The sequence below is a fragment of the Anabas testudineus genome, chromosome 13 (assembly GCF_900324465.2).
Source record: "Anabas testudineus chromosome 13, fAnaTes1.2, whole genome shotgun sequence".
NCBI lineage: Eukaryota > Metazoa > Chordata > Actinopteri > Anabantiformes > Anabantidae > Anabas > Anabas testudineus.
In genome coordinates this window covers 5,826,372-6,312,341 of record NC_046622.1, presented here as the reverse complement: position 1 = coordinate 6,312,341, position 485,970 = coordinate 5,826,372, and the positions used below count along the sequence as shown (strand labels likewise).

The following is a 485,970-nucleotide window of genomic DNA, read 5'->3' as shown; positions in this document are numbered from 1 at the left end:
GACATCAAGAAATTAACAATTCCTCCTGTTATCATCATTTAATGAAGTATTTAATTAAAATGAGACCCATTTGTACCTCATGTGTTAAGTGAGATGGGTTCTCTTCATTCTCCATGACATGTATGATGAGGGTTTCTGGAGAAAACAGCGGTGCAAAGTCATTGATATCCACCACTGTGACACTGAGAGCAGCAGTCGCAGATCTTGGTATGTTCCCTCGATCGACAGCTGTTATAATTAAGGTGTAGTTTGAGTGCTTCTCTCTGTCCAGTTGCTCCATAACTGTGATGACACCTCGAACTACATCCACCACAAATGGACCCGTCTGGTTCAACATGTACCACACTTCTCCGTTCTGTCCTACGTCCCGATCATGAGCTTGAAGCTGAAACACGCTCGTTCCTCTGGGGATATCCTCTCCAATAGTCAAACTGTAGGTGCTTTGTGGGAACTCAGGGTCGTTGTCATTTACATCTTCAATGTGCATAGTAAGATTCATAGAGGAGGTCAACCTGGGTGAGCCTCTGTCGGTGGCTATTATTATAATAGTCACAGTATCTACTTGTTCTCTGTCTAATGCCTCCTCCAGGTAAATGTTTCCACTTGTATTTCCAATGCTGAACGTGCCACCAGAAGGAGTCTTTAAATAATATAAAACCTCCCCATTTGACCCACTGTCCTCATCCTCAGCATGTACAGTCATTACAACAGAGTGAGGAGCAGTGTCCTCTGGTATAATGAGACTTTTGGCTGACGCAAACATTGGGGCATTGTCGTTGACATCAGTAACCACCACAATAACATGTGCTGTGCTAGTGAGCTGTAAAGACACAGGCAGGACACCGTCATTGGCCGTCACAGTCAGATTGTAGGAGGATTGTCTCTCTCTGTCTAACTCCATGTTCAGGCATAAACTACCAGCGGGGGTGCTGAAGAACACATTTCCTTCATTTCCATTGACCACTCTCAGCATTAAGTCTCCACTGTCACCTGGTAGAAAATAAAGGAAAACAATACATTACATTATCACAAATGTGGGAATGTCCTTCTCGTAAGGCCTCAGAGGACAAGAAATACCTCAGGGAACAAAACATTTAACTTGGAATCAGATCCTTTGATAGTAAGATCTGTTTTCTCTTAAGGATTCATGCTAATAATTTACCAGCAGTGAAAAAAGAGGCCAAGAACAGGACCTTACTGACAGCTGAAGCAGAAATGTACACAGCTTGTCCAGCATGACACTAATAAATAAAGAAGTAAAAATGATTTATGTCTTGAACCAATTTGCCAATTGTTGCATAATTAGGAAAGAAATTACATTTACATGCAGATTGAACTTGACACATACAAATTAATCCAATTAACTGGGCAACATTTTTAATTGCTATGATAAAATGAAAGATGTGGATTAGACTAATGCTGAGTACAGGAAATAAATTACTTCAATAAGAATAATAATAATTATTATTAAAATAATTTAAATTGAATAACTGACTTATTATCTGCATAGACCCATATGTTCTTTGCTGGTAGTGAAGGTCCAGTACATAAAAAGAGTGTGGACAGTGAAAATAATTCCTGTATGTGTGGAAGATTTAAAATGATTAATGTAGAAGTAATTTATATACATATTACCCTGGCCCTTTCTCTCAGTAGTATACATTTTGTTTGGCCTAAAACTGCATCTAAACCATTCAGATGCTTCTTTAATGAAACTGTGGATGGTTGAATACACTCAGGAGCCAGAAACAGAACCATGGCCTGTTCCCCTTTATAGCCACTGGAGGGAGTAGTTCACAAACATGTATGTTTTTTTGTGTGTGGGAGGAAACTCAGTTTGACTATTTGAACATTTTAAAAATATAAGGAATATTTCATTTCAGATGGACTTTGTCCACTTACCATCATCTTTATCCGACACATTCAAGTACAGGAAGCAGGTTCCCACTCGTGTGTCTTCAGGCAATGATGCATAAAACATATCCTGACTGAAAACAGGGGGGTTGTCGTTCACATCCAGCACATTGAAGTACACTCTGACACTCGATACCTGCAAATCCCCCTGGTGCACTGCCACAGCCAGAATGTAGAATCTTTGTGTTTCAAAATCAAGGCTACGGGAAACTAGGAACTCCCCCGAGAGGGGGCTGAGGAGGAACAGGCTCTCTCCGTCATCCTCCTCCACTGAATATGTAACAGGCACGAGATTCTCAAAGACAGTCGCCACCGTTCCCACAACTGTTCCTGTAAACATATTGTACGGTGGAGAATTACTGGGGGATCTACGGATTGACGTGTGAAAACAAAACATGTGGCAACATTATGAAAAACAAAAAGATCTTAACCACACTAAATACTGACAATGAGGAGAGTGTAGATCTGTAAATCAGAGGCCTTACTGCATAGATGACTAACCTGGTTCTGTGTCTTCTCTCACTTCAAATGAATACACAGTTTTGGAGAAAGCCATCTGTGTTCCCCATCTGTTATGAGACTGTGAGCTGACTGTGCCATGCTTAGGCACAGCATCAGCAGATGTACTATTCCAAGAGGGGAGCGTATGCTGCCCTAAGACAAAATCTGCAAACTGATTGTCACTGCTCACGTTCACTGTATTTCCAGGTGAGGGATTGTGACATGATGCAATATTTAACACCTGGTAGACCACATGAAAATAGAAATCAATTATTTGAATGTGCATCTATAGGCAAGGCTGGATGCATTTAAATGTCGAGTATCTCATTACAGATTAAAACTTTGCTAATGATGAATACATCTAAACATAAGTTGGAATTTGACGCCAACAAATCAACTTACCAGGAAATGAATCATAACAAAATTGTATTTTCTCCGCTGCCCAGTTGAGTCCATGACAAAGTTTACTTTGTAAGTGCTTTGGTCATAATTGCACAATGACATGATAGATCCTAAGGAAAGCAAACAAACATAGCTTTAAAAACAGAAGTCCTAAAGCAGCACAGCATTACCTCCACACAACAGCAACAAGTGGAAAACTATAAAAGCTGTATCCATAGTGATTCCTCAATCTCCTCAGCTTGTAATCCTGACTGGCACGCCTCTTTGACATCACTCTATGCAAATCCTGCAGCAGAAAAAAAACTTCTTTTGGGACCTGAAAAGGCAGCGATTAAAGATTTGTTGTTACATGACCTCCAAAAAAGAAAACATGGCACGTTGAATTTTATTCTAATATAAACCCACAAAATAAAAAAGAAAAGTGGGATAAAATACTAGGCTTTGCTGAATCGGTCTGTTTTATATTCCTCCCGTGGATTTTGCTATTGACGTTCTTCAATGTAGAGATGAAATGGCCTCTTTAAAACGCTGCCTGCAGTAAGGTAGCCTGGAGGGAGCCTTTACTGCTTCACATCAGATGGGGGATTCATTCAGAGGCTGCAAGGCATTCATTCAATACGTGAAAGGAGAGAAAAGAAAAAAAAAATGCTGGTCTGTATCACAGGTTTCAAAGAAAATGAAACTAAACAAAATTTCATTTAAAGGAATGACACATTTTAATATACTGCTGATACAATAGCATATAATTCAACTGAAAAAGGATAACAGGACCACCATCGTTAATGTTTTAACCTTGATGTTAACAACGGGCAGGAAGATTGGGGATGAAAGCTGTTTTTTGTTTGAGGGCCTCTGAAAAGAGACCACTGTGACTTCATTCTTCATATTTGCAAGGTCTTTGGAGAGGAGGACAGTCCTTTGTGCGGCAAAGGGTAAAGCTGCTGAGAACAGTCTGATAAATGTGACATGTGAACCTCCTCTAAGTGACTGTGAGGCCACCGAGACTGTGAGACTGTCTCCAATTACAGGCACAGGGAACTCTATCCCTCTGGGGAGGTGCAAACACTGAACACAAAAAATACTTTTCTCTGGACAACATTTAATTTTATCTTCTAAATGGGGTATGTATGTCAGCAGGTGGGATTTACAATTGTTATCACTAATTCTTTTAGATTGTTTGTGAAGTGTGAAGCAGAGTTTAGTCATATTTATGTGAGCATTATTCATATTCTACCTAGTAAATATTACAGTTAAAGGTTTGACTGTTGTACAGTTACAGCTTATTAAGGTGCAGATAAAGATAAAGTATGTTATATTATTGCTCATTATTTGAGGTTATTTTTCAGTAAGATGAGCAGAAATTCTGATGAGTTCTTCTGGGTGAATAGAAGATAAGAAATTTAAAGTGTGTGTGTATTTTGCGATTTGCAGTAAAATGTAGGAAATTAATGACTGACAAAAGTCACTATTGCTATGGTTTAATAGTGTTGGGCCGGCCTCTTTATGTGCACAGTACCGACCCGGTAACTAGCTGTAGTTTAAGCTTTTAACTGCACACACTCTACACTCTTGACTCTTGACTTCTTGACTTGACTTGACTCAAACACAATAACTTCCAGGTCAATGCAATAATCCTTCTGGGAACTGATCATTTAACTTTAAATAACCACTTCTCCTAAAATGACCACCATAGGGCTAATTAACTGCAGATTGATTAAATCTCAGATCTCAGCTCAGGCTCATATTAATTGCCAGTTTTCAGCTCTGATGGCACAAAATTTCTCTCAGTCCAACTATATGTTTGTCAAGAGGCTGTTTAACCTCATAGATATTTACAATGGAGACATGCTGTGAATCAGCAAAAAACTAAATATATTGATTTAGTTCTTCACTTAGACTAAATTTGTGTGATCTGAGTCTGATTATGCTCCATTCAATGTGGAGATTTTACATAAATTCAGTAAAAGATGTTTAAAATAAAGGCATGTGACCTTTTTGGGATTAAAAAAATCATATCCATCTCTGCACTGTTATGATGTGGCATTTTATCATTACATTTTCAGATGGGACCTTATGTGGGTACTGAAGAACAGGATCACAGCAGACTTGTTAGCTTTGTGAGTTAGAAGACAGAAAAGGAAATGCACTTTGTTTTCCACTGTCCTCTGTATGATTACGACAGTAAGATAAGAAAGGGTGATTACCTTTTGAATGGAAAATATTAATATTTTAAATATTCTTTATGAAGCTGAAACTTTTGTCTTGAGTTGTGTCAATATAAATGATCAACACTTATTTTTGGTCTTTTTGATATATGAATGTTCACCACTGGAAGCTGTTTATATTTTATGTGTCATCTTATGTGTACCATATTATCAAGTTATTATTCTGTGACAGCACAATTGATCATGTTATGTTGCACTTATTCACTTGTGCAGCCACCACCTATCCTTCTTAAATGAAAAGCTCTAAACCCCAGAGTGTTTGAATTATTTATGTGTATAGTCCATAAGCTACATGTTCTTCGTGCTGGCTGACTGTTAGCCTCACAGATGTTGAGTAAATTAGAGGAAAAACAAAAAAATTAACTTCTTTAAGAAAAAAAAAAAAAAAAAAAACCTTTATTGAAGACATTCTTGAATGTCAACAGCTGCATTTGATATTAGAGTGGTATTCAAAGAACGATAAAAAGACATCGGGACAGCAAATAAAAAAATATTTTTCAAAACAAAAACAAATACACTAGCAACTCAGAAATCTCATTTTTGAGTTGTAACACCTAAAGACTAGTTATTTTCATACTGATTTGTAGTCCTAAATTGTTACATAGCACATCAGGGATAAAGAACTACCACTAGAAAATCTCAAACTTAAGATATGTAGTGTTAACTTTACAAAAAAAGAAGAATAACACTGTACATCTTAAAAACATTAAATATACACATGTTCTTGTTCAATTGGACTTCTGGTTCAAGATGGTGAATTGAGTATATTAGGGTTATATGGCATAAACAGAACTTCGGGTCACAACCCCTCTGCATTCTACTCATCATCCTCATCCTCATCCTCATCTTCTTCCTCCTCCTCTCCCTCCTCGTCTTCCTCATCATCATCATCTGCTGCAGCAGCCGATCCTGAATCCACTTTGCCCTTTGTGCGGTAGGCAACAATATCCTGCGGGAAACGTAGTCAATATGTAAGAAAAGAAACATTATTTATTCAAAAATAAAACCTGTTCATGGCTTCTTACCTTGTCGTATTTCTCCTTCAACTTGGCAGCCTTCTTCTCATATGGCTGCTTGTCCTCTGCACGCGAGCTGTTCCACATCTCTCCCAACTTCTTTGCTGTGTCCCCAATGGTGAGTCCAGGATGCTCACCTTTTATCTTGGGGCGAAAATCTGCACAGAAGAGGAAAAATGCAGACCTGTGGTAGAGAAAGATGTGTTACTGTTTAATCCACTCTACATTTACTGTTAGAGAGCATTCATGTGGATCAAGTGATTATGGTACATACGGTGGTCTCTTTGGGGCATTGGGGTCCTTGAATCGCTTCTTCTTTTGGCCCTTGGGAGGAATGTAATTCTTCATTTCCCTCTCATAACGAACCTTGTCTTGTTTGGCCATATCTTCAAACTTGCCCTTCTCTTTCGGTGACATCGTCTTCAGGGAAAAATATTAGCTTTGTTAAATGCTCCAACAGATATACACTGCTTGAAAGAAAATACTACACTCACGCAATTAAAAACAGATTAAGATATTGAGGGTGATTTCTTTTACCTTCCATCGCTCAGAGCATTTTTTGGAGAACTCTGCGAAGTTGACGGAGGCGTCAGGATGTTTCTTCTTATGCTCCTCTCTGCACGTCTGCACAAAGTAAGCATATGAGGACATTTTGCCCCTCGGCTTCTTTGGATCCTTCACCATCTTGACTCACTAAATAGAAAGAAAAAAAAATGTTTTGAGCAAAACACATCCTCTGGTGTAGAGAGTGGGGAAAAACTAAACGCCACCCCCCATCAGCTGTCTGCTTCATGCTTTGTCAGTTCCATCTATTGTTTAATAAGGTGGTGGGAGGAGGGTCTGGGTTGACTGATGATCCATTGTGTGTACAGGCCAACAGGATGCTTCTTTTAATATTAGTAACACACAGCTACACATCAGTTTACATGTGCTTTACTCTCAGAGCCAGGATCCATTCACAGTCATCCAGGAAAACATCCCAGTGTGTTTTCATGTCCAGGAGCCTCTTGTTGATGCTCAGTGTTGTCCTGTCGGCTCTGATTGTTCGCTAGCTGTTAGCCATCATGGCTCCGCTCTTGCTTTGTGTCCTCTTGCTTTTAGCCGTTTAGCCAGGGTTGCTAGCTTGATGAAGCTGACATGCTACAGTGCTCATTTCATGAGACGATTATGAAAATGGCTGATTACACAGCAAACAATGCCAACAGGGTTTCCAACACACACCCTCGTCTTCGCTAACTTATTAACCGGCCTCATATTTAACTAAAGCGGCCTGTTCTGATAATGCTTATAACTGTGTTTAAAATGCCAATAAAAGTGGCGATGGTCCCGGAGAAAGATGCTGCGCCTGCATCTCTGCACCCGGGCAGCTTCAGCACCTGTCATCGGACTACATACGTTCACCTTCTAGCTGTAGCTGTTAGCTGTTAGCATTAGCAACGGCCAACTAGCCACCAAGTCAAGCTAGCATAGCATGCTATCTCAGTTAGCCCGCCGCTCTTAGCTGGTAGCACATTAGCGGACGTGATGCTAACCCCAGCGTTGTGTTGAACTTGGTCATGGAGGGAGCGGCGAACATCACACTTGGTTTCGATTTTTTACTTCCAGCAGAAGCTAATGTCAGCGATGGCTAAGTTAACAGGACAGTGTTAAACATAAGCAGGATGTTGACAGTATGTTAGCATCCCATTCAGCTCAGTCACACTACTAAACATGTCCAAAACCATCGTACAGTGTGTCAAACATGTCGCAGCCTGTTATTTCATTCATCACACGTAGTGAGGAGGCTCCTTCCTAAGTTAACATTTACGATGCTTACCCATACAGCGCTATATGAGGCCACTTGTACGTCGGTACGTCTCAAACAATGGGACAGAGGCTGCGAGGATCCCTCCGTGTTTATCCTGAGTGTCGGGCTCCGGTGTCGGACATTGGCTGCCGCCAGGTCCTTGAAGTCTCTTATTGGACACTCGGTGTCTCAGCCCCGGTTTGTTTTCCAAAACACGGCGGAGCGGTGGCGCTAAAATTAAATAACAAGCGGGCTGAGCTGTTATTTTAGTGAAGGGAACGAGTAAAGTGCAGGATAATGTGGTCAATTAATGACTCTTAATTGCTTAATTAAGTAATTCTGAAACTACAGTATTTAGATATTAACACATTATCCTGCAAATATCAAGAGCATAATACCTTTAGACTGAGTGTCATAAATGTAGCAGGTAACTGTGAAGATAATTCATTAATTCATTCATTTTAATTGGTTTTTAGTTTAGTTTAATTTTCAGAGGTTAAACTCAGATAATTAACACAAGGCTTAATGGAATAAATTAAAAAAATTAAATAAATACATACTAATTAACATCTCTAACTAATTAACATGAAACAAATCCCACTAAATAAGACATGTGAGTGCATACAAAAAATAAAAGAACAAAGATTACAATGTATATATATATAAAAAAAGATATTCTCCCACAAGATGGTGTCATTTCACCAAATGAGAATAAAACTTTTTTAGTTTGAAAATAAGACCTTAGTTTATGTGAAAGATTGTCTTCACTGAGTTATATCTTGGATAAGAATAAACATATCTGCAAAATTAGATATAATAAATAGTAAAAAGTGTACTTTCTTAAACAGGATGTAAACTACTTCATATATAAACACATATATACATATATATTATTTGGTATGTATATACAATAAATTATTTAATAAGATGAAATATGCTTTATATACCATGTTGAACGTTCTCTCAGAATTGTTGTGGATTTGATAAATTAGCATAGAGTGGAGCTGTAAAGTCATGCAACACAGGACTTATGTAAAGAATATGAATTTAGCTACTTTCCACTGTCAGTAACAAAGTCAGACAGTGTTAAATTTTTAATACATATCCCCTGCTGAGCAGCTCACAGTGGCCTTCAAATGTTGTAGGTTTCCATAACCACAGTGCATAGAAACATCCTGCTGAGATCCGCTCTGCCTGTCAGCTAAAGCTAATACAGATAAAGCTAATATCTCAATGCAAAACCTTCCAATTGTTATCTACACGGGCTCAGTTGTGGCTTAATTATGGTTTTTAGCAAGTGAACTCAACAATTCAACAATGGCAACCAAAGGTAAAGTTAAACCAAGATTATGTAAACAAATCTTATCTCATAATGTTGTGTAATAGGTTTCATGATAAGATAAAACTATGATACATTATCCTGACTAGTTGGAATGATTGCACTGTATTATTTTGTTTCCAAAAATAGATTTTTATTATATTACTGCTGTAGTTATACTTCAATTGTCACTTACCCATCTTAAATATTATAGTAACTATAGAAGTATCACATGTAATGTTCCATTTAATTCTCCTTGCCTTTGAGTAATCTTGGTTCCTACATGCTGTGAGGGGAAATGTTATTTTTGAACTTTGTTCTCTTAAAGGTTATATAGATAAAACATGTACAGTTTATTCACAGTTACTATTACTATTACTACTTACTGTAACTGAAAATCAGAAATTGCACACTACGATATAGTAATAGGTACTAGCTTTTGTTCAACTGTGATTTCTATTTATGTTTGTTTTTGTAGAGGACAAACAGTGGTGGGATCCCTACGAAACATCTCATAGAAGACAATTCATCTACCGGCCAAACTCAGCTACAGAGATTTCACTGTAAGATCTATTTATGGGCTTAAAGTTTAGAATTTGTACCACTAGTGTGTTTTTTGGGAGTGAAATTGTATGTCTGTGCTGATGTATATGTAGATGCCCAACGTCAACATCCTTTATTGACTCCTATTCCCGGTCTGGACCTTTTGGTTCGACTGTGTACAATAAGGACTTTTGCTGGAAGCCAGCCTGTAAAACTGAATGTATTCGCACAGGAACAGCCTCAGGACAGAGGAGGAACAACCCACATCCCAGTAAGGTTAGCATTTAGGCTGCGTTAGCCTCACTGTTATATTTCTACATGAATGCTATGCTTGACCTCTCACAGTTTACCTTCACCTTTAAATTAAACTCTAAAGTCTTTCATGATGTGGAGGCTGCCAAGGGATGCTACACGAAGTCTTGAGTATGCCAGGTTTCCTTGTAAATATCCCCCATCTGAAGAGGAGCTCTGTAAGGCTTTGACAGCACAGTACCACTCCACCTACAGATGTGACTTCATGGGCATGCCTCAAGGTGGGACAATTCTGTTAGTTTGGGTTATATGAAAGCATGTCAGAACGGCTGAGCTAAAGACGTTCAAGCACTCAAGCATGTCTAGACCAAACCATCCTTACAGTATATTTCTCACTACAGTGTATCTGTCTTTTGTTGATTGACAGGATACGATAACGTTAATAACGCAGAAAGAAGACTTGCACCTCTGCACAGCAGACGCCATGTGCAGATCTCTACTGATACAGAGACGAGGGACAATTATCGACAGCCAAAACAAAAACCTGCACTGCTGGGCAAACACTCTCATTACAGCTGCAACATAGATCCTAACACGACCTGTCGTGGTATAGGTAGTGTACACGCCGAAGTCAATGATAATGCATATTAACAAGGTACAAGAGCGGTTGCACTTAACCAGTTCTGATTTGTTGCAGTTCCAACTGTTGTACAAAGGCACATCCTCACTCAGCAGAAACGATCAGATTTGACAACCTATGACAGGTTTTGTGGAAAGAGAGTCAGTGATGTCTCATCTGTCATGAAGTCTCTGCTGCCCCAGGAGCTGCAGTACTTATACAGGATTTTACCCGAGGAGGGTTAGCATCCACTTATTCCTTTAAATATTTCAGCATTTTAACAGGTTCCAACTCATATTAAATGTCTGTTTGTGTCGTTTTACCTTGCAGACAAAGAAGCTGTAAAACATGTTCTGAGTAAAGATTCTGATCCAAACAACAAGGAGAAAGGAAATAAACGTCCAGCTGTTAGTTCCAGTTCACCAGAGTGGATATCAAGCTGGACAGGACCTCTCTGAACCTGGAAGCTTACAGTACACTAGCAGTTTGTGTTTGTATGTTGTAATTTATGTGATTTTCTTTCATGGTAGCAGTAAAAAAGTAATATACCACAATACAATCCATCGTGAATCAACAGAATTCACCTAGTGTTGCATTTTTGTGTGTAACTTGTGTGTTGTGATAATTAAATCTCACCCTCTTATGAAAAGGCATTTGTCTGCCTTCGTGTCTCATCATCCCAATATTCTGCTGCCTGACATTATGGAGCCTGTTTGCACCTTGATAACGAGACAGAATATAACGTGTTGCATTGATTTAAATGGATCTCTCTGCACCGAATATATCACCAGCAGCACGATTTGATTCATGATTCTTCTGTTTTGCATTGTGAAATACTGTTTCGTGTATTCCTTCTCTAGGCAGTTACCATAAAAATGTAAAAAACATTAGTCAAATAACTCCAGCTATAAATAGCTGAGAGTTGGAGTGGACAGATTCATGTACAATGTAGGTACATGAATCTGTTAACTTTAAACAAGATATCTCTCTTTGTGAGTGCAGGTTCTTGTTTTCAGTTGTGGCGTGTCAGTTGTCAGTCTTGGTTTCTTAGTTACCATGGGGCCACCTTCTCTGCTCAGGTGTAATGTTAGAGTGAGTGTCAGGTAGACTAATGTTGGATCTGTCTGATAAACGCTTCTTTGGAGGTCTGACTCAGTAAATGTCCTGTACTAAAGACTGCTCTTTCCATCATACCATCCTTTAAAATACACCGTCTAACAACCATGCCACCTGGGAAGCAGGTTCGCTCTTCCTCAACTAATGGAAGATTAGAGACCAAACACGTGACCAGGTAATCTATTATTTTGTCCCCCTTCTTAACAATCATTGCGAGTCTCATGTTTTTCTTAAGTGTCATTTCAATGTATATAGGAGATCTTGTTGTGTTTCTCTCTTATGTATTCATGCCTCGTCCCTTGTCTTGTCATCAGAAAATGTTTACAGTTGTCATGGTGCTTGAGTTGCCATCTGTGGCAGCACTGAGTAGTTATGATGTAATACAGTAAGTGTGGTCACTTGGGACTCATAGTCACAATGTTAACAATTAAATAGGTTTGTGTGTAGCTATCATTGTAACTTGTTTTTTAATGTTTATAACAATGTTGAACACCAGTACAATATTTAACAGTAACACGCATTTAATCCGAATAACATCACGATTCCTGCAGCATCCTCTCTGAAGTGGGGGCCACAGGGAACCGGATAAGAAACACATCTGGGTCAGGATGTTGGGGTGAAAAAGCACCAAGACAAGTGGATATCAGCCAGGACAGAAAAGAGCAGCCTGAATGGTTGGTGCGAGAGCTGCTGAAACGGAGCACACGAAGACACACTGTCACGCTTGGAGATAAGCCTCAAATCATCAGACAACAGCACCACAGTATTGATTCGACTCACGGAGTCTGCAGCCTTAAGGTACAGTTTCCAAAACATCTATCCCGTAAGTGAAATCAGAGGAGTACGTTCAAAGCTAATGTGACCTACTTAAATCTATCTCTACATCTGAGAAGTTGTCCTAAGACTGATTTATTTTAGTGTCATGTTCCTCCTAAAGTGTTTGCTTTTAGCCTCTAGGTGTCACTAGAGTGTTGCATTGATACACTCACCAGTTTACAGCCTCTTTCCAAAGTACTTAGCCTCAACTTCAAGTCATATCTCACCAGCAGCAGAATGAATGTGAGGTAATGCCAAAATGCCATTTTAAATCAAGCTGATGATCAATTTACTCGCAGTGTGACAGTGCATTGGGCAGGACAATCTATCCCAGAGCCTGGAGATGTCCATGATTCAGGCCAGAGTAAAACAAACACAGCTGCTGAGCCAACTACTTAAAAGGACCACGGTAGATTCAAATTCAAGCTTTCAAGCTGACAGGGATGATAGAATGATGTAGGAGGCTGGTGCAAATAGACAGAGTGAAGTTTGTGAGTTTCAGTTGCAGATGTCAGTCACACTCTCCTACTTAATGTAATGAGTAATGTACCATAACAGATTAGACGGAAGAGGCTCAGGCAAGTTATGCAGCTCTAATAAAGGGATTTGGAAAGCAGTCGAGGTTGTGTGAACACTTTCAGTGCTTCCATCACTCTGACTGATTAAACAATTATCTCGACAATTCAGGAGATACCGTGGAGAAATCTCGACTCCAGTTACATCCTTGAGGAATTAGGCTGTTTATCCCTTTTATTTATTAATGACAGATCAAAGTGTGCCATGGATCAAGGACCAGTTGCTAGGAAACCAAGGCAAATTGAAAAGAGGCCATTAATACAGAGAGCATGGCCTGTCATCTGGCCTTGTGCAAGCACCTCAGAGACATGTCCTAGCCAGTGGTGGCCTGTGGTGGCCGTTACACACAGTCATTAATGCTCAGAGGTGGAGCCCTAATCATGTGTGTTGGTAATTATACTGTGCTTAGCATACAAATACAGCATTATTATCTCCTCTCTAACCTTAATCAGTATTTTTTTTTTACACGCTGCTATTGTGGAGTAAAAAAAAACATTTTACCAATTAATTCTAATTACTAGTTGCTTTGTGCTTTGTTCTGTTTTTTTTTTTATAATAATTATAATCAACATGCATCATAGCAAATGGGCAATGGCAACAAAATAACATCACCGTTTTCCCTTCCTCTAATAAGATTGATGAGATATCGCTCGACAACCTCCAGAAATTGAAACTAGCATTTGAGGTACTGTATAAAACCTATTGCACTGACAGTCTGTTGTTTACTGCTAGAAGATTTAACTGTATTTTTCTTTATAAAGGGCTTTGAAATGGGTGGCTTGAGATGCATTGATGCGAAGAATTTTGGACGTATAGTGAAGAAGTGTTTGGGTTTGCCTAACACAGTAAGACAGTGTGACATTTCTGTTTACATCTTACTCTGAGATTCTTCCGTCTCTGTGCTCTCTGTGTCTCACTTCTTTGCAATTAAGGATAAACCATTTCAGTTTCCCGATTAATTTACTAAAAGTCATTCTTCTTTATTCTTTTTTTACTTCAAATTTCACAGAGCAATGCACACATTCAAGGGTTATTTAAGAAGATTGATTATGCAGGCCAGGGAAGGATTTCATGGGTGAGATGGAATTCATATTTGTTTTTTATGGAGCATGCAGCCATTTTATTCAGTGCAATGGAAATTACCTTAGTTAAAACATTTTTCCATGCGTGCTAACACCAGGAGTCTGCAATAATAAAAAATATGCTACTACAAAATGTGACAGAGCTATTTCAGCTACTGTAATTCAGTTCAGATTTGTGAGTCAAGTGTAACTGGGACTTAGCTGCACAGTGATTTGAGTAAATCAGCTTTTCTGGCCTAGTATACTGTACACTGACACAGTTTCCACATGCTGACTCAAAGGTAATAGCCTACATGGAGATTCTGCTGTACATATCTTTTGTAGCATTGGAGCATAATTTTGTTTTTCAAATGAAAGAGTCAAACATTAACTCTGACTGTAAGTGTGCAGGATAGACAGTCGAACCATTAGCAGTTCTAACACACAGTAATGTGATGCAGGGTCAGTTCTGCTCACACATGCTGCAGGAGTACAAAGCGAAGGAGGAAACTGCAAGACGCAGCAAGCAGGTGGCTTTAACTCTGCCAGCAACCATGAAGACGTTGGGTAATGGCATTCCAGTTGTCAACATCCACTCCACCCATGATGGCACGGTTGTCACAGTGAGAGAAGATGGAGCTGTTTGCTTTTGGAGCCCTGAACTTAAACCCCTGAAGACCAAACACTTGTTTGTATGTAGTGTTAATTTGCCAGAATACATGGAGGATAAATCTGCTGTCACTCTTTATGTTTCACAGCCCATAAAAAGACCAAAACCAACAATGTGTTTCTCTATCCCTTTCCTGTCTGTGGAAGCCACAGGTTCCAGCTGAAGACAGATACTAGTGGTTCACAAATCTAAAATTAAATTCTATAAAAGGTTCAGTAATCTCTTAAAACAGCTACAACTGGGTATTGTTTCTTAGCAAATATAAGCATCTGATTGAAACACATTTGCTGCCCTGCTGAGTCTTTATAGCAGCAGGAAGGTGAATCTCAGATTGGCTTAAAAAAGCCTACGCTGTGTGTGTTCATCATAATGAAGGAACATGTCACCCAGTGCTACTGTGAGGCTCATTGATGTGTTTTAATAGTTTCTGGACGGCCATGATGGTCTATGGGGGAGCAAAATAAGATATTGAAGACTTTTAAAACTCAGCCAATACTAATACTAACCTCATACTATAATTCTCTTTAATCTAGTTAAATCACAAACATAAATTGACACAATTAAAGCTTTGTAAGTATTTATTAGGTGACATACAGGTTTATAGAAACAGGAAATGTGTCAGTTTCCTGTAGTTTTGTAACCACTTTTAAGAAAGTTTAGATTATTAACATGCAACTTTATTCTTATAACAGAATGAGGGACCTTTGAACAGGAGGTCAAAATGGGCGAGTGCTTTCACTCTGATGACAGAGTACAACAAGCTGATGCTCGCAACAGGGTAATAAGAAAGTGTGTGACAAAACAACAATGAACAACTTATATCTTGCTTATGATTGATTACGCTTGTCATCTGCTGTGTGCTATGTTTGTTTATTGTCTTCATTATCTTGCAGCGACAGAGAGCTCCAGCTTTACGAGCTCTCCAGTCTGGAGCCTTATTGCCAGATCAGTGCTCTAGACACAGTGCCTTTGACATTGGACTACAGGTGAACGATGAAACAATGTGTTAACGTCTTCTTACAAATGTTCCAATAATCCTTACACATGGTGGTTTGTGTTGTTCCTCATAGCTACACGGGTTCTGATAAATGCTGCCTTCTTTATGGAGACACAGAGGTAGGTTCTTTAGTTGAAACTAGGTCCAATTATGAGACAACATCATTCATTACATGGAGATATGTTTGTGTTTCAGGGTTGTGTGACCATCATATTAATATCTTTTGTTGGGGATACCCTCAGGTAACTAAACCCCTTCTATGCTGCAATATTCAATCTTTTTAACCATGATACACACTGAATTACAAGACACCATAGCAAAGATTTATTTTCTTTTATGATGTTTTCTCAGCAATATTCCGCCAGCTACTCAGTTTGTTTTCCACGTTTTGATTTTATACACAGTTTGTTGACCACAGAAAACTCCTGAGGGAGACGTCAACCTTTAACAGCCAATCAGATTGGTTTTACTCCTAGATCATGTTGTTGGCTGATCAAAAGGAATTAGTTAGTGAAAAAAGAAACCAGAATATATCCCATGAGCGAGATCCATTGGCTGCATGCATGCAAAAATAACACTTGTGCTGATGAGTAAAAAGTTTCAGACTCTCTACTGAAAAACTTAAGTAACAGCAGGAATTGCAGGATTTTTACATATTATTATATTTACATATTTATTTTTTATTTATGGTTAAATGCGTGATTTCAATGTAAAATTCAAGAGTTTAACTCAGTTGTATTTGATTTTCATGTTCATGTCATACAGTATACAGTATATTATTATAGTATTTTATATTGCTGCAGTGATTTAGTATTTATTTATTGGTTTGCTGCTGTGTTCTGGCACAAAAGGTTTTGGAATCATTTTGCTCCTGGTTAAATGTGAAATGTTTAAATGTATACTACATAAGAACACATATAAGTTAGATGTATATAGGAAAAAAATTCTGCATTGACAGAGGTGGAGAAAAATTATCACTTCCTGTCTTGCCAATCAAAAAAAGGATATGTGATGTACATATACTGGGATATGGATAATGTGACTAGTTTCAGTAGTTTTGCTGTACATTTTTTTATCTATATTTTTAATAGACTGTGGAATAAATTACCAAAGGTTGAAAACATACCCAGCATAGCAATTGACGACGCAGTGCTCTCTCCAAATGTGACATTTGTCAGATGGAAGGTTCATCGTGACTGGGTGACACAGGTAACATTTTTACTTTCCACATATGGTTCATATCTCACAAAGAAATATATTCAGGTTCAATCAAGTGACAACTTACAATATCTACAAAAGCAGTGTAACAATCAACATTGTTCAGTGACTTGACATGTAGCTGGGACAAGCAGATAATCCTGAAATAGACCAAACAGCTGATGCTTCTTTCTGAATTTAGGCAAAATATTTTCAAAGCTTCCAAGCAGTTGTCTCCTCGTCAAATGAAGAATCATCTTCCCTCGTTATAGGTAATTTCTGCTTAGGTTGTTTCTTTTGCTTTTTAGTGTTTTTGACATACACAGTATTCAGCTGGAACAAACACAACATAGAAACAATATGGGAGAACACATTGTTACCTTCTGTTTGTTGCACACATATGGTCTAAAAAAAAAGTGAAATAAAAAAATGACACATGCTAAAAATGATGGTTAAAAGAAAGTATTGAATCTGTCCAGTCTAATTAAACTTGGTGTTGAACATGAGGGAGCCTGGTTGGAGAGCTGTGAGGGATGACTCATGATGACTCATCTATCACAAATTCACCAATCAATGCCAGCGTGTAGGTGTGTGTGTAGGTGTGTGTGTGAGCAACCATGTACGGAGACATGTCCAAGTACCAGATTGGTCATTTATTCTGATAATGACTTACCTTTGGCCCTAAGAGCATGTTTTGATCGATGCTGATACACATGGCCTTGCAGTAAAATGCTTCTTGTTTCTCTTCCCGAGGCCGTGTGCTGCCTTTAACAGACGCTGAGCAGCAGTTGAGTGAGATCAGAGAGGCCTGCTATGAAGGTAAAACCAAGAAGATCCAGCTGAACTGGACTCCACAAGTGCGAGCCTCGTGCGATCAGACGGTTTTCACCGTCTACAAAGGTGTGAAGACCTTTGACCTTTGTCAGAAGCACAGCCTCTTGGTCACCGGCGGCATGGACAGATTCATTCGCATGTGGAACCCACATTTTTCTGGGTGAGGAACCAGAAATTAGTGCATTTTTCTTTACCACAGTTAACATTACTGTAACTTAAAAAGCCACCACCTCCTCTGCTCTGTTTTTTTCTTTCTAGGAAACCAACTGGTATCTTAAAAGGCCTTTCTGCTCCTGTTGTTTACCTCTGCATCTCTTCAGAAGACAGTCAGATCTTCTGTGTCTCTATAGACAACACTGTGAAAGTGATTCATGACTCATTTTTATGTTTGACTTGTGTGTTGACAAACTGTATGTTCTGGATCCAAATGAGTGCATCTGATTACTGCACATGAATCAGCCACTGTGTGCACTTCACCAGAAATGATAGAAAGCAACTAATTGCTTTTATTTAGATAAGGAATTTTACTTTACTTTCCATTTTGTCCCACTGTTTACTTCTACTAAATTGTGAAGGTAAATCTGGTATTTTTACTTATAAAAATACTAAATAAAATATTTTTATATTGACTGTACATGACAGCTATAGTTACTAATTACCGTTATCTTTAATCACTGTGTTATTAATTGTAATGGTAGTATTTATATTGTGTGGTGATCATTTCAGATCTGGGATATTCAAGAGCAGTGCTGCCTGTTTACAGCAGACGCCAAAGCGAGCAGGATTCATGGTGAAATATCTGCATGCTCATATTTCCCTGCTATGAAATCCCTTTTCTTTGCAGCAGACTGTTTGGCTGTGCTCTCCCTGAAGATGAGGTTGGTTGTTATGTCTTTGTGCTTTGTTAATCATAAAACTCAATGTTCTCTGAAGATATTTTAAACATATTCCACCTATTACCTAATTTAAGGTTAATGATTTCTAAAGTTTTAAACAAGAAGGCAGCTGGTGAAGATGAAAAGTTGCAGATCTGCCTACTTCCCTTTTTTTCAGAATTGACTGCAGCTCCTTAAGATTAACCTCACTTTTATTCATTTTATTATCTCTTTCCTCTGTTAGGCCACAGTTTCGCAGCCGCCTGACTGTTTCACATAATGAACCCGTAATGTGCTGCGGCTACAGTGAGGAGTTTCGTCAAGTTGTCAGCTGTACTGAGAGATCTGTGAGTAAAGTTAATGCCCTACAATGCAGATGTCCAACTTCACATTTCTAGTAAAAGTGAATCCAGCCAGTATTAAAACAGGTGAACAACCATCATATTTTGCACAACTAACCGAAAATGTTGCTGGTTTCAGGTGGTGAAAGTCTGGGATTTGGATACAGGACGTCAGGTTTTTGAGTTTGGTGGCACAAATGATCTGTCTGCCATCACGTGCATGACGTTTGACCTCAAAGGGAGGAGGTACAATCAGTACATGAAGCAGATACTGACTGTTTCACAAAGAATTTCATCACATCATGTGCTTGTGTTTTGTACAGACTCATCACAGGTGGAAAAGATGGTTGTCTAAAGATCTGGAACTTCAACAATGGTCAGTGCCTAAAGACATTACGGAAAGGTATGTGTACATTTTCTTTACTTCAAACTGTTTGAGACGTGATGTTATTCAGCAATTGTGAAAAATGTCTGTCTTTCCCGTAGATGGTGACTGTCAGGAGTTGTGTGACTGCATCTTTCTGAAAGTTCACAGAAACTGGTGAGTGATGATGCAATGTTGGAAAGTATCCTAAGCTCTGTATGAATTTCAATCAATGCTGAGCTTGTGCAATTTGTGTTTGAAGCTATGTGATGTCTGTCGGCCGGGACCGAAAGATTGACATTTACCCAGTGAGTACAAAAGAAACGTCGAGGTATTAGTTGTCAGTTGTGTGTCAGAAATCCCTTTCCAATTATTTCTCCAATTCTTCCATCCTTCCACTGAATTGCATCTTATTTGCATTTGTTTACATTGCCATTAGCGCCTGAGCTCCATTCAGTTAGAAATTTTTGATAGTTTATGCCACATATGTCCTGTTTTGTATTTTATTATACAACCAGACATAAAAAAAAAGAACTGCATACATTTCTGCTGCATGGGAAATTATACTTTTCACTATCAGGTAAAAAAGAAATTCAAAGTAATGGTAGGATGTAGTAACATGTTGTTAAAGATGTACAGTAAAATGTCTCCTGTTATTTTGTCAGGATGTTCCCGAGGACCTTTGTCGCATCCAGAAGCCGCAGACTACGTGGCAGGATGATCTGGTGAACTGAAAAACGTCTTGACAATATCTTACTAACTACGAGGCCAAATAACGAGCGCTCTATAGGCACCGACTAAGAGTTTGACATTTATTTGAAGCAAACTAGAAGTACAGTACAAACACTGAATAGAGTCGATCGTTATTCTCCCATTTTCAAAAATCACAGCTTTCTGTGCTGAACATGACAAGTAGTTCTCTTTGTTGTTAGCTGAATATATGATCACAAGCACATCAGACAAATGCAGTATCTGCATGCTCTACTTTTCACTAGTATTTCACCAGTGTTCAATTACTACCATATTATCTATTTACAATGACATATCAACTTGCACAAACCTGTTTTCATATGTTATACAGTAGTCTTGGTAAGATCTGTGAGTTACTTCCCCCCAGTCGCAGAGCAGTGAAGGTAAATCTTGTTTTCTGGTCCTGGGTTCATATTACTCAGACACATGGAGGACACTGTATTCACACTTTTTGCTGAGTTGCTGAAAAAATCCAAAGATGTGTAACAAAGACTCTCTGATCTCTGCCCTAATGTGCAGCAAAGCTTGCAGAGAAGGATTTTAATCGGGCAGCATGTTAAGATTTTGTATCACAGTTTCTTTATATAAATGTCCCCTGTACCTATATAAAGTAATGTGTGTACACTAACCTGTAGTTTATGAGGTTAATCACAAGTAGACATTGTGGACATTGAAGAAAAGTTCTGGAGCTGAGTTAGTTTCATTGATGTTTAAATGTTTGGTACTTCTGCACAGATTGCACAGTGATCCATGGAGGTATTTCACAGAAAAAAACCCTTTCTTAAAACCTTTATATTATATAGTTTTAATACAAGATAAAACGAATTAAACCTCTTACAACTCTAAACATTTAATGACCATTACTGATCAAAACCAAGCTGAACCTCCATTAATTAACAGACACAGTCGTTGTTGCAGCTTTCAAAGCTTTATAATCAGTCCCCAGTATTATCACACAATACAGTGCAGTTCCTTTATTTGATTTTACCTGTATAATGTGGTCACGCTACATCTTACAGCGGGACACAGTTCTCCCTGTGTGAGCTTTACGAGGGAAAATTGATTTTCACTACAACTGTATGATCCATTGGGGGGGTGACGCTATCTCTGTCATTATGGCTGGTGGTTAGGCCCATTAACTGGGCAGAGAGATTGCTTTACAATGGCCAGAAAGAAAAGTGGCCACTTTGATTATCTACAGAGACCTATCTTGAAATTCTTTTTCATTAATGCCTCCATGAGGGAGATCAATGGCTTGTTCTATATGTATTGGCCTCTCTCCCTTATCCACTGAGCGTTGGGTTCACTGTGAGTTTTTCTGTTCTTCCAGATGGTCAGTCTTGTGTTGCATCTCATTAAAATTTTACAACACGGCCGAGTTCAGCTAGCATTTTGCTGGAGCATGGGCTATGATACAAGTTCAAAAATGCCATCTGCTTTTCCTGATTTGGTTCATGGTGTGTACAGTTTGTTGCTGGCAGCAACGCTCGAAGCAAATATTCCTGTTGAGCTCAGTAAACATAAAGAACGAGAGGAATCACTTTGTATCAGTGTGAAGTGCAGCAGCAGGAGTAATGCTTGGCGTGCGTGCTCGCTCGGGGGTTTGACATCTAGTCAGTCGCTGATCCAAAATGTGTGACATATTTGGCCTGAGTACTGTAAGCAAAAAGACTTCAGTGGAAACTCTTACCACCAGCAGCCAGTGGAAACACAGGGAAACAGCTTCCTGGCTATGTGCAAAAGTACCCTGTTGTTTTTACACTTTTATTTTACACTTGCATCAACTATAGAAACAAGATATAACATGCTAATCAGCTTTAGACAAGCTAGTAGGTATATTTTTAATGCCTGTTGTCAAACCAGCCAAGCTGTTTCCCCGTTTCCAGTCCTAATGTAGTTCTTGGCAAGAAAGCAAAAAAGTCAAACATGACTGAATGATCTTTTTATGTGCAAACAAACACAGGAATCAATAATAGCTAAACTGAGATGAAAAGAAATGAACCACGTATTACTTTGGACATGAAGAACATTTATATGCTGCAGCTGTTTGAGAGACTCACATTCAGACGTTGTCTTTCTTCAGAAAAATGGCCACAAGGAGGACATCCTTTGTGTGGTGCATTGTCCGCCCTGTCTCCTGGCCACCGGCAGCTATGATGGAGAGATTATAGTGTGGAATGTGGTTTCTGGCTGTATACAGGGTCGGTTTCTTAGCCCTCCTCCAGCTGAATACCAACATGTTCAAGGTGATATTGGCGCTTCAGTGAATCCTGAATACACCATATATTTACATGTCTCAGTGCTGCATACATCCTGTGTTTTTTTTTTCTTCAGGTCTGGACACAAGTGTTCCAAGCATAATATTCTTGAAGTTGCAGCAGTTTCCCTCAGCTACAGCTCTCATATCGTCCGGGGCTATGGGTCCGTATTATGAACAGCACAGCATATAATTACATTTTCCAACCTTCCACAATATCTTTCAACGCCATGCTAATTATGTATTGTCTCTTTTAAAGGTTTTTTAAATCTGTGGAACGTGCTCAGTGGAGGAAAGTTTGTGAGCAGCTTCAAAGCTGTAAGAGGCAATATTCTTCCTCTTTTCTCCAAAAATTGCGGATTAAATAATTTGAATACTTCAGTGTTTTGTGTGCTTAGCTCTAGTTTTTTAAACAACTACAGTAGCATGTATTTTTCTTGCAGCTATAATGCAAAGCAGGGAACTTAACTTTTCAGAGGAGAACATGGGGGCATCGAGAGCATCCTCTCCAATGCTGAAATAAAACACAAACTTATCTTTATGATCTGTATGAACATGTTAAAATTTACCACAAAAGATACACTCAAACCAAAAAGAGCTCACTCAAGGGTTTTTTGTTACTGTGACACCCAATTTCAAGGTTCTCTTCTTTTTCTTTTACTTTCATCTGCTCATGATTGGTTTCTGCAATTTGTTTCCTGTCTGGTACAGTTTGCATTATATTACACATCTAATTGTTTGGAGAGGACTGTTATGTGGTAAGTCTGCCTGCATGGAAGGCAACATTTAGTAATCACCACCAGTGTCCCTTTTAGTTTCACTGGAAGAGAGCTATTACCAAATGATAGATAAGAGTAGTTAGTGATGCTGCATGTCAACGCAGTGACTGAAAGTTATTTGTAATTTTTTTATTCCTATTCTGCAGTCTAGATTCCAACAGAAGATTACAAAACTGGCTAAATCAGAGAAGGACACATTCCTGTATGCTGCCGACCAAATTGGTTACATCCATGTTTACAACATGGAGACGTTTGCTGCTGAAGAAAAATCACCGAGAGGTTCCTGCTTTTTTTTCTTGCATTTGCTTTTGATTAGACAACAAAGAAACTATAAGGCAGCATCAGAATATATCAATTCATGTTTGTGTTTCTATCTCTCTTTTTTTTTTCTCAGCTGAAATCGTCTGGCGTGCCCACACCAGCACAATTACTGGGTATGTGACATGAAGACGGCTCATATGTAACACTCGCACATTTTCATGGTCATGGTTCAAATTGTTCTTGTCTTGAGTTTTACATTACTGGAAACCTGAACGTTAGCAATTACAGCAGTTCGATTTTTGGCTGTGACCTTTTATTGTAGCTTGTAGACCTAAACCTTTCTGTGGCTACATCCTTATTGGAACCAATCATTCTCAGTCTGGGGTTTCAGTGGCTACAAAAACATACAGTAGCTTCCCTCTACCCCGGCAGACAGTGTCGAAGCGGCTCTGTGTGGTAAGGTCTTGAACAGACAACCAGTATACAGTAGGTGAGATGCTGCCCGGGGTGCATCTGCCATCAGACACATCGTATGATTTAGAGTGTTCTGCCAGAAAAACCTTCTCCCATTTCATCTCATGTCTCTTTATTCTGGTCCAGCCTGCAGATTGTTGACAGTGATCAAGTGGTGCTTACCTCATCCACTGACTACACTGTGCGCCTTTGGAGTGCACATGGAGAATTCATTGGTAGGTTTCATTTTGTATCCGACATGCATGTCATTCTAGAGGTTATTAATGTTCATGCAAACAGCATTAATCTTGAGCATGATGCAGTGCTTAAGGTGAAAATGCTGTTATTCGTAGGCATGTTCATTTCAGTGTTATGGAACACTTGAGTGTATTAGCCCACAAGAGGCCCCAGGGCCACTATACCCCAGTGTAAATGTGTCCTGTCATGTTCAAGTACCCATCAAGTACAGTGCATCCTGCAAACTACATGGCAGTTTAATTATGTTTTGCCTAGAGGGCCAGTAAACAACCAGCACTCCTGCATTATTACCTGGCTGCAGGTTTAATGCATGTCTGTCAATTATGGTAAATACAAGCTGTGATTCAGTCCCACTATGAAGAGTTTTGTTGATACTGTGCTTTTTTAATGCATATTTATTTATAGAAATTACAACAAACACATTACAGTTTAGTTTAACAAATTAAAATTAACATTTGTGACAAACATACACAGAAATCCTGCTGCTTTCTGGATTCTGAGCCCTTTAAACTCTGCAGTTAAAATGTGCAAATGTCATTAAAACGGTCCAGTACATAGAAAGCAATAAATTATTTTCTGACTGATTCATAATACACTGGGAATAAAGATTGGATTTTTCTGTGGTCTGTAGGTGGTTTGCAGCACAGTAGGGCACTGCTGCAGAGAAATGATTTCAAATGGATTCAGACATTGTGACATTTTAAGAAGCCACAGTTGTGACTGTGTCACATTCCCTCAGCACCATGCAGTGCAATTTGGCAAAACATTAAAATGGAAAATTTTGGTCTTTATCCACAGGGACCTTTGGGCAGACTGAAAGCTGGAGCGTCCACATCTCCTCTTCCTGGATGCACCCTGCTGTCCCCTATGAGGTTCTGATTGATCCTCTGAGTATGCCAGATCATGAAATCCTGAATGTGAAAAAACACCTTTCTGATGCCATCAATCCTGACAGGACTGAGGCTGATAGGGGGGAACTAGAGGTGAGCTGCAATACTTTGCAAATGATTATCTGGGCTGTGTAAGGTATTCTCTCCCCTTTTTAAATGTTGAACTGAACTGAACTTTGCCTGCTCCTCTTGCGGCATAATTTCAGTCAGAGATGCACAATAAGCTGAGGCTTCTTCCGAAATCTATCAGTGACACAGACGCTGAGGAAGATTAAAAGCATGTTTTACCCCAAGGAACACAACACTGGGTGAGTTACAACCATTGCAACTGCAAGGATTACTGTACATATGTGATGTACACCACCAGACTCAACTTAAAAAGTAACAGGTTTATGTTTAGAAATATGTCTTCTTTGCATTTCAGACTCTGCCATATAATTTTGAAGCATACTAACAAGCTATGGAACCAATCTGAAATGCTTTGATCGAGTGGAGCCACCAAACTGACCTCACCCCTACTGATATTGATCGTCTCATAAGCACTACTGAGAATCTGAAGTCAAATAATGAAACTGTATTGATTACAATTGGGAAACTGGGTCATTGCAGCAACCAATAGTATAAAAACAGAAAAAAGATGAAAGTTTTGAAATAGTAGTGAGAATTTGGGCTACATGTAATGATGCACCTTTGGTTTTCTCAACAATAGACCATGTAGAAAACAATGAATGAATTAATTAAGTGTGAAAACATGTAAATTGCAGCATAAAGATGCATTAAACAGCATGTTGTTATGACTAAATGAAGAAGACCAAAGAATGTGGAGGATTTTCACAAATTTCAGGCTGTTAATTTGCATTTTGGAACACAAGTGTCCAGCGGTAAGTGTTGGCATAAAGTAAAACAGTGGGGAACTTGTTACCATTAGACTAAAGCAGCAACAATGATTTTTACATTTATGACTTCAGGCTGTGAAGCATGTCTTCCTTAGTATTCCTGAGGCATCAATGGACTAATTTAGTGAGTGAGTTTATGCAAAAACACACTAATGAGCAAAGCAAAGGGAGTTGCTCATTTTTATTATAACCAAGTCAAATATTTAAACTCTGCCTGTAAGTGTTTTATGATTAGGTGAAGGCATACATTGTTTGGTTAATAAAATCCTGCATACTTGAAATGTCCTTTACTGCGGTGCTGTTGTTTTAGATGTTCTCCGCCTGCTTTATAACTTTCAAGGTTTCGACAAAGTGTGACATTTATCTGACGCTGGAATTTGTCACAGTGGAAACCACCTTTTTAAGGCACAATAGGAAGGAGTAATATTTTAGATTAGAGAACACATGACATGGAGAATGAAGCTTTTAGCAGCACATTTTAGGTATGAGTAAGGGGACAGGTGAGACATACTGTATGAGTGCAAACAGTGTGTCCTAATAAAATAAAATGACGTATCTTAGAGTGTCATTTTGCACAATCCAAATTATCTTCTGTGTATTTACATAGTGTTTTATTGGGATGCTGTTCATAGAAATCAAATCCATGACACCTTGAAAACCTTCAATTTCTCTTTCTACAAACACAAGCACACACACTGTAGCACTCCTCCTTTCTTGTCTTACAGAGAAAGTATCACGGTGTGCAACTAAATGTCGACAAATAATAATTACAAGAGAGACCCAGGGGAGGGTATGTGCACCACATTTATTTTTTGATTACACTGACTATTAGTACTTGGCCCTATCCTGTAACCTAATTATCCATAGAAGTGGGATCTCTGATATAGTCAGGAATGCTCAGTGACTATAAGTACCTTTGCAGGAAAAGAAAGAATTTAGAAAGTAGGAGACAAAAATATTCTGGGAGGGAAGCGGCTTAATGACAGACCAGAGTTATCCACAAACCCGTGCCTTTTGAGTTACACCCACACGGATGTGGAAGTGAAAATCATTTTACCCCAGTACATTGACATATAGCGTTAATTACTGTGTTATTACGATGATTCTATGCAGCTCATAAAGATTTAATGACATGTTCACCTCTCCAAAAACTACAGAGCCAAGCCTTACATCAAACAAAACACGAATCTGCTCAGTGACAATGAACTGCAGACACTTTGCTTCATTTGCCAGCAGTCATGAACCAGAAAATCTGACTTTTTCTCTGTTAAATCAAATAACCATCACTGTCCACAAATCTGCTCTGTCATTTACTGGCACTGGGGAAGAAATTCAGGGTGACGCTGTCTTGGTTTTCGTGTTTCTAGTGTTGAGAGAGACATGTTCATAGTCATAAATCCGAAGTGATATGTCAAAGTGGATCTCAAAGAAGGCTGCCTTCACAGGATGTCGGAAATTGTGCTTCTTCAAGAAATCTATTCAAGAAAACAAATTATAAAGCTGTCAAAGCAGAGAAACACTCTTGTTGCTAAAATGTGGTGATTATGGGACTCAGAACACAGATGTCATGTCAACATCTAACGTTGACGATATTCTGTGGAGCATATATAATCACACCATCTTCATTATGACACATTATTACAGTGCATTTCTTTTCAATTGTGTATTTCAGGATAATGAGGCAAATATATGAAAGAAAAGCCTGAATTCTCATGTTTAAGCAGTAAATCTTTTCTCAGCTCGTGCTGCAGGAAACACACCTGTACAGCTAAACACAGTAGCAGTAGTAGTATTATGCCTGCATGCAAAACAGCTCTGCAACATCTAAATGCAACGTAGCCATTCTGAATGTTAACTACTGGTACTGTGTAGTTGCACCTGTGCATGACATGACAAATGAAGACTGTGAAACAGTGGCACATAGCAACATATGCTGTTGTTTTAGGATGAGAATATAACACAAATATCCAACATTACCGTATCCTACAGAGAATAGAGAAACACATTATGCTAAACAACTAAATAAGCAACTAAGTGTATTTAGAGGCTCAGGTGTTTTCAATTATTTTAGCTAATTAGGTCCCTGCTCAAATGGAAGTGACACCGAGAATGAATAATGCAGCAAACTCTGTCTAATAGGAACGGTAGAATAAGAAGTTCTAACGAGTTCTACTTAACTTAAAGGAATGTGAGACAGATGTCAATGAACCGCAGTCTGCACACTCCCACTCAGCCCTGAGAAGAGCTTCCTGTTGCTTCTCCAAGTGCAAGTATCCTACTGAATATGTCTGTGACTGGAAGAGATGGAGGTGAACTCGTAGAAACTCTACTATACAGTACATCTATGCTTTATCACGTAAACGGCTGGTGCTGCCTGACCTTTTTCACAACAGACGTTTGACAGACTTGACACTGCACAAAATAAAAATCACAGGCGATATTTATAGAATTAGCAACTGCTGCATCTCATTTAGGAGCTCGAAATCCAGGCAGCATAGCTGACAGAGGACCAAAAAGAAAATGGAGTCATTATTAATTCATGGAGTTTATTATCATCAGGACTTCGAGATCAGCTGTTTTTTAGATGATATGAAGATTTTACTGTATGTCAATTACACTTATTCTGGTATTGAGGAATGTGGCAATGTAGTCACTTATTGGGCAACTATTTTGCCAATTAATTAATCAATTAAGTCATCCCCCCCCCCAAATAAAGGCAAAACCTGCTTCTTCTTATTATTTTTGGTTGTATATATTTGGGTTTTTGATGAGATTTAATGGTAATGATTTACTGACCACTAAAAAAACCTTCCTGAGTCATTTAGTCGCAGCTCTACTCCTGACCTCAGTATTTCTAAAATCCCAGCTCCAGTGCGCATAAGCAGGAGTTTCAGAAGAGGCACTTGAAGGCATCAACAGTACGAGCATGTCGGTGTGATCCTCTTGCACCATCTGGTCGAGCACCCTGTCAGCTGAGTTCAGACAACTCATCCCACCAGCAGAGCGCGTCCCTGCGCCTTGTGCAGAAAGTGGGGATGCCTCCTACCAGAGAACAAACCCACTCCCCGTTTTCCGTGAAACAGTGGAAAGGAAAAGCCCTGTAGTTTTTTTTTTTTATAACACTGTCAGAAAGCCCATGCACCGAGAGGTTTCTCCACCGCCTACACTGCTCGCAGGACTCTGCCAGGATGCTGTCGAACCAGCCTCGCGTCGGGCACAAAGTGGCACGCTGTTTGCTTTTCCTCTCCTTCCGTAAGTCCCCACTTTACTTTCTAATCCGCATGTCAGGAGGCTCACAGCGAACAGCTGTGAGGGACGCAGTGCCTCCCTGAACAGTAAACAGTTTGTCCTGCTTCGAAAGGTGAAGCCCTGCTTGGAAAGAAGCGTCGATCACTGTGGGTTTCTTTTTGGTGCCAGAGACGAGCCGGAGTGCGTTTCCGTAACAGTTTGAGAAGTGCGGAGCCATGATCCGCCTCGAACTTCCCGAGGAGTTGAAAGGCGATCCGCACGAACCGGTCGCCATGTGGGTTTGTGCGGATCAACTCGACTGTGAGTGACTGGAAGTCGTCGGAATCGCGACATTTCTCTTGAAATCCGCGTTAAGTAGCTTCTTCCTGACACATCGACGCTGCGCTGGTGGGAGTGAAGCCCGGGGATGACTGCACCTCCGGCTACAGCTGCTGTAAGCTCCTCCAAGTCGGAGTTGGCTCCGTCATTCGCGTTGTGCACCGAGAATTGAAACTAAAGTGAAAGATTAACGACATCTGCACTCGTGCAAATAGTTTTCGAGCTTAAGGAAAAGCATGGGAACAATCTGAGCAGCCCACAGAAAGAGTGTTGATTTACTTTTGTTACTTCCTCCCATGGTTGATTGCGTATTTTGACACATACTTAAAGGTTTGGATTTCATTTCACAGGGGTGTTAATGAACCTTGCATACAGTGCTACCTCTGCACAAATGGCATAAATTCAGTGCAGTGTCATGTCAGTCGGGTGCAGCACACAATGTGGGGCTGCAGCTGTGAGGGAGCTGCAGTGAGTGACCAATATTGAATTGGCTCAGTGTACCATGTGGATGTCCACCTGAACAGAATGAGATAAATGCTGTGCACAGGAGACTCTGCCTGTCCTGTTTGTACCAATTTTCACAGTGTAATAATAAAAAAAAGAAGAAGAAGAACAGAATACACGAGTGTCTGCAGTTAGTTTAGTATTGCAAGCAGAGGTAGCGTTAAATGTTGTTTTGTTACAGGCTAACAACTTAATGTCACACTGATTTATTAATTTAATTCTATTTGGATAATCAGGTTAAACCTTTTCTCTGCCGACCCTCCAGCTGATCATGTATCATCTCAAAAAATCATCTCCCTCTCCTCTTTTTATGCGTCTTCTGGTCATTTCGAATTATCTTTCACTTTATCCTCATTGCAAGTTAAAAGATTTGAAGCACGTCTTGGTTTAGTAACTGATTAAAGGTGAACGTTGTCTACCGGCTTCCCTGGAAACGTTGTCCAGTGGATGAGAACATATATAGTACTTAAGAACTACAGTTCAATCATGTGGATGTATCACTAGTACAGTCTTGGCAGCATTGGCAGCCAGGATCTCTGCTGCAACCCACTGGTTTCTTGTGCAAAAGCGAAAGCTGTGTTTGTGTGTTTGGCACACAGTCGAGCACATTTAGCTGGGCATCAGATTCTAACAAGGCTAGTTGTCTGCTCCCGTGAATGTAATATTCATAGACCTAACATCAAGGCGCAGCTGAGGTCTGGAGAGTGTCCTTAAGGTGACATTAAAGTGTCACCTTGGCTGTCACTGATGTCAGCCATGAGGCGTCAGCAGATGGCCATTTCTAACGTGCACCGTAGAGCGGTTTGGAGCAGAGTGTGACACCGTCGGGAGGAGAAGCGGGTACATCCAGCTTTGAGGCTGCGGTGCTCCAGTTTACACAGATCACATTTCAGTTGCTCCTCATTTGGTAAAGTCTGTATTTCTACGTAGATGCTAGAAAAGGGTGCTGTTCACAAACTATTGGTTAGTTTCTATTCTGTTTTCTGTTCCTTCAGTTCAGATACCTTAAGGGGTTTGATGTTGGTGGTGAAACGAGAGCAGAGCCACTGCGGTCAGAAGTTTTGGCTTTTAATTAAGAGAATGTGACACCAGCGGCCAGTTGAAGGCTTCTCTGTGACCGGGTGAGGAGGTCTGTGATTTAAGAGGACATCAGGGTTCAGCTGCTGCTGTGGCTCTTTCACAAAGAGAGAATCCACATAAAGCAGATAGGGCACCTGGTACCATTTCAAATCCTGGATATGTTGGAGAGATTACTGTATATTTCTAACTGATCTGAGATCCTGGATCCCACAGGTGGAGTTGAAAGACGCCTCTGGGGAAGAGTTTCCTCTGTGCTGCTGCCTTTGCAGCACTGTCTTGAATGAGCAGCGTTTGGCTCTGGAATGATAGAGGTATGATAGACAGAGGTCTTACTTATTCAAATTACCAATTAAAAACATAAATTAAGCTGCAGTTAAATTTCCGTATATGTCTACAATGCTGCAATTTAATTCAGTCCAAAACAGATTTATTTGTCTGGTTATTTTATCCATTAACAATGTCCTATTGATTTCTCACAAACATGCTGTGACCTACATCAGAAACATAATTAAAATATCCATATTCATATCCATATTGTTCTACCTTTTAGCATTCCTGACAAAAAAAAATGTAGTTCTTTTGAATGTAGTTCTTTTGACAGATAGATGCAGCAAACAAAACATTACAAACTAATTATCTACATTCAAAAATATCTTTCAAAACACCTCAGGAAGTTCACATGAAGTATTTTTATTCTATTTAAATAAACTCTCAAGAGAGTTCGAGTTCTAGCTGCTGGTGTTGCTAGTGTGGGAAGAAGTTTCACTTTAATATGACACAATGCCAGATGAAGTCTGTGCTTTCTACATACCTAACAGTTTGCAGAACACTCTGCAAAAATACAAATCAGATGAATTATTACAACTGTATGTGCTGACGAACTGTGTCCCATCTGTGGTGCTGTCCTTTAGAGCTACTACTGTATTTTTTAAACTAGTGTTACAGGGGTCCCCACAAAGTATTCTATATTGTACTATTTATTTCAATAACTGCAGTGAGTCTTCATCACATAAAAATAAATAGGCTGCTACAGTGAGTTATTTTTGGTCAAGTTGAACGAGAGAATTGAATCCATAACAAACCTACACGAACCAAACTTGTCATCTTCTTAAAATGTGATCATAAGTTCAAAAGCGTCAAACGACTGAATGTAAATAATGAGCATAAGCAAAGCCGACTTTAAAGGGTGATTGCACACAATGTTCTAGACTTGTTCTTGGCAACACAAACGGGGGTCAAGACAGGTCTTCATGATTTGAAAATGTCTCTCTTTAAGCTATATTGCTCCTCTGAATACACAGAGACATGAATGACAGAGAGTGGTCATAAGATAAGATAACATAACATAACATAACATAACATCACATAACAGAAGGAATTGGAGTTTTCTGAGAGCAGTGATGAGACATCTAAGAAGTCACAGGCATGAACTCTTATTGCCAGACAGAATCGCTGTATTTGTGTGATATCTGTGCTTGCTAGTGAGGTATAAAGGTGAAAGACAGTCGTCATGGGTAAAATAAATAGGTGTTATTTGAACATTTGTGCCTGGTAAAAAACCACCCCGACCCGTATGCTTTACTTTACCACATGTAGGTCAAACAGCACTGAACACTGACACCATATGTGCTGTATGTAGTTATATGAACATACTGGGCTCTATACACACACAGGGATCAGTTAGCTACCAGCTACAGATAACCTCTGTACAGTCAGTACATGTAGCAGTAAATGAACAGGGCATGCATCAAATTTGCATGAATAGGCTTCTGCAAGATGGAAATAAACTTTGTCTTAAATGTGTATACACCTTCATGTTGCAGGAGCAGAACAACATGAAAATCCCATTTAGGTCAATTTTGTCACCACCTGCAGAATTAAAGTTGAATATTCACTTGCCTTTTATGTCTGATTCGCTTTGGCTTTCTGAATGTCTGAGTCTCTTCACCAGCCACTCTACGCCATTTTGTGCCATGCAGGTAGAATTCTTGAGTGCTGGGAGCTGCTCTCTATGGTTTTACAAAGGGTTGGTAAAAGCTGGATCCAGCTTTAATGACCCTTGGCTTGGGGATGTTTGTGCACTGATGTGGTTTCCGGGTGCCGTAAATATCAGTATTGTACACTAAAATAATTCAAGGTTATTATTATTGCCTTGTGAGATTAAACAACTTCAGGACCAGTGTAACCAGTCTCTCATTTTTCATTAAATGGATGAGGTGATTATCAGAGCTAATTAGCATTCAGGTTAATATAAAACACCTGCTTTGTTGCCTTCGGTAGTGTGATTTAGTTACTTCCAAGTACTTTCATGTGGTGGAGATATGTTTTTTCTGCTCCATTTGTCCCAATTAAATCATGGAAGGAACCAAACATTTCATTGCATAATTACCGGTACTATGAATTCAAAGGTTTGATGTTATAGTAACATCTGCTTTTCTTTATTAAAAAATAAGGTGTAGTTTTGTGAATTATGGACCCAGTACACATTTTGTGCATACTTTCAGGTTTTTAAAATTCTCCTCGGATAAACTCATACCAACTTGATTCCCTCCTATTGCTGTGAGCACAGTGTTTTTCGACTAATTGCATTGGACATCTGCTTTTATTACAATGACAATGTAAATTGAGGAGCTTGTTGAGAAGCATTCAACTAAACCATTCAGATGCTTTCATCATGTAGAGTGATTTCCAGACTTTCTAAAATCAAAGCAAGCGAGTTCCCCTCGGTGCAGCTCAATTGAAAACATGGTTGGAAACAACAGACTTGATTATGCAGGTTGAGGAGGCGATGAGATGGAGGTGCTCCCGTCAGCACTCCTGACATAATGTAGGGGAGTCGCTCTGCTTACTCCTCGTCTTCCCCCTCTGTCTCCGTGAGTCGCTGCTTCTCTCTCTCTCTCTCTCTCCAGGGTGAGCAATGAAAAGATGGGAAGTTTGAGCAGATGTAGCAGAATGTATTGTGAACTTGAATGTATTCCTGAAGGAAACTCGGTTTCACGCCAAATGCTGCATTTTTAATACTGACAGAAACTGGGATGCCAGATGACAATGTAGTCAGTCTGCTGCCTACAGAGCTCATGATTTGCTGCAACACATTTTTATGTTAGCCTAAATTTGGTTTAGTTTGCTCTGTGGTGCTGATTTAACATAAGCAGACATTATACAATCAAGTGTTTTATCAAGCAAGTGCAGGAAAAAAGTACTTAAAAATAGCATGTATGAAAAATTACATATCCCTTTGAAATTTTGTGCATCTTACTGTGAAAGTCTGTAAAGACCTTGGGTGTAATCACTACCTTAATGTGTGGGTTTTCTGCTTTCTTTTAAAGACACATTCTCTTTCTGAAAAGAACATGAGAAAAAAATTCCTTCTGCTCAGCTGGCAAATTTGGACTGTTTGAAAACTGGCCTGCATCCATTGTTGTTTTTTTGGTGCTTTCATGACTGAAATAATTAGGTTCATTACATTGTTCATTTGTACTGAACTGGTGGCTTTACTCCAGGCTCTACACACAGAAGTGTTTTGAAGTTAACTCAGCTCTGTGAATAATTCAAGAAGAGGGTTCCTTTGCCACAGTTGAAATTATTATCTGACCAAATTACTGCAGAATTGGTCATGAAAGCAGAATTGCATCTATCTTAGGAAATCTGTACATTTATATTGGTCTTTATGCATCACGTGCTGTGCATATTGCATGACAGCATGAATTTCAGCTAGCTTGTTCCTAGAAAACGTACACTGTCCTCTGCTTTTAACCTTTAATCAGGTGCTGTGTAATCGCTGCTGCTGAGGGTCAGGACAGGAAATTTAACCCTTTTCTTGCTTCTTTCACCTAATTACACTTCTATTAAAAGGCGACTGATGCTGAAGTGCAGGCAGCCCCATTTAATATAAACCAGTGCACAAACTCATTCTCAGCGACAGTGCTGTTTTTGATGTATTGATTTGAAATCCTGGGTATCTTTCTGCAAACACTGCCGTGTCTTACAATCAATAACATTGTAATTGGATAGAAGCTCTCTGGGCTCTAATTACACACTCGGATTGAGAATTTTTAGAGATCCAACATATTACAGTATGATGGAGTTTAGGTCGGATAATATGAGTCAGGTTGTTTCCTTTAAACCCGTCTGTGTGGCAGCTCGTCATGTAGAGAGGTGCACTGAAGAAAAATGGGAGACAATTTGTGTCTCTGTTTGAAAAGATTCATTACCGTTTGTGTCACTAGCCACACTTAAATTGTATTTTTCTTTCTGTTCTTACAGTTCACATCAACTTTGCTGCCGGCAGCTCAGGAAAAGGCTCACAGGTAAGAAAAACAGTACTTTTTTATTTTCTAAATGCAAATTAGTCTTAAACCTTGTGCTGCTGATAATTAGTGTTAATTGTTTATTTCCCTGTCTCCTCACCTCTATTAAAACTTGAAGTGCCTGACCAAATTCAATAAACAGACACATTTTTTTTTAGATGGATTAATTACTGTCCTGCAGATCAGAAGTTTAATTTGCTCTGCATTACAATGTACAAGTTCATTTTCTTGATGTAGAATTTTGAAAGTCGGCAGTTTCTGCCCGATAAATAAACAATTACAGTGTTCAGTTGCTCCACTTCTTCCTGGTTTGAAAAGATGTTAACAGTAAACCTCCTGGCAGAGGTGCTTAGCATCACGGAAATGGGAAATAACCATCATGCTTTTTTCTACTGTCAACTACATTGTTTCCTGCAGGGGAAGTCTTGCCCTTTCACTCTGTTACTTTTTCATTTGTCTGCTGTAAACACAATTAGGACAGACACAGAAACTGTCTTCAGCTAGCTTCCCTATGTGATCTAAGTGGAAATGGGAAAACCTTGTGAAACAACTCATTTTCAGTTAGATTGCATTTATGAGAAGCAGACAAACATTTTGTTTTCTAATTTGTGTCAGCGTCACTGTACCTTCTTAAGAGAGGACACTCAGTCAAATTGAGGACAGCTGCTTGTCAGAGTGATGAAGGAAGATTTAGAGGACATGTACTCAGGAGAGCAAAACCCATTAAGGGAATGAAAAGAGCAGTGTTTTCACAACAATGGAAACATAATCATGTATAAAAGTCGTGTATAATGTGCTGCGAAAATGGTTTAATGATGTACTTTCTGTTTAAACTGTAACAACACATCTATTCTTAGACCTAAATGTCTGTAAAAAGCATCAGGAAAAAAAAAAAACCCTCAAAGTTTATTTCGGTCTTCGTCTTTGTTCTTGACCCCGACATGTGGCTGCTAATGCTTTCGAGAGCTTGCCTCGGGGGTTGTTGCCTGGTTACCACAGGACCACAATGGTAGCTGTTCTCCCTTTGATCGTCAGACACAACGCGTTTCTTAATGAAATCCTAATATCTCAGCTGCATTTGAATTTTTGCTGATATCACTATAATTTGACAAGTGTTTCCCAGACAGTTGTGTTTTTTATCTCTACAACTCAGCAAAGTGGAATCTGTGTTGTTGCACCTTTTTTTTTAGCTCTCCTGAGCTAAAAAACAGCATTAACAAATTAGACAGGAATGCAGATTTTTAGGTCATGAAAGTGCTCCAGTTTACTAATGGAAAGCCAGGAACTTGCATCGGGGCCACAGTGGTGAACCTGGCACTGTTTCACAGCACACGACATTTGCAACAAATGCTCATAAATTAGTGGCCTCTAAAATAAACTGATTTATGATTTAAAAAGTAAACCAGTTGCTGAATGAAGTAATGAATTAATCCTCTTCACACAGAAGATTGGCTTTCTAACAAAGTTAAGAGGTAATACATGTAACGTCTTTTAAGCAACAAATCAGGGATTACGTTTATTTACAATACTAAGATCCCAGATTAGAGATCTGAAGTCAGTTGCTTTTTATATTGAAATTAATTTCATAAACTATTTTCAGTATCTCTGGCTTTGCTTTTTTTTAAAAAAACAAAAAATACTTAGCAGTGTTTAGTTTTAATGCATGTTAATGGAAAAACATGATTGTTTCCAGAATCCTGTGAAAGTCACAAATATTTTGTTCAATTAGCAGCTGGCTTCACAGGAAAGTAAAAATATTTGAACAGATTAAAAATATTATACCGTGCTTTGAGATAACACATATTATACACGTGTTGCATCTAATGAAGTCAGTTCACCAGTGTAGGACTTTATTCCACCGTGTGATCAGAGCTTATCGTACATGATTTTTTGGGCCAGTGATCAGCGTAGAAAATCTGGCTTTGCAAAAGAGCAGATCCCTCGCTGACTTCAAACAGCTGGACTCATTCCATCTTGGTTAAAATCTGGCTGAAATTCTGCGACGGCTCCTGTAGTGGGTCGTGGATATGGAAACACAGTTTGCAGAATGCAAAGTAGCAACAGCAAAGTTATTAAATTTATAAACTGTCCATTTATAAAACTGTTAGACATGTTTTTTGTCATTCTGCAACCACTTTTCCAATGGAGGTAATCATGTGAATCATTACATCAATAGTGTGGTACGCTATTAACATGTAACACTGATGCAATAAGCTTATGATACGGAACTGCCACGCTGTAATTTTCTGTAGTTGTCTTTGAACACAGTTTGAGGCTTGCAAATGGAACACAAATTCACCCCTCTCCTTTGAAGATGGCCTGAAGCCTCTGATGACTGACATCAGTTTGAACTTAAAATGACTTGGACAAGTTGGCAACGTCAACACAGGTGCTCTGATTATTTGCCGCTTCAGGGCTTCGCAAACAGCCTAAACAAGTGTACTACAAGTTTGCTAATGTAAGCACAAGTGCCTTGATCCCCGTGCACTCATAGGAGTCTAAGTCAGAGAGGATGAATGCATGAGGACAACACAGTGAGAAATTAGAAACTAAGTTCCTGCTGAGAGTCCTGCAGAGTCAGTGATTCACTTGAATTTGTTAATGTTCCTGTCACTCTGCTGCAGTTCCGCTATCTTAGGAAATATAGAGACTTTCTTAAAAAGGAATTGTAGGTCAGAAAGCTTTAGCCTCAAAGGTTCAGCGTCACCTTCAGGCGATGTTCCTAGTATTTGGAAAAAAGCAACAACCAGTCATTCAACATGCACACAACCTGTACAGCTGAAGTAACTGAAAGTGCAGATCTTTGTGAGTCATTCATTTAGTTCATGTGTTTTTGGCTAAGTGGTAGCCTCAGAGTTACATAATATAAACAAGGTGTGTGCCACAGACAAACTGCAGTTATTCCAATTAGCTATAAACAAAAATAACATTAAATGGCATCTTTTATAATATAATTGTAACTCAGATACGACTCAAACGCTTCATTTATTTGCCACCGTGCAGCTTCAAAAAGCGTCATCTTCAAAATCTTCATCTTCTAGTAAATGAAGTGCATTTCTGTTGTAGACTTAATGACCAGTCTTGAAGGAAAAGAGCCCCTGCCTTCCTCAACTAGCCTCTCAGTTTGACTCATGTTTGTTTGGACAACATCATCTTGTCCATTGTTTGCATGTTGCTGTGCTTCTTCTAAGCATCATTTAAAAAGGTTGCGTTTCTCATCTGTGCTGCCTAAAAGGCTCTCAATACAATCCTGAAGAACTTCTTTTGTCTCACAGCTCTGTATTTTAGGCAGTTGTTAATGTAATAAAATCAAAGTGAAGAGGAGCTGTACGAGTCTGAATCATTGCTTTAACTCCTCTGCGGTGACCTCATCTCAGCAGAAGAGCCATTGAGATTGCAAACCTGTATGAATGCTGCCAGTCTTCAGCTGATGAGCTCTGTGCAACCAGACAAATGAGTTTTTCCACATGGTGTACAACCTGCATGGATTACCTGACAGCTTTTTAACTCTTAGGCAATCAGTTTCACCTTAATTTGAGTGTTAATATACAATATCCTTTTTAATTACCAACAAACGTAAGGTCTTTTTGTCGAATTCCTATCAGCATACCAGTGTATTTGTGAGTTATGGTTTTTAGGACCCAATTAAAATGCCAGACACGTTCTAGATACAAGAAGGTGTTTCTCATTAGAGGGTTAGTAGGATGATAGAGGGAGACAGCCCGGAAGCTAGGAACTCTGGGAGTTGAAGTCTTTGGAGAACAAGATGGTGGTTGTCAAAGCAGGGTGCTGAATAAAAAAAATAAAATAAAAAAAAACTCAAAAGGTCCATGAATTAGAAATAAGACGGTAACAAAAAGTGCGGCGTAAACAAGGAAACAAAAAACACAATATAACTTCAACAAAAAACTCACAATGGTATCTCATGAGGGGTCCAGGGTCCACGAGCCAGGTAAACAGGAAGGTCAGGGACAGTCCAGGAGGGAGAAACAAGGGTTCAAAACACGATACAAAAAACAGGGCTAAGACAAGGTCAAGGTCCAGGTCAAAACATGGTCAAGAAACACACACACAAGTCAAGAAACTAGGCTGGTTACAAAGCAGGGTGGCTGACTAAAGAATAGTATTGAAAGTAAACTGAAACAACAATCTGGCAGAGTCAGGGTAACTGATGCGAGCTTAGAAAAGAGTAGGGGAGACCAGGGGAAACAGATCGGGTGATTAGTGGTACACAGGTACAATCCAAGAGGGATGAATAAGTGAAGCTGGAGAGGGGAAAACAAGGCTGGGACTGTCAAAATAAAAGCCAGGGGCAGGAAGTGCAGGGCAGCATCATGACTGTATTAGTAGTTGTTGAACTTGTTTTTTTTAACCAGCTAATTAACAAATTTTCTGACGGATGGTAGTGGGACTTTTACCCGGTAAATGTTTGCCTCGTGGCTCGTTCAACAAAATGAAACAAGTCTAGCCTCAGTTTATGTCTCTCATTTAAAACTACTTAGAGCTGTCCTGATGGCATTTTCAAAATCTCCATCAAGGTGGTTAGAGGAATCATCTGAATACCTTCATCTTAACGATAAGTGGTTTTAAATGACCTTTAATTATAACTGAAGGTTACCTCAGTGACCCAAATGTATCATAGCACCTGTACTCCATCTACGTAGATGGAAAACTAATGGTATTCAAATGGATCAATATGAAATAGGGAATGTAATGATGTAATAAACACAAAATATTTAATTAAAATCGAAATGTCTTTGTTTTGTGTTTTCTGATACGCTATGATTTTCAGAACTGATATAAGCTGCAGCAGCAACCATGTCATTTAGTTTCACTTGGACATAAATGTAATGATTTGTTTTCTCTGTGTACGACATACTGAGTGGTTAATGAAGCCTATTATAAACCATTTATTTATTTCATTTTAACAACTTATTTCATTATGTTGTTTTAGTCATAGAGTTATGTATAATTGACTTCAATCAGTGTTGGCTGATTAGTATTTTATGAGCTAGAGTGATAATAAGATACAGGTATGAATTTGAACCATCAGTGCTCGTTTGAAACTCTGGCATTTACAGCAACATGTACAGCATCTCTTTCACTGAAGTATTACCTAGAAAGGAGTCATTGGCGCTTAAAAAATTTTCCTCTGAGTGACCAACCTCCTTTTTGTGGCTAATATCTGGTCAAAACATCTATCATCCCTCTCACATTGAGGCCAGTGAGCACACTGTGACCCTAAATAACTTACGCAGCAGGGTCTGACACTAACGCTTGTCCTGTTGCTCCAGGCAACCAAATTTGGACCACTGTCAACAATTTCGTGTGGTCTGGTCGCCTCTGTTGGCAACAGTTTTTCCTGTTATTAGAAACACAAAGCTGAACACTTCTGTGTGCAGTCGAAGTGAAAGTGCCCCGGTTGAACTGTCGCACTGTGTGGGAAAATGTAAAATGTTCATGTTTAACAAAGTGGGCAGAAAGAAGCAGAAACGTCATCAGCTTGTAAGACAAAAAATTACTCCTCTGTATGATGATGTGCGTATAGACTGTACCACGGACTGTGTGCAACATGTCCTTTGTCCTCCTACTTCGAAACATGAGCATCCTGGCAAACTTTTAATATTGTGTGCTACATTGTGGACTATGAAGAATGTTTTTTTTTTTTTATCTCTAGATCAGAAACTGCTCTGACGCAACTGAATTGTCAAGCAGTAGATTAAATGCGGCCTGCAGGAATTAAATATTGTAATTCATCCTGCTAATTGCATTACCTTGAAAATGTGGAATTTAAATGAAGCGACATTAGTCTTTCATTCTCACTTTTGTTTTTTTTTATACCGTATTATTAATGGTGCTGAGCCTCCTGTTCTTAATCTATTACACAAAGAGAGATTGATGAATAGATAATTTAGAAAGGTCACAGTGCCATGTTCACAGCTATCTGGGACAGGAAGATGCTTCTTTTTGCGGGTACCATCCTAACCTATAACCACTACATCATATGCCAATTAATTACATATTAAACTTGATTGGCTGTATATAATTCCTGTATCTCATTTGTTTTGTCACAGTTAAATGAGCTACTAGCATTAGCTAACATCAGATTTACAGTATATCCTCCTATACTGGAAGATCTGATCTGTCAAGAGTTGGAGGGACGTACATGATGTGCAAGCAGAGGCACATCTGTTGTAAAAGAAGATGAAACATCTGTCGTGTATATTTCATTTTTGGTGCTTCTTTTTATTATTTAAAGAGTTACAGAAGTCCGTTATCATTTAACTGCATAAATAGTGTGTTTTAGCTGCTGTTATTTGTGTTACTCCCCAGACATCCCCTGAAGAGTCCGGAACCAGTGTGTTAATTTGTCTTTTAATACTTGTCTCTGGCTCTGTCTCCAATCCCAGTGGGTCAAACTGTAGAATTATATATAATTTAAATGGCTCAGTTATGTTGTCCAACTGTTGGGCACTGTATTTTTGTATGTACTTAAACAGGAATAAGCAGTGGTAGGGTCGTAGGGTTATTTTCTGATGTGGATAAGTGCATTATTTAGTACTGAAAGCAGTGTGACTGAGTCCAAATTAACCACAGTGTGTGTTCATTGTGATCGGTGGCAGATTGGATAGTTGGATAAGTTCTAGCCACCCAGATGTCAGGATTTGCTGCTTTCTGGACATCACTTGTCGACTTTATGCTCTGAGAAGCTGTGATGAGTATTTTCTTTTCTAAACAATCAATCTAAATGATTAATATTCAAAAACAAAATTGGCAGATTAACTGCTTATTAAAATTTGAGATTTGTTGAGAATAAGAAAAATATTGATCAAGATCGGTCTTTACCATCAAACAAATAAAGGGACAACTTTTACTTTACTTACAAATCATTTTAGTTCCATGTTAAGTTAATATAAATCTGATTAATATAATAGAGATGGTGAATACTAGTGCTCACCCTGAAGGTGCCCAGAGTTCTACTTGACAGACAGCTTCTGTAAACATCACACATTTTTCTCTCACACGTCCAAATTCATGAAACCCAGCAACCTTGAATCATTCTTGCCATCAGTGAACAGAAAGCTAATGTGACCTGATGGGTCACTAACATCAGTGGAGCGTCTGTGCCCTCTGGGAGTGAGAGATGTAGCAGGGAGCAGAGTGCTGCTGTATCTATGTGAAGAGCTTTCAAATCTAAGGCAGAGATCAAAAGGTTGTCTTTGTCCCTGTCCTTAATGACATAACAATCACATTAAGTAAAGGTTGAGCATCGTACTCAAAGAGTTTACGTACTGTATACAAACCTCAGCAGGAGAAAGTGCTGACATTGTTCTGACATTAAGCTACATTAGGTGCAATCCCTCTGTCTGCATTAGTACTCTGGAGCCGCACATCAAAATTGCTCAACGGATGGTGAAACTAACTCCAGTGCATACTCATAACAATTCCTTTTTAACACCTTTGGGTGTCTGATTCCTGCTGTAAATGGCTCACAGCCTGTTGTCAGATGGGATTAAGGAGAGTGTTACCTGCACACAGGGCCAAAAAAGCCAAGTTCTGTGAGCTGAGTATAAATTATCTCTCAGTAATGGCGAAAACGGTGGAAGACCTGATTTGAGTTCACTCTGCCGTGGAATATTAGATCATTTACCACAGAAAGATTTGTAGCCCCTGTGTCACTCAACTGTGGGGATTTTATGAAGTGCAGCTGCAGAGCAGGATTTAAAATGAGCCACATCATCTGAGTCTAAGTTTTACCTTTTAAAATCCATCTTATAAAATGTTCAGAATGTAATAAAGCAGCTATTTGTATTATTTACTACTATGTAAATGCCAAGGACAGTGGAGGACAATAAGGACCATATCGCCAGAATTAGATGTTAAACCTTCCAACATAGACATAGGAAGAGAAGTAAAAAATCCAGCCTAACATTGCATTAATAACACAAATGGCTGCACTGTTTGTTGTCAAGTTGTAACCAACTGGCCGAAGCGTTGTCTTTGTGGCTCATGTTGTGCTGTAGAAAAGCTTGAGGCACATTTTTTAGCAAGAAGACCCTGCGTTTTGTGCTGGAGGCATTTGGACTGGGATACCCGTTATTCCAAAATAGTGATATAGTTGCAATGAATGTTGAGACTGCCTTTTTATTTTTTAACTAAAACAAAACAAAACAGCGTGCATCAGCACAGCTCATTACAAAATAACACCCACAACATTACAGATTATTACAAAACAGAGTAGAAGTTCCTCAAGTTCTACTTGACTTAGAGATTTCTCATTAAAGCCTCATTAAAACCTGCCATAAGACATTAGGTCTTATTTAGAGCTGTGTAAAATCATGTTGCAGGCGCACATGCACACAAACCCACTATCGATGTAATTGGTTATGTTTCACCAACCAGTTAATTCATGACACTGGAGGTCTTGGCAGTGACAGTGCAGTGATTCATTGTTTCATCTCTGCCTTAGAGTGGAGTTGTGTTGGAGGAGACAACCTTGCGCCTGCCACTCTTCTGTCACAACCGCCATATTCATCAAGGCAAACGTCTGCGCCTCTGGATCAACCTGTTGTTATATGATATATATTATTTTGAGTTACTAGAACAATTCAGATTCTCCTGACTTTACATGATGTACTTTTTTCCTTTAGGTGCTTTCTCTCTTCAGTTAAGGAAATGATTTCGAAGTGTGAGATAAGATGAGACAGAAACCTTGTGGGCATGACTAATGCTACGGAGTCCAATTAAGATGATGTCTTGTACCCACTGAATTAAATCACCCTGATATGATCTTGTCTGCCTGTGCATATATTTGCCTCTAACTCTGATCACCTGACAAAATAAGAAAAGACAGAGAGCCTCGCATATGCACAAATCTCCACTCTGTATATGTTTTAAAGTAAACTTTCTACCATTATTTAAAAATGTATTGCTGTGTGATTGTCAAAACACTTAATTCAAGATATGATGAACAGAAAAGAAGAGCAGAAAAAGTGCCTTACAGCCCTACACAAAAATAATTGTCTAGTCATAACAGTTGCAGCAAGGCATTTATGGGCAGAAAATTAGCTAAATTAATTGCCTGTTCTCTGTTATGAAAATTTGCAGACCTGTAAAAGTGCTAAGATAGTGGGTTACACATAAACTGGTTCATTCAACTGCCACCATATACTGTGATTCCCTTTAACCACTGCACCACACCCAGCGAGAGTGAATTTATGACTTAGTTAAGCTATCTGAAGGCTGCAACAGCTTGGCAGTGAAATGATTGTTAGTCTAGAGGAAGTCATAAATCAAAACGGGCCTCAGTTTGTTATTATCTATTGATACTCTGCCTCGCTCGCTTTAGAGCTCTGGAAACAGCCAGAACATCCACGTTCTCTCCTTCTCCCAAGACTGAAAGAATTCCTCTGAAAAAATGAGGTAAAGACAGCTCTTTAAAGTTTGCTCGGTTTGTGATTGATTTACTCTTCCCTCCGTGGTCTGCCACATGCACTGACAGCTCTGGAGGTGGAACAATGTTGGACGCCTTAATTGAGCTGAATACTCAGAGCTTAGATGCCGCAAGTGAAAAAGAAAAAGAAAAAAAAAACACACAATTAGGAAGGACTAATGACGTGGGGTATCACCCATTATTTCTCCAAATAACCCTTAGGGGTTTCCATATTTAGTATCACTAAGTCTTAATTGGTGATTAGGAAGAGGAAATAGAGTATTTAGCTTGAACCTGAGCATCTTCACAAGTTGTTTTTGACTATTTCTACATCCTTTGTTAAGACAAGAAAGAGGATGTATGTAGGTCATTGTTAGAACATGCGTTTGAACATCTTCTGTTTGATGCTGTAATTATTAAAAAGTCTCTCTGTCTTTTCAGAGCCAAGATGATTTGCATGTCACCCACAACAATCAACTGGGTAAGTCTTATTTTTTTGCTAATCGGTAGCAAATGCGAGGAGGTAAAACAACAAAAAGAATAAAAAGTGGGGTAATGCATTACAGCCTGTAAATTAGACTGTAAATAGATGGTATAGTGTATAATGAATATGATTAGTTTATTAATGAAATATACTAAATAAATGTTCAGCAGATATTTTCAGCAGAATTCAGGTTATTTCTAAGCTCTCTGCTGTGAGGACCTCCTGCTTTTCTTTGTGTTTCTTCCAGGATTAAGCTTAAAGAGCAAATTGGTGGTTGTCACAGACGTTATGTAAAAATAAGATTTTCAAAATATATTTCAAATGTATATCTACATACACAGTACAGCAACATTAAGAGATGTTTTTGTGAGGGAGTAATATGCCTGCACCAGAAAAGACAAAATTAAATCTATCTTACAAAAATATTCAGACCCCTTTTCTGTGGCACTCCACCTGTCTGACAAATTCAATAAATTGGACACAGTTTAGAAAAGCAGACATCAGAGTACCACTTTACATCAAGTCACATTTTACATATTCTAGCCAATATCACCAATTTGCCTTTAAGGACTTTGTAATATGTGCAGCACAAAATCTCCTCTGTTCTTAGACTATTGAATTAGACAAGAAAACAATTCACACATCAAAATAAAAGAACATATGGTGAAGCATGGTGGAGGCAGCATCATGCTATGGGGCTGTATCTCAGCGACAGGGACTGGTCAGTGTTGAGGAAAAAGTTGAAGGATGCACATACTGAGACTATCTATCTATCAGCACAACAAATGTGCCAAAGGGGCCTCTACAAAGTACTGAGTTAAGCTTGAGACATCTTTTTACTAAATGGGTTGTTTATTAATTTTCAAAATGTTCTAAAAACACATTTCAAATCAGTTTAATTCAGTTTAGTTACATACATATCACAACTAAAGTCACTATCAAGGCACTTTACAGTGTGTAAAATTTAAGAGCTCACAAAATATAACTGTAATATTATATAGAAAACCCAAAAATCCCACAGTGTCATAATGAGTTAGTCTCGACTGATGGGTGGAATTCAATCTACAGCACAACCTGTGCAAAATGTGAAGATGGAACTTTGTTATCCTGAACCGTGAGCCACAGTTCTCACACTTCTTCTTATTCTGTAACTTCTAGCCAGTAACCTTTGTTGATACCTCTATATACTAAATAATCAAATAGTAATTTGCAGGCTGTAATGTAATTTAAGGTCTACATGTGTTCATATTTAATTTGTGGATTTAAATAAATTGCATTGGTTCTGTCATATTAGCATTTCATCTTTTTGAGAATTGTGTGCTTAAAGGGTTTAAATACAGCATCATTTGATTTACTCATGATTAGGAACATCTAAATTAATGTTTAAAAAATTATGAATATAAATTAAGTAGCAAAGGCTATAAAATGAAAATGCCAGAAAGGGCTTTTTTCTGATGCCTGTCTTGAAAATTTAATCTTCTACATTCTTAAGACTTTTTCATAAATATAGTCCTGTCTCTTTATCGATTTGACAGCAACCAGGAATTTCATAAGTAGAGCAAATAAAAAGATCTCATGCATGCCTTTATGCTTCAGGGAGCTCATACAATCACCATCTGAGAGTGATTTTCATGAGCCAGCAGAGGAGTTTGGAGCCAGTTTTCTGGACCTCTGCCTGTTGTTCATTCAACTGGGTCACCACAGACGCAAAAGCACACAAAAGCAACTTCGTAATGCTCTCATTTGGCACCTTAGCACAAAGAGGAAATACAAACAGACAGCTATCTGAAAAATGGAGCTACACTATCTGGCACCACCATAGTAATTCCTTTTGTCGCACCAGAAAAGCTATGCCATCCTGCAGAGAATATTGTTTGTGGGCTGGAATTCAGAAGATGAATAAATGGAAGCTGGACTTTTTGTTGTTTTAACAATACAGAGAACATTAAAAAGCACAAATGGCTTGTTTATTTTACATGCGAATTTTACATTCACACTGTTTTTTTAGAGGGAATACCGGATGGTAGATCTAAGTAGACTGGTGTCTCATTATAGTCTGAATAAAATGGCACCAGAATGTAGTGTTTAAAAATGCAACATGCTACATTTCAGCTGTGGCTAAATGTCTGAGGACCAGATATAACAAACGCAAGTCCAAACGTCTGCACAGTTTCTGCAGCTGGATGTTCCTGCTACACTGTGCTGTGTGTGTCAATGTAACCTGACGTGACTGTGACTCTTCCAGCTCTATGATTGGTTTGGCACGAAGCTGTTCTCATTATCACTGGCTTTTTGTGTTGTCTGTCAGAGCATGCATGGAATTTCTTCTGTTGAAATTAAAACCATGTTTGAAAGTTCTACCAAGTAGAAGTTATTCACAATAGATATCTTTATCGTTTTATTGCCCAGCCCTACGGTGATGACTATTAATTAGTACAAAATTGAGATCTGCATTGTCTGCAACAAGGTCAGTTCTCAGAAATGTGAAATGATTTATGTTTTCTATTAAAAACAACCACATGTCCTCAGGAGCTAGGAAAATAGTAACTCCAACTCAACTGTGTATTTTCAAAGCACTGGGTGTTTATTTTCAGGATAAAAGTTTAACATTGCTTGTATTCAATGTCCTCTACCTGGCAACTCCTGTGAGACTCAAGTCTGGGCAGAAATGACTCTAAATTTGGACTAAAGGACTACAGGACGTCTTTTTTGGAGCTTGTTGTTTTGTGTGTACATCTCTTTTTCTTTTTTATCAATCTATTTCAAATTAAAATTGGGCTTTTTGATGCACAGCGTAACAGGAGTTAATATTACATTTAAGGCTTTTCTTTTTTTTTTTTTTAGAATAGTTTCAGTTCATGTCCAGCGTCATACTTTATTGTAGAACTGTGGCAGTTTCTTACTTACCCACACACACTTCACTACATGGGAGCTCATACTTGTCTGTCTTTGTGTTTTCACCTACTAAAATAAAGTTTTGTGGAACATTAATAAAATAAAAGAGTTTAAACAATAAGATAAAATCAGACTGTAATGTTACATTTGTGATTTTGGAGTTTACAGTTAGATCTATAAAGAAGGCATGTGACCTTTCTATATGTAGACGGAAAGACATCTAGATGGTACAAAGCAGGATTTTATTTTTGATTAATTATGATTTGATCTCCCTATAGTGTAGTTGTGCTCCAGTGGTATATTTCTGCCTCTTCTACTACTGTTTTTTTTTTTTTTTTTTTTTTTATTCTTCTGGTCATGGACAGTATCTGTGTTCATTCTCTGATAAGCTTTGTTGTGAAAATGCAAACACAGAAACCTTCCTCCTTGACTTGAAAGTAATAGCATTTTAAACAGATGTTTACTGTTGATGCTGTAGAAAAATATATGACCTATAGGTTTGGTGCTTTATCTGTGAGAAGAAGAAAAATGTTCCAGGAAACTGTAGATGCAAGATACATAAACATTTGCAGAGGTAAACAGCAACTGCCCATTCCGCAGCTGTATTATATCTGTGCAGTGGCTCTAAGCTGAGCGCCTTCAGGCTGGGGGGGATTTACATTATATCTCCAAGAAGGTACAGTGTCCACAAGATGCTGACTGAACTGGGGTTTCAACTAACATTGACTTTGTATTTACCTTATTTTCATTCTCTTACCCTTTGTGTTTTCTTAAGATTGCCTGGCTCTGCTCTGTTGCCTCTACGTGCCTCTTTTATTTGTTTCTATAATGTGAACATGGCTAATGAGTTTTTTTTTTCTTCAAAATAAAAGCACCACACATCAGTCCTCAACAATAAGTCAAACTGTGCCAGCAGATATTTGTGTATGGAGGGTGAAAAACATGTATCTTTGAAAGAGAATCCGCTTTCCAGGTGTCTCACCTGTACTTCAAATGCTTTTTTGGCTAAAGAATGGCGTTCATAAGAAAAACCTGGAGTCTGTTAAGCATTAATTGCCTTAGCTTCCTGAAAGGCTGATGCTAAGTGAGGTTTAAGGGTTAACATCAGCACTCATTAGTCTTCAGCAGAGTCGTCCTTGGAGTCATGAACTCTAGAGAACCTCTAATGAGTGTGATTATCAGGTTTTTTTCCCACCCTTTACGCGTTGCATCTGCCGTGTGATTGTTTTGTATGTGTTTTTGCATTTCCACTTGCAGAGAATTGTAATGAACTTATTTTGATGAGATTGAATTTTGCCTCTAATTATTTTTCCCTCTTACCTCTACTGCACATGCACACAAATACTGTACACTTATCTTCTCTCTCACACGTCTCTTTTCTTTTTTGTAACCATAGTGCATCTCCCTATCACCCTCTATTGGTTTGCTACCTCATTTCACTCCCCTTGTGTCTGGCCTCTGTCTGCTGTTTTCCTCTCTGTTTTACTGAGAGATATTTATGACACTGACCTTTTCAGCAGTGAGCTGAAAGGTAAATACACCATGCTCACTATTGATCTTGAGCAAGGCAATTAAATGTCTGTATTAATATGAGAAGAAGAGTGATAGAAAATCCCTTTACTTGTTACACGACACATGGGCGTGTGCCACACTAGATAATTGCCTATAGGGAAGATAAATTGTTTTATATGGCGAAATCAAACTCCCCACAGTCCAGGCTTCCAGGATTGAATATCATTCGATGTCTGTGGATTGGCTATTAAATCTTGGTGCTGCCTGGTGTGACGGTCATGGTTAGTTTGGTCAGGAAGCTGCAACACAGTTCTGCTCGGTGTCCTGTGTCTCTTGGATGCACCATTTGTGATGTGAGAAAAGGGAAAGGATGATTCTGAGTCACTGGAGTGTTGCAGGTTTTACCTCAGCACAATCGGTCACTACATGGGGGAGTGGGTGGTGGGGGCTGCCGACTATGGTAATAGGCTATTGACATCCTCTGTCATCTCTGAATATGTATGGGCAATGAAGAGCTCTGGAGCTGTCACGACAATTTCATTGTTCCTCAACAGAGTAATGGTCCCATTCACAGAATCTTATCCCCCTAGACTTTTTTGAAATTGCGCTATTGATCTGCTTTCCATACTTCTGCTCTTCCTATTTCTTTTTGAATTTAGATACCCGCTCTTCCAAAGTTGGCCACACATTAATTTCACCATCGCTTGCCTTGGTGTGGATGTGTGTTCATTTAACTTTGGGGATGGAGACACTCAAGCTAAAATTAAACATGCCTATGACACGTCTGATGACTACACACACCTGCTCTGTGACACTGATGGAGATGGCAGAGCTGCAGGAGTGCTTAGAGGTCAATGTGCTCTCAGTTCCCCTGCCATTTGGCAACGTCCTCCACCCTGCTGTAAGGAAGTGTCACTATCCATTTGTGTCAATGAGGTGACAACACTGCAGGGCCAAGTCACTGCTAGAACACATGCGCTACATCCAAGTGCACATATGTACTCCACCCTGTTGTATGCACACACACACACACCTAGAAATATAAACACAATTTTACTGTATGAGCCTTGATGCTTTAATTGGTCTGATCCTTCTCCTTCCTGTATGCAGAGATGGTGGGGAGATGAGAACACACCACACTCAAAGCTTTCACACAGAGTTTGCCATAGACCAGATGGTGATGGTCATTAAAGAGTGGCTCCATGCATTGAGAAAAGCATCAGATCAGAGAGAGAAGGAGGCAGAATTCTCCTGTGTCTCATTTCATCCAATATATTTCAAGGCTGATACAGTCTTTTTTTTCTATGGAGCTGCCTCTGTGGAATACTGAACGTGTAAGGGGAGATAAACGAACACTAGACTCATACTTTCTAGTTCCATCAGCTTGGCAAAATAAAATCATCTGTAGTGAGGTGACTGGGGCTTTGACTTCATCTCCCCAGGAACCTTCAATCTCTTTCATTCGAGGTATATTATTTTCATCCAGGAGGTATCCTTAGATGATTTCAACTATAGGAATAAAGCACTTTGTGGCATTTTTGGCACCAGTGGGCTGCACACATTTGCCCTATTATTAAATTGATGAATTGATTACATTATTTTCCAGGTTTACTACTATCAATGTAACTGCAGGTACTACTGGTTGCACTAATTGTATTACGGAACTTCTGTGAGAACAGGAAACCCATTCAGATTCTCCCCAACAACCACAGCATCAACAACAAATTCATTAGTAGTATGCAGTATTTTATATTCTAGTAACTAGGGCTGTCATAATACACGTAGCTCGTGACACAGTGTTATACAGGATATTAGGTTCACAAGACATGGTGATATTTAACATGTTTTATTATATGACTTGAAAGGAAATAGTATTTTACTTGACCGACAGACACAAAATGCAAAACAATGCAGGTGCATTTTGAAATATGCCAACTAATCATTTTGTATTGAATGCCACTTTAGTTCTGTTTTCTGAATTTGAATAACTTGCATTAAAAGACAACAATATGCGAACACTGTAAAAGGTTTTGCCACAAACTCAACTGACTGACTTCTCTGACCGGCTTCTTTCACATGAGTCTCTCCAGACTTCTTAAGTATGTATGAACTATGCATGAGCCTGTTATTTCTAATCAAAGCTGTGTGTGACCTTCAAACTGATCTCTTTTTCACAAATTGAACAGAAAAATTACACAGTATAAACAACAAATATAAATAAGACTAACTCTTGGACTCTTTTTTTAAATGCAAACAAAAACTGCAACCATAGTCTCAGTCATACTCTCTCAAAACTCTAACTCAATCGACCAACCAAATTTTTATTCAAGCACGATACAGTGCTGGTTAAATAAGCTGGAAGAGATGGTTACAACTACACAGCCCAGCCTAGTTTATGTGTTATGGGTGAAGTTGAGACCTTTTCAAAGCAACTGTGCCGTCATTTGCAGTTCTTTGGTCAACCACTGTAGTTAAAGTGCACATTTCATAAGACATTTATGGCTTTGAAGCCTTTTAGTTGACTGTTTGGGTTCACTGGTGTCTTGGCATGTTAGCTGTAGTGTGCGCCACCGCCATGTTTTATTACAGTGCTTACATATTGTTTGTGTCTTGTCTGTCACCTCTTTTGCAGTTATTGTTTCCACTGACTACCAGTCACGCAAATGATTTGAAAGTGGCCGGGGAATCTTCTGTGCTACCTTACACCCTCACACATGCTGTCTGCTGCTCTAGTTCTGTTACTGATATCGCAAGACAGTTTTTCACCTCGGTCACAAATATAGCCACGTTTTAATATTGCAAGATCTCATGGCAGATACATCACACCAGTATAGCAACTTAATTCATACATCAAGTTTGAAAGTGCCATAGAAGGTAGGAAACAAGGGGAAACTACTACAGTACAACTCTCCTTTGGACTAAATGCTAAATAAAAATGCTAACATCTAAGTATTAAAAGCCAAAAAGGGCACAATTCATCTCCTTTTCATTTTTTTACAAACTCTGATGCAACAGCACTCAGCAGCTTCATGTGCCAGGACATGCATGTTTCCACAGGGACCCATACTGTTTATGTCTTGGTGTCCATATGAATGCCATCGTGTACATTAACTAAACTGCCAGATATATTAGGATTTGTATACACATAAAGAAATAAACTGCATTTGGCACTACCCTGTGTTTATTATGTACTTTATAACCTGTGTTCACAAACGTCGAGTGCTATTTGCAGTGGTGTTATGTGCTCGCTGGCGATATAAAACTAGATTATAATGGAGGAAAAACACACATTGGCAGGGAAACGAAGATGAACCCTGGTTGCTTTGGCTTCCGACAAGTGTAGTGGTAGCCTATAATATTAACAATTTTCATCATCCTAGTTTAGCATGCTAATGTTTGCTAGTTTGCACTAAACAAGGATGAAGCTGATGGGAATTACCTTTTGCATGTATTCAGCCATGAGCCAAAGTTTTGGACAGATCAAAACATTTCAGTGCATCATCAGAGTCAGCAGGACCTGAAAGCTGAAAGTTAAAAAAAATCCTAAAACCAAATGTTTTTTTTAAAGAAGTGCATCAACTTGACTTCTCTTAAAAATTGCATATCCCAGTCAAGGTTCACAAACTGCAAAAGCATGATCATTTCTTTTGTTCTACCTCGCCCTTGGAACAGTTTTTCCCTAAAGACTTGAAATACCTCTCCTTAGTCGGCCCTAATGCATCTGCAGTACTTACACCCTAGCACAACATTTCCTAACAACTATGTAGCAATCACCTATCCAATCAACCATTGATCAGCACTTTAGCAGCCACACTCCTACCCCGACTAACCACCAACATTTCTAACAGTGCTGCTGAAATCAATGTGCGTTTTCTTCAGAAGACTTTCTGACTTATATTTATATTCTTCTCACAATTGAGGCTTCATTGGATAATTTTAGCTAATCACTAAAAAGTGCTTTTTAGTATTGTTTTAAGTTTTTGTCCTGTAACTGAATACAGGTAGATCTATTGATTGCATATGTAACCCAGGACAGCCTGTCGTGAGTGTCAAGGGAGTGCACAAAGGTATTTTTTACCTGACAGGAGAAGGGCACTGGAATGATGGAGGTGAAGGAAGAAAGGAACAATAACAGGATTTTTCCTTTTCCCCTTTTCTCCCTGTTGTTTGATGATTAATCGAAACCCATTAGTGTGGAGCCAAGGCAAGTGAATTCAGTCTTAATTAGTTTCTTTTTTTACCCCTCATTCTCCTTTGCTTTGACACAGGGTATGCATTATCTACACAATGAAGGATTGGAAAAGTGCTTATCTGATTTAGCTGTTAGTTGCATGCAGCTTTTATTATTGCTGTACTGAGCAGTATCACAAAGCAGGTACCTCAACAGGAGTTTTAAAATTCACTGCTTTATGGGAAACCAGATGCATGCACACGTACACACACAGTCATTCGTTTAGCAAACTCAGCAGAGGGACATTTAGAGGTGGTGTTGAGGTATTCACTCGCTAAGCTCAGGTTTCAGCACAGGTTTGATCTGTTGGGAGATGGACATTCTGAGATTTAGCAGGTAAATCCCCTCGCACCAGGACTCCAGGATCAATAGGATATTTATTATAAGTGACATGAAGGAGCGGCACACCCACCAAACTTAATAAAAGTGATCTTACACGGATACTGTACTCTGACACTGTGCTTCCCCTGACCCTGCTGCTAATATCTGAACCCTGGTTTGGAATAGGTTCAAGTAGATTCACTAAGGAGGAGGCAATCTATCTAATCCATCTGCTGTCGCCACTCGCCCTTCCTTTCTTTTTCCTTGTTTGGCTTTTCCACAACCATTCCAAAGGGAAGAGTATAGACCTGTCAGCAGAGGCGGTTACTTATTTATGTTACAAAACCTTCAAGTGCATTAGTCAGCTAATTTTGTAACGCTTGATGGGAAAAAAATCCTTCTGGTAATCAGAATTTATGACATGGTATACCCTTTATGACTATGTTCTGTACAAATGCTTTAGCAGCTAATTAAAATGTCTAAGGCAAGTGAGAATAATTTGGCACTGAGCCTGTTGTTTGTTTGAGCTCAAATTAAAAAAAGTAAAAAAGTAAACACAAGGTTCGCACATACTGGAAAGTTTCCGAGCTGCCTGTCATATAAGAAAAACTCTGACAAGTTTTTACTTCACACCTGGATATTGGCTCTCGCCTCTCTGCTTTAAATCCTTCAAAAGCCAAATGTTGTCCCAGTTATTCCAGCCAGATGCTGCAAACTTCATTTTGATGTGAGGGACAGCTTACAGGATTTAGGAGTTGTCAAATGTAATTGAACAGAGCCAACAACAAAATGACCCTTTTTTTTTTTTTTTGTCCCTCCCCCCCGAGGTCCTCTGGTCTAGTTTTGATGGTACTGGTCGTGAGAGCCACGGGCTTGTTTGTGCAGCCAATGTCATTCTTCACTGAGCTGTGTCACATTTACTGCCCTGTAAATGGATTTCAAATGAAAAGGAGCTGCAGCTAGCTGGGAGATGGGATCTAAACATGTCGTCAGCACTGAAGTAGCCTATATTAGCAGTTTTAAAACATACATTATTGAGCTCTTTCAACCTTGGCTCTAACACACAGCAGCAATAAAGACTTTTACTGACAATGCAGCTATGTTACTCAGAAGTGGACAGCTGGACTATTTCGACCTTTTTTTGTGTTACAGCACCTCAGAGAAATACTTCTCTGACTGCTAATCTTTTATTAAGTAACCCAGTCTGGGTTGTGACATTTACATACCCTCTCCCCAAGCCAATTAAGCTCTTGATGTGCTGGTTATTATCACCAGGCCAATAATAGAGATTAGCAAAAGTCACCTCAGTTGTTCCGGCCATGGCTCTTATCTTGCCTTGCTCCCCGAAGGTCATCGATTGCCATGATCCTTTTTCACAGTATGTTAGCAATCTCACATCTTTTTTCTTTGTGTTCCTTCAGACCTGCGGGAGATAGTATTCGTCATCCAGAGTCAAAGCAGCTCCTTCCATGTGAGGCAGGCAGACAGACAGAGGGCAGATTTACTCAAGCAGGCTCACAGTCTCACAGAGGTAAGAAACCAGCTTTCAATCACGCCAACAAACACACCGGCTCTTACAGTATGCTTGTCATACAGAGAGCACATGGAAGCTGAGATGCAATTTAGAAGAGATACGTGTAGGCAACAGTCTCCAGCATCAAACATTACATCTGAACATGAGTTGTTGTAAGCTGTGCATGTTGCCACATGGTGTCAGCACTGATTTTTAAAAGTCATTTAAAATATTTACATCTTTTAATTGGGAATCCATTTAGGAGAAAGTAAATAAAACATGATTTCACTACAGAGAAAAAGAGCTTTTGCTAATTGTTTGCCATTTGTTTTATGCACTGATTCATAGTAAGAAGAATTATTCATATTACTCTCCAGATTAGACTTGAAAAGTGCAAGAAATCCAAAATAAAAATGTTTACTGTGAAATATGCAACGTTCTTAACTCCTTGCAACATCAAATCATGTGAATACTTAGAATTTTATTTATTCAGAAAATCCAGACGTGTGTGCAGCTTTGATATTCAAATATGTATCACTCCACCTAACAAATCTACCTTCAATTCAAGTAGATGCTTAAAAAGAAGCGCTTATCATCCAAATGTATATGTTCATCTGAATTAATATTGTAATTTCTGCTAATTTAGTTATTCAAGGGAAGAACGCATTTTTTCTGCTGGGACATCTCAATATTCTATGTAATTTGTAAAATTTCCATAAGCACATCTGCATCATGTCACAGGAAAACAGAGAGCATGTTTGTAGGTCAAAATGCCCTTTGATTCTCTTCATTAAATCTTTTCAGAGCTAGATGAAACATGGTGTAATACATTAGTTATATTTCATTTAATTTTGTTAAATGGTAAATGCAGCATCACTAATGACTATATTCAGCAAATTAGACGAAGGAACTGCTCAGTTTTTCCATTATCAAGGGACCAATTTAGGTTCCCTATTTGAGTTTATATTTCTGTGGTTTTGGATTTGTCTCTGACTTAAACATTATGATTTGTTGTTGTCTCAGTCTCCACTGCTGGATGTCACACACTTATTATCCACAGTATTTATTGGAACATTTAGTATTTAGTGAGACAGAAAAATATACAAATAATCAAAGAGACTCATTATTTCTCAATATTTATAGTTTGAAAGTCATCTCAAAATGCCTCAAGAAAATGAAGTCCAAAGTACAATTAAATGTAGCAGCTGATTCCTCATTTTATCATCACTGAAATCTAATAAATAAGGTTTGGGACGCAAACTTTGTTTGAGTATACATGCTTCCTATAATGAATAGTGGCATCAATTTGGGCAAATAGTTCTGAAGAGATTTAGCAACAGTAATAGACCTTGTATAAGAAAAGACAGACTTTTTGAACATCAAATTGTGTTATTTTTACATATATGATCTCAAATCCATCGAGCTCTGTTGTATGAAATTGCAGCAATTCAAAGTGATAGTAAAGACTTGACCGCTTTTCAATGTAATGTAAGACCAGATTACTTTGTCTTCACAGAATCAGGTTTAAAATACCTTTAAGAAAGCACTTAGAGAGCTCGTGCAGTATCACCAACTGTTGTGAAAACTGCTTCTGAGTTGTGGCACGTGTTGTGTAAAAATGTTGTAAAAATAACAGAAGCAAAAGAATTGAGTATATAGATACATTTTAAATTCTCCATCCATCTTATTTACCATCATAATAGCTATGGAAGTTATAACCAGCCACCCACCACTTCACTCCCACCTCTGAGGCACAAAACATGGAAGCTTATAATTCTTTTAACAGTCTAAAGTTTGTTCCTGTGAAACTGAAGGAGAAAGATCAAAGCTGAACAATGTAGCTGTTAAACGGGTTTGTGTGGATACGTAGCCACCGAAATCTTTGTGCAAACCTCAGCAATGGTTTGAAAGTATCATGAAATCATAGAAGAACACATTAGTGGACTGAAATAATACAGTGGATTGTAGTCCTACACAAAAAAGAAGGTTAGGGTTCAGGATCAGTCATCATGGCACACATCACATTAAACATTCTTTACTGTTTTTGTGGGTCAGCATGACAGATAACTTGAAGATGTATGATGTGATCAGTGCACCTCAGACAGGAAACTGATGTATGATCAGTATCTCCGTCTCTCAGCCTTTTTCACCATCAGCAGATATTTCTGCTTCATCCTCGTTTAACTGGGGAAGGTTTTGTGATATCCACAGATTTACACAGACAGGAACTTGTGTATTCTATATGGTGGCTCACAGCCATGTCCCCACAGTCTGACATTCTGCCATCTGGGAGGAATTCGTATTACATTTATATAGTATTTTTGTCGTTTACTCAATGCTCATATCCACAGAGACGCACAGAACAGAATGAGATTAAACTCTGAGGCCTTTTAAAAATATAGTGGTCTCTGCTACTACTGTAAATGCTTTTTCATACTAGCAGTATAGTAACTATACGTGTGTTTAAGGAGCTGCTATGATAAAAATATTGTAATATGCAATCATGTTCTTCTGTTTCAGAGTAGGCTGTTATTAACTTGGCTTAACTGACTATAACAACATAATTTTGGGCTGAAGCTCATTGCTGAAGTAGCTGCTTTATATTCTCTGTCCATCCTATGGTAAAAATTATAGTTTCCTGTTGTCCTTTTCAACCAGTTCTCATTGACCCCTATCTTCTCCAAAGTCACCAAGCAATCAGTGTCCTATTCATGCAGGCATGTCTACACGAGGACATGCTCATATCTGTTGATTAGAAGTCTGTAGATCGCAGACAATAGCCATAAAAGAATCAGACTCCTCTTCTCCAACGCCTCTATTATCCCAATAATTGTCAATGGTTCTTCAAATCAAAAGCATTGTTTTTGAGATTGTTATTATCTGAAGTCTACACTTCTGTTCTATTAATTCTTTTTCCAAGTTATTTTTTTTTTTTTAGTAGCAGCAGTCACGTGAATGTCAAGTAGAAAGCGGTTTAATGAAACATTGTAGGTGTCATTATGCCATTAGCTTTAAGATTAGACTCAAATTAGATGAAGGCTAGTGTATCTCAAATGACTAATAGGGTTTAATAAGTGTAAACAGTGTCATCGCCTGAACCAAACAAGCTGCCGTTAGACAGAATGGCTCAGAGGAGACCGTTCCTCCTGACTTCCTGCATGATGAGTAGACCATGCAGTAATGAACCACAGGGTCTTACGCTCTGCTGCTTTGTTTTCCTTGCAGTGTAAACCATTGACTCTCTCAGACAATGCTCACACACCTTCTGCTCTGTTTTATAACAAGATATTTTGCCATAACTGATTCTTCTCTTATAAAGTAACTGTGTGCACTGTCCGTGTCCTGAAATATGTCTGTGTATGCAAGATGGCAGACTATGATTGGTGGGGGTCCAATGTGAGTTTGGTCATGTTTTCCTGCCAAAAGCAATAGCAAGAATTCGGCGATTGTCTCAAAAACAATATCCTGCACATGTTCCCAGTGTTTCTTTGTGTCTTGTGTGTTTTTTATTATAAGGGCAGGCAGGAGCAGCAACTCTGAAGGTGGTATCAATTTCAAGGGATCATAGCAGTGTGCCTACCAGTTGTATCTCCTTAAAGGATAAGGCTGGCATTTCTATATATCTTTATTATTTCCCACCAGTCACATTGAAAGATCAGAACAAATAAGAAGAAGAAACTAAGTAAAGGTCAGACCACACAACATGAGTCTGCGAGTGATCCAACCAGAGACAGCATTTGGCACTATATATATGTATGTTGTAATATCTCATAGTAAATTGGAATTTGGTTCTAGTAAGTAGTAACCTGGGATGCATAAATTTTTGGTCATTATGCCAAATTAATCTGTGGTTGGATATCACCTTCTTCACACAAATCTATACAAGCTATATATAAACGATGTCCGGGTTCATCACAGTGAAGTAACAGATCATTGCAGCGTGGATCTGTACTAAAGACCGGTTTATTACTAGTTCTTACATCTAAAACATTATAGAGCTTTTGCATAATCTCAAAAAAAAAAAAAAAATCCAAATGTATCCTTCTCTGTGATAAATGATTCTGTTTGCAGGTTTTTAAAGTTTGCTTAAAGATTTTTATACCTTAGAGACATGAAAAAAAAAATTGGCATGTCTGCATATTCTGAAATTCAAAACACACAGATTTGCTACATTATTAGCTTATACGCACAGTAAATGCACTTTGTAATAAATGGGCTAAAACATGCCTGGTTCAGTGATTTGCTATAAGTAAGAGACAGGCTGAGAGAAGTAGAACTGTCTCATTAGCATTGATCAACCCATTCATCCTCCAGTTACAGGACAGTCTCTGAAAACAACAGGTTCACCATTTGGTCCTTCACTGCAGAAAAGCTGCTCTAATTGCCTTTAGCTTTGTGCAGCTGGTGTGCAGTAACTGAGCATTGTTTCTGGTTTGTGTGGTGTTTCTTTCAGAAACCACCGGTGGTTTTGCTTCTTCACAGTTTATCAGATAATGAGGGAGATTGGAGTATCCTTCCTCTGCTGCCTTAGTAAGTATCACTGAACTCTCTGGGATTGGCTGAGCATGTGATTAACCAAATAATTAAGAGTTACAAATATGAACAACCTTCGTGCCTTCCTGTGGTTTTGTAGATTATATGTAGGTTTTGAGGACATTTTGTTTACCACGTTTTAAGGCCTCTGATTGCTTAGGAGCTATTATGAACACAGTAACTGAGATTGATTGCTTCGCATTATGATAAATGCCTTCCAAATGTGTTCCTAGCTGTGACAAAGAGCCTATTACTGCAGTTATCCAGTGGTCTGAACAGCATGATAATGACATTAGCTACAGTTATTTACAAGCTTGGGTCTTCTCAAAAATATGTGTTCAGCACTTGGGGAGATGAGAAATAACATCTGAATCTGTTTTCTTCTTCTATCATAAAGATTTAGGGCCCAGATCATCAAAAGATTCCCAAATCATTACAGAGCCACCCTCCCTGAAAGAAGTCAGTGTGCTTGTGATGTTTTTTTGGTCTTTCTGCCAACTTGGGAAAAATCTGTAGCTCTCTTGATCTGACTGGGTCAGGAGCATCAGTTAGATACTCCCTCTGACTAAAATAAGAAAGAAGGAAGATTTTTATAAAGTTTTTCTCTGCAGTTCCATTTATTCTTGTTTTATTATTTAACTCGAGTCTTGATGACACTTTATTTGTTGTGTGTGTGTGTGTGTGTGTGTGTGTGTGTGTGTGTGTGTGTGTGTGTGTGTGTGTGTGTGTGTGTGTGTGTGTCCTCAGCTTATCACATTCCTTCGGGAAAAACTCATCTTGGATTGTATTTCTTGAAGAGGAAACAAGTGTGAGGATGACTAAGCTTGTTCAAGTCCTTGCAACATTTGACAAGAATAAAGTAAGTGTGCAGTCTCTCTTGTCTCTCGTGTCTTTGTGCCAAAGCTCCAACTCAGTTGATCATTGGTTCAATTAATGACATACTTTATTGATCCCCTTGGGGAAAGAGATACAGTATCAGGTTGGCTCCAGCTCCTGTACAGCAGCTGAGCTCAGATGTGTCACCCCAGTGTCTGCTGTGGACCTAATTGAAGCCCCGTCTCTCCAGTCATAAAAATATTTTTTTGCTGAATATGAATCAGTATGCTACGGTCAAATGTAAATATTGGATGGATAAATGCTGCAGACAGAAAATCATACATTTGTGTTGTAATGAAAAGATATTTACCTAATGAAGATCAGCAAAATAACTTTCTGCATTAATAAGTACTTAGTTCATGAATTTTTAAATAATTCAAACAAGCCTTCACCATACAAGTTTGAGCTGGTTTTAATGTGAGATATTAAAATCAGCTCAAACATCTCAAGACGAGGATGTGAATTGCACTTGAATGTAAAGCCAACAGGAAAACAGAACTTGTTGTTAACAGCAAATGCACTGACTTGCTTTGGTCTGTCTCTGCAAAACTCTGCAAAATAATTCTGAGATGCGATTCATTACTATGTGAATATCTAGGACCTTATCCTGAGTAGAAACACCTTATGATCTGATTTATTACAACTGCCATAGAGCAGCTCAGTGTGGTCAGCAACATATTGTAAAAAGATAAAATGACTTTTCATTTCAGAATGTTTTAGGGAGCGGAGACTCGTAAAGGAAAGGCCACTTTTAAATTAGCTTTGAGACTTTTGTGATATTTTCATTTGTTGACAGATATAGCTCCTAAACAAACCTTAAAGTAATACTAATTACTAGTGTGATTTAGCTTTATTTGATCTTCTTAAATGCTATATTTAAATGGTATTAGCACAATATTAAACAGTCGTAACACAATACAGCTAACCTACAGCAGCTGGTGACCATAAAATGAAGTATAAACCCAAAACAAACTTTTATACAGGACATGATTTATACTGCATGTTAGACTGTTATTGTATATATTGTATTATATATATTGTATTGACTGCATATATATAATTACCTTTATATGAAGTATTTTGTTAGCAGAGTGGCTACATGAGCTCATGTAACACTTAAAGAAAAATGATTTGATTGAAAACAACAATTTGATGTTTTTACAGATGCTTATGTACCTGACTTTTTTTTTTTTTTGGCACCCAGCAGTTGCTAGGCAACCAGTGGACCCTATTGGTAGTTGCTGATTATAGTAGATTCAAATTCAAACTTTATTGTCAATGTACAAGAAAGTACAAGGAAATCTTAGCACTATGCATGGACAATATGCAGGCATATTTTATATGTTTTAAACAAAAGATATGTTAATTAATAAACTTTTGGGGCTCTGGTGTGATGTGTGTGATGGTGATATTGCCTTCTTAAACACCACAAAGCAGCTAAGCGTATTTGCTGAAATGTTTTTAAAATCCCACCCAGAGCATTTTACCTAGTTTCTATTCCTGAGATGTGGTTTAGAGATGACTACTCATCCTCTGAAGCCGCTGTTAGACACCCTTTTTTTGACAGTACTTTTGCTGATTGGTGTCTTGTGTTCTATATTTGGCGTATTCTGTGTCTGTGATGAAGTTGAAATTCTATTTTTGACTGGAGTGGTCAGTTTCAGTCTGCAGGATTGTGCTTTGTATGTAATTTATCCACTTTCTGCAAAGTGTTTCACAGTGATATACACTGTCTATTTAGAAACCTTCAGTCAAACCATGATTGCATGCTGAGAAAGCGTCTCTTTGCTTAGAATAATGATTGGATTTCTGACACTTTATCTTAGCTCTGATGCCACGTTTCCCTCAGTCACAATGCTGCTACAGTAAGTAATCAATGTTCTTGAGGCACAGTCATATTTTTAACAGGCGAAATATGGCTGGAAGTTGATTTACTTGAACAAGCCTCTGATTTGATCAAATCCAACCAAGTGTCATCTGAGTGTGTGCTTCAGTGGAACGAATAAAACTAAAGGAGCTCTGACCTTTCGTATGAGGGAGCGAACATTACCTATTTTTGTGAGCTGACCTTGATTGCTGACCAGCAGAATTTGAAATATTTCTTCTTCATTTTACATCACAACTTCCTATGTTTCACAATTCTCAAACTTACTGATACAGAAACTCAAATGCTTTAAATTCACATAAAGGTCTTAATGGGTTTTTGTGTGTATTTAATTTATTTGTCAGGAGTGGTTCCTTGGTAAGCCCCTGCACGATGAGGAATCAACCATCATCCATCACTATGCCTTTGCAGAAAATCCCTCCATCTTTAAATATCCAGACTTCGCTGCAGCTTGGGCCTTAAGCATCCCCCTAGTTGTTCGGTAAATATGTGCAGTACATGTTTAAATTGTGTTAATTCTTTGTTCTCCAGTTTTCATAGCTTATATTTGTATTTGTTCTTTGTTTTTATTTATTATTCTATGTTAGTCTTGCCAACAAAGTGAGAGACGAGCCACTTAAATCTGACTTCACCATTGACCTAAAACATGAGGTAAGATGACAGGAAGTACACGAGTACCTTCAGACCTGTTTTGTCTGGAAAGTAATAATGATGCTTTTTCTTTTTTTTTTCTTGTCTTTCTCACACTCATGTAAATGCCAACCCTTTATAATTTATTTGCACAAAAAGAGTGAGGCATGAAATCCATCTAACCTTGAAGTGAAATCTCATTACTTTAGAGAATTGTCATGGTGCAGCATTGAGATTCTTATTTTTATCACTGAATTTCAGTTGGGGAAAGCATCTTGGGATTTTGTTGAGTAAACACAGCATCAGACGTATCAGACACAGTGTAGGAAAAGTGGTTCAGTTAAGAGATGGCATGACTTCAGTCCCAGAGATTCAATTAAAATACTGTACATTTTTTATATGTTCAAAAAAGGCTACAAAATAGAGAGGTTATTGTGGAATTTTAGGTTTTTAAAAAACAATATTATGGTTTGTTTTTGAAAATGAAATGCTTTCAAAAACCTCTACATACACAGCCTTGTGTATGTAAAAATAAAGATTATTTATGCACAAAAGTACAGACAGGCATTGCATAAATCCTCAAGGTCAGTGCAGTTCACTGCCAGTAGATTAGCTCTAGGCTGACAGCAAAACATCACTGTTTATAGTTTCTGTAGTTTCCACTTATATATATTCATGACAGCGCTGATTGTGTTCTCCTCGTGACATATTCTTTTACTGTAACTTTGCTATCTTTCCTCTGTGGAATATTAAAAGTAAATCCTAAGAAGGAGGTTACAGTAATACTCACCATCTCTCAAATGCTCTCCCCCGCCTCCCATTTATTCCCTTTGTCAATCATCTGAAATATTAAAAATGCTCACTGGAGTTTTGTTGTGAGATCAAAACTGTCGCATTGATTGCAAAAGAAAACATTCAGCATCCCGCACGTCTTCTGTATTTAATGCTGTCAAAAAGATTATGTCTTGTTTTTAGCTCGTAAACAAGATCACTCTCTGTTATTACAGGTTGCCTTGTATATCTGGGACAATGGGAAGGGTCCGCATCTCACCGCTGTTCCTGAGCTGTGCACAGAGCCAGAGGACTCTCCTCAGGCCCTGTACTGTGCCACTACTCTGGGCAGCGAGCTACCAATGTGTGTGAGTCTCTGCTCTGTTTAGTTGGATTGTCCTCATTTCGCAGTAATTGGACAGGGAACACAATTAAACAACATAAAACACAGAGTGCTGCACTGTGACATACTGGCAGCTGGTGGAGATCAACAAAATTCAGTGTTTGTGCCCATGTCCACGTGAAAGCACGGCGCTGTACAACCTTGAACGTAACTGGTTTTATACACCAAGCTCAAGAACAATGTGCATTAACTTAAAAAGACTCAAGTTTGCTTTGCTAAATTCAGTCTAGTCAAGGAAGAAATGTTCTTTTGTTGCCAAGCAACATCCCTTTGCGTCCTCTCAACATCCAGTTTTATATCTGTTTGCATGTTCTGACTTATTTTTGACATTTGCCAAAATATGTGAACGTTTATTCGACACTAGCTGTAGGTCAACGGATACTGACATTAACGTAGTTTCACTCATGTTTATTCAATCCTCTGCTTTTGTCTTACCTTCATTTGCTGAAGTTTTTTTTATCTTAGTTTCTCTTTAGTTTCTCTTTTGTTACCCTTCTTATACACAGCTTGCACACTGCTCATCCAAATTTTGTTGCATGTATCCTCACAAGATTATCTCACACATGTTGTGATGAATTTAATATAAAGCATAAATGTCTTGAGGATGTCTGTACCTTAAATACAGGATGTTGGTTTGTTAATATCAGTGTCACACTGGTAAATGTGTTGAAACTTGTGTCATTTAAATGAATCTTACTAAAACCACACAAATAATGTTACAGATAGTGTTAGTATTATAGTAGTAATGAATTGATGCTATGCTGCAAGAATGCATTGAATATCTCTCTGTTGGTATTGTTTGCTCTTGCTGAAGATTTGTGAACTAATCAGTAGGGTCAGCCATATTTTAGCCTACATGAAATGACCCTTAAGGAAAACGTAATGATGTTGCATGGAGATGTATGTGACTGTAAAATATCTTCAGTGTGGGTGAGGTGAGTTAAATTTGGGATTCACGATCTGCAGCTGTAAGTGTCCTAATTTAGATTTATTTTCCCTTCCTTCCTGTTTTTGATCTGATCTTTTGTGATTCAAATCACACACTGAATATGCATATGTGCGGTAGATTCTGGTACATATTTGTGCAGTCTGAACTGTCAGGTTTCTACATGCATTCATGTGGTTTTTATCGCTACATCCGTGGAAATTGGTATCCACATAAAACCGCCTTCGCCCGACCAGAAAATGGGGCGACGACTTGAGCAGCCAGTGAGGAAACATGAAGGTCACAGGTTTAGTGAGTATTCAGGGAGAAGTTTCCATTCAGACAAAACGAGAGGGGAGGTATCGTAATCGGCTGGCGTTCGAAACAGTTGCGAGACAAATTGCCAAGTGGGGCCACAGCTGCACTTGGCTGCAGTGTCAACAAAGAATCAAGTGCCTCGAGAGACTGATTCAAGGAGGCGAAGGATGGCAATCAACAGAATGGCCACGGCAACAAAACAAGTCCTTTTGATTTTACTCTATAATGATGCATATTGTGGTGGTGTTCTTCTCTGCATGCTGACACTTCAGGAAAAAGGGGTTATTCAAAGTTTTTTTTTAAACATGAGTAAAACAGACAAATAAAAGAGATAATAAGAATCTACACTTGTAGCATTAGGTCAACAAAGACCTGTATGTGCTTGTACACTGAAAAGGATAGCAATACGTCTTTCATCCTGGATTGAATGTGGGAACAAAGGACACAGAGAGGCAAACAGAGAGGTTACATTTTTAGTTGTATTCATCTCCTTTAATTTATCATCTTTTCGTGTTGCATAACTTTTTTTTACTTCCAGAGCTTTTACGTGCCCCCTTCACCTCATTTAGCATAATGTCCTGAGATTATTATACATGCTAAATTATGATCAGCTTCTCTACTTTCAAAAAGACAGCCAAAGACAACCAGAGGGGCAAACGACCTCAGTCCATTTACAGACATATCCAATTCTAATTTCACTTTGAAGATAACAACTCCCACTGATCACTTCGACACTTAATTTAGCTTGAAGAAACTGAATTTCCACAATTTGGCTGCTTGTAATATAGATTCTGATTTATTTCTAATTGATTTATGCTGTTTGTTCATGCAGGCATTTCTTTGATTCATGTCTCTTATTTTCATCAAAGGGGGAGGCTGTAAATAAAGAAGATATATTTGTTGCTGTGAAAACGTGTAGGAAGTTTCACAGTGAAAGAGGTGAGTCACACTCCCACTCTTACACAATCTGCCAAAGACCCACAAATTCCCTTTAAACAGTGCACTTACCCTGTTATTTGCTTGGAATGGATTTATTTCACCTTTGACGTGTGTGTTTGTATAAGACTAGTCCTCATTATCACAATTAGACCTCCAGCTAAATTATTTTATTGTTAAATCTAAATAATGTTGAGGCTAAAGAAATACTTTGAGGTACTTAACTGCATGCCCTCCTTGATCCTATAAATGTATGATCATACAAAAAAAATCATTAAACTATCTACAGTGAATTAATTCTAGAGGGATCAGGGAAATTGGGTGCTACATTCAGACGCTCACTCACAAGAAATTGCACTAATTACAGTAATTGCCATTTCCTCTGCCAAGCTGCCATTATCAGTTTCAAATGTAGACGAGATAAAATTTTATATTATATTCATATATCAAACATTAGTTAGATGAATAAGCAACAGACCTGAAAGAGCATCACATTTAATTTACTTTGTCACTCAGTGTTAAGTCTTAGCTTATCTTCTTCATCTGTTGTGATTAGTTTGTACAAATCAATCTACTGAGCATAAAAATCCACATTTATCTATGTAGAAATAAGTTAAAATATTTAAATAGGAAGCTGCTTATCTGTTTTCATAGTGAGTTGTCGGTTTCTGAGATCCTTCAGTGAGGATCAGCCCCCTTTGGTTTCTTCTTTCAGTGTTGTATATGACACTTTGATTCACTCCTGATGGTTTATGAGAGTCAAACACTCCAAGCCTCAAGCTGCAGCTGAAGATCTCTGAGTATTTCTCAGCTCACGTATACACTCATCTCAACAGCCCAGAAAACCTTCACAAGAAATAAGTCAATCAAATCGATGGAAAACTATAGGAAAACAGTCAGTGACAGAAAATGCTTTATTTACTGAGTTGTAGCTGAAAGGCATTGTAAGTAAATAGAATGAAAAAGTACGCATAAGATACAGTACTCGGCTCACTTACACTGCATTTCTGCTGTTCTTCGACATTGGAGAAAGTTGGAAAACTGCAGGCCCTAGTGTGTTACTGTGCCTCGAGCACAAAAAGTAGAAGTTACAAAAGGTTTTCTTGAGAAAACGCTAACACTGAAATGTATAGAAAATCCACTCTTAAGAGGTTACAATGAAAAGGTTTTATGATTTATCAAGGTTCAATATAAACAGGCTAATCAAACATAAAGTGAAGATAATAGTTTAACTTTATTTTTAGTTTTTTGTACAAAATGTACAAAATGTGATAACATAGGAAACAGAATTTTTCATCTTACTCTCACAGATTTTATACTTACAAAAAAATTTAACTGTCTTCCGAATAGAAAGAAACATCAGAGAAAATATGTATTGCAATACGTATGAAATAATAATTCGCTCAGAGGAGTCTACGTTGCACAGAAGCAGAGTTCTGCTTGTTGTGAAACACTGTATTGATTTTTCTCTCCTTTGCTCTAGTTCCAGTGATAAAGAAGACCTGGGAAAAGGATGCTATATTTTTAGAGTACTACAGTGACCATGCTGATCCTTCAATACCGACCATTAATTTAGGAGTACCAAATACTGAAAGAGGTAAGGGCCCCTTTGCCCTCAGTTACACCAAACTAATACAAGAGGCCTTTGTAACGGTGCAGGGTCAGCTACAGATATGGAGGTGCATGAAAAATGAAATGGCCAACTAAAGTTCAAATTTCTACAACATAACACCTTGTAAAGGGATAGGTGGCAGTAATTCAAACCTAAAATTGAAGGAGAATTGGAACTAAAGCAAGTTCAGTCAGAGGTGAATTCAGAAGTGTGTTTTCTCACAGAATGACAGAACTGCAAAGTTAGATATATTTTATTCAGTTATTTTTGGAAGTGGCACATTTTTCTTTTTTTTTTAGTTGGTCATGCTGAGATTTTTTCAACATCTGTTGTCCAAATTATTGTGAGATGATAGATGTCAGTCAGAGGACCTTTCCTCTGACAGATAACTGCACATTTACTCAACTCAAGCTTGGTAAATACCCTTCAGAGTTCCACAGGCTGCGTGTTTGCTGCTGATATTTGTTTAAGAGAGGGTCATAATCAGGCAGTAGTTCATTTCACCATTTGTGGATGTGTTTTTTTTTCCACCACAACACACTTTAGACTTTTTAGCTTCACGAGACTTACCATCAGGCCTGTATTTGAAAGCCATTATTGCGGGGCCAAATGTTATATAGTTCAGCAATTTTAGAAACATGCTCAGGTTTTTTGGCAAGCAACATATGACAATAGTGATAGGACGGTTATAAAATGCAGTTTAAAGACTGGACGCCTGTCCAAAGATAAGAAAATCCACTTATTTTTTACAGTTGAAGCTCACTACTGACTGTGTTACTCAGAGAAATCAGGTAACACAGGTAACTGGGGAACAAGCTTACATGCGCTTTAGAGAAATCAGATTCATTCTCTATCTCAGACTTATTTTGACACATTTTACTGTGTAGTGACACAAAACTCTGCTTCCTGACTTTTGCATGCTGTTCTGTATGTGTGTTTTGGAGCAGTCAGTGCAGCGAGAGAATGGCAAGCAGATGCAATGGAGCTCCTTTTTCTCCATGAGAAATCCATCTAGGGAAATCAGGTTTTTCTTATCCCCTAGCCCAAATACAGAAACCAGGTTTCTCACTCTCGCTCTCGTTCTCATTTCACATCCTGTTCTTACTCCACAAATTGGTGTTTTTGAGAAAGCTCACTGTAACCATGTTACTTAAGTGCTTTGAAATGCACTGAGTGGTTTTACATTAAAGTTAAGTAGCAGACTGACTCTTGGTCAGGAAAAGTAATGGCACACACACATAAAACATGTTGTCATGCATGTACAAGCAGATGCAGAAAACATTTGACGCTTACACAAAAGTAAGTCGATTCATTAACGCAATAACTTCCATCTTCCATTGAAAGTTGCAGAGCAAACCTGTCTCACTGCCCTTAACCAGATATACTGAGCTAAAATATAATTTACAGTGCCCAGGAGTTATTAGCATCATTATTACTATTTCAATATGGCATAGTCACCTATTTATCACACCTGCCTACAAGTCAGGATGTATCCTCGGGCAAGATTTTGAGTGCAGCTCCTGTCATATGTGAATGAACTTGACTGGAAGATCTGTTTTTGCAGAGTCACTGCTGTCAAGCTATTCTGACAAGAGATTGTGGCAATTTTATTTATAGATCCAGCAGCAGTTTAATTTTTAATTCACCTGGATAATTTGTTAACAAGTCCTTGATGATGATGAATGATAAAACCAGGGCAGGGTAATGCTAGATTCAATATATTATAAAGAAAACATGGAATACGCCGGTGAATAATGGCAACACAAAATGTAAAATATTCAGAATCAAGTACAAGAACATGCACGCCGAACACAAGAATGCTCAAAGCAGTTCAGGGTGGTTTGTAAAGACGGCACCAACTCTCTGCTTCACTGCCCTCCTGGTTGCCTGAGGCAGGGGGCCATTTGGGCGCAAATTATTTTACAGTCTGATGACTGTCGGCACAAAACGGCACCTAGGACCTCTCACATTGCACCTTAATGGGATGATGCATTGGCTGGAGCCACCTCTTAGTCGACTGTAGGAAGGATGAGGGAAAGAGTGAGGTTTATTCTTCAGTCTTCCTTCAGCTACTGTCTCCAGGCAGATCCGTTTTTTAACAAGGATGTCTTTTACAACCTGATTAAATCGAAGCATTGAAGGATGCAAACTGCTAGCAGCTACTTGCTAAAACACACACACTAGTCCGTAGAATAGAGCTGAGCTTCATTAACAGTGATAGAAGACCTCTATTTGTGACATTACTCTGTTATCAGTTCTGTTTGTTTTCATATGCCACCTGCCAATCGACTACCAACTCGCTCACCTCCCCGATGCTGAACCACAGATGTGTGCTGTCATACTTCAGACACTGTTTTTACTGTGTTGCTTGGTGGATTTTTTAAATCAGATATGTACAGTCGTGGAAACAGATCTTTGCAAATAAGATTTTTGAAGACGTGTGTAACTTCAGACTGATTTTGACTGAGAAAACAATCCTTGATGTTATTTGCAGGTTGATGTTATCCCTGTCAGCCTACTGCATGACAGCAGCATCAATCAGTAGTGATGAAGGAGTTTCATACTGTGACTAGGTATTGCTGGTCTGTGAAGACAGAGATTGTTTTTCACACAGACTGCTGTTAGTTTTCCTTTCATATTGTTGCCACCAGTCAATGCAAATTTAGATCATTACCTCCACAGGCATATCCAGACCTCCAGTGATGATCTCCCCATAGTGGAATCAGATCTCGAGATGGAATATACTGTTATGAAGTAGTGGAGGGTCTGATGTGTTAAGAGTAAAAAGGAAGGTGACAGTACAATCCCCTGGGCCACCACAGTGCCACTCTGCAGCTTATAATGCATCGGTAATGTGTAATTGTTTGGAGTTGGGCCACGTTTGACTGAAAGCAACCTGCTTTAAATTCTTTAAGCTAAGGGCCTATTGATTTCAATTCCAGAGAAATAATGACCTGTAAGACTGTATCATGACTGTTAATTGTTAAATGAAAATGGAAGAAAACTGTGTGGGGATAATTGTAAAAGTCTTGTTGACTTGGTATTAATAAGGAGTTCAACTCTGGCTGCTATATTATTTCTTTAATTGTCTTACTGATTGCTTTATAGATTCACTATATATAAAGCTGTTATAGTGTTTACTGTTATTTACACACGACAGAAAGTGCACCACCAAAATCTGAAACCTAAGAAATACACATACAGGCAGTGACAGTAAAAAAAAAAAAACTAAACGCATTACAAACCTCATTAAGTTTACAGAACTGTTTAAGTAGATTTCATTAATTTACATGTAATTAAATTTGCTAGGTAATAAAGCTGTGACTATTGACTAATTACTTACCAACAAATCTTCTGATTATTGAATTAATCAAAGAAATGTCAAAAAGTATTGAACACTCCAATAAGGTGTGTTCAAAAAGCTTGTTTCACTCTAACAAAACTCAAAGACTAAGGTAACTATTATACTTTATAGGACAAGAAAAAGTAATTCTTTCTTTTGCCGTGATATTCTTTGTCAAACCTGCTTGAACACATACAGTATGTGTGTTGTAGTCGTTGTGACTTAACCTCTGAGTTTGACATCTCGCTCCAGAAAAAGCCATTAGTCTGCTCCTCTCAACCATTAATTTGTGTTCGTCTTTTTTTTGTAGCCAGTGTTGGCAAAGTCTTTCTCATAGATCATTTAGGAGACAGTGTCTCCTTCCACTGAATGCCAGCAATTTTTACTTTTGGGGAGCAACAATCGAGTGTCGGAACTTTGGCAGCCATCCACAGTCCATCATCAAGGCAGGAGATTTGCTGTAGTTTGGTAGGAAGCCAGATACTTAAGCTACTGTCAGTTTAGCTTCTGTGCTTAATGTCAATCATAGAGAACTCATAATGCCGTTTACATGTTGGAGTATGGACAGCTCATTGGATGTTTACAGTGGATGTCTAGAAAAGGTGAATGTAAATGTAAACAGAAAATCAAATGAACAGAAATGGTTAATGGATTCATTAATTAATCACACAAGCAGGTGGTACATGGTTGAGGTTCACATGAAAGATAAGCAGTTCGAGTCGTTCCCTGATGCCAAATACCGGCATGATATTAAATCCGTTATCAGAATAAAATTGAGTTAAAGCCTGGACATACATAATTTATTTCCATTTCTTTTGTTTACGTTTCCCTGCTCTTTTTCGAAGGCCTCAAGGTTTATGCTAATGAATGCTGAGAGCATCCGTGGAGTTCATCAACAGTCAACAGGCATCAATAAGTCAGGAATCTGTACTCACCCCTTATTTTTTCACCTTCACTTGACTTCATTGACTTGTTTATGCTTTTAAAGCCAGGCCTTAAAACAATATATTTATTGAGTCTGTGTGTTAATAATAAACTCAGAAGTTATATATATTTCGGAGAGAAAAATTCAACATTTAAAGACTTAAAGCAGCATAATCGTTTTTTGTCTTTTGTTTTGTCAATGAAAGCTGTAATTGGTGAATATAAATGTGTATCTGGAGGAAATATCTCCATCATATCAATGAAGCCGTTGTGTTTGTATTCAGTTTTGAGAAAGCAGCGGTTTACACCAAAGGCAACAAACCAATAACATTCACAAGTAAGCAGCATCAGTTGATTGAATAATATTGAAAATCCCAGTGTAAAATAGGAATAAGAAAAGTAAAAAGAAAATAAGTCAAAGCGGTTGCCTCCAGTAACAACTTTGACTCCATGTAAAAACTATTTGAGTTATCATGAAATAAAGAAATAACCTATTTTGAAAATGAGAAAAACAGACTCAACAGTTTGAGGTTAAAGGTTTTAGATTTGGTTTCAGTGTGTACAAGTGGGAGGACAGGTGATGTAAGACCTTGAAATGGGAACATGTCAGAGGAACTTTTTAAAATAAATGCTCAAAACTATTCATGGTCAAGTGTGTTGTAGTAGCATTAGGTTAGTTTAAGTAAATGTAGCAGTGGGGACTTTTGAGATATTCTGCACGAGATACGAACGTGTCAGCTACTGCGTAGTTACTCAGTATCCACCTCAACTAGAAATAACAATTACCAGGCTTGTTTGGAGACCCGACTCTAAAAGCACGTTTTTGGATTTTATTCTCGTCAGCAGTTCAAGGTGTCCTTTCTTATTCTATATTCAGATACTAGAAAAACACCTTGGGTGCCTTATAAATAAAACAGTAGGGCTTCAGTATGCTTTGTGATGCTTGCCACCAGGGATTTCCATGTCTCAGCTCTCTGCCATGATGGTGTGCAGATATTTGGATTCTTTCTTTGGGTTCCTTGTATTTGTTGTGTACTACCACATCATTGATGTTGTTTGCAGGAGTTGGCAGAACAGTTTGTTGCATCTATTGGTCATGTCAAACATAGCAGAGTAGAAGTTTGATCTTCCTCGCCCATCATGCCAAACACATCTCATTGTTTCTTTGAGATGTCAGAGCACATGGAGAAAGAGACGGCGGCTTTCTTTCTGCTCACAAAGCCCCAGAGCACACATCTTCACAACGAAAAAGCCAGGAGGGATTTTTTCCTAATGGTACATTACACAGGTCTGAAAAGGGTCTTAAACCTCTTAAATGTGAGATCATTTGTTTGATCGCTGAAGTAGCTGCTATATCCGCTCACAGCCACATGTGCCTCACACTTTATTAGCTAATTATGGTGCACAGGATCCTAATTGTCCTCTGCACAATTAAATTAGTGGAGCTGATGTTGAAGTTATGAAAATGAAAAGTTGCCAATGTAAAGGTAGAGTCTATTTGTTAGGCACCACATATATTTATGCCTCTTTAAAAGCTGTTCTCCAGAGATACAACTTTTTTTTTTTTCATGAAATTACTATTGATGACATTTCTTTTTAGATAAAGCACAATGTTTACATTACAACAGCTAAAAAATAATTAAAAGAGCTGAAAATACAAAAGAAAACATGGATTGTACTGAATGGAGCGGCTGAGTTATTGCTTTAAAATCGAGGCCTCTTTGTCTTCTCCTAACAAAAATGTTGCTTTGCAGTTTCTGACAGTGACTGTTAGCTACCCTGCTGCCTTTCAAATCTTTTAGCGTTAGCATAATTTATGGATTTTTCCTCGCCTTGTGGCAGCTGTTGTCCTGTGTATGTGTTTGTGCCTTTTGAAGCATGTGTGTGTCTGTGCATGGAAATACCTGCTTATGCCAAGTGTGTTTTTCTTCCAGTAACGGGGTCATTTATCTTTGTAAACCAGAATACAGCACGCGGTCAATATGTGATTAAGTTGTACTGGCCAATTTATTTATAGCATGTCTATGTTTGCAGGCCACTGTGGGAAAACATTTGCAATCCTTCAAAGGTTTCTAAGCAGCGATGTCCCAAACACCAAGTGGCTCCTCATTGTGGATGATGACACACTTATCAGGTATCGGATCTGAAATGGGTTTCGGGTGGGGCACAGCGTCCCATTCTTTTTAATGCCTCAGTTTCATTTTTCTCAAAGTTTGACTGACAGTTATTCATACATTTTCCACAGTTTCAGTCTCTTAGCCGTGAAAAAGGTTTGCACAGTGAAAAGATAGAAACGTTTGGAATGAAGTGATTTTGGGGGGAAAAGGACTTAGATAGTACAATACTGTCAAACATCCAAAAAGCTCAGTACGTAAATTCAAGTCCAACTGGCTTGACGCTTCTGTCAGGTTGCCCTTTCATGTGGAAGCCTCTGGATGTGTAATAGTGCCTGAGGGAGCGCAGTTATTTCAGCCTCTAAATGGACAATAGCCTGTGCGTATGATGATGATGAGTTTGATCTGTGCTTTCGGCAGCATCCCCAGACTGAGAGTCTTGCTGAGCTGTTACGACCCCTCTGAACCCGTGTGTCTAGGGGAGAGGTATGGCTACGGTCTGAGCCAGGGTGGCTACAGCTACATCACAGGAGGTGGAGGGTGAGTTTCACAGCTCACATGCTGCGGGAATAATGATGAAAGATACAGACACTGCAGAGGGACTATAAAATATTTAATGGAAATCCTGTTATCTGTAATTTACAGATAAACCATTTCAATTCCGATAAGTGTGTTGCTCCCTTAGGGGAAGTTTTAGCTTGCAGACTGACTTACAATACAGTTGCATTAGAGTACAGTAAAGGCTCAATGTAAATACGAAATAGCCTTAAGATAAATATGGAATAAATAACCACATAAACAGTCTGTGCTTAAAACTCGCTACATCATGCAAATTGTTGTTTACTGCAAGAAAACACACAGCGCAGAATAACTGCAGTTCTATAAGATCCCAGTTTTAAATTCCTCTTATCACATGCAGTTATAGGTGGGCAAAAAGCACAAGTTATATACGTCAGGTGTCAGTGCTGCAGGAAATCTGTATTACAGATAGAACTTGAGCTGTGAGTGAGCTGTGTGAGAAACTATTTAGGGACTCTTCAGTTGCTGTGACACTTTACAACACTGCAGCTGCCAGTTTTCTCAAAAACCTGTTGTGAAGGGCAATGAGTGAGTTTTTTTTTTATTTTTTGACTTTTTTCTGGCAGACTGAGATTTGTTTTTTTAGTTTAATTGCTTCTCTCTTCAAAGAGATGTCACGTCATTGTTTTGTAGCCTTCTCTCTCATTAAATGAATAAATAATGAGCACAATGAACCTGAAAATGATCACTGAAAGACGTACAGCACATATTATTTTCTAGTCATAGTGCTGTATTATGTATTCGTTATCATGTTTCTGATGTCTGTCTCTGTGTCTCTGCAGTATGGTCTTCAGCAGGGAGGCTGTTGTCCGACTGCTCAACAGTGGCTGCAAGTGCTACAGCAATGATGCACCAGATGACATGGTGCTGGGAATGTGCCTCAATGCTCTTGGACTTCCTGTCACGCACAGTCCACTTTTCCACCAGGTTGTATTCACACTCTTAAATTGCATTCTTTCGTCACTGTCTCCGTCTGTGTTTGTATCCGTAGTGAAACAAATCTTATATATTTTTAAATGTATTTTATTATTATTAATTTGATTTAAAAATCTATTCTGCACCTCTTCAATTATCTGTTCTACTGTAGTAAAATATTTGTTGTCTTTTAATAAATAAACTGCAAAGAAAATCTGATTTCAGCAGCAGGTTTTAAAAATGTATCAGCCAGAGACAGAAAGAAGCCTCTGTCATATTTGTGGTCAACAGCCCAGACTTGATATTTAGAAGTTCTGCACACCTTCACCACAACATTCAGGTTTTTTTTCTACAGTTCAGTTTTTTTATGGTTCTGTTTGAGCGCTCACAGTATCTGGTTAAGCTTGAAGAATGACTGTGGCAAGAGTTTGAGTCCAGTATTAAACCACAGTGTCTTGCGGTTATTACAGACACCATAATGTTTATTGTAGTGCCCAAACTTGGGTTATATCTTTGTACCTAGTCACAACCAAACCACTTTGTTTGCATAGTTGTTGTCCAGTGTTTTTGACTGGGTGAAAATAATTGTTACTGTACAACATCTGCCATTTTGGTGCGATTGTATGACACTGACGCCACCATTTTGGCACCTGATACCAAAAGAGAGTGCAAAATCCAGAGACACCTGCCTACGTACTTGGAATCTTATTAAATTTAAAGCCTCCATCATTCAACGTAATTCAGTGAATGATCATTATTGCGACAAAACATCATGGCGGTTGCAGTTTTGTTGCTTGGAAATGTAATTTTATATGCAGCAATCTATCCGTCTTGTGTGAACATCCCCAAAAAAACATAACATCTTATTGATATAATTGTTATTTACACCTGTTCGTTTCACACTGGGACTTGTTAAAATATCTTTATAACATTTGTCCAACCCTAACAAAACAACAGAGAGGCAGTTAAGGTGCCCACTAAATGTAGTCCATACCTTCCAGCACTGATCTGACAAAAAGGGATTATTAGCAGAGAAACATGCACCATAAGTGCACGACCTTTAAGGTGGCACCAGTTCTCTAATCATTTGACAAATCTATGCATTTATTCACCCAAATTATGGGTCAGTGTAACAATAACATAAGAACGTCAGGTGCTTTGTTTTTGGTGTGCAGGATCTATTTTCATGCTTCGCTCTCTGCTGCTCTTGTGCACAGTCTCTTGTGACTCCTTCTAAATATAAATTAATGCACTTCATCTTATCTTCCAGGCACGCCCAGAGGACTATGCCAGAGCCTTCTTAGCTCACCAGGTGCCCATTTCTTTCCATAAACACTGGAACATCGACCCTGTTGCTGTTTTCAATAAATGGCTTCGGGATGACCTGAGGGCAAAACCTTCAGATGGACTTAACAGGAGCGCTAAGACAGAGTTATAACCATTTTAAGCACATGACTGGCCTGAGTGAATATGTGTATATGTACAGTCTGTGTGGCTGTGAGAGTGAGTGATGAAGTATGGAGTCCTTCACAGATGTAAATGGTTTTTTGTATTGTTGTTGTTGAACTATTATTAAGGAGGCCATGCAAGCGTGTGTCCATGACTTACAGTAATACTGTAATAAATGTGAGTGTTTTCATGACTGAGTTGCAAAAAGTATCACTAATGCTGTACAGTCTTCTCTAATTTGACATAAAAGCATAAATATTTGAGAATGTTTTGCTTTTCTGTTTCGCTGGAGACCAGTTGTGGGATTTGTAACCAGTAATGTATAAATTATGAAGTTTTTAAATGAAGTTTAGACTGAGATGGTGAAACAACTGTGTCAACTATAGTTAAACAGCAGCATTAAAGCTCTCAGAAGCACTCTGAAGGTTTGTAATTACTCCTAAAATGTGCCAGACGTAGTTTTTAAAAGTGTTCAGCTGCTGCTCTGGTCGATCCAGCTTAACTTTATTTGAAACTCACCCTCGTTATGGTTTTTGCCAAAAGCCATTTGTTTCTTAAGGCTTGCTTTGACCTCAAACTGAGTCTCAGGAAGAAAAAAAGCTTCAGCATAATTTCATGGTTATAATTACTCGTAACACATTAGCTGATATCCTGAGGTATGATGTGGAAATGGGTTTTATCAACACCAACTTTCCATTTAACTTTTTTTCTCTAACAAAATTAACTGTCTCAGATAATTAATTGGCAAACTGAGTGATTTGCTGACCATTATTAAAGGTCTTCCAAAGACCTTCAGTCTCCGATGAAGAATGAAACATTTCCTCTGGCAGTTTGCCATCTTAAAAAGTTAATTTGCAATTGTAATTCTTCATTCTCAATAAAAACCTTCAAGCGGCTGCTGCCTCACAATGGTTACAAAAGTTTAGGAAGTGATTGAATTGATTATAAAAGGTTGATAATAATTAGGCAGAACTTTGAAATGTTAATACGGGGAAACTCATTATGTCCAATACAGAAGCTATCCCTCTATTCACAGAATTTGTCAGTATTGTGATGCTAAATATACACTGTCCTAGCTGCACAGTAGGCCAGTACGAGTTCATGAAAAGTCTATTAGCCTCAGGCATTTGAAGCAGTGTCATAAATCAAACAGACATCTCCTAACACACCTATTACTGGAAACCTATTTGCATGGAACAAGTATACATTTTAGTCATTTGGCAGACGCTTTTATCCAAAGTGACTTACAGTGAGGTACAAGGTACAAAGGCAGGCAGGGTAAGCGTTAGGAGGTCTTGCCTAAGGACCCGTACTCGAGGTAGGCCACAGCTGTGATTCAAACCCCAGTCTCCCACTACGCTATCCAGCCAATTGGAGTTCCATTCCTAGTGGGACTCACCCACACATGGAGTAATGACTGATGGTGACACAGTGCTTTATAGTGAGGGAAATCCTCACCACTATTTTAGAGATGCTTGGTTTATATTTTCTCTTTTAAAGAACTGCCTGATTATATTTTCTGTTTATCCGTCAAGGTCTTAATGCTGTGTCAAAGCATCTCCATACTGCCAGGTATGAAACTCTGTGGGGCAAATGCTGAATTATATTTTTACGTTTTATTTTTTTGGCATAAAGACAAGAAGTTCTGCTTTTGAAAAAGCCCATGTGTAATTTGAAACTGTAACCTCCCCTGCAGATAAATCTTCACAGAACAAAGGACGTGACTTTTGTGTCTTCAAAAGTAAGAAAAAAAAAGTTTTCTCCAGAAATTGCTGTGTGCAAGTTTTATAAAAAGGTTAGTTCCATAAAAAACACTTCGAAAATCAATTTTAAAGGAAATCTGCAGCTTCTTTTTCCAAAGGTCCTATGCTTGATTTGTAATTGGGTGGAAAAATTACAACAGGTTATTTTGGCTCCATCATTCCCATTGGACAACTAGTATTTACCCATATTTTATTCTTTGAAGCAGTGCACTAGGTTACAAATGAACTGTACAGGCAGTTTAAGTTTGCATCATATTTCAGTGTCTTTGTAAGATTTGCCTTCACATGTCCAGATCATTATTCAGAAAGCTTCATTTAAATAGACTTGTGCATGAGCTGTGGAAGGTCCTGGCTTGAGTGCCATTGGAGGGTTTTGAATTTTCATTTGGGGCCGTTTGAACATGAGTGTGTTATTCTCAGAGGGTTCACTGTAACCAGCAGGGTTTCCAAAAGAAGTGGATGAGAAGTGCTGACTGCAGTCAGTGCCATTTCAAATCACAGTCACAGTCTGCTCAGCTGAGGCTTTTATCATCACTCAGTCTTCTCACTTGTTGCCAATCTGTTTTCCATCCCTTCAGGGAAACAACTGTGACTGAGAAGATCTCTCTGCAGAAGAACAATTACAACATCTCAGTATGTGATGTCATTAAGTTAAAATGAAGCCTCATCTGCAACTTTGTGTTTAGTGCTAATTAGCTAATGGTTGTACACTAGCACATGAACTTAGATGGCCAACATGGTGAATTATATTAGAATACATTTGGATTTGTTACTGTGCAGGTTAGCAAACTAGCATTTAGCTCAAACTGATTTTGTGACTAAGACTCTTACAAAGCTGCTGTGGCTGCAGACTGTTGAGGAGGAGGAGGAGGAGGACTGTAAACCATTTCTGACATTTTATTACACTAGTGGAAAAATATCAGAAAGAGAGACACAGCTGATAATCTGAAACATAAATTTCATGTATTTTCAAAATCCTATTTTGTGAGTGATTGTAATTCCCTCCTTACCCATAGTTGGATACATTTAGTGAGTGGTGTCAGTTTAGTAATTTTTGCAATCTAAATATTTTACTAAGGAACACAAGGGAAGGAGTTGTTTGTTTGTTCTAACATAATTTCCTACAGCTAAAGAGACGAGTGGAGAGCCCAGTACAAATTGATTCATCATGATGTCCTTGTATTTAAATGTTTTCTCATTAATGTGAAACCACTGTCAATTACACTCCTACTTCTCACTCTAACTTACACACATGCAGAGCCACAACTGGACCAGTTTTAGATATAACAGTATGATCTAGATGCAGACACAGAAGCCCTGTAAGTGTCTAAAATGTTGTTTTTCCTCAGGGGAAATTTCTCTGTTGCCATCCAAAAAAATTAGTTTGCACTGATTTTGAACATTATGTATTCAAAAGGTGTTTCTCAACAGGACTCATCTCTTTGCATGTCTATTTGGAATAAGAAAATAACTATAATGAATGTTGGCGGGCCTTGGAAATTAATTATTTTCATGTATATGTATAATTCAGCAGTGCCCTGTATGGGTTACTTGATTGTGCCTGCACAATTTAAAACTGTCTCACAGTCAAATTACAATACTGAACTTGAGAGAGGTCTCATTAATAAGGCAGAGTGCATAATACAAAAGGTGTTAAACCTGTGCATGTGTGCTGGTAAATGGGCACACTGCATCGAAAGCCAGGCCAAGGACAAGTCCTGAAAGTTAAAATACTCTTAACCATCGGTTATGCAAGATTGGTTTCATAGCTTGGAAAATAAATAGTGTGCTGTCATAGTGTCAGGCTAGTGATGGCGATTAAAATATTTCTGAATACTTAGACCAGCTGCTTATTTCAAGATTAGATTAGATCAAACTTTATTATCCTTGAAGGGAAGTTTGTCTTGGACATGAAAGTCACAGCAGCAGTGAGACAAAGTTGCACAAAACAGCAGTGCAGGACAAAAACACAACATATAAAACAGAAATTGCAATTAATGACCCAGACCGTGGGAAAAGATGTGCGATTGCTATAAATAAATAATAGCAAGGAAAGGAAGGGATTTAAATGTGAGGCAGCGCTTGTTTGTTCAATGGAGACCTAGACTATCATTCTGAGTTAATCAGTTTTACTGGCAGACAAACAACAGACCTTGTATCTGTTGTATCAGGCTGCAGCACGATATACAGAATCATCTATCTGATGTGGAGAGTCTGAAATAACAGTGGAGTCTGCTGATAAATGTAGTAAATATATTGCATGCACTTTTGTTTCATTAAGTTTTCATTGAGATAATATTATATCGGTAAAGTAAAACTGAAAGACAACTGAGGTAAGTTTCAAACAAACCTCTCCGGAAATCACTCAGACACATCACACCTGAACCACATAAGAATAAAAGTCAGATGTGTTTGTTTCCTGACAGGTGTCGACCTTTTACGTTGCTGTACTTTATAAACAGCATGCCCTAGCTGGTTTTTACACAATTCCCAAGACTTAATACACAAAATATTATTTTCTGGTTCCCTTGAAAAGCTGTGAATTGATGGAACTATGTATTGACCTTTAGTAACTACCTGTTTTGTTGCTGCAGGACGTTATAGTTTGTAGGTGGCCTTTACTTCGAAGCACCTGGATGAGTACTCCTGTGTTTTAGTATTCCACCTGATTAAGTCAGTTAAATAATGGTTGGTTGACATATGTTGGCTTCTTTACACATGTGCTAATCAAAATACTGGGACTAAATAGGATCTTTCATTACACCTCTTCTTCACCTCCATGTTGTCTTATTTTCTTACCTCACACCGCCAATGTACAATGCAGGATTTGTGTCAAATATTTCGAATCTCAGTCCTAAAACCTGCAGCTTTAATGATGTGGCTGTTGAGAGTGTTGCTTTTGAGATTCATTGGTGTAGAAAGTAACAAGGATGGGAGACAGGTAAACAGCAGCTCTGTTGACACTCTTGGGCTCCAGGAAAGCGCAAACTTTAACAAGCTTAGTTTGTTAAGTGAGAAAGGAGTTAACTATGTGAGGTTTCACTTCTAGTTGCTGGAACTGTATGAGCTGCATGGGGGTGAGACACTGTTGCAGGATTAGTGCATAGTTTTTTGTTTCTGTCACGGAAGAAAACGTGTGATTTTGCTTGATCGGTGTAATCCTAAGTAACACCTACGTAGCTGTGTCTGTCATCTTTTACTGCAGTCTGAGGACTAAGACATTTTTGTTACATTAACATACAGCCAATGCACTTGAATTTATATATGGTTCACAACTTGTCTGGTTCTGTGAGTTCCTTTTTTACGTTATTAATGCCTGCAGGTGATTTTGTCCTCTGCATTTGGAGCAACTCAAATTCTGAGGCCACTGTCCTTGACTGAGTCATACTATAATCAGTTTGTGTGGATCAGAATAACACTGGTCTGCTTTGGAAATAGACCAAGTAGAAATACCACCAATATGATGTTGCATATAATTATTTAATAATCGGGAAAGAAAGAGTGAAATGCAGCGCCATGTGCAGGTGCCTTGATACTGTAACTGTGCGATGAAACAACACGGTGTGATGAAACTAGTCAGAATTCCTCCCACACAAGTTAACACTCATTTATCTTTCAGACACAGAATGCAGAGAAAAATGGCCACCTGCTCACTTTCATCTCTACATGAAATGTAATTATTTTGAGAAGTGTGGGGAAGTCAGAGAGGCGTAAGCTCTATACGCCACAACCATAGTCTGCGTTGTGAGCAGAACTGAGCAGGAAATACATCAACACTTCATTTGACCTTTTTGGATTAAAAAACAGGAGGTAACTATTTGAACTTCTGACTCAAACTTTCTTTTTCATCTTTAGTAAGCTGGCAATGGTAAAGAAAGCTTTTCACAGTGCAGATAGCTTTTGTTGTTTGTATATGTTTCATACTGGATCTTTCTGTATTTCTTTTATACTGCTGCACTTGACCTCACTTCATGTCAGAATATGTGAAGTAGGTCAAACTGCACAACTTCAGTTGTAGATCCAAAAACAGCATTTCAACCATATTGACACAGTTTTGTGGATTTTAAAGATGTGCAATAAAAGTTAATTTCTCAATTTCCTGCTCTGACAATATTAGTTTAGCTGTTTGTGTAAAATCAGGTTCTTTACATCTTTGATTAGCTATTTAATTTCCCAAGCTAAAGCTGTTTTTGAGTAGAAGAATACATAATTATGTTTTATGAACACTTGAGCATGTGGGTGGAACAGAGGTGTAGTGGCTCCTGGTCTCTGATTTCCTCCCACAGTGTGTACCACAGCTTTCACCCATTGTCATCTGGGATGGATGGATGTGGATGTGTGAGAAGGATTTGAAGTGAATGTGCTGGACCAGATGAATAACAATACCTTGAACTTATAACCTGAAGCCCTTTAGCCAGAATAATATGGTGTGGCGGAAGAGGGAAGAGCAGTTTTGAAACCAGGTGTAACATGCATTTTAATGAAGAGCAGAACATGAGTACCCGGGAAGAATTCCAAAGGTAAAATGTAAAAAATAAATAAATAAAATAATTGTGCTTGGCCACGACTAACATTATGAGTTTGCTGCTGGTGCTGTGTCCTCCATGTGCATGCTAGCTTTTCACTGGGCTACACTCTTTAAGCAGTTTAATTTCTTTATTTGCACTGTGGTGGCGGCACCATATAATAAAGAGAAAGCAAATACTCCCTCACCAGCTCTGTATGTTGACAGCTGCTGGCAAACATCAAATGACATGGCAGCTATGGCTGAAGAGCAGTTTATTTCATGCAAACCTGACCTGCTTATCTCAGAGTGAGCATTCAGAACCCTCTGACTGATGGGCCTTTTTTTATCGAATGTTTGAGGCAGGCATACATTGATGATTTTGGAATAGCTAAATAGCTTTAGAGTCACTTTTATCAAATCCTGGCACCCTGTTGTGTCCATCACTAATACTGTAAGATGGGAATTACTGACCTCATGGTCCTCGCTCTGCTTTAACACCACATCCAACAAACCTCTGCCCTAATGATGGCTGGTATCAATTGATGGTTTGCTAAGAATCCACACAAAGTCATTACTATCAACACAACATGTTCATAAGCTCAAACTCAAAAGGGTAAATGTAATTTCAAGTCTCAAACTGCCTATACAGATAAGCATAATTGGTATCCCAGCACCACATACTAAAAACCACCTAGAGGGAAGTGCTCCGACCTTCAGCAGGAAGTGGAGATAGATGCAAACTGCCTAGGAGATATTATTGCACAGACCGTTAAAAAAGCCCTGCAGCTCTTCAGAGCTCAGTGCTTCACCTGCACCAACCTCCCTGCTGCGATCATCTTACTAGGAATTACATATCTCTTCTAAGATTGTTGTTCTTAGTAAGACATGGCAAAGCAAGGTTTCATGTTTAAGTGTAGATACATGGCATGAAATACATGATATAGGAAATTGAATCTACTCTTTCATCCAAAGTGCTCTTGAGTGTGCAGCATACAAGTAGTGGAATCAGAAATTGAACCACTACGTCTTTTTACTACCATTCATCGTGCACAGAGCTGCAGACTAAATCTCAACAGCAGAAGAACAAACAAACAAACAATGTGACCATCAATTAAACATAAAATAAAAACCTCAGCTGCTGTATCCATTCATTGAGTGAAAGTAGCTTAAAATCCTTTTTTCAGTGCTAACCTTTCGAACAAATAACTGCTATTGTGATTCTATGTACAGTTCTTGCTCAACTGCAGTAAGAAGATGATGAGATTAAGCACCTTGTGAGGCAATTTTTAGAGGAGTTTACCATCCAGCTGTTGTTGTATGAAACTATAAAGACACAGATGCTGGTCCTGTTCTGGTGGTTTTGCTTTTTTTTTCTTTTGACTCTGGGCCAGCTTTTAGCATCTTCCTGTCTGGATTAATCAGAATCACCTCATACTAATGAAATGTATGAGTCAGTGACAGAAACAAGTGACTGAAATTGTTTGGAGTCAAAACATTATTTCCCTTGAGCGTTTGTATATTCAGCATCACCGTATGATAAATGTGAAAGAATAATTATGGTGAATCCTCATGTGTATTTGAAATTTTAATCAGAGAAATGAAAGTGTTGGTGGCTGACGTGGATGTGACTTTGGTCTAATTCCTTCATAGGCACACTGCTAAACAAACACACATACAGTACAATGTATGTCCCAGGATGCTCCGTGACAGATGTATTCTGTCATTCACCTTATTCAGTCTAGTATTTCTGCAGTAATGTGTCCCAGTGGTCATTAATATCACTTAAATTGCTGTCAGTATGACATTATCTTTATTGTCATTACACCCAACAGATATTTTATCGCCAGTGACCTCAATCATGCAAATTTAAAGTCTGTTATCTTACAGTTTGCTCTAAGAGAAGAAAATACACTGGACCTTGTTTATATCTAAGCTGCTTCTGCTGCTGCTGCTGAGCGATCACTCTTATTCTTAAGACTACTGGGTGTTTGTACATGTTAATTGCCTCTGCACCGGCAACCAACGTGGCTATAGGCATCACACTTTAAGTTGTCCGTCACATCTGTCCCATTAATGTGAACTTGAGTTCTCAGTTACATCTTCAACCTTGGCACAAAATCCACTTATACTCAAGAATGAGATGATCAGAGTTTGATGGTCAGAGCTCAGAGGTCAGTGTCCCTGTTACCTCATGTCTGTCCCATTTACATCAACTTAGTATTTTGGGAATGTCTGGAGGGAATTTCATTACATGTGACACAAACATCCACTTGGGTTATTGGATTAGAACTGATTAGAATATGAATCTGAAAAGACATGCATGCAAACTGCAACCAGACCGGTTGGCTACAACATTTTGTTCTCCTGTAAATACTGTGTCATGTGTATGTGTGGAAACTACTGTACAATAAGTTTAAACCTGAACGTGAACCTTGTCTTCATTATTATTGCTCCTGTGTCACGCAAGTCAGCCTTCATGCAAATTCATACAGCAGTGATCCAGCCGGAGTGCAGAAACTTTTAACAGATCAGTACAAAAGGAGGGAGAGTGTAATCAGGCTTGACATTTAAAGCATAATGAAGCTCTTTTGTTTCATCAGCCCTCTCTGTGCACGGACTGTGAAAGGAGTGAAAAAAGACTGTGTCTTCTTTTGTGTATAATCTCACTATGTACAATAATCACTTCACTCTCAGTTCACTCTGTTAACAGTGTATGATTACTGCTAATATGCTATTAAATATCTTCATATGTGCACAGTGGAGATGCTAACTTTACAGTGTTCCCCATTTTGCAGTAATTTTACATGTAACCATGATTGGAAACTGAGGCTAATGAGATTTAGTCACAAATCAAGTTAATGGACAATTAAACCAGGTTCTTCATGAGGGGTGAATCATGTTCGTACCAAATGTTAAAATAATTATCCAAAACTTAGACTGCAGCCAATAGTTCTCCTAATAAGACTGTAAGTACACAAGTAGTCCTCTGCACAAGCTAAACACTAATGCTGGCATGCAGGTTTATTGTTAGCCATATTCACTAATGGTAGTATGCTTTCATTGTTTACTAGCAATAAACAAAGTACCGTTGAGCCTATTTTAAATGTATTTAGAAATAAAAACATCAAACTGAAATTTCAACTTCATCATTAGGGCAGTCACTAAATATATTAGATCCTGAATATCTCTACCTTATTTGTGCCATTACGTGTTGTAGACGGAGGTTTCACTTGATAAATTAAATGATTTAAATTACCAAATGTAATGTCTGTCCATCCAAAATTTTAACTATTTGAGTCTTGACCAAAGCGCGGGACTTACTAACAGACTTCAGATGCCATTGGTAGAGTCATGTTGCTAGATAGCGTATAGAGTCTACCATTCTCAACTCTACACTTCTACCCACTTCAACCTAATAAGAATGAAAGTCAAGTTCAGATGCAAGTAAGCATGTCCTTATTGCTTCTGTTAACCTTCTCACCCAGACATGATTGCTTTGCCGGGGTTGTAATGGATTTTTATTGTATTGCAATTGCCTCTTGACTCCTTGGCTGACTGGCTTTGTGGTCTGTTTAGTGTTTAAGCTAAATTTTATTTATTTATCTAAAACATCCTTTAAAAAACACCACAGAGGTAATTAGCAATGCCTTTTATGCTGTTAATGGGAAAGGATGTAGGACTGCTGGGAATATGAATGTTGAACAATGAACTTATTCCACATGAAGATGAGTAAAGGTTAACATTATTCCTCAGCTCTGTTTTGTTTACTGAAATCAAATTACACATCATGTTTATGAGTAATAGCAGCATTATAAGCTGTAAGAACATTAAGAATAGATTGTCTGTGATACTGTATCATTTATCTGCGTTTGCATCCATGCAAGGGAGCTCTGTGTGGGTGAATGCATTTCTTAATAATATGAGTTTGCACTTATCTTAGCATCTGTTGGAGATTTACAGTCACTGATAGAGGCTCTGATTGAAGTTGTCCAACTCGGTTATGCGAGGCAAATATGCATAAAACACGAAGGGGTGAAACATTCTCCTGCAGTTAATGGTTTGATATCGCTGTCCTTCATCCTTTAGATCTGTACTCACTAATCTAATTAGGGGATGACTAGAGGACAAATCCCTGACCTTAGATTGAAAACATGTAAGCTCCTCGTGGCACAACATTCAGATACCGAGGCAGGTGTTTGTGATCTTTCAGTAGCAAATTAATCGGTGAAATGACGTTTAGGATTACAGCTTCATTTTTATATTATCAGAGGCTTCTTCAGGGATGTCTGAGATGCCTTTCTAACTGTCAGTCCTAAATGACTCTAGAAGGTATATACTGTATGTGCATCCAGGCAGATTAGACCACCCACTCACTTCTATAAGGCGTCTGAGGCTGCATCTGTGAATTATACCACGTCCAAGAATAACCTCCTTCCAGAATTGATTCGGTAAGCCCATCTGGCCATTCTCTTTTTTTATCTTGTAATTTTGAGTAGTATTTCTTTTAGCCTCATAGCTTGGAGCTGTGTCATCGTGTGGTGTTGTATTTCCAGGAGAAGAAACAGATTGTTGATAAAATCAAAGATAAACAAGCAGCCTTTCTGCGTGGTTTCTGCCAGGCACAGGCCCACTATCCCTCCTGGGGGAGATTAGCAGGTAGAGGACAGATTGAAACCAGACAGAGAAGGGATGATGAATTGGAGCATCAGTTTCAGGAAAATGATACGCGGTACTCACCTCTGCTTTCCCATTGAGCCCTAACGGTGAGACTGATGCTCTTCATACACTACACAGATGTTCCAGCTGCTTCAGCTGCTTCCCATCTATTCTCTCGTTAAAGGACCTATTCATTTAATACAATTTCATCCACTTTGCCGCCTCACACGTGGAACAGTCAGTAAAAATTATAGAGTCATTGTAACAATAACAAAAACATCAAGGTCAAAAAAAGATCAAATGCAATCATTGCAGATTGAGCCAATTAAGCTACAATTGGACACGAGGAAGTTATGGTCATATATTAGAAATAATGGGGTCAAACAGCAGTGAGGTGGCAACACACAATCATTTTTAAATGCAAAGCAAAGCTCAGGGTAAGATGATATGGAAAAGATAAGGCACATTTCTTTTTACAGTGTGTGTAATCACTCACCAAAAAAAAAAAACATATTTGCAGTTTGATTCGTCTGTAGCCACTAGTAGAAAATGTTCAGATTGAAAAGATCCAAAATATGTTTCTAAATATGAATGTAATGTACAAATAGTCAGTGGTACTGCCTCTTTGAAAAATACAGGGATGCTGGCACATTTCACAGCTCATCATGAGGTTCTGCTGTACAGTATATACCTTAAAGTTACTAACTAAGTCTTCACCACAACTGTCTGTGACAAGTAGAGACTGAAGAGCAGCTGCACATCAAGTAATCAGTGCCACTAAACGCTAAAGATCGGGGTGTACGGCTTCCTTACAAATCACCTCAAGCCTACATTAGTGTGTGTGGTCACACAAAGTGCACTCACACAAAACAGGTGGGACTCCACTGTTGTCCTGACCAGCAAGTACCAGTAGGTTTTGTTGCTAAACCTAAAGTGGAAAGAAAAACCCATTAAAGTCCTCTTAGCTGTGCCGAGCTTTGGGGCTGCAGTGTGCCGTGCACAGTGTGCCAAGTGACTAGCTGTGCATAAAAGGAAATCATTGCTGTGACTGAAGATGCCAGGCCCTGCTTTGCACTTAAGTCCATTGAAACTGGTCTATATGAGTTATATGTAAAAGTAGAAGTAGCCCCTCACGTGAAGGAGCATGTAATAATGTGGAAGGCAAGTGTAACATACTGTAGTTTCAGTTGCACCCAAGATGTAGATTTATGCTTTAATTTAGAGAACGTGTCCATGCACTAGTTTTGCATTGATCATCTCTGGTCATGTACAAATAGAGTTAATATGGACATTAAACATGCCTTTGGTGTGGTGGCATCAGCCTCTAATGAGGCCGGTAGAATAGCTTTAACACCACAGTAAGAGAAGATGCTAATATAAAAATACTGTTTTAGCAGCCTGGATAGTGTTCCATGACTGCTAAATGAGCTCTTGAACATTTCACTTCACATATAGTAACCAGATTTAAAAGCCAAAATACAAAATACAGCACTTCAGTGAACGTTGGTCTTGATCAAGATCTCTTGTGCCTCAATCAGAGCCTGGCTTTGTAAACGTGCGGTTTGCGGTTTATTCATGACACATGCATTCTGGGTATAAACGGTAACGTCTTACTGCCATTTAGAGCTGTCAGCTTGCCAAGTGAGCTTCTGGAGGGGGTCCAAAAAATCAGTGATTGAAAGGCTCGCTTGAGCATTTCGCCCCGAAGATGTTGGTGCTAAAACATCAGTTATGTAAGGTGGTGTTTTTCACAGGTCCACGGGTCATGTATGCAAATTCACTGGCTTTTCCAAGTAGCTTTGAAGTCCTTGGCTTGTCTTTACACATGTCCACTCTCACCTCATTTCTTATTTCCTCCTCTCAAACATCACCTGCTTCTTTCAAGCTTCAGTCCAAAAATGCAGTAATTATCCCAGATTTTTATTTGCATGAACAACTTTAATGTCATCTTTTATTTTTCAGTCTTACTTTGACTTATGGGACTGAGTAGGTTCAGTTGAGTCAAGACCATATTCCTAAAATAAAGGCAAAGCTGACACACCATCTATCTATTCTAACGTCATATATCACACACACGACTGAGGCACCAAAACGTCGCCGGCTGTCCTTGTTCACATACTTAGTAACACTCACTGTAGGTGAACAGCTCATCAATATTGCTTGTGGGATTGTGCACAGTACCAATCCATGCAGTTCAAGCATCCCTGCAAGACACGAGAGCTTTGATCCACACTCATGACCTGCTGCTTCGGTGCTCCCTTCCACAGCAGCCGCCCCCCGTTGGGGACTGATCTCTTGTGCTATAACTCAAAGGTTTCAAAGGCAGACCTGTATTCTCCATTAAAAGAGCCAAAGAATCATGAATCAAGGGTCATCATGCGTCAGACTTTCAGCTGTGGCGCCATCTCCTGAAAAATCCCCCATTATGGAGTTGCTGCAGAAGTACCGCCAGCCACAAAATACCCTTGAAAAATGTCAAGGTGCCACTGAACCTACACCTCCCATGTACAAAGTGAAGCACGACTCACTTTGAAGAAGATGTGGCTAATGTGATTTTACGCGTGTCTGTGTGGGTGATCTCTTTCACAAGCGGTTTGTGAAACCTCTTTTTAATTGGTTTGCCGACTTTCAAGTAAGCTGAAAACTACCTGCATGTGCATCAAGGTGCTGCGCTGTGACAATCATCCACATCCTCTTTTTATGCTGCTTTTTTTTTTGCTCTTTTCCTTGAAGAAACGAGCACAGACCAGAAGGGCGCACCAAGAGCAGGTCGGAGCTGTGGTGCGAAGTTATGCAGCTGCTTTGAATTCTGTCTTTCTGTTCTGCTGTGGCACTGATGTCTTATTTCCTTGATTGGTAGCCGAACAGAATTATCACCGCAGTCAATTGCAGCCAAGAACACCTGCCTCTCTTTAGGAGACACAGGGAAATTTTTTCCAACGCTTCATTACTGGATAAATCTGACTGTATTGCATCAGTGCTACTTTTAATTCAAGCTGAATCCGTGATGGTTTCATCAGAACACCAGGCACATGTCTTTTTTAGTTTCAATTATTCAAAAATATGTTTTGCTTTGTAGTGCACCTGGTGCTCTATAACCCAGCAACACCGTGGAGCTCTGCTGTCATTGTGGTGTGTGCATACAGTTGACAAAGCAATTTTGTTGTTGCTGCTCTGGACAGACCTCTTGGGCACGCTATCATCTTAAATCAGTAACATGTTCTCCCTGAGTGCTAAAACAGTGATGGCTGAGAGGTTGATGACCAGCCCCTGAACTCCGTCCATCCTTCTCATCATTACCAGCCGTGTTTCTCTGATGTTTTTAGTTTCACAAAAGAAAGGTCTTTTTCAAAAAAGTTAAAATTGTCTCCTCTGACACATCTGTACGAGCCCAGAGAGATATTTGCGAGTGCTGTTTTCAGAAGAAGTGTGGGTGTTTCAAGCTCCAGTAAAGAAAGAAGACATCAACTAAACTGTCAAACTATAATATGTTCACTTACATTTCCTTGTTCCTCTCTTTGAAAATCATTCTCTCCTACACTTCACCAGCCTATTCTCTAACAAATGTACATGTCACCACTGCTCCTCTTCAGTGCCTCTTCTTCAAAGACGTTTCATGTTCTTTGACGCCATCTGCTGGATTCTCATTAGATTAATTTCACTGAAGGTTCAAAGCAGTGGTTCTGCTCCCTGTGCACATCACTACAACACACATCTATCTGAATTTGTGTATACTTATATTTCATCTACTGCTTAAAGGTAACTACTCTATGGTGTGCTGGATTTGCTATTCAGTTTTTCTGTCTTATTGATTTGATGTGAAATGATTAAGAGGAGAGGAGAGGAGCTCGGCAGTCTAACTCTTCAACAGCATAACTAAGAGATGTTCAGGGTCATCTGAGCTCACAAACTCTGAGCTGATTCCACCGGAGAGGAGCTTGATGGCTAAGGGCTCTGCCTCCCTTTTCTACATTTGGAAACTATGAGAACCACAAGTAGACCTGCAGTCTGAGAGTGTTCTGATTATCTGTTTGGATAACTCAAGCACTATTAGGACTAGGCTATTTTTAGGACACAGCAGAGCTTGAAAAAGTATGTGACCCTCTAGGATTATCAGTTTCAATCAATAGGTGTGTTGTGACCCTTGTGACCTCCCAGACTACTGTATTACTGTATTACATGTCTTGCTCTTGGTGTGACCTTTGCAGGTCGACTGCTCCTGAGGAGAATATCTGTAGTTCCATTTGGATACAATCTTCCTGACAGTCAACTGGTGGAGTGCAAACTCATCAGAGTATATAACTCCACTGTAACTAAATAAATATTTTGTCTAATGCAGTAAAAAATGCAAATTAGTAGTTTAAATAGAAATACAAATTGACTGAAAAAGACTTGCAGAATATTTAACATGCATGAATGATAAAAGACAAGGAGATCAATAAAGTTGATAAAATTATTATTATTATTATTATTTTAAAATGTTTTACATTATAGGCCTATATTTATTAATAAGGTTAGGATATATCTTGTACTGTTTTGACATCTGCTATGTTTCCTAGAGATGATGAATAACCCCTGTGGTACATATGCGCTCCTCTGTAAAACTGACCACAGTTGCCTTTCAAGGCCCTGAGCCAGGTCATCAAGCAGCTAGAGGAAAACCACCCTGTGCATGTGTTTCCATTATTCAGGAGGGCATGAGCAGGGTGGCAGCTGGGGGCGGAGACTGTCCCCGCTGAGCTGATGGAGGGAGGCCGAGAGAGAGGAGGAGTGCATCCGAACAAGAGGAGCGCCTGCAGGGACGCTGAGGCTGAAACTTGGACTCATTTCACAAGTGGAGATGGAGCAAGCAGAATAAACGCACCTGCTGTAGTCGAAGGTATTTATAATCTTTTCAAATGTTGACAAGCCTCTTGAAGTTTTTTTTGCTTTTTCTGCAGTTCATCATTTTCGGCGCAGTTACTGTTGATTTACTTTCAACTCAGAAGAAAACTCTTACTGTTTGTCTCTGGGGGTTTTTACAGTAACATGAGGCCTTTCTTAACCTTCAAACGACCGTATGGTCGTTATAAGTTCTTAAATAGTTAATAATACGTTTTAGATCGACGCAAAAGTCGCCAAATTGCGTTTTGGGTACAATCTCAAACTGATGAATGAGGATCTTTTTACTTTTTGCACGCAGGTTTAGTTGACACTGATATTTTTTGGTACTATTTCTGCAAAACAGCCTCTATGGGCTGATGCCCTAAACGGACTAGACGTTATTGTCACCAAAGTAAAGCTCAAGCAGCATTTTGTCATTAATTTGAACCATAAACGTCTCCCACCTAAGATCTAAATAATAATATCATTACTGTGAACACAGATATCTGTAATACTGTAGAATTAGATAAGTTTGTCCAGGACTTTTTCAGCTAGACATAATCAAGGATGTTCATCAGCTGCCTGCTAATATTATCAATAAAAGAGCAGGACTAGTCTGTAAGAAATATATTTTTAAACTAGATGCAGCTTTTGGGAATAAATCATATTTCCTCTAAGACGAATGAGAAGAAAGTACATACAGTACTGCTGCTTTAATGTCGGTTTCAAATTGAACCAACTCCCAGAGAGGCTGGCACCATGGTTATTCAGGCATCTTTAGCTAGAATCCCATTTCACTGCCTCTTGAGAGAGGCTGTGCGTGTCTGTAGGCAGTTGGCATATTGAAGGTTTTAACAACTCATCCTAGCATGCCTTTGCTTTTTCATTTTTAGAATTTCTGATAAAAAAGTTATTCAAATAAACCCCTGTGCTATTTACCTGGCAAAATAATCGACTGAATCAATAATGAAGCTGTACTTTTACATTGCATACCATGCTGGGGAATACACATATGTCATATCATGTGATCAGAAATAGTTTTTCACCAAAAGTAAACCGTTGATGCACAATGTGAAGCCACACAGTCACCTCACTGTAACTGATATGCATGGTGTTCTCCTCACCTGATCTTTTCTCAGAGGCCACAGTGGCTTCATGTGTTCAGGAGAAAGCCCCTCCCTGCTCAGGTTGATAATGGGCAGGTAGAGCAGGGAACAGGTGCAGTTTCTGGGCTTGTTTCGAGCCATTGAATGCTCCTTTTGTGAAGTGACTCAACTTGGACCAGTAGCAGTGTGGAGAGCAGGTGACCCGTTGAATCATTATTCTCTGTGGGTGCTGTCTTCTTGTCTGTTTTCATGTGAGGTCACTGTAATTGCAGAGATCAGTGGATCAGGACACTGTGACGTGCACCTGTAGAAGTTGGAAAAGGTTGTAACACCTGCAAAAGGCTGACAGGCATGATCCCCTGTAGTATTAAATAGCCATTATGTAAAGTTCTTCCACTTAGGATTCAAGAGGTTTGTAAATGTTTAAACCAGCATACAGCTGCTTGATGTTGCATCTGGAGAAAACAGCTGAATGAAACTCACATCACTTCAGCGGGACGTACATATGGCAATATTATAACACTTAACAAATAACTTTAAGCAGTTAAGTGTATTCCTATTCATAACATTAGTCTCTTCCCAGCATCACTTCCCATAGTGTGTATTTGTGCACTTGTTGCATGAGTGAGCTGCTCAAGAGTTCACGAGCATAGCTGGAATTAACCTTCAGCTGGTTTGTGCTAACATTAGGGCCTGATATCTATCAATTATTAATCATGTTCCGCTCTGCCTGTGCAAATCTAAATGTGTCTCACCATGGAAACAGCCTTATGTCTGTATGCTGGAGGGTGTTAGTTTCAGTGGCCGTGCCGACTCCAACCTCGTTCTTGTCCTTGTTCAGTTCCGAGAGTCCTTCTCTGCTCCATGCCCTGATGCATGCATGAATGAATGCAAGTATCAGAATGATGGTTTCACAGCTTGTAGGATATTTTACTCTACATCAGTTTGTCCTCGGTGCATTTGTTTCTTAGACTTGACAATAGTTTCAATTAAATAATTGTTAATTTGCATTTATTAGAATAGTTTTTGTCTCAATTTGTGTGTTTTTATAGGTTATAAGAAATCTGTAAGTTGCTGTAGTGTAATAACCATTATTAAATAATAATATACCACATCCTGTTGCTCAAACTGTTCACAGTTAAACGGGAAGTTAGTACATTGACACGATAGCCAGATTGTCAAGTATGTTTTATTGAATACATATTCAAATATTGGCAAATAATAAATTAAGTTGAGAAAGCTTGAGGTGTACCTGTCAATAGATGGGATGGACTACTGATAAAGAACTGACTGAGAAGTGTTAAAAAATACCATTAGAAGTTATGGTATTCATTCTCAGTGTATTTTTGTTTTACACTAGATGGCGCACTATTACTACAGCACGCTAGTTCATGTCATTTACATTAATGCTGCATCACAGAACAGGATCCTTACAATTTTGATTTCTCATTGTGTTGTTGCGAATACATAAAATAATAAAACATGCATCTGCAGAGGAAAGAAATTGGCACAAGTGACAAACAAAAAAAAAATTAAAGCGTAAAAACCTTAATAATAAAACACATTAAAAAAATTAGAATACTCATTGGTCTTGGGTTAACAAAGGCAAAAGTGACTCTAGACTTGAATGTGAATTGTGTTTATTTGTATTTAGTGAATATACTGTACATATGGATGTGTTAGTAATAATAATAATTCAATTCTGCTGTGTGTCTATTGACTTGGCATCAGGTCCTTAGTCCCCAAACAGGAAACATGTCTTTAGATGTTGTGAAGACATGATGATGTCTCCTTTTCTCAAAGATGTTGTTAATTAGTTCAGGAGGCTCATAGCTAAATATTCGGACATCATTACTCTGCAGGAGTAGTAACAACATGCTGAATGTACTTTTTGTTTTTCACAAGCTTCCAGTGGTATTTTGCAAGCGTCTTGCTGCAGAGGAATTCTATTGAAAGTGTTTTCTTTAGGCTAGCTTTTGACAGGGGGATGAAAAATGAACTGCTGTACTCATTAGAGTGAGGAAAAGACTTGTTGCCAGGACTCCCTGTAGTGAGGTTATTCTCTTTAACATAGTTTAGACTTGTATGTTCAGTGAGTCATGCAGTTGCTCATGTTTAGGTGTGATCCCTGACGTTTTTACTTGTAGCATCATAAAAACACAAATCCTTGAAAATAACATATGAATGACGTGAAGACTAGAGAGTACAGATTGGTTGTTCCGTGTTGTGACTGTGGCTTCTTCCTAGAAGAGAAAACGCCTAGACTTCACGTACATACACAGTGTGTTTGTATTGCTGATGTAGGTCAGAGTAGGAAAAACTGGTTCATGTGGTAGGTGTGTCTGGTGTTAACTTCACTGTGGCTGAAAAAGACTGGATAGACCTTAAGCTGCAAGCAGCGCGAATGTTTCTTTGGATTTACATCTTCGCTTTTATTGGATGGTTTCACAGTTTTCCTCATTTCCTCAATGATGCCAGTGCCAGTCAGAGACATTAGGAAATAATGCAGGGAGAAGACAACACAGGCCCCAACAGAGAGATATGGAGAAAGGACCGGGAATGTACAGATGTTGTCCACTGAACTTCTCGAGTCAGCGAGGACTTTCTGCAGCATGTGGAGAATCTAGCTCTTTGCCAGACATCTCGGTATATGAAGAGGAGTTGTTGTACAGCTTTTAAATATTCTAATTGACTCTGCCGTCTTGAGTACACGATTGTTCAACAAATGAGTTTGCGTCTCATTAACTCCGCCAGGGGCAGGACGTGTCTGTTTAGACTTTGATGCATAAACTCCAAGGCAAATACAGGATATTTATTCAGGACTACCTCGTGGGCACACAGTAGGCGGGGATGTTGTAGCTGTCAGTGCAGCCTCTCCCTCCCTCTTTAGTTATGACTTTGCCCCTCTCTTCTCTGCCTCTTGCCTTTTTGCTGAAAATAGGAGGAGCTGTGTAAGTAATCCAATACCTTCCCAATTCATGAGAGTTACTGTAACTTGCTGAACTGCCCTGACAAGTGCAGGGGTTAAAACCGACTGTCCAGAGCTCTGGCTCCATCTGTGCACAGCATATTTCTGCTGCCTGACCAAGATAAAGAAGTTTGTTAGGAGGGAAAGGAAATTTAAACTACACTAAAAAAGGAGGGGAAACCTGGCACAGCTTCAAATGACTTCTTTGGAAGAATGATGGAAGTTGCTGTGCGCTCCCTGCCATCCAACATGTCTGTAGAGGAGAGTGCTGTGAGAGACATGACTGAGAGTGAGGCAGATTCCTCTGAGGCACTGGATGAGGTTGTCCTGGGACGCATTGCCCGCTTACCTCTGGATCCATTCCCACCCAGGGACTTCCGAGGGAAGTTTAAAAAGATGCGCCATAAGAAGAGGCCCACCATTCTTGAAAGTAGGTAGAGCTTTGACTCTGTGAGGCTGTGTTATCACCTCAATAATAACAGTTTTTAAATGTGCAGAGACAAAACCAGCATTTCAGCTGCTACTGCCATCACTTTGTTAAATTCCTCACCTCCATTGTGTATTTGTCATCCTCACCTAGGAATATGATGGCTTGTTAGCAATAGACTCTGACAGTGGGAGGGGAGGGTGCATCACACAACCTTTTTGAATTAAAGAGGAATTTTAAAGAGCTGAACTTGAGCAAAAAACAAGAGAGAAAGTGAAGAAACGAGGGGCAACAGGGGCAGAGGATAAGAGCAGGAAAGAGCCAAGAGTTAGAGCTTGATAACCACAGGATGGCTGGTCAGGACAGACATATCTCACATTCCTCGCCTTCATCAGAGCTTGATAATGCATTTAATAAGTGCTTAATATGTCAGACTCCTAAAGCTGAGTTTAAAAATGTTTACGATCATCGTTGTCATGATTTATGTGTACACATGCTGCTTTGAGATTTAACTTAAGTGTTAGTGAAGCTGCCAATAAACAAACCTGCAGACACGGTAATTAAGAGAGTATTCCAAGTACTTTTTAGTTAGCTGATCATAGTACACATAGTTTCATTCATAGTAAAAGTTAGGTTTCACATTCAGCTGAACACTGCTGTTGTGATTTTAGACTCGTTACACTTGTGTTTTATGCTTTAATATAATATTTAATATAAAACTAACCAATAGCTAATGTCTTAGATGTCCATTGGTCCATCACTGCTTTGAATTCTTCCTGTTTAGCAGCTTTGTTGAAAAAAAAAATCTAAAATTACTCAACTGGGGAATTACATAAGCGTTTGCCCTTCAGAGGGCCTCTTACTGACCAGATTATAATTGATGGATAATTCAGTGTTTGTTCAGTGTTTAAAGAATTCATTTGGGCTCATCTCTGATCTGTTCTCACTAATGAAGTGTTCTGCTCTGCCCATGTTAGGGCAATAACTTCCCTATAATTGGTCAAATTAGCTCTGATTAGACTATCATGTCCTTATCTGAGGACATATTTTATCTACAAACAGGATGTTATACACTACATAGAATAGGTGAAAGAGTGTTTTGTAAGTTCATTATACTGTATCTATAATAACAGAATAACTCTGCAGAGTCCTCAACTTTTCATCCTGTTAAAAATTCTGATTACCAGGATACTGTTGAGCTACAGAGGCATTTGATCATGGAGTCTGTGCTCTAACCCTCAGACTAATACCAGACAAGAGTTAAAATGCTAATATCAGTTCATTGTATGACACTTAACCTGTCGTTTGGTATTTACTGCCAGAGTCAACTCAAAGTGATTCTTGTGTATTCTTCAGTAACTCCTTCAGCACTAATTGTTTCCTTGTTATGATGTAACTTAACTTCTTCAGCACAACCAGCAGAGCTGCTCTGCGAAGTGTAAACATCAGCACCGGTCACGTTCTTTATACTTTTTAAAAAAGGAAAGTGACAGATTATGTCAGGAAACATCCCTCAGAAATGATGACCTAATCTACAACAGTACCTTTCTACAGGGGGGTGTATTTAGCGTGGCCAAAATAAAGTTGAAACTGCGGCTTGTCTATCATAGAGTGCGTTATGTAATGAAGGTAAAGTGACTGCCGCTTGATGGATAGACAGGGTTCCGATAGGATTATACTAAGAGCGCTGAGAGGCAGAAGAGGAAGGGGGATTGGAGGATGAGTTTTATAGGCCATATGGGTGCTGACATGTATCTTTATACACAGCAAAATCTTATGAATGTTACATTTTATTGCTGCATTTCGAAAAAGTGAACAATCCTTTATTTGGAGGATCTGTTCTTTACTTTTCTTTATTAAAAATAGTAAATTAAATATTTTTGTAATTGAGATTGTTTGTGAGCAAAGTAAGCAAACTGAAGATGTTGTTCACGCCTCTCTCTGATAATTATTGGACACTTTGTTGACACAGTAAACTGACTTATTCATTCATTTGATTTATGTATTCACAGTTGTTTGTGTCGGCACAGTTAAGAGGTAGAAGGGTTAAAAGCCAACAGTCAGGCCCTTCTCTCGTGCAGATCCTCTGCGTGCAGTTAATCCTGTCTGCTTGCTGATCACTTCAGCGTCTTCTTCTTTAAACTGCTCTGCCAGTTGTTCCTTGTAATATGTCATACATGCACTCTCAGTCTCTTCTGTTTGTTGTGTGAGATGCACAAGCCCAGCACCGAAAGATGGACAAGCCCACTACTGTCATCATTATCAGGCTGTGCATGCAGACAAACAGTTATTATTAACTGTGCTCCGCTAAGAGGATTGCTTCCTGCACTCTCATCCTCCGCGCAGTTATTTAAAGGGAGCTTGCATTGCCGCCCACTGCTTGCCACAGTTTGAGAGAGAGAGATGTTGTGAGAGTGTGGAGGGAGAGAGGGAGAGAGAGAGAGGGCTGATAGCCAAGGACAGGACACAAGAGGAGGGCTAAAGCAGTGCTAGTGTGTTTTCTGAGGATCTCGTCAGCACAGCATTGTGTGCGTCACAGAGAAGTGACAGCAGGCGCTACCTGCTGGTCCCAGCTCAGCCGCCGTTGCTGCTGCTACTGGAGGGAAACCACAACTAGAGTAGGGGGGGGGGGCATTCAACAGGAAGCTGCAGCCATGGCCAGCCAGCAGGACTCAGGCTTCTTTGAAATCAGCATCAAATCCCTGCTGAAATCCTGGAGCGGCAGTGAGTAGCGTTTTGTATCTTGTTGTTGTTGTTGTGCTCAGCTGACAGAGCTCATCGACTGTGTGAGACTGCAGTTCTGCTGGGAACCTATCTTTACAGCCTCTTTTTCCTCTTGTGGTCCATGACACGGATGTGCTGTTGCTTGTTTGCGATTGAGATCAGCACATTTTTATTGTCCAGCACCCGTGTTGCTACAAACATGGAAGTAGTACTTTTAGTAACAGAACACTAGAACAGCAGATACATAACTTCAAGTCTTACCAACTAAGAGAAGTTGTGCACTGAAACTCCTGCTAATAGCGACTCAGTGTTTTATTTCTGCTGCTTCTCTTTATTCTGCTTCTCTGGCCTTATTTCACTTGAGTCTGTGAGGCTCTGACAGAGTTGAAATAGCTCTTTATTAAGTGCAAGGGCACCGTAATAGGATTAGTGGAGGTTCAGCTCAGTTGCATGTTCTGTTCCAGAGCTCACAGATCTGCTGCCTCCAACTGGGCCCATGAGGATAAGATGGGATGCCATCCTGTGTCTGATGATGGCATAATTCTGTTTTATACTGTAAAACATATGAGTGGTGTCCTGCAGGGTGGATGGTAAAACATGCTGGAACCCAGCAAATAGCACCTCCGCAGATAAAGTAGGTTCAGTATATTATAGAACCCCCACTACCCCTAACTAAAGCAGTGTGTTAGCAAGTCAGGTGGACCTTTCAGAGACTCGGGGTATTTGTATACATCTATTGAATCTGGATGTAAAGAGATACCGTGGAACATGCTGTTGCTCTCTAAACACTCAGCACTGAGCCATCTCCTGATGATGTTGCATAATCCTCACAGTAGGTCACTTTGATAATAAAGGCACAGTCAGTCATTGTGCAGCAACAACCCACGGCTATACATTTCCATTAAATACCTGATCTTCTAATCTTCTTATCATCTCTCTTCTTCCATTTACTTTGAGCTGTTATGTAATGAATCACAAGACTGAAGCAGATACAGTGTCATTAAAAACAATGAATCTAATGCTCTAGGATTCCAGACGGATCAGCTGCTGATGTTAATTGTGAAAATATATATGTATGTATGTATAAAATGAAATGACTGAGTGTGAATTGTTGTCTGGAACCAGCAGTATGAGTTTCTCTGCTGTCTATCAGTGCTGTTTGCACTGTGACCTCAGAGTAAACAAAATCAAGGCTCTTTAGAGACTCCTCTTTCATAAATCAGTCCAGGTCTAAAAAAACTGTGACAACTCGCAGCACTGTACTGGCATTGTGTAGCAACTGCATCAGGTCTGGTGTTCACATTGCCTGGAGGCTGGTGCAGCATCAGCCAATCAGGGGAAGAGATGAGCCGGGGACAGTGATGCTCCTCTAATGAAAAGTCAAACATGTTGTTCAGTGGCCTTTTTTTTTCTCTTATGGAATTTAATTGTGCTCAGTTATTCTGTCACCTATTATATGACGAAGGTTTGAGGCCGTTTCACTTCCTTGTTTCATCTTTGCAAAACCGGGTATGCAGTGCTATATTAATGCAGTTTTTTATGAGCTAAAAACACTATTTGAGGTAATACAAATTGCAGAAGTCGTACACTACATCTTCCTCTTAGGTGAAAGAGACAGATGCTGCTGTTTTACCAGGGACTTGTATAAATGTCCTGAAACACACTCCCTCACAGCAGGTGGCTGTTTCCAGCATGATGTCAGCTTGCTAAAACAGGGCAATGATGGTCAATAGTTGAGGCCGACATTTTAATCTGCTTTTCACAGAGGTCTGTAATCAGTCTCTCACTCTCTCCACTCTCCCAATTTTTTGAGACACTCAAGCTTCATCTGCGAACATGTATTAGTATTAGTGTGTCTGTGCTCCATTAATTCAAATATATAAATAAATAAATAAATAAATAAAAGTTCTTCTTCACATTTGAATCCAGGAGATTTGCATTCGTGAAATTTTAGGTATCAATGTATTTTTTTTACATATTAAGTCAAAGATTATAACAAATCTCTACTGATTTACTCAGATTTGTGGCACATCTGGTATCTTGTTAACAACCACTCAGCTCTGGGTGTTTTGTTTACGACTAAAGGTGAAACGATTTTCCCACTTGTTCCCTTTCAGTGAGAATAATAAGGAATAAAAAGTATTTTTTCCACATTAGAAAACATGCAGTTCCCACTGCTCTCTCACATAAATGCACTGTCAGTGATTCTCTCAGCAGCCGAGTAAAGTGCTCCCAAAGGTCTGTGTTGACATTGGTCTCTCTTGTCCAGTTAAGGAGGTCAGTGGTATCTAAACATCCACCCACTCTGTTCACAAACGGCTGCTAAAGTGGCTGTTTACTCATCAGGATAGTCTCTGTGGACAGCATGCTGTATAGGGAACTGCATTCTTTGTGTATGGGTGCATGCGTGTGAAAGAGAGACACTTGTTCGCCTGCTTGTATTGTCCTCCAGGGAGCACCACCATGCTCAGGGTGTTTCCAGCATGGCGATGATGTAATGGACGCTGTGCCCGAGCTCCTTGTTTGTAGAGTCACATGTCCCGAGTGTTCGTACAGCAGCCAGAGCTACAGACAGGGCTTGATATGCTCACTGGTGCTGGGGATACTTTCTTCACCTCTTCTGTTAAAGTTACTTCAATAAAGGAAGTTCGAATTGAGTTAAATGTGTTTCATCTAACTTGTTGTGACATTTAAAGTTTGTTATATCAACTAAAAAAACAATCTTTCCTTACTGAGTATAGTGCTTGAAGTAGTGTTTTTTAAAACTTGCATTCAGTCCAGTTTCAGAGAAGACTTTTTAAGGGAAGTGCACTGATCAAGAAGCGTGTTTACACTCTGGTGGTCTGTGCCTCGTGCTTTAGGATCACAGAGGTGGAGGGAAAGGGGGAGGTCTGCTCTGTCAGTATAGTGTGTACCCTGGGATAAATATAGTGACACAACTATGCCACCATAGCATACTGGACCTCATCAGTGTGCTGTTCCTCAGCTAAAAATTCCCGCCTGACCTTCACTCTTGGAAGGCACTGTGTGATCACAAGGCTAGAGGAAGTCAACGCTGAAGCAGCTCACAGGGAGACAGCGAGGGAGAGAAGGGAGAAAGAGTGAGATTTAGGTATTGCGTGGTCTCCCGTACCAAACACTACTCCCACTTTTCAAAGCACACCCGCTGTTGGCTCTGTGCGCCATGGAAACTATGCCCAGCAGAACAGAGCCAGCTGACACACAAGGCATGGACGTTGGTGGATTTTACTAGCGAGCATTTGTCTTGATTCAAGACAACCCTGGATACCATGTCCTCCTTCCCCACTATGGACAGGACGGCTGTGTGCTGGAGTAAGGCCAGCGTCATCAGCTTCATTAAGGGCCTGGGTAGGTGCTGAGTTACCACGAGTGAGGGAAGCATGTTCTGAAAGGAGAGGGTCACACATGCTGGGCATTCCTCGAAAGATATCCAAACGCTTCATGTCCTGGAAAGACCTGGAGATTTGTTAACTGATTCCATAGCACCTCCCCAGATTCATAGAGAATGTGCAACTTTATCAGAGCTGCATACTGTACGGGTACAGCCTCCAACATTTGCTGAAGCATGTTTTCTATAAAATAGGTTCGGCAACTCCTCTCAGTGTTCAGTCTGCACGAAAACTGATGTTTCTGCTTCTGATTCACCTTTTGGCAAATAGCATAAGATCATTAAATTTAATTACCAGTTATTTGACTCCTCAATCTATTACATTCTGTAGGTTTTTGTCTTGTCACAACATGACTAGATGATCGTAAATGAATGAAATGACATGCTTCAAGGGCTGCTATGTGCGTGTATATATGTATGTTCTGATTCTACGTTACTCTATGTTACTTTCTGGGACTTTATAATAATATGATACTCTAATTTAAAACATAATTCACATTTCTTCACTTGTCTAATTAAATGTCCAGACTAGCCATCTATTACTAATGCAGTAATTGTTATATTTTTTACTTCCTATTCAGTATTTCACATAGTATTCTGTTCTTTTCAGGCCATATCTTGGTGCTGCCGCTGCTGCTGCTGTGATTTCTGTCAATTCACATTCACACACGTCTTCACTCTGAATGCAGTAGCTAAAGAAAATGTGGTTCTCATTGTTGTTTGTAAGGTTCATTCGCACTTCGAATATGTTTCAGGCTAAATGAAGCCTTCGCAGTTCTAATGAGATGTTTGCATGCAGTCCTTTACTATAGTTAGCACTTTAGTGTCCTGCGGCAGCAGAGCGAAAAACTGAGGTAAATTTTAACTTGTGTGTTAGTGTGTAAGGTTTATGGTCCCTGCTGGGCCATCTGTAATTCAACATGGGCCACATCATAACACTGGCTGAAGGTTGGTCACTTGCACAAGATTTTTGCTTCCCTTAAAGGGCAACGACATCTTTGGTACGAAATGAAAACACCAGCTGCCGGCCGCGGTGTTTTAATTTCCATATGCGCACTGTTTCGCTGTAGCAGTAGGAAAGAAAGAACTGACTCGGAGCAAGCCTCTGCCCTTTGGACAGTCTCCCTCAGGAATGTTCAACATGTTGGGAACTTTATGTCCATGTTTGGAAACTTCTTAGTAATATCCTATTCAGCGATGTCTCTTTGTAAACAGATTTGTAGCTGAGCCTGTCTCACTTATTTCGGCTTAATTTAGCAATGTATGACTTAACTGTTTCTGTTCTTGTGCTTTCTGTGTCATCTTCGCAGCCTCGCCCGTGGGGAACGGATACAGTAAACCTCCCATCCATCCAGTTTGCTGTCCTCAGGGAGAGAAGGGTCCCCCAGCCATGATGCCCATCAGCATTGATCCAGAGAGCAAGCCGGGCGAGTATGTCCTCAAGAGCCTGTTCGCCAACTTCACCACCATGTCCGAGCGCAAGATCCGCATCATCATGGCTGAGCCGCTGGTGAGTTGATAGACAGTGTTAACTAGAGAGTTAATGCTCTTAGTGAGCTGTGGTGGTTTGTTGTTGTTGACCCCTTTTTAAAGGTCTTGGTATTAGCTTTGGGAACTGAGGCCACACCACTGGTGTTCTGTTACAGTGTCTCTGAACCCTTTAGCAGCTTGAGAGTTATCCTGAGCTATATTAACATATATTAATAATGCAGTAAGAAAAAAAGCAAAGCTGGGACAAGTGTTTTGCATTTTTTATGTAGGAGAATTTACTGCATTGTTTTGATTCATTGTTTGATGTCTTGTGTCCTCTTGTGGGTGTTCTGACCAACAATGATGCACCACATTAACAGGGGCATGATACCTGATGGACAGGCCCAGAACTGCTGGTTTGAGAGTAATTAATTTCAAACAATGAAAAGAAAATTTCCAGTACAAAAAAAGTAATAATCATACTTAAAATGGTCCCTGTGTCTGGTGATATTCTACATCACAGTATTAGATTTTTATCACCAACTCCTTAAGGTGCATGTAGCATTTTACTGTTGTAGCTGCTGGAGCTGTTTAAACTACGTTATGTAAAGTTTCCTAGTTTCAGCACAAGGGTCAAGGCCTCTGTCCATAAGTCACAAGATAAATCTGAAGACTCATGAAATGACTAATGGTGTAGGGAAGAAGAAAAAACAAAGTTCCACTAAACTCTTTATGTGCAGACTTGCAGTATCTTTTTATATACTTGGCCCCTGGTTTGGTGTTTTAACCATTCATTATGTTTTTATCTACGTATCGTGTGTTTTTGTTTCAAATCTTAATCTGAAAAGTAGATACTATCTATAAGTGACAGATAGTGGAGCAACAAGTACAGCAGTTTTCATTTTGGTGCAGTGGAGTGGGAATATTTAAATTATGACAAAGCTCTACAAGCATGTCTGGTACTTTAGGAAATGTGTTGTCACTCATGACAAACATTACAACAACTTTTTATTTTTGCAAGGTCTTAAACTGAAAGCGTCGCCTGATTTACGATGCGTTTGTAATGTGCTGAACTGTTTTTGTGACAACAGGCAGCCTGACTCCTCCTAATGAAGCTGAAACGTCACAGTGATTTATTGCTGTCAAGGCCTCAGGCACAGAAGCAGAAATGTTAACTACCTTGTCATGTTTAATTGCTTTGCAGGTTTATGTGTAGCAGCAACGTCACGAGCACATAGAAGGAAGCATGAAGCTGCCCTGCAGACATGTAGTACTGAGTTCAGTAAAAAAAACTCTAAACCTTTATTATCACTTTCTTTTGGATGCACTGCTTCAAAGATAGATAGTTGGAAATAAATCTTTACAAGAGCTGTGGATTGGCAAGAAACCAGGGGTTACAGGGGTAGCTATTCAGTAACTGAGATATATTTCAATGTTGCAGATTTTTTATATATTTGTATATAATTTTTGAATTAACATTTGGGAAAACTGTAGTATAGTATAAAGAATACATCACTATATGCAATATGAGTTTTAAAACCATATAATGCTATAATCTGTAATAAGGTAGAGAAAATAAAAGAAGAATATTTGCAGGTTAGAGGCTTTTTTGTTGTTTTTTTATTTTTATTTTTATATATTTTTGTCTTGAGAAATGAAAGAAAGGACATCCACTCTATGTCTAAAAGCTTAAAAAAGCTTTGAATTACAATTTTTTTTGCATGTTACAATTAGAAATTTTCCAATTAGAATTGAAACAATTATAAAAGCAATAAATATAAAACAGTGAATATCTCTCTAAAGATTCTTTAGAGAGACTTTTCATCCAGTGGAGTTTAGAGCCGATCAGTAGGACCAACAACAGCTGCTCTGTCCTGTTGACAGACAGTTAGGCAGACAGGGAAGAGCTGTTGTGTGTTAAAATGGGCAACACTCACCACCTGCTCCCAGGACTATGTTACTATCTTAAAAGTCCCACTGAAAGTCAAACAACATCTATATTACTGCAAAAAGCATCATACTCCAGGTCAAACACAGGGTAATCGCTATACCTGTAGCTTTATGTGTGGAGATACTGCACTGTTTATCATATATAGTAACCCTTTAGGTAGGTTTCACATGTGTATTATACTGTGCTTTTCCTCATGGCTGCTGTGGACAACCAGTCTCCAGTTTTAGGTAGTGTGATTTACAGAAAGGTGTTAGTCACTAGCCACTGTCTGCAGGGAAGTGTTAATTACCACAGGGAATGTGTGCAACCCCTCGTCTCAATGCAACTCCCCCCCAGAGAGCTGTAGGGAGGATGTTCCTCTCTCTGCTTTTTCTCTCACTGGAGGACTGGCTGCATTTATTTATTTTAGCCCTGCCTTGTCATTATTGGCATACAGCTATCTCTCCTGCTCACCGTAATCCTAATCATTTGTTTGACAGAATCCGTGATGTTCGATCATCTGCAATAAGTATTAATTAATCAAAGTCTTTATTCTGGGTGTAAAGAACGAATACATGATGTCAGATACGGAAAAAGTTATGAAAAAAGCTGTAAGTCTCTGAGATGACTGAATACAAACAGTGTTGCTCTATCAGCCTGCCATAAAGGGCAGTAAAATCCTCTAAAGCCCGACAGCACAAGAGGCATCGACTTTTCTGTCATGCCAGCACAGATGGACTCCTCAGATGCAAGCATTTCTCCAAAAACTAAAAGGTCCATCAGAGCATGAGGCTTAGCTGGCGTTCCAGCTGCGAGCGAGAGGAATTGACATTACCATCAGCCCACGCAAAGTCAATGTCAGACACATCCGACAGTTAGCTTTTTTTGGATTAATCATCAAGTAAGTGATGGGCTGAGAGACACCAGAGGGACAAATCTGGAAGAGCTGGGAAGCAAAAAGGTGAAGGAAAGCAGATGCTTTGATTTTTGCAGGATTATGTGGTAATGGTGACTTTAGCATTTAGTCCATGTGGATATATGCATACTAACAGTATTACTGCTGCATCTTTTAGACCCATCGTGTGAGTAAAATAGTTGAATAATACTTTAAACTTTGAACTTTATAGTTCATACACATTCAAACTAGTTAAGCCCTTATTTACTCATAAATAGAAATTGAAATCGTACAGAAGCCAGGAAACCATCTAGCTGACTGCACTTACAGTAGCAGATGAGTGCATCGAGCCTAAACCCTTCATAAAGGCCTTTATCTGAGATGATGGAGGACTGCGATAATGGGAGCTGTCATGAATGTCCCGTCTCTAATATCAGACTCCGCCTGCTCATGCCTGGCATCAGACTGATTGATGGCTCTCTCTTGAGCTATGCGGTGATGAGTCCTTGTTCAAAAATACTCCTCACTGTCCAGACAGAAGATGAAATTAAACAGAGTAATGAACCTCTGATCGAACCTTCAATTCGCTTTGCCAGTTTGAATTTAACCAAATAAGAAAAGTTGTTAACTAACTTCCTGGTTTGTGTTTTCAGGAGAAGCCACTGACAAAGTCACTACAGAGAGGAGAGGATCCTCAGTTTGACCAAGTAAGTGCAGAGTAATTCACAACACTGGGTCTCTTTACTAGATTATCCATTACTCTACCAGATAACTAATGGTTTGTGGGTTTTTATATTTTGTACATTACCACCTGCAAACAAATATATAAATAACCTTTTTTTTTTTTTGCCTGTCCCATTAAGCAACTAGACACGTCCGTCCTAAATGTTGCACTGCGACATGAAAGCCCTGCTCACATCGTAAAAGGTCTTTTAGATCCAGTCAAGGGCAGGAGTGTTTACCTTGAAAGCTGGCTGTGACTGTGCGCTAGGTGTGTCCAGCAGGTCTGTGGCTGTGCAGAGAAGGCCCTTTCACAGCCACAGGGTTGTGGTTGTGCTGCTGCGTGAGGCCATTCAGCAGCAGCACAGAGCCAGGATTCTTCTCCAGCCTCGTGCTGAATGAAGGGTTCGCTGTGTTCCCTGGCCCGGCCAGACTCTCCTCCCTTCCTGTGTGCCCGACCCATTCCTTCCTTTCCCTCTCCCTCCCCCAAGACTGAGGGAGGCACCATGGGCACCTTGTCTCTGCACAGTCCCAGTGATGACCAGCTCACCGTTCAATTTCATCTCTCTCCACTAATGTGACCTTGGACTTAAAATACTTAAAACCCGTCTCATCTTGTCTAAGTTCTGGGGATGATACAGGCGTAGGAAAAATGAGAACAAATGAGAGTCAATCATCGTGTGTTGTTGTATTTTTGGGTTAAATTGCTGTATAAATAAACAAAGGAAGCACTGATTGCTGTCTCTCACTGTGGTATTTTAACTGCTAAACACAGTCATTTGCACGATGTGTGTCCTGTTCTTCTAGCTGATAAGCTCCATGAGCTCTTTGGCTGAGTACTGTCTCCCCTCCATCCTGCGCACTTTGTTCGACTGGTACAAAAGACAAAATGGACTTGAGGAGGAGCTGCACGAATACAGGCCTAGGGCCAACACCAGGTCTAAAAAGTGAGAAATATTAAGTTAATTTCCGTAATTTGACCTAAAGGATCAAGTGTGACTCTCACTTCACTGTAAGAACGAAACAAACCCGCTTGTATTGTTTTTCTCTGTCCAACAGTGATGAGCAGCAAAGAGACTTTCTACTTGAAAGGAGGGATTTAGCCATTGACTTCATCTTCTCTCTTGTACTTATAGAAGTTTTGAAACAGGTAACTTGACCGTGTACACAAATACTAGTTAATTTCTTTTATAATATACAGTTTCTCATGCAGTTGTGTCTCCTGATTCTTAATTAGATGGCGCTCCACCCAGTCCTTGACAGTTTGGTCAGTGAAGTAATTAACTTAGCCTTTAAGCACTTTAGATACAAAGAGGGGTAAGATCTCATCTTCTCAGCGCAGTTCCTTATTTAAACACAGCTTAAAGTTTCTCTAATGTGTGTGTTTGTCTTTTTGTACTTCCACAGGTATCATGGTCCTAACACTGTCAACATGCACACTGTAGCAGACCTCTATGCTGAAGTCATAGGAGTATTAGCCCAGTCAAAGTAGGTTTAAACTGTGATTATAGAAATGAATTAAACTGTTCTTCCATTATCTGTCTTCATTAGCTGTTAAACGTTTGTTTGGGTTTGGTGAGAGGATACATCATACCATTGCGAGGATACATCATACCATTGCGAGGATACATCATACCATTGCGGTTACCATTCCTGATGTCTTACTGCAAATGTTGCTCAGTTCAAGAGACAGGAACTCACTGTGGGGACAACACACTTTTGCACAGGTCCCCTTCACACCAAACTAGGACTGGAAATTGATATGTGTTTATTTGAAGTTTTCAGATCATTGCACCAGAGAACAAACCCTTAAAACAGAGATATGGTTGGTGAGCACCCTGCATACCCAACATGTACTCTGCTTAATTTGCTACAGGGGATGTTTCGATGAGGGGCTTTTATAGAAACCTTTACTTTCTTTACTAGGATTAAGAAAGGAGGAGAGAGTTCAGGACTTTCACTTTAAACTAACATCACTGAGACAGGATTCATGATGCTGTTTAATATGTTAAAAAGTGGATTATCTATCACTGTGTCTGTAGAAATAATAAGCAATTTGTTCCTACATGATTGAGAAGCAGAAACAGCCTAATTTAAGTATAGGAAGATTGTACAGGGTCCTCGTGAGCTCCCATGATGAATTATCTTCTAAATTTAGACCAGCAGAAGAATCCTTCCTCTGGTTCAATTTGGGCACGGGGATCAGGTGCTAGACGAGGAGTTCATCATGGGGCACAGACTTACAGTCTGCACACAGAGGGTAAGATAAGGGGGTGATATTTTAGGGAGGTGTGCTCGTTGCATATTTTGTCACTTTATTCTCTCCATGTCAGGACTCCCAAGTGGAGAAACTTTTTTGTGGAAGTGCTGATTTGGGATTTGTCTGACTGAGTTATGCAGCCATGTCTTTATATAGAATCTCATTTAGTGTTTTTTTCTCTCAGGTTTCCTGCTGTGAAGAAGAAGTTTATGACAGAGCTGAAGGAGCTGCGGCAGAAAGAGCAGAGTCCATATGTAGTCCAGAGTACCATTAGCCTTATCATGGGGGTTAAATTCTTCAGAGTAAAGATGTACCCTGTTGAGGATTTTGAAGCCTCTTTTCAGTTCATGCAGGTATAAACAGCCTCAATAACTCAGTAATGTTTTAGTACTTTGATTGGATTACAAATGTTTATCATAAACTGATTATATGTTACATGTTCCAGCTCTAAACTTTCATTAAAATCTGACCTAAGCACAGGATAATCTCACCATTGTGAATAAAAGTATTGACAGGATGTGTTGCCCTTTCACCTTGGCTGTATTTGCTGCTAGCGTTGGCATGCAGTTTGTGGATTACATTCAGTTTTGACAGTATCAAGTCTGTTAATCTTGTTATTTTAATTTTAAGTAATCTTCATTTTTATTGTGTGTTAAACCATTCACTTCTCTCTTTTCTGCAGGAATGTGCCCAATATTTCCTGGAGGTCAAGGACAAGGACATTAAGCATGCACTGGCTGGTCTCTTTGTTGAAATTTTGGTTCCTGTTGCAGCAGTATGTTTTTTACTTCTTGTTGCATTTATTATACATTGTTTAAATGAAAAAGGAAAAGAGCCCTGCTCTGCTGATGACTTGTATGTGAAGCGTGTGACCATGTGTGATGTTGTCACAGGCCGTGAAGAACGAGGTGAACGTACCCTGCCTGAGGAACTTTGTGGACAGCTTGTTTGACACAACCCTGGACTTGTCCACTAGAAAGAAGCACTCGCTGGTTAGTCACTCTGCAAATCCGTTTTCACTCGAAGCGCCTCTGCTGCATGCTTAGATACTGTAGCTGTGACGTCTGCATTTCAAGGTCACTCTTGTGTAATCTTACAACAATGACACCCACGGTTGAAATAAGTTAGAAATGAAGCATTGCAGTAAAAAATATGTCAATCTGCCGTTACTTTGCTTTACATGCCAACATATTACAGCATTTCATAGTGTTAAGCTACTTTAACATAATATTATATGATAGAGAAGATATTAACACTCTCTGATATCCATCCAGGCTTTTTACCCGTTGGTGACATGCCTGCTGTGTGTCAGTCAGAAACAGTTCTTCCTCAACAGATGGCATGTCTTCCTTAACAACTGCCTTTCAAATCTCAAGGTAATGTAACCTGGAATGCCTGTGTATTTAGACTTTAGACTTTATCCTAGTAGACCACAGTATACGGGTACTTTGTGCATCCCTGTTGCACAAAATATTGCACTCTCCGCTGTCCAACACGTGTGTGTGTGTTATTTTCACTTTAAGCCGTCACATTTAGACTGCCATTTGTTGCGAAGTGTCACTGATTGTTTTCTATTAATCTAACTGTATTACAGAGTAGAGACCCTAAAATGGCCCGTGTTGCACTGGAGTCTCTGTATCGGCTGTTGTGGGTCTACATGATCAGAATCAAGTGTGAGAGCAACACTGCAACTCAGGGGTAATCATCTTCTTACTCCTGGCATAATGTGCTGTTTTTATCCTTTCTGTAGTATATTTATGCATCAGTAAATACCAGTAAGAAGTTGATTAATGCGACAGACTAAAACACATTTGCTGGTACTAAAATAGTTGTGAAAATATTTCTAGATTTAAGGGAGGAACAAAACGTTTAATTTAGGTTGCAGGTTTACCCTCCATCCTTGGCACTGGTTTTATTGTTGTTTGGAAAAAGAGGAATGCTCTGTTCCCTATGTACTTAAACTGGAGTACAGTCATAAGGTCAGCCCACACCAGAATCTCAGTGCTGGTGGCCCGAGGGTTTATCAGCTGTTTATGGACATTATGAGCTTGAGCCCACATGAAGAATCCCAAACGGGTCAAACCAGACTTAATAAATGGGTTTAATAGGCCAAAATAAACTCTTTTCAACCAACAGAGTATTGTTCACAACAACCTTCGATTTACTTTTGCGCTACCATTTAAAATGGTTTGAATGCTTGTTTAAGGAATGTTTGTAAAATGTTGTTTTCTCTGTGTCCACAGTCGCCTCAACACTATTATAACAACGCTTTTCCCCAAAGGATCTCGCAGTGTGGTACCAAGAGACATGCCTCTCAACATCTTTGTCAAAATCATCCAGTTTATTGCACAGGTATACATGAGATTCTTCACCTTTATGTGATTTACATTACAGTTCAAACTAATATATATATATTATTGCATCTCATTTTCAAGACCTTATAAAAAGCTTTTTTTTTCTTTACTTACAGGAACGACTTGATTTTGCCATGAAAGAAATCATCTTTGACCTCCTTTGTGTTGGAAAACCCTCAAAAGCCTTTAGTCTTAATCCAGAGGTGTGTGTTCAAATTTCACTTCCATGAACATTCACTTGAATTTATAATCAAATTTCATTCATTCCACTAATTTGTGTTGTGGCACAAATTGTGCCTGTAATAATTGCTGCTATGTAACTTCCTGAACGGAAGGAAGTGCTGGTACAATTACATGTTTTCTGGTGTAGAGGTGTCTCAGTTTCCAATATGATAATTTATAGCTAAACTTTAAACTCCTTTTCTGTTCAGAGAATGAATATTGGTCTAAGAGCATTCCTGGTCATAGCTGATAAACTGCAGCAGAAGGATGGCGAGCCTCCCATGCCTAACACTGGTTGCACTTTGCCCTCTGGGAACACACTCCGAGTGAAGAAGACATACCTGAGCAAGACACTGACAGATGAAGAGGCCAAAGTCATTGGTGAGTGAGTCTGTGCTCAGGCATGTTGAAAATATCCTCACATGCTACATAAATACAGCCTCAAGCGTCAGATTTGGATCAGATCACAGATGAGTTATTCAGATTAGATTTAGTCACAGACACGTTTTTATTTATACAAACAGTTTTATTTCTATCTTATTCTACAGGGATGTCGCAGTATTATTTTCATGTGCGGAAAGCTATTGACAACATCCTCAGACACTTGGACAAGGAGGTGGGACGCTGCATGATGATGACTAATGCTCAGATGTTAAACAAGGAGCCTGAGGACATGATTACGTATGTGCACACATCGCTCTGTCATCCATGCTGCCAAAACATCTAAAGTTGATTAACTCTGAATGAAATGTATTTTTTTATACACAGTCAACAATCACAGTGACAATTTAAACAGCTAAAACTGAATGTGTGCAGCTAGTTCATGTTGAAATCTGACCTTTCCAGAGGTGAAAGGAAACCCAAGATTGACTTGTTCAGGACATGTGTTGCTGCTATTCCTCGCATCCTCCCTGACGGGATGTCCAAGCCAGAGCTCATAGACTTGTTGTCTCGGTAAGTCAGCTATCTTGGGGAATATAGCACTCCTGGAAAAACTCCAAACTTTTTGACAGATTTCTAAAAACCATAAAGGGTAATAATGTAATTTCCTGTTACCCCAGTTGGTCTTCAGCTTAATGTTTTGATTAGAGCCCACAATAGTATATTGTTATTTTTATACACTGGTCATGCATCATTACCAGTAGCCTTCCAGTAGTACTGTCAGCAGTACAGCCTTTTTATTTCAAGAGTTAAAGGCAATGAAATATAGAAAGTTCAAACCTTTCTGTTTTATATCCTTTACGAATGATTGAAATGCTCAAATCAGCCACTTTAAGAAATCCTCCAATACATTGAAATCTGCATATATCAATACTGTGGTTTGAACAAACACTCAACTTTTGTTAAACCTTAGTTTTTTATTTATTTTTGTTTTGTCAGATTGACTATCCACATGGATGACGAGCTCAGACTCATAGCCCAGAATTCCTTGCAAAGTCTGCTGGTGGATTTCTCTGACTGGCGTGACGACGTCCTGTTTGGATTCACCAACTTCCTCTTGCGTGAGGTCCAAGACACTCACCAGGGATTGTTAGATACGTCCCTCAAATTACTGCTGCAACTGCTCACACAGTGGAAATTAGCTCAGGCTGCCCCAGGGAAGAGCTATGACACTCCTAAAATACACACTGCAGAGGTACACACCTTTCTGTCACTAGGGCATATTTCTGTGCATTTATCAAGCAGGAATAACTGGTTACTATTTTGACGCATTTGTTTCTGTACTTCTAAATGACTAATTCTGTTGTAGAAATAGAAACCTAATGTACTGTTAGACAAAATAGCTGTTGTTTAATTCTGACCTTCTTATCACAGCTTCTGCAGACCAGCTCCAGTCTCAAGATACCTGCAGAGCGAGGTCCTCACTCCACTGTGCTGCATGCTGTTGAGGGGTTAGCGCTTGTACTGCTCTGCTCCTGTCAGCTAAGCACCCGCAGACTTAGTATTGCTATACTCAAAGAGATAAGAAGTCTGTTTATGATCATCGGACAGGTTGAGGTAAAACAAGGAAAGAAAGCAAAATCCGATTGTAGTATTGACTTTTTTAGTTTACAGAATGCAATTTCATACTTTGTCAACTGCAGGATGATGATAAACCAATGATAGAGATCATGGACCAGCTCAGCCCTGTAATCCTGGAAAGTTTCGTCAATGTTGCCGTCTCTGACACAGTAAGTTGTTTGTAGCTTCACTTTGTGGCTCAGCACCAAACTAAACAGTCTTCATCAAGATGTGTCTGCAGTTTATTTGCAAGTTGCAAGTTTTACTTTTGCTGGTATTTTTCCTAGAGTTTATTTAGTTGACCTGAATTCCACACAGAAAAGTTATTAGTCGTGTCAGATCCATCAATTCAAAATACTTTCAGGAACTTAAACTTCACCTAGAATCTGATTTACAAGACAACTGCAACAGCTTGTTACACTGACTGTAAGACATAAGCTCTGTTTAGTTATCTAACATGTGAAAATTGCACGAACAGCTGGAACTAAGCAGCAGTTGATCCTCATTTATGTAATCATCATCATCAAGCTGTGATTTTATTGAGAAGAGGATAATACGGTAAATGTGTAAATATACTGCATCATCGTATGTGATATTTCTCTTAATAGCAGCCTCATCATGTCTAAATAATAGCGTAAGGATGAATAGGGAGGTGAAAGCAGGCTGCTAATTGGCTATGTAATTCTCTGAGCCCTGCCAATTGCTTGTTTGCAGGCTGCACTGCCAGCTGGACACCATGTGGACCTTCAGTGGCTCGTGGAGTGGAACGCGCTGCTCGTCAACAGCCATTATGACATTAGGAGCCCCTCACACGTGTGGATCTTTGCCCAGTCCATGAAGGACCCCTGGGTGCTGTGTGTATACAGCCTCCTACGACAGGACAACTTGCCCAAGCATTGCGCCACCGCTCTGAGCTACGCCTGGCCCTATGTTTTCACTCGAATGCAGACGCTCATGCCCCTGGTAGACCCAAAGTAAGTGGCCGCAGTCGCTGCAGTGAGATCAACAGGGAGCATGAGACACTTCTATTTTCTATTTTCTTTACACCCCTATTTAGCGTTCCTGTTTTTAGAATAGTAACCTAGTCACCAGTTCCCCGGTGTATTTTGAAACTCCTCCCTCAGAAGCCCTGAGAAAAACAGCTCATCTGAAAATAAGAATCTAATAAATATTTCCTTTCTGTGTGATTCACTAGTAACCCAGTATATACAAAGAAGACCAGCGCCTCTGGCAGTGGGGACACTTACGTAACCCTGTGGAGAAACTACCTGATCCTTTGCTTTGGGGTGGCCAAGCCCAGTATCATGAGCCCCGGCCATCTGAGAGCATCGACACCTGAGATCACAACCGCCACGCTCGACAGCAGTGTCAGCTACGATAACAAGGTAGCTGCCTCCTTGCCCTCTGGCCTTCCCTTAGTGCTTTGTCTCTCCAGGATTAGGTGCTCATGTGAAGCTTGTTGACACCGAAACCCAAAGCATCACATTACACAGCAGCTATCTTTACATGAATGGAAGAGGAAGCTGATATATTCTTAACTGTACACGTGTGTCAATGCAACCCTGTGTAATTAGTGCTGTTCAAGCAGCATGAGAGATTTCTTTGTATGACTTAACCATTGGTGCTTGGTGTTTTAGGTCATTGGGAGCCCGTCTGTGGCTTGGCTTCTGAAGCAGCTGGTCCCACTGATGAGGGCAGAGAGCATCGAGTTGACAGAGTCATTAGTTCTGGGCTTTGGACGCACCAATTCACTTGTATTCAGGTATATTAGAGAATGGTTTAAAGATGTTGTGCTTTTTAACTTTTTGTCTCAACAAACCAGTTTCAAACTACATTCTCTCTCATAAATGATGATTAGTTTCACGTATGGTACCTTAGTTTGTTTTATTATTGTCAAGTGGAATTTAGAGCACAATCCCCTCGTTTCTGCATAATTAAAGTCCATGTTGACCTGTATTTGTTGTGACTCTAGAGTGGAGATGAGCAGAGGATTATAGCTGAATGGTGCCCTGTTGCCTTTTTTACAGCTGCATCTAAACTGTTTCCTAAAATCCCCTTTTTTAGCTCAAATCTCTTTTCCTGGAAAATACTACATTTTAACTGGACGTGTACACTAGCTGTGTGATAAAGCACCTGTTATTTAACCTAATGTTTGTTCTCTCACTGTCTATACTCAGGGAACTTGTGGAGGAGCTACATCCCCTAATGAAAGAGGCATTAGAAAGACGACCTGAGGTTAGTCCATCATATTTACATCGCCCTGCACAGCATGTATGGCATGTATCAGAAAAATAGTGATGGGTTGTATCACTACCAAGACTGCTACAATTAGAGATTTGTCTTAATGATTTTTTTAGAACAAAAAGCGTCGTGAGCGGCGAGATCTTCTGAGACTGCAGCTTCTACGGATCTTTGAGCTGCTGGCTGATGCTGGTGTCATTAGTGACAGGTAAGCGTGGTTTTTAACAGGTGTCAAATACTGTATACATAAATATGTAAATATTCGGTTTGTGACTTCTCTTCACTGGGCGTCTCTCTGTTTTCTTTTAACCACAGTACAAACGGAGCTCTGGAACGTGACACCCTCGCCATGGGCGCTCTGTTCCTGGAGTATGTGGATCTAACCCGGATGCTTCTGGAAGCTGAGAATGACAAAGATGCCGAAATCCTCAAGGACATTCGAGCTCACTTCAGCGCCATGGTGGCCAACCTCATCCAATGTGTACCAGGTAGTTAGTAAACATTCTTTTTGTTTAGTTGTCAAGCCAGTTATTAACAACGCTGCAGCTCAGATTGACAAATTACTGAATAAATGCTCAGTATTTTGCATTTCTCTTCAGTATGGACACCTAACGCTATTCATCTGTCTTTTTCATCTATTTGTGGGTTATACACAGTAAAAGGCTTCCTCTTGGCTGGACTTCCAGCACTTGGAGCACAATACTTTTGATATTGATCTTGATTTGGATGTAGCCAAAGGGAATTAGATCTAAAAATAGGGCAGCTTACAGACAGAGCCGACTAGTACAGGTGATGAGTCATGGGTTGCCAAGCATTTACAAGTCCCCAACAAACTGCTAATGATTTGTCAAGGGACAGCAACATAGCATTGTCATGTCAGAAATCTATTTTTAGTAGTCAGAGTTGAAGATGCTATAATATTTTTGCTGACTTCATTCTCTCCATGAACAAACCTATAACAGTCTTACTTATTTCCCTCCCTAGTGCACCACAGACGCTTCCTGTTTCCACAGCAAAGCCTGCGCCATCACCTCTTTATCCTCTTCAGTCAGTGGGCAGGGCCGTTCAGCATCATGTTCACCCCTCTGGACCGCTACAGTGACAGGAATCACCAGATCACAAGATATCAATATTGTGCCCTGAAGGTAAACATACTTTCTGCAATCTGTTAACCTCCACACACTTTTGCATATATTAATATTACCACCTAATTACTGTCAGAGAGAGCCATGTCTCTAGGTAGTGTTTGGTCTGACTTTACAAAGCATACAATAGGAGAAAGTGTAGAATAATTCCACATATCCCCTCTTTCCACTGTGTCTCTCTTTAACTCATTAATCTCATAGTCTCAAGTTGTCCCCTTGTGACCACTGTCAAATTGTGTCTACTTAAAGAAGTGAAAATGAATGAATATTGTGTACTTTGTTATTATTCTTCCATGGTTCATTGTTTGATTTGGCATCCAGCCTGAGCCATCTGATTGTCTAAGCCTGCTATTGGATATGCACAAGCATGTGATACATGCAAGATTACATGAAGTATTACAATGCACTTTGCAATATTTTGTCATTTCACTAAATGTGCATCATGAGACCTGTTCCCCTGACTTTAATTTTGTGACATTTCACTAATCCAAAGATATGTCATACTTGTGAGACTGAGGGAGAGGCAATGTGCAGTTTGGTAGCAACAATTATTTCTTTATTGTGAGCATTAGAGAAAATCCTCCCGTTCTAACTCTGCAAGTTAACATATTTCTGTAATGTACTTCTGTTGTTCCATATGGAAATAAATACAAATTTAATCATACTCTCTAAAGATTGAACAAGTGCTCCACCATCCAGAAATTCCTGGGTTCACCAAAATTAGACTTGTTCTTGATCTCTCATTCTACGTCTATATTTAGGTTTTAGGAAACGAAAGACATTGTGGTTTTGAAAACATGAGCCCTGCACTTTAATGTCACATAATATGATATTCTGAGACCTCAGCATGCATTCTCTTCCAAAAGAGTGAGTTATGCAAAGTGTTATCTAATGCAGAAGCACCACTGCTGCTAAGTCAGATGTTCAAGACAAGTGAGGGTGAAAACTTTTTACAGCATACTCCTTGAATCTTCCGGGGATGGAGCATCGGTATTCTAAGACGAAGAGAAAGACTGGAAATATGAATAGGGTTGTCTTATGGTATTAAAAGCTTCACCATGTGGGCTTTACTGACTGATGTTTGCTCTTTCAGGCCATGTCTGCTGTGCTGTGCTGTGGGCCTGTGTTTGATAACGTTGGCCTCTCTCCAGACGGCTACCTCTACAAGTGGCTAGATAATATACTCGCATGCCAAGATCAGCGGGTATGTAGCAAATAGTTTACCACCAAGTTGCATTTAAACAAAAGCTTGACCCAGAAAGCCCTCTAATAGCTTGCTGAAGCCTCCTTTGACAACTGATTAGTATTCTTTTGCAGGAGGGCTGGTAAATAGTGAAGGAGAGTTGTGTTTCACAAATAAATGTGTTTGATTTTATCTGATGTTTCAGTTGTGGAACTGTGATTGAGGATAAAACGCCTGCATGTTTATTTCACATATTCTTACATGACAAAACAGACTTTGATTCATCAAGCTAAACAATAATTAATGAATCTTTTTTTTGTGTGTGTTTGACAGAAATAGAGCAATAAAATTTTATATTAAGATCATTTGAAAAGCAGAGTAAGATTTATGAGTGTCTGCCTCATCTTCTCTTGTTTAAGGTCCATCAACTTGGCTGTGAAGTTGTGATCCTGCTCCTGGAACTCAATGCCGACCAGGTGAACCTCTTCAACTGGGCTGTGGACCGATGCTACACGGGCTCCTGCCAGCTGGCCTCAGGCTGCTTTAAAGCCATTGCTACAGTCTGTGGCAGCAGGTACAACTTCTCACAGTTAGATCTGTTTGGCCAGCTAAGATCTTTCAATTCAGTTCTGTGTTTAATTTCTTTTTGTAGAGTTTATGCAAGTTTGTGTTGATGTGCAGTGAACTGATGACTTGCCTAATTAATTAATTAATTATTGCCAGTGTGACAAAACAACTGACAAATTAGCTAAGGCTTCAAAATCTCACTTTATTTATCTTCTTAAAGAGCTAAAGACTATTTTTTCTGAAGTTTCTCCTGCTGCTTTATGTTAGAAACATTAACCTAAGCACCATGTGGAATTACTTTCTGAATACTTAAACATTTACATCGTACTGTTTTTGTCTCTCTGTCTTTTTTTATTAGCAGAAACCACCCAAGCGATTTAGTAACACTGCTGAATTTGGTGCTCTTCAAGGCATCAGACACCAACAGAGAAATCTATGAGATTTCAATGCAGCTAATGCAGGTGAGAAACCTAATCACAACTGTGCTGCTGTGTAGTTTAGTGTGGTTGAAGTCTTAGGGACACATTTCTCCTTTTTCTTTGAGCAGATTCTTGAAGCCAGATTGTTTGTGTACTCTAAGAAGATTGCAGAGCCGAAATCAAACTGCATCCTCTACGGCACCCATGGTCCACTGCCACCTCTATACAGTGTTTCCCTGCCCCAGCTCTCCAGCCAGCTGGCCAGGATGTACCCTGAACTCACACTTCCTCTATTCTCAGGTAGCTGTTTGTGTTGAATGTGTGCTCGGTGTGTGGCTACAGTAGGGTTAGCCATGGTTTTTCAGCCTTCTGTAATACTTTCAGGCCTGTTATATTTTCTTGGTATCCCACTAAATACTGCTCACTGTGCTCACGCCTTCCTCTCCCACTACCCAGACATTTTATCTATGGACACTCCCACTAACCACAGAAATACTGAACTTAACTTAACTAAGGGACTAAGTTGAATTCATATGTGGATCAGGATTAAAGTGGCAATTATGGTGAAACTGAGTTTACCATATGTGTTTGATTTCCATGTAGAATACAAACACCACAGTGCCCACTGATGTTATTCTGACGTTGGTGTTGCCTTTCTTCTTCTTGTTCTAGAGGTTAGCCAGAGGTTCCCCACCACTCACCCCAATGGGAGGCAGATTATGCTCACCTACCTGCTGCCTTGGCTTGGTAACATCGAGCTGGTGGATAGTGGCCTGCTACTCCCAGTCTTCACACCGTGCCCTTCAGATTATGATGCTTGTAGCCCGATGGCCAGCACAGATTCAGCTCACCAACTGAAGGGTACTGGCTGGGGCTCTTTACAAGCCACATCCATGGTTCTCAATAACCTCATGTACATGACGGCCAAGGTAAATTCAACTTGGGTAAATGTGATGAAATAGAGCATTAGTCATTTCAAGTTGAAGACAGCTAACGTTACCATTTTAATCCTTTTGGCCAGTATGGAGATGATATACCTGGGCCAGAAATGGAAAATGCGTGGAATGCTTTAGTGAGCAACGAGAAGTGGAGCAACAATCTGAGAACCGCACTGCAGTTTCTCATCAGCTTATGTGGTGTAAGCAGTGACACCACCCTGCTGCCATATGTAAGCTATATCATTTAGACCCACTGGAATATGTTATGTAGCTATTTTACTTGCTCTCCTCGTTTTCTCACGGATATTCTGTGATATATTTACTCAGATCAAGAAGGTGGTAATCTATCTGTGCCGGAACAGCACCATACAAACCATGGAGGAGCTGTTATTTGAATTACAACAAACAGATCCAGTCAACCCTGTTGTGCAGCACTGTGATAGCCCTCCTTTCTATCGCTTCACTGCCACCAACAAGGCCTCCACAGCAGCTTCAGGTATCTTTTATGGCCTGTATGTCTCAGTGAACAGAGTGAAGACCAGTTAATATTGTTGTTTTTTAATAGGAAAAAATCAGCCAAGCAGGAAATCCCACATGGTCCAGTGGGATCACTAAGTGGCCAGCTGATGATTGGTCTGCTCAGGTCCCATTGGTCAATGTGAAGCACTGTGTTAAAGGAGACTTCCCTTTAACATAGTGTAAAACACAAGTATTTATCTGCCTTTTGGTTGATTTCTAGGCACGACATCGAGCAGCAACACTGTTGTTGCAGGCCAGGAAAGTTTTCCTGACACAGATGATACCAAGACTGTGAAGGAGAATGAGGAGAGGTACAATAAGCAATAATATCTTTAGGCCTTGCTGCGTCACAATACTCAATGTAAGACCCATTATGATGTTTCTATTTTTTTTTTTTTTTAACGACCGTAGGTTTAGCCACTTAATGCGAGCGCACAACCGGCTGGAGTCACGCTACAGTAACAGCTCAGGAGGATCTTACGATGATGGTAAGAGTGAGTGTGTTTCTGTGCTAGACACCCTACGAAAACGTGGTTTTCATGGTCTGCTGACAGTGGAATACAAAGTCTAGGTTGGAGGGTTAGATGGAGATCTGCATGGTGTCATTGATAATGCATGAGCAGTGCAGAGTGGCCTGGGGCTCTTAAAAGGCTTCTGTGAGAACTGGCACTGAAATAAAAGTCAAGCCCAGGGCTTCTACGCTGCTGCCAGTGACCCAAAAACAGGCTTGTTTCACCCTCTTGGGTTGAATTTGTTCTGCAGGCTAATGTGAGTAAGACTAACCTGACAAAGAAAAGCATCCTGAAATACCACCCTTCAAGTTTGTCTACCTCTTCTACAAAGTCAGATTGTACGTTGTTTTTTAAATTAATCTCCATCTGTGTCAAATGCTCACGTGTCGCTTTTTCTATAGCTATAAAGAATCCACTTTGTTTTTATTGTGGGGTTTGCTGCATGTTTCAGATGGAATAACTGTAAAAACTATATTGTTCTGCAACCACATAGGTGAACCTTTGACCCCCTATGCTGATTGGCTTATTGTTGTCATTGAGACCAACCAGCCCCACCCTCTGCCTATGCCTCTGAATGGAGGATGCTGGGCTCCGCTAGTGGACTTTTTACCAGAGACCATCACCCCCAGAGGACCATTGCACAGGTTAGACTGCTGCAAACATTACTGAGCTACAGGTTTTTGGATTAGTCTGTTTTATAAATGTATTATAGAGTCACATTTACAGGATGTGTTTTTGTTTGTTACAGATGTAATATAGCAGTCATCTTCATGACAGAGATGGTGGTGGATCACAACGTGAGAGAAGACTGGGCCATGCATCTTCCTTTACTGCTTCATGCCCTGTTTTTAGGTTAGTTTACAATAGACCTTTACATTGTTTACAGCAGACTGAATTAGAATTCACAGTGTGATGAAACTGATTGACTGGTCTGTTCTTTTCTTCAGGCATGGATCACTACCGTACAGAGGTATTCGAGCACAGCAAACGTCTACTCCTCCACTTGCTCATCAAGTTGTCCTGTAACAGCAACTTCCAGGCCATCGCCTCTGTTTTACTGCAGACACACGAGATGAACAGCGCCAAGACCCTCACCTGCAAACCGACCATTCAGCCAGAGTATTTGCCTTCAGGTAAAAATGGAGTCACACTTGTATGAACGTCTATCCATTGTCACAACTACAAAAATATTCTTACCTTTCTAAAAGGTGAAGGAAGACCTGTTACCAGTTTTAGAATAACTTGGCATTTGACACATTGCTCTTCTCTGTGGCTAAGACAAACATAAAGCATGAGGAGGGAATTGCTAGCGTTCCTTTCAGAGGATAGATAAGTCTCTTATCTGGGGAGAAAATATTTGGACACTGTGCCAAAAGCAATATTGAGCACCGAGGACATCAAAGGTCTTGATTAAAGCATTCCATTCTGCTATTTTTATCCTCCCAAATTGGGGCCATCTGCTTAGGCTTGGATAGGCTGGTTTGGCACTACTACCCACCCGTCAATGGTTTGTTTTTCAAATGTCTAGACATGTTGAAATGTCCAGAGTGTTCTTTGTCCATTTGTCCATTTCTTAATCTCCATTTCTATTATTGAAATAGCAATTTTAATATTAATACCCGGAAATAATAACACCGCTATGGAGATTCCAACAATGCCTCAGTTGTTGTAATGTGTTCACGCCCGTATTTATAGTGTTTGTATATAATATCTAATATCTAACAGAATGAATGTGTTTGTAAAGTAAGAATGTGATTAGTATTTGCTGTACTGTGCTATACATCATCTCCACTGTATTAACTGTAATAATACATTACTGTAAATACACAAGAACAATTATATTCAAATACCAGAAACATTAAAACACAGGTCATGCTCCCTATGTCATCTTCTCATAAGATAACTCCTGCCAATTATAACAATCAACCATCCAAATCAACTTCTTCTGTTGTGTTCAGGAGGCTTTGACTTCCTCAGGGAATGTCAGTCATCTCCTGTGCCGGACTCTGGTATGAGTTCTTCCTCTACATCGTCCAGTCTGAGCCTGGGGGGTAGCAGCAGCAACCTGCCTGAAATCTCACAGCATGTGGAGGAGCCGGTGGCCTCCAATAAATCAGATGGGAAGACAAACAAGCTTGTTGAGTTTATAACCACAAGGTGATGATGCTTTTACAGAGTTACCTGCATGTGCAGAAGTTCAGAGAATGTAGTTTTACATACAGGGTAGAAATGCAAAGTGGAGGTATTTTATAGTAATGCATTTTATAGAGTAAAAATGTTTTATAGATATAGTCAGAAATAACCTTCTCTTCTATTGATGTACTTTCTTGTATTTTCTGATGTAGATTACCACCTAGTGGTGCTGTATGCACAGTGCAGTTGGTTACTATAGAAGAAGAGTGTGTGTTCTTGAAATGTTAGTAATATTAGTGATTTATAAACTGTTGGTTTATAGGGCGTGTGGACCATTGTGGTGTCATGAAGACATTTCACCTAAGAATCACATTTCCAAAAGCACTGGGCATCTCACAAACTTTTTGCATCATGTAGTATCTGTGTTCAAAGAGTCCAAGTCAGGTAACCCCTTTATCTCTATAAATAATTATCAAATAATTATAATACATAACCATGTCATCAGCACTCAATAATCCTGATTTTCAATTTGCATCCTCTTCTCGCTGCTCTTATTAGATTTCCACCTGGAGCAGCAACTCAGTGACGTGGCACTGCAGACGGCCTTGTGCAGTTCATCGCGCCACTACGCTGGCCGTTCCTTCCAGGTGTTTCGAGCCCTCCATCAGCCCATCTCCGCCCGTGGTGTGTCTGACCTGCTCTCAAGGCTTGTGGAAGTTGTTGGTGAACATGGAGAAGAAGTGCAGGTTAGTGTGTATGTGTTAGTGCACGTGTACTAGAGCTGAAAATGAATACAATACAATCCTGTCTTTTTTTTCTTGAAGGGTTATGTGTTGGAAGTATTACTCACACTGGAATCTGTGGTGGATAACTTGGCTGAATGTCTCAAGAACAATGATCTCATGGCTATGTTGACAAGGTTTGTGTCTTCTCCACATGTAATTATGTTTAAAGAATTTATTTTTGGCTACTTAAACTTATTTTTTATTTGTTGAATTCCAGAGCCTCTTCTCCAGATTTCGTGACCAGTTTCAAGCTACTGTCCAACAGGAAGAGCACAGGTCAGCTCAATCTTAGAAGAGAAGAGGGGAGCAGGCATCAGAGAAGCTCTTCTGTGCCCAAGAAGTTTGGAGAGGCGGACAGGTGGTCTGATCCACCTCGCAGTGCTACGCTGGACCGTATCCAAGCCTGTGAACAGCAGGTTTTGTTAACAAAGACGCGCAGCTCGTCTTCATCCAAAGACAACATCACTGACCCAACGAACATCAACCACCCCAGTAACCTGCTGGCCACCATCTTCTGGGTGGCAGTGTCCCTGATGGAGTCAGACTTTGAGTTTGAGTATCAGATGGCATTGAGACTGTTGAACAAAGTGCTGAGCCACATGTCACTAGACAAACAGGAGAACAGGGAGAAGCTGGAGAAGCTACAGAATCAGCTTAAATGGAGCACCTTTACAGGGCTACAGCAGCAGCTCCTGAAAGGCTTCACCTCCATGCCTACCACTGACCTCACGCTCCAGCTCTTCTGCCAGCTCACGCCTGTGTCACGAGTGCCTGTAGTGGACACATCGCAAGCCATAGGTGCACTTAAATAAGTTACATATCAGTGAGCTGCCATCCACAGGATTTGTCAACATGAAGAGTTTTATGTGGAAAATTGAATTCATTTGTCTGTATTCAATAGGTTTCCCCTTAAATGTTCTCTGCCTGCTCCCACATCTCGTGCAGAACTTTGATGGCCCCACACAGTTCTGTCAAGAGGCTGCTGAGAGGATAGCTCAGGTTTGGCTCTATTAACATTTCTATCTTTTTAACTACTTACACATAATTATATTATTTTAAGCTGATGTTTTTTTTGTTTGTAGGTATGCCTTGAGGAGAAGAACGCCAAGCTCTCCAACCTAGCTCATGTCATGACTTTGTATAAAACACACTCGTATACACGGGACTGCTTTTCTTGGGTCAACGTGGTGTGTCGATATCTTCACGAAGCCTTCTCAGATATGACCCTCAACCTGGTCACTTATATGGCAGAGGTTTGTGCAGAGTCAGCTGATCATGAAGTTAAGAAGTTGTGCAGTATAAAATAAAGTATACAAATAATTTGATTGCTGTTTAATTCTGTTGTAACAGCTGTTGGAGAAAGGTCTCCCCAGTATGCAACAGACAATTTTGCAAATCATCTACAGCCTCCTGAGTCACATGGACCTGAGTGGAATTCAAGCCAAACCCTTCAACGTGGAGGTGCTCAAGACAATTGAAAAATTTGTCCAGGTGAGAAAAGGAAAATATTTACATCTGCATATGTCTCTTATTTTAAATATGCACTAGTTACACATTAACTAATAGTTTTTTTTAGTTATGCACAGTGTAGGTTTGTGGTAATTTTCACAGAGAAACACGGTTAAGTTATATGTGATACAGTAAGAGTCTTAGTAAGTTCCTTGTTCCTTTTGCAATTGTTCATGCGGAAAAAAGGAAAGTGTGTGTAGACACACCCAAACTATAAACAGTCTGCCTTTCTGCCCCAGGCTATGCCTCTATTTACTCTCACACTGGATTCATTTTCTCTTACCTTCCCATCATAAGGCATCTGTCAAAACACTTTGGTTTCCACACATAGAACCATAATACATTAAAACACACAAATCACACCTGTGTTTGTTTCTAAACATGTGGTTTTGTTGCTTCTTGTCTGTGTTTCTGGGTGAATGCGTGTGTATGTGTGTGTGTATTTGTGCTGAACATAGACTGCCCATTGGAGGGAAGCGCTGAATATCTTAAAGCTCGTGGTTTCTCGATCGGCCAGTTTGGTTCAGCCTTCATCTCTGCAAAGCGACTTCTCCTATGAAGACATCAGCCGCGTCTGGGACCGTTCCTCTAAGGCCCTGCCTGGGAAAACCCTGGATTTCCACTTTGACATATCTGAGGTTAGAGATGCTTTCTCTGAATTTATTTTAATGAATGTGAAAGTTCCTGGTTTAAAGGTCTCTGAAGCATGAGGAGAGCTTAATGCTGGTGTGTTTGCACTTGTATTATTTCCTGCATTTTCCAGGGTGTGGTGCTTGTTGAGGTTGTACGGAACATTTTAAAGCTTTTGGGGAAGGAAACATCTCTCCCCCTTCCTTAAAGCTGATTCTTCTCTTTGACCAAACCCCTCGAGATTAGCTTGAAAGCTCAAAAGGTAAACACAATTAGCCAAGCGGTGCAGAGCTGGAAAGTGATGTCAAAGATATGAAGTGGGGAACGTGTGGGAACTGAACAGGGAGCTATTTGTGAAGTTCATGAATAGCAGGAAATGATGTCAGCTCTTTGCTGCCGTCCTTTCTATGTGACTCATTGAGCTCTAGTAAGCAGCCAACGCTGTGTGTATTTAAACTTGAGACTCACTGGACAAACCACTCATATTTCTTAAAACATCCAGATATTTTTAGACTGACAAGTAAAACAGAGGAAATTGTTTTTTTCTTATCCCTCAGTTGAGGCACATATTTCTGATGTTAAGTGGAATAAACCCTATGAACCTTGATTTTTATAAAAAATAAGTCAGCCACTGACATTGTCAAAGTCTGGAAGAAGCAGGAGCTGCGATGAAGCCTGACCCATGGATTGACTAAGACCAGAAGGACTTTCTCTTCGTCACATTTTTCCTGACTCACCGATGTTTCTGTTTGTTTGTGTCCATGCTGCTAGACACCAGTGATTGGTCGGCGTTTTGATGACCTACAGCGCTCTCCAGGCCACGATGTGAAGAGCAGGACCACAGCTGTAACCCACAGCACTTCCTCTACCTCCTCTGGATCCACTTCCAACAATGTCCTGGTGCCGGTCAGCTGGAAGAGGCCTCAGTCGTCACAGGTGAGCAGTTCTTTCCATGAGTGAATCCAAAACAATGCAGTGTGATCACAATGCAATGAGATCTAAGAGATCGTAGTAGGAGGTTGTGACTTGCTTAATCCCATAAGTGCTTCACATGTTATTAATAAGTGTAAATGAGCTGTGATGTGGTTCGTGTTAAATTGAATTGTGACATGTCTTTCTTACGTCATCTGCAGAAAAGAACACGGGAGAAACTAGTGAATGTGTTGTCTTTGTGTGGACAAGAAGTGGGGCTCACAAAAAATCCTTCAGTAAGTTCCACTTATTTAGAGCTGTGCTATTAATGTCATCTCTCCAGGCCCAGTTTATTGTCATGCATTAAAAAATGTATCCATGTTTTTATATTGCCATTTTAGGTGATTTTCTCCAGTTGTGGAGAGTTGGACCTCATGGAGCACCAGCCTAGCCTGGTGTCCTCTGATGATGGGACTCGGGAACCAGACATCACGGATGACACTACCTCGGAGCAGCAGTTCAGAGTGTTCAGAGACTTTGACTTCCTGGATGTGGAACTTGAAGATGGGGAGGTGAGTGTCCAGTCTGCAGGTCTTTTAAAACAGTGATTAGGAAAATTCTCATTACTGCTTCTCACCTCCTCTCACATTTGCTGAACACCAACATAGTCAAACGTGTCACATGTCTGCTTGTCTGCTGTCGCATGAAGTATTTTTTTCTACTTAGAGCTCTTATACTGTGTCGGGTCAGGTCTGCCTGCTCTGTGTAATAAGGTTTCTTTTTTCTGTTTCTTCTGTCTGTGCTATCTAGGAGCTCCAGGTATGTCTTTTAGCGATGTTACATTTTTACTTTGAGTGTTTGCTTGTGCAGATAATTTAGCAAACAGCCACACTGATGACAAAGCAAATGTGTATGCATGCTATGTAATTTACAGCCAAGATTCTGCAGTGTTCCCATAGTGTAAGAGAGATAATTCACTGAAAGCAGTGAAGACATATTTCTTATGTTATAGAAGTCACAGAGGATTATTGGTCTTTAATCATTACAGTATGAGCCACCAGTGAAACTTAAAGCATCTTTAACCAGGATATTGATTTTTATGTTTATTTTATCTTCAGTTAATATGAATATATTATTTTAGATACAGCCTCTCTATATGCAAATACTATATAGTCATAGCTTGTACATTATGCATGTTTACTTTATTTACAACGGAGTTGCATGTTTTGATCTGTGTGCGGTTTTCCTTGATACAAACTGAACATCTGTGAAACCTGTTTATTTTTTCCAGTAGAAGCTTTTCTCATCAGCATCACACTGAAATCACTATTTATACAAACCTAACACTTAGTTACACACATGCATTAATTCTACTGTGTATACTTTATATTTCTGTTGCCATTAAATAGAACCAACATCTTTAACCTTGCTGAAGTCAATTACACAGAGAATAAATTCCTGCCGATTCCATTATTGTTTACATTATCAAAGCTGTAACATTATTGCTTTCTATAAGTGGTTAAATACACTGAACAGCATCACTCATATTGCATTGTTTAGTCATGGGTACCTCAGTAATTACTACTTAGTCAAGCTAAAAATACACTAACATCTTTGCATATTAAGAAAATTGATGCTGTTGAAATAATACACTTATAAAATTTCCTCTGTGTGACAAGAACTGCCGATTTTGCACACTGGAACACAGTGTCAGCTTTCTCTGTGCGCCTGCTGAAATTTAACACAGTCTAAAAACGAAATAACTACTATGGCCAACAGAAGTAAAACACAGTTTTAGAACTGAATGGAAACACAGCAAGTGAAATGGCCTGACGGGGGGTGCAGAAACAACAATGACCACAAACTTTGGTTTTGATCTGAGATGTTTGGTTTTCTTTTAGAAAAATGCAATGTTGAGGCTTTGCTGGTAGATATCAAGCTTTAGGGGAAAGTTGACTGACATCTTACAAATTATATCCAGTTGAAAAGTCACAGGTATGGAATCACAATACTGTGTCAGGATCCAGTATTTCTTGGGAAATGGTGGAGCCACCTCCTTCAACCTGCACTGCATGGTTGTGTGAATGATTATATGTAGCACAGTAGTGTATCTGTGTGTGTGCATGTGTTTGATAGAAAACAAACTGTGCTTAACATATTGCTATTTGGTAACTTAAAGTTATTTTCTCTTGCAGGGTGAGACTATGGACAACTTCAACTGGGGTGTGCGTAGACGCTCCATGGATAGTCTGGATCCAAGTGAGCTGCAGCCCCTAGAGGAGAGTCAGCTGTCCAGCAGTATGCCCAGCCTCAGCAAGATCACTCACGAAGACTCAGACGAATCATCTGAGGAGGATTCCCTCACTGCCAGCCAGATACTCTCCCACTCACAGCTTGTACGTTCACAGGCCCATAACTTAAAGACATAATGGAAGAAAAACGTAAAAAAAAAAAAAACTATATAACAAAAAAAACTAAATACAGTACAATACTTATTTAACCACAATTCTAAGAGAAATCATCAATTAAGGACATTTAAAGGACAAACTTTAAGCTTTTCTTCCACTGCATCATCCTACTGTACTGTATATATATATTGAGTTTTACTTTGTCTCTTTTCAGACTGTCAGCCTGTCTCCAACAGCAGAGATTAGTCACACGGACTCCTCCTCCACCTTTTTTGATACAACTTCAGCTGACTCAACTCCTCTGAACACCAAAAATCCTAGTTTCGATGTCCAACTACCAGAGGACTCGAAGCAACGGGTGAATAAGGGATTCAGAGTGTCTGAGATTCTGGGGAATACTAACTCCTATCGCAGTTCCATACTAGAGTTCTTTACTAATTTTGCAAAATAGGAGCTGTTTTAATTCACCTTGTCTTGGGAAATGTCTTGGATGTTATGTTTGCTTTTGGTTTAGTCTGCGTTAAGTGTTATTTTCTGGTTTCCTGGCATCAGAGTAGAGCATGAGCTTTTCATTAATTATTAATCAATTAGTGTTGTAGTGTGCTAAAGGAGAATGAGCTAAAACCTTCAAGCAGGTAATGCTTTGGGCTTTGGGATAGTTTGTTGCCTCACTTAAATGTTGCAGGAGGTTGTCTGAGGATGTTAGGGGGTTGTAGCCAACAATAGATAAAAGCTTTTCTCTGTCTGTGTCTGTCTGTCGTCTGTTTAAGGCAATGTGTATACCTATTGCTTCTGTGTGGGTGGCTCTAAGCAACAACTAAAAACTCTTGGCATGTGGGATTTCAAGGAAGGTTTACACATTGCCTGACCCAAAACACGAGTGTGCTGAATTAAATCACTTGTAATAAAATAAATTGGCGCAATTCATGCACACTAAATGTCCAAAAAAATAAAAGAAAACACCACAAGGAGTGTCCATAGGGTGCCGTGGCAAGGTTAGTTTTATCCCTTTTCCAAATTATGTTTGATAATTTAACTATAACAGAGGGAAGACATGTCACATGCCTCAGTGTTGTTTCACGACTTGAGTATTTTTTGCCAAACATTTTACAAAGCTTTTGTTTTTTTTTTGTTAGCATGAGGTGTCACAAGAAGATGAAGACACCAGTGTCCACGAGGACGACATCTCTCTGTCCATCATTGAGCTGCCCCCTGACTTTCAATACAGTGACAGTTTGACAGTGGACATGGTTCACAGTGATTTTAAAGGAGACCTGGAACTTGTAAGGTGTTTACCCAGGTATGTGCTCACATCTTTCCTTAATACACAAGTTACATAAACATTATGATACTAATAAGTTCATGTCCACCCAGTCTCACTGAGGAGGAGAGAGATGACATGCTGGAGTTGCGTTCATCCCCGCCACCGTCACCCTTCTTCTCCGCCATCCTCGCAGCTTTCCAACCAGCTGTATGTGATGATGCAGAAGAGGCTTGGCGAAGTCACATCAACCAGCTTGTGTCTGACTCAGATGGATCCTGTGCCGTCTACACGTTCCATGTGTTTTCATCATTATTCCAGGTATTCTACCCATAACCCTCCATTACTTGTGTGTCTGGTCCAAATGAATAATAAAGCTGAAAAGATAACATGATTAGTTAACTGGCTGAACTTTTAGAGAAAGAGGCTGTCTGTCAGAAGAGGTCTTACTAATTACAAAGAGAAGGCAGGGCGCAGATGCCGTTCATTAACCTGATGCTGTTCACTTCACTGACCAAAGCTGACAGGTTAGATTGTAAGTCACCTGGAGTGACCCTCACATTGTTACAGTTATAAATCCTGTCTTTTTGGCTTTTTCTGGGGGGCTTTGCAGAATATCCAGACCAAATTTTGTTCCTTGACCTGCGATGCTGTGAGTTATCTCGGCGATGGACTGAGGGGATTAGGATCAAAGTTTTTGAGGTCTTCTCAGATGCTGACAACTTGCTCAGAATGCCCAACAATATTTATTGATGCCGACACAGTGAGTAGCATGACAGTTTCAAATGCTCCAGTAGAATGACAGCTTAGTGGCAGTTGAACACATTCATTAAAATAACTAACTTTGATTCCAGATTATGTCTCACGGACTCCTGGAAAAAATGAGATTCAGCGTGTTGGAACTTCAAGAGTATTTTGACACTTACAACAACAGAAAGGAGGCAGCTCTCACTGTGAGGAGAACTAAAATGTTGTGCTTTTGTGTTTTATCACCTGAATGTTGTCTATTTGCTGTTTTTTGATTATGTTGTCTCTGGTGCCTACAGTGGTTGACCAACTGTAAGGCCACCTTTCGTAGAAATGCTGGAGACACAGCGATAATATGTCAACCAGCAGAGCATGATGAAAAGGTAACAACAACTCGTGATTTTTGTAAACTGTACTGATTTATTGACAAAAACAAAACTGAAAATACTAAGGATTCCAGTTTCACTGACTTTTCATACTGTACTCTCTGTGCTATGGTTACTCTGTGATACTGTAGCTCTGTGAGTGTTACCTCTAATTTTCTCACCCTATATACAGTAAATATCACGTTTCTGACAACCTTGAGTTGCTGCACGTCACATTGTTTAGCTCATATGCAATGTGATCATTTTCAGCTCTGCTGGGCATGAGAGCAAGTTCTCTTAATCTAGCAGTAAACAATACACTCACTTCATAACTGAGGAAAGGAAACAACAAAATGGAAAGTTTTAAAGCTCAATACTTAATGGCCAAGAGAGTCCCACAAAAGTGAGTGCATTTGTGCTAGTTAACAGGCAAAATAGTTAAAGTGGCTTGGCTTGTTTTACTTGGCTTTTGAATTATTTCTAGGGGATTACGAGCCCTTCTTTCACCTCTAATTTAAACATGCATCGACTCTCACTTTTCGTCTCCTGTGCATGCCAATGAAATCGCCTGTGCTAATGCTTTTTATCTACTTTTAAATATAAATGGGGACAAATGGCCTGCCCTTCTTTTGATTCTCTTCGTTTTCCTCACTTCTTGTCTTTCCTGTAACATGCTTGCTTTGTAGCAAATGGAATCTCTGGCTGTAAGTTGGACAAGGCTTTCTCTTTGTTGATTGAAATGGTCTTTTCTATTTATTTACTGAATTCAGCAAACAGATTATTTTGAAGTCTTTTGTATATTTGCTAATAAACTATGTGAGTTTATTATCTGCCAAATACAGACCTCCTAAATATCCATTAAAAGAATATATCCAATATGAGTTCATTTTTGCAAATAGGCACTTTTCTCTTGCTTTCAGCAACTGGAGCTCTGTCAAAGACTCTACAAACTCCACTTTCAGCTGTTACTGCTTTTTCAGTCATACTGTAAACTGATCGAACAGGTCCACGCAATAAGCTCTGTTCCTGAGGTAGGTACAGTGCATCATGCATTTGCTTTTCATCCCACTTTGGTAGCATGACACCTTCTGTCTAACCCATGTACTTGCTCACAAATATTAATCTTTCTCCATCTTTAGCTGACGAATATGTCCAGAGAGCTAAACGAGTTGAAGAGCAACCTGAGGGTAGCAGCAGCTTCAGTGACCAATGATGAGATTGCTGCCTGTGAGAGCGCCTGCTCTGAGCCAACCTTTAGCTCCTCTGAGGCTGCTGTGCAGGCCATCCTAGACGGTCTGAAGAACAATGAGTTTTCAGTGGCCATTCGCTATATTCGCGAGTGCAGGTGAGAAGAGTGGAATGGTTGTTTTCCTGTTTGTGAGGAATTTTTATTTAAAGAAAATTAGCCACAATTATTAAATGAATGTGTTATTTTTAAATTTCAGAAAAACATGGCCTAATGACATCTTTGGCAGCCACCCTGAGGATGAGATCCAGACTTTACTGAATATCTACTTCAGACATCAAACTTTGGGTCAAAGAGGGACTTTTGCTCTGGTGGGCTCAAAGCAGGACCTGACAGACATCTCTATCAAACTCATGGAACTTAATGGAGAGATTCGGGACATGATCAGACGAGCCCAAGGCTCCCGAGCTATCACAGCTTTCCTCCCAGATTCCAGGATTTCAGGCTCAACTCTCTGATGCCACTCTCTGCCACTGTGTGAAGCCAGGACCAGCGCTGCACCCTATGCCATGCCCACCCTTTGGTCCTGTCTGGGGTTGCTGCTAAGATCTCAGTGGTTAACAAGCACTTCTCTCTCTAATAGGAATAACCAAAAACATCCTTCTGTTAATGCTTATTCTTATTGAGCACAATCCGATCTTCAGATGTGCAACATTACTCTTTTTAGACAGATAAGTGTCCGTTGCAAAGAAACTTTGACTTTTATTGCACTAATAATAGAAATGGTCACAAAGAAACCACTTGCTATTGAGGTCAACAACTTTCACATTTAACCAATGACATACCAAAGCTAAGAAATTCAATTTTATTTGTGTTGTTTCAGTTGTCAAGGGAATTGTGCAATCTTTCACAGAAGTGGAAAATCTTTACTGTATCTGAAAGAATGTATTTAAGTATCATAACATTAAAAAAACAGAATATTATTATTAGGGAAAAGGGAGGACGTGTTGAGTCTTTTGCGTGTTTTTTGTGTGTGGGCCGGTTTGTGTGTGTGGAGGTGTGTTGTGTGTGGGTGCTCGAGCGTGTGAGTCAAATATGACATGGAATTATGAATATTGAATATTATGAATAATGATTTCTGGAAGTTGTTCAAATTAAACTACTCTTGACATGTTGCGACTCGACTGTCCCCCGAGCCTACATGCTGCTGTGTGGGTTATCTGTTACTTAAAACATCTTACTGTACCTTTAACTGTGCAGCTTTCAGCAGTTAGGAGAGTTATTTATATTATTTGCAAGAGAACATGTTTTTATTGGGCTAGATTTAAAGAAAAAAACTATTTAGTTTCATCTTTTAAACCTGCCAAGCTTGCAAAATCGATGTACTATAAAGTGTAATAGAAATGTTTATGAACAAATGCAGAAACTATTTTAACTGAATAATTGTACATAGTGCAATGGGGACGTTTAGAGTCATAAGATTGTATTTTTATGAACTTAACAATTTGAATTGCAGGAAGAGTGAAACAGATAACATACTTGCAAAGCTTCCAGAAAACAGTTGGCATAGCCACTGGCCTTGTAAATACTACTGCCTTTGCAATGTACTGTACTTTGGTGTTCCGTATACTTATGTAACAATAAAAATAAAACTTACATTTATTACCTGTGGTTTCATTTTGTGATTATATTATTATGTGCATTCTTATTAATGTTACTTCTGTTAGTTTTGAGGGTATGCAGACAAAGAAGTCTACATACAGTGGAAGTTCAAGACTCCTTTTCTTCTTTCTTAATTTCTTCAGTTTTTAGTCTGTTAGAGTTATATACACTAATTTATGAGCATTGTGAAGTGTACAAAATAGTCAGATTTCAGAATCTGTAATTCAGGAAACAGATGGTTTGAATGTTTATCATAAGAACATATGTGGATAACTTGTGGATAAAATGAAAATGGATTAGTACTAAATGTGCATGCATTTCCCCAAACCTGTACACAATAGTTAGTATAGTGTAGAATAATAATAGATAATAGCACAATTACAACCCACATTGTTATTCTAATATCTACAAATTAAATCACCTCTATTTTGTAAAATGAAAGACTCATCTGGACATCCGGTTAAATTTAAACGTGACTCTTATTTCGAAGTCCTGTTGATTTCCGGTGTGGAGCGCGCGAGGTTTGTTTTCGTAACAGGGGCAAACAAGCTAGCTGCTAGCTGCTAGCAGACTGACTCGTAAATATCCAACTTCTCTTTCATTATAAACCACAGTGTTATGGTCTGTTGACAGTGATTTGTCAAGAGTTTCATTGGGGTATGGAAGATAATACTCTTGCACATCGTCATGGTAAGTCGGAGTAATTTCAAAACCATTTACTTTGCCGTGTTGTTTCTATTTTGTAAACGTGTAAACCTGTGTGAACTGTTGAATTTATGGATTTTGTGAAAAGTGTCAACCAACAATATTATTCAGAGTTGGTAACTGCAGTAAATGTAACTTCAGCTAACGTCACATCAACAACCTACCCTAAATTGTTTTATGTAAAGTTTAATGTAGCTAACCTGTAACATAAGCTAATGTAGCAACGTTAGCTAATGTGCTCTGTGTGCAGTGGCAGGAAGCAGCAGCAGAGTGTTGAGGTCCTGAGAAAAGTTTCTCCTCATTGAGATTTGACGTAACTTTTGTCAGCTTACATGAGGTTTTGCTTTTACACTGAGCTCTGTCTCCTCAGGCGAACTACACAACAAACTGTGAGAGTTACACAAGTCATCCGGAATGGATTTGAGCTCAGAAAACATGTATGACACATATAAAGATGAAATTTGGAAAGGTAAGCCAACAGTCATGTCATTTTGCAAAGTAATATATTTTCTAACTTTTAACACCTGCTCTAACTCAAGTATGACACTAAAGTGACATTACATAACTTCTCTGGTGTAATTACAAAAACAAATCTGCACACAAACACAAATATTGTACTTTTACTGTACATTACATTACAGAAGTGTGGCTTGCTCATTCAAATGTATAATAACCAGATAAAACTTATTGTGCTCACTCAAAACTAACAGCATCATTCATGTTCAGTATCTTAGATTTTGAATGCTAGTGACAGTGAAACTATTTATAATTTCTCAATTTAGAGCTGGGACCACTGGACCCCGATTGGTTTGATGTGCTGACATCTCAAATGTTCACTAATGAGGAAAATGGCCCTGATCAAGAGGACCTGTGTGCAAACCAAGAAGGAAACTTTAAAACACCTTTTGACAAAACTGCAGTAGACAGTCAATTTTTCTCAACTCCCAAAGTTTTCAGACACAGTCGAGTTTTGTCACCTGAACCCGATGATGACCGATCCTTTACTAATGAACAAGGTAATGTTTAATTAAAGTTTGACTGTTAGTGTATTTATGCATTAACACGGTAAACGTTTCTTGCACACTACATAAACTCATGCTAAATGCTAAGCTCTTTTGAGGTTGTATCTAAAAATGACATTTCTACATCAGAAAAAGATCCTTTGCCATGGACAGCAACACAAAGTCCTTATTTATTTCGGATGTCAAAAGAGGGGTGAGTATAACAACTTTTAGAGTTGGCTGTCTCAACCAAATTTGTAGTATGATTGTTTTTTTTTATACTATGCATTCATTTTTAAATATTTATTTTTCCAATCTCATCAGTCAGAGAGAGTTTTTCTTAAGTGATTTGTCTTTAAGTTGGATGGTTTCATATGTCATTCATTGTATTGTAAAAGCTGTTCAAAAAATGTTGATTTTAGCTTAACCAAGTAGAACACTTTTTTTGTTATGACATTTATTACAGTTTTTGCCTCTTTTATTCTTTTTAGGGTCACAGGTGCAAAATATGGAGGTTTGCAGTCTCAAAGTCAGGACAGCTTTGGTGAGAATTTCTGAATTTCTTTTTGACATATAATTTAAATACTAATTCAGTCCTCTCTTGTAAATGTATTTGCTTTTTTCATTTGTCCAGATTTGCTGCAAACCCCTCAAAAATCAGCAGTAAGTATATTAAATATAATACCAACATTTATTTCAGCAAATTGCAGTATTTGACAGTGAAGTAACTTCACCTATTCACACAGGTCAGCTATGCCAAGCAAATATCTGAAAGTCTCGGTGCACAGATACATCCTGATATATCATGGACTAGTTCTCTGAATACCCCTCCAGCAGTGCCATCTACCCTTATTTTATGTAAGAAAATTACATGATTGCTTTTTTTTTAATCTGTATATAAAATTGAGATAAAATTAAAGCATCTTTTATCAATGTTTCAGCTAAAACTGATGAGAGTCCCTGCCCAGTGACTGTGTCTGCAGACAAAAGTATTGTTGTGAGTACATTGTTCAGCCCAAACATAGAACAGACATGGATTTATCTCAAATGTCAAATGATGGCATTTACTTTATGTCACTGTCAGAAAAGCTTTTATTTCCTGTACTTGTGTAAGAAATCACAAATATATGTAGAATATTTAATTGATTCTGAAACTAATTTAACTTGCTTTCCTTTCCCAGTTTGTACGGAAGCTTTTTCCTTCTCTTTCAAATGCATCCAGAGTTGGAGCATTGTCACCCAAACACACTGACGTGCCCGCCCTTGAAAAAGGTATTGAAATTTTTCATTTTGCTAAATGGCTATGTAAGATGATGCACTAGTTCTTAGTATTAATTAAATGGTTGCATTTCACAGATTCAATTATGTTTGGATAAATTTAGGCTCTGAATTCATTAGACTGATTGTTGGTCTGTAATCAACAGGTGTTGTTTCCCCTGAGGCTGATCACAATCCAGAGCCCCAGGACTCCCCGCAGAGTTCACTGGATCAGAGTGGTGGGGTTTGGAGACAGAAGCTTCCAGATGCTATTGAGGATGGAGAAATTCGCAGCACAGTAGCAAGTGTTCTTGATGGGGCTGAAAACGTCCTTTCTATATTTTTCACCAACAGTAGTTCAGCACTGAGAAAAGTGAAGACTGAAAGAAATAAGAGAAAGCAAATCATTCAGACAAAAGAAAATGACTGCAGTGCTGAAGACATCTCAGCAACAAAGAACATTTCATCCAGTACACAGAGAACAGAGGATCAGGATCCTGGCAAATGTTTCTCATCCCCAGTGGGGCAAACTGGAGTTACTGGAATTAGCCAATGGTCTCCATTGAGTTTATCTGAAATTGCTCCCTGTACTATGGATACTTCGTGCCAAGATAAACCTGCTACACAATTGGAAAACAAATCAAATGTAAAACACCTGCAGAATGGTGCTGATTCTGGCCAGGTACTCGGGCCACCTTTTACACACTCAGGATTAACTAAGAAAAAGAGAAAGTTTATTTACACAGTTGGCACACAAGGAAAAGAAACGCAGTCCCAGAAGAGGATCTCATCTCAGAGGATTCCAGATTTAGGTAAAACAATTCTCATGCATGTAAATGCATTCACATAAATTACTAATATTTTTATATTTTATTTTGTACAATATGGTGCAAAGTCATTGACCATTTTTACTTTTTTTTTTTTTTTTTTTAGGACATGAAGTGAGCGTTGGCAGTGTTAAGGCGAGGTTGGAGAAAACCCAAGATAAAGCAGACTGTTGCAGTTTTGGAGAGAGTGAGATGCAAAAACAGGACAATTTCACTGAAGAGAATCGTCCTCCTTCTCTACAAGCAAAAGTCCACGATCTTGACATGTCGCAGCTTTGCAGAGATTTTGCTGAAGACTTCAGTCAAATATCAGACCTCAGTAAAGTGAGCAAATTACCAGAGGATCCTGCTCAAAATAACTTTTCTCCATCAGCTTGTTTATCAGCCTTGAAACAAGCTAAGCAAAAAGCAAGGCAAGCAAACCTTCACTGGAACTTTGATGGCTTCAGTAACAGACATGCTTCTGCCACTGATACAAATTCCTCAATCAATGATGGCACAATGAGTGATAGTGGATTCCAATCTACTGTTGCGGATACCACATCAATTGTTTTCCCCAGCTCAAAGAACAATAGTCAATGTCAATCTGGCTTCAAAGCGGGTACCCACAGGACTGCGTCTTTATCTACAAATAAAGGAAATGCAAACACACATTTGGACCAGATTTTACAAGAAACTGATGCATATCTGTGCAATGCAATCAAGGAAAGCCAAACACTGGATTCTGGCACAAAGAGTGAGTTGCACAAAGAGAGCAACAACACACAACTTCCCAGCAGTTTAAAAGGAACTGTTGAAAACATTAATTGCAATCTACAAAATGGTCAACTTAGTGGCAGTCTCCCAAAAGAAACAATAGCTTCTCTTCCTTCCATCCATGCTTCAGGATTTAAAACAGCCTCAAATAAGGGGATACATATGTCCTTAGCCAACCTGGAGAGAGCCAAGCATCTCTTTCAGGAGAATGAAGCTGAAAAGACTTTTAGTGATCAGCCCACCATAAATGCCTGTGACACTAAAGATGAAATTACCTTGAGCCATGGATCAGTGAAAAATACAACCTCCAGTTCAAGCCAGCTGCAGTCATCAAGTGAAAAATTTGGAAGTGTCACTTGCCAGTTAACAGCTTCACAAAAAGCTGATGTGACAGAACTGTGTACTCTCTTGGAAGAGGCAGATAGCCAGTTTGAATTCACACAGTTCAAAACTGCAAAGTTAAAACCGCATTGTCAAGATAACCCCATCTCGCTCCAAAAAGCTGACAAAGAACTTGACCCTGATTTTCTTACAGGCATAGATTTTGATGATAGCTTTAATTCAGAGGCTGAAAAGCACATGGAAATAGCTGCAATGTCTGACAAGATTGCCTCAACAAATTGTGAAACATCTATGGTCACTAGTGAATCTACAGGTGTCTTGGTGTCACTTGCCGTGAAAACAGAGAACTCCTCTGCTGAAGATGTGTTTTACCCTTCAGATCATATTTCTGAAGGCACTAGTAGTACTGTGTCAGCTGAACCCAAAACTCTTGCCAGAACTGAGCATAGTGAAATAAACAAACAGGAGAACAAAAATCCTTTAATACTTGCTGTGGGATTTAAAACTGCACAAGGAAATATTTTGACAGTTTCAAAGAAGTGTCTCAGCAAAGCTAAAGCTTTGTTTGCAGATATAGAGAATAGTCTGGAACATCAAAAATCACCAGAAAAGCAAAGTAGTGACATTGATGCTAAAACTGAGCAGGCACAGATCACAGGAATGTCAAATGATGTTGCCAAAAGTTTTAAAAACAGGGGAATGGACTTCAGTGGATTTCACATGGACACTGGGAAAGATATGCAAGAGGTGGATGCACCCTTTAAAGACTGCAGTGCTTTGGACAGTAACACTAACATGTCAGTAAAACATAGAACTAGCACAGAAATCTTCCCTGGAAGTGTAAATCATAAGAAAAGACATCCAGAATTAAAAAATGTGCAAAATGTTAAAGCAAACGTTTCTGAAGAACCAATCAGAGAATTAAAAGAAAATTCTGGACCAGCTGCACACCATTCAAACTTGGTGCAGCCTCGTGTAAATATTCACAGTGTTGGTTTTGAGAACACCCCAGCTTTAACAAATGCAGTTTCTTTCAGTGAAAACCAGCCTTTGACTGTAAAGACACTTTCTTCTTCTTCATGCACAACATTAAAGGATACTGACTCTTTTGCCATCAATGAATTGAGCAACGATTGTGCATTCGATGCAGCCAATGGGAAGAATATATTTGTGTCAGTGGATGCAGTGAAAAAAGCAGAGAGTCTTTTGAATGAAATTCATACACTTGGAGAGAGAGACAAACAGCTGAAAGAGAAAGGAGATGCTTTAAGACCAGGTCATCACACTAATCAAATTCAGGTTGCACCATCTAGAAATGGCGGATTTCAGACTGCCAGTGGCAAAGGAGTTGTCATTTCAACTGCTGCACTCAAGAAAGCAAAGTCATTGTTAAATGACTTTAATGCTGTTGAGGATAATATCAGTGAAAAACCAGCACAGTCCAAGATGCTAATTCCTTGTCCTCAATCCAGGAATAGTGGATTTCAAGCAGCCAGTGGTAAACCTGTGGCACCTTCAGCTGAGGCCCTCCAGAAGGCAAAAGCTCTCTTCAGTGACATCAGTGTGGATATTCCAGTTGTTTCAGACACAAGGAAAAGTGAAAGTTGTGGATTTGAGAACATAAACACAAAACCGAAGCACAATGAAGACACTTTGCTACCACAGAATGGTGGATTTCAGACTGCCAGTGGCAAAGGTGTTGTCATTTCAACTGCTGCACTCAAGAAAGCAAAGTCATTGTTAAATGACGTTGAAGCTGTTGAGGATAATATCAGTGAAAAACCAGCACAGTCCAAGATGCTAATTCCTTGTCCTCAATCCAGGAATAGTGGATTTCAAGCAGCCAGTGGTAAACCTGTGGCACCTTCAGCTGAGGCCCTCCAGAAGGCAAAAGCTCTCTTCAGTGACATCAGTGTGGATATTCCAGTTGTTTCAGACACAAGGAAAAGTGAAAGTTGTGGATTTGAGAACATAAACACAAAACCGAAGCACAATGAAGACACTTTGCTACCACAGAACGGTGGATTTCAGACTGCCAGTGGCAAAGGAGTTGTCATTTCAACTGCTGCACTCAAGAAAGCAAAGTCATTGTTAAATGACGTTGAAGCTGTTGAGGATAATATCAGTGAAAAACCAGCACAGTCCAAGATGCTAATTCCTTGTCCTCAATCCAGGAATAGTGGATTTCAAGCAGCCAGTGGCAAACCTGTGGCACCTTCAGCTGAGGCCCTCCAGAAGGCAAAAGCTCTCTTCAGTGACATCAGTGTGGATATTCCAGTTGTTTCAGACACAAGGAAAAGTGAAAGTTGTGGATTTGAGAACATAAACACAAAACCGAAGCACAATGAAGACACTTTGCTACCACAGAACGGTATGGTGGATTTCAGACTGCCAGTGGCAAAGGAGTTGTCATTTCAACTGCTGCACTCAAGAAAGCAAAGTCATTGTTAAATGACGTTGAAGCTGTTGAGGATAATATCAGTGAAAAACCAGCACAGTCCAAGATGCTAATTCCTTGTCCTCAATCCAGGAATAGTGGATTTCAAGCAGCCAGTGGTAAACCTGTGGCACCTTCAGCTGAGGCCCTCCAGAAGGCAAAAGCTCTCTTCAGTGACATCAGTGTGGATATTCCAGTTGTTTCAGACACAAGGAAAAGTGAAAGTTGTGGATTTGAGAACATAAACACAAAACCGAAGCACAATGAAGACACTTTGCTACCACAGAATGGTGGATTTCAGACTGCCAGTGGCAAAGGAGTTGTCATTTCAACTGCTGCACTCAAGAAAGCAAAGTCATTGTTAAATGACGTTGAAGCTGTTGAGGATAATATCAGTGAAAAACCAGCACAGTCCAAGATGCTAATTCCTTGTCCTCAATCCAGGAATAGTGGATTTCAAGCAGCCAGTGGCAAACCTGTGGCACCTTCAGCTGAGGCCCTCCAGAAGGCAAAAGCTCTCTTCAGTGACATCAGTGTGGATATTCCAGGTGTTTCAGACACAAGGAAAAGTGAAAGTTGTGGATTTGAGAACATAAACACAAAACCGAAGCACAATGAAGACACTTTGCTACCACAGAACGGTGGATTTCAGACTGCCAGTGGCAAAGGAGTTGTCATTTCAACTGCTGCACTCAAGAAAGCAAAGTCATTGTTAAATGACGTTGAAGCTGTTGAGGATAAGATCAGTGAAAAACCAGCACAGTCCAAGATGCTAATTCCTTGTCCTCAATCCAGGAATAGTGGATTTCAAGCAGCCAGTGGTAAACCTGTGGAACCTTCAGCTGAGGCCCTCCAGAAGGCAAAAGCTCTCTTCAGTGACATCAGTGTGGATATTCCAGTTGTTTCAGACACAAGGAAAAGTGAAAGTTGTGGATTTGAGAACATAAACACAAAACCGAAGCACAATGAAGACACTTTGCTACCACAGAACGGTGGATTTCAGACTGCCAGTGGCAAAGGTGTTGCTATTTCACCTGCAGCCCTAAAGAAAGCCAAAACTCTGTTAGGTAAATGTGAAGAAGGTAATGACAAAATTAGTGTAAATCCAACATATTCCAACATACCAGTCCCTGGTCCCAAATCCGGGAATAGTAGATTTCATGCAGCCAGTGGTAAACCTGTGGCACTCTCAGCTGAGGCCCTCCAGAAGGCAAAAGCTCTCTTCAGTGACATCAGTTTCAGTGGGGAGATTCCAGACACAAGGAACAGTGTCGAGACACAAGACTGTGGTGAAAAAATACACTGTGGTTTCATGACTGCAGGGGGAGCTACCGTTCATGTGTCACAAAGCAATCTGCTGAAAGCTAAAAACCTTTTAAAAGAATTTGATGAAGGTCCTGTTTCAGCAAATGTAACCCAAGCAGATACTAATGTACATCCTGAATTTAAACATGCAGAGTTTGAAAATGTGCACGTGGGACCAGTGGTAAACCATGAAAATGTTCTACATCCTGATAATGTGGAGATAAACAAAGGTGCTTATAAGAACACACCAACTTCTACTAATGCACCTTCAGCTTCTTCACGTGAGAATCCATCTGTGATGACAAGACCCCTTTCTTCCCAGATGTGCCCAACATTAAGGAACATTGGTTCCTCTGCCTTCAATGAATTCAGCAGCAGTGGTGAATTCTGTTCAGCCAGAGAGCCAGGGAATAACGTATCTGTGCCAGATGAGGTGATGACAAAGGCTAACAGTTTACTGAATGAAAGTGCAGCATTGAAGAGCAAAAATAAAAAAGAGACTTCGCCTCTGCAGAACTGTGGATTTCAGACAGCAAGCGGCAAAGGAGTTGCTATTTCTTCTACAGCCCTGAAGAAAGCTAAAACTTTGCTAAGTGAATGTGAAGTTAGTGATAAAGCTGGTGTAAAAACAGCACATTTCAAGATGCCGGGTCCTAGTCCACCACCAAAAGAAATACATTTTGGTTTTACTACTGCAGGGGGAGCAAAAGTCAATGTGTCACAGCAAAGTCTTTTGAAGGCAAATAACCTCTTGAAAGAATTTGCTGTTGGGGACTGCCATGATTCAAACTCACACTCCACAATCCCACATGACACCTCTAAGTCAGATCTAGCAAAACTGAAAGATGCGAAAACAACTTCAAATCTTAATCTCACCAATTCCAGTGTCAAGGACCTGTCTGATAAGGAAAGTGTCTCTCAGGTACTTCAGTCTTTTCCATCTCTGCAAAAGACTGATCATGCAAATGAAACTCTACGGATTCAAGATTCAAGTGCACATGATTTCATTTCAATGAAAGATGAGGCACCTACAGTTTTTCATCGTAAAGAAGGTAAAATGTCCACATCGGCAGTGGACAACTGGCATGACACTCCTTTAGAGGAAATGAAAAGTGTTTTGGACTATGAAAAAAGTAAATCAAGCTTCAATGATGGAACTAAGTCAAAGAGGACAGAAGATTCTTCATTTCTTCTACTTCAGTCACTTGACCTCAGAGGCTGTACTGAAACTCAACAGATGTTTTTTGCCCAGGAAGCTCTTGACTGCACTAAAGCTTTGTTAGAAGATGAAGGTCTAGCTGAGCAGAATCTTTCAGGGACTTTAGAAAATGTGCCACAGCAAGATTGTCAAAAGTCCAGCAAGAGACCTGTAAAGGAACAAAAAGAAAGGGGGAAAAGACCAGGAGAAGATTTAGATATGACAGGTAAGTGTGTGTGTTGTTGTTCAGGAAGAACAGTTTGTCTCTATGTTTCTTATGAGACTTTTTAAAGGACAAATTTATTTTACTGTGTCTTTACTGACTACTTATCTTCACTAGACCATTATTTTTAAATCAACTAAAAAGCATATTATTATTAACATCAAATTATAATTTTCTGATGCAAACAAGAGTATTAACCACAAATATTTGCTTCAATGTTTTGAACTATTCTAGGTCAGCCACCTCTCAAAAGGCGCTTACTGGAGGAATTTGATAGAACTGTTGATGGTCCAAGAGGTTCAACCCTTCATCCAGAAAAAAGTTGTCCAAAAGGTAAATCACCTGCAATCTGACATATTGTCTTAAGAATATATATGGTACATACATTAATACTTTGTCTTATGAGTTAAATTACTCTAAGCCTGTGTTCTTTATTATTAAAGGTATAATGAACGACAGGAGTGTTTTCAAGTACAGTGACTCTCTTCATGCAAACATCACAAAGCCACACAGGTAAGTTACCTGTAAATTTCTGTCCATGTTTTCAAGCAGCTGTCACAATTTATCAGCTCTTGTATTTCTTGGTGTTACAGGAGTGGAACAAACTATGTACAAAACGGATTACAAAAGGCGATACCAAAACAGAACTCAACTCCAGGAGACACCAGACCTGCACGTGGCAAGATGCCAGCGTTTGCTCCTCCATTCCACAAGAACACAAAGATACAGACTCTCAAGAATACAGTTGTTAGTGACAACATAAAGACACCTCTATTTATTCCTCCATTTAAAAAACAAAGAACTATTGTCCAAGAGAGTTCCTCTAAAGCCCAGCAGGAGGCCCTGCACCCCAATTCTTTTGTAACACCCGCCAACAGTAACACCTATGTACCACTGACTAAACAATCTGAAAGCACTAAAGATTCAACTGGTAATAAGAGTAAAAATGATATTCAGACAGTGACGTTGGCGGACACTACAAATGATAATCTGATGACCAATCAAAAGCTTCCTATTGGCTGTGAACCAGAGGACTCTATTACAGAGGCACTAGGTGCTGAGGACACAGTATCCAGAAATCAAGGTGCAGTCATCTTTTTGGAAGAAGTCAGTGTGATACACACTTAAATGTAACACAACAAATATTAATGATGTGTTCATGTTTTTCAGACATGTTTCAGAATCTTGAAAATGTGGAATTTGCACGAGATATGCAAGATATGAGAATCAGGAAGAAAAAGCGCCAGACTATTCGACCTTTGCCAGGCAGTTTGTTTCTAACCAAAACCTCTGGGCTGTCAAGGATCTCATTAAAAGCTGCAGTGAATGGAAAACCTCCTGCAAGATACACACAAAAACAGGCAAGACCACAGTTGTCACTGGCCTTCAGAGAATATTTTGTTAACTTGGTTAAGACATGAAACTTTTATTGTAATAGGATGATATCTGCATTATATGACCTGTGTTGTAACGTGTTCTTGTTCTTGTTTTTCAGCTGTATGGATATGGAGTCCAGCAGTATGTGTCTGAGATCACTAGTGAGACTGCAGAAAAGTTTCGCTTCAGTTTGCAACAGTTCCTCAAACATGAAGCATTTAAAGACTGTGGTGGTGTTCAGCTCGCTGATGGAGGATGGCTGATTACCAGTAATGATGGGACTGCAGGGAAGGAGGAGTTTTACAGGTATTTGTTATTTAATTTTATTTTTGGCATTTGTATCAAATTTCATAACGCCTTTGTAAATTTATTACACAGTTTGAGAAACCTGATGTATCTTGAGCATCGTAATATCTGCAAAAGCAGGGTGCAGGCAGACGGTTCTGAAGATGATTTTGTTATACACTGCCCACAGAGCATTATGTGATACCCCGGGTGTGGATCCTAAATTGATTAGTGAGGAGTGGGTATACAATCACTATCGGTGGATTGTGTGGAAACAGGCCTCCATGGAAAGATCTTTTCCAGAAACCATGGGAAGCCTCTGTCTCACCCCAGAGCAGGTGCTTCTACAACTTAAGTACAGGTATGCAAAATGTTGAAGATAGTAAAAAAAGAAAAATGCTTGCTACACTTTTCTTGTTTATATGTCTTCATTTTTTTTAAATGTTAATGTAAATCAAATGTTTGTTTTCTAAAGCTTTCAACATTTATGTTATTTTACATTTCTCAGATATGATGTAGAGGTGGACCACAGTCAAAGGCCAGCTCTGAGAAAGATCATGGAAAGGGACGATGCAGCAGCCAAAACCTTGGTTCTCTGTGTTTGCGGGATTGTCTCCATGGGTCATTCACCAAACAAAAGGAGCCGTAGTGACACCAAGACTCCACAAGGCGCAAATACCAAGGTTGAAAACCAGTCTGCTGTGGTTTGGCTGACAGATGGCTGGTACGCCATTAAAGCCCAGCTGGATGAACCTTTAACTGCCATGCTTCACAAAGGTCGACTGGCTGTTGGTGGGAAGTTGATCATCCATGGGGCTCAGCTGGTGGGGTCTCAAGATGCCTGCTCCCCTCTGGAGGCACCTGAATCACTCATGTTAAAGGTACTTGGAGGGGGAAAAACACATAGTTCAAGAAAGCTCAAGATGACATTAAGATTACAGGTTGGATGTTTCTTTTTATAGATTTGTGCCAATAGCACCAGACCTGCACGGTGGGATACTAAGCTGGGATTTTATAGAGATCCACGGCCATTCCTGCTTCCTGTTTCCTGTTTGTACAGCAATGGAGGGCCAGTAGGATGTGTGGATATTATCATACTGAGAAGCTACCCCATACAGGTGCATTGAGTCTTGCCTTGTAGCATTGCTGGCGCTCCTGTTCATTGTCCCTTTTGACTATAGCTTGTCGTATTTTTCAGTGGATGGAGAGGAAATCAGATGGAGGCATCGTGTTTCGTTCTGTTCGTGCAGAAGAGAAGGAGGCGAGACGATACAACAGCCTCCAACAAAAAGCCATGGAGACCCTTTTTGCCAAGATTCAAGCTGAGTTTGAAAGGGAAGAGAAAGGTAGGAATAACATTTTCAGGGTAGCAAGTATAGATTTAAATGGAACATGATTTCACATCAACTTTCATCTTCAGTTATTAACAAACCTCGACACAGAAGACGGACAACAAACCACCGGGACATTGCAAGTCTGCAAGATGGAGAGGAGCTGTATGAAGCAATGGGGGACGACCCAGCTTACCTTGAGGTGATGAGATATGCACTGTGCATATTTTCAACTTAATTTTACTTAAGAGTTTCAGTTGCTGACTAAACAAATGCTGTGTTTCTTGAATGTAATCTAGGCTCATTTGAGTGAAAGACAGTTGGAGACTCTACGTACCTACAGATGCTCTCTGATGGAGAAGAAACAGGCTGAACTGCAGGATAGATACCGTCGTGCTCTAGAAGCAGAGGACAGCGGAGGGAGCTGTCTGAAACGAGATGTTACACCTGTTTGGAGACTCTGCATTGCTGACTCCATTGACCAACCCAGCAGTTGTGTGTCTTAATTTGTTTTTATTTGACAAAAAAATTATTTACTTTTGCATTATAGTGGTTTCACATATTCATTTTAATATTTTTATATGCTTTTATATGTATATATATATATATTTTCTTTTATTTTTGTTTTAGTTTACCAGTTGAATCTGTGGCGACCTTCTTCAGATCTTCAGACTTTACTCAAGGAAGGCTGTCGATACAAAGTCTTTAACCTCTCCACTTCAGATGGAAAGAAACGCAGTGGGATTGAAACTATTCAGCTCACAGGGACAAAGAAAACACAGTTCCAGGACCTACAGGTACTGTAGGAGTGTTAAATCACTCTTTATTATATATACACTTAATAGATCATTGTAATGTTTTTTAATCAACATGTATTATTCAGACTTCCCAGGAATGGTTATCTGCACGTTTTCAACCAAGGGAGTCCACCAGTTTTGTGGATCTTCAAAACACAGAATTTCAGCCACTGTGTGGAGAGGTTGATCTCACTGGATATGTCATCAGTGTTATAGATGCACAGGGTGGGTGTGGTTTCTTTTTTACTTTTTTTTATTTACGTTTGACTCACCGATACTAACTAGTTGTATTTCGATCACAGGTTCCTCCCCTGCATTTTATTTGGTTGATGGGAAGCTGAACTTTGTTAAAGTGCGCTGTTTCAGCAGCTTGTCACAGTCTGGCCTGGAAGATGTTGTAAAATCCCGAGTGTTCTTGGCTCTGAGCAACCTGCACTTGAGAGGTCAGTCCACTTCTCCTACTCCTGTTGTGTATGCTGGAGATTTGACCGTCTTCTCTACAAATCCCAAGGAAGGTCATCTACAGGAATCCCTTAGCCAACTCAGGAGCCTGGTCCAGGTACAACACTAAAATCTGTATATATACATACACATACATATAAAGTGTACATAGAAGATACAAACCAATAAAATGCTTAAGTTTGTTATCAGTTTCTGGAGATAATGGGCTCATTCAAGATGATCAAGTTCTGCTCAGATTTGATCACTGGTGATCGGCACACAGTGCATGTTGGTTACCTTTCTGTCTGACTTGATCCCGACTTGCTATGATGTCATGCATGCGTAATAGATGCATACGAGGCCATGGTGACCGCAGATTTTGGAGCCAGAAGTTGTTGTTTTTTTTTCTTTTTGTTTTACATCCTTGAATACAAATCTAATTTCTGTTCTGTGTCTTCAGGGTTTCGAGAACTTTTATCAAGCTGCTGAGGAGAAGCTTTCACATTTAATCAAGTCCAATGGGCTGAGCTCCATCTCGTCTCCAGCTCTGCAACCACGTACCCCAAGACAAGACACTAAGAGTGTGAGTTTATGTATTTGCAGTGAAATCTGGAGCTGTTCAGTGCATTTTTTTTTCATAACCACTTCCTGTTTATTTAGAATCTGAGAATATGTTCTCTATATAGGTTTTGTCTCAGCAGCCAGTCAGAGGTCGTGGATTCTCCACACCAGTGAGCAGGAACGTTCCTGCAACAACTTCTTCAATGGAGAAAGACCCGAGAAGCCTGAAGCGGAGGAGGGCTCTAGACTACCTGTCTCGTATACCATCTCCACCGGGTCTCTCGTGTCTAAGCTCAATGGCGTCCCCGTGTGTAAATAAGACTTTCAACCCTCCTCGGAGGTCTGGGACAACTAGCACTTTAAAAACTGTACAGACTCCAGTTTACAAACCTGTCACTTCTCCAGTAGATGATGAATGGGTGAATGATGAGGAACTGGCAATGATAGATACTCAAGCACTATGTGATGGTGTTGTAAACACATAAAACTTGGATGACAAAAACGGCTTTTTAAAAATGTACAGTGTGAGTGAATGGAAAAGCCAAAGTCTGCATATGGCACAAATTCTTGGGTTGTTTTGTAGTCTCATGGACTACTGGATTAAAGCAGTGAAATCAGTTCAAAACATGTCATCATTTTACACTCACCCACCTTCCCTTCAGTCTTTTTTTGTCTTTAAAGGTAAGTAAGGTAAACGCATGTTCTGTTTGAACATACATAAAAAATATGTAACTGAGGGCTGATTAGAGAGTCTTCTGTGCTGGTGGTCTCTTGTGACATAACATAACATCAAACCTTATTGATTTCACAGCTGGGAACTTCACTTGTTAGCAGCTCATAGAAATGGTTAAGGTGCAAGAAAGAAATAAAAAAGAGGAATGTATTTACAACATGTGTACAAAGTATTTTAAGAATTGTGTAGTGATATTATTTCAAAGTGGAACAGTATCAGCATGGTGTGGCTATGAATATTATGACAGTTGAGTTTTACAGTTGTGGGAATAAAAGATCTGCAGTAACGCTCCTTTCTACACTGAGGGTGTAGCAGTCTGCTGCTGAAGGAGTCTCCACTCTCTGATGAAGCAGGTCAGAGGTATTGTCCGTAATGGATGTCAGCTTGGCAAAATTTCTTTAGAAGATGGAGGCAACTTTGAGTTATTTAATATCGTACAGGGCATCAGTGTTGTGGGACCAGTCCAGTTTATTATTCAAGTACTCAAAGCCGTCCACCATTTCTATGTCCAAGCCCTAGATGTTCTCCAGTGTGTGAGGTGGTTTCATTGTACTGACGCCACATTATCCTAAGGAAGTAGCTTAGGAAGGCTCCTTTGAAAACGAGGGTGATTATCCTTTTTTCATTTTGTTAGATGGTAATAAAAGGTTAATCTGTCTGTTTCACATAAAAGTCATAAAAGCTGTGGTTTTGCTTTCGTAACCACAATTTACTATGTTCCACGTCAGTCCAGCTGATGGCGCTGTCCTTCCCAGAAGCTGGGTTCTACTTTTATTAAAGGCGAAGAAGAAGAATGACGTCAGTTCCGTAAACACAAGGCAACTTCGACAGTGAAGCTCCAGCAGGTGTCTGTTGTAGATTAATGTGGTTATTTATGTATCGACGAGATTTACGGTAAGCATACATGGATGGTAACATTTATAGTATGTTTCTATGTTAAGAGAGTAAATAACATTTGTCTTTTTTCCCTGTATAACTCGTGTGATGACATTACCGGTAGCTAATGGTTAGCTATTAGACTTAGCTATTAGTGGGGTTTTTTTGCCGCAGTTCATAGAAACTATGACTTCTATAAGTATCTTAACACAGAAAATATAAAACTAGCTTGTAAGTTACTGACTGCATATGCTAATCAGTTAACTATTTTTGTGTTTGCTTCTTTTCATGCAGATGTCTTGCAGTGAATCCTCCTCTACGAACTGTCCGGACGTAGGAAACGTGTGTGTGGGTGAAGAGAGAAGAGATGACTCTGTTGATAAAACCACTAAATGTGTGAGCAATGACTGCAGCAGTCCAGACAGCAATGTGAGGGAGAGGGTGTTAAAGGAGGTAGGACTCACCAGTAACACTTTCATTGGTCCAGCATTACCTTCAGAAACAGTCAAATCAGACATTGACAACAAACTGAGTGAGTTTTACAAAGAGCTTGAAAAGGTCGATATACCTGATGGTGCTAGTGGTAACCCAGGGAAACAAGAAGGAGGTTTTGTGCATCCACCCACAACTTCTAAAATGTCTAATGCGAAAGACACTCAAGATGTAAGCCAGGAGAGAATTGATAAGACAAGTAGATCTGAAGAAACAGACGGCTATGAGAAAAGCAGTGGACAGAGACAAGCATCCTGGCCACACTGGTATCAGAATGAGCCATACTACAGCAGGAGACCAGGGTTTGAACAGAGCACCGGTGGAGCTGCTTTTGCACAGTATCGAAGGCATGATCCTCAGCCACGAAACCGAACACCAAACTCAGGATTTCACAGACCACCATTTCATCACCCAGCACCTCCATCTGAATTCCCAAATTTACAAATCCCACCACTGCACATGAATCCCAACTGGGATGAATCAGGCATGCCAAACCAGTATGAAGAGGACTCACATTTTCCAATATTTCATAGTTTACCACCCCCCAATGTGTGCCGTCCCCCCTCTCAGGGCTTTTATGGAAATCCTAAACACCCCTTCGACAGGGTTGGACATGGTGGTAGCTACAGTGCACAATCGAAAAATGTAAATACGGGATGGCCTAGAGACAGAGAAGAAGAATGGCCTCAATTAGCTGAACATTATGACAGGTGCCAGAGATTTGATTCAGACAATGAACAGTGGGAGGAACAACGTCACTACCAACCTCGTGATAACACCCATGAATCCCCTTCTTCCTTGGTGCTGATCTTGATGAGGGGTTTACCAGGATCTGGGAAGTCAACACTGGCTAGGTACTTGTTTGTGTAATCCTGAGTCTCATAAATAAGTGTACTTAATAACTAAAATATCTTAATAATAACTAAACACCAATTATGTCTCACAGGGAGTTGCTCTCCACTAGCCCCAGTGGCCTAATTCTGAGCACAGACGACTACTTTGCTCACAGAGATGGCTACTGCTATGAGCCAGGTCTTCTTGGAAAAGCACATGAATGGAACCAGAGCAGAGGTATTGTCTCCATAAATGCCCATATTAAATGATGGGTTAAAGTTATTTCCAAGTGAAATGAACATATAGCATGTCTGTCAAACTTCAATCTGTCGTATTGATATTTTTAGCCACATGAAGATAGATTACTTTGGTCTGAACCAACCAGCCTGAAACAAAACAAATGTGCCGTTTTACCCAGTAAAGTGCTTAATAACATGCTGCTGTAGACATCAGGTTCTCTGTGTTAATGACTTTATTAATTTTTTGTGTTGAAATCTTTCAGCTAAAGATGGTATGCACCAAGGCCGGTCTCCCATTATTATTGATAATACAAACATCCAAGCCTGGGAAATGAAGCCCTATGTCAAAATGGTACGTTCATTAAAAGTATTCACTTATTTACTTACAGGGTTTCACCCCAGTTTCTTGGATCCTAATGCATTTTTTCAACTATTTTAACAGGCTTTGGAGAGCGGATACAGAGTGGACTTCTGTGAACCTGACACCAGCTGGAAGTTCGACCCTTATGAGCTAGAGAGGTAAGAGTTATAATTTATCCCATCATATTCCCACGCAGGAACAGACAAAATAAACCTATAGAAACTTCCTAACATCACTACCCTGCACTGTTTTCCCTCCAGGAGGAACAAGCATGGTGTTCCCCAAGACAAAATCTCACAGATGCTGGATCGCTTTTCATTTCCAATATCCATAGACATTGTGATGAGTTCAGAAGATCCACCTCATGTGAACCAGAGACATCGACCACGGCAGCCACAGAATATGAGAAAACAATATTTCCATTAATTAATGCAGGGATTTAAAACCAAATGATTTGCCTTGAATAGCAACTTTTGTACTGATGTAAATATGTTTTGATTTGTTTCTACATGACTTTTTAATATATTTTGTATACTGTATATTTACAGTGGATTCAGAAAGTATTTTTAGGAAACTTGTGTAAGATCTTTTTTAGGGAAGGAAATCTTTTTATACTTTTATTATATATTTTATTATTGATATTTCACAGTTTTTGTCAGACACAAAAAGGTTGACGCTATCTGCCTCAAGTCAGTGTTGTGTTTTGTTTCTCAAACGGTTGTGTTTATTTTCAAGTTCCATGATTAAAGATTAAATTAAGAATTAAAATTTAAGTTATTGGGGTTTTTTTTTTTCATCTTTTTATGTGCATCCTCCTTTTTAGGAGGATGAGGTGTGAACGTGAAGCACTAGTAAAGTAGTAAACTAATAAATACACTGGCAGTGCTGCTGAATTGTATTTCTTTATACTGAGAATTGTTTGAGTGTTGTGTCTGACCCATTTATATGCATGAGACAAAGCTAAATAGCAAACTCCTCTGTATAAAGCAGTACAATGCAACAGCAGAACAAAGTAGAGACACCACTCTAAAGTGAAAACTAAGCCTCTCAAAGTGTAGACTGCTGCTTTAAAATACTCAAACAGTCTTAGTAAACAAGACCAGTTGGCTAAAGCAGAACAACCCCACCACACCTGCAGAAAATCACTGTGGGAGAACAATCCTTATCAGAGCAACAGCTCTGATATTCAGCAGTATAACAGTGTGGAGAGGTCTGTATCCAGTAGCATTCATTACGGAGTCTCACAGGAAATCACATTTTGCATTTGTAGTCCCTCTGGTGTTCATTAGAGCTGCACTCAGAGGTGCTGCTTTGTTGACTTTATGTTTTCCTGATCATTGAAGCTGTAAAAATGCAGTAGAGAAAGGCAGGAATTATTTTTCACTGAACCTCAGTGTGTTTTATCCTCATATTTCTCTGATCTGGAAAGTTTGTATTAGAACCAACTCTATCTACTGTAGTTCACAGCAGTAGATGTAGATCTACATTATGCACTAATATCAAGTTTGCATTTGTATGTAGAGATTCACATGACAGATCTGGGTTAACTTTCATCTGCTGTGCTTCATATTGTGCAGACAATAGATATGCTATGTTTAAAAATAGCAGAAAGAGAAGCTGACAATTGGATTCATGTAAACATAGATTTTTTCGTATGTGCTGATTTTGCCTAAGACAGATGATCAGCAGGGGCTTAAAATACCAAAGGAAACCAAACAGAGACATCCGAAAGTAGCCCATGAGTAAATACCAGTATGGTGAAGTAATGCCTATTTTAAATAACACATCTTTAAGCATCCAAATTGATATTTTGTTTGGTATATCTATTTATTTATCCAACTCCTTTTGGACTGACAGAGTCATTACACTGGTTTTAGAAACACTTTGCATTCACATTGTTAAGGAGCATGTGACCCTTGGACCAGCCACAGGTTTTCATTAAAATAAAGCTAACATGAACGGGTGTAAACATGAGTAAATAATAATAATATTAAATAATAACTAAGTTATTATATACCTTGTGGTGTTTCAAGGTTGACATATTGATGGAACAGACACCATTGCTCTTCTCTGTAGGTTCATTAACACAGAACTGACATTGATTCAGTGCTAATGTACAAGTAAGACTGAAAAACAAAAACCCGGATGGGAATTAATTGCATGCACTGTTCCAAGATCTCCTTTAAGCTAATAAACAAAATCTAATCAGATATTGATTAATAAATCCCAGACTTTTAGTAGATATAAACACAAAGCTGTTTAGTTGGCACTCCCTGAAGTAATAACCACGTTGTGTAAGAGAGTCGTTGGAAGGAGCTGTTTTAATAAGAAATCGTTGAATGTGTAGTCTGTAATATCTAAAACACTGGAGCTCAGAGGCAGTGACAGTATCTTGGAAACGAGACCAGACAGTTAGTCAATAACAACAATCAATCAGTTAATACTTATTGACTCGATGAACTGAATTGAGAAGGACTGGGACAGTGGACTACGGTGCTGATCTGATTTATAAATGTCCTTCGAATACATTGATGGCTCTTTATTTCTTGTAAAAATATTTAAAGAAGGCAAAAAGTCTCTTTGGAAATCAAATTAAGAATATCATGATATTATCAGCACTGAGCAGGAGAACAGCCGCCTTCAGAAACTTTCAAACTAATGCTTTGACCTTTGAAATCCTGTAGCTGCTCAACACGCTTCAGTCTGTACATGAGCGGGAAATGATCGGCTCATTTCCAGAGGAAAACAAGATTATTCTATTTTTGAGCAGTTTGACCTAATACACACCAGCCTCCCAGAACAAGTGATTAGTTGGAATCTTTCACACACAGAGATGTGATTTCAACTATAAGAAACAGCAGGGATCTGGGATTTATTATGTATTGTATTATATATGTATTATCAATTATAATGAAAAGATCATCCGTCCTCTCTACTCTGTGCAGTATTCACTGACTGAAGCAATCTTTCAGCGAGCGATCCCATGCCTGGAAATGATCTTGCTAATATCAGAAAGGATAAAATGTTCTGTACATAAAGCTTGACTTTAAATTTTGGTTAAAATGGTCAGATGTAACAGCGAGTTAAACTATAGACGCCTCATATTTTAGTTTGTTAGATATTTAATCTTTTCTTCAGTAGAGTAAAGTAAAACTACAAGCAAGTCTTTGCCAAATATAACCTGTAATTTGAGCAACAGTGGCACAATATCCTGCATTTATTCAATAACAGGAAATCACGCAGAGAAAATGTCAGAAGTTTTAATCCCTGGGGAGTGAATATGTTCAGGTTTCCTCCAGCAGTCTCACAAATACTATAAACTGGAGTCAATAAAATAAACTCACGGTCATTTGTAGCTATGTTATAGTTATTAAGCGTGGCAAGAGTTAAGCAGGTAAAAGGTTTTGGTGACACCAACATAAAGAATAGAACACCAGGGGCTTAAATCAGCAAAAGGATAACATGACTTTGCTCTTTCTGTCTCTCGTGTCATGGCTTTTCTGAGGGCTTCAGTTTTCTCTCATACACAGATTACCTTGCTTTTATTTGCAGTAGCATGAAAACATTGATCTTCACGCTGGGGGCTGGTAGGAATCCTTCGAACACAAACACTGATGGTGCCTGACTAAAAAAGAGTGGTGGAACAAAAACCGACAGTAATGGCAGCAATGTGGAGGCGAAGGTTTGCAAAGTTACCTAAGGGGACACGCGTTTTCAACACCTCATCTTGGTCGTTGGCCAAACGTGTAGAGGGTGTTTGTACTGTGCATCTCCCAGGTGAGACAACGTGCAATTGTAATGTGAAGCAGCAGCAGCAGCAGCAGCAGCAGCAGCAGAGGGGATGCACGTGTGATTTGAATGATGATGATGTGAGGAGCATTTTGTGCTCCCCGAATGGCAGTGATGAGCCACAATTAAGTCAGTGCCATTAACCATCTTAGAGACAAAAAGGGCAGACGAAATCAGAGCTGACGCCCACATGGGAGGCAGACGATAACAAAAACTGGATAGGACAGGCTAATGCACGCTAATTACCACCCCACCAAGCAATGCTTAATGATGCAGAAATCAAAGCTTTTTTAGGCAGTTGTTGCATCACTATTACAAGTCTTTCATTGATGTCGTTGCTAATGGAAGATGAGGACGAACCAGAGACACTGATGGACGGTGCAGCTCAGTATATTGTTTTTTCTACAGAGAGGAAGGAAAGAAATGATTTTGTTTTTGTTGCAGTAGGTCCACCTTCCTCTGTATGTCCACAGACTGTATAGTTAAGCTGGTTGGATGACTTTGTCCTCATTTATTTCCTTGTGGTGCAGCCCACTCAAAATAAAAGCTCTGGTCTGAATCATGTTAGTTGATTCATTATCACAGGTCACTGGATAAAGGTCACATCAGTTTTAAAACGGAACAGGAGCCTATGTTTGCCACACTTGACGTTGTTTATTGTGGTTGTCATGTGAGGCTGACGACCAATGACAACCGTGTTTAACAACCGCACACAGTGTCGTCGTTTCACGCACCGATGACCGTGGATGTCAACCGCAATAACACCGGAAACCAGAGCAGGCACTCACCACAATAAAAGCCTATATTTGCTTTTAAATTAAATGAGTTTATTGAAACAGTGCAGTTTACAAAAACATGAGTATATAGCAAGTACTGGTCAGAGCGAAAGTGTATAGGCATATAAATGCCTGTGACAGCTGCAATGAAAACAGAACAGATTATTTACACTACTAAATATACTTTTATTGCACCAAAGCCAGTTCAGTATCATTTTTAATATTGGTGGTATGTAAAATAGAACTCTTTGTCGCCCTCATTAGAAGCTGATGTGGAGTTGCTCATCATCTGCATCCATTCTGTCAAAAAACAGTATAAATAAGATTTTAAAAACTCATTCGGACGATTAAAAGCTTTGATTAACCCAGTTGGTGCAGTAATCACTGATCTTTTATTTTTGTACTTTTTAGTAAATATACACATCTTAAAGGTGCTGTGTAATCACCTTTTCTCTTATTCTGAACCACTTAAAAACAAACACTGCCTTAATTAGGAGTGAACTCATCCTAGTGGAAAAGCTTTCAATCCTCCAAACGTGTGCGTAAACCCACAGAGTCCTTTAATTTTGAAACCCCTCCCACCGGAAGTGTGGCTCTACACTTTCACACCTTGACAGGTGTGAGGTTCAACATGCTATGAATGCGATCCCGTCCAGCAGCCAGTGCGGTGCTGGCCGTAACGCACGGCAGGTACTTATCCTTTCGGGTCGCCTCGTCCGTCCTTCACGGTGCCGCGCGTAATGTGGTCGGTGCCGCCGTGTGGTGCGCGGTCCTGCGATGATCCTGATGGCGGATCGATCCTCTAGATGAATGTGCAGACAGGGAAGTTTACCTGCAGCGACCTGATGATAGAGGCGGATCACTGTAGGCTGCGGCGGAGACGAGTCCACGTTGAACCGTGAGTGGTTTGATCGTTTCGGTGGATTTGGAGGATCAACGCAGATAATGACGTGATTAGAGCGGTTATCGCTGCATGCAAAACATGTTTAGTTGCATTAAATCCATTTAAAACTCCTACATCTGATTAATTGTGTCTATATTTGATTGCATTTCCCAAACTTTGGTGGGACATAAAGTAGTGGCTTGCGCGGAGTGAGGTTAATCAAAGCGCCTGTTACCTTAATGGATGTGATTTAATACAGTTTTGATTGTGCTCTGAATATAGATCTAAGAAAATGAAGTCAGTATTTTGTGCACACGCGTCCCATCCACTGCAGTGTGCCAACAATAGGTGCCTACAGCAGGGAGAGCAGTCTAAGTTTAGCAGACTACCTCTCACCACATGTTGATGTTGACTCATTAACTGCTGGCAGACTGCATGGGTAAACCAGTTCTCTGTGGTTCCCTGTGTTCATGCAGCGGTTAGTGCAGTGCAGTGGCAGAATGACACCCTGTGCACCCTGTCTGTTTATACCACCCCTAATCTCATCAGACCACTGCTGAGGTCTGACCCCGGGGGCTCGCTTATCAATATGTCCCAATGAGAGTTTAAGAGCTCAAGCAATCAGTTGTGATCATATTGCTATTTAAATATTTGCCAGGAAAGCTCAAGGCCATCAATAATGTATTTATTGTTATCTAGTAAATGTTCTGTACCTCTGTTAAATCTCTGTGCCAGACATCGGCTCTGTCCTCTGATTTAATTGTAATCCCCATTGTCAGTCCGAGGCAGTCCTCTGAGCCTCCCCAGCTGCCGGTTACATAATTTCATCCGAGGACTACCACAGTTTAGTGAGCAGAGGGGGAAACTCAGCCGGAATTGAGCACAGACAGTACTGAAGGAGGCCAGATTACAGTGTTACATAAGGGATGTTTTTCTTCCACTTGGCTGGGATGATGCAGATGATGGTGGTCCAGAAATAGGTCTGAGTGAAGGAAGAAGGGATGCTGCACAATCTATATTTACCAGCAAGTACACAGAGAAGCCTGTTCAAGCACCGTTAGGGTACAGCTCTAACAGTCCTCTTAGGAAGAGAAATATTTACATTTCATGTAGGACATGCTGAGCTTTTTTGCTAATATCCTGTGGTAAATGTGCCTACTTATTATCTACTGGTGTACAATAGGAACCAGTGACTCTTACATTCAAGGACATCTCAGTCTAATGTCTTTAAAGAGAGGTGGAGGGGAAATGTCTGATAGCTTTTCTTCAGGCTAACCTCATCAGCAAAGTGCACTGTAGCATTTTATGGTTCATTAGGTTGCATCGCTCTGTTTTACATTTGTTATTGTGATTTTCATTACAGACAGACACGCTGTCGTCTGGCTCTGAAGTCGATGATCTGATGTTACACCCTAAACTTTTATAATTTGCAGACTCAACCGTATCTAATAGAAAAACCAAGAGCAGTCATAAACAGATTTTCACACTGTTGATGAAGCTTGATATATGTATATAATTAAATACGCAATGCAACTGGAGATAAACATACATGTGAGGACTTTATGGCAGCATTATTTGCCTGAACCGAACTGTGCTACATTGACATCTCCTATTGATTGTAAGACAAATGACTGGGTTGTCATTGAGAACCGTCATCTGTGTGATTGCAAAGAACAGCCAATCTCAATATCACGTCGAGCAGAACATTGTCAGTATGTGTGGAAAATCTGGAGAGTGTCATTGTCCTGGCTGCACTGCTGCGAGTGGCTGACGGCTGTAACTCTATATGCACTGATTATACGCTCTGTGTCATTTAATTGATTTGTTGCTTAATATATGAGCTGATACAAATTTAAACATTGAATACTGAGAAAAAAAGCAACAGCTCACTTCTCTGCCCCCCTTATTTAGTAGTTACAAAGCAGTATATATATATATATATATTTAGCTATTATCAAATGAGAAAAGTTAAAATATTATGCCAAATACCTTTTAGCACATTTTTCAATACATGTTGTAATTTAAGATTCCTGAACAGGAATTAGTCTTACAGAACTTTGAAGATAAGATAATAGTATAATAGTTGATTCAAATGGCCTACCTGAACTAACTGATGCTGTGCTATAAAGAAGCATGTAATGAATTTAACCGTCATATGTTTTGGAAAAAAGGGAGAAGTCCCCACATTGCATTTAAATATCTTCAGCTGTATGAAGTCCACATGGGTTTGGAAACTGTGGTATTTATAGGCTCACTTTGCATGAAATGAATTAAACCACTACAATTTGACCACAATGGTCAATATTGAGGTGTTGTATTGGTTTAAAGCAGCTATTACTCTTACTGTTTGTACTTAGAGTGGCATCTTCTGCATCAATTTATCATAAAATGTCTGATCTTCATCTAAGTCAAGAGTAACAAATTTAATGTGCCTAAAATAATAACACAAAAAGAAATTCAGCTCTTTTGTGTGTTTATTGAGAACAACCATAAAAACCTCTCAGCGGAGATCCAGAGGAGTTACAATCACGAATTGTGGATTTACATAAAGCTGGAAAAGGAGGGTGGGGGGGCACTATAAGGTTGTTATGGTTGTTCTTGATAAATACATGAACATTTTTATTTTAGGCACATTATATTTGGTAAAACTCTTGACTTAGATGAAGATCAGATAACATTTTATGACAAATCAATGCAGAACACCATGAAATTCCAAAAGGTTCACATGCTTTTTCTTGCCACTGTACATTGCTTAAGGGAGCTACAACGGCATTGCAGGAGCTGTGGGCTGCATCCTAATAAACTGAGATGGCTGCAGTGGGAGCTGTGAAAACCAGACATAACAAACACCACACTTACATAACCCCCAAATTTGCAATTCAATATGAAATTTTTTAGTGCACCTCTGAAAGTTTAACAGAGACGATTATAGGACCAACCTCAACTGAAGCTGTAACACTGTTCAGTGAGATTCAGTTCTGCAGTGCTGTCACATGAGGAAAAATAATGAAATCAGCCTGACGATCTGTCCTCATGTGTATTTTAATCAGCCTTGAATTTCCAGGAAAATTTGTCCTCATCATCTAAGAGGGTCTCCTTAGGTGAAGCTGATTCTGACTATAGTCTGGTGCTGAAATCGCCCGTTGCTTGTGAAGCTAAATTTTATTTCTTTTAACATATAAAACCCAGCAGCCGTCTGGTGTTTGCTTATAGAAAATAGCTAGTGAAAATATTTCTCGAAGGAACATTAATTCAGATGTGATTGATGGTGTTTGCTTTGCATCTTGTTGGCAACATGATTTATGTGTTGACCTTTTGCTTCTGCATTACCGTAAAAACAGTTTGACACAGCAGCTGTGGAAATGGACCTGCAGAGTGTGAGATGGGGATCGCCTCCGTGCTGTTGCTCCTTGTTAGTTAATTTATCATCCCTGCTCTGGTTTTGTTACAGTTAAAGACAGATGATGACAAATGACACGTCACGACTCACATTCATGTTGCTTAACACCACTCTATCCTCCAGGGGGGATTGCAGGGGGGGTTAGAGAAGAACTACTGATCATGACCACAGCAGCTATTTCATGCACAAAGCAGAAGGTTTGGTGTTAAATTACCCCTGCTGCATGACAGATGTTTGAGTGTGTTGGCTAATTAAGGTTTCCTGCTGACCTTGTAGCATGAAGTGCGCCCTTCAGGGGTTGATTTTCTTTATGAAATACAGGAACTATCTGAGGGATTTATTATTTGGAAATGAGCAGGGAGATGTGTTTGTCCCTGCAGGCATGATGCTGTGAGGCCACTGCATGGACATACATGATGGAGGAGGCTGCCAGCCAGCTCGAGAGAGACCATGTGCACAGTGTCTATGACAAGATCGCTCCCTATTTCAATGACAGCCGCTATAAAGCCTGGCCAAAGGTTCGACAGTTCCTGCTGGACCTGCAGCCGGGGAGCATTGTCGCAGACATCGGTGGGTGTCACCTTCAGCAATAATGACGACCACATATCTTCATTAATACATTTTTTGTGTCTCACCTTGTTTGACTGTGTAATTCTTGTTGGCTCGCCTTTGAAGAAAGGAAAGCTGTATTTCAAATCTAACGAAACTATTATTCTTCTATGATCAGTTTCTTGTGTTGTAGCTGACTGTTTTGTCCTTGGCAAGGTTGTGGCAATGGCAAGTATCTCCACATCAACAAGGAAGTGTTCAAGCTGGGATGCGATGTGTGTCGCCCCCTGGTGGACTTTGCCTGGAGCCAAGGGCATGAGGTCCAGATGTGTGATGGGCTGCATTTGCCTTACAGAGATGGCTGCTTCGATGCTGTGCTCTCTATTGCAGGTAAAGGAACACATGCAGATAAAAGAGGGTTTGAATGTTGATTTTACCCACTCTGTGACAAACTGCTTTCTTCATGAAGCTCGTATGCTGCAGCTGCTGTTTGCCTCAAATTAAATCAACTCCTAATAATGATAAACATCACTTTACCCCGAGATTGTGTTGCATAGCCAACAGTGTGAAAAAACACATGCATCCTTCAACAAAAGAGTGTAATTAGAACCGAAGATGACAGCAGACATGCACGCTATTCATTTATCTTGTAAGCCATACACAGTCAACATAATATGTTTTGATGACTGCAAGTGCTGCATGTGACACATCGTAATTAAATAAAAGCCTACTCACCATCCTGCGTAATTCTGACAAATGTATATTTTTGTCACAGTCATCCATCATTTGTCCACCAAAGAGCGCCGTATTCGAGCAATAAAGGAGATGGCTCGCACTCTGAGAGTGGGTGGACGCATCATGATTTATGTATGGGCCATGGAGCAGAAACGTCGTAAATTTGAGAAGCAGGATATTTTTGTTCCATGGAACCCCAACCCTCACTCGACCTCCAGCTTCAACAGGGAGCATGCCAAACCCAGAAGGAGGGCCGCTGCACAGAGCATGAGCGAAGCCATAGAAAACCCTGACAAGCACAGGAAGGTTAGAAGCACATCTTCAGTGGCAGATGAAGAAGACCTGACCTGCACCACGCCACAGCAGAGGACTCAGAGACTGTGGTTTTTCTCCAGGTCTCTGGATTCTGTGTTCGACTTTGGAAGTTTAGCCATCTCCCGGTCATCCTCCAGAGATCTCAGCACTTTATCGTCACCCACAGGTGAAAACGAGGGAAGCAAGGCAAGCCGGCGCGGGAGACGCCGAGACCTCATCAGGCAGGTCTCGAGCTTCTTTTCTCCTCCATCTGTGATTGGATCAGAGGAGGACGTCTTCGACTCAATCGCAGACTTGCACAAGGGACAGAATCGTTCTGGAGTCAACACTAACAGCAACGGCACAGAAAACCAGAGTGTGTCAGTATCTTTAGCCCAGGAGTGTGGCTCTCTGGCCCTGCCAGATCTGGTGCCTTTCCAAAAGGATCACCTGAAGCAGTCTGGAGATGAAAGTGAAGGAAGACCACGGGAAAAAGAGCAGCAGAAAAGCACACAGAGTCCTGAGGGGAGCGAGGGGCAGGTGGAAGGCCCCTGTCTGAGGTACTACCACGTCTTCAGGGAGGGAGAACTGGCAGAGCTGATAGAAAATCACATTGAGGAGCTTCACGTCAAACACACCTACTTTGATCATGCCAATTGGTGTGTGGTGGCAGAGAAAGTTCAGTTGTGGAAAATATGATTTGAGCTGATTTGGTTTTACTTTGCATCAATTCTGCCTCATGTTTAAGCACTGAAACACACGTTTGATAAATAATAGGTTCTCTGAACTGAGGAGTGTGGTACAGATGTAGCCATTAGCGAAGGTTTATTTTAGACTAAACTAAAAAAACACTCCATTGCTGCAGTTATTTGCTTAACTGTTTCTGGAAGATTTGTTTTAATCATATTTAAGTTTTAAGTGTAGTACTTACAGTTACAGAGTTTAACGACGGCTATCACTGTATGTGAACCCACATTTTAAAAGTATGTATTCTATTTCTCTACATGAAATCAACAAGCAGTATCAGGTGTCCAGTGCGCGCTCCATTAGTGTCAACAATTACTTTTATTGTGAAACCATTAGCAGCCAAAGTGTTGCTAATTTCTTTGACTCATTTTTATAAGGAGGATTTTAATAAATGCACTGTTTTTCTTTTTGGGCATAATCCAGAAGGAATTTGTGAGACTATAGTTTACTCTTAGGCTGTTCTTAAATGTTTTAATGCTTTGGTTTCAGAGGAAGTTTTACTTTATTCTTTGTGTCTGCCTGTTTTACAATTGCTCATTAAAAGGAGCTGAACTAGCAGTGAGTATCTGTAATAGAGATTTTCTGTAAACCGCTTGTGTAACATATTTTAAACACTACACAGCTCAGAGTTGTGCAGAATATCTTCCAAACATTCATGGCAGTTGCTTGTGTTTCAAAGAACGCGTTGCCGGTGTGTGCGCTTTATGTCGACTCTCGTAATAGCCGTGTAATTGTCCTGTAAGTAACAAGCTGAATATACCAAATAGTATGCTTCAGCAAATAAAAACTGCCTCATATACTGTGAATAAGCGTTGCACTGTACCACAAACATGTCTCTGCTTGATGACAGAATTACTGGTGAACTTTGAAACATACTAGTTATCTGAACCCGTTGTGCCAAGGATGGTGCATATACTTATCAGTACAGTATGTGTGGACCAACTGTGTTTGTTCTCAAGTGATACAGGTACCTTGATGTCTTATATGATCTGATAGAAATGCTTTAGAGTTTGAAATAAATTTTCTTGTTCATGTGTTTTGTTGTGTTGCATTTTCTGAAATTTCCTATGTAGTTTTCTTTTGTCGTGTAAGAAGTTGGTAAATTGACACTGAGTGACAACAAAAACTATTTAACACTTGGTGAACAGGTTGGTTAGGAGCATAAATCACTCTTAACCAACACATGATACAATGATCACCAATTTTCAATAGATGTAGTGTATAGGACAGATTTTTATCTTATTACATACAGCTTGTTACATTTCTCCAAATGCTTAATTTTAACATTTTCCTGATTCTAACAAGATGTTACAACAGTCTGATTTTTTATGTTTTAGAAAAGAGCATGAAATATACAGTAAATACAAGAAGTATTGGTTCATATAATGAACAGATTTCTTTAATTTCCGGATTTCAGTACTGGAATGACTACGTAAAGATCAATTATCAGTTAGGCTCTGTCGATCATCTTGATTCCAGGAGGAAGGTTTCACATTTCACACCCCTTCCAAACAACATACGTGTTCAGTGAAAGCAGTAGTTTCACTTTCCGATACTTTACTGGCCTTTTTTTTTAGTGTTTTGTTTAGTGTCTGTTTCCACTTAAAGGTTCCTGGTACTTTTCTGTCCCATGAACTAAGTCCGGGAACCTTTGCCAAAGTTACATGCATCATCGGTCCTCCTCCTGGCGTCTGGTGGGCTGCTCTATCCTGATTATCACAACAACATATCCCATCAAAACACAATAACAAATACTTTGTGCTGCCAGTACTCTTTTTAGAGGTTAGAATAATGGTCCTGGAACAACATTTAAAGTCATCATCAAAAGAAAACTGACCTTATGTCATTGTTTCTGTATTTAAATCAGTCATTTGGTTCTTTACCTGAACTGCTGCTCTGTGCATGATGAGGACCAGTTGGTTGCTGTCTCTCGAGTATCCTCCTCCAATAACACCTCTGCTCACCACCGTCTTCAACACATACACATCTCTCTAATAAAGCCTGAGGAGACATTCATAGCCATTCAGAAAAGTCTAGAAGTCATTTGTAGGTAGAGATACTCGTGTTAAAATTATCTCTCAGATGAAGACTCCTGAGTTCATCTTCACAATGAGGATCAACACCTGCCAGGGAAGGTGGGTCTGCACTGAGACCAGTATCAGACTTGATAGTTAACTTTACTATCAAGAAGTAGAAACAAACTACTGAAAAGACTGGTAAGTTATTTTTGGGCATCTTTACAAACTAGCAAACAGTAACAAAAATAAATGTCTGAAAACTACCAAGTATACTGTAGTATACCTGTGAGAGTCCTCCCTGTCTTCTAGGTAAAGTCACATCTACTGTGGGTCTTCACACCTGTTTCACATTGACAGTGTCTCACCATGTCCTCGCTCCAGAGAAATCCTGTCCTCTTTTGTTCTTGCTAATTTATTTTCCCATTTAAGAGGTTGTTCAAGTATTCCTCAGTGTGCAAACAGCTCAGTAAATCTTTAGATGGAAGGGATCCACCCCTACTGTGAAGGAGGACACGCACATTAACAGGAAAATGTTGTTGTTGGTTAATTAGTCACTGACATATGACAGTGAAATGTAAAGTGCTCTGTGGTTTGATGTTATAAAAGGTGCACAACAGGGATGTTTGACCATATTGTTCCTCTCCAATGCTGCCACCTTCTGTCATGGAGTGGAAATATACACAGAGGCTGTAAAAGAACATTTAAGTGAAGGGAGTTTTACCTGTCAGAGCCGTTTTTAAACTAAGACATACCTTCATGTTTATCTATTTATTGGGTTTTACAGATTTAGTTTTAAGTTTAGCTTTAATGAGAATCTTTTTGTTTGCAGATATTCTCATGTTTGATTTTGAATTGTGTTACACACTGCCCGTCCAAAAACCCCACCTTTTTATTTTTTTGGACAGGCAGAATTTTCTTTATCAAAACTGCTCAGATTCCTGTTTTTCAGAGTTGGGAGGTCACAACTAAAAATAACAGTTGAACTGAGATACCGTCTTATCCTGTCTGTTGCACTTGATTCTGTCCTATCCAGTGACAGTATTTGTGCAGACATGATGAGAGGAAGATCAGGCTGAGAGGATTGAATTTATCATGTGTGAGGCTCTTTTCATTTTGCTCTCTGTCTCAGCTTCTACAACTTGATTCAAGATGATCACAAATGATTTTACAGCTACAATTTTCAATCCCGCACAAATTCCACTTGTTACTGGTCTAGTGTATTTACACACAGCTGTGAAAGTGGTTGTATTTCTCTACATTCACCAGATTTCTTCTCTGATGTTTGTCTGTACCCTGACTCTCCTTATCCACTCCTCTTCTGTCCTCCTCTGCAGCTGTTACTGTTAACTCCCTTCCTGTTGGGCTGAAGCGAGCTGTGTGCTGTGGCCCAGGTGGTTAATCACAGTGACCGAGGATCTTTTATGGTGTCGCACTGAAATCATGTTGGACTCAGAGCCCCCACGTGTTACAGTTTAAAGTAACAGAGCAAATAATGTACCCATATCTCTGTTATTCTTTGTGGTGCTTTAGCAGGTGAATATTCTGTTGCTAAAAACAGCAGGTTTCTTATGCACTGAAATGTTTTTTGGTTGTGTCTGGTTTTTATTCTCCATCTGTGTCTGTTTTACATTGCTGGCAGGCAGCTCAAGGCCCCGTCTGGCTTACTGTCAGCTGTGGGGTTCTCCCTCGAGAGTACGCGTGTATGAAGAGACTAGTTGATGGGGATTAGTACAGCCCCCATCGGGAGGGGCTAGTGTATGCCTGCAGATAAGAAAACAGACCAGAGCGACGGCCCCAGGTGTTGAGGAGAAAACTCCTCCTAACAGAGAGAGAGGAGATTAGAGAGGTGAAATCAATTACTGCCTTCATCCCTGTTAACAGGCATTTCAAATAAGGAGAGAGGAGGGAGAATGGCGGTTGCCTCTGTTGAAATTAAAGACTCTAAGAAACCACGGCCAAAAGAATCTATAGCTCAGTGCAGTAGGTAAAGGTTATATTAATTCATTAACATATAGATTTTCTGCTCTGCTTCAGTTTCTCTACATTTTTTCCTGACTGTACCACAGGTTTTACATTTTCTATTTGTTTATAACAGCAAAAATAATTAGTAATAATTTTTTCTACTGTTACTAGCATCTATTGCCAGACTCTTACTAATATGTTTGAGTGTATAATCTATCATCTACAATGCACATCAAAACTGCATTAATTATTTTGACAAATCTTTAGTTGCTATGAGGCACAGACAATGTTGCAGCTACCAATAATTTTTTCAAAAATGTTTAATCATTAATTAACCTGTTAATTAACCTATTATTTTCTTAACTAATCAGTTTATTATTTTGTTTTTGTAACAGTCCAAGATAACTTCAGTGTGGAACTAAACTAACTAAAACTAATAAATATTCTCGTTTTACCAGTTGTTCAGTCATCGGAATCACAATTATCAGTTGATTGCATTCTCATTAGTCTTCTACAGCATCATGTTGACAAATTGTAACTAGAAACTAATGCAGGCTTGATGTTCACTGCATGTTTGGATCTGCGATCTCCCTATGGATATGGACCAAACAGAAATCACAGTAACAATACTTTTAAACAATCACTTCCAACAATGCAAATAATGCATTTCAAAATGGGAAACAAAATGCAAAATATACATTTATTTTAATCTTCCTTTGTAGAGAAAGTGTAAACTTGTAGTCTTGCACCAGTGAAAGAAAAGCAGTTGATGGTCAGCTGTGCTTGAGCAGCTGTGTGTGAGCGGTCTTCTACATGGCAACTGTTTTCAAGGCAGCTCTCTATATGAGTTATTTCTTTCCTTGGAAGGTGGTGGTATGTGTGTTCTACTTAAAGACGACAGATTTGTCTTAAATAATGTTACAACACTGTAATATGTGTCACACATGAATGGAATCCATGCTACGTCGGGTGCAATGTGCTGTTCATGAATTAATAGCCCTGTCAGCTTGGTATGTATTTCACATTCATGGAAACAAGCTTGTTTATTGTCCGACTCTAGTAGCGGAGTGGGCGGTGTGATTTTTTTTTCCTCAGACACTGCATTCAAACATACCTGACAATTGCACAACATCACAATCACAACATCAAGACCACAAACGCCCCATCCTCACCCTCCACCCGACAAATCAGGGCAGAAGGAATTTTCTGGTTGATTGCAAGTGCTGGCAGAGCGTGTTGCAGCAGGTGTGGACAGGGGCTGTTGTTAGAGGGAATTAATTTGTAGCTGCTCTCTGTGTGTGATGGTGGGACAGGCGGCAGCCTCATCCCTCTGAGGCAATCCTCCAGTCACATGAAAGGACGAACTGATTCACATTTCATCCATTACTTATCTTCTGATAAACGCTGAGATGCTGGGGAGGCAGGCTGTGAAATCACTGAGCAGCATAAATTAACGCCATTTTGATAAATGTTTAAATCTCTTCTTGTTATCACTGGGTATAACATCTTTTACTCATCGCTATCAGCCGTAGTTTGGGAATCCCCAGCAGCTGTTAGCTATGTTTTGACATCTTGTTGTGTGGCTGCTGTGTGGTAAACAGTCGGTGTTACCCGCATGTGTTGTCAGAAAGTGGTAAGCCAATAAAATTCCAAGACTGCATGAACAGTAGCATGCTCACCAATAAGTTGAGCATTTTTAGGTCAGACAACTCGTCACAGTATAAAACACTGTGTTAAGGTGTCTTATACTGTTGTGTCTGATTTGTGGTTTGATTTTCTGATATTATAAATTTTAGTATTTTCAGTTCTTCGGCTTAAGTTTGAGAGACTTCAGGTGCCAAATCTGAAGATCACATTAGAAAATCACTCAGTTGTGTTTAGAACAACTAGGGTAAATCCTAATTATTGCAAACTAAGTGCATTAGGCTAATTTACCAAACAATTTATTTATGCACTACTTTGGGAAAAATAACTAATAAAATATTATCATAAGAGCCCTATCTGTTTTTTCAGCAGGAGAAAGTATGTCCCGACAAATTATCAGCTAAACATCTGTTAGCTATCATGAGATGTTACAGAAACAGTTTGGATTGAAATTAATTTACCAAAATGAATACGGAAGATAATGATGCCACAGTTGCTTCATTAAGATGTGTGCACCAATTTGCATGAAACAAACCTCATTACAGATGAAATGATTAGACTATCTTGAACTATGTTATTAGATAGGATTTTAATGACACCTCACATTTAATACTTCACTATGCTTGAGTATAAAACATCCAATGTCCAATCAACTCAACCTTGTAGCAGTCCTGCATTCACTACCGTCCTGGGGGTGTATGTAGGAAAAATTGCTTCATTAAAAGGAGCAATTAGTTTGTGATTGAAGCTAAATACTGAATTTCAGCCACAACTTCTGACTCAATATGAAAAGTAAGATCATAAAGGTCGTATTCTCTGCACACGACAGTTCTGTGATGCTTCGATCATCTTGGATACAAACAAAATAAGACTGCAGAGAGAAATGATACACAACATGTAACCATGGTTTGTGGTATGCAGGGAGTCAAACAGCAGAAATATTGAGTCAGGCTCTGGTATTGCTGGAATGTTTTGTAAAGATGTTTTGTATTGTACTTATCTGTTTTACACAGCTGTGTACACTTCAGGTTGCACAAGACTGCTGCATGCACAAAAAAACACCACCAGACTTTATGCTTTGACACATAATATGATGTATAAAGTAAATGATACATCATGTAAATGCTATCTGTGTTGCACGAGCAGATCAGCTTTGATAACTTTCCATATTGTAGATGTACTGTAGTTTAACCCTGTGTGTGTGTTTGTTGTCTTAACAGACTCATTCTTGTTCTGTGTCGCAATAACACGCTGCATTGCTGGCAGGCAAACCTGTGACTGTACAGCCACATGTTTCAGCAACACAGCTGGCTCCGTTCTCTTCCCCCTCGGTTTAATCTCACCATGCCATGTGAAGACCACAGGCACTTCAGAACGTCTGCCCCGTCTTGACAGCTGTGTTGATACCACTGATAAGGAGAAGAAGGAAAGAAGACACAGCAAGTGAAGTGACAGTGCAGAATGTGTTTCTCCGTCAACACCGTCAAACATTCTCACAAAGCATAAATCATTCGATGGTTGGAAATACAGTAGGTGTTATTAATCTAACTTAGTGCCCATAGTTGACAACTCAAAATGGCCAATCTTGTTGCACCAGGACTTGAGATATACAGTAACTTTTAGACGTTTATAAGGTCAGACTTGGATTTTTTTTTTTATACATAACTCATAATGTGTACTAAAAACATCTTTTTGTTAGGTCCTACTAAACCTTTTTGTTTCTTTAATTAATCTCAGACTGTACATTTTACTTTGTGGTAGATTTAACCGTTTTAAGGTAAATCCTTAGGCAGATCTTATTTATGATTTTCAGCATGTCGAAGCTGACTTCTTGTGCTTTTGGGTCAGTAGTGGTATACAGTACACCTGATTTTGAAATGTGTGTTATTATGTTCTTATGCTCTGTTCAGTGTGTTGAATCATTGTGAGACTGTTGTAGTCATTAAAAGATGCATTTTGTGTTGAAAACTATATACATTTGTAGTAATTCATACTTAGTACATGTGAGATAATCTAATTACTACACTTTTGCAGTGTATCAGATGAAGGATCAAGAACCATTAATGAGAACAGAAATACTGTTATGTTCAGCTTGAGTGCCATGTTTAACATGTTTTTTTTAGTTCACTTGATTAAAATGTGTATTTCAAGCTTAGTTTAAGATCAGTAATTCGTTGAAATAGTGTTTTGTACCCTCAGGTGTTGCAATTCTTAAGTGAATAGGTCATGAACTCTGTCATCTTCAGTCTCTTCGCTCTTCCAGTGGTGAACCACCAGTGAATTATCATTCTGTAAATCTGTAAATCATCCAAACACAAACAGTAATATTTTCCTACACTGACATTTGCTTCTTTCTTGAAGGATTGGCACTAAGCTTGTCTGCCTGCTGAGGATCTTCATCCAGGCCATGGTATGTCTACAATCTCTCAAAGTTTGCTTTGGCAGCCTGTGCATGTCCCCCTGGTCCTGTCCTAACATAGCTGTCATAGCAGCAGGGATCTGCAGCAGGAAGCCTTGTTGTCTTTTCATTGAATTTATCACAGCTGTTCTGCATATGACCATGTATATAATTCTCTTTAAGATGTTTTTTCTTTTCATTTTAGCCTCCACAGGGAAGCTGAAATCTCTTTATAGGATAATGCAATTTAAATCTAAGTAACCTTTTATATTTCAGATGCAACATGAATTTGTTTATATAACCCCAAACCCCAAATTTCCTTTAAATGACTACAATCTGTATAAGACCCTCGTTACTCCTCACCTCGTGCTTTGCACTCTAAAGGATAAGAATGTACTGTAGATGTTTGTGTATATATTTTGCACATAGCATCTTTAGTTTTCTATTGTCTGCGTTTTAGGTTAGATTTCCCACCAACTTGGTCGTGGTAGAATTGACTGGATGCATGCAAACCCCCCTCAGATTAATCAGAAGAAACAGAAAAGGTTTCTTAATCTTGATTTCCTGACTTTTATTTTGTGCCACCATCAGCACAGACAGACTAAAAACCCCCACCCCTCCTATTTAATTTAATTTCTTTTTCTGGTAATTATACACGGGGTTGAGGTGACCTTTTGTTGTCATCTTCTCTCTCTGTGTGATTCCTAAATGGGACAGCCACTTTGTTTGTGTCTCTCTCTCTTTCTCCAATCCTCTTGACCTCTTGCTTTCTGCTTCTCCTCTCTTTTCTCTCTTTCCAATACACCTGCAGACTTTCTCACAGTGAGTAAACTGAACCATAGACTGCCAGTTGTTCCACAGTCACACTTGATCTGTATCAACGTGGGCACACGTAGACACAAAATCTATCATTTAGAAAAGTACAGTATGTTTTAATACATCATCTGATTAACAGGAGTTTTCATGGACAGTTCTGATACTTCTGTACTACTTTACTTTTATGATTAGGTGGAAAATGCCAACCCTATTGTGCCGTGTAACAACCTTTCCATGTAACCGTTCACATAGGGGAAGTGTAAACACAGACACCGAACAAGGACATCAGGAATGTCACTCACTTTGACCAAACATGAGGAAACATTAAAGGTTTGCACACAGACCTTATCTCACTGCTCAAATAGTGACTTTGCAGCTGTTGTGTGGCTACTGGGTTTTCTGTGTATTTCCAAATGTAAATCTAAGTATTTATTTCTTTGTCTTCCATTACCTGTGTGTATGTGTATTGTAAGAAGGACAGGAGTGTGTACAGTCTAAAGAAATTAAGGTATAAGTACTCGTAAAAAGAAAAAAAAAGAAAAGCAGGAGGAAGCTTTAAAACACTGCTGAGGGGCAGAAACAGCCACAGGGAGGTTTCAAAGTATTTTATGAATGAGAAAAGTTTTCTCCCTGTGGCCAAAGGTCAAACTAAGTAACTATCTGCTTCACCACCTCACTCCTGTTGAGGAGACTTAATGAACAAGCGAATAAACACCAAAATTGATGAATCAACACCGTCCTCTACTCCCCACGGTATAAAGTCAAGGACGATTCACATTGTCTAAATTCTTTCTGCAACACTCCTGTCCTATCAGGAGTCCAGGAGCAGTGTAAACAACATGTCCTCAGCCAATGGATAAGCAAATGCTCAGACATGCCCCTTTCATGTTTACTCTGTATGCTCATCTCTCATTTGCACTCACTTTCACCCGCAGTCCCTAAATGTGGTGAACTTGGCTCAGTTTATAGATAGAGCACTATTGTTTACTGAGGAGTGTCTTGGCTCGAATTAGCAAAGTGCTGTTTTTATTGTTGCATTTTGTTTTTGCTTGTGTCATTCATATCAAACGAAGATTGTTTGCAGCTTCTGTTATACCGACGATAAGCAAATGTCTAACCAGAAAGGCAAGCAAGAAAAATAATCTGTGTTTCATCAGTAAAAGATATTTAATTTAAAAAAAGAATGTGTATCTTTGACTACTTGGATAAACCCTGATTATTCAAGTAAATTTTTTTCCCATTTCCAACACTAGGTACTGTATCACCATTAAGCATCTGGCCAGTTCATTAATTAAAATCCAACTTCTACTCCAAAAATTGGCCCACTGTGTAATACAGACTCCTAATTGTCCGTATTTATACATATAATGCCAAATAAAAACTTGAGGAAACATGTTTTTAATTCGGCCTCACATCCTCTCATTAGGTTATCACCTTTGAATCTATATGTAATGTGCTTCAGTAAATCATGGTGTTTCACAGCTTTCTCCTTAAACTTAAAAGCATTCCTCAGCGCAGTGTGTTGAAGCTGCCGTGGTTCATTCTGCACAGCTCAGGCCAATGAAGTCAGTCATTCCTCACAGCCTGTGAGCCCATTTCACCTTGTTCTTTTACGGTGCCAACTTCTGCTACTGCCTCCACAACCCTTCCCTCTCCCTCCCCCCTCTTTCTCCTCCCCTTTCCATCTCCCAACAAGTACACATTCTCCCTGCTCTTATGCATATTGTGAATGGGTTAGTCACTGCTAGATGAACACTCCTGCAGGCCCCCAGGGAAACACATGAGGAGGGAGTGATAGTTGTGATGACAGGCTTGCCTTTTAGCAGAACAGACCTGTGGGGACATAAGTGTGGCTTTGCAAGGGACAGTCCAACCCTCTCTGCTTCCACAGGATTCAGCTACTGTTTCGCCATGATCGCAGTTCATCTATTTGGACAACACCGACTACTTTTTTCCACTCAGCAGGTGAGTCTTTTGTTTCCTGTGTTGCTGTGATCTGACTCAGGGATGACTGGTGTTTGCTTATGATGAATGACAACTCTTGATTTCTCTCATCATTAATTTAAACACTAAAGGCCGGGACCTTTATTTTGAAAAGTCTATCACAGGGTGCTTTTTTGGCTAAGTAGCTTGTGGTCTTGAACACTGCCAGTTCATTTTCACCCTTAAATCTGCTCCTTATTCAGCTGAGAGTAATGAGACCCTCTTTGCATGTGTGTTTTTTCTTTCTTTGTTTCTTGGAATGAACCTTAATCTCCTGTCCACTCATTTGACATTCACCCTGTAAGGACAGATTTTAAATAAGATGTAAAGTTACTGTATGGTATTGGAAATTCATGTATGCTCTATCCATCCAGTTTCCCATGAATTTACTATTTTTAAAAAGTATCCTCAGAGTTAGATTTAGAAACAAAAGGGTAAGTTTTCATATATAGACATTTTTGTGTGTGTTTGGTGTGAGCGAGTGTGTGTCAAGTGTCTCAAGGCCACGGTAAAGTCGCTGCCAAGTTCAGCTTTCACACAGAAGCAGCAGAGACCCTGTTGTGCAACATTGTGGAGCTTTGTTGTCTCATTTATGAAGTATTCTGAAATAACTGATTGAACATTTCTAGAAGATGGAAGAGAAAATTCTCTAGGAGGAATGTCTTGGATGACAGTCATCTGCAGGGCCACAATATTGTTTGTTTTTACATGTGTACTGGATGTGTCAGACCAGCTCAGGCTGTTTAATAGAAGGGCTTAATGAAGAGGTAAATGAGACGTTAATCACAGATAACCAGGGACATCATTTTTCCTGACGACTGTTGTAGTGAGTGTACTAAATCATCTACCGTGGAAGAGAAGTCGGATTCCTCTGTGTAGTGATGTCACCTCAATCGTGTGTGAAACAGATCCAGACTTGAACAGCCCAGCCTGAGCCAGATGTTGAATTTCACAGTAAACTCGCTGGCTGGCACGTACTCAGCTGTTCGGAGCTGGATTTAGAAGATTTACATTCATCTCTGGTGTCATACAGAGACTCTGATAATCACAGGACACAGAGATGTACTGAAAGTATGTATAATCATCGTTGTATCTCTACTGTGCTCTGTTTAAACAGTCTTCATTGCTCTCGCTATTACGTGCTGTCACTCACATGGTTTCATTTCTATCTATTCAGGTTATTTGCAGTTTGGTTTGATGAAGCATCTTGGATGAAAAATGGAGATCCAATGGAGAATGGAGAAGCTCAAGTACCTGTGGATTTATGTTTTGAATTATGAGAAAGTGTAGACTAAAACAAAAATGGAGAGTCTACCTGTCGTGAATGTGGAGGAACATCAGTTTCGGACACTTTTTGTATCACATACATTTAAAACACAGGAGTCGCCTCCACAGAGCTCCACCGTTTCAGCTGAGGGTTCCCTAGATCACAGTGGGGATGTGTGTGTCCCTGAAAAGAGTTTTGTTTGTGTCAATCACAGCAACACTGAATTTGCGGATACTGTGTGTTTTCAAGAACAAGCAACAGTCATTGCTTGGGCTGCATCTCCGGACCCGAGTTCACTGGTCTCCACTCAGCTTCATGCAGCAGGTCATGTGTCCTCATCATCCAGCCCAGCTGAGGACGGTTGTAGAAACGTCCCACTTCCTGTTGCAGTCAGCCTGGTCCAGCCAGACCAGCTGGATGAAACGCATCTTGGTCAGACAGTAGATTTAAACTGTGAATATGTAAAAACAGACTTAAGGAAGTTAAAGCTAATCTCAAATGGTAATCTCATTAGACCTCCAGAGGACCCATGTCCCAACTTTAGTCTGGACTCTCCCACTCCTCACCTCACTGTCCCCTCATCTGTCCTTGATTCAGGCCAGAAGGTCCTGGATGTCCCTTGCATCGTGAAGCACAAAGTGAGCTCCATCACCTTTTCAGACTACAGCTGCACCCCTGGAGCTGACAGCCACTCTTTTACCAATGGGAGCTCTGAGGATGGAGAGTCCTCAACAGAGGAGGATGATTGTCGGGATGATATTTGTAATGATGATGATGATGATGACGACGATGATGTGTTCCTAGAGCTGCCACAGAGTAGAGATCACAGATATTGGAGCAATAGCAAAGACACACAGAAGAGGAGAAGTGCCATGAATGCCCGAACAGAAATCGATCACACAGCCAACAACTGTGGTTATGAAGCGGAGGAGGAAACCAGCAGTAAGGAGGTATTTATCAAAAATACGTGCCCCTGCATGTTTTTATTATTCTACTAACTAAACAGAAGGATTTTATTTACAGTGAACTTAATATATGTGTTCCTGCAGTTTTCCATTTTCACATTAGATACAAGTGTAGACATTACATTAGTGCATATAAGTATACACATTACAGAGACAATTAATGATTTCTGATGTGAAATATCTCACAGTCACAAAGAATTGATCTTCTTATGCACTGTTCCACATATGCCGAACATGAATTGTATTCAACATATAAATATGTTCAAATGGGTTTTTAAAAAGAGAAACATATACTAATAATACTAATAAAGGTAATAAATAATAATAATAGCCACATATGAGGAATAAGTTACCTTAAATAAAGGTGCATACACTTCATTTAGTGTTTTTCAAGCACATGTAAATGCAAAAAAAGTCAGTACAAGGAAAGAAAATTTGTCACCTCAAATACATTTTCTTTCCTTGTACATACATTTTTCCATAGTTTGTAGTCAGCCAGCTCCCTGCAGCTGACTCCATTATGGCGTGAGAATGCATAGTTCATGCAACTATGTAGGAGTACACTGACATTTGTAAGGCAGATTCAGCAGGAATGCAAACAGCTCCTGCTTTCTGTCCACTCCCACAACAGGCAGCAGTTTTGAGTCCATCACAGGGCGTTTTACCACTGAACATAGACTTCCATTACTGACTAAATCTCTCCCTTATCTTTAACAAGTCATGGCACATGTCCTTTTCGCACAACCTCTACCCTGACCTTGGCTGTAACCATTCTGTAACCCATCATCCCTGCTTTTAATTGCCCTATTGCAGTCTCTCATGTGGATTCATAAATATGTTCAAATCTCTTAGATATGGTTTCTGTTACAGCTGTAGGGCACATAACTGTCATGCTTTACTAATCAGCCCACAGATAGTAGTGCACATGTAAACATGGCAGGGTAAATGTCTGGTGGAGATTAGCTTCTCTGTCTTTTGGTCGGGTTGGATGTGGAGATAATGCCAGCTCTGTGTGCAGAATGACATTCTGCTCTGAAAGGGTTGTTTTGGAGAAAAGCGGAAGAATGCAGGGAATCTTGGGAGCCTGTTGTAAATATAATCAAAGGACAGCAAATCAGTGCTTCTCATGGTGTCTCACTACAAGCTCTGTTATCATACAGTGGACTACAATCTGTCAATTACTGTAAGAAAGTCTGAAATGTGAGGCAACAGTTCCCGGTCTGTTGAAGATCAGTACATCTGATTACAAGCTGCCTTTTTAACTAGACATCAGTTTCATTGTTTTGAGTTTACAGTTGTTGAAACACTGTCTTTTTCTAGTTAAACCACATGTATCGAGTGCAGCATATGATGGTGAGCATGGTGAGTAGCAGGGCAATATTCAATGAGAAGCACAGCTACCTTAAGGAGAAATCTAAAGCTACTTAAAAACAAAACGTTTGTAGTTTCTGTAACTATACTGGACAAAACTGGCAGAAAAAAAACCCAATTAGAATCACTATCAAATAATGAATGTAGTTAAAATACCTGCAGGCTGGTGCAAAATGCAAACTACTAGTTCAGTTACATGTAGTTCACTACTCTCCAACACCACTAATATGCAGTTATTGAATTGATATGTGTCCCATAGAACTACGTCAGGCTCTTCTGACAATGAGAGAGAGTAAATATAGACAAAATATTATTATTATAGATAGTCTGACTAAAGAATGATTAAAAATAAACTGTGACAAAACTCCACTGAAGGTTCAGTTTACACAGAGAAGTCATGACATAGTTCACAGATGCACTTGGTTACAATAACCATATGAGGGCACTGTGTGCATAGTGTTTCCACTTGTCTCACCTCCCAACGTCCCCGTTTGCATCATTTAGCTCAATTCTGCCCCTAAAAATAAACATTTCTCCAACTCTACATACATGATATGGCTGTGCCTGTGCTCAGTTGTCGTCCTTCACTGCATATTAGGACTGTAATTTATTCCTCACAGTAGCCAGGTAGCTGTTGCCCTTTCGCATGACAGGCTGCTACATTTGGACACCTCCATGGTGATCTCTGGCACTCTCTGTGGGTGGCACCGACTAGGCACCGAGCCCAGAGCTCACACACTTAACTCCTCATTTCCATGTCAAAGCGGCTGTGTTGGCATTCACAATGTGGCCAATTTACACTGATAAAGTTATAGTCAGCTCACATTTTGTTGTCCCCAGAAGATAACGTTAATGCATTTATCTAAAGGATTGACTCATACCAGCTCAGTTGCCATGGTGTGAGGACGCCAGAGCCAGATCGAGAGGAGAGCCACAAAGAGATGAATCAAGGCTAGCATCTCACTTGAGCGTCAAGCCTCCTTTGGACTTTATTCCTGTCTAAGTAGAAGTGCCCGCATTCCTAAACAGCATCTTGTAGGGATGTCACTGAAAACAGACGGCGTGAATGTGTTCCAGGTTTGGCTCGAACACGTCTCAGAACGAGGCGTCTGTTTCTTGCATTTGTGTTTGTCTGACTTCTGGGTTTAATTAGAAGTCAAGCTCACAACATCTTCAGCTTCTTTTATTCCACCTTCTCACATATATTGTAAAATATGAGGGGTCTTTCACACAAATAACTTTAGAGGTCAATGTACATCATTATTTATACTTATCTGTGCACATACACTGACTCTGTACAACATTTGTCATGTATAATACTCAAAATCTTTTCAAGCCAGTGATGTGATGTGTATAACCCTCTACTCCTCCCAGGTGAATCTAAGCTTGTCATAAGCTTGTTGTAACTTTATACACTGTAAGATAAAGACATTTACATGTGGCACATTCTTAAATGCTAATTCAGAATTAAACCTCTAGTGACGTCATGTGTTCCAAGCCGAGACTCAGGTATAACTTAATAACACATGAACATGTACTCACACTCATTCACTCTTACAGTATTTAAATAAACTATCCTATCTCTAATCTGTGATGATATTATTATCTAATCTTGTCACTCATTAGGGGTAGTTGCTGAGTGTAGTAGCATCGACTTTGTCTGTTTTTTGTTTGGCTCTGAAGTGGAAGTACAGAAATGATCACATTTTGTCACTGATCAGACTAATGTGTGTCTATGGCTACACAAAGGCCTTTTAACGTGTTTGCACATTCAGAGGATTGAGCTGTTAAAACCTACTGGTCCCATGTCAAGAGTCTCTGGTCCGTGCCGTGCTCGAAAAGAAGACATAGAAGAGAAGGGAGGCTTTAATTTTTCTCCTTTTAGTGACCCTGGATGACCCATCAGGCCTCAGAGGTCAGCAGGGGATTGGCCAGATTTAGGTCATTCCTCAGGGATTGAGTGGAAAAAGGCACTTTCTTCACTCATGGGTCAGTCACCTGACCCTGGGTGGTCAGCAGGGTGACCGGAGCGTCTGGTGTCTGGTCCCTTAATTTCTCAAAATTTCGTTTGTGAGTACTTTAAGTTGTAATAAGGTGGAGAGTCATTAGCTGCTTGTGTGAACTGTATAAAGACACATTACTGACATATGCTAAACGTTGATGTCTTTTCAGAAACATATTTAACTAAAGACTGTGCTGTTTTAATCAAAATGTGTTTTTTAATAGTTACTAAAAGTAAAGTCGCTTAAGAAAACACACTCAAAATAAGGTCACGAGTTTGGCCTGTCCTCATTTGGACTCCACGTTCTATTTTTTTCTCAGGATATATTTAGTCAAACCGCATTGAATCAATTAAGAAAACTAAAACAAGTTTCATATTTGTTTCCAAAATAATTCAAAATATTTATTAAAGCCCTTCTGACAGAGACCACATCCTGTCTAAGACATTGTGGGGGGATTCCCATCAAAACATTTATTACAATGAACCTACTGTATTGTGCAAGTAAACAGCAATAATCAGGGTAAAGTCACAGATTTGAGTTTTGAATCCAAGAAATGAAGTCATAGTTTTGTTATTTTGTGTTTATTTTGAATGTAATGTTTCTGATTTTAACTGTCTGTGGATTTTTAAATTAGGCTAGAAGCAAAACATAAACATTACTATGATTATACAGTATAACAGCGCTGGGTTGATTACATCTGTCAGTGTTCTTCAACCAACTTTCATCAGTGCAGTGGAGTCTGCGTGAAACTGAGCATAAGTAGCTACTAGGATTTTCTTGAGAGACGTGTTGGGTTTTCTAATTCACTTCAATACAATGTTGTAGTTTTCTGTAGCTCCACATCGTCACGATTTAATCTAATGTTTAGATGATTTACTCATCAATTAGGGGTTAGATGTTTTGGATGAAGGGTAAAAGTCATATTAATATACTTTCTGCAGCGACAAAAAACACACAGACATGGGACAGCTGTAATTCAGAAGGTTGGTCGTTAGTTCGATCCCTGCCTTCTCCTGCTCCGATGGCCGAGGCTTGATCCACCGGGATCCTCAGATTTCAGAACAACAATATTAATTTATACTTTGAGGTGTATCATGCTGGTTTATGAGGCTGGACCTCCAGGTCCTCAGACACAGCTCCTGTCTGTGTGAGGACGGTCTATTTATATACACTGCGTGTCTGGGGAGTAGTGAAAGCCAGCACGAGGAATTCCATCATTCTCTGTATGTCACACATGTCTGGAGCACTCCTCCTTTGCCCTTTCACCCCGGGAAGTGGCTGAGGAGATCACATTTCCATGTGTCGTAGCAGTCTAGTCCACTGGTGTGGTGTCTGCAGTTTACAAGAAACTTTTTGGCTTTTTTGAGTTTAGAGTAGCATGGCACAGTGACAGATTCTCTCACCTCACCCGAAAGCTCTCATGTGTTAAATAAGTCTGGCTGCAATGACAGGCAATTACCGGACTAACTAATGAACCCGATTTTACTCCTGATTTCAATTACTGTTGCTGCTGCTCAGATTAAAAGTCAGATTAAAAAGTTCAGTTTAGATGAAGCATATAATTAAGACACCAAGCAATTCTGATGAAGTGCTGCAGCTTAATTTGACATTAACTTCGAATTAAGAAATGAAATCTTCTGGGTGTACTGTAGTTCTGTGAGTGAGTGAATAGGGGGTGTATTGTCTTTCAGTATTGCTGTGAATTGCCTGCAGTTTGCAACTTGCCATGATGCAATGTATTAAATAAGATGCGACTGTGTAAAAATTGAATAAAAATCATGCTTGAATTTTAAAAAATATCAATGAGTTGGATTAAAATGCTTTGATTTATGGTTTAAAAACAAGGCAGAATAGTTGTGTTCAAATGCACTGAAACTGAAACTGAAATTTACCAAGGCTGATGTTAGCTCCCTCTCTGACTCAGTATTTTCATTACACAGTAGCTCGTCTTTACTTATCCTAGTGTTTCCCTGATTATCCCCAGGAGTCTCCACAGGTCAAGTCTCCCTGGTCAGAGTCGATGAACCAGCTGATGAAGAAACTGGACCAGCTTAATCTGGATATCGAGGAGGCTCTGAGTGCAAGCTCGTCCCCCTCCGATACACCCTGCACCATCCGCAAGAAGCAGGTGAGTGTTCACGTGGCTTGTGTCACGACTGCTGTCACTCAGGTTCAGCTAATACATTTAACAGTTTGGTCTCTTACGTTGATAAAAACACTGTTATGAATCTGTCATGTTATGAAACACAATGTGGACTGCAGTTCTTGAACCTTCACAGTTTGTACTGTACACATTCCTGTTGAGTGCATGCTGCATACTTGGTCATGCTTTTTAAGCTTCCTTAAATCAATTTAGTTTGCTCTGTGGAGAGAAAATCCCAATGGATTCTTCAGACCTGTAAGCAACAGGTGTTCAACAACGTTTTATGACTTCGTCAGAATTCACTGTTCTTTAAAAAGCAATATAAACAAACTTTCTAAAATAGCGAAGACACAGCGTGCTGGCATCTTGTTTGTCATAACTTTGTATGTGTGACTTGTGAGATATGGACTTACAGTCCGTGTGCGACACTACGGGCTTTGTCAGGTCGTCTGTTTCATGATGAAGCTCTCAGATGCGATACAGTGCTTCAGCTCGGTCAGATTTGTGCCGTAGGAACAGACAGCTATTGTGCTCTTGGGATTGTGGCTGTGACCATGTAACTTTGTTCCTAAAGAGGTCTCTTCTCATGCTGGCGTGTTTCACGAAATATCTCACTAGAATTAGCATTCAAGAACAAAAGTGCTCTTTTGCATTCGATATGTATGTACAGAACAGAGGAGCTGTTGTATTGGACGGGAGTTTGTATGATTTGGTCCTTTCATGCCTCCCAGGCATCTGCATAGACATCCCAGGCATTCACTGTTCCTTGCTTTAACTAATGACAGCCGATTGGGCAAGACAAGACATCTTTACTGGGCTATTTGACAAGGTCATAATCTCTGTCCTCTCAAAAAAAGATCCACACATACAGCCTCCTTTGTGCGTCTCAGTCAAGCTGAATCGAGAGTGGAGATTTCACTTCCCCAGCCGTTGACCTCAGCCTCTTGTTTTCTTTCGCCCTGGCCACCGTTGAGACCGTCCTGTCCCAGTCTGTCCCAGCCATGCAGAGACAGACCCAGTCTTGATTGTTGTTGTGATGTTGTTGCAGTGGGGTGCTGCTTCAAAGTCCACATTGAACCAAACCCCGAACGACCAAGTTCTTCAAAGACCACACAGAGAGGAATGCCTGAGCCGAGACAGGTCTTCTGCTCCTCGCAGCGCCTCACTGGGAACTAGAGCAAGAACTAAGAAGACGGTAAGTTTGTCTAATTGAGATTCACAGCTTCCAGCAGGTGTCCGACAGTCTCTGAGTTAATGAGAAGTCATAGGCATAGGTGTGAAGAACAGTGTGTGGTGCTGTCCTGTTCCTATCTTAAAGGATGTGAGGAGCTGAAGACCTTCTCCTGGTAGTTTACTGTCGTGATGTGTTTACTTTCGTCACTGCAAAAAAACACTTTACTCTGCTGATTTGAACATCGAGTCTGTGTAATTCTGACATTTCCACTTCGGCCCAAACTTAATTTGAACTTAATATATCAAAAATCCATTCCTGGGCTAGTGTTATCAGAAATCAATGAAGTGTATGGTACCTTATCATACAGCTCCAATCTCAGTGATCCAGGTCTTTATACACCTGTTTCCTACTAAAAAAGCTAAACACTGAAGGTTTGCATCAATAATAACAAAAAAATATGCTTTTAAATATTTAAAGAGTTTCCTGCATTAATAAAATCCTACATTTCACAATCACATATTTGCTCTCGTGCTACATTCACTGTCTTGACAGATTCACAAATAACATCACTAAAATGAATTGTTTTTAAGGGTCTGCGCAGGTCTGCCAAAGTGCCGACATTCTCCTCCATACAGCTGCTCTTGCCTCTACATCTGTAAATATTTGAAGTCCGCATTGGGAATAAGGTCAGCTTAGGCATTCTTAAACAAGCAGCACTCACTTTTGCTGGACAAAGTATATAAATGTCACTATTGAACGGCCCTAAAAGAAACAGACAACTGAGAAATTTGCAGAATGCAGGGCGGGTTTAAATTCAAAGCCTTTTAGCTTGTGTTTTGTGCTTCGGCTCTGCTGCAGCACGGTGGCAAACAACCTACTTAGAAGAGAAATCTGCAGGTTATCTGCAGATTGAAAATCAAATACTGTAATGTACTTTTCAGTGTTTTAACATCTTGTTAGGTTATGATATATTCAGGATTTTTAGCAACAGAAAAGTATTTATTGTAGACTGCAGCATGTTGGAGCCACACTAAAGGCTGCTGAAAAGAATAGTGCGACACAGAGTCAGGCATAGTGACACTGGAGATTCAAAGAAAGATTATTTTGTCTATGGGCAGTGGGAACTTCAAATGAAATGAGTAGATGCCACCTGTCTCTTCTGTGGAATGTATAACTACCTCTTGAAAATTACAGCAGGGTTATGTTGAAGCTGGGAATGTTCACATACGTTATAGACAAGAGTAATAGTATGGCTGCAGTGTAACCTTGAGGATAATGAGATCCCATGAGTACTGGTTTACAGTTTTTGATGATCATAAGAGTAAAAACATATTAGTCTTTTTGGTTTGTCATTAGTTTTATTAGTTAATTTATGAAATAATGAATTTAACTTTCTACTTACTATTTTGCTAATGTTTATGTTCTTGTAAGTATTAAACTGTAACTTGTATTTTGTACATTTGGAGTTTAGTGGGGCAAAGGTTCAATGCAATTATAATAATTTTAAATCAATAAATAAATAGATGAAACCACTAGTAGCTATATGACAGCACTGATATATCTTCAAATACGAATCTACCACAGCTGCCAATTAGCAAAGCTTAGCATAATGGCTGGAAACAGGAGGACGTGTCTTTCACAAATTTCTCCACAACCAACTAGTCTGCGCCTCTGCCAGGAAGTAAATAACATATTTCCCAAAATGTCTGGTTTAAGCGTGACCCTGCAAAGTTTTGGAAAACAGATGAGACAACATGTCAGCAATATTGCACATGCAGAGTTTTCTTTTTTGTCCTCTGTCCCCTCTGAGACTTACATAAGAGCTCTGGAGTCAGTATGAAACTTCCCACAGCAGGGAGCAAGAATGCAATACAGATTGAATCACAGTCCCAGAGTCTAAGAATAAACTGGCCAAATGCATGAGCCAGTTCACCCTGCTTGGGGCAGTCAAGGCCTGACTGAGACGTGTTTTATGGAACTGTCTGGTAGAAGTGTTTGGCACCTGCCCGACAACCTTTGAATCCCTCCTGCTTCTGTAAGATCTCTAAAACCTGGAATGCACCTCTAATCTGCCTCTATCTGCGGCACGATATGCAGGCAGAGCTCATCTTAGCTGGAATGTGATTGTCTTGTTGGAGATCTACAGTATGTTTTTCATTTATTTATTCTTTTGTTTTCATTCTTTATAGCATTACTTATACTGCACTACAGGAATTGTCCTTAAAGGCAGCTTCAATAGCAAAGAGCAGACTTCCAATTGACAATCTCTTAAATACAATGAAAAAATATTTCTGATTCGTCTATCATTTCCAAATGTATCGAACAAAATGCTGAACGTTCGTTTTTAAATGTGAATACTTGCTGCCTCCATTTCTCCTTTGATTGCAATCAGGATCTCTTTGAGTTTCAAACTGTCGTTCAGAGAGTGAGCTCTGAGCTCAGATGTGAGTGATGTGCATTAGTTATCTTGACCATTCTGTTCAGCACAAGTCTTGTGGAGGTCAGCAGTCTGCCGTCTTCTGTTTTGTGGTTGATAGAGGTGTATTTGGGTTGAGGATTCCTACTTTTAATTGGTGTTGACAGAGACGGGCAGAACAGAGGACATGCTGCTCTGACATTGGGACTGACTGGTCCTGTAACTGCCCTGTTGACTCTCAGGCAGAGTGTCATTTGTGCTGGGGCAGCAGCTATCATTCACCCACACAGACCTGTCACTCCCAATAAACATCCCTATTGGTGTAAGCAAGGGGAAGTTTTCCCTCTGACAACAGTCCTGAAAGGGTTTTAGCGCTGCTCCTGCACAGAATTGTCACTTTTTCTGACCTGCAACCGTCAACATGTGTCCACCATCTGACTGGGATTGCACTAAACTAGGCCAATGTATGTTTAATGTGGGTCAGGACTCAAGAAATGCCTGAGTGAAATAAAGCACTTTTCTCTTGGCTGTCAAGAAAGAAGGAGAGTGTGTTCAAGTCTTTGAAGCCTCGTTAAACCGGCACATCTCCACTGGGGCCCAGCATCTGGTTTTTTGGAGTGCTAATTTTCCCAATTTTCTATCTGAAACTGGGTCTAAAGCTGGTCTTTGGAGACTAGCTTAACAGGGCCATCGTATTTACATGTGTCTCTTCAAAGACACGTAGTTCAGTATGTGACTTTTTTTTAAGTGCAGACATAAAGATCATCCGTGTTTCTGTATATCAAAACCCAGCCTTTCATCTCAGAAGTGTTTACATGCATATGTGATGACATTTCTTTCCTGCTTTGCCAAATATCTATAATGAGAATCCATCTGTGGCTGCACCTCCCAAGCTCACCTCTTCCATGTTTAAAGAGAGGTAAAAATATGTATGTATGAGTCAGAATAAACAGAGTTATTGATCCCGCAAACCCAGGAGCTACGTGTTTCAGGGCTGAAACTTGCCAGAAATATCTTGGCAGCAACTCCCTGACTGCTTTAAATCTTCTTCTTCATCCGAATAAATCAGAAATTAACTGTCAGGTACCTGCTGCCCCTCGACCTCGCTTGCCGTGTGGCCTAAAAGTGTCAGATAGCGTGTAACAAAAAGGGATATCATACACACAAAAGCACCTGTCCTGTCTAAACCATCCAATCAGGTCTTTTTTTAGTTGTCATATTGAAGCTCCAGCCATATAGGACGCTCATCAGCCAAGTGTGTCTGTACACTGGAAGCGTTACAGCTGCCATGACAGCCCTCTGAGGCCACAGCCCTAATGAAACATGCATTACAGGACGAACCTAACCTATGCAGCTTATTGTCTCTGCTGACAGTGATCTGTGGAAACAGAGCAAGCAAGCAACAGCGTAAATCAGACCAGTGGGGCGCAAGAGGGGAATCTGAGGTGTGAGGGGAGCAAGAGAGGGGAGGTAATCCTGACTGGCCCAGATCAGGCATATTTTCAATACTCTGCAGTTATGATCTTCTTCTTTCAGCTGCTGCCTTTAGTGGTTGCCACAGCAGATCATCTGTCTCCATGTCCCTCTGGTCTCTGCGTCTTCTACTGCCACACCAACATCTTGCATGTCCTCCTTCACTATATCCATGAACCTTGCTCTTCTACTGCTGTCTGAAAGCTCCATTACCTGTCAGAGTGGCTACATCCGGGGTTCATTCGTGACGCAACACTCCCCATATATCTGTGCTTGTGACCTGCACTAAGGCAGCATTGGCTTGTGAAGCCTCAGTGTTCATGTGTATCATCAGTTATTTCCTTTTCCTCAAAATGCAAAGAGGCATCACTTGTACAATACAAAGTATGGTTTAGTAAAATGTTCTTCAACCCTTGAGTGTACAGTTGCTGGTGGTTCTTACTTGGTTCAGTTTCTTAAATATTATATCTGTTGTGACAAAGATAATGGTGCATGAGTTGTAAATGTCACCTTTATTGCTGTGAGTACTCTGTGTTAGTTTTGTCATTAATGCAGCGATTGTGCTATTGGGAACTGGGCTGTTGTATCTCTTAGTTGTTTTCACATTTTGATAATGTGGATGTGTTATTCTTGGTTTTCAGAGTGAAGCTACACAGAAGAAGTGTAGTTTTATTGTCATCCCTCGCATTCTTCTCTTCCCTTTGTTTCATCTATCCAACACCTAGTTATGAGTACTCTCATCTAAAAATGAAATCAGCGTGATGTAGTGTCTGAAAGTTTCAAAGTATGAAGGTTTTCTAGCCATTTTGGTGCCGATTGTGAGATGATGGTTTGTCCCCAGTAGGTGCAGAATAATAAATGCTCGTCCCACCACCCTCTTCCACGGTGCAGGACAGATTCAGAGCCATGCCAATCAAATAATGAGAAACAACAGGACGGGGGTATTCTTGTTTAATATTGTTGTTCATTCTGTTTCTGTTCTTTTTTTCTCAAGACTGAGTATAAGGAAAGGACGACTGTCGAAGCTGTACATTATTACTGTTATTTTATTTTATTTATTCTTTTTGCACCAGCATGTGGCGCCCTAAGCGGCCACATATAAAATCCATTCCAAGACCCAGCTCTGACTGATTAAAGCATGTGACTCCTTTTACCCCTTAAATAAAATAATCTTAGAGTTTCACATAGATGTGATAAATGTTTGCCACACACAAAGATTATTCTCCACAATAAATAATTTATATTTTTGTCTTGTTTGTTTCAATTGGTTCACTTTATCTAGTTTTAAGACTTGTGTGAATCTGATGTTGTTTCAAATAATATTTATCAGAAATCAAGAAAATTCTAAGGGGTTCACAAACTTTAAAGCACAACGGTTCATGCAACAAACTGTATACAAACAATAAACTGTGCTCCAGTTACTCATATTTAGTTTCTTTCTTTTTGTTTTATAGATGTTCCATAGGGGGGCTAATGCAACACGTGCAGGTAAGAAATGATTCAGTACATTTCTTTACATTGCTCTGTTAGAAATTATAACTTAATACATTGCTCTGTTAGAAATTATAACTTAATATGAGAACAAGATGACCATTGCAATTTATTGTAATTACCCTTTTATTCATTGGAATTTAAAGGGAGTGCAGACTTGGCACTGATTTCATGGTGCAGATGTTTCTGAAATGTGTATTTGTTACACATCCTGTGTGTTCTTCATGTCTGCATCAGCAGTAAAGTTTAGTCTTTTAGGCACCCTGTTCAGTCCTGTACTGTACTGAAACTGAAGGAGTGCTGCACTGCTGTCTGGTACATGTGAATATCTCCCTGCAAGCTGATCCTCGCTTGCATGGGGTCTTTGCTCAGGCATCAAACAATGTGAAACAGACTGACAGCCACAGGTGCCCACAAGCTCCCTCTCAGCCTGTGTCTACAGAATGTCAAAGCGCACAGTGTCTTATTTTAAAGCCTTTCTATATATTGGTCCTCTGCAGTTAAAATTAGGCAGCACACCAGATCATTGTTTCTGTTTTGCTGAGGGGAAATATTTGGCCTGGTGTGATGTGTCCCTTGGGAAGCAGCTGGGACATTTGGGTAGATGCCATTTTAAGCTCAGGTTGCACTCTCACATGACCTCTGTTGTTCATGATGGTACTGCACAAGTGCATATTATGGTCTGGAAAAATTCCACGTCACTTTTATGCAACAGTTAACTAATGTGTGGTCTGCTGACGTGTATGAGATATGCGCTGTGACCGATGGCTCGTCATTCCTAATTGTAATTCTTGGAAACCTGAGTGTGAGACCACCGTGAATAACCTCAACAAGTTTGTCAACACAGCCATGAGATTCTCTTCAGATACATTTGTCATTATATGTTTCCACCATATGATTTTCACAGCGGGCTGTGTTTTCAGCCACATGCTTTCTTTCAGATGGTTTTCTTGGCTGAATGAACCAGACCAGACACAGTGTCACTGTCAACTTTATCATCATCCCTGTATCATCAAGTAAACGAAATCAGCATATGGTTTGTATTGGACTCGAACGATAACACAACTTGGACAGTGATAATGTTCTGAAAAGAAAACACCTAGCAAAGGCTCAGAGAGGTTAGCTGCAATATTCCCTTAGTGTATCTTACAGCTGGGCTGAGGAGACCTAATTTATGACATGGATACAAGATGGCCAGATGGTTCACAGTATCGATCACAGCAACACAGTCCAGCTCATTATAGGACATTGTCCTGGATGTTCTTTGGGTCCAAGGCAGCAGTGAGAAAACCTCTGGGATGGCAAATCCACTTTTCAAAATCACAGTTATGGGTTTACAAGTTTTAAATTTAGTTTTTTTGGGGCATTTTTAGGTCATGTTATTGCTGCATTTTTATCAAGTAGCAGTGGGGTAACTTATAAAGCGTTGGCCACCTCACATAATTGTTAAATGCTGCACATCTTGGTTATTCAGGCACAGGGGTGGTCAGTCTATTCATTCAGGCTTCTCAGGAGCTGCACAGCCTGCAGGAGATGCTAGTCATTTTTTTTCTTTCTCATTTGTTTACATTTCACTCATCTGTGGTGCTCTTAGCAGTGTTGAGTTCTGTTGAACAATAGCCTGCTTGTTTGTCTTAGCCCACGCTCATAATAAGAACTGCACCATTTAGAAGTGAGATGGTGAACGGGGATTTCAAAAATCTTCAAACTCCTTGTTATTTATTTAAACTCGTGTAGGGAGTTTATGGAAAAACACTAAACCTTTTAGCCCTCTTGACTCCTTGTTTTGTTTTTCCTAAGGCAGAAAACAAAACCCAGGGGTTCATCCTAAAAGTGCATATGGATACACTCAAAGAAGATTTAGTCTATGAAGGGAAAAGAAGCTTAATCCACTCTCTCCGATGTTTATTTTCTGAAGGCATTACTCAACAGTTAGAGAGCATTTTTCAAGTCTTGAGTACATGATGGGCCAAAAGTGCCTTATTCCCTCTTTCACAGTGTAATTTGTATTGAAATCTATTCCCTACAGTCTCCTTAATTGCACTGTGGAAATGAATGACTTCCTTTGGTGAGAGGAGGCAGCTATGTTCATCCTCAAAACCCTTCTGCCTTAACTGACATTAATCATAGCGTTAATGAATCCACAGTGACACTGCAATGCTACAAGCTGCATATCCAGCCAGGTTTCTGTCAGAGATACAGTACAGATAAGGAGGATGAAGGTGTCTGGCTTAAAGCAGTGGGAAGACATTCACTTATGTAGAGTTTTTAGCTGCATTTGTGTTTGAAAGAAAAATATAGAGAGCAGTAGAAAGAGCAGACAAACAGAAAGATTGACAGGGTTTAAGGAGAAGCAGTAGTGCAGAAGTCAGCGACCTATAACTTGGATAAATAAGTGGTGCTTTCTTATGATAAACATCACCTTTGCCAGTGCAAGTTTTGAGAAAATGAGACGCAAGTGAGGCTCAAACAGCTCTCTGTGGCCCAGAACTGTCAGAGCGACTTCCCTCTCAGCCTCTGAGGTTTCAAACAGACTTTGGGCATTTTCACAGATCCTCTCTCTGAATAAATATGCTAATCTACTTTCAATGTCGAAATCTCCTGCCACTGATTATAAGAAAAACAAAGAGGAAACTCTGTGAATCCCTAGGAGACTTCTTTCTGTTTGTGAGGAAAGTAACACAAAGCCCTCTGTCCCTCGCACCTTGGTGTGAATGACTCCAAGGGAAAATGGTGCAGAAAGGGAGGAAAGCGGATGTTTTTAATGTTTTATTGAGATTTTTTTTATCCCTTCACATCTAGTGTTAAATGGCACTTAATGATATGTTCCTAAATGCAACCAAGCTGCTTTTATTGATTCTGATTCCAGCCTTGTCTAATCAAGCTGCAAACTGTCGTTGGCATGCGCCAGACTGCAAAAATGAGATGAAGTAACCTCCTAATTTGTGGGATTTAAAGTACGGAAATGTAAAACTTTGCCAACACTTTGGCAGCAAATGTTTCAAAAATGGGATTCATGTATTTTGTCTTGGCAATAAATCTGATGATGAGCGGTATTAAGGGTGGTGTGTTGGCACTGCACGTACTGACATCCGCAGTTTTGTTCAGAATATACATATGATCGCAGATTTTCTTCTGCAAACACTCAGTTCTACTTGGCACCGATGGATCGACTGCACTGTAGAGTTACAAACATTTACCATCCTTATAAGCTGATGTGAGAGCACCTTCCTCTCTGTGAGTACACACTGCAGCATAATGTAAATCACCAGTCTGGCTATGGATGAAGCACCATGGATATTAATGCTTTACAGGGTTGTTGTGTATGTTTTTGACTCCTGCATGTTCCCCAGCTGTTCTCAGATCCCAGGCCTCCATGCTGTCTCAACAAGGGTCAGTGCCTGCTGGTGGAGGCTGACTGTGACCTCAGACAGCTGCAGTCTGTCTTTGTCTCTGTCTCTCTTGAGGCCACAGGGGCCATAATATACACATCACAGGAGCTTCTTAGCAAAGAATAAGGAAATAGAATATTGCATGTTGTCTATGTTTTTGTAATAAGAAAATGTTCAACAAGACAATGGGGCTGGCAGGGTGAATATTGATATCAGCTGTAGATCTAGAGATTTACTCTGTTGTTATTCACTGGTCTCTACGGGATTCTGACCTCACGGTTGTTTTTATTAGGAAATCTTCTTTTTCTTGTTTTGTTGTGACAAGAAAAGGTCCAAACTTAGCTAAGTGTCACATAGTTCCCAAAGGGAGGCTGTGGAGTTTTTAAAGGAATATGTCATTTTAGAAGAATTGCACTTCTTTTCCTTATTGTCAGTAATTACACAAACTTGTAGAAGGCTTTTTACTGGATGTCATTGCTGTGTACTGACATTAAATACTGAGTCTAGTTCAACCTCTGGGTCTTTTATATATATATATAGTCAAAATTGTGGTCACTCATCTGCAGTCGCCTGTTGTCTCCAAATTCATGGGCACTTACATCAGCCTGTGTTCTTTTGGGAGGTTTTTGGATCTTGGCTGTACACGAGGCCACACAGTTGTGTTGGCCCATCAAAACGCACAGGACTTTTTAAACTTAACACTATAAGTATCACTGTGTCTCACCCGTGTATCGCCCAGAAGAATGTGTGTGGTGCATCTAGAGTAGCTTTGGCAGTGAAAAGCAGCCAAAGCTACTTCTAAAGCACATTTTGTCATCTGTTCTTTGACTATTTTAAGACATCTTGATGTATTTTCTGCATCTTGATGTAAAGGAAAACCTACTGCATTTTCCTGTGACCATATCATTATTTTCGCGCCCCCATCTATTGGTTGCCTAACAGGTGCCAGATCAGTGACATCATACACTAAATTTATAAAAAAGTCGTCATTTGTAAGTCCAGTTCAAACTATAAAGGGTGCTGCTGGCATGACGAGTGCATGAAAAATTCCACACATGGAAAGATGGAAAATGACTTGTGGTTTCCTGAGTGCAGAGGCCAACTTGGCTGTTTGACAGAGAAAGAGAGGGAAAAAAGAAGCCTGGTAGTATTTCTAGACTTTTCTTAGTATATACAGTCATTTGTCAAGGTTGTGAAAACATTAGAGAAACTATTTGGTTAACCCACACTGAAACTCTTTAACGTTTTTATTGCAATTTCAACATTTTCATTGCAATTATTGTAGCTATCATACATAAAATAGCACATAATACGATATAATGATGCCTTCAAGGCCCTTGTGCTGAGTGAGATCATCATGTTTTGGCATAATTTATTGCCAAGTATAAATCATTTGGTTTGATCCTGTCATTGTTCATAGTGTGTGTTCATAAACTGCTTGAACATAAACTGCATTAGCTGCCAGTTCTTCACTGAGAAGAAACGGGTTTATTGTTCTGATTCCCATATCCACACTGGCAATTAGAAAAGCAGCAGTCAGTAAATCCTTTGGGGAACAACTTCCTCAAAACCACCAAGGTGAGAATGTTTTTGTGTGCCTCAATGTGTGTGTGTGTGTGTGTCTTAAGGAATTTAGGCCTGGGTTTTGTAAACGAAGTGGAAGGAGACGTGGGCAGCTGTGTCAGGATGCAGGCCAGTCACAAGAGGACAAGCAGGCTGTGGGTGTCGATGTGTGTGTGTGCATGAAGGAACACAAAAGCTAACAGGTTGGTCCAGCACTCAGCTGCCAACAGAGAAGAAAGCAGAAATGAGATTTAGTATGTAATGAACCAGGAAGAGCTGCACTGCTGCAGAGTGTGGACCTTACTGTGAATGCACACCACCCAGCTCGAAGTGAATCTAAAAAAATAACTTATTTCTCATCCAAACCTTTTTTTTAAAATCTGGTGCACAACTTTGTAGTTTCTCTGTGCTCATGCATACGCACACACACACACACACACACTTTCCATGCCAAGAACATTTCCGCGGGGTCGGTTTAGATACAGTTACCACATTTGCTCAGTCACTGGCCTCCCAAATTTCCCACATTAACCACAGAGATTCCAGATGTTGCATGGAGGCAAAAAGTCTGCGCCTTCACTGGGCCTACAGCCCTCACCTCCACATCCTCAGGCTGTGTGAGCACGTGGCACGGCTCACACCAAACACTATGTCTTTCTGCACTGAAGCAAGGCCGAGGGTAACCATTCTACTGGAGATTTACATAGCTGTGCACATCCACCTGTACCCAGATAACAAAAACCACAGCACACTGTTAAAAGAGGCTCTCTCCTGGGGCAGTGTAGCACTGCGGCTTTCTTGTGGTTTCAGACCTGATTAAACAATTTGGCTCAGCAATCAAAGAGCAATAGCAGTGAGAGGCAGAGCAGACTTCCTGCATCCTCTCTGCTCACTGCCTTTAAAAGTTAAGGGCCCAGCAGGACTTGTTTGTGTTTCAGGCTGGAAACAATACCTGCACTGTACTTCCAGGTTATTGTGGCTGATGAGTTGAGCAGAATCGTTGGCACCAAACTACGTGATTACAGCCAGTGCACAAGTACAGATGAATAAAAATAATCACTGATTAGGTGATGTTTTTTATGTGTGGTTGTTGTCTTCTGGGTTGCTAACATACCTCAGCTTTGTAAACACATGATATTCTGAGAATAGTTAGTGTGGATTGCTGCAGTTTGGTTTCTATTAAACAAAAATGTTTTGTATAAGTGAGACTGTTGGAGGCAAAACTGTTATGATTTACAATAGGACTTTATATGTAACCCATTTGTCATGCTACAGGGGAAACTACAAGCCGTGTTCTAGGTTTAATTTTAAGCAGCTGTCAGTTTCTTCTCTATTCATCGACTCTTTACTGCAGTTTCTCTCGTGGGTCGAGACTCATTTTGAAAAATAAACATCAACTTCCTGTTTGAATTTGTTTCATTAGAGGCTAATGTAATGCTGCACCATTTAAAAAGATGCCATTAATGAGGAGTTATCATATCCTCTATGTTTATTAGTGATTACTGTTAAGATGCCTTGGAGCGCAAGTCTGAAATGCGCATTTTGCATCAATAGAACGTTAATGTAAATTACTGCCTTGTGAAAGGAGACACTTGAAAAACAGCTTGGAAATTACTTAAAATCAATAAGACATAAGCTTATTTTACATCTGAATGAAACAGAGAGAAGCTGAGGCAGCGAGAGGGATTGTGAGAGAAATATACCTCTGTGATTAAATCCTTATTGCTCTAATAGAAACCAGGTGCTGGAGAGTGTAAATGTTTTCCCATGCATTTTTGTGGGCAATGCAGCCTTAACAGATTGAAACCTGACAGCATTACATGCTTTGTCATTCAATGAAACAATAGCCACGTACGCTTGTCATGCCAATTTTATATTCTTCAAGCCTCTTTATACAAACTTTGACCCCTGCAAGCCCTCCGTTGTATGGAGGTTTCATCATATAGCAGCAAACCTCTCCTATAGAAGCAATGTTTTTCTATTATTTACCACACATACCAGCACAAAAAGTCAAGTTATGTAACCGCTGGGACTGCTGCAGCGGGAAGATTTGGATAAATATACCATAATGGGGGCTAGTGTTAGCTCCATTTCTGTTTTGAAAACAGAATCAACACAATTAGTCATCAATTCATTTGACTTTTAATCCCATAAAGAAAAACGTCCATTAAAGGAAGAAAACATGACGTTATAAAGGACGGCCCTCTGAAAAAGCAGAATTAGTGACCACTTTAATGGATTGGAACCAACGTCGGGTCCTCCTTCCTCCACCCCATAATCTAAGCCCAGATATACACCACATGTGTGGCTCTTCTGGAAAAATGAACTCAACTTGGGAATATATGGTCAGGAAATTTATAGCACATGCCTGGGACGAGCCCTGAGGGGCCAGGGTGGAGGTGGAGGGGAGATCTCCCCACTCCCCGAGCCTTGTTTCCATTAGGCTGGGAAGAGCAGTCTCCCAGACTATTCAAGGGGGCCTAGTGTAAGACCTCCTGGCCAACAACATGACCCAATCGCAGAGGAGAAATCAGTTTCCTCACATCTGGGATTTTCCCACTGCAGCCATGGGGTAGCATTCCACATCAGTCACCAGACGTGGACACAGACAACACACACACAGGCACAAACTCTGGAATCTGGTGCACAAATAGATATTTTTTATAAGAATGTGTTTATAAAAGGCGGAGAGAAAGAGTAGACAACAAGTAGCCCAGAAAACGTGTCAATTTTTCAGGGGAAATGAGAAATCGAGTGCTTTCCAAAAGCTCCTCGGCCAAAACAAACAAGTGGGTGAGTCAGAGAAGGGAAAACATTCTCAAGCTGATTGATATTTCCTCCCTTTGCTTCTGCTTGCATTGCTAAGTAGCACTCCAGAGGCTAAGTCATTGTCTAGCCAATGTGATCCTCGCTCCAGTAAAGCTCATCTTTGCTGTGCGAGTAGTTTCTTTTTTAGACAACCAGAGGAGACACACAGCCGTGGACTGGCTGTTTACCTCTCTGGTGATTCATGTCGAGGGAGGTCAGAACCTTTTTGCTGCACTTCCTCCATCACTGTTACGCTCAGGAGCTGACAGGGGTGGTATTGTCTCTCTGCACATTCCTGCGTTGTCAGTCACTGAGCCTGGAGATTGATGCTCCGTTCACCACATTACAACATCTCCACTCATTCATTATCCTGTTTTTAGCTCATATCAACCCACGACGGACAGGTGATAAACAAATGATAGTGTTGGGAGGTTATTGATGACGAAACTCCTTCGAATCCATGTTGTTTTTTATGTGAGTTAACTGCTTGAATTAAAGGCCTGGTTTATGTTGAGCTGACAGCGTTTGTGTGTTCCCTTTCAGCCCTGTTCTCTGTAAGCGCCCTGGTTCACGTGACCAGCAGAAAACACGGCGCTTGACTCGGATTAACCCTAGCCCTTCCTGAAAAGTCACAGGATCAAATGGAACAGGTTCTCCAGACAAGTGTGCATGTGTGTGTGTACATACGAGTGTATTTTCTGTCCCCCAAGCTGCATTTTAGCCTGAGGTCTGAACAAGTGGGGCTGAAAATAGCAACATGCTGACCAGCGGTGACGCAGGCTGACCCCCCTCCACCACCCAAGTAAAAAAAAGCTCCTATATTTTCTCACATTTCTTTTCATTCCCGTGACTTAGAGTGGAAAACTTCACGTTAGGCTTCATGCGAAGGCTTGGGCGTTAATTGTGTGGTGCAGTTTTAAGCAGTTTCAGTTTTGGTGACAGATACAGTTCTGGTATCTTCACATCAAGCGCGTGAATTTAGTTTCATGCAGAGAAAAATTGAGCTTCATTAATATTCTCCCCTCAGCTGCACGCTCCTTTGGCACTCAGATATCTCACTGTGTGACCTTGTAATAATGTGTAAATCACCCGTCCTGCTCGGTGACAAATGGGTTCTATCTCCTCATTGAAATGAAGTAACGTTAGCTGAGCTTCATGTGGCGAGGGCAAACGGAGGTCAGCAGAGGTTTGTTCTTTCAAGAAACTGTCAATCTCCTTTGTTGGGAGTGTGTGTTTATAATGGTATTAACCCTGTTATAACAGTAATCCCAGCTGGTGCCCAAGAAATTAAAACGGCTGCTATGATATCACCGCTCCTGGCTCACCCTGTGCCTGAATGGGCACTCGACAATAGGAGGAAATTCCTGAAATAATGAAGGTATGATGATTACTGGAGCTGCTGTCTTGCAGGAAGAAGCAGCAGCCCTATAGAAGATCCTTTCCTGTTTATTCTTCACACAGTTTTATTTAATAGATATTGTTGCAACGAAGATAAGTGGTGATGAAAGAGAAGCCGTGTTTCTGTTGAAGGGTTCAGTGACCAGCCCGAGGTGATCTTACTCATTAAGCTTTAAAAGTAAATACATAAATGAAAGTAATAGATGTATTATGCCACATATGATCTTGTATTTTATTAAATGAAATTAGAGCTTGAAATGACTGTAACGTTTGTTTGTTTTGGTGATAAGAATGAAGTGGGAGGGGGGACAGGAGCAGGTAATAGCTCAGTTTGTCATTTGAGAGCCACAGATAGTGTGTGTTTGTAGTCATGGTAGTGGGGTGTGAAGGGGTTTGTAGCCTGTGATGCTTTCAGGTACCTCCTGAACTCTTTCTCGTAGTTGTTTTTATCTTGTGTTCACTTGCTCTGGGGCTGATCTGCAGCAGTAGATTGAAGAGGAAACTCACAGCATCTATCAGAGATCATAGCATCATATACAGCTGCAAACAGTAGCTGCAGTGTTAATGACAGAACTATCATTTCTTTAGATGAAACATTCATTCATTTTTTTTATTGCTTGTTTCATTGATGAATGGTTTGATTGTGTCAAAGCAAGGTGGGCTGTATATGTTTCTACATTGAAATGTGTGTGTGTGTTTTTCTCTGTACTGTTACGTATTTATGTTCATCACATTGTTGAGCTGCTGTAGTTATGTTAATTCTGGGAGATTTATGATGTGGACGCACACATTTCCTTCATCCTAACATTTCACAGTTATGAAAACCTCTTCTGCTGCATAAGTCCTAATGCGGGACGTATTAACCCTCTAGTAACTGTCTCATTATGTCATATGAAAGCCTCCTGGTGATGTTATTTAAATGTTATATGAAGTATTTTAAAATGGGAACTGTGTAAACCTATTTGCTTCCCTATAAAGTTTTTTAATTTAACGTGAAATATTAAAAAGGGTTGTAATTATAACTGGTTAAATGTGTTGTTACCACCAGTCCTCTAAACTCTGATTTTCGTCTTACTGGTCATATTTACCTTTTCCTGGGGGGTGGCACAGCTGGTAGTCTCCATATTTCCCGCGGTGCGTAAACGCATCTCGGCTCTGGCTCGCTCGCAGTGCGCGGACCTCTCCAAACACACACAGGTCACGTACACACACACACACACGGTGTGAAGTGAGAAAGTCTGTCTTGGTGCTTTATTTCATTTCACTCATTTTATTAATTTTATGTGGAAACGAGCGGAATATATTTATTTTTTCCTCTAAAATGTTGACAACTTCGTTTGGAGACCCGGCACCAAAGTCAGGTTTGCTGCTGTAGATTCAAACTAGAACCGGGAAAAGGAAAAGTGAGTTCTGTCGCACATCACGGATTGTTGTGGGACTAGGAGAGGTTTGTTATGAGCTATGTCCAAGTCGGGGATTTGCGATGACATCTAAAAGAAACTCAGCGAAGAGGAACCTCCGGCGGTCTCTGAGCGAGCAGCTGCGGAGCTCCACATCCAAAGCCTGGGATTTACTCTGGAGGAACGTCAGGGAGCGGAGGCTGGCAGGTCGGTACCTCTGCAGGACGCAGACCTCTCTGTGCATTAGTGCATCATTTCAGAATATGGGAAGGGAATGGCATCATCCATATATAATATCATCAAAGTGATTTAACAGGAGTTTAAGAGAGAAATAGCTGAAATGGATTTGTTCTTTTTCTCTTATGTCAAACATGAAATGTAGTCGGTTTAAGTGCAACAACATTTATCTAAAACTGCAGATTACAGCTGTGTATTAAATGTGCGTGTGGCTCAGTTCCCTTTTATTAATATTAAAATGTGACACTTTAGGTTCTAATCAGGTTTGAGCTGTCACAGAGAAAAACTACTTAACAACCAGGTTTATAACAGTATAGAAAACTTCACAGCTCTTGCCCACGTGTAGAAACCCCTTTGGCTTCGTTTTAGTGTTCAGGTTTAATTTGATGCCAACTCGATCCTTGAGGACTGATCCGGACCCTGGCTGCGCCGCAGGGTGGCGCTGATGTGTCATTATTTACTATGAAGAGCAAAGGATGAGTGACAGTGAACGAAATGTAGTCTTAATCCCCCAATGGTTATTATTTAATGACTATTAAGTTGATCCATCTGTCTAGTTAGTGTGGAAATATTACGGCTGGATATATTAATAAATGTGAATGGACCCAGGTAGTTTTCTATCAGTGTGACTCGAATGAAATCCTCTGTACATATTAAAATGTGTTTCAGTGGGGGCAAGGCAAGTCACACTGATTAACACTGTTTGTCTGTTCAAACATGATATTTCCTGCATGATGTGTGTGAAAGTATGCACAAGCTATCGAGCATCCTCTTGACGTTGTGAATTTAAATGTTTAATTCTTAATGGACACATGTTGCTTCAGAAAATCTCAAGTAATAGATAAATCATTTAATGTTTAAACTACTTGGAGATGCATTTTTAAACACTAATGATTTACCAGTTAATGTTTGGTGCAGTGAATCTGTCAAAGTTCTTGAGTGTGTGTGCGTGTGTGTGTGTTTGACGAGTAGCCATCCATCATTGTGCACTAGTCTACCACTACGCCTGTGGAAATGTCCAGTGAATTAAAAAACAGCTCCGACTTGATCAGGAGAAGTTTTAAGTGCTGAAGTCATACAAATAGAGACCAGATGTTTTAGGTGAGAGCATATCTCATGCTGCTGATGTGTGATCTTTGTTTAATGGGATTCAAAGCTGCGGTGCAGGTTTCACACGGGGTCGTGTATTTTGTGAAGCAGCTCAGCTGTGCGGTCCACACGGGGCACGTCACTGATACAGCAACCGAGTCCTGCGTTGTCTGAATATTTGACACATTAATCTTGCATTCTCTTCCATATACAGTGCGGATGTCAGTGAAGTTTGGCATTCATCTGGCACTCGCTGCATTCCCAAGGCCTTAAGCTGCTTATATACACATTGAACAATGAGGGGCCACATTTCAACCAGGCTGACACAATAATAATAATTGTACAAGATGGCTGACTTACATGCAATGCAAATGAATTGAATCTGAAATGAAAATGAATCAGAGTGAAAATCAACATGAATTGAATCCGTTGTTCGACGCCGACCTAATGTGTTATGTGGGGCAGGCTGCAGAAAACTGGTTTCATCTCCTAAACTGATTTTCAGAGGATCAAAGGAAGGAACTCTGGGTTTGTGAAAAATTTAGGTCAGGTGCAGTCGAATCCTGACAGTGAATTTCTATTTCACCAAGTTAATAAGAATATCATGTGTGTCAAATCACAGGAGGTGACCCATTTACATCAAACGCTGATAGATGGCGTTGGAGGAGAGCAGCATCCAATCATCATGCACAGTATAGCAGTGACTCCCACCTGACAAAACTGTAGAGCCTGTGATATATTGTTAAAATTGATGTGGACTAGAAAACAGGAGTCAAATACAGATAGATGTGAGCTAACTTCACTTTCTTATTACACATTAAACATTGATGTTTATGCCTTTACATATACTGCATATACAATGAGCAACAGATAAGCTATTTTTCAGTCTCTTTGAATAGTGTATTTTTCCTCTACCTATGGTTTTCTAGACATACACTATAGTTGTTAAAAGCAGATATATTAAGAGCAACAGATAGATGGTGTAAAAGTTGATACAGGTCTATTTTGGGGGAAACCCACTCGCTTCATGCAGCTGCTCTGCAGGGAGATGAATATGATGAATATCTATGCATGCAGTTGCTTAATAGTTTAACTTAAAGCAAAAGCACCTAATGCCACACTAAATGCAAAGAGCTTCTTCATACACTAGGATTTCACACCTGCGTCAAGTTACCTGACCAGCAGCTCAACTGGTTCTGCTGCATTAAAATGTGAACCAGTCCCAGACCTGAGCTCAGAATTCAGACATTTGGTGGCTCATGAGGTGGAAATCTGAAGTCACACTGCAGCTATTCTTAAGCTTTAACCACAGGAAACATAGCTGCACCAGAGCCAGGACTGCCCAGTGCAGATTACATGTGTCTGCCCCTGAACCAGCCCACATCAGAGCAGCGTCTAAACCCCACTCAGCTGCTTCTAGACTCATCATCCGTGGGCCCACAGTTTGACTCCATGATTCAGAATGTAAGTTTCCCTTTTCGTAATCCCTCCTTGCTGAAGCAGTGAGTGCTGGAGTGTATAATGAATGAAGAGATGACATACATTAAGTGCCTGCGCTAGAGCTTTGGATTAATTTGACGCTTTTATTGTGATGAACAATAAAACCCACTCTGTCAAGCGGAGCAGCATCTTACTGAGCCTCAGTGTGAGTTTGTGTGTGTAATGTGAGTCTGGATTCTTCGTGTCATACTGTATAGTATTTGTGCTCTGAAGCCCAGACAGAGGCATGTTTGAACAAGTTTGATAAGGGCTGGAGTCAATGCGCACAACAACACTCACACTAAGGGAAGACCACAGCCATGTCTTCATGGCGTGCAGCACAAAGTTAAACACACAAGGACATCATTGGAGATGTCAGAGGTAAAGACAGAGGTATTTCAGCGCCGACAGAGACAAAAACACCATCAATCTCATTCATTATTATCTTCCATGGCTGAGATTCCGTAATGCGATACGTGTGATGCATTGGGTGAAGTTCTTCGTCTAGACGAGGAGGAAAGAAGAACACAAAAAGGCGCTCAAGGAGATCACGGCGTTGCCAACACGCTGCCACTCATTTCTGCATCTGACACCTTAAGTGATCCGTTTGCAGTATGAATGAACACAGGTGTTTGTGTGTGTGTGTGTAAAAAAAATGAGTCACCACCCAGTGAAATCATCTGAATAGCATCTCATCATCACCTCATACCTCAAATAAGCAACAGTCACATATTAAAATAGCTCCAACGAAGTGTGTGGGAAGGGTCAATAAACCCAGCAATAGTTTATGAAAACGTGCAGTGGGCTCTCAGTGAATTGTGGTCTTTGTGAGCTAAAGCTAAGGTGGATTTTTACCAGGCAGGGAGAGAAACAGACGGGGGCTGTGTTTAACTTGGTCTCTTGCCCATTTGTACTCTATTCACATGTTTGGCGCCACAGTTTAACTACGTAGACGAGCCTATATGTTGAGAGTGACAGTGGTCCTGATGGGCACGGGGAGGGTCTACTTGTGCAGATGTGGACTGTGTGGAGATTGTTGTTAAATGATTAAATGTTTTTACTTTTCATCAAACATAATTTTTCCACATTGCCAGACAACAGTTTGATGTTGAGACTGTTGAACTGAATGAAACAGCTCCTCAAAATATTTTCTTTATACATATTTTACTTTTTGTATATTTTTTTTATTTCTAAAGTCCAAACCAAATTTCTCTTTGTGTTACGTTAAGGGGAGCTAAGTCACTCTAAGTATATAGACTAAAATGTATATTTCTCCTGAGGAGTGTGAAGCCTGCTGAGAGGCCTTCCTGAGGCTGGAAGTAGGGGTTATGTGGTGGGGGTGGGGAAGCAGAAATTAGCATTCTCCAACCAAGAAAACAACTTCTCCCTGTATTTCTCCCTCTTCTCTAGTTTTCTCTAAAATGGCACAGAGTCACTCTCGCCCAGTAAACTTGGCACCTGCGTGACCGGCAACAGCAGAAGAGTTGTTCTGGTGCAGGGTGGGACCAAAAACCACTATTTTTGTAATCCCTCCCACATCCCTCGTTCTTCCACTGCTGCTCTTCTTACTCAGTTCATAGGCATTCCAGTGGTATTTATATTTCCCTCCAGAGCAGGGGGAAGTTGTCAAGCATTCACACAGACATTGGATTCAGCTCAGCAAGGTGGGCAGTACTCCTACTGCCTTCTTGTCATTGGCCTCCCTGTGGTCACATGAGCTGGAGAAATAGACTGAAGTGTTGGCACTCCTCCCCCTAGGCTCTTCTCACAGCTCACTTTAGGCTTTTTGCGCCTGTATGTAAAGTTTTCTCTTGGTGAAAGAGTGTGTGGACCATCAGTGAGGGGCTTGTTTCAGACACAGATTTCAGTAATGTTTCGGGAGCTCCCGGAGTCTACAGGTAGCGAGTGTCTGGGGAGTATGACCCCAGAGACTCAGGATATCTACCTGAGAATGGACCATCTCCGCAGACGCTCTGGGTACAGACTGGGCAGGATCATTGCCAGGCAGCAACTGCTCAAGAAGATTTCTGGAGGTAAGAGAGGAGCTTGAATTGAAGTGACAGTTCAGGCTCTTTTGGTTGGAAATCATCTGTTGTTGGATTTGGCTGAAAAACCAGATGTGAGGTATTCACTCAAACTTAATCCTTCTTAGCTCTTTGTTTCCAGGAATGCTAGAAGTAGAGGCTAAACATGTCCGGCGTCAAAACATTTAGTGAATACTTTATAACTACACCGCAGTGAGAGTATGAATGCACCTAATGTCAAATGAGCGAAGGGATTGTGTTTGTTTGGGAGTAGCTGATTACCTTTGTCAAACGTCAGGTCATATCTGTGGCTTTTTGTCTTGTTAGTCTGTGTCCAGATAAAGGTGGAATACAAACGAAATAATCTCTGACAGACAAATACAGTGGTAGCAGAGGGTGTAGCAAACTTGACCTTCAGCCAATAAGTAGTCAAAGGTGCAGTTGTGGTGACTAATTAGTACTGACTGACTATAACTCTGATAAGTGATAAGCTATACGATCTTTTATGGAACCAGGTCAGCCCACAGTGTAAACAAAATGTATCAGTAAGAGTCTAATGTTGAACATGACAAGGAGAGCAGTAATGCTGTTTTATTCACCACACAAGGGTCTGACCTTTCTTTGAGCTTTCTCCCGGGCCTGTAACCTCTTGCTTTTGCTTTTACCTGCACACTTAAGGTCAGTTGTGGGAGGGGGGGAGGGCATGCATAGCAATAGAGAGGACAAAGCGCAGCCATTCCTGCTCCTTTCTGCAGGAGGGAGAAGCCTGATGCAGATCAAAGGCTGGTGGCATTTCATAACAGAAGAAGCTTCAGCCATCTGATGGCAACATACCTCTCAGTCACACAAACCGAGCCATCAGGCAGATAATGCAGCCCCCTTGTGTGGGCAAGATTTCACTGATGGATTGATGTGTCAAGATGTCCTGGAGATTTGTGTATATATTTTTGTTTTCTATAGCAAATCTTCATAATCTGATTTCTGGCAAGTGCAGTCATGTAAGATGACATGTGTTTTGAGATTACAGATGTCTGACTTAACAGCAAACCTACAATTCTGGCTCATCTGTGACAAGGACAGAAAATGTGTTCATGTTAGCTATTGCCAGGTGTGACTCTTTAAATAGTAGCTTGTATGAAAATAGTTCCAGCTAAATATATGTGTATTTCTATGTATAAAAACAAAAAATTCTATAGATGTAGAAAAATAATCTGTAGGAAATATAGTATGAAATTCAGTACGTGTTAAACATTAAATATTACCTTTCCAGTGATTGATGCGTTCTAATGTTTCTTAATAACGTGTCAGATAAACAAAAACTGTGAGGCACTCTTTCTCTCCTGTTTTCACAGGATGCCTGAAGTGCTGTGATTATGCAGTCATAAGAAATCTTCTGGCCTAATTTTGGTAACTGTAGTTTTCTTAAGTTGATTTGCCTTAAATACCTTAATTGAGCAATTGTCTCGCAGCGTGGAAGTTTTTCTTCATTATCCCCAGGAGAGCAGTGCTTATTATTGGAGGATATATTTAAAATATGAGATAACGGTATTTTAAGGGACTGACCATATGATGTGCAGGGCTACAGGATTGATCTCCATGCGTTGCAGTGGCTCTTGCATTCCAACTGGACAGCCCTCGTGTTGACACAGCGGGTTGAAAGTGAGTTGGGGCCTTGGTGATGGGCAGAGCTACTCATGTATTGTTTCACCCCAAATTCCACGGAAGCCTGTGGGGTCTTAGTCATGTTTCCGATTTGATGGCATTTCATGTGTGTGGGTTCTCGTTCAATCCACTATAATGAACTACTGACAAAGCTTCAGCTCTGACTGAAGACCCACACATCCCCAAACATCCTGACCAGTATATGTCATGAGCAGAATTTATGACTATTAATGCGCAGTTTAGTGAAGTAAGATGGAAAATAGCAGGTGCTGAACAGTGGGATTGTTGTGCAAGGGAAAGGGTTTTTTGTAATTGTGGGGAAATGCATTGCCTTTCCTTAAAATGTTATTTGGATTTCGTAGTTTCCATATTCCAAAACATCACTCCTGAAACACTACTGTGTTTCTGCAGCTTTCTGCTCCGTCTGTCTCGATTTCTCCCTGCCGGACCATCTGGAGTTCATATTTTCTTTATCCGTTGTAGCTACTCCTGCATCATAAATAAAGAAGTGCTGTTTTTAAAAAACTGTAATTTACACACATTGTTATAGTGTTGTACATAAACCATCATTTGTGAATCAATTAGCTATCTGTGCCATCATAAAGAAGACTCCAGAGCAAAAGTGTTAAATACTTTTCCCAGTGGGAAGCTGTTAAATCTTTACAGTGCATGCATGTCCATGAGTCTGTAATAACTAATATACTTTATATACATTTATACTATTATAGTCTCATATTTGAATATCTTTAATGTGTTTTGTTGGCTATGGGGTGTTTCATACATAGAATATGATTCTGTTTGTAATTCAGCAAATGTCAAAATATGAATAAATCATCCTTTGATGACATGGTCACGTATAGTTTGTCATTTATTGTATGACTAGATTATTGTTTTCAGCTATTTTCCATCTGTAACAAGCTGGATTATAGTAAAAAACAGTATTCACAGATTGTACATGGATCATTGGGGGAAATATTTCTGTTCAGCCATGGAAATGTCCTGGAAAGTTCATCGGGTTTGGAAACTTTGAGTAGCTGAAAGCTACACCGTGACTAAAAGCTTGCTCGCTGACGGCATCTGTTTGGTTCTTTTCCTCGTTGAGAGGCTGTTGTGTTTTGAACAAGTAGCTCTATCCAGTGTGACCCCTCAATGGCCCTTCCTCGTGCCTTATTGACCCTTGGTGCAGCCAGTGGGCTCCGATCTTTGCCCTGGAAAGGCCATTAGTGCGTTCTGTCATGGTTTAGGATGTTGTGTGACTGTTGTCAAATGACACAAGTCAGAGCCTGGCAGCTGTGTGATCGTCAGTGAATCTTTCTACAAAGCAGGCCTTTCATTTGGATGTCATGGCTGAAAGGCTTCTTTATGTCTTTCAGGTGAACCTGTCAGACACATTTGTTCTGCTGCTAGCACGTATCAGGGATATGCTCATCATTTGGTATGCTCATACTGTGTTGCTTGTTTTTATTGTCTTGTTGCTTAATTTAATAACAAAGCTTCATTTATGTTTAGCCGTTTGGCAGATGCTTTATCCAAAGTGAAGTGAGGTACAAGGCAAACAAATCTAAGTCACATTAAAGCAAATTGCAATAGGAAGAGCCGTTTCCATTTCATGAGAGGAAAGTGCACGATGGGAACAGAAGTTCTTATTTAAGACTTGGATGCAGAGGAAGTTAAAGAAGAGTTCTTATTCCAGCGCATTTAAATATGAGTATGAGAATATGTGAGTGAGGCTGCTGAAAAGTTAAATATTGTTAGTTTACTTCAGAGTTCATTAAAAAAAACTGTTGCTTAACTCTGGAAGACTGGTTTCCAGCCTGCACCTTAGTACTAGAACGAGCTGCAACACAGCTTGAAATAATAGACTCATTTAGATAATTAGCTCATGTTACTGGTAACACTTGTGATTATTGCATTTTAACTAACTCAACTATCTGGCTAACTAATTGAAAGCACATTATCAACAGAGAAATCCCACTCAGAAAGCAGCAAAATGTTTCTGAGACGGATAATGTGTGTAACACTCACTTGTACGTTTTAGATACTTGCAGAGAGAGGACAGGAACACTTGAGCTTGTTAAGAGGACAAGCTCTACCCTCTGTGCTTTCTCTGACTACTAGACGCATAATTGTTAGAAACCAGCTCTGAAAAGTGGTTTGCATTGTCAGTTGTAATGGTAAAAAGGCTCCTCGAGGTGAGGAATCTGGTTAGACTCTGCCCTCTTCCTCTCAAGACTCCTCTCTCCAGAGCAGTGAATTATTCATCAGTAGTGTGTCACAACATGCGGCACGTTAAATCATCAGTGTGAAACAAACATAACTGTTCCCTCGTTCAAATAGATGTTTGATGATAAGTGAGGTAGCTTTAAACATTCACTCGGTTCATATGAAGCCAGATTATCTTTTATTCATGAATCTCTCTCCTGTAGACGTCATTGTTATGCAGATTCTGTTTGCTACCTTCAGATAACAGTAAATAATACTGACGGGGAGCCCAAAGCATTTATGATAATGTGATTAAGTGGTCATCTGTATTCAGCATTACTGTCATCACACTAAAAACTATTACATTTATGGATTATATTCTTGTTTTGTGCTCAATTGAAGTGATTATTCTGTTGAACAGGTACTAAATAGATATTGAAAACATAATGGCACATCAGGTTGTAATGGCTCAGTCATCGCCTTGCTGTGTCATAAATCCATATCGTGTATCACTTCTAATCAGGATTGAGTATATTTAGACTGGAAAACCCAGTGTTCTCACTAAAGCAAACCCAGTGTACTCACTGTGTTGCTACCATGCTGTCAGTGGACCACAGTGTCCCACAATGCAATGCATGAAGGAAGATGCTCACAGATGGAAAAAATTTTAATGAATTGTAGCTCATGGTGAGACGACTTGGAAAATAAAACGTTAGTCAATCATCAAAATATATTTAGCCCTGTCATTTGAAGTTTAATTGACTGTGACAGCTCAAAGTCGCAGCTTGATTCATGCCCAACATGTCACGTATTGTATTTCCTGTTAGTGTAAAAAGGAAACGACTTGTCTACAGCTCTGAGTGCTTCTTACTGCACATCCCACATCACCTCATCTTTTGTAATTTCCCACCCTGCTGATAAACAACTAGTAAATGATTTGAGAAACTTGTAAATGAATGGAAACAAACTGACTCAGTCCTCCCAGTCTCAGGTAAAGGTCACCTTTGTGAAGCAGATTCCCACTTTTTGCCTTCAGACAGTAGGCTGAAATCATGTCCTTCCTAGAAAGCTGTTTCCTATATTGAAAAAGCGTAGTTTCCAGTGACAGCTGCCACATGTGCATGGCTAATCATTTACTACGTGGAGATTTCAAAAATGCCTCAGCTGTACTGTAACAGCAACAGAAAGTCACATATTAACAAGGCCATGGTGGAAAACGTCTCCTGCAGTCACGTCCTTTACGTTCCACAGATTAGGAAATGCTAATTCACGGAAAATGCCTTATTGACCTACATGCAACAAATAGACAAATAAACAAACTATGAATAACCCTAATAGTGAACTCTTAGTTATAAGAAAGATTATTTTTTATCTTTTTAACCACATCAACTATCATTGGGATAAATAAAGTGTGTAGAGATGTTGAGGTTCTCCATTTACATTTTAAAAATTTGTTTTGCAAAAGCAATCTTCATCATTTTCCATTCATTTGCATGGGAACCATGCCTGAGTTTAGTGCTTGGCTGCCCTCATGTGCTAGAAATGTACATTGCATCTCATTAACTGGACAAACTGACAGAGGTGCAGAGGGAGCATGTGACCAGACCACAGACATTCAGTCGCTGCCTCTTCACTTTATAGGCCTTAAAGCCAGGGGGTGACTGTCTGAACACAGCGTGCCAATGCCTGCCCGCACATGATAAATGGTCCTACATTTTCTATTAGTGCCCTGTATGTGTGTGTGCGAGGGAGAGACTCTGTGAACGCTCTGATAAAGCAGAACAATCACTTAGCTCTGTCTGCGGTTGCCACTCTTGATAAGCTATGCAGCACCTCATCATAAACGACAATGTGGGACACTCACAAGTCTGTTGCGTGAGTGCTGCGAGGCTCCTGAGGCAGTCTTGTGGCCGTTCACTTTGATGTCGTTAATTAGGACCAGCGTCCCTAGGGATGGCTCCATGCTTTTATTGCGGAGGTCCTGAGAGGGCTTTCTCACGGTAAGGGCCCTTGTTGTGACATTGGCCCCCTCTCCACTCTCTGACTCTCTGAGGCCATTTCCCAAAAAAGAAGAAAACCCCACGTAGTCCCCTCTGGGATCCAGTCCAAATGGAGGGAGATGGAAACTGGACTCATATCCTGTACTTTATAGGACCATGCTCACACATTAAGCATCATATTGAGACCTTTGACTTGTGTGGGCGCCAGTATTTGCTGAACAACAGCTGATAAGTTTACATTCAATTCTTCCATGTGTGAGTTTAAATGTTAGGTCAGCTGACTCCGTGTTTGTCCGTAATTCATAGCCCTTCTCTTCTAGTTGTGTTATATGGCGCGCTCGGAAAACCAAATTACAGTGTTTATATAGGATATCAAAGGGAAGGAAGAATTACAGCTACACAACTATATATTATGAGTGAGAAAACAGCATGACATGGCAAGACATGCAGCCCACTGAGCTTTACACAAAACAAGACCAATTGTATAAGTAACTTATAGAATATGTTTGCCCACATGGGATGAGGAGAGTTGAGAAGGAGGGTAGAAGACAGCTCCAAGGACAAAGTCTGTCAGTCTCAGAGTAAATTTCTCCTTTTCTGAAGTCTGTTTTCAGGCCTTACATCTGGATCAAGGGCAGCACATATGCCTACAGGTACAATACCTCCTCTGATTTGCTGCAACAGGCTTATGTTACTGTTTTTATGCTTTATGTCATGCTATTATAAACAGTTAGTAGATTAGTTTAATTTAAAAAAGGGGGTTTCAGGGCCCCAAAAACAACTGGAGATAAGACTTGGCAAAAGAATCTGAAAGGAGAAATGTGAAACGGCATCAGAGAAACTCTGCTCTGTCTCATCCACAGCCCAGTCTGCATTATTCCCCCTGCACCACATTAGAAAAGAACATCAATTGAACATGATTAAAAGATCAACACTGGGTTGCAGAAATAGTCCATGGACAATGAAATGAAGAAGGAAATCTTTAAACGCCAAAGTTGATGTTTTATCACCAAGTGAAGCTTCATACAGAGATAAGTCAGAACACTCACATGCGTGAGAACATGGCTGCAGCTACTTGAGGTGTTTAGTTTGTGCACCGTGGACGTTTCTGTGTTTTTTTTATTTCACTGAAAGATCTGCTGAGTAGTTCCTGCTGTATTCAGAGCTGTTGGCAGTAAAGCCGAGGTGTTTAAGCATCTGGACTTTGCTGAGATGTCTCCTGCTTCCTAGAGGTTTGAGGTCAGAGGTCCCTTTTCTAGGAAAGAACACTTATCTTCAAATGTCTCCTGGAGGACATGCGCCAATACATCCTGTAGTGTTACCAGAGGGGAAGAAGAAGGAGGACACCTGTCTGTGAAGCCAGACTACACTTGACACTTCCCTTGGTTTTTGCTGTTTGCTAAGCAACCACGCGCTATCAACATGTGGTTGTTAGAACATGTTCTCAAAGCTGAGTAAAAGTGAGGCACAGTAACGAGTTGGATGGAAACACTGCAGAGCTTTGCAGAGGATGAACTTTGAAACCTTGGCTGGTTCAGCAGCCACGCAGCCCAAACACCACGAGCTATTATTTGTCTTCTGGCTGTGACGCTCGGCCAGATCCAGAACTTCTTCTGGGTTCTAGGATACTTTGTAAATCTAAACCACTTAAAGTCTGTTTTATTGTGGTAGAATATGACATCGACCCTCAGATAATCTTTTCCATTTCTCTCTAACACAGTTGTTTGTGTGATTTCTAACACATATAATGTCTATTTTTGGGAGCAGCTTGAAGTGATTTTCCATAGTTTAATAATGTTTACAGCATCAAATCTGACCCCGATGGTTTTATCAATAAAACTCATCTTCAAGCAGTCATCATTTTGGATTTGTACTGTGTTCTCAGGCTGTATGAAATAAATAAATTAGCATTATACCAGTGTTTGAATGAATGTTGTCCCTGTCTGTTGTATCATTTGTAAATGCAGTAAAGCTGCAACTGTTTGTTCCAGACTTTAGAGACAGACAAAAAGAGACAGACAGAGAGAGAGTTGATGGGTTGTTATCCCCAAAGATGAAAGAAGCTTCTCTCTGGGTGTCCTATCGAGGTGAAGGAGAGTGTTACCACAGCTGTGCTGCTCTTGTTTAAATTCAATACAGGACCTCAAGAGAAAAACACATCCCGAATGACTTTTGACCCAGCAGGCTCTGGCAATGGTCAACAACAGCAGCTCCCTAGCTCACATAGTTATGTTATTTACTCTCAGAATCAATAAGCTCTTGCTGTGAGTGTGTGTCTGCTGTGAAATGAAAGGTGGAGCCCAGCCTTTCATCTGTGGAGTCCTTAAAATTACTAAGATGTCAGATTATACTTAACTAAGACAGTGTGTATTTGCTATCACCCTTGTACCGTAGACTAAAACGAATCACTAAAACCAGAGCCCTATGTGCTAAGTTTAAGAGGCCTGCCTGTTTAAAGTGGCTTTTAAATTAAATCGTGGATGTCTGTGAAACCCTGACCCATGCAGGTTCAGAATGCTAATGCCTCTCCGCCACCGACTTTTCGTGACTGGCACTGTGTTTGCTCTTAAGTCTCCGTTCTCCAGGAGGTATTGAGGTCTGCTTTGTATATCTACTTGTTACTGGAGACCTGTGGTCCACTGAAAGGCTCGCTCCACAGGTCACTGCAGACCACAGGGCAAAAGCAGGGCTCAGGATTTGCCAGGTCATTTGTATTTGAGGAAATTTTGCCCCGGTGTCTTAGCAACGCAGCCTAGAGCTGATCATTTTAAACCTCCATCCCATGTCGACTGCGGGATAACGACGGGTCCCCCCCGTGTGCCCTACTGGATCAAATGAGGGGGCTGGAAGTCTGTAGGTGATTCAACACAGGCTCTCTTTAATTACGTGGCCTGCGGAGTCAGCCAGCTCATGTGCCAATCACTGCATCAAAAATCACATCACATCCACAAATGTGCTGTGTTGTTATTCAACGTTTCTTCGATTGACTGTTGTCTTTTGCTGGTTTATAGATTATATGAATGTTGTGAATTGAAGATGTGGTAATCACAGCGAGTAGGACCTCCCGTTATGCTGATGATTGTGCTGAGGAGGTTGGAGTCGGAGGGACACGTAGAGCTTTGTTAATTAAAACCTGCTCTTGAAAACAGGAAGGCTTTCTTCCCACGACATTAGGTGAATGACATAGGCCAGTGCATTATTAATCCACACTGCGTTTCCAGAATTTCCCTAAGCAAACCTGAACTCGCACAAATAGGGAACAGATCTCCTGTGTCTCGTCTTGCTACAGTCACATTTCTTGTTGGTTACTGCATCCGTCGTTCATTGTTACAGTCTGTTATGATTCCCGTTGGCTCCTGTATGCACAGTGTCAAACGGTGAGACAGAAGGAAATGTTGGGCTATTTTGGGCATGAGGCATCAGATGTTGTGGTTTTTCGACAGACTGGAATAGGGGGCGGCGTGTTTCAGCTGGCTGTCTGGTCTAGTCTTACTTTTACAGTAAGGCTGACTGCTCACTGTGAGTGGGTGTCTGTATGCAATTAGCATCATAAAGGGGAAGAGAGGCCTCTCCTCCATGCCTCCCAGCATGACGACATCTCCCAGCCAGCCAGCGCACTACTGGAATCTTTTTTCCCCCCATCTCTGTCTTTCCAGGTGTTTTTGATACAGACAATCTCAGTGCTAAGTTATAGTCTGTTTCTTTTTGGCCTGATATATTCGGCTGGCTTGTCTCGCTGATTCATTCAGTCGTCTACAGTAATGTGTGGGGGAGGAAGACAAACAAAGCTATAAGGGTCTACAGCTCTTCCAGTTAGAAGTTATAAATTTACGCAGTTTGTTTTAAAGTGCATTTAAAGTTCTCATCTGTGCTGGCTGTATTTATTCCTAAATGGTTTGTTAAGGTGGCTAAAGTGGATTTCCTTTGTAAATATGTCTGTGCTTTCAGCTTTATACACAGTCCTGTCCCCAGTAGGTCAGAGTAATAATGTTTTACAGGAGGAAATGGCAGAAACATCATGACGTGGGGCCGGCACAGTAGAAACAGGCGACATCTGGAATTCTACTCGTGCTGTACAAATTATGGATAGATATGATGTCTTCACGTAATCACAGAGCCACTGCAAACCCCAGTAATTTAAAGTGCTGGTCATTTTATCCAGACATCTAAACTAATATATTTTCCTAATGAATCATTGGTTTTTGAGAGCCCACATTTTTATAATATCATCTTAAATTGGGTCCAATTTGGAACACGTGACAGCACGTTTGCAGATGAGAGTTAATGCCGCTGTTTCTACCTTACCAAGTAAGGGAAGCAGACAATCCTGTAGATTACTGTCTCATCTCAATCAATACTCTTGGTTAAGCCACCCACTATATGGTATATGCTGGATTTGATGTATGATTGTTTATACATAATAAAATGTTTATAAAAACAATTAAAAATAAACCACCACAATTTAAGATTTTTAATTGACTGTATTTAAGGAAATCCTTTCTCATATCCTTCAAATTAAATATCCTTTGTTTTGTGTCAGAGGACACAGCAACACGGTCACTGTCTCAGATGACAGAGATCACACACCTCCGCTCATTCATTGATTTAACCTGAGGCGAACAGGCTGAGACAGAGGTGAAGTAGACTAATATATCATTCTGATGATGTTAGTGTAGAGTCTTGTGAGCTGAGTGCCTCAGCATGATTCACCGCTGCTGGCTGCTGACAGTTTATGTCATGGTTTTCCCCAGATTCTGCTTACTACAGTTTTCCATTTGGTTGACCTGCTGGAAGAACATCGACTCTCCAAAACCACACTTCCCTGTTGCTTGTTTAAATAAAATATTTCCCATGTCAACAGTAATTTCTTAGAATAAAATTGTGGAAGCTGGAGAAAGTTACATAATCTGGTCAAACTGACTGAAAAACAAAGAAACACACCAGGAAATGTTTTTTATTTGAAAACAGGATTTTGAAAACAAAAGAAACACCCTAAAATTCAGAGGCAACGCTTGCTGTTTGGCTGCAGCTTACATCTTTGCCAAAAATGTGCCGAGTGGGTTATAAAAGAGTTGTCGTGGGCAGAGCTGGGTAGGAGGGTCGGGCACAAGGAGCTGAAGGGGAAGGAGAGGGGGTGAACCTAAGGGAGCCTGCCACAGAAAGGGGTGGGTTGAAGGAGAGATTTAATGTTGGGACAGGCACATGGTGGTTGGGGGTAGATGGAAAGAGAAAGGGGGAAGAGAGAACTGTGGATCTGCAGTTCAAACTGCAAGCTGTGCTCAAAGAGAGAGCAGGAATGTGGATCAGCGTGGGAATGAAGATGCTCTGACATGCTGAGAGACACTCGAACGTTTTGACGGATATATGAAACACTTCAGCTGTATGATGAAAATATCCAGTAAGTATACAATAATCTGCAGTTAGTGTTAGTTTAGTGAAGGGCGAAGGAAGCAATCTGCTGTTTTGTTTTCCAAAAGAATATGGAAGGAAGCAGATTAGATTTGCTATCAGACAGATGTAGTCCAGGACAAAGCGTTTCATAAAAGTCTTGATTTATAACCATATTCAGAAACTATTTACAGCCATGTAGTTGACTGTGAATTTGGTTGTGAAACAGTGGAACAAGCCTTTAAAACTGTCATCATTTTAGTAGGACATATACCTGACTAGCACTATTCAAGTGTGCCATATGTTTTCCTTCGGCGCTTCGTTACGTGTCATATCCCAACAATGAATTGCATAATCAGTGTGTTACACGTTGAGCGTTGCATGAAGTGAATTGTAAAGCGAGGAGTTGCCACAGATACTTTAGTCCTACACAGTTTTTGACATTCACTGCTATTGTGTCACTGCCAAATTGGGTTTCATCTCTTTGTGAAACTGTAATTTTATACTGTACACAGTTTTATAGCTGTGGGTTGAGGAGCGCAAATACAAGCTCTCATTCTTTGGCATGATGCCCGCCCAGCCTTTTATCCACGAGAGATTTCCTTAGAGAGAGGATGAGAGGACAGAATGTCTTGGTATCGTGTTACAGAATGCCAAACAGAGAGGAATTCCCAGCTCGTGTTACTTGCTCCCAGTGGTCCAACCTGAGTTTGTGGGACACAAGAGGGACCTATCCCTATGTGCTGCAGTTGAATAATACAGGCCTGATATTATCCACCTGGGAGGGAAGGCTAGCTGAACAGAAAGCATTCAGCTCCTGGTGATACAGGTGGGAACAGAGCAGAGAGGCAGCACACACATGTTGACTCAACTGCTGGTTAGGAGGGGTAAACAGTAGACCTTTTTTTGTCATCCAAGGACACAGGGAAATGTTAATATTTGTTCAGTTGTTGGTCAGTATGAAGACCAAAGTCACTTTTCATTGATTTCGCAGTAACACAGACGTGAAGCAGCGCAGGTGAGTCCTCATTAGTTTTGGAAAACAGGCAATAGCACTGTTTTTGCTGCAAGGTTACAGTCCCTGTAATTACACAGTATCGTGGGATGAATGACCACAGTTCATGTTTCAGGCGTAGTGTGAGAGGCACAGACGAGAGGTGGAACAGAGACGTCAGATGCGTGATGGGAGAGCTGTGAGTTACTTGTGGGTACGGCTGATATGTAACCTGAGGATTACACTCTTACAATCATTCAGAGATTCTGGAGAGCTGGCTAAATGACGGACGTGTATATGAAAATAAGTTAAAGTGCCAGACATTTATCAGCTGTGTGGCTTTTAAAGACGTGCTGAAACTGGTAAGAATACCTTATTTTATTTTAGTGTTTGTGCTTCATGTTGTTAATGTCAAATTACTAAGTAGTCATTCATCACATTTATAGTTCTCAACAATGCAGCTTGAGAGTGACACAAGCTAAGTGACAGAAATAAACTTGTTTCTATTTTTTCTTTAAGATTTAATTGTTTAGTGCTGCTACTAGTGCAACACATAAGATAATACCAAAAAAATGTACACCACAGTTTCCAGTCCAAGCCCTAAAGATATTCACAGTAAAACTGTAGAAGACTAAACTAAAAAACAGCAGTTATCCACATTTAGAATGAGCACCAGTCTTTACTGATTAACTTTAACTGATTATCTATTTTTATTTACAGCTTAGATTCAGGTGGTGATTGCTTGTGTTTATGTTGCTCTTCTTATGTTTTCTTGTATGTCTATTTTTTTTAAACATGAGTCTACATCTTCTTTCTTCATATAAAGCGCACAGCATGTGCTGTAGCACTGGTATGTAAGGCGGCATGTCCCGCTGAGGCGATAAATGGCACCCGACTCTATTAGCATTAATAGAAAGGTGCCAACGGTCCGTTTCCTCTCCTTGTCATCAGCAGCCCTGAAACCTGCAGACAGCTCACTCTGCAGGTCAGCGGGACCCGTTTGTGACCCTGACTCCTGGGGTCAGGAAGTTAATGTTTTGTTCTTACTTAGACTTTTATTAAAGAGAAGATCTTTTTAACAGAGGTGTGCTTTTCACACACACTTTTCACAGTGTTTTCTGTGGTGTAATATAAACATCATCCTTTGTCTTTAAAGTAAAAAAAAGACAACAGAGCGGTTATATAAGGTGTCGTGTTGCTTCATGTGATATGCTGTGATACCTCCAGTCAGGTTGGACAGCAGGGTCATCATCACATGTATGTTGTCTTATAAAAACATCAGACGGGGCCGGTTTCAGATTCAGAATCTCTCAGTCTGTTGTGTTTACAGGACGCCAGGTGCAGAGGGGCTTTTGCTGCTTTGGTTTATTTTCCCATGGTTTTTCAAAATTAAATCTTCATCTAAATCTAAATCTTAATGTGGTTGAGTTTCACTTTGAATCTCCGTTCCTCAAGCATGCGCTTTGTTGTGTTTCAGAAATTGAGGCAAAAGAGGCGTGTGACTGGCTGCGGGCAGCAGGATTTCCCCAGTATGCTCAACTCTTTGAAGGTAATTCAAGCATCCAGTACACTCCCATACACTTTAATCACAAAAGCGGGAAATGCTGTTTGGTTAGAAGATTGATATTAATGGATCAGCACACTGTTAAAAGGCATTTTTATTTTAGATTTTTCTCTTTTGAAATGGAACACTGTAAAGTCTTGAATGCAGTCTTTTCAGCATGGTGATTGAATAATGGTACACAGTGTCATCTGGTCTGTCATCCCCAACACTGTACATAAAAACCATGTATTCATGGGCTACATAGCGAGCCCCATTTACACAACTGTCCTCAGGCTGCCCCAGAGCCACGGCTCCAGTCGGATTCCCAGACACCACAAAACAAGTGAAACATCAGCTGCTTCTAAACTCTAATCTTTTCCAAGCTACGGTTACTACATAAACATATCTTCTGTGTTTAAATACTGAAGTAATGGGAAGAAATCAGAGATTAAAGTAGCTCTACTCCCTAAGATCTTTGAGCCGAGGCCAGTCTTTTGATGTTCTATGGTGCAGTATTTTTGTTTGCCGACAGTTTGCAGATAGTTGGAGGATAACGCCACACATGTGCACCGATGATGGCTGTTTTAGTGGATAGTTGGATTCACTGGATCTGGATTCAGTCTCATTAAGTTATGTAAGACGAGGTTCATACCCAGAGCACAACATAATACCTAAAAACTGTTATTTGGGAAAATTCTTTCTCTTCTCATTATCATCAACATAATACAAAATAATATTGTTTTTTCCATTTCTCTTTCAACAGCATCTATATAAATGAATTGCTAAAATATTAGATAATAATTATAATACCAGCATTGACATTTTCTCTTTGTTTTTTTTCTTCAGATTCCCAGTTCCCTATTGATATTACACCTGTGAAAAGAGATCATGACTTCCTGGATAAAGACCTTGTGGAACCTCTGTGCAGGTAACCAGACATTTGATTGGCACTGTAGAGACAGCCGCTGATCCGTGAGTCAGCTGAGTCAGAGGCACAAATAATTTCCTTGACTTAAGTGAGAATTTGTGAGATTTCCCACATGAACTTTGAAATACAAACATCATGTTATGATATCGAAGCATAGCATTATGCCACATTATTACATTTTCTCTTCTTAATGGAAGCATCTTTTTATTTCAGCAACACATTTCAGCACTTCGGGCCTTCTTCTGACCCTCATCTATCCAGACCGACATGTTTTTACATAACATATTGATTTAATAAATGTTTTAATTTCATGGGCTTTGGTGAGAATCTTCCTCTTTTCAGGATTCTGACTTTTATTGGATGTGGGTTGTTTGTACTAATTTCCCACACAGTACAAACAACATAAAAGTGAACTAAGCCAACAACTGGTGGCTCCACATCATTCCCTTGTAGGGCAAGACTCATGTACTTTCATGCCGAGATGAAAACAGCGCTTCAGTTACCACAGTAGCCATAGCAACCATCCCAAGAGGGAAGCAGGAGGAGCATGAGGGGTGCCTCGCGCAGCTCAATATACTGTGACTCTAAACAACCCTAAAGCAGCTCATCTAAATTCCAAACTAGCCACGGGATAAATAGGAGACAATTGGAAACAGTTCCACCTCCAAAGTGATTTTGTCCATGACTTCCCAGCTATGGTAACATAAAGATGGCTTTGTTGTTAGTTACATCACCACAATCCTATGCGCAAAAATAAATACCACCCAACGGACTGTGAGTGTCTTTGATAGAACTGAAACTGATAGACATTTCATGTATGTGAGTGCTTTCTCTGATGCCTTGCTAAGCAGCCTCTTATTTCAGAAAGCACATTCAAAGCTCTTTAGGCCTGTGGAATAAAGGGCCCCCAGCTTAGAAATCCTCTCTTCAGTTGGGTCACACTATCTACAGTAACAAGCATGGGAACTTCTTGTTTAGCTAACCCCTATCATCTAGAGCACTGGAGGATAGTTATAGCCTCCATCTGAGGTAAATTACTGTCACAGAACAATACTCTCAATCGGTACAATAAGACTCTTAACAATATCTGGAGCTGTTAAAGCAGTGATTATCTTACCACGAACGACTTTCTTTTTGTTTAAAGCCACGGCCCCAGTGAGCCGGAGTGTATTTTGTAATGGCGTCATTCTTTCCCCTGTGCTATTGTTGGTTCACATTGGTTCAGATTTTTGTGCCATTACTTTATATATCCCAGTTTGCAAAGCCGCAAAACCTCTAATCACTGAGCACATGCTCCAAGACTGTGCTGCTTATTACAAATATTACAAACATTTTTCAGTTTTTTTTGATAAAACGGAGCTCAGTACATGTGTATTAGCATTTTAAAAGAAAATGTAATGTTAAATTATTAGTACTGTTACACAACCGAAGTCATCTTTCATAACCACATGTGTTTAGAATTAGCATAACTGGTGTGAAATGGCACCAAAGATCTATATATAAAGATCAAGAAATCCGAAACTGAATGAGCCAGGCTGTGATTAGAATCAGTATGTGGTAAATCCTTTGGCTGACCTTAACTTCACCTTCCTTCAAACTGTTGCACACCATCCTCCAAGCCACAGTCACTTAGAGAGAAAGAGGCTAGACCAACTGGTTATTACCGATGTTCATTAGGTTTTACTGTATTACGGCACAAACAAACTGAATTCTCTTGTGTGTCTGGTTGTAAATCCAGGACAGAAGGTAATCAGGTTAACACTTAAATAGAAAACACAATTATTTCTAAAATGATTATTTGGAGACAATTGTTGTTTTTATTTATTTTTAATATTTGTTTTATTCCTCTGGGCTTTTTTCTTTTCTTTTCCTGACAGGCGACTCAACACCTTGAACAAGTGTGCCTCTATGAAACTTGACGTGAACCTTCCTAAGAAGAAAGTAAGTGTTGGCTCAAGATTACTCCCTTTATCATCAAAAAGGTGCTTCTGCATTATCATTAGCCAATATGCACTTTAAAAAAAAAAAAAAAACACTTCCCACACTTAATAAAAACACACTGAAGAAACTGGAGATCCAATACATAAAACATCTTGTTTTTCATCTAAGGTCTTATGTTTAAGTGGGTGTCGTGTTTTCTCTCTGTGAAATCTAACACTCTGACTGTACTTCTGTTTGAGTTTGTTGTTTTTTCCTCTCAAAAAGCTTCTTTCTTGACCTCAACAGGTAGTTTTCATGACTAACACTTATCAGTATTCATTGATAGACACAATAATTCTGTTTACTTGATTTTGTGATATCTGAGATCATACCATTGTTGTATTTATTGACTTTTGCTTTTATGTGTTCCCACATTGAAATGTAGCCTGCTGGCACATGTTAATGATTTTTCCTGCCTTGGTCTATTTATGGAAAAGTCTGCAAGTCAAAGGAATCATTTGTCTGCTGTTACATCACTGTTGGCTGATTTTTATAATGTTATTAATTCTAAGCAGACACATCCTCCAGCTATTTCCTGCATTTCCTATGTTACTGCTGTGGTCTGGATGTTGTATGACATTATATAAGGTCTTACATGTTGTGAATCATCTTTCTATTTGCAACACATAGAAGAAGAAATGTACAAATCATGTCAAAGTTTCAGAGTAAAGAATTAATGTAATAATGTCTTTTTCCAGAGTGAAGACTCTGATGAAGAAGACCTGTTTGCCATCAGCGACAAATGGACCTTTGAGTGGAGCAGCCGGCGCTGGTCCAGGTTACAGGACATTGACTCTCTACTGGGGAACCATACAGAGAGTCAACCCTCCAGAGACGGTGTGCCATTGAGAACCACCACCAGCAGCGAAAGTGTTCTGACGGACCTGAGTGAGCCGGAGGTCTCTTCTTTGCATAGTGAGAGCAGTGGGGGTAGTGGTAATAGGGGCCTCAGCACAGAAGACTCCGACTGCTCCAACCGCACATGCTCAGATTCTGCAGCAATGCCAGACTCCACTTCTTTCACAATGCCTCACATCCCCAAAGATATTGCTCACTATGCCTCACTACCTGATAAGAGCGGCAAAACTAGTCGCACCCGTGCCAAAGATTTCCTCAAGCGCATGGAGACGCTGCGCTCCCGAGGAACTCTGGGAAGGGGTCACAAGAATTTGGTCATTAGTGCTCCAGTGATGCAGCAGGAGGCACAGGCACTGAAGACACTGCGGTGCGTTGAGATCATCAATGGCGATGGTGGGGTGACAGAACCACCATCCAACAAAGATCTGCTGTCCCAGTCCAGTAGTGAGGGTAGCAGCCATTCTAGTGGCAGCGCTGTCAGCACACCCAGTCTGAAAGAGCGTAAACCTCATCGGGCTGACTACAAGCGCAGCGGCATGTATTTGGAGGACATGGATATCTTCTCAAGCCAAGTAAATGAAGTCACAGAACAAAACTGCAGAAATGAGTTCTGCTCTTATGAAGACCTGGTAGTCCATATTCCCAAAGACCACAAGCCAGGAACTTTCCCCAAAGCACTATCCATAGAGAGCCTCTCCCCAACCATTGGAGCCTCAATTAACTGGCACACTGGCAGCATGGACCTGGACTCTACACTTATTTCATGTAGAAGAGAATCCAGGCCTGTCACCCAGTGCTGCTCCAGAGGGAGCCGCATCAGTGTGTATGATAATGTTCCAGGCTCCCATTTGTATGCCAGCACTGGAGACCTAATAGACCTGGAGAAGGAGGACTTGTTTCCTCACCTGGATGACATCTTGCTGCATGTCAATGGCCTACAGCAGATAGTGGACCACTGGTCCAAGAATGTATTTCCTGGAGGAGAAGGGGTGGCCCATGTGGATGATGAGAGGGAAGATACAGAAGGCCTCCAGTCCTCTAGGCAGTTCATGTTAGACTTTGAGGGAAATTCTATAACAGAAAGTCAGACCACACCTAGTGAAGGGGACAGAGACAGAGTATCACTGGCTGAGAAGGAATCAACAAGGCTCAGGGAAAGGAGGGATTCGGGAGTAGGAGCCTCACTCACAAGACCTAATCGGTAAGACTCGTAGAACTTTGTTGAAAGAGCTGAAATATTGGAAATGAAACTCCTTAAAGTGCAAAAATAAAAACACTTTTTCTCTGCTGTTTGATCTTTTATGGGATTAGGTTACGATGGCCCAGCTTTCAAATATCGAATCGCCTAAGTCGCTCAGTGGCGTCCCTGCAAATTACCAACCAGTCAGCCGGCCAGCTGAGTTTGTTGCAGAAGTTTTCTCTGCTGCGCCTCACTGCAATCATGGAAAAATATTCCATGTCCAACAAGCATGGCTGGACTTGGTAAGTCTAATTTAACTTCTAATGGTGTGATTCATAATTAAAAACATCTTTTTCTATTAGTGAAGCACAATTGTTAAAAATTTCTTCGAACTCATTAAACCTCTGTTTAATGAGTTCAATTATATTAATGGTTAATGGGTAGCTTGTGGTTGTCCAGCATGGTATGATTAAGCATCAACGAATTGTTACAACCAGATTACTTTATAGCTTACGAGCTGTCAGTACTTCATTTCATTGTAAATGTAAACATGTACGTACTGTAGATTTAGCTTTGTGTTAGTCCAGCATAGTCCTATTTGTAGCCAGTAGTGCAGGTTGTCAAAGATGTGTTGAAATCTCTTCTAGGTCTGTGCCAAAGTTCATGAAGAGAATGAAGGTACCAGACTATAAGGATAAGAATGTGTTTGGAGTGCCCCTCTTAGTGCATGTGCAGCGTTATGGACAACCCCTGCCCCTCGCCCTGCAGCAGGCCCTGCGGTACCTAAGGAGCCAGTGTCTCGACCAGGTCAGCCACAGTACACACACTCTCTGGTTACATATGTCTTACATTTTCACATGTGATGTAACAAGAGGTTGAGCTTACCTGTTTATGTGAAGTGGTATATAGTTTCAGTGTACAATGACTGACGCAGGTTGTAGATACAACATAATACACTTTACAATACCATCAGCTGAAACTCAGTAGAAGGTGATTGCATTTTGCCGTCTGGTTTGGTTTCAGGTGGGTCTGTTTCGCAAATCAGGGGTGAAGTCTCGAATTCAAGCTCTGAGGCAGATGAATGAGAATTCTCCAGATAATGTGAACTATGAAGATCAATCTGCCTATGATGTGGCTGACATGGTCAAGCAGTTCTTCAGGGATTTACCTGAGCCTTTGCTCACTAGCAAGCTGGGGGAAACCTTCCTCCATATTTATCAATGTAAGGACATTAATCTCTGTTTACGTGGCTTTTTTAAAATGAATGTAATTATATATTTTTTTAAATATAAAGTGACTTTGCAAGATGTCTTTTCTGTCTTCTACCACCAAAACAGAATTAATACAAAATCCATTCTCTCCTATGTGCAGATGTGCCAAAGGAGCAAAGGTTGCAAGCTCTCCAGGCAGCTATCATGTTGATGTCAGATGAAAATCGGGAGGTGCTGCAGACACTCCTTTGTTTTCTCAGCGATGTCACTTCCTCTGTGGAGGAGAACCAAATGACACCGATGAACATTGCTGTGTGCTTGGCCCCATCCCTCTTCCATCTCAACATACTCAAGAAAGACAATCTTACACCAAGGTACCTTTTTGTTGTGTCTTCCACGGTTGCAATTAAATTACTGTATGTGGTTTTGGGTCATGCATGCATTATATTAACTCCTGCATCATTATCGTCACCTATGACTCCATAAAGATAGACATAAAATGGGTTACAGAGTTTGGTCAGCCCTCGGGGGTGCAGTAGATTACCCTCTTTCTGGGCCAGTTTTAAAAGTACATGGGACTCTTTTAAAGCTCTGTGTTTTATTAGATCATGCTGTGTACAAACAAAGCAAAGCTCTCTAATTTACTATGTTGAAATTGTTGCTAAAAGGATCAAAGGGATTTCCTGCAGAGCGGAAGAAGGGTTTATATACTGTGTTTTGCAGGGACGTTGACCTGGGTACTCTGCGAGCCTAATAAGATTTCTGTCTCCTAATCCCCAGGGCCATGCAGAAAAAGTATGCCACTGGCAGACCAGACCAGAAGGATCTGAATGAAAACTTAGCAGCTACACAGGGCCTCGCCCGTATGATCATGGAATGCAACCGTCTCTTTGAGGTACAGGAACCTGTAGTTGACATGATGCAGGATGCAATGTCATCAGGCCTCTCTCTCTTTATAGTTACCCTGATTCTTACCTTCTGCTTTTATACACCCATTAGATCCCTCATGAGATGGTTACTCAGTCGCGTAATTCTTACGTGGAGGCTGACTTGCATGCACCAACAATTGATGAGCTGTGCAAGCAGCTGGAAGATGATGATGGAACTTACCAAACACATATGGAGGGGAGACTTCAAAACCTGTTTAAGGAGGCTCGAGAAAAGTCCAAATGTTGGGTGTCGTGTAACAGTTCTGATAACACAGAGCTCTACTATAAGAAGGTATTAGTTGTTATTGTATTAATTTGTTCTTGCTCAATATATAATAGTGCATCACAAAAACAACAGTGTCACTTATCAGCTCCAGATCGTAAAGGTTACAACAAAAAGAAAAATATGTTGCTCTTTTGTACCTCATGATTGGATCTTGCTTTCAGATCCATGATGGTTTGTGTCCTTGTGCCTCATCCAGGTGGGAGATGGGAACCCTCTGAGACGTTGGCGAGTGGCTGTAGAGGTGGAAGCGCCACCATCTGTGGTGTTGAACCGGGTGCTGCGAGAGCGCCACCTGTGGGATGTGGACCTGCTGCAGTGGAAAGTGTGTGAGTCACTGGACAAGCAGACGGAGGTGTTTCAGTATGTTCTTAATCGCATGCCACCTCATCCCAGCAGGGACTTTGTAGTACTCAGGTGAGCAATGATAATAAGAAAAAATATTACATATTGTCCTTTATTTAATAGTAATAATTCATGTTTTTGGGTAAATTCTTAATCTCTGTCTATTTATTCAAGGTCATGGAGGACAGATTTGCCCAAAGGTGCATGCTCCCTAGTTTCTGTGTCTATAGAGCATGAGGATTGTCCTCCTATTGGAGGGGTACGAGCTATTGTTTTGGAGTCCAACTACCTGCTAGAGCCCTGTGGCTCTGGAAAGTCCAGACTGACTCACATCTGCCGAGTGGACTTAAAGTAAGTCCTTCACAAAACTTGTTACAAGATGTCGTTGTGAACTCTCTTTTTCTGTCATATATAATCAACAGTGCAATGAATGTTTTCAGTTGCATGTTTAAGATATTTATCTAAAGCTTGTTGTATGTGCATGTAAGCTAAAGTATATTGAACATACATTGTAATTTTGATTTCAGAGGAAGGACTCCAGAATGGTACAACAAAGCCTTTGGTCACCTTTGTGCTGCAGAAGCTGCCCGGATCCGCAACTCCTTTCAGCCACTAATCACAGATGGTCCAGAGACCAAAATCTAAAACTCTTTGCCAGTTGTGTCTGCTCAGCCATGATCAAGATTGAGCCTTTGAGTCATTGCTAAAACTCAGACACACAGACAAGACCCCAGAACTTAAGCACAATGTATTCATATTGTTTTCCCATAAAACAAATGCTCTGAAAATAATTTTATACTCTTCTGTACTTGCACAATGACAAAAGAGGTGCTGAGCATAATTACTCAATGGAAAATGAATCGTCCTGCCAATATCCTTTGCATTAGGATTTTATTTACATGTATATTATAATAATTATTATCTTAATATTATTATATTACTGTTGCTGTAATCTACAATGTCTAGGACATTCAAGCTCTTAAATGCTTCTGGGAAGCTTTCAGATGTTAAAGCTATAATTATTATGTTGTACACTCAAGTGTCTGTATATATGTGTGTGAATATACTGTAGATGCAAACAATATGTATATATTGTACATATGTGAAGGGACAACTAGAACAATAGTGTTGATTTCCTATATATTGAATCTTTCTCAGTGTCAACCTTCCTGAAATACTCATGGTACAAAATTGTAAGCTGGTTTTACTTTGCTTCAGTATTGCCATTTAATTTTATTAAACTTTGACCTCGTATGGTTGTGAAAAGAATGACTTAAGGTTTGACTTGATCATACCTGCTTTAGGGTACTGGATTGTGCAGTCAAGTACAAGAAATATCATTTTTTAATAAAAATATAAAAAACTGTACAATATTTGTATGCACTGATTCTTAATCTTGCTGCTCCATCAGATTGGATGTGGCATATGATTGATCTCTGAAGGAGTCTAAATCCCTGTCATGTATAAATAATGGTAAACAGTGCATGTGATGTCTCATATCTGAGATAAGAGAGACCCCTACTGGCTATTCTGTGGAAACACATGCAGCCCAAGTGGGTTGATGGACACTATGATTCTTCCTTTCTCTCCATTTTTAGAATCAATTTAGATTTCAACTCATTTTGTCTGATATTTCCTTACAAATACTATGAAAGAGGAAAGCGAAAGGGGGAAAAACATGGGCCTTACACACAAAACAGATGAATGTTGTTTTCCACTAGATGGCTCTTTCCAATCAAAACCGTATTCATCTCAATGTAGCCCCCCCCCCACCCCCGCAACTCACCACAATATTATTGCAATTAAGTCCACAGTCCACACTTTCAATAGTACTTTTTGTTGTTTTGAACAGGAAGCAATGATAAGAGGACAGTCACTGCTAAGACATCTCACAGGCGAGAGATAATAGATCAACTACAGTTTCAGTCTAAAGGGATGTTTACACTCTTTGTATGTACATTGTGGGTGATTCCATCTGAGCTCTTCTCCAAACCTGAGTTTGTGACAGCTCCAACACTATAAAATGTGTAAAAGAATCATGCACCATACTATAACAACACAGGGTAAGATGCAGTGTGTCTCACCTTACTGCACAAATCATTACATGAAAATCCATTAAGGATTTCAACAATCCTTTCACTGCAGGTCACTGAGTGTGGATCTGCTCTTCTGATTCAGTCCCATATCTGTGCTTTCGGTGTGCGAATGACAAAAGCAAACCCTCTCAAATCATTCTCTAAATGAATGTGCTACTTCATTCATCACGCTGCAGACATACCAATACAAAAAGAAAAAGAAAGAAATAGTATTCAGAGACATTTACAGCTTAGATTTCTATTTAGTTTAATCACAGCGAGCAGGATAAATAATCAAATTATCTGCACTGCATTACTGCTAATTGAATGACGCTTTGAAACTGCACAGTAATAGACATGATAGGTAAAGCTGTATAAAGACCGACAGTATTTCTACATCTTTTGAAGGCATGCTGACACAGATCAGCTTAATGAGGTCATGAAATGCAGGCTCAGCTTCCAACTGTCAGTCAGGACGATGGACAGGATTGTTGCCAAGCTGTCAGTGTCAGTCTTTTATGTAACCACTCGAACCTGGTGGCTGTAAAAAAAAAGTTTTTCCTCCTAAAAAATTTAAATAGCTTGAATACGTATGTTATGGCATAGCCTTGCCATTGCTATCATATTTTCTCCCATAATAATATACAGTAAAATTAAAGACCACATACAAGATAGGGGAGTCACTCTTCTTGCTTGTCTCATTAAAACGTTTAAGACACAAGGCAAGTAATGCAATATTTCTTCTATATAATGATTCTGCATTTTCTTCATTAAAACTAACAAACCTAATCATTTAAAGAAATACTTGATTTCAAGATTTTTTAGGTCTGGATATTAAAATGTCCATAGTTTAGGTATTTAGAGGATGCAGTGCTTTTTAATTCTATAATTCCACTAACTGCATTTGTAAGAGAAGGCAAAGTTAGATAGTAATATTAATTATATAAGGCCTGTGCACATGCACATCAGGTCTACATTTGTGCACTGTTTTAAGTAAAATGCTTCACAGTTTGCAGTGCAAATCAATAAGATTTAAGAAACCTATTTATCAGTGCAATAACCATTGTTAGAAAAACTAACCTAGTATTTGGCTGAGCTGCTGGTCCTAAAAGACAAAAATGGCCTTAGCTCATTTCAGTGTTGTATGTTGATGTACTATCCTGATGACAAATTAGCATTTTGGTGATGCGTTCAACTATAGTATGTATAACAAGTCACGGTAATCAAGATCAGATAAGATAGTGGCAACAAGCAGCCTGTTCCTGGCTCCAAGCAGAAACAGAAAAAAAACCCAACTTCATTCTTACTTTCGTCACAAGGCTTTCATTTTAACTTTAAAGACAGGACCAGCTCAAGCCAATGCCAAGGTATTCCTAACAAGTAACATCTATTTATTTGCTTTGGTTATCAAAATGTCAACAGCTATTTTTTTTATGCATTACAGAACAACATTTTATAAAGAAAGAATGGAAGTAGGCCAAATACACAACCTTGGGGCTCTCCATAATATATAAAAAGGAGATTTAAATATTCAATTTCACTCATGTTGCATGTGTCTTCCTCACCCAATGCAGTGATGTGACTCACTGATGTTTTTAATAGTTTTTAAAAAGGTTAAGAGAAGAGACATTATGAAGAGTAGACTCCATTAATTGTTGGTTTCTGCATAAGATGTTTTAAAAATGTAGAAAACCAACACTTTATCCTTTGTCTGGATTTTACCAGTTAAAGAAAAACTTTAGAACAAAATGATGTGCGTGTCAAGAATTTGCATTGTTTAAACTGTGGTGCTGCAGAAGCTGAATGAAGCGCTGCTATCACTCACTGCCGGGACTCGGAGGCGGTCAGTCTCCGGCTCCATCATCGCAGCCGGCGCAGGCGTGGTGAGTGGACGCCGGTGTGCGCTGGAACCGCAGGCAGGGGGCGGCAACATGGCGGTGACAGCAGCACAAACCGAGACGTGCATCCAAGAGAGCGGCACACACTCCCACAGCCAGCTTTGTGTGCACAGCGCAGGTCGGTCAGCTCACTTAACCGGCTGCCACCGACGACGCACCGGGCGCATCCACCGGCAACTCGAGAGTGGATTTTACTGACAGAGAGTGGGTTTTGTTTGTGTTTTTTTTTTTTTATTTCTTCTTCATGCTCCGGAGCAGTGATTAAAACATTACAGGGAGAAAGCGTGTAACTAGTCCCTGAAGCCTCCCAGTTCGGGTGGACATGACAAGCGAGAGACCGGTGCCGGAGCTCTCGGACCGACAACCTCCTCCAGGTCACGGGCAACACGCGGCTGCAGGCTGCGCTGAGGCGGTGATGATGTCCGGCACACGTCCAGTGGTTCTCCCGGCTGGGATTATCAATCCATCGGTTCCAATCCGGAATATCAAGATGAAATTTGCTGTTCTCGTTGGACTGATCCAGGTCGGAGAGGTTAGCAACCGGGATATAGTTGAGACGGTGCTGAATTTGGTAAGTAAACGCATCATCTCCGTCACGTTGTTGCCTAATCTCAAATCCAAAATCCTGAGTGGTGACAATAAAAATATACAGTGCTGCCATATAGCGCAACTGTATTCTTTTAATGCTGAGTCTGTGCAAGTGATGCTTGAATTAATAATGAGTAAACACTGCTGGATGTGGGAGATTAAGCAGCAATAAACATTAAAAAGTCACACATGCTCACGCATAAGGTGGCACAATATTTGGCCTAATAATAAAATGTCTGCTCTCAAGTTTTGAAGTTCAGCAAAGTCCTAACTTCTCCGTGGTTGCTGTGTAATTGAGTAAATTGAGTAGACATGGTGTGCATGGTGTCAGAGAAGATTAAGTCATTAAATTGAAATGTGATTATTTCATAACTGGCTGGTTTATTTCAAATGACATCTGTTTTTGGTTCATGAATGTGGGAAGAAGCAGGGAGCATCCACTCTCTCTAAATGTGTATTGGTCCAGTGTGTAGTCTTTCACCCTTTCCTCCTTTTTAAATAGGCCTAAACAAACCATTCACATAATTCGCTGTATGATGATTATCACTATAGCTGCAGCAAAGTGAGAGGAGAGGGGTGATTGTGAGCACAAGGTGGTTAGAGATATGAACACATGGTAGGACGAGGGGTAGCAAAAGAGCTCAGTTTCCTCCTCTGGTACTATTTAACCATGATAGGAAAAATACAGCCAGCTTATACCTTTCACTTAGTAGAGCAGAGCCTGCTTGCAGTTGTTGGCCTCCTCTTGTTAGCACACTAGAGATTAATTATGACCTGTTCTGGCACAACAGAAATCCACTTTGTGGAGCAGGACAAATTGTAGCCTTTGGCATGTTCAGGCATGAGAGCAGTACTGCAATAGCTGGAGTTTCTGACACCATGCCCCCTCAAACTTTACAATGCCATTTTCACAGGAAATGTGCACAATATCACACTGCAGTCGACATAGATTATTTTAGTGCATTTATTTTCATACAGACACATTTATTGTTATCAGACACTGATGTCATTTCATTAACTTTTTAATTTTATTTATTTACCCTTATAGATAATGTGTACACACAGCAACCTAAAGAAGAATACAGACGTTTTACAGTCACAAACATTTGAATGAGGTTCTTAGTGCTCTGCTGTGTATAGTTATTCAGTATATCAGGTGAATGTGATTGTACTTGACATGTTTGCAAACAGAAATTCAACTTCCATCCAAATTATGTGCATGCAAATGAACCACTTACAATGCATCGATCTTGGGACCAGATGACACAATAATTTTTATTATATCTGCCTCTTCATCAAAATTACATCACAGAATGTGCATAAAGAACACTATAGCCAAGCAAGAGGGGTGGAGAAAGCTGTCATTCAAAGAACCCTTGCATCGGTTGGAGATGCCATGACTGTGAGAATTTTATGCTTAGAGGTTCAGGTTATTTTTGAAGTGTAGAGAGGGTGTGAAGATCCTGAAGGATCCTTAACTGTATCTCATGGGGTCCAATTTGTGGAGTAATGAAATAATAATGTTTTCCTGCATCTCTGAGGAACATCCTGGAAAAGTTGTGGTTGGAGGATCCCTGTCTGAACATCTACAGTATCATGGAAAAAGTGCCTTGTTATAGTCTTGTTTGTTTTTTAGGTGCTCTTTTTGTTGAACTGTAAAGGTGAAAAATCTCATGATAAACTAGATCTGACATTACTGTTCTCTCACCAGTATATGTCAACATAGAAATGTATCCTAGATGCTAAAAAAGATTCAAATAGTCACCAGCCATCAGAAATGTGCAGTTTATCTTAACTGAATTAGGCACAGAGCACTTTAAGAAAGTGAAGCATTGAATTACATTGGCCTAGAAACACATTCTGCATCTACAGTGCACATGAGTGTTTTGGTCTCATCTGATGAACAAGTACCAATTCATTTTCTGCACTGTTCTGTTTTAGAGTAATGGGGATCTGGTGCCTTTCCTATGAGCAGAAGTTGAAAATCTGTGGACAGTTTGTCTTTTTATCTCAGGGCTGAAATAGATTTAAGTTTAAAGTGAACTATATATAACTATAATCTAAAAATCTGATCCATTTTGTGATTACAGCCCTTTTTGGCTTGAAATGTTCATTGAATTAGGATAGAGTCAACCTAGTTTCGCTACTTTGCAACTTGGATCACTGAAAAAAATATTTTCCTTAAGGTGTAAAAAAATAAAAATAAAAATCTACACAGATTTTTTTACACCTTAGGAAATGTGTTTTCAGGATCAGAACCACCAGCATCTGTTTTCAGTTGCACATCTGCCCTCTAAACAAAAAAATAGATCATACGATAAATAAAATTTGGTATAAACAAGATGAAATTGCTTGGTTCCTTCCAACCCTGAAGTTGGAGCAAAGAAGCTTTGTCTCATACTCAGAAATGCAATTTACAGTAGTCACCCCCTTTGCGACCTGTCAGCTGACTCACTGCTTTCTCCAAGATGAGAGAAGAGAATTTATTTCTACTTTGCTCATTTTCACTTGGTATGAGTCATTCAGAGACTCGTTTGAAAAGAGAAACAAATGAGAGTCCCGTTACTCAACAGCGTGCGTCTTCGTGATGAAAGTCGAGTATGATCGGTTGGATAATGAGACAGAAAAGGTGCAAAAAATATGTTCGACCTGTGAAATTAGGGAAACAATTTCAGAACACATTCTCCTCTCTGTCCTGATATTTTTGAGTAACAGAGGTTTCATGCTGTCAACAACTGGTTGATACTAACACATACGCATGCCAAACTGTAGCCTTGTTTGTTATCAAAAAGCTTATTTTGGATTCCTAAATGTAATTCTCCACCCAAACTCAACCCATGCAGGCTTGAACTTTATAAAGAACAGGAGTGTTGATTTAAAATAGTGATAGTGTTGTTTGCTCAGTTCTTATTGTATCCCCACCTATTGCCTATTGTCAGCTTAGGTGGCAGGCTGAGATATTTTGAAGGACAGGTACTTTTTATGTGTAATATTTGATCATGAATAGTTGCCAAATCAATGATTCTCATTAGCTCGGCGACTTGGCACATGCCAATGCTATTATCCCTATGCCGGTTACAGTTGTACACATTAAATTATAATTAGTAATCGTAGATCTTTGCTGTGTCTGATTACAAGATGCTTTTGCGAGAAATGTCACTGAATCAGAGCCCAGTGTAAAAGGAACAGCTCTGAGGAGAAACAGAGTTTATATGACACCTGTTGTTGAATTGAAAGCTAAGTTAGTCAGGATTCTGTTCTTTTGTGTAAGAGTCATGTGATTGGAGAGTTGACATACCTGAACCGTGTGGCTGCTCAACAGTGTGTGTCAGCAGATTGCGCTGGAGCTGAGCAGGACTTTTCAGACCGTGATAATTAATGGTAAACCAGCTGAAGTACCTAGAAGAAGTCATGTTTATATATTAAACGAGCCACAGTTAGGTAGATGATGGGCGTACAAAGCACGGGACTTTCACACCAGAGATTGGGGGTTTGCATCCTGTTTCCTGTCTGTGGTTAAGTTTAGGCTACAAAAACACAGATGTGTTGTGTTTCAGGTCAGTGTGGATTTTTCCATCCAAAAGGATAAACATTTTCAAGAACTTAAAACAAATCCAGTTGCCACTAAACACCAGTTTTGGGATAACCAAGACCTGGATGACTGAGAATCTTTACTGACATAGATTAGGAAGATTTGCAGCATTCTCAGTTATTGTAATTTGATTTTAACTAATACCTGAAGGGCTGTGCAGAGCAAGGGGGACCAGGGAGAGGACAGGTTGGGTTAAACAGAGTTGATAAATTTTAGGTCCTATGCTACTACCAGCATGAATTGCATAGTGTAGCTTTAACTGGAACATGTGATCCAATACAACCTGAACGGTGTACAGCGAATACTGTAGGAACAAGCTGGCAGGGGTCACCATTGTTGTCAGGAAATTAATTGAACGGACACAGGGTAAGTTGGGGATGCTTTGAGATGGAAGCGTTAGGAAATCTCTGTGTATCACAGAGGAACATTGTCTGATCTTCACAATCTAGAAGCTATATTCTGGTTGGTGCTAGAAGTCATTTATCTTACAGTCATTTGGCTTTCTCACCTCTGAGAGACTTAATCTTCTCTTTGTATTCTGTTGAATTACAATTGTCCATATAAAAATTGTGTAATACTTACACAGTGGCTAGCTGTCAGCTCAAAGAAAAAGAGAAGCATCTGTGTCCAATCTTCCAGTCTGTCCTGCTACAGGAAGTACATTTAGCTGGATTGAATGCTCTAAATTGCTAATAGTTGTGAGAGTGAGTGACTTTCTGTCTGTCCAAGTTATTCCCAATGATGGACTGACAATCTGTCTTTTGCCAATTGAATTCAAAGATAATCTCCAACCCCTGTAGGTAAAAAGAAATCTAATGATAATTAAATATAAGTGACAGAATAGCTCTGGTCAGCATCAGTTTGGCACACAACCAAACACTGTTTCACTGTAAACATTATCAGGTTAATTAAATAAGAACTGAATGTCATTGCCCCACATGACCCCAAAAATTTGTTGGTGCAATGGTGTAATTAAATGTGCTAAAAACCAAGATACTACAGTTTTGCGACTGCGCCCTTTATCAAGAATAATTAAAGGGGAATGTCATTAATCTTTCATGTATAGCCTGCCTGAAATAAAAGCTGTAATTAAGATAACATGTAATGAGACAGGTTGTGGAGTTATGCCTTCAAGGTTGATATAATTGTATGGGAATTAAATGGAGTAACAAAAGGGAGATTAAGCGTTGCAGTTTTACCTTGACACATTATCGAACGTGTATCTTTGAAGTTGAACTTCTGCATGTCACTGTGAATTACACTCTCTATTAGATATTCATCAGTGAAGTCTCTCCTGTACATGCTGAAAGTGCTAATCAATATTAAGGGGATTATAAAAGTGGGTTCTTCTTGTAGAGTCCTAATATGAAGGCTACACCCACTGGTGTAAGTGTACAAGTGTAATTGTCATTGTCAGTTCAGGCTCAGTGTGGCATTTAGAGAAACATGATTGCATGCAGAATAGGTGTTTTCTGTGTGGATTGTTACGTGCATCTGGACAGCACTATTAGTTTTTCTCTCTTCATTGCACTATTGACAAAAGTGTTACTTTTGTTCTGGCCTACAGATACTGAATATCATGTTGCTTGCTGCGAACAGCTACTTTAAAAAAATAGCTTGAAGTTGCACTGTAATTTGCACTAGTTTTCTCTGAGGCATTTAATTCACTTTTCTGTGTGATAACAATAGCTTTGATTTAAATTATAGATCTGCTATCACACCTGTCTGAAGCAGAGAACAAATGGCAAAACAAATGAATCAGGCAGCAGGACAAACATACTGTATTGACAATGTTGTCTTACAAAACATAACTACAGTACATTTCACTAAAGTCGTGTTTTTTAAAATTATATCTAGCGTCATCGCACATTGTGAAGTTCTGGAACGTCTAGCTGAGAAATACATAAATATATCTTACTGACGTAGTGTAACGGTGTTGATAAATGAATCCAATAGTCAAATGTTTGACATGAAGTCTGTTAGTGGTGTAATGGTTATGAAACTGCAACATACATATCACGTCCCTACATAACTGCTACCATCCTGCAGGAGACATCTCACCTCTCACCTCACTGTGGAATCTCCTGCATGCTAATATTCCCTGATGTCCCTAGATTCCATACACTATCCGGAAATAGGCTATATATCTATCCATTATCCCAACCATTATATATCTATCCACTCCTAACTGACCACTTAAGGAATGCCAGAGTGCTGGGGCCTATTCATGCTGCCATTGGGCGAGAAGTGGGGTACACTTTGGACAGGTCACCAATCTATCACAGGGCTGCCATATAGAGACAGACAACCATTCACACACACAGTCACACCTATGGGCAATTTCAGAGTAACCAGTTCAGCTACCATGCATGTCTTTTGGATGGTGGGGAGAAATCAGAGTACACAGAGAGAACCTGCATAGACACAAGGAGTTGCCTTGTGGCAAGGCTTTACATTAACAAATGAAGTGTGTCTGAAGTAGCCTTAGTGGTCTTTCAGCTGCTGCATTCAGGGACCTTGAGAGTAGGTCAACCACGTTGTGCTCAATCTCCCCAAATATGAAAAACAAATCAAAAAGAAAGATAGAAACCAAACCAGAAATCAAGGTCTGCACTATGGGTTTAAAGAATCATTACACATGCAATCTATAAGTACATAAAAATCCAATTATTTCTTGCAGTTTTTCTGGATAACAAAAATGGTCTCAACAATGTAGCCCCATTTGATCTTTTGCAGCTGATCAGATGCAGCCTCTTAGATCAGCTTGCTTGTCGCGTCTTGTGACTCCAAGGTTTATGTACCATTGCTGTCAGGGTCGCCATTTTATGGAAGGATTTAGTGCTTCTTGTTCACTCACATTTTGTTCATATAAGTTTGCTCTTTGGTGCCTTGTCCTTCTAGTGGGACCCCTGTAGTTAGTTTAGTCAGAAAATCTGATCTCCGTGTTTGATGTCATCCTCATCTATGTCCATAGTACAAAAATCTAACAGTTTAAAACCAGCGGGCAACTTTCTCATTCCCTTAGTTTAAGTAATGTGATAGAAGTATTACGGGAACTCTTATTTATTTCATGTTGTCCCTCACTGAAAGAGTATGCCAAACTGGCAATTTCACAGAGATGTTCTGTCATTGTGGTAGTTGAAAGCAGTGTTTATTGGATCTTGCAAACCGTTTTATTGCATGGGGAATTAATTGAAAATAGAATCAAAGCCGCTTTAAATTAATTAACTTTTGTTTCATATTGTTGAATGAAAATCAGTTAAACCACACCAGAGTGAAACCTTTATGTTCATCGACTGGCTCCCTTAAAAACAAAAAAGAGAAATAACTACTTTAGTCTGCAGCTCACTTTGCTGTTAAAGAACAATCAATATAGCTGGAAATGCATAACAGATGAAAGACGAGGATTAAGATTTGTGTGTGTGTGTGGCCTAAGCTGCTTTCAGTTATGGCCGGCCTTCACTGTAAGCATCCCTGTGCTGCTGTTGAGTCACTTACACACTTTGATCAATCTTGGATCAATATTACCTCTGAGAACTGGTACCATTTTGCAAGTGTCACATTTTCCACATGTTTATCCCCCTCAAGAGTTTTTTGTGGGTCCTTGTTTTTTTTTATTGCTCTTCAGTCAAGAACAACTGCTTTCATGTATCATTAGACATTCTTTATACTTGATATAAACTTCATATTCCTTTAGAATATACTGCTACTAAATACTAACACCTTAAAGAAGGGTACTGACATATCAATTTTGTTTTAAATATAATTTATTAATAAATATTATTTTGAACCTTCTGTATGGTCTTACTCCAGTCCTTAGCTCTTCTTGTGTCCTGCTAAAATGTCCTTGAGCATTAATGTCTTCCTTCTGTATTTGTAGGCGCTCACATCTCTGTGTGGAGTAGCTCTAGAGTGAATAATAATTTACTTAGATGGATCACTTAATAATTTCATTAGTGCTGTTAATGTATCTGTGATTGTACCCCGTATGCTCTATATGGTAAGAGAATTAACTCGTCAGCATTCCTTAGGAACAGCAGTGTTCACCTTCATGAATTCTTTACTGAGCCTTTCCTATCTTCCAGTTTGAACTGCATGCATCATAGAAGGCTACAGTATGCTAAAATTGTGCTTCCTCAGTAAAGTTTATTTTCTACTAACCCATCCAATTTCTGCCAACAGAGTTTCTTCTGATCTGCTCCATGATAATCGTCTTAGGATTTGAGGGAAAATTGAAATTCAGATTCTGCGCGTTTAAAAGTAATTTACTTGAACTGTTGATTGATTCAGAGAGCATGCTGATATGCTTTTTTTTTTTTGTCCTCAACCAAGGACAAAGTGAAGGACGGCATTTTAACATTTTGTCTATACCGTGTTATTGGTCTCTCTGATGTTGAAGTATTGTAGCATTGTTGTGATTCTAATTTATATGAGGTCTCTGCAGGTTTTTAAATTTATCTAGATCTGCTTTTTTTTATGATATAAATATTTTGCATCCATTTATTTAATGGATGATACTCTGTACTTATGCAGCGTGTTGGGTTACTAACATGCTCCTGCTTTGGAAAGTAAAACGGTACATTTTATTATTGTCTATTATTCACTGATTGCAATGTTCCTTCAAAAGGAATTCAGGCTATTTCTGTAAGTTGGCTTTCTGTACATCAGCAATGTAAAAACATCAGCAAATTGTAAATTAGGTTTTGAATAAGCCCTTTTTGATTTTATTAATAAACCACAGTGAATGTGTTAAGGAAATGCTAAGGAGATGGGTCAAACGGCTGTGTGGAGGCCATGGATCTATTTTTCTCTCTTCCCTTGGCCTTACTCTTCTCTCGCTATGCTTCTCCCTTTCACTCGCTTATGCAGGGTCCCTGGGAGAGATGCTGATGGTATATTATTTGGCTTCTGCCTACATTTGTGTCAGGGTGTATTCTGGGATGCATCTCCCAGCTCTGTGGGATAATTTTTACCACGGGCACCCCTGACTTTTTGGTTTGTCGAAGTGGCTGACCTTGTTTTTCAGGACTTTTTTTTATTACAAATATGTTGTTTTGCTGCAGTGTGATGTAAAGAATTGTGCAGAATCCTGTTGAGAGTGGCGACAGGAGAATGCACAGAGATGGCAGAAGAAAGGTAAAGTTAAAATCCTCCAACTACTCATACAGTGCAACAGAATGTGATCACACCCACATATAAACACATTCACACCCAGAAGACTGATGTGAAGGTTATTAATTTGTGTTAGCTTACTTAGTTTAGATCTGTCTGCTCCAACACCTTGACCGGGTTCACAGCGTATATTTAGATTTTTACAGCAACCTTCTCTCTAAATATCATTGTATTAATATATTTATGCATTTAACAATTCCCCTCAGTTTTATTTATTTATTTTCTTCCTGACTGAGCTACTTCACGTGTTACTGCTATTACTACTGTTCCACTGATGGCGCATTCAGTTCAGCATCACTCATCCTTCACCAACCTTTAAAGGGAGTATGATGAGAAATAGAAACCAATAGATTGCATATGTCTTTCCACACTAACCTACAACAGTATGCCAGCAGTGGTTGACATACATACTATATATGGAAATATGGGTGAATTTTATATTCTTTCACTCACAGCATCCTGATAACAATTGAACATATTTTTAAATGGTTTTGCTGAACACTACACCTTTATATGCCAAAGACTCTTACAGAACAATGGGATGTTAAACCTCTAGGCTGCAGCCGGCTACATGCAACACATTGTTAGCATTGCTTAGCAGTGTTCAGTTACTGAGCCATTGTTACCAAGATCTGTTTACAGCCAGGGACAAGTGTGTTGGATCATCATCAACAACAATGTGAATACTCAGGCTTACTGTACTCCAGGGTGGAGCTGATGCTGGCAGTAAACCAAATCCCAGCCCGGGTGTTAATGCATTGTCTCCCCCGACGGGGAACGAGGCCCTGAGCACACATGCTCATTTCTATGGAGATGAGCTGCATCTCTGATCAGGCAAACATGAAAAGTCATATAGTTTGCTGCAGCAGGGTGACAGCCAGTTACTGTTGCAAAGTGTTAACATCGCAGTGCAGATGCAGCAAAAGCAAAGACTACTTGATAGCTAGAAAATGAACGTACCAAAGAATCTGAGCCCCTCATTCCTGAAAATCACTGGGATGTAGTTTTGCTTTGAAATGAAAATATTTGTTTATCTTACCTGATAATATGAATAAATGAGTGAATACATATAAGCTATGAAAGATGAAAGTGCTATGATTTTATGAGAAAAGCTTTACTTATATTAATATGGCTTATCTTGTATTTGACACTCAAATATGAATCCAAAGGCAGTCGGCAGTGTAATTGGATGTCAGTGTGTGATTGATTTAGTGTTTGAATTGTCTCTGTGTCAAGAAATAATGTGTACATCCTTATGTCATGAAACCCTAACAAATGGCTTTAGGTGGCTTATGTGACTTATCTTTGCACCTTTAATGTTCATACTGGAAAAAAGCGATTTATTAAAATTTATTCAAATAAGATGGAAAGCTAAATTGTGACATTTTCTCACCTTCCTCGCTCATTTTTTAAGCAACGTGTGATTTTAAAGGTTATGAACAAAAAAAAAAAGTAAGTAAATCAAAATGAGTACAAAAAGTGCACATAGTTACATTAGCTTACAGGAAAGTAAAGCATACACTTGGATATGAGCATAATCAATCATCTCAGGCTGCCTATTTGACATGGCATTGTTTGCAAGTCTCTGAAATCAGGGATGGATCCATATACTTGCGATCCTGTTATATTTCCCTGAGACAGTGATTGAAAGAATATATTTCTGTTTATACCTGTATGTGTTGTGTACTATAACATGACATTCTGACTGCTGTGATTCAGCAAATACACACACTTCAGTGCATTCTCTCTGTCATATAACAGTAGCTTCCCAATGAAAACGGGGTCCGTCTATAAGCAATTTCTCTTTCTATCTTTGCAGCAGACAGCAGCCTACTTTATTGGTGTAGCATAAGGAATTTGAGATCTGTATTACAGAAAGTGACAGATTTGTAATTCTCTGGTGCACATGAGCCACTAGGCAGTTAACGATGTGTGCTGTCAATACAAATGTCTACATTATGCCTGACAAGGCTGGTGTTGATGTGATGGTTCTGTTTCAGATATGCTATGTTTTCATTTGCACTTCATTCCCTTTGGCCTTCAAGTGCTATAGCTCTGTGGTCTTGCCTTTAGCTGACTGAGACCAGGATGCTGTGTTCGTCCTGCTTGTTGCAATCCTATGAGGCTTTGATTTTGATAAAGGTTAGCGTAATCAATCTCCTAGATGTTTATATTTATTGCTCCAGTACAGCTGGGATGTTTCGGTTTCCTGCTGATATTGAAGCATGAAGAATTCAGTATTGGCTAGATCACGTAGTGATTTAATGTAGCTGAAGTAAAGGGGGAAATAATGGCAGGCTTACTGAGAGTTAGGGGTTTGGATTACAATTAATACTAAGGGATCAGTGTAATGAACGAAGACACCATCCATTTTTATGGCTCATTATCCTCCCTACCACATTCTAACTGGATTGTTTTATAATTAGTCACTTGGACATACTTTGTCCGCTGTCTGCTTGATTTTTCCATTTGGTTCAATGCACTAACTTTTAAAAACATTTTAATGGACTCACACCAGTTTGCTGTTGAATATGTATGCCTCTAATGAAACATAAGTGGTGAATAACTTCTCATTCAAGTACTCAGTTTTCAGTTTCTCCTACACATTAGAGACGAATGGACAACTACATATGTTCTACTTTATTTTTTTGATTTCTCCAACAGAGTCAGTGTTTTGGATTGTGTTTATTTTTCTTTTGCAGGTACGCAGGATCTGAAATTAACACCCACCAAGCAGCCAATGCGGGTAGTTTTTCCATTTGGCAAGTAAATCACTGAGGACTATCTGCCACACTGGCAGATAAATGTTTGTAGCAATATAGTTATGTAATAAAACACTGTCCTCAGAGTATCTTCTGTGCTCTGCTTCTGTCCTCGGCTTGAATTTGACAGGAACACACACACACACACACACACGGTAAGCTGGCAATATAACTTGCATATTATCAATCACTATTTGGCCGAACATTTGCGTTATTCATCTGTGACAGATGCTCATTGCCAAGCTAATCAAACAGCTGATTGGATATTTCTCTGTACTGTCAATTAAGGATGGTAGTTGGGATGCATATTTCATCTCTTCTTGTTGTAAGTGGACCTGTCACTCGCAGTTGCACGCAGGTGTTACATTGAAAGTAAAACTGCGAAGTGTGTGCATCTGTCTGCCAGAAGCACATTGTCAAAGCGAGGTGTTCAGGGACTGTACAGAATGTAGGTCATCTGTGTTTTGGAAACGCTTGTGGCAGATGCGTTCAGGGACCTTCCAGAGTTTAGATGTTGCTCTGTTGTCTTTAGGTTTGTTTTTAACCGTACTGTACACACTGTACATGAAGTTGGCCCAACACTTTCCAACATGTGCTTAAAAATGAATTGTACATTTTTTTTGTTTTGTGATCCATTTTCAATAATTTGAGTGACACCTACAGGATATAAGAATACATGAATTTGTTGGTGTTTCTGAACTTGTTCTTGCCCGTGTTTGTATGATATAGAGGAAAGTACATTTTTTAGATGCTAAAAAAATCAGCGTGTTGTTGTTTTTTGAGGTGTTGTTGTTGTTGTTGTTGCACTGTACACCCATTTCACTACCTGTCTACAGTCTCTACATCAGAAAACAATTATGTGGATTTTAGCTTAAATTAATTGTTTATTTTTTTACACATACTTTACAAAATGCTTAACTCGATTGAGGAAGAGCGAGCACGTTAAACTGCTCCATACTACACTGCATACAGTATCCCTTTGTAGCTTCAGGGGTGCAATTCAATTCTCTGTGTTTTGCACACAGGGGTATATTGAAGTCCAATTTCAAGCAAGGGCTAGATGCTGAATGTGTGTCTTGGACTGATGCTATTAGTTGTTAGAGCTGGACTGCTTTGAAAGGAACATCTGGCCGCAGAGCCTCCGTGTTGCTTCAGAGTCTCAAGCAGAGAAGGATTACTGCCGTGGCTTTTGGTTGAAGATGATTCAGCATGGAATTAGATGGCCTATATGGAACACAGCTTGGGACTGTCTTACCCTTCTTGCCAGTATGAATCCCAGCATCATGCTTCTGACTGATAATACATGCTTTGATTAATGTTTGAGAACTTTATCTCCTATCCCCCAGCTTTGGGCAGAAATCCTCACTCTGGGCTTGCTTGTTTCAATAAATTGTGTTTATCATATTTCATTTCTCAGCAGGGTGGTCATATGTAGCTGCTTCAGCTCCTTCAAAGCTGCAGGATGTTTTTTTTAAGTTGTATTTATCCACAGTAGCCATCACTCCCCTTGAGATGTAACTTGAGAACAAATCATACATATACAGTGTTTACGGTAAAAAACTGAAAACACAAAGTAATCTAATGTTTTAGGATGTTGAACAACCAAAACCCTGAATAGTAGGATGTTCTGCATGTTCTAAAATTGATTCATACTCTGAAAGGATTCATTACTTAATCTAGTAGTTTTTTTTTTATTTAACCAGCTTAACCAGTGACTTTAACCAGTCTTTTATTGACTCTAGTTCCTTATTAAACATACAGACCAGTCCATACCTATCTAAACAGTGACATGTTTTTTTATCTGTAGACTACCACAGTATTAATCAAGATAGTTTTGTTTTTACCTGTCTTAAGAAATATGTTAGCCATTACATGTTGACTGTCTTGACTTCTTTTGCAAATCAGACAGTGGAATATTTTATATATTATATATATATATATTGGTACTAACATCATGTCAGGTGACAATCTGTGTCTGAGGCACTTTCTGAAAATACTGAAATACTAATCGGTGAATGAAGCTAAATTCTTAGTTTTAGAATCAAGATATGTGCATTACACTTATATTTCCATTCAAATTGTTATACTAAGCAATTCTCTCTCTATGCACCTGCAGTATTTGAGGAGGACTAGACCACAGCCAGTCAAACAATGCAGCTATGTCATTTCAAAAGAGAATAAAATTGCTTACTGAAAACTGTGTCCCATGTATCTCAGCTCTAAGGTTTTTGAGGTGGCACGTTTTCTCCTAGAAAGCCTGCTGTTGTCATTATCTGCTGACAACCCTGTCTGCACACAGTTTAAATGTGGGACTCTAAGTTCCTGGAGAGAAGCGGGGTGTGTTTATTTTAGTGATATGATAGTAGTATAGTCAGGTCTTGGATTTGTACTGCTGGTTTTCACAGTAATAGTTGCTTTCACCAGGTGTCCCAGGGCAAAGTTGATGGGTCTGGACTGGATAACTAAATGAAAACCAACCATTATATTTGGCAAAAGAGCATTGTACAGTAGATGACCATAATTACATGAAGTCCATGTTTAAATCATTTTGTTTTTTGGGGTGTGATGGGGGTAAATAAGAAAATGAGTATTTGGTTTTGGAGGGCTTCCTTCTGCACTACCACATCATGCCAGCCATGGTGGATGCAGGATTCTGTTGACCTTTGAGGAACCACTGCTTCACCACCAGGATGGAGAATGAGGTGAGAAGTTCATGACGACCTCATCGCTACTCTAGGGCATGGGAAGACAGCCAAGCTAAAGCCATATGAAAGTTGCAACTGCACTTTAGAACTGTGTTCCCAGTGTAGGCATTAGTGATGATTAGATTATTCCAAGTTGATCTTTGTGGCAAAAAAGTAGAAGTGCCCCTGTGGCTACTGTCCTTCAGTGGACATCGTTAAAGTATCTAATCAGCTGTGCAGCTTTGTGTCCATTACTCATAGCCAGTGTAACTGTCCTAATATTTCCCTGTTTAAAGGACTCTCAGGTGCGATCCATCCTATATAAACTGGAATGTTTTTACAGGTAATCTCTGACGACCTCAAAGGACATTGGAATGATTATGTATTGACCAGTGACCCAGAAGTCAAAGTCAAAGTCTGCTGTGTCTGTCTGCCTTTCAAGCTGCACTAGAGTCAGAACCACTTTGGTTTTATCTGCCTGACTTTATTAAGAGTGTTGAACAAATTAGTGAGCTACTACTGGCCCAGAAATATCCTTGAGGCTTAAAAGTAAATTGGCACTGCCAGGTCTAACAGAGTTGTAAATCAAATGTCTGACAGTCCAGAACTTCTCAAACCCCCGGTGATCCTATGTCATTGCTGAATAATCATTTATTTCTGTTTTAGAAGAATCTGTCAGACTTTTTTTTTTATTAAGGAGCCACTTCTTTGGTTAAGAATCCATTAAACAGCAGGAAGAATATTAAACTTTAAGGTGAAACTGGAGAGATTCTGTGGAGCTGAAGAAAGTTGGTGTATGTCTTTATCTTCAGCACAGACTAATAGATCTTATGCAGGCAAAGCTGGTCTGGTGGTTGAGTCAAGCTTGCTTTTATAAAGTATCATGTGTATTTGGATAAAATATGTATATTGGCAGACAAAGTTTTAATTTGGCTTTTTTAGTGGTTGGGCCAAGATGATAATTTTGATCTGTGACAGTGAATATTTACATAACGTTCTGTTTTATGTCAACTTGAACAGAAACTTGGAGGTTGATCTAGGGGAATTCACCAATATTAATCTCAGAGGACCCTGCCTAAACAAATTTAACACATCTTAAAAACTAAGAAAATGAAAGAATTTATTAAGTATCTTATTAGATTTTAACATATAGAGTAGCAAATTGTCAATAAATGCCAACATTTTCCGCAAGCAGCTCCTCCTTTTTTTCATATTACCATCTCTACTTAAGTCACCAGCACCATAAGGTCGCCTCTATTTGATATTTTACATGCTACATCAGTCTCTCTCTCTTTTTTTTTTTTAAACAAAAACATGTATAATCAGCTTTAAATGTGATTCTTTCAGTGTAGTGAAAACTGTACTGCATGTTCACATTGTGCTGTGACAAAAATACCTTGGAGTTTCTCGGCTTCGTATATTCAACAGTACCTGCCATTGTGAATTTGTGAGTTTTCAACCATGTCACTGCAGTCTGTTCATTCATTCCCTCTGACAGCTGTCACTTCTGTCAGTGAGTGGGAGTGATTTTACTGTGCTTCCAGCAGTCAAGCATGTTTCAAGTATGGACCAGTGTTCTGTCACTAGTTTCTGAGATTGATTGTGTGACCTGTTATATGGTGGGGTCATTTTGAGCTTGGCAGGAGAAAAGGCAGGAAGTAGCTGAGGAGTGACAGGAAAACGAGAGTAAGGAGAAGATAGGAAAATGTCATCTACGCAGTTAATCAGCCACTCATCATTACCCTCAAGCCTCTAGTATGCAACAACCCCTCAACTCCATCAGTCTGATTTACATACACACGTTCAGTTACAGTCCTATAAGCACTACATTAATGCATACTAATGATATATATTCATGAGTGTTGAACATTTAAAAAAAAAATATTTTTCCATTAAAATAAATGCACAAATAGCATCATTCACCCAAGAATTGAATTAAATCACACTGAATTGCCTCTGTTCTACAGGATAATTGTATATGTTCAGCATTTAAATTAACTGCTGTTTGCTGGACTGGTGAATTCAAAATGCTGTTGACTGATATTGCTCTGCAGTCATTTTTGTTGTATTTATTCCTAAGCTTGGCTTAAGTCCTTTGTGCATGGTATATTATTTTTGATATCATATTTAGGGTGCAGCCTTTGTGCTGTAAGCGTTTCTGTAACATGGACAACCTACACTTGGTGCTGTCCCTGAATGCATCAAGGATGCTGATAAGAGGCTTCTAATATACATGAGCGTAAACAAACTACTTAGAACTTGCAAATTCACTAGAAAGTGTTGTCGCCACACTAGCCGCAGATGCATTAACATCTGATTTAGGGAGTCTTCCATTGAGTTTTTGCCTAAAATACAAGAGATGAAAATCCAACAACTACTCTTGACACCAAGCAACAATCAGACAAAACGCAGTATGTGCACTGCTGTCTCGTCATTTTGATGTCGGGGAGCTCCGGTATGTTTTCTTTTGAGATGCCTGTGCATAGCAGTCATGATGCTATGGGAACATTAGGCCATTTAAAGTTAGCAAACCGTTTTATTTAAGAATCTCACTTCTTTTGACTCCCAGGCATTTTCAGCATGCCTGGGGGAGTGGGAGTCATTGCATTCCATGCAAATCTGTGTTTACTTAATGTTGTATGTGGACGTGTTGTTCCAGCTCTAACTGATATTGTTTTATAAGCAAGTTTGATCAAATGTGTCTAATGACTGTGAATTCAAGCCAAGTCACCAGAGCTACTGCAGGACTGAAAGCTAAAAGACATATCTATGATAAAAAGTTTAAAAATCTATGTACAGTGACCTTATTTTAAATAAGTTATGCTATTTACAGAAACCACACCAGCATTGTATTGCTTGAGTAACTAGATTATGGATGAATTTCTCCATGTCAGTTTGGCCAATGATTGAATCAAACCTTTGCTCTTACCACTCTCAGTTCAGCCCCAAATAACCCTTGTCATTCTGTCTGTGAAGGCCCCAGAATGACACTTCAGGGGGGAGACAGTCGGTCCCTGTCAGTACACTCAGTCTCAGTCAGAGGGCAGCTGGTGCTTCCAGGTCCGTCACTGAGTCAGTGGTGTTGTGGACGATGTGCCTGTGTTTCCGCACTGAGCCGTGTGATTGCCATGTGTCAGAGAGCATAGCCAACTCTCACTTGGTGCATCTGCAGATTAGTGTGTGTTGCCTCAGTGACCAGTGACCATGTTTCTAGGCTGTCCAAACCTCTTCTTTCCTCTGCTTGCTGGTATTCTGAACACACTCCATTTGTGCTACTCTTCACTACACATAGAGTAGCACTATTTGAATCTATCGGGGTAATTATGAGGCTCTTTGCTTTTCATGTGTTGGTGTCATGTACATTTCACAAATAATACAACATTTAAAACGGCATAAATCCCAATCCTTAATCACAGGAGAGCTGGATTAGCAATTAGGTAATTTTTGGGATCATTAGGAAAACAATACTGGAACACTGTTTGATTGACAGGTGATCTCTGGGAAGTGAAGTACAAAACAACTAGAGCAGTCACAACCAAGATATCAAAAGCAAAAACAAAACACATTAATTTAATTCCATTATACCTGCTTTTTATTTTTCATATCCACATATGTTAAATGTAAAAGAAAACTGCAGAAGCTGAATTATTCTTTCTCCACTGATCCCAGGTGGAGGAGTGTGTTTATTCTGTGCTACTTAGTGCTTCTCTCCTGGAGGAGACACAGTGGACCTGTTTGTATTTATTTAAGAAAAATGAGACTAAACAAATGACAGATGTGTTGTTTTCTTCCCTGTATGGAAGTAAAAAAAAATACAATTACACCTGCTGCAGTGTTTGTCTAAATGTTCTCAGCTGGCAAGTACATAACTGGAGTTAAACGAGTTTTTACTAGTTTAATTACTGACCTTTTGCCCATTATGTAATTACAGAAGCTTTCAAGGTTTGTTTTTTTCTCTTCCATTTCTGGCGGTAATTGCTGTGCTTTTTGAGGACAGATGATGTGGAGGGCTTCACACTGTGGGCAAACGCCACCATTGGCACTGGAGGGTGACTCTGCTGTTACACAGCCATCTGGTCCCTCTTTCTTTCTGCCTAGACTCAGGTTTCTCTACCACACCACAGTCCATCTATGATTAATGCATATTCACATGTGCGTTTTCCCACAAACCGTAAGATATACTGTTCACGTAACTGTTCCATCCTGCATTTGTAATTGCTATGTTTGGTACTTCACCATTAAATGTATTCTCAGTTTCATGTTCATTTTAAAGGCTCCTGCTTAAACACAACATGACTCAACTGTGCATCACATGTGGTCACATAACTGAATGTTGTTACTACTGTTCTTTTTAAAGCCATAATTACTGTGTCTTGTATGAAATAGTGACTCCAACTTTAATTTAATAATTTTAATATTTCATTAACACTTTTCCGGCCACGATAGTAGTGTATAAAGTAAAGCAAATGACAGTAAAGTCAATTTGCTGCATAGAGGTGCTCACAAGTAATTTGCAGTGTTGTTCTTTAGGTAGGGAATGGCAATTAACTGTATTTTATTTTTAATTGTGATTCTGGCTTCTAGCGATTATGAAATAATTCAGTTAAAACAGTTTTTATGCTGTGTTTCGTTTTGCAAGGATATTTTAATTTACATTTCAAATCCAGTGCAGCTTTTTACTTTACTGCAGTGTGCTTTCGCCACTTGCTAATACTCTTATTTCTGTTTTATTTTAGTTGGGTTGCTAATCTAGAAACGTAAAACCACATATCTTATCTTCAGCATATTACTTGGCTGTGCTTGCAGTGGAAGCTAGGCTGGTCATGGAAACGATCACAGTGAGTAAATGAGAAGGATGCATTGTTGACATTACTCCCACTTTCAGTGAACAACGTTCTGCTCAACAGCCTCATGATGTTAGGCAGAATGAGGCTGACAGGTTGTGTTGGTGCAAGTAATTGCACAATAGATAAAATAAGACAATAATAGAGCCATCAATCACTCTACCGAGACCACGCCACACTTACACACACATGCAACACGCATGCACAGACCCACAAAAACACATAAGGTAGCGTTTGATGAAATCGCTTCACTTTCTTAAACAACCTTTTAAGATAAAGCAGGATTATATCTGGGATTCATTTTGTTTTAAACCGCAGGTTTCCAAGAATCTGTTTACTCTCAGTCTGAAATGCGGTTGTTTTTTGTGATTGATTTACCCCTGATTGTTCCTTCAACCAGTCAGTGCCAAGAGACTGCCAATAACAGCTTTCCATGCAAATGATTCCAACTTGTTCTTGCTGCCTTTTATTTGTTTTTGGTGTTTGATAACCTGTTTGACATTCAACTGAGGAGAGAAAAGTGAAAAGCACTTTGTCTTTTCCTCATATAAACTGAGCATGGCACTTGGCTGTGGTGTTTTATGTTGCTGTGACTTAGTTCAGAGGAGCTTTCAGAGCTTGTAAAAATCTCTTCTGCAGTGTGGCAACAAATTGCCTCCCTATGCAACTTCGTCACAAGAGTCCACAGACAGTAGATTTGGGTGAAGAGATGAATGTCACATATTTTGCTGCAGCCTTGTAGCTGGCTACAAGACGAGTTGTATTTTGTTATGTTTGTGTGTCTGAGTTGTACATATTCACGTGCTCTAATGTTCAATGTGTACCCTTACACTGCTTTTCTTCATTGAGCACCCAGACAGATCGTGAATAATTCATTCTCTTTTCATTTTCTCCCAGCATGAACTTGACAGTCAGGGTTGAGGTAGGGGGTTGAAGTACAAGCAAGTCAACGTAAGATTCACCTCTTTCTGTCCTGATTGTATGTCTTTATACAGGCTCACAGTGAATGAAGCAGTTTGAACTTTACATCCGTTACAGAATTTTGTACATATTTGGATAACAGTGGGTTTTGTCCAGTGTTTTTACTGGTTGTGAGGTGACTGAGGCTCTAGAGTGACCTCATCAGAACATGTTTTACCACCAAATCAAGATCTAAACAGTTACTTTACTACTTCATTACTTTCTGTCTTTGCAATAGGACAAGGATTTACAGTAATTAGTAAAATATTTGTTTGTTTTTGTTCTATTATCCAGTGATCTAAATCTAAAAATCTCCAATTTTCAACGTGAAACCATTAAATAGCTTCTTGGGTTGTTAAGACTAGGAAAATGTCTTTATTTAAATCTTGTATTAAGTTGCCTGGTGAAGTATTTCTTCTGTAAAGAAAGATAAAGAACTTGAAGGAACATGTCATAACATGGTTTTGTCAACATTCATAAAACTCCCCAGTGTTGTCTTCCATAGTTATTGCTCCAGTGTTCAAGCATAAACTCTACTATATAAAACTACTACAGCGTTCGGTCTGTTCTGCTTATATTCTAAATGTGTTTGAACTCTCTGCCACCTCTTGACGTGCTCTTGGGCTTGTCTTGGTGTTGCCTTTTGTGTCAAGCCATGATGTGCAGCCCCTGAGGGTCTAGGGCTCATGGGAAATTGTGTTCCTTAAAAGGCTGCTACAAAACTAAATATCAGATAAACAGTGTTTTTTATTTTCCAAAAACTACCCTCCTTATCTTGCCACACCTAGAGAATGACACAGCATGCGATTGTTTCGATGCTGGAGTTAGTGTTTTGTGGGATTTTGAGAAGGTTTTTAGAAGTTCTGAGTTCGGGAAATTGGTGGCTTTAGTGCCTCATCGAACTTCATTTCTGCCCCACCCAGGAAATCCTGACTACGGAAATGATTAAACACTGTTTACACAACTCCACCATTCATTACCACAGTTCTTCACATGTTTTCAGCAATCATTTTCTAACATGCTGGATGTGTTTAGAAACAAATCCCCTGTTCTACTTTACCTGTTGTTTTCCATATGAGATGGAAAATGAAGCAGATCATGTTTCCTATAATGGAGCTGACAGGCTTCAAAGTACAGTATATATATTTTATATATATTTTCATTCATACTCTGTATTTTTATGTAAGTTTCCTAACTTTTTTTGGAATATCTCAGACAGATGTCAGACATCTTATCTAGCTGAGCTATGTTAGGTGTGAGTTGGCACACTACCATGTGAGAAAATTCATAAATGATTTCAGCCGTCATGTTTAAGTCCTTACAAAGGAGTAGGGATTTCTTTATTTTACTGTAAGCAATGCCCTTGAATACAGAACAGTTCTGTGTTGAAGTTTTATTGCATGATATTGCATGATGGATTTTTAGTCCATGAATGTGGAACACTGCAGTGAAACAATGGTGTGTATTGCAAAGGAAACATGTAATTGTTCTACCATAAACATTAAGTGGTGCAAATGGGGTTCCAGTATGGGACCAGGTTTGTCCTTTTCGTCTTTGGGTAATGGCCATGAATTTTCCAGGACTGACAGGCCAGGCAGGTGGGGAAGGCAGTAAGCAGTCAAGTAATTACACTACAGGACTGGGGGGAGAACAGCAGAACTGCAAAGACTTAGAGGTGTGGAGATTGGCTGTTGCAGCCAGATCCGCCCTTGTGGATGTAATGGAGTGGTGAGAGAGGTCAGGTGGTGCTTGAAGGAGCAGCTGAGAGAAAGCCCTCGCATGAATTGTGAACAGTGGAGATTGTAACTAACACCTGCTTAGTAGAGCCCTGCAGAGCAGATTGGCAAGACGATATTTGACTGTATAAAAACTGACGAGTGAAATCAAACTTAGTGTCTTCAAGTACACCTGTGAAGCTGTGAATGTACCTGCACCAAACAGTGACAGGGTGTCCTACTTGACCCATGATGTTGAATATGCAAAACTTTCCGCTCACTCCAGCTACAAAGGTGCTCATAACGGGGTCCAACGTCTGATTAATTGTGCTTATCCACTGGCCATGAGAGCATTCTCTAACTAGTATCTAGCACATAATGATGCGTGGACGACCAGTGCCCTGTCATGAGTGCTCTGATTTAATCCTGACCTACCACCCCAACTGCATTTTATGATGCCCTTGCCTGATCCTACAAGACCTGTTGTACAGGCCCACACGCTATTAAGCAAATTGCAGTTTTCCCTATAATTATAACTGTAACACTACACAATTGCTAAGTGCTGTATTTTAACAGTAATAGCTTTTTCTCATGAAGTATAAAAAACACCTTTTAAAAAGGTAAAATTAAATCTGCCAAAAATTGTTCCCTTTTCACACATATTCTCAATGCTCTTTATCTTGTTAAACTATAAAATCTCTTTGTGTGTCCACATTTGCACCTAGAAACTTTGAGAATATTGATGGAGGAGAGATTTTCTTTTCCTTTTTTCATACTGTGGACATTATTACCCCTGTTTGCCAGGCAGCTTAGGTTTGATTGATGCGAAAGTGTCGGTTGGTTGGCCATGTCATGTCATCTCCGGTATTTGAAGGTACAGCCAGTGGATGGTTGGTTGGTGATACATGTAAATATGAATTACATTAAAGGGGAAAAAATAGCAGGATTAAATGTACATGCCTCAGGCAAGGATCTGAGAGTGTGGGAATCACAGAGATTGAGTCCAAAAAAGAGAGATGTTGTATTATGTATATACTTGTATTAAGGAGAAAAAGACAGTGTATGTAGGGTATGTACCCTGTTCTCGGTATAGGGATCAACAATTATCTGACCAATTTTAATTAGAAATATATATACATTCTTCATTTACTCAGCTAAATGTACAAAAACTCAGTGGAAAAGTATTGACTTCTTGGCTATATAATGGCAAGAAAAAGTATGTGAACAATTTCAATTTCAGTGTTTTCTGCATTAATTTGTCATAAAATGTGATCTGATCTTCATCTTCAATTCCTTTTTTTTGAATCAAGTCAAGAGTATTGACAGATATAATGTGTCTAAAATAAAAACACACTCACACACACAAATTCTGATGTTTCGTGTTTTTATTTAGAACAACCATAAAAACCTCTATATATACTACTATATACTATGTGTAACAGATTTAATGTGCAACTACACTTTAACTCATGTTCTGACTCATATGTAAACAAACAACACGTGCAGCATCCGTTCTACTCACGGTGCAGAACGACATTAAATAACATGATCTGTGTGATTGATTTGAAATGAGAGACTGTGGACACTTGAAGATTAGCCATCATATTGTTAGATGGCGCAACCTTAAAACAGGAATAACGACATTAGCTACAAGCCGACAGAATACTTTATTGGTGGCTGATCATGGTTAGGAAGCAGAACAGCAGGTTAGCAAGAGTGTTAACAGTGGGTATGTGTGTGCTGTCAGCTTACTCCTCCACAGTGACCTTAATTTTGTGCTCTATATAGCTGTGTTGGATCTGCCCTTACGAAAAACAAAAATGTAACTGAACTTATAGAAAACTATTCCATCACACACACATATATATATATATCTATACATCTATATATATATCTACCATTTTTATTGGATATACCTTTGATATATTATTATCTGGATGACGTGTGTGTTTGTCTGTGTCATCTGAGATTTGCCAGTATCATAATCGCTTTATGAAAGAAACCAGTGTGGTGGCTGTCAGTGTGTTGATAAATTGTCTGTGAGGAAACGGTGTCATTAGTGTTGTGGTCGGACGGGGGAAGTGGAGATTGCTGCAGTAAACACTGTGGTCTGTCTCCACCACTTTCTTCCTCTCTCCTTCTCACTTCTGTGACCTGAATACTGATCCCGGTTTTCAACCTGGAGGACATCTTGTCCCAGTCTAGCTGGGTAAGAGAAGTGACACTTTGATGATCTGGAGAGGACTGAGTCAAGAGCTGTCTACTGTCATCCCTGCTTCATCTTTTTTCTTGCCTTCTAAACGTCCATCTCAACCCTCTTTGTTTTCATATTCCCTTTCTATCACTTCCTCTGGTGTCTGCATTGCAGTGTACTTTTCTTTTCTCTATCTAGTAAGAGATGTTTATATCAGCAGTGGACCTTTTACAGGCCTCCTCTCCTCTCCTCTCCTCTCCTCTCCTCTCCTCTCCTCTCCTCTCCTCTCCTCTCCTCTCCTCTCCTCTCCTCTCCTCTCCTCTCCTCTCCTCTCCTCTCTCCAGATGATTGAGAGAGAGGAGCCTCGCTTTTCTCTTTACAGTATATGACAAATCAGGAGAGCATATGTTTTTTGACAGCAGCATTCAGCAGGAGAAAACTCGGCACACTAATCACAAAATCCCTCGACTGTTGGTTCGGTCTGCAGCTGTCTGCTTAATCCAGTGTAGATGCAACATGATGTCTTTGAAATGTGAGCTTGATTTCAACCAAATTATATCTCAAGGTCAGTGAGGTTAATACCAGCTCACAACTGTTGCTCCATATCTAATGTGATTAATTAGCTGGGAATTGGAGCGAATTGGTCGATACAAAGACGATTTCTTTCAGTTGTCCTGTTTTAGGGGATTATATCACATGGCTTGACTGCATCAACAAGGTGGAGAGAGGAGGTGAACGGTAGGGAATGCTGCAGTGCAGAGTAGAGTCAAGGTGACTGTCTATATTGTGTCAAATAATAACTAAGTTATCGTTACAGCCTATTTACACAATTATATCCATTTAATTTGTCTGCAGCCTTTCTCCCAAATATTTTAAATGAAATAATGACACACTTTATTGATCCCCTTAGGGTAATTTTTTAAATTTGCATTGTGTGCATCAAATTGCAGCTATACGCAGTCACTTATGTAACATGGCTCCCTCTCATTGTGTCACTCTCTGTACAAGCAGTGGGTCAGTATCAAACTAGCTTATCCACAGCTTACCACATATACATACCTGCCATTTATATCGTCGTTGCTGCTTTTTCTGCGATGATCAAAGCTTTATTCTCTGTCATCGTGGTTTTTGTTTATGTTGTACAAAGCATGAAGTTCACAAAGATGAAATTCCATTGGTCAGTGATGAAAAGGTTCTAGCCTGCCCCTTCTGGCCAACCTTTAAATCCTCCAGACATACACACAGTCTAAACACAGCAAGTATATACCTGGCTCTTGGACTCTGTGATGACAGAGAAACATCTAATGTTTCATATTTCAATTATTTGTCTGTGTGTCTCATAAGCCTCTTTATATTAATATGTATTTTACTTTGCGTTCTTCTACACAGCACAGATGCAGGCAGGAACACAAACATTCATATGCATAGATCACAGAGAGCTTAACACAAAACGAGGAGTTCTTAACCAGAAGAGGGGCAACTTCTCTGGCAGGGACATGGTTAGGGAATAGTGTCTGACTTGACTGCAGTTAATTATGCCGCAGCCTCGTCCATACAACAAACTGAAACACCACTAACCTCATTTACCAACAGTGCAATGCATGCAAACCACACAAGTACAGTTTAGTGAACAAACACCAGACTCAAACACTGTAACCGGGTTTTGCCCACAGCACGCCATATGGTATCATAAGAAACATTAAGATATAAGAGAGAACAGTTATATAGGTAAAACCAGGGTTATGTGAGTTGATTCCAATACTCAATATATAGTATATTTTATATTGATTCTAGATATGAAATGACTGATCGCAGTATGAAATTTTGAACATATCACACAGTCTTACGTCAGATTAACACTCACTTTAAAGTGATGTGTGTTCTGTGACACTATCACTGAGTCAGGTTTTCTGGTAGATGTGTTCACACAGTACATCCTCTGTCTTTTTGAGACTTGTATTTCCTGCAAGATTGGCTTTTAATTTTCTCCCTCTCCCTCTCTGGAGAGGTGAGCACTTCTCCTGTTTGACAATTCCAGGCATTTCAAGGGATTAGAGGAACGACCACATGATACAACCCACCAGAATAGTAAACAGGCCTGTGTTGCCACACAGTAAGCTGTGAATATGAGATAGGAAAAGCAGTGTGGCTTGGGGAGTTATGTCTCCCCTTGGATCCAGAGCACTTTCCACTAACTTCTCCTCTAAGTGAGGTCTGCTAAAAGGTGCTCTCATACTCTTTCCTTAAGTGCTATTGAAACATAAACAGATCTGCCTTATTGGGCTTTGACTCCATTTTAGTTTGTATCAGTCAGGCTGCATTAAAGTTAAAGACTGGCCACAGATGAAAAGCTTTACTTCTACATACGTTTGTTGCTCCACAGTACAGGTTTTGACATGGAACCAAGGAGTTCATGGTGTACACACCGTATAAAAGCATTTTACACTTTAATGAATCCATACAAATTGAGAACTGCATGTTATAAAGCTAAATCTGCCGGGTCCACTTAAATCACACCATCCTGTTTGACACACCAGTGTAACGTTGATTCTTTACCGGGCTCCACAAATCAAGAGACACAGCTTGTGTCTCGTGTTGGAGCAGGTGGAATTTTGAATTCTGTTCAGCTGCACCACTCTGATTTAGTTTGTTTGTTTTGCAATTACAGATGAGCTGTTTAGTTTTTAGGTTATTTTGGGGGATGAAAAACATTTGTAGGACAAGTATGAATAATATGACATAATTCAGGTGTGAGAAGGAGGACATGCAAATCGGTATCCACTTTTTAAACACATTTTAGTATTTCCTAGTACTATGAAGCACACGTTTTCGAGGCCATCAGGAACTTCTTCGGTCCTAATGAGACTTGTATTTTTTTACTCTTCTTGAGCAAACTGCTTCACCTCTCTGTCTTCTCTAAACTGCGAGTCAGGTGTTTCTATTGATGTTTCTCTCCAAAGAGATATGTTTCTCTTTCGAAGATGGGTGTTCCTGGATCTTCTTTCATTCAGTCCACTTTCGTTCAGCAAGTGACACGTGTTGTGACTGGACACTGAACCTTGATCTCAGAGGTCAGATTGTACTTGTTTTGAAATTGTCAGCAGTTCTTTTACCACCATTTGAACCATTCGATGGTCAGTCTGGGGTCAGTTTTCCACTTACTGCCACATCCAGGTAGCTTGTTTTTTCAGGAACAGCAAGTGTAAAAGAACCTGCACTTTCAGCCACGCTTGTAGTTTGGAAATAGCATCACTATGTTTTATTGTTCTCCAGTTTCACCTTCAAACTTTCCAATTTATTCACCTACCGGCTTTGGGGATTTGAACAATTGCCAAATATTACTTCACAGTGAGAACTACCTTTTCACAATAAATGCAACTTCCCACAAGACTCTTAAAACACTCTTCTCTCACCACATATTTCCCCTCAAATATTCTGTACCTTATTTGCTATGTAGGTTAAACATTTTCTGATTAGCAGGGAGGTTAAAAGTTGATGAGTCCTATTTTCGTACAGGTCAATTTGTGAATAATTTGGCGTCACTCAGTGAAACAACAGGATCTCTAAGGTCCTCCGTGCTCCACTTTCACCTTCAAATTAAATAACCTCTCATAATATGAAGTGGCACACAGGACTAAATGATTTTACCACACCTGACATGTATTTCCATTTGTTCCACTCTCCTGCAGATGGAAATGCGAGTCATGGTATTACTTCTAATTTAGGCATTACCATAAGCAAGCATCCTAACCGCCTTACTACAAGTTCAGGCAGCTAGACAAATTACATTTTCTGTGCTTTTTAAGATTTGCTACATTAAATTTTCCCCATAATTTATCGGTAGAGAAGATGAAAACAGACAGACTTCACACCTTTCCCAAGGTAAGGCCTCACACGCTTGACGGTGAAAAGGCTTTTAATATTCAGGTCATATCTCTGTGCTTCTACGCTCTTTGTGTGATCATCTATTCCCTTCTTCTTAAATAAATCACAAATCGCTTTTTAGTGTTTGCTGAGGGACTGCTGATTTGATATAATTTCCTCTGTGATTGAAATAATTGTAGCAGCTGTGTTCAGTTCAGGAAAACATTTCAAGAGTGTGAGGTCTTGAGAAGACCGAGGGAAATTATTTCATTCAAGATAATGAAAAACATTTGTTAGTGTGTGTCTGTCTGTGCACATCTTTGTTTGCAAGGTGGGAGGTTAAAATGTACAGTATGTTTGTTTGGCTGCCACTTTACCTGATGTTCTTTTTTTTTTCCTTTGGTTAAATTGGCTTTTATAGTACAATCATGCCGTTCAATCTCAGCAATGAATTGACACATATTGGTGCTGTTGTGACAGGGAGCAGTGACCAGGACATTTAATACAGCTGTACACTGCCATGATTGAGATGAGATTAGATATATGGGTTGGCCATGATGTGTGGTGGGACACGGTCATTCTACTGTGCACAGAGGGTGACTGGGAGATTAGATGAGGATATGCACTGCCTGGCTGGGCCTCTTCCACATGATTTATATCTGCTTTTCACACTATAAAGTCAGAGTCGCCGCAAAGGTTTTTTTATTTAGCATTTTGTAAAATTTGTTTTACATTTCCCCCCTGTTCTTTGTGTCTCATGTTTTCTCTCTGAATGCATGCTTTGGAAATACAGGAAAGGGAGAATAAATCAGTCTGTGGGAAATGTTTACCATGAAATTAGAAGTAGGTTGTACTGACTGGCAGTGTACCCAGGACTCTTTTGTGCACTCTCTTGCCAGTATCTTCCTTTCTTTTTACTGTAGCATTCTCACTGTTTTCATTTGCTTCCTTCCTCACAATATGTCTCTTCACCTTCCTTTAAGTCTGAATGCTGCCTGAGGCTTAGCCTTCTGGGCTGAGGAGTTCCAAGTCTTAGCAACAGTGAGCTCTTTGCCACTGTGGTTGATCTGCAATGTCTGCCCTCAGCTGCACTTTTAATGATAACCTCAATCCACTCAGTAAACATATTCGCTCGTGTTACTCTCTGCCAGACTGATTTCCTCTTCAGTCACAAACACACACAATGCAGCTGTCCTCCTCTAGCCCCTTAATCTTCGTTCAAACTTTAGACATATTCAGACAAGAAGGCTGGTCTTTATTAAATCCCCTCATTGCCATTGGATATCAGTAGTTGTACTTGTCAAATGATAAGCAAAGATTAGATCTCACAGCCAGAAAAGGAAAGGAAAGAACATTAATGCAGCTGATCTTCTCAGAATTGGGATATTTCTCCCTTTATGTCGACTGCAAGCCTGGCTGATTAAGAACATTGCTTACACTATGGCTAAATAGGACAAAAAAAGTTAAACCATCAGCTTTTATCCTCTTTAAAAATTAAAAAAGTCATCCATGTTTCCATTATTGTAACATATAACTTTTCTCTTGGTTTATTTGTTGCTTGTCCCTTGAGCTGAACTACCATCAGGTCTAATCATGATACCGCTAAGGTTCCAAAACTGGGAAATTACACGTTCAGACATCCAATGCTTTCACTGAACACTGCACAAACTACTGTGTCTACAAGTGTCTTAGTCATACTCTAATTAACCTGGACTTGCCCTTTTGTTTGGAGTAAAATATAGCAATTGGAAAATGTAATATACAATGACATTGGTTTTCTACTTGAGGCTCTACAGTCAAGTGCTTATGAGGCTGCTGTAATGGTAGAATTGCAGAACTCCTTAGTACCACCCAAGTGCTTCAGTGACTTTTCATCTACAGCACACTGATGTTGCTTTTTAAGTTTCTATTTTTTATCTTATTGTTTTATACATGTGGCCAGTGCAAGTTGAAATTTGACATTTTTAGTTTGTTTTCCTTGGCAGTAGGTGAAGCTGAGCCTGCTCAGTTCTTAGTTTACAGATATTACAGGCTGTGGCTATGCTAAGGCCGGCTGATAATCAGTGGGGATGGGAAAACAAAGTTGTCACTAAACAGGAAAACAGAATCAGATTTACAGGCAGATGATACACTGGTGCTTTCCCTTATTGAAATTAGGAGAAGGCGAGAACAACATGGCTCCATTAGCTGGAAGGTTTTTCCAAAATCCTCAGTGGTGGACTACTTCTCAGAAGGCTCAATCATTGTGAAACACCTTTCATCTTCAGTTTCCTGGGAGCTTGTTAGCCACATCTGTATGCTGCAGGCATCCAGTTCAGGGAAGCATAAACACTGTAATCTCTAAATCTTTGCAGTGTTTCCACAAACAATTCACTAACTATGTTAACGGCTCCATCAGAATTTGTCGCATGTTGGGAGTTAGTCTTTTATTCAGGTCACATTCTCCTCAGGTCTGTCAATGCTTACTGGTAGGTTTACACTAATCTCCTATTCAATACAGTCAAACATTCAATACTCTTATTTAGATTCAGTAAATAATTGCTACTGTGGGAATCACTGTGGTATTAAACCTTTGTACTTCCCTTCCTAAATATTACACTCATTGCTGTTTGTTTTTAGGTTTCTTGTATAGACTGTGGTAACATCCATGCTGTGTGAGCTGACAGTTTTTAGCCTGTTCATGTCAAATTTAATCACTGAAAAAATAAATGTGGCTAAGCTATGAGAAAACAAGTGAAACAAATTGCTCACACTTCTCATCCATTGTCAGACACCTTGGTGTCAAACATAGACTTACTGTGGATCCACACCCTGACTGTACATGTCAGGAGATGTACTAGATATTCAGACATACCAGGTGGCTGCTGTCTGGTACTTGTTAGACTCAGCCTAATTTTTAGTGAAGGAGAGAGGAGTCTCCAGGTGTCACACAGAAGGCGGTGGGCATTATACACTAAGTATTATTCAGTCTGTGTCCTCTCACCTGTCTATGTAGAGCTACTCAATCATGTACAGTACTATAGCCTCAATTATAATATACACATCTGCTTTTCAGTCTGCAGCAAGATAAGAAAAGTTTGGTGCTAACTTCTGCTCAGGTGCGCTGACTCGCAGAAGATTCTGCCTACGTTTTTTTGTAGCCTGAAATCAGAGTTGAGCATCTGTGCACAATGCCTGTGTTTACGTCATTCAGTAAGCCACAAGGCCAGTATTCCACCTTTCACCTTAGTTAATTCGCCTGGTTTGGTGGTGGTGATGCAAATGTGAATCCAGATTAAGGAGGAAGTGTTTCAGTCTATCAAGCATGTCAACAGCAAGATATGGCCTAGGATCATCATAATTAGGAGCAAAGCATTGCCAAATAGATCTCCCATTATGTCTCTCAGACTCTTTCCTCCCACTGGCATGTTGTACTTGGTGTCACCATTTTGCAACATGACATCGACTTCATGTCATTCTGCTCAGACCGACACACTGCAACAGTGTCTTGGACAACACCTCTTTTTGATAGTATCTCTTAATGGGGATATTTGGCATCTCAGAGCCTTAGAAATAGATTTGTAACCTTCCCAGACTGATTTATATTAATCACGGTCCTCATTTTTTTATGGGATGTCTTTTGATTTCAGCATATTGTGCCACTGGTGAGTTTTTAAGCCGACTTCATGCTTCTGAAAAGCGTATATTTATTATTTGATTGAACAGGGATGGTAGTCATCAGGCCTGGTCTTTTGTAATCCATCTCCAACCAGTTGTCATTTCTGTGGTAGTTTTGTGGATTTAGTAACTAAGGGGTAAAATATAGTTTCCCACCAGCCTCCTAGATATTACATTGTTAGTTTAAAGTCTGAAACAGTTTAGTATGAGGCACAAAAAGAGAAGTAATCAGAAAAGCATTGATTGTTTTTTATGACACTGTTTTTGTGTGTTGATGTCTATTGTACTGTAACAAAGGGCATCTCACATGAGCCCAACAAACATTTTAGAAGACTGAAAGAATTAATTTAGAAAAAAATAGCTTCCCCTCATGTCTGGAAGTAGTTTGGCAACATATCAGATGTGCATCAATCATTTGCAAGTTGTGCAGTAAGGAATAAAAATGTTGTTATTAGAGTCATAGATTGGAGTCATCCTCTCAATGAAACAATATCAACTGAAAAGGAGGAAGTAAGCGAACCTATTCACATGGTGACGACTTGCGTATTTTTTGACATCACAATCATTTAATCTAATCACAAATCTCTCCTGCTGCAATCACCTTGTAATCAGGACACCTTGTCTGAAATCAGTTGTGCAAACTGTGCACCCCACGTCAAGTTTTCAGCAGTTTGGAAGCTCACTTGTGGTTTGAGCGATACAATAAGCCTTAACCTTTAATGTGTTTTTAAATTGTCAGGTTTTTAACGTTCTATTCATAATTATACTATTCTAATGATTAAACGGGGAGACAAACAGATGAACAATGAGCGAGTTGATGAAGCCAATTTGAACAAGTTCCTGTCTCTTTTCCCCTCCCTAATTCTGTTTCTCTCTGTGTTCTCTGGACAATTACTGCTTTTTAAAGATCAAAACAACAGTTAATTTCTCACTCACAACCAGTACGTAGCTCTGCAGTCTTCTTAACTTAACACTGAAACAGATAGGGCAATTGAAGTATGGTCATTAGCATGATTCAGTGTTGATACAAAGGCCATTCATCAAACTAAATGGAACCACAAAAGCAATAACCTGATTTGTTATATACTTGACACCCCCCTCCAGTGTTCCACACCCCTCTCCCTTAAATGGCTTGACCTTTATTTTGGTGACATTTTTAAAGTAAAGGAAGAATGGCCCCAGGTAGGCTTCTAGCTCAACTCTTCAGCATAGTTCCCTGGAGTGACAGTGCCATTTTTGTGCCAATACTTACTATTGTTTGTGTAATATTGTAATACATCCTTTTTTTCCCAAGTCCATTCATTTTAAACACTGAAGAAAGACATGGAGCCAAAGGCTAAAAAGAATTCATAGATTCTTTTCTTGTCTTTAAGCATGAACCATTTCCTTCTTATAAATAATATCATTTTTAATTAGCTTGATTTCTTTCCTTACCTCAACATTTTTGTAAAGTAGTTCCTCATTTAATTCTATAGGTGTCATCCAGCACTTTACTTTTTACTTTAATGTCATCGAATAAACAGCACATATCCAGACTCGGACCACTTTGAGACCTTCACATTTTTCTTTCTGCATGTTCTAAAAAGAGTATTATTCTATTATATGTACAGAATGTGCCATCTGTGTGCTACTACTTATGTTGAGTGATGTTATCTTCACAAAGCTTCTCTTTTATATCTTTTACTTTTTAGTTCAGATGGGTTAAAACGCATTCATCTGCCTTTTTGTTGTACATAGTTTCTTTAGACTGGCTGTGAAGTAAGTGGGGTTGTTAGAAAATCTAAGTATTCTGTATAGATATTGCATTTTGTTTTAACTCCCTCTGGCGCTGCTTAGCTGCAGAGGGGTCAGCTCATTGTTTCCTCCTCTTTACTTCAGCATAGCACTTTTGTAGTTTATCCCTCTGATTGCATTTGATTTTAAATGTCAGTTGCAGGCTGCAGAATTTGTAGTGTCACCTTGTTATTGTGTTTAGTTCATCAAGAGTTATTGATGGCATCCATGACTATCTGTTGTTTGGTTTCTTTGGTTTGGTCTTCTGCTCGTGAATGCACTTCTGTTTGTTAGCTGTATTGAGCTTTATATGGTTGGTTTGTCATGCTAGCACATCAATGTATCAAATAGACACTGAGCTGTTTGTGTTTTAAGCACTTCATGAACACTCTCCTTTAGCTATTTGATTTAAGTGCAAAACAGTCTTAAGAGATGTGCCCTGAGTGTGAATCTGTCAGTGCTTCTCTTATTGTGATGATCGTGACTGAGCAATATAGTACACGATTTAGTGTCATTCTAATTATTCTAGGGGTTAAAACTGGATTTTAAAAAGGGCATATTACACATTTTATTGTATTCACTGGGGTCTTCATCCCATGCCCATCAACAAACGATTCAGTCCACATCTGACTAGATGAATGTGCCTTAGAACCTGGAAGCCTCATCATTTTATTAATTTAAAAATATCTGGGAGGACATCCCTTCTCTGCACATCTACTCCCTAGAGACCTCTTCACTCCAGTGTTCGAACTCCACCAGCAGTCTTCGTAAATAGGACATCAGTTCTATTTATTTTCACCCAATTTAGTGGCCACAAAAGGCTTCCCGTAGAAACTCAAGTCCAATCTTCGCTGCCTGTCACCATGGTGATGGCGAGCCATCAGCCCCGACCTAATCAGAAGCCTCTGAATTTGGAGGGATTCTTAAGAGCTCAGATGTAACTCTTAATTCTCTACCTCATACAGCAGCTATGATATGCAAGCAAAATCTTTCTAAGGCAAAAAAACATACTTGATTGAGGCTCATAACTACATCTTTAGCGATTAGTGGTATAACCAAACCCTAACTAAAGGGTATAATTCATCTGCTTGGTTATTAAGCAAACACACAGAATAATGATAGTTGTAAAAGAGATATTTCTCAACTCAACATAAACAAAGTAGCATAAAGCATCTAAATCTAAGTCCAATTTCAGCAGCTTTTCATGTTTAATAGACACTGGAGATTTAATTCAGACAGAACTCACACGACTAAACTGTCCATAGGGTTTGAGAAAATGACATTAAACCTAAATATTCAGGTTAAATTGAACTGTAATTTAGTTTTAACAAAGGAGTATTAGTTTAAAGAAACAAACAATTGGTGATAAATGACGGTCGTTCACAGCTTATTCACAGCTGCTGAACTCCCTTATACCCTGAACACAGACAATGGATGAACCGCAAGGGGAGAAGATTTACTAACAAATTTGGGCAACTCACCTCAATGAATATCATTCATTTCTGTCCAAAAAGCCACAGGATTTGACGACAGATGCTAAATCGGCAACACTGCACAATGCAAAGTTGTGAACGACCCCACGCCCCACGACTCAAACAGAGACTGAATGCCAATGTCTTCACTGGGTGCGTCAATAAAATGCGAAACTGCACAGAAACAAGAACAGGTTGTCAAATTCACACACATGCAGTATATTTATTTAATTAGATCACAGTCTTTATGTAGTTGCACATGCTGACATTGAGATTGCAACTGTGATTACATTGATTGTGCAGCACTACTCATAAACCCAACATGCTAAGGAGCCACAGGGGTAAAAAATGAATAACCTATTTGCATACCCTTATTGCTTTCATATAAACAGTCCTCAGTTTCGCTGCACAGTAAAATAATTGTCTGCCTTGTGGAATGTTATTCCCAGCACATTAAAGAGTCACTATAATGTCTTAGCTTCTTTCATTTCCTTAGATACAAGCTCTGCTGCTTTATCTCCAACATCACAGGATGTCCTTCTTTCCACATAAGCCAGGTGAAAGTGACTAGTCTCATAATTGCCTGTGAGAATTTCCAAACCGAGTTACAAACCGTCCATGCACAAAATAACTGAATTACCAATCTAATTTTACCTCTGCTTTGTGAATACAGCCTCTATAGGTATAAGTGTAAAGGAGCCAGCTGTCACTCACTATTCTAATGTAACCTACGGGTCTGTTAGCTTCAGCTGCACAGAAACTGAGAGCCTAATTAAAGGGGCGTTACTGTCCAGCCTCACAGTGTAGTAATGTTGCTATAACCTTTTCTCTGGTTTACAGATCATCTACCTGCAGCTCCACCATGTTTCTGAACATCTTATTATACAAAGCAGGTATTTTTAATTGAACTTGTATGTTTAGCTGCAGGAGGCAGGTTCCCTTCTTCTGTGGGCCCATCTCCTGGGAACAGGAAAAAGACTTAGCTTTACCTCCATCTGCGGAAACCTGATTTGACAGCAGCACATTGGCACTTACATCATACAGTATTAATTGTTGACTGCTACAATTTTCTTCTCTCCATTACTGTTTCCACATGACACACATTTTCTGAAAATCTGTTTTTGTGCCTCTGCAATTCAGTACATCCAAACTATATAGGACTTCCACAGCTCTTTGAAGTTGAATTTGGTGCAGTCAAAGAAATGTCAAAAGATTTAATTCCCTTCGAGTGGAGATAACGTGAATACAAATTGGTTGGGTGGGTGTGGAAACGCTTTGATAAATCCTTAAGCTGACACTCGACATGTTGACTGACAAGTTGTCTTTTAACTCCAACTCAGACCTCAAACACTTGTAGCACCTGAAAGACTTTAGAATCTTATTTTTCAATTTCTAGTATTTATTTTTTTTTAATGATTAGTTGAGTATAATATCCCCAATGCTAAGCTTCTACCCACATAAAAAGAAAATACAACTATAATTAGCAATTCTCCCATCCTCTCCATCAGGCATTCTCCCAATAACTAGCAATTCTTCTACCCAGAAAAAAATTTGAGTAGAAATGTGCCTCATGTAATGACATAATTTAACATGTTTTTCAGGAGATGTTCATGAATCAAGCTATATTTGAAACAGTCGGCTCCAGTGGCAACCGTGAACAGCACAGATGGACAGACAGATTAATGACAACATGGTGACCACATGGCAAGATACAGCCTGCAATGATGACATTGCAATGACAGAATGCATGATTCTTCCTTTTTCTTATTAACAGGTACCATTGGAATTTGGTTTGGTCTTAGATAAGATTTCCAAATCTTGATAGTCAACGTCAAGCTGATAGTTTTAACTTGTTAACACTTGTTAATATTTTGGAAATGACAGAAAGAAAAACAAACATTATCTGTCCAGCTATCCAGTTTTAAAGCTGTTGGTTGAGGTATGTAGTTAATTGGAGCTAGTCACAAGAAGAAACCATGCTACACCTCTTATGCCAAAATGTATCTGTGTCTTCACCACAAGGAAAAAGCATCTCTGCATTTTCTTGTGTTTGCATCATTGCAGCATACTGTAGCTGTTGCGGCTACAGTCTCCTAAAGTATGTTTTCATGTGTGTTTCTGCACTCTCAGGGTGCACTAAAGGAGGCCAAATGTTGCTTTTATGCAAATGTTGGCTTCCCAAGAGTTATAAGAGCAGTTGATTATACACTCTAAGGTGTCATAACCAACACTGTGGCCAAAAACCCTGGGTCAGTACATGACTTAATAATTGTGAGGAAGAGTGTTCTTTATTCCAGTTTAAGACATGATGTTTTAGGTGAGTTTTATTTGTAAAATCATTACTTGCATTGAAAAAGGAGAATTTATGTATGGTTATTCTGCAAAGTCTTTATGACAAACACCAGTGGAACACGCAGAACCCTCATTTAAATATGATTGCATTTTTTTTTTTTTTTTTTGTAGGTCATTTGCAAAATGCCCAGCAATGAAACACAACATTTTCAAGATTGCGCATGCAATTTAGTACTCACTATTGGGATCTTAGTACATCGTCTTTCCAAGAGCAGGAACTGTGTAGTGCAGATTACTGATAGTGCTATTATCTCTGAATCTCAGTGAGAAAGGGTTTAACAGAGGAGCTCAGTCTCACCAACACACTCAGCTGCTGTTGGGTTTAACAGTGGTAAACAGACCAAGGCTAGCAGTGTTCTATCATCAGAAACCATCAGGAGTAGAGTTGGAGATAGGCTCTAAATAGATGTGTGTAATGTCACATCCTCTCAGTGTCCCTGTGTCCTGTCGTCGTAGTATATTAGATAAGCCCTGTAGAGCCAGCAGGGAGTCTGGGAGAAAATTAAACATCTAATTCTTGTGGTGTAGTTGTGGAAGCAGTGAAAATTAACCTTGCATGCTTCGTCTGTGCCTATTTGGGTCATTTAGCTGTGGCCATTGTTGCAGATAGCATCATTTATTGTGTTAAACAATTATTAAACCCACAGACTTTGCCATTGTTCTCATTAGACAGCTGGATAAAGAGGTGTAGTGTAACATCTTTTTAATTGCCTTTAGCATTGCTTAGTTAAGAAACTATTACAATTTTTACACAAAGAAAATTTTCAGAAACATATATATATATATATATGTGTATATATATATATGTATATAGTATATACCAATACTATATTCAAACATATGGTATTGGTATATACTGAAGTGCCAAACTTATATTGATTATCCAGACTGAGTAAATGTAAAAACACAATTTACCTAAATGCTTTAACCATCCATTGCACCTGGCTTTGGGGATCTCCTTATCAAAATACATGTCAGGTCACAGGGTCTGTAGACCTCATCTAGTGTCTGGGTCGCTAGAGTTTCAGAGTCTTATTATAAAGCCACCACAGCACTGTATTTACTGTGAGCTGAAAGGTCATCATGGTTATGCTGACAGTTCAATCCTCACATTACTTTAGAGTAGAGTTATCTATTAGGTTTATTTATGGCTTCCTCAGTCCTAATGATTATGTTGCTACTTTGATCATCTTCTTTGTTCGAACAGTATGAGACGTAGCAGTGAGTGAAAAGAAGAGTGAAAGAAGATTCATCCACATTTCATAGTGGCAAGAAAAAGTGTGTTAACCCTTTGACATTTTGTGATTTTCTGCATTAATTCATCATAAAATGGGATTCAGCCTTCATCTAAGTCATCCCAAGTGACAGCCAAAGATTTTAAAGCATCATTGAAACTGACTAACATCTGTGTTCATGAGTCTACAGTTGGTAAAGCGTTGAAGCAGGGTGTCTATGGCAGGACACCACGAAGGAAGCTGCTGCTTACTAAAAAGAACACTGCTCCATGCCTGAAGTTTGCCAAAGAGCACATTGACACTCCACAGCAGTATTGGCAAAATGTTTTGTTGACTGATGAAACTAAGATTGAACTTTTTGGAAACAACATGCAGTACTACGTCTGGCATAAATAGGTCACTGCATATCATCATGAAGACATCATCCCAACCATAAAGTATGGTGCGTCAGGGCCTGGACAGCATGCAGTGATTTGGGGGGAAGAGTGTGCATCAAAAAAATTCAGGATAATGTCAGAATGTCTGTACGTCAGCTGAAACTTTGTAGAAGTTGAGTGATGCTACAGGACAATGACCTTAAACACTGGAGCAAGTCTACAACAGAATGGCTTCAGAAAAACAAAATCTGCCTTTTGTAGTGGCCAAGTCAGAGCTCAGACCTCAACCCATAGAGATGCTACAGAGCGATTTTAAGAGAGCTACACACATGAGGCCCCCAAATAATATACAGAGCTGAAGCAGTTCTGCAGGAAGAATGGGTTAAAATTCCTCCTGCATGTCGCAGGACTGATCCACAGCTACAGGACGCACCTGGCTGAGGTGATTTATTTGGTGTTATTATTTTTGTCACATAGATTTGTTAATATTCTTGACTTAGATGAAGATCAGATCACATTTTATAACAAATTTATACCCTGAAATTCCAAAAGGTTCTTGTGCTTTTCTTGCCACTGTAGCTGTTTGCTGCCACATTGCATTCAGGCCAACTTTCCTTTTTTTTATGCTGCCAGATTTACAGTCATTAAGTAAACTCCAGGCAGGCTGCCATATCCCTTTAATTTAGGAGTGGAATCTATGTAGCTATCTAACCAAGAGGCCCTAATTAATGGAGTGTTACAGAGATTGTTGTCTTTCTGGCAGGTTCTCCATCTCTGCAGAAGAACTGTGAAACCTATTTAGTGTGGTCATTTAGTCCTAATGAAGCAGACCGAGCTTGTTGACAATTTTTTATAACCTTCCCCATGTTTTTGCTTTAACAATTTTTAAATCTTGGGAGTTTTGCTGACAGCTCCTTGGACTAGTTTTGGTTTGTCAGACCTACCCTGTCAACTGTAGGAACTCGTTTATGGTATTGTTTGGTATTTTTGTATTCTAACATCAAATTAGCTTTTTAAAATCCCAAAGAAAACAAAATAAAAGCTGTAATGTGACATTGCAGATGCAGTTTTGCAGACTGTATATTTCTTGGGCATCGTCCTATTCTTCGATGGAATAATGGAGATGGGATGCCTGTATGGTATTTGAATTAGTTCAGCAGGTTATGTATTGGTGGAGCATGACAAGTCTTTACAGTTTACAGGTTGCTTTTACTACTTCATGCAGCAACAACTGCTGTATACAAAGAATTTGGTCATTTACTTCTTCACATTGATTATAGAGTTTACATCACTGAAATGAAGTGGTGTTCAAGCTCTGCATTGATTCACGCTGCAGAATTTTTGCATGGCCCTAGAGAAGCTCTGCTCTCGAGGTGTTAAGGATGTAATCAGTGATTTTGTGCTTTTTTTATTTACCTCTTGTAACATAATGGGTGGAAATTATTCTGCGGATCAGAATGTGCAATTACGCCACTTCTCAGGATTGTGGTGTATCTGTGAATATTGTGATTAATGGCAATTGCTTTGAACAATGATGAGGTTCAGGGTAAACCTCATGCCTCTTGCTGAGATACGTCATGATAGCTGCAACAAGAGAGACTTTTGTCTTGCAATAATTTACTTTTAGATCAACCACATTTTAAATGATTATTATGTTTTACCACAAAGTCCATATACTGTAAACACATTGTGGCACTGAAGAAACATTGTCACTGTTACAGCAATTCCCGAAACCTTTATTTATTTATTTTTAATTGTGAGACATTCACAATTTAACAGTGAATGTCTCACAATCAACCTAACAGTGTCAATGTTTAGTGTTATGCTAACTGTGTTTGAATTAGTTTCCTAGGATTTTTTTTTAATGTATTTAAGTATGTTTTGTTCCACATTCACTCCAGTAGCTGTAATAAATGTCTGAGTAAACATGATTTTAGACTTTAAATTATTTACACCAAAATCACAAATTGTAAATTTACCTTAAGAAACGTTTTAGTCTCTACAAATGCTTGATGTGTCTGACATAGTAAATTTAGGTAAAGTTTCCTTTATGTAACTGAACAGATCATCTGGGTGTAATTAGGAGTATGGTACCAACCTGAGATCTCACTGTACAATACAGGGTAGGATTCTTTACTGAGTCAGTCGTGGCCAGACACGGCACGTTTCACCTGACATGAAAATGAAAAAATAACAATGCTGCTTTATTGTGTTTAGTGTCTGTGTTTGGCTGTCACGCATGGTGGCACTAGGAAGGTGGTCAAAGGAGCAGGCAGTTTGTCTGCATACTAACAAAAGGCTTTCTACCAATCAGCTCATTTTCTATACCAGTTATTGTGACTGCATTACACTTGTTGCAACTTGCTCGGCTTTTTAGGGGTTGTTGGCACATTTTGGCCACTAAGCCGACTCAGACTGCATATTACCCCCACCCCGTGGGTTTTCAAGCTGTGAATTCCTTTTATTGTTAGTGGCTCATTGAACAATGTCTCTGCTCTCTGTGCTCGTGATGAAGATGTCTGCTTCTCAGGCTGAATTTCAGCACTGGAGGTGGTTTTCAAAAGTATGTTGACAACAAGTTTTTCATTTTTGCCCAAAAAAACTGGTTCAGTAAGTTGCTGAAAATGTTCCTGATTTCTCTCACTTTATATTGAAAGGGTCTACATACCTGCAACAAAACCTGAATTTACAGATTAAAGTCAATTCTCTTTATGTAGCAATATTAAGATCACTTCAATAAAGCATTTTGTTTTTCAATGCACATCAAAAAATAACATAATAACTGTGAAGCTTTTGCACATTTTTTTTCTCCTGCTTTATTTCTAAGGAACTTTACTCTGAAGAATGACTCACTGTCAAATCTCCAAGTCCAAGCAGACCAGTGAGACACGTCATTGAAATGTAATTGCACTGAGATCTGATGATTGAGTTGAGGCTCCATTTATGCCCCTATGGGCTAGTCTCTTTCCACTACTTTAGGCTGCTTTTGATCTCACCTAGCTATTACCTGTCAATCAGTAATGTGCGGCGGCTATCTAGGCCCATTTTCCACCTGCTTGCATTGATGCCCACCAACAAGTTGTTGTCAGTGCTCTCCATATATACCGTGCACTTCTTTAGAGGGCTAATTTCATGCTTGTTGGACTTGAAGAACTGCATTATTGATTGTTGTTTTCTACATTCTTAATAGTGATTACCTTTTGTGTCATAAGGGGGCAGTACAGCTATAGGGGCTGCCTTCCTCTCCTTTTTTCATTACATCCTGAGCAATTGTATTTTCATGGGTGCTTAAATTCTGATGAAAACCTTTTTAGAAGGGAAGAGATTTCTACTTTTTTCTTCCAGCAGTGGCCAGACCTTTAGCATCAGAGTAGTGACCTGGAAAATATCTGAGAGGGCCTTCTTGGTTAATTATTTTTTATTTTTTTTCTAGAACAGGGTTGAGAGCTGGGTCAACAGTGTTCAGTATAAAACTTCATGTTGCTGGAGTACTACATCAACAGAACAGAAAATAATTTTAACAGCATGCAAAAGGCATAAACCCCCAGTTGTTTCTCACATTTTCTATCTGTCCCATCATATTTTGCAGTTGGTTGGTGGCGAATTTGATCTGGAGACAAACTTCATCATCCAAGACGCTGAAAGTATCGGCTGCATGGTGGAGCTGTTAGATCACTGTGACGTCACCTGCCAGGCAGAAATCTGGAGCATGTTCACCGCCATCCTTCGAAAAAGTGTTCGAAATCTGCAAACTAGCACTGAGGTGGGCCTCATCCAGCAGGTGCTGCTCAAAATGAGCTCAGTGGATGACATGATTGCAGGTATGAGAATGATTTTGTTTTATGTGAATATGCAGCAATTGTCATGGACATGGGTTATGCTGATTTCATTTTCACTTTGAGTTAGGCATCAAAACATGTCTATGAGATTTTGAGTTATAATATACTGGCAGTTTTAGATTTGGAAAAAGATCAGATTTAGATTAATCTGTAAACCTCTGTCGTCAAGAATCTAGCTGGCTTTTCTTAAACATTAAAGCATAAAAGTTATTATTATTGTCCTTGTTTTTGTCAGTAATCAAATCAATTCGAACTGTTTTTAAGACGATATTTATTGCAAACATTTGAAAACACTTAATTGTAAGTTTTTAATTTGACACAACATTCTGTCACACCAGAATCTAAGAGTTAGGAGTAATCTATGCATGCACACCATGCATGTTGTCTGGTGGAAACACATGCAGGTATGTGGCAACCTCCACACAGCTGGCCTTGATTTGAACCAGGGACCTTCTAGCTGTGAGGAGGCCGCGCTAATGACTTCACCACCGTGCTGCCCCTGAGTAGTCTTCTAGCAGCAGGCTCTGAGAAAATCCTCTAGACAAATGCTAGGCACCTTACCATGGCATTTGGTATAGGTAGTCATTTATTTATGGATTAGGAATTATCCAGAGGTTAATTGCTGTCTGGGGGTCAGAGTGAACTTTTGTCTTGCACCACCTGGTCAGAATTTCCTCTTGAGCGACACTCACACCTGGTACACATCTCAAATCAGTGTTTCCGGATTACAGGAAGTATTAGTGCTGTTAGCACTGAGGTTTTACACAAGATTAGATATGAACATTGCACTTTGTGGGGACTAGTAGTTGGGATTTTTTCTTTTTATATATACACTCTGCTCCAAAGTATTGGAACAGTGAGGCCAGTTCCTTTATTTTTGCTGTAGACTGAAAACAGGTTTTCACTGCCGCCTCTTTCAGTTGTTGTGTGTTTTGGTTCGTTACTTCCTTCAGTCTCCTCTTTGGCACATATCCATAGGATTTAAGTGTGGAGATTGACTTGGCCAGTCTAAATCCTACCACTTCTGTTTGGATCATGAGCAGATCTTTCTCCAAACTTTAGCTTTTCCATCACTTTCGTAAAGGTTAATCTTTTTCTTGATGGTCCATAAAAACAGAATGTTTGAGGCTTATTACTGCACAATTTAACAAATTCCAGCCTGGCCTTCCTATTCTTCTTGATAATGAGTGGTTAGCATCCTTTAGTGTAACCTCTGCACTTTTGTTCACAAAGTCTTCTGTGAACAGTAGATTGTGACACTTCACTCCTGCTCTCTGGTTTTTAATGTGGGTAACACCTCTTATCTAGAACTGCTGTCTGAACTGGCAAAACCTAAATCTGATTATCTGAATATTCAGTGTAACAGCACATACCTGTGAGTCACATGTTCTAATACTCCAGTGCTCACCTGAAAAATGGGTAGGTTCAAGCAAAAGGTGGTATCCTCTAAGATCCAGATGTAATCACCTGGAAATAAAAGCTGAAATGTTGTTGTCTTTATTCATCTTTTGATGTCGAACTCAAGTCTACAGCAAAAATAATGGAACTGCCTCACTTTTCCAACCCTTTTGGAGGGGAGTGTACATATAGGTCTATATGGGCCTTCAAATCCTTATTTAGCTCACTGTGCTATTGTATGCTGTGGTCAATGTCAATATTTTGCACTGTGCAAATCATCCCTACATTGTTTAACATATAAATTATGTTTTAAGGGATGAAATTGAAATTAATTTCCCCACTGTTTCCCTGGGCCTCTAAGTTAAACAATCTACATGAGTTTGATTTAGTCACTCTCCATGTAAAGTTTCTGTGATAAACATAATGGAATTTCACACACTATGAACTCAGTGAAAATTAAGTTTAAATAAAGTAAAGCTGTTTTATTATCTCCAAAAATTGGTACATGTGAATACTTTTCATCATGACGGCCCCCTCTGTGCATTGAGGATGAATTATAGTGGATGGAAAATGCAGCTGGAGTTAATGTTGTCTTCTCTCTCTTCTTGTTTGTATGTGTCTGTGTGTTTGGCGATATGAACACGTTATCTCGCCTTTAAAGACTTGCTAGTGGACATGTTGGGAGTCTTGGCCAGCTACAGCATCACGGTCAAAGAACTCAAGTTGCTCTTCAGCATGCTACGAGGGGAAGGAGGCCTCTGGGTAGGTGATTGCTGGGACCAGATTTAGAGTGCTTGTTTGACACTGTTGCTTCAGTTGCCCCCAGAGAGCCATCACACTGATCTGTTGGGGCTTGTTCTGTAACTGACTAACTGCAGAATGAGATAAATGACAGTGTATTGACTGCAGTGAAGTCTTGTTATTGCTCTTTTTTTGTCTTTGCCACCTGTGCAGCCGCAGCATGCAGTCAAAATGTTGTCAGTGCTGAATCAGATGCCCCAGCGACACGGTCCAGATGCCTTCTTCAATTTTCCTGGTCGCAGTGCAGCAGTAAGCTTCTCATTCACATTCTTCTGTTTTGTTTTTTGTTTTTTTAAATTGCTTATATTTCTACAGGTTATTAATGTAGCTAAGACAATGAATTCATGCTCACTAATTGACAACAGATTCTCTTACACTGAACAGCAAAGTATTTCTGTGTTCTGCATGTGTGTTCAACCAAAAACACACCAAAGTAAAAATAAATATCTGAAATGTTCCTCTCATATCTGCTCGACTTTACAAAGTTATCCAAGAGCATCTTCAAATTCTATCCTACAGCAAACATAAATGTGGAATGTAGTAAGACTACAAACGAGAAGAAAATGTTAGTAACCTATCCTGTGTAAGAAAGACGCACATCATAGTGCGACTTAACTAAGTAGATGCAGTTCATAGCTCCTGATAATTTATCATGGAAAGCAAGAGATGTAGTAAAGGAAATTAGTGTAGTGAAATGGGAATCCGGTGACAGTTTGCAACAGTGTGGAGCATACTGTTGATTAACTTTGCATCTTTTTGCATCATGTCAAGACATGTTGACTAAGTAAATAAAGGACCCCATTAATTAAGTTAAATTTAATATCTCACTGATGGTTCAAGAGATGAATTTATCTCCTGTCTCCACAAGTTTAAAAATTAATAGCAACTTTACCCAAACTTGGTAAACTGGACAATTTCTATCATAAATATTCAACATGAGCAAAAATTATACCTCTATACACTGTAGAGGTCACCACATCTTTGCTGTCCCCGTGAGTTATTTAATTTTATAAAATGTTTTATCTGTTACAACACATTTTGTGACTAGAGATTGTATAAAAAAAAAACATTAGCATTTGGTATTAGGCACAAACGTGGAATGAAACATGTAGGATTCATTACTCTACTGTAGACAGTGGCTCACTTTAGTTTTTCTATTGTGTTTTCTTCAGTGTGTATGTTAATTTTGCCTCCATGTCTGTAACAGGTGTGTGTAAACTGTAGTTTTACTGGTTGGTGGAGCCATAAAACCACAAGGTAGTGATTTCCTGACTATATTTCTTACCATCTTTTGTTTTTTGCCACAGGCCATTGCTTTACCTCCTATTGCCAAGTGGCCTTATCAGAATGGGTTTACGTTCAACACCTGGTTCAGAATGGATCCCTTGAATAACATCAATGTTGACAAGGACAAACCATATCTCTACTGGTGAGTACACAACTGTATACATTTGAGCTGCTATCCGAGCTCTGTCACAGGTGCTGTGTGTCTACATTATCGCACGGATGAGAAGAAATTCCACTTTGTAGTTTTTCATCAATCTAATCGCTTCAGCTTTGTATTAGAAATCATTCACTCTCTGCGGAGACCCATAAAGCCACCAGCAGCTTTATTGACGAAGCAATATGCCGTCTGATACTCTGTGACCTACACTGGTTTTCCCACCTAAGAAGATTATGACTGTAACTTGTTTTTCAAGGTTAAACTAGCTTTACAAACACAATTTTTTCACACACTGGCAACACTTATGTAATGTGGTTTGTGAAAGGACTTCATTTTTTTCCAGATAATGTTCATGAATTATAATAGAGAAAGAGGGAATTAGGTGAGATTATTGAGATTAAAACCCACCGAAGCATGAACTACGGCGACTGGTATTGGCTGTTACAGAGGCAGACTGCTGCAGTGGGAGGCAGTGTGGAGGTATTAATTTAGATTTGATTATCTGCCACATAAGGCCCACATACCAGCTCTTGCAGGGGCTTGTGGGTAATTAGTGCTAAAATCAGTAACCCACAAGTGCAGGGATGTTGAGCTGCTGTTCTGTCTGTTGAGAAAATCACAGGATACAATGAGGTATAAAAAGAAGTGTGGAAGCAAATAAAAGAGGGTGGATAATAAAGATGAAAAGGTAGAGTTGGCCGATGGGGAAGATTGTTCACACTAATTCAGAGATAACATCACAGATAACAGCTCTCTGTTTATCATCTGCTGGCTGCCATTGCTTTACCTGGATCACACAGTTCTTCTCACCTCGTACGTTCTGTGTTTCTCTGATGTGCAACCATCACAAAGAAAGAAAAGTAATGTTGGCTAAGATAAGTCGTTGGTATTCATGTGGCAGCAACTCCTTTCTGACACAGTCACAAAAAGGGTGAGATATGCCAAGCTAATCCTGTTTGTGCATTGCTCCGAGGGCCTCTTAGCTCAGTGGCAGGGCATGTAGACAACAAAAAAAGAATTGTATCAGAAGCAAACCAAGGTTGCTGCTCTTTACCTGATGTGTAATCATAAGCAGGCCTGTCCACTGGAGCGTCTTGGCCGGCTCAGTGGTAGCTACGTGTGGGGCTCTATATCTCTCTGGCCCTGCAAGCACCCCACAGTTTAAAAGCCTATGCTTGCTTTATCTGCCTTGGCAAAGAGGTCTGTTTGTTTAGATGATCCCTCTGGGTGGCGGTGGTGGACGGGTGGGGGTGGGGGATGGCTTCAAAGATCGGAGACTGCTATAGAGCTAAAGACTGTAGGAGTGTAGTGAGTACATGTCAGCAGTGCAAAAGATGTTCAGTCCAAGAAGGGAAAGAACAGAGAACTAATGTGGTACTGCAAGGTTGTTTGTGCGTGTGTGTGCAAGGTGTGAGCTGTTCAGAGTCTGTTCACATATTATATCATAGAGGTGGCATTTGTTCAGGGCTGAAACGATACGTAGTTTATCTGTGAAATGGAATTTAGGGATTAGACACTCCAGTGATCACCACAGTGTGATTCTCTCTATAGAGTACAGTATATCCATTCTTGCTAAATTTGCAGTTGTTGTAATTACATCTTAAATATTTTTGTTTTACTAATTAAATATAAAATTATAATTCTCACAAGAATCTTTAGAGTTACCTGTTAATTGCTTCTGAACTGGCTTTGATTCTGCATAACACAAGGCATTCAAAAATGACGTGCATCCCCAAAGTTATTATGCAGAAGCAAACTGCTGTTTCACTTCAGTAAGTGGTTTGTCTGGTATGTGCAGTATGTATAAGGAGGAAATATCCAAAGGAATCCAAGAAAATCAAAAAATGCAGATTGCATAACTTGCTAATCAAAAACCTTAAGAAGTTGTGATGAAATATATTTTATCCTGCTTTTAAATTTGCAGCTGATCATATATCATGTATGCTAGTAAATCTCTCTTCTTGCAGCTTTCGCACCAGCAAGGGCATTGGCTACTCTGCACATTTTGTTGGGAACTGCTTGATTGTGACATCACTCAAGTCTAAAGGAAAAGGTTTCCAGCATTGTGTGAAGTATGATTTTCAGCCCAGGAAGGTAAGCATAGCTTTGATTATCAATCTGGTGTTTGTTATGCTAAAAGAACCATTGTTAGCACTTGACTTTGCTGCTCAGGGGGTAATATTGGGGTAATCGATAGGAAATGTAGTCATATTGTAGGTAACAGCAGCTTATTATCTTAATAATAACAAGGTAATGTGGTAAACTTTTTGCAATTTTAGTTCATGTTTAGATTTTTACATTTAAATGTTTGAATTCATAAATAAAAAACAAACAGAAATTTGAATGCACCCTTCTTCACTTTTGGCTACTCTGCCCTTCACTACTCGCCACCTGTTCTTTCATTGGTAGTAGAAAGTTGTATGTCTACACACCTGCCTTGAATGTTTAAGACCCCCAGAGGAGTCTTGTAATTGGATGTACATGGAGATGCAAAAATTAAAGTTAATTTAGCATGGAGTGTCAGTATGGCGTACCTGTTCCTGCAGACAGGGAAAACTGACTTAAAGCATGTCTGAAACAATTAGAGCCTTCATGCAACATCTGTGAACAACTATTCATCCCATTCCTACTGCCATAACACAGGTATCATTTTGTAGCAGCTCCTAGAAGATAAAACATGTTGAATTAAGGTTTTAATTGATTTTGGGTTCAGACATCTGCTGATAAGTGCTGTTCCAAATTATTTCTGGACAGCTTGCACTCTTCCCCTCAGCTATGAATCCTTTTTAAGTACCTTTACCTGTGTGCAGACAGCAGTCATTTCATTAGACTTCTAGCATTGTCCTTTTTGGGTCAAACCAATAAATACTGGACACACTATCATAAAAGACATTTGGCTGCTGTTAAAAGGGATCTTATGGAGCAATTATTCTATCAGCAGTTTGAGTGTTTTGAGTCGTTCTGTATAGTTGTCTGCAGCTCTAAAGTTGCGAACAGACGTTAAATTAGATTTTGTATTCTAGTTACATTCTTTTTCATGAGATAACATAATTTGCAGGCCAGCATTCATTACACTGATTGAAAATGAACAAATAATTAATACATGATACACTTTTCCATAAAATCTTTTGAAACAAAATTTGTTGAGCTGACAACCTCTGAATGGAAGCTGAAGTGTTTCAGCCCAGCTCCATTTGTTCTTGTAAAGAAATATATATGTTAATGTGTATTAGCTGCTTTAAAATATTACTGTTCTCAACATGACTTCCAGGGGTAACGTAAAGACAGTAGAATTTGTTTGTTGTCACCTAAAGGAATGTTAGTAGTGATTAGATTTAGATCTACCATTATACATCTACCAGTCAAAAGCAATAATGTACAAAGTGTTTATGTCTATTTTATAGTAGGATGTCTCTTTGTTGTCTGAAGCAGTGAAGTGCAAAAGTTCCCATTACTCTGTATTGTTTTATTATGGCGTATAGTACTACACAGAACAAATGCAGTAATTAAGGTGCAATCCTAAAGTTTGGACTCATGCCTAAACTGTTTCCTCAGTTTTTACCTTTGCAATGCAAAGAGGATCATGGAAACCGGATCTGAGTAAAGAAAAATATGTGGACAGCCCTTCAGCGTTAAATCAAAAGAGCTGACATCGGAGCTACTGCTGCATCAGCAACACACAATGTTAAGATAAGCTCACTGATATAAAGCTACTGCTGTGAAAGCACCTGGTTTTTTATTACTTCTGTAGACTACTTAATATTTATTGACTCGATGAGTGGTACAATAAATAAAAAGGGTTTTATATACAGATAATTTAATCAGATTTGGACAAGCTGTTGAGAAACGTTAAATTAAACCGTGAGGCAAATAACTATGCATGTGTCTTTTTTAGTGTCACCATAATTGCTTTGTTGAAACGTTTACGTTATTAAAATGTAAAGCTTTCCTTTCCTGTTTTTCCACTCTAAGAGGAACCTGAGGACAAAACCAATTGCAGTTTAAATGTTAATGTATTATAAAATACGCCCACAGCAATACCGTGCAGTTTTTAAGAAATATCTAAATAAATATCAATTTATGTTTCCAATTCTTAAGATATAATTGTTACAGATCAGTCTCTTTAATGGGTCCTTTGATTTTTGTAATCACTTTAGATGATCTTTTTAAAGTCTCTTGCTCCAGTTTGCGTTTTATCCTCTAAAAAAAGTGGCTGACATGGCTTTGTGCAGAGTCTTGTCTCCTCTTAGCCTGTCTTCTGATCTATTATTTACTTTCTTCCACTGCACATTTCAGAATGGCATGTAGTAAACTTTCTACTAGATACTAGAAATCCATGGCTCAGGAGTGTTAACTGTGAGGGCCATCTGAATTTCCTGGTTTTAAAAGAAACATATTGGAACGAGATGTTGCTCTATAAAATGAATTGCATTGCAGTTTTTCAAGCGTAGGTGTAAAGATGTTTTTACAAAAGAAGGTCACATTCTACATGTTAAATCTGACTCTCTTCTCACCCCCAGTGGTACATGATCAGTATAGTTCACATCTATAGCCGCTGGAGAAACAGTGAAATCAGATGCTACGTTAATGGACAGCTTGTTTCTTATGGAGACATGGCGTGGCACGTCAACACGAATGATGTAAGAGCTCTTCTTTTTACTCGTTCTCATCATCATCTATTGCTTCCTGGTTTTGATGTTTATTTGTACACGACCCAGGCTATCATAATGACTTCTGGATAGCTGGAAATTCTTAGAGGAAAAAAAAGCATACATTTTCAGTAGTGCTTATTGAGCAAAATACATTTTACCATATCAACACAAATTTGTCTTGGAAATATGAGTGGCATTTCAGTCTTAATTTGAATATCTATTTGTCACAGAGTTATGCTGCATTAAAGGAGGAAGAGGGAATATAAAACATTTAGAGAAAATATATTATGTGTAGAGTGAAAATTGCTAAATCTCAGTAGCTACTTTGTGTACACAGATTGTAGACTGAAGTATTCTTGTTTAAAATGTATGACAACACTGTCATTGATGGCTTAACATCTGTCTTATTTGCATGTTTGAATGATTCTAAGCCAAAATGAAAACCTGTGATGTGTGATGTCACACGTGGCTCTTTCGTTAAAAAGCAATTTGCACTCGGAGAGATACATTATAAAAGATGCACTTCACACTGTAGCTGTGTATTTGAGTGAAGATTGCACAAATGTCAGGTCGAGATATAAATGAGTTTCATAAAATATTTCACTAAATTACCTAAAGTTTCCTAACTTTGTGATGGATCGTTTCTGTGGAGGACTTTTCTTACACCAGAAGAGAAAATCCACCATAAATTATCTTTATTCTAATGAGGATTTTTTTTTCTCTTGTGGCCACAGAAACAGCTGCATCACAGACAGTAGAAATAATTTCACATCATATCTTTTCCCAATTAGCATTCCTGTGAATTGTGGCATAAAACAATCACCACCACAATTAAGTACCAGAGTAGGCACTGTTTTATACTCTTGTATGTGAATATTTAATATAAAGATATCATATGTTCATCTGCTATTTTGCCACTTATGTCTCCATATTTTTATAATAAGTCATATTGTATTTGTATTATCTAAATAATATCTTATTATGCTGTTTTGATAAGGTTTACATCACTCAGAAATCACGATGGCTTTCCTAATAGGGTTAAATGTAAGACAAACTTGATCAAGATATTAAATCCTCTTTAACCTGGTTTTTCTTTCCCAGTTTTATTTCTTCAGTTGTAATTAACGACTGATATTGTTTGTTATCCTTCAGTTTTGTCTTAAATGTAATCACAGTGCATATTTTTCACAAACCCTGAGGCTATACTGACGTTTCATATCTTTGTAAATCAAGGTCATTGTTTTCCATTTCCCAATAGGGAATTGTCAAGGTAGACACTGAAACAATGAGGTGATGCTGTTTTGAATATCTACACTAACGATGCATTTCTAGGCCAACATATGAAAAATGTGTTAATAAATATTAGATTTCCTACTTTTTGCCATCTGCCTAATTCAGCTCGGTGTGATTTTATTTTTTATTCCCAACATACAAAATAATATAGCTTCTTTTTTTTCTAATTCCCTCTTGCAGAGTTATGATAAGTGCTTCCTCGGGTCCTCAGAGACAGCAGACTCCAACAGAGTATTCTGTGGCCAGCTAGGAGCCGTCTACGTGTTCAGCGAAGCCCTCAATCCTGCACAGATATTTGCAATTCATCAGCTTGGACCAGGCTATAAGGTATGTACTTAAGGTGGACTAAATTAGATTACGTGTAAGCAGTCTGCGTCACCTAACAATCGGTGAAATCAATGCCCAGTGCTGCCCTGCTGCAGTTTCTTTACCTTGTGACTCCATCCTGGGAGTGATGGTTTTCCTCACAGATAAATGGCTGCATAAATTACCTACTTTTGGGGAATAATGGCACAATAGATGGAGCGGAGCAGCAGGCACGCCGAGGGGATAGAGTCCTGAGCCGACTTATATCAGCTGCAGCAGGTGTAGCACTTCCAAGCTTCCTGACAAAGACCAAAAGATTGTAAATATAGAAAGATGCTGACCTACCCAGAGGGGATTTAGCTGTGAATGTTTATCATATGGTGACAAAATATTTGGTTAGCACATATTTTATTTAAATGACTTTTAGTTATTTATTTATTAACTCTGTACACCAAATGCTCCTAAATGAGACAGGTGCACTCAGTTCCTTCTCTGATATAGAGATTGTTCCTTCTCCCTCTCAGTGTCTCACTTTTGTGCTGCTGTTAAGGTCACCACTGTGTCACAAATGGAGGAAAAACAGACACCCTGCCAATCCACAAGCTTTACACACAGGATGTGTCTCAGACAATATTTAATATTTTGACTATGAGCACAAGCCCTGTTTGCTCTCTATCAGCTTTTAAGATAGAATTTGCTTTTTTATGGCAGGAAACAATAGTAGATTATGAGGTTAAGCTCAAGATTTTAAGGTGGAGTCTTGTGATTTCACTCGAGTCTATCAGTGCCTGGATATTCCCAGGAGAACTCATTGTTTAGTCTTTCCACTAATAGCTGGTGGCTTGACGTTTCCCTCCTTAATTGTGGTTCTAGACCTTCTGTTAGAGAGGTAACACATAGTGAAGCAATCCTCCTGATTTCTCGTAATAATGAAGAGCGTGTCCCGGGGAGACAATTACCTGCAGCAGATGAAGCTGTGAATGGTGCTGGTAATAGTGAGTATGATGGAGCCGGCCAGGTGAGCTGAGCAGGAAGGTCAGATAGTTGTCAGACCCACTGATTGTTTGTGGTAATAGGAGTGCTGTCTAGACGAGGGGCCTGTCTGTTTTAATTGAGAACCTCTGTGAAGAGTGAGAGCGGCAGATCACTGCATCATACATCTGCTACAGTGTAGGTTGGACTGTGTTTGTATGTCTGTTTCAACTCCACTCCGATCCATAGCTGGAGAATAAACAACTGAGCTGATGTATGATTTATTTTCTGATCCATGGTCCTCTCACCCTCCTTTGATGTTTGACACACTTTCTCTTGCTCACACAGTGTATTGAATGTAACCGTGGCTTCTGGGGTTAGTTGAAATGCAGAGATTATTGCTGCCTACGGTTAGTATTCCTACTACATGTTATGATTTATGACTGTAAATCTGACAGACCTTTTAGAATATTTCCTTGGGCTCTTTTCATATTGCTATATGTGAAAGTGTACTCTGACCCGAGATGAACTTGTGCTTATTTCATTCAAAGTATTAAACAACATCTGCTGTATATTGCCAATTCTGTGACTGACTTTAACATCAGCAGCCAGACGTGGTGGATCTGCAGACACGGAGACAGACACCAGCAGACTGTCATATTGGACTGTCATTCATCACTGCTGTGTGAGAAGAGCTCATAAGCCTTGAAAAGTATTTTAAATTTGAAATTGTGCTCAACATCCTCCCAAATAATATTATTTATGTGTTTTTCATCTATAATATTAATCTGGACTGTATATAATATAAATCTGCTATGTGCCACATACACAACATCTATTGCATGTCTATCCCTTGTGAAAGAGGCACCCCCCCCCTCCTCTGCTGCTGCTCCTACATAAAATTTGATTCATACAAGGAAATTGAAGGATATAATTCACAACCAAGCGTCACTGAAGACACAATATTAGTCACTGAGTTGATTAGTCAAAATAATTAAGCCATGACTTTATGTCTTCTCATGTGATGCACTGAGATTTATTTCTGTCTTTGTCCTCTATCATCACTACCATATGTTTTCTTCATGAGACAGATTAGCCCATTGAATCTGTGCCAACACTGCTCTGCAGCATGCACCGCAGATTGCCATAGAAGAGACAGGGGAGCTGCACAGCCCTGTTTATCTCGTTTCTGTTTAGCCACTGTGCAATAATGCAATGTGCTATGCAATAATGCAATGTTTGATGTAGAACAAGCTCGCAGATGTCAGAAACTTCATAAATACTGTGTCAGTTTACATAAATACCTCCAAATGTAGTCTTTTTTTTTTTTTTGTAGTAAACCTGTCTGCCTGTAAATGCATCAAATATGTCAGTGGAGCAGCACACAACTTGTATAATCCCACAAAAGCTCCACAAAAGAAAATATGTTATTTAATTAAGTTTAAATGTTGTTTCATCAACATGAAAATGAATGAAAAGGTAGACATTGACTGGATATATAAAGAAGACTTGAGATGAGGAATACATTGTTAAATAAAAATGAAAGAAATGCGTTTTCAAACAACATCTCTAGATATTAACTTTGTCATTTAGCCAATAGAAAAATATTTTATCTGTTTATTGGAAACAATTGCACTGACTGTAATGTTTCTGCAGAGACAAGGAATTAACAAGAAAGTGCCCCCAGCTCTGCAAGTGTCTGCCTGTTTCTTATAGGGAGTTGTGGGGATGCCCCTGGTCATTGGCAGCCTTTGGCAGAAGGAGGAACTGTGCTCTAATTCTTCTATATGACTGGCTGGTCTGTGGAGCACTGCTGTCATACTACAGGGTTTGTTAGCCAAAACCCATGAGATCATTACTTTCACATTGCAGCAGGACTCACACTAAAGTGCAGGGCGCTGGATCTTGTTATTTCTTGTCACTCTGGTTCCACGAGTGGGAACCTTTGAAGGATGTTAGAGACTACATGATGAGAGGCACGCTGGCTGCTGTGTTGATCATAGCAGATGAACAGAAAACCTCTTATGCTTTTTTATCATGTGGAAGGGGATATGCTATTAAATGTGGTTCAACCCTCTTCAGTCCTCTCAGTTTCTGGAGCTTTCCTGAAAAACTGCTAGAATAATGCTGCCAGGTAACTACTATAGTGCCAGCATTTATACTAACACATAATATCACATGGTTTTGACTAAAATTGTTTGGAAACGGTTAATTTGTCCAAAGTAAAAGCTGAAACCCAGAGAATAGACATCTAGAATATCCTTACATCTTAAAGTGTTGTGTCGTTCCATATTTGTAGCAGATATAGAATTCAGATATACAATTATTGTACTATTGACAGCTTGAGTCAGCTGACCTTTTCTTCCATTTGCTCTCCTATTGAAAACAGATTAAAATGCCTTTTAGGCAGGTGCATGACCCCCTGTTTGCTTCTGTTGCATAACATACTGTATTTATCTTCCAGTTGGTAGTTTGCTCTTTTCTGTCTCACTTTATCTTATCACCATCCACTTGCTTTTCTTGTGTCGGAGAGGAAAAAATAAAATTGTCTCTCATTCATTAATAATTCAACCCTCCTGATTAGAAGAATTGATTTTCTTATTAAGCATATTCCATTCACGCCGCACTGACAGATTAATTCAGCTCATCTGTCAACAGCTTAGTGACCGAGTAAATTTAGAGTGGTTTGTTAAAGATTATCTACTTGTTATTTTAGCCATAATAAATGTGTTAAAGGGCAACTGGCTTTTTATGTTCATCTATCAGAATGTAGTGAGATGTGGTGATTCAGGCCTAATGAAATATCAAGACACACTACAATCATGTACACTGAATAGGTATGTTTAAAGGATAGATTTATTTATTTCATTTCATTCAGGATTCATACAAAATAAAGGGAATAATAGTCAATAAAATGTGTTATATGGTTTGTTATATGCCTTACAGTTTAATCTCTGTTTTATGTAAATTGAATCTAGTTTATCTCTGCCTGGAATGGGGAAGTTTAGTTAATTATATAAATAAATTCTTACTCTATATTGGGCTTTCAACATGTATTTGCTAAATGTTTGACTCTGAGTCTGATTGCTTTGGATGTGAAGTGAAACACAGTAATTCAAAGCTAAATTACAGACTGCCAGCTTTAATTTGGAGGTGTTTTCAGCCATATTTGAGAAATTCATGTTGTATTTGTTCCTGTTTCATCAGTGAAAAGCATATTTGAACAAACAAATAGTTCTTCATTAAAGAAGCATCTACACTGATTAAAAAATCTTAATGTGTGTTAAGTAAAGGACTGCAGTAATGGCACATTGTCTCTGCAGCTTTTTTCCATTTCAGTGCATATTCATGGGAACATGCATGGATTGAAATTGCTCCAGACTAAATTAAAAGGCTGGGTTATATTAATGCAGGTAAACAATCATCTGTGCTATCAAAGCAACTTTGATCATTGTCATCAGCTCCTGTTCCTCTCAATAATTGTGGTCTGCAGAGGATCTTGAAGATTGTCATCAAATAATGTTTCCACTGAGATAAAAAGACTTCAGCTTAAACATTTAAAGCAGTTAAGAAAAGATAAGTAAGAAATACATACAGCAATAAAACCACATAATGTAATACGACCTGCATGGAAAAGATATCATTAAAATAATAAATTATAACCCTCTTTTTTTTTCTTGCTTTCTTATTTTACTGTTGTACAAATTTAGTATGTCTTCACTACTCACCCCTGATGTTTTGCATCGCTAACATGCAAATACAATTGTGCTTTGTGTCTTTAACTGAAGTATGATATGATGAAAGAGATAAAAAGTGTAGCTTTGAGTCAATAGAGACAATGCTTTTTAAAATGCACAAGAAGGAAATCCTGACCTCTAGATATGTGGAATTGCTGATATGAAAAAATCATTTATCTTGTCATTTTTCATTCTTAAATGGATATTTTTTAATATAGTTATAATTAAAAGATAACACCCGACCATCACCAATAGGGCGCATATTCAGGAAGGAGCTATCACTCTCACTCTCTCTATCTCTCTTTATCTTTCCTTTTATTCATCCTCATTTGCACTTCTATTTTCTCTTTTCTATCCAGAGCACATTTAAGTTCAAGTCAGAGAGTGATATCCACTTAGCAGAGCATCACAAGCAGGTGTTGTATGATGGCAAGTTGGCCAGCTCCATCGCCTTCACTTACAACGCCAAGGCCACAGACGCCCAACTGTGCCTGGAGTCCTCGCCGAAAGAAAATGCCTCCATCTTTGTGCACTCACCACACGCCCTTATGCTACAGGTCAGTTGCTTAAAGCCAACTTGTGTTTTGTGCATTAATTTATGTTGCACTGGGTTTAAAATGACATTATAAACTTGTTTTATGGGTGTTGTCCTCACAGGATGTGAAAGCCACAGTGACTCACTCCATCCACAGTGCCATCCATTCCATCGGTGGGATCCAGGTGCTCTTTCCTCTCTTTGCTCAGCTGGACTATCATCAGCTGAACGACAGCCAGGTGGAAACCACTGTATGGTACGAAATAGACCTATTGTAACTATACACGACAGTGTTATAGTATTTTGGAAATCAGTTTTGACTCTTTAATCCTAAATCTTTGACTTGTATGTGAAGCTCTTTGTGACTGATTGGAGTAAAATTAATGACTTTTAATCCAATTATACATTTCATTTGGTATTTTTAGCTGGAATTGAGAGTGTGCCTGTAACACAGAAACATCTAATTTCTCCTAATTGGGATGATGCTGCAGACTTGTTTATTATTGGCACTATTTTTGGAGTGATGGTTACTGGCAGAAAATTTCAGAGCACAGGAAGTGAGAAATCAACAAAAATGGTGAGAAAGTATCAACATCCAGATTGTAGAGTCTGTGTGTTTTTGGTAAAAATATGTTCATAGAATGAAAGTGTTAAATCGCAAACCTTCTCACGATATTTATACTTCAATTAAACGTATTATTTATTATCATTAGTTACTGTTGAATCGTTAAACATATTCCCTTTTAATGTAATATAGCAGAAGTGTAACCCACTGCCTGCTTATAGTACCAGCCTTGGTCAAGCTGTAGTCCAGGTTTCAATATTATCTCTACTTGTTGGCTCAGACTCCTCTAGCCGTCATCCTCAGCTCATCAGTCCACAGCTTCTGCGCTGTGCTTTGGATGGAGTCTGAGCTCTGCTCTAATCCTGTTCAACTACTGCAGTATGTCTAGAAAGACACAGGAGTGGCCACACAGCAGCACAGACCCCTAATACCCAATGCTCTCTGCCACTGTAGTTTCCTCTCATTTCTGCTTCCTGTCTTCTCCTCAGTATGTATCTCACCCCAACACTTGCTTTGTCCTTGTCCTGGCATTTAGAGTCTTTCCAAAGCCTGCTACGTTGAGAAGTTCAAAGCTTCTACAACAATTAGCTCTCTTACAATGCCTGTGTATCTGCTGTGGCTATTCTCAACAGCTCCCACTAATAGTGATTAAAAAGAAAGAAAGAAAGCAGTAGAGGAAACATGTTCTTTAGGTTACTCTGTGCCACCTTGGGTTCCACACAGTGGTGTTGTAACATCACTCAGTAGGTGCTGTAAAGGATCAGAGGCTGAACCAAGAGCACACAGAGTTGATGGTCACCCAGTTCTGTATGTCTTCCCTGTGCCTCAGTTTTATAGCTAGGCCGAATCACCAGTGAGTGAAATGAGCACCTTCAAGCTGACAGTGTAGACAAACAGACACACAGCAGGGCGAAGTAAACATTTGACTGAATTATTTTGTATGCATGTAGTGTATGTGAAGTATCTATGGGCAGGCCTGCACAGACATGATTGTGTCAGTGTGATTGCTGCGCTGCAGCAGAGGCCAATAGAGGATGTGAGGGAAAGCCGATTAAGAAGTGTCACTGAGCACCACCGCCAACTGAAAAAACCCTGCAACAAAGAAAAAAAATTGCCTTCAATGTACCGCCTTGCTCCCTTGAACCCATACATATACACCCTGTTACAACTCACCCTGAGACCACTCTCTTTCCCTGGAGAGCCCAGTACTGAACCTTTTCTTCTGAATTGAGGAGAGATGAAAGTGGCGAGCCTGAGTTTCCAGCTGATTGCTGACATGCTTGTTTTTCTTCCCTCGGCCACACTGTCTCCTCATGCTGCTGTACTTTATAGAATAACTCCTTCCCCATGTGATGATTGTGAGAATAGATTTTATCCATGTGTGAGAAGGTGTATGTTGTTGTTTTTGCAGTGCTACTCTCCTGGCCTTTCTGGTTGAGCTGCTCAAGAGCTCTGTAGCCATGCAGGAGCAGATGCTGGGAGGAAAGGGCTTTCTGGTCATTGGATACCTGTTAGAAAAGGTACTGAGTCATGTTTACATATTTACTAGAAGAAAGAGAAATAAAATACAACAAGATCCCATTACAAGCCGATGGTCTGGGGAGGGGAGGAGTCTTCAAAGTGTCTCTTTTTGAAAACGTCCAACTCTTCATTTTCTCTTGAGTGAAATTAAATGGGAAATGACTTTGATGTACAGTTTTTACAATTTTTTTTTACAGAAAACCCCATATACTTTAAAAACACATTTTCCCTTCTCCAAAGAAACAGATGATACAGTACACAAATGCACCGTAATTTATATGCACTTTCCAAGCCCCTTCAACATTCAATATATCTTTGAATTAAATAAAGTTAGAGGAAGACCACCACAAAACTTCTCTCCCCCCCCCCTTGGTTTATCTCTCTTTCCGCATCAGTCTTTATTTACCCATGTTGTGATGCAGATCCAACAGCTTGCTAGCCTCCCCAGTGTGCTGGCTCTTTTGGAGCACTGAGAAATGACTCCACTTTGTCACTCAGTGACTTGCCTGCCTGCTGGCTTCAGCTGCTGTTAACCAACAGCCAGGCAAAGTCGGCACCTGAGAGCTGCTGCCTGCCTTTTTTTTTTTTTTGCTGCCTTCCCGCTGCCAGGTTTCACACTTCCACATATTGCACCATCTGCTTGTGATCTGTTTATGCCACACCTTCCCTTCTCCCCGTGCCTTCGTTTTTTTTCTCAAGTGCCAGTCGGTAGTGTTAACCAAACTGGCCAAAGTGAAATTCTCTGCAAAGTCATGCCCTCATTTTGTTTAAATATTTTTAGATGAACCACTTCACAAAATGACTAAACACATCGATACTGAACAAAACAAGTAAGTAGAACATGCAAAACATAGTGATCCTTTAACTGAGCTATATACACAGAAACTAAGAAATAACACCCACCAGGAAGAAGGGCATTAAACTTCCAGGAAGTAAATTATGTAAAGGTGTGTGCAACATTTAAGCAGCACACGATGGACAAAATACATGTGTTTAGTAAGTAAATGCACAAAGTCCCAAAACGCATCTATAATTGTGAAAACTCATTCAAACAATTCTCACTCATCTCTCTATTTTAATCTGAATTCTTTGGACTTGTCTTAACCATCAAAGCTGTTAGTTAACTTTGTTTTGTTCTGATATTTAAAAACCAACTTTAATACATATAAACGTACATGCTTATTGAAAAACGACAATGCAATGTTGCTGTTTTATATTATTATTTTGTTTTTGTACAGTCATCACGTGCACACATCACCAGGGCTGTATTAGAGCAATTCCTCTCCTTTGCAAAGTATCTGGATGGTTTGACTCATGGGGCACCACTACTGAAGCAGCTTTGTGACCACATCCTGTTCAATGCGGCCATCTGGATCCACACCCCTGCCAAGGTGAGCTCCTGCAAGTAACTCATGAAAGGATAGTTGTTTAGTGTTATCAGGTGGAAGTGGATGCATATCAGGAGCTTTAAACCACAGAAGACTTCAGTTACACTTTTCATCATTATTGCTTTGTTGAGAAGTGAAATTGCAAATCCTCACCCACTTTTTCTATCAAAGAAAGTAGGAGGAAGGAGGTGGACTTTGTTTTATATTGTCAAGTATGTGTCATGCATGGGAAGCTACAATCATACTTCAATACTATTTTTAATTTTTATTTTTTATATTGCACGTAATATTAATCAGCCAAATGCAAAACATACAGTTTTTCACCAAACTATTGCCACACTCTAGATATAGTACATTCTCGTATTTATAAATCATTAAATGGTCAGAGTGGAATTCATCACTTGCTTTACCTTCCCTGTCCTCTACCTAAACAAGTTTTAAACATTCTAGAGGCTTATTTTCCTCTTTTTAAATAAAGATCCGTGAAGAATTGGGATGAGGTATATCTAAGGACCTGCGGTTGTGTGGCAAATACATTTGCCTCATGAATGCTGGTAGTGGGGCCAAGCCATGAATAAATAAAAAGAGGAAATAAATACAGAAGTGTCTGAAGGTTTCCCTGTGACACTCCTCTGAAATAGAAAGTGGAGAAAGAGGGAGGAAAAAATGAGTGAAACAGCGACTTAATGAAGTAAGTTAGAGCACTTTTAGCAACACTAGCTCTCTCCCTTAGGACATGCCACAAAGTCCACATTTCTCCTGTCCATATCCTCAAGCTGCACAGGCTATAGAGAGCCAGCTGTGTGAATGATAGGCACGTGTAATAAGCATTAATTACATGGGACCACTGACCTTTTCCCAGAAGACAAATAATATTTTATGAGTGCATTTTGCTACTCTGTTCCCATGGAAATTACATTAGCAATAACATGGTGTTCAGAGTTAGTCAGTATCCTTAAACCATATCACATCAGGCTCACATCGTGACTGCACCAGCTCCTTTCGTCGTGTTATTATCTTGTTAATATCCTGTAATTTATGACATATGGGACTGTATTTAGTGCTGGAGTGACTGTGGTGGGATTCGGGATTCTTGTCAGGTCTGTTGCTTATTGTCGCTGAACAGCAAAAGGAAAATGTCTTAGTTCATTTAGGTTTGGGCGATGAGCCTGTCTTTGTACTGTATATAGTTACTGTGCAGTAACAACAGGTAATATATGTGTGTGTGTGTGTGTGTATGTTCCTATTCCAGGTACAACTGTCTCTGTACACATACCTTTCTGCTGAGTTCATTGGCACAGCCACCATCTACAACACGATCCGTCGTGTGGGCACAGTGCTCCAGCTCATGCATACACTGAAGTACTACTACTGGGCGGTCAACCCAGCAGACAGCAGCGGTATCATGCCAAAGGGCCTTGGTGAGCACTTTTACAGTACATTTGGATTTTTATTTTTTTTCTTCAGCACAAACCAACCTACCCATTTGTCGTTTTGCTGTGCAACATGATTTGATTCAATTTAGTTTTTTTGCTAGTGTAAACTCCCCAATGTTTCCCATTCCTCTGATCCTCTAATCCAAGCGAAGCTCAGTGTTTTGGAACGGAAGTCATTTGGAGTGAACCAATCACAATCATTATGTTCAGTCACAAGCCTGCTATCAAAGGGTCCTGAAATGGCAGCAGCTCCCCCACATTTGAAATGACTCATCTCCACATGGAAGCACTTGCCTGTCAGCTGTTAGGACCGTGGCCATCACTGGTGATGGCAGTGAGGCAGACATGCCACATCAATACTGTCATCCTGCTAGGGTGCTTGGTGTGGGTGTTAGCCCTCTGAAACCTGGGCCAGTAGCATGGCTGGCATTCTCAGTCTACCAAACAACAGTATGTCACCACGCAGGCTGTGCTGGAAGTGAAAGTGTCCTTGAACTGTCATTTCCTTTTTGCTCTCCATTATTCTTTGCCGAAGCTATCTGTCATAGCGGAGAGGTTGTTTTTATAATGGTTCTGAGAGCTCCGTTTATGCTGCACCAAGGCCTAATGAAATCTACTTCCTGAAGGTTAAACCTTGTGTTTTCACAGTGTTGATGTAATACTTGTCGCGCAATCAAGGCTTAATTTTTCTAAAAATAATTTTTCAATATCTTTGACAGTGTTGTTAGCACTGACACTAACACTGCAAGATGAAAAAAATCTCACAGGTGGAGTCAGAAATTAATACAATTTGCAGCATTTTTATCTTCGTCCAGTATAAACAGTTCTATGTTGAGATACTTAGCTTTAGGCACTGCAGTATATTCCTACATTGTGTAGGATTAAAAGATGCAAGAAGCATCAGGTTGTAAAACCACTTGTTATTTGTACAGCATGCATGTCAATGTGCTATGTAGAGCTAGATCTCTGGGTTGTTGCTACATTTGTTGGGTTCCAGGTGACGACATGAGGGTTTAACCATCTCTGAATCCATGGTTCGCTGCCAGAAAACATCTGATTCCCACCTCATGAGCATTTTGCTTTCACAAGTGGAGCTCAAGAATAGCAGTGTTCTGTTTGTGGGTGAGGATCATTAGATCGACTGGTCAGCAGAAATGCAGAGGGTGCTTTGAACTCCTGATGTGAAGCGTGTGGAAAAGCTCTTTAGCACTTTCTCTTTCACCTAAGATCATGAGTTTTGTATTGTGACTAAAAGAACTGGCAACTTCAGTGAGGTTTCTTCACAATGTTTCTGTGCTTAAGATAAACTTTAAAGTCTGTGTCAGTGATGAGTCATTTCGATGCTAAGCTGAGGCTAAAAATGACACAAACAATTCACCTTTGTTTCACCTATAGACATGTTTTGAATTTCAAAAAAAATTTAAAAGCACAACTCAAGCTGTTGTGAAACCTGATGCACACTCACTCTTTTCCATAATTTTGAAATATGTGCATAAAAATCCATCCAGTTCTAGTTAAGCTTTCCCTAATTGTCGCCTTTTGAAATAGTAAACTGTAAATCTGGTGCTAATGATTGAGTCCCTGGTTGGAAAATGACCAAATCCCTGAGTATCTCTGAGAGATTATTTTCCTGCTGTAGGTAATTTTCAGAGTGGGTCTGGTTCCATTGATCTGTGCTTGATTTGGCAGGTCAGTTTTTCTCTCTGTCCTTCTACACTGAGAAATGACCAAAGAAAGACACATAAGAAAAGAGAGAGAGAGCCAAGCACATAATGAAGTGTTCAATTATAGGACACAGAGAGGACATCTAAAACTGAGCTCCTCCAGCTACTCACTATTTTTCTGGAAGTGCCTCCCTTTTTCCCCCTCAAGTCTTAATAGAGAGTGCCATCACATTAAAGCCATGTATCATTTGGTTACACACAGAATGACTGCAGGCACTCAGACAGATGCCGTTGCTCAACTTCTCGCTGCCTGTGATATGTACCCACAAGACAACGCACAATCTTTCTCAATCTCTTGTCATTCTCATTTTGTTTCTGTCTCTGCCCTGCCTCTGTTTTACTAAATAATGAGTAATGCGATGAGCAAAATAGCCGTTTGGCCAGTCACCATGTTGTTCTGTTCCCATTATAGGACAAATCACCAATGGCAGACGTGTAGAGATGTTTCAGAGGAATCATCTGATCAGGGCTTGAGGTTGAAATTATCTTTTTGTTTGCTTTCATTCAGATAAATTCATTTCAAGTAACACATTTTGAGGAAATTGTTTGCATGTACACTCTTCTTTCAGCACCACATGGCTTCAGAGAGAGAGAGAGCAAGGGTGGGACCTCACCAGTTCACTTGCATTGTTTATTTCCTGCTGTTTGACCATTGTACTTCATAGTTAACATACAGCAATTCAGATGCTCTAACCAAAGCAGGTTTAATGGGAAAAACAAATATTGGTTGCAACTTGGATTCTGACAAAGAATTATTGCTACTCTAATTAAAATGCTGTTTCATTAGAGGGTATTATTAGTCTTTTTGTTTATTAAAAGAATTTAGTGAGTGAAAATTTAATTATTCTTGTTTTTATTTAAAAGTTTGAATAAAGGAGACATGGTATTATGTATGATGTGACTTTATTATCATCACTTATAAGCTGCAATAAGATTCCTGCATTAATCACATGGACATAAATCGTTTTTCAATAAACTCTTTCTCCTCATGCCCTTGGGATGCAGGAAGTAAAGCAATCTGTGAATGCGAAACAAGAGCTGCGCAGAGCTGTGAAGCATAATTGGTTGTGAATAACTTGGATGCAGTAGCTGTGGTAATAATGTTCTTATCATCCCTTCCATGTCGGGGTATCTCCTTGCACTGGGTTTTCCTCTCTCACTCTATTAATCAGTGTCGGGATGCAGCAGCACATGCTGTCCTCCTGCAACCTCAGGGAGCCTCGTCATTGATTACATTGACTGGCTGTTGAAGAAGCCGGATGGTCAGTTGCCGATGTATCTGTCATCAATGTCGCTGTCCTTATTTCAAATGAACATGTGTCCAGCCAAGGTGGAGGTTGGGGTTTATCAGAGCAGAGAGGAAAAGAAAAGCAGTGGAAGTGACCAGTTTTCCCTGTTGTATTTGGCACAGTGACATTGTGATTTAATACCTCTGAAAATAAGGAAGATTTTGTCTGTGTGTTCATACATGGGAGAAATACAAAATGAATTAGTAAATGCCAGGTTTTACTGCCAAAATGCAGTCTCTGTTCTACATTCAGAATGCTGCTAAGCTGAAGCGGATTTGGATAGAAATACACAATGTGCCATATCCTGATTTCTGGTGTGTCTCACTGAAAGTTTCCTTGTTCTATTGCCTGTTGCTACAATCCATTAACATGTGGCTCAGTGTAGGTGCAAACACTTGATCTTAAAGGATAAAAAGAATAGAGCTCAACATGTTAAATAGGATCTGACCATGACAAAAATAATTCTTCTGCCAACCAAACCAGTATAGCAGCAGCTGCTGCAGCAGAAGCAGCTCCGTGCTGCGACAGTAAATCAATGGCTTGTGTCATATTTTCTCATTCGTCTTTATTTGCACAGCATACATACACCTGCTGACAGCATTCGGTCCGTCACATGTTGAATCAGGTTTCTGAAAGTGATGAATTGTATCTAAGCTAAGCCTAGAGCATCAAAGTGATCTTATACTGGGAGAGGGTTTATGGGCAGTTTTAATTAGTTATTAGCCAGTGTTGGGGACAGGTGTGAGTTTGGTGACCTTGGGCTTCCTGCCTGGGTGCTTTGTTGTGACTAAAACTACACAGATTTTGGATGTAGAGTAACTATTTTGAAACCTATGGTCTAGTTAATGTTAATATACTGTTGGCTGAACCTGGTAACATCATTGCTGGATGCATTCAAGGTGAATACCGTAAATCAACACACACGACAGTGACAACTGAATATAACTTTTGAAAATGTCCCTGTTTCATCTACTTTTATTGTCACTCAAAGGAGGAGAACACACAACATCAGTGAGAGAAACAATTCATTATCAGTGAAAAAACATCAAAGGCATTTTAGATGGTGAAAATAAACCATGAATAAAAATGACACTGAAAAGATTGACGGGACTTAAAAACAAAAACAAAAAGATATCTTATTTGCTTCTACTACTCATTTCCTCTGTTTTATCACTTCTCACACTCTCTCTCAAACTACAGATGGTCCAAGGCCGACCCAGAAAGAAATCATTTCTCTGCGGGCATTCATGCTTCTCTTCCTCAAGCAACTCATCCTGAAGGTATATCCCACCTGTCTTCATGCCTCGCAGCCTCTCACACAGCTTGATTTTAAGATGTGCCGAAAAAATATGGAGATTGTCGACTCTCCTTGTGTTATCCTTTAAAACGGTCTGCCAGTCCTCCCTGGCAATAATAACAAAAATATATTCAGTCCTATTTTTTCTTTCTCTATATGATTATTCCAAAAGGTGTGCTTGGAATAAAACCAACTGTACTGTGTTGAAATGTATTTAGTCCTTTGAGTCATTTAAAATACCAAATGTGGCTTTTAGCCTTTGAAGTTGAACTTAAATCTTTTTGTTTGTTTAGCCTATTTAAGGCATCATCTTTGTGCCTGGCAGTCTATCACTGGTAATTACAGGTACTTTTTCAAATGCTTTAAGGTGGAACAAACATGGAATTGTTATCACCAGGTCACTCTTTCTAAGCAAACGTGGTTGCAGAAACTTAAATACATTGGTACATCAATTACACACCCAATGTCAGCTCAATAAAAAGGGACATTCAAACTATAAAAAGTTCAGGTAAATTCAGATAGTCTTGTAAAAAAGACAGATAGTAAAGTAGGCTAGGGTGTTGTAGAGCTTGATGGCTGTGGGAATGAAGGATCTCCATATTATGCAGGCTCTTTGTACCAGTTTGTCCAGCCACTTCGCCTTTAATTCTACGGCAGTGTGATGGTTTATGCTGCAGTTTGCTTTGGAGGCAGCATAAAACATCACACTTGCTGCTGTAGTTTGATAAAACGTTTGGCGCATCTTCCTGCAGATGTCTTCATGACCTAAGGCATCTCAGGAGGAAAAGACGTCTCTGCCTTTTTTTATATTGCACATCTGTGTGAAGTGACCAGTTTATCTTATTGTCCAGGTGCACATCTAGATATTTGTAGGATGGCACCACTTCAATGTTTGCGCCACAAATGCTGACTGCATGAAGAAGAGGATTTAGACCTTCTCCTTGGTTTTAGAGGTCTTCTATATGAGACAGTTTTTGTGACTCCAGTCACTGAAGGAATATATCATTCCTCTGTACTCCTCTTCCTGTCCATTCCTGATACATGGAACAATTGCAGTATTGCCAGAGTACTTCTGAAGGTGGCAATTGTACTTGAAGCCTGCTGTGTACAGTGTGTACAGGAATAGAGCCAAAACAGTCCTCTGTGGAGCCACAGTTCTGCTTAGGACTTTACCAGAGATGCAGTTCCCCTAGTAATGTCTAGTACCTTCTTTTAAATAGTATAATATTGACTGACACACAGTACATTCATAATGCAGTGTACATCATTAAATCTTTTACACTTTCATTTTTTGTATTCTTTCAGGACAGAGGCGTGAAGGAGGATGAGCTGCAGAGCATCCTGAACTATTTGTTAACAATGCATGAGGTACATGACAGTCTGTAGTTGCCCCAAGTGACTTCTCTCAGTGTGTTAGTGTGCCACTTTAGTGCACACGTTCAGAATTGCAACTAGACCAAGAAAATGTTTTCTGTTTTATGATGAGTTCATCTTTTTGATTGCCAATGAACTTTTTTCATTGTGCAATGGCCAAAAACTACCCCTCTGTTCTCCTGTAAGGTGGGTCACAGGCTCAGGTGTATTCTACAGGGGGTATAATTGCCATATATATTATGTCCTTCCTGCAGTTGCAGTCATTAATCTAAACAAGGAAGAAAAACACTATTTTCACTTGCATCCCTTTTTTATCTCGCTCTCTGTTTCTCTTTGTCTTTCTCTTTTGATTTGTTTATGTAACTGGCAAATGAAGATTCAGGAAATGATGTAGGGTCTGTGTTTCCTTGAGAGATTAGTACATAAAATGAAAAAAATTTAGAATAACCCGCTTGTGTACAAGATGGACATTTATCTTCACAGGAAGATATTAGCCTGCTCTCCCACATTTAATATCAATAAAAACTAAGCATACTATTGTTAAACCTCATCAGAAGTGTCACAGAATGAAACAGTATTGATAAATATCAAAATACCATCAAATTCATATCACAAAATCAACTTTGTTTAACTAAATAGATAAAAATTAACCCATAAGAACCCAAAAACATTTCTACTGAAATAAAAAAAATATGTGAAACACCAAATGGACCATGTAGAAACCATTTCTTAAATTGTTGACGACACCCAATCAAATTCGATTTGACCTCCTTTAAAGCCAGGAAAGGTTTTGACCCACATTGAGCCAATGTCGCTATGCACAACACACAGAGTACAATATACAGAGCAGCCCTCAGAGCAAAGGAAATTTGTACATGAAATGATTTGGAGGAAATGAGTCACTCATATTGACTGTTTCATCTGCAGGATGAAAATCTGCATGATGTGTTGCAGTTAGTGGTAGCCCTCATGTCTGAGCATCCAGCCTCCATGATCCCTGCCTTTGACCAGAGAAATGGAATACGGTAAGGCCCTCAGGGGAAGGCGCAACTTTACTTCATAAAATAAAATAAAATAAGCCTGAATAATTTTAAATACATTAGTTATGTGTTTGGTGAAAAAAAAAACAGTATTAATTTTACACTGTAACACAGATAATCAAATTTACCCCATGTGATCCTGTAAAATGTGGCACAGTTTGTGAGTTATAAGTAAAAGGCTGCTGCTTTCATTGAGACATCTGTTTAATGCTAATGTAAATTCACTCGGTCCCCTAACCAGATCAGGGCCTTCTCATCAGTGTTTTATATTTTATTCCATCAAGATCATGTGCTGTTTCCAGCTTTCACTGCTTTTGTCTGCTCCAGGGTAATCTACAAGCTCATGGCCTCTAAGAGTGAAAGCATTCGAGTACAATCCCTAAAAGTCCTTGGGTACTTCCTCAAGCACTTGGGCCACAAGTAAGTAACCTATTCCAATAGCTGTGATGCACATTGATAAGTGCACATACTGAAGTGTTGTTGAAAGGAAGAAAATTTGAAGAAATCAATTTTCCAGCCAACCTGCATGTTGTTTTGCTATTTTTAACCTTATTGTGTCCATTTTCACTCACTGAAAGAGAAAAATCATAAATCAAGCTTCACCCTCAGAGAGATGATTCATCTGTTCCTGTCCTTCCTTTGAAAAAGTGTACAATTAGAAGAGCCAGAAATTCTTGACTACATGCCAGTTTTGCAAATTAGGGTGCATTTCTTTCTAGAACACCTGAATTTCTGGCATCGTGCCCTAAAACCATTAATTTACATAAGAGAAAGGTGGAAGAGGTCCAAGTCAATGTCCCACGGAGGGAAATAAATTATAAAGTACCCACTAGGATGTCGGCATATCCTCTATGTGCTGCACATGGGGAGGAGAGAGAGAGGGCCTGCGGGTGGAGAGACTATGATTCAACATGCGGGATACAGGGATGGATGGGGGAGATGTGGGGGTTGTGCTGTGCTCACAGTGAGGGGGAGCACCAGGTGTTGTGCTGTTACTGGTGCCTGTGGAATGGAGTGAAAGAGTAGGCATAGACTGCTCTAGGCGCAAGTGAAAGGCCCATATCCTCAAGAGACATGAGTGCTTCATGAAAGCCTGCTTTCACCCCTCACCTTAATAGCTTTCATACATTTTAAAGCACAATGCTAGTACACTATGAGCTCCAGTGTAGCTCATAAATAATTTAACATGTTTCTTCAGTGCTTTGTTGAAGTTATGAGTTTTTGATAATTGAATTTGTCATTTTATATTTAGTAGTTCACTGATGCGGTGGAGGAAAATTAAAAAAGGACAAAAAGAAGCATGAAAGAGCACAGACATGACATAAGTTTGGCTCATACTTCTTTGATTATAATTATATTTATTCAACACATAATCATAAACTTTAAGACAATAAAAAACAGTGAATATAACATGTCAGTTTTTATTTTCAGGACTGAATTTGCTTATTGCTCCATGATTACCTTATTTCTGACAACCTTATTATTAAATGAGTTCTATATAAATAGCTGTTTTTTTAACCAATGTGCCTTCATTGTAATGTTATTACAATATTTAACTGTATTCAGGGAAAAAGAGACTGACTTTGTCTGGATTTACACTCAGGAAAGTACAACGAGCAGGGCTTGTACACTGCTGACTGAGCTGACGTGTAGAATTTCCACTTCAGTTTACCCTTTTTCTCTTAAATTCCTATATTTTTTCAGCTGCAAGGAACACCACTCTTCTTCTAAGTCGCCAATTTGCCAGCCTCTGCAAAATGCAAAAAAAAAAAAAAAAAAAATGTTGACTGATTAGGAAAGTCCCACCTCATCTTTTAAGGCACTGGCAGCAGAATAGAGCAGCATTGGAACTTGTGACAGCAGTCCTTACGCTGTATGCAGAAGTAGTTTGTCACTGTTGAACCCATTCACCTGTGGTATGCCTCTGTTGTATCTGGGAGCCATTCCTAGTGACAGGCTAACTTCGTTATCCTATACACCTCCAACGAAATTCCCTCAATTTATGACAGCGGGTTCCTGACACTTGTCTCCGGAGCCTAGCTCTCTGTGGGTGAGAATAGGGAAACAAGCTGACGGCACTCACTGATCCTTCCAGTGGCTTAGGGAGCTCTAAACAAGCCATTTTACCATTATGTCTGTGTGTGTGTGTGTGTGTGTGCTTGTGTTTATCCACAGGAGGAAGGTGGAGATCATGCACACGCACAGTCTCTTTACTCTCCTGGGAGAGAGGCTCATGCTGCACACAAACACTGTGACGGTGACGATCTACAACACTCTATACGAGGTACCAAACATTTTCTTCTCAAATGTTCCAACAGTGCAGCCCCATTGTTGTCTCTGTGCACAGAACGTGTGACTGATGTATTTTCACTACTTCCCACACCAGATTCTGACTGAGCAGGTGTGCACACAGGTAGTTCACAAACCTCATTCAGAGCCCGATTCCACTGTTAAGATTCAGAACCCAAGTAAGCGTCTTATCTGTTGCATCAAGTTTGATTCTACTTAAACAATTAGTTTCTCTGCTAACATTAACAATATGATATCATGTGTTCTTGTGCATGTGATATCAGTGATTCTCAAGGTGGTGGCAACCTTATTGAAGAACTCTACCCCCAGCACTGAGCTGATGGAGGTGCGGCGACTCTTCCTTTCAGACATGATCAAACTATTCAGCAACAGCCGAGAGAACAGACGGTGAGCATAACTTCAACTGCTTTTTACTCAACCACTCTATCAATTAACTTACCAATTTACGAATCAATGTTCAATCATCATTATATATGCACGCGTTCTCCAGCAGATGTTTCTGTGAGAGTTCAGGAGAGTTGCACACTCACAAAACTAGCTTCTTTCGATTCACACACAGACACATACATATTGCAATTAAATTCTAGGTCTTAGGAAGCCATTGACCTAAATCATCATCATAATTAGCCCAAATTAAATAGGCAGTAAAATGCTTTGTCTAGTCAAACTGTTTAATTGGTTTTACTTGCTGCCCCTTCTACTGTATATCTTGGCCGTGATTTTGTTTTGTGAAATTCTGCTGCCATATATATTAAAAAATCTATATATGGATGGACTAATGAGCAAAACTGTGATGTGAAGAATAAAATAATAAAACTGCACTGATAGGCGCTTTTGAGACAAAGAGAAGCAGAAAGACAATTCATTTAAACAATTTTTAATTTTAAATGATTTCTTTTATCAAAAAAACTCGCTGAGCAATAGAGGATCAGAGTTTTATTGGATAAAGCAGATTTAGTTTGTTGACCTCGTGGTGATGTGTGTGTTACAGGTGTCTGCTTCAGTGCTCTGTGTGGCAGGACTGGATGTTTTCTCTTGGCTACATCAACCCTAAAAATTCTGACGAACAGAAGATCACTGAGATGGTGTACAACATATTTCGTATTCTGCTCTACCATGCCATCAGGTATGAGTGGGGAGGATGGCGTGTGTGGGTGGACACGCTCTCTATAGCTCACTCTAAGGTGAGTACTGTGCTCTACTGTAACAAAGGGGAAACACTGACCTCTACTGTTAAGGGAGACATTTTTTATCTGTTGTGTCTTAACTGTTAATCTTCTAAATGGATCTTCACATTTCTTTGCATCACCATTATGTGGCTAACATCATGTCACATTGCCCTTTTTACAGGTGACATATGAGGCGCATAAAGAGTACTTGGCTAAAATGTATGAAGAGTACCAGCGTCAGGAGGAGGAGAATATTAAGAAAGGGAAGAAGGGTTTAGTTAGCACCATCTCTGGTTTGTCTGCTCAGTCTTCTGGCATCAAGGGCACAATTGAGATCAGAGAAGTGGATGACAGCTCCCACACTCCAGAGAGTGAGACGGACTATGAAAGTGCTGACTCGCGCAACCTTCTGACCGAAGGGAAGGAGCCTGAAGAGGGTCTCAGAGGAACGGAGGGTACAGCTGATGGCGTGAGAGTCGACGTTCATGACCTTCTGGTGGACATCAAGGCTGAAAAAGTGGAGGCTACAGAGGTTAAGCTGGATGATATGGACTTGTCCTCTGAAAGTCTGGGAGTATCTGAGAATGGAGCACTGGTGGAGGTGGATTCACTGTTGGATAACGTTTACTGCGCCGCTGTAGAAAAGCTGAACAGTAATGTCAGCAGAGTGTTGTTGCCAAAGAGCAATATGGATGACGAAAACACACCCCCTCTCATTACTCTGGATGATGATAAGGACAGCATCCTTAACAGCAACAGCTTCCTATTTGGCAAGGTGACAGGAAGTCTGGAGGACAAACTCCTGCCTGATCTCAGTCCAGCTGAGCCTCTGACCCTGCCTATCCCAGAGCCTCCAGTGCAAACCAGGGCCAGCGGTGAACTGGGCCTTCTAACTCACATTACAGGCACCACTGAACTTGGCTCCTTACCCTGTATCATGGAGAAGGACGAGTTTGAACTGCAGGCAGCCCTAGAGAGCATCAGCTCTGTGGCTGGTACTGAGGCCGAGACCTCCTCCAAAAGCCCAGAGGTCACTGAGACTACAGCTACAGCAGTATCCGGAGGTGACCCCTCGGCTGGTAAAACCAGTGGTGCAGCGGATACAGCGAGCCACAATTCTGACACAGAGAGATCAGATGATGGCAAAGACAAGGAAATAAAGAAGATTCAGACCACAGCCACTACACAGGTTTGTGAAAGTGAAATCTTCTTACAGTTAATTATTATTATTATTATTGTACTGTATTATTCAGTGAACTCTTTGTTACACTCATCAGAAAGGTTAACTGATTTCACTCTATGCCTGATGGAAATGCAGTAGGTTATCATAAATGCTGGATAACATAACAAGAGAGGGGGGGCACGGTTTGCCAATGTCATGATGTGTTGGCCTTAGTGAGTAGTTCTGTATTAACAGACCCATAGGGATCATTCTCTTCCCCAACTTTGCTTGTAATGGGGACAAGATGGCCTGGTGCACATCAGGCTACATACCTCTGAGACTCGGGAAACTGGGCTGCCGGAATAGTTGGATGAGCCAGTAGGAGGTTAGAAATAGACAAAGCATTATTCAGTAACACCCGCCTGGGATTTGTTCATTGCTGTGCTTTTTCTCAGAGGTCACGCTCTTTTGCCTAGACTAGGTCACTGGTAGAGGGCCAATTGAATGCAGGATTTATTTTTAAACCTTTATCTCCTGTTGCATAATTGCTCATGTTCAATTCATGGCTGCTGTTTTTTAAACAGGCTTTTTTGCAGCACCTAGCTGACTCATTCATCTTATGTTTAGAGGTTGCATTGCACTTGCTGCCTTTTTTCTTTACCTGCAGGCAGGAAGAGGTTATCCAAGGACTCACTTTAATCTGGCAATTCATCATTCATAGTGAATAGTATGACAGCAGTATTATATCTCATTAAGAGTGCACTATCAATCTTGACAAAGGAACAGGATTTGCATCTAGACAATATACAAAATCTCTTATTGGTTGGTGATTTTATTAGTGATGCCAAAATCATTTGTTTTATTGATTAATTGGTTTCCCATCAGAGCATGCATGGTCGCCTAGCCACTCAAATGGAGAGGGACATACGTGTGGACCTGGGGTTCAGGGGGTTGCCCATGACAGAGGAACAGCGGCATCAGTTCAGCCCCGGCCCGCGCACCACCATGTTCCGCATCCCAGAGTTCAAATGGTCCGCCATGCACCAGAGGCTGCTCACTGACCTGCTGTTTGCACTGGAGAGTGACATCCATGTCTGGAGAAGGTGTGTGAAGTGCTTTATGTACATTTAAGAGAGGCAGAGGGAGGATGAGCACAGCTGGAGTGGTTGTGCTGTGATTTATATCATTTAGATAATGTGCTTAGAATAACCTTTTTCTTTAAATCTCACCTTTCTCTACAGCCACTCAACCAAATCGGTCATGGACTTTGTAAACAGTAATGAGAACATAATTTTTGTCCACAACACTATCCACCTCATCTCACAAATGGCAGATAACATCATTATAGCCTGTGGAGGGATTTTGCCCCTTCTGTCTGCAGCCACCTCTCCTTCCGTAAGTGCACCGTCTTCACTGAATAGGGAATAATGCCATCTAGTGGTAGTTTATTATAACTGCTATTTACAACAGTCAATATACTTTTGTTTGTCCTTATTGTTTGAGAAATCTTTATTTGCTCGGCTTCACTCTGATTCAGTTATGTTGAAGACTTGTTTGGTACGATTCCACTGTTTGTAATGAACAAACATCCATGATTCATTAATGTTTACTCACTGTTAATAATCGCATTTAATTTGCACTCTTGAATTGAAATAGATTTTTAATCATTTTTCTTTTGTTTATTTTGTCTATGCGTGTCAAGTGTGTTAAGGTTGGTATTTATGCTATTTTAATTTCTCTCAGTTTCATACTGTCTTACTGTCATACTGACATTTGTGCTCGATACATTTTAAACAGATTTAATGTGCAGATAGCATCATTTTCTAATATTTTCCATTGAAGAAAAAAGCTCTCCAGGTTTTAACACTAAAGAAAAGAGAGCTAACAAAAAGTGCTTGAGAGTTTCAATCAAACCCAAAACAGTTTTAACAAAATAGCATATTGGTGGAATTGGAATTTATATCATGATAGTGACCCATGCAGCTGTACTCTTCATGACTTACCACAGAGTCTCTCTTTCTAAAATTGAGCATCGCTGTGTTTATACCTATGCTTTGTCCCTCTTTTCATATTTTATTGCACGTTTTTGTTAAAAAGTTGCATCAAAATGTGACAGAAAAAATGTCTGCTTTTATTTTATGTGACTGTTTTTTCCTTTGTTTCCTTGTTGATTCTGCAAGACGGAGTTAGAAAACATCGAGGCAACACAGGGCATGTCTTCAGAGACTGCTATCACTTTCCTGTCCCGCCTCATGGTTATGGTAGACGTGTTGGTGTTCTCGAGCTCCCTCAACTTTAGTGAGATTGAGGCCGAGAAGAACATGTCCTCTGGGGGGCTGATGCGTCAGTGCCTCAGACTTGGTAAGATCATGATTGTAAGTTGACTGTGAATGTCAGTCAGTGCAGTGGAGGAGTAAAACAATTACATGTGGGTCTTTATGTGGGGATTTGAGAGGTAAAATGCATCCTGTGCCAGATACACTCGGAAATTGATGAGCTAGAAAATGCTGTAATGCTATTTTCTTAACACACTCTAATAATTTGCCTAATCCCTGAAAATCCTCTGTTTGATCAGCAAAGCTAATTAACTTAAGGGTCCTTTGCTAATTGTATAAGGCATTGGAGGATGTACAAGGGTTTGCTGCAGTTTCCAGCATAGAAATATGGCAGTATTGTTATTTTAGAATTCATAACAAGCAGAGAGAATAATTTGCAGTACAATCAGGTACTCTTTGCAAATACTAGCCTTTTGTGTCTGTCATTGATGTGTTGCACAGGACTCCATGAGGCTCTCTCTGCCCTTGTGTGTTTAAATGTGTCTGTGTACAAAATAGATACTTGATTAATTAAATCCAAAAGCAAAATAGACAACTGCTGAAGTCAGAAATCCTAAAAGGTCAATTTTATTGAATTGTTTTTTAGTAGAATTATTTTATAATAAATAAAGAGGTCATAGAGATGTTTGTCCCTTTTTGTCTGTTGTTGTTGTTTGTGTGTGAGGGCATCTGTGTCTGTTCTTTGCCTCCGGGTCTCTGTGCAAGCCTGTGTTTTCTGGTTTGTTGACTCCAAGTTGTGCTCTGGGGTATGGTAAATAGCCTTCAGACTTCAGTGTGTCCTTGTTGCAAACTTCCAAATTTCTCATCACCGCCTTCAGTGTGAAATCGGTCTGGCTGCTGATTTTGCTCCCAGTCTCTGTCCCGACAGCCTGGAACAAATAATCGTCAGAGATAACTGATTAGTTTTAAAGAGGTCATGCATGTTATGAACATTTAATTTCCATTTCCATCCCATGCTGTGTGCGTGCAGTGTGCTGTGTGGCTGTTAGGAACTGTCTGGAGTGCAGAGAGAGACACAGGGACAGAGGAAATAAGTCTTCCATTCTTAACAACAACAAAACTCAGGAGATCCTGCAGAGTGCTGTGACCAGCAAGGTAGGATGGGATGTCATAACTTATCCTCACCTCCATAGGTTTGATGTGATCTCACCTGTGATACTAAATCAGTTCTTCTGCATAATTTATATCTTCTATATCAGCAGATTTTCCACTCCATATTTGTTTATCTCTAAATATATGTAAAAAACCTTAAATTTAAATGAGAATGTACTGAAAAGTGTAGAATGTCAAATGATGTTGTTTTTCTGCTTTAGACAGCTATAGAGACTGTCCCTAGTAACCTGTCTCCCATCAAGGACCCTGATCGCCTTCTGCAGGATGTGGACATCAATCGACTGCGCGCTGTGGTGTTTCGTGATGTGGTGAGTGTTGGTCTATGTGTGTGTCTATGCTGCCACATGCATGTCACATAGACTTGGCTACAGGTACAGGGACAAACCGGTGTGCCGTGTAACACCTTTCAGTCAACAGGTGAAACACCGAAGGTGCTCTTGTCGACTGAGCTGCTGTCTGTTAAAAACAAACAAAAAAGCAAGCATTAAATGTATATTAATAAAACTGTTGCAGTTGAATGAGTTTTCTTGGTCTAAGCAAGGTGCAGTATACCGTACTTGCCGTGAGAAAACCATTGCAAGCAGTAGCAGATAATTGTTTGACGTGAGATCATTTGAATGCATTGTGACATAAACATGTTGTGAATCTTCTCCACAGGATGACAGCAAGCAAGCCCAGTTCCTGGCTTTAGCTGTGGTCTACTTCATCTCTGTCCTCATGGTGTCCAAATACCGCGACATCCTGGAGCCGCAACGTGAGACTTCCAGGAAAGGCAGCCAGTCAGGCCGCAGCATGCGTCAAGAGATCAACTCGCCAACCAGCACAGGTGTTAACATCTGTTTCTAATATAAGTTAATGTTAAAGATATAATATTTAACCTTACTGAATATTTTTTAAATAGAAATATGCTTCAAAACTTGGCTTAATGTGGAGAGGTGCCATTGAAGCCACCTGCGACCCACTCGTTGAACAGCACAGCCTGCACTTCAGAGACTTCTGCTTGATTAGTACAATTTGAAGCATTAACATTTATTGTAATGTCATAATGAAGACTACCTGAAGTGCGAGGGAGAGGGAGGCTGGATTGATTTTGAGTCTCATGCTACCACTAGCTTAAGTTGCTTATTGCAGCTTTAAGTGTCTTTGTTACCAGTTTCAACCGAGAGCTCATTCAGTAAAACAGCAGGATTTCCCTGCCTGCATTCCACTCGCTCACCTATGATTTATTCATGAGCTCTACTAATTGCACTGTGGAAACAAACAGAGACTGGGGTTGGAGATGGTATTCATGAACTAGGATATGCATTGTTCTTTCTGAAATGAAAAGTTGTATATGCCTTAAGTCATAAATCATACATTAAGTCCCATGAAAGGAAATCAGTGGCTGCCTACACAGGTTTAACACAATGCCTGCTGCAGTGTGAACTCTCTATTATGAGATGCAAGAGTGAGCATACTTAATCAACTTCCATTCAGACAAAAGGTGAAAGAAAGAAAAGAAATGAGGAAAAGGCGACGTGCCAAATATGAAGGTCTAATTTAAAGAGGAAAAGAAGAAATGAGGAGATGAGCAGCATGAAGTTAGGAGATGGGAAAGCAGCAGCATTTTGGCCAACTACTGTGGGTTTTTGGGGCAGTGGAGCCAGGCTTGCTATTTTCAGCCCCATCTGTCAGTGCCCATTAGGCAAGCAATCCACCAGAGGAGAATGGGATCATAGAGGTTGCTGGGAGGAGAGAGGCACACTGCCGCCTTCATAAATTTCACCAGAAAATGGGGGAATTTTCCAGACGGCATGTGGCAGACGATTGTCTGATGGACCAGGAAGCCAGACGACTTGTTGGCTAAATCAGGCCCTGCTGACCTTGTTAGGGGGCATATAATGAATATTAATATGACTGGACTTGAATCTGTGTAACCACTGGGTCAGGAGGAACCAAATCCAGCTAGAAAGGCATCTGTGCAGGCTGACGGCAGAATCAACAAACATTTTAATGGGTTAAGATGATCTCTGTATAGATGGTGGATTTTTAATGTATGAAGGGACAGTGTCGCAGAATTTAATAAGATTCTTGGTTCACACCCAACATCTTATGTATATAGAAATGTGCAGTGTATAGTATATCGTGGACAAGAATAATAGAGCAGCTATCTGACTCATCTGAACCACACTGTTTCAATCAGTGGAATAGATTTCTCTACTAAGGCTTTAGGCAGGAGCGAGCCGAAGAAAAGGATTAATGTTTTATTAACATAGAAGGAGAATAACAGAGAGATAATCTCAACAGAGGATCAGAGATTCTGGAAGGAGATCTAAGAAGCTGTGCTGGCACATGGCTCTATCTACACATGCTCGATATACTCTGGCTGTGAATGTAAAGCTAGCGTTGGAATGCAGTTTTATTTATTGCTATTGGTATCAAATGATTTTTTAATTCTTTTCAAATACATGTTTTCAATTTAATAAGACACAGAACGGCTGATTGTATGTATCTGAAATTATTAACTACATATATTTTTATCTCAATAACCAGTCTCTTCCTCTCAATCCTTATTTTCTGTGTGTATGTCTGTTCGCCAGAGACACCGCTGGAATTTGACAGCAGAGTTCATCTTGCACCATCGGAAGATCTCCACATGGAGAATGCTCTTCCCCACACAGACTCTGGGATCGGTGAGGAGCAGGTCGCCAGCATCCTTAACGGGTCTGACCTGGACCACAGTGCCGGAGGACCAGATGCTATGAGTGAACTCATATCTACGCTGTCCTCAGAGGTGAAGAAGTCCCAGGAGAGTCTAGCTGAATCACCCGGCGTGGAGCTGCTGAAACCACCCTCCTCCATCATCAGTGTTAGTCAGCCCAACAAGGGCATCAATGTCAAGGAGATTCTGAAGAGTCTGGTGGCAGCTCCAGTGGAGGGCATGGAGGCTGGGCTGGATCCCGTGGCCTATGCAGACCCTGCTGCCAAGGCCCAGGCCATGCTGCCCATGCAGTTTCACTCATTTGACAGGTGAGTTAGTGTCAACGGTTGGTAGACTGAATCGCCATTTGCATGTTTTAGTCCATTGAATTCAAATAATGTACAGTGAACTATTGCTTTCTGGATAATCTTTTACATTTTTACATCCATTGGTTTCCAGTTATTCCTTTACAGAATGGTAATCAGATAATATGCTCTGTTGAACTGTCACATCCATCACAGTGGACATTTAATCTGCTTTAGTGTGTGTGAGTTATCCAGGTACCACAAATGCTTTCTAAGTAGCGTGTGACACATTATTCATTACAGGCTACTTGTATTGTACTCATGCCCCATTTAATGGAATTCCTGTGTTTGAAACGGTCCCTGAAGCGCTGTGGCACTGCTGTGGTTTATTTACATTCCTGGATTAGATAAAACCACACAGTAATCTGTCTAGATTTAGAAGTTTACAAATGTGCTCCTACGGGGATTTTAAGCTTCCGCTCCCCCCCGATCCCTGTCTCCTATGTTTCAGAAAGTTTTAAAAATCATAATTATATTGAGAATAATTTGAGTTGGTTAAGCGCAGACAAAACTCTTCCTGTGCTGATTTGGTCGGGTTTTGTGCGTCTGCATAGTCACAGCCCGAGTCCAGAGAGGAAACAGTGAGTCACACGGAACAATGGTGCCTCCCTTCTTTCTAATGCATGCATGCTGCTGCTGAAGTGACCCTGATGAATAGGGGAGAAGACGGAGGAGTATGTGCAGAGAGGACAGCTGAGAGGTTGGGGGTCTCCAGGGCGTTGATGACAGATTAAACAGAAGCGGCCTCACGCCACACCGCGACCAGGCCTGTCGCCCTCACCACTCACACCCATAATGGGAACTGGCAGCCTGAAATGAGTCACCACGGCAAAGTGTATTATTTTTGAAATGCTTTCACACAAACCCTCCTGACCACATATACAACTTTGTCTCATGCTTTTCATGTCACTCCCCCTCCAGCCTCTATTTGCTGTGTCTAATTGTTTGCCACCTGCCAGTGAAATGAACTGCCAGCCATGGACAGGCCTTTCATTTGTCTGTCAGGGATTAGATAGATTGGGGGTGACAACATCAAAAAGGAAAAAGGAGGGTAAAAATGGCTTAAAGTGGAGCGCACAGGGGCCGTCGTCACAGAAGCACCTCTGCTAGAGCTAAGGTAGAGGGGTTTAAACGACTCGACATTCAGATTTCCATTAGACCAGATGGGAGTACAGTACAGAAATACTTGAGTAACTTCCTTCTTATCTCCCTCTCCTTCCCAAAAACTATCCAAATGGACTCTGTGAGATATACAGTATCTGTCCTTACAAATTGTTTCTCCGTATGATGGAGAGCAATGCTAATTGTTATTAATCGAATTTCCGAGTTAATTGTAAGTACATTTCCTCTAACTATTCTTGTCTTTCTGATAAAGCAGTATTAGATTAGATTCTGTCTGTTGGATTTATGAAAGAAACATTTTTAGTTTATGCTGTACACTGCAGTCATCTCCATCAGCTGCAGATCTTATTAATATTCATTCCAAGATTAAACCTTGCTTTATTCTCTGCAACTCAATTAAGACAATCCTATTAAAAAAAAATTTACACTAGATAATCTATACATGATTTATGAGCACTCAGATAATGAATTATTCATTAAAAGAAGCTGATATTTTATCAACATTGTGTAGATCTAATGCTAGGCCACTAGAAGATGTGAGCGAGGGAGACATTTAGAAAGCAAGATTAAATTCACGCCCAATTCCTGCAATGAAAACGCGCTACTGATGTTCTGATACGTGTCAATGAGATTTCACAGAGGAGAGCAGCACAGAGATCTACTAAATAAATGATACTTGTCATCAGTGTTGTTCAGAGCACAGCTGCATTTCTGGAGGTATTAATATTTCAGCAAGCTTTCTAGTTTTTCTCTGACTCTCTCTTTCTGTCCTGTGTGATTGATTTTCATCTGCTAAATTTCAGAAATGTTATTTTGCTACTAATTTTGGTATTGCAGTACCTGCTAGTTACATTATGTGACCAACTATGTGCCAAGACCCTATTTGCATATTTTATCCACAGAGGTAAAGTAGAGAAAATAGCTTTGATCATTCTGGGAAATCAGTTGTACTATAGAAAAGAATGCAAGATAAATTACCTAAAAGCCTGAACTATATCTAGACAAAGTTCGATTTGTTTTTCATTGAGTTCAGCATGTTTCATTTGGATGGTCTGTGGGTGTATAATAACAACATAAAACAGTAAAAGTCTGTGTTGTTTTGTTGAGGGGGGATTTCTGGAGATTTGCTTCAGATGACAGCAGGCTTAGCTCGTGACAGAGCAAAGGTCTGGCCTTTGTCACCCAGAGTAACTGCAGGAGATTGGAGAAGACGTTATCTGGCACCCTCACAAACCCAAAGGCCAACGGCAGACCTCATAAGAACAAGCTTTCCTTCTCTTTCCTGTCAGGGAGCTCTTGCAGGGCCAAGTTCACTGCATCATCTTTAATCCTGGCCCAATCACATTGCATGTGAGCAGAGGTCTGGTGAGTTACTGGTGTGTCTGCGCTCTCCTGCACGGTTACACGAGGTCATAAGTGTAACTTTCTCTCAATGCTTGCACAAGCTTTTCTTCATGTTTCATTCATGAGCTCTGGCCTCTTCTCTTTTAGCACCTTGTGATATTTTGTACAAGAGCTTCTATAAATAAAACTTCATGTGGTTGTAGTTGGTTGGTTCATTTTGTCGTCTCTTGTATCTCAACCATCCTGTTTTTACTTATTTATAAATAAATAATTACAATAAAATGATTTATTTATACGAAAAATCGAAAATGTATCTACATGCTATGTAGAGTTCATGTATATCCGCCAGATGTGTGTACAGAGCAAATGCCAGACAGAAAGACTGGATCTCATGCTCATTAAGCAGCAGTTCCTTCTGTCAGGCGGCGTCTATGCAGTTGCATGTCAGTAACCAACAAGTTGCTGGTGGAGAGCCTCTCATTAGGTCTGGGTACGTTTTTAGAATTATGAGCAGACCAGAGTGCCGCTGGTGGCAAGAGCAGATGTAAGGGAAAGTGTAGTAGCTGGCTGACTGGCCTTTTGCCCTCAGGTTTATTTACTTTGCCCTCTTGTTTGTGTGTGTATGTGTGTGTGTTTGGATTGCACATGTTATCCTAGAAGATGGAGTTACAGATCAGATCGTGTCTTGACTAACAGTACGCTGTAGATGATAAACATCAAACTTAAACACTACTGTAAACTTGAAATAAAACGTGTTCACATATTTTAGAAGAAAATAAAGAAGGGACAGAAGTTGAGGGTCTTTCTGCCTCCTTTTCTGGATTTACTAATAGTTACTTATTTGTTTTACATCTTACATCAATGCTGTGAGTCAGAATATATGAATAGTTCTATGAAGTTTTCACTATTTGAGAGTAAAGTTAGTATCTGCAGTTGCTGCAGCAGCATGAAGCTGTTATGGTTTGGGTGTCTTGCTCCACAGTACCTATCCACCACCTCCAGTAAGTAACTCAGCATCCAGCGTTCATGAGAATCATTTTTGTGTAATGTGTGAATCAAATGTACTGTTTGTGTGTGTGTTTTTTTTCTGTAGGAGTGTTGTGGTACCTGTGAAGAAAACCTCCTCTGGCAGTGTAGCAGTTAACACAGTGGGAAGTGGCAGCAGCACCTCTGGTGGGCTAACAGCTGGCGGCACCCCCAGTAGCTTTGCTGCTGCATCAACGTCCTCTAAAAGCATGATAAACACAATGGGTAGGTCATCCATAAGATTACTGAAATATATTGGCACCATTAAAATCCTACATTAAGCCTAGCTATTGTAACAAGAGTACTTTCAGGAGTTTGTGCATAAATTGAGTAATTACTATTCATCTTAATGGCTGAGTCTGGTCTAACAATAGAAAAAAAGTGTTTTTCCTCCATCGGAACACGTGATGACATATGCTGGTGCAGACCCTTGATGTTACCACTAGATGGCCCTGTTTACCTACCTCTATGCATGAGCAAATAGAAACCACTCCTTCACCCTCTAGTATTCCTCCTGAAGCAACCAAATCACACAACTCTGTTTCATCAGCCTGCGTCATATCAGTAAACAAGATCCGTTTTAATAGTAAAACTCAATTTCTTCATGGCATCATGGTACAATGTGTATTCCTGCTTAATTCACTGCACGCCCCTCTCCATCGCCCTGCTGTCACGTTGCCTCTCTTGTGGCTCTGCTGTGTTAAACTGGTTTCACCACAGGCCTCCTAGTCCGGGCCCCTGGAGGGACCCACTTAACACCAAAAACCATTAGGGGCTCCAACACCTTTTTTTTATGCGCTCCATTGAAAAAGCTAAACAAAATAAAAATGTCTCTGCGAGCCGCTCTGCAGGAATGTGAGAAATGTATCCAAGTCAAAGTGTGCTTTCAGCTAAAGCCACAGGCGCTCACCCAGGCCCCATGATCTCACTTACTCGTTTTAACCTCTCACATGGACGGTCATAATGATTTTATGCTTTGGCTTGTGAGAACACGTGACCCAATGCTCACCTCTGAATTATTGTTGTCAAGATATCCTAACCTGTCTTTGACACTGAACCTTTGTGGATTATGTAAATATTTGATGCTCATGTTGTTTCGATAGCTCGGTTGATTCTTCATCTTTGTCATCCTCGTAAGCAGAATAGTTCCACATGCTGCCTCTGGCCAGTTTGACACTGTTACCAGGTTTTCATTTGTTTGAATTTTTGCTGATGGCTGTACTTTACTGTCATGAGCCACATTGCGGCCAGTTTTACAACTTTCCATTCTTCTTCTCTAAATTGTTTCCGTCTGTACATAAATTTACAGCCTTTGGAGGTAACACTAAAATAGAATTTCAGTCAACATGTTTTAAGATTCAATATTACATTTAATCCTTCACAACACTAAAGCACCTTTTTTTTTTAAATGTAACCCTTTAATAATTAATAATTATAATACGTTTTACACTGCGCTAATGTTGCATGTGTCTGGTTATCTTTTCTGCAGGACCCGCAGATGCACCCCCGACTACTTCCTCTTCCTCCAGTTTTGTCAACGGAGCCACCAGTAAAAACCTGCCTGCTGTACAGACAGTGGCCCCCATGCCTGAAGACTCAGTGGAAAACATGAGGTAATTCGCAGCCCTCTCTGTTTACCCATATCTGTATTTCAGATGTTAATAATGTCACAGTTTTTATTCCTTTGAACTCAGTGGTTTTACCTGATCTGAATTGATTGATACTTGTTAGATTCTACTCACTCGTAGCAAACATTCGATTTGATAAAAACATTTTCTGCTTGTAGTAAAAATAAAGAAACACAAATAAAACTGAGGTGTTTTATGTGAACACTATGTCAGCATGTGGACAAACGGACTTCTCTATGCGTGTTTGCGTATTTCTCTGTGTGTGTATCTATCTTGTTGTGACCTTGACTCGTCTTCTTCACTTGCTCTAATAGTTTGTGACAGACGTGTTTAGTCCTGCTCTCCCAGTGACTGCTGAGAGCCCAGGTCTTTCTCTTGGGGTGTCTCTCTCTCGCTCTCTCTCTTTCTCTTTGCCGCGGTGTGTTCTGCAAGAGGAATAGAGATTTGGTTGCCATGGCAGCAGGAACCGACATCACTTAGCGTAACTGTGAAGTCAATGATAGTGCTATCTCGCTGCAGGGCCTGCCCATGTCCAACTTATATTTTAAATGATGAAGAAACACACAGGCTGAATCGCCTGCTGCAGTCTCCTGAAAAATAGCCAATAATACCGATTGTAATTACATATTTTCTAATTATAATTTCATAAATAGCTCATGAGCACGCTCCTTAAGTGACTAAACAATGTGAAGGAAACTGCCTGTTCTTTCTTTTCTCTCTGTTTCAGTGCCTTTTGTGAAGTGGACCAATGTCCACCACGCCAGGGACTGACACCTCCTAAGCTCACACCCTTTAGCTCCTTGACAGGATTAGAGGCAGCCTCCAGAGGTGCAGGCCAGTGTCTTAGGCAAGGGCATTTACCTTAGCCACCCAGATCCTCTGCACACTGCTTTTGTGGTAGTCTGTCATCCCTCTGCTATGTTTTCCCAGGGCACTGGAGAGCAGATTACACTCCACACCCATGCAAAACCTAAAGTAAACCTGTCCTATCTTCTCTCCTTCTTTACTTCTATCTGTGCTTTTCTCTGTCCTGCTGCTTTAGCTGGGAAAACAAGCTTCAGCTCTCCTCATGTTGCCTAGTATCTGTGTGTGTGTACACATACGTAGGAGCACAGAGATATGTTGCAGCTTGAGTCGTATCTCTGCTCGTATACACTCTGCGTTGTATGGCTGCATGACTCCAGCTCACGGTTTCCCAGAGATGCTTGGATAATGTCAGGCAGCATGTAGTGAGTGTGTCGAAGATAAGGAACTTCCCTCTGCAGTGTTGAACAACTGTGATCCCATGTGCAAGTCTGGTAACATGTCACAACAAAGAATGCGAACAACTGGGAAGAAATCCTCTTTGAATTAAAAAAACTGTTCATGTGGCCTTTAACAACACAACATATTCTGTTATTGACATCTCCACTGAAAGCAACTATACTGTCACGGATACCCGGGTTGGTTTGCATCCTCTGAAATGTGTTTGTTGCCCTCTTCACCCACCAGGACTCTGGACAGTCTGGCTACACACTAACTGCTGTTAGTTGTGAGGCTCTCACTCCTTCTTTCTCTAATCTCTTCCCTTTCATTTTAATTCGGATCTCTGATTTCTTTATGTGACTCTCTTTTGATGTGTTCTCATCGACAGCATCACCACAAAGCTGGAGAGGGCGCTGGAGAAGGTGGCGCCCCTGCTGAGAGAGATCTTTGTGGACTTTGCACCTTTTCTATCACGCACCCTGCTGGGCAGCCATGGTCAAGAGCTGCTCATAGAAGGTACAGATGCTGTGTAGTGAGATTTGTGTATTCACAACCCTCTGTAAAGAGTCCTGTCCCCATCATTTTACTACTGTATTTACTCCACTGCATTATTGACTGATTCAAACACAGTGGTAGGTGCTGACAGGAGCTGCACACAAGCTGGGGGGACATCACAGTCTGATTAAGTCTGCTTTCCTTTTATTTAGCTTGGTGTGTGTGTGTGTGTGTGTGTGTGTGTGTGTGTGTGTGTGTGTGTGTGTGTGTGTGTGTGTGTGTGTGTCTTAATTTCTTTATGAATCACTTTTTTAAAATTATTTCTAGATGCGGTATTTTTAAACATCAATATTTTAACATCAAAAGTAATTTTAAAATAAATGTTAAAATAATTGATGGACTCCTATTAGTAATAGTTTTAGGAAAAATGTTTCTTAACTAACATTGCATTTCTAACCCACCCCGTTGCTATGGGTTTTTTATTTTTTATTTATATTGAACTTATGGGGACTGATTTTTGTTTGACTATTTGGAGATTGAAGAAAGTAAAATGGAAACAGTGACCCCTTTTTCTGCTTCAATCCAAAGCCACTCAAATGTAAAAGAAAATGATGTATAGATGCTTATGAAAGTATTATATTATAAAACCTAGAATCAGCATTGCCTTCAGGATTAATTTCTTCACTGTAATAGCCTTCATAATTTTATGCATTACAGAAGTAGATTCTGTATTTACATGCAAAGGGTCGTGCTCAAAGGTTCAGTTGTACTCTGTGTTTGTGTGAACCCTCTGCTGCTCTCCTTCTGGGCTCTTTTCTTATTTCCTGGTGGTTGTATGAAGGTTTCCAGTGCCTTTCTTAGGCTTCAGGTTGGCAGCCTCTCCACTTGTGCCTAACCTCAGGGACTCTCTGCCTGCGCATGTGTGCTGCACCACTCTATTTCTCTGGGTTGTTTTGGACTGTATTCATAAGCACAGTAACTTTGACAAAGGCAAAACTGTGATGGCTAGACGAGTGAATCAGCCCCTCCAGTCACGACTGTGACTGTGTATCTGCAGACATTTGTCTGCGCATGCACAGAGTGTGGCCACCGGTCTTTTAAATTACTGTTTGCACAAACGTCAATCATATCTATGCCTTTCCTCACTTCCAGAGTCGTCTTTTAACTTTGAACTGTAAGCTTATCCGTTATTAGTTTCAGAAGACTGTTCAGAGAATGACTGCACCCTGAAAGAATGGACTCCTGTGGCTTTATTAAAACCCTTCCTGAAAGATGTTCTCTGACATGTGTCCACTTTCCTGAGCATAGTTTACTTGGATGCTGTTTATACTGTACTACCAGTCACCTTAAAAAGGTATTACACATATGTTTATTCCAAAAACTGTACTGAACATTATAATGAATAAATCAGATATTATAGTTGACACTGTTGTTGTTGTTTCAGTCAGACACAGGATTCAAACCACCGACATGTTCACTGATTATTTTGTTACAGTGGCACCTGTCAAGTTCTTGAACTTGATGTTTTGGAAGAAGGAAAAAATGGACAAGCATACAAATCTGAACGACTTTGTGATGGCTATGAGCAACAGCTGTGAAGACAAACAGTGCCTTTCTGTTAAATACACACTGGGCTGCGTAGCTGCAGATTAGTCCATGAAGGTTTTAATGTTGTGGCTGTTTGACGTACATGTTGTCCTCAAATTTGAGCCATAGGAAACCAGCTGGAAACTGGTAAAGGAAGCCTTTAAAAGCACATTTAAAGTTGTAGTAATGGAGACAATTTGCCAACAGGCAGTTTTACCTCTATACATAATGCATACACTACATATAGACATGTGGGTGTGCCATGAACACGTGCCTGTGGCAACTCCTTTCTCCTCTCAGGGGAAAGGAATGAAAAATCAGGTAGCATATCCTTGACAAGTGTGAATATGTCTGTTACCCTTTCACTCAAAGTCTGTCAGCAGACTGACCAAGCTGACAAACCAGTGCCGAGCCGAGAGTGTAACCTCACAAACAAGGTCGGAGATGGACAGCTCAGGCCTCGGCACTCTTCACCAGACATGTTTAACCCTGTCTGGGTCTGTGAAGAGTCCAGCCTGACATGGATTAGATCAGATTTATCAGACGAAACAAATGCACAGATTTCGCTCATCCACTTTAAATCTTTACCGTTATTGAGGCACTGCGGTCTGTCCCTGTTGCAGCTGTGTTTGTCCAAATGGCGGAGCTGATTTTGTTGTTTCTTCCTTTATTTCTCCTTTTCTTCCTTGTCCTTCCCAGGCTCACAGTTGAAATACTGTGCTGTAGTGCAAAGGCGCTCCATTTACCAGTAATTACCAGCCATCCATCACTCCTTAGATTGCCGGAGGTCAAGCCCTCCTGTGCCCTGTGTGCCCCTTTGCCTCACTCTATTCCTTCATCCCCCTGCAGACATTTGGTCACTACAGCAATTATGTTGAGTGCACCCTGAGCTTTACACTTGGAGTTGGTGAGTTAGGCCTGTGTGTGAACACTGCTGCTGTTGTGATGCCTGCCGCCTGCTTCTTGCTGTCCCTTGAGTGGCCTAGTCTGCCGGCACATCGCCCCACAATGCCACATTCACCCTTGCCTTAACCCTGCCCTGTTTACAGGAAAAGGACTGGCAGGCCATGTTTAAATAGAATGCATTTAGTTTGTCTACCAGCACAAGGCCAGGGTCAGTTGGCCACCTGACTCCTGTGTCACACTGGACTGACTTATGGCTCGGCATGTCACTGCTATAACAAGAGGTCAGCCATGGCACTCTGTGTACAAGAGAAGGGTCACATCCTCTCAGAGAATTTACAGTACGCTCCCTTGGACAGTCTCCACTCATGAATAGACAAGGTTGGTGAAGCAGCAGCCACAGGATCAATCCTGTGTTCTGAATATCTGGGATTCTGCGTTAAATTATTCACTCAAGCAAAACTTTGTCTATTGAATGTTTCAGTATTGGGGCAGCAATTGTCTACCTCTCATAGATCTACCTATATATCATCTACAGAGCCATCTTTTGGTATTAGCAGACTGCTTCATGATAATTTGTGGTAATTTTTAAAAATTAGTCATTGTGAAAACATAATATATATATATATATATATATATATATAAAATAATGAAATGTATATTGTAGAAGATAAACTGTGCAGGTGCCTCCTACTGTTTCTAAAAATGTTAACTGGAATCATAGATTAAGAAAATGGTGTTTTTGCCTCAGTTTGACACCCTGTCATCAATGACACTATGGCAGCTGTGGCAGCACAGAGTTCCACTGTTAATGAGTCCTAGGGAGCTGCTTTCTTTCCCTTTACTAATGACTGCACCTTTAATAGTTCTCGCCAAGTGCAGCAGAAAGAGCTGGAGGTGCAGCACACAACACCAGTTGCAGCCATTGTTTCTGCAAATGAGCTTTTCACACCTGCTCTTGTTTCATTAGAGAGTTGTCTGCTTCTGCAGCTCACAGCCTACAGAACGGAGATGAGGGAAGAAGCTGTGAATGTCTGTGTTCACGTCTGTGTGTGTGTGTGTGTGTGTGTGTGTGTGTGTGAGTGTGTGTGTGCGATGAGGCTGTTTACTTGTATATGCGCATACATCTATTCTGTGCAGATGCCAATTATTGCAAATTAGTTTTTACAGTTTTATGACAGGCAAATTGAGAGCACAATTTGGGGTCTTACACATTTGCCAAAAGTTTTGTGCAGCTGTTATAAAGCATGTGTTTGTTAAATTGTATACAGCATTTTTTCATATTATATAGTACTGTTACAGAAATGATAAATAACTAGTAGATATGCACACCGATATTTTTTGTTGAACATTTGTTCTAACCTTCATGAATAACATCTGTTCTGTTTGTCTGCTTTGTCTCCACAGGTCTAGTGTGTATGAAGTCCAGCACATCAGTGGTGGAGCTCGTCATGCTGCTTTGTTCTCAGGTGAGCTTTATTCTGTCTTTTTTTGTTTTCCCAGCATCTCTTTGTTTTTTCTGTAGGTTCAGTTCCCTCTTTTTACCCCTGTGTGCTCTGTGTTCCCCTGCTATGCTCCTTTTTTAATCAAAGACAAATGCATACATTGCATCTGAAAACTGTGCAATATATACATTTTACTTCATTTTGCAGACAAAAATGCAAACAAATGGGTTTTGAAATTTTATAAGTTCATATTTTTATGGTTAATGCTGGGTTAAATCTAAAGAGCACTTTTATACCACATAATAAGAACAATCTTTTTCACAGCTTTCCTTTGAATCGTCAAACCTATAACACAACATGTAGCACCAAACAGCTCATAATCCATTCTTTCTCACTATACCCCGGAGCTTTAACTCCTGGACCCGCTTCAGAAAAGGAGCCCCACCTCATGCAACGCTTCTAGTGACTGATCACCTCCAAGCTGACCCTCTGAATCTCTTGTTAAGCCCTTGTTTTAGAGAAGGTCAAAGCCCCGATGTAGCAGTTAGAACAGGAGATATTTAACATACCTTCTGTCAGCCCATCAGTCTTCCGCCAAGAACCCATAAGGAAACCATTACTTGGTGCCTCTTTGTGGATCCAGTCTGCAGGGACAGAGCCTTGAGAAGGTGGATTGTCACTATTTGTGCTCCGTGGTATCTGCAGTCCAAAGCCTTCTTCAGCAGGAAGGTCAGCCTCTGTTATATGGAGGCCATTATTCAGGGGCTTTCCTCCAAAAAATGTGCATAAATGGTGCAGCCAGAATTGAGTTACTGTTGCTCTTTTGAAGGTTTTGACAGCCTCTTTTTGCACTGCCTTTCTGTTGGAGTATGTGCGGGAAGTTGCTTTTTCCAGCTCTAGGATTTATTGCAGATGAGACCGTCAGCATGCTGTTAAGGGTCTGAGTCCACCCCCCACCCCCTTTGCTCAGATAGCATTACTGCGGCTCCAGAGGTTCCTGGCATTAGGGGCTCCAGGGATGAAACCCAGGCTGAGATATCGATTAGATAGTGAGGCCTTGAAACTGGACCATACAATTTGGTGTCCTACAAATAGAGATGAGCCGTTGTTTTGTATGCTTATACTTCACCACCGGTAATGAATGCACTTATGTTGGCAGCTAATATAATTTAAAAATAATACTGTAACGACAGAGTTGTTGTTGTTTTCCACTGACTTATTTTACAGTAGGTGCCACAGCAGACAAACTGTATATTGAGCTGTTTTATCATGACCAAATCTGTTTGTTCTGATTGATACTTACATTGTAAAGGACTCCTAAATATTATCTTTAGGGTCAGATGCTGCATCTCGTCTGTTAAAAAGCACAGCAAGTCTTCTTAGATGCAGGGTGAGCTTTGGCTGACATCACTAAAACATGCCAACTTCAACATATCCCTCACATATTTCAACATTAATGTTTTAAGACAGCAAGGAGGGCACTTAGCCGACCTTTAGTCTCTGTCTGTTTTGTGACCTGTCAGATTTATGAATAAATTAGTGCTAATGATCTCCCTTTTCTTATTTATGCATACTAATCACCGCAATCATCGTGTAGCTGGCCACGGCTGCAGAGACTGTGTGTCGCTCCTCAGCCTGGGCAGCTGAATGAAAAGGTCAAGCAGCTCTGTTTCTTGTAACAGCTTAAACATACAGGGGGGGATCTAGAGTGGAGCCACAGAGATTTAGTGATTGAAGGCCTCCAGATGTGGAGACTATAACAGAGCAAAGCAGAGCAGATAAAAGCAAAAGCTCCCGCACACTGACAGGTTGGATTGAAACACCACAAATACTTAGTGCCCTGCTGAATTTCAGAAAGATGAAAGTGGGTGGAGAGAAAGTCTTCTCAAGGCCAGCAAGCTGTTCTCTGGGATGGGAGTCGAGATCCACAAGAAGGTGGTGGCGTTTTCAAGTTCAAGTTGATAGTCTTCAGTTTTGTTGTTTCATAGCTCAGTTAAATGAACTTTATATGGACATCACACGCTGCATAGCAGGCAACTAATAGAAACAAAACCTAATCTTTAAAGTGAGCAACTATTGGACTTACTATGAAACATAACTAGAGAATGCTACTGTTGACCATAGCTGCTGACAAATAGGGAGGTGTTTGCTTACGAATTAGTCATAACAACAATTTGGAACTGTTTCTCTTCTGTCCCTAAAAGGACAAATACTCAATTAACATAACTTTAATTCCCAGCTTATTATAATATTCAAGCTACTGAACAAACTTCCACTGGCCAGAGGTGCTGCACTCTGGTTATGATCTGCATTTACATCAAGGATCACATCTCTTTTTTTTTAAGGAGGTGCATGTCAGGTCTAATTCCCTTCAAATAGGCAGCAGAGAACTTTTTAAATCTTTGCAATCAAAGGCAGCCTCCTCTGGGAGCTCTGATCTCTGAGTAAAAAAAAAATAAAAAGACAAGAAAGATCCTCTGAAGTGCTATCTCAGCTGTCAACAAGCATACGTCAGATAAGATGGCACATTTCACTTGCTCATGCTATAACTCCACTGACCTGCTGCCATTTTCCTGGCATCACCCAAGTGTCACATGTGCCTTGATTTCCGTATTTATTTTTGTCACGTGAGCATGGAGCAAGTGGAACTTCAGAAGGCTGCTGTACATGATCCCTGTCCAAATCAAAAACAGCTTATTCCAGACAGATACTGTAGCAGCAGAAGGGGGTCACTGGGAACATTTGGAGACCAGATGCTCAGCAGTTTGTCAGCACCATCTCCACGACTTAACGCATCGTAGGGTCAGACTGTGTACTCTTGCGTGAACCGGTATGTGTCAGGCAAGACAACTGTGTACAAAAACACATGCCCATACATAATAATGTCAGTGTCAGTTATTCTGGTGTTACACGTAACAAATGCTGCTTACCTTGTTCAGACATTGACACAGAACACAAAGTGAACAGTATATCGCTGTTTTGCATGGACAGCTACAGATTATATTTCCTAATACAGTATCCTCCTTCTATTAGAAACTACAATATCGACTGACTGCAACCTTTAAATGCACAATCACATTCAAAAGCTGATAATATATGTGAAAAGCCTTGAGTTGTAGATACATAAGTAGTCTCAGGACTGCAGAGGTTTTCATTTTCTTCTGTTTTCCCTCTTCTTTTGAACTGCAGGCTTCTCTGTTTTCTCTTCCATTTGCACCTCAGTAAGGGGACAGGAGAGCTGAATTTCCCACAGTGAAAGGCGCGCTCTCAAACTGCTTTTTAATCATTTCCAGAGCATGTTGTGAGACAGCAAGTGCTGGCACTCTGACCCAGGGCTCGGATCTCTTCCAGGCGCACACTGCAGGGCTCACTGAGCCTACTCAGTAATCTGTCACTGTAAGGGACGGAGGAAATGGCTGTATTTAAGTGAGAGGATACAGTTTCATCCCACAATTACATCTCTCCTGTGTTTACAGATCTTTTCACAGAGGAGGAAAAGGATGGTCACACATGCGGTGCAGGATTTCAGTTTTTTATAGCCTTCATCACTTTTTTCCCTCAAAGGATATATGAACTTAATGCTTTCTTTACCTACTTGAATTACAAGCCATCAAATGTAATCTAAATTACAGTTGAAATATGCAATATGGATGGTGAAATGCGATTCCTGTCGTGCATCTTTGGATCAAAAGGGTCTTTTGATACTGTGCCATTAAAACATTTGGTGTGCTTTGCAAAGCCGTGTGAGAAAGTGCTTTTTTGTTTAGAGTTAACTTTAGCTTCGCTGCCTCTGATTTCTGTGGGGGAATAAACTAGTCACTCTGACATACTACATTTATTTCTTCAACCCACATCTAATATTAATAAATGGATGTAATTATATTGTTTTTATTTCCAAACCTTTTACAAAACCAAAACATGCAGAGTATTTTGAGTAACAGATCGTAAACTTTTTTGCAGGAATGGCAGAACTCCATTCAGAAGAACGCTGGCCTGGCCTTCATTGAGCTCATCAACGAAGGAAGGTAATGAATCTTATCACTGTAATACACAAAGTTAAATCAAAGTTTATTTATCCCTTTGTTATCAGTAAGTGTATTCTCTATTTTTTTTTTCTGGTTATTGGACTAAGTGGCAGGTTGTAGATAAGCTCTAAACCTCTTGACCCTCTTTGTTGGGGATAAAAGTAAATAAGATTGTGGCAACTGAATGAAGTAGGAATATCAACACTAGAGTGCAGTCAGCCTCTCTTTTACTTTGGGTCTGTCTCCCTCCCTCTTCTCAACTTTGGGTGTGGTCAGACTCAGGATTTTTCGTAGAGCAGATCAGGGGCGGCTCAGCCTCCTTGCCCATCTGCTGACCCATCTGGCCGGGCATTCTTTATGCCCAGGCTCTTGCCTCAGCCCAGCTAGGCCTCTCTGAGTCCCCCACTGGCCCTGGAACAAAGAGCTTCAGTCAGTAGGGCCACACGGCGCTGTCCAGGGTGCTGCTGACGGATACATAATTTTCCAGTTTTACTCAAGTCTCTGCACACCTGCTCTCTCTAACTAGACAGAGCTAGAGGTAGCTAGTAAATCTCTTTACATTACAAGGTGTGGCTGACAGAGACATGTCTGCTGTATGTGCAACAACGCATAGAGCGGGTCATTGAAAGCTGTTCCTGTGTTTTATGATGCAGCTGCTTTAACGCCGAGCTGCAAACTGTAAAATGCCATGATGTTAATGAACTTGCCTGGTAATTTTATTAAATTATTAACATTGCTTCTCTGTAGTATGACTAAATGTGTAATATATCGTTCATGTAAGAGAACAGAGGAGCATCTGTGTTGGCAGTATGTACAAGTACAGGCCTTAATGTAAAAGCTGCACACATCACATCACAATGTTTATCATCTAACTAACTAACAAATAGAGCACTCAATGTAGAATTGTTTGTAACACAATCCGCTAATTGACAAATAAACATAACGCATCTAAAGCTCTTTCTTAATTTCTCTAAAAACTGTTTATCTTTTCATTTATGCCACATTTGCAGTTATGGGACTTTAAGGAGTTTTATGTGCCAGTCTATGAAAACCACATTTCTGTGAGTGTGAATAGTTGTATTGATTGTGTTTGGAATCTTAACACAGATGTTTGGTAGAGAACTTGCATAGCTTGCTTTCTCATCTATTTTTGGTTTCAAAACAAAGCTTGGCGTTGTCAGCCTCTTCCTTTGAACGGTGAAAGACTGTCTATTAATGAGTGCTTGTCAACAGTTAAAGAGACGATAACAGCTGATGAATGCCGCCTCAGGATTACTGCCTCTCTTTGGGACAGGAGGGAAATTACAATCTGTATCAAGCACTGGAGAGGAACAGGGGCTGCTTTAATTAAAACAAAGCTAGCCTAATGGTGTGTAAAATGGCATGTAATCTACACACAATGGCAAGGGTGTTTTCAATTATTAAAGATACTGGAATTTAAATGTGAACGTGAATAGTTGTCTACCACCAGACTCAGCATTTGCAAGGCCTGGGTTGATGTTCTGGTCACTGGAAAGGGATGCTCGGTCAATCGGGAAGGTGCCAGACAGGCTTCAGTGGTCTAATGACACCCCACTCCCTTCTTAATGCCACAAAGGGATCCGTCTCTGACCTGCATCCTTACAACATAACACAGACAAATGATGGTGTTTACTAGTCAAGCAGTATATTGCGGGGTGCTGACGGACCATATTTGCCTTAACCTTGCTCTTTCCTTAGGAGTGTCTTTGGACAAGATTTTTATGTTAATTAATATTAATATTTCCTAATTAATTATGTGCATGTTCTTGTTTGAAGGTTGCTCTGTCATGCCATGAAGGACCACATAGTTCGGGTCGCCAACGAAGCTGAGTTCATCCTGAACAGACAGAGAGCAGAGGACGTCCACAAACACGCAGAGTTTGAGGTAGAAACTATGCGATTCCTTGTTGCGCTTGAAATTCGATGTCAGCAGAGTCACACTACTGATAAATCCTGAACAAAACTGTACAAGAGTTATCGTCTGTGTATTTTAGTCAGTCTTCTAACAAACTCGAAACAAATCCTATTAGCATGAAACGGCCATTAATGTGCTGCTCAGTAATCACGTCCCTCTGTGGCCTCATGAGTATTAAGGCTTCACATTTACGATTTTTCATAAAGGAATTCAATTACTTGTAGCAAAGGGATATACCAGCGATATTAATTTTGGATTTTGATATGAGCTTCTGCCGACCAGTGCAGGGGATAACCTCCTGAGTGTGTGTTTAGCCCACCCACATTCACACACCGCTCCTATTTCAGGGGTTTAAGCAGTTTGTGAATATTAATGGTAGTAATGAGTGTTAAGCTTTTATTTAATCTAACTGTTGCTTGTATAGAAAGTAAAGAAAATGATGGCTGTTGTATTTTGTAGTATAAGCTAGTCAGCTCAGCAAAAGACGACATGGTGCAAATAAATGTTGAAAGTCTTAATAAATTGTACTGTAAAAACAACCCTGTGATAGATACTGTGAAATTGTCATAAGATTTACACATATACTGCATATGTATATACAAACACATACTGTATGTGTGTGTGTGTGTGTGTAATAGCACAAAGCACACACACACACATACTTCCGCCACCTCTGTTAGCAGCTTGTGCATGTGACGAGTGATGAGTTTCTTATCTGGGAAAAGCAGCCATCCTCAAACAGCTGCCTGATATACAGTTCTTGAGGATCCTTGACCTGCTAGATAAACTGGAATAGACGGCTATATATGCAATGTCAGGGGAAGGGGGAAGTGTACCTGGCCCCATCCGTTCTATCTGCCAACTCCCGACAGCCTACACTTTTCATCTAGGTCTGACGTTACTTTATTACCCACTCTCCAAGATTGAAGATTCACGACGCAGATAAGACATTTTTACAATTAAGTTGGTGTCAGGGCGAAGCGTCATATAGTTTAAAGTGATAAATAACATTTGATATTTGTCACAGCATCACATGGTAATATAAGGTGACGAGGAGAGATTGAGTTATCTGCCTTATGAAGAATATGTTGAAGTATAATATCTGACAGAATTCAAATATTAAGCAGGAGATTCAATTAACTTCCAGCCTCTGTTAGCAAATTAGATTTTGAATATTAGCAAGAGTTTCCCCAGGGTGGCATAGTAAGACAATCTTGTTTTAGACGACGGAGTCAGATGTGCTCTTCTAGATTACTTTTAGCCACTTTAAACACTAAGAGAGTTGCTCTGACTTCAGGAAACGGATTTGAAACCAACATGGACGTTTTTCATTATTTGGCCAAATTATTTTTATTCTTTTTTAATCATTCTTTATTTGTATGTTCCTAAATATTTAATTAAACATTATTTGAACTATGAAATCAGTAATATTTATGATGTTGGCTGCATATTTACATTTTACACCATGACTATATAATGTAACAATAACATAATCCTTGAAATTGATGTTTCATGTGTAAACAACCAATTGCTATGATTGTGTATCTTGATGCTATATTCTCTGTGGATCTATTAGAGTATTTTCCTTCTCCCTTAATAGCCCCATCCACAGCTTCCTAGCAGGGAGCCTCATCTGTACACAGTTAGGGAATGGACCTTCATGTGCTCGCCATGATTTACTACAAACTTTCAAGGGAGCAGAAATATATCTCTCAGCTGTCCACTAATATCTTTATGCACTCAAGTGTGTTGAATGAAGCCATAACATTCTTCAGTGTGACAAATGCTCCATTAGAGGGTATATATTATTCTGCCTTTATTCAAGTAAAACATTCTCAAATGCTATTAGTGCAGTGTCAAACATCATTTTTGCCAGTGCATACTGTACATAGAGCTGTTCATATATAATGAGCTTCATTCTATGTTTTTCTTTCTTCCTTTTGAACCCTGACCCTGACCCCATATCAGTCCAACTGTGCCCAATATGCCGCGGACAGAAAAGAAGAAGAAAAGATGTGTGACCATCTGATCAGTGCTGCTAAACACAGAGACCACGTGACGGCCAACCAGCTAAAGCAGAAAATTGTCAACATCCTCACCAACAAGCATGGTGCCTGGGGGACCCTGGCCCAGAGGTAAGCCCTTACCCTTGGAGATATGAAGAGCAGGTTCAGACCAACATGGGCCACGTTAAGTGTATAATATGAACCATAGCCGCTCAATGTCAGGTCCAAGCTAGCAGACAAATGTTACCTGTTCGCAAAACTCTGCAGTGATGGGCTAGGACCACCAGTTAATGCTATTTTCCCAGGATCCGATAGGGCCAGCAGTCGGGTCAGCAAACGCAATTATATTGTGGAGTGGCTTAATCCCCTGGGGACAGCTGATTGGCCAGTTGTCCGACATAGTGGGGTAGAAGAAGCGGGGGGTGGGGTGTTCCTGCAGTGTTGTCCAGGCATTCATTGATCCTCTCAGTAACACAGTCCCGCACCTGGTGGTAGTTGCAGACTTCCCCATGGGCCCTGTCAAAATAACCGCCGGCTCTCCTGCTCTGACTCCCACCTCTCGCCTTCATCCACATGGTTCCACAAATACAGAGTGGAGTGCAGGGATCAAGAGCTTGATTAGGCAAACAGCGGCGTTAGGACAAACTGTTTGCATTTTGTGCTGAGCTACGAGCAGAGAACTGGATTATTCATCTTTTGTTATGTTCGTGTAACAGCTGAGGTTTGCAGGTGAAGCTGCAGTGTAGTCTGTCTGTCATAGAAAATCAGAGGATCAATAAAATAACCAAATGTACAGTAAAAGAATAAATGTACAACCACTAACACAAATACTGGCTAATTGCGTTGTTAGCTGCATTCTGCAAGACCAGGCTCTGGAGGGAAGGTCTCCCCCTTTTGTTCAACCCACCACTGCTGATGTGCCAAAACAATTGGAGCTTCTTTGCTCAAACAGTAGCTTTGGTTTTTGTTATTACATTTAGAAAATACAATGCAGATGTTTCAACCATGTTTGCTGAAATTAGGTTTGTTGCATATCTTGAACCATGTTTATCATTGTCAAGTGAAATATTTTAGGCAGCGTACAGTAATTACTTTTTACGACTAGATTTTATGTCCTTAACTTGGAGCAATGTAAAAGTTTCCACAAAAAAGGGCGAATGTCATAAACAGCTACATTTGGTTGGTTTTTGACTGGATTCGTGCCAGATTATGCAGGTTTTTATTTTTCATTTCATATGAATACTTATAAATACTTGATTTTTTTCATTATTCACTCCCTTTTTTTTTTGCACATGTTTAAAGGGGCCAGTAATTGTTGTGATTACCTTCAGAAACATTGTTTTTGTAGGACTGTGCTTGAGAAGGTTACAGTATTCAGGGCAGATTTTCATAAAACTGACTGAACCTTAGCAGGCTATGACAAAATCTATTGGATTGAATTCTGGGCTCTTGTTCAAATATTTATGGAGCCCCTCTCAGAGGCAAAGCATTTGCATTGAAACAAAAGGTTATTGAGCGTGGGTGCATTGTAAATGATACCACAAAACTTCCAACAAATTCAAATTTAATGGTAACCTGCTGGTGAAGAAAAATGATGCAATATGCTCACAAGCTCAAGGCAGTGTTGCAGTTCAGCAGCTTAGTCTTATTCAATGCTACATTAACTTTCCCATTTATGCTGCTCTTGTAAAATATAAAGCCCTCAAGCATTTTGAGGTGGCTGTCTGTTATGTGTGGGTGTGCGTGTCTGTGTGTGAGTGTGTGTGTGAACGAGAGAGAGATACTTTAGTAGTTAATGTTTGTTTTCACCTCATACACACAAATTGCTTTGCCTTTTCCTCCTAAGTTCTGCCCAGAGACATGCCGGAGGTTATTTATCATTTGTGTAGAACATATTATAAACAAATGTATTGTTCAGCAGGCAGAACACTACAAACTAATCTAAAGTCCTTTGTGTTTATATTTTTTATTTTACCAGTGATTCTTCTTTTGTTCTTTTATATATTTATATAAAACCACCTGGACATTTTTGTCTGAGGTCCACACATCTGCAGGTTACCTGTCTCTTTGTGGACACCAGTATAAGAGATTGTGTTGCAGAACATTTACCAACAGCTTGCGACAAGGAAGTAATGTGTGCAGTGCTTGAAAACAGCTGCTTTGCAGTCATGTGATCTGGGTGAAGAATAAGCAGATCAGACCCTGTGGTGGCCTGTTGGATCATTCTGTATGCTAGCTTGATGATGAATGTCCCCCTGTATAGAGTCAGCAGGGGAAAATCAATACTCCTCAAATTGAAACAGTATAGGGTTGTATTGATCCGCCGTGCTAAATCAAAATGAGGAGGCTTTGATACATCTCTCCAAGACAGCTCCCTGCCCAGTAATGACACACTATCAATTTTAGCTTTACACTGATAAATCAAGTTGAAAATTGGATGTCAGAGTTTTTTCCAGGGAGAGAGTGATTTTCTCTGCCCTCTAGTCCCCTCTGCTGTTGACCTATGAACCCTGCCAGTGGATTATAAAGTTCAGACTCGTCTAAAGTGAAAGTAGATGTCAAGGCTAGGCTGACGAATTCATTGAAAAATAATGTCTGCCATTTTTGCAGCACAGGACCAACTTACTGTGACGATCCTACACATTCCTTCTCATCCTGCAGGTCTCCTACAGTGGAGTTGGTTCACTCAACAAAAATCTGTACGTCTTCAAACAATAGAATTACACAGTGTTGAGTTTGCAGGTTTATTATTTACTGTATTATTAAATTTAGAGGCATAATTTGAGTGTTTTCTTGCATTTTACTGGTGTATACTGATGTGCTGTAGCCAATCTCATACACCCTGACCTACTTTCTACTGCCTCCGTTCATTCACCAGCACATCTCAGGTACTAATTGTTTCGACACCAGCAGCCTAACAGAAATGTAAAGGGGGCTGAAGAAGACAGACCTCTCCTGGTTCCCACACGATGTCCATGTTCACCTCAGCAGCATCAGTGACAGCTGACGGAGGAGCCTCCGCTGGCCCCCACTGCAGACCTTAACCTTACCTGACTAGTCTATTGATTGTCAACATTTCTTTTGTATAATTACTTTTTTGTAGCAGTGGAGAGAAAGGAAATGGCGGCATATATTGATCTGCGGCATGGCAGTGAAACAGCCGTTTCCCTTGACTAACAGTGAGTTTCATCGCTCACTCGTGATGAATGGTAACAATCCGCCCGTGGATAATAACTTTGTGATGGAATGAACCTTTTTACTCACGATGTGCCTGGACTATTTGGTCTCGCATGAAAGGGATATCAATTCTAATAGAAGTCCTCCAGCACAAGGGGGGGCGTGCACCTTGAGAGAGCCTAATAGCCTCATAGGATTTTGATGACCCCTTTGGGGCAGAAAAGAAAGGCCAAGGTCGTTGCTAGTCTGATAGTATAAACAAAAATCAGTTTAGTATGCCAGTAATAGCTCCAAAATATTATTCTTTTTTACGTCCACAGGTGTAAAATATGCATCTGTGTGCTACTTTTGTGTAAATGCTACTATTCCTGTAATTAATGTAATTAATGTATTCTGTTGTATAAAAATGGGATTCATCAAGAAATCACAATACTATTAATGTATCTCTAGGTGGGGTGCCCATTTTTGAGTTTTGGTGCTACTCATCCCAGCCCTCTGCAAACCCTCATTCATTTTTCCATTCCTTATCGAGAGAGGGTTCACTATAATGCAGTCCCAATATAAACAGTGAGTGGTGTTTTTTGTTGTGTTCATTTAATGAGATCTTATTTAAACATTATGCCTCTTTGTTCCTGCAAGCTGATATTCTCCCTACTTGAATTTGTTGTTGACTTACACCAGGCTATATCCCCTTGGGGCACTCTTAACCTTGCACACTGTGCTAATTATCTCTGGAAAAAGGCCCATTCACGCAATCATCAATTTCGTCTGGTGTTGAAATTGAGCTGGGCATCGGCTCAATGTGCCCCATTTCCGATGAAAGATGGGGATGCAGAAAGCCGGTGATCCAGAGGAGTTCACCTACAGTACAGTGTGGCTCCTCATCCCTCGTGTGATCGCGTCACGTCTGTCTTCATTACACCAGATGACCTCGAGTTAATATCGTTGCTGCTGTGTTGTTTCCCTTTCGTCTTTGTCCAATACCCACTCCTCTGTGTGTGTGTGTGTGTTCTCTATCTCTTAATCTACAAAAGAAAAGTCATATCCAATAACTTGGATCTTACCTTGGTATCCTCGTGTCTGCAGCAGTGTTGAGTGCAGTGATGATGGTGAAATTAAAGAGATGAAAGTCTTGTGTGCCATTTCCAGTCCTCTGCGATAATATAATCATGATGTTAGCCATACAGTCACTTAACACTTGCCATTCAACAGACGCATGATCAAACTTGATGTGTTTTTATAGAGGAAATTACTGTGTATTTTTTTTTCTTAGTTTATGGGTTACTTTGAAAGCAGTGAGCTGAGAAATGCTCGTCACCATATGGTTGCCAGTCAGCGCTTTTTGATGCACATAGAGCAGTAAGTAGAAGAATGTGGCGGTAAAATGCTCACCAAAAAAATGCACTGGTTGACAGACAATATTTTTGCATGGTTTCATATTCAATTTTTAAGTGTGTGCTGGTCACACAATGGTTTTCATGATGTGGAATCCCTATCAGTGCAGATCTGCATATCTATAGGATCACAAACTGGTTTGGTGAGGTAAGGCTGTTTGGTCAAATACATTATTTTTCTTACGTTTCTGAATTAAATGTACTTATTTTGCTTATTTTCTATTGATCTTCTATTTTATTTGTATTATTTCTTTATTTACCAACCTTAAATGCAGCAGCACTAGCATTTGAAACAAATTCCTCATGGACTTTGTAATTCAAAGTCTGTTAGGACGACTGAAAACCAAAGAAAAGACCACTTGTCCTCAACAGTTCACTAAAAACTGACATGTGTTCAGTGTGTGTGTGTGTGTGTGTGTGTGTGTGTGTGTGTGTGATAGAAACCAGTCGCTTCGCCTTTGAATAGAATTGTCACTGATTACTGGTATTTATTATAATTACCCTCGACTCATGTCACCAATGGAAGCTTTTAAAAGGAGTATAATGGTGTTTTATTCAATCAGCATGTCCCTGTCCTTCCTCTGCACCGCTGCATACAAATCTCCAGCATAAATACAATGAAAAGGAAATCTCTACCCTTGAGATCCTCATCCTCCTTAAATCCAGCTCGGTATATTTTTCAGTGAGTCATTCTACTTTAAGTTAAATACATCTATTGCTTTTGACTCCAGATTTCATGGGTGGACTCAAATATTTTCTGCAATTGCAAAGATTTAATTTCGTTGGAAGATGTCTGCTAAACATTTATGTCGTCTTTCACTGATTCAAACTAAAATCTTTACAGCTTAAGTTTTTTAACCAAGTAGCAACTTAAGTTTTCTTTCCCACATTTACTCAAACAAAGGTACAATTCTCCAAATAATCAGACAAAATATGAGTAAATAAATGGGGTCCCAGGAGTGTAAATATGACGGTAGCAAGAATATGTCACCCTCTAATCCAATATGAGCCCTTGTCAGCTGTCAAAAATATCTCTTTTTTCCATAATAATGTTTCCTATACAACTGTTATCATTCCTTTTATTTTCTTTTCCTCCCCAGCTTATTTTGAATTATGCCTGTCAGCTTTCCATTTCCTTTTACAAACAAAATCCACTCCCTCTAGACTGGGGTGTTAGATCTGGCACCTCAAAAACTTCAACAACACCAGCTCCTTGAGGAAAGATGTTCTTTAAATACCCATTTCCAAGAGCGATGAATAGATGATAGTCCTCGTGCACAATTATCCTACCGCACTTAGCACGTCTGAAAGCATCCATAAATAATGGTGCTCCTGTTTCCTGTAGGTTATCAGTGCTGGAAAATTAGCTTTTAAAATGCGGTTTGAAATCCATTTGTGTGATTGATGGGTGACGGAACTAATAAATTTTGCCAGCTTCTAGGAGGCCGGCCCATAGCCATTCTTTATGATTGTCATGAAGCCAGACACATTTAATGTGGAAAATAAGGAAGTCTTGAGTCAGTAGTGCCTGATAAAAAATGCTGCTGGATGGACAATTTGTTGTTGTTACACAGACAATACAGAGGACCAACCTTCTATTAATGACTCTGCAGCAGAAATTGTGTTTTATCACCTATACTCAAAGTGTATTGTCTGCAGATGCATGAAAAATGTGGGCTCAGTTGTTAGCTTTTGCACTATATTAAATTGGCAAAAATAGGTGCACAGACTTGCCAAGTACAATTACACTGCATGGTTTGGAGTCTTATATGAGTCTGCCTTGTTCCTCAATTCCCACCATTCGTTTAGAACATGGTTTTGCAGTCTGGTGGCTCATTGCCACCTCAGAAATCTCTTGTGTGTGAGCTCAGTAGCTCCCAGCTGTAGGTCGTCATCAGGAGTGCAGTCCTCCTGTGCATTTTTTTGGACCACCCTCAGAGAGGAGGCTCCTTCAGAATGGCACTTTGGCACAGTCTAAATCCGGTCTACTACTGACCACATAGTCTAGAATATCACAGGTCCTACTCAAACAGCAGAATAACACATTCAAACTGAAAACATCTGCACAGGGCGAAATGAGAGGAGACAATGTTCATTACTCAGTCAATGTAACATAAGTGTTTGGTTTGTTGTACGTTTGAATGATGCTTAAGACAAATGGAAAAATATCTTAAACTGAACTTTATTCTAAAGTAGACCAAATAAAATGCATCAAATCCACTTAAGACTGTTGTAAGGAAATCTTCAAAGTGCCGGCTTTATCCCCCACAGGCATCTGCTGTCTATTTGCACTGAGAATTAGGGGACATAATCTTCAGCCGTAATCGTCCATTTGCCTACAGTGGATTTCCATTTTTCACACTGTGTAATCTTCCGTTTACAATATCATTTACGTGGGATTCTTCTTTCCACCCACTGACATCTCTCTTTTCCCCAGTTAAGCTTTGAAGGAGATTGACAGGGGACAAGCTCAAGGCGTTCAGCCTCGCTTTGCATACAGAGACTGCTTATACTTTGTGCATACAACATGCTCACACTTGCACGCACACACACACACACACATACACACTCAGTTTTGATTGATACTTAACTGAAGCTGAGCTCTTGTTGCTGTCAAAGCCCAGCTAAGTCTCCTGAGCCCCTTGATTTCTGACATTTGTAGATATTATATTCATAGAGCAAGGAGGCTGTATTTTGTGATGTGATCCCGTGTAACACTTTAATCTGTTTAGACTGCTTCAATACTGTAGTGGAGAAGGGGGCAGAGACCATACAATGAAACAGCCTGCCAAGATCTTACTGTATCTTGCATGCACAAAATAGTTGTTTTTGGATTTGGACACACAGATTTGGAGCTGCTCCTAGTATTTTACTTTATTGTAATGTGGCGGTAAAGGAAACATGTTAGATAAGAGCTATATATATTTCAATTTTACCCCTCTCAATAATGTTTCTTCACAAAACAAACCCCATACCAAGCCGCCCATATGCACCAGTAACTAAACATTTGAACTGACTGTCTCTTAAATATATATTTCTCATAGATGTCTTCTCTGTTAACAAAATATAAAAGCAAGTCACAAGCTTTTGCTTCTATCCTAAAGAAACATAGAGGCCTCTAAGAGTTGCAGCTAGTGTACAGTTGGACCAGGCAGCACTTAGTAACATAATGCTAGACCTGGTGCTTAATGTTTTGCATTAGCTGCAAGCAATGAAATTATCCCAGGTCCTCACTTATGTTGGAATAATCATTTACAAAGATGGTTACCACATGCTGAAACTGTTTTCTTCTTTTTCTTTTTTTTTTTTTTTACGACCCTAATTCACTGTTATTAATAATGAATAAAAATGCAATTTTCTGTCGGGTTGCTCCAGGGCTCTGGGAATCATTTCAATGAATATTTCAGCACATTATTTTAATCACGGCTCCACATATGCAGGAAGGGAGGGTGCTTGTTTTATAGGCTCATGCTTCAACCGCCCCAGGACCCCGATCATTAAACCCCACGCTGTCCGCGTTTAGGTTTCTACCTTTGATTTACAAGACTTGTTAAAAAACATTGTAAAAAAAGAGGCAAGCTGCACCATTTATACTTGTAATTTGATGCTGTATTTGTTAATGGGAGTACCTGTGATTTATATGTGCAGTGGTTGCTGCTGCTCCCTGCTGTTTTGATGCTATAGGCTTTAGCAAGGCTAACACTACTGGGGCTCTGCAGAGCGTGCCACTATTCAGCTTAATAAATCAGCTATCTCTGGCCTGATGTTGTTTTTATTCTTCTCCTGATAAAGAAGTGGCTCCTGTAATCAGACTATCACTGAGGTTTGTGCTGATGTCTAACCTGCCTGTCTCCATGTGTCTGTCGTAGTCACCTGCACGACTTCTGGCGTCTCGACTACTGGGAAGATGACCTGCGGCGGAGGCGAAGATTTGTCAGAAACCCCTTTGGCTCCACCCATCTTAATGTCACATGCAAGTCACTGCAAGAGTATGGTGAGTTTATTCTTTGTTTTGTCTTTTGTTGGTTCCTCCACAAGAGAAGGTTGTAAAAATCAAGGTACAATTCAAAGTACTTTCAATGTACAATATTACCTTTGCCATTAAAATTCTATCAGACGGTCTTAAAATGCCACTAAGGTTTAGCTCAGGCCTGTCTATAGTATTTAGCATATTGCTTTAGTGAAGTTAAGTTTTATAGCTACCATATTTATGAGTGCTGGGAATTGAACATGACACATCCATTTTATTGCACTTTTTATTTCCATCACAACACATACTCAGAAACGAATTAGACCTCGCCCTCTACTTTTTTTTTTTTTTTTTCTTTTTCAAAACATTTCTTATTGACCCGGCAGTCTCACAGTGTCGCCCACCACCTTGTGTCAATTTTGCCTTATGTCATGCAACACCGACTTTTAAAGGAAAGCAGCTCGGTGTTGGACCTTTTGCCCTTCTCTTTTGCTCTTAATTGAAAAGCAGAGAAAATGTTGTAACAGCACACGAATGAATGTATTGATTCTCATATGAATGGATTTAGCTTCTTTTTAACTTTATAGAAAATAAAGTGCATTAAGAGTCAGGATAGCATTTTAAAAAGAACATAGACTTACAGCAACACATGCATAATAATCACAATGTTCACTGACTTAATGTGTGTCTCAGCGTTGAGCTATTGAAGCCGATCGTTGCCTGGGTTCAGGAGGTCATCTGGCTGCTTTCAGCTTTAACTCTGCCCCGGCCGCTGTATGAAGATCATAGCAGCTCTGTAGATAAACACATGCCAGCTGCTGCCTCAGCTGCAGGTGGTCCATTTATGCAACACACATGTAATAACACCTCCTGCTTTAGATTTTGTGGTGGTTCCATTAGTTTTAGCTACAAGCTAATTTTGTGGGCTTTTGGTGATTTGTTGATTCCGCTTTGGGAAGGACTCCAGTAAACAAATGGTAAAAGTTTAGTCCTGTAATCTATTTAGATACATTGAGGAGTTTTAGGACCCCAGTATGCTCAGTAAAGATTTTTCATGGCATTGCATCAACTTACCTGTAAAATGTATTAAAATGTCAACAGAAAACTCTCAAACCACTTCTGCAGCATAACAGATGTTGCTCCAAACATTTCTCACCTTGCTGTATTATAATAAAAATATTATTTGCATTATTACTTGTATATTTGTGGTTGCTATTTTTATACATAGCTATTATTATTTTATGTTTATTATTTACATACATTTTAATCTTTTTAATTAATTTTTTTTTGAACTAGTCGTAATTATGTTGGGTCCCTGACATGGTTTGGCATTTAGTCATATTTTTATTGATTTTTTTATTGATTTTATTAATGTTGGTAGTATTATGTACCGTGACTTGGAATACTAATTTATTATTTAACAAAGTATTACTTGACATTACTTTTTGCAGACTAGTTGTCTGTTTGGAGTGAGCACAATTACTGTTTATCTCATTGTAACTTAAACATTCTTAAAAACTTCATAAAAGTGGAGGAGAACATTAAATTTCATCCAGTTTAGTTGCTCCATCTTTTCATTTTGTCTTGTCCATAGTATTAAGAATATTACTAAATACTATGACCTCTGACTAGTGATATTCTCACCTCCGACATCCTCATTACCAACTGTATATCTTTTATCTGTTTTAGTCAACAGATAATCCTCAAGTCAATGCAGACTGTGTTATTTAGACCATCAAATCACACGAACATGTTTTTTCAGCTATCTTTTTTTTTTTTACTTGACAGTAGAACGTCAGTCTAGTTGACTGAAGACTTGTTGAAGTCATGCTGGCATGTTGTGGTTTTAATGAGCAGAATAATGTATAAACTTGTCAAGTGAAAGGGATTGCCTGCGGTTGGATAGCCCTCTTGCTCTCCTGGAGAGGTGAGCTGCACTTTCAGGCTTTTTCCAGGAGGCTTTGATGTGGCTGCACAGTGAAGCCCAGGTTTTGTTTCGAGTTAAAATGAGAAAGATCGTTTGTTCTTTTTTTTTTTCGAGCTTCACTAGACTTCGTTGGCAGTGACAGTTGGTAGTTTTTGTTTTAAATGTGCTCTGACAGGTTGTGTTCTTTTATATGAATATTCACTCTTAATTAGCATGTTATTAAAGATAGGACCTGTCTTTAGAAGATAACCCTGACGCAGAGGCCTAGAGGTTGGATATCCATTAGTAAGAACATCCAGACTTTGTTTCTGGGATTTGACAGGGACTCTACAGAACTCTTTAGTGGGTTTTTGGCTGCATAGGCACCAGAGTGGAAAAACAAAGAGGCGTGTTTGAGTTGGCCCTTGAGAGTCATTATTAAAGCCTTAAAATCTGGGTCTATTGAATAACCACTAGGCTGTCCAAATTGAAGACACAGTTTCTGGTTTGACAGCAGGATATGACAATGTATGCTCAGCTACTATCTTGAGTTTGAAGAGGGCAGACTTACACTGTTGTGCTCAGAGTACACGTCAGCTTTTCAAGCTCACTTGGGGAAAATCAAAGTGAGTATGATATTTTTTTATGCAAAGAACATTACAATGAGTGAGTGGCCTGCTTCATTTTTGACAGCATGTAAGAGTCTTGTAATATTCAATGTTTTCTCTGTTAAGAAATTTTGCTATTGTAGATTAATTTATTAATTTGTTGTGTGTATTTCTAACAGGGATCATTTGACCAATTATTTTTACCATAATGGCTTTTTTGAAAGCTAATATAGATATTTTTAGACTACAGTTGCCAATGGCAATATTTTTAAACCCATGTGTTAAAATGTGACCTCTTTTAAAATTTCAGAAAAAAAAAAAAATCAATGCTTTCCCCAGAAATTTCATGTGTGTGTTTCAAGTTGAAAAAGCTCATCGTCTGAGAATTTAACTTGAATTGTATGTCTTCTTGTGAAGTTCAAAAGTCAAAACTCTTCTTAAGCATTCGGTTCATCAGTGTCACATCGGTAATGACTTGTGTGCAGCGTTCGTGTCTGTGTGTGTGAGAGTGTGTGCAGTCATGGACATATGTGATGGGAGGTTAAACTCTGCCTTAAACTCTGCCTCGTTGTCTATTAGCACCATTGACAGCTTAGCCAGCACATTCTGTCTCTGCCCTCTGCCTGTAATAACCTGCCCTGTTACAGCCATCCACCGCTCAGTATCAGAGTATATTGTTAGGTGATTGGAATTGGGCAACCATGAAATGGAAGTCACGTTAATATTGATCCAAGTGTTTAACGGGGTGTTTTACCTCCGGCTGTCCTTGCTGTCTCATTTCAGGTGAGCAGCTTCTCACAGACCTGATTGCCACGGGCAGAGATTTGTACAGCTCTTTACTGCAACAGAGGCCTGGCCTTGTGATGTGATATTAACCTTCTCCAGCTTTATAATCAAAGATATTAAACTGTGACAAACGTCGTTAGAGCTTTTACTAACATGCAGATGTAGATATTGGAATATGGCTGTTCAGTAAATACGTGATTCGCTATGGGAAGTACATAATGTTCAGGTCATATAGGGATTATTAGACACTGCTGTTAATGTTTTGATGGAGAGAAGATGAGGTTGTTTTTAACCTCTGGCTGCACAGTGGACACGCACTGCACATCCCAGGATATTGAATAAAGATCGCCCCAAGAGGAAGTGTCTGCACTGTATAAACGCCCCTACATCAAAGTTATAATGTTTACTTCTGCAGTCTCAAAACACATACTCTGCAGAACAGATAGCTTGCATCACAGGAAGTATGAAGCTGTCATTTTCCCCCTCATTTCATCTTTCAATGCAGGCTTTATGAAAGTGAAGAGACAGAGGGCAGAATTGCATCAACCTAGCGATAATGCAATCCCATGCACTGGACTTTTTCACTCCATGTGGAATGTTGAGCCCACGGGAAGGGTGCGTAGGAGGGCAGGATCTGAAACAGAGGTCTGGGAAACGGAAGAGACACATTTAAAACATTCTATAGAGCTCGCATTATGTAGATGTTGGAGTGGCTGCACAAAATGCTGATGTACATTATAATGTAGAGTAGTGTTTACTGAACGGAGGCTTAGAGTGAGCTGACAGGATCATACAGACAGAACAAAACCGAATCATTAATGTAAAAGTTGTACATTTATCTGCATGTACTTAACTGTGCCCAAAAATGTTCCCATCTTATAAAGTGTGTAAAATGTGTTTTATTTAGAGCTCTGTACAACTTATTAATTTACACAATGTATTTGTGAAATCAGCAATTTTTACCTCCTGAAGTAAGAAGTACGTATACGAGTTAGTCGAACCTTAAGTAAAACATGATGTAGTGGATTTCTTTTTGAGGAGTGGGTGTATAATACATAGGAGACTTAGAAAAAAATCACATGCTTGCCAGCTCTACTGAGGCTGTAAAAACGAAAGGCTAGTGCCACAAAACTCTTCAGTGGGACTCAGTGTTGCCAGTATCTGAAACATGACCCTTGACAGCAGTATTGTAGTTTTAAAGTGTAGTGTTTTAAAGACTGTTCAACTCTTATCTGTTCCATACTGAATAGTAAAACTACTGAATTACTGACATTTTTCCCAAGTGGTAGCCTTTATGTAAGATCATAAACTTTATTTGAGCTTCAGCTTGTGGCCATATGAATCCATTTACTTTATTTAATCACTCTAACTAAACTAAATTTGGTCAAAATTAATATAGATTTTTTTATTATAATGCAAAAATACATTTTTTTAGGCTGCATTTTATAACTTTAAAGCCAAAACTGTGTAATAAGGTCTGATGAACTCCTGGATGAGACTTAAAATGTGAAAGATTTAGTTGGTCTTTCTATCAAGACCCTTGTCATGAAGATTACAATATATAATGAATCCAAAATGCCACATAAAAGCATATTTTTAAACATAAAATTGTAGCTATGTTGTCAGGAAAGCGGGAAAATGGGAATAGAAATATGAACTGGGAACCATGGATGAACCCTGGTGATGAGTGCTCAGAGATGTCCTCCGTTGGTTACAGCTGGTTTGTCTTTATCACGATCCAAAGGGGTCATAAAAGCTTTGCATTGCACTTTAATGTGTGCAATTAGTGCCAGTTTGAGGCTGCTTGGAATGAAACATGAAATGAAACTGTTGTCATGTGTATAGATCCAAGTAGCTTCTGGTGGACTGCTCACTTTTTAAGTGTAATCGATAGATAATGGTTTGTGCAGTCTTATTTTATTAAATATGATGAATTAAACATTGGTTGGACAATATTTGATATTTATATTTTTATTTAATTTTGTGTTCACTCTAATAACAATATCCTGGAGACTGGTTCAGTATCCGATTCCTTATGTAATTTAAATTATAACCACAATTAAATTTAAGGGTGATAGACCATAGACAGTACAATATGTTACACAGGCAGAAAAGGAAAGAATATATACAGTTATATAAAAGGACATGAGATGAGTGGCAGCAGCCATAGTGGGATTAAAATGTAAGCAGGTTTGTGTGCAATGCAATGAACTGTGTAACGCTGGGCTTTGGTGGATGTTATCTGCTCTACATCAGCCTGCTGTTGCCTGGTGTTCATGTTAATTATAAGTTACTCATGTGACTATAGCAGAGGGTCATTTTCAGTATTTTACTTTACAGTGGCCAAGGGTAAACACATGAAAGCTTTCTAATGACCGTGTCTCGCCATCATTCCAGACCAAGTGCTTTATTACTGACAAATTGTGACCCTTTACACAGCAGCACCTTTAATATAAGCGAGACAACGGGCTATCGCTCATGAGAAGATCACTTTTCATGTCAGCATGTTTTCTCTTTGAGGTCAGACCTCTTCATTGCTATTTATAACCATATTACTTGTAGAACTGCTGTGGGTAAAGCTGATCCTCTGCCCTGCAGTGCTGAGCAGTTGACGTTGACCACTTGCATGTAGAAATCAGCCTGGTTTATTTGGTCTACTCGACCCTGCACCGAGTTGCCAATCAGAACATCAGTCTGTCTGTTGAGCTTTCCCCTCATTTACGTGGAGCATAATGATGGTTTACAGAATTACAGTTTTAAGTTTCACTCATTCTGCTTTGATCTCTGACCGCTGGCTGGCTTTTCCCTTTAACATTACAGAGAATTCATTTCCGAAACACACAGATTTCTTCCCTCCGTCTGATGAAAGCACTCCAGATATGAGACAGAGCAGGAAGCAGACTTTTTTCTCGGTAGCAGTGTTGACAACAGTCAAATGTGACCTCTTCAAGACAAGGTACATGTTCCTCAGGGGAGAGAGAGGCGAATTAAGAACTGTGCTGAAAGGAAACATGTCAGACTGGTGTCAGCCACCTCCCTTTTCTTGATATGTGTTCTTCCTTTCTTACATGCAAGTTACTCCTCTGGTTATTTCCTACATTGGACTTGAGAAAGACAAATTCGCTTGAACGTTTTAAGCAGCCGTGTGGCAGGCACATGTTGGAGATGAGCTGATTTAAGCTGATAAATGTGTTGTGAGACTTCTTTGTTTTTCAGGATGTGTGAACACATCTTTTTCAATACGCTCCACTATAGCCATATGATGAAGTCCTCGTGTAAGCAGCCCCCTAATTGTGTTGTCTGTTCAGTCTCACTCTTGTCAAAACTCCAAAAGCAGCAAACGATACCTCTAATCGACTATGAGCTTAAGATACATCCCCCGACTCAGCTGTTGGTCTTTCAAGATACAGATAATGTTTCATTGTTGACCTTGTCTAAAAATACAAGCTGAAGCACCTCTGATGTTCAGCTACGCAAAACGTATTCAGTGAACGAACGTGTACCCTGACATTCTTTCAAATGCTATGGCAAGTGCATTAGCGAGGATCTCATATCAGGTTCAGAATTGATGCGGGAGTCATTCGTGTGTCTTTGTCGGTGTTGGCTGAATGTTGTTGAATTTTCTTGTACTTCATTATGTTAGTTTCTATATGTTGGCAATATGCTCTGTTGTTGAAATGTCCTGTACTATAACTCCTCACTTTCAAGCAATGAGTACACAAGCTTTTCAAACTGATGGGTTAGTCAAATGTATGAATGGAAACTCAAATGGCAGAATAACGGAGGCAATGGGATTTTCATGGAATAAAACATAACCAGGTACTTTTGCCCATTTGCCGTATATATAAATAAATAAAAACCAATCTGAGCTTTAGCAGCTTCTCTTCCCCATATTTCTTTTATAGGTTCAGAGGAGGATGAAGTGGTCAAGACTAAGAAGGCCTTTCGCAGCCAAACTGTGTCCAACCCGAACCCAGAGACAGAGCTTATGCTTGAGGGAGACGATGATGCTGCCAGTCTGCTGCAGGAGAAGGAGATGGACAGCCTTGGTGGTAAGTCAACACAGCAGCATCTTTATTAATCCCAAGTCAACGTCACCTCTGCTGGAGCATCAGCGCACGTCTTCTTCATTATATAATTACAGTATACATGACTGTATACAATGTAGTATGTTATTTTACAAGTTGGTTTCTGCACTTCACCGCCGTGTGTGTAGCCCTGGAGTTAAAGTTTTTTGTCTCACTGTTCTGATCTGGACAGCTCTGCTTAAGTTTGACAGCTCCATTTTTTTGTGTCTGATAAGTGTCCTCTGTTTTGTTTTGGATCTCTTCAGCACGGTTCCTTCCTCATGTGTTTATCTCCAGAGGCAAGTCTTCTACTAAGTTAAACTAACACCGGAAAGATCAATCCGGATATATCACAGTCCATATTTAGGATTTTTCAACAATAAGTGATTAAAGCTGATATGAATCACAGCTTGCACATTAAACTGTATAGTAGCCTTATTTAAGCGTGATCTGAGCTGAAAACCAAATGTTTCCAAATTTGGCGATGTTTAAAACTACTAAGTGGACATCCTCCAATGAATCCTCTAATAACACTGTCATAATCAACAGATACTCCTACATCATAATTGCTATACAGTATAACCAATCAACAACTTCTTTCATGGTTAGATTTGTTTTAATCCATTAAATTCTGTGTGTATTTATTTTTCCACTACATACAATTCAGTCCATTAAAATACTTTACTTTAAATTTACAGCATTAATGCTCAAAATTTAAATCAACACTAAATAGAACAACCTTGCAAAAGAAAGTGCTCATAATGTGTATTTTCCACATGGATGTGAGCACTTGCACATTAAGGGAGAGCACACAGCAACTTAATTATCCTTCCATTAAACTAACCCTCATTCTCTCTACAGGGGATATCATTAAGAGATTAACTGGTCCTTAACAGCTGAGGAAAGACAAAAACAATATTAAATCTTTATTTATCTTTAATTTATTATCCCATGTGATAGTGATTGTGTGTGTTTCTATCCAGCATTGTAACCCAGTTTTAATACTTGTCTAACACAGTCAATCAATGGGGTTTTATGACTAATACAGCGAGTACATACCATTGCCATGGCCGTAAGTTGTCGTACTGCCAAGGCGATGATTGCCTAAACATCCTGTAATTTAACCGGCATCACACTCTGTGTGTGAGCCTAACTGTCAAGCCAACCTCAAACTGCTTTTCAAGTAAATGCCATGACTTTAAAAGGTAAGTTATCCAGAGTTCATTTGAGTTTTGAGTGGCGATCAAGAATTCTGAACTAAGCACTCATCAGTAAAACCGAGGCAAACTATTTGTGATTTAAATAAGTAATATCTATTCCGTGTTTGATGCCTAAATGTCACAGGCATTTTAGAGGAATGTAAAGTAAAACTCATCCCTGGCAGCCATTATCTCGTCCAAAAACATCATCTGGGTTCTGTAAGTTATATTACTCACAGTCTGCAGGGCAACTTTGTGCTTTAAATGCAGAGAACATTTGTGATACATTTAACTTATTTAAAATCATGAGTTATGATAGCATCACCAACATATCTTCACTAATTCTGCAGGTTTCCATTGAAATGCATGTTGGCAGTTTCACGTATGAATGATTAATTCTAGGTAGAAATAGTGATACTGTTTGAAAAATCAAAGTCGAGACAGATTCCAAAACACTGAAATAATATCTGTTTCACAGCCCAGTATATGTATATTACCCAGTTCTCATGGCTTAGTATGTGCGGCTCAGGCTAAACCAGGACACCGCTGAGCAGTGAAATCCCCCCTAAGATGCAACTGATGAATCTCAGTGAAGGAGGCTAACCCCTCCTCTTTGTCCCAGGGCCAGCAGGCCGCCGAACACTCCATGTATGTCAGATAAACCCTGCGCTGCCGATCAATATTGAAAAGCAAGGGCTAAAACTCAAGCGCAGTGTGTCCTGCTGTGAGTCGGAAAAGTGAACCTGTACAATCTGAAATGTGGAGATTTTATATTTGTGATACATTTAACTTGTTTGAAATTATGAGTCAGACATTTGCTTTGAACAAGTGCTGACATTTTATATTTTTTAGGTTGGATCATAGTTCGTGTTTTTACCAATAAGGCTGCTCCCTCACACTGTAAAATACGGTAATATTTTTACCAGAATGTGCTTTTAATGCTTGACCAGTATCTAATCTCAAGCATGAACAGCCTTAATGAGAGATCTGGGACTCGATCCCTGTCAACAACAATGCTCCTCCTGCCAGCCCTTGGGTCACTGCCTGCTGCTGCCGCCAAAGGGGCGGCGCCTGCACTCAGGGGCCTGAACAGTTGTGGTGGCTGAACCTATGATTAGTTTTGCTCCCCCACAAACATTGGAAATGCTGTCTGCTTTTGCACTGGCATTAAATGAGCCCTCTTGTGTGTACATATTGTGACCAAAGCTGGGTAACGTAGAAACTTGTGAGTGGAGGGAAGAGAGGAGACAGAGCCTCACAAAGCATTGCACGTCAGACGCGTTGGTGTAGCTGACTGTTTTGCTGGCACACTAGAACTAGTTACTAGACCCCTAAGTGTTGTGTAGCAGCCACAACCATTTTGTTCTTCCTTAATTTAGCCTTTCTGTATCCATTTTAGTTCCCATTCACGAAACTGGAATCTTGAGTGGTGACATTTTTAAAAAAGAGCAAAACGAACACAACATTTCTGAATGTGTAGTCTCAGGAATGAAGTGGGAGGAATATGCTTTTTGCATAACTAACTTCCCATGTTTTCTGTTTTTGTTTCTCTTTAGATGTCTGCAAATCCTTAATATTAACAGAACATGGGTGACGTTAAAAAGACATTATGCAAACAATACTTAAAAATGCAAATGCTTGTATTAAATATTAAATGTTTCCTTTTGTTTTAATTAAAGTATTGCATGCTGCAGCTTTAATAAATAGTCCATAGCGCATGTATATTAGGCTTTTACACATACATGTTATAGGATGAAAGCTAAATGCATGCTGTGAAAAAAACGGCCTCATTGCTTCAATTGAGCAGCAAGATACTGTCCCTGAGATACAGAGCATAATGGCTCCAGCTGTGCATATGTGTGCGTATCTATTGTAAATCAACATGTCCATGTTTGCAAGTGAATTATAGTGCTCAGGTGTGCAAGTAACCCACTTTTAAAAAACTCGTTCAGTAATCAAATGCTTCATCCATTGGATGGGTTGTGGGTAATAATATACCCATCTTCCGAGCAGTTCTCCCAAACTCCCACCACACCAGAACGAGACTTTTCATCACTTCATTAAATTGGTCTGTCATTTGACAAATATTTGCATTTCCATTAAAAGAACCAGCCCCAGTATTTCATGCTTTAGCGTCTACTCACCACTCACCCTGTGTAACTTACCCTTAATTTCATTATTCTCATGTAAACATTTTAAAGCCATATAGCCTAATTATGGAAGAATCCCTGAGGGGATTACTGCCTAATCCTCTTCCTCCCCATGAGCAATGAATGCTGTGGCGTAATGCTTCAGGCAAGTGTCTTTTCGCTCTGAGTTGCCCTTTAGGGCCGCCACACAATGCATCAAAGTGTTGTTTTAAGTAAGAGGTGAATGGCTCGTTATTGAGGGAACAGAGAGACTATCTTATTTTACTGTAGCTGGAACAATGCATGCTGCAAAGAGGGACAACTGGCAATAATAATACCAGTAGTAGTCAGTTATTTCCTATTTGTAATTGATTTTGTTCTGCTTGTTTCTGTCCCACTTTGTCTGCTTTTATAAATACACCAAACGTTATCGGAGACGTAGTAAAACAGGCTGAGGTTACCGCGAGTATTTACTCTTCATGTGAACCCTGTAAGCATCGTGCAGCGCCTGGACTGATAGAATCAGCAGATAGAATCACCATTAATGGATCCGAGCAATACTGAGGGGAAAAATCCGGGGCGGTTTGTCTGTGCAGCCTGCAAGAGCGATGAAGGGGCGCTCAGGGAGTTGAGACCGAAATCCACTTGTATTCCTGTAACACTATCGGCCATAATTGGCTGAGGAACGCAGATTAAGATTGATGAGACATTAAAGTGGCTCTTTGGAGTTTAAGGGATCGATAAATATCCTGATTTCGAGAGGTTTCGTTTGAGAGCAGACAAATGACTGTAACCGTGCTCCACAGCGACACTGATCTGAGAACATGGAGGATGAAGCGGAGGAGGAGGAGGAGGAGAGGGAGGGAGGGAGGAGACTGCAATAAAGATGTGATCACTATCAGCTGATCATGGTCACAAACCCACCTTTAAAGTCAGGACAGTTATTTGGACTTGAAAATAAACTTGTACTTTAATTGTTTGCTTTAATGTCTATTAGAAATAAAAGAGCGTCCAGTGGGAACCCGCGCTGCGCCTTTCAAAGCGCGTCCTGGATGTCAGGGCTGTAAATTCACTTTTCAGTGCGGGGTTGCAGACGCGCTTTAACAATGTGACCATGTGAGGGCAAAAGGGGTTTGTTTTATTTTATTAAACGTCAAGAAACAGGTGGCGCTTTGCGTTTTTTGTGCATCAGTGGTTTCACAACAGGTCCAAACTGATTCTCGTTTTGGTGACGCCTCTGTATATTTAGACACTAGGCCTGATTAATCCACTGTGGGATACTATCAAACGAGTTTGTGGCACAACACGATAAAAATATAGGCAGACCTCGATGGAGCAGATATAATGTTTTGGCCTCATACTTGACTGAACTATAATAATTATAAATGGTGGATTGTCTATTAGCGCAGGGTGTGTTTGCTGTTTGCGCGTAACGGTGCGTGGTTTGGAGCAAACAGGCCGCTGACACGATGGGACCCGCTCTTCATTTAAACACACAATAAATATAGTCTTTATTTTTTTGTTTTGGACATGGTCCTGATTCAGCATGTGGCTGCCCTCTCTACTCTCCACAGGCCCAGTGGTCCTGAGCAGCCCGGCTCAGCTTGTTGCCCCTGTCCTGGTGGCCCGGGGGACTCTGTCCATCACCACCACTGAAATCTACTTTGAGGTGGACGAGGATGACCCCGTCTTCAAAAGGGTCGACCCAAAGGTAAGTAACTTGCAAGCAAGTGTGCAGCCTATTAAATCGGGTATTTTGCTTTGTGCCTGTGTTTTTGAACCGGTCGACACAAATTAAACATTCACTATATTTGAAAATGGGACAATTGTTAATTTATAAATGTGAAATAAGCAGAGGTGGAGTTTTCAAACGTCTGTGATCTGTGTTGTCTTTTGTTCTATTTGACAAACTGGGAATAGGATTTAATTGTAAATTACTGCAGGTTTTTATTTTGTGTCTTTCACGTATTATTTATATCATTTCTACGTTTTTACATTTGTTTATTGACCACTGAGGCCTAGTCGTTCGTGCAGATGATCAAGTCAGGCCAGTTAATTGAATAAGTACGTAAAAAAAGAAAATGTTGCCCCGGAGTGTTGAGATTTAAAAATAAAAAAACATCATACAGGTCTGGAGGTCTGTTTAAAATATTAAAAATACAACATATTCTTTTCTTATTTCCATATTTAGCTTTAGATTGATTTTAAGGTACAAGCTCCAGACTCCCGAAATTAAACATCCCATTATATTGTTTGATGGCATTAGGCCTTTTTGTGCTACTGTCAAAAACACAGTGAATAAAACCATAATGGGACACAAATATAAAACAGTTTGTTTTATTAGCTCTTTAAATTAGATCAAAGACAGAAATAAAAAAAAAAATCATATCACAGATGTTATAATCCAGTGTATTTCAAGTGCATTTTTTTCAATTAAACTGTAATATATATATACTATATATATGTTTTCATTTTCATTTTTATCATGTAGGCCTAGGCATGGTAGAGAAAAACAACCAAAAAATGTTCGAGTACTTTAAATAATAATTCAAGTAAATTGATGGAATGTTTTCATTGTAATAAATGTTGTACGCCTACCATCAAAATGTAAACTTTCAAAAATTAGAAAAAGTCCATTGAACAGATGAATCAGACTATCACTGATGCAAGTATAAATTAAAAAACGTTTCTACCAGATAAAAGAAAAAACTTCAGAAGTAATTTAAACAGGTGGATCCTATTTACGTGTCACAGAACAACATTCACAATCTCAGACCACTTGAATCACAATCTATGAATGTATTTACAGTATAAAATGTACAGATGTGTGGTTTTATTTTTCCCAAAGTTTGTGACGGGGCTTTATTTTAAAGCATTTAAGTAAATGTTGGATTTTTAGGCAACTGTGTGTCACGGAGAAAAAAAGATGGGGGGGAAGTGGTTTTAATGTCAGCCAATAATTAGAATTTGCTCCTATATTAAAATATTAACACCGCCAAAAGGTGCGCGGAACTAAGCTGTCAGAAATGAACTTGAAACAGGCCAGGCCAAAATAAATCCAGCAACAGAGGACAGCTACATTTCACAAGACTTTGCAAATTGGTTGGCAACACTTTTCTGTCCGTTTACGAGCCTCTATCAGAAATTTTAAGACGAGGTGAACTGACATGTTTTTACCTCAAAGTTTCTCCAAGCTTTTGGGGTTGGTCAGTATTTCTCTTGCCAGTCGCCAAGTCTGTTTGGCTGCGTTCTCAAGAGCAGAGTGAGGTTTTCCTTGAAACAGGTCTAAATTAGGCAGGAAATAATGCGGGCACCTTCTGCATTGCAAACATGAAATAAGCTGCAATAGTATCCCGTTCAGGCGGTCGCCGAGGCAGTTCTCATCCCAGTCCGACTCCCTGGGATGCTTCTCACACTCGTAGGAAACCAACGTTTTCATGTGGTAGTTGTTCAGGGGCTGTCCGGGCAGTTCGAGGTGACGGTCGCGTAACGCTTTGAGGACTGACAAGCATTTCTTCCTGCATCCACCCAGCAGGAGCCGGTTCTCGGCCTCAGCGAACTGCAAGACCCAGGCGTCGCTCTCCGCCGAGCTCTGCTTGCCGTTCAAAGAGTAGCACTCTTTGGATAAAAGATTGAAACCTTCCGCTTTGACTTCTGCCACTCTGTTAGGTCCCGGCCAGGGGATGTGAGGGAGAGGCCAGTGCGCAGCACTTCGTGGCCAGATCCCTGTGCACTTGAAAGCCGGCGTGATTTGCACCACGTATCTGTCTCTAATGCGTAACTTCACCTCACTTGTGTCAGCGACCATTTTGACAACATCTCTGTAGCTGCATTTATCCACTGCCTGCGCCACCAGTGTCTGAAATCTCGACCGGATCTTGCGCGCCGAGAGGTAACCGGAGGCTGTGATGAATTCAACCCAGAGAGACATGCTCCTCTTGCGGCCGTCGCTGAGCTTGAGCACGGCGCAGCCTGGGAGAGACCCGTCATCCACGAAGTTGAACACCCCCATCTGATTCAGATAGAGTACAACTTCGAACTCGGTGGGTGAAATGACCTCCAGTCCCTCGAACCGATTATCCATCTCGCTGAGAGAGCTGATGAAACGGGGCTCCTGCACCTCGACCTCCTTCAGGACATCCGAAACCACCTTGCACACCTCCCGGATGGTCTTGGAGATGGCTGCTTTTCGAGACTGACATTTCTCGTTGTAATATTTGTTGAGGTGATACACCAACTTTGCCTGGGCGGCTATCATATTAGGGCAGAGATCCGGGTTATACACCGGAGTCTCGCAATAAGCCGAGGGATCCAACGCGGCTGTTTGTACGGGAGCCAATTTTAGAGAAGAAAGAAAGCTATTTAAAAAGAAAAAATATATTTCTAATCAAACTATTCAAAGCTGTGCTCAGCGCACATGCGTAATAGTAATATCATAACATTCACAGCGGTTGAAGCGTAAACTGCATTGAAGTGCTCGAAGAAAGTCCTCGAAATGATCAGGCTGGCCTGATTAAAAGTCCATTTCATCCGTGTGAAGTTCAGTAGCAGTAAAAATGCCTTTTGGTTTTTCTCCGATCACTGTGCCAGGTCGGAGTCGGCGTAATTGCGCAGAGTGGAGTGTGCACTCTTGACGCAGACGCCCGGTGTTGCTGTTTTACAACAAGGACACACAGGCACTCTTTATTATAAGGGAGGAGTTGAACCTAAGATGTCCAATCGCTATTCGATGCGTCACCACTTCCCAGTTTATTGAAAACAAATTCATTCCCGGGTGTTATATACAAGTAAAAAGTACAGGTAGTAGTAGTATATCGAGGAGCGGAAGTCCACCTACGAAGAGAAGAAAAAACAAAACAGCTCTTTGACGACGTTACGTTGCTTTTCCTCTGGACTTTTCTGCTTTTAGTCCGTTGTATTGAGTCAGATATGAAACAGTAGGTGGGTTTAGAATTGTAAAGTATTTATGTGTGTACATAATAATACAAAAATAATAATAATATTAATTGAAATATTTCCCTTTTCAGCAGTGCAGCAGATTTAAAGTGTTCACTGAAGAAACAATTAAATTAAAATTAGAATGATGATTTTTGGGGATTTTCTTTTACGCAATAGTTAGGAGATGTTTGTCTTTTTGTCATGTTGTGTTTGTGAAGCCTTATATTAATAAAGTAATAATTATTTATTAATTACACTTTTCACTTCCAGTTAAATTTGCTGAGCAGTCTGGAGAGGTCTCCGGGTTGTGTCTGAAAGATGGAAAAGTTATTGCGCTATTTGTATTTAGCATGTGATTATATTTGACACATTAATTATCGTGGCTGTGTTACGCAGGAAAGTGTTGTTTGTTTTGCTCTTTTACTGTGCGGCAACAGCCCGCCATGTGTTGTGCAACGATTCCTCTCGCCAGTGTGTTTCACTGATTTCATCCATGTATATTCTCAGAATAAATGATCTCGACACGCACGTGTTTCGTACATTCATCAGAGCTGAAAAGAGAAATAACCTGTTTGCTAAACCGCATTTTTCAGTGTTTTATTTTGTTCATCTGTCTGAAAAGAGTGGAGAGTGGAAAGGTGTGAATGTGTCAGCCTCTGCTTTTTATACCTAATTATGAATCTATATATGAAAGCGCTTGTGATAATTTACTTATTGTTAATTATGTTAAAATCGCTTATCCAAAATGTTAAAATAAGAATAAAAATGGCATTCTACTACGAGTTATTAGCAATAATAAATAACCTGTATTTATTTTCTTTAAATATATTTATTTTATTTTAACATCAATAAAATAATTACAGCAACAAAACAACAATAATAAAAAAATGTTTAAAAATAAGAAAACATAATAAAAAAAATGAATTTCTAATAATTCTAATAAGGAAGAGTGACATGGCTGACTATTTAACCTAATTGTATTAGCGTTTTTTAGGAACAGCTGTATGTTGGTCTGATGCAGACAGTGATTCACAATAAAGAAATCTTGCATCCATCCCAAGCCGTCTCTAGCTCTCATCACTGCACTGGCACCATCTCCCAAGGTGCAGTGCATGCTTTGAAGAGGACTTCAAAAAGATAATGCTGCGGATCAGATAAGGAACACAAAGGCATTTACACTCATCTGTGCTTTAGTCAGAAGTGCATACGACCAGACATTATGAGGGCACACTGCCGCTCGTCAGCTCTGACTCTCACTACATGGATGCGACTGAGTGGGAGGTGGCGTGTGCGGGAAGGACCCTGATAGATAGGTGACTCCCATTATCATCACAGCCTGTCATGGACACACTGCAAGCAGCTTCTTGGCAGGCCCCTGTGTTAATTTCACGCTGTTACCAGGCAGAAATTAGATATGGAGATATGGATTTTCATCTTTTATTTTTCATAAACAATTCTTTTTGGAGATGATAAAGATCAATGTAAGATTAATTCTGAGATTAAATAATAATATTAGCTCTATATTCTTGGTTTTATCACATTTAAGATCTGATTACATTTCACAACCAAGAAAATCCATTCGTATTGACATATTTCTGGAAGGTATGGACAACGTTATGGCAGGTTTTCATGTGGTGAGAGGTAGCTAAAAGTCTCTTCCCCTGTCAGGCTTTGATAGTCTTCTCTCTCACTCTCTCCCACTCTCTGTGGCTCAGCAGGTACTTGCCTTTTATTGAAACCAGGCTAGCTTCACTTTCCAGGCAATCTTGCTCCAGCTCGGATACCTCTGAATTCAGTTGCACCTCTCGAGCTTGTGGCCCAGCCCTTGGCCATCCATATGCATGTTTGAAGGGGGTGAGGTGGAGGGGGATTTTCATTGAGATTATCGCCTCTTAATCTAAAGCATGTGAGCGCACCGAACTCACAGAAACTCAACCTGCTCTGCAGTCCCAAGACTCAGAGCAGTTGTCAGGTCTGGCTTGAGACAATCTATCTCTATATCTATACCATTACAACATTGGAAGCTTTGTTGCTTTATTCGCCATCTTGCCAGCCTGTTGGAGGCCCCGCTGTGTGATATATGGGGCTGTGATTTCAACACAGGCCTATTTCTGACCCAGCAAAATGCATGCATGATTGTGTAAATCAATACAATGGCTTCAACTTCCCCTAATTTTGCACGAACATGTGACCCTGTTTTCAAGGCCTCTTTGTTTCCAGAGCGTGCCTCTACACTTATTCATCTTTTGCTTTCTTCTAGAAAGCCTGATCGTCCTGTTAACGTGGCTGGGCACAGGGTCAATGGTTTGATGGTTGAAAATGCCCTTTGATGATATGTTTTTTCTTACGACTGATTTGAGCTGACATTCCACTGATTGTACCAGTTTATTCCATTAAACACACTGTATGTTTTTTATTTCATCCTCAAGACTCCATGGACTACATAATCTATATAATTACATTAGGATTAGTTAAATATATATTTACATATGAACGGTGCATTTAAAAGCACATATGTGATCATATACAAAATGAGTATAGTATGTGGAATTGTGTATTTACAGAGTGTAATTTTTTTCTATATTACATCATGACTATTAGCAAAAATAGTCAATTACATTTTATAAGTGTAGCATTTAGCAGATTTAATGCTGGTTCAAAACCTTTGTGACCAGCATAACAGACAACAATTATAAATTGTGTCTTATAATTTTAATAATCCAATTACACAACAGCACATAAGACCTGACATTTGCTTTTCATTACATTTCTGGGGTCATTTAGTTTGTAAAAACCAATCTGAAGCCATATCCCATACAAAGGGAGTTTACCAGTTAGCTCTCAAGCTAATGTGCAGATTAGTCAGAGTGGACTTAATAGGATGACATATTTCTATATAAATCAGATTAAAAGTGACAGTGACACTTCAGAGATGTGACATCAATACTGAATCTCAAACTGTGAGAAAAATATACTTTAATCTCATGGGATAGCCGCTCACTTTGACACATTTTCTATAATGTTATTTGTCATAAAATGAAATTGTCTTTGGGATTTTTAATAACGCCACATTATTATTCCAGGCAATATGGTGTCTCTGTAGGAGTCCAGTTAATTTTTGGGCTCAGAGCCTCACTGAAGACCCCCCTTTGGATTGTGTCCATTCATTTGTTTTATTTTCCACTGTGTATTAGCAGCCTCCTCAAGAGAAGTCAGCACCACATAGCCAGAGGCTCTTAAAGACCCTCTAGTGATCAATGCAACAGGCTCTATTCACTATGAAGCATACAGCATCTGCACATACATAAAACACCAAACATATCAGTACTATCGATATTTTTAAAAAGGCAAAGAGCTGGACAAAAGTGTAAATTATGAAACTTAATTGATTGTCTCAGCTTCATTGGCCCTTCACCCCTCCCCTCTGCAATATGGTCCGCTTGTCAGCCTGTGTGATAAATTACATGCATGTATTTGCATGAATTTAGCATGAGTACAATTCAGTTTTGTTTGCCAAAATAACAATCCAGAAAATGTCTGGTTCATTTCATAAAAGGAAAATAGAGGCTTAAATAGTGTTCAGTGCACTTTTTCCTAAACAAGTTATGCAGCTGGCAGTGAAAATGCTGGTGCAGTGCTTTCCTCCAGTTTTACGAGCACAGTTTAGCACAGTATTTTGTTGTACATGACAATGCTAAACATTGTGTGTTGGAGGCTGGAGCCGAATTGTTGCTGCTGGGTTTTTTTTATCTTTATTCAGCATGTTTTTCCAGTGTTTTCTACAAATTAGGGTAGGGCTTAGGCCTTACTTCCATCTTGACTCTCTCAAAAGGCAACCATTAGGCAGCATGGTGTGATTAATCTTAATGTCTGTGAGATGTCCACCATCTAAAAGGTGGGCGCTGTAATCATCTGCCCACTGACCCCATGATGCTCGTCTGCAATCCCCTTTGCAGTCCTTGTGTCTTAGAGGTAATTTTAAATATCAGATTAACTGAACACAGTTCTGATCCACACGTCATGCGATCTAAGAATAGCAGAACATCAAAGCACCAAACAAAGTAAATGAAAGAATTGGTGGCATATTCTAGGTTTGGGACTTTTGGCAATCAAAAGCTGCTGGTGAGGCCATTGATGAAATTAGGCAATGTTTCCTAAATAAGGGATGAAGGGTTCATAATTGCCAGTCCTAGAGATCTGAGGTGCCGGGTGCCAACTGTCAGAGCAGGGCTAATGATGACAAATGCCTCTCTATGCAGATTGCTGCAGCAGCACGGGTGTGCAGCTGAGAAAGAACAAGAAAAGAAAAATGCAGAGGGCCTAATAAAAGAAAGCCTGTGTGCACAGTTTTAATGACCTACATGGAAACAAAACCTTCCTACCTGATGGGCTCCCTTTGAAAGTACTTGAGCTTGATGCGGTTTGGAGCTACTATAAAATGGAGTCCTCTACAGTACCTGTGACTGCTATTAATAGTCATGACTCTTTGGGACTTTGAAGAATCATCTACAGCTTTTACTGAAGCGGTGCACAAAAAATAGAAACTGCAATTAACTGAAATTTGGTTGCAAGCTCGTCAAAATGAATTGAAAAATGATCATGTTGCTCCATTTAGATGAAGAATCCATCAACTCTGGAAGCGAGGGCGTCTGAGCATAGATCAGTACTTTCTCTGTGTGTAGTTTTCCTCATTAGCTTTTTTTTTTATTATTTATTTTGGCGATTGTTGCGCAAGAAGTGTTGTTTAAAGTGAAAGGGCTTGTTACACTGTGACTCATGTAGAAAATAAAAGGCTGTTCCTGCTTAACATAGCTAAACTGTTGTTGGTTAACATGGCTTTAAAAAACGTTTGTGTTTTAAAAGTGTGTTTCAGTTTAACCACCTTTGTAGCACAGAGCCATAAATCTGATTTCACTTACTGTGACGTAAGGCTCATGCTAATAAAAGAGCAAACCCAGAGTGTTGCATGGCCAGATTTCCCCAATTTGTTGCTTGAATGGCTTTTGAAAGGGGTCCCTCTTTGTACAAAAGCAGCCCCGTCTTTGTTTGGTTTCGCCCCATCTGTGTCATCTGGTGGTCTGTGCAAGAGGGTGGTGTCTTGGGGTGCTCCCCAGCGGCGTTGCCAGTTGTTTTATGGACTCGGTGGAGTGGTGCTGGGAGTTCATAAGTTGGCTGGTCCATTGTGTACTGAGCCCAGCTGACACGTGTGAATTGACTCCAGCATATTGACAGATCATTTCCATTAATGAATCGGAGGAGTCTGCCTTGTTTCACTCTGTGATTTATGCCCTAGCTTCATCATCCTCTGAGCTCGGGGTTAAGTAACAACCCCCTGAATGACTCGACCACACATTCCTAGATGAAGGGAGTTTGCTTTGTTCAGCAGTTTTTTGTACTGTATACTTTAAGTGAAAATAGTGTTTTACATCTTATATAGAAGCAAATACATTTATGATTACAGCCCAAAATCACAAGTTTATATTTATCTTAATCTATAGTATTTTACTATCTGCTGGCTCTTCACTTGGGGGGTTTTATGTTGTTATTTACAGAACTTAAATATGAGAGTATCTTGGTTAAAGTATGAATCATGGTTATCTGGAAAAGATTTCCGACTTGCACAGATGATATTTAACAATCCAGCCCAGAAAGCGAAGTTAACATTTAACAACACAGTGGCTGTTTTCTGTTAGGGTTCGGCTGTTGCTTGATTTATATCGAGCTGCTTTTGTCTGTAACCACTGTTGTCTCATCTGCTCGGCCCTGATTCTTCATGAAGACCATCTAGCTTGTTCAAAGAAACAACCGCACACTGCTGATAGTGCTGGCCTCAGCCCGGCCTGTCATCCCCACCAGTGCTGCCACATGGAAGGCACATTTGCTTGCCACCATTTTATGCTGCTGTCACCCTCCCTTCAAGAGCGAGGGGAAAGAGGGGAGGTGAAAAGGAAAGGAGGGAAAGAGGGAGGCTCACCCTGAGCGGATGCTAGACAAAGATGGCAGCAGAGACATTTTGTCTACTTTCATTAGTTCTGGTGGTGGTGAGCTGTGCTGAATATTAGCCTGTTACTGGCAAAGCCACACATTGTGGAGCACAGACGGAGAGCATGTCACAATCAAATCTACCCCACCTCATTTCCATCTTCTTCTCTGAAAAAGTGGGACATATGGGGCAGGATGCCAATTGCTTATTTTATACGGTAATTAACATCTCTCAAACCGTGTTATGAGGTAGGTGTGTCTCGACCGTGACAAAGTTTATCTCACAAATTTACATATATATTCCCAATAAGGTAAGATATTTTAAGATGCTCACAGACTACAAAGGCTTATGTGCCATTAAAAAAATGAAGTATATTAACTTTGCTGGCTTTAACTCCGTTTTTGTTGTGACGGTGTCACATTCAGCTAAACTCAGAACCATCCTAAATCAGCGCTGTCATTTCCTTGAGTATCTTCTATCTAGTGTCAGTTTAAATTGGACCGTACTTAAACACATCCGCACACCGTGTTTGGGGAAGCGGGGTCTGTACGTTAATTCATGTGAGTAAAGGACAGTTGGGTGTGTGATATGTTTGCACACTCTTTTGACGAACTTGATTGTTGGATTGTTCATCGTTGTTTGTGATCAGCGTGCCATATTCACCCTGTGCAAAACTAGTTTTTGGAGGTCTGCCAAAACACAGATGCTTCATCTGATTTCCTATTCTCCAGCCTGCATCTGATTCTTTTGTTTATCTAAACAACCACATTCACACAGAGAGTCTCTGATTGGTGCCCTGGTGTGTGTGTGTGTGTGTTTGTGTGTGTGTGTGGAGATGTATCTCAATGTTGTTTTGTCCTGCTGGGCTTTCATCTGTTGGACTCATTATAGTAGTCATCTCACTGGGCTCTATTAGAGAAGCTCAGGAGACGAGCTCCCCATGAAAGAGTCATGATGGACGAAGAAGTGCTGATGTGCAGGTTCCTGCCTCCAGGCTTTCACCTGCTCAGGAACAGCCCCCAAGGCGAAAAGAACCGGTGTCGGCCAGTCAATAAAACATTGAATAGCTGGAGTCAGACTACCCTAGTGTTGCTTACCAAGAACCAGGGGCCGGGAAATTATGGTAAAAAAGGTGAACTCATTAGCAAGTGAGTTTTCAAATAATAAAAACAAGTCAAAAAGGTGGTTGAACGCACCAGAAGAGATGGATAAAGTTGTGCCGTTCTACCCTGTTAAATTTCAAACGATTTTATTAGAGTGTCAATTCTGTGGTCTTGGCAGGGCTTGGGAGGTGTCTGAGCAGGGAGTGCGGCGGCAGGGAGAGAGCATGTCGGCTGTTGACACCATCTAACGAAAGGGGGATTAGGAGTTTACAGAGGCAGTAATATGATAGGTCAAAAAGAGGAGGCACTCCTCCACAGCACTTGGCTCTGTAATGAATGATTGACTGGAAAAGGAGAAGCTGCCACTCGCTGGCTGAGTGCTCATCTTGACGCCTGCCGCACCGCTCCATGGCTCCCCTTGATCACGTTTCGCTGCTCCCTTCTCATCTAAGGCACCAGTCTGCCGGGAAAAGCTGCTTTTCCCTCTTATTTTTCTCCCTAATTTACACATTTAAGACATTTTTGTTTGCTTATTTCCAATTCCTTTTTTTGTCAGTGAGCCTCTCTCTATCAGTCCTACTCCCGGCCCTAAAACCAGCCACCCCCTCCTACCCACACACACACACACACACACACACTCCCTCACTTACAACCTTCCCTTTCTCTTCTGTTCGCCCTGAGGCAATGAACTAATTTCAGGTTCCATAATTGCGGTGTGTTGTACACCTGTCTGCTATTAATTCTCCCCTGTCTCTCATTCTCTTTCTTAATGAGATATTATTGTAATTATTGTCATTATGCTATTTTCCGTAATGAACTTGATTGATGTTTTTGTTATGGCACTATTTATTCTCTATAATTAGTGTAAATCTGTTGAAATTTCTACAGGCACTGATAGTGTGACACCGTGGTTATGAGTGAACCCAGTTCTGCATTCACTCATCCGCTGACCTCCGAGTCTCTACTTAGAGCTGGGTTTGTCTTGGATATGGAGAAGAGAGCTGAGCAGCCTGGTCACCACTGAATAGGGCACTCCTTGTAGCCAGTTTAAGACCATTACAAAAGTGAAAGACTGCACAATGGCCAGTGCCGGACTTTGTTTCAGCCTGTCACTTGTACCCTGTGAAAATCAAATACTGCTCTGCCTTAAAAGAAAAGGTGAAAAAGATATTGTCTATACTCCTTTTTTTGGAAAATCTGGTTGTGTTTTGAAAAGGAAAAAGTTTTCAGTCATTAGATTTTGAATGTTATTGTTAAAGAGGAACTTCTGGAAAGAATGCTAAAGAATTTTTTTTCCTTGGAGACTCTCAATCCAATTAGGAGTTTAATAAGGGTCATGCATAAGGACTTCACGCTGAAGTTTGGGTTCTTTTGCGGGGAGCAGGATGGAGTTGAAGCTGGATAAGGTCTAACTGAAGGCTGGTCGCTTTAATGTGTGCTGAGGGTTCTTGTGCAGTGGTGAGTCATTGAAACCGTCTGGGGAGCACAGATAATCTTTTCTGTTATTATGAAGGTGAGGTCGGGAGATAATCTGACACTGTGGTTATATTTGTTTCTCCAGTGGTACCAATTACCTAATCTCTCACACTCCTGTGTTCCCCCCTCACAAACTCTACCAGTGTTGTTTCATCTGCCACAAGTTTTGACAAATCTATTTATTTATAAAATAAATTTTCTGTTCGTTCATTTACAATCATCCACCTCTTTTGCAGTTGTCACATTCGTATCCCTCATTTTAAGCTTCAGGTTGTTGTTTCATGGTAAGCCTTAACCATTATTGAAAATTGGAATGTGAGCAAAAATGCAGAATGGCTATATGGGTCTTTAAAGGGGCCTTTGCTGATCTTTAATCTCTCCCTATAAGATGGAAAGTGGGGAGGAGGGCCATAGAAGTGGACACGTCCAGCCTTTGTGGGTTTGTTCACATGCTGGGGAGCTTTGAGTGTCTGACAGCCGTTTAACTCCACACGACCTGGTTCTCAAGTGCCATCGTTTGGGTGCTCTTGAATTCTGTTAGGAGCCATAATTACAATTCATGCACTCCCTGTGCTTCTTATAAGAAGCATTGAGAGAGCAAAGAGGGGTGCAGAGAGCCTGAGAGAACCCCTGGCAATACTCCCCTTTCATCAATGTGGAAACACTGTGAGACTTTCAATAAACTGCTCAAACACTCCCTGGCCTTCATTGTCACCATAAGCTACAACATAGTTTTATTAAATATACAGATCCACAAAGTGATTAGTAGATTGTAGAATAGTAGATGCTGTAAAATGCATATTGAAGATTTACACATGCTGGATGGGTTTCTCAGTGTGTAAATATACATTGTACCTGACGCATTTTATAAAATTGCCATTCTTTTAAGTGGGAAAACAACAAGTGAGGCACATTCAGTGACTTTCAAAGGGAAAGAGAATAAAAGAAAAGCATAATGCCTAATAGGTGCTTTAGTAATTTTTGAGTTTTCATAGCTTAATCCGTTCTGAAAAGCTCAGGAGAAGAAAGGCTGCAAATGGCCCTCAGTATTAATTTGATGTGACTTCTGTACAATAAGGGCTGTGGATCCCAGAAGCCCATTTTCAAGCTTACCTTCTTTCATCATCCTCAGCCCTTGGAACTTTTGCCTAAATGTTTCATGAAACCAAGGCTGTAAGCCTCTTTGGTATTCTGTCTTTATAACGCCTGGTTTAAGACTATTATTACACCGTGTTCAAGGCAGAGGGGCACATACAAACAGTGAAGCTGCCTCTCCATTGTGTGAAACTCAAATTGATTTGGTACAATTGGGAGAGCACTTGTATTAAAACACACATATTGTATGGCTCATTTCCCCTCTTTCATTTTGGAGTTTTGCAAATGCTAATGAGTTCTGGTTTCCCTCCTTCTTTTATAGGAGTATTCTTTCTGTTTTCTGAAAATATCTCCTCATTTTATTTATATTCAACACACTAATTCCTTCGAAAAACATTTTGTGCTATAAAACCACACGAAACAGTGCCTCATTACACCAATTTCATCTTGATATTTTGCGAAGATAAAAGAATCATTAAAATGAGATTTAGCACTGTTGTTGTCAGCATGTGAAGACCCTCTTCAATCTCTCTACTCCAACCCCCAACCCCCTCTGGTTGTTTAAAAACTATCTTGTAAACTCTGCTACCTTTGTGATATTCAAAAAAGTCATTATTTTGTTTTTCTTTTGCTACAGAGAGATAAGCCAGGCAAAAAAAAAAAAAATCAGTATGTTATCAAAGAACCCTGTGATGATGTACCTCGGGAAAGTGCCGGCTGTATCTCAGCTTTGTAACACATTCTCCTCCATTATAAAAATAATGTCAGGGATATAAATACACTCTCATCCTTTAATAATTTCAAGAAACAAAGAGTATACTTTCTTTCTTGTGTATCTTTTGTTTCCACCAAATAGGGGGAAACTAGCGAGGGACACACTGGGTGGGTCAGTGACCCTGGAGAAAACAGCTTGCATTAATATGGTCTAATCCAATGTAATTAGTCAAATTACAGGACGCCAAGCAGCTTGTCAGGGGCTGTCTGCTTTGGCAGACACACAAGATGGCTTGGAGTCCCACTGGACACCAAAGAGACCTAAAAGCTTTGCAAAACCGCCCTACTGCACCTTCGTTTGCTCCTTTCGGTTCACTTTCTTGGTCTCTTCCATCGTTCTTTCTTGACTAAAATGGCGAGGGCTTCTTCAGCCATGTTAAAGTGTTTTCATCTTTTCAAAGTTGTTTCTCATACCCTCAGGCTGCTAGCTTGGATTCGTGCCTGCCTGCTAAGGTGGATCAGAATGATATGAGGATTCATAACACGGGCTACAGAAAGTCAGAGAAATTATATCAACGCCGCACTCCTCCTACACGATTTTCTTGAGAGAGCGTCAGATGCACGCTAAGTAGTGCAGCTAAGAGCCACAGACACGGTTAAGACACTTCCTCATGTTGGAGGATTAACATTTGTAAAAAGATTTAAACTATATAATTACATGAGGATAAAGTACAAATTATCTAGTGCACTCAACAGCCAGATTATCATCCCCTGCAAGTGGCGTTCAGCCCCAAGGGGTGAGCCTGGATGACAAAAGGCCCTCATAAGCATAAATTTTGAATTTCAGAGCAGCCGATAAGAACCTGTTCCACCTTTGCTTTGGCCCTGAATGGCTTGTTGTGCTTTTGGCAATGACAGATAAGTCAGGATAATTCAACTCTGTGCCTGAAAAAAATGATGCACCAGATTCTGGCTGCATCCCGAAGGTGTCACCCACGATAATCCTCAAAGAGCGTCCAGCAGAAAGGGGGCTGTGTGTTTTCCACATGATATACTGCGAATGACAGAATTATACGAAGGAGGACCAATCTGTAACATATTATTAAGCAATTCCCAGTGAATAACAGGGATAAAAGGATAATGGATGAGGGTGTCGTTATTACCTTGGTGCTGAGGGAAGCGCCAAAGCAAAGGTAGAAAGACAAGATTAATTGAGGACGAGTGAGGCGCGCTCATTGCTCATCAGGCCCTCTCGCCTAACCACTTGCTCTTTCTGTCCCTCTCCTCCTCTGTCTTTCTGCCTTTCCATCCTTGTCTCATTCTTTTTTCTTCTCCTCTGTCTTCCTTTAAGCTCCTATTCCTCCCACTCACCACCCAAAAAACAAGAAAAAGAAAAAAGTGGGATTTAAAGCGATCAGCTTGGCATCCACAGTGGCAGCCAGAGGAAGCTGGAACCCAGGCCAGGAAGATTTCAGTCATCTTAAGGCTGACAAGTCCCTGAAAAAGTCCCATTAGGAAAAGCTTGCTGAAAAGACCCCATACCAAATGACTGCATCCCTTCTCTCTAGCTCCTTAGTGAAGGCATCCTCAAGCTGTTTATCTGGATGATGTGCTCACTTAGTGTGTTCATGTACTCTGTATGTGAGGATGTGGCTGTTGGTGCATCAGCACTTGAGTATGAACAAGTGTTTAAATGTTTGTACACTCACTGGATACAAATTACTTGCTTCCACTTAATACATCCATTACTTTAACACAACTTTGCAGCTTTAGAAAGCTTTAAAGGAAGTGTGAAAATTCAAAAACACACATAACTAACAGTGCCCCAAAGGCCAAGTTGTATATGACTGGTAAGTGGTGATATATTGAGTTGAATACTCCTATCACAACATACTCCAAACATTAACTTGACTGTCAAATCAAACCAATGTACTCTGTTAAATCACTAGTGATATGTTCCATGTAGCTTTAACTGTATTTTTATACCCCCTGTAATTTTGCAATTCATTAAGAGCCTGTTACACAGTACTCTACAGCTGCGAAGGGTAAAGGTGTGAACATACTCATGAAATCAGAACAAATAATACAGTTGTGTGTAAATGAAGTCATTATGATTTTGAGTATTTAATATAGGAAATATGCATTTTTCGACTGTGCTCATACTTTATTATCAAGGAAAAGCATTTTATGTTGGATCGTTTCCTCTAACTGCTCAGAATCCTTCAGCTGGCAACTCGTGGCTTGATGCCGGATTTTGTGTATAATCACCGTAGGGAACCAAAAGTATGATTAAGTCTTTCTTGAGGTTTTATATTTTAACAGAAAAGTAATGAATGTTTGAAGAACCTTGACTCTTTAAGAAGAATCTGCAGCAGGGAAATCACTCCTCCCACCTGCCCCAACATGGCAATGTTGAAGACAGTGCTGCAGGGTCTGCTAATGGGCATGAAATCCCATCCCTGACATAAATGTTATTGACAAACTTGGCTGGACATTTGGGGCAGTGAACTGCCAGCATATTTAATGCATATTCATCTCCTTTATCCCACTGGTCTTGCCAGAGCACTCGAGCTGTGTCATCTTGCCACACTCCAGCTACCACCCAAATGTATAGTGACACTGATTATGTAAATCTGTATCTTGTTTTCCCCCCAATACCTGCATTAGGAGCCTGCTACTTTATTGAAGTTGAGATACGGGTATCTCAGAGAAGAGGCAAATAGAATCCAGATTTTTTTTTAACCACTCTTTCACATTTATACACTTCATAACACTTGTCATATTAAGTGGAGTTCAGATGGGAAATTTACTTTAATACTCCGGCATACAGTGCAGAATCTTATAAATATTTGCTATAGCTAAAATGAAAGTGTGGATTTGGGCACATTGTTTGGGCACAAGGTTTTTATCTACATGGTTCTATAATACCGAAAATACAGTGCAGTGTGCAGAATACCTGAGACATTTGTAGAAAGAAAAATATACAGTATGTGCACTCACTCATTAGCACATTTTCTTTTTAAAGGTCAGGGAGAACATTTCTTTTAAAAAATATATATATATAATAATTAAATCGGAAGGAATATTCTTTCCATAAACAATGCCTGATTATTTCTGGATTAGCGACACACTTCATTTGTGAACATCACGGGAGCTACTTTAAGGTACTATGATCTATAATCTGTTTGTGTATGCACAAGAGTAAAAGGAATGAAAATAGAAACAAGACTTTTTAAGATTATTTTCAACATTTAGTGAGCAAATACATATATATAGAATTAGACAAAATCAGATATATGTTAGATAAAATCTGAAATTTTAGAGGCTAATACCTAACAGGCTGATAAGATGTAGGAAGTCTAATGACAAGATAACCTATGTGTGAAGTTAATTGTGTTCCTTTCTATCCCCAGTTTAGCCTCTTATATGTTTTGCTCTTCTAACATATTTATAAATATATTTTTCATGACTCAGTTTACCATGGTGTCTGTGGCTGGTGATGCTCTCCCACTTAACTGAGAGTTGCTCACTGCTCTCGCTGTTGCCAGGCTTTATGCCTCCTCTTTGCCGCCTCAGAATTCTTAACCTCTTCACAAAATTGGCCCGTATTGCCTGGGGTCAACCATTGAATACAGTATACACTGTGAGTGCTGATCCTCCAAATTGCCATGTGTGAAATCCATCCCACTCACTCCTGGGGGGGTAGTCATATCACTCAAAATGAAACCGCCTTTCGTATCCTCGCCTTATTCTTCCACCTCACTGTTCTCTGTGGCCGCCTGGGACCATGCAGTTGTGAGGCTTTATAGTGGAAGCCTATTAGACAAATCTGAGGAGAATGCAGCGGAGGTACTGTGATACCAGGTTGTCAGAGTGTCATATAAAGTCTCATATAAATATATCAGTCATGCTGGCTTGGAGAACATACTGAATAATATTATTTTCCTGTTTTGGTATAAATGCACAGGAGGAAGATTGTACTGTTCCATATGGGAGAAAATTGCATCAGTTTTTAGAAAAAAATGCTTCGTTAGATTTATTAATACTATCTGTCATAGTGTCTCAGTCAGTGTGGGGTTAAAGCTGCTCACAAATCAGATATGATTAGAATCTATTTCCATGAATGAAGTGGCTTCATCTTGCTTTTAAGTATGATGTGCTCCATTTGAGCATTTGCACATTATTATATATGAGTTTCAGCCTAAACACCGGTGTCACCTGTGCCTCCTCTCATCTCGTCTGTCACAATATTTTTCCGTTTTCCGCCTGTGATGTTCTACAGGCAGAATGCAGCCTGCCCTCTGTCAAATCAGGGAAGGATGAGAAGGCGAATAAAGGAAAGAGAGGACAGAGACGTTAAATTGCATTATGGCTATTATGCTGGAGAGGTATATCTCCCTGCAGCTGGCGGTGCAGCGCATGCGCCTATGGGTCCTAATGAGCCTGCTTGGAGGGACCTGTGTGGAAACAAAAGGCTGTGCTTGTCGCCCATGCCAGACCCCTCCACCCACCCCCTCACTGCTCCCCAGCCCTGAGCGTGACAGACCAAGAGCAGAGCGCCGGTCCCTTCCTGGTGGCGTGATTAGATTGGGGCCGAAGTCTCCAGCTGGCAGGCCTGTCTGTGACTGGAGGCGGCCGTCCCCAGCGCTTGTCACTGGCTGACACCTCTGACAGGCAGGGGACAGCTTCAGCAGACAGGTTCATTAAATGGCATTTTTTACAGCTGGGCCTCCAAAAATGAGGGCTGGGCTTTGTCAAATCTCCAAGTCTACAGGGGCCCCTGTATGTTGGTTTAGACCAAAGCTTTGTTGTTATGACAAATTTTTTGATCTGGGCTGTTTGAAATCAGTTTCTTTTTCTCCTCTTTAGCCTCCCTTTTGTTGACAGCTAGCCCTTTGGCCCGTACTCTGTCATGGCAGCAAAATGTTCACTTTGGGGGTAACAAGTAACAGCTAGTGCAAAAATCTGATTATGCTGACAGTCAATTTAAAGGTACCATATCATAGCAGATATGTTTTCATTTTTAAGAATTAATTTACAATAAAAAAATTAAATTAAACAGTAATAAAATGGAGCTAAAAATAAAAAAAAAACATGTTAGAGACGTCCATGTAACTTAATATGTATTCAAATAAGAGCTCACTAGTGTCTTGAAGGAATAAGCTGTTGTAGTTTTCCCATGATGCATATCTGTATCTTTCAGCATTGCACTCAAAAGACTACTTCCAGAACATCTGGCTGCAGAGCAGAAGGGGGATTAAAGCAACCCTGCCTCCTTGTGAGCCGCTGCTGGCCCTCAACACTGTGCCTACAGCTCCATAGCTATCCCTCCATCTCACCTCCCTACCTCTGTATCCCCCCCCCTCCAGCTGCCTCCTCTGGGCTGCGCTGTCTCTATGACAACTGTTTGAGTTGGGGGTTGCAGAGGTGTCAAGCAGGGGCATTACTGGGAGGAGAGCACCAGAGATGCTGTGCTGCACATCCAGCATCTCCACCTAATCCAATTTTAATTGAGCTCCAGAGATTTTGGATGTGGCACAGAGGTCGGGCATGAGCTATTCCAGGGAGAAATTAAGGTAGCCTGGCTCACGCTGCACTCTTCCAGCCTGTCACTATTTTAAATGAGCATTAGCATCAGACCTAACCCAGCTGAACATCTCACTCTGCTTCCTTCCTTCCCTACATACTCCACCTCAGTCACCCCCTCCACACACACACAGACACCTCCTCACACACACGTTAAGGTACTGTAGGGGCTCACCCCCTCGCTGCCCTGTTATATATCTTTATTCTCTATCACACACTTTCTCTGAACTGAGTCTATGTGTGATTATAACCTGGGGTGTTGATGAGGTTGCTCCTCAGCTCAGACTGTTGGTTAAAATTGTTCAGTCAGAGGGAAGTGAGATGGAAGGAGGAGAGAAAATGTGTGTGAGGGGACCATTCTCACCTGTCAGAACAACTGTCTTGGTTTCCTGTGTGTGGACTATTGATGCTGCATACAGTAATGATCCTTTGTCTCCTCTAGCTCTTCGTTGGTGTGATCGTTTCTTATTGATTATTTATGTGTCACTGACCCAGGGGGTCGTTTTTTTCTGACCACTTGTTTTTGCTCTGATGATATGAAGTGAAAAAGTGCTCAAACAGATTGTGTAGAACTATTTATAAAAGCGCTTTGAGGTACGCTTTAATGTCTCTAATACTTTAGTACAAGCTAATGTTAGGACTGAATAAACTGCTACCAGCATGATATGGGTGTTATACTTTAAATAGAACTCTCACCATAGTTATTAGGATTAGATTTTAGCCGCAAAACAGAGGAATTCATCAGGTTTTTAACCCTAAACAAGATCCTGTTGAATTGCCCATAACAAGACCATTTAAAAAATACTACAATAAAGTGGTAAACAAATGTTAACACTGATCTCCCTGCTGAGGAAAGTTAGTCAGGTCATATTTTACTGTCTGCTCTGGTTCAATTTGGAAAACAGTTCAGAGTTGAATTGTTTTTATCTCCATATCATAACAAAGCAGCGGATCACTTTGCACCAGTACTTTGCTGTAGTAGATAAAATAAACACAACCATAGTCTGAGAATGTTTGTGATAAAGTGGCATTATAGGTAAACAGATTATTACACAATCTGAAAGCCTGTTTTGACTATGTTAAGCAGTTTTAAAGTTAAACCTTTTTAAATGGACAGAAGTCTACAATACCTGTCACCTGAAACGATTTCTGCTTTTATACAGGTGCGATAACCAGAGTACACTTTTCTCTTCTCGTCCTGCCTTTCTAGGTCTTAGCATACACTGAGGGCTTACATGGGAAGTGGATGTTCAGTGAGATCCGGGCTGTCTTCTCCAGACGCTACCTCCTACAGAACACAGCAATGGAGGTCTTCATGGCCAACAGAAGTAAGTTAAGTGCCAATTATAGCGTTGGATTTGGAAACTCCAGTTTTTTCCCCCTTTCTCTATCATTATGTGATGTTTCTCACTGTTCACAGCATCAGTCATGTTCAACTTTCCTGACCAGCCCACAGTAAAAAAAGTGGTCTACAGTCTTCCTCGAGTGGGAGTGGGCACCAGCTATGGGCTTCCACAGGCCAGGTAGGTCACACAAAACGTTCAATATTTGTAATAAAGTAATAATAATAATAAAAGTGATTATTTAATGACCAAGAGTATCCCCTGTGTGTTGTGTATGTGGGAGCATCTGTGCAGCCTGGCCTGCAGCAGAGTCATTTGAAGTCCTATTGCTCCAGTCATTGAAGTGGATGTGCACTGACCCTGACTGAACTGGCCTAATTCTCTGACAGAAGACTCTATACAGCAGGCCTGCAGCCAGGCCACTAACCACGGAGAAAACCACATATTCCCTTCAGACTCTCATAGTGCTAACAGGCCTTTTCATACAATGCCAGAAAACAACGTATTTCGTCAACACTCTTGTTAATTGGCTTGATATGAAGCGAGACACCTTGAATTAACTCATCGTGAATTACCTGTGTAATTTAAGGACTTGTAATTTGCACTTACCTTAAATTCAAGAATCAGAATTGTTTACCAGTGAACAACAGTGAACAACATTGCATTGGATGCCACATATATCCCTTGTTTGCTGTTTGACACTTTGTGTATGTTAATTATAAAGCTGACATGAAAATTTTCAGTCATTGAATTCTATCATTCATCTACAAATGTTCTGTGATGCCGCCAATCCTTTGGACTTCGGCATAGTTTCATCAACATCAGCACTTTCAGAACGACCTTCTGCTTTCTAATTCATGTTCTTTCCTTTTTCTTTCTTTTTTTATTATAGGCGCATTTCCCTGGCCACCCCTCGGCAGCTTTTCAAATCCTCTAACATGACCCAGCGCTGGCAGAGAAGAGAGATATCCAACTTTGAGTACCTCATGTTTCTCAACACTATTGCAGGTAAGGATTCCTAATCCTGTACAATGCTGCTATTCTTTAGGGAGACTCTGTGCTTTCAGTTTGAAAGTAGGTGAATTAAATAATGTTTTTTTTTCTTTTCTCACAGCCATCAGTTAAAAAGATAGAGTCTGATTTGTTTTCTTCCTTATCTGGAAAAGATTTACAGCCTATGAAAATGTTAAGTTTTAATCTATTATCTAAGTGCTTCGCTTCCCCATTAGAGTCTTATGACTTTAAGTTCAGGCATCATGATCAAAGAGCTTTATGTCAGTGCTGCTAGAAACATACTGTAAGTGTCCTCAGGTACGTCATTTTTGTTTAAGAATCCGTGGTATGCTTATGTGGTCCTGAATGCAGCACACTTCACTGTTCATGGGAGTGTGCTTTTTGAAGCCAAGAGCAGGCACAGCAGATTTTGCCAGATAATTAGTGCCTGGCTTTGTGAGAGCGCACACACGTGTGTCTACAGAGTTGAGAGGTTCTGTTGTCGACTCTCTGATCTGAACTGCAACTAACAGGAAAGGCGAGAGCGACTGCACTCTACTCTGCTCTGAGAGGTGTCATCCATTCTCTCGCTGCATATTCATGCATATTTATATTTAGCTTGTGCTTGAGTTCAATACATTATTGTCAGCTAATTAGATGTAAGGTAGACAGAAAAACATTCCCAAAATTCATTAAAAATCTCTAGTAATGACCTCAGCTAACAGGGATGTCAGAATAGTGTGGGGCGGTAGACAGGCGGGGGGGTGATGAGCTGGGAAGAGGTGTGAACGGGAAGGGGTCTTCTAATTAAACACTATTCCACTGTTATTAACATCCTGCCACCCCAACTCAAGCCTCAACACAAGTAGGTCTAACCAACACCCCCGACTCATCCTCCACGCATGTTCCGCTGCTTCCTTTCACTATGTGGCATTAACCTGGATAATTATGCTCTCTAGCTTCCCACAGACCCTGGCCACTCTGCAGAAGCCTTCTGACTTGCTTGTCAGACTGTATTGCTTGCTCAGTGAGATTTAGATTTTCCAATGCCAAGCCATTCTCCTCTGGAGTGAGCAGAGGTGCAACTCCTAGATATATCTTGTGGGTAATTATTAAAAAGCTTTAGCTAGCAGACTTAGGAAGATTATTTCTATTGAACAATATTATTTCATTGTATAGAATAAAGTCCTATACTGAGGCATGGGCTTTAATTACATCAAGTATGTAATATTAGTAGTAGTATTGGTATTGTTTATTGTATTAAAATGATCAAAGAGATGCTGCTTCCCTTTACAGTTTAGTTAAATTTTTCTTAGTGGATAAAATAAATCTTTTCTTTAAGCCTACATTTGAGCTGTATTTAATGCCAGCTGTTTCCCTGGTTTATAACTGGCCATCACTTGACCTCACAGCTGTATCAGTGTTATCTTTAAAACAGAGGAAGGACATTTATGACAACATGACACATGGTCTTGACTTTTCCCATGAAAGCTATATACCCACTACCAGCACATTGCTGAAACTCAGATCTGACCAATCAGTGGATCAGTTTTGCAGTGACAATTTAGGTGTTTGGAGTTTTGGCCTTTAGAGGAATACATATCTTTGTAATTACGTCCACTTCTCCCAACGTAGGAGTACTACTAAAAAATTAAAGAGAGCCTCCTCAAGCCTCTTGTAGGTCCCACAGCTTATTGTTAATATACACTCAGCAGGCAAAGTCATGGGGAGCACTGAAAACGTTCTCACATAGCAGAGCAGGCTTGCCATTAGTGTACATGTTCCACTGGCAGACTCTGTATGAGACAGGAAGTGTGTCTGATTGAGGGATCTACGATTGGGAGCTTGCTGGAATGTTGCATGCGGATCCCCCAAAGTAACCGAAGCCTCAAGTGTACCCTGCCCTGCTCTCAACCCCTGTGTTTCCTTTCAGCCCTTCATCACTCACAGATTTCTGTCTGCTGTGTGTCTAGGGAGGACATACAATGACCTGAACCAGTACCCGGTCTTTCCCTGGGTTCTTACCAACTACGACTCCGAGGAGCTGGACCTGACCTTGCCAGGGAACTTCAGAGATCTCTCAAAGGTACAGAGGCCCCATGGTCATGCACCTTAGTATGACAGGGAGAAGTGAGGCAAGTAGGGGCAGCTGACTCTGACAGCAGGGGATTTCCTTATTAAGAGTCAGACTGTAAAACAATATCATATTTAATGGCAAAGGAATCGTGCATGAGTCTAAACTCACAAGGTGGTGTGCAGAAAGTGGAAAATGCTGATTGTAACATCCTGAAATGCACTCAGATACCTTATGTAAGCTTAGTCCTCATTTATTTGGCACTTGTCTCAGCACAAAGTTTGCACTGTTTACTTTGACAGTGCTTAAAGTTGGTTCCTGGTTTCTGCGTTAGAGAGAGTTACACATGCAGTACACAGTTAACAACTCTTTCTTCAAGGCAGCTTTTGAAGCTTCACATAACCCAAAACTTATTTTTTTTTATGATTTGAAAAATATCTGGGTCATGTGGTTGAAGTTATCATCATTCATTTATAAGAATACTTGCCAATTTGTACATATGGCGTAACAACATGGCAGATGTATTTAAAATCATGATAGAAAATAATCAAACTGAATCAAATCAACACATTGTGTTTTGAAACCAAACCCTTCATATGTGTAAATAAAACTTCAGTAACTTGTTTCTGATTGCAGCTTGCTCGGAATCAATCATTTAGACAGCAGAAATTTGTAGAACAATAAACATGAGTTTGTTACATCACGATCAGCTGAAAGCCGCCAGACAGTAACAAATTATGGTCCAGCCCAAGTCTCTGCACTGTAAAGACTGTATTGTGTCAAAGAAGGAGCTTTAACAGGTGATAATGAACTTGTTCAATTTTACCATATAGTACTTTACTACATACACTACTTTTACTTACTTACATTAGACTTTTTGTTCAAGCTTGATAATCAGATAAGATCAGGTCATGAGCACGGCCATGCAGTAAAGTTGTTCTAAATACAGCGGCACAAAAATGCATCAAGCTGTGCAGTAGCAAGAGTCCAGCTAATGCTGCCAAATCACAAGAGCTCTGACACAATGACACTAATGCCCCACAACCCTGGGAGATAAAGTTCAGCGCTATGTTTGCTCTGTCTTTGACTGAAGGGGAAACAGCAGCAGATCACTCTACCACAAACTGTGGTCTGGTTTACTAGCTTACCACCCCCCTTCCCTTTCTCTGTCTCTCCCTCTCTCTCTCTCTCACACACTGCAGCTCACTGACCTGAAAACAGTTGCATTCCTGTCTGAGCTCCCTCTCTCTCTCTCTCTCTCTCTCACTCACTTTATCGCTCCCTCATTCCCCCTTATTTTCCTCAAAGAGCCGACAATCTAAGCGCCTCACTTTGCCATCTCACTCCTGTTTGTATCAATTTTCAGCTTTTCATGCCGTGTGTGTGTGTCTGTGCTGTGTACTGTTGTAGGAATGGACAAAGGTACGTTTCTACATAACACTTAACGTTGGTTGCTGTGAATTTAAAAAATTAGCTTTCATCCTGCTGGAGCACCTCTTCACATTTAAACTCAGAACATTTTGGACAAACAGCTCAGTTGTGTGTCATCTCGGTCTGCTTGTGTTGGACCACAGGACGTGTGTGTGTGTGTTTTTGCATGTGTGTGTGTGTTGGGGGCCTAAGCCAAGTGCAACCCTCCTGCCCTGGGGAGACAGTTATGTATTGTAATGTATTCCTGTGACATCCTCCCATGCTGTTTACAGGACTGAGCTGCCTTCATTAGCATGGGTTCACAGCCTGCATCTCCTGACAGTTGTCCTTGGAACCCCAGGGCTCTTACCTCCAAAAGTTCACAGCTAGTGTAGCAGGGAGAGACAGAGCCCCCCACATTTCTCCTCCTTGCTTGGTCTGCCCTTTTGTTCAATTATGGATCTGAAGTAGCAGCATCATCTCCAGAGATTTGTTCACCGGTTTGTTAGGTCTGTGGGTGTCTCACCAAGGTGTACGACCAGTGGGTGTGGCTGTGTACCACATAGACTGCAAGTGAGCTAAGACTGGATATCATTTTCAAGGTCTTGAGGAATGTAAACTAAATTTCAGTACCAACCAATATTTTTTTTTGTTTAACAAAATAAACAAACCTTTTTCTATATGGTTTTTGATTAGTGATACTACATGCTCCACTTTAATTCCATTCCCTGTTTTGATTTGGACAGGGTTTTATTTAGAGGTCAAAGAGTATCAAATCACCTCATGTAACATAATCTGTTGTTCCAGAGCTCAGTGAGCTGCAGCATTATGAAATAAATAAACTGTTGTATCATTACTCTTAGATTAACACATTCTAGACTGTACAGTGAAGCATTAATAATACTTTTAAGCACTGACATTGCACAATTTTAGGCGTTTTCTTTCCCACAGATCAGAGTCATACATGAGACATGTTTGTCAGTTAGGGTGACAGCAGCTTGATCGACAGCATTGTTTAAACTGCTAAGGCTTAGTACTGATATGCCAAATAATATCCTCCCAAACCTAATGCACAAACCTCCAATTACCTGCTGGTTGGGCATTCAGTCAGCTGTGAACAGTGCTACTGAACACTGCCGTGCCTTGCCTGGGGGCCAGCGTTCTGCATATTTGGATGTCAGATACATTCATGCCAGTGAGGTATTTCATTAGATTCTAATGATTATTTTTGATTGAGTGACAAGTGGATGATAGATAGTGGGAAACGAATCTTTCCCATAACTGTTAAATGAATTGACGGAAACTCATATATTTGTATAAAAACACATAAGAAGCACGTGTAGTGCTTCTTCATTTACTTGCAAATATGTGTAAAGCAGAATTACTTGTGACAAGCAACAAGGATTTTATTTTTCAAACAATCAAGTGTTCATTTAATCTTAATTACTAACTTATTGCTGTTAATATTAGTTTACCCTGGTAAATAAATAAATAAATATATATAATATAATTATTATATATTATGAATTAGCTGTCTGATATAGAGAAACCTATTTTAATGTCTCTTTCTAAATCTTCTGCTGTGGCACCCGGTAAAAACTGAGAATCTCTAAGAGACACACACTGAGTGATGCAGACAGAGCTTGGCTGCTATAAAGACCCCTCCACAATTTTCTTTCCATAATGGAGCCTTCTTTACCCTCACTTCCACTCCAGTCAGGCTGTTTGGAAGCACATCTGCTTTATCTTGAGTTGGAGCAACTTGATTGCATTAGACTGGAGCGGCATGCAGCCCTGCCTCTGACGAGGCAAGCAAAAACTACTGCGACTTCTCCTGACAGAGCACCATAGCAACATACTGTAATGTAATTTCTTTTGAAATATAAAATGCAATATGCGTCTCTTTGGGAGGTAGCTCAGATATAACCAAACAAATGGAAGCACTCTCTGTGCACTCACTCACCAAAAGCCACGTTCATTTCCTGCTTCTTTGGAGTGCAACACCAGAATGATCCTGATTGAATCTGAAGCCAAATCTAAGTTTGATCATACTTTGTTTAGTTGTGTTGATGCATTTCACTGGGTCAGGTCTTACACAAGGAAATGAACTAGGATAGGAGCAAGTGTGAAACTGTCTTCACTAGTTGTTTTCATTGTCTTGTATCTATGATCATTATGATCTGCAATGCAGGGAGAAGAGAAGAGGCGATTATTCTTTGTTGAATAGAGATAAGCAGAGACTGATTTGGGCTTATCAACACATAGTGACTATGACAGGGCTAAAGCCACTAATGGACCATTGAAGTGTTCCTGCTATCTTATCAGAAATGGGTTTTTATTTCTCATTAAATAGCATTCTTTTCCTGTTTTTGGATGCTATTTTAGGATCAAAACAGATGTATGTCAGATATTTGAGATTAATTTTTGGGAAGTGTTACTTGACTAGAAAATTTAATTTTAACACTTTTACATACAATATATCTCATATTCACAGCATGTTCTTTAATAGCAAAGGCAGCTTGCTAATACTCAGTGGACTAGGAGTTGGGATTTGGGATTTGGGCTAACCTGGAAGTAGCCTTTCAGTTTACTTTATGCTTGAACTCTCCTTGGAACAACAGTGCAAGAGTTACATTATGCCAGGCTTTTATGTTCTTGTAGCTGTCATGGCAAACATGCTGTGGTTGTAGTGTCTCTGCTGAGCTACCCACGGTATGGTCAGTTCTTTACAATGCCATGTGGTTTCCTTTTATTTGGGTGCTTTATCTGTTTTAATGTCAACTCACTGCCTTTATACTATGATGCAGTCAATGTATCGACAGTGATATTTAGGTTGTATACAAGATTTTTCTGTAGCATTACACAGAGTAACATACCTGAGACTATGTGTTGAGTATCATTATATACACTGACCATCCGAAAAACTGTCACCAGCACTAGCTAAGAGTCTCCCACTGGATAATTACTGCATGGATGATTATCTTTCAGCTGGCAACAAGTTATTTAACCATAACTGATGCAGTGAGTGACATGATTCAAGCAAAGAAAACATCTAAGATGGATGAAACTACTAAAACTGGTGTAAGAACTGTCCATTGGAATAAGGTCATGTGGTCTGATGAGTCAGACACTGACCCTGTTCCAGAGTGATGGGAGCATCAGGGTAAGAAGAGAGGTGGGTGAAGTGATGCACTTATCATGCCTAGTGTCTACTGACAAGCTTGTGGGGGCAGTGCTATGATCTGGGGTTGCTGGAGTTGGTCAGGTCTAGGTGCAGCAGTTAGGAGTCCAGAGAATGAGGTCAGCTTTTCTTCCCTGGTGTCACAGGCATATTCCAAGATCACAATGCCCAATTGTGAAAGAGGGAGCATGACACATCACTTGGCCCCCACAGAGTCCAGACCTTAACCCCAATGAGAATCTTTAGGATGTGCTGGAGAAGACTTTTTGCAGTGGTCCGACTCTCATCATCAATAAAAGATCTTGGTGAAACATTAATGCAGCTGTGGACAGGAATAAATGTGGTAACATTGCAGAAGCTTATTAAAACGATGCCACAGCAAATGCATGCTGTAATCAAAGCTAATGGCGGTCCAATGAAATACTGGACTGGCAGTGAATTTAATTAACAGTCACAACCATTATGTAGTTATAGAGTGACAAAAGTCCCAGCAAAAAACCCCATAAACATATAACAAAGCTTGAACACAAACATGTTCAATACACAAGGAGACAACACAACCAAACACGGCTCAAGACAGAGAATCACAATGGGCCCTGTTCTTTATGCAGAGATACAATGAGCTCACTAACCACCACTCAACACTTTGTTTACAGCCTCCTTTTTATATACAAATGGAGTGACCACATGCCACTAAAAGAGCTTTGATTCTCCTATTTCCTTCCTCTTGCTTTCATTCATTCATGCTTTCTCTGTAATTTGCCACCATCTGCATACATCTGTGTGTGCACCTTACTGCTATGATTATAGTATTATAGTTTTTCTTTAACGTTTGCATCAGCACAACTCTACTGATCGCCTAAGTTGCTTTACTTGGTTTGTCTTTACATTGATTTGTTGTGGTGTTTTTTACAATTTATTGAGTTGGTATTTGCTCTAAAACAGTATAAAAATCAAGCAGTGTCAAATAATCTACCAGGTGCACCTCAAAGTTGCTGTTCAGTATCAACTGGACTTAGATTAAAGTTGTTGAAGATGCCGCCTTCTATCCAGAAGGCCTCATCAGTTCTTCAATCCTTCTGGGTAGAAGGCGGAACGTCTTCAGGAACTTTAAACAAGTCCAGCTGATACTAAACAGCAGTTTTGCTGAGAATCTGAGAATCTTCACAGACTACCAGGTGCAGTTTCCATTTCAGATAACAGAAGCATGTGACTAAGAATAACTGAAAAATAATGATGGGGTGAAGTTTTTCCATGCTGTCAGAGTAATTATCCTAGCTTGCCAACCACACACGTTTTCTGCAAAACAAAACTGGGCTTGCGTCTGCACTACACCACGAGTCAGATAGAAATTGTCTTATTATATTTTTTTTGCATACACAGCTGAGTGACATGGGAACACTGCAGGAACATTTTAGTTTCATTTATGTTGAGTCATACAGAAGAATTTCCAGGGAAAAATCTTAGCTTGTGCTCAGTTTATTCTCAGGAACAGAGTTTGTCAGCAGCCAAGCCGAAATTTTAATTTAACAATGTATTATTAGTTTGTAATGTCCCTTCAAGTACAATTCTATATTTGACATTACACCATGTTCCCTATGTCATGATGTCATGATGTTATTTTGGTTTCTAGCTTCTTCCATTATATTAAAATCTCATAGTAAAAGACTTCTAATACACTTAAAATCAAAATCCTAGCCACTAGTATGTTTTTCGAGTTTTATGTGAATTGTTTATGTATCCCTCTCGTACATTCATTAGTATTACCTACAGATGTTATTTTCTTATTCTTCTCCCTCTGTCACATGCACTAACAGGATCTTACATACAGCTCTAACCCACTACCCACACTAGCAGCGGTTTTACGGAGTGTGAGACGTCTTGTGGCTTGCACCCCGATCCAGCTGGGCCAAGACGTCACATGCAAGGCTATTATCACCCCATAAATCTATGCAGATCTCAATAAACTTCTCTTTCAGTCTATTCAATTGTGCTAACACTGATGTGAACTGCCATTAAATTTTAAGGAAAAACTGGAAAAACAAACAAAAAAAAAAAACGAACTGGACGTTTCAGGCATGTTCACTATGCTGCACACAATTGTAATCTTACAATTACCAAGAGTCTGATCTGTTACTGAGGTTTCATTCAAATTCTCAAACCAGTCTCCAGAAGACCAGAATTTTTATTTTATTCCTGCTGACCATAATGGAGCTGCAGCTTTCAGGTAGAAAAGCTGCCATTGATTACATTACCAGTCTCCCTTCCCCCTCTGTAACCGATTCAGTGGTACTGAGTATATTAATATTGACTGCCAATATGCCTCTGAGGCCGTTACATTGGAAGGGGTGATTGAAAAGGCAGAGAAAGCAATTTATTCACCACTAAACGTATGTTTAATGGGAGTAATTTTGTTGCCTTAAGAACACATGAAAATGAAACAGCCGCCAAAGGGCAGAAACCCAGTGATGGTGTGAGTACAATATTAAAGTTATTACTGAGTCTGTGGTTAAATAATGAACCACGCCATCCAAGATTTGGTCTAACGATGCAATAATTGGATGGATGTCAAATAAATATAGCAGTAATGTATTTTTTTCTTTTTCATATTGTCACTGTAATTAGGCAGCAGTTATTGAAATACGGAATAGCAAATATGAGAGTTTTTTTTTTTTTATTTCTGACATTTTCAGTCTTGACACTGCACTCATCTCTCATTTGGCATTTTGGAGAATTTCAGGCTTTGTTATTTACCAGTGAAAGGTTAGTTTTAGGTTTCTGGAAAATGTGTTTTTCTCTCTATATTTTATTCATAGGCAGATCTGTGGGGAGCTTTTATGATAACATTCACACCTATGTAATGTAATGCAGTTTTTCCCCAGTGTTTTTATTACTGTGTTAAACTTCTATTTATTGATCATTTTAATACTATGACCTGCTGTTATGCCATATTCTTTAGGTCCTGGTAGCTTCCATTAGCAGTGACCAGTAATACAGAACAGCCCTGAGAAGTAGCAGTGCTAAGTAACATGTTTGGCTTTGTTGGTGTGTTGGGTGTAAATCAGGTCAGCCAGGGTTAATCCACATGGATTACCCACAACATTTAGCAGGAGACGTTCATATCTCCTCCTTCCATTCCTCAGTGCACCATGCGTTTACCTCTGCCACTATACCCCTGTAAATTTCAGACAGAAGACAGCACAACAGGAACTTTTTAGGGTTCAGAAGAATAATGGGGTCTGACAGACTAATCCCAGACGAGGTTCCTTGTCTGCCCTGAACTCACCCCAGCGTCACTCCTGGTCTCACCATTTGTAGTCTAATCAGCATCTACTATGGCTGCTAATTATGCTAACTTATGCCATGTTATTGGTTTTAGTTTTCCAGGAACAGGTAATTTACCTTCTGTATCCATCAAGAAATATCTGTAAATTAAGGTAGAATTACTGTAGCTTGAGTTTGGATATGATGAGGGTAAAAGCATTAGATAATCTGTGTCACTAGGTAAAAATTATGTTTGGTCAATAATTCCTGCAAACCTAAATACCCACAAAGGTCATCTGGCCTCACCCTCCTGTGGAAACCTTTATTAAGGTAGTGTACTGCCAGCACTGGACCTTCATTGTCTCGGTTATGGAACTATGGTGTTTGTTGGGTTCACAGAAAATAGGAATTTCTGTGGATAATTTTCTGCTCCCTAAAAGCAAACAATCCTTTGCCATAATGCTGTCATGTCTGTCATATCCACATGATCATTACAGTTTAATTTGAATGAAAGATTGGTCATAAAACCTGCTGTATCTGTCAGCAGTAAGATTTTCCATTTTGGGATTCATAACTATTTAAAGTTGATTCAAGCTAAAGATCATGCAGGAAAAAAAACAGTGGAGAGAAATTCCTCTTTTATGAGGTTTTTGAGTATAACTTGTGCGGTTGAAGTGAAATTAACTATGTTATATAAGTCAACCTAGCTCACGTTTAGTCTTGATGTTTCATGAAGGGAGTTAATGAAAGGGAAGATGTTTTATTTGTGTTCTGACATGGAACAATATTAAACTAAATTTGGATTGCAAAAACAGTATCTTATATCTTATCATATTTTTGATGGTGCATATTCAATTAAATCCCAATTACCTAACATACTCACTGTAAAAGCTTCGGCTTGCACAGTACCACACATATAAATATGGCTTGTAGTTCTAACCTTTTCTATATTATAGGTGTCAGCTGTGTCATTTTTCAGGAGGATAGCTGACTTTAACTAAGTGTTGCTGAAAATGTCAACAGCTTTCTCCCTCAGTATTACAACAAGTCTGATATTGCAGCACCTACACCTGCATTAAAGTACAGTTTTTACTGACATCTGATGGCACAGGAATCTAAATTAAGTCCCCCTGTGTGGCTCTGGTTTAAAGACAGCAAGAGCAAAGAAGAGAGCTCAAACTATTTCTGTTGTAAAGTACTTTGTTATGTTCTGCATAATGCAAATTTTAAAAATCTCTGAGTTTTTCTATAAATCCTTTCATTGGCTTGTCTTTCACTATATTGTTGATATGCTGCCAAGACATGTGGCTAGTACAGTCCTCAGTTCTACAGACTTTCTGCTGCTCCAAATCAAATACACGCCAAGTTTTTTTTTTTTATTGAGTATGTACAGCTTTGAATTGCAAGAAGCATATGATGGTCATATTTCATTGCAAAAACTGAACCTAATTTTCGTTATTTTCTATCCAGCCTATTGGGGCTCTGAATCCGAAGCGAGCGGCGTTCTACGCTGAGCGCTATGAGACGCGAGAAGACGACCAGACACCACCGTGTCATTACAACTCCCATTACTCTACCGCTGCCACCACCCTGCACTGGCTTGTCAGAATAGTGAGTAAAATCCCTCCTTCACACACACTCAAACGCATTGTTGTACTGTGGCCACAATCCCGGAATTAGTGAAGCATCTGAATAGCAATGAAGTCAAACCCACATCCTCAGACAGCCTTTCATTTTTGACTCTGCATTAGTTGATTGTCACTTGTCAGACTTGATGATGCTGTTACTTTGAGGTCTGTCGACTTCTGCACAGGAAACAGCTCGACATTTCAATTTGATTGGGCCTGAGTTGGACCAATGGCGCTCAGAAAACACATTTCACAGGCCAGTAAACCAGCATATGTGAACTAAATAAAGAGTGGCTGGGTAATGATTTACAGAGGCTGCTGTGACAGGTTTATGTGTTTCAGGCAACCCAGTAAGCGCTAGAGACATGTCTATCAAGGTTACTGAGCACTGTCCTCATTTACTCTGAAAGAGAGGGAGGAGGCACACGCACCTCCACTCTGTTTCCCACAAAAGAGCCTCTTATAACCTCCTTCATTTTTGAGTTGGTGTACATTTGATTTTAAAGTCGGCTTATTAATTTAAAAGAGGTTTATGGGGAGTTACTGTATTTCTTTCCCCCCCCCATCATTAGCAGAAAGGGGCTGATGAACTGAGGGAGTTCCCCTGACAGCAGTTAGATTAGCCTCTGTGGGTTTGTTCCCACAATCCCTTTCTTCCTCTGATGAGTGATCCATTCGCTCCAACGAGCAATGGTCGCCATCTCAGACTGAGAAAACCAAATTTGAGCCAATTATCATTATAGCTTACTGTATTCTCCCTCGGGCTTGGATACAATTAATGACTGATCCTGTTCTCTGCTGTAGAAAAGAACAACAATGAAATAATGTAGATAATTCAGACTATTCAATGAGCTGCATTGGCAATCCAGTAAAGCTACGTTCACAACGAGGGTTGCAATCAAAACACAGATCAATCAGGATGATGTAGAAGATTGTGAAGACTTTCAGACTGGGTGTGGATCTTGTGATTCTATGTGATGTCTTACAGTATTTGCTGTCTCTGTTGCTTTCTTCAGGAGCCCTTCACTACATTTTTCCTTTGTGCCAATAACAACAAATTTGATCATCCTGACCGCACCTTTTCATCCATTGCCCGCTCTTGGAGAAACTGTCAGAGGGACACCTCCGACGTGAAGGTGAGAATAACAGCAAAGACAAATGCATCTATTCAAGTCTAGCACTGGAAACTTGAAATAAATTGACCCCTAAAACAAGTGGAAGCTTCAAAAAGCAAAAGCATTTATTGCTTTACAAACAGACATATACATTCATATATATATCACAATATACCTACAGTACATATATATTTGACAGTATAATTATACCAGGCTTCTCACTCACTATGCTCCTCAGCCTAAACTACAAAAATATATACCATTAATTATAAATGCTTCATCCAAACAGTGAATCTCAAAGACCCGTGGTGTACAGGAATACCGTAGCACTTAGAAACGCACATTTGATTTATTCCATGCAAAAAACAAACTATCTCAAAGGTACACTCTTCTTGTATGTGTACAAGCAAGCACTCATGAGTTGGAACAAAGGCAGTGTCTAAGAGAAAGGCAAAGCCCTCCCTCTTCAAATCCACAGAGCAGCCACCGAAAACGCTGAACCCTGCTGATTCGCCTCCATTTTGCCCACTGCATAGCACGCAGCAGGAATACGTTCTGACCTCAAAGTGTCATATATATCTAACACACCCTGCATTGGGTACTGTTGCCTCAGGCAATTAATAAAGCATTAATGACAAAAGCTATTTAAAATGTAGTCTTTTATGTAGGGACAGGGCTTTTACTTGCCAGGATCTGGGAGGGGGGGCAGCCAACAGTCTACGTGAGACAGAGGCAGAGAGCTGCAAGCTGCAAGACAGCTGAATAGTCAAACGCCACCCTGTTAACAAATACAGCCTACTTTCTACTACTTGTATGTCTGCATGCATTTGTTTTTACACACATGGGATGGCTACTGATCTATTAGGGGAGGAATTGTACTGTGCAGGAAAACGCAGGGTTGCTAACAGTATCTCATGTTGTAATAAAAGCAGAAAAACATTATGCAAGAGCTTATTTGTTTAAGTCCTCGTGCAATAGGGGTGAACTGTGAGGCAATGTTGTTATAATGACTGATAAGAATTAAACATTTACAGTAATAGTGTTTATAATATACATCTCGATTTCTCTCATTCATTTTGTTATTTTGATAAATGTAAACATGAACATATCATGTATGAATGTATGAATATGGAATTGCTCAATACCAAAATTAAAAAATAATAAAGAAGCCAAATTTATTGACAGACTAACAAATGCCTGCACAGCCACCATATAGCGACTGAAACTGAGAGGAGAGTCCAGGGTTAAGGTCAGCTTCAGCCCAGTCCACCAAGCAGACCATAAGTCCTCTGATTAAAAGGCAGCTTGTTTTTACCGGGGTCTCTCCTTCATTAACCCCGGCCTCTTCCCGCAGTAATGACAACAAGACCAAGGGAGACTGAACCCCTGATGGGGATGACCTCCTAAAAGAGCAAGTCAAATGGAAACAACCCCGCGCCGACCGAGCCTCACCTCCTCGACCACCCCATCATTAATGTGCATCCATAGCTCTCGTTTATTTTTGGGTGCACAGAGTCGTGTTAAGCTGGCACAGCCACTCCTGGGCAAAGAGAATCAGCCTTTTTTTTTTGGAAGTAGTGGGCACACAACCACCCATACATACACACACTCTCTCCCTCACACACACACAGAGACACACACAAACTGCCACCATGCTGTCTGAAGGAATCCAGCAGCACTCTACTGGTGACAGATTTTGACGAACATGTCATTAAGGTGACATAGTGTAAAGCAATGGAGGCTTGTGTGATTGACTTGTTAGCCCATTACGATGCTGTTGCAGAATTAATGGCTGCCATGGGAGGGTGGCTTGAAAACGAAGCTGGCAGTTTTAACGGCTTGGCAGTGAGTTACAGCAGGAAGTTTACAAACGAAAAAGAGGAGGGAAAGTGTGGCTGTGTGTGTGTGTGTGTGTGTGTGTGAGAGAGAGAGAGACAGAAGGAAACAGAGAAGAATGCCTACTTTACTCCCTTCCCTGTCGTCTGCAGAGGGTGAAATGTGACCAACAGCAGACCAATAATGTTATTGGCCTGCACCATGTCATGCTAACTTTTTCTCTCAAATCCTAGTGATTTATGGGGGCCTAAAAGCTCTGAACGTTATGTATCCCATAGGCAATATAAAACGCCAAAGTATCACTGAATCTAACAAACACTGCCTTCATAAAACATACTAATACAAGGAGTTAAAATACGGGGTTGCACGCTCCTTTATTATGTCAGGCTAAGAGACAAGCTTCCAGATTGTGGGGTTTTCTAATGAGGACACGGTAGAGGATCTGCATTCCTTGTGTGCATATGCTTCAATGTGCAGAGGATTTACTCACTCGTCCTTTCTTAGCTGCATGATCAGGAAGATAGGATCTGCAAAGTAAAGAACATATACTTTATTATTGTTGTTGTTGAACAATTTGTTATATATAACAGTGACTGTACATAATAATCCATAATACATTTAAGTTACCTCTTAATTTCAGAGCACTGGTTTCCCCAGGCTGTCATTAAATATAGTCTTGTTTGTTAGAACTACTTTTTGTCAGTTCGAGTTTGCAGTTGAAAGCAAATGCAGTGTCTCTAAATGTTCTTGCTTTCAAGGATGGTATGACATCTAAATGTCTAAGTCTCCTGCCAGATAGCATTGCATAAGCTATATAACGGAATGACAAAGTGAATGCAAACATGAATGTTGTCTCTAAATGTAATTTTAGCAAAAACAAACAAACTAATAAGTAACTAAATAAATAAAAAAAGGATGTTCACTGCAGCATCTGAAATTTCTTCAAGTTGATTTGATATATGGAAACTTACAATAACATGCTTTGTAGATATAATGTAAAGTAAACACGATACACTAAAGCATAAAAATACTGACATAGTCAACACGGGAGAAAATTCTTCTCTTCCACTGTGAGGTTCTGACCGTCATCACACCATCAGGAGCCCAGAGACCAGGGAGAAAAGCCCTACTCAGCTCCAGTTTCATTTAACATACCTAACACCTCTGCCTGGAATAACTGGACTAGCACCTCTCACTACCTCCTTGCGGCCTGCTGTTTAGTTTGTTTGCGTTACCTTTACCCTTGAATTCTCACTTAATCTCAGTGGGATACGGAGCCTTTTTTTCTCAGCTTTTTGTGGCTCTGTCCTCACATATTTCCCACATTTTTTTCTCTTGCACTTGGATGAAGTTCATGAGTGATTATATGGTGAAAACTGGGGTATTAAGCACTGTGGTCTTGTCAGTCAGCTGTAAAACATGAACATCTTTCTTCCTTTAAAACACAGGAACTTATTCCAGAGTTCTACTACCTCCCCGAGATGTTTGTGAACAGCAACGGCTACCATCTGGGAATGAGGGAGGACAGGACCATGGTGTGTGACGTGGACTTGCCAGCATGGGCCAAGAAGCCTGAAGACCTTGTTCGAGTAAACAGGATGGTAAGATTTAAGCATGTGTAGAATTGAAAATCTCATTTATAATAATAATGCTTTTAAAAATCACCCGTGCAAACCATTAAATATTAATTCCAAAATATTGGACTATTTATTTCTGTCTGCAAAAAATGCCGCCTACACCTTATATTTAGTAAAAATAATAGCAGACACCACATTATACTGAACATATTCATTCTTAAGATGAATAGACTGTATCATCAGGCTGATTGTACGTGTTTCCATCATGGTTTTTTATTCAATAAATTCCTTACTTGTAGTTCTGCTTCTCCCTCACATCGATTCATTTTTCCCTCTTCCCCCTGACCTTGCAGTGCATCTGGGTCTCCTTGTCTTAGTCATGAACCGTCTAATAAAGTGCAACACTCAATACTAACGCTGTACCCCTGATCCCAGCGATGTCTCTAAAGCACAACACTGAGGGCAAGCTTGCCCTATAGCATTACCTCCTCTAATGCCGGGCCTCATCACTTTGGCAGTGTGCAGGACCCTTTCCATCTGCATGTATGTATGTGTGTGTGTGTGTGTGTGTGTGTGTGTGCACGTTTATTACAGACAGCCTATCAACATGTGGCCCACAACTCTCAGCAGGTTTGGGGAGTAACAGAGAAACAGAAATAGAGAGCCGACTCATCTTCTGCCATTATATAAACTCTGGTCTCACTTTAATCACTTACTGTAGAAACAGCTCAACCTAACAAAAGAAAACACAAAATATTCACACACATGATAATGTCCACTGCATGTGCTTTCAGCAGCTCGGATGCATTTTGAACACAGAGTAATACCTCGAAGGTACTCTAAAAATATACAGCACAAAGGTCGCAGTTTCAGTTTAGAGCGATAAAGAAAATCCTCCATGATATTCCTCCACTTTCCAATTTAGGCAAAGTTTAATGCATGTTATGTATCCTGGGGTTAAGGGCCACAATGTTTTTGGACCAGAGGTAGGAGGCGGCTGTGGGAACACACTTGACCTTTTCAGCTGGAGTGACAGAGCTAGGCTGGTCTTACAGAGGTGACCTTTCCCCATCCTCTACCCATGCCGCCTGGTCGAGCTCTATCTGGCTTGTATACCGGCAGAGTGGGGGGGCAGAAGGGGATATTCAGCTGGAGAGAGAGAGAGAGAGAGAGAGAGAGAGAGAGAGAGAAAGCAAGAGGCTGGAAGTTGTTACGGGCATGTCTGCATCTCCAAAACAAGCAGAGAGGATCACTGGGAAAAAAAAAAGGATTACAGTGGATATTTTCTCCCTGTTGAAGGATACATATGTGATGTTGCCTTCCATTGTTGCATTCGCAGACCAGTGTATTCACACACCCAGAAAATCATAGTGCTCTGCCTCCATTTTTGTGTCTTTCTTTTGTTCTGTTCCACAGCTAGCCCACACTCTTGCTTCCTCTATTATTTCATTTCTGTCAGTGAATCTCTCTGCATGCCTCCCCCTCTCTCTCACTCGCCCTCTTTTTTTTTTCCTTCCCTCCTTTTCTTTCTCCCTCCCTCCCTCCCTCGTCCTCCCACTTCCCATCTTTGCATGTGCCACTTTCAATTGTAGTGATATGCCCTGTGGCAAACTCTGCCTCTGTGTGCTCGAGCAGGCTTTGTTGGTAATGGCTGTTATTCCTGACGCGAGGGGAGGAGTGTAAATTCCTCTAGCAAAGCCTTACAGCAGCATGCATGGGAATTATATTGTACCAAATTGTGGAAGAATACATACATACTTCATGGATTCCATAAGTATATATATATATATATATATACAATTAACAGCCTTATATTGTACCTAAATCTCTCACCAGCACTCCTGCAGGAAAGCTAGTCTCCTGTTTCACTCTCACAAGTAATTTGTCAATGTTGCTCCTGCAGATTGTTTTACAGTAAATTTGATCCCTGTTAATATTGAGCTGATTTCTTTGTCTCGATGCACAAAAACATGCAAAAGTAGTCAATTGTTTTTTTTAAGTAGACAGAGAAATGTGATAAGGGAAGCTTTTCCCGTGTTTGCTGATTACATTAAAGGGAGGGAATGCAGCCTCTGTCTCTATTTCACCTGTAGTATTAAAAGGGTTAAATACTGGTCTTTATTTGACTGAATGCTATTTATGTTTCTCTATGTGATTACATTTGTAATACGTTTTCTGTGTACAGTAAAGTAGGCGTTGTTTTGTTGCATGCGTTGCTGGTGTGTCTCTAACCTCTAATTGCCCTGTGCTCTCCTGACAGGCCCTGGAAAGCGAGTTTGTGTCATGTCAGCTGCATCAGTGGATTGACCTTATTTTCGGCTACAAGCAGCGAGGGCCAGAGGCGGTGCGCGCCCTCAACGTCTTTCACTACCTGACTTATGAGGGCTCTGTCAGCCTGGACACCATCACTGACCCTTCGCTCAGAGAGGTAACGCACACACACACACACACACATTTTTACATCACCATGATGACTGAGCCCCTCCCTGATCGTCTTTTATTCACCAAAGGCACAACTTCCTGTCTCTATTTGTTCTGGCATGTGCTGTAGCTCCAGGAACATTCAGATCTTGAGTCTGTCAATCAGTTATTGTGTCATGCGAATGTAACCTGTGAGAGAATTGAGCAGTGCCGCTGACTCGTGGGATTTGCTTTGAAGGCAAATCTTGTAATTACCTGAGTTAATTTCCTTTTTCTCAGATAAACTATAATCTTTTACTATCTGTCCACATTATTCTTAGATCTTCGGATTCTGTGTTTGTCTCTTGTTTTTGACGTACTGCATGTGGCTTCTTCTAATCAGATCAATTAATCTGACTGAGCTCTCTGATCAGTCACTGGAGGTCAGTCAGTCAATAGATGAGGGAGTGAATCCTCTTGTTCTTAACCAATTAATTGAATATCTATTAGCTCGACCGCACTACTCGTGAATAGCTTAATTGCGTAGAGGGGAAAGGGGACCAGACACCGCAGCATCTGGCATGCATTGTGGTACTTTCCAACGTGAGCTCCTCTCTCCCTGTGATATTCACCATCTGCTGTCTGCAAAACAAGTCATTTATTTACTGTCACTTCCAGGGGCGCCTTTATTTATCAAGTGACCACTATGCAAATCACCTTCAGAAGATATGGCTTATCTAATTACCAAACAATATCCTGAAAGGTTTAGTTTTCATCATTTCCACAAGGATTTTAGGGGATTTAGCTGTCTTCCACCCTGCCTACTGCTACCCTGAGAGATGACAGTACTGTTAGTTAGTTGCACATTAGGAAGCCTGCTATTCAGACTCTCTAATTGTGCCCAGTTGATGTAGTTGCTATTGTGACACGTGAATGTATCTGTGCTTGAAAAGAAATTGGCTCAGCTAATTGCATCTGATGTAATGTTGATATGATGAGCACTAATTAAGACAAGTCTTCATACCTTCAGTCATGTTTCTCACTCCAGATGGATTCTCTTTCTTTTTTTTTTTTTTTTTACCAATATCTTCATTGAGGCTCCTTCATTTCATACATAGTATAAATATGTAGTGCATTTCCACTGTATGGTTTTTATATTGAACCCACTTAGTTCCCCTATGCAAACTAAACATGAACTCAAATCACATTCTTTCTATACAGTAGATATTAAATTCTTGAAAAACAAACTGCTTTCTGACCTTTAATCCTTTTTGCCTGTAATATAGTGAAATCCATACATTTATATTCTCAGCATTTCCAGTCTGTTTAATACAGGAGAGAGATTCTTTGTGTCTGTCTGATGCAGAGTATAACCTTATAAACTGAAAACTAGCACTATCCTGAACACACATTATCAGTCCATTAAATGTGGATATTATATATAATTCTTGATCTAACTGCAGCAATTCTATTGTACTGTGAAATGTTTAGTTTTAAGTTGAAAATGTTCCTGCACACTCTGTGGTAATGGTATGATAATTTACTAAGTGATGTCCTGCAAGATTTATTGTACTATTTATCCACTTCTACTATGCCACACAGGCCAGCCTGTGAGCTGCCTGGCTTCGACGGTGAGGTGGAGCATGGAAAAGTGCCCAATGAATGTCTTGCTAAGACCTGCTCAAATGTGACTATTGACTCCAGGGTATTGATTCATTCTGAGCTTGACAGGTAAAACTGCAGATCTGGAATTAGTCACAATAATTAAGACAGTTGAAATGTCAAGAAATTAGATGTTATGAGAAATTATTTCCGTCCATATGTCAGAAGGAACCTTCTCTGACGTGCCACTGGGCCTCTGGTTGAGGGCGCTGCGACAGCTCTACTGGGCACCGTGCCGAACAGCAGTCCTCCATCACAACACCTCTCCTGACAGCCTTCTCTTATGGAAAAACATGACAGCAACCCCTTGATACAGACCCCACGTGTCACTCAGAAGTAAACAGACAAATTATTCATCAGTGGGACTGTATCCCTCCCCAGCTGCCACTCCCCCTCCTGCCCCCTCTGAATCAAGATAACAAAGTGTGCTGTGGCCAGTGAAGGACTTTGAACCAGCTCACTTAAAATAATAAAAATTGTCATTGTGATGGGACACGAGTGTTTAAAGACTGATGAGTAACTCCCTTAACATGTATCGTATAGCACAGTTCACTTACTGGTGTTGTTTGAGTAATTTCTGCTCCTCATACAGTAGTGTACATGTGAGCTGTCAGTCAACAGAGACCCTGAGGGCACTTCTTCGTTAGTACTTCAGGATTAAGGATGAATCCAGATAAGCTTTTAAACAAATTTTAAACAAATGTCCATTGGCATGCTAAGAATGAGCACCTGTCTCGTCGCTTGAGAAAATAACGCAGTTACACAATAATAGCAAATTCTGTAAATATTTTTTAAGTATTGTTTTCTGAGTGATTTATGTGAAGTCTATTTTTATAATGCGCGTACACGACTTATAGTTCAAAAGTACTTGAAACACTTTGCCGTTTGTTATCTATGGCATCTGTCAGCGAAAGGTGGAGCAGCTTCATATTTGTAGTTGCCACTGCTCATCTCAGGTGTTGTGACTCAGCGTGATCCCACACTGCTTAGCAGGTCACCACGAGGCCATGTCTGCGCTTTGTCTGACACACACCAGTTGTTGTGTTGCTGCATTGCATGAGTGCACTGGAGGATGCTGCTTGGGGATCATCAAGTACTGTAGCATCTAGTTTGGGAACCAGGGAACAGGTAGCGAGAGCGCTGCAGCCGCTCACCTCTGAAGCCTCTTGCCTCCTCCAAAATCAGATGCAAACAAAGTCGGACAGAGAGGCCGATGCGGCGTGTTATGATAGATGTTTGGTGCGCACCCAAGCAAGGCATTTGTTGCTGGGAGGGGAGATCATCCAGATGGCTTTGGCAATAAGTGTCACTTATCAACCAAAAAGCAGAGCCTGAAGTGACTTAAACTAATGAACTGCCGGTTAAGTGCTCTTCATCTCAGACTGAGACAGAGATAAGTTTCTGACATACCTCAAAGAGGATTAGTTTTGAAGCACCTGGGAGATATTGACATGTTGTGATCATCTAGTAGAAGAACATGTTCTTGAGTTAACCTTCAACAGGTCAGACCACTTTCTAGTGACACACACACACACACACGTACACACAAAAACACAAACATGAAGGGCATTAAGGCAGCCTAACAAAGGCTGACAACCAAAGGGGGACATGCAGCAGCTCAGTTTTTTTGGTAACAGAACCATCACAGGAAACGTAATGTTTTCCACATGGCTCTGATCTTTGTATCAAATGTCTTTATTTGAACAGACATTATGACCCTAACCCCAAACCTAACCTTAAATAGCCTTAATGTCAGTTCCTTATTACTTGATAGACTGCATGGGACACGTAATGGTTGCCAAATGTGCTTAAAAACTCACATGAAACTTTTAGTGCTGAGCAGCAGACCTCAGCTGTGTGGACAGTGCCTTTTTTTTGTGGTGATGTGGAATATAGGAAGTGACCAGGGGGCGACTGTTTGGCTTGCAGGTGGCCTGTCCTAATTCAGTATCACCTCCAAACGTCCCGTGCCGCATCTCCCACTGTGGCATGTGCTACCCAGTGGGTCCTTTTGATCATGAGTGGTGTGTACAGGCGGAGGAAAATGAGGGCTAGTCACCCAGGCAGTCAGAAGGGCGGGCGAAAGGCTGAGCGATGTATGTTCTATTGTGCACAGTGGCATTGACGGACGTCTACAAGCTCCCCTCTGATGGTGGAAGTGGCTCCAGTCACATCAATCACTCTCACCAAAGAGTGCCCCACTTCCAGTCAGTTCAGAAGCTCTTACTGCTTGTTTTTCTTTTTTCTTTCTTCACTCGGGGCAAAGGAAATCTTTTTGTACATTTTTTTTTAATAATCGTAAAGGCTTGATTCGGCAAGTCATTGGTGCTATTCTTATGCTTTTCCTTCTCAATCCCAATCATCCAGATTGATAGTTTTAGTCTCTAAATCATCCTTCACTAAGTCACCAAACACAAACCAACATGTGATTTTGTGCGTCTGTTTTACACACGTGTGCATGCGCATGGTTTTTGCCATTGTTTCAAGCACAATAACATCTAAAAGTGGGCCGGCCTGCTGCAGTCCTGGCTGGATGTCACTCCAGGTTAACGTTTCTGCAGTGGGGGCCTCTGTGCCTGGAAATGGGAATGGTTAACTGAAGCATGTTAATAGGAAAAGGCTTGTCTCTTCCATACTAACACTTGGATGACTCTGCAAGCTGGGGGGGGAGGGGGAGCACCCAGGCGGATTGGGATTGCACCCCTTTGCCTTTACCTCCCCCTTCCTCAGAGGCATGGCTGAGTTAGGATTTGCTTGCATTGTCAAGTAACGCATTGACCCATCACTTTGATGCATATTGATTGTGACAGCCTCTCTCTCGCTCTCTCTCTCTCTCTCTCCCGCAGGCCACGGAGGCGCAGATCCAGAGCTTTGGACAGACGCCATCTCAGTTGCTTATTGAGCCACATCCTCCACGCAGTTCCGCCATGCACCTGGTGAGAGAAATTAGCAAGCTGGGAAAATTCCCTGCACCTTTAGTTGTGGTGTGTGAGGCAGGATGTGTGAACCTGTGTACGGCTGGATGAGGTGCGATAGTGCTGCGTTTGTAGGTAGATACGACATTAAGATAAATATCCCTGACTTCACGTCTGTATTCTTCCTTCAGTCCAGTTTTTTATAACAAAAAAATAAATATTTCACAAGTCTTAGCTCATGTAGGTCACAGACCCACAATATAACAACAGATTTCCAATCCCAGTTGTCTGTACTGTTTTAGAGCGTTACTGCCTACTGGCAGAGTTGTGTTAAGGGAAGAGTGCTCCCTACTGGTCTAGTAGCTCCCCTTTTTCTGCTGTAAGCTTCCCTGGTTAATCCATGTAATAGCCAGCCTAGGCCTCATTATCCCCACATGGCTCGGCATCGGTTTCTCTCTCCCTAGAAGGAACTTTGTTAGGTAGAGCCTCCTGAGACCTTTTAGTTATTTCCTACTTTTGCAACAGATAAGATTTTTTTTTATCCAACTCGGTATTAAGGATTCGATGAGCTGATCTTCTTCATTGTTTTTACTCTTACTGCTCATGTAGTTGAATCCAGTGTAGTACAGTTTGAGTTCTCATGCAATGTGGACCAAACTGAATGTTTCTGATAACACGTGTATCATGTATGTGCCATTTCATGTGAACAGCCTACTCCATCCCAGTTTTCCACGTCTTACCCTTGTCTGACTGTACCGTCTAGAGGGGGCAGCGCATGAAACTCTCCTCTGTGTCTGAACCTAGTTTTCCTCCAACCTCCACACTAATTACCTCTTTCCATTCTTTTTCCCTGATCTTTTCATACCTCTTCATCTCCTCATGCCCTGCCCTCCCGCTCCTTCCCTTTCCTATTCCTCTCTCCTTGTACCCTCCTCCTCTACCACATCACACCCTCCATCCTTCTCCGCACTCCGTCTTTTCTCTCTTCTACTCAATAGTGTTTCCTTCCACAGAGTCCTCTAATGTTCAAGGACCAGATGCAGCAGGACGTCATCATGGTGTTGAAGTTTCCATCAAATTCACCAGTAACCCATGTGGCAGCCAACACCCTTCCCCATCTTACCATACCTGCTGTGGTCACTGTCACCTGCAGCCGTCTATTTGCTGTCAACCGATGGCACAACACTGTTGGTGAGTGGAGCTCAGCACACGTGGCATGCAGTATGTTCGAACACACACACACACACACACACACACACACACACACGCCCTTGTGAAAAAGATTTGCTACGCCAGTGTGGCCCTGTAAAATCACTTTATCATTGTCACACACAAACCTGCCCAGTGCCCCTAATAGAGTTGTAGCCAAGTGGGTGCGTGAGAGGCCAGCACCTCCCAGGTAAGCTAACCGTGAGTGTTTCCACATGTTCCATTTCAGACATGTGTGAACAACATTACCCACAGAGCCCCTCCCTGAAAATCAGCCTCACCTCAGGGTCAGAGGGCCAAAGCAATGGTTACTAGGAAATTAGGCCACAACTGCACCACATTCTCCTCACACGTTTCCATCTGTCACTGTAGAAACACACTGAGCTCAGGTCCAAACAGTCCGCACTGTGTGGCTGCTCCCACACTAATGAACACAGCTGCAGCAAACTTGCCATCCTGTCGGAAATCTTTCTGATGGACCTCCAATACTTCCATTTCCTGAAAGAGATTATAAATTGACTTGGCTCAGAAAAAGGAACAGGTGTTTGTGTAAGAATGCACGTGTGCCTTGGTTACAAATAGCCCCAGTGATTTCTTTCCTTCTGCATCCCTGTCTGCATCCAGGTCTCCGAGGAGCACCAGGCTACTCTTTGGAGCAGGCCCATCACTTACCCATTGAGATGGATACTTTGGTTGGTGAGTAAACATTGTGCAAAAATGCTGTCTCAAACTAAAATTAGTAATACAATAAATATATACATAGATGCAGAATCGTATGTAATGACCTAAACATCACGTGTAACTACTTGGGTATTGACATGCTATGTTTTTTCCTTTTTTTCCCAGCCAATAATACTGGAAGCAACAAGCGTCAGATCACAGACCTAGTGGACCAGAGCATCCAAATCACCACACACTGTTTTGTGGTGACAGCTGACAACCGCTACATCCTGGTGTGTGGCTTCTGGGACAAGAGCTTTCGTGTGTACTCCTCCGAGACAGGTAGGTTACAGTGTAAACTCTGTTTCCTGTATATGTGTGCACTGATGTGTGGAGGACTGAGCGCTATGATGGGAATAATACAGTATTGTTGCTGCTTTCTTCTGACAAGCCTTGTAGAAAAATGGATGACTCAACTGTAATACCGTGGAAATCACTGATAGCTTTCCATTGATTAAGATTCAGTGGGAACAAGAAGATAATGCCAACAACTTACCCTACCTACCTCTTTTAATATAAGAATGATAATAAGTGATGTGTGAAGAGTGCACAGATGAGTCTCACAAAAGAACTCGAAGGATGAGTAAAAATGTGCACGTTTCCTTCAGCTTTACTTTCCTGTTGTGATACTGGATTATTTTAAAATCCTCCAAATGAAACAAAGAGAGAGAAATCAGTCAACTCAACACACTGATCATAATCAATGCAAATATTTATTGACTGATGTAAAAAGGCTTTTTCATTTTTAGAAATATTTATTTATTAATTGATACAATGCTATTGATATCATATTTTATGAACAGTGTTTGCCAACAATAAAATCATCTAGCCACCTATATCCCCCTTAGGCAAGCTGACCCAGATAGTCTTTGGCCACTGGGACGTGGTGACGTGTCTGGCCAGGTCAGAGTCTTACATCGGAGGAGACTGCTACATCGTCTCTGGATCCAGGGATGCTACCCTACTACTGTGGTACTGGAGTGGGCGGCATCATATTATTGGTGACAACCCCAATAACAGTAAGTATGCATATGTCATTCAGAAAGAGAAGATACTGTATAGCATAGTAGCATCACCCTCAGGAGAATGGATATAAAGGACTATTAGGTGAAACAATTTAAACATAAGAAATGTTTAAATTGCTTATCTTGAAGTAAAAGTCCTAAGATGTGCATGATTTAACAAGTTACTGTATATAGTAAGCACAAGTCAAAAAAAAGGCAATCCACCCTGGAAATCAAATAATGTGGAGAGACAAAGAGAGGATAATTTATCTGCACCATAGCTGTGATATATGAGTGTGATTCATTGTGTCGAACCATGCTCTTTCAAGTAGAGGACTCCAGATGTCTTGGCATTCAAAATGGTACATCCCAGTGTGCGATTTCTACTGCTCAGTCATTTAGTTGCTCACTCTCACTGATTGTCTGTGTTCAAAACAATCTATCAGAGTAGGGGAAGCAGTTATTACAGTACTGTGCAAGCGAGGAGTGCCATATATGGTGTGGAATGGAAAAACTGAAAATGAGGAAGAGAGTGTGTTTTTATTTTATTTCTGGATGACAATACCATGAGTCTTTGTTAGAAGATCTTGTGTTTCCAATTGTCACAGATTCTAGGGGCTCTGGATTAGTTGCAAATGTTCTCTAATTAACTTCACTGAGGCTCCGACAGTTAATTAAGAATTTCAGCTTGGTTGCCTCCAATTAGCAAGGGGCAATAGCACTTGTGTTACTGCAGCAGGAAAACAGTATTCCCCTGATATACTGTTCATCTTCAACAATGCAAAAGGGAAGGAAACGACATACCTCATCTCAAGAAACAAAAGACAGGTTGTGTTTTCACTCAGCTTATCAGCATCTTATCAGTATATCATGTCAAACAGAAAATAATCTAGCTTGGTTAAAGAATACACAGCACTAGAGCTGTAAGAGTCTGGAGTTAGTTTGTGACAGTGTAGTGGGAAATGGTTCAGAATCAGCTAAACTGTTACATACCATACGCTTGACACAACTTTATACAAATATCTACAGCCAGCCAATATCAGTCTTGTTCAAATATAGAACACAGGCATTTGCAAGGACCCTGAGGGATAAACCTCTGCCTCCTTAACATATCTTTACACTTGAATCTCTGAAATTGAAGCACACAGCACTAAAGCCTTTTTAATTCTCATACTTATTGGCTTATTCATTGAACAATCTTTTTCCAGAAGTCTCGTTCTGGTGATTTCATGCCTGTTATACTTTATCTAAACTGATTTCACCTGTGGCCGAAAAGGCTGCATGTGTCTTAAATGTGTACTACTTAAAATAACTTCCAGCTCAATCATGGCCCTTTCTTTCAGACTTAGCCCATCACACCAGTGTGAGCCGATATTTGCACCAGGTAATTGTGGTGGCTGAATCTGGTTTGTCCCAAGGGCTCAGGAAGGGTGGGGGTTTGCGGTACAGGGTGATTGAATCTTTTGTCGGGTAGGTGAGCTGCACTAGGTCCTTTTTCCCCCTGGAGGCTTTTTCTGACACTTGTCCTATTCAACCCCCCTCAGCAGCGGGTGCTGGGACTGACAGCTCTGCTCAGGTCCTAGTCTCTATGGGACCATGTTGCATCGATCACAGTCCAGCTCGCTGACTGGGCCACTACAGCTGCATAGGCTGAGGAGGACGTGATGGTGGGGTAGAGGGGATAAGAGATGGGAGATGTCTGACACATGTCCACATCATCTATCAGGACATTACCGTCATGTAGATGTAGGTGGATGGGTTTAAGTCATAGATGGACACCAACAGCTACATGTTGGTATCAGCCATAGAATTCTATTATTTTAGAAATACAAGTAAGATGTAAAAAAAAAAGTAAATTATATATAAATTCTAAATGGTTTATCTGCATCCTTGTTCTGTTTTCCTTCATTTGTTGCTAATTCCAGATCATTTGTAATTATTACATTTATATAACAATTTTGTGGGTTCAACTCTTTCTATGGCTGTAAAGTGTGTCATCAAAATTATTGATTAAATGATTAAAAGAGAAGTAATTTCCCCCAGCAGCGAAAGGATTTCAGAAAGACTACTGCTTGCATAGTTCAGGCACTATTCTGGCAGTACTCGAGGCCGGCTCCAGTCTCCATGAAACTCCCCTCACTAACCTCTCCCCTGGCCATCATCAATCATGTGACACATGGGATGGAATCAAGCGGCTTGGCTGCCATCATTGGGCATCTCTGTATTTACATGACAATTCAAAGGGACCTCCCTGCTAGCAGATGTGTGTCGCAATCATTATACTTGTGTTTGTATGATTTTATTGCCTAAAAGAAGGTTTGCTGGGTTTGTAGACTTATTTAGAAATGCAACAAATTGCAATAAATAAATAGATAAATAAAATAAAGAGCTCTATTCATTTGTTTTGTGATACTGTGTGCGTGTGTTTTATTTAGGTGACTACCCAGCACCACGAGCAGTTCTGACTGGTCATGACCAAGAAGTTGTGTGCGTGTCAGTCTGTGCAGAGCTGGGACTGGTCATCAGCGGAGCTAAAGGTCAGCGTGCTTCTGTTTTTATCCTCCTTCTGTTATTGTCATCAGAAAGAAAAGATGAAGTCAGGGACAGCTGGCAAATTGGTATACACTACTGTAGGTTACCAGTCAGCTACTAACCCACATAGTTACGTGTCTCTGAATGATTCGGTTTGGCAGAGGGTCCATGTCTGGTCCACACCATCACAGGGGACCTGCTGCGGGCTCTGGAGGGGCCTGACTACTATCAGTGCCCACGGCTCATCTCAGTGTCCAGCGAGGGCCACTGCATCATCTACTATGAGCGAGGCCACTTTTGCAACTTCAGCATTAATGGAAAACTGCTGGCACAAATGGAGGTCAATGATTCTACCAGGGTAAGCTGGGATTTCGACATCAATATAAGAAAAGGAAAGATGTCCATGCATCTTTATTTTCCTTCAAAAATATTTTAAGCACATCTATTTGTTCACTTTGGCAAAACACTGCATATCCAGTGTTTATAATTTTGATAGTGTTAAAGGTATGTTTGTGGTTTAAGTGCATTACCTGGCCTGGATCATACATTTTATAGGTGAAAGTTAAACTGCCACATTTTGAAATAATTGGATAAATTTGTACAAAACTCTACTTGCAAATCACTCAGCTGCAGCTGCCTCTAACAAACAAACAAAGCACAGTGGTTTATTTTGTACATAATCATCTATCACTTACTGAAATTCTTTCACACTGCACTTGCCTGGAACGGACAGTTAAAGTGAAGATTGTATTTGACATTCAACCTCCCCTATACCTCCTGTAGGCAATTCTCCTGAGCAGTGATGGCCACAATCTGGTCACGGGCGGGGACAATGGAGTGGTAGAGGTGTGGCAGGCCTGTGACTTCAAACAGCTATACATCTACCCAGGCTGTGACGCTGGCATTCGAGCCATGGACCTATCACATGATCAAAGGTCAGAGTGAGCAAATGTGGAGTAGTGAAAGAGTGTTAATACAGTGATCTCCCACTCCACTGTGACTTTACAGAATCATTGTGTGGTCTTATATATGTGAATCCATGTACAGTATGCATACATGTAAATGATTCCAGATCTTTAACACTGCACTGCATTGTAAGTGTATTATGTGGTAAAAAGCCTTGTGTTGCTTATGTTTTGTAGTTGTCAGTGTATGTTTTAGTAAAATAGCCAGCATCCTTTTCCTTTGAATAGAACCAGCAGTTGCCATAGAGACAAAATGCATGGTTATCTTCTGCAAATGCACTCATTTTGGATAAATGGACTGTGAGCATGTTTATCAGCAGGTCAGCAGCATGCTCTTTGCCTAAATGTTTGCATTCTGCAAGATTCGTCAGGAGTCATAACATGGCGCCAGAGCGATAGTGTTCACTCTGGGGCTATAAGCCAGATGTCATCATATGATCTTAGTCTAGAGAAGTTAGAAAGTAAACATTCAAGCTGCACTTCACAGCCACTGGCTAGATCCCCTCAGCAAATTACCTCTGCACCACAGGTGAGCAGAGGATGGACAGAGACTGACATTTAACAGATTTTGTTAACATCACAATAGTATTAATACAAGTCTAAAACTACTAAAATAAAGTGCTGCATTCTATTTTTAACATTTCTTTCACATCACATCAATTAAATATTTTCTAGAACCCTTTGATTTTGTTACAGTCTCTTTCCTCAATAAGTTGACACTAAGAGGTGAGCTGTGCCGCTCCATTTACAGAAACACATTCTGCTGTAGTTCTGTTCATTGTGCTTGAGCATGTAAGCCCTTAGGGTGAAGTAGTATAAGATGACCCTGTGAAATCAGCTGCTTTTCATACATACCAGCTGGGGTTGGAGAGAGACACTGGGACTCAGTGGTCTACTTCGAATGTCAGTGGTACACAGTCATTTACGGTCACAGACCCTGATGACCTCCACTGCTTGGTTCATTCACCACTATAGACATTTTAACAAATTGCTCATATGTGTGGGAATAATCTTAAACAACTAAAACATGTTATTACATGTTGTTTACTTGGTCATAAATACACTATATACAGTCATGAAATGACCAATATTGAGTTTGAATCTTTAGTTTTAATTTGTATTTTCTGCCCTCACGCTGGGATATCATGTAACTTTTATGGTTTTGCTTCTCTTTAGGACTTTGATTACGGGCATGGCCTCTGGTAGTATTGTGGCATTTAACATTGATTTCAACCGGTGGCACTACGAACATCAGAACAGGTACTGAACAAAGACGGATCCATGCAGAAGAAGGCAAGTGGAAGGTTAAGCGGAACACCTACCGACAAGGAGCCAAGCTGTGCTGCTGAAGATCCACAGAGCATGGAGATCCAGGGGGCTGAAGAACGACAGCATGTTGTAGCTAATAAAAAACGAGGTGTGCTTACATGTGTTCATCTGACCTCTTGTTCAGGTGAAATTCAGGTGCCATTTGTCTGTTGCTGAACAATCTTAACACATGTTATGGCAGTTATGATGTCTTAGTTGGGCACCAGCTGAAGTATTTCTCCAACTGAGTCAAGCAGGTCTGTTGTTTTGAACAAGGAGAGACTGAGATCAACTTACAGTAAGTTAACACAATAAAAACGTACTTAATGTAAGCTTTTAAGTTCCTATTTGAAACTGTGAAAATGCAAAACAAGTCCTTTGTTAGGAGCATTTATACAACATTTGTATGGCTGATACATACTTGGAACACTTTTCTAGGAAAAAAGTGAAAATGTAAATATGGACAGTGTAAAGTGTATCTTCCCTGTAAAAGCTGAGATAAACATCTAAATACGTGAGACTAGCCACCACGTTACTAACATTTCCATTATGTGAGCCATGTGTCAATGTTCAGAATGTCGTCATTGCACTTCGGAAATTAGTAATACATGTGGCCGTTTTCTTTGCTCATTGTTACTAACAATGGTCAAATGTATGTGTATGTGAAAAGACAAAATGTTCATTGTTAATTTGTTGTGTTTTATTGTCTATATGGAAGAAAAGTCCAATTCAGTGTGATCCTAGTCCTTTGTGAAATATTTGTTTTTGACCATAATGTCAGTTAAAAGGACACATACTTAACCTGGAATGTCAAAGTATTAAATAATTTAAGTTTAAAACGTTTCAAGTGCAACATTTAAAACAGCAGTTATTGGTCTTGTTTGTTGTTTCAATTTCAGCTGTTGGACAGTCTCTTAACTGCAAAAGAGCTATCATTTATGATTTTGTACAATTGTTGGCACTACAAACGTTTATATCGTTACTTTTTGTCTCCAGTTTTCATTTAAACAATTTTTGCACAAAAATGTTTGCTCATCCATTTTAAATCTGAAGTTGTAAACACCAGTTTATGCTGTACCACCATGCAATGGTAAGCAATATTACATATTTGGTTGCTGAAATATCTGAAGAAGGTTTTCGGGCTGTGTGATAAAAAATGATCTTATCATGAACAGAAAAGTGTCTCAAAAATGACGACGGTCTATTTTTGGTGATATCAAAGCTGCTGATTCTTAATTTAAATGCAGAAAGAGAAGTCGGCTACTGTTGACAAATAATAGGAACCAATATATGCAAAGAGATTTTGAGTTTGCATTCTGATTTTATAGTGGTGCAACAACGCCTCCCTGCCTAAAGCTAAAGTTTTGCATGTTAGCACAGCACTGGGTTTAATCTGCTTTCATGTGACATTTTCACAATTGTTTTTGAAAAATCATTTTAATATTGCCATTATGCAGTGCATTTTTTCGTAAGGTTTTACTATGTCATAGTTGATACTGTAGTTGTATTGCCAATAGTTTTTGCATATGTTATATGAAGCTTATGATTATCTCAAGATCTATAACTGTAAATTCAACATTTTTGGTTTTTAATAAAACGGATTAACTATACAATTTATAGTTTTATTTTATTCACCATCTCTAAAGCAACTGCAACAAAAACATTAATATATACATAACTATAACTTGGTAAATTGAATCGTGTAGTTACAACTGGAGCAGTATTGAGGACATCAGCTTGTTGTTAGGTTATACTGCCACCTGCTGTCTGGATTCATCACAGTGGATCCACTAAACCTGAATCGTGTTATGTAGCAAAGGTTGACCCACAAACTCATGGAGTTAAGTTGCTGATTCAGTTCAGTTAAATCCTTTTTATTATCAGGTTTGATTTCTTGGCAGAGTACATTGTAGGAATTTTGTTTTTAACCATAACTTTTTTGTTTTCTTATGAACTGGAAAAAAACAAACAAAAAAAACGCATAACTGTTTCACATTCAGATTGTGTTTTTTTTTTAATGTCCTGACATTACTGCAGGGGTTCCCAAACCTGGTGCTTAAGGCCCATTGCCCAAGGCCCATTGCCCCTGCGTGTTTTCCAACCATCTTTTCCCTACTCTCCATTAGATCAGTTGTGTTTAGTCTAAAGAAGCTGGAAGATACCATCTCCATTGGGGATGGAGTGAGGGAAGACAAAATGAATTGTTTGGAAACCCCTGCATTAATGGTTTAACTGAATATAATACAGCATTCACATACTCCATCTGCTTCCTAACATTCTCAGCTGTCTTTGACTAATTGATGCTTACAGTAGAATATATACTAACTGGCCTCTTTATGAGGCACACCTGTATAATCTAAAACAATTCAATACAGAAGCTCTTTCATGAATTCTACTTTTACTATCTTTCTTTCATCAGTCTTTGTTGAAATTGTCAAAAAGGTGATAATTCTACTGAATACTTATTGAGGCCCCAGTGAGTGGTGCAGTTGTACATGAGTACATTATATTAAGACAGGTTTCTCTAGTATTGGCCACCTTATATACATAAATGAGACCAAAACATGAGAAACACCTCCTACTATAATACACTCGAGTTTGACTCCAGCACCCACTGCAATCTCAATAATTAGCATATAGTGGAATTTTCACCTTTTAACAAAACTGTAGCCTTGTAAAAGTTGAATTCATGGCAGTGCTGCTGTATTGGTTAGATTGTAAATGTGTACCTAATAAAGCGGCCTGTGAGTGTATATAAACATTGTTTTTCAAGTCATGAAAATCAAATACAGCCTTTGCCAAAAACTGTCACTATTCACACTTTTGTTTTCCTTGTGCTTTCTCCTTTGGCTTTTCCCCTTCAGATCACAAACTTAAAAGCCCTTATAACAATAATAAAGTTAACGAAGGTGTGAAATTACATTGCTGTTAAAGTATGTATATACAAGTCTTAACTGAGCTGTGGTATGACTGTAGGTTTACTTCTGCATTCACCAAGAGCGCACATACAATGACAAGAAATGGTTTCAGGTGTATATCAAAAGGCGAAAGACCAGAACTACTGATTTAAAATGCATTTTAGCAGACATGCAGGTTACAGTGTCTGGTGAAGGGAAGAGGACTTTCACATCCAAGAATATTTGGTCTCTGGTGAATGAATGAATGAAATGCTCAGAGGACATACACTACATATAGTCTAATGGTTCAGGCTTCTTAGCCTAGTTGCTTAATCTGACTATTTAAAATAGTCTGATTATAGACAATAGTACTGACTGAACATACTAAAATAGTGATTTTACTGGAAGCACTTTAACTGTTTACCCTACATCCTACATTAACTTGTTTCTTAATTTAGTATTTATTGTAAATGTTGCACATGAGCTAACTTGAAGTTGAGTCATGGCAAACAGATTTTTTTGTTGAAGCATTTCACTTGTCATCCAAGTAGCTTCTTCAATCTGAGGAAGGTTGTTTGGAGGCCACAAACATATCCTCCATGTTGGTTTCACTACACACCTGCCCTAGTTAAACTTGTTATGATAGACAATGGAAGGGGAGTGTGTGAGTAATGTAAAAGTCACACTTATAACAACCCCTCCTAACCCCATTACAGTGGGATTTTAACTATAGCCTTTATGGTGGATGTGTGAAGTGGTTTTGATTTTTCTGGGGATTAATTTGAGGGCAGCTTGATACATTTGTCTAAGGCCTCCACCTCTGTTTAGAGAGGGTTTATTCATTTGCACATATGGCTTCCCGCACCCCTCTCTCGAATAACTTTTCATCTCTGTCCAAAATGTGTACAATAATGTCCTCAAATGAGCTAAATGTCCCTGTTTGATACAGTATGTTAGTCGTCTGCCAATAATACTGGGAACAGCTCCATTCTCGCTCAGTCCAGCATTATTAAGGACAAATTTGACACTGTGCTCATTGGGCAGTACACCTAATTGCACTTATCCTTATGTGCCAAGGCAAGGTTCAACACATGCACTTACTACTAACTACATAGTACTGACATTCATCTGTACCACTACAGAGTTACAACCGCACTCACAAACATTTAACAACACTACTGTTTCATTAATCATCTTCAAGCACACAGCAAAACTGGGCCATCAATAGTCCAACATTAGCACCCCCTCTTTAAAAGGCAAGCTACCATGTGGCAGGACAATATCCTACACAAATACAACCAAGTACAAGTCCAGATAATGCTCACTGTACATTATAGCAGCATGTCTTTTCAATTTCTTAAGTCATCTTAAACAGTGCCTGAGGTTTATGCACCAGAAGCTAAAGTACCACATCACAGAGTATGGTGACTTAACATTGTACTGAGTAGGTTATCGATAAACTAAATGCGTTTACGTCAATATGGCAAGTGATATGTATTGAACATTTCATATCACAAAATCATGTAATATTTCAAAGCTGACAGTTGCATGTACACTTTGCTTTAAAAAGAGTTTATCTTTCCTGCGGTTAACAACATCAACCACTAGGTGGATCTAGAGTACTATAATGAACAAGTGCTTGCAGTGTAGAAATAAGGCTCGAAACAGTTTGGTGTATTTTTTTTGAAAGAAATGGGAAAAAACACTCACTGGCAACTTGATTAGGTACACCTGCACAATCTAATGTAATCCAGTTCAGCGACCAAGAATTCCACATTTACTAAGTTATAATTTGTTAAGACTCTCAGAAAGCTGATAATTATATAATATATAATAATATGCATGTTTATCATTTAGGTGATGGAGTTGTGGTAGCGTTCATTGTATTAAGAGATGTTTCTAATGTCTTAACAAAAGTTGAAAAATTATAACAATGTTAAAGAATTAATAGCAGAGCTGCTGTACTGGATTGCATTAGATTGTACAGGTGTACCTAATAAAGTGGCTATATATATATTGTTATAAATTGTTGCATGCTCTTAAGGTGTATTCTTTTCTTATCAATGTGTATTGTAATTAAAAAAACAAATGTTGACTGAAAAAACTAAACAGTAGGTACAGTTAAATATGCAGTTTGTGAATGTCCAAGTCAGCAGACTGAACCTAATGTCAGGATTTTCCTTTTTGCACTTCACCCTCTCATTTTTCCATTGCTGAGTAGAAGGTTGCTGTGGCCTCGGGAAGGCTGTTAGAACGGAGAGATGGGTGAACGGACAGTGTCAGCTGAACCTGGAGAATAGTCTTCAGACTCAGAAGTGAATTCAGCAGGGGAGAGGCCAGCGTTTGCAATGTTGGGGGCACAGGCACCGATACTGTGTGGGTGATGTGGAGTGGACTTCACATCCTGGTGGCGTCTTCGTCGGAAAACTTGCTTCTCCTTATCAAGTGGCGTGGTCTGAGGGTAACACAGCAGCAACTATTAGGTTCTCAACAAGACCACAAAGATGAGGAGAGGCATCCGCTCAACCACCACTGAAGTAAATTTGCCTCACAAGACTTTTTACAGAGTTTAACTTCTTCTGACACAGTAAACTAGTGCAAGGCTAAACAAAACCAGGAAAAGCAACAAGACACAGTAAGGCCTGCAAATAATAAGTGTGCAACATCTGTGTCTGTTTCAGCACATCTTATAAAGAAACAAAACTGCAATCAACTTGTGAAACAAAAATTCACATTCATCCATATGTCAAATGAATCCTTCAATGCTGTTAGCATTATGGATACATAGCTCCTATGCAGAATAAATGGCAAGGTAACCACACAACTGCGCGAGCAGGAAACAGCCACAGCACTAGTGAGATGAAGTAAGATAAAGTGATGGATCTGATGAGGTAAACAGGGGTGAGGCATGATAAGGGCTCCATTAGAAATAATGGGTCAAACCCTTTGGGGGACAGCAAATGGAGACTGCCAGCACTTTGCCATGGGAGCACTCTTATTAGCACTATGCTGTGTCATACCTTATCCAGTTCAATCCTGGATGCTGGTAGTGGTCCAAAGACCCTGACCTCTGGATGGTAAAGTCCTGGTCCGGCTGAGCAGGAAGAGACGAGTGCAACTCAGAGGATCACTTTAAATTCAAAGCATCACTGACCTGATTAGCATTAAGGCACAAAACTGTTTAGTTCTGTTAGAACTGCTGGAATGAGATGGAAAGGAGTGGCATAAATATGCCTGGTCACTGTCCACTGACATTCTGTGAAATCAGAAAAAGTAAAAAAAAAAAAGAAAAAGCCAGAGAAGCTTCAACTAACGCAGGCAGTAAAAAGTGTGTGACTTGTAGAAGATACCAGGTCAGTTTTAGCACTAATCAAGAAATGTCTACTGACTGACCAATAGGTTTTTTATGATCAGCTGATGCTGATCTTTAAAGAGCAAAGAGGCCAGTGCCCGATGTATAATGCAGATATAATATGGTTGTTTTTGAAAATATATATATTTTTTATATTATGATTAAGCAAACTGAATAAATTCTCAACCAGATTAGAAATTATTTAAATTTAAAAAGTATAATTAGAGCAACAACAGGAACTATTTAACTGTATTTTTCAATAATCAAATGCACTGACTTGGCAGTTTATTAGGTACACCTAGGTGAAAGTAATCCAGTAAGTAAGTTTAAAAAGACTAAGAAACACGGAATCACCCAGTATTACTTGTTGATCCTCCTCAATTCTGTTAAGCAGGTAGCCTACTTCAGTAAAGGCTCATAAACCTTTATTGTGCACACAGTAACAAGTCAGGTATCACAAACTAGTAAAGTCTCATCTCACCTGAGCTCCCCTGGTTCTGCTGTCCTGCTTATTGTTCGCTCTGTGTGGAGGAGCTGAGCCTCATCCTCGGTCTCAAAGAGCAGACACAGAGTAGAGGCTAAAGCATAAGCACCATAACTAGATATTTTTAGGTCGGGTAATCTCACTCGCTGCTCTCGTTCAGCGGTATTAAAATCCCTCCAGGCCAGTGAATCGCACCCGTGTGCCCAAATCATTTTTCCACATTCATATATAGTAATTTTCAGGGCATATGCAAATAAAATGCTGAAATGTGTCCACAGGCATTTTTGTATTGATGAAGAATAATTAAAAATGTCACAGTTCAGTCCAATTAATGAATTGACCAATCAATCGAACACTAAATATACTAATACCAAAATCTAGTCATTGTAGGCCAACTATGTTATCTGTATAAAGTAACAATGTGCTGTGCTGACAGTCCATGTAAATGAGAAGGGTGATAGGCTATAGAGCACACAGACATTTCTGGCAGCAAGAAGCAGACGAATGAAATGATATGTATAGAGAATAAAGCAGTTACTAATTCATAGATTACAAAATAAAAAGAGATGGAGTAACCTGCTGTTTTGCACAACCAGATTGCTAGCTTTGACTTAAATTAATTTCAACAATAATAAAAAAAAAGCATTTGCACAATTGAGAAATGAAGCCCACAACCAAAGCATCATCCCATATGCAATTTAACTGATGCCGAATTGCATGCTGTGTCAGTGTGCAGAGGTGAAGACAAGTGCTTACTGTAATGACTGACACTCCTGCTGTGGTGGTGTTGGGTTTGGGCCCAGTGTTGAAGTGTTTCTTAATTTTTCCAGCCACGGGCAGCTGCTGCTCGCTCTCGGACACACCGTCATCCTAGAAAACACAAAGAACAAAGAGCAACTGTTACACACAGGACATTATTTTCTTATCAGTACTTGTAAACTATGTGTAAACTTAAGTCTACTTAAAAAATTAACTTTAAAATACTAAACTTACATTGACCCAGCGATGATCAAGCACTTGTATGGCTGTGTATCGCTGATCCACCTCTACCTGCAGCATCCCAGTGATTAGAGCCTAAACAAATGCATGTTAGTCATATGAATCCAGTGTAATATTACAGGTAATAGAGACACAGCCAATAGATCACTGACAGATTCAGAAGCATGACAATGGGCACTTATAGAGACAAACCTTGGCGGTGTCAGACACATTATCCCAGTATGGTGAAGGGAAATCAAGTTGGCCTCTCAAAATCTGTTCAAAGAGAGCCTCCCGATCCTCACCAGAGCTGCAGAAATTAAAACAGTATTTTTTAAGCTCCACAAGTTACACATAATCATATGTGTAATATGATATCATGGCTTTCTATAGATATTTGTGATGTAATTTACATAAACTTAGATTGTTGAGGTTAAAACAACATGCCACTGAAAGTAAGCCACTTAATGTAAGTACATACCCTCGAAAAGGAGGAAAGCCACACAGCAGTATGTAAGTGATGACACCAGCTGCCCAAATGTCAACCTTGAGGCCATATCTGTGTGATGAGAGAGACAAATGGATATAGCCCACAATAATTACTGTAGCTGTTTTTTTAAGAAGATTATGATCATTGCTGTTTCAGAGCAAATATCCTGAATCTTGTCTCAGATGATGTAACACCTCTGACTCACCCTGTCTCAGCAACAATCTCTGGTGCTACATAGGTGGGTGTGCCACACACAGTGTAAAGAGGTCCGTTGACAACAGTAGCCAAGCCAAAGTCACCTAGTTTCAGAGATTTACTACCATCATGGTGCTCATAGACCTGTGGTGGAAAACATAAGCAAGTATTAATCCTGTGTTCCAACAGCATGTTGTGTTTGCTAATCTAAGTTCATCAATGTAAAGGGCTAACTGATTATTAGAAAACTAATTATATTGTGGGTTCTGTACTAGACTCAAAAAGACTTTTCTTGTTCTGAAAGATTAAGGCTATTCTATGCGAAAGATTGCCAAGGTACTTAAGAGCTTTTACAATGCTGTGTACTATTCCCTTCACAGAGCAGTTCAGACTGGCTCTTAACAGTACAGAAAGAGGAGTGGTAGGCCCCCGTGCACAAGAGTGTCTAGTTTGACAAACAAGATGCCTCACAGGTCCTCAAATGGCAGTTTCATTAAATAAGGCCCACAAAGGACCAGTCTTAACGCAACAGTGAAGAGGAAACTCCAGGATGCTAGACAGAGCTGCAAACAAAACACATTTTCTTTTTACATTAAAAATCATTATTACTAATTCTGTTACTATATTTTCTGTTTATTATACTAATGTTTTATTCAAACTTCAGTCTTATTTACTTTCTGCAGTAGTCTATTTAAGATAAGATAAACTTTATTAAGCCCCTAAGAGAAATTCAGGCGTATTACCAGAACCATAACCTATTGCATTTGAAGTTTCTGTTTCTATTTGTATTTTAGAGTTAAAAAAAATCCTACAGATCACTTGGGAAAGGGAAAGGATGACAACAGGGAAAACACACCCAGAAAGAGTGATGGTAGAAAGTCTTTACACTGTGGCTTCACTTACTCTGAATACAGAAAGCTTGCAGACCTATACCTACCAAGAGATTTTCTGGTTTTATGTCTCTGTGGACAATATTGAGACTGTGCAGGTACTTGATGGCACTCGCCAAATTGAACAGCATACAGCTGCCATCTCGCTCTGTGTATTTGTTTGAAGAGATGATTGCATCAAAGAGATCGCCCCCCTGGAAGAAAGAGAATTTGTAATGTCAAAGAGCAACAGTAACAGCTATAAATTGACCTCTAGTAAGGAAATGTAAATGGATAAGAATGAAATGTGTAGTACCTTAACCAACTCCATTACAAGATAGAGTTCAGTAAGGGTGTCCATTTCTTCAATTAGGAGTACAATGTTGGGATGTTTCACACGCCGAAGGATTGACACTTCACTTTGGATCATGTGTTCCTGGATAATAAAGAAATGCGTATAAACACTCCAGTGTAATGTGAGAGTGGGGAACTACCTTTACATTAAATTTACAGCAAATATGAAAGAACGGTTTCAGAAACAATGTAATTCTGGAAGATAGACGATACTCGTTAAGGCCACTTAACCAGGTTTATATGATGCTTTAAACCATCTAAAAAATAATAAACCACAACATTTTAGGTCCCAGACGACACTGACCAATGAAGGAAAAAACAAAAATGAAAATGCCAAACTGAATTCCCTCAACATTACATAGTAAAAACAATTGGACAATTCGTTAGCACAGACTTGGTGGTGTAATAACTGAAATCAGGCTAACCTTTCCCCTGCATTTATTTTTGCTGATGATCTTCAGAGCATACTCTCTTCCAGTGGATCTCTCCACACATTCTCGGACCACAGCAAAGTTTCCATCCCCTAATGTCATCCCCACTTTGTACCTCTCTGCTATGGAGGCAGGGACTGAGGGATATTCATCCGTTGGGTCAACTGTACAGCAAAATTAGAAAAAAAATGATGGTAATGTTATAAACAGACACCAAATTATTACTATCAAACAAAGTGTTATTTCAATATGTTGATGTCCTCTGCGGTGTGTTACCTTCACTGCCAGGTCCATCTCCGTCATCCATTGAACTGCAAACCTTGGTAGACGCTAAAGAGAGCGAAGAGCCACTGTGCTGAGAACCCTGGAAAGACGATGGTAGGGAGACGAGGAGAAGGCAGAGTGTGTTTACACAAAGCCCATCTATTGTACTCTGCCAAAGTAGGGTATTCATTAGATTGGATTCTAATGAATATGGCCCTGACCATTGCCTGCACAGAGGCAAAATTAATCAAGTGTGGTGAAACATTATACTTTCTAGGATTTGTGTGGAAAAAGAGGGGCCAAACAATCCCCCACCACAGCCAAACACCAGACCTAGCCAGCCTTATGATTAATTAATGATAGTATTGCTGACAATGGGATTGGCCAGTCTGAGAACTTGTGTGTTCTCCCCAATCTATGATAATCACAGCAGAAATGTTGCTGCAGCAGTACAGCTGACATATTATTCAAAAGATAACACTAAAGCGTCATAATACACCTACAAACACAGCCTGTGTTGACGAAGTATTGGCATTTGGCTGATTCTTTCTCAACTGAATTCAAAAACATAGTGGATATTATCTGATATTTACATCTATACACCTGTGTACACAGGCATTGTGATCACCCACATCAACTTGTTAAGATATCTCAGTAATATAAACAATACTATTGTTTGATAAAAGCAAACAATGAGGTCTGATGTGTAGCTAGCATGATGTGGATTATTCTGATAAAAAAATAATCAAATTAATTTTCAGAAACTAAATACAACATTTGTTTTATCGTTGTTAAATTCCTTCACAAAGCTACAAAGGAGATCCTCACAAAAACAGATTTAAGGAACATCAATTCTCATTACCTGTCTTCTTCGGAGGCTAGCTGGACTGGTTGGAGAGGGACTTGGAGATTTTCCAGATCGAGGTGTGGAAAGCTGGCTGCCTGCAGTACCATTAGCTGTTGATACAGCAGAAATCAGCATATAGATGAACTACTACACAATAACCTAAATCTAAATCTACTTTTAATAGCTAATGTATACATATCAGGTTAATCCGCATTGTGGAATATGTTAAACAATGCATTTATTTTTTTGTCTCAAATGATAGAGACAAAAATGGAAACTGACCAGAACCAGTGGATGAGGGAGATTTGCTCCTGCGGGGCATCCCGCCACCTCTTGGGGAGGATCGACCCTGTAGGGTGGGGAGGCGGCCATATGATGCAGACTTTGATACCCTGCATTCTGTGGAGAAATAAATTTAAAATAAATCAATTAATTAAAATTAAACATCATGCAACAACACAAGGTACTATACAACAGCTTCAAAAATGATGTATACATAAAAGTACATCATTAATAGGGACAATTTAAATAAATCCAAAGAACCACAAATTGTGTGATGACATCCTTTCTATCTTGATCCCCAGATACTTTTTAACACAACTACAGAAGTAGGTCAGCTAGATCCTTTATTTCACCTAATGAATATTCATTGTGAAGCAAATCTTTTTTCATGTCTAACTGCAGTCTAAAGTCTGGGCAATAGATAAAAAAAAAGGCAAGAGAGAGGGTGCGACATAAAACAAAGACCCCCAGTCGGACTAGAACCAATGATGTTGTAGTTAACTACTAACACTAACACACTAACCATTAGGTTACCAGTGCAATCCTGACAAACATTTTAAACAATTTGCAAAGTACAACAAAGTATGAGCTGCAACAGTAACATTAATAGTCACCGAGGTATGAGTACAAATTTGCAAGAAATAACAGCATAAATTCTGAATTTGACATGTTCTGTATTTTTTAAGCAACAGTAGCAGATGTTTAATAAAAGCTATTTACAGTACCACTAGTCAGTGGTATGCTTAGCCACTGAAGAATGCACACAGTGATCCAAGCCTTTGGATGCAAGTTAAAGTACACCTACCACTTTCATCCAAGTTGAAGTCATCCTGATAACGGAATTTCTCTGGGCCACAAGCAATAAAAATATCATCTTCTCCAAAAAAGTCCTGAAGACCAGTGACCTGGTAAAGATTAAGATGTGTCTGTTAGTTCCAGTGCAAAAACAAGTATGATATGCCATCTGTCTACATTACTGAACATATTATTACAAGAGTACTGTTGCTTTAAAAAATGTAAGATACCACATTGAAGAAAAACAAAAACTGTAATAATTTGTTAATTAGTTCAACGACGCACAAGCTGCAAAATCCAAAGCCATATCGTTTTTTAGACTGTATATTGTAACATTCACAATGGGGATTAAGGTGTCCACCAGTCATTAAACAATGATATAACATTGTCATAAAAACATTTAAACATTTTACCACCCTTAGACATTCAGAGATCCAATCATCAAAACCATTTTAACATTCAGTGACCAAATTAAGCTATTTTCAAAATCTACTAGATCTTTTAGCTACACAATGGCCTTCATTCTTAGGAACTTTGGTTAAAATAATAAGTGAAATGTTAAAAGAATCATTTACTTTTACACCGAGAAAAACTGAATGACTAAGCTGATGCATCTGCTCATTTATTGCTCTCATTAATATAGGAGCCCATCTCAAAGGAGACACTGTCATAAATAAGTGAAGATGCTGATAGAGTCCTGACCTTCTCCTCAAAAGGCTTATTGATGTGCTCAACTACAGTGTGTGCCAGAGAATGCACAGCTTTCCTGTTCATTTCTTCCACATAGGGGTGAAATGCTGAAAATTGCATTATAAGTTGCCTCATTTTTAGGAACCATGTATAGTTCAGCAGAAGTCCGTTAAGATGAACAAAAAAGACCAGACAGGAGAGCTAAAACAATCTACTATGCTGTCATCCTCAGTTATGATTCTGGTTTCTGCTGTACAAATTTCAGGGTGCTTTGGAAGACATTTACTTCAAAGCTGTCTATTAATTAAAAACACAATATACACCGTTTTTATATTTTTTAAATAAAAAAACCAAATAGTTGGATAATCTCCTAAACAAAAAGATCAGTTTATCAGTAACCTCCATATAAAGCACCTCAAAGAACCAAAGGTCATTTAACCATGAAATCTTAAACCATGACAACAGAGGGGGGCTTAACATGTAGCTTTTTCTCCAGATGCCCCACCCTGACAGCTCCAGCCCATCACCCCTTCTCCAAAAGAGTCAGAGATCCCAAAGGGAGGAGAGTCGTTGCCAGGGAGACCAGACAGCTGAGTTTGAGACAATAAGGTGGATGTGGCTACTTCAGGAGTAAATGTCAGATCATATCTAAAGCAGTGTACAGTACAAACTGCAGACCACAAAATAATGTCACCATCAGTCTACGTAAGATGAAACAACATAGAGCACCTTGTCACAGTGACGCAGGTTTAAATATGGTTTCAGACCTTTTGGTGGGTTCACTTAAAAAAACAAAACATTTGTAAAAAATGTGTAAAATAATAAAGGTAGTTAAATAAGGCAACCTTATTTAGCCACTAGCAGAGATTTGAGTGATGGTGCACATCATCTTACCACTGTCCACTGTAGTACCAAAATATGGATTGCTTCACATAAAACCTTGATTCACTGATTTCATTGGAGCCACTATATAATAGAAACCTCATATGAACATATGATAGAACAGCAATCAAGAATGTGAAGCTGTGTATTGACTACTTGCCTGCTGGCTCAGTGACACAGCAGCTCCATCAGGCCTACCATCCCCCTAACAAACACACACACCCCCATCCAGCCCTATACTCCTTGTAGTCCTGAAGCACTCGCTTTTTTTCCAGAAACAATGGCAGGTATCCATACTCGGGGAAACTAATCAATCAGAGCCATGGTAAAGACAGCAGATTACACAAAAGACACTAAATGCCAATAAAACAAATCTTTATCAGTGGACAGATGGAGCTCTCCAGGGTGCTAAACCTCTCTTTTGAATTGGAAGACTGAACACGGCAAGCGGTCATTTAGCATGTAAGGAAGAAACATGACTCATCTTCACATCTTTCACTGGTTTTAATTTCCATTTGAATAAGCTCCCCTAATTTCTTTATTTTTTTAAACACTGTAGTAATTCCTTTGCCAGAATCAAGGATCAATCTTGCTGTAATGTACCAAATTTCATAGTGTACTGTCTGTGCTTAAAAGTATGTTCAGCAGAAAGAATAGGACAAAAACTTTAAAGTCACAGAAATTCATAATCCAAAATTCAAATATTTGAGCAATAGCTGCTTTAAGTCTGCATTGTGACGACATCCATACTGACATAACCACAACCCAAGCACACTTTAAAACATACTCCATTACAGTAGCCCACACTTTCCCAGCACTCCTAATCACGATGTCCTAGTCTTAGATTTCTATATTTAGACCTTAGAAATATCTGAGTCTTACAGGCAGAAAAAGACTATTTCAAGTAATTCTTCAAAAAAGCTTGCTTGCTAATATAACAAAAAAATAATTTTGGAATACTGAGAGAATACTGAGAGTGTGTGAGACTACAGCATTTCTAAAAATTAAATGTATATTGTTTTGATTACAAAATGATCATAATGTAGGATTATCATTGAATGAACTTAGGAAGTTTGAACAATATGACTCCATTGTCCCATTATAAACAATTATTTACCTATAATAGCAACTTCCAATTTAGCTGAAAAATAATAACAAAAAGAGACCAAACTAACTTTTCATTCTTTGCACCAAATGCAGTGGGACACTAAGCATGTCACCATTTTTTGTTTACCAGCCAAGTCACAGCAGTAGCCGAGAGGAAAGCCAGACTATGTCCCTTCTTCTCATCTCTCCACTGTAGTTACAGTGAGCAGTTTAAAAATGTCACAATTTAAGAACGTTGCAGTCCTTAGCAAAAAACTAATATTGGTATATTGAACTATCTTCGCATCTCTAAAGCATGTATGGGCTGTTTACCACATTTACTGATAAATAATTTTACCATGGAGCATTAAGCCTTTGCTGCATGCACTGATGTCAAGCTAGGCTCCATCCTCGGGTGACTATTGACATCTATTTCAACAAGAAGTGTTGATTCTGCTGACACAGAGAAGTTAGCAGTGTGCATAATACAATTATAGTATGGAGCCATATCCATATAGCACTGCACATTACAGTGGGGATCGGAATGCCATGGGGTAAGTCTCCACAGACTTAGTCATGCAAATATTCTCTGCTCCATCCCACATAACGGCAGGATCACATCAGGCCTTGGCATGTCTTCTTGCCCTAAAGGGCCTCATCTGCAGGGTGCCTGCATCTCTATCGCTCGCTATCCTCTCTCCCTTATCTCTCCCCTTACTTTCAGAGTGAATCATGTTTTATTAATAATCAGTCACCTGAGGTTTATAAAGTGCATCCCAAGACCAATAATGATCCAGGCCCGTTTGGCCAACTTAAACCTAACTCATGGCAGAACACTACAAAATTACATAGGATTAGCAGTATGGAGGGATCACAGTCATGACGCAGAGGCACCAGCTAAGCCAATTCACCATCTTGAGTCAAACTTTTTTCTAATGAGATGGTTGCATTTAAAATGTATTTGGTAAACACTACATATAAAACAACCATCCCATAATTACTTGTATCTGCCCAATCAATCTCTGTCTCAGGACCAAAAATAGGTAATATATCCAAGGTTAAATACCCATGAAAACAGGCCCTTTGATGCCAATGGTTGCTTATATAGCCATCTGGAGTCACAACATGACAAGAAGTACAAAAACAGAAACTAGAGCACAGAACTGCAGCACTGCCAAGCACATAATATAATAGCCTATTATTAGTAGGGCACAGATGACACTGAAACTACTAAACTGAAGAAGCAACGATATCTAGCAAAGCAGAATCATCACTTTTACACAGTCTAAACAATCTCCCTTTGATCTATTGCAATTTCATGTCCATTTATATTTTGCTAAACAATCTTGTTTTGATAAAGTAAAATTATGAGAAATTATACTTCAACCATGTGCTCCAACTTGCTGCCATGTGTGTAATATAGCACATGTGTATAATAACGCTGCCAGACCAAGCACAGCATCTATGAATCCTCTCACACTTCACCTACAGGCCTGACATCACTACTGCACCGCTCTGCCGCAGAGGCTGTTCCTTAGCAACCAGCTCCGGAAACCATAGAAACCACCAGGAAAAAAAAAGAAGTCATTTCCTGATAAGGATACCAATATAGAGTGCAGGTGACAGAGTTTATGAACAGGTTTCCTAACAGAGGTGTTATTTCTGTGGGATGTCCTGTTACAAGTTTACTCAGTCATTCTATATGCTGTTGCCACTTACCAATTGTTCATGCACATTGGATCATAAAGAAAAGCATGTCAACCGAAATTGCTATAACATTTTTAAAAATGTGAATTATTGTATGGGTACAGTGAATTAATATCACTGAGGTATAATGTAAATAATGGTACTTTCTCCAAAGTTCATTTCAGGGCATATGTGTGGTACTAACTACTGGCTAAGTGAATGTCCGTTTGATGGTGTGCTACTGTTGGTGGGAATGAGGTGGAGTCCTAGAAACCTATTTCTCGTAATACATTTAGCAAATACTCCCAGTTGACTTTAGAGTCTTCTGGGCTTTGTCTCTTCGGGTAAAGACACAATTCTCTGAGACATGAATGAAGAGCAGAACAGACCACTTGTACTGGCAGAGACAAAGTTCTATGTCTTCTAAACCTTAAAAATTTATTCACTGTGCTAAATAATATAGGCTAATACACATGGGCTCAGCTAAACTTTCTATGCAACAGAATGCAAAGAGAATATAACAACCAAAATCGCAGAATTCCTGGCTCCCTAGCCAAATGTATGAAAGTACAGTAGTAGACACAGCTATTCTTCAACAGATGCACAAAGGTCATGCTACTTGAGAGCAATTAGTGTACTAGTGGTATAGAATAGGCATACAATAGATGTTAAATTAAATGCTACAAGTATGCAACCAGATTTACCAACTGCAAGTACAACCAAAAGCTTTGCTACATGCAATTTAACTAAACATACAAATAAAAAAGCAGTTAATGACCCCATGTTTTTCCAATATATGTGCTTTAAAATTCAGTTGTTTGTAGTATGTACTGGGCATAATTACATTTCTGTGACCCTTCTCTAAGGGGAGCATCCAAAGTCATAGAATGGACTAACGCCAATATTATTTCACATTATCAGTTATAACTAAGCAAAAAACAATTTATGATGTGGATATAACTCTATACAAGTTGTGTACCTTGTGGTGCATACAGCCACAAGACTGCAGAATTACATGCAGTTTCCCACAATGTGTAACATTCTTATTTTCTTGCGTTTAGTTATTTTCCAAATTTCTCATTTTATTGAAATGTCTTTGACAGGTGTGAGATGTAATCAGCATTTAGATCATTTAACACCTACCATCTTGCCGTCCAGAGTATATAGCCTTCTCACAACTCCAGAGTCCAGCTTAATGGCATCTGTGATGTCAGTCATGACTTGCTCAAATGAGTGTGCTGTCTTCTTGTTGAGCAAGATCCGTACGGCCTTGCGAGGCTTTACTCCACTGCGGACTATGGTTACTAATTTGGGCTTGATGAAGTCCTTGCTCTCTCTGGTTTCTGGGGATCCAGCCTTCCCACTTCCAAGAGAAGAAGGGTCACGGACAGATATGGTAGTCCTAGCACCTAATGACCAGTTGGGGTTTACATTCTTTGTGTACTCCAGCTTCTTGTAGGGCTCTATGGATGCACAAACATAGCTCTCCCCTGTAGAAAAATCAAGACACAAACAAATTTGGATTTTCAAGCAAACAGAGGTTATTATACAGATGAAAGACTACAGCAATGATCACAGGATAGTATAACACTGACAATTTAGTTTTGACCTGCAGAAGCAGTTCATTTTGGTGAAGTCTGTGGCATAATTCATCTCACATTACTCAATCACAACTATATCTGGTGCAAACTTACAAACATTCAGGAACACTGCTCACCTTCCACCAGTTGGTCCATGCTGGTGATCTTTGTTGTGCCATCAACGGTATATATGGTCCGCACTCCTTGGGGTAAGTTAACATTATCTGACAGAGACCTTGTGAGGTCAGCCAGGAGTGCTTCTAGAGACCTAAATCGCTCCTGAGAAATGGCATACACAATCCCTTTGAAGTAGCGGTCCCCATTGCGATAGAAACGAACCTTCTTGGCCTTCTTTTCTGAGCTCAGTGCTTGCAGCGTCCTGGTTCTGTACAGGCTGCAGTGAGCACTATGAGTGGGACTGGGGAGTCCATTCCCCCTTGAGCCCCTTCGGGTGTATCTCTGAGCCTTGTCCCGCTCATCAAAGTGCTCCAGCTCCATGACTGTGTAGTACTATTACACCCTAAATCTAAATAATACAAAGAGAATCCTTATTATTTCAATAAGTATTTTAAGCTACAAACTACACTAGGTGTTTACACTACACACTACTAATACTGCTACTAATACACACATTACGAAGTAGCATGTCACACCCATTTCATGCAGCCCGAACTCCAGCATTTTAGCAATAAAATGACATGCATTGTTAGGGGATAAATACATTAACACTATAAACAGGGATCTCATGTTAAAGCTTACTATAATAACATAAAATGGCAAGACAACAGTAAAGATATGCTCTTGAAAAGGTGAAAGCTATCTTACCTTTGAGGTGAGGGCAGATGCAAAGAAAGCTATCTCTGAAGGCAACCTGTCTCAATTAATCATTTATTCATTTGACGCCTTGGATGAACCATGCGTCCCTTTGTTGTCCCTGTGATGGTGCTCTGCCTGCCTGCCTCTCCTGTGTCTACTCTGCTGTGTGTTCACATGCAGAGAGGAGGCAGGGCTGTAGCCGGTGTCCTCCACCCTCCCCTACTCCTCTGCCATTGCAGTGATTTACACCGGACCGCTTGGGTGTGTGTACGTGTACGTGTACACACACACACACACACACACACACACACACACACACACACACACACACACACACACACCAGTGCTGCTGCTGCTGAGGTTCTTTGCTCAGAGCGCGTACTCGCACAAACCTCGGTGATTGTAAAGCGCGTTCACGCCGAGGTTGACCTGCTTAAATAACCTCACCCCTAGAATAAGTCCTTAAATATATAAACAGCTAATAACCATTTATTTAAATAAAGCGTGGAAATAGCTGAAGAGTAGTTGTACCACTGGAGTAACTTGTGTTTAGGATAACATACAACACATTACACCGCTTCACATAGTAACAGCAGCTAACTTAGCGTTGGATTAGCTACGCTTCAAGCTAACTTATTACCAGTTAGCCTGCTAGCAATCTCACAAAATATCCACTGATTGAAGTAGTAGTAGAAAGTTCATACGCCTATTTACTCAAGGACTATACTTTATATATAAGTACACTTTAAGTGTTTTTATATTATACTTCTCCATTTTTCAATTTAGATGGAAATTGCGTTAATTGTGCACTACAATTAAGTTGTTATTTGACAACGTAATTTACTGCTGTTGGTTACTTTGAAGATCTAGGCTAATTCGTCAATAAATTATTATTTTAACTCTTATTATAAATTAACCAACTTACATAAAGTAGCTAATATTAGCTCTCCTTTCACCTGCAACATGTGTAATATTTAGATTATGCATTATAGTATCAACAAATCAACTAGTACTACTTAATTATAAGTATATTTTGATGCTAATACTTTAGCAAATCACAAGATAACGTTAAAAGACGTTACAGTTCTTTAGCTAGTTAGCTGTAGTTAGCTGTTAGGTTACCGTTGGGAGTTAGCTAGCTAGCTAAGCGTCATGAGACGACGGGACAAGTTGGATCAGGTTAAAACGATAAAACAATAAATGTACTACGACACAACACGTATATTAATCTAGAGCCTCTGAATTTTCGTTTAAAATTACTGCTAACTTACCATTTCAATTTCAATGTAGGTTACGTTGTGCATAGCTCATAGCTAGCCGCTTATCCCACTAGGGATCAGCTGCGCGTTGAACTAATAAATCCACATCATACACATTAAATATGTCTAAGTCTGCATCTTGCATGAACAGATTTTGCAGTAGTGGGCACATCACAACTTTTCCGGCCCTCAGCATTTTTGAATTTGCTCAAACCGATCAAAACAATTACTTTATTATAGGGCTTTTGTCCAGCTGGCCCGCTGGAGCCATAATTTACTTATCCCCTAAAGCTGGAAGGTTATTTTCATGAAGCCACTGTTTGCTGATCATGCGGTTCTAGGGAAAGGACTTAAAATGATGGAAAACTTGTCACTTGTTGAAGCTGTGACTTACTTCTCTTCCTACTTTGACTTTTACAAGTTTGAGGAGAATATTTATTTAATTATTATGAGAAATGTAGATTTTCTTGTTTTTCCTCAATGCAGTACAAATATGGAGTCTGTGGTCCTATTTCTCTTATAATAAAAAAGAAATAATAATAAATATTAATATGTATAAACCTTTAAAATAGTTTCTAAAGGTCAAAAGTGCTAATGGCTGGAAATGGCACATGTAGCCTCATTAGAAGTAAGCTGAGAATATGACTGTTTGCTTAATTTATTTATGTTCTTATATTGTCTGTTGTTGCAGTACTAACTAGAATAACCATTCTCAAACAAAAAAATTGCATTGTTTACAGATATTTACTGTATGTTGTTTGTTAACAGTATTTAATTTCAGATAACATTTTAAGAAGATGCAGAAGAATTGTAAACAAGGAAATCTGGCCAATATCACAATAATACGTCTTCTGATAGTGGATCAGATACTTCCTACAGTTGATACCCTGATATACTGAGTATCAAATCAGATGTTCCCCAGGCATAAATGCTGCCAGTGTATCTGGATCAATCGCTCTCTGCCATATTTCAGTCTACAGGAAAATAATTGGGTGAACCTGAGCCCTGCATTTATAAAGGAATGAAGCCCAGTTCATGTAATTTCACGTTAGTAATGATCAGTCACTCATCTTTAAGCCATGTGGTGTGGGATGTCTCTCTTGGCTTGGTGGACTCTGTTCCTCTCCCATAAGTAAATTTAGGCACAGCTGAACAAACACATTTCATGTTACCTCCACCATGGCCAAAGTCAAACTGATTATCTCTGCTATCTGATAATCTCTGCTTAGCTCAACTGGCAGTGTCTCATCAGCAGACAAGCAACCACTCATCCAGTAATGTGTTTTTCAAAGTACAGCTTCAAATTCTAAAGATCTGACAGCATGTAGACAAGTCATTGTCAAAACCGATGTCTGTTGTAGGGTTTCGCATAGTCCCTAGATGTGGTCAGTCCATTTTGGTTGGATTTGCTGTTGGATACCAACTGATGCTAATTTATTCTTCAAGTCTGTCTGCAGATCTCAAATAAATCCATCTTTTTGTTTTTCTTTAGCTTGATAAAAAGAGTAGATTTCATTAATTTCATTGATCTAAATCTTAAATAGTCAAATTTAAGGAAATAATTGTATACAGCATATAGTTGAACGTGAAATGTAAAATGTGGACAATGCAGAAACTGGATTTAGAGTCAAAAGACTTTTATGATGATGACTTGATGAAGTTGCTTAATTGAGTAGAGAAATGTGTTGACCTAACAAGAAGGAAGTCCAGTTGCCATAACTTAACATCTAGATCCAGCCACTAGGTGGAGGTATTAATGTACCAGAGTTTTTACAAAGACTGAATTACAGCAGCTGCTAGTAGAATAAATTGTTTTCCTGCCCAAATCTCAGCAACTCTAACTTTATATGGCACAAAACAGATACCACGCGACTCACACATCATGTGGGAAAATGCTGAATTGTTTTATTTCTTTAATCTTTTTACTTTGTCAAAAAGTTGTGGTTTCTGATGATAAAGAAATCTCAATGTGCAACTACAGGAATATGCTGAGAGCTTAAGCTGGAGTTTCCAAAGTGACAAACCAGATAGCGTCATTTCAAAATTCACATTTTGTTAAATGTTTTATCCACACATCAAAAATGATGACATCTGCATAAGCTTTTATATGAAATACTATAAATATTAGCATTTTGATATAAATTCACTGAAACACACAAGACAGCACTGCAGATTGTAGCAGAACACAGTTTTACATATTTTAGACTCCCCAGACTTGCAGTTGAGAGACATTAAAGTTTAGTAACCCTCGTTCACAGGAGATTGAAAAAACAAACAAAAAAACAACTGTCTAGCTACAGATTGAGGGTCTAACAAAAGTCCACAATAGACAATGGGCAAGTCTTAACATTAGATTTAGATTTTTGCATATTGGTGGATATGTGCAGCAGCATTGATTACTTCAAACAGTATTCAAACACATATTGACACACAATATTTGTAATCATTCATTCAAAGCTTATTAAACTGCACTTACCCTAGCTGGGAAACACACACGCTTCATAAAGACTAGGAGCAATTCCAGTGTCTGTTTAAACTACAAACAGCAATAAGCAGTCAAAATGTTACTTATAGTAGCTGAATGTTATACTGTGCATCAATATACTGTATCAATTATTGTTCTACTTTGGGTATTTTCATTTTATACTATATTTTACATATAAATTAAAGTGCTTAAAAGCTTTATAAAACTACTGTATACAATAAGCATTTAACAGTATGTATCTAGTAAATATAGAACATATTTGTATAAATAATGAATATTAAATATAGATTTATTTAATAGAAGAATACAAATAATGCTTTAAGGCATTGCTGAGGGAATAAGGCAGGGGCACTACAGGTTATTTGCCCGATTTTTCTACTTGCTTCCCATTCTCTGGCTTTTCCTGAAGCTTGTAGTCTTCCAAAATGGCCTGTGCCGTGTGCTTCCCAGTCCGCTTCACCGCTGCTTTGATCCCCAGGTTGTCAATATTGAAGGCAGTCATACCAACATTAATGGCAGAATTGACAGCGTGATCTGTGGCTTGTCCTGCTGCCGCCCCATACCTTCATCAGAAGTCACATTGTGTAAGAAGTGAGAGCGAGAGGCGGGAGACAGAGCATTTGGGGAGAATTAATTAAAGAGCAGAGGAAGATGCCATGCTGTTTGTGGATTTCACCCATGCAAATGCAATTGATAAATGTCACAGTGTTTTTCCACTGTGATTCAGAAAACTAAAGGTGGGAAATACACATACTGAATAACAATCTAACATGCTGTGTATATTTATGTTTCCACATTATCCCAATATCAGCAAGTACTGAAACTGTATAAAGCATTTAATGATAGTCAGATAGGAATGTTTGTTTTTGTGGTAATTACGTTAATTAAATCAAGGTCCTTTATCTAAACTGTCCAACTAAAACTCTTAAAGGTTGCGGTGAGTTTGCGGTATATCATCTCATGATATGTGACTATTATTATGGAAATAGTTTCAAATAATTTATGGCAGTATTTTCTCCAACACGTAGCACCAAGTCATACAATAAGGGAAGAAATCAAACAGGACAGAAACGTTGCCAGTTGTGAATTAGAAACATTTTAAGAAATCAGTGAGAGCAGCACCATTATGTGAGTTGCCAAATGGGCAAAGGCAGTAAACTGGCACACCATGGATGACTTCAGAGTCAAATGCAAAAGTCAAATCATTCCCCAAAAGAGGCTCATGTCATGCTTGTGATTAGTGGTGTTAAAAGTTAAATAGCTGTGTGTAATTAGGAAAAGATTCATGTCTTCTCATTAGGTGGGTCAAAGATGTTTTGTAGACCCCTAAATCTGCAAAGCAAATTGAAGAGGAAAATGAGTGAGCGCATGTTTGGGTTTGCTTTAATAATGCTAGATGTCAATTGCAGACCACACATGGAATATCTGTCTAGCAAGCAGTGTTGAGCAAAAAATTTGAATAGCATATTCAAGCAAGTGTCAGTGATTAAATAAGTAACTTAAAATAGAAGGGAAGACTTACTTATGTTTAACAGTGGAGACCGTCTCTGATGCTACACTCGTAGTAATGTTCTTTGCTGCTACTTCCAAACCAGTCCACATGGTGGCAAATCCTGGGCAAAGCCACAAAAGAGAAAGTATGTAGGCACATTTTATTACACTTCTTATTAACCACGTCCACTCAAAGGATATAAAGTGTACCTTGCACTCCACTGGCAGCCACAACCATGGCTCCATCTATGTTGGAACGCCCATCCTTGTCTTTCCTCATGGACTCTGGGATCAGCTTGCCTCCGTGTTTTTTCACGTGTGGAGCCAACTCCCGGCCCACGCAGCCAGCCACAGTACACACCCCATCCACTGCAAGCAATACAGCATTACTCAATTACAGGTCCATAGCCAAATGACCACACAAGGTCAGGAAAAGATGCTGACTAGAGATGACTCACTCACCTAGGAACTGGCTGACTTTGACAGCTCCCCCTGTTGCTTGCTTGGCAACATGGAGACCTTTGGTGACTGTGGGGCTGACATAGGCGGGTTTGTCCTCTGGAGTGATGTGCTCTCTGAGTTTAGATGCCCCTTTGTGAATGGCCTTCCCTGTGAACTCGGCTCCTTTCACAAGGCCCCAGCTTAGCCAGGATGCACCTGAGAACATCAGGATCATGCAGGGCTGGTCATGTTGGACTGCCGACCTCAATGTATTTTATAACAAATCAATAACAAACTAAATCATTTAGATACCCAAGCGGGAAGGCAAAATCTGACTTCACCTGTCAGGATCCCATTTGCCACCTTCTCACTCCACTCAGGCAGAGCTTTTTCCTCCTCAGTTGCTGCTGGTGCAGTCTCCTCAGGTGCAGCGATGGGCACCTTCTGACTGAGATTAACGGTGTCAGCAGCTTCATCTGGAGCCTGATTAAACAGACACATCAGTTAGATGTTATTAAAGTGTGGGCTGAAAATAAGAACTTCTTGTCAGTCAAATTCTTTGTACAGCTTGTCAGCTACTTTGTGCAGGCTGTACACATCTCAGCTCAGATGCTTGTCTCCAAGTAACCCCCAATTCACACAATAGTTGCTCTCATTATGCTGTGCTCCTTGTTACAATGCTGTATTTGTCTGCAACAAAGCAAGCACTATTTTTAAATGTCTCTCTGTAGTCAGTAAGCGGCTTCTTTTCATGCCAAAAAACCTCAAATCTTCTTCTTCTAACAAAAATGAAAGAAAAAAAAACTCAACGCAAAAAATGCCTACTTGCTGATAAGGAATTACTTCCATCAGAGAAGATAACCGGCCCGACTGTATGCATCAGAACTGACTTTGTTTGGCATTGATCTGAGCCAGCTTCTCTACCTCCATCATGGCTGAACTGGCACTTCTATTTCAGCTGAAGCTGTGAGGTTGTTCCAACTGCTGCAGATAAGAGCATTATAACTGATTAATTCCCCTCACCTGCCTGTTTCAAATCCCCACAATGCTGAGGCAGGGGCAACCTGGGGAAGTGTGCCAGCTCAGAAGTAAACAAGAGCAAGAGTTTCACGCCAGGCCAAACCAAGGAGAAAGTCTGGAATCCACACTGTCTGCAGCATCCACATATTGTGTAAGCAGCAAGATTTTTTTCCTTTAATATCTGCAGTGAGCCAGTTTCAAATGCTTGCATAATTTATTTGTGTTTGGATAAGGGGGAAAGGGTGTTTGAGGACTGTGAAACAGCAGTGAAATCAGAAGCTAAATACCAATTGCATCATGTTGCAGCTTTGCTGCATTTCAACATAAAACTTATAAATCAGTGAAGTGTGATTCCAGTCTTTGAACGATACACATAATTAAGATATCAGCGCTTTCACATGACCATCTGGAATTACCAATAGTGGCAGATTTGCCCAAAATAGCTGTACCCCCCAATGGCACAAGAGGATTTGCCAAAATGTGTTATGCAGCAATTCTTGGGTGATTTTAAATACTTATTTATTTTTGATGCAAAAACACTACAGGCACTTTTCAGACCAATTTAAGCATTTGTTCAGTGGGAAAACGGCTCCAAAAACCATGAAATTAAACTGCAAATAACTTGTCAATTATTGTATATTAAAATAAATAGGAGACATTTTTATTTGTTCCCCAAAGATGGTTCAAAACACGTACTGTCACAGATCTGATGGAACACACTGACAAACACTGACCTGAATTCTGAGATCTGTCATCTGGGACAGCAGGTCCTGGAACACCTCTCTGTCTGCAGCAGGCAGCTCAGAGGACAACACCACCCCTACATAATAGCCAGGAGCTGGCGCCATCATATCCGGAAACATGAAGACACCAGTGTTACACAGCAGCACTGGGGAGTCCATAGCCATCAGGGGATACAGCCAGTCACACACCTACAAGAAAGCACAAGAAGGTTCAGAGAAATAAAAAAGCAACAGCTAGAAAATGTGATATATGTCATAAATATGTCAGTGTATGACACCATGATTTCTGTGCCCTAATATGCAGCAAAACATGATGATGACTAAATTTACATGGGAGTCATATGTAATGGGGGAAAAGACGTCTGTAGAAACTAATACTTTGTTAAACTATGGGGTTTTTAATGTTGAAATGACAAGCTTTGTTCTGATTAGTGCAACACAGTGAGGTGTCTGACAGAACACAAGAGAGAGGACACTGTCTCCCTCTGACTGCTGCATGACTAACAGGATTACAGGGCATAACAGTGTAAGTAGGGTTTAGATAATTACTTGCACTCATGTGAATCACTGATGTCACCCACTGGCAATAGCACCTGGGAAATTCCCCAATAAGAAGTCAGATTTTAGTCTCCTGACCTTCTAGCGTCAGAGCAACGACTGTTTTAACAGACAGCAGTGGAAATCCTCATTACCAAAACACAACAAATTGCTCAAAAGTGGATGAGTTTGCTAACGTCGATAAGGCACTGTATATCTTAACATAACCCCTGCTTCATTATATTTATTATCACATGAAGCAGTGTTTACTTTTAACTTCCACACTGTCAACTGGTTCGAACACCTGATGGTCTGTACGGTGTTGCAGCTTATTTAAATGTAGGCTCCTTTGTTTTCGAATCTTTCACTGAATAAATCACATCAGAAAATAGAAATATCTGGTGAAGTACTCAGACTAATTTTTGCCCCTTTCGTATTTAGGCAATAATAAAGTTTCTAAACTATAAGAAGGTTTTCATTCCCTTGTGACAGAAGGAATCATCTTCCTTTTAAGGCAAAATATTTGCTGAACTGAAAAATGTATCTCAGAAGAATAAATAATTCTGTTATGAGCTAAATTGAATCCATCACAGCCAACATTAACTGCAACAGCATGGAGGGATTGCCTATTTGTTAAAAGGCTGAATGATGAACTAGTTGATGAGAGACAGTGTTAGTGTGACAAATCAGCAGTTTCCACATTAGTGGTGACTTTCACCTGAATGTTTTAGTCAGTGCAGGATGTGCCAGATTTATTGTGTTTATCCATCCTGCTGTTTCAACAACTAGGATTTGCTGTAATGCTTCTATATTTGACTGTATTTGATTGTTCAGGTGTATCTGTTTTCTGATATGAGGATACTCAGTAACCTTCTATAGTAAAATAAAATCTACTAACAATAAATAAAATGTATTTGGGCATCTTTTTCAAATTAGAGAGTTACAACATCATGCACTGTAGCGAGAAGAGAAGGCAAAAAAATCTTTGTTAGCATTAACTTAAATATTAGCTAATAGCCAGTAGGTGCCATAACTGAGATTTCATCTTCGTCCACTTTTGAGGCAGTAATGATCCTTATCTGTAACTTCCTAGAATAAAGCCATTTGGATTAGGACACAAAGTCAACAGAACTCACATGATCAAGTCCATAGAGCAGGGGATAGAGGTCATTAACAAGCATATCTCCTCCTAATGATGACTCACAGACAACTTACAAAATCAGGGTAAAGGGCAAAAGAAAAAGTGACACTGCTATGATGACATTTCGCTTGCACTTATTGCATCAGATGGACACAGATTGGGTTTTTCTTACTTGCAGAAAAGCTGGTGGTCGGTTGGGCATTCTCTCAGAGTGATCACTGGTAAACTTGACCAGCCGCAGGTAACCAGGGTATGATGGAGCGCTCACTTGCCCTTCAGGTGTGACGAAGAAGATCTGTACACCGTGAGGGATGTACAGCAGCTGCTCTCCGTCTTCACCCATACTCTGGGGAGATGGTGTTGAGGTTGATGTACGACTGTAGAACTCATCACCGACAAGTGACAACTCCCCTGTATCTGTTCCATATGAGATAGATAGGTGGCCATCAGCTGCCTGAGGGGAGTAAGCTGGAGGCTGTTCGGCTGAACCCACAGGCTGTCTGCTAGGTGAAAGAGGAGCCACATCACAGCATGCAGGCACGACTTCAACAGCTGCTGCCTGGCCATTAGCACAAAGCTGGTTTGGTGGAGGTGGCCTCTTTGGATTCTCTTTGGTGGAGAGTTTTGGGTAGAGGCTTTTTTCAGACATGCCGGCAACACCAGAGCCAGACACGCTGCTTGAGTCAGAGCTGGTCTCTAGTATGGCCAGCCTAGTGGTGATGTTGTTCAGAGTCTCCTGCATCTTCTGCTGCATCTGTCTGGCTGATTCCCAGGAGCTGCCGACACACTCCTCTCCCTGCGAAGGCACACTGATGGCCCTGAGAAGGTGCTGTCGCCCTCGCTTGTAGAGCTCCAAGGCCTCTGCCTTGTTTCCAGCTTCATCTTCAGTCAGTCCTTTATTGATGCACTCAAAGGCTCTCTCATAGCCATCTTTGATCACCTGGAGTCTGGCATTGTCAAATGCATCTTGTTTGGCTTTCTCCATCCCCTCTGAAACAAGTAGCAGTACTAGTTAAATCTATTTACAGTTTACTTTCTATACCCAAACATAGACTGACTCATTTTGCCTTATGCAGCACTAAAGGTAGGATAAACATGAGCTGAATAACGGGAAGGATTGACAACTTAGCTTAGATTAGCTTACTTAACTTCTGCCCCAGTGCAGTAACCACGCATTATCTAACATCAGAAGTCAGATCACTCAGAAAGGCATTTACATTGATCCGTATCGATCTGATAAGCAAAGTTATTCACTCTAACGTAGCGTGGTCGAGTTAGTGGTTTATCTGTTGTAAAACAGGTGATGACATTTGACTAAAACAGGAGACATCTGCTGACAAAGCCGCCATGTCAAACAACAGCTTACATCTGTGCTCATGACTCATGATGTAATTCATGGTGTAAACAGCAACATAAATACAACAGTGTCTGTTAAGGTAATCAATATTAGCTGACATATGCTAGTTAGCATTAACCTAGCTTCTTGGAGGCTCCTTAGTTAAGCTAGTTAACTGTAGTTTAACTTACCCCTGCGAGTGACAAAGTCCGAAGAACAGCTTCACTGTTAGCTCTTAGCTTTCTTTTAATAATCTTATGTGTTCTTGTCAAATAAGGATCCGTCTAGCTGCAGAAACGGCATCAACCTAAACTAGCAACAGGCGTCCTGAGTTGTGAAGTTGTGACAGTCACCAGGTTTCTAACCTTTCAAAGTTAAAGTACCGTGACCGGAAGCGTCGCTGCTTCATTAAACACGACACACGCACCATGACGTCAGAACGGACGCAGTCGTACTGACGCTCTTAGCTTTATTTTGAAGGTATCAGTCGGAAGTTAAAGTTTACGTCTCATGACTACAACGACATAATAACATCCGGTTAATATTTTCAAAATATATGTCCAGCAAAAACAAAAACACAACAAAACCAGAAATCGAGCTTCTTTATGGCATGTGCATGGGTCGCAAATAAAAATGTCTTAACTGTCAAATGTATTATTTTTGGTGGTTTTATTTTTTATTTTTTAGCAAGATTTAAACATGGTCATTTAACAGGTAAAATATGAACTATGAGTGTTTACTGCCCTCCAGTGGAGACACCCTGGAATTATGACCATGACAGAAACATAAAAATAAACCCAAAACACACAAATAAAATGCTTCCCCTTAACTATAAATAAATAAGTGGAACAAAATCAATTTAGATCCTCTAATTTTTTAAGTTTGCCTCAAACTGAAACAGGTTCATCATGCTATACTCATTTCTTATGTCATACTGGACTTAAAGAGAGTCTTTTTTTGCAAAAACGTATTAATCTGCATCTATAGCTAAAATTGAGCTTCAGCAGTCTGAACTGATTAAATCAAATGCATTTTTTCCAAAAATTGTTTTTAGCATAGAATTCACTCTTTATGTTAATCGTCAGGCTTTGACATTGGGAGATATCCACTTAATGTGACTACTGTGGAAGGTTACTGCCTCATCCTTTTGCTTTCATAGAGAAGACGTGGGTGTTGTCCTCCATCACTCACTAGGAAGTGTCTGCCCCCTTCCTCTCTCTACAGCCTGTATCAACAGGGGGACTGATCCCAGCGACTAAAACCTGTTTCAGTGTTCATGTAGGCGTCTGATTATAATTGTTTTCAGAGGATAAAAGTTGTGAACCTGCATCTTAATGTTTAAGCATGTGGCGATGTTAGTAGTTAGTTCTTGATCTATTCCACAAAAATGCAAAATTCTAATAACCATAAATTAAAAAGAACAAATTTTACTCAGAAGATCTCCTGTTGGTAAAGGCTGTCAGTACTACAGAATACCAAGCTGTATTTGCACTCACCTTCTCATCTCAAAAGACAACCTTCAATTCCTACATGATTTCCTGGCGCAAAACCCAACACTAGCCTGATTTTCTTTTTTTTTTTTAATGCAACATGTGACCTTTCCATGTTTACTGACCACCCACAGAAGAAGCTGAGTAGAGTAATCTGCTTACCGGCAGTCTGAATTATAAGATAAGATCAGAAAAAAAAAAAACATCATTCAAAGAGATATACACAATGGGGTTGTTTGATTATGTTTCCACTGTCTGTTTAAACAGTCATTGAACATAATGAAATAAACGTGAAAATGTAACATGGCTCATTAGCAAGAGAGTTCCTAAGAAAAACAAGTGGAAAATTACAGAAGCACAGCTGCTTCTTTTCTGTTCGTCTTGCAAATTTCATGGGAAAATCTATACAGATTTGGAAAGCATCTTAAAAATATAATGAAATATAATGTATTAGTTGAAATTACTATGTTCCTGTTCATCTCTCTATGATACCACTGCTATGAGTGTAAAAGCTATAAAAGTCACCATTTCAGTTCATTTTTCATGATGCTCTAAACAAAGCCACCAAAATGAATTAACATAATGTTTACAATAGTCAGGAAAAGGAAATCCTTGCACTTCAGTACATCCAAATAAAAAATGACCTGACACTCCATTGTTAGGATACTCGAGGTCTGTGTAAAGAGAGCAGTGATGTAAAATGTGAACATCACCTTGTAGTTTTCAATGAAGGCCCCTGTATTGGGTTAAGGTAAGTTAAATGTTGCGGAGTGCTGATAGTTGAGGGCTAAAATCTGCAGAGGGCGCCAAATCCTGTCTCAAATGGAAAGACAAGCTGGGACAAAGAAGTAGAGAAAAACAGATTGGTGTTTACACCACGGCGGCTTCATGTTCATCATACTGTTTGTAATCCGCATGAGTTTAGCATTTTGTCCAAGCATGGAAAAGATTAGGGCTTCGGCTTGGTATAAATGTGGCTCTAATGACCATTACATTTTCTATTTTTAAAGCATATAGGTTTTAAACAGAAAAGCCAACAGCGCAAATCAGTGCATAATTAACTAAGAAGTTATTTTTTTCTTATCCTTTCAAGTGCTCGTTTTATTATTCTGATGGCGCCAGTTTCTGCCTGAGTCCCAACAGTCGCTGTGCGTCTAAAGAAAGGCATGTGATAAACACCAGTCTCCTCACCAGTTTGACAGATTCCCAACATACATGCTGCACAGATACAACTGCACAGGGACCAGACTGGACACGCTCTCCACACATGTGGAGCTAATACATGACTGCTTAAGCTTCACAGCCTGTTTAACGGTGTCATTTATAAAGATTATGAGCTCATGTCTATAAAATTCGGAGGCATATAATCACAGTTTTGGTAAAAGTGAGGGAAAAAGATGAGACGATTGTCTTTCAAACAAATTCTCATACTTTAGTTGAATCTCTGTATACATCATTCTTTCTGTATTTAGTTCTTAGCTATAGTGCATGTACATTATATGGTTTACTGTGCACCTCAGTGTATCAAATGTGAATCTTCTCTCTTACAGTTGTTCTTTGGAGTGCATCTGACTATACTGCAAATGTTGTACAGTGCATGCCACTGCCACATTATTTTACCAGATGGAGCTAAATAAGGAAGTTGTAAATTTACTGTGTTTCATGGTGCATTACAGCAGTGTATGTCTGAAACTATAAGAGGCTGGCAATACATGTCTTCTGCTGTTCATGTTGGTTCACAAATGAAAAACACGTGTGTCCTTTATGCTTTTGGGGAAAAAAGAAATCATGAACAGACATTAATGATTATCCTCTTCTCCTGCAAAGACTAAACATGAGAAAAGGTGCTATTGCAGCGATACTATGACCTTTTGATGTTGTTGTTGTTGTTCTTCAACAGCTGCCACATGCAAAGAAAGTCCCATTAAAAGTTCACTGAACCTAAAACAGCCCGTCAGCATTTTTGCTCAGAATGAGCAGACTCGAGTTTTTCAATAGTCTGTGAAAAGAAAGGAATGATAACAGAATGATAAATGGTGAACGATAACCCGGCCAACATTCAAATGATATGCACGTGCTTGGTTCAAGAAAAATAAGAAGCAAGTCGAATTCTAGATGGTTTTGTGGTTTTACTGAACCTCCGTTATCCAAGTAATTGATTTTCATGGAGTTTCAAATCGGAGTTTTCTCCTTTGTTACATGAATACGTAATCAAATGCGAGTCATTTATTTATACAAATTTCAGCAGCTGAAATCAGGCACGAGCATGTAATGAATGTACCACTCTGCTCGTTTTCGTAGGAAACTAGGAATGTGGATCTCTTTTTAATGTTTATTTGACTCCATTAAAAGAAAACTAAAAAGTTCTAGAAACTGTTCCCTTTGCCTTGACCTCCTATTTTCCTAGACTGCTGGTCTACAATTTAATCACTGTACACGCCAAAAGAGGCATTACATTTAATGATGAGCCAGTTCTGTGTTTTGTATTTATTTATTTGCTCTTTGTGCCAGACTTATTCCAGCTATGGATATAATTATAATAATAATTGATTGCAGACTTTTCTATGGAGTTCTATACGTCGCTTCACTTTCTTTCACACATAAAAGGCCATTTTTGTTCCATGCACCCGGGACCCTCTCTCTCTCGCTCTCTCTGTTATTCTCTCTTTGTTTTTGGTTTTTAGTGCTTTTTTTTACATTTAAAATGACAAAATGTCAAAATTGATTGATGATGATGACACCTAATCATACATTTCTGGCTGGCAAGTACTGAAATTACAGGGTACATTGCAGGTCAGAAGAAAAAAAGGGGAAGTGCAGTAACAACTGTGGATTTGAAATTTTCTCAGGCATTTAACTCACCTGTATAAACCATCACCTGCTGTGCTTAAAGCTTGCCTTACTTTTCCCAACTGTAAAAACATTAGTAACACATTTATTAGTGCAAACAGGGCATTGTAAATAGGACTTTAGGTTGGGAATGTTTACGTTTATGTCTCATCTATCCCTGCAGCACAAACGCAAGTTATGCAGCTCCTGTATCAACCTCTGACTTGTGTGTGATTTATATCATTAAAAATATCTCTCACAACCATTGTTACTGAGAACGATACTACTTCAAACAAAGTCGTAGCCAGTATCAGCAGTACTGCCAGTATTAATTTATTTATAGTTCCTTGGGCAAGTCCATTAAATAAGCTATCAACATAACAGGGACGCTATGTCACTGCGGTACCATATGATGGTAATTATGTAGACACAGCAAGCAACCACAGATGTTGGAATCAATATACAATGTATGCTGTCACTGAATGTATTGGATGGGAAGGAAAAATGCTGGTGACACAAAATGTGTAATCAATTGCATTTCATGTTCTTGAGATCAACAGATTGATCAAAGTGGGATAGAACAAACTATAGTACAACTAAAAATGTAATCCGGTGGCATGTGTGTGACCAGGACAACAGACACAACAGACAATACAGTTTGCGATTCCAATACTGTGGAAACATATGTTGTCTTTCCTTCTTTTCCAACTGAAGCAGGGCAGCTGCGTCCCGTGTTATTTTTGATACATCAATACATACCTCTAGCACACACTTAATCAAACCCATATGAATTAATTCAAAGTTTCTAATGGACATCAGAACTTGAAGTCACAGTTTCCCCTCAACTCCCCACTGTGTATATACTGGCTAAAATAAGTCTCTTGTTCATGCACCAAAAATGTTCTCTGGTTTGAAGAAAAGTGTTACGCAGAAGTAAGCTCGCAGCAACACTTCAAATGAATCTTGATTAAAAGAAAATTCTAGCAGTGGTTCAAAAACTTGTCCTTTGGATTTTAGAGTTTCTAAGTTCCCCAAGTAGCAACTCCAAAATAACAGGCGAGCACTGGGACATAAAGATGGGATATTTAGGGCTCAGCTCCTGTTATCTCACACTCAGGTGAACATCTTTGACTCTTGTAACTCACTTTCTTTGAAAAAGACACACCATTAATCACGGTCGTAAGAAACGACAGAAGAGTGTTAAGTAAGGTTCCTGGGGCTGATTTATGAGAGCCTACACTTGTCATTAAGTTTTTCTTAAAAGTAAGAAAAACCTTAACTTAGTCTCAGTGTGATCACTCGAGTCTCGCTTGCAACAAATGCCCATTGTTCTCAGTTGATCGCCTCATCAGTTACAGCAATTTTAAGTTTTAGAAAGTTTTTTTTCTGAGTGCGGAAGAAAAAAAACAGGACTGTATCACAGGCCCTAAACTTGTCTCTGCTCTGTGATTCATGGGCAGACAGATCCTGTTCTCTTCTGACTCCAACAAGCTGCAGAGTCCTGAGCTATCAGTCCCAAGGTGAAACAAGACTTTAATATTTGGAAAGACAATGTCCCAATTAAATTGCTGTATCTGGTTGAATGTGAGCTAAATGTGGAATTGGGTACAACTAATCTGAAGCAGGCGTATACTAGGAGTCATTAAAGTATAACATGGGGGTATTTTCAAGTACTCACAGTAAAAAACTAAAGGAAAAACTTGAATAAATAAATCACTCAGCTGTTAAAAAGTTATTAGCTTCACTAGAGGCTAAAGTAAGTTCTTCCAGCAAACTGACAGTGCTGCATTTATATGTACACGTAGAATTTACTATGATAACTGACGTAATTTGCACATAACTAAGGTATGTTTCCCATAAACTCCAGTTCATGGAACTTGTTGTGCCTGGACATAATTCAGGGCTAAAACATTTCACTCTGTACAAAACCCCAAACCTCAAAAAGCACATTAAGTAGCAGCTACGTGATATTTAAATAGGAGCTACTACTTTGTTGATATTTTGTGTGCGGCGCTAACACAGCTCCTGAAAGTAAAGAAGTCATCATCCTCCTCAGCTGATGCTCATTATGATATAGGCCCTGTATATTGCTTACGTTTATGCTATGACTTGCTCTGTACAAACAGACTTGTAATGGCTTTGCTCCCCGCTACCGTGATGAAAACCTTTCCATTTGCAAACTGAAAAGTTGCCTGACATCCCTACAGATAACATCCTCACTGCACCTGCAAGTCAGCTCAAATATGTTTTTCCATATTTGCATGTTGACTATCATGAGCCTGAACCTAAAGTTGCCGTCCATATTTGAAGAATATCAAGTAGATGAGCCATAGTAATGACAAAGCCAGCAATGGAAGATTCACAAACACATGCAAACATCATTGGTGCGGTTTCCCAAGACAGTAAAATATCATTGGCAGGAAACTGTGGGAGGAAAGCCAAACATATTGGGTCTGCTAAGTCAACATCAACACTGCCAACAACTGATCTAAGACTGAAAAATAGGGAACATATCAAGCGTCGTGCTTGCACTTGATTTTTTAAAATGTGTGGCAAACTCTACTTAGATGCAAAGAGCTTTTTTATACCGACTGTTATGACATTTTAAAGATGCAGTATAAAACTAGAAGCCATTAATGATAGTAAATTATTGAAATAAAATGACTCAGGCTGAGCATTCCTGAGTAGGATGAGATAGTGTAATTATCATTATGGCCGACAAGTGGATGTTCGAAAAAGCATGATTAATCAGTTGTGGTGGAAAATGCATGGCAATAACATTGCATAAAATACCATTGGAGATGTATACAATGTGATAGGTATTTGTTTAAATAGATGAGCAGACCAAACATCCATATAGTATTATCCATCTGTCAACCATAAGGTTACATTTGTGAAGTTTTGATTTTTTCCAGTGTTATCATGCCCTGTTCTTGAGAATTTGAGACATTTATCAAATAAAATTGTAAAACAAATTCAAATGATCCTGTTAACTCATGTAATATAACCCACTATGAAGGCACGAAGCCAACAAAAATGTTGCAGTAACAATGTCACTGCCTGCCCCAACACATCATGACAAGGGTGCTGCTCCTGGCTAAATTTTCAAGTGTGGAAAAAGGAGCATGTGTCCAGCATGCCAGCACAGATAGAGGAATTCATCAGCTGCATTTAGGTGTGGTGCTGCTATCTTATCTCTAGGCTACAATTGAGACAATCAATTCTCACTTCAGTGTCTGGAAACTTGGCATTTGAAAATGTAATAAATTCTCAGTAATGATGTCTGAATAACCTGGCAGCATGTGGCGCTACTGTGTTGTAATTATAGTATATTTCAAAGGAATTAAAATAAATTATATATATAATAATTCACTGTGAACCTCACAATATGACCCACGGGCCAAGCTGCAAATTACTTTAAAAATACAACAAACACATTTTAAGTAATATGACTGTTTCTTTTTAGCTTTTATCTTTACATAGTCAGTGGACTGGAATGCTATTAAGTAAATAATATAGTTTATGATGAACCTCTTGAACTTGAACTTTTGACAATAAGGTTCTTTATTTTTCTATGGAAAGTCTGATTCAAGTCCTTTCCCAGTAATTGTATTTTGCGTACTGCTACATCTTTTGAATGTTTGACCTTTACTGTGCAGAATGATGTATGTCTAGAGTTTGACAGTTGAAGGTTGAAGAATTAATCTGCCAAAAGTTAAAGTTTTCCTTTGCTCATCTTAAATTCAACTTAAGGCATGTGGATACAAGCAGGATTTGTAATATGGCAACTTCTTTGGCAGTCAATCAAAGTCCAATATGCAAATTACACAAGTAAAATGCCCACATCACAATGTCCAGAGCACATGTACAAAATGTATCCAGCTATTAAACCTTTTGATTATTAAAATTTTGATGGACTACACCATCACATGGAAAATTGTAAATATTGTGTGCATCATTTAAAACTCATGCTTCTATAATTTAACTTGATATATCCAGCTACTTTAGGAGACTCTGTCATGAATTCAAAATAAACTTCATTGAGTTTGACTCATGCTTCAAAAGATAACGTGTCATGATGGATTTACTGCTGTCTACAGGAATGAGGAGGTTAGGTCAGACATTGGCCCTAATGAACCAAATTAAATAAATTCACATGAAACAATGTGTTACACAATATGTACTAATTAATTGTTCTATTTAGACATATTGATGTAACTGCAAATGTTGTTTTCCTGCAGTCACAAGGGAACATACTAAAGCAATTCGCAGACCACTGCACCAGTACTGGCTGGCCAGGGAGGAAACAGCAGAGAGGAATTCTGGACCATAAAAGCATAGGGAATCCCATCTACGTGGCTTATGGCTCCCAGAAACAGCTGGAGGAGTGGAAGGGGAGTATTGCTGGCCATACAATCTTGAAGCAAAAGAGTGAAATATGGTCTCTGCACTCCTGTGAGCAGGCACACAAACAGAACTCATATATGCAGCTAATAATGAACAATGATTACAGTGTTAATTTGTGCACTAATAGCCACTGGATAGTTTTCAACACACACTCCCTGAGGTGACATAATTCAACTCACTTCTTGCTGTGCCTGTGTGTTTACAAAGGCATTTTGGTGCACTGTTACGGCTAAAAGGCACTGAATAGCTGGACTCTAAATAATAACTATGATTCAGATGTGTTTTACAACTGGTTTGGGTCACAGAATAAATAAGTACGTAACTTTAGTATATTTGTTTAAAAAGCATCTGGAAAGGTGAAATACTCATGAGAAGAGATTCAAGAAAAGGAATAGTCAGAATACAGCAGAGGGCAAGATATTAGAACTTCAGTGTTGAGTCAACCTGCAAGTATGAATTTCACAATTTGCAATCATACAAATACAGATGTATTTGCAGAAATGATCGGGTCAGAACTCTCAGGAATTACATCTTTGTTGGATTATTCTGCACCTCACAACCGACGGTCCACGCCAAACTTCACAGCCAGTGCAGCAGGTTTTATGTGTAACATCTATGGGGAGAAAAAACATAGGGGTTGACATAGTTCGTGGTGGTTCAGGGTGTACCTCCCCCTAAAAAATTATTAAGAGTAAAAATGGAAGAAAAAATACATGGCACATCAGACTGGAGTTTACATCCTATCACATACATGTAGATCGACTTTTGCCTTTACAACAATCTTTCTCTAACCTTACTGAGGTGCCTTAGCTGCTCAACACTTATTATGGCCTACTTTAACCACAAGGTGTAATGTGTAAGCTCAGAAACATATTAAATAACATTCTCAGATACAGACATAGTGAGTTTAAAAGTGACCATACTAAATGTTGAGACTCTTATATGCTATATATCTTATATAAGCTTATCTACTTCATTGACACATGATATTATTCCAATAATGCTGGCAAAAAGATAAAAGGTGTGGTTAAATAATATTCTGAGCAGCCATTGGATCACTATGTGGTGTGACAAATAACAACATTACAAGATTTGGACACTGCACTGTTGTACACACACACCAACCCCTAAACTTGAACACCACTGTGAAATATCCAGTACAGTATATGTGTGGAGGATCGTCCTCCAGAGGTCACTGACTTTTTAAGCTCTTGCTCAGATAAGTGTCCACATTCTTTTTGGAAGCACTAAAGTTAAAGTTGAAATGTTCAGTTGCTGGGAAAAGCATTTTTTTCTAGGATGTAAAAGTCAAAGAATTTGTAAATATTGCAGGTCATTGAACAAGTTGCCACACCAACATTTAATTTAGTAGAAATGACCAGTGGCTTATATCCCCTGCATTGTTGTAGGGTGCTGTAAGGGTTAAAATCCTCATTGTGTCATGTAAGCTGCGGGTTCATGATGAATAAAGCATTTCACAGTATTTGGGTTGGCACAGGTAATGAAAGGCTTTGAACCTGAAGGTGATGAATTTCCTTAAACAAGAAATGATTTGAGCATTGTACTCTCATGTATTCTTTCAACACCATGTGAAGCTCTCTGCTGTCAGACTACAATTTAAAACTAGTGACAAGGTCAAATGTACAAACGCACAGTAGTGCATTCAGTCTCAATGGTACAAATAAAGCAAAAACAAGCCTGGTGATCTGTCAGTGATGTGCTTAGAGTGATGCAAGAATTCTTGTTTTTAGTCAACACTGACAGAATAATCCCAGTTCTGGATGTTGGACAGTATTTTATGTATTTTCCACAAACATTACCAAATCGGTTCTGTCCACCTGCCTGTGTTGGACAAACTGTCAGAGACGTTACATGCTGTTGATCCATCTTGTGCTTTGAGTCAGATGTGGAATATGGGAAAAACATGTAACTGTAGCTGCTGCTGGTCAAACTGACCCAGATATCATTTGTAACCTTACTGATATCAGTGTTAAGATTTTAAATAGAAGCTCAGCACTGACAGACTATGTGGCATGGAACCTCATAGTGACATCTTCAAAAGGAAATCTGAAACAGAGCAGCTTTGAGTTGGAAAGGACGGTTTGGGAAAAAGACGAGGGTGGAAAAATGAGTTACGTGTGGATAAAGGGCTCGGTTTCAGGAAAATGTATCTCTGATACGTACCAAGTGACTTGCTCAACTCATCTTACATTCTCGATTCCCACTGAAAATAAGGAACCACAGAGGAGACACATTTTACAGCTGGTTTAGGTCACATAATAAATAATTAAGCAACTTAGAAAACTTCTGTAAAATAGTCCTCTAGCTTCTTGGGGGACTTCGGAATTGAGGACAATAAATTATTTGAACTGATGAGCTGCAAGTTGGAAAATGCACAATGTGCCTAAAATCTGCCTGCATAAAATCCAGAAATCATCCTTCACCCCACCACAGTAATTATTATCAGCTGCTGCATGAGAATTTAATACTTTCATACGACCAATCTGAATATACCTGGGTATATTCACAGGTAGCAACACCTAAACACATCTCAAAGGGTGTTTAACTGTCGGGAGGTGATGAGAACTTTAATCGAGCAAAGCCAAAAGAGTGCGGCTAGTTCTTCAAATATTATCCTCTGAGTTATTGCTTCTGTGTAACGGTCCAGTGAATTCCTCATTACTTACAGATACTAAGTCACCTGATCCCCATTGACCATCTGAGAACTGGTGAGTTGAGCAACAAAGGAGGCTGCTGTGAATATTTCTGATTTGATAATGTGCCATATTTATTTCAAAGTTGGCTCAGACTGTGGCAGGTGCATGTTCTTGAAAGAGAATACGAAGAGACTTGTGGGTAAATAAAGGATTCTCTTTGTTTGTCATACTCAATAGTATTTAATCCACATGTGCTTTTTATTGCATTTTACGTAATTATCCACACTGGAGCCAACTGATCAGTATTTTGGACTTGCATGGAGGATTATAAAACATAACGACTGTCCATTTCTCACAGCAGAAAAATATTGAATCCATATGAAGACAGTATAAGAGTTTAAATCAAAGACATATCAATATTAAGTGGAAAATTCCACCTAAACTATTCACTTTAATTTAAGGCCCAGAAGATGTTTTTGTTTTGCACTATTGAAGCTCATAAGTCCTGCATCTGACCATTTAAAGAGTTATAAGACAAATGCTGTCCACGGTCATAGTATGCTAATAAATATTTTTGTAGAATGATTTGATCCCTTTAAAGGGCACAGGACATGCAAATGGACTGCTTACTTCATGTGGAACATGAATCTTGTAATTTTTCAAATTTGACAAGTAAGATTTGGGGGAAAAAACAGCTTTAATTTAGGAAAAAATGAAAAAACAACAGTGGAGAAAAGGTTTCTACAGAAAAAGATTGTCCTTCCATGAAAAACAACCTATCAAGTCAGTAGAACTGACAGTTTCTTACTAAAACATCCATGTGCAATCTGTTTTTTTATAAATATGTCTTCTAGATAAAACTATATCTGATCCCAACATTTAAGAAGCCTAAATGTTACTTAATGTCTCGATTTCTATGTTTGGAAACAAAATGTATAGTATGGATCTAGCTATAAGACGAGATCTCTTCGCAGCTGGATTTATTATGATTGAGAATTTTGTTGGTGTTGTTTTATTTACATTAAATTTATTTACTTTATAGCATTGGAGTAAATAAAGCTGTGTTCTGTGGAGCCTTATCAACAAAATGTAAAATCACATTGCTGAATGTATCAGAATAAGGTTTATTCTTATTAGTTAGCCATCAGCTGGTATCATAGTGTGTACCATCAACGTTTTGAGTAAAGGAAGGTAATCCTGACTGACTGAGTTTTGAAAAGGTAATACATCACCAATCATCTGTAGAATTCTGTTGCCTGAGGCACATCTCACAACCCAAGTTTAACATTTTCAGGCAAAGTCTTCACAACACCTCACACTACTCACACTAAGACCCATAATACCTGGTGTTCGGCTCTGCAAATACAGATTTTTTCAACCCAGCAATGTAAAGTATTGTGGGGGCAAATAACCAAGAGCCAAGAGGGACATGGCCCGAAGAAAAGCCACGATTCTTGTCTAGACATGCTTGACCAAGTACACAGTATTAATAATGTTCAACAGCAGTCAAACCCCTCCTGATACTTTAATGGTACCTGAAGCAATGTCTGAAGCATTACTTTGATTATTCAGGTCACATATGGTTTTACAGTCAATGATAAAATAAAAATGAAAAAAGTTTTCAGTATTCATGTTGCCTGAATACGAGGAGATTTAAAATGTTTTTACTGCCTTGGTAAAGACAGACTTTATTCTATTGTTGTGTCTGTGTATATACATGATGGCACTGCAGTGGAAACTCATCCAAGACTGAACACTTGCCAGTGTGTCAGGATCATGTCAGTTTTTTTGTTTCAGTATTGCATCCAGATGACGAGTCACTTTCACACAGCTGCATTCAAGGCATTCGCCGATATGCACATTTACTGGGCCAAAGAGTTCTTCTGGGATGCTTGTAAGATTGATGTGGGCCAATAAAAAGAGACTGAAACCTCCAGTGAACTCACTGGTCAGATGATGTATAATTTTATATTACATGAAAAACAGCATACTATTCTACTATCCTACTTTCACATCTAACCCTTCGGCATTTTGAAGATGATTAAATGACTAATTTGTATTAACGACACACATTATCAATTCAACGTAACCAAAACTGCCTTTTCTTTTGCAAGTGTGCTTTTCTCAAATCTGAACCATGATAGAAAGATGAAAGATAAATGCTGAATGACGCGCTCGTGCAGCATCAAGATGCTCTAGGTGAATTAAAGGAGGAGCTGTTGCTGGACGTAATGAGAAGAGGAAACAATCATGCCAAGTTAATGAAATTTGAATCAGCTGTTGGTGATACCAGCACCCTCATAAATGACTGAATATATTATTTTGAAATCAATGCAGAGTACAGTGGGGAAAATCCCGAAACAAATGGCCAGGCAATGAGACCCTCCAGCACATGTTTTCTCAATTCCCTGACAAAGTTGTAAATGTATAAAATATTGCCCACCGGCTGCAGAATATATTCCGTTTCCCTGGAGGAAGATTTTCATATTACTACAGCAGTTGGCCTCAATAGTTGCATAATCTCTTCTAAAAAGCTTAATGTAACAGCTTCATTCTAAACACTATCATCTAAATGAAAACATTTAACATAGGATAAATAATTGTTTTATGTGATCAGGATTTCCTGCTCATCTCTAGCACTTTTTTTTGTCATTAATCTTTATACCTTTGCATTTTAAAGCTATTATTCAAAGCTAGCATGAGGCTCAAACCAGCCCAATGTGCTCCATCCAACCTTTCATTTCATTTACTACATTCGACAACTATACACAATATTCTGCACAGCCCTTCAGGTAGTTGCTGTCATCAAAGTACAATAAACAAGAATGGCCCAAAGCATGTTAATCAATCAGACATAAGGATTGCCTTTAATTCTCAGATGACAATGCTTTGCAGTCAATGACTGTCTGGAACCCATGACCAAATGCTCAGTTTCCTCCCTTAAGATGCTTTGCCAGGCCTCTCCTGCAGCTGCTTTCAGCTGCTGCTTGTTTGTGGGTCTTTCTGTCTTCAGTCACGTCTTCAGTAAGTTAAAAACATGCTCTTTTCGGTTCAGATCAGGAGACTGACTTGGCCAGTGAAGAGTATCACATTTCTTTGCATTGAGAAACACTTGGGCAGCTTTTGCTGTATATTTTGGGTCAGTATACATGCAGTATCAAGCAGAGTCCTGAGCAATACAGCAGTATTTAACTGAATCTGTGTGGACAGTATAGTCCTATACACATTAGAACTAATTATTACTTTTAGCAGCATTCAGGTCAACAATAAACACCAGCGACACATTTCCACTAGCAGCCATAAATGTCCATGCCATAACACTGCCTTGTTTGACACATGATGTTGAATGCTTTGAATCATCAGCTGCCATACTTTTCTCTTCCCATCATTCTGGTACAAATTTACTTGGTTACATAAGTCCAGTGGATCTTATTCCAGACCTGGTCGGGCTTGTTAGGTGTTTTCTGGTCAAAATCTAATCTATGAGGAGACAGGCCACACCTGACTGTCTAATTCAAGCCATTTGTTCCATTATTTATGAGCACCCTAGAATGGGTGTGCCTATGAAAATTGTGACTGCAGAATGGTTAATGTCACAGTTCTGTCAAATCCTTTGAATCAAAGCTGAAAGTTTTGACTTTGCTCACATCTTTAGAATTTCAAATTCAGTGTGGTGGTGTATGCTGGGAAAAAATCCCAAAAACTTATCTTTGTTTCATTATTAATGGACCTAACTGTATAAAATTTATCACTGGATGTCTGGTAAGAAGACTCAGTTGTTCTGTCTTTCTTTTATTTGTATCTGTTAAAGTTTTTATTTTCTTTTTTTGACTCAAGGGCCTAAGGACAGGGGTGTCATGTACAGATTTTAAAGCCGGCTTAGTCAAATTTCTGAGTGAGCTATATAACTTGACTTGACTTGACTTGACCTAATACCCTGTCATAAAGCACTTGTAGCTGGGAATGTTGAAGTGAGACTGAATTTGGGTCAGTGAACTGCAACATGACCCAATTACATAGGACAACTCACCAAATACTAGTGCAAAAACCACAAATTTATCAATCAGTACAGAGTTGTTCTTGATCTACGGTTTCTACTAGAGCAACACAGCAATTCTTGTATGATTGGCAAGAAAGTTATTATTTTGACTTTCCACAGGCCACTGACTGGGTGGGTTGGCTGAATGTTTCAATGCAATTTGAAATATTACTGAATAAAACCGTGTTTAAATGGAAACACATAAATAAAAAGAGTGATGACTTCACCAGTTAAAATACTAGCAGGCCAGCGCTTTGGCTTAGCTGCCTGTTGTCGATTTCTGTGAATCATTCTAATTTGAAATTACAGATGAGCAAAAATTATCATTTTACATTTAAGTTTTTGTTTGCATCCTGGTTGTTGCTCAGATTTTTACCGATCAAAGGATTCTTAAACTGGAACAAACAGTGCTGCATATGCTGTAAGCCATGACAGTAACAAAAGAGCTGGGCCTGACCCAAATGTTTGCACACAACAGCTCACATAATGTCTCTGCAACCTCAGGGCAAATATTTCAGCTGGCTATATAGTCACAAGCACTAGTTTAAATACAGTGTGATTTACACTCTTCTTACAAATCTCCATTTCATAATACCTACTGCAAGTAAGGACCAAATTAAATTGAATTATTGCCTCTTTTACATTATGCAACTCACAACATATATAGGCTTTAGTTTTTTGTAAGTTTCATACCGTGTATCATACTGCAAGATAATAAAGGGGAGTTTAAATCTCCCTTAAACTGGAGAATTAAACTTTTCTTTATAATAAAAAATACAAACTGCAGACAAAAAATGGTGTTTTAGACTCTCTTTTCTGAACCCATGTTGATAACTTCACAACCTTACAGGGACATTATAAAGGATTACAAACTATCAGATGTTCTTTTCAAATTGACAGAATTACATAAAAAAGCACTTTATTGAAAGAAGTTTGGAGAAAAGAAAAAAGAAAACCTGCAGCTGAATACATTGTCCAAAATGATGCAAGCATAGACACAATTTACATGAAACTTTAAACAACTTTCATCTAGAGAAATAAAATTGTTAACAGTTAAAGTTTTATAACCCATCAACATGTTTTTTTCTAGTTTTTATTATGCTGATATTTATAAACCCTACCAAAGAGTAAAGTGAGCTTGCTTAACAGTTCACCTCCAAAGGCATGGAGAAGTTTAGAATTGAAATGTTTTAAGTGCTACTCTAATGGCTTAAAAGATTTTATTGCTGCCCTGACTTGCTCTGTCTCTTTAAAGTCGTGCCAAAATGTTCATTTGTACACTGTATACATATGATCAACCAAAAGACTCTTTAAAATCATTGCACAGTCATACTAAGTATGCATTTAAAGCACCATTAAAATACTTATGAGAATTGTTTTATTTATGTATACCGATTGCAGTATACCTCTTCTTTTTTTAATAGTTTCCCATGTATTAAAACACCAGTTTCAGCCACCAGGGTTGGTCACTTTGTACTTTACAACATCAATACTCCAATCCGTCCATGCTCAGTTCCTTCCCCTTCTCCTGTCACCTGGTAAAATAAAGACAGGGACAATAAATACATGTCAGTCAGTCAGTTCACATGGACTGTGACTGTGTTAACGCAGTAAGCATTAAAGTGGAAACATGCAAAAAAACATTAAAAAGCAATGTTGGGGGTATATTTTGAATTATGTAAAGCTACATACATGCTGATTAAACTAAAACATATTTACCTTGTACAACTCTGGTGACTTTGGAGATGATGGGTTCACCCTCAATGACTCTTGTCACCTTGGTGATCGAGGGTTCGCCTTCAATGACTCTGGTAACCTTGGTGATAGATGGCTCGCCTTCAATTACCCTGGTAACCTTGGTGATGGATGGCTCGCCTTCAATTACCCTGGTAACTTTGGTGATGGAGGGTTGACCTTCAATTACCCTGGTAACTTTGGTGACGGAGGGTTGACCTTGAATGACTCTGGTAACTTTGGTCATACTAGGAACTATAAATGCAAAGAAGAAGGCATGTTTGTTTTTGTTTCTTTGTGTTGATAGTGCTACTTCTCTTTCAGCTGCCAATGCCGGCATGTATATGCATGTATCACTGTCTCTATGTCTCTGAATTATTTGGTATAACAACTGTCAGAGACTAATCAGTACATGTCTCAGCTCAGTAGCCTGCAGCCTCCCAATTTTTTTGCATGCAAGTGTTTCGCTAATGAAATATGACATCTGCCAAACTTTAAAGATTTAAATCATGTGATGATGGCTCCAACATACACTGATAATGTACACTGACCACAAGACCAATACTCATTATAAGTTGTAAATATCATTACTGTACCTTCCTCCACTTGAGTGACGAACCTCTCTGAAAACAACAAGAAATATAAAGTCATTAACAACAGTTAAGAAATCCTCTGACAGAAAAAACAAAAAGCACTAAAAATAACATAAGCACGATTGTTTTTACTTACTGATAAATGTAAGGGGGATTTCTTTATATCTGAATCCTGACATGTACTGTGAAAAACAAGTGAAAAATCTGTTACTACGTGAATAAGGGGGTGCATAGTATCACACAATGCCACCTAACATAAATAAAAAAAAAACTGTGAAGAATAGTAACAGTAAAATAAACCAACTACTCAGCGAGAAAAACTAAACTATAACACCCTTGTTCAAAAGCACAAGCTTAATGCACCAAGAAGATGAATTTCAAGCAGGTTCTTATCTTCTTATTCGTACATGAATTGTATTTTGGCACAAAGTGGCACCCTCCTCTTTAAAACCTTTCAGCTTTAATAACAACAAGTCAAGTTTTGATATAGCACCCTGATTTGCATGTAAGTGATGATCCTCCTCAATAGCATTTGGAGTTCCTGGTTTCCAACGGGTACATCTGGAAGAAAGCACAGGGAGTTAACCACACTCAGGCTTTTACAATATACTGTATATAAAAACAGTCCAGAGTGCATTTTATGACATATTTACAGGAAGGGGGATGTTAACTGGATCGAAATTGTACCTTCAGGATACAAGAGGTGGTTGACAAAATGAACAACTCCATTTGTGGCCATTTGATCAGATTCAGGGACTAGGACAGAATTCACTTGCATGCTGTTGTTTGCCTGAAGGAGACAATTACGAAAGGAACAAGACAATTAATTAAATGAACTCTCTATTACTGTTATTAATGTAATTAGCTTGACATCTCACCAAGGTGTAAGAGATTTTATCTGATAAAAACACATTCCTTTCAGACAATTATTAAAACTTTGTTTGACTTTATACTTTTAGATGACAAAAGCTTGAACTGGTCCAGGTAAAAAGTTGATATTCAGTCTTACTGCATTAAATACTTACTAAAGTCACTTTAAGGTTAGTGCCTTGGATGGACTTGAAAAGGTTTGTCACCCTAGGCTCCATACCGTCGCCAATGAAAATACCATTTGTGATGTGATATAGGAGGATGTTTCTCAGAGCTTGTACGTCGCCTGAAATGAAGAGCATACGAGTTGTTAATTCATCTCATTTGTCAATTTTAACTTCCCCCAAAAGTGTGTGAAATGTGTTAAAAACCCGAGGGGAGTCTGAGCGACATACTCTTAAACAAGTCCAAATCCCTGGTGCTCAAACCAGCAAAAGCCATATCGCTCGGGGCGAACAGAGTAAAGTCTCCCTCCTGTTTCAGCAGGTCAGTCAAGCCAGCAGCTTCCATCAAAGACAAAAAGATCCTGCAGCACATGGAAGACAACAGTACCTTCACTGTTAAAGAAACCACTGAGAGTTGACGTATTGCAACACCAGCATTTTCTCATTCCCATATATGCCATGTGGATTTAATGAAAAGATACAGAGAGATGTGGATATACTGCATTTTAATACCACAGTCCGTTTTGACTTACACTGATCAGTACTTACTTGAAGCTTCCATTTGCTTTCAGAATTTCAAACATAGTTTTTTCAGCTGGTTTCAACAGAGTCTTCGTGAGATGGAGGGCCCCATTGCTTCCTTCTCTACTGCCCCTTATCAGGCAGGAATTCTCAATGCACACAGCCTGTAGACAAAATCCACAAGTTAAAAACAAGGGGATCAAGGTTACATCACAAAGTTATGAGGACTGACAGTCAAATGACAGCTGTGATCCATGTACAGAGCAGCTACAGGCACCCAGCCAAAATGTTTTAGCACAGTGTGAGAGAAGAGAACGCACCGCACGGTAGATGAAGACCCTAAGAATTTTTCCTCCAATGGTCTCCAGCCGCTGTCCATTGTACAACTGTCCCAGGGTAACCTTAGTCTTCAAGATGTGGTTCTCCAGGATAAACTTGAGCGACCTCTGATCCATGGCCTTCACCTCAGCTGTTGAAGACAGAAATGTTCAATCAAGGTTGTATATTTACATCTAATGTTAGTTTGAAGAATAGAAATAGCATTTACCTTCTTAATCTTTTTATTTTATCTCACAGTTCAGTGGATGGAGCATGCAGTGCATCTCAGTTATGACAGAAAGCTGAATTTATGGTTTTAATGTAGGACTTCTGTTACTTCTTACACCCATTTAAAACTATGCAACTCCAAAGCTAAAAGTACTCTGCTTCAATTAACTGCACATTTTTGTTACAGAAACAAAACATCTCTACTCCCACAGGGAGAAATCCAGGAATGTTCTCTGGGGGAGTGGGTAAGCTTCTGGACTGTCTCACCAAATTTTCCAGAAGCTCCATATGTACTCACATCTATTCAATAATGACCCAATGTGGAAAGGGAAATAAAAATATTTCCCTTTATTGAATGTGACAAGGTGTGGGGCAGTAAGGACTTAAACTTAACCACTGGTTGAATACAGAGAGATGGGAATGATCAGGACTTGTCTCACCAGTGAAAGCAAAGTTGATGGGAGCCAGCAAAGTGTACTCAGAATCTGATCTCATGCCTGCAGAGAGGCCCATCTTCGCGATGTTGTCAGTGAACATTGACTGTTCTTTTCCCAATAGTTCCATCACCACCTTAGCTTAAAGGGCAGAAGATATTGTGACACTATTAAATTGTGAATTGCATGAAAAACAAACAGATACTAGGTGCAATGAACCAGCAATGTTTAAATAGGAGGAAGAGAAGAAGGGTCTAACCTGAGTCTGGCATGAGCACTTTTTCAATTAGGTGAATGACACCATTGGTGGTGACAATGTCCTTCTTCAGCACCATCTTGACGCCATTGACAGTTATACTGTCGCCATCACAGCCAATCTCAATGGTGTTGCCCTCCATAGTCACATAAGAGCTGCCGGCCAAGATTGCCTCAGCGCACTGGATTGAGTCCAGGAGGTGAAATTTCACAAGACCTAAAAAAAAGAGACAAACATTTAAATTAATTTTACTTATAGTTAAATAATGTGTGGTTTAGTTGTGCAATCTGTTGACTGCATGCACTTGTTGTTATATGAGGATATAATGCCATGGGAACCTGAAGACCCATGGGATCCCTTGGGTCCTTCAGTGAGAAGACTTGTGATTTCTTCACAGTTCTGTTGAACTTTATATGACATGGTCTGCTTTTACAGTCTAGGGAAGCTGTGGGCCAGTAAAAGGTGTTGGGTTGTTATATGACAAATATATGTATCACTGAAGCAGCTGTTTTCTGCCTTTCAGAGTTTACGCCAAAAATTAAAAGCAAACCAGTCAGAAATGTTGCAATGCTGAACTTATTTTATTTTCAATCGCTCACCGTCACCGTTTATTTGAAGCCTACACAGTACGTTACACTATAATACTACCAAAGTGTCAAATGATGTGTTGCATTGTTTGACTTTCCATCCACAATTACATGCATTGCTTGAAAACAGAAACTCAATTTTATTACGTCTCAACACATTTTTTTAATGTACAGCTTGCCAAATGTGTAATGTCCATTGTGGCTTCATCTGTTTTGAATTTGAGGATGTTGAACCAGCAAAAAAAAAAAAAAAAACACTTTATGGATGACTTAGTCTGGCAAACGTGCTGCCAGGGAACCACTGCATTTCTTTTCCTCTACCTACATCATTAAATATAAATACAGTCTCAGTTTGTTACAGTTAATTCAAACCATCACTCTCTGCTTTAGTGTTTTAAATGGTCTCAAGTGACCTTTGGGCATTAGGAACAGCAACAGACCTCTAAGAATACAAGTCTGGTTTACCTCCAAGGATCTCCTTGTCGCTCTGAAGTCTCTCCAACACATCGCCGCCCAGGCTGTCAAAGGCATCATTGGTGGGAGCAAAGAGTGTGTAATGTCCTGGCTGACCCAGCATTTCCGTCAGTCCAGCAGTTTGAGCCATATCCTAGAAGATGATTTCACCAACAGGATCATGCTGAGTTAATTTCACTATGCAACAGGACACATTTGCAGAACATACCACAAAAAAAAAAATAAACATTCAATTTAAAAGTAACTGCAAATGCGAACTGTGCACATTTCTTATTTCACTATTCATCCCTGCAAATGTTATTTTTGTAGTATCTTAGGCTTTTCCTACACTTCACCATGTGTACTCACACTGAGAGTTGTCAGATCATCGTCAACCTCAAGGACATCCCGGATGGTATTTCCAACAGCGCTGATGACACGGTCAATGACATGCACAACTCCATTGGTTGCAACCTGGTTGCCATAGATAATCCTGGCGCAGTTCACAGTCACCACCTGCACGTGACATCCCCTTTAGTATTATACCTCTTCAAGACAAGTTTTGGTTACAACTGCAAGAGGAGTGATACTCACCCCATTGGAGTAATGGTTAATATAGAGACCAAGGTCGTTGTACATGGAGGTGACTTTTCTATTATTCTTTAAATCTTTGGTCAAGAGGCGTTTGTTGACCATGTGATAATGCAGAGCGTTGTACAGTTCTATGTTGACATTGCTGATCAAAGCACTCCTTGTTTCCTGTTAAGTGACATAGAAACGTTAAAACCTTAAAGACAAAGATGTTTGGTAGCGTTCTTTCTTTGTTTTTCACACACCTCATCCAAAGCCTCCCAGGCCTCATTGCTGGGAGCAAAGAAGGTGAAGGATCCAGGTCCCTCAATCTCAGGCCTCAGCTTTGAAATGTCGGAGTATTTTTGTGTTGAGGTGGCTTTCACCAGACCCAATGTGTTATACACATGGTCAACCGGGGCCACTATGGAAGAAATTTACAAATCACATTATTGGACGCTAGTCTGAATTTGCAACATTTTGGGCCTTGAAAAGTTGGATCTGTCAATAATAAACTGAGACATCTTCTTCCTAGTTAATCTAGTCTGCTTTCCAATATGGTACACAGCTGCTCTACACTTGGAAGATATGGCCTCATCGAACCTTTGTGCACTATCTGCATTGTAGCACTTAACACATACCTGCAGGGCAACCTTGCATGCCATCCAACTTCGTGTACCCAGGGCAGCACTCATAAACCGCTGTCCTGCAGGCAAAACACACAAATCACAAATACATCATCTCAAAGTAGTAGCATTTCCTTTCAAATACTGTTTGCAAGCATTTTTCAATGTAGCTGTGTAAGTAGAAGTAGGAAAGAGTGTTTTCATGCCTGCCATGTTTTGAGCTGAATCGTTATTTTTTGGTTGGTCTTGTGTGTTCAATGTTTCCAGATGTTACTGATTATCTCCTTCACTACCCAAACTCTACATGTGATCCAAAACCTAATGGAAAGAGTGCCTCAAGGATTATGCCTCTAAAACAGTGGTCAATTTATCTTACCATGAACTCCTCTTTGAAACTAACAATTAGTGTGGACTGCACTTGGTTAACCTCATAAACATTACAAATTTGGTCTTGAAAAACTGCCGTATAATTAGACTAAAGTCTTTTTGGTTAATTTTGGTTAATATAAGGAACATTTAAAGGTTGCAATGGTCTGTATGGAAACAGTTAAATAGCACTCATCTGAAAAATAATATTATTCAATTCGCACCAGAACTTAAACTGTACACAAACATGTGTAATCTAGACAATAATCATTGTGATTCAAGGTTAGATAAATTACATACAAATAAAAAATGTTTGCGGAGAGACATATGAGACACGGTGTCTCACCTCCACCTAAATAGAGCGGGTCACTATAGCCTGAGGAGGATAGTAAAATTCAAGGTGCAGCTCGTAGATATAAACATGTCTATACCACTTGAGTCAGCAGGTTTGCACATGTTGAAACTGTAGTATTGTTTCCAGCTGTTGGAAAACACATTTTTGGAGGTGTATGTTTAACCTCAAATAACTAAGAAGTATGCAACAATAAAAAGACCCACAAGACATAAAGAACACTGCAGATATACTTATACATTTAGAGTTGGCAGGAGAGTTAATTATGGTCAGTTTTTAATGTTAGATACTCTAACAGAGGGGTTACTTCTTCACCAATTATTCAGCTCAGTATGACAAATAGGACGAATATTATCACATCCTCGTGTTCTACAAATTGATCACAAATGTATGTGCTGTAACAAGTAGCATTGCTTTGATTGTGGTAATTGATCACTGATTCTGCATAACATGCAATTCAACAACCGGACGAATGGATGGACTTTATTTACTTAAGGAGAGCAGTTTCCCAGTGAAATCTGCACACCAGAAATACTCCACATGTGTGCCATTTGCAGTTCAAAATGAACTTAGTGACTTTATCAGCAGAGTTAAGGAGAAACGAATACTGACTGAGCTGTTAAACTAACAGCTACAAATGCATTCATCATGACAAATTGCAGTGAGAACAACAAGTTTCCTCATAAGGTGTCACATACTGTAGATGTGATGATTCAGAACTGCAGATGATGAACATGACGCAAATTTACCACAAAATAACAATCTCAGGCTGATAAGTAGCAATCATCAGCAATTAATGTCTAAACATCAAGACCTTTGGCCAAAAAACAAACTTCAAACAGACTTTACTGTGGTTTTATCCACTGCTGATGTCTTTGACAGACCAGGCCTTCTGGGGCACGGCTAACTGCACCTCTTTAACAGTTTAAATCAAGGTTGAATGGAGTTGAGTTGGAGGGACTGGGATGAGATCACACAAGCCCCATTAGGGCAGAGTCAGCAAAACCCTCGCTACATTGCTCTCCCACACAGAGGGACTGTGTCTGGCCATGGAGATGGAAACGTTTGACTTGTCAGCATTTTTTTATAAGAACTGTTCCATTGAGAATTATGATAATTTTGTCAAACATGATCATTTTTGTATGTGGCTTTATTTCAACTCAGCCCATCACTAATGGGCAGTTTTGAGGTTCAGTTGTACAAAGTTTTCTTGGAGACAGAGCAGTCCTGGGAGGAGAAATATTGTCGTATGTTCAAACCTCAGTGGATGAAGACGACCATGTATAACATGCTCTATGATTGAAATAATCATTGTGGAAAGTTTTGCTGAATGAGACAATGATCTTGAAATGCAGTAGATGTTAAATTATTATCCTGAGGAACTGCTCAGACATCCATATGATACATCTGAAGTGTTTGTGGCAGACAGGGTGGGAAGCACGATGGGAGGGTCCTGTATTTGGTTGTGTAGATATGATATGATCATTGTCATAGTATCATATCTTATTAACCATCTCACTCGGTTAATCTTTATGAACTAATAATAATATTTTGAGCATAGGTCTTCTTTGAAGGAAAATATGTGTAACTTGATACTGGTTTCGCTCTCAGAAGACTTTTCATCAGCTCATTGTAACAGGTGTGAATTCAGCTTTGGATCAGTTATCTTGTGATTGATTCCTTAATACCATGTCAAACATGATGATTTCCACTATCATTTGCCAGCTCAGTGAGCGGTGTGTATTCATCTTAAACAATTAAGCCTACTTAGAGTGCTAAGCATGACATAGGCATAATGCAAGGACAGAGTGCAACTGTATTCGTGTGTGTGTGTGTGTGTGTGTGTGTGTGTGTGTGTGCATGTGCATGAGAGAGAGAGGGAGACAGAAAGAGTGAGAGATTATTAAATAGGCATGGCTGCGATCCACGTCTAAACCCAAAAGTGCTGAGAGAGTTGGAACAAAGGCAGAAAAAGAAGCTGTCTAGAATGATTGAGCTGAATGATTTTCCTTCATGAGTACAGTCAACATTATTCAGCCACATCATATCCTGGAATCAGAGGTTTACCACTGTGGCATCCAATGACGACCGGGTTTCCTAAGTTATGAAAACCCCTAACTTAAAGTTTATAGGATTGAATGAAATAGTCTTAAAAAACAAAAAAGAGTTGAGGACTGAGACCATGAATGTGTTTTTCATTTTGAGCGGTAGTTTAATTTAAAGTAAGATAACAGATGTCTTTCCCTATGGAAACATCCAAGTTTCCATGAAAATCCCCAGAGAAGCAGCAGCAGGAAAAGAGAGGAAGCAGACGTCAATGAGAAATGCCATATTTTCAAAAATTTGGTGCTTGTAATGTTCATCTTAAAGCAGGAGAAACAACGTTTCCTGTTGGAAACATACAGAAGAACAACACTTACGCTTGCTTTCCACAGATCATCTTTCTGTACCAGTTACGACATGTGCTGAAGTACTTCTTCTTGGTCCCTTGGACTTGCTGGAGTGCGCAGACATTGGGTCTGAAGAGGATTTGGGGGTGAAACAGAAAGAAAAGCGTTAATCAGCAGGTAAAATATATGAGCAAGAAATTAATTCACATGTAAATTATTATGTGACAAACAGCGCTGCTGAGAACGACACCAGACTGCCAAGTGTGAATAATTATTTGGCAACTACCCCTGCTGCTTAGGAGACCAGGCAGGGAAATATGAATTATGGCATCTATGCCTGCTGGATGTGAAAGTGATTTATCAAATTTTGAGTTATGGTTTTTACAACAAAGATGGTGTGTCCTTTCTAAGTAAAACATAATATAATTTAATAAGACTTCATTAAATATATATAATTAAACAATTTATGTCAAACAACTGTGAAAGCATGGCAGCATGCCATATTTGATAAAAATATACAAAAGACATATTATATAGAAATTGGCTGAAATGCTAAAAATCACAGTAGCTCAAGGCTCAAGGTTGAATGCTACTGCATGCAAAATGAATAACATGACATCATAAGGATGTAAAAAACACTCCAAGATAATAATAATAGAAAATGCTTACCCTTCCTTTTTTGCCCTGATGCGACTGTGGCTAACTATTTTGTCATAAGCACTCTCAGCATTGCCAAGTGCAGGGAACACCAAGAGTGCAAAGGCAGCTACAAAAGGGAGCTTCATCCTTGATTTCCTAGCTAGCCCTTCCAGATCCAGAGTAATGGGAGCAGACTCAGAGTGGGAGTTTATATACCACAGGTCTCACCCTTCACTCAAGGAGGATGGCAATAATTCATGCATGCATGGGCCACCCAGAAACTCTCAACATCCACAATTCTATGTAGAAATACCCCCAGCTTGATCATTTTTGTGCAATTGTGCACTAAAATATTAATATTTTAAAGCATTGTTTTATATATAAGTAATTTATTTAGGGTGTTTTTTAGAAAGTGAAAAGAGACACAAAGTGTTGTTGAATCTTTACCATTTCACTTTGCAGGTTTAAAACTGCAATGCATTTCTTAAAAATACATTTGTTGTTGCAAAACACTGTAGTCTTGAATGTCAAAAAATCACATTACAGAGTTAGTAGAACAATATTACTTGATTCATAAAAGGAACAGTTGATTGTTTGTGCATTAAAGTAAATTTCAATTTCTGCAAGTCTCATTGCACTACTACAAAACAGCTCAGCATGTTAAGTCCTGAAGCAGAGCTCCACATCAGAGACATACATACTGAGCAGATAGAAAACCTGGGATGCAGAATACAGCTGTATGTTGTCAATAAAAGTGTCATTTATTTGGACTGCAAACAAAGAAACATTACATAATTGCTGCTCTGAACAAATGCCAGAGCAGGGATAATAACCTTTCAGAATGCAGTTTGCTCCACCTAGTGGTGGGAGGGCATGAAAACAGTGAGTCTTCCATTGTATAGTAATGTACAGTCAGTAGATAATATTACCAAAACTTTTTTTTTATATACTCAAACGAGAATAAATGATGCGCTAACTTGCTTTTTGACATATGAAAGAATTCCTCAATATGTTGGTAAATTCCTCAAATATATTTAAAAGTATGTCAAAAGCATTCTTTTGTGAGGAACCACACCCACATTTTAAATCTACAATACCTGATCTCCATCTGCAACAAAAGTCAACTGTGATAAACTGCAACTTAACTTGACATGAATACTATATGCACACATGTGCCGTGTACTAAATATAAGAATAAATAACTTTAATATCAAATGTGTGGTTCTTGCAAAAATAAAGAATTAAAATAATAATGACTACGCCTTATGACTTGTAATAAAAACTGGCTGTTAACGTTAAAAGACTATACCACTATAACACATAAGTTCTAAACGTTTAGCCTTTCTTAAGCTTTACCAGGGGGTGTTTTTCCTCCCAGCATGCCCAAGTGGCATCACTTCCACCACTCATTCTACCACATGTTGTTCAACCTCTTGGCAAGCCAGATGTTCCAAATGAAAGTAATGTCTTGCCTACCAGCAAAGTAAATACATTGTAAACAAGTTGAAAAACACAAAACCTAGAACTACAACACTGTTCCTGGCCTGAGAACCAGTGGCTTTATTTTGTATTACGCTGTGTAGTATGTTTATTTTGAGCAGTAAGCTTAAAAATTAAAATGGTTTAAAATATCATTGTCAGGAGAACTTGATTAGCTTAGGGCTTTAGAAAAGGGCTTACATATAAAATCCCCAATGAGGCTTCTCATGTCTTCTAAAATCCCAAAGACTGGAATACATTAACTTTACAATCCCAGCATTCCAGGAAGCAGACGATTCTCTTACTAAGGACTAGAAATTATATTAGCTTGCATGGAGGAATAATTGCGCAGATGAATTTGCTACAGTGATAATTAAATGCAGCGTGGTTTGTACACTTTGAATCAGCAAAGTCTCTGTGTGAATCGGCCACTTTCACACACACACACACACACACACACACACACACACACACACACACACACACACACACACACACACACACACACACACACACACACACACACACACACTATCACACAGATACAAAACCTCCATGTGTCACGAATAAGTGGTAAAGTAACTTTTGATCATAAGGTTTCCTCTGTAGGTATTCAACTAGAAAGCTCTTACGTGGAAAGGAGATGGAAAAATGTGATAGCAATTTAAAGTGAGTGAGCGCTTCACATTTAGTATTAAGACCACAACAGTCTGTTGATTAGCTGTAATTTGTTTTCAGCTGCTATGGTAATAGAAACCTAAATACTTCATCTGGTGCCCTGGGGTGCAGCATCAAGCGGAGAAGGTGTGAAGTTCAATATCTGTGCAAGTGCAGAATACGAGTTACTAAAGTTCAATACCATAGCACTAATAAACCTAATACCTACAGTAATTGATCCTACTAGTGTTATTTAACAGTCAGTAATTACTGTACCTCAAATAAACTGCCAGTGTTAGTGATTGCAGATTAAAAGCAGCTAAAAGGCAGGTCTACATGTACTCCATCACAAGGATTGGATCATCGTTTTGGGCACAGTCTGCATAGTGATGAGTTTTATTACTCAGCCCACAACACTGTACTAATCTTAGATCCTTATACATCACTAGAGGGTGCTTTATGCCTGATATAAAACCTTTTTAACAACACAACAACAGCTTCAGACAATTTCTTTAGAATTCATACAAACAAGCCTACAGTTTACTGGAAATGTAAAGTATATGAATTATCTACCAAATTAGCATTTATTCTGCAAATAATGGAGTGCAAGAGCCTTGAGTTATGTTCCTCCTTGGACTGGAGAGGGGTTCAATGTAAACTGTGCAGCTAGAACTCTGTGTCAAGGGGAACCCTCTATAAACAACAAGAGAGACGGTAATAAACTATTTACTGGAATCTTTTCTTCAGTAAACCCTATGAGAGAGAAGCACTCAGCTGTTAGAATCAAGTGAAAGGTTAGTTAATGAAACATTTCTGTTGTTTCCTTACTGGTATTTGTGCCGGATACTTTCTTAATATTAGTTTCTAGAGATTAGAGAAACTGAAAAAGATGAAGAGAGAAAGTGAACAAAATAAATGGGAGAGCTAAAGTATGAATTGTAAAGTATGTAATAATATTCAAAACACTTTTAAATAAGCATTCACTTTTATTTAATCACTGAATAATTTAAATACATGTCACAAGTTGCTAAATTGCACAGTACAGTATTAGCACATTACTAATACCCCAGATGGCCCTTATTCCTTTAAGGTATGAAAGTAGCTGACGCACAGACTGGGTGTCTCTTCTGCTCACTAAAAGGAGAATAATGTTTTACTCCCAACAAAATTACGAGTAAAACATTCCCACTCCCGCTCATAACAGGTTAGAGGAGTTAACGCTCCAGTAGAAGAGAAGCTGTAATCTTTGAATAAAATAGGCGTATTTTGCTTGTTAATGCTTCATAATCAGGATAATGAATGTACATTACATATTGTGCAAGTATCCTTGCACATTAAATACAAAGTAAAATGTATTTTACTTCATGTTAATTTTCCCGATTACTAATGCTTGTATAATTACCTTTACCAGAAAGTACTGTGAACATATGACACAGATAAAGTTTTAACACACAAGATTTTTTTGCATATTACGGTAAGTGCATTCAAGTTAGAAGAGTCAAACATAGGCAACAGGGTGTTGGGAATTAATTGCTCCGGCTAAAACATAATAAAATTATCTGTTCCCTGAGCGTACTTCTTTAGATAGTGGTAATATAATGTGAAGTTACATAACAACATTATACCATTATCTACTGTATATATGTTAGAATACAAGGTTATTGAAGCTGAAAATACAATTCAACTGTATGAATTTTTGAAGTGAGAAATTTCAATAAACTGGAAGTGTAAATAGTACATGAAGGGTGTAAAAATGTATTAAAAAATGAAGTTCTATCATGATTAAGATCTTTCACTTTTGTTTTTTATACCTTCTTGGGCCCATTCTTCACTTCCTTTGTTTGTTCTCTGCCACAATGGTCGACCTCTTGAATGTCCTTTAAGACTTCCACCATTACTTTCTCTGTCTTAATGTGGTCTTGGTTATGTCCACTAGATCCCAAAGTATCTTCCTCAGGCAATGAATGTATTTCCTCACATTTCAGAGAAGGGATTCTGGTTGGTCGTTGGACTGACCCGGCCTCTGAGTCCTTTGGTAGCTCTTTCTGAGTCTTTTCTGATTTGGATGGAACAACTAAACCATTGGCCAGGCTGTTAGAGCAAACAGAGGTGGTGGTGTTGGCAGCTCTGCGTTGAAGTGTAGTAGGAATTGGATCAAACACATACAGCTTCTGTTGAGGGTCTTCAGTTGGAAATTTCGGAGAATATTTGAACGAGTTCCCCGGGTAAGCCAAGGTAGAGCTCGCCACATTACCTGATACCCAACTAGGAGATTTACCTTTCATCATTCCCAAGACTTCATAGCGGAAGCTGGAGATATCCTGCTTAAGCTCCTGTTAATTATTGATAACCATAAATTAAACAACAGCAGAAATTAACTAGGTATGAAAAAAAAACATTGTTGTTAATGGTAAGAGAGTAAATTGTACCTTGAAATTCTCCTCGGTCAACCCTTCCTCTGTCTTGGCATCTCTGATCATTGCAGCCACATACCGCTTCACAAGATTCCTCAAAACCTCCTAAAAAAAGACATTTCTTATATAAGATGTGATAAATTAAAATGAAATCATTGCTGTGCATCATAGAAAACAAATTGCTACCTGATACTCATGGTTTAACCTTACATTGTCAGCAGCACGTCTCTAATTAAAGAAAAAGATAAAGATCCATTAACAAAGCAACATATTATTGGCAATTGTAGCATGAATCTTTACTTGCACTTTCTCAGTAAGAGGCCTTATTATAGCACATATTCAGTTTCGGAAGAGAACACATAATCTAATTTAATCCTCATTCTTTTGGGACCACCCACTTTGAGTCCATAATACCAGACAATGAATGAAAATCTATGCAATGAAGTGGTGACAAAATACATTAGAGCAAATCTCTGGAAACTCCTTACCGCCAAGGTGTCAAAGGTTTCGAGTCTTTTTACGCTTGGTCTCTTAAACAAATATGTCTTTATCCATCGGAATAGATAGTAAACTGACTTTGGACTGGGTATTATATTGAATGGAGATGGTAAAGTACCCCCCTCTTCAAAATAGCTCATCCACAGTTTTGTTCTTGCAAATTTCCACTCTATATCTGCATGGTCCTGAAAAGAAAAACAAACAGCAATTAATTAAAACCTTTTTCAAAGGAACCCAGGACAAATTAGTCAAGTAAAACCATAAATTAGGTAAGCTAGTCCACTCACAGCAATGTGCTGGTAAGAGTTATTCATCATGGCAATTAGCATGTTCAGTAGCACTACCAGGGAGATCACATTGTACGTGCCAAACATGGTGGTGCCCACAAACTCAGTAAATTCATGGTCTGGTTTCACGTTCGTCACATAGAGGGAAATTAGGCCAAATATTGACCAAAATAATGACTGCAGTGTCTCGAATAGCCTAAAAAACAAACAGCCATACATCACACTATGTACTGCTGCAAAACGAACATATTAATTATTAAAAAAACACAATGACTTGTCCCGGACAATTTATTTAAAAACTTTAACTTGCGTTGAGAAGGCGTTGTTTTGCCCACTACAGCGAATGCCCTTGCAGGGGGGATCAGTTGAGCCCTCGTCTTCATAATAAAAGTAGAGCTGGTTGAGGCCGTTGGCAAAGGCTAAAAGCACCAGACAGTAGATGAAGAGGAACTTGAGGATATCTAGGAGCATGCGACCGAGTGAGATTTGTAAGGGGCCCAGATGGGAATTAGCAGTGAAAAGGCAGATGAGGCGCAGGGAGCTGAAGATGTTGGCAATGGCAAACAATGCCTCTGCCACCAAAGTTGGATGCCACATTTCCCAGCTGCCTCTAAGTTTGGGTCCATGGTACTGTAAAAAGAAAATAGGAAAGATGGGCAATGCATAAACCGTCATCTGATTCTCTAGAACACTGTTACACTTGCTTTTCTACTGAGAAATACAGGAAAATACACTGATGGCACTTGGTTAGAATTTTCATCTTAAAGGTAAAAAATGATTTAGACTGAAGCAAAGTTAAGAGCTGGGATCATTGACCCCAATAATAATTAAGTTAAAGAGCTGCAATGTTTAATGTTGTGTGAAGGTCAGAATACTTTTGACTCCCTTGCACTGTAAAATATAAAGTACCTTTGCATAGGCCACAATCTTCAGAGAAATGGTTGCAAGATATAAGGAGTTCATTATGAAGTCCATTAAGTTCCACCAGTCCTCTATGTAGTCTTGGAAACCACTATCCCACATCTGTTTGATCTCAGTCCATATGAATCCTTGGGGAGATCAACAAACAACAGAGGCTATCAAATGAGTTAGCGTGTAAATTGTTTCACTGAAAATGTTCTTTTTTTTTAAAATAACATAAAATTAATCAAAATTAAAGTGTAGATACTGTTAATGTTGGAAAGAAATTCTGTATCTAAAAAACAGCTATTGGCATAGTTTTTTTAATGGAATGGTGTATCTACATGGGTGTACGGAGACCAATTATCATCAATAATTATCAACAGTGAAGAGGCAACTCCAGGACGCTGACCTACTAAGTCTGAAGTGTCTCAATATCAAAGAAGAATATTTGTGAGATGTAGACTCTGACAAAACACTCCTCTAGCAAAGATGCTAGAGGTGTTTTATGCCATCTGCCAAGCATAGTGAAGTAGTTTACTGGTAGTAAAATGTGTGAAAGGGATAAAAGAAACCTTGAAGAAGGGAGGCTATCACTCCATTTTACAATGCTATGCCAAACTCAATAAACAGAGCTTCATTGAAGCCATAAAAATGACCCAAAGTGCACCTTTAAACTATGTAAGAACTATTTAGGGAAGAAACGCCTCAACATAGTATAACAAAGTCAAAGAATTCTTTGATGGAAGGATAATTTGACAGACACATTTATTCCAGTTGTTAATTAATTTATTGATAGAATCATTTTTTCTAACTTTGTCAGTGGCTAGTATTTAATATTAAAAATTATTTTATCTTTCCCTCGAAAACAAGAGAGTTTTTTAGTGCCCCCAAACTGTGGAGTGGTTTGTTTGACTTTCTTCAAATGTGTGCGACTCTACAATAACAATGAGGATGAGCAGAGAGTGAGTGTATGTTTGTTGTTACCAAGCACCCAGGGCAGGATCATCCATTCCACAGCAGTAGGTGCTGGGCCCTGACAGTCCATGGGTGCAGACGCTATGTGCTGCGATGCCAAGAAGAGCAGAAAGAGGAAGGTCAAGTAGGAAGCTGTGTGACAGATGAATTTGACGAAGGGCTTACGGATGAATAAGCCATAGCGACTCTTTGGTGTGATCAGGTACAAAATGCACAACAGTGGAAAGAGGAGGCCAATGAAGACACAGGTGATGAGTTTTCCTGCCCAGTGACGCCTTCTCCAGCCTGGAAACTCGTCATACCACCGAGATGCCAGCAGCTGCTGACAATTGGGCTGAGCAACAAACTGAGGAAATGAAAATAAGGAAGAAAGGTGATGAATGTTTTATAAATTTATAAAATCCCATTTCTGAACGGATTTCAGAAATTATAGTGTTCTGGTTTGCATTGCACTACAATATATCACTACTAAACAACATGCCAGTATGTGTACAGTATTTGCCCAGTACGCTAGACCAGTGATTTATATAAGGAAGTGCCAGAGCAGAAATTTGGGTTATGCATGAACCAGAGTTTACACATATTTATTATGTACTGTTTTTACATAAAGTCTCAAACTTTTTAAGACATGTTAAAATGCCAAAAAGTGCAACACAGCCTCCTGCTCCTACAGCAAATGCAGCATTTAGAGTAAAAGGAAAGTTTTCCCCCATCGCACAAAAAAAAAAGAGGCAAATATCAAGTCAACAGTTTCATGTCAAGACTTTGTCAAATCTGTTTCCCGTACTAATTTTCACTGCTTGTGAAATTTGATATAATCTTCAGCTGGACATCTGTGCAATGGAAGTTAATTTCAGTGTAACCAAATCATGGCCAAATGGATCCACATTATGCTGCTGTATAGCATTAAACAGTGGCTGATGAGGTCATCTGTCAGCCTACAATCTTACATGTTTTACATTTGTCCGTCCTTTTGTGATGCTGACTTGTCATGACTGGAGGCAAAGGTGGAGGCACCAGATTTTGGACACTTTGGACACAAGGACATTTTTAAATAAGGAAAAATTCCCTATGACATGCTGTAAGCTAGTTAATTCATTTTAAAACACTTTATTTAATTAGAAATATATGTAAATCAATACGACAGAAAATACTTTTTTGGGCAGTTTTTGGGAGATAGGATTAACAATGGTGGCATTGTTTTCTTTAATTTTAAACCTAGATAAAAGATTAAACTTAATCATCCAATAATCAACTTCTTATCGGCAAATACAAGCATTTTTTTTTACAATTTCTGTTTACCACTATGGCTCCTAACACATTTTAATCTAAAAACAAACCAAAACAAACCTCCACACAATATTTCAAGATGGGAGAGCAGAAGGTAGCAGGAGAACAGAGGAAACCGTCCCTACTGAATACATCAAACAAACACTTATATGCCACTAATAACGTGGGCATCCAGTAAGTGCTGGCGGTCTGTGCAGTCCATTACATCTGTTTTGTGTTTTTTCTTTAGAGACATAGAAAATGGCAATCTCCCAGAATGGCCCAGCTTAAGGACGTGTGCGGTTTGTCTGGTCATTAGCATTAATGGACAAATGGACAATGAAATTCAACGCAGTGTATAGACACAATTTAACACATTGATAATACACAACAACCACTCACTTGCCATTTTTCTGAAGCTTAAGGAATGGCAGTACTTACTCCCTACTTAAAACATTTGTTGAAAACTAGAAGTCTGAAGTTATGTAGTCTGGAGGTGTTTGGTGAACAAAGCCACAAAATGTCTTATAATGTTTTATTCAACCTCTCAGTACCTGAAATAAAAACGATAAAATGCTATAAAAAGTCTGAAGTCACAACATATTTTACAGAAGAATTCTTTTTTTCTTTCAGATATCTAAATGCTGGCCATCATCAGTGGGAGTGTGCATATAATGTGAGTTAAAAACTATATGGTTAAACAAAAGCCACTGATATGGGGTCTGAAAAATCAGCTATAAAACCTTTTATACCAATTGTGTCACATGGAGTCGCTGACAGTCACACTGATCCTCCATCTCACATTTCCAACTGTCTCATCAAAGTCAGAGAGAAAAACCAAAACACTGCAGACTGTGTATCTTCTAACAGGGGGATAGACTGACTGCATTATATTGTTAATATACAGATCTATTTCACAACATTGCATTTGATCCAAGGGATATGTATTCCAAAGAAGACGTTAAAAGACAGTAAAATGTTCCCTCCCTAATTAAAATATTATGAGTTTGTATTTCAGGGAAATGGCCATCACTTATTCCATCATTATCCCCAATTATCCCATCGTCATGGGACTACATGGGCTAGGGTAATGCATTGCTAAGAGCCAGCCTAACAATTACATGTTTTTCTAAACTCCCAAAGGACATCTCCACCCATCTCAAGCCATTTACAGCTCATCTTGGCACTGCTTTTGTCATCTTGTCCATGTTCTCACCTACTTATACTTGTTCCTTGTGGTATATGTGTATTTAAAAACACTGACTGTGTTACCAAGACAAACCCCTGCATATTTCTTCACTTGTGTTTCACCATGAAAACATTTTTTACTGGTTGATTGCTATCAACAAAGAGCTTACCTCTTTTTGGCAGTATTTGATAGCAAGCTTCAGTCGTGCCAGATCGTTAGCATTCTCATCCAGCAGAGGATTGATGTCATCACGGTAGTTGAGGATTATTTCCAACTCTTTAGAGCTACGGGTCTGGTCCAGGAGGTCCTTTGCAAATTGTTTGCACACATGGGACAGCTCCTCATACTCTGATTTGAACTCATTCTCGACTGTACTGAGTTCCTTCAGCTCCCAGCTGAGCTGGAAAGCCGTGAGGAAAGGATCCTCACTGGAGAGGGCGATGAGAGAGGGACTGGCAAGGGCTTTGTAGATGTTAAGACGAGAGCGTGAGTGGCGCAGGCCATCCACGTCTAAACTGGACACACATTCCACGCAGTTGCAACGTACAGCATGTGGCTGAGGTATGGAAACACCTCGCTGCACAAGCAGTTTGATGATCTCATAGTTGTTGGTGTGGGCCGCAAGGATGATTGGAGTGATATCTGGGGTGAAGCCGGAAAACTGTTTGTCCAGCAAAATCGGTGGGACCTTTTCAAGAAAGCAAATGACACAGACAAGAAAGAATATGTTTACAGTATGACATTATACAATGAAATAGTTCACAGAACAACACAGCTTTTTAAACCCTTACAGGAACTGAAGCAACTGGTTTGAGCGGGTCTAATTTCATCTCTCGGGTCTCTGACCATCTTGTCTAACAGCAAACACAGCTAATGGCTTGTGGTTCAGCTGACCTCAAAATATCTTCCTGTTTGGAAGCGACTACAATCTTTTTTATTTTCCTTTGCAGAACACACAAAGTCCATTACGGGGAGACCCGGCAGCGTTGAAAAACAAATTTACAAAGATGTCAAGAAGCTGAACGCCACTGAGGCCTTTATCAAACTCGCTGATACACAGACAGTTGTAGAGGCTGTGGAAATAAAAAGACCCAAAGCAACACATCAAAAGACAAAGTGCTGCAACTGTCAAGCGGAAAATAGGAATTGGATTTCTAAAATAAACATGTCTCAAACTAAGAGACAGAAAGTTGTTTTTGTCTTTATTATCTGTGTTTAATTAACACTAAAGACTATAAATATGATCCCAGATGCAGATTAAAGCACTACACACTGTACTTGTGTACGCTGAGTCCTTTTTTCTGTGCAAACACTGTAAATCATCATATTTATGTTAAAATGGTTACCTTACAGTAAGTCACACCTTAATGAGAGCAAACATTTGTGTAAAGAAAAGCTGCATATATATGATGTAAATCAATGGCCGGTACCTGTTTCTCTCCACGTGGCTTCTTGTGGTTGAGCAGCAGCTCCACAGCCCCTACCACTTCTTTACGGATGGCATGCAGCAGGGCATCACCCACATACACATTATAACTGAGCAGCAAGTCAATGATCTCCAGATTCTCATTCTCAATGGCAATGAGCAAAGCTGTGCGTCCCAGGGGGTCGATGCAATTTATGTTGATCCTGAAGTAGATCTCTGCCTCCTCCAAAGCTTGTTTAACACTGGCGTAGTCCCCCTTCTCCACAGCCCCCAGGTAGGCCCTCTCCAGGGCAGAGAGCTCCGATTCGGCGCGCACAATCCTTAAAGGGATGCGGTCTCTGTACGAGGAGTTGTCAGTTTTCTTGTAATACAGCTGTGACATTGCTGCAACAGTGACAGCTGAGAATGGATGAGACATCAAAAGACAAAATGGAAGAGGAAAAACATGAGGTCAGCTTTGAGGTTTCAGCTTTATTATCGCTGTTTGAAATGATAAATGATTAATTGTTATAATTCATCATCAGATAATAGAAATGTTGTTGCAATAGGTAAATAGATCCACTCCCATAAACTAAATCTAAAACACGCTCAAATCCTTTTTTTCCACAGTTAACAGTTCAAATCAGAAGACTAAACGATATGAAACGGAAATCTATCTGAGAAAATAACCAGGATTTAAAGAAAACCAGAAACTTTACCGTCCTCCTGTTTCTCTCCACTGATTTAGTCGTGAACTCCTCCACCGAGAACCAGCAGCCGCCACTGACGAGGAGGAAAGTTGTTCGGTCAGATCCTCATCTTATGACACTAAGTTAATGGCATGTCATTCAGTCTCCCACCCCCTTTCGCTCTCTCTTCTGGAGGAGCATTTTAAAGACATCTTATTGATCCAGACATTTCTATGTTAATACACTCTTCGGTGCTGTTGATGACCAAAGGTGCGTAAACTGCTCACAACTCTCTAAACGCAGCTTCAGCCATTAACGCGCACCTTCACTCCAAAACCCAGGTGTCGCGAACTAACTGCTGGATTATTGGTAACTGGTTTTATTTAGCACTAATGAATCCAGTGACCTACAGTTTACCTTTTATCATGCAAACCATTTTCATTTTTCACCCAGTTTCAGTGGTTTGATTAATTTATCACAGCTATTTATTTGTGCGTAATTAATAAGTCTCTTCAATAGCCCATGAGCAGGTTTAAGTGTAAAGTATATCAAATACTATTTAAAACATAAAAAAGATCTATTGTAAGCAATGTAAGGGCTGATGCTGCTCTTTTAAATGTATTCAGTACTTGACAAAAATAACATCCTGTATCTCTGACCTCAGCTGCATCTGTTTGGTGAACAGGTCTGCTGAGGAAATGGAAAAACAAGAAAACAAGTGGACAAGGACAAGGATGTAAATAAAACAACAAGAATACACAAATATACTCTCGAATAAACACAATTCATCCAGGCAGTTTGAATACCCTGTAGCTGCCTGCAAACATTTGCACATGCTGTATGTATATGTTATACTAATTACTTGTATAAATCAACTGGCAACGCTTGTGTGTTAGCACTGTAAACCTACAGACATATACAGGTTTCAGCTCGTGTTGCAGGTAATATTGTTGGGTTGATCAGGATTACACTGAAAACTTGCATTCTGTCCTCTGCATCTCCACTGTTCAGGATCAGGATCCTCACCTTGCTCTTCTGAAACCGATGATCTTTTCCTTGGCTTTGAGGACTTGAGTGTCGTATTGTTTTCAACACCTTTCTGGGAATTTATAGAGCTTCCTCTCTGTAGACAGATTCATCTGTATGTAGATTCATTTTTATATTTATTTAGCCTCACCTTTTAAATGCCATTCACACACTTTACAATAGTGTTTGAAATGTATACGGGGATGTGGTCATGGGTATGGACAATGTAAAGGACAGGTCTTTGAATACTGTCTTGTTGTCCTCCAGAGTGGAGCATTAGAGTAGATTTATCCCTAAATCCCTAGGGGCAGGTGGCAGAAGTTCCTTTATCCACATGATTGATGGCCCAGGTTAACTCTGACAACCATTATATTGAATATAATCTTATTAAATGCAGATCTAGTCTATAAGCAAAATCCTCACACATATCACCTGGTGTTCATAATGGAACAGTGCAGTGAGGAGGACTGTTGACCTGCTGGCCCTGTAAAGTGGGAGGAAGAGTGGATTTAATATAATAATAAGTTGATTTTTAAGTGCAGATTCGGAAGAGTTCAGTTTCAGCAAGTTTCAGAAAGTTAGTAGTGAGATAGACCTGGATAAGGGAGTTCAGGTAAGCCGGTGCTGTTGAGTTGACCACTTTCTGGGCAACAGTCGGGGCTTTGAACTTGATGCAGGCACAGATGAAGAGCAAGCAGTGAGTAGGTAAAATGGTGAAATTCAGTGGAGGGTTGGCAGCACAGCTGAAAAGTCACACACTTAAAGAACAAAGCGAGTGAATAGTTTGCAGGAGCACTTTGTGTAGTGGAAGACACATGCATAAACTTTTAAAATAGATTCAGTTCAGCAGAAAATCCAGAGCTTCAATAATTGGAGGACACAATACAATACCCACAATCCAAAAATGTGAATCTTTTCACAAATTTAAACATCTGAAAATCAGGGAAAGCCACATCAAACGAAGCCAATGAATTCCAGATGCAAACAACAAATACCTGAGACAGAAGATTAGGTCAGAAATAATGTTCAGAAATCACTTTTAGTACCAAAAGGGGACCGGACTGTCCCAAACAGGCTGTTGCAGGAGACAAGAAACAGGTCAGGTGAGGAACACAGGCTGTTGGACTGCATAATGATGCTGGTAAGTGTCTATGGACAACAGAAAGAAAACAATCTAGCAAGGAGTAAAAATGCAAAGAGTCATGGTGGAGCAGGTGCTTCCACTGAGGAAGTAGGAGGAGCCGGGCAGGTACCAACAGCAGACTAGGTCCAAGCCAGAGGGGGAAAGATAGCGATGACAGAGAGCAACATAGTGATCTGACATAAACCCAGAAGTCAGGAAGTGGGTCATGACAAAGTTGAGTGAGTAAAGGTTTTGGCCAGACATGTAAGCAAAGAGACAGGTCTGTAATTCTCTACAAAGGAGGGTTCTTAAGCAATGGAGTAATCCAGGTCTTTTTAAATATGGTGAGGAAGATATTAATTGTGAGACATGTATTAATGATGCGTGTAATTTCTGTTAGTGTGGGTATACCATGATTGTTGGTAGTTTGCAGCAGTGTCATTCCAGTGTCTGCTGCATTCATCCGGAAGCGAGCAAAGACATTGTTGAGTGGAACAGCTAGAGTTTTATTTTCTAATTGTTGGAAACCTTACCAGCCACGATGGGAATCTGCGCTGGTGGAGTCGTTGTGTATCTTCTTCTTGTAACTTGTAAACTTTTATTTAAAAATGGAAAATTTTAGAGCAGAAGAACTAAAGCATAAAGCCAGTGTGCTGAGAGGAAAACTAAAGGCACATCAAGCCAATATCAATAAACTAGTGGCGACAAACGCTGACTGTTATGTCGATTCAGGTCGCCATTGTATGGACCTAGGACTGAAGATATACGCAACAAAGCAGCGTCTCCTTACTACTGTCACATCACTATCACCACAGTCCATGAAAACACTAACTATGTCATGTGCTTGCTTTTGTCACTGTCAGTCAGAGTGGTCCCTCTCTTTTGCCAACTCGCCATGCTGAATCAGCCCCAAATCACTGAGCTACAAGCAGCAACAGTAAAAACTCAGATAACGGGAGTAGTCTCAGTGAGAGCTGAGAAAGCTCAGTGGTTGGGCATCAGAATTTTAAGCTGAGGGCGCAGTCTTCAAGTCTTTGTCAGGTGAGATGGACTATTTAATGTGATAACAATAGGTAATTCTGGCATGTTGTCTGGCATTGTCTATGTTTCCCCATTGCTTTGCATGGTGGTGGGGTGTCTCCTGAAAATATTTACATATACATTTTATATGTATCCGATAAATAAAAACATGAATGAAAGCATGTGCAACATTTATATTTTTAACTTAATTAAACTATTTCAATGCAGGTTTATTTATATAGCACCAAATCACAACAAAAATAACTAACACTTTACACAGTAATCGAAATCTTACAGTTATTTAGCCAACAGATTCCCCTGTTTGAGAAAAAAACTATAACAGAATAAATCTCAAGCAGATACAGTCTCGGCGATTAGCATTCAAAACACTGGTCGGGTTGGTGGGGCTAGTACCTGCACAGTGGAAACAGACACCTCTGAGGTCAGAGATACCTGCAGGAAGTAACAGAGAAAGAGAGACAGAGAAGAAGAACAACGAAAGGTGAAAGAAGACACAAAGTTAATGACATTAATTGTGGCACATGGGGAGAAGAGAGGAGCTCAGTGCATGAAGATTGGTCCCCCAGCAGTCTAAGTCTGCAGCAGCAAACAGAAACATGTTTCACAGCCAGCTCGAACTATAAACTTTATCATAAGGAAAGTTTTAAAAATAAAGAGGGTGTCTGCGAGCCCATAATGAGCGCTAGTTCCCCAGGAGAGGAGCTTGATAGCTAAAGGCTCTGCCTCCTACTCTACTTTTAAAAACTGTGGGAACCATGAGTACACCTGAACTCTGAGCCGCTCTGAACTGAGCGTGAAGTGTTCTATTGGGATATTATGGTGCTATGATGTCTTTAAGATACGATGGAGCTTGATCATCATGAGCTTTGTATGTAAGAGGGGGGATTTTAAATCGTATTCTATGGGGGGCCAAATGAGAGAAGCTAAAGAAGGAGAAGTATGATCTCTCTTGCTAATTCTGGTCAATACTCCAGCTGCAGTATTTTAGATCAACTGGAGGTGATTTAGGGAGTTATTGGAACATCCTAGTAGTAGGGCCCAGTCTAGACGTTATAAATGCATGGACTATTTTCACCGTGTCACTTTGAGACAGGATGCTCCTAATTTTGGCCAATTGCGCAGATGAAAGAAGACTGCTCTAGATTTGTCTTGTGTGAGAGTTAAAGGGCTCTCACATAAGGATTTTCACAGGACAAGCACAGAATCCCCACACTCGCCTCTTTTACTCTTTCGAGCCTTAAGGATGTTTTAGGAATCCAAGATCCCAGGATTTGTACTGTTCTCTGGTCAATCTTTGAGTCTTGCTTTTTTTTTTTTTTTTTGTACCACAATGACTGTTTTTAAATCTCATAAATATTCACAAGAGTCCTGAAAAACTGCAAATTGAAAATTGAAAAGAAATTATTACCAACAGAGTTTTGGGGGACGTTGAAATGTGATGTAGGCTGTTTAACACCAGCTCTTCGCTGGCTGATGTGAGCATGCACAGTTGCTAAGAAACCTCTTGCCAACCTGCCTCTTTCTTCCACAGGGAAGAAGAACAAAAAACACCAGATCTTTATGTGTTTCCCCCTTTGAGACGGTCTACTTCTTCTTCTTCTTCTGATGGTCCATGGTCTTTATAGAAAAAGATTTGGCTGTGACACACTGAACAAGGTTTGGCGTGTTTAGTTTCCTGCTTTATGCCGTCATGAAAAGACTCCAATGGGAGCAGTCTTGCAGGTTTGACTAATGAAAATTAATTATTACAGTGGTGACAGATTTCGTTATCTAACATGTATACGTTTCAAGTTTTTTGAGTGCTCTTCCGACAATAACGGCTCACTTTCATCAATTGCTGCCACCGAAACGAGGATACTTTTGCAAGGAAAAATGTGTTTTAACATGCGTCATGCTGCATGAATCACAAGTTCACATTCACTGTTTCCTTCTTTTCATCCTAGTGATTGTAATTAGCGTGTATTCAAATGTGTTTTTTGTGTTTTTGAGTGATTCTGCCAGATACTGTATGTGTGTGAGAAGACACAGATACGTCCCCCTTCCTCTGAATGAACAGAATTCATCACTTACGGGATGTGTGATTGTTGTCATCATCACTGCAGCTATTATCACATCACACTCATCGCTAGACATCTGCAAGGCAATCTGGTAAGATGCGCATTGATCAATACAATTATACTAGTACCATCTAATTTAGCAGTACACAGAGGGAATATTGTATGTCATGATCAGTCATAATTTTTAATTGGACCTTTTATATACAGTAAATCATATATTGTGAACCCTCTTACATTAAAAGTTGGATTATGGGTTATCGTGGTTTTATAAAGCTCGGCTAAATGGCTCTAATTAGCTCACTATACTTTTCACAACATCACTTTAAAAGCCAACTCACTCATTCCATTTTCTAATGTGGTTAAAAGTATACTTTCATTTCCAACTATCACACTTTAGCCTGCCTAAAGGAAGGACGCAAAGACAAGTTAAAATCACTTTGGAATTGAGTAACTCAGCCTGAGATGGTGTATAAAACATTTGTGAAATGGAACACATAATAATGCAAGACAAGAGGAGTGTCATTACTGGTAGATGTGCTCAGTTTGTCCCGGGATGGTTTCTATTTAGTTGACAGTTGTTCCTGTCATTTCCCACTCAACCACCAGATGCCTTTCTGTCCACACCTACACATACACTTTACATTAGCTAATAAACCCTTTTCTTGTTACCTGTTGCCAGTTTTTGCTTGTCAGGCTGTTTACCAGACTGTCTGCCTGGCTAAAGCTTTCATTTTTGCCCGCACATACATACATTACATAATTAATCTGCCAGACTTCATTCATTTTCATTGTTATTTTTTACTTTACCTTCATCTCTTCCTCTCTGTAATCCTGCTCGGTTTCGGACTGCTCTCAGATTGACCCTGCTTGTCGATCTCCCTGCTTAGTTCTGAGAACCACTGAACCCTCTAATCCTGTGTGCCTGCATTTGGGTCCCCTTTCTGCCTGAGAGAGGTTTTATGACAGAATCTCCTTAACAACCTGACTCCACATTCCAGGCTCTTAATTTATTTATACCTAATTATTAAGTGGGCGAAATATGATGGTCAACGCAAGCACCTGGCTACACCCTGGACAGGTTGACTGTGCATCACCAGACTGACCTAGAGACACAGACGACCATGCAAAATGTTGATTTATTTCTACAGTATAAAACAATGACTTAAGAATTGAATCTTATCACCACAGAATTCTCCATCAAACCACTTTAACCATATACTTAAATAACAAAAATATTTGTACTGAGCAAGCTCATTCAACCCAGTAATAGATTTTTAAATTTTAATTCAACTGCACACCTAAGATCAAAGTGACCATGGTGGCATTTGAAAAGATCTGTTAGAATATCAGTACATGCTGTAGCTTCCCATTTTGTCTCCTGTCCTATTTCAGTATTAGAGAGCACTTGTGAGGCAGCTGTTGTATAGTTTTTGTGCCCCAAGGAGTTTTCAGCAAAGTGTCTTTTCTATTTATTCTTCATGAAATGTGACACTCCTGACGTGGCCACCTTTCAAATATTATCTATTTATTTTTCGAGATAAGAGTTTCCTCATGGAGTTGCCTTCCATAACACTTGTCAATTTAACTTAAGGTCAGTTCATGTGCTGTGTTTTTATTTTTGGAAGGGCGAGATTGCAGGATGTGACCTCTATTGCAATATATTTCCTCTTCCTGGTCCCAACAAACTGTAAACTGAATCAAACAAATATTTATATTTATTATTACTTTTGTACCTTCTGTTAAGGGTGAGGCATGATTTATCTTTAGGTTTTGATACCTACGCTTGGTTAGTGAGTTCCCAAACAGTTCCAATTATAGGCACAAACCAAATGGAAATAAAATGTTATCATCTACCAAAAGACTGATTAGCAGGTACTCCTGTTTAATGTGACACCAGTAATTTTCACAACAGCGAACAGTTAATTAACACTGTACAAATCTCAGGTAATTTTTTAATTTCGTTGCCACTAGAGGGCAGAGAGAGATTTTCTTCCCTATCAAAATCCTGGAGCACATATTTTAAGGCTTCAACCTACTAATAGCATTTTATATTACCTCCTGTCTGTCTTGTAGCTCTTAATGGCAAGTGTACTGACCTTTTCCCTGGTTATGGAAAATTATGCTAGTTCTCTGAATTACTGTGAAGCTGTTTGAGGAGCACATAAACTTCCCACCAACGTGAAAATCTGGGTTAAATGTTTATTGATGATCTTTGTTATTGCCAAAAAATCCTCTGACCCAGTTCCTGGCATCTTGATCACTGCTTTCACTTCTCTTAGGTATGCAATGACTCTCAGCATTTTTGTGCCAACACTTCATGTTTAATCTGCACATAATAAATTACAAACTGCAGTACACACACAAAATATATTTATTCACAACAGTAAACTTTAGATCAGGTTTCTAGTGTACCAGCTGCCAACAGTTCCTGGAGACATTCACAGAGTTATGGATTTACTGGGGATTGATTATGTTATGTAAGATCTCGCTTTCATAACTAGGCAACGCTGGCACACAATAACCATTCTCGTAACTGAGATAAATTGTGTTTACATCATTAAGGCAGGGAATAGTTCTGAGGGCCACATTTGAACGTTTACTTCTGCAATCCAACATCAGTTAACAAACACTGTCCGTGTGACAACGGTGACAACTGAAACATAATCAGTCTATTCATTATTTTTCACTGACTTTGCTGATACGCTTCTGTGCTGAATGTTGGCTTTAGCCGAATTCAGTTCACTTATATGAATTCCTTACAATTAGCTCGCATACATGCAGGTATACATGTACAGTATTTAATGGGAAGATTATGGCGTTTTCAAAATTCAACTCATACAAGAGGCATGTTTGAATTCACAGGAGATCGTCAGAAGTTACTGTGCATGTGGGTGTAGAACTCATTTGGCATTGCTGTCCAGCTCTCTGTCAATTAGATGTAACATGTATTGGCCAGGCGTGTTTCGACCCAGGTTTCTAAAATTGAACACTGATGCAATACTCAAGCTGGCGGCAGAAATTCGAAATCATTAGATGAGGTCTTGAACTGATTAGTCTTACAAGTCTGTCAGTAAGGAGAAAACACAGCTACAGTATGTAGCTTGACTGACAAGTTAAACCAAACCAAACACATCTGAACATTTACATCTGCGTGATATTTTTGTTTAGCATTGGTTGCTCTCCCCTCTACATGATTCTCTGACTGCATGCAGGACTTTAGTATCGTCTTGCTAAATGGCTGAAATCATCTCTGTTTTCAGGTTAAGTTTGTTAAAGTGTTTCATGTGAATTACGAAACAGAAATTTTAAATATGTGAACTATACTTTAGCTTCATAATAATCAATAAGGCCTAATAGGCATTAAATTACACACTGCCTTTTATTATGCATTAGTTTTGTTTAAGACACTTATTTTTATTTGGGTGTTACCATTATATGATAATGCAAAACTCTGTATATTAGATGCACAGTATAATGAGATGTTGCCATCTTCTGGCAGTGGCAGTGAAGTAATTTACATGACGTTACACAGTTACTATCATGTGCTGTATATGGTCTTGTATGCTAAATGCACAGTGCATGTTTGAAAAGCTTTCTTTCTATGAACTTATACAAATAAATGCAGCATAAACATGATTAGGAGAGTCTCCAGGCAGTGCACGGATCTCTCAACTGGTGTTTGCTACCTGTGGAGAGGTAATGAAGCATGGAGGTTATAGGTTCTGTTTATGTCTGTCTGCAGTGGTATTTACTAAACTCAATGAGATCAGCAACACCCCATCACCTGACAAACATGAGCAAGAGCCTGACAGTTTGTGTGCTGGTGCTTATTAGAGCTGTCAGCAGGGGAGATGTGTGTGTGTGTATGTTTGTGTGATCCTCATGTATGCATGTTTGTGTGCAGTGCTGCAGGTTACAGGGTTAGAAATCACCCTTAAGTCTCATTGCTAAAGCTCACATCTATTAGGAAGCATAAAAAGCACCTTGTTACAAGCGTTAACTCTAACAGATGACAGCTGACTTTGGGCTAATGGAAAGATTAAGTCAATTACAGCTTGGCAGGGGGACTTAGAAATATTTGAGACATTCCCCAGAATATTGGAACAATAGGCATCCACACAGATGCTGTCACTCTGTGGCAGTAAATGTCATTATGTCAAAGTAAATCCAACATTATGCGCTTGGTTCATTTTCTATAAAATAAATCTTGATAATAACATAACTATGATGACAGTAAAACGCAGTCCAAGAGAAAGTATTATTGTCCCCACATGTGCAGTGTGTGCAGCTTTTTCACGAGTATCTGGTGAATGCACTCTGTTTCATCTAGATCACATTGTTGCTGACTTATTCCCCAACTTTAGATTAAACAGAGAATGTATTCAACTCAGCAAAAACTGAAAACTCAGAAATGTTGAGGAGGATAAAACGCTGTCAACGTAGAGAGAAATGGGCCAAAATATTAAAATCCTGACATTTAATGGAAATATCTGGCGATTGGTGTCATCGTTTTTGAATGTAATTGTTGTTGTAGTAGGTTTGTTTGAGATGGCTTTTCGAATATATTTTCCTTTCCTAACAAAAGGTCAAACACAAATTCTAAATAACCATGTCTGAAATCTCATAATCATTTAATTTTTTCTGTAGGATATTTGACAAAGTAGCGGATGTCACACAGCGACTCTCACCAGGTAAATTCTCCCTTTCCTTTTTCCTTTTCCTTTTTACCCACAGGGTGGGCATTCATGTTAAGTGCCTCTCAGCTTTAACCCTCATCAGGAGAAGGAAGGCCTGTGGGGTAACTGGCAGCAATCCGATTAGATGATGTGACCTTTGACGTGTAGGCGACCACACCTCCACAGGAAGCACACGATTTAGAGTTTTTAATAACATATAAAAGTCTGAAGTCAAAGACACATTTTTCAGTTACGGATGAATGGATGCCCATTGGTGCCCTTAATGCCACCACATCAATCAGGTTCAGTTAGAATATAATGAAGGCAGTTTTGATAGTGCCCTGGTGCCCCCACAATTGCTCTTGCACTGTTAAAAGCTTTTGAGCACAGCATTACACATCGTACTTTATCAAAATCTTTCTGGCTCATGGTGTGCTTACATGAGTGCAACAACTTCAAGTCATTAATTGGTCAGAGACAAAAACCTTGGTTTGGTTCTAGTTTGGAGTGATTGTGTGTTGTACTTATGTGGAGGTTACATACACAAATTAATTTACAAGAATTGTTTCAACTCATTTTTAAAATTTTCTATGTAAAGTAAGGACCTGACCTTGAGCTTACACGAGTAGAAAGACATGTGGGATATTCAGACTAAAGGTAGTAATGTAATTTCAAAAGCCAGATCTGTGTCTTTTAATATTCTCTGTGTAAAATTCAATTCAATTCAATTCAATACAATTTTATTTGTATAGTGCCAATTTACAACAGAAGTTATCTCAAGGCACTTTACAGTGTAAGGTTTAGACCTTACGAAATATTTATACAAAAAAGTAGAGAGAAAAACCAACAATCCCATTTGAGCAAGCTTAGGCACAGTGGAGAGGAAAAACGCCCTTTGAGGAAAAACTCCACAGACCAGGCTCATAGTGGGCCCATCTGCCTCGACCGATTGGTGATTGGAAGAGAAGAGAGAAAAGAACGCAGCAAATAAGACAACAACAAGCATCAGACATTGGGCAGATGAACTGGATTCTGGAGATGTAAAGCTCCAGGCCGAGGATACCTGCAGAAAAGTACAGAGAGAGGGAGACAGAGAGGAGGAAACACAACTAAAAGAGAGAGAAGACACAAAGTTAATGACATGCAATGGTGGCATTTGCATTGATACAGGAGAAAGGAGAGAGGAGAGGAGCTCAGTTTATCAGTAGAGGTCCCCCAGCAGAATAACCTATATCAGCATAACTAAGAGATGGTTCAGAGTCACCTGATCCATCTCTAACTATAAGCTTTATAAAAAAGGAAAGTTTTAAGTCTAGTCTTAAATGTAGAGACGGTGTCTGCCTCCCGAACCTGAACTGGGAGCTGGTTCCACAGGAGAGGGGCTTGGTAGCTAAAGGCTCTGCCTCCCATTCTACATTTGGAAACTCTAGGAACCACAAGTAAACCTGCAGTCTGAGAACGGAGAGTTCTGCTTGGAAGATAAGGAACTATGAGGTCTTTAAGATAAGATGGAGCCTGATTATTAAGGGATTTATAAGTTAGGAGAAGAATTTTAAATTCAATTCTGGATTTAACAGGGAGCCAATGGAGAGAAGCTAACGTTGGAGAAATATGATCTCTCTTGCTAATTCCAGTCAGAACTCTGGCTGCAGCATTTTGGATTAACTGGAGGCTCTTTAATGAGTTATTGGGACATCCTATTAATAATGAATTACAATAGTCCAGTCTGGAAGTAACAAATGCATGGACTAGTTTTTCAGCATCACTTTGGGACAGGATGCTCCTAATTTTAGCAATGTTTCTTAGGTGAAAAAAGGCAGTTCTAGAGATTTCTTTTATGTATGAAGTGAAGGAGATATCCTGATCAAAGATAACTCCGAGGTTTCTTACAGTATTACTTGAGGCCAGAACTAAGTCATCAATGGTGAGAATGTGTTTAGACATAGTGTCTCTGAGATTTTTAGGCCCAAACAGTATAACCTCTGTCTTGTCCGGATTTAGGAGAAGGAAATTGGAGGTCATCCAGGCCTTTATGTCTTTTAAGCATTCCTGAAGTTTGACTAATTGATTAGTTTCTCCTGGTTTCATAGATAAATATAGCTGGGTATCATCTGCATAACAATGGAAATTTATAGAGTGTTTCCTAATAATATTGCCTAAAGGGGACATATATAACGTGAAAAGAATCGGTCCAAGCACAGATCCCTGTGGAACTCCATAGCTGACTTTGCTGTGCATGGAAGACTCATCATTAACGTGTACAAACTGAAATCTATCCGATAGATACGATTTAAACCACTCTAGTGCTGTTCCTTTGATTCCAATGACATGGTCCAGTCTGTG

General features: G+C 39.6%; 16 protein-coding genes across 44 annotated transcripts; 10 read left to right on the top strand and 6 right to left on the bottom strand.

The window, feature by feature from the left end:
- Positions 1-5,593: 5,593 nt before the first annotated feature.
- On the bottom strand, positions 5,594-8,029 carry LOC113173213 (high mobility group protein B1-like). The gene is made up of 5 exons (XM_026376617.1): positions 7,875-8,029; positions 6,596-6,751; positions 6,333-6,478; positions 6,068-6,242; positions 5,594-5,991 (listed from the first exon to the last, which is right to left on the bottom strand). Exons 2-5 carry the CDS (start codon positions 6,740-6,742, stop codon positions 5,860-5,862), a joined length of 600 nt encoding a protein of 199 aa, XP_026232402.1. The 5' UTR covers positions 6,743-6,751; positions 7,875-8,029; the 3' UTR covers positions 5,594-5,859.
- Positions 8,030-9,161: 1,132 nt separating this feature from the next.
- LOC113170715 (testis-expressed protein 26-like) lies at positions 9,162-11,034 on the top strand. The gene is made up of 7 exons (XM_026372928.1): positions 9,162-9,174; positions 9,641-9,725; positions 9,819-9,981; positions 10,082-10,238; positions 10,385-10,570; positions 10,655-10,816; positions 10,907-11,034. Exons 1-7 carry the CDS (start codon positions 9,162-9,164, stop codon positions 11,032-11,034), a joined length of 894 nt encoding a protein of 297 aa, XP_026228713.1.
- A 629-nt stretch (positions 11,035-11,663) lies between these two features.
- Positions 11,664-25,536, top strand: wdr95 (WD40 repeat domain 95). The gene is made up of 30 exons (XM_026376368.1): positions 11,664-11,867; positions 12,244-12,490; positions 13,719-13,769; positions 13,846-13,929; positions 14,094-14,159; positions 14,607-14,837; positions 15,508-15,593; positions 15,709-15,801; positions 15,886-15,931; positions 16,008-16,054; positions 16,904-17,021; positions 17,212-17,281; positions 17,763-18,003; positions 18,102-18,207; positions 18,570-18,721; positions 18,963-19,065; positions 19,199-19,305; positions 19,383-19,462; positions 19,546-19,600; positions 19,686-19,731; positions 20,089-20,148; positions 22,257-22,419; positions 22,508-22,594; positions 22,690-22,748; positions 23,356-23,488; positions 23,604-23,643; positions 24,071-24,159; positions 24,980-25,164; positions 25,278-25,379; positions 25,496-25,536. Exons 1-29 carry the CDS (start codon positions 11,800-11,802, stop codon positions 25,344-25,346), a joined length of 2,982 nt encoding a protein of 993 aa, XP_026232153.1. The 5' UTR covers positions 11,664-11,799; the 3' UTR covers positions 25,347-25,379; positions 25,496-25,536.
- Positions 25,537-28,702: 3,166 nt separating this feature from the next.
- On the top strand, positions 28,703-78,826 carry b3glcta (beta 3-glucosyltransferase a). 2 transcript variants are annotated; one of them, XM_026376524.1, is made up of 15 exons: positions 28,703-29,219; positions 35,385-35,428; positions 45,303-45,342; positions 55,726-55,835; positions 60,271-60,347; positions 61,098-61,209; positions 63,456-63,592; positions 63,699-63,762; positions 64,749-64,880; positions 67,028-67,097; positions 68,578-68,691; positions 75,008-75,107; positions 75,508-75,627; positions 76,449-76,593; positions 77,852-78,825. In XM_026376524.1, exons 1-15 carry the CDS (start codon positions 29,156-29,158, stop codon positions 78,017-78,019), a joined length of 1,497 nt encoding a protein of 498 aa, XP_026232309.1. In that variant the 5' UTR covers positions 28,703-29,155; the 3' UTR covers positions 78,020-78,825. The 2 variants fall into 2 exon arrangements, with proteins under 2 accessions (XP_026232309.1, XP_026232319.1); XM_026376534.1 differs by lacking the exons at positions 60,271-60,347; positions 61,098-61,209 and having other exon boundaries at positions 77,852-78,826.
- Positions 78,827-97,698: 18,872 nt separating this feature from the next.
- LOC113172977 (protein furry homolog) lies at positions 97,699-137,430 on the top strand. Of its 10 annotated transcripts, none has more exons than XM_026376147.1 (62): positions 97,699-98,323; positions 105,764-105,963; positions 109,402-109,455; positions 110,276-110,415; positions 110,528-110,618; positions 110,706-110,785; positions 110,876-110,956; positions 111,913-112,081; positions 112,411-112,503; positions 112,622-112,720; positions 113,003-113,104; positions 113,323-113,426; positions 113,972-114,080; positions 114,199-114,285; positions 114,514-114,685; positions 114,853-114,985; positions 115,151-115,258; positions 115,685-115,940; positions 116,120-116,302; positions 116,389-116,475; positions 117,020-117,279; positions 117,501-117,690; positions 117,943-118,067; positions 118,483-118,540; positions 118,663-118,754; positions 118,862-119,034; positions 119,531-119,691; positions 120,785-120,895; positions 121,294-121,448; positions 121,803-121,902; positions 121,989-122,160; positions 122,533-122,789; positions 122,882-123,028; positions 123,126-123,294; positions 123,538-123,628; positions 123,729-123,805; positions 124,323-124,473; positions 124,578-124,681; positions 124,777-124,962; positions 125,788-125,986; positions 126,285-126,406; positions 126,521-126,708; positions 126,787-126,881; positions 126,965-127,545; positions 127,649-127,746; positions 127,830-128,000; positions 128,098-128,238; positions 128,715-128,894; positions 129,658-129,822; positions 130,020-130,094; positions 130,200-130,370; positions 130,609-130,617; positions 131,994-132,194; positions 132,421-132,564; positions 133,343-133,506; positions 133,581-133,788; positions 134,081-134,230; positions 134,322-134,420; positions 134,514-134,597; positions 135,500-135,610; positions 135,719-135,924; positions 136,025-137,430. In XM_026376147.1, the coding sequence occupies exons 1-62, from the start codon at positions 98,107-98,109 to the stop codon at positions 136,281-136,283; spliced, it is 9,165 nt and encodes a 3,054-aa protein (XP_026231932.1). In that variant the 5' UTR covers positions 97,699-98,106; the 3' UTR covers positions 136,284-137,430. The 10 variants fall into 10 exon arrangements, 8 of the variants coding, with proteins under 8 accessions (XP_026231932.1, XP_026231921.1, XP_026231942.1 ...); XM_026376136.1 differs by having other exon boundaries at positions 121,800-121,902; XM_026376176.1 differs by lacking the exon at positions 97,699-98,323 and adding an exon at positions 100,932-101,044 and having other exon boundaries at positions 121,800-121,902.
- A 542-nt stretch (positions 137,431-137,972) lies between these two features.
- LOC113170706 (breast cancer type 2 susceptibility protein-like) lies at positions 137,973-144,766 on the top strand. Its single transcript, XM_026372915.1, has 11 exons — positions 137,973-138,117; positions 138,503-138,601; positions 138,915-139,148; positions 139,284-139,347; positions 139,625-139,677; positions 139,768-139,796; positions 139,880-139,991; positions 140,075-140,130; positions 140,315-140,405; positions 140,558-141,202; positions 141,324-144,766. Exons 2-11 carry the CDS (start codon positions 138,547-138,549, stop codon positions 144,764-144,766), a joined length of 4,782 nt encoding a protein of 1,593 aa, XP_026228700.1. The 5' UTR covers positions 137,973-138,117; positions 138,503-138,546.
- brca2 (BRCA2 DNA repair associated) lies at positions 144,698-153,145 on the top strand. 2 transcript variants are annotated; one of them, XM_026376293.1, is made up of 17 exons: positions 144,698-147,481; positions 147,713-147,811; positions 147,922-147,991; positions 148,072-148,562; positions 148,649-148,839; positions 148,974-149,161; positions 149,331-149,501; positions 149,649-150,021; positions 150,103-150,258; positions 150,339-150,486; positions 150,561-150,673; positions 150,771-150,963; positions 151,102-151,268; positions 151,355-151,493; positions 151,571-151,827; positions 152,170-152,292; positions 152,396-153,145. In XM_026376293.1, the coding sequence occupies exons 1-17, from the start codon at positions 144,820-144,822 to the stop codon at positions 152,753-152,755; spliced, it is 5,901 nt and encodes a 1,966-aa protein (XP_026232078.1). In that variant the 5' UTR covers positions 144,698-144,819; the 3' UTR covers positions 152,756-153,145. The 2 variants fall into 2 exon arrangements, with proteins under 2 accessions (XP_026232078.1, XP_026232069.1); XM_026376284.1 differs by having other exon boundaries at positions 150,771-150,966.
- A 650-nt stretch (positions 153,146-153,795) lies between these two features.
- n4bp2l2 (NEDD4 binding protein 2-like 2) lies at positions 153,796-156,548 on the top strand. The gene is made up of 6 exons (XM_026376510.1): positions 153,796-153,897; positions 154,174-155,225; positions 155,318-155,442; positions 155,708-155,796; positions 155,887-155,963; positions 156,066-156,548. The coding sequence occupies exons 2-6, from the start codon at positions 154,174-154,176 to the stop codon at positions 156,229-156,231; spliced, it is 1,509 nt and encodes a 502-aa protein (XP_026232295.1). The 5' UTR covers positions 153,796-153,897; the 3' UTR covers positions 156,232-156,548.
- A 4,447-nt stretch (positions 156,549-160,995) lies between these two features.
- On the top strand, positions 160,996-167,997 carry trmt9b (tRNA methyltransferase 9B). Its single transcript, XM_026376546.1, has 4 exons — positions 160,996-161,268; positions 165,034-165,223; positions 165,419-165,592; positions 165,978-167,997. The coding sequence occupies exons 2-4, from the start codon at positions 165,067-165,069 to the stop codon at positions 166,928-166,930; spliced, it is 1,284 nt and encodes a 427-aa protein (XP_026232331.1). The 5' UTR covers positions 160,996-161,268; positions 165,034-165,066; the 3' UTR covers positions 166,931-167,997.
- A 9,558-nt stretch (positions 167,998-177,555) lies between these two features.
- On the top strand, positions 177,556-230,353 carry stard13b (StAR-related lipid transfer (START) domain containing 13b). Of its 7 annotated transcripts, none has more exons than XM_026376306.1 (18): positions 177,556-177,781; positions 178,977-180,016; positions 185,390-185,533; positions 186,597-186,743; positions 192,066-192,099; positions 221,216-221,287; positions 222,128-222,209; positions 224,087-224,150; positions 224,888-226,248; positions 226,359-226,529; positions 226,875-227,034; positions 227,251-227,449; positions 227,599-227,812; positions 228,219-228,333; positions 228,438-228,659; positions 228,850-229,067; positions 229,170-229,346; positions 229,523-230,353. In XM_026376306.1, exons 2-18 carry the CDS (start codon positions 179,102-179,104, stop codon positions 229,638-229,640), a joined length of 4,413 nt encoding a protein of 1,470 aa, XP_026232091.1. In that variant the 5' UTR covers positions 177,556-177,781; positions 178,977-179,101; the 3' UTR covers positions 229,641-230,353. The 7 variants fall into 7 exon arrangements, with proteins under 7 accessions (XP_026232091.1, XP_026232105.1, XP_026232097.1 ...); XM_026376312.1 differs by lacking the exon at positions 177,556-177,781 and adding an exon at positions 178,782-178,870; XM_026376320.1 differs by lacking the exon at positions 186,597-186,743 and having other exon boundaries at positions 229,523-230,347.
- A 2,645-nt stretch (positions 230,354-232,998) lies between these two features.
- LOC113173007 (neurobeachin-like) lies at positions 232,999-407,733 on the top strand. Of its 6 annotated transcripts, XM_026376270.1 has the most exons (59): positions 232,999-233,539; positions 275,799-276,030; positions 278,108-278,208; positions 278,401-278,496; positions 279,555-279,676; positions 281,659-281,785; positions 284,212-284,331; positions 285,817-285,963; positions 291,011-291,208; positions 291,309-291,442; positions 293,163-293,271; positions 294,511-294,663; positions 295,913-296,081; positions 300,310-300,389; positions 301,712-301,774; positions 302,708-302,805; positions 303,148-303,240; positions 304,996-305,104; positions 305,207-305,288; positions 305,394-305,517; positions 306,122-306,314; positions 306,481-307,488; positions 308,347-308,564; positions 308,703-308,856; positions 309,164-309,172; positions 309,642-309,822; positions 310,768-310,892; positions 311,153-311,218; positions 311,568-311,736; positions 313,490-313,919; positions 317,515-317,672; positions 318,937-319,060; positions 319,803-319,922; positions 320,709-320,836; positions 324,713-324,774; positions 328,711-328,775; positions 330,573-330,681; positions 332,680-332,846; positions 341,158-341,282; positions 348,464-348,610; positions 348,892-348,924; positions 353,528-353,664; positions 374,059-374,176; positions 374,269-374,371; positions 375,084-375,199; positions 377,158-377,270; positions 386,584-386,724; positions 387,758-387,877; positions 391,141-391,293; positions 393,530-393,697; positions 398,178-398,267; positions 399,245-399,437; positions 400,080-400,151; positions 400,302-400,457; positions 401,024-401,194; positions 403,615-403,716; positions 403,873-404,069; positions 404,495-404,646; positions 405,853-407,733. In XM_026376270.1, exons 1-59 carry the CDS (start codon positions 233,291-233,293, stop codon positions 405,941-405,943), a joined length of 8,790 nt encoding a protein of 2,929 aa, XP_026232055.1. In that variant the 5' UTR covers positions 232,999-233,290; the 3' UTR covers positions 405,944-407,733. The 6 variants fall into 6 exon arrangements, with proteins under 6 accessions (XP_026232055.1, XP_026232037.1, XP_026232027.1 ...); XM_026376252.1 differs by lacking the exons at positions 319,803-319,922; positions 348,892-348,924; XM_026376242.1 differs by lacking the exons at positions 319,803-319,922; positions 348,892-348,924 and having other exon boundaries at positions 311,111-311,218; positions 399,260-399,437.
- mab21l1 (mab-21-like 1) lies at positions 354,312-356,594 on the bottom strand. The gene has a single exon (XM_026376607.1). It carries the CDS (start codon positions 356,209-356,211, stop codon positions 355,132-355,134), a length of 1,080 nt encoding a protein of 359 aa, XP_026232392.1. The 5' UTR covers positions 356,212-356,594; the 3' UTR covers positions 354,312-355,131.
- On the bottom strand, positions 404,494-426,398 carry LOC113173121 (serine/threonine-protein kinase DCLK1-like). Of its 5 annotated transcripts, none has more exons than XM_026376440.1 (17): positions 426,234-426,398; positions 424,972-425,121; positions 424,284-424,672; positions 423,710-424,056; positions 418,233-418,332; positions 417,428-417,544; positions 417,161-417,255; positions 416,311-416,398; positions 416,029-416,198; positions 415,566-415,685; positions 415,318-415,464; positions 414,391-414,524; positions 414,177-414,254; positions 413,909-414,005; positions 413,711-413,791; positions 413,474-413,587; positions 407,838-411,336 (listed from the first exon to the last, which is right to left on the bottom strand). In XM_026376440.1, exons 3-17 carry the CDS (start codon positions 424,642-424,644, stop codon positions 411,130-411,132), a joined length of 2,256 nt encoding a protein of 751 aa, XP_026232225.1. In that variant the 5' UTR covers positions 424,645-424,672; positions 424,972-425,121; positions 426,234-426,398; the 3' UTR covers positions 407,838-411,129. The 5 variants fall into 5 exon arrangements, with proteins under 5 accessions (XP_026232252.1, XP_026232225.1, XP_026232235.1 ...); XM_026376450.1 differs by lacking the exon at positions 426,234-426,398 and adding an exon at positions 425,888-425,954 and having other exon boundaries at positions 424,972-425,124; XM_026376477.1 differs by lacking the exon at positions 426,234-426,398 and adding an exon at positions 411,902-411,975 and having other exon boundaries at positions 411,279-411,336; positions 424,972-425,164.
- Positions 426,399-428,106: 1,708 nt separating this feature from the next.
- Positions 428,107-435,798, bottom strand: spartb (spartin b). 2 transcript variants are annotated; one of them, XM_026376489.1, is made up of 8 exons: positions 435,607-435,797; positions 434,252-435,069; positions 432,393-432,590; positions 430,980-431,121; positions 430,660-430,854; positions 430,408-430,566; positions 430,229-430,319; positions 428,107-429,269 (listed from the first exon to the last, which is right to left on the bottom strand). In XM_026376489.1, exons 2-8 carry the CDS (start codon positions 435,062-435,064, stop codon positions 429,065-429,067), a joined length of 1,803 nt encoding a protein of 600 aa, XP_026232274.1. In that variant the 5' UTR covers positions 435,065-435,069; positions 435,607-435,797; the 3' UTR covers positions 428,107-429,064. The 2 variants fall into 2 exon arrangements, with proteins under 2 accessions (XP_026232274.1, XP_026232283.1); XM_026376498.1 differs by having other exon boundaries at positions 429,142-430,038; positions 435,607-435,798.
- A 15,834-nt stretch (positions 435,799-451,632) lies between these two features.
- Positions 451,633-462,107, bottom strand: postnb (periostin, osteoblast specific factor b). The gene is made up of 19 exons (XM_026376415.1): positions 461,970-462,107; positions 461,331-461,429; positions 458,208-458,272; positions 457,833-457,990; positions 457,591-457,755; positions 457,366-457,512; positions 457,009-457,150; positions 455,960-456,172; positions 455,707-455,841; positions 455,041-455,189; positions 454,748-454,884; positions 454,430-454,560; positions 454,190-454,320; positions 453,852-453,954; positions 453,658-453,725; positions 453,301-453,346; positions 453,168-453,194; positions 452,557-452,826; positions 451,633-452,372 (listed from the first exon to the last, which is right to left on the bottom strand). The coding sequence occupies exons 1-19, from the start codon at positions 462,083-462,085 to the stop codon at positions 452,347-452,349; spliced, it is 2,328 nt and encodes a 775-aa protein (XP_026232200.1). The 5' UTR covers positions 462,086-462,107; the 3' UTR covers positions 451,633-452,346.
- A 2,940-nt stretch (positions 462,108-465,047) lies between these two features.
- Positions 465,048-473,843, bottom strand: trpc4b (transient receptor potential cation channel, subfamily C, member 4b). Of its 2 annotated transcripts, none has more exons than XM_026376379.1 (11): positions 473,735-473,843; positions 473,041-473,435; positions 471,780-472,298; positions 469,162-469,498; positions 468,184-468,323; positions 467,585-467,904; positions 467,275-467,470; positions 466,978-467,172; positions 466,676-466,717; positions 466,505-466,594; positions 465,048-466,408 (listed from the first exon to the last, which is right to left on the bottom strand). In XM_026376379.1, exons 2-11 carry the CDS (start codon positions 473,416-473,418, stop codon positions 465,881-465,883), a joined length of 2,745 nt encoding a protein of 914 aa, XP_026232164.1. In that variant the 5' UTR covers positions 473,419-473,435; positions 473,735-473,843; the 3' UTR covers positions 465,048-465,880. The 2 variants fall into 2 exon arrangements, with proteins under 2 accessions (XP_026232164.1, XP_026232174.1); XM_026376389.1 differs by having other exon boundaries at positions 469,318-469,498.
- Between the last annotated feature and the right edge of the window lie 12,127 nt (positions 473,844-485,970).

Excerpts from the sequence above, each read along its gene's own strand:
- LOC113173213 (XM_026376617.1), bottom strand. The coding sequence starts at position 6,742 with ATGGTGAAGGATCCAAAGAAGCCGAGGGGCAAAATGTCCTCATATGCT. Across the intron at positions 6,479-6,595 it reads AATGCTCTGAGCGATGGAAG|ACGATGTCACCGAAAGAGAA; the intron begins GTAAAAGAAATC and ends TTTTCCCTGAAG. Across the intron at positions 5,992-6,067 it reads TGAAGGAGAAATACGACAAG|GATATTGTTGCCTACCGCAC; the intron begins GTAAGAAGCCAT and ends CGTTTCCCGCAG.
- LOC113170715 (XM_026372928.1), top strand. Across the intron at positions 9,726-9,818 it reads TCAGCTACAGAGATTTCACT|ATGCCCAACGTCAACATCCT; the intron begins GTAAGATCTATT and ends ATGTATATGTAG. Across the intron at positions 9,982-10,081 it reads ACAACCCACATCCCAGTAAG|TCTTTCATGATGTGGAGGCT; the intron begins GTTAGCATTTAG and ends TAAACTCTAAAG.
- wdr95 (XM_026376368.1), top strand. The coding sequence starts at position 11,800 with ATGCCACCTGGGAAGCAGGTTCGCTCTTCCTCAACTAATGGAAGATTA. Across the intron at positions 11,868-12,243 it reads GAGACCAAACACGTGACCAG|CATCCTCTCTGAAGTGGGGG; the intron begins GTAATCTATTAT and ends CGATTCCTGCAG. Across the intron at positions 17,282-17,762 it reads ATCATCTTCCCTCGTTATAG|GCCGTGTGCTGCCTTTAACA; the intron begins GTAATTTCTGCT and ends TCTCTTCCCGAG.
- b3glcta (XM_026376524.1), top strand. The coding sequence starts at position 29,156 with ATGCTGTCGAACCAGCCTCGCGTCGGGCACAAAGTGGCACGCTGTTTG. Across the intron at positions 60,348-61,097 it reads ATCCTTCCTCTGCTGCCTTA|CTTATCACATTCCTTCGGGA; the intron begins GTAAGTATCACT and ends GTGTGTCCTCAG. Across the intron at positions 64,881-67,027 it reads GCAGCGAGCTACCAATGTGT|GGGGAGGCTGTAAATAAAGA; the intron begins GTGAGTCTCTGC and ends TTTTCATCAAAG.
- LOC113172977 (XM_026376136.1), top strand. The coding sequence starts at position 98,107 with ATGATGGAAGTTGCTGTGCGCTCCCTGCCATCCAACATGTCTGTAGAG. Across the intron at positions 123,806-124,322 it reads AGGAGGATCTTACGATGATG|GTGAACCTTTGACCCCCTAT; the intron begins GTAAGAGTGAGT and ends GCAACCACATAG. Across the intron at positions 134,598-135,499 it reads CAGCAGAGCATGATGAAAAG|CAACTGGAGCTCTGTCAAAG; the intron begins GTAACAACAACT and ends TCTTGCTTTCAG.
- LOC113170706 (XM_026372915.1), top strand. The coding sequence starts at position 138,547 with ATGGATTTGAGCTCAGAAAACATGTATGACACATATAAAGATGAAATT. Across the intron at positions 139,149-139,283 it reads ATCCTTTACTAATGAACAAG|AAAAAGATCCTTTGCCATGG; the intron begins GTAATGTTTAAT and ends TTTCTACATCAG. Across the intron at positions 139,348-139,624 it reads TTTCGGATGTCAAAAGAGGG|GGTCACAGGTGCAAAATATG; the intron begins GTGAGTATAACA and ends TATTCTTTTTAG.
- brca2 (XM_026376284.1), top strand. The coding sequence starts at position 144,820 with ATGCTAATTCCTTGTCCTCAATCCAGGAATAGTGGATTTCAAGCAGCC. Across the intron at positions 147,992-148,071 it reads AACATCACAAAGCCACACAG|GAGTGGAACAAACTATGTAC; the intron begins GTAAGTTACCTG and ends TTGGTGTTACAG. Across the intron at positions 149,162-149,330 it reads GGGAAGGAGGAGTTTTACAG|AGCATTATGTGATACCCCGG; the intron begins GTATTTGTTATT and ends CACTGCCCACAG.
- n4bp2l2 (XM_026376510.1), top strand. The coding sequence starts at position 154,174 with ATGTCTTGCAGTGAATCCTCCTCTACGAACTGTCCGGACGTAGGAAAC. Across the intron at positions 155,797-155,886 it reads TGAAGCCCTATGTCAAAATG|GCTTTGGAGAGCGGATACAG; the intron begins GTACGTTCATTA and ends CTATTTTAACAG. Across the intron at positions 155,964-156,065 it reads GACCCTTATGAGCTAGAGAG|GAGGAACAAGCATGGTGTTC; the intron begins GTAAGAGTTATA and ends TTTTCCCTCCAG.
- trmt9b (XM_026376546.1), top strand. The coding sequence starts at position 165,067 with ATGATGGAGGAGGCTGCCAGCCAGCTCGAGAGAGACCATGTGCACAGT. Across the intron at positions 165,224-165,418 it reads GAGCATTGTCGCAGACATCG|GTTGTGGCAATGGCAAGTAT; the intron begins GTGGGTGTCACC and ends GTCCTTGGCAAG. Across the intron at positions 165,593-165,977 it reads TGCTGTGCTCTCTATTGCAG|TCATCCATCATTTGTCCACC; the intron begins GTAAAGGAACAC and ends TTTTTGTCACAG.
- stard13b (XM_026376306.1), top strand. The coding sequence starts at position 179,102 with ATGGAGAGTCTACCTGTCGTGAATGTGGAGGAACATCAGTTTCGGACA. Across the intron at positions 186,744-192,065 it reads GAGCAAGAACTAAGAAGACG|ATGTTCCATAGGGGGGCTAA; the intron begins GTAAGTTTGTCT and ends TTTGTTTTATAG. Across the intron at positions 222,210-224,086 it reads CTTGTGGAACCTCTGTGCAG|GCGACTCAACACCTTGAACA; the intron begins GTAACCAGACAT and ends TTTTCCTGACAG.
- LOC113173007 (XM_026376270.1), top strand. The coding sequence starts at position 233,291 with ATGACAAGCGAGAGACCGGTGCCGGAGCTCTCGGACCGACAACCTCCT. Across the intron at positions 285,964-291,010 it reads AGCTTGGACCAGGCTATAAG|AGCACATTTAAGTTCAAGTC; the intron begins GTATGTACTTAA and ends TTTTCTATCCAG. Across the intron at positions 401,195-403,614 it reads TGGTGACAACCCCAATAACA|GTGACTACCCAGCACCACGA; the intron begins GTAAGTATGCAT and ends TGTTTTATTTAG.
- mab21l1 (XM_026376607.1), bottom strand. The coding sequence starts at position 356,211 with ATGATAGCCGCCCAGGCAAAGTTGGTGTATCACCTCAACAAATATTAC.
- LOC113173121 (XM_026376440.1), bottom strand. The coding sequence starts at position 424,644 with ATGGAGCTGGAGCACTTTGATGAGCGGGACAAGGCTCAGAGATACACC. Across the intron at positions 416,399-417,160 it reads CTAGCCTCCGAAGAAGACAG|GGTTCTCAGCACAGTGGCTC; the intron begins GTAATGAGAATT and ends TCGTCTTTCCAG. Across the intron at positions 414,255-414,390 it reads GAGATTGTTGCTGAGACAGG|ATATGGCCTCAAGGTTGACA; the intron begins GTGAGTCAGAGG and ends CTCATCACACAG.
- spartb (XM_026376489.1), bottom strand. The coding sequence starts at position 435,064 with ATGGAGAAAGCCAAACAAGATGCATTTGACAATGCCAGACTCCAGGTG. Across the intron at positions 430,855-430,979 it reads GGCAAATGGGATCCTGACAG|GTGCATCCTGGCTAAGCTGG; the intron begins GTGAAGTCAGAT and ends TGATGTTCTCAG. Across the intron at positions 430,567-430,659 it reads CAAAGTCAGCCAGTTCCTAG|TGGATGGGGTGTGTACTGTG; the intron begins GTGAGTGAGTCA and ends TATTGCTTGCAG.
- postnb (XM_026376415.1), bottom strand. The coding sequence starts at position 462,085 with ATGAAGCTCCCTTTTGTAGCTGCCTTTGCACTCTTGGTGTTCCCTGCA. Across the intron at positions 453,726-453,851 it reads CCACCTCTTGTATCCTGAAG|ATGTACCCGTTGGAAACCAG; the intron begins GTACAATTTCGA and ends GCTTTCTTCCAG. Across the intron at positions 453,195-453,300 it reads AATCCCCCTTACATTTATCA|AGAGGTTCGTCACTCAAGTG; the intron begins GTAAGTAAAAAC and ends TGTTGTTTTCAG.
- trpc4b (XM_026376379.1), bottom strand. The coding sequence starts at position 473,418 with ATGTCACAGCTGTATTACAAGAAAACTGACAACTCCTCGTACAGAGAC. Across the intron at positions 472,299-473,040 it reads AGCCACGTGGAGAGAAACAG|GTCCCACCGATTTTGCTGGA; the intron begins GTACCGGCCATT and ends TTTCTTGAAAAG. Across the intron at positions 467,905-468,183 it reads AGATTGTGGCCTATGCAAAG|TACCATGGACCCAAACTTAG; the intron begins GTACTTTATATT and ends TTCTTTTTACAG.